Raw genomic sequence first — 513,984 nt, forward strand, 5'->3', positions numbered from 1 at the left:
TTACTACAGTTTTCTTATCCATTCACCTAATGAAGAATAGCTTGGTTGTTTCCAAGTTTTCATAATTATGAATAGAGCTACTATAAATATCTGTGTGCAAGTTTTGTGTGGATGTAATTGTTCAAATCCCTTGCATAAATACCAAGGAGAACAATGGTATGAGTACCTTTAATTTTGTAAGAAACAGCCAAGTTCAGTTTAGTCGCTCAGTCGTGCCTGACTCTTCGCGACCCCATGAACCGCAGCACACCAGGCCTCCCTGTTCATCACCAACTCCTGCAGTCCACCCAAACACATGTCCATTGAGTCGGTCATGCCATCCCACCATCTCATCCTCTGTCGTCCCCTTCTCCTCCTGCCCTCAATTTTTCCCAGCATCAGGGTCTTTTCAAATGAGTCAGCTCTTCTCATCAGGTGGCCAAAGTATTGGAGTTTCAGCTTCAACATCACTCCTTCCAATAAACACCCAGGACTGATCTCATTTAGGATGGACTGGTTGGATCTCCTTGCAGTCCAAGGGACTCTCAAGAGTCTTCTCCAACACCACAGTTCAAAATCATCAATTCTTAGGCACTCAGCCTTCCTTATAGTCCAACTCTCACATCCATACATGACCACTGGAAAAACCGTAGCCTTGACTAGACGGAACTTTGTTGGCAAAGTAATGTCTCTGTTTTTTAATATGCTGTCTATGTTGGTCATAACTTTTCTTCCAAGGAGTAAGTGTCTTTTAATTTCCTGGCTGCAGTCACCATCTGCAGTGATTTGGGAGCCCAGAAAAATAAAGTCAGCCACTGTTTCCACTGTTTCCCCATCTATTTCCCATGAAATGATGGGACCAGATGCCATGATCTTAGTTTTCTGAATGTTGAGCTTCAAGTCAACTTTTTCACTCTCCTCTTTCACTTTCATCAAGAGGCTCTTTAGTTCTTCACTCTCTGCCATAAGAGTGTTGTCATCTGCTATCTTACTAAAGGCCTATTTGTCAATTTCTTTTACCCAGTACATCATATCATATCTACCTTTTGACAAAAAATTACAAGACATATAAAAGGCAAAAGACACAGTCTGAGGAGACACAACAATTACCAGAACAAGACTCAGATATTGGCAGGAGTGTTAGAATGATCAGATCATGAATGCAAAACAACCATGGTTAATATGCTAAAGGTTCTAATGGATCAAGTGGACAACGTGCAGTGGTAATGTAATCAGAGATGGAAATTCTAAGAAAGAGTCAAAAAGAAATGCTAGAGATAAAAAGAAAAGCTGTAAAAGAAATGAAAAAATGTCTTTGATAGGCTCATCAGTGGACTGGACATGACTAAGGAAAAAAACCTCTGAGTTTGAGGGTATGTCAATAGAAATTTCCAAAACTGAAAAGCAAAGAGGAGAAAGGACTGAAAAAACACAGAACAGAAAATCCAAAAATAGTGGGTCAACTACAGAAGGTATACCATATACTTAATAGGCAGACACAGGAAGCTAAGAGAACATCAAGCAGATTAAGCAACAAAATACTACACCTAGACACGTCATATTCAAACTTCAGGGGAAAAAAAAGATACAGAAGCTGGAGAGAAAAACACCTTATTCTACAGAAGTAAAAATAAAAATTACACCTGACTTCTCAGAAACTGTGCAACCAAGAAGAGAATGGGATGAAATATTTTAAGTATTGAGAGAAAAGTCACTAACCAGAATCCTGTACTCTATGAAATTGTCCTTCAAAAGTGAAAGAGAAATAAAGGCTTTATCAAACAAACAAAAATCAAAGAAATTGTTGCCAATGGACCTGCCTTGTAAGAAATGTTAAAATAAATTCTTCAGGGAGAAGAAAAATAGTACAAAAACTTGAATCTACATAAAGAAAGAACATTGGAGAATGAATAATGAAGGTAAAATAAAAACTTTTATTTTTCTTATTCTTAATTGATGCAACAGGTAACAGTTTGTTCAAAATACTAGCCCCAAATATTTGATTATACATGCTTATATATACATACATATGCCTATGTACGCTTATATATAAATGAAATAAATGGTACAAACAAACAGAAGAAAAGAAATAAAATAATAAAAATCAGAGCAGAAATCAATGAAATTGAATATAGGAGATAAATAGAGAAAAATCAATAAAACCAAAAGCTAGTTCTTTGAAAAGATCAATAAAATCATTAGGCCTCAGGCCAGGTTAACTAAGAAAAAAGAGAATAAGCAATTGCTATTAATAATAACAAAAGTGAAAGAGGAAACATCACTACATGGACATTAAAAGGATAATGAAGAAATGCTATAAACAACTCTAAGCTTGTAAGTTTGATCTATAGATTCAATGCAATCTCAGTCACAATCCCAGAAAGCTATTCTGTGGATATTGACAAACTGATTCTAAACTTAATATAGAGAGTCAAAAGACCCAAATAGTCAACATAATATTGGAGGAGAAGAACACATTTGAAGAACTGACACTACCCATCTTCAAGACTTACTATAAAGCTACATTAACCAAGACAGTGTGGTATTGGGGAAAAAGCAGGTACATAGATCAGTGAGACAGAATAGAGGGTCTAGAAATAGATTCCCAGAAATACAGCCAACTGATCTTTGACAAAACAAGTGGTTCTGGAACAACTGGGCATCCATATGCAATGAAATGAATGTAGACACAGACGCCTCTCACAATGTTAACTCAAAATGGATTACAGACTTAAATGTTAAATGTAAAACTCTAAAACTTCTAGAAGATTATTATAGAGGAGAAAATCTAGATAACCTTTGGTATGGTGATTTTTTTTTTACATTCAAGACCAAAGACAAATCCATGAAAGAAATAACTGATTAGCCAAACTTCATTAAAATTAAAAGCTTCTGCTCTGAGAGAGAAAATGTGAAGAGAATATGAAGATAAGGCATAGGCTGGGAAAAAATATTTGGTGGACATTTGAAAAAGGACTGTAATCCAAAATATACACAGAACACTTAACTTTCAACAATAAGAAAACAAATGATCACATTAAAAAATGGACCAAGGCTTCCCTGCTGGCTCAGAGGTGAAGACTCTGCCTGCCAGTGCAGGAGACAGAGGTTTGATCCCTGGTCTGGGAAGACCTGACATGCCACAGAGCAGCTAAAGCTGTGCACCACAGCTATCAAGCCTATGCTCTAGAGCTCAGGAAATGTAGCTACTGAAGCCTGTGCACCTTAGAGCCTATACTCTGCAACAAGAGAAACCATTGCACGGAGAAGCCAACTAGAGAAAAGCCCTTGCATGGCAACAAAGACCCAGCATGATCAAAAATAAATAAATTTTTAAAAATGGATCAAAGACCTCAAGGAACTTCACCAAAGAAGATATACAGATGGCAAATGAGCATATGAACAGATGTTTCACGTATGTTACCACAGATTTGCAAACCAAAATAACGACAAGATACCACTATTCACCTATTCAGTTAAGTTCAGTTCAGTCGCTCAATCGGGTCCAACTCTTTTCGACCCCATGGACTGCAGCACACCAGGCCTCTCTGATCCTCAGCTCTCGGAGTTCACTCAAACTCATGTCTGTTGAGTTGGTGATGACATTCAACCATCTCATCCTCTGTCGTCCCCATCTCCTCCCACCTTCAATCTTTCCCAGCATCAGGGTCTTTTCAAATGAGTCAGTTCTTCACATCAGGTAGCCAAAGTACTGGAGTTTCAGCTTCAGAATCAGTCCTGCCAATGAATATTCAGGACTGATTTCCTTTAGGATGGACTGGTTGGATCTCCTTGCAGTCCAAGGGACTCTCAAGAGTCTTCCCCAACACCACAGTTCAAAAGCATCAATTCTTCAGTGCTCATCTTTCTTTATAGTCCAATTCTCACATTCATACATGACTGGAAAAACCATAGCTTTGACTAGACAGACCTTTGTTGGCAAAGTAATGTCTCTGCTTTTGAATTTGCTGTCTAGAACTACCAAAATCTGAAGCACTGACAACATCACATGCTGGTGAGGATGTGGAGCAACACAAGCTCTCATACATTGCTGGTGGGTATGCAAAATGATACAGTTCATTTAGATGATCATTTGGCTGTTTCAGTAGGTGCCCAATATTCTACTGGAGATCAGTGGAGAAATAACTACAGGAAGAATGAAGGGACGGAGCCAAAGCAAAAACAACACCCAGTTGTGAATGGGACTGGTGATGGAAGCAGGGTTCGATGCTGTAAAGAGCAATATTGCATAGGGACCTGGATTGTTAGGTCCATGAATCAAGGCAAATTGGAAGTGGTCAAACAGGAAATGGCAAGAGTGAACATCGACATTCTAGGAATCAGTGAACTAAGATGGACTGGAATGGGAGAATTTAACCCAGATGACCATTATATACATATCTACTACTATAAACAAGAATCCCTTGGAAGAAATGGAAAAGCCATCATAGTCAACAAAAGAGTCTGAAATGCTGTCCTTGGATGCAATCTCAAAAACGATAGAATGATCTCTGTTCGTTTCCAAGGCAAACCATTCGATATCACGGTAATCCAAGTCTATGTCCCAACCAGTAATGCTGAAGAAGCTGAAGTTGAACAGTTCTATCAAGACTTACAAGACCTTCTAGAACTAACACCCAAAAAAGATGTCCTTTTCATTATAGGGGACTGGAATGCAAAAGTAGGAAGTCAAGAAACACATAGAGTAACAGACAAATTTGGCCTTGGAGCATGGAATGAAGCAGGGCAAAGGCTAATAGAGTTCTGCCAAGAGAATGCACTGGTCATAGCAAACACCCTCTTCCAACAACACAAGAGAAGACTGTACACATGGACATCACCAGATGGTCGGCACTGAAATAAAATTGATTATATTCTTTGCAGCCAAAGATGGAGAAGCTCTATACAGTTAGCAAAAACAAGACTAGGAGCTGACTGTGGCTCAGATCATGAACTCCTTATTGCCAAATTCAGACTTAAATTGAAGAAAGTAGGGAAAACCACTAGACCATTCAGATATGACCTAAATCAAATCCCTTATGACTATACAGTGGAAGTGAGAAATAGATTTAAGGGACTAGATCTGATAGACAGAGTGCCTGATGAACTATGGATGGAGGTTTGTGACATTGTTCAGGAGACAGGAATCAAGACCGTTTCCAAGAAAAAGAAATGCAAAAAAGCAAAATGGCTGTCTGAGGAAGCCTTACAAATAGCTGTGAAAAGAAGGGAAGCAAAAAGCAAAGGAGAAAAGAAAAGATATACCCATCTGAATGCAGAGTTCCAAAGAATAGCAAGGAGAGATAAGAAAGCCTTCTTCAGCAATCAGTGAAAAGAAATAGAGGAAAATAATAGAATGGGAAAAACTAGAGATCTTTTCAAGAAAATTAGAGATACCAAGGGAACATTTCATGCAAAGATGGGCTCAATAAGGGACAGAAATGGTAGGGACCAACCAGAAGCAGAAGATATTAAGAAGAGGTGGCAGGAATACACAGAAGAACTGTACATAAAACATCTTTACGACCCAGATAATCACAATGGTGTGATCACTCACCCAGAGCCAGACATCCTGGCATGTGAAGTCAAGTGGGCCTTAGGAAGCATCACTATGAACAAAGCTAGTGGAGGTGATGGAATTCCAGCTGAGCTATTTCAAATCCTGAAAGATGATGCTGTGAAAGTGCTGCACTCAATATGCCAACAAATTTGGAAAACTCAGCAGTGGCCACAGGACTGGAAAAGGTCGGTCTTCATTCCAATCCCAAAGAAAGGCAATGCCAAAGAATGTTCAAACTACCGCACAATTGCACTCATCTCACATGCTAGTAAAGTCATGCTCAAAATTCTCCAAGCCAGGCTTTAGCAATATGTGAACCGTGAACTCCCAGATGTTCAAGCTGGTTTTAGAAAAGGCAGAGGAACCAGAGATCAACTTGCCAACATCCGCTGGATCATCGAAAAAGCAAGAGAGTTCCAGAAAAACATCTATTTCTGCTTTATTGACTATGCCAAAGCCTTTGGCTGTGTGGATCACAATAAACTGTGGAACATTCTGAAAGAGATGGGAATCCCAGACCACCTGACCTGCCTCTTGAGAAACCTATATACAGGTCAGGAAGCAACAGTTAGAATTGAACATGGAACAACAGACTGGTTCCAAATAGGAAAAGGAGTGCGTCAAGGCTGTATATTGTCACCCTGCTTATTTAACTTATATGCAGAGTACATCATGAGGAACGCTGGGCTGGAAGAAGCACAAGCTGGAATCAAGATTGCCGGGAGAAATATCAGTAACCTCAGATATGCAGATGACACCACCCTTATGGCAGAAAGTGAAGAGGAACTCAAAAGCCTCTTGATGAAAGTGAAAGAGGAGAGTGAAAAGGTTGGCTTGAAGCTCTACATTCAGAACATAAAGATCATGGCATCTGGTCCCATCACTTCATGGCAAATAGATGGGGAAACAGTGGACACAGTGACTGACTTTATTTTTTTGGGCTCCAAAATCACTGCAGATAATGTCTGAAGCCATGAAATTAACAGACACTTATTCCTTGAAAGAAAAGTTATGACCAACCTAGACAGCATAATAAAAAGCAGAGACATTACTTTGTCAACCAAGGTCTGTCTAGTCAAGGCTATGGTTTTTCCAGTGGTCATGTATGGATGTGAGAGTTGGACTATAAAGAAGGCTGAGTGCCAAAGAATTGATGCTTTTGAACTGTGGTGTTGGAGAAGACTCTTGAGAGTCCCTTGGACTACAAGGATATCCAACCAGTTCATTCTAAAGGAGATCAGTCCTGGGTGTTAATTGGAGGGACTGATGTTGAAGCTGAAAACTCGAATACTTTGGCCACCTGATGAGAAGAGCTGAGTCATTTGAAAAGACCCTGATGCTGGGAAAGATTGAGGGCAGGAGGAGAAGGGGACGATAGAGGATGAGATGGTTGGATGGCATCACCGACTCAATGGACATGTGTTTGCGTGGACTCCAGGAGTTGGTGATGGACAGGGAGGCCTGGCATGCTGCAGTTCATGGGGTCGCAAAGAGTCGGACACAACTGAGCGACTGAACTGAACTGAACTGAATCCCAGCAGGTTAGGCCCTGGCCAAAAAAAAAATTTTTTTTCTAATGAGGGCATGCCTTGTGGAGAAGACAGAATGCTGAAGTCCAGGATATTATTCTCTGATCTTCACTCTGAGCACCTGGTAGAACTACTGGAGTTCAAACCCACAAAAGATGAAAATGTGAGGTTTACTTCCCTCTCTGCCCCCCACCCCCATGACTGGGATCCTCCTGGAGTTTTTCTCTCTCAGGCACATTCAACCTGAGCCTCTAGCAGTTCATCTTGTCTTGGCTCCTCAGAGGCTGCTGCTTGTGGGTTTCTGTCCAGTAATTTGTGAGTCTCTATATCTGTTTGTTTGCCTCTCAGTTTTGGGGAGCAGCAGTTTGCCCTGTGATCTTAATTCTCTGGTGGATCTAACAAGAACTGTTGATTTTTCAGTTTGTTAAGCTTTTTACATGTTGTTAGGACTGAGTGGTGACTTCTAACCTTCCTGCATGCTGAACAGGAAACTGCAAGTCCTTACCTCAGTATTTTAAAATCAGTGTAGAGGTAATAATCAGCTCATCCTGACAGAGCACCTCTTAGGCAAATCAGCATGACTTTGAGCTGATGGTTAAAAGCCAGCTGTCACAGAGATGTTAAGCAGGTTAGCCAAGGCCACAGGGGGCTTCCAAGGTGGCACAGTGGTAAAGAAAATCCCCTGAAGTAGGAAATGGCAATCCACTCCAGTACGCTTGCCCCAAAATTCCATGGACAGAGGAGCCTGGATAGCTATAGTCCATAGGGTCACAAAAGGGTCAGATACTACTGAGCACACACACACAAGAGCACAGAGCAAGTTGGAAGCTGAACAGGGATTAGAGATCTGAAGAACCTGACTCCCAGCCCTGTATGCAAACTATACTAATGTAAACTAACTAGCTAACAGCCAAATCAGATAAATGTGCCTCAAGTGAGTCACTTGTGGCTGCCAAACTTGGCCTCTTTGCACAGTCTGCAAGCTAATGATCCAAAAGTCAGGGCCTTCTGCACACATATCAGCACAAGAACCCATCCCTGAGAGGCTGTGCTCCAAGGAGCAAGGGACTGACCATCTTTGGTGGTCATCACAGTGATTGGCCATTGCATTTGTGTAGTCCATCTTAGTTTTTGAAGCAATTTTAGGTGATTTATCTCACATGTTCCTCCCAATTATACCAATTATACCTGTAAAATATCATCTTTCTTTTATTTTTACAAACTTCGTGGACTTCCCTTGGCAATCCAGTGGTTAAGACTCCATGCAAGGGGTACAGGTTTGACCCCTGATCAAGGAATTAAGATCCCACATGCAGCATGGTGTGGCCAAAAATAGAAAATAATGTAAAAAACCAAAAAATTAAATAAAAATCTCATGAGCCAAGGTGGCCAACAACCTAGTGCTGGGAGTTAAATCTTGCCCTAATGTGGATAAAGAAATAAGTGGAAGGCCTTGTCTCCAGATGGACACAGGAGGTGATTTATGAGATCAGTTCTAAGCGGGACAGACAGCACTGCCCTGGCTGGAGGCAAGCTGGAGACGCAGCGTTTAAGTAAGGGAACTGTGTTACCAGTGTTATCGTCACAATTTATAAACTTCCTGGGAGACATACAGCATTAGGAGTGTAGTATCTCGGCCGTGACTGTGGTATTAAAAAGTCCTTGGCAAACCCCAGATGAACCATCTTCTTGTTTCTTCCCGTCTCAGCCTTCTGCCTCTTTCACTGTTGTGATTAACCTCCACCCGGGGTCCCAGACTTTACCCTCCCAGTCACCTCTGGCCTCCCCCAGTCAGTCTCCTCCAGTCCTCTGGATTCATTGGTGATCAGGATGCTTACCTTTTGGGTCTCCCTGATCACTTGGCTCTAAGTCCTTGCCCCGAACCACACACCCACCCATCCTTTACTACTGGGACCATCCAACAACATACCTGAGGAGTTATATAAAAGTTATAGAAATTAAACTAAGGCTGCGAACAACAGTGGTAAAAAGTAGAAACAGAATTATGTCATCGTGTCAGTCTACAAGGTGTCTTCTCCCTGTCCCTCTACCACCAGGCACATGACTAGACTAGCTTTCCCAGTCTTCCTTGTGGCTAAGTAAAGTAGAGCCATGTAACTAAATTCTTCCCAATGAAGTATGTGGAACTGTTGTATATTCTTTAAAGGCCTGACTGACAAAAATTCTTCTTTGTCCTTCCACACATTTTCTGTGGGCTGGAGAATGTGGCCCTAAAGGTTCACAGGGTCACAGGGGTCTAAGAAGCCTGGGTTCCCTAACCACCTCATAGAAAAGAGCTCTGCCCAGGGAGAAGTACCTGACTTGAACAGTTATATGAGGGACAAGCCTCTGTTGGGCTTGAACCTTGATACATATGAGGTGTATTTGTGATAGTAGTTCAGCCGACCCTAACTAATAAACCCATCAAGTGGATGAAAGAAGGTAGGGCCATCAGTAAGCTCTTACCAGACCCTAGAGAAGCCTATAATTGAAAAGGAAAAAATACCTGCCTAATAACAAAAGGGAAAAAAAAGCCACAGGTGAATGTGAGTCATACTTGTATAAAATTGGATGGGGAACTTTTGTGTGATAAAGGTTTTTGCAGAAAAGAACCTTTGGGGTTTTAAATAGCTAACAGTCTCAGTGTGAGCTACTGTTACCCGTGGATGAAAAAGAATTCCTTCAGGACAGGTTCCTCGTTAATGGATCAGCCTAACACTGTAAAGGTGTTCATTGGAGGGACTGATGCTAAAGCTGAAACTCCAATACTTGGCCACCTCATGCGACGAGATGACTCACTGGAAAAGACTCTGATGCTGGGAAGGATTGGGGATGGGAGGAGAAGGGGACGACAGAGAATGAGATAGCTGGATGGCATCACCGACTCGATGGACATGAGTTTGAGTGAACTCCGGGAGTTGGTGATGGACAGGGAGGCCTGGCGTGCTGTGATTCATGGGGTCGCAAAGAGTTGGACACGACTGAGCGACTGAACTGAACTGAACTGAACACTGTAAATAAGAAACACTTTACTTCAATCAAATCAACATCAAGGGAGGGTACAGTCTCAACACCAGCACATTTCTAGAAATGAAACATAGCCAACCTTGAGGGTTAAACTTAAAAAGATATTAACAAAGTTAAATGTCCAGAAAAGGGAAGGGAATCAAAGGTACAAAGTAGTAAAGTCTGAAACCATATCAGATGAGGAGCATTAAGGGAAGGTTATGTGTGTGCTTGTGTGTATGTGTGAAATGGGGAGACAGAGAAGGAGAAGCAGAGTGAGAACCAACTGTTGTTCAGTAATTTGAAGGGTTGTCTTGGAGAGAAGGAACTGTATTTCACATCCCTTAAGATGTAAAACGAACTGAGCTTCTGCTTTACATAAAAAAGAGCTTTCCAACAAGTACAGCTGTTGGACAATGGAACAGGTTGCCTTGGAAAGAACTAAACTTCCCCTCAGAGGAAGTATTTTATCCAAAGCTGGCTGCTGCCAATTGAGAACATTGTAAAAGGTCATCCTGCACTGGGTGTTAGATGAGACAGTGAAGATCCCTTCCAAAGTCTTTGTGTTGTTCAGTCACTAAGTCATGTCCAACTCTTTACAACCCCCAGAACTGCAGCACACAAGGCTTCCCAGTCCTCACTATCTCCTGGAGTTTTCTCAAACTCATCTCCATCGAAACGGTGATACTATCAGGCCATCTCATCCTCTGCCACCCTCTTATCCTTTGCCCTTCAATCTTTCCCAGCATCAAGGTCTTTTCCAATGAATTGGCTCTTTGCTGATGCTTCAGCATCAGTCCTTTCAATGTATATTCAGGGTTTATTTCCTTTAGGATTGGCTGGTTGATCTCCTTGCTGTCCAAGGGACTCTCAAGAGTCTGCTCCAGCACCACAATTCAAAAGCATCAATTCTTTGCTGCTCAGCCTTCTTTTGTTCTAACTCTCACATCCATACATGACTAATGGAAAAACCATAGCTTTGACTACATGTACCTTTGTCAGCAAAGTAGTGTCTCTGCTTTTTGATATACTGTCTTGGTTTTTCATAGCTTTCCTTCCAAGGAGCAAACGTCTTTTAATTTCGTGGCTGCAGTCATCATCCTCAGTGATTTTAGAGCCCTAGAAAATAAAATCTGTCACTGTTTCTACTTTTTAATCTTCTATCTGCCATGAAGTGATGAGACCAGATGCCATGATCTTCAGTTTGAAGCCAGCTTTTTCACTCTCCTCTATCACGTTCATCAAGAGGCTCTTTAGTTCCTCTTTGCTTTCTGCCATAAGAGTGGTATCATCTGCATATCTTAAGAGATTAGTAGCATCACCGACTCTGTGGACATGAGTTTGAGTGAACTCCGGGAGTTGGTGATGGACAGGGAGGCCTGGCGTGCTGTGATTCATGGGGTCGCGGAGAGTTGGACACGGCTGAGCGACTGAACTGAACTGAACTGAACTGAGTAGTAAGAAAGGCTAACTTTACCTTGTAGGTTCCTTATGATGATCAGACTCAGTTAGCAACAAAGGGTGAAAGGCCCCAAAAGGGCAGTATGAAGGCTGGGAGTGTCCAGAGTTTGGGGGAACTGCAGGGATCAGAGAAGAGGTGGGGAAGAGTTTTGCCCACTTTGCAGTTTAGCCTGGGGCCTTGGTGTATCTCTGAGAACTTTCTGGGCTGATAATACTGTTTCAGTTCAGTCACTCAGTCATGTCCAACTCTTTGTGACCTCATGGATTGCAGCATGCCAGGCTTCTCTGTCCATCACCAACTCCTGGAGCCTATACAAACTCACGTCCATTGCATCAGTGATGACATCCAACCGTCTCAGCCTCTGTTGTCCTTTTCTCCTCCTGCCTTCAATCTTTCCCAGCATCAGGGTTTTTTCAAATGAGTAGGTTCTTCGCATCAGGTGGCCAAAGTATTGGAGTTTTAGCTTCAGCATCAATCCTTCCAATGAATATTCAGGATTGATCTCCTTTAGGATGGACTGGTTGGATCTCCTTGCAGTCCAGGGGACTCTCAAGAATCTTCTCCAACACCACAGTTCAAAACATCAATTCTTCAGTGCTCAGCTTTCTTTATAGTCCAACTCTCACATCCATATATGACTACTGGAAAAACCATAGCTTTGACTAAATGGATCTTTGTTGGTAAAGTAATATCTCTGCTTTTTAATATGCTGTCTAGGTTGATCATAGCTTTTTTTCCAAGGAGCAAGTGTCTTTTAATTTCATGCAGTCACCATCTGCAGTGATTTTGGAGCCCCTCAAAATAAAGTCTGTCACTGTTTCCACTGTTTCCCCATCTATTTGCATGAAGTGATGGGACCCAATGCCATGATCTTAGTTTTCTGAATGCTGAGTTTTAAGCCAACTTTTTCACTCTCATCTTCCACTTTCATCAAGAGGCTCTTTAGTTCTTCTTCACTTTCTGCCATTAGGGTGGTGTCATCTGCATATCTGAGGTTACTGATATTTCTCCCGGCAATCTTGATTCCAGCTTGTGCTTCCTCCAGTCCAGTGTTTCTCATGATGTACTCTGCATATAAGTTAAATAAGCAGGGTGACAATATATAGCCTTGATGTACTCCTTTCCCGATTTGGAACCAGTCTGTTGTTCCATAATATTGTTTGCCAACACTCAAGTTAGGATGTCAGGACTTGTTTATAAACCACTGCTGCTGCTGCTGCTAAGTCACTTCAGTCGTGTCCGACTCTGTGTGACCCCATAGACAGAAGCCCACCAGGCTCCCCCGTCCCTGGGATTTTCTCCAGGCAAGAACACTGGAGTGGGTTGCCATTTCCCTCTCCAATGTGTGAAAGTGAAAAGTGAAAGTGAAGTCGCTCAGTCGTGTCCGACCCTTAGCGACCCCACAGACTGCAGCCTACCAGGCTCCTCCATCCATGGGATTTTCTAGGCAAGAGTGCTGGAGTGGCTTGCCATTGCACAAACACGTTACTATAGCTCTGCCTAGTCTTCCTTATCTAGGTCAGTCTGGTCTCCTTGGTTTCAAGCCTTGGTCTGTTCATTCTTCCTCTGGGAGAAAGAAAGGAGAAGGAAAAGAAGGATGCTAACTGTGCTAAATATCTTCAGTTATCCATTCTGATATGAGTCTCCCAGCCCCATAATTTCTCTCTTTCACATCCATTATGATTACTCCACAACTTCTCTGTCGGGGAGTTATAGAACCCATTCACACTGGCTAACTCCTGAACCCCCAGAAACCTAGCAAAGAGTACTGAATAGTACAGAAACCTAAGAAGGAGCACAGAATAAGTGCTACGAGCTATTGGAGGGGAAACTATGGGAAACTACTTAGTCGAGGAAGAGGAAATGAATTTGAGTCTTGAGGAATGAGCAGAATTTAGTCATGCAAAGAGAAGTGAGAAAATTTCAGGTTGGAGAGACTACACAGGGAGAAAAGAATATAAAAGAATATGTTAGGAGCCAATGTGTGGAAGAGTCAGACTGGAAGGATCTACTTAGGGAACTCAATGCTTGGTGCAACACTTCTCACAACCTCCAGCCTCCATGTGCCGTTCCAACCCCAGCCATGATTGTTTGGGAGTCCCTCGACAAGAGTGAGCATGCTATGGTCCAGGCCAGTAGATTAGGGAATGCATAGAAAAGGTTTATCTGCAAAGAATCTGACAAAGCCTCCATGAAATTTTCAAATCAAATGGAAAAAAGTTGACTGGCTGGAAGTATGGTTAAATAAATTTATAGCTCGTTCAATCACTGAACCAAAATTATACTCCTCTCTTGCCCCAAATCGGCCATTGGCCATGATTTCCTTGTTTCTATCATTGGCAATTCACCCAGTAGAAGTGGTAATGGGTCCTTAAAAAAAAGTCACCTCACACCCAGATCAGTGTACCTCTGGAGTTTCTCATTGATTGAGTTGTCACAGTAGAGGTACTTAATGGCCTTAAAGACAGTCAACTTTCTCTAGAATCTACATGTAGGTCATAAAATACCATGGTCCTATATGTTTCATATAATGTGTGGGACTCATATTTTCCAGTTCCAGAGTATTGAGAACCTTTTATTCAAATTGATATCTGGGTATGCTATACTGTTTAAATAAATTAGTATTTCCATTTAGACCAACTTGTATGGTAAGAATTAGAAGTTCAAGGGTCATTGCCCCACATAAGGCACTTGCCATTGTAAAATAGGAGTTTATATAATGTTTTCCTACTAATGTTCACTGACTTGCATGATCACAGTGATTAGCCTACATCTAGCATTTTGTGTAGCAGAGAAGGCATTAGCCCCCCACTCCAGTACTCTTGCCTGGAAAATCCCATGGGCGGAGGAGCCTGGTAGGCTGCAGTCCATGGGGTCACTGAGGGTCGGACATGACTGAGCAACTTCACTTTCACTTTTCACTTTAATGCACTGGAGAAGGAAATGGCAACCCACTCCAGTATTCTTGCCTGGAGAATCCCAGGGATGGGGGAGCCTGGTGGGCTGCCTTCTATGGGGTCACACAGAGTCGGACACGACTGAAGTGACTTAGCAGCAGCAGCAGCATTTTGTGTAAAACATACAAATGAGAAAACAATAATAGAAAGTTTAGAGAAGTGAGTACTGGAATGGTGGGAGATGTTTTATAGTTCATCAAGACACAAATAGAGATGGCTCATTTAAAGAAAATAAGACAGTGGGTCTATAGAGAAATAAGCAAAAATCTAAAAGATTATGTAAGCTAAAGCATGACCTGGAAATATGGAACATAATAGATCAAAAATTACCAAACCGGGGGAGCCCAGCACACAGTGCCTAGGCATCTTCTCTAGCACTACATTGAAAGGTTGATAATCATGTTCCTAGTGAGTCTTGAAGAATAAAGACTCAGTAGCAGTCTGACCTGGAAGTCAAAGTAGGGAGATTTAAGTGTTTTCAGAAGCCCTTCTCTGTCTAGTGTCTTGGGACTTCTGGTTGATTTAATGCGATAAGAGTTTTCCAAATCAAAGAGTGTGTAAACTATGGATCACCAAGGACACCATTTCCAGAAGACAGAGGCTTCCATGAGCAAGATGAGGCTGCCACAGAGCTGTAATCTGCCAGCCTGAGGAGGTTGTCTGTGACAGAACCTATCTGACAATTTGATCAGGAATTTCTTCCCAAATGGGACAATATCCCTGCCTTTTATTTCAAGGTCTGCCTTTTCCCCCTGAAATCCTTAAAGCAATAATAATGATTCTTTCCTAAAGGAAGTTACCATTCTTGCTAGCCTGGTCTTTGAACTGCCTTTCTCTCTAATCCTTCTGGCACAGAAGACTTGTTACTGAGTTAATGAAGTGAATGAGCTAGACAAGCACAAGGGAAGACCACCTTGAAATAGCAAGGGGGCTAGAGGTTTGTTTTTGTGAGATACTGGCAGTGTACAGGCCTCACTGTAACATATAGGATGGTGCCATAGGATAGCAAGGCAGCCACTTGCTTCAGACTGAGGGGCAGGAGCTGAGTGTATCCCAAAAAAGGGAAAGACACAGTTGAAAGGAGTGAGTTTCCACTGGCCCCCTCTTATTGCTCTCTGAGTTCAGAAGTCTGTGGAGTATTCTCCATTTATTATACACCTGTGGACTGAGGGATAATCAGGAAAAAGCAGTCCATTAATCAACCATAGGTCCAAATACTCTCAACACTTTCACACACTCACCAACCCCAATGGACAGTGACGTCTAAAGGCAGCACTTTTAGGTGAAAAAAAAAAGGTCTTATTAAAGTTACTTTTGAAAAATCCCTTAAATTTCCTGTTATACCATCTTTCAACAAGCTGTTACAACATCTTTATACCACCTTTCATTGTTATACTATCCTTCAACAAATGCAACATAATTTTGTGGGTGTTTTCCTTCATCTGGGTAAGAGTTAAAGTAGTAGACTTTTGTTTAAAGGATCATGTTTTGTAAAATAAATTCTTTAAACCCAATCAGATCATGTTATGAGATACATCTAGGAACCAAGATCAAAAAGGACCAAGACAAGAGTGGATTCACATCTCTCATTTCAGCTCATCTGACACTACTCACTGAGTTGAAAGATGGGTAAATCATCCTCGCTATTTAAATGAACCTCTTTCCTTTTCTTCTTTCTTTCTTTTTTTTTTTCCCTGTCTTTTCTTTTCCTAACACATATTGTTAAACTCATGTCAGCTAAAAACACATGACACTCAACTCCGTGGTTCAGGGACATATTCTCTCCCAAGAACCTAAGTAAGAGCCAGAAATAAAAAGTAGGGTCCAATAGTTGGGGCTTTAGTTTCAGGACAAGTTGGCCTCTGGAAAGTGCCTTATTGTTCACTGCCATCTTTCTAAATGTGTGCCCCAGACTCTGCCCTTTACTTACCATACTTTTCCCATTGATGATTCCTCTTCCTATCTTTGTGTTCTTTACACAATTTCTGGATGATACCTTTGGTCCAGAAGACTTTAATTAAGAAGAAAATGCAGATTTATGGGAAAGAGACCTGGAAAATCTCAAACAGACACATCTTTATTGCAAGCCTCTGGATCCATGAGAGAGAACAGGGCCCAGAAGGATCAGCTCTGGATTTGCTCCAACTCGAGTCCTCCAGTCACTCCCTTCTCTGTAAGCTCTCCACTTGGGCCAACATTTTAATCTTTCAATCTCGCTCCCTCCTCCATCGTCCCCTGTTTATTCACCTTTTCCATTCCCTTGTCTCATTCTTTCTGATTGCCCCGCTCTCTCACACTCATATCCCCTTGCAGATCATCTTTCTGTTGGAGCCTGTACTGATGGCCTCTTTCCAAGAGCAGCAGGTTTGAATCAGCTCCAGCTTAAAATGAAGGCAGGAGGTGGGGGGAGTGAGGCCAGGAGGGGATATCGGCTCTCTTGTGTCCATTGTTCTGAGTGTGCAGCCTTCACCCAGGCCTCCTGGCACCCTCCTCTCTCTCTGTCTCTCCCTCTCTGCCCAGACATCCCCCACACCACACACAAGAGAAGGCACAACAGGTGTGCACAAGAGAAGGCTCCATGATCCCTTGCAGGCAAAACCAGAGACCCTCCATCCCCACCCCCAGTCAGGCAGCTGGTTTCCATTAGATGTTCCAAGCCCTATAAATATTCTCTTTTCTCACTTATCTCTTATTATTTTTCCTTTCTCTTTCTCATATTCCCCTCCCTGCCTCTGGATTCCCTCCTGGGAGGAGGCTGAAATTAAGAAGGAAAAGCATGCCAAATTTTGCATTAACCATCTTGTCATGCCCCAGGCCCCTGGCAGAGCAGAACCCAGAAATAATGGCTTCTTGTTTGTCCAGTTTGCTGATGCACACACGAAAGTTTGAAATCCACCCAGGAGACCAGAGAAGTTGAGCTCAACCTGAGCTCAAGGGTCACCCCATGTCTGTGCTCTCATTGTATTGCTGGCTGAGCCTCTTGAGTCCTCTGTTTTGTGCTTTGCATTGAATGGAGTATGGTGTTTGGGGCACAGTTCTGGAGGGGGATATTCTGGGTTCAGATCCCAGGCTCTTAGTACACAGGCAACCTGACCTCAGGCAAGTTACCTAACCTCCCTCATTTGTAAAATTGTGCTGATAACACCTACCTCAAAGAACTGCTAGGAAGATGAAAATGAAGTAACTAATGGGAAACCATTTAGCTCATTTAGTGGTCTGCACTTAGCACACCAGTTCTCTCTTCTTGCCCCTTCCAATAGGAGTGACTGGAAAAACCCACTCTCATTTTCTGCCTACTCCTATACCTTCCAAGTAATTAACTGAGCAATTAGAGAAGAATTAACTTCTAAATACCCAAGATCTGAGTTGGGGAGTGTAAAATGTTTGCTTCTTGATAAATGTTTTCTCTCGAAGATAAAGAGACAGAGAAAGGGTGATTGTCAAAGGCTTCAACTAGAACAATGATTATGTTCTTTGCAGCCGAAGGTGGAGAAGCTCTATACCATCAGTGAAAACAAGACAGGGAGCTGACTGTGGCTCAGATCATGAACTCCTTATTGCAGAAATTGAAGAAAGTAGGGAAAACCACTAGGCCATTCAGGTATGAACTAAATCAAATCCCTTACAATTATACAGTGGAAGTGACAGATAGATTCAAGGGATTAGATCTGATAGAGTGCCTCAAGAACTATGGATGGAGGTTCGTGACATTGTACAGGAGCCAGTAAACAAAACCATCCCCAAGAAAAAGAAATACAAAAGGGCAAAATGATTGTCTGAGGAGACTTCACAAATAGCTGAGAAAAGAAGAGACGCGAAAGGCAAAGGAGAAAGGGAAAGATACACCCATCTGAATGCAGAGTTCCAAAGAATATCAAGGAGAGATAAGAAAGCCTTCCTCAGTGATCAATGTATAGAAATAGAGGAATGGGAAAAACAAGAGATCTCTTCAAGAAAATTTGAAATACCAAGGGAACATTTCATGCAAAGATGGGTACAATAAGACAGAAATGGTATGGACCTAACAGAAGCAGAAGATAGTCAGAATAGGTGGCAAGAATACACAGAAGAACTGTACAAAAAAGATCTTCAAGACCTAGATAATCACAATGGTGTGATCACTCGCCTAGAGCCAGACATCCGGGAATGTGAAGTCAAATGGGCCTTAGGAAGTATCACTATGAACAAAACTTGTGGAAGTGATGGAATTCCAGCTGAGCTATTTCAGATTCTAAAAGATGTTGCTATTAATGTACTGCATTCAATATGTCAGAAAATTTGAAAAACTCAGCAACGCCCACAGGACTGGAAATGGTCAGTTTTCGTTCCAATACCAAAGAAGGGAAATGCCAAAGAATGTTCAAACTACTCCTCAGTTGCACTCATTTCACACACTAGCAAAGCAATGCTCAAAATCCTCCAACCTAGGCTTCAACAGTTTGTGAACCGAGAGCTTCCAGATGTACAAGCTGGATTTAGAAAAGGCAGAGGAAGCAGAGATCAAATTGCCAGCATCCATTGGATCATATAAAAACCAAGAGAATTCCATAAAAACACCTATTTCTGCTGCATTGACTAGGTGAAAGCCTTTGACTGTGTGGATCAGAAAAAACTGTGGAAATTTTTAAAGAGATGGGAATGCCAGACAACCATTCCTGTCTCTTGAGAAACCTGTGTGCAGGTTTAAGAAGCAACAGTTCAAACTGGACATGGAACAACAGACTGGTTCCAAATTGGGAAAGGAGTACAACAAGGCTATATATTGTTACTCTGTTTATTTAACTTATATGCAGAATACATCATGAGAATGCTGCACTAGACGAATCAGACGCTGGAATCAAGATTCCCGGGAGAAATATCAATAACCTCAGATATGCAGATGACACCACCTTTACGGTAGAAAGCGAAGAGGAACTAAAGAGCCTCTTGATGAAGGTGGAAGAGGGGAATGAAAAAGTTGGCTTAAAACTCAACATTCAAAAAACTAAAATCAATGCATCCACTTCCATCACTTCATGGCCTATAGATGGGGAAACAAGGGAAACTGACATACTTTATTTTCTTTGGGCTCCAAAATCACTGCAGACGGTGACTGCAGCCATGAAATTTAAAGACTTTCGTTGGAAGAAAAGCTTTGATAAATCTAGACAGTGTATTAAAAAGCAGAGACATTATTTTGCTGACAAAGGTCATATAGTCAAAACTATGGTTTTACTAGTAGTCATGTATGGATGTGAGCACACAGAATTGATGCTCTCAGACTGTGGCGTTGGAGAAGACTCTTGAGAGTCCCTTAGACTACAATGAGATCAAACCATTCAATCCTAAAGGAAATGAACCCTGAATATTCATTGGAAAGACTGATGCAAAAGCTGAAACTCCCGTACTTTGGCCACCTGAGATGAAGAGCTGATTCATTGGAAAAGACCCTGATGCTGGGAAAGATTAAAGGCAGGAGGAGAAGGGGACGAGATGGTTGAATGGCATCACTGACTAAATGGATGTGAGTTTGAGCAAGCTCCAGGAGATGGTGAAGGACAGGAAAGCCTAGCGTGCTGCAGTCCATGGGGTCACAAAGAGTTGGACAGGACAGATTGACGGAACACAACAGAACACGATTTTCAGTTGTCAGTACTTCTTATAACCTAGGCAGCAAGAAACAATGTCGAGTCAGTGACCTCAGAGCAAAAGTTCCTCCATGGGTGGGTGGGAGGAAGTGGGGGAATCTGAACACCTAATTCTAAGCCATGAGGTTAAGAATGCAGCCTTCAGGATCAAACTGTTTCTGATCCTGGATTCAAACTCTCAACACAAATCAATCTAGGAAGGAACTAGGTAAGATTGTTTGTTTGTTTTGGCTAATGTCTTTGTTCTATAAGTCAACCTTCTCATACACTGGAGTCAGCTAGACCTGATTCTATCATGTCCTTTACTGTGTGACCTTGGGCAAATTGCTTAACTTCTCTAAATCTTCATTCCTTAATCTATAAAATGGGACTTACAATCTTATAGAGGTATCACATCTTTCTTAACAGACTTAAGCCATGGCCACTCACTTTCATGATTATTATTCTGTCACTTTGCTATAGTTTAATTCCACTTCCTCCATTCTATCCTTAATGCAGTCAGAAAAACAGCTGGTCACCCTCATTCCTATATATAATTACCTTCTAGAGACCTGGAAACAGTTAATAAATCATTCTTCAGCCTCTGATCTTCAGATTAAATAATGCCAGTTTCATTCATCTTCCTCCTGAAGTCCTATCTGAAAATCTTGAATAATTGTATTTTTGCCTGATGGTCTATCTCCAAATTATTAACAACTGCTTTTTAGTGGCCAAACAGGACTGTATAATTTTAATAAGGGCCCGCCCAACAAAAACATTGACCATAGTGAACATAAAGTTTAATTAAGTTAATTCATGCTTAGCTTGGGTGCCCACTAGTATCCCATACATAAAGCAATATGTATTTGTTGTTGTTTTGTTGCTAAGATGTGTCTGACTCTTTGCAACCCCATGGATGGTAACAGCCAGGCTTCTCTGTCCGTGGGATTTCCCAGGCAAAAGTACTGGAGTGGGTTGCCATTTTCTTCTCCAGGGCATCTTCCCGACCCAGGGCTCAAACCCAGGTCTCTGGCATTGCAGGTGGATTCTTCACCACTGAGCTACCAAGGAAGCCCAGGGGCTTCCCTGGTGACTCAGATGGTAAAGTGTCTGCCTGCAGTACGGGAGACCCGGGTTCGATCCCTGGGTCGGGAAGATGCCCTGGAGAAGAAAATGGCAACCTACTCCAGTATTCTTGCCTGAGAAATCGTATGGACAGAGAAGCCTGAAGGGCTACAGTCCATGGGGTCACAAAGAGTTGGACATGACTTAGCAACTGAACAACAGCAACCAGGAAAGCCCATATATATGTATATATATATACATATATGTAATATTTTTTATATAAATGTTAAACAATTCAAACATAAAATAAAGGTTAGTGTTTGTTCCTTTCAGAAGGCAACCCCACAACTTACTTGCTAAACTTTGACCCATTTGCTGGAGGAGGAAAAGGAGAAAGAACTGTCGAAAGGGACTGTGAAGGAAATCATTAAAGTGAAGAAAGACTCTTAAGAGATGCTTTCTGCCCTCTGATCCTCTTGTGTTTGAGCCTGTTCTCCCATGGTGACAGTGCAGCTCATGTAAGTCTGTGCTCCCCTAGGCCCCTGCTGAGCAGGGCTGGGGTAGGACAGGAAATCGCCACTCACAAAATAAATGACCTGTCCCAGAGTCTTTTGTTAATGAGTCTAGGGCATAATAAATCAAGGTGATCCAGTCTCAAGAAACACAAGCCTGTGTGGAAAAAAAAAAAACAAAAACCCAAACCCCCAAGCCCCAGAGGTGAAGAGAAGGAGAAGGGAGAGGGGACTGCAGGGAGTCCTTATAAATCACACCCAGATGAAACTAGTGCAGATGTTTTCCAGTTTCAGACATACTCAAGAGGCAGAGGACAGACGCATGTGGATTGAATGGAAGGGGCTATCCATTTGGGAGGGGAGACAGGAGCCGGCAGGCCCGAGGAACACAGCCCTTCCTCTTGCTTGGCCTCCCCAGGTCTGTTAGTAGCACAGGTCCACAAGCGCCTTCTCAGTGTCTTCCAGTTGTCACCATCCACTTGGCTTTTTCATCTCGTCCTAAATCTCCCTCTAATCATCATGGCCAGACTGTCTAGAGTTAATGGCCTATCTAAACCCTCTTGACTTTAAGAGCTTCTTGTGCCACATGAAGTTTTCAGCTTCCTAAATTGGGAATCTCTGGTAAGATAGGGGTGGTCAGGTAAACTGTGGGAGAGCCTTAGCTTACCAAGGAAATTGCCAGTTCTCTAAAGGTGAAATTTAACAATGGGATAGAAAGAATGCCGGTCTTCCCAGGTGGTACAGTGGTAAAAGAATCTGCCTGCTAATGCTGGAGATGCGGGAGAATGGGTTCAATCCCTGGGTCAGGAAGATCCCCTGGAGTAGGAAATTGCAACCCACTCCAGTATTCTTTCCTGGAAAATTCCATGGACAGAGGAGCCTGCCCGGATACAGTCCATGGGGTCGCAAAGAGTCTGACATGACTGAGCAACTGAGCACAAGAAAGAATGTCACATTGGAAATACATATTCCGAAGCTCCAGTGGCGCAATCGGTTAGCGCGCGGTACTTATATGGAAATACATATTCCAGTCTGTGGTGGAAAACCTGGAGCCTATAGATTTCATCTTGGGTGAGCAGTAATGTGAGAGTGTTATATCCAGAGGGCTTTCGTCATAGCTCAGTTGGTAAAGAATCTGCCTGCAATGCAGGTTCAATTCCTGGGTTGGGAAGATCCCCTGGAGGAGGAAATGGCAACTCACTCCAGTATTCTTGCATGGAGAATCTCATGGACAGAGGAGCCTGGCAGGCTATAGTCCATGGGGTCACAAAGAGTCGGACATAGTGACTGAACAGCAATCACTGCAAAAGGCATTTGTAATGCACTTTGCAGTTTGGGAAGTGCGTATGGCCAGTTAAACAGGTTGTTCTTCCCTTGGCTACAGATGAGGACACCTGGGATGAGGGGGTAGAAAAAACCCGTGCAGGTCACGCATCTAATGTGTGGAGGTACTCCTGTCCACACCCAGGCTCTCAAATCTGTTGTCCTTTCTGTTCAACACAGCTATTTGAAAGTTCCGTGATGAACACTATGCTACTAGGGAAAGGATAATGAAACAGGGAGACTAAAACTTTGGCCAAAGTTCATGACTAGTCAGTGTTTAGAGGTAGCTGGAAAGTAGATGAATGGATAAGAGGAAACCAGCCAAAGATTTTTCTCTCTCCTTGTTGTATAAAACCTGTCATCACGTCATTTCCCTTCCTCTTAATAAGCATGGCCTCCTCTGGTCACTCTCCCCTGCTGCTGATTAGTCGCTTCGGTCATGTCTGACTCTTTGCGACCCCATGGACTGAAGCCCACCAGTCTCCTCTGTCCATGTAATTCTCCAGGCAAGAATACAGAAGTGGGTTGCCGTGCCCTCCTCAGAGTATCTTCCTGACCCAGGGATCTAATCCGTCTTCCGCACTGCAGGCAGATTCTTTACCACTGAGCCACCAGGGAAGCTCCACTCTCTTCAACTCACCATCATTTCAAAAGAAATGGCATCACACCAACTACTTCTTTTTAAAATTATTGCCCATGATGAATTCAGTCCCAATGACCATCATTACCATCATCAGTACTAGTTTGTATACTACTTTATATTAAAAAATTTTTTTTCATATCTGTTACATCCTCTGAACCTCTTAGTTGGGTTTGCCATTTACCCTTGGAGAAACAAAGATCAGAGTGACTTGCCCAGGATCACACCACACATTAGAATGGAAATCTGCCCCTCCCCCGTCTCCAGTCTGCACTGCTTCCAAAACAAACACAAGTAGCCAGATGCCTTTTTCCATCTCAGTTTTTTTGTTTGTTTGTTTGTTTTTACACTCATATTGCCCCAGTTCTGCAGTGAGAGATGTCAGTGTATCCTCCAGGGTTCTCCATAGACCTTCTATACCAGCTCTGCTTCCTCTAAAAATAAGATAATGAGCATTATGTTCTAATCCAAATAAGAGTCCAAGGGTTGGCTCAACCAGACACAGTTGTCAACCATCACAGAAAGATGCCACAGCAGGCCGCCTAAACAAAGCAAAATAAACCCACAGCCTTAAACCGGTCCAGGACCCAGATCTGCAGGACGGCAGGCACACCCATTAAAATTAGGACTATTCCAAGTATTTAGGTAGAATAGCAGCCTTCTACCAAAGCAGAATACTGCTTAGGTTTCCTTTTCTTGTTTTTTGTTGGTTTTTGGTTTTGTTGTTTTGGTTTGGTTTTTGGTTCTTTTCAACGAGTTCAAATCTTTCATACTCAGATGTTGACTCTCAGCTGGGTATCCAGAGCCAAGAACCCCAGGATGTGGGCATTTTGGTGAATTCTGGAATATCAATTATCTGTTATAAAAGTCAGTCTGTCATTCAGAATATTATCTTGGTTTCCTACTATGTACCAGGGACTGTGTTAGGTGGTGAAAAAGATTGAGACTTATGTTTTATACTATCCTGGCCACCAAATATCTGGGAGACCTTGGGCTAGATCCTCCCCTCTATGGATGGCAATTCCTGCCTCTGTAAAGTATAAAAGTGGATTATTCTGTCTCTAGGTCCTTTCTACTTTGCTGTTCTATAGTTCATGGGAATCTGTGCTAGTGTAGTAGGCCTGGGAGCAGCACCTAAGAAGAAGAATAATGTCCTTTTGATTTACTTATGAAAAGAACTAGAAAAAGAGGTAGAAATGAAGACTATATTTTGCAAGGAAATCAGGCTTTGTCATGTAAGGTGGATCTGGAGGGGTGGGGCAGGGAAGAATGGCTATTGAGTTTTAAAAATCTGTTGTATATGTCAAGAGAAAATTCTAAAATACAAATACGTGTATCGCTTTATGCTCCTTTCTGATACATGTTTTATTTAGCTATAACCAGTTCTTACATGATATTTTTCATTCTTTGTTTTATCTGTTATTTTGTGTGTACATTCTATATATCACATAGTGTACGATTTTCTTATTGTTTTTAGTAGGTAAGAGCATTCTATCCTATGGTATCTTAGGTATCTTACTTATTCACAAATGGTGGGACATTTGGAATATGTTGGTGTTTTCCTTTTATTAATAGCACTGGTATAACTTCCCCCTAATTTATTTCCTTTGGACATTCTTGAAAAAAATTAAATTTCTAAATCAGTGATGTGATCTATTTCCAAAGACCCAACTCATTTATAATAGTATCAGCAGTTTCTAAGCATTTTTGGTTTTCTATATCCCTATCTACATTGCATATAATAATTTATTATATCTTTTGGATAATTTAAATTGCATGTTTCTACAATTATAACTTCTATGAAATTGTTAATATTTTAATTTCTTTCACTGTTACTGAGGCTGATCAGTTTTCTATGTGTTGAATAATTTTCCGTATCTCCTCCTATGTGAATAATTTATTTATGTTTTTTGACATCATGTATAATGATTTTTGAAAAACATGTTAAAGTTTTTGTGGGCCAGATCCTTAAGAATTACCGATGGGGAAACATTCATCAGGAAGAAAGTAGAGATTTTTGTCTATTTTGTTCACTGAAGTATCCCAAGCACCTAAAATAATGTACACAGCAGGTGAGTGTATTGAATAAGTGAATAAATATTTATAAGATACCCAGTATGTATTGGGACAAGTATGAGCATTTCGTTTTGGCATGGAGAATGCGAATGACCTTTGGCAAGGTCAAAGAGAGTGGAAGAAGCGGTGTTTCTCACTTCAGAATTTTAAAAATGTACTCAAGGTGAAGCGGCAAGGTAAGAAGCCACTGCAGAGTCCCTCTAGTTATTGCCTTGATATCGCCCAAACATGGCAAAGACATTTGTGTGTTTTGTCTGCTCCCCTCATTTGTGTGTGCACTAAGACTTTAGATCAACTTTAATAACATCATATTGTGAACCGAATTCAAGCAACAAACATTTTCTCAGCTTTTACTGCAATAAGCAGGCACTGAAGTAGCCACAGGATACTAGTCCAAAGAACAGAGTCCTGTGTGTGCATAGAACAGAATACTATATATCAAGAAAAAGGAACAAGCTACAGACACAGACTACAATGTGTATAAAACTCAAAAACTTCATGATAATTGAAGTTGAGATACAAAAAATTACATATTATATGACTCCACTTATATGAAATGCCCAGAAAAGATAAATCTATCAAGATAGAAAGTAGATTACTGGTTACTTGGGGCTAAGGAAGGGGGTGACAGCAGATGGGCACAAGGGATCTCTTTGAGGGTGGTACAGTTGTTCTAATAGCAGAGAAATAGCTCCAGAAGGAATAAAGAGGCTGAGCCAAAGCAGAAATGATGCCCAGTTGTGGATGTATCTGGTGGTGAAAGTAAAGTCTGATGCTATAAGGACACTATTGCATAGGAACATGGAATGTTAGGTCCATGAATCAAGGCAAATTGGAAGTAGTCAAACAGGAGATAGCAAGAGTGAACATCAACATTTTAGGAATCAGTGAACTAAAATGGACTGGAATGGGTGAATTTAACCCAGATGACCATTATATCTACTACTGTGGGCAAGAATTCCTTAGAAGAAATGGAGTAGCCCTCATAGTCAACAAAGGAGTCTGAAATTCAGTACTTGGGTGCAGTCTCAAAAATGACAAAATGATCTCAGTTCATTTCCAAGGTAAACCATTCAGTATCACAAAAATCCAAGTCCATGCACCAACCACTAATGACAAAGAAGCTGAAGTTGAATGGTTCTATGAAGACCTACAAGACCTTCTAGAACTAACACCAAAAAAGATGTCCTTCTCATCATAGGGGACAGAAATGCAAAAGTAGGAAGTCAAGAGATACCTGGAGTAACAGGCAAATTTGGCCTTGGAGTACAAAATGAAGTAGGGAAAAGGCTAACAGAGTTTTGCCAAGAGGACACACTGGTCAGAGCAAACATCCTCTTCCAACAACACAAGGGAAGACTCTACACATGGACATCACCAGATGATCAATACTGACTTTGGATTGATTGTATTCTTTGCATCCAAAGATGGAGAAGCTCTATACAGTCAGCAAAAACAAGACCAGAAGCTGACTGTGGCTCAGATCATGAACTCCTTATTGCCAAATTCAAACTTAAACTGAAAAAAGTAGGCCATTCAGGTATGAACTAAATCAAATCCCTTACAATTATACAGTGGAAGTGACAAACATATTCAAGGGATTAGATCTGATAGAGTGCCTCAAGAACTATGGATGGAGGTTCATGACATCATACAAGAGGCAGTGATCAAGACCATTCTCAAGAAAATGAAATGCAAAAAGGCAAAATGGTTGTCTGAGGAGGCTTTACAAATAGCCAAGAAAAGAAGTAAAAGGCAAAGGAGATAAGGAAAGATACCCATCTGAATGCACAGTTCCAAAGAATAGCAAGGAGAAATAAGAAAGCCTTCCTCACTAGACAATGCAAAGAAATAGAGGAAAACAATAGAATGGAAAAGACTAGATATCTCCTTAAGAAATTAGAGATACCAAGGGAATATTTCATACAAAGATGGGCACAGCAAAGGATAAAAATGGCATAGACCTAACAGAATCAGAAGAAATTAAGAAGAGGTGGAAAGAATACACAGAAGAGCTATACAAAAAAGACCTTAATGACCCAAATAACCATGATGGTGTGATTACTCACCTGGAGCCAGACATCTTGGAATCTGAAGTCAAGTGGGTCTTAGGAAGCATTACTATGAACAAAACTCATGGAGGTGATGGAATTACAGCTGAGCTATTTCAGATCCTAAAAGATGATGCTGTGAAAGTGCTGCACTTAATATGCCAGCAAATCTGGAAGACTCAGCAGTGGCTACAGGATTGGAAAGGATCAGTTTTCATTCCAGTACCAAAGAAGGGCAATGCCAAGGAATGCTCAAACTACCACACAATGGTGCTTATTTCACATGCTAAGGTCATGCTCAAAATCCTTCAACCTAGGTTTCAACAGTTTGTGAACTGAGAACTTCCAGATGTACAAGCTGGATTTAGAAAAGGCAGAGGAACCAGAGGTCAAATTGCCAACATCCACAGGATCATAGAAAAAACAAGGGAATTCCAAAAAAAAGAAAAATCTACTTCTGCTTCTTGACTGCACTAAAGCCTTTGATTGTGTGGATCACAACAAAATGGAAAATTCTTAAATAGATGGGAATACCAGACCACCTTACCTGCCTCTTGAGAAACCTAAATGCAGGTCAAGAAACAACAGTTAGAACCTCTCATGGAACAACTGGCGTATGTCAAGGCTGTATTTTGTCACCATGCTTATTTAGCTTATATGCAGAGTACATCATGTGAAATGCTAGGCTGGATGAAGCTCAAGCTGGAATTGCCAGGAGAAATATCAATAACCTCCAATAGGCAGATAACACCACCAAAATGGCAGAAAGGGAAGAGGAACTAAAGAGCCTCTTGTTGGAGGTGAAAGTGGAGAGTGAAAAAGCCAGCTTAAAACTCAGCATTCAAAAAACTAAGGTCATGGCATCTGGTCTCATCACCTCATGGCAAATAGATGGGAAAACAATGGAAACAGTGAGAGACTTTATTTTCTTAGGCTCCAAAATCACTGCAGATAGTGACTTCATCCTTGAAATTAAAAGATGCTTACTTCTTGGAAGAAAAGCTATGACAAATTTAGACAGCATATTAAAAAGCAGAGACATCACTTTGCTGACAAAGATCCATCTAGTCAAAACTATTGTTTTTCCAGCAGTCATGTACAGATGTATGACTTGGACCATAAAGAAGGCTGAGGGCTGAAGAATTGATGCTTTCGAACTGTGTTGCTGGAGAAGACTCTTGAGGGTCCCTTGGACTGCAAGGAGATCAAACCAATCAATCCTAAAGGAAATCAACACTGAATATCCATTGGAAGGACTGATGCTGAAGCTGAAGTTCCAAGACTTTCACCACTTGATGGGAAGAACTGACTCATCGGAAAAGACCCTGACGCTGGAAAAGATTGAGGGAAGGAGGAGAAGGGGACAACAGAGGATGAGATAGTTGGATGGCATCATCGACTCAATGGACATGAGTTTGAGCAAGCTTCAGGAGATAGTGAAGGACAGGGAAGCCTGGTGTGCTACAGTCCATGGGGCTGCGAAGAGTCAGACGTGACTGAGCAACTGAACAACAGCAATAAGTTGTTCTAATACTTGATTGTGGTGATAACTGCACAACTCTGTAAAATTACTGAGAACCCATTAAATTATAGACTGAGAGTGAGTGGATTTTATGGGATTTTTAACTATACCTCGATAAAGCTGATTAAAAGAGGAGAGCAGCTATCGTGACTTTTACCCTGTCAAAAGAAAGCAAACTGCAGCCCCCAGAGCAGGCAGACAAGTAGAATATTATCAGTTATGAGCTGCCATGGAGGTGAGCCCAGGGGACTGTGGGAGCACTCAGGCACCTAAGCCAGGCCTGGTGCTCAAGGGAAGTTTCCTGGAGGAGTCAGTGTCTGGCTGGGAGAGACTATTGCAGGCAGAGTAACTGGAAGTAAAGAGAGAAGAGATGCCATTCCAAGACAGTGATAACAGAATTCATGTCATGGAAGGAGGCACTAAGGCCAACTCCCACCTTGTTCCGAGTTTAGCAGGTTTCAGAGGAAGCTAGACACTGGAAGAAGCTTTATGTGTGAATGATGACCGTCATTTACTAAATACCTTGCCAAGAGACAATAACTCTACATTCCGTAGCAACAATCTTGCAAGGCAGGATTATGATGAAGAATCAAGCAAAGAGAGGTTCCTTGTTAAGGGTAACTTTTCTAATACAGCAGCAGAGCTGGAATCCAGACATATGCCTGGGTGTGAAGCCCATGCTTTTCCCATTCCATTAGCCCCTTTTCCACTACACAAACATGTGACTACTACCAGTGTGGAATCAATGACCTTTTCTACAAAGGGCATGAGTTTTGCTGATTTGCTCTAAAGAATTCATAAAACTCATCTACAAAGAGTTTTGCAAATGCAGTTTGACAGGGTCTCAGAGCCACAGCCTTTGTAATTTACCACAGTCCTCAGCGCACTGCTCTGTATATAGCAGGCAGGCATTTGAAATGTACTGTACCCTATTTAGCTTCAGATGTGTTAGTAAAATCCAATGATCAAGATAAGTTAAAGGATGTTGAGTTCCTAAAAGAGCTAGCTAGAAAATTCTGAAAGGCCACAGAAATCTAATTTGTAACACATAGCCATAATCCAAAATCCTCATTAAATGCCTTTCAATAACAATTTTAGATGATCACACAAAGAGCTTAAAATGATAAGACCAAAACAGAAACAAGATTTCTTTCAAAAATATGTTTAATTTCCCTTTTAGGTTGAAAATTGCTCCTTCTGCTCACCTTTGACCCAAGTGTATCTATGCCTTTTGGAAATTGTGAGTCCACTTGGGTGAGGCAAAGACACACATTCTTCTCTTAAAAGAACAGACTTGCATTCCTATGAGTAAAATAAATTAGGCTCAGTTTCTCTGTCCATTAATTATGTGGAATAAACAACTTTCCACTGCTCAGAAAGCAGCTCAGGAGACCAGCACAAATTTCCTCCTCAGACCCAGGGGACAGATCACTTGACTATCCAGGAGAACGCCTGTGGTCTGAGAGGACCACATTGGAACAGGCAAGGCTGTACCGCCAGATGTTTGTAAGAAATGCACTGATGGAGACAATCCCATGATACAATCCACAGAGGACTGCTGCGTTGAGGGGAGGGGGGCTAGTATTGCAGAAGAGCAGCAGAGTGAGAAGGAATTTGCATCCAGTTCTGCTCCTCAGGAATATCCAACCCTCAACCCTGAAGACAGCCCATGGAGTCCAGGGAATGTACTGCCCCACTCCACCCCCAAGTACTTATGTTATTTTAGAGTCTTAAAAGATGCCAGGAACATAACTCCTGGGAAAGTATGTAGATAGGAGGGAGGTAATGTAGGGCCTCTGACATTCTATAGTCAAATTGAACTGGCCGGGACTTGCAAGAGCGTGGACCATTACCACTGGGAATCTATAGACAAGGAGAAACATTGCTAATGAGGGGGAGGTATCAGAGTTGGAAATATGTTTGTGTTTTTGGCCTTTACACATTTGTGAGCAACATTCCTGTTCATTATCCCCTCCTTCCATACCAAGAGAACCTTGATTTTACTGTAAGCTGCAGCTGTGCCGTCAAACCATTCGGCTTCCCAGATTCCATTGCAGTCAGGACGGGCAACGTGATCCACTTCTGGCCAACAAGATGTGAGCAGACCTCGCTGGGGTCGGCTGTTGAGCAGTTGCACTTTGTTGACCTCCTGCCCTTTGTGCTGTGAGTGTGGACACCTGGAACGGCCTCTTTCCCCAAGAAAAGAACCGCAGAATACCAGGCTGGCGAGCAGAAATAGCAAAGCAGCCAGGTGTTTGATGATTCCCAGCAGACATTGCACTAACGCTGGCCTACTGCCTGTAAGTCACATCTTGTTTAAGCCACCGTTTGTTGGGTCTTCATTGCCTGAAACCAAGCATAGCCGCTAACTGCTAGCAATTTGAATTGAATTAAATTCAGCAGTGATCACCTATGATGTTCAAGATTTGGGAATATGAGAATAAGAAAGATAAAACCCACTGCCCTCCGAAAATTCATGGACTAGTGCACAAGAGAAAATACTTAAGTAAACCATTCTAGTGTAGTGGATACCTTCTAGAGTGGAGGTTTGTTTAAAGCGTTATGGGAACAGTCATCATTATTAATAAGGAAGCAAGAGGCCTGGCGTGCTATGGTTCATGGGGTTGCAAAGAGTCAGACACGACTAAGCGACTGAACTGAACTGAACTGAAAGTGTACTGGAATAAATTGTGTGGCACATATACAGGTAAATCCAATAAACTCACTGAATAGCCACAATTCATATTATTGATACTACCTGTCAAATCATGAAGTCACAGTTATTTTATCCTCCCTTAAGTACCACTTTACACTTGTTTATTTTCTCTGGTGGGGTCAGAGGACCTCCATGTTTCCTAAGTAAATTTCTCAAACCTTTGTCAATTCCTGATATACAAGAGAAACCCCAAGAAGTCCATGGAAAAATAAACTCAGTCTCAAAGAGCAGTAGTAACAAAGGACAGTTTGGCCTGAAACACATCCAGAAGTGGATGGCAAAGTACAGTAGCAGCATTTTCACCCAGGGCAGCACCTACGCCAGGGGCAGCTGCCCCATCCTTGCCTCTCTCCCTAATTTGTGGCTGTGGCTGTGCATTCCTCTTTCCTTGTCCTCTCCTGCCTCACTCCCCATCAGCTCCCCTTAGTCTCCTGGATGGCATCTTTATCTCCTGCTTTCTCACCCTCTCCATTGTTCTCTCCCTTACCCAGCTGTGAGTTAAGAATAATGTTTTCTTAAAATATTACTTGCAGCTTTTATTAAAGAGATTTTTATTCAAGATTTTAATTTTTTATAATTTGATTATTAAATTAATTGATATTTTGCAAAAACAAAAATAATTGCTTTAAAAATTTTGAAGAGGTAATATATTCACATGGTTCACAATTTAGGAATTTTAAAGTACACATGTAAAACATCTCCCTCACATCTGCTACCTAGCTCCCTTGCTCAGGACAACCAACATTACCAGTTTTTATATGTCTAGTCAAGGCTATGACTTTTCCTGTGGTCATGTACGGATGTGAGAGTTGGACTGTGAAGAAAGCTGATCGCCGAAGAATTGATGCTTCTGAACTGTGGTGTTGGAGAAGACTCTTGAGAGTCCCTTGGACTGCAAGGAGATCCAACCAGTCCATTCTAAATGAGATCAATCCTGGGTGTTCATTGGAAGGACTGATGCTAAAGCTGAAACTCCAATACTTTGGCCACCTCATGCGATGAGTTGACTCTGATGCTGCGAGGGATTGGGGGTGGGAGGAGACGGGGACGATAGAGAATGAGATGGCTGGATGGCATCACCAACTCTGTGGACATGAGTTTGAGTGAACTCCGGGAGTTGGTGATGGACAGGGAGGCCTGGCGTGCTGTGATTCATGGGGTCGCAGAGAGTTGGACACGACTGAGCGACTGAACTGAACTGAAATATGTACACCTATTTTCCCACTTCATTGTTTCCCACAAAAGGATGACATATACCACACACCTTGGGGCTTCCCAGGTGTCACTAGTGGTTAAGAACTTGCCTGCCAATGCAGGAGATGTAAGAGATGCAGGTTTGACCCCTGGGTTGGGAAGATCCCCCAGAGGAGGGCATGGTGACCCACCCCACTACTCTTGCCTGGAGAATCCCATGGACAGAGTGGACCGTAGCATGGCAGTCTACAGTCCATAGCGTTGCAAAGGGTTGAACGTGACTAGGACAACTTGGCACGCACTCCCGCAAGTGGTGTTACACATGCATCATTTCACGGTGAGAGAATATTCTTTTTGGTTTGCTGGGTCTTCATCGGTGCTTATGGGCTTTCTCTAGGTGCAGCAAGCAGGAACTACTCTTTGTTGCATGGGCTTTGCGTGCAGCGGTTTCTCTTCTTGCAGAGCACAGGCTCTAGGCTCACCAGCTTCAGTGGTTATAGCACAAGGGCTCAGGAGTTGTGGTGTGTGGGCTCTTGGGCATGCAGGCTTCAGCGGCTGTGGCGTGGGGACTCAGTAGTTGCTCTGTGGCGTGTGGAATCTTCCCAGACCAGGGATCAAACCCTGCATTGGTAGGCAAATTTTTTTCCACTGTACCACCAGGGGTCTTTTCTAGTTTTGTATCATTTCTAGTTTTCTGTCATGCTTAGAAAGGCCTTCTGATAGAAGAGGAGTTTCTTCTTGATCATCCGTTATACTGAACATCATTCAAGAAGTTGTTTCTTAAATGACTGGTACAACTTAGAGTGATCAGGAATAAATAGCAGGTGGGGGATAGGGTATACAAATGGTAAGATTCTGGGTTCAGATCCTCTCCATTCCTGGTTATGTTACTAGGTAAGAGGGCTTATTCTGACATCCACTCAGTCCATTCGTCTGCTGTAGGTGAATGAATATGACCGAAGCTCCACAGGCTAGGTGTGTGCAAAAATGAAAGGAGGATTCTAGGGTGATTTGATGACATGTGTGCATAAACATTTTAATTTCTTCACCACTGCATATAATAGTGTCATGTCTCCTATTGGACATCTGGCTACTTCCTGTCTACATAATTTTGTTGTTACTGCTTTTCCTCAAAGATAAAGATTCTGGCATGGCAGTCATAGAAAAACTCATTATAGCTTAAAAAAAAAAAAAGAAGAAGAAGATCCCCCAATACATTGCATTTCAGTGGAAGTGGTGGTGTGGGGGGAAATCATTCAGCCACCACTTTTTGGCTGAGCAGGGTTTAACAGGGAGCCAGGCTCTGACAAGTGTAATGAGGTGCCTATAACAAGCTGGAGCCATCCTGCCTCTTCCATCTGCCCTAGTCATAGCCTCCCAATCTCATGGGTCCTAGCTCCTTCCTTCAGATGAGACCAGAATCCCAGACAGGCACCTAAGCAGAAAAAGTTGCCCTCCTGCAGGATTGGACTACCTCTATCAATTCCCAAGGTGGCAGCATCTGAGTTTGTAGAAGCAACAGCCCCCTTCCTGGTATCTTTACAACCTCAGAAGAGCAGTAAAGCTGGCCACTTATGAATCCAAACTTGGCTCCAGAGCACCTTGACTTACTTCCAAGAAGCACCATTCAGGCTTAAAGGATTTGATCTTTGATTTTTCTTAGTTTGGGGACATTTTGAGGTAATGTCCTGCTTACACAAAGTTCTTCACTGAGAGGAGTGGTCAAAAGCTCTGCTGCCATTGGGACATACACGGTGGGTCACTCTGAGGATATTAGCCTCAGTCGTCAGGTGCTCCTAAGACTTGGGCTCTGGGGAGGTAAATAGTGGGGCTGCTTGGGGTCCAGCAGGACAGAGTGATGGGCAGCCACAGAGATCAGAATTAGGAGATGTGGGTGCCGGGAGGTCAGGTTTCCTCAGGTCATTCTCATAGACTGCCTCATGGACATAGAATCTTTGGTTAGAATTAGAAGTGGGGGCTAAAGGATAGCTGAGGTTTGTTACAGTCATGGTAACAGCTCCGTGTGAAAGCCAAGACGATAGAGGCCTGGAGATGCTGTTCTATGGCTTCCCTACATAGTCAGCAGCTGGATGAAGTCATTTAACATTTGGGGCATTAGTTATCAAACATGTGAGACATTGCTAGTCTCACAGGTTTTCAGAAAGCCCCAGCTATTTCTGATGGTGTAGAAAAAAGAGGGGATTCACTGGAGTCAGGGGACCCAGGATTGATGAGGAAGGGGTTGTGTCCAATGGGAAGGCAGCTACATCCAGAGAAATTCTACAGGCAGATCCTTCCATTGTCCCCTGAGTTGGAATTCAGGTGGTTTGAAGACATTTTCTATCTGAAACTATGGCAGTGACTTGAGACTTAAGTGTCAAAAGAAGAGATCAAGAGTCATGAGAGAAATGGCTCCAAGTTAGGGACTGAAAAGTAATCAGTCAGCCAGCAGGAAGGGAAAGAGTGGCCATAATTTATTCATCCCACCACCATTCATTGAACCTTGTGTGTGTAATACTGTTTAAGGTACCAGGGATATAGCAGTGAACAAAGCAAAGCCCCTGCTCTCCTGGTACCTATATTGTAGTAGGAGTGGCAGGTGATAAACAAGATATTTTTCTGTATAATATATATTTCTATAATGATGTATTTATATTTACCCTTACTCCATCACCTACCTGTCTATCCCCTTCCCTGGTTCTATTAGCACATTTCCCTACTGTTAATAGACAAGTGATACAGGGAGGATGCTATTCTATGTTGGATGGACATAGAATGCTTCAATAGTAATGATGTGATGTTTGAGCAGAGCTGGAGCCTTGCAAACAGGGGAAACAGCACCCAAGGTGAAGGGCACAGTGAGCCCAGAGGCAGGCAGGAGTATGCTGCTGCCACAGGGAAGCCCCTCAGGCTGGAAACAATTGAGGGTGGCGTTATAGGGGATAAAGTCACAGAGATTGGACGGAATGTCATGGTGTAGGCCACAATAGGATTTAGGAATGTATTAGGTTGGTGCAGCCTAATAGAAGAACTATACAAGAAAGGTCTTAATAACCCAGATAACCACAGTGGTGTGGTCACTCACCTGGAGCCAGACATCCTGGAATCTGAAGTCAAGCGGGTCTTAGGAAGCATTACTTACAAACAAGGCTAGTGGAGGTGATGGAATTCCAGCTGAGCTATTTCAAATCCTAAAAGATGATGCTGTGAAAGTGCTGCACTCAATATGTCAGCACAGCAAATTTGGAAAACTCAGCAGTGGCCACAGGACTGGAAAAGGTCGATTTTCATTCCAATCCCAAAGAATGGCAGTGCCAAAGAATGTAAAAACTACCATACAATTGTATTTATTTCAGATGCTAGTAAGATAATGCTCAAAATCCTTCAAGCTAGGGTTCAGCAGTACGTGAACCAATAACTTCCAGATGTACAAACTGGGTTCAGAAAAGGCAGAGAAACCAGAGACCAAATTGTCAACGTTCATTGGATTGTAGAGAAAGCAAGGGATTCCATTAAAACATCTGCTTCTGCTTCATTGACTACATGAAAGCCTTTAACTGTGTGGATCAGTCAAATGTGGAAAATTATTGAAGAGATGGGAGTACCAGACCACCTTACCTGTCTCCTGAGAAACCTGTATGAGGGTCAAGAAGCAATAGTTAGAAACTTACATGGGACAATGGTCTTGTTCAAAATTGGGAAAAGAGTACAACAAGGCTGTGTATCGTCACCCTGTTTATTTAACTTCCATGCAGAGTACATCATGAGAAATACTGGGCTGGATGAATACAAGCTGGACTCAGGATTGCCGGGAGAAATATCAGTAACCTCAGATATGCAGATGATACCACTCTAATGTCAGAAAGTGAAGAGGAACTAAAGAGCCGCTTGATGAGGGTGAAAGAAGAGAGTGAAAAAGCTGGATTAAAACTCACAACATTCAAAAAACTAAGGTGATGGTATCTGGTCCCTTGACTTCATGGCAAATAGAGGGGGGAAAAGTGGAAGCCGTAGCAGATTTTATTTTCTTGGGCTCCAAAATCAGGTGGTGACTGCAGCCATGAAATTAAAAGATGCTTGCTCCTTGGAAGGAAAGCTGTGATAAACCTAGACAGCATATTAAAAAGCAAAGAAGCAAAGACATCACTTTGCTGACAAAGTTCTGTGTAGTCAAAGCTATTGTTTTTCAAGTAATCGTGTATGGATGTGAGAGTTGGACCATAAGGAAGGCTGAGTGCCAAAGAATTGATGCCTTTGAATTGTGGTGTTGGAGAAGTCCCTTGAGAGTCCCTTGGACAGCAAGGAGATCAAACCAATCAATCCTAAAAGAAATGACCCCTGAATATTCATTGGAAGGATTGATGCTGAAGCTGAAGCTCCAGTATTTTGGCCACCTGATGTGAATAGCCAACTCATTGGAAAAAACCCTGATGCTGGGAAAGATTGAAGGCAAAAGAAGAAGAGGGTGGCAGAGGATGAAATGGTTGGATAGCATCACTGGCTCAACGGACATGAATCTGAGCAAACTCTGGGAGATATTGAAGAACAGGGAAGCCTGATGTGCTGCAGTCCTTGGGATCACAAAGAGTTAGACATAACTTAGCAAATGAACAACAGATTGGTGCAAAAGTAATTGTAGTTTTGCGTTGTTGAACTTTGTCATTTGATATTGGAATACATTCTTAAATAAATGTGATTATGTTATACATTTTAATGTGTATTTCTTATTTTATGTCTTTTGCTAATGAATTGTTACTTGCTGATGATTTTATATAATTTTAGACTATGGAAATGATATTAGACAAAACCAAATTCAAGTGATTTTCTTATTCAAGTCAGCATGGGTCATAAAGCAGTGGAGACAACTTGCAACATCAACAACCCATTTGGCCCCAGAACTGCTAATGAACGTACAGTGAAGTGATGGTTCAAGAAGTTTTGCAAAGGAGATAAGAGACTTGAAGATGATTAGCATAGTGGCTGGCCATCAGAAGTTGACAACAACCAGTTGAGAGCAATCAATGAAGCTAATTCTCTTACAACTACACCAGAAGTTGCCGAAGAACTCAACATCAACCATTCTATGGTCATTCAGCATTTGGAGCAAGTTGAAAAGTTGAAAAAGCTTAATAAGTGGGTGCCTCATGAGCTGACCACAAATAAAAAAAAATCATCATTTAAAAGTGTTGTCTTCTCTTATTTCACACAACAACAAACCATTTCTCAATCAGATGGTGACATGCAACAAAAAGTTGATTGTATATGACAACTGTCGACAGTCAACTCAGTAGTTGGACCGAGAAGAAGCTTCAAAGCATTTCCCAAAGCCAAACTTGCACCAGAAAAGGGTCATGGTGGTCTGCTGCTGGCCTGATCCACTACAGCTTCCTGAATCCTGATGAATCCATTACATCTGAGAAGTATGCTCAGCAAATTGATGAGATGAACCAAAAACTGCAACGCTTGCAGCTGGCATTGGTCAATAGAAAGGGCCCAATTCTTCTCCACGACAACTCCCAACCACTCATTGCACAACCAATGTTTCAAAAGTTGAACCAATTGGGCTATGAAGTTTTGCCTCATCTGCCATATTCACCTGACCACTCACCAACCAACTATCACTTCCTCAAGCATCTCAACAACTTTTTGCAAGGAAAATGCTTCCACAACCAGCAGGATGCAAAAAACGCTTTCAAAGAGTTCATTGAATCACAAAGCATGGATTTTTATGCCACAGGAAAAGACAAACCTATTTCTCACTGGCAAAATGTGTTGATTGTAATGGTTTCTATTTTGATTGATTAAAATGTGTTTGATACTAGTTAGAATGGCTTAAAATTCAGGGTCTGAAACCATAATTACTTTTGTACCAACCTAATATTCTGAGTGCATTGAGAGGCCATTGGAGGATCACATACTCATCAGGTTACTGCACAGCCTCGAAGACGCTGCACTGACATGTACATGTGATTCTCCAGTGCTGTACTTGCCTCCTAGCCTGTGAAAGGTTTTGCCCCCCAAAGCCTCAATTACAGGGTAAACAGGTGTGTACCTCAACCTCCAGTTGTGTAATTCTTGGCTGCAGAGAGGCCTGACATGGAAAGAAAGACAAAGCTTGCAAATCTCAGGCCACTGGAGGAAAGCTTCCTCATCCGGATGATGTCAGTTGCAGCCTTGTGGGTGGGGGTTACCTTGACTTATGACTTGAGTTGCATCTTATACTAGTAAGTGGCTGGTACTCCAGTGTTCAAAAAACAGTGTCTGCTTCCCATTCCCTATATTCATCCTCTTAACCCCTCCATAGACCAGGCCTCTGCTTAACAGAGCCTAGGAGAACACCTGCTGTGAACATCTTTCTGGGACAAATGACCGGGTAGGCCTTTGCAAGCTTCTTCCTTGCATAGGAAGTAAGATATCCCCCTAAAGTCCCTATACAGTTAAAGAATGGGCTTTGTCTAGAAAGTTTATAGACTCAGCCTGGAAAACCCCTCATTCCTTATTAGATTCAAATGCATTAGCAGATATGCACAAGGAAGGAACTCAGATTCCAGAAGTTGATTTCTTTTACAGGTGTCCTTCCTTGATAGGGAAGCCTGGCAGACTGCAGTCCATGGGGTTGCAAAGAGTTGGACATGATTTAACAAAGGAACAAAAGCAACTTCCTTTTGAAGTCTTAGAAAATGGTGGTGATCTTGTCATTTGTACATTTTGGGTTTTTTTTTTTTGTGTGTGTGTGTTTGGCTTACAATACAGTGGTCTATTTCTTGCTCACGCAACATGTCCACTCTACATGACTATAGATCCCTACCGTCTTCATTCCAGTAAAGACAGTGAAGACATTCCTCCTCCTTCATAGTGAGGCTGAAGGTATAGTGTGTGTTGTAACATGCTCGTCATCCTCCTCAGGATTGTTCCCAAACACTGATGGTTTTTGCAAAATAGGGTGCAACTTCTGTGCTTTCTTTGCAAAATAAGCTTCCATGTTCTTTTTCACATCTCCCTGTTTCATTTTTATCATAAAGTTTTTGAACACACTTGGACACAAACACTCGTCGTGATAATATTGTTGAAGACTAACGACCTAGAAAGATATTCACGTGAAACAGTATGCTCAGTATCATTGTGTGTCTGTTCTAAGTATAGGTAATTATGCATAGCTATAAATACCAAAGTGATGCATTATGGATGATTTTTATTTTCAACTTTTTTGTGTGTGTTTTCAAATATTTTTAAAAAATCCTTACATTGCATCTACCTGGATACAGTATCAGAAAGTCATTGTCTCAACCTCAGTACTTTCCATCTAACAGCTCTCTGCAAGGGAGGGCCTTGTAATTCCCTCCAACAAATCCTCTTTTAAATAGAGCACTTGTGTATAGTAAACATGCATGGACTGATCCCCTGACCCACAGACCAACCCCCTTTTGTTAGGTGTCTGCACATGGTTTAGAACCATTCACACGCAAGATCACAGAAATGGCAGAGATTTTGGAAGTGATCCTGCTTGACTGCCTGCTCAGAGCACAGCTCTCTTTTCTGCATGCCTGAGTGGGGCTTGTCCAGTCTCTGGTTACTCATTTTCCCTGATGGGGACCACAGGGTGGGGAGACCAGCCATTGTTGGATAATGGCCTTAGCTAAGAAAGTCTACCTTACAGAGAGGAGGGATCTATCTGCACGTAACATGCACCCTCAGATCCTAGCCCCCATATTGATGGCACTTCATAGCTCTAAGAGCTCATCCCATGGGAAATAAAAGGGGGATGAGATGAAGAACTGACATTTTCTGTTGTTTCTCTGTTGTTTTGTTTTGACTCAGAGTCTCTTTTAGTTCATCTAAGTTTCTTTTCCATGCTGTCTGGCACCATTCAAAGATTTGCTTTGTTCTGTTTCTCTCTTTTTATATCTGAGGTTTCTTTTTCTCCAAATAAAACATCTTGAAGTTATTTCTCCCCACTTCATCCCAGCCACCGCTCTTTGGTAGCCATCCCCACTCTTTTATTTTTTACACTATAGGTAACTGGCTTTCTTTGATTTTTCCTCTCCTAATTCCATCACAAATGGCTCTGCTTTTTAATATGCAGGACTATAAAGAAAACTGAGCACCGAAGAATTGATGCTTTTGAACTGTGGTGTTGGAGAAGACTCTTGAGAGTCCCTTGGACTGCAAGGAGATCCAACCAGTTCATCCTAAAGGAAATCAGTCCTGAATATTCATTGGAAGGACTGATGCTGAAGCTGAGGCTCCAATACTTTGGCCACCTGATGCAAAGAACCGACTCATTGGAAAAGACCCTGATGCTGGGAAAGATTGAAGGTGGGAGTAGAAGGGGATGACAGGGGTTGAGATGGTTGGATGGCATCACTGACACGATGGACATGAGTTTGAGTAAGCTCCGGGAGTTGGTGATGGACAGGGAAGCCTGGTGTTCTGCAGTCCACGGAGTTGCAAAGAGTCGGACACAACTGAGCAACTGAACTGAGCTCCAACACCCTTTTCCTTTCTTCATTCAGTTCAGTTCAGTTCAGTCGCTCAGTCGTGTCCGACTCTTTGCGACCCCATGAATCATAGTACGCCAGGTCTCCCTGTCCATCACCAACTCCCGGAGTTCACTCAAACTCATGTCCATCGAGTTGGTGATGCCATCCAGCCATCTCATTCTCTGTCGTCCCTGTCTCCTCCCGCCCCCAATCCCTCCCAGCATCAGAGTCTTTTCCAGTGAGTCAACTCGTCGCATGAGGTGGCCAAAGTATTGCAGCTTCAGCTTTAGCATCAGTCCTTCCAATGAATACCCAGGATTGATCTCCTCTAGAATGGACTGGTTGGATCTCCTTGCAGTCCAAGGGACTCTCAAAAGTCTTTTCCAGCACCACAGTTCAAAAGCATCAATTCTTCGGCGATCAGCTTTCTTCACAGTCCAACTCTCACATCCATACATGACCACAGGAAAAACCATAGCCTTGACTAGACGGACCTTGGTTGGCAAAGTAATGTCTCTGCTTTTAATATGCTATCTAGGTTGGTCATAACTTTCCTTCCAAGGAGTAAGCGTCTTTTAATTTCCTGGCTGCAATCAGCATCCGCAGTGATTTTGGAGCCCAAAAAAATAAAGTCTGTCACTGTTTCCACTGTTTCCCCATCTATTTCCCATGAAGAACTTCCTATTCTCTCTTTCCCTTTTAGGGCCATGTTATAACAGTTATAATAACACCCTTCCAAACATGAGTTGAAATAAAAGCAGTACCTAATCATAGAACAAGTTTATGGGAAAACAAATTGCTTTTGTCTTGATTTGTTTTTTTTCCAGATTTTCACAATAAAGTTCCTTCAGTGCTTTTTTTGTTTTTGATTGTTTTAGTTGTAAAATATACACAGCATAAAATGTGCCATTTTAAAATGTATAATTCAGTGTCACTAAGTACATTCACAAAGTTTTGCAACCATCACCACGGTCTAGTTCCAGAACTTTTACATCACCCCAAATGGAAACTCCATGCTCTTAAGTAGGCATTCCCCATTCTCCATTCCCCTAAGGCTACAACAGCAACTAAACTGCATTTTGTCACTATGAATTTGCCATTTCTAGATATTTCCTATAGATGAAATCATATAATATGATTTTCCTTAACTTTGCATATTATTCGCAAAGTTCATCACTGTTGTAACACGCATCAGGACTTCATTTCTTTTTTATGGCTGGATAATATTTCACTCTATGAATATACCCATTCTGTTTATACTTGTGCTCATCAGTTGATGGATATTTGGGTGGTTTCCATCTTTCAGAGATTGTAAATAGTGCTATGAAATTTTTTGTACAAGTTTTTGTTTGGACAAAAATGCTTTTTTTTTAAAGCATAATTTTTTTTCTCCAGAATGCAGGCTTGTTTGTTTCTTGCTGGGGGCAGAGGTGGGGATGGCTCCATATTCTGGTGCCCTAACCAAGGTTCAGCTTATCCTCTGGCACTCTTCCTCTGTTTCTTGTTCTTGTGCCTCTTGATGCTCTGTCTCCTTATTTTTCCTTTAATCTCTCTTCCCTGCACAAATCTGCAAGTATATGTGGGTCCTCCCCCAACTCAAACAATTTGGAATTCAAATTGGCAAGTGTATTTCCTCCTCTTACACAGGTAGTTTTTTTTTTTTTTTTCTTTCTTTCTTTAATAAATACAATGAATGTGCACAATTCAGAAAGGCCTTGGGCCTTAGTCCTTAGCTTCCCCTAACACGGCCCCTTTCCAACTCGATTCCAGGAAATCAGGCTCCAGGAGCTCAAGCCAGGAGAGGCCCTTCCCTGGGCCTCAGCTCATAAACTCAAGGTGTGTCTGGCCCCCGATTCTCTCAGGCTTGGAACTTGAGCCTTCCCTCACTGGCTGCTGTCAGAGTTCAGTGCTCCCTGTCAAGCCCTTGGAAAGCTGGGTGCCAGAGAGAACAGAGAGGCATCAGATTACTGCCTGCAACAAGGAGGGGGCCACCCTATCTGATACCCCCTGTGTACAGAGTTGCCGTTACATATACAGCAAGCTGGGCGAGCAACCCCAGGCATCGTCAGGATCATATCACAAAACACAGTTCGATTATCTCGCCTCCTCTCGGAGGTATCGATGCCGTTGCTCCTTTCCTCTGTGCCTCTCCCACCCCTTTTTCCTGGGTTTGCCCCTCTCCCCCTTGTCCATATCCCCTGCTTTCCTCAATCGGTTTCTCTTCTTTCCCCCTAGGAAGCTCTCTGGTTCTCTCCCGTCCCTTTGATTCCCTCCCCTCCTTTCATTCTCCAAACCTTTTCTATCCACTGCCTGTCTGCTTGCCTTTCTCGGTGTGCCTTTTGGATCTGTTTCCTTTGACACTGGTCCCAGGCCTGCTGCCAAGTTTCAGACCCATTAGTGAGGTGCCTCGCTGACTGAAACACAAATCAAAACTGATCCGGGTACAATTAGCAGCTGCTCGCACCTCATCTGGAAAGCATTAGCCAGCACAGAGAGTGGAGGGAGGGAAACAGGAGAGAAATATTGATGCCAAACAGAACAGATCTCCTATTTTGGAACATGAAAGGATCCTGACCCAGTAGACGTATAACTGAAAATAAGACACAAATAGACAAAGAGGGCCCCCATGAGAGTCAAAGATGAGTGGCCTGTTAACTGACCTTGGGTGTCCTTCAATATCTACACAAGAGATATAGACTCCTCCACATTTGATTCAGGGGTAGAACTGTCATCCAGGAAAAGAGGTGTCTGTTCTGCTCAGTCCAGATATTTGAACACTCACGTGATCCAGGAGTCCTATACTCTCTTGCTGAGTACTGTTAGCTTAGTACTGCTTCTAGAAATCCAGTGTGTTAAGAATCACCTGGCATTGAGTTAAAAATGCAGATTCCAATTCACTAGGACTGGGGAAGGGCCTGAGATTCTGCATGTATAACAAGCTGATGTATGAACCACACTTCAAGAGTCTAGGACAGTTCAACTCATGTAATGTTGGTCAAATACCCCTGCTAAAGGCTTCTCCCAGTACCTGTCCTTTTCCTTGTTAGCACTCACAATTACTACTTGATACCTATCTTTCCAAGTCAAGTGCAAGCTGTCCAAGGGCAAGGACCAGGCCTGTCTGATTTACTTCTGTATCCCCAGTACTAGCCCAGGAAGTTGCTTACAGTTGGTGGTAAATAAACATTTCACAGGTGAATGAACCAGCTCAATCCTCAAGGCCCATCACAAGTATCTCCTCTTTAAGAGAGCTTCTCTAGGCCAGCCTGGTGACATTTGTTAATTTCCCATGTGTCCCAACCCTTTAACTAGGTCATTTGCTACTTAAAACTGGGACTTGGTCTTCTGAGTTTCTGAACTTTTTTATGCCCTTCCTCCTCCATCCCCCCACCACCTTAGCACTGCCTTGCTCTAGGAGGCATTTAATGGCAGTTGATTGATTGAGAGACCCTAAGATGATGCCAAGTTCTATTTAGACCTCAATTATAAAGCCCATGGATTGGCTGAATTTTGGCTTGGACTGAAACCAAGGTTTCACATGCCCCAGTGGAAAAGTCTTTAATACTACCTAACACATCTGTGGGTGGGAAGGCTGAGACATTCTGTGTGTACAAAATTAAGAGATGTAATATCGTGAGGCTTCCAAAGCAGTTATAAATCAGGCCACTCTGGAGGGTTAACTGGTGCGCCTGTGGCCATTACCTCACTCCCTTTTCTCCGCTGAAAACCGTGGCTCACAGTCCAGGGCATGCTTGCTGGGATGAGGGCTGCTGCTCTTTTCCAGAATCAGGCAAATCATTTACCTTGGAAATACACAAAACTGGCTTACTATGTTCTCCTATAGAGAGGAGAACCTGGTTTTGTTTGAAATTCATCCGATGTCCTATTGTTCAAACGTTCAGGGCTTGGGGAAACCCAGTTTGCCTTTTGTCAAGCACTTTCCTCCCATAATCTGAAAACACGTGTGTATTGTAAGGGACACTTAATGCGTATGCTTTTGATTTACTTACACTTAAATCATCAAAATATTGTTATGCGAGATCTGTTTGATGTCTTAATGAGCATTATTGGGGGATTTAAAAACCTTGCGTTCAGCATAAAAAGCAGGAAGTTCTATTTTTCCAAAAACACAGTGCCTTCAACACAAAAAAGATTTGAGGCCTCTTCAGAATCCTCATTTTGCAGGGCTTAAGGGGTTTGGAGCCAGCACAGCCCAGGCTCACATCCCTGTCTCTCCAGTGAATCAAAGCATAGCTGGAAGTCCTAGGCTTGGCAGACTCTGTGACCCTTCAATATCCAATGGGGACAAAGCTTAATCTGTCTGGAGACTCCTGCGCATATTTCACAGCCAATACTCCAGATGCATGTTCCATGTGTAATCCTGCAAAATGCCTGACTGTGATCTTGATTATCTTCTGAAGCAGATAAAACACAAATCTAGGGTGTTAGAGACAACTTTTGAAGTTTGAAAGTACCTGGCAAAGAAAATCCACCAGAATGCAGCTCAAAGATGTAGTTCTGTGGGATGGGTTTTCAATGATCAGTTTGATCTCAGGGCAGGCCATGAGGCAGGGGATGTATGACGTCCTGTTATCTGCTAAGGCTCTGCCTCAAACGGGCCCTGTAAACTCAGAGCCACCACTTTGGTCTCTGAATTCGGGTTCAATTACAGGTGAAACGGTGAAATGACTGGGAAAGTGATGCTGATATATGCACATGAACACACATACACGGAACATTTGTATATGAATGTCCCATATAAACACAATGAGCAAGAACAGAGAAAGTAAGAGATTGTAAATGGCAGAACAAACTCAATAGTTGTTGAATGAGAAGGGACTGCATGTTGCTGAGGACAGGTAACAGGAAATCTGGATCCATAACTGCCAACTCTCAGATAATAGGCTCACCTGTGAGGACAGGGAAGTTTGGGATAAGAGGAGAGAGGAAGATGGCCCTTGGGCAGGTAGGAGTGGCCTAAGCAAGTGGTGAGAGGCATAGGGAGACCTGTGTTCCCCAGGCTACCTGGCCCGCCTCCCCGTTGTGCTTTTTCCTTTGGGACCTTGGAGCCCAGCCTGAAATGAGCAGAGCTCTGCCTGGGGGATGAGTCCTCCAGAATTGATATTCAGCTGCTGCATTAACCACTCAGTAGATAGCACAGAGGCCTGCCATCTGTCAAGCAGGGCACAGCTGTCTCAGAGCCACAGAAGTGGCTAAGATGCAGATCCCACCCTCAGCGAGTTCACAGTCTGGCACAGGCAAGCAGCCAGCTTCCTTCCGGCCCGCCCAGGATTCCAGAGTGTGAATGGAGACAGCGGGACAGGAGGAGACACCAGCAAGAGATGGGACTGACAGCCCCGAGCAGATGTGCGGGCAAAGGCCGTGGCAGCACTGAGCACTGCTGGAGTTTCAAGTCTCAGGGTCTTGGAGGACGGGGATGATATTAGCAAAAATAGAGATTATAGAGGGAAAAAAACCAGTTGGGAAGGAAGATGCCACAACCAGCTTGGAACCTACCTGCTCAATCTGGTTGGACGTCTCTGTAAAAGGGCACTACAGGAGACCTTTATTCATTTGGGGAGAAAAAAGTGGGTGCCTAGAAAGAAAAAAGTGAATGCAGAAAAATGAGAGAAGCAGGAGGTAAAAGAGCCTGAAAGCCCTGTTTAAGGGGCTGCACTCTTGCCTGGTGGGAGGCCCGCAGAAACAGTGAACTCTCTCGGTCCCAGCTTGTCTAGGTCAGAACTAGCACTCTGTCTCACTTTTGATCATTTTAAATGTTCTCAGAGTGAGAGAAAAGAGTCATCTCACACCCTCATAAACTAGATCAGATGTGTGTGCTTCAATGGGGAGTGGTGAATCTACTTATGGAAAATTGTATTCAGAAATGCCTGACTCCAGCACTTAAATTCCGTGGCACACATGGAAGGAATTGAGGAGATAGCTAGACTTAAAAATATCCCACCCACACTGTGTAATGTGGCATCCTGATGCATTTTGGAAACTGAAAAGAACCACAGTGGGAAAACCTCTGCATAGTTAAATGTGGACACCTTGATCATGAGCTAAATTCTTTAGGGATTTCTATATCACTAAAGAGTTGGCCAGTTTCATCCCATAAAGAGAAATCACAGAGTGTCACCTCTGGCTATCTAGAATGCTTTGGAAAATGTATTGTTTTGAAGAAGTAAATATTCCAGAGAGCAAAGAGTTTACCCTTTTCAGTGAAAAATTTTATTTCAGTGATTTTGAATGAAATCTTTTCCAAAGGCATATACTTTTCCTTAACTTCTTAAATATGAACTTAATTTTATTTGAGGGATGGCATCACCGACTCGATAGACATGAGTTTGGGTAAACTCTGGGAGTTGGTGATGGACAGGGAGGCCTGGCGTGCTGCGATTCATGGGGTCGCAAAGAGTTGGACACAACTGAGTGACTGAACTGAACTGCACTGAATTATAAACTGCTATAATAAGAGAAATACTAGACTATAAGTTCATTGAGAAGTGAATGCTGCAAAAATTAGTGAAATCCAAATAAGGTCTATAGTGCATTCAATGGCATTATTCTGGCATTAGTTTTTTCCCTCTGATTATGAACTAATATAATACACTGGGGTAAGCTAGCGGAAGGGTACACATAGGAAATAATTTTTCAGCTTCTTGTGAGTCTAAAATCATTCAAAGTAAGTTTTTTTTAGTACCCTGACATCAGGGACTCTGTTTCAGTTATCAACTGGATGAATAGAAGGAAGAAAGTAAGGAAAGAAGGGAGGGAGAGAGGGAGGGAGGGAGGACAGACAGACAGACATGGGATCTTTAGAGATCTAAAAAACTGTATGGGGGCAAGTGTGGAGTATCAGAAATGCGGGGCTTTAAATATAGGCAGGTACCAGGGTGATGGTGGCCTCATAGAATGAGTTTGGAAGTGTTTGTTTCACTGCAATTTTTTGAAAGAGTTTTAGAAGGATAGGAATTAGCTCTTCTCTAAATGTTTGATAGAATCTTCCTGTGAAGCCATCTGGTCCTGGGCTTTTGTTTTTTGGGAGATTTTTTTTATCACTTCTTCAATTTCAGTGCTTGTAATTGGGTTGTTCATAATTTCTATTTCTTCCTGGTTCAGTCTTGGAAGATTGAACTTTTCTAAGTATCTGTCCATTTCTTCCAGGTTATCCACTTTATTGCAATATGGTTGTTCATAATAATCTCTTGTAATCCTTTGTATTTCTGCATTGTCTGTTGTAACCTCTCCTTTTTCATTTCTACCTTTGTTGATTTGACTCTTCTCTCTTTTTTTCTTGATGAATCTGACTAAAGGCTTGTCAGTTTTGTTTATCTTCTCAAAGAACCAGCTTTTAATTTTATTAAACTTTACTATTGTTTCTTTCATTTCTTTTTCATTTATTTCTGTTCAGATCTTTATGATTTCTTTCCTTCTACTAATTTTGGGGTTTTCTTGTTCTTTTTCCAGTTGTTTCAGGTGTAAAGTTAGGTTGTCTGTTCAATATTTTTCTTGCTTCTTGAGATAGCATTGTATTGCTATAAACTTCCCTCTTAGAACTGCTTTTGCTGCATCCCATAGGTTTTGAGTTGTCGTGTTTACATTGTCATTTGTTTCTAGAACTTTTTTCATTTCCCTTTTGATTTCTTCAGTAACCTGTTGGTTATTTAGAAACATGTTGTTTAATCTCCATGTGTTTGTGTTTCGTACTATTTTTTTTCTTATAATTGAAATCTAGCCTCATAGCATTGTGGTCGGAGAAGATGCTTGATACAATTTCAATTTTCTTAAATTTACTGAGGTTTGATTTGTGACCCAAGATGTGTTCTATCCTAGAGGATGTTCCATGGGCACTTGAGAAGAAGGTGTATTCTGCATTTGGATGGAATGTCCTGAAGATATCAATGAGATCCATCTCATCTAATATAACATTTAAGACTTGTGTTTCCTTATTAATTTTCTGTTTTGATGATTTGTCCATTGGTGTGAGTGGGGTGTTAAAGTCTCCTACTATTATTGTGTTACTGTCAATTTCTCCTTTATGTCTGTTAGTGTTTGTCTTATGTATTGAGGTGCTCCTATGCTGGGTGCAAAGATATTTACAATTGTTTTGATTTCCTCTTGGATTGATCTCTTGATCATTATGGAGTATCCTTCCTTATCTCTTGTAATCTTTATTTTAAGGTCTATTAGTCTGATATGAGGATTGCTACCCCAGCTTTCTTTTGTGTCCCATTTGCATGGAATATATTTTTCCAACCTCTCACTTTCAGTCTATATGTGTCTTGAAGTCTGAAGTGGGTTTCTTGTAGACAGCATATATGTGGGTCTTGTTTTTGTATCCATTCAGCCAGTCTGTGTCTGTTGGCTGGAGCATTTAATCCATTTACATTTTAAGTAATTATTGATATATATGTTCCTATCGCCATTTTCTTAAATGTTTGGGGTTGATTTTGTAGATCTATTTTCTTCTCTTGTATTTCTTGCCTATATAAGTCCCTTTAACATTTGTTGTAAAGCTGGTTTGGTGGTATTGTCTGAAAAGCTTTTTATTTCTCCATCAATTTTGAATGAGATCCTTGCTGGGTACAGTAATCTTGGTTGTAGATTTTTCTCTTTAGGACTTTAAATATATCTTGCCACTCCCTTCTGGCCTGCAGAGTTTCTGCTTAAAGATCACCTGTTAAGTGTATGGGGTTTCCCTTGTATGTTACTTGTTGCTTCTCCCTTGCTGCTTTTAATATTCTTTCTTTGTGTTTCGTCTTTGTTAGTTTGATTAGTATGTGTCTTGGCATGTTTCTCCTTGGGTTTATCCTGTATGGGATTCTTTGTGCCTCTTGGACTTGATTGATTATTTCCTTTTCCATGTTGGGGAAATTTTCAACTGTAATCTCTTCAAAAATTTTCTCATAACCTTTCTTTTTTTCTTCTTCTTCTGGGACCCCTGTACTTCGAATGTTGGTGCATTTGATATTGTCCCAGAGGTCTCTTAGACTATCCTCATTTCTTTCCATTCTTTTTACTTTATTCTGCTCTTCAGAAGTTATTTCCACCATTTTATCCTCCAGCTCACTGATTCGTTCTTCTGCTTCAGATATTCTGCTATTGATTCCTTCTAGAGTATTTTTAATTTCAGTCATTGTGTCCTTTGTCTCTGTATGCTTATCCTTTAATTCTTCTAGGTCTTTGTTAATTGATTCTTGCATTTTCTCCAATTTGTTTTCAAGGTTTTTTATAATCTTTACTATCATTATTCTGAATCCTTTTTCAGGTAGTTTGCCTATTTCCTCTTCATTTATTTGGACTTCTGTGTTTCTAGTCTGTTCCTTCATTTGTATAGCATTTCTATGCCTTTTTGTTATTTTTTTTAACTTATTGTGTTTGAGGTCTCCTGTAGCTAGGCTTCAAGGTTGAATTCTTTCTTCCTTTTGGTTTCTTCCCTCCTAAGATTGGTCCAGTGGTTTGTGTGAGCTTCCTATAGGGTGAGATTTGTGCTGATTTTTTTGTTTAGTTGGTTGTTTGTTTCTCCTCTGATGGGCAATGCTGAGTGAGGTGGTAATCCTGTCTGCTGATGATTTGGTTTGTATTTGTGTTGTTTAAATGAGGTGTCCTGCACAGGGTGCTACTGATGGTTGGGTGATGCTGGGACTTGTATTCAGCAGGTTTCCTTTGTGCAAGTTCTCACTATTTGAAACTCCCTAGGGTTATTCTCTGGTAGTCGAGGGTTTGGAGTCAGTGCTTCCACTCCAAAGGCTCAGGGCTTGGTTTCTGGTATTGCATATAAGAATGAGTCTCCCGCAGTGGTATGCTGGAGCCTGCTTGTGTCAGCGTGGAGGACTTGATTGTATGTATCTCCTTCCAATTCAGCATTCAGTAGTCTCATCCTGAGAATTGTAGTTCACACTCAGAAGAGCAGCACAGCAAGCTATGCTCCTCTAGCCAAGAAAACAACAGGCCAATATCACTGATGAACATAGAAGCAAAAATCCTCAACAAAATTTTAGCAAACAGAATTCAGCAACACATCAAAAAGCTCATACACCGTGATCAAGTTGGGTTTATTCCAGGAATGCAAGGATTCTTCAATATTTGCAAATCAATCAATATGATACACCATATTAACAAATTGAAAGATAAAAACCATATGATAACCTTAATAGATGCAGAAAAGCCCTTTGACAAAATTCAGCATCCATTTATGATTAAAACTCTTCAAAAAACAGGCATAGAAGGAACCTACCTCAACATATTAAAGGCCATATATGTTACGCCTATCAGTTCAGTTCAGTTCAGTCGCTCAGTCGTGTCCGACTCTTTGCGACCCCATGAATCACAGCATGCCAGGCCTCCCTGTCCATCACCAGCTCCAGGAGTTCACTCAGATGCACCTCCATCGAGTTGGTGATGCCATCCAGCCATCTCATTCTCTGTCGTCCTCTTCTCCTCCTGCCCCCAATCCCTCCCAGCATCAGAGTCTTTTCCAGTGAGTCAACTCTTCGCATGAAGTGGCCAAAGTATTGGAGCTTCAGCTTTAGCATCAGTCCTTCCAATGAACACCCAGGACTGATCTCCTTTAGAATGGACTGGTTGGATCTCCTTGCAGTCCAAGGGACTCTCAAGAGTCTTCTCCAACACCACAGTTCAAAAGCATCAACTCTTCAGCGCTCAGCTTTCTTCACAGTCCAACTCTCACATCCATATATGACCACTGGAAAAACCATACCCTTGACTATGGCAAACATTATTCTCAATGGTGAAAAACTGAAAGCATTCCCCCTAAGATCAAGAACAAGACAAGGGTGTCCACTCACCACTATTATTCAACATAGTTCTGAAAATTCTAGCCACAGCAGTCAGAGAAGAAAAAGAAATAAAAGGAACCCAGATTGGAAAAGAAGTAAAGCTCACACTGGTTGCAGATGACATGATACTATACATAGAAAACCCTAAAGATAGTATCAGAAAATTACTAGAGCTAATCAGTGAATTTAGCAAAGTTGCAGGATACAAAATCAATACACAGAAATCACTTGCATTTCTAGATACTAACAATGAAAAATCTGAAAGAGAAATTAAGGAATCAATCCTATTCACCTTTGCAACAAAAAGAATTAAATACATAAGAATAAACTTACCTAAGGAGACAAAAGAACTCTACACAGAACATTTTAGGACACTAATGAAAGAAATCAAAGACAATATAAACAGATGGAGAGCTATTCCATATTCCTGGGTAGAAAAAAATCAATATTGTGAAAATGACTGTACTACCAAATGCAATCTACAGATTCAATGCAATCCCTATCAAATTACCAATGGCATTTTTCACAGAACTGGAACAAAAAATTTCACAATTCATATGGAAACACAAAAAACCCTGAATAGCCAAAGCAGTCCTGAGAAAGAAGAATGGAGCTGGAGGAATCAACCTTCCTGACTTCAGATTATACTACAAAGCTACAGTCATCAAGACAGTATGGGGGACTACTGGCACAAAAGCAGAAATATAGATCAATGGAACAAGATAGAAAGCCCAGAAATAAACCCATGCACCTATGGGTACCTTATTTTTGACAAAGGAGGCAAGAATATACAATGGGGCAAAGACACCCTCTTCAATAAATGGTGCTGGGAAAACTGGACAGCTACGTGTAAAACAATGAAATTAGAACACTTCCTAACACCATACACAAAGATAAAGTGGATTAAAGACCTAAATATAAGACCAGAAACTATAAAACTCTTAGAGGAAAACATAGGCAAACACTCGATGACATAAATCAAAGCAAGATCCTCCATGACCCACCTCCTAGAGTAATGGAAATAAAAACAAAAGTAAACAAGTGGGACCTGATTAAACTTAAAAGCTTTTGCACAGCAACGGAAACTATTAGCAAGGTGAAAAGACAACCCTCATAATGGGAGAAAATAATAGCAAATGAAACAATTGACAAAGGATTAATTTCCAAAATATATAAGAAGCTCATACAACTCAATTCCAGAAAGACAAACAACCCAATCAAAAAGTGGGAAAAAGACCTAAACAGACATTTCTCCAAAGAAGATATACAGACCACTAACAAACATGTGAAAAGATGCTCAACATTGCTCATCATTAGAGAAATGCAAACTACAGTGAGATATCACCTCATATCAGTCAGAATGGCCATCATCAAAAAGTCTACAAATGGTAAATGCTGGAGAGGGAGTGGAGAAAAGGAACCACTCTTGCACTGCTGGTGGGAACGTAAATTGATACAGCCACTATGGAAGACGGTATGGAGATTCCTTAAAAAGACTAGGAATAAAACCATCATATGACCCAGAAACCCCACTCCTAGGCATATACCTTGAGGAAACCAAAACTGAAACAGGCACATGTATCCATTGCTCATTACAGCACTATTTACAATAGCTAGAACATGAAAGCAACCTAGATGTCTATCAACAGATGAATGGATAAAGAAGTCATGGTACATATACACAATGGAATATTACTCAGCCATAAAAAGGAACACATTTGAGTCAGTTCTGATGAGGTGGATGAACTTAGAATCTATTATATAGAGTGAAGTGAGTCAGAAAGAGAAAGATAAATATCGTATTCTAACGCACATATATGGAATCTAGAAAAACGGTACTGAAGAATTTATTTACAGGGTAACAATGGAGAAACAGACAGAATAGACTTATGGACATGGGGAGAGGGGAGGAGAGGGTGAGATGTATGGAAAGAGTAACATGGAAACTTACATTACCATATGTAAAATAGATAGCCAACAGGAATTTGCTGTGTGGCTCAGGAAACTCAAACAGGGACTCTCTATCAACCTAGAGGGGTGGGATGGGGAGGGAGATGGAAGGGAGGTTCAAAAGAGAGGGGATATATGTATACCTATGGCTGATTCATGCTGAGGTTTGACAGAAAATAACAAACTTCTGTAAAGCAAATATCCTTCAATTAATTTTTTTTTTTAATGTAGGCAGGCTCTGAGGTATACCCCCTTCCTAGCTTTGTCACAAATGTCTTAAACTCTAGGAATCTCCACATTACCTTTGTAACATAGCAATAAAGATAAATGCTACAGAGGCTTGCTGTGAGGGTTAAATTGAACAATATGCCCAATACACCCAATAGAGTATCTGTTGTCTGTTGGGTGTTCAATAAATTGACCTATTCTTAATGCCCCTGAATAGTGCATGGTTGTAATTCTTACATCTTCTTAGTCTGTAGTTCTGGTTTCTGATCATCAGAGTTCCACTCTCATACTCTGATGCTCTCCACCTACTTCCCTATTTAGTTTGCCAGTCCTCATCTGCTGTGAGCTTAATAGAATTCCATATGCAATATTAAATAGACTCAAAATAAGAATCTCATCTGCAAATAAAATGTGTTTCAACCCATAGACACTAATTTTAGTTGCTCAGAGATCTTTTTCTTTTGACGTGTTTTGTATTTTTTGGTTGACTTCCAGATAGATGAGGTTCTGTGATGAGTCCTGGTTAGATGAGAGAATGGTATTAACAAAAAATAACAATAACTATCATTTATTGATCATAAAATGCAAACTATTTTAAGTATCTGGTATATATTACCTCATTTAATTCTTATCACCACTCTGTGAGGTAACTTTTTTTAATCTCTACCCTGTAGATTAAGGATTTCATCCCTTGCCCAAGGTCCCAGAGTGGATTATCTGCAAAGTTGACATCACAAGCCCCAGCTAATGCCAGAGCCCAGCTCTTCTCACAGAGCTTACTGTGACAGAGTCCTGAGAGAGAGCTAGGTCCCTTTGATGAAGGAGGTAGAGAGGGGGTGAAGAGAAGAGGAAAGAAGGAAAAGAAATTAGTAGTCAAGAGTCCAGTTCTTTTAAATCTCAAGGAAATAGCAGTCCTGGAACAGCATGATTTTATACTATAGTTCCTTAATAAATGTTTGTTGAATGTTTCAGAAAAAACAAAAACAAATAAAACCAGCATTCCCCAAACTACCTAAAGAAAGTAAGCTTTTCTTACAGGTTTCTCCTTCTGTCTCCTGAGACCCTTCATCTCCTGTGCTGACCTACCTCCTAATGAACAGCAGAGCCAGTCAAGAAACCTCTCCTCTCACAGAACCTGAAACTCTAGGATCTAAACTACATAAATTTCCTTTATAGGCAATCTCTTACGAATTGTCTACTTTGCATTTTGAAGAATTCCTGTGTTTGGTGACCAGACATCTGAAGAAATGTTAATGATCTCATCAAATGGTCCTGTCTGTAGGTGTTCATTGCTTATGCGCTTCGACTCACAAGGGGAACCCTGCGGATCAATACAAAAGAGGGAAAAGAGGGCAGAGCATTTGAGCGGAGGCATAGAAAGCAAGTCTCTTCTGTAAGGGAGCAGAGACCAGAATCCAGCAAGCTTGCAGACCTAACCAGTTGTAAAGTCAGAGAAGCCTTTATTTTTGTTGTTGTTCTTCTTTATTTACTTTTAAAATTTATTTCTTTTTAATTGGGGGATAATTGTTTGACAATATTGTGTGGTTTCTGCCACACATCAACATGAATCAGCCACAGGTATACGTATGTCCTCTCCCTCTGGAACCTCCCTCCCACTTCCCACCCCATCCCACCCCCTAGGTTGTCACAGAGTCCTGGGTTTGAGTTCCCTGTGTCATACAGCAAGTTTCCACTGGCTATCTAATTTTACATATGGTAATGCATATGTTTCAATGTTACTCTCTCAGTTCATTCCACCCTTTACATCCCTACCTCCATGTCCACAAGTCTGTTCTCTATGTCTGAGTCTTTAAATAGAAAAGTTTGCTGGGCCTTGGCATATATTTCTCAAAGGGTTGTGGCGTGAGGGATGTTTGGAACAACTGTAAACAGGAACTGCTGTGTCCTTATTAGGAATAATCACTTCTGCAGGCAAAGAAGTGGCTGTCGAGGCTGTGCTCGAAACCTCCTTCATATCTCCTGGCCCCAGCCTGTCCTCCCCATTGCTGCTGTACGAACTCAGTGAGGCTGTATTCTACGGTTGCTCTTGGAGATTGCTGCCCAGCAGGGCCCAAGAAAAGAAAAAGCCAGGGATTCCATCTGGCGGAGTCCACCTTGATCCCAGCTGCTCACAAGAGCTGTTTATTCCCACCAACACTGAGCCTAGTGTAGCCCTTCTCCCTACCGGGTGGCCTTAAGCGCTGTCCAACAGGCCTGGCAAATTTTGTCAAAGCCAGGCACTGGGCAGAACTTCAGGGGGTGGGTCTGGGTACTCCGCAGCCTGGATTTGGAGAGGCCAGTGTTCAACAGAAGGTAGGGGCAACAGTAAGAGTGGACTGGTGCTTCAGCTTCCCTGATGGGAAGCACAGATGCATCTTCAGGCCTCAGTGCCAGATGTCAATGCCTCTGGGTCATGCTGAGTGAGTGTCACAGAGGTGAGTGAGTATCACAGAGATGAGTGAGTAAAAGTGTAGGCTGTACCAACAAATAGTCTAACAAACGCAGAATTCTGGCTCTGCCTCTTTCTAGGTGCATTTTTTTCTGGGCGTGAAAGTAAGACTTGTCAAATAGCTGAATTAAGGGGAAACAGAGAGTCTTTTAGAAATCTAGGTATAGGACAAACTGCCCTGGAGGAGATGAAGTTTATTTATAAAAATTTGGAATTAAGGAGCCTAAGCAAATTTGAAGGCAATATAAAGTCAGTTTTCCATATTTTGAGTTTCAAGAGCTAATGAAATAATCAAATGAATATGCTAGTAAGCAGACAGAAAATAGGAAGGGAGTTTAAGAGACAGGATAGAACTAGGTTTTCTTCTCATTGATCCATGCGTGACCCTATCTTATTTTAATCTTTAATAATATGATGAACATGATGAACCTATAACCCAACCTAAAAACCAACCATTACCAGTAATCCACCTACCCAGGTGTTCATGCATATCCCACCCCTTCACCTCAGAGGAAACCATGATCCTGACTTCTGTGTCTGAGTCCTTGCTCTGATTTCTGTTTTATTATATATATTCTTATCTTAAAAATAAATTTGACTTATTTTGCTTGTTTTTGAGCTTTCTAAACAGGTTATACTATAATGGCTGTTGGAATTTACTTTGGTCACTCAACATTACGTCACTGAGATTTATACGTATTATGTGACACTGAATAACATTCAGTTCAGTTCAGTTCAGTTGCTCAGTCGTGTCTGACTCTTTGTGACCCCATGAATCACAGCACGCCAGGCCTCCCTGTCCATCACCAACTCCCAGAGTTCACTCAAACTCATGTCCATCGAGTCGGTGATGCCATCCAGCCATCTCATTCTCTGTCGTCCCCGTCTCCTCCCACCCCCAATTCTTCCTAGCATCAGACTCTTTTCCAGTGAGTCAACTTGTCGCATGAGGTGGCCAAAGTATTGGAGTTTCAGCTTTAGCATCAGTCCTTCCAATGAACACCCAGGATTGATCTCCTTTAGAATGGACTGGTTGGATCTCCTTGCAGTCCAAGGGACTCTCAAGAGTCTTCTCCAGCACCACAGTTCAAAAGCATCAATTCTTTGGCGATCAGCTTTCTTCACAGTCCAACTCTCACATCCATACATGACCACTGGAAAAACCATAGCCTTGACTAGACGGACTTTTGTTGGCAAAGTAATGTCTCTGCTTTTTAATATGCTATCTAGGTTGGTCATAACTTTCCTTCCAAGGAGTAAGCGTCTTTTAATTTCATGGCTGCAATCAGCATCTGCAGTGATTTTGGAGCCCAGAAAAATAAAGTCTGACACTGTTTCCACTGTTTTTCCATCTATTTCCCATGAAGTGATGGGACCAGATGCCATGATCTTTGTTTTCTGAATGTTGAGCTTCAAGCCAACCTTTTCACTCTCCTCTTTCACTTTCATCAAGAGGCTTTTGAGTTCCTCTTCACTTTCTGCCATAAGGGTGGTGTCATCTGCATATCTGAGGTTGATATTTCTCCCAGCAATCTTGATTCCAGCTTGTGCTTCTTCCAGCCCAGCGTTCCTCATGATGTACTCTGCATATAAGTTAAATAAACAGGGTGACAATATACAACCTTGACGTACTCCTTTTCCAATTTGGAACCAGTGTGTTGTTCCATGTCCAGTTCTAACTGTTGCTTCCTGACCTGCATACAGGTTTCTCAAGAGGCAGGTCAGGTGGTCTGGGATTCCCATCTCTTTCAGAATGTTCCACAGTTTATTGTGATCCAATTAGTTTTCACTATTGTTTATATTCCATTGGGTGAAAATACACTACTTATCTCTCATCATTAAGCATATGAGTTATTTTCCATTTTGCTATTCTGAGCAATGAGCTATGAACAATCTTTCACATGTCTCCTTGTGCATATGTGTAAGAGTTACTCTTCTTCAGTTAATCCTCTGAGCAGACCTATGGCATGGGTACTTTTTATAGTATCTATTATAACTTCCATCTTACAGAAGAGAAACTGGAGGCTTAAAGACGTGACCAGACCAGACCAAGCTAGTTGATTGAGGCTCCGTTCTCTTAATCATTGTATGTAAGCTGAGAATGAGGAACTAGAACGAGATTGTGCAAAATGTAAACGCTTAGGCCTAAAGAAATCAGAGATGGGAGAGGAAGGGAAAAGGTTTGGACTAAGCACCTTTATGTGGTAAGGAGTCAGGGGGAGAGGAGAGGGACATGAGCATGTTGGACTTTTACTGTTTCAGGCCACGTGCTAGGCCCTTTGCATCAATTCAGTTCAGTCGCTCAGTCGTGTCCAACTCTTTGCGACCCCAAGGACTGCAGCACGCCAGGCTTCCCTGTCCATCACCAACTCCCAGAGCTTACTCAAACTCATGTCCATCGAGTCGGTGATGCCATCCAGCCATCTCATCCTCTGTCATCCCCTTCTCCTCCTGCCTTCAATCTTTCCCAGCATCTGGGTCTTTTCAAATGAGTCAGTTCTTCTCATCAGGTGGCCAAAGTACTGGAGTTTCAGCTTCAACATCAGTCCTTCCAATGAATATTCAGGACTGATCTCCTTTAGGATGGACTGGTTGGATCTCCTTGCAGTCCAAGGGACTCTCAAGAGTCTTCTCCAACACCACAGTTCAAAAGCATCAATTCGTCGGCGATCAGCTTTCTTCACAGTCCAACTCTCACATCCATACATGACCACTGGAAAAACCATAACCTTGACTAGATGGACCTTGGTTGGCAAAGTAATATCTCTGCTTTTTAATATACTATCAAGGTTGGTCATAACTTTCCTTCCAAGGAGTAAGCGTCTTTTAATTTCATGGCTGCAGTCACCATCTGCAGTGATTTTGGAGCCCCCAAAAATAAAGTCTGTCACTGTTTCCACTGCTTCCCCATCTATTTGCATGAAGTGATGGGACCAGATGCCATGATCTTAATTTTCTGAATGTTGAGCTTTAAGCCAACTTTTGCACTCTCCTCTTTCACTTACATCAGGAGGTTCTTTAGTTCTTTAGGCCCTTTGCATACATTGACTTATTTCAATAGGAACAAATTAGAAAGATAATTCAGAAGTAGCAAGGGCTCCTGAGTAATTGGAAAGCATCCTGTGTAATGGAACTAAGCAGTCTGGGCTTTCTGTGTGTTTGTGTGCTTAGTCACTCAGTCCTGTCTGACTCTTTTGTGACTCTTTAGACTGTAGCCTGCCAGGCTCCTCTGTACATGGGATTTTCCAGGCAAGAATACTGGAGCAGGTTGCCATTTCCTTCTTCAGGGGATCTTCCCGACCCAGGGATCGAACTTGCATCTCTGTGTCTCCTTCATTGCAGGTGGCTTCTTTACCTGATAAGCCATTGGGGAAGCCCAGGCTTTCTGTAGGTTGCATTAATGACAGGAGCAGGAATCTAGAGAAGACAGTGCAGCTGAGCAAGGGTTGGGCACACACAAGCAGAAGCCTTGAGGTAAGGGTGTGGATGAGGCCAGAGAGGCCACTTATTTCCTGACCATGGCCTCTTACTTCGGGAAGAAGGTCATGTATCAGATGAACTGAGGTGGGGAATATCAAGGGACTAAAGTTCACAGAGGGGACACAGAAGCAGTCCAGCATCAGCACGGGTGGGAGAGAGGTGGGGAGGTGAGAGACGCCAGGACTTTTCATGGTTTGAGATCTTAGAGGTTTAGCAGCTAAGCCCTAGCAGTTTACTGTGTGGTCGCTCAGAAATGTCCTGAAGGAAAGAAGCGGCAGATGAAGGACACTGGGACTAAGAATCCAGAAGGTTGGCCTACATAGAGCACTTTGTTTTTTAATTATCTTCATAACCCCCCCAGTTGGGTTGTTGTTTCTAGAGACATTACATAGTTGGCCAAACTTGGGCCCCCCAGTTTCAAAGAAGCAGTCCTGGGATGTGAACTAAGTCGTCTTTTCTGAGTTCCCCTTTCCTCTTTAGTGCCTGCGACTCCCTCGCACCATTCAAGAGTCAGTTCAGATGTTATCTCCAGCAAGTTTTTTTCATCTCTCTCTGACTCTTCACATTGCATCCCAATTGCTAATTTATTTGGTTTTCACTGTGTGTGCTAGTTGCTCCGTTGTGTCCAACTCTACAATCCCATGGACTACAGCCCACCAGGCTCCTCTGTCCATGGGATTCTCCAGACAAGAATATTGGAGTGGGTTACCATTTCCTTCTCCATATTTCTCACTGCTCTAGAGAAAATGGCTGTGCCTTTATTTTCCATGCATGGCATCATTTCTGACCCAGAGTGGGCTCAGTAAAAGTTTATGAAATTGATTAATATATCTGAAAACAATAGACTGCACCCAGAGACATACCAAGCCAGGAAACTCTGTTTCTAATAATTGGACTTACAGTCCCCCTAAGTTTGGTTTGAGAAAAAAATGGCTGTCTATAAAAACAAGGTCAATGTAACAGGGGCTGGTAGAAGGGCAGCCAAGGGAAATGGGTTGGGAGTCTTGGAAGGGGTGGGCTTATCTGGATGGGAATAAGTTCAGAAGAGAGGAGAAACAACTAAAGTGGTACGGAGCATGTATTTGTCAAATTACTTTAGTCATTACTCAAAAGCCCCAGTTTCCAAAGAAGCCACTAGATATAACCTTAGTTCATCCTACCTCCATTACCCTACCCCAACCCCAGAAGAAAGTAGAAACCAGCCACCACAGCTCTCATTCCCCGTTCTTCATACCCGCTTTACTTCTCTCCCCCTCCTCCCCTGAACCTACCAGTCCCCTCCACACGCACACCTTCCCTCCACATGCACAGATCACGGCAGGGTCACTCCATCCCCAGATGCACACTGTGCTTGCTGCCTCCCGGGCTCCTGCTCCTCCTGGGTTCCCAGCCTGGGAGCAGAGAAAACCTGTTTTCAGTTAAGACTTTGGTCACACACAGATGCCTTTTCCATTACTCTTGTTTTCCCTCTTGAAGTGTAACATTTCCAATTAATTCTCCACAAGGGAGGAGGCCCTGTGTTAACCACCCCCACGTGGGCATGATGGGGGGGTCGGTTTGCAGGGTATCTGGAGGCCTGCCCTGGACTGCCAACAGCTGACCCATGGGCAGCCTGCAATAGGAGCTTTCCTCCCTTTGGGGGAAGGAGAAGTGACCCTGTGGACAGTTTCAGGACATATCACAGGTTTGCCCACCTCTGTGGCTAAGGTACATAATGGGGACACTCTTCTAAGTTCCTTTTACTGACCTTCTGACAGCCTGAAAACACTAAATGAATCTTGACTGCAAGAGGACATGGAGTTTATCTGTTTCAGAAGCTAGGGGAAGAGTTAGAAAATAAGGTCCATAATGTGTGTGTGTTAGTCACTCAGTTGTGTCCGATTCTTTGAGACCCCGTGGATTGTAGCCCACCAGGCTCCTCTGTCCGTGGAATTTCCTAGGCAAAAATACTGGAGTGGCTTGTCATTTCCTCCTCCAGAAGATATTCCTGACCTAGGGATCCAACCTGGATATCCCACATTGTGAGCAGATTCTTTACCATCTGAGCCACCAGGGAAGCCCCAAGGCCCATAACAGATCCATGAAAATCAAGAGGATCTCCTTGTGGAGCTCCACTTTTTTACCTACTTCTATAGCAGGGATCCCCAACTTCCAGGATCTAACGCTTGATGGTCTGAGACGGAGCTGATGTAATAATAATGGAAATAAAAGTTAGTCGGGGCTTTCCTGATGCTCACATGGTAAAGAATCTGTCTGCAGTGCAGGAGATCCAGGTTTGATCCCTGGGTCGGGAAGATCCCCTGGAGAAAGGAATGACTACCCACCCCAGTACTCTTGCCTGGAGAATTACATGGACAGAGCACAATAAATAGAATGTACTAGAATCATCCCCAAACCATCCCCCTCCCTCTGATTTGTGGAAAAGTTGTCTTCCATGAAACCGGTCCCTGGGGTAAAAAAGTTTGGAGACCACTGCGTAGCATATGATTTCCTCCAGAAATTAAAGCAGGGTATAAGTGAATGTTAGGTGTTCCTTCTGTCCCCTGCTGCTGCTGCTGCTAAGTCGCTTCAGTCGTGTCCAACTCTGTGCAACCCCAGAGACGGCAGCCCACCAGGCTCCCCCGTCCCTGGGATTCTCCAGGCAAGAACATTGAAGTGGGTTGCCATTTCCTTCTCCAATGCACGAAAGTGAAAAGTGCAAGTGAAGTCGTTCAGTTGTGTCCGACTGTTAGCAACCCCATGGACTGCAGCCTACCTGGTTCCTCCGTCCATGGGATTTTCCAGGCAAGAGTACTGGAGTGGGTTGCCATTGCATTCTCCTGAGAAGAGTTTATATCCCTGTCCATGTGATATAAGTAAATACACCAAGTTGCTTTGAAATTGAACAGTGGACTCAGCTCAATCACTAGTACCCATGGATTAGCCTCACAAAGAGGAAATTCAAATTTGAGCTTCAAGAAAATGAAAGACTTGAATTTCATGGGTGCTGAAGTTTGGGCAAATTTATCAAAATTGCAGTTCTTAACCTGTGAGTGTCAGGTGTCAGCTGTGATGAGTCCTTGGTGTGGTTTTTTGAACTCCAGTATGCCAGGCATTGTACTGTGAGCTTGACAGCCACTGCCGAGTTAGCCAAGATCATGATCTTGTGTTGCGCAGAGCCGCCATGGGCCAACTCCATCTGTGCAGAGGACCTGGACTCCGCTCTTGCCAATTTGGGGCTCCTCCCAGGAATCCTTGATATTGGATTTCACAGGTAGGAGATACATCTGATTGATTCTGGGTTTGGGAAAAGGGATTGAAGCAGAATCCCTTCAGCAGTGGGAAGAACAAAAGTCATGGGAACTGGGTTGTGGGAAACAGCAAGAGGAGGCGAGGACTTTTGTTTGATGGGAAGAACTGGAGAGTCCTGTCAGATCTGAGGCTGAGAGAGCGCTGACAAACAAAGGACACATGCTGTTTATAATCTTAAGTTACGTAGGCTTGATTACACCTTGAAAGCTTTGTGGCCTCTCTCCCAGGCACCTGAGTCCACTTATCCAGGGCCCCATCTACCTAGAAGAAAAAACTGCATTTGACTCTCCCAGACTGACTTCACTCTCACCAGACTCTCATCCTCTTTCTCACATGAACTTAAAGGAAGGCAAGTGGTAGAGGGGACCATGGCTGTTGAAATACACCCTCCAGGATTTCATCCCTGTTTCCTGTGTTACAACAGTCTTAAGTTTGATCATTAGCAACTTACTCCTCTGCACAGGTTGTCCTGGTAAGAGAATGAGATGCTTACTTTCTTCCCAACTTCACTGAGATGCAACTGACATATAGCCATGGGTAAGTTTAAGGTGTACAATGTAACAGTTTGATATTGGTATATATTGTGACATGATTACCACAATAAGGTTCCGTTCCATTCAGTCGCTCAGTTGTGTCCAACTCTTTGCGACCCCATGAATCACAGCATACCAGGCCTCCCTTTCCATCACCAACTCCTGGAGTTCACTCAAACTCATGTCCATCGAGTCGGTGATGCCATCCAGCCATCTCATTCTCTGTCGTCCCCGTCTCCTCCCACCCCCAATCCCTCCCAGCATCAGAGTCTTTTCCAGTGAGTCAACTCGTCGCATGAGGGTACCAAAATATTGGAGTTTTCAGCTTTAGCATCAGTCCTTCCAATGAACACCCAGGATTGATCTCCTTTAGAATGGACTGGTTGGATCTCCTTGCAGTCCAAGGGACTCTTATATAACACATTTATCAACACACATAGTTATACTTTTTGTGTGTAGCAAGAACTTTTAAGATCTACTTTTTTAGCAACTTTCAAATACACAATGTAGTATTGTTAACCACAGTTCCCATGCTGCTGTATACATTAGATCCCCAGAACTTATTCACCTTACAACCGCAAGTTTGTACCCTTTGACCGTCTTCATACTGCTCCCCCTGCCATGCACCACAACCACTAAACTACTCTGTTTGTCTGCATTTAGTTTTTTAAGATTTGTACATATAAATGAGATCACACAGTATTTGTATTTTTCTGACTTATTTTAGCATAATGCCTTAAGGTTCATCTGCTGCTGCTGCTAAGTCACTTCAGTTGTGTCTGACTCTGTGCGACCCCATAGACGGCAGCCCACCAGGCTCCCCCGTCCCTGGGATTCTCCAGGCAAGAACACTGGAGTGGGTTGCCACTTATATTGTCCCAAATAGCAGGACTGCCTTCTTTTTGATGGCTGAAATATGTATATAGCTCATGTTTTCTTTATTCATTTTCTATCATTGGATGCTTGGGTTATTTCCATGTCTTGGCTATTATAAACAATGCTGCTATGAACATTGGGGTGCAGATATATCTTTGAGATAATATCAGTAATTTCATTTCCTTTGGGTATATGCTCAGAAGTGGATTTCCTGCATCATATGGTAGCCCCATTTTTAATTTTTTGAGGAACCTCCATACTGTTTTCCATAATGGCTGTGCCAATTTACATTCCCACAAACAGTACACAAGTGTTCCCTTTTTCCAGCATTTGTTAACTCTTTTTGATAATAGCCATTCTAGCAGGTATAGCCCATCATGGTTTTGATTTGCATTTTCCTAGTATTAGTGATGTTGGGTACCTTTTCATGTACCTGTTGACCACTTGTATATCATTTTTGGAAAAATGTTCAGGTCTTTTCCCATTTTTAAATCAGGTTATTATTATTATTGTTGCTATTGTGTTGCATGCATTCCTTATGTATTTTGGATATTAACCCCTCATCAGACAGATGATTTGCAAATATTTTCTCCCATTCTATAGTTTACCTTTTCATTCTATTGATAGTTTTCTTTCCTGTGCAGAAGCATTTTAGGTTGATATAGTCCCACGTGTTTATTTTTGCTTTTGTTGTTTGTGCTTTTGGTGTCACATCCAAAAAAAAAAAAAATCATTGCTAAGACTAATGTCAAGGAGCTTTTCCCTATGTTCTCTTCTAGGAGTTCATGGTTTCCAGTCTTACTTTTAAGTCTCTAAGCCATTTCCAGGTAATTTTTGTGAATGATGTAAAATAAGGGTCCAAGCTTTCTTGATGCTTTAATGTATTGGGGAATGGAAAACTGGGTTGGGCAGTATTCATTGCATATTTGATACAATCAGATCACAGGAATGAGTGCTCTGAAAGAAAATAGAGAAAATGTGGTCTTAGATGTCTGGAAGTACCTTCCAAATGGGTAGGCAAAATTCACCCATGTGGAATAGATAATTACATACTTCAACATGAAGACTAATGGTTGAGGGGTGTTGGATCTCCTTTAACAGAGCAGTTAGGGAAAGCTCTAAAATGATACATTTAAGCAAAGACCTGAAGACTGAGAGAGCCTAAAGAGCCACCATCTTCCCTGGTGGCTCAGTAGTAAGGAATCTGCCTGCCAATCAATGCAGGAGACATGGGTTTGATTCCTGGGTAGGGAAAATCCCCTGGAGAAGGAAATGGCAAACACTCCCAGTATTCTTGCCTGGGAAATCTCATGGACAGACGAGCTAGGCAGGCTACAGTCCATGGGGTCCTAAAAGGATTGGACACAACTTAGAAACTAAACAACAACCACCAAGAGTGAAAAAAGCTAGTCTTATAAAGGACAGGTAGAAAAATTTTCCAGGGAGAGGAACCAGAATATGCAAAGTCTCTGAGGACGAAAAAGTTTGTTCAAGGAAATGAAAGAAGACCATTGTGACTACAGCTAATTTTTAAAAAACATAATGAGATAATCAGTTCAGTTCAGTTCAGTCGCTCAGTCATGTCCGACTCTCCGCGACCCCATGAATCACAGCACGCCAGGCCTCCCTGTCCATCACCAACCCCCCAGAGTTCACTCAAACTCATGTCCATAGAGTCGGTGATGCCATCCAGCCATCTCATTCTCTGTCATCCCCTTCTCCTCCCGCCCCCAACCCTTCCCAGCATCAGAGTCTTTTCCAGTGAGTCAACTTGTCGCATGACGTGGCCAAAGTATTGCAGTTTCAGTTTTAGCATCAGTCTTTCCAATGAGCACCCAGGACTGATCTCCTTTAGAATGGACTGGTTGGATCTCATTGCAGTCCAAGGGACTCTCAAGAGTCTTCTCCAGCACCACAGTTCAAAAGCATCAATTCGTCGGCGATCAGCTTTCTTCACAGTCCAACTCTCACATCCATACATGACCACGGGAAAAACCATAGCCTTGACTAGATGGACCTTGGTTGGCAAAATAATGTCTCTGGTTTTTAATATACTATCAAGGTTGGTCATAACTTTCCTTCCAAGGAGTAAGCGTCTTTTAATTTCATGGCTGCAATCATCATCTGCAGTGATTTTGGAGCCCAAAAAAATAAAGTCTGACACTGTTTTCACTGTTTTTCCATCTATTCCCCATGAAGTGATGGGACCAGATGCCGTGCTCTTTGTTTTCTGAATGTTGAGCTTCAAGCCAACCTTTTCACTCTCCTCTTTCACTTTCATCAAGAGGCTTTTGAGTTCCTCTTCACTTTCTGCCATAAGGGTGGTGTCATCTGCATATCTGAGGTTATTGATATTTCTCCCAGCAATCTTGATTCCAGCTTGTGCTTCTTCCAGCCCAGTGTTCCTCATGATGTACTCTGCATAGAAGTTAAATAAGCAAGGTGACAATATACAGCCTTGACGTACTCCTTTTCCTATTTGGAACCAGTCTGTTGTTCCATGTCCAGTTCTGACTGTTGCTTCCTGACCTGCATACAGGTTTCTCAAGTGGCAGGTCAGGTGGTCTGGTATTCCCATCACTTTCAGAATGTTGCACAGTTTATTGTGATCCACACAGTCAAAGGCTTTGGCATAGTCAATGAAGCAGAAATAGATGTTTTTCTGGAACTCTCTTGCTTTCTCCATGATCCAGCGGATGTTGGCAATTTGATCTCTGGTGCCTCTGCCTTTTCTAAAACCTGCTTGAAACTCTGGGAGTTCATGGTTCACATATTGCTGAAGCCTGGCTTGGAGAATTTTGAGCATGACTTTACTAGCATGTGAGATGAGTGCAATTGTGTGGTAGTTTGAGCATTCTTTGGCATTGCCTTTCTTTGGGATTGGAATGAAGACTGACATTTTCCAGTCCTGTGGCCACTGCTGAGTTTTCCAAATTTGTTGGCATATTGAGTGCAGCACTTTCACAGCATCATCTTTCAAGATTTGAAATAGCTCAACTGGAATTCCATCACCTCCACTAGCTTTGTTAGTAGTGATGCTTTCTAAGGCCCACTTGACTTCACATTCCAAGATGTCTGGCTCTAGGTCAGTGATCACAGTATTGTGACTATCCTGGTCGCGAAGATCTTTTTTGTACAGTTCTTCTGTGTATTCTTGCCACCTCTTCTTAATATCTTCTGCTTCTGTTAGGTCCATACCATTTCTGAGATAATAGTACATATAAAATTTTGCAGACTGTATTTTTTCTAACATAAAAATGCATTTCCTATGTATTACTTTTTTCAAAAATATGGTTTTAATGACTTGTAATAGAAGCTAAAGCTGAAACTGCAATACTTTGGCCACCTCATGCGATGAGTTGACTCACTAGAAAAGACTTTTATGCTGGGAAAGGTTGGGGGCGGGAGGAGAAGGGGACGACAGAGAATGAGATGGCTGGATGGCATCACCAACTCTGTGGACATGAGTCTGAGTGAACTCCGGGAGTTGGTGATGGACAGGGAGGCCTGGCGTGCTGTGGTTCATGGGGTCGAGAGAGTCGGACACAACTGAGTGACTGAACTGAACTGACTGAACTGAATAGTCCATTCTATAAATATAATTTGCATTACTATACCTTTCAAAAAATAGTTTCCAACTTTTTGCTTCTACAAATGAGAGCGCAGCTTTATATACAAATACATAAATGTCTGAATTTATTTTTGTCAGGAAAATTACCAGGAGTGGGACAACTTTGGTGAATAAACATTTTTAAACCAAATTGCTCTCTAGAAAGTTGGTCTATGTTACTCTTTTAAAATTTTAAATTCCAGCAGTATATGAAGTCCATTCAAAAGGCAGTAATAATTTGAGCAGGATTTTAAATGTAAGCTAATTAAATAGGAATCCTTAGTGTAGGACACAATTAACATTATTGAGAAATGTTAGTATAGAAGTTGCTTCATAATAAACCCAAATACATGGAAGAATCAATATAAGAGGAAAATTATCTTAAATCAATACATGGCTTTTTGGAAATTGTTTATTTGGAAAAAGATTAGATTATCTCCTTACTTCATACCACATATATTCCTGATAGATTAAGGTGTAAAAATTTTTTAAAAGAGTAAACTATAGAAGAACTCTAAGAATATATAGGTATATACTTATAGGGGAGGAGAAACAAGAAAGGAAAAGGTTGATGGATCTAACTGCATATGGATTCAAAACTCTTCTACTTCAAAAGTCCTGTCAATATAAATCCATTCTCTAAGAATAAAATAGGTACACTTAATAGGTTTCTTGGAGAAGGCAATGGCAACCCACTCCAGTACTCTTGTCTGGAAAATCCCATGGACAGAGGAGTCTGGTGGGCTGCAGTCCATGGGGTCGCAAAGAATAGGACACGACTAAGTGACTTCACTTTCACTTTTCACTTTCATGCATTGGAGAAGGAAATGCAACCCACTCCAGTGTTCTTGCCTTGAGAATCCCAGGGATGGTGGAACCTGGTGGGTTGCTGTCTATGGGGTCGCACAGAGTCGAAATGACTGAAGTGACCTAGCAGCAACAATAGGTTTCTTTGTAGTAATAGCTAATATGCAATGAGTGCTTGTCAGGCACTTGCTAAGTACTTAATCTGCTTTTTATTATTTACTCCCTGTGAGGTGGATACTATTATGTATAATACTCCTGACTCAGAGGTGCTAGAGTCACCAGTGGTCAGTAGTAAACTGAGCTACATGGGATGTTCTTGGTCAAGCACCCATCAGCTTGCCCAGGACACTCACTGACCAGAGACTCTTGTTCCTCTGCTCCTCACTCTCCCTTTGTATCAGCCTGGCCCACTTGGAAGTTGTCACCTGCCCATCAAGGGCAGCAGCTGCTGCTGCTAAGTCGCTTCAGTCGTGTCCATCAGGGTCAGCAGAAGAGCACATTGTGACCTCATTCATTTCAAGAGCAAAGACTGCTGTTTTATGAACACTGGTCACCTCTGACTTTCTCCTCTACTGTCTAAGCCAACCCAGAAGTCACCATAGAAAAGGAAAACATTATTAGAACTTGTATCACTGATCCAGGGATTGTCTCCACTGAGCTGAGACAGAAAATTAGTATGTTTATCAAGAAAGATTACACTTGTCAGCAAAGAGTCTTTTTCAGGCTGTCAGGATAAACAGAGGGAGTCGCTGGCTGCCCTCAGGGCTGGTCCCTGGGCAGGGTGTCTGCACAGAGCTAGTAGTACTTGCTTCATCCACCTCTGCAGAAAACAGGCTTCAGACCTTATCCTGCCTCCAGTCCTGCCCTAGACAGGCCTCCGCTCTCAGCCACAAGCATCTTCTTCTGTGTATTTTATTATAAGAAGATATTCAACGGTTATTAAGGGAATAGAAAGAAATGATTTCTCAGAAAATTTTTAAAAGGCTAAATAGGTGTGATACAGCTAAACAATGACTAACGCTGTCTGCCTCAGCTCCTTGGGAACTCTATTGGGCCAAGGCATTTTTTAGGCTGGCTTATGGGCCAAGGATCAGGAGATGGCTCACCCCCATGTGCCCTTCAGCCATCAGTCACCTCTTCCCTATTTACTTATGGAAAGATCACGGACCCAGACCTGGGTTCAAATCCTATGTTGCGTGGTCTTTAGCAAAATCCTTAACCTAAGACTTAATCCTAAGCCTCGGTGTCATTATCTGTAAAACAGGGAAACAGGGACCTAAACTAACACAGTGCCAGGAGTGGTCTGAGGATAGGGGCAATAAGTAGGGTTCTGCAAGGAGATCCAACCAGTCCATTCTAAAAGAGATCGATCCTGGGTGTTCATTGGAAGGACTGATGCTAAAGCTGAAACTCCAATACTTTGGCCACCTCATGCGACGAGTTGACTCACTGGAAAAGACTCTGATGCTGGGAAGGATTGAGGGCGGGAGGAGAAGGGGACAACAGAGAATGAGATGGCTGGATGGCATCACCGACTCGATGGACATGAGTTTGAGTGAACTCCAGGAGTCGGTGATGGACAGGGAGGCCTGGCGTGCTGTGATTCATGGGGTCGCAAAGAGTCAGACACGACTGAGCAACTGAACTGAACTGAGGCTAACTCTTTCAACCATGTCAAGAGGACACCATCATCAGTGATATGTATGGTGCAGATGATCACACAGTGGTGGTGAAGGTTTCATAAGAGACAAAAATGTCTCCATGGAGGACAATGCTATGGAAGGTCCAATGAGTCAAGACCTTGAAAAGCAATGAGGAAATTAGTATCCACAAAGAGAGTGGAGTCTGATTACTGGTAAGTTGTATTGACTCCCTGCAGAGGGCTAATAAGAAACAAGGCCATTAGTAAACAGCTAAAGATTGAATGTGTGAGCCCAAAGGCTTCTTTCGTAGCTTACAAAGATGCAGCTAAGAGTAGAATGTACAAAAGACAGGTCTCATAGATAAAGCTGCAGAGCTCCAGAGATATTTCAGTGCTCAACAAAGCAGGACTGCTATGTTAAAATCAGGGGCCTCATTGGAAAATACTAGGACCCTGAATCAGTGCGGAATCAATAGGACAGGAGTCCCCCATTCTGCAAGCACCACTTCCTTAAACTTCCAGAATTGGCTCCCTCCTGGTTAGTCAGACGTAACATTTCTCCTGCGCAGGAAGGTGCTACAGAAGTCCCTCCCTCAGAGACCGCACCGCCTCAACGCCTCTCTCAGATGACAGGCTAATAACTAGGGTTAAATCTCCACACCCACTCCAGCATTTATCGTTTGTAGACTTTTTAATGATGGAGATTCTGCCGGTGTGAGGTGATACCTCACGGTAGTTTTAACTTGCATTTCTCTGATAATTAGCAGTGTTGAGCATCTTTTCATGTGCCTGCTGACCACCTCACCTGTTCTTTCAATTCCCTCTCCCACTATCCAGTTCTGACTCTCGCTTCATCTCACCTAGATTATTACAATTACCTGATTAGTCCTCTAGCTTGTATCTCTACCTTCTTCCACAAGCCATAACTCAAAGCATGTCAATTTCCTGCTCAAAAACCTTAATGCTCCATAATAACTATTAAAAAAAAAAACACCCTAACTTTGCCTGTCAATCATCTATCCTTTGAGCAATTTTATCTCTGTCATTTATCAGATTTCTTCTCCCTCTGAGAATGTCCCTGCTTCCTAGCTCAAAGTCTTATCCTTTTTTTCCTTTATTCACACCACAGCTAATGTGCTACCTCCTTCTGGAAGGCTTAATTGATTTGTTTACTCCCCCTTCATGCCTCTCCCCGACTCCCCCAGTCCTCCAGTTCTGAGATCCCCCAGCCCACTAGGCTGAAGTTCTCTCAGACCATGTCACTGAGGGCCTGTATGAGCTTCCAAGGACAGAGGCCTGTTTCTCCATGTCTCCATGACCAAGCAGAATGGCTGGCACATAATAAGAATTCAGAGATTATTTGTTTAAACAAAACAACTGAATTTGCTTTTCTGTGTTTCAAAGAAGTAGCCCTTTCTAAGGTTGCCATGCAGACAGACGTCTGCAACTGCATGTAGAGCTTGGCATGTGACAGTATTTGAATATTAGTTGGTGAATGATTGGGTATTTTGTTGTTGTTGTTGTTCAGTGGCTAAATCTTGTCTCACTCTTTGGGACCCTGTGGACTACAGTGCACAAGGCTTCTCTGTCCTCCACTATTTCCTGGAGTTTGCTCAAATTCATGTCCATTGAGTCAGTGATAATATCTAACCACCTCATGCCCTGCCAGCCCTTTCTCTTCATGCTTTCAGTCTTTCCCAGCATCAGGGTCTTTCCCAACGAGTAGGCTCTTTGTATCAGGTGGCTGAAGTATCAGGAGATGTCATTTTTGCCTTTTCATACTGTCCATGGGGTTCTCTAGGCAAGAATACTGGAGCAGTTTGCCATTTCCTCCTCCAGTAGACTGAGTTTTGTCAAAACTGTTCTCTATGACCCATACATCCCACCTAGGTGGCCCTGCATGGCAAGGTTCATAGCTTCGTTGAGTTATGCAAGTCCCTTCGCCAGGAGGCTATGATTCATGAAACTACCTTGCTTTTCCCTAGTGAAACTTTAAAGCCCTGTAACTTATCACCTTAGTACCAACCAGGTAGACCTAATTTTTTCCAAAATAATGGAAAAGGGCTAAAATTCAGGCTCTCCCAAAGTGGTGAGCATTTGAACCAAGTTTTATAGAAACCCAGTTTTTATTGCCTCAGAAGACCCCAACAGTCAACCATTAGCCTGGCTAGGCCCCTGCCTATCTGGATATTGGAGCTGGAGGGACCAGAAATCAAGGGGAGGGAGGGAGAACCAGAGACAGATAGTACCAGTGGGACAGTGTTTAAATAACCAGGCTGCAGCCCTGTGAAACAAGGAAGGTGCTCAGTGTCCCAACAGACTAATAGTGATGAATGTAGACGCAGTTAGGATGGCAGTGGGTCTAGGGAATCAAGTAAGTCCAAGGGGACAAAACAAAATTGGAAACATGAATAAGTACTGGGAAGTATTTTGATCTTTCTATTTCTTCTACACAGAGTGTATCAATCATTATTTGTTTGGTTAATTAAGTCAATCTGGGTAAAAGTTTGTATTGTTTAGTAAACAAATTCACTAGGTAATAAATCAAGTTCTATTTCTTGTCCCACATACCCACACACTCTCTGAGCTGGGCAAATCCTTTCTAATTGAGTGTACTTGGAGGAGAAGTAGAAGCAGAATGCACTAGTATGTTTATACGTTCATACACACATACGTGTGCATTTGTACACGTACCCTGGATGCTGGATCAGACCCTTTATAGGGATTTTTTTTCTACCACTCATCTTGCTCTTTATAAGCCAGCAGTAGGTTATGCAGGCTTCTCTCCTAAGATGCCTTACAGCATTCCCTCAACAACCCAGGACTTAAATCAAAGGTTGTGGCCACTCACAGTTTTAACTTAGGGGGCTTTTCAGGTGAACAGTCAGAGAATTGGGGCTGTGGGGAAAAGTCTCTTGTGTAGAGTGACAGGAGGGGAAGGAGACTTTCTAGTTTCTCTACTTTTCTCCCTTGGCTTTTCTAGGTATGATCCTGCTGTGGGGCCCGGGGGCCTGGAGCCAGGAAAGGGGTTAGCAAATGTTTCCCTTCAGTGTTTCTGAGGGATTCCTGACAGAGCCCATCAGAGCTGCCTTTTATCACCACTGCACGCTTTAGTGCATCTGTCATGGCTCTCAGACATCGTGTTCTCTGCTGGATTAATCCTGCCTGCATTCAGACTCAGGATGTGGGCCACAGGGAGGGAGGGGACAGCGGGGAGGGAGCGGGGAAGGGGGTGGGAAAAGAAGGGGTATAAGGTGAGAGAAGAAAAAGAAACTTTGGAAGTACCAAGTGAAAAACCTAGGAAGAAAAAGAAACTAATTTGCAAAAATTAAGGGGAAAAGACTGTTTGGACAAGTTAAAGCTAAGAATCTGAAAAGAGAAAAACGGGCCAAAAATACAGAGGAAGAGGAGTAGGCCCAAAGTCTCAGAATGTGAGGGAAATTCAGTATTGGAGCAGAGACTCGAGCTCTAGGCTAGTTCTGTCAGAGGTGGTTTGTTTTTTTTAGACGATTATAAAGCAGATGGACTGTTCACCAATTCACCTCTCACTTGGAGCACGTTAGGAAAGGGCCGTTGACTTGTGGGCCCCGTGCCAGCATATACTCAGAGAAGTTCTCATGGACTCAGCTCTGCCAGGGCTTACTCGAAAACCTACAGAAGGAGATCCAATACCCCAGAGCCTCAGTTCTACCCTCTGTTAAAACCTGTACCCAAATCAAAACTGCTAGAAGTGCACTTTGGCATTCCCTCAGTGAAAGACATTTTCAAAAGAAAAAGACTGCTGGCTTGGGATGTAATGAATTCTAGGTACAAAGGTGCCTGTGCATCCTACTGCCCACAGAGCCACCTCCCACCCTGGCCCTGGCCCCGTCCCCAGCTGGCTGGCACCCCAGTCTTTTCCAGTGCCCTGGTTCTGAGAGTCTCTCTCAACTGGGAGACTAGAGGCACAGACATCGGAGATCTCTGTCACTCTGGTTGAGCATCTTGAGGACAGAGGCTAAATTGAGTTCATTTCTATTTTCTCTCTGCACTGGGGGCATGAGACTTAGTAAGTGCTCTGTTACTTTTGTTCGTTGTTTGACAGGGAGTGAGGAAAGGCAGCAGAGAATCCATGAATCTGGGCTGAACCTTGAAGCCTTAATGTATGGACTGCATTTGGCTTACAGAAGGAACTCAAGAAAGGACGCTTCCCTTAGTAAGTTTGTGGAGAGGAAAAGAAGGATAAGGCAGAGGAACTGAGAAATAAAATGCATGCCGAGTTCGAGGAACAGCAAGCTCGCTGAGTGTGGCTAGACGGGTGTCCCCCAACCTTTTGTTTTGTGAGCACGGCTAGAGGAGCTAGTTTTGACGTGCAACGTTCTCATGTCTCTACAATCAGAAATTTGGTTTCAGTAGCCCTGAGGGCCAGCAATGATATCTGCATTTTGAGCAAACACAGCTGGTTTATGTTCTTACAGGTAGTCTGCAAACCATACTTGGAGAAGTGCAGGCCCTGGGATGTGGGAGGTGGGGGCAGTGGGTGTGGCTTGAGTGTGTGGAGAGATGTGTCCGGGTTGGTTAAGAGTTTGGACTCTGTCCAGGGAGGGAGCCATCCAAGGCTTCTAAGCTGGGCAGTGACAGGGCCAGATCCGTGATGGAAATCAACTGTTCTCACTAACACTCAGGGCATTTTCTCTTTGCTTCTGCTCCATTAGATATCATTGCTTCAAGGACCCTGAACAAATAACGTTCTATTAAAGCCTCCAGGTTTTGTAGGATCCAGAGTTCCAGTTACCAGTGGAATGTGAAGTTCACAGGCCACGTTCAGGCTTGCAAGGAGAGGATTAATTAGGTAAAAAGGCAGTTGCACACATAAGTGGGTGCCCACACCCCAGTCTGGCCTGGTGTTTTGGTGCACTCATTCAGACATACAATGCTCTTTTCAGTTCTAAGCGCCACCTCTTGAAACAAGTTAAAAAGCGAGTTCCAAGTGAGATGCCCAAGTGCTGTGTTTCACGCAGGCTAATGATCAACAGCTTTCTGTTTTTATGGTCCTGGCAACCAGGCTGGGCTCTCACTGCTAAGGATGCCATAGAAAAGAATCCCGCGTCTCACATCTGACTACATGGCTGAGTGCAGAAAATTATGTTTTAGGTTTAAAAACAAAAGTGATAGCTTTACTGAAATTATTGGCTTCTATTTGTGCCTATGGGGTTTTATTTAACACTTTTTAAATGCCATATGTTTTTCTGTGTTGGAACAGTGAAATTAAAATTGACATTTGTTAAGCGTTTTCAGTTAGTAAAGAATCTGCCTGCAATGCAGGAGACCCAAGTTCAATCCCTGAGTTGGGAAGATCCCTCAGAGAAAGAAATGGCAACCACTCCAGTATTCTTGCCTGAAAAATCCCACAGACAGAGGAGTCTGGAGGGCTACAGTCCATAGGGTCACAAGAGTCGGACATGACTTAGCAACTTAACCACATTATTCTTTGAACAGTATTTTCACATATCTCGATTGATTCTTAATCTTGTGAGATAGGTATTATCATTGTCCTTGTTTTACAGATAAGAAAAACAAAATGTAAGGCTTAGTGATTTGTTTATACTCATACAACTGGAAATTGGGGCAACAGAAGCCAATCTCAGGTCTTCTGATCCCAAGATTCATGATTTCAAAGTTGCTGCAGGAACCCCAGTGAACAGTGAGAATGCAGATATGTCAGTTAACCCCTCACACCTTGACGCTGCTGTAGCTCAGCTTCAGAGCCAGCTGCCTCAATATTTTGTTCATTTCAAATATTTTTGAGAGAGAAAGAAATGTGTAAGGTCATGGAAACCATGTCTAAGTTGATGGTCAACTAAATTGGAAATAAGATTGCCTATGAGAATGAACCAGGGCTTCCCTGGTGTCTCACATGGCAGAGGATGTGCCTGCAGAGCAGAAGACCCAGGTTCAATCCATGGGTCTGGAAGATCCCCCGGAGAAGCGAATGGCGGCCCACTCCAGTATTCTTGCCTGGAAAATCCCATGGACAGAGGAGCCTGGCAGTTTCCATAGGGTTGCAAGAGTCAGACACGACTGGACAACAAACACTTTCACTTCATGAGAATGAAACTATAAAGTTAACTCTAGTAGACAAGAGATATCCCAGGTCAACTTATGGGGAAAATACCTCCCAAATCTGTTAAGATGTCATGACACATCTAAGAAATTATATGACAGGCAGAAAGGGGAGTTGGTCATCACTTCAGAGACAAAGGTGGCAAGACCCACTTGAGCTCAGCTTAGGGGAAGATGTGGCCCCATGATGACCAATGCAGTCCTACTGGCATGGACAGCTTCACTGTGATAATAGATGTCCTTTAACATTTGAAGCAACAGTTAGAACTGGACATGGAACAACAGACTGGTTCCAAATAGAAAAAGGAGTACGTCAAGGTTGTATATTGTCACCCTGCTTATTTAACTTATATGCAGAGTACATCATGAGAAAGGTTGGGCTGGAAGAAGCACAAGCTGGAATCAAGATTGCTGGGAGAAATATCAATAACCTCAGATATGCAGATGACACCACCCTTATGGCAGAAAGTGAAGAGGAACTCAAAAGCCTCTTGATGAAAGTGAAAGAGGAGAGTGAAAAGGTTGGCTTGAAGCTCAACATTCAGAAAACAAAGAGCATGGCATCTGGTCCCATCACTTCATGGGAAATAGATGGGGAAACAGTGGAAACAGTGTCAGACTTTATATTTTTGGGCTCCAAAATCACTGTGGATGCTGATTGCAGCCATGAAATTAAAAGACGCTTACTCCTTGGAAGGAAAGTTATGACCAACCTTGATAATATATTAAAAAGCAGAGACATTACTTTGCCAACAAAGATCCGTCTAGTCAAGGCTATGGTTTTTCCAGTGGTCATGTATGGATGTGAGAGTTGGACTGTGAAGAAGGCTGATCGCCGAAGAATTGATGCTTTTGAACTGTGGTGCTGGAGAAGACTCTTGAGAGTCCCTTGGACTGCAAGGAGATCCAACCAGTCCATTCTAAAGGAGGTCAATCCTGGGTGTTCATTGGAAGGACTGATGCTAAAGCTGAAACTGCAATACTTTGGCCACCTCATGCGTCGAGTTGACTCACTGGAAAAGACTCTGATGCTGGGAAGGATTGGGGGCGGGAGAAGGGGACGACAGAGAATGAGATGGCTGGATGGCATCACCAACTCGATGGACATGAGTTTGAGTGAACTCCGGGAGTTGGTGATGGACAGGGAGGCCTGGCGTGCTGTGATTCATGGGGTCGCAAAGAGTTGGACTAAGAGACTGAACTGAACTGAACTGAACATTTGGACCAAAAACGTTAGTCCCCTTGTGTTATTTCCATGCTCTCTTAAGTAACCCTAAGATTTGGCTTCCCTACTTAATATGTCTGAACGGTCTGTGAGATACAAGTCCCCAGGCTCTCCAGGTGACCCCCAATCTGGCCCCTGGCCAAGCACTCAACGTACTCTTTTGAAATATCCCGAGCAAGTCCTGGAGGTGCTGTCTGTAGCTCCAGAGTTGGCCTGAATATTTGCGAAGGCCAGGACTAGCCCATGGCCGCTTGAATGGTCCTCCGGTTTTTAAATGAGTGACTTAAAATGAGAAACTGTGATTTTTCCATCATGATTTAAAAGATGAAAATCCCCACCTCCCCACTCTATTGAGCCATTCTGAACTTACTTCCATCCCTCCAGTGCATACACTGCTAGAGCACTTCAGACATGCTGTACCCACTTTTCTCTTTCATCCTCCTCTTCCTTTTTACCTGCATGCACCCCCTTCATTTTTTCAACTTTTTTTCAAATAACTTTATAAAAGTTGGAAAAACAGTACAGTGAGTTCCTTTATGTCCTTCGCTCAATTTCTCTATTGTTATCACCCTTACCAACCAAGTTCAATAATCAAAACTAAGAAACATCATTACAATACTATTAACTAAACCATGGACTGTTTTAGATTTCATCGGTGTTTCCTCTAATGTCCTTTTTTCTGCTCTGGAGTCAGTGCAGGATCCCACGTTGAATTCAGTTTTCACGTATCCTTGGTCTTCTTAATCTGCAGCAGTTCCTTAGTCTTTTCTTGGCTGAGGAGAACTGGTCAGTTATTTTATCGACTGTCCCTCAACTTTTATTTGTCTGATGTTTTCCATCTGGGGACAAGAATGTCACAGATGTGATATGTCCTTCTCAGTGTTCCATGCTGGGGTGGCATAATATCAATATATCTTACCACCAGTGATGTTAACATTAATCACTTGGTGGTATCTCCTGGGTTTCTTCATAGTAAAGGCAGGTTTTAATCGTTTTGACTATTATTAAGAGCGATAGTTTGAGACTATGCAAATACCTTGTTTTTCTTCAAACTTTTGTCTGCTATTTTACCATCCATCACTCAGTCTTGCCTGAAAAATTATTGCTGTGGTGTTCTAATAAATATTTTCTATTTCCCTAACTACTTCTACATTTATTATTTGGAATTCTTCTCTAAGAAAAAGCTCCCCCTTCTACCTCATTCATTAAGCTATTTATTTGTATCAACGTGGATTCATGGATATTTATTTTGTTCTATGAGTTATAATCTAATACAATCCATATTTGTTTTGTTGCTAAAATTATTCCCGCTTTGGTTGCAGGTTGGCTACTTTGCCCTTTCAGCAATACTAGTCCTTTTTTGAGTACTTCTTTGCTTCTCTAGCAGCATCAGATGCTCCTGCCTCAACTTATATTTATCTCACCCCAGCCCTGGAATCCGGAGAAGGCACTGGCTCCCCACTCCTCTACTCTTGCCTGTAAAATTCCTTGGAAGGAGGAGCCTGGTAGGCTGCTGTCCATGGGGTCGCCAAGAGTAGGACACGACTGAGCGACTTCAATTTCACTTATCACTTTCATGCATTGGAGAAGGAAATGACAACCCACTCCAGTGTTCTTGCCTGGAGAATCCCAGGGACGGGGGAGCCTGGTGGGCTGCCGTCTATGGAGTCACACAGAGTCGGACACGACTGAAGTGACTTAGCAACAGCAGCAGCAGCCCTGGAATCAAACACTTGTTTTAAGAATCCCTAATTCCTCAGACTGGAGAATAGGATGCAAAAATCAGGACTTAGAAGGTGGGTGTGTTCGCTGCTATTGGGATGTCACTGCTTTTAGGCCTCTCAGCAGATAGAGCTAGGAAATTTACAGATGAATACCAGAAGCATACTAGGTACATAAATACACCTATACGTCTGCATCTCTCTCTGTCCAAACACACACACACATAGACATGACACACTGATACCTCTGACTTTCATCTAAAACCATAGATTTCATTCTAGCCTTCCTTCTTTCCTCATTTGTAACTTATTACTCTGACAGTGAAAAGCCTGACTTTGATTATCTACAGTGATCTACTACTTAAATAGTATATGTTCAACCCTCATATATACACAAGTTTTAGATTTACTAACTAGAATACAGTATTTGTGTACAGTTCTTTTTGCCATTAGCTTTACAGTATCCAGCCAAAATACTGATTTCCAAAGTACTTAATTCTTTTCTTCCCCAGCCCTACATTATGATTCTGTTATTCATTTGTAATATAGTTAGGTTCAGTTGTTACAGTTTATATTCCATTTGGGGTTCCTCCTTCATCCTGTTTCTTTTTTTTTTTATTTCTATATAGTAAATTTTCTTTATGGAGTATGAGTGTGTGTATGTTAGTCACTCAGTCATGTCTGACTCTTTGCAACCCCATGGACTGTAGCCTGCCAGGCTTCTCTGTCCATGGAATTCTCCAGGCAAGAATACCGGAGTGGGTTGCCACGCCCTTCTCCAGGGGGATCTTCCTGACCCAGGGATTGAACCCAGGTCTCTGGCATTACAGGCAGATTCTTTACCATTTGAGCTATGCAGTAGTTTGTTTATTCTTTTTTTTAATGAAGTATAATTCTATGAGATTTGACAACTGCATGTTATTCATTTTTAAGGTTTTTTTTTAATGTTCATAAAACAGAAATGTTTTCTGGCTCTATATATTTAGGCATTTCCATTTGTTTTTCAAAGTGTTTTATAACTTTATAAATCAGTCATTCCTGAGGGAGAAAAGTTTCAGCATCTCTGTGTTCCACATCAGAAGGCCCCAAATTGAGGAACGAAGCTGAGTCTGCATGCAGCCACTGCTTCAGATTTGGTCAAATCATGACTTTCCATCACCTAAGGAACCCAGGTCTGCACTGTCAGTTTGGCTCTGCTGTCAATCTATATTGGCTCTTAAGATATCAAATAACTGATGGGGGGAGGGCATGGGGGACCAGGGTTGAGACAGAAAGAAATACTACAGACTGGCAGTTGTAAGGCTTCCTTTTTCTTTTCCCTCCTTTCTTTTGCCCACTGCCTGCCATATTCCAGAAGTTGTTCAATGATAATTAAGGCCCAGGACCTGACTAGGGGAGTTTCACATCAGGTAAGGAAAATTGAAAATACACCATAAGGTGAATGGCATCCCCTGTGTTGAGAAACATAACAGTCTGAAATAATTATTAAAGCAGTGCAGTAGATGTTATGATAAGAGTTAATAGCAAGTGATACGGGTCCTTGATTAACAGGCACCACTCACATGCCGGGAAGGTGAGATGGGCACAGAGGGCCAGGAGAGCTAATAATCGAGCTCGATTTTGCAGGACAGGTAGGAGTCTGGTGCAGATGTCAATGAAGATATTCCAAGCCAGGGCACCACATGCCCAAAGACCTAGAGCAATGAATGATCTGGAGTGTTCTAAGGAAGTTCTATATGGTGAGGGAAGGAATAGGGTCAGGAGTGGGAAATGGTAGGAGAGCATATTGAAGAGATACTTGTAGGGACTGTGTGAAAGGTGCTGTGTGCTTTGCTAAGGAGTTTGATTTCATCCTAAAAGTGGTGAGGTCCGGAAGAGGAATGGATATGGCATGATTGAATTTGCTATTTCTAAAGATGTCTCTATCAGGAATGTGACAAATGGAGGCAGATGGGAAGTAGGGAGATTAATCAAGAGGTTGCTGCAATATGAGAAATGATGCAAGTCTGGATTAGGGCACTTGCAGAAAGGAGTAAATGCAGGTAATAAATTCTGGGGAGACTTTGGAGGTGGAACTACAGAAGTTGGTGACTATTGAATGAAAAGAGTGAAGGAAAAAAAGGCGCCGAAGATGATCCCCAAGTTTTTCTAACAGTTAAATAGATCATGGGTTACTCACCAAGGCAGTTTTGAGACTAACTTTTCTTTTTTTGTTGTTGGTTTACATCAGACAGATAGAAAAACGAGAGAGAGAAAGAAGCAGATTTTTTTTTTGCTAACATTACTCATTTTACTGAGCAGAATCAAATATAAGAGAGTTACACTGCTTCATGTCATTATTCTTAGACCCCACTGTAGAATAAAAGAGATGATTCCAGTCTTAAGGGAGAGTAGAAAGTTACAGTTTCAGGAAGGTTTGAGTTTGGTGTGTTCAGGCAGCTTCATGGGAATGTGGCCAGTGTGGTTACATAGAGTCTGGTACTCAGAAGGGCCTCCTGCTTGGTTTCAATCTCTGTGGCCATCATCTTGAAAGTCTGTCTTTGAAGAATGAAGTCTAACTTAAATGAAGTTAGACTGGACAATGGAGCATACACGGGAGGCTTGTCTTAGCTCACATGGGTCCTACCTCCCTCTGCCCTCCTGGGATAGGTTCTCAGCTGTGCAGTCCTTGAACCCTAGTCCCCTAGCTTCCCCCAGCCTTCCCCACCACCAACCTGCTCCTCACTTGCCCTCTGCCCCTGGTGGGGGCCAAAGCACAACTATAGGGAGGGCGGGAGTACAGCATGCACCCTGCTGATCTCAGAGAAGTGCAAGGCAGTGGCTGGCCCCACCCTGGGTTGGCAGATCTATAGCACTCTCAACAGGCAGCTGGACTTGGACCTCTAGTCCATCCCCTAGTGTATCTTGTATAGAGGTTGTGACTCCTTGGGGGTTCACTTTTCTGCTCTGGGTATGGGAAAAGGAAATTGACACCCTGATTCTTGACTGGGACCCTCCCGGCATTTTTTTCCCACTGAATTCTGCAAATAATACAGCCTACCTGTGGGTGTGTTGACCAATGGCAGAAAATGTGGGTGGTGGAATTGTTCCAGCTCATCAAGCATTCTCCAGAAACTGGGTTCTTGCTTGACCTGTCAGAGGAGGAACACGATGGTCAAAGAAGGGTTAAAGAGGGTGTAGACAGAGACTGAGTCAGGAACGAATCCTGTTGCCACAGACTTTCTGGAAAAGATGTAAGCCCTTTCTTTTTGGGAACAGCTGGGCAAGGTCCTGAGTCTTACTGATTGTGGCCAGACTTTTAGGGGCTGGGCTGCATACACACAATAACCTACAAATCATTTTTAAAACAAACAACTACTCACAAATGAATGCAAGTAAGGGGACGACAGAGAATGAGATGGCTGGATGGCATCACCGTCTCTGTGGACATGAGTTTGAGTGAACTCTGGGAGTTGGTGATGGACAGGGAGGCCTGGCGTGCTGTGATTCATGGGGTCGCGGAGAGTCAGACAATACTGAGCGACTGAACTGAACTGAACTGAAAACTGGAAAAATCTGAATAAAGTAAATTATTGATGTATCAGAATCAAATGTTAAGGTATTGTTAAAATATCTTTGATTTAAGATGTTGTACGCCATTTAGGCTAGATATTATGTTGCAGTTAGGGAAAAATCTCTCTGGTATTTCTTACAACCCACATGACTATCTCAAAAGAAAAAGAAAAAAACATGCAACTAAAAGTCAGTCATGTGCTATCATTTCAAATGTACCATTAACATCTAAATGCAAAATACTATGCAATAGCCATCCGATTTTATATTTAAGACAAATCAGTCTTTATGTGCTTTAGTTAAGAGCCTGGTTTTTGGTTTTATAACTATGATTTCTCCTCAGGTGAAGTACCAGTTATTAGAATCCTTTCAACATTCTAGATTATATAGATCCATTATGCTTCAATTTCTATGACAGAGATGCTTAATTTTATTAATTCTTCATTCAAGTATTTCTATATTGGGCATTCACTTTGTGCCAAGTATCAGGCTAAGCTCTGGGGATACAAAGATGAAATAGGGATTGCTTTTGTACTTGAAGATATTCCAGTCAAGAGGAGAAGTGCTCATGATAGATGCTGTAATAAATGTAAGAAGAGGGATCCATGCAGGACAATTGGAATTGGAGAGGGGAGGTTCAGGCAAGTTTTCTAGAGGAAGTGATGTTAGAAATCAGTCATGAATATTCACTGGAAGGACTGATGCTGAAGCTGAAACTCCGATACTTTGGCCACCTGATGCAGAGAACTGACTCATCTGAAAAGACCCTGATGCTGGGAAAGATTGAAGGCAGGAGGAGAAGAGGACGACAGAGAATGAGATGGCTGGATGGCATCACTGACTCAATGGACATGAGTTTGAGTATACTCTGGGAGTTGGTGATGGACAGGGAGGCCTGGCGTGCTGCAGTTCATGGGGTCACAAAAAGTCAGAAACGACTGACTGACTGAAGTGAACTGATGTTAGAGGAAAATCTTAAAGAGTAAGAGGGTGAGTATAAAAGAGAAGAAAAGGTTTAAGGCAAAGAAGACAGAAATTGGGCAGGCTGGGAAGCATGAGAAAGTGTGGTACTCTGAGGAAGGGCAAGGAGATGCTGGAGCACAAGATATAGGCAGATGGGCCACTGGGGAGCCAGGCTGGAGAGGTGCCCTGGACAAGAGCAGGGAGCACTTGTCCCCTTGTACCAAGAGAGCTGGGAGATGCTAAAAAGCTTTAAATAAGGTAATGACATGACTGATCCCATCTCCACCTCCCCTGGATAAACAAGGAAAAGATTTCTGGATTTTTTTATTTTTAAGGAATGAGGAAATCAGTAGGTTGTGTAATTCATTTTCCTAGTCCTTTCTTATCACAGGCAGAGGTTCATAGGCAAGATGCTTCTCAAATGGCCCACCAAGTCTCAAATGATTCCATTTTCCAGTTGATGAATCCAACAAATAGAGGGCAAAGAAGATGAAACTGGGTTCTGAATCGGAGTTGGAGAGCACCACCAGCCCAATAGCTCTGTCTTCCTCTCAACTCCCTTTTCTTTGTCATGGCCTCTGCCCTGAGGGCTACTCCCCAAAACCCAAAGAAGCAGGGTAGGGTGGAGTTAAGGTGGGGCACAGCTGGGTTTTCTGTTGCTGTGACCAAAACCCCTAGTAACTCCCTAGTAACTCATGAAAGAGCAAGGAAATAATACACTGGGAGCAAAACAAGCCAGCACACTACCTGTCTCTAAGCTTGCTCTGGCAGCTTTGACATTTGATTCCGCTCTGCTCAATCCCTGAAATATTGATTCCCTTCTTTGGAAGCATCTCATCACTAAATACCCTTCCGGGATGTGTGAGAAACTCCTTCCCTCTTAAATGGCTGACTGAACAAATTTAACAGAGGCTGTTACCCACTGAGTTTGGTATCAAATCTCTGAGGTCTCATTCCATTTGAATTTTTGCTTTCATCTGGAGTCTGTTGCCCCCTGCCCTCTGCTGCCATCAGCCTCACAATATCAAACAGCTGGAGTCTGGGCAGCTCCAGGATCCAAATTTCTCAGCCTAACACGTGAAGAGGATAGGGGAAGAAGGGACAGAGGGAGTTGACTAAGAGAGGGGTTTCACGTGGGACTAACTGGGGACTGTGCTTCTATCAGAGGATCTTACATCTTGGAAAAATGTAGTCTCTTAAAACTCTGTGTCAATAGACAGATTCCATTTGTTTGAGATTTAAGGAGTGTGCAAAATCAAGCATGCCGTATGGGTTGTGGAAATGGCCCTGGATTACTCCATTTCTCTGCCCTAGCTTTACCTCTGACTCGAACTTTTATCAATACAACCACCACTTATAGAGCACCCATCAAGGATTACATTAAATAAATATATGAAACAATGGTCAAGGCATTAGAACTGACCAATCAGAAGAAGTGCTGGCTGTAAACAACTGGTATTCTTGTACTAGATGACCCACTAAGAGTCATATACTAAGAGAGAGACTTCATATATGTTATTTTGAATTTTCACAGATGAAGAAAGTGGGATTTAGAGTATCCAGGCTCAGACAGCTGAAGACTGGATCCAAATCCAGACTGATCCCACAACCTTGCTTCTTTATGTCATCCTCCCTTTACGATACCCTGGTCTGTAGGCATCCTCAGAGACATCTGAAAAATGATTCCTTAACACATGGCAGTAGGAACACCTGAGTTGGCAGTGCTGGATGAGACAAGTCAGTCCCAGCCAGCTCAACTTGAACAGGGAGTAAATGGCATTGTACCAGGCTCACCTGTAATTCTGCCTCAACCATGCAATTTAGGGTTTAATTATATGCTGTCTTGAGTTGTTTACTAATTGTTGCAGAGGTCAATCTTTTACTTTTATTCATCATTCTTCATTCAGTCATCAAATATATTGGAGCAACTGGGCACATTCCTCCTCTGGCAGCCCTTGTGATAACCAGCATGGAGAGGTAGGCCAACTCAGATAACTATTAAAGGCCTACTAAAGAGCAAATGAGGGCTAATTTGCCTTTTTTTTCTTTTTGGCTGTGCCACGTGGCTTGTGGGATCTTAGTTCCTCTGCAGTGAAAACACAGAGTCCTAACCACTGGACCCAGGGAATTCCCTAATTTTCCTATAATAATAAATGAATTAAGTTTTACACATATTTTGAAAATGTTTTGAGAAATTGCCTGAATAAATAAAACTTCATATATTCAACATCTAGAATTTGAAACTAGGAAGTTAGATGCACAAATATTTTATTTCTAGTACCTCTGATCAAGATAAAAAGTCTTTATACAAACATTAGCTTTGGGAATAGGAATGTATTGGAGAAGGAAATGGCAACCCACTCCAGCGTTCTTGCCTGGAGAATCCCAGGGACGGGGGAGCCTGGTGGGCTTCTGTCTATGGGGTCACACAGAGTCGGACACGACTGAAGTGACTTAGCAGCAGCAGCAGCAGCAGCAGCAGCCTTTATAGATATGTTAACTCACACATCAGAACTGCATTCTCTTAAGGTATTCAGTCCTTGGACTCTCCTATTAATTGCAGTTAGTAAGTTACCTTAGCTCTTTGAATGCATCTGGATGTCCTTTAAAAAAAAAAAAACAGTCACTTGGTAGCCCACAAAAGATTCCTTAATGACTTGACAAAATTCAATCATCTTCTTAATATACCTTTCTTACTTCACTAAGGAGCCTGTAATTAATTCATGAAACAGTTGCAGGGAAACCATATGTTACACTTGAAAAATCCCAAGTTTTGGAATTAGTACTAGTACTCAGTTGGTAGGGATCTTAGGCAAGTTATTTGAGTTTCTTCCATATCTGTAAAATGGAGATAATCAAACCTGCAGGAAAGGGTTGCTGTGGGGATTCAGGATCATATGCACACACAGAATCCAGAACAGAGGCTGTGAGAGGTGAGTGCTCAGTAAATGTTAGCTTATTTCTCTGAGAGTTGTTGGAAGATTAAATAAGATCATAAATATAATTGAGCTCACATAGTAAGAAATTATTGTTTTATTCTTCCCACTTGAGCACTGTCTCCACTGTACTGGATATTTGGCAATTGTTTTCTTTATCTAGTCTGTACAGTCATCCAAACTGGATAATTCAATCAACTCTCCACTTAGAGCCTTGTATTTGATGATCTCATTGTTGTGGAAATCTGAGAGATGAAAGTATATATTGGAGTCATGAGAGGACAGTTTTGCAATACCAACCAAAAGCCTTTAAAATGTTCTATCGATCCTAAATTTCTACTCATAAAAATTCACCTTTAGATAATAATCAGAATTATTAATGAAGATTTGTGATAAGATGTTTAGTCAGCTGTGGTGCATGATCATAATAAAAATAGAAACAACGTAAAAATATGACATTAGGAGGATGGTTGAATAAGTAACCTCTTTTGAATGGCACAGAGATGTTTAAGTTGAACTTCGGAGATGATTTAATGATTTGGGAAAAATAATCACATTTGAATGTTAAATTTGAAAAGTAGGATCACAACTTGTGTATACAGTGAACAAAGTTTTACAAAATATGAAAGTACCAAATGTATAGTGAAGAAACTGACCCCTAAATTACCAAAGCATAAGAAAAAAATACAAAATATTAAATAAAGGTATAAATTTATTGTTGTTGTTTAGTCATTCGGTCTTGTCCAACTCTTTGCAAGCCTATGGACCGCAGCATGCCAGGCTTCCCTGTCCTTCACTGTCTCCCAGAGTTTGCTCAAATTTATGTCCATTGAGTCAGTGATGCTATCTGCCACCCTCTTCTTCTTTTGCCTTCAATCTTTTCCAGCATCAGGGTCTTTTCCAATGAGTTGACTCTTTGTATCAGGTGGCCAAAATATTAGAGCTTCAGCATCAGTCCTTTCAATGAATATTCAGGGTTGATTTCCTTTAGGATTGACTGTATTGATCTCCTTGCTGTCCAAGGGACTCTCAGGAGTCTTCTCTAGCACCACAATTCAAAAGCATCAATTCGTTGGTGCTCAGTCTTCTTTATGGTTCAACTCTCACGTTCATACATGACTACTGGAAAAACCATAGATTTGACTATATGGACTTTTGTCAGCAGAGTGATATCTTTGCTTTTTAATATGCTGTCTACGTTTGTCACAGCTCTTCTTCCAATGGACAAGCATCTTTAAATTTCATGGCTGCAGTCACTGTCTGTAGTGAATTTGGAGCCCAAGAAAATAAAATCTGTCACTGCTTTCCCCTTCTATTTGCCGTGAAGTGATGGCACCGGATGCCATGATCTTTGTTTTTTGAATGTTGAATTTTAAGCCAGCTTTTTCACTCTCTTCTTTCACCCTCATCAAGAGACTCTTTAGTTCCTCTTCTCTTTCTGCCATTAGAATGGTAGCATCTGCATATCTGAGGTTATTGATATTTCTCCCAGCAATCTTGATTCCAGCTTGTGGTTCATCCAGCCTGGCATTTCGCATGATGTACTTGGCATAGAAGTTAAATAAACAGGGTGACAATATACAACCTTGTTGTATTCCTTTCCCAATTTTGAACCAGTCAGTTGTTCCGTGTAAGGTTCTAACTGTTGCATCTTGACCTGCATACAGGCTTCTCAGGAGACAGGTAGGTTGGTCTGGTATACCCATCTCTTTAAGAATTTTCACGAAGTCAAAGGCTTTAGCATAGTCAATGAAGCAGAAGTAGATGTTTTTCTGGAATTCCTTTGCTTTCTCTATGATCCAATAAATGTTGACAATTTAATCTCTGGTTCCTCTGACTTTTCTAAACCCAGCTTGTACATCTGGAAGTTATTGGTTCACATGCTGCTGAAGCCTAACTTGAAGGATTTTGAGCATTACCTTGCTAACATGTGAAATGAGTGCAATTGTTCAGTAATTTAAACATTCTTTGGGATTGGAATGAAAACTGTTTTCCAGTCCTGTGACCACTGCTGAGTTTTCCAAATTTGCTGGCATATTGACTGCAGCACTTTAACCTCATCATATTTTAGGATTTTAAATAGCTCAGCTGGAATTATATCACCTCCCCTTGCTTTTTGTTCATATTAATGCTTCCTAAGGCCCATTGGAAGGACTGATGCTAAAGCTGAAACTCCAATACTTTGGCCACCTCATGCGACAAGTTGACTCACTGGAAAAGACTCTGAGGCTGGGAAGGATTGGGGGCAGGAGGAGAAGGGGACGACAGAGAATGAGATGGCTGGATGGCATCACCGACTCGATGGACATGAGTTTGAGTGAACTCCGGGAGTTGGTGATGGACAGGGAGGCCTGGCGTGCTGTGATTCATGGGGTCGCAAAGAGTCGGACACGACTGAGCGACTGAACTGAATTGAAGGCCCACTTGACTTCACACTCCAGGATGTCTGCCTCTAGGTGAGTGACCACACCATTGCGGTTATCCTGGTCATTAAGACCTTGTTTTCTATAGTTCTTCTGTGTATTCTCGCCACCTATTCTTAATTGCTTCTGCTTCTCTTACATCCTTACTGTTTCTGTCCTTTATTGTGCCCATCCTTGCATGAGATATTCCCTTACACTGTATATCCATTTATATTGCCCTTTTAAACATCTTCCAGTTATAATCAGCTAGAATCATGTACTCAGTGAAACTGAAGTATGGATTTGTATGATGAAAGACAAAAACAAGAGAAGAATGAGTAGAAAAAACACCCTGTTAACAGTGTTACCTGTGGGTAGTGGAATTAAGGTACTTTCCCCCTTCTTTGTGCTTTTCTGTATTTTCTAAATTTTCTTCAGTGAACACATTTTATAATCAGGAAAGCAGATTTATATTAAAACGGATAAATGATCAAATCCTTCTTTGCCTACATGTTAGTAGTTTTCTCAGCACAATCCTTCCCAGGTATCTTTCACCACCAAGGCGCTCTTTCTGTTCACGATACACATGGAGAGCCTGCAAGACACTAAGGAGGGAGCATCCTCTCTTAATGTCACTCAGTGTGATTCCTTCCAGCTCACTCTGCACACTTAGTGATATGGTGACTTATATAGTGACCTTATATGGTGACCTACAGCCTCTGCCTGCCCACCCCCAACATAATAAATGTGATGATCACTTCCTTACTAAATGCTTCCTTCTTGATTAAGGCCCAGGTATCCCCCAAGGAGTAAAATGCCAGAGGGAAATCACCACGAACAAAATTAAGAGTAGCAGAGAGCACCTGATCGCAAGCCCATACTCTGAGATGGTTGGGGGTGGGGGTGGGAGTGGGGTTAGAGTGGAGTAGGCAGGGCAGGGATAAGGAAACTAATAGAGTGGGGAGGGGAGACTTAGGCAAGGAACTTGCTCCAGGCAAAGGGAGAGATAGAGTTTCTTACAGGAATAATAATAATAAACACAATTATGTTAATACAAAGAGCCATAAAAATAATAAACACATGTGAGGTGCCAACCGTGTGTTTAGTGCTCCTGCAGAATTAAGCCTGCTCAGTTAAGTTGTGATCTGCATTCTGTCTGAACTCTATGGGAAAGAGGAGCAGCTGCATGAGCTGTCTGGGATGGAGCGAAGTACAGGCCGTGAGTCTTTCTCTTAGTTAAATACTTTCGGTAAGGACGTCAAGCTTCTTTATTCTCTGTTGTGTTCTGAGTGGTTGACTCAGAGTTCAGGGGACACCCAAAGGCCGGAATGGAGGGAATCAAGAGTCCTAGGAGAAAGTCTTCAGAAGCAGACAATGGGAAGGGGTAAGAGACATCTTGAATAGTATATGAAGAAATATGGAAGAATCAGTGTAAGAGTTCCATGCATTGGTGTCTCACATTGTCAGTAGGAGTGGTACTTGGAGTCATCTTTGAAAAGCAGACAACTCAGTACTCTGCTTGAGGCTCTGGAGAGACAGAGTGTTTTCACTGCAGTGGAAGACTGGCTGGCCCATTTCCTTGGAGAATGGTCCAGGATGGCTCCCAAGCCTTGTAATCCTGAACCCTAGAAGAGGATAATAAGGTAGAAGCTAGTATGGTTATTGGGAGAAGGAAATGGCAACCCACTCCAGTATTCTTGCCTGAAGAATCCCAGGGACGGGGGAGCCTAGTGGGCTGCCGTCTATGGGGTTGCACAGAGTCGGACATGACTGACGCGACTTCGCAGCAGCAGTATGGTTATTGAGTGGAGAGAAAAATATGTCTTGGAGAATATTAGGGGGAGAATGATGGAGATTAAGTGGGGAGGATGGGGAACTGGAGAAGAAAGGAGAGGGAAGAATACAGGTACATAGTTCAAAGTAGGAGTTCAGAGTCTTTTTCACCTTGTTGAAAATGGATCATCCCCCTTATCCACTTTCCCCTACGGACAGACCCAAGAATTCAGGCACAGGAGGCTGAACATACCAGATACATCAATAAAGAAACTGGCTCATGTCTCAATTTTCCAAAAGCATGAGAAAAAAGATAGTACAATGTATTGATTAAGAGATATTTGTTACCCTTTTAAACATTTTTTGATTCAGGTTCAATTAAAATCACATATTCAATGTAAAGTGAATTTTTGCGGCTGAGAAACTAAAGTCAGAAAGGTCAGGAGACTGTCTCAGAGTCACATGGTGGCCCCTGCCTGGCGGGCAGTGCTCCTGCCACACAGGCTGCAGCACTTTCATTCACCCCTCTCTAGGCCTGCCTGACCAACTTTCAGAATGGCTTTCTTCCCGCTTTGGCACAAACTCCAGGTTCACTTTGAACAAATGTCTGCCTTAACCCCTCTGGGTCTCGATTTCCTCAAACTGCAGTGTAAGGGTATGAACTGGATGACCCTTCACTATCTCTGTTCCGTCCCTTACAGATTAAGAAGACACCATTTGCCTCAACTCAAAGCATGTTTGACTTCTCAATACCTTGCAAACGTGGTTTTTAAAATGTGGCCCGGGACCCACAGCATCAGCATCACCTGAGAACTTAATAGAAGTGAAAATTCTTGGGCCCACCCCAGACCCTGCCGCATCAGAAAGACTGCAGGGCTCAGCAAGGTTTTAATAAGCCTACAGGGGGTTCTGATGTAGCTCAAGTTTGAGAACCGATAGTCTTCTCCGAGTGTTATCTGCCCAACACTAAAGGGAGGGCTTAACACACGCACACAAGGAGGTAACTGACTCCTCTGCAGCCGCTACCCTCCCCGGCCTCAACTCTCTCATCCTTTTCCTCAAGCTTCCACCCTGGGATGATGAATGGAGGTCAGGGCAGGGCGCTGTAAACCGAGGAGAACGCGGCAAACTTCTCTCTCCCCCGACCCACCGGGTAGGTCAGGGGAGGTAGCACTGGGGCTTCTGTTTCCTTATAATTTTCTCGACAGCTGCTGCCCCATTTGGGGGTAGAGGGTAGGGGAGCATTTAATAACAAAGTCTACTTTTAATGATTTATGCAACCGTTTGTTTGCAGAATGAAGGAGACATTAAGAAGGGCGGGGATGGGCATCATAAAAAGACCTGGGGAGAAGAGACAGGCGAGAAGAGAGCACAGTGTAGGCGAGCCAGGGTCTGAGGTGACGCTAAAGAGAAAGTGGGGGTTCAGGGGAGCCGTGGGTGTGGGAGAAAGTTAGAAGACTTTGCTTTTGGCAGGGAAAGAACAGGAAGTCGGAGGAAAGCACGGGATTCAGGCGCAACAGAAAGAAAATGGGTATTAGGAGAAAAACTGAGTTTGGGGAGACTTTTTTTCTTCCAGCTTCCTTTCCAAGACTTTCTTGGCTCCACTTTGCTCCTCCCCTGCTCCCCGCCTCCTCTGCTCCCCCTCCCCCGCGCGCGGTAATGGGAGGCTCCCAGGCAGGAGAAGCAAAAGAAGGAATTGTTTGCGAGTTCAGTCATCCAAAAAAGCTCCTTCCATATGGAGGGACGGGGTGCGCAGGGCGCGGCGCTCCCTGCCTTGCCCTCCTGCTGCCCCCGCCGCGGCCGCAGCTCCCTGCCGCGGGGACCCTGAGCCCCGGCCCGCCCGTGTCAGCCGCGGCGAGCGCACACTCACACACGCGCGCACACACTCACACTCACGCCCGCCGCGGCCACACGCGCCCGCACGCGCCCCGCCTCTCCGGCCGGCAACTTCTCCGGCCGGGGCTCCTTTGTTGCTCCCGCGGCGGCCGCCCTCCCGTTTGCTGTGTCCCTGGGTGTCACTGTGCGGGCTGCGTGTCCGCGCGGCCCCGGGCTGTGTGGCGCTCTCCGCGCCCGCGGCGCTGGCCCCCGGGCCCCGGCTCGCCCTTCCTAGGAGCCGGCTGCACCAGAGGTGAGTCACGTCGCTGAAGTTTGTTTTCTTTTCATAAAAAGTTGTGTTTGTTGGTTTGGGGAGGGCAGGGGGCGGGGGGGCGGCCGCAGGCCGAGCGGTGCCGAGGAGGCGCCGGCGGCTGGCTGATGGGGACGCGCGGGCTGCGGGAGCGATCCGAGCGCTCCGCCCGCGGGCTCCGCCGGGGGCTGCGGCCCAGGCTGGCTGCGGGGTGCCGGGCTGCCGTCTCCGGGCCCGGGCGCGCTGCGTCTCGTACCCTGCGGGCGCGGTCTGGCCGGTCATTCCCGGAAGCTTCCCTTGTGGAAGAAGGGCCGGGACAGCCTCCCAAACTTCCCCCGAAGGCTGACAGCAGCTCCAGGCTCAGAGCGCAGCAGGGCCGGGAGGAGAAACCCACATGAAGTCTGCAAATACACAAAACTATCGCACGCCCCTCTGGCCTCTTAGTGGGGTCGGAGTTTACCGTCTTGGCGTTTTTAAAAAAAAAAAAATTTTTTTTTTTTAGATATACTGAACGGACTGGGAGCAAAACAGCGCCAGGAAAACATCCCCCGCTGGAAAGGTGGAAGGGGCGAGGCTGAAGTGGGGGTGTCCAGAGGTGTCTGTGGGCTTGGAGCAGCGTGCGGTCAAATGTGTGTGTGTTCGCGCACAACGTCCTCCTGGGGTTGTGCTCTTGCGGGGGGTTTGTTTGTGTAACTGTGAGAGGTGGGGAAATGATCCCTTGGAACAAGTGGGAAGGGGCTGTGGGGAAGGGCAGGAAACCCAAGAAGAATTTTCTGCTGGATTTTTGAAGGCTCTGCTTAACTTTCAGGATGCCAGTGTTAGTTTGCTCTTCCAGATGGTAGGAGAATTGGGGGTTGGGGGGTGGGGAGAGAACTGGAGGAGATTAAGGAGCCCTGGGGATTTGTTTGCTTAGTTTTGTTTTGGGGATGGGGTTACAGTGGCAGGGTTGCTTGGAAGGTTGTGTGCCTCCAGAGATGTGGCAGTAGAGCTAAGAATACCCAAACCACACACCAGCAATCCTAAACAGGCACTTTCTGGGTGTGGTGGGGTATTCTGCCGCTCCCCCATTCCTTCTCAGCAAGCTCAGATGGGTCCGAGTAAGTTTTTGACCCGGAGTTACCTCTTTGAATGAACTGAGTGAAAAGTATGTTTTGGTTTCAGGCCCTTGTGCCACCTCCAGGTGCCCTGTACCCAGCTCACATTCATCACCTAGATCTTTGTTACTCAGTACTTGGCGAACATTGGCCGGGGAATGAATGAAATTTTCAAAATTCTTGAATGCACACACATTTCTGATTTATTCCACAATCGGGCCTGCAGGCAGTCCAGCCCTGTCATGGTTTGTCATCCCTTTGGATATAGCCAATAAATCAGTCTTCATTTTCTCAAGGGCAGCATGAAACGGTTTCCTTGGACTCAGGTGGGGGCTCAGGCTCCCAAACATCTGTGTGACCTGTTTTCTGCACTTTACTTAAAGTGAATCTGAGGCAAGAGTTTGACCATTTTGAGGTGTGTAACAGGTTTCCCAGGAACGTTTCTGAGGTCTTATAATTGGTACTTTTTAATGGTTTCATAATTGAAACCCAGAAGGTTCCCATGGTAACCTTGAAGCACCTTGGGGTCCCTGGGACAGAGGGGAGGGGAGGTGGGGGAAACAGCACTGGAGTTATGGTTTTCCTGCAGCGTGAGTGTTTGAGTGAGTGTATGGAAAATGAAAGAAGTAAGAGTTGCTGCTTTGCTGACATTTCCTGCCCACACTTATTGCTCAGAGCTTGGCTCTTTAAGAAGCTGGAGGCCATCTACACCTATAAAATCTGAGGGTTGAGACACTGTGCTCTTCATCCTCTGTCAGGAGATCTCAGAAGACTAATGTTGCAAGACACATTTTCTCAGGAGAAATCACCCAAGCCACAGCGTTGGCTTTACTGGGGAGAGGAAGTTGATAGAAGCCAGGATAGTTGGTTCCTTGACCACAGTTGGGATGGGAAAGGGGGGAACAGAGAGAACCCTGCTTAGCTGTTGATTGGTTGGTCAACTTGTGTTAAGAGGGTAATTTATATTCTTTTCCCTCCTCCAAATGGGTCCAGAAATTTTCCTTTCTTTGAAATGCTCTTTCAAATGTTTGGGCTTCTAGTTCTCTTCAGCAGCTTACGGTTTCCATACCGTAAGAAGGAGTAAGAGATTTTACTCATGAAATAACTCAGTGGATCCCCAGGGTGTAAGCTGGGGTGGTGAGAAGTGAACCTGGCGGTCATAGTCTCCCATGGGACCCTGGGGATCTGAGTTCAGTTTTTAACAAAGTCCCCAGGATGGTTAAGAAATAAGGGTTTTTCCTTCCGTATCTTTTAAACAAGCGGGAAGAAGCTGAAGAGGACCCAAGTGTACCAGATAATTGCTTCCAGTACTTTCTGGCCTCTGAATAAGAAAGCATTAACCTGGCACCAGAAGATATTGTACATTGGGAGTTTGCTTTCTTTCCTCCAAATTCCAAGCCTCCTTGCTATCTAGGAAAATAAGGTGGGTGGAGGAATGAGAATTGGGGAGGGAGAGAAAAGAAAGTGATTTGTTATAGTTTTTAAAATGTATTTACTTTAGCATATGGAACTTCTTGTCATCTCCATGCTTTGATTCAGCAAGCCATGTAGCAGGCATTTCTAGTATATCAGACCCCACCCAGACTGGGAGCTTGTTTGTCCCTGAACAGGCTTTCTTAGTCAAAGGACGGTTCTCCAAAGTACCCCTCCCCTCAATTTTATTTATTGTACAAGCATCTACTAATAATAAAATGTGTTTTAAAATTACTCATATTCCTGTACTATAACACAACTGTTTCTGTTCATCCATGTGCATACAGACTTTTCACATAGCTGCAATAAAAGTGTAGACTCTGTAGTCAGGCCTGAAGTGTCTCTATACTTTTGACCAAAGGCTCACAGAGAACAGGTATCTCCAGCCTGTATATCCCCTTTGCTATTGCTGGGAACAAGCTACATCCTGAGAGTGCTCCCACATAGAGCCTTTACATGTAATATTTTCATTTATGAGGCTGAATCAAATATTTGGGGCTGGAGGGTGCGATGGAAGATGGTGTTTGTTTTTAATCTAGAAATCCATGTTTACAAAAAGCCTTGCTAAATAGGGCTCTAGCCTCCTTGGAGCCCTCAGGGTTGGAAATGGGTAGAGAAGGGGAGGTGGAATCAGGAAGTGAGGCTTAAAGGATGCATCTCAAGTGGCAGTGCCCTGAGGATTAGGAAACTTGGATGGGAGCCCTGGCTCTGCTGTGGACTCTGTTCACACTGACTCCATCCACCGAACCGATCGATTCCTGTGTCTGTCACTGCTGTCAGCTTCTCCCTAAACTTGCCCGGTCTCTCCTGCCCTTCCCTTTATTGTCCTACCATCCCACCGTCTTTTCCGTTCCTGCTACCACCATGCTGCTTCATGCCCTGGGCAGTTGTGCTGGCACATGGCTGGACTCCCCAGCCTACCTAATGCCCCTGCGTGCCCACCCCTCACCACCTGCCACCACCCATCCTTCATCAGTCCCATAAACAAGTCATCACTCTAAGGTTGCTATCTAAATTTCTTCGCCCTGTCACATGTGGCTGTCTCGTGATGATTACCTTGATAGGACCCTTCTACTCCAGCCTGACCCATCTATTAGATGACCCTTGATTTTGGTGTGTGTGGGGGTCATTCCTTACCTGCTGCCCTACCACCCCCAACCCCTTCCCTGTTAGCCCACCTTACTTTGTATGAGGGCTGCTCATAATGTGTTCTTAACAGCTATTTGGTAAATATTGATGAAAACGGTAATGGTTTTGTAAGATCAATGACTGTTTTCAGTGTAATCCTTGTTCTTCATCTATTGTTTATTCCATTTCTAGCAAAGGCCCAGGTACCTGGAGATGTAAGGAAGCCTATGATTTAGAAAAAACTGCCTTTTCTCTGTGTTCTTATTTGTAAAATGGATTTAAAAAGGAATTAGTCTGGTTTATAGCAGTGCAAAAGCAGATACTTTCAAAGTGTTTGTTTATTTTGTTTGAGACACTTTATTTTTCCTCAGGCCCAGAACACACTTCCTGGAACCCATGACCCATGAAGTCTTGTCAACATTCACACCGTCTGAGGCTATCAGCGATGAAGTAGAAGAAACAGGTGAGGTTTTCTGCCCACAGTCTAATATGTCTGGCTGCTTGGGTCAGTCATATTTTCATAGTTTGTGTTGCCATGTGAGGATAGAATGTTTCTCATCCTTCAGTATTGAAAGGGTCCAGTTTTGAGTGGAATCTGGACAAAACAGGTTGGTTCAGCTCAGATACTCTTGTAGTCAGAGCTTCTTTTCCCTCGGGTGACCATGTGGACTCGCCTTTCCTGAGCCAAGTTCTGTTCAACCTGATGGATGTAAACCATTTACTGTGGATTTGGAGTCTAAGACTACTGTGGAAAAGTCCTGCTTGGGTGTGGGTGAGGAAAGCCCCGTGTACGTGTGTCTACCAATGGTATTAAGCAAATGCCTTCTGGTCTGATGTACCGGGCAGTGTTTATCTCACAAAACTTAGAGGGATTCCATGTCATTCCATCTTCCATCTTTATTCCATCTTCTGAAATGAAGTTAGGAAATAGTTTGTCTTTTCCTAATGGAGAATTAGCCTTATCTTCAAAGAAGGTCTTTGATGTTTGGGACAGAGTTATTGGGCAGTAAGAGTTTTGAAATCACAGGAGAATGATGTGAGCCAGTGATTCACAATCAATTTACCTTGCTTGCCAGAGAAAATGTTGAGAAAAGTCTCTACTACTTCTCCTGGTTAGTAACAGGAAAGTACATAATATGGGTTGAATTTTTTTAAAAAAATCATCTAAAAGGAGCTGAGCAGCAGAAAATACAGCAAAGAAATGCTTATGCTCCTCCAAACTGGGTTTGGACAGCAGTGGACAAGATGAGGGTGATGACTGGTGTGTCGGTTGGAGCCTTCATCCTTTCAACAAGTTTTTTATTGAGTGCCCAGAGCTCACACCTTCCAGAATTCCATGACTGCAGGGAAGGGACATGCAGGGCACAGCAATGCAGACTCCAGTGTGAAAGTTCTTGGGCTGGGTAGTGAAGCAAGGCTTCTGGAGTGGGGAGAGCTAGTATCTCAGGCTGTCCTAGAGGTCGAGGTGGGGCTGGCAGGACTGAAACATCCTTCCTGCAAACATACTTTTCCTCAGAGGATAATAGGCTGAAAAATTCTTAAGACAGGATATGTCAAGTTCGGAGTATTTTTTTTTTTAATTTTAGTAAAGTTAAAAACTGGAATCTCTACATCGAATACAGAATCTCAGAAATGTGAGTCTTCGACAAGGTTCTAAAAGCAGTGACTGAGTAGCTTTCGGGGGGCAAAGGAGAAACACGTGATTGTCTTTTCTTTCTCATCCCATCAGGTTTTAGCTGTGAATGCCAGAAACATGTGCCTGAATTCATCTTTTCACTTTTCAGTTTTGTTTGCCCTTTGTTCTACTGTCTGGGGTAGCTTTGCTTAGTTCCAAAGTCATTCCCAGAGTAGGAATTGAGGAGATGTTTATTTTAGGGACACAAAAATGTTCCTGGGCTCTGCTTTTGCCCAGGACCCTCCTTAACTGCTAAGAGGTGGCTTAGACAGGATGGGCGCTCCAGGTAAGAGGAGGAGGGTGTGTGGAACCAGCTGACCTTGGAGGTTCCCTTGCCCAGGCCAGGCTGAAATTGGACTCTTAAAGGGAGCACTCCCTCACCTTTCCTGGCCTGCCAGTATTTTTCCAGAATAGTCCCAGCCAAGTGGCTTTACTAGCCTGAACTTACCTAACATTACAATCCCAGCAGGTTTATTAGGTATGGGTCACAGTTAATTGGAGAGGAAAATTGGGGGGTTCTGAATTTATTACTTTTCTGTGAAAGCAGAGGTTGCTCTTAATTACTTCACAAAGCATCTCCCCTACTTTTTCAGTCTGATGACTATCATCCCACGGAGGTGTGACGGGAGCGCGTCCATTTTTACACACCTCTGCTCACGTGAGGAGGATTTCATCATGTAGTCAGTCAACACAGTACCTGCTTTTGCAAGTGAGACCACATAAAGTGATGGAAATTCATGACTGTTTACTTCTGTCATTATGAATGGATGTTTTGTAGTGAACAAGTTACATAAAAATCCGCTGTGTTACAGCCAAGAGTTAGAGTCTAATGGCTCTTCCATTGCACAGGCCTGCCAAGCAGTCACCTGCAGCCCTTCCTGGACAGCGTTGGTGGTCTCACCGTCGTGAAGACCACGTCAGCGCCAGGTGAAAGCCCCACAGTCAGGTGCCTTGTGTTCTGTAGGCTTCTGTTCCAGAGGCGCAGGCTGGGTAATCAGGCCCGGCTTTCGCCTGCCTGGACGGTGGCAGCTTGCCAGCACGTTTCACTGGGTGGTCTTCAACAATGAGAGAGAGTAGGGGTGGGGAGCTCAGCTCTTCTACCCAAAGGGGAACAAGAAGGTTGGCAGCCAACTCCCTGTCACTGAAACGCCACAAAGGTCTTGAGTGTGGGTGAAAAGAACGGAACAGGTTGCTGAAGGCAGTATTGTAACGGAGTTCATCTTTGTTCCCCTGATTTTACAAACAAAGTGTTGCGTACATGTGGAGATGCTCCCTTAAGAGGGTAGCATACATAAGCAGCAGGTGCCCTTCCTTCAGGGCAAGAGGGAAGAAACATTCCCCATTCAGGGAATCATCTATGGACCCAAAGGGCAGGCTGAGACCGGCAGATCCCAGAGCCAAAGAGGCAGCCTTGCCTGCCTCCATCCTCCTTCTGATGATGTGGAGAAATAGACCTGCCATTCAGGGTGCTGTGCTTAGTCCTGTCAGCACTGTCCTGCAACCCCCCAGCAGTCCTGTGAAGATGGGCAGCACGATCCTACTCGGCAGATAAGGGCGCTGAAGCCTAAATAACTGTAGGGACCTTTTGCGGTCTCACAGCTCGTAAGTGACAGAGTCAATATTGCACAACCTGGCTGCTGACTTCAAAACTCAGGCTTTGAGAAGAAAAAAAGTATCCAGACAATCACTCTCCCTAAGCAGAGCTCCCTTAGCTTAGGAAAACTGTTTCTTTTGCAGCTAACAAAGTGCAAGGGGCAGGTGGCGGCCTTTGTGAGACTTGCCTTAAGAGTCATGAACTGAAAACTGGGGCCACAACTGGAAGGTCCTGACTGGCTTCGCAGCAGTCAAGGCATGAGGGAAGCCAGGTCCTGAGACCTAGCTGACTCCTCAGGCAGTGCTGAAAGCTGCTGCTATCTTGGGTCTCTTCTTGGAATGTGTCTCCTGGCTTTTTCTCCCTCTGGGACATCATCTGAACTGGCTGTCTGAGTCTCTGCTTCCACTGCAGGTGCCAGCTGAATCCACAGGCTCCTCGGATCTCTGCAAGTCTGATCAAGTAGGTCCTCTGGGCCTCGGTGGGGTGAAGGGGAGAAGGCGTTTTGCCCAGCAGATACTTTTCCTGGTCAGGAGAAGTGGCAGCTTGTGCAGAAAAATACCCTGGGGAAGGAAGTAGCAACTTTGACAGACAGGTAACTGACAGGAGATGGTACCTGCCAGGCACATACTCACAGAGCAGTCAGCAGAAAGAATTTTACAGGCTGTTACCTGCAGAGTGAAACCGACTCTCCCTACTGGCTTCAGAGAGTCGGGAGATTTGCCTGTGATGAGCCTGCAGTTGCCTTTGGTTCCTTGTTTTTCTTTAACAAATGTGGAAAGCCCAAAGCCAGGATGTTGGGGCTTAGTATGTGCGTTGGGGGTGGGTCGGGGGGCACAGGGGCGGGGATGGGACTCAGGACACCTGGGTTTAAGATATAATTATGTGACCAACTAGTATGATAACCAAGAGGAAATCATGGGAACTCTGAGCCTTTATTACCTCATCCTCACAAGCTGCCTTCTCAGGACACTATAGCATGCAGAGAAATGGCACCAAGGAACACTTGATGCAGAAGGTTCTGCTCACCTCAAAAGCCTCTGGCATCTGTGCTCACCCAAGATGAGTTAGGAGATAAGATACTTGAGGGCACTGGCCAGAGTTCAGAGTCTGGGCCAAGGGCTGCATCTGCTTCTGTGACTATGTTTGTTTTGTTTTAATTTTTATTGGAGTATAGTTGATTTAGCATAGTGGACTTCCCTGGTGGCTTAGATGGTAAAGAATCTGCCTGCAATGCAGGAGACCTGAGTTCGATCCCTGGGTCGGAAACATCCTGTGGAGAAGTGAATGGCAACCCACTGCAGTATTCTTGCCTGGAGAATTTCATGGACTGAGTCAGGTGGTCGTGGAAGTCACAAAGCCCCTGGGGTCACAAAGAATCAGACATGACTGAACAACTAACACTTTCAACACAATTTTCATAGTTGATTGACAGTGTTGTGTTAGTTTCAGGTGTATAGCAAAGTGAATTAATTATACATATATCCACTCTTTTAGATTCTTTTCCCATATTGGCCATTACAAAGTATTGAGTAGAGTTCCCTGTGCTACACAGTAGGTTCTTATTAGGTATCTATTTTATATATATGCTTAGTCGCTCAGTTGCATCCAATTCTTTGCTACGCTATGAACTGTAGCCCACCATACTTTTATGTCCATGGGATTCTCCAGGCAAGAATATTGCAGTGGGTAGTCTTTCCCTTCTCCAGGGAATCTTTCTGACCCAGAGATAGCTCCTGGAACTCCTGTATTGCAGGCAGATTCCTTACCATCTGAGCCACCAGGGAAGCCCATTTTATATATGAAAGAAAGTGAAAGTGAAGTCGCTCAGTCGTGTCCGACTCTTTGCGACCCCGTGGACTGTAGCCCACCAGGTTCCTCCATCCATGGGATTCTCCAGGCAAGAATACTGGAGTGGGTTGCCATTTCCTTCTCCAGGGGATCTTCCCGACCCAGGGATCGAACCCAGGTCTCCTGCATTGCAGGCAGACGCTTTAACCTCTGAGCCACCAGGGAAGCCCCATTTTATATACTGTAGTGTACATATGTGGAGAAGGCAATGGCAAGCCACTCCAGTACTCTTGCCTAGAAAATCCCATGGACGGAGGAGCCAGGTAGGCTGCAGTCCGTGGGGTCGCTAAGGGTCGGACACGACTGAGCGACTTCACTTTCACTTTTCACTTTCACACATTGGAGAAGGAAATGGCAACCCACTCCAGTGTTCTTGCCTGGAGAATCCCAGGGATGGGGGAGCCTGGTGGGCTTCCGTCTGTGGGGTCGCACAGAGTCGGACACGACTGAAGTGACTTAGCAGCAGCAGCAGCAGCAGTGTACATATGTCAGTCCTGGTCTCCCGATTTAGCCCTTCCCCCTTATCTGTGTCTGTGACTCTGCTTCTGTTTTGTAAATAAGTTCATTTGTACCCCCCCTTTTTTTTTAAGATTCCACATATAAGGATATTTGTTTTCTAAGAGTGGGGGCCTGAACTGAAGACAGTTAGATCCTATTGCCAGACAAGCTGTTTTTCCCTCTCTTGTGGAAAAAATGGTGAAGGTCTCAGGATCTAGCAGGAGTTGAGAGAAGAAAAGATCTCGTGTCAAGAAGATCCTGAGAGGGGAAGGAACAGAGGAGTCTGAGGAGTATCAGAGGGACCCCACCTGAGAGAACAGAGGTTTGGAGTGAATCTTATTAGAAAAAAGTGCGGAAGAAAGATGATATTTGCAGGAGGCGGCAGGGTTTCTGGGGCTACTTCTAGGTTGGAGATTGAGTGGAATCCTGTTTAAGGATGGGCTTTGGGACCAGACAGGCTCAGATTTGTACATGACTTTGCCAGTTGCTAGGTGTATGACCCTGGGCTAGTCACCTAAACTCTGAAACCCTAGGTTCTTAAAGTTGTTGCAGAAAGGCAGCAAGATACTGCATATAGAGCACACAAAATGCACTGCGAAGATTCACAGAAGGTGGCTGTTAACAAGAAAGGAAAGAGAAACAGATGGGAAGAAGTGTTCGTGCTGGATTGGGCAGCTGGGAGGATGAGAAGGTAGCAGAGGCACCGGAGGAACCCCGCTGGCTCAAGGCTGTGTAGTGATGAGTGAGTGAGAAGATGGGAAAGTGAGGAGCCCACAGGCCCCAGCCCCGGTGTACCCGTCTGTAGCAGTCCGCAGGCCTGGCCACTGACGAGGCAGCTTCCACCCAGCCTCTCCTTTGCCTCTTCCCTGATTCAGCACATTCCATTCTGCTGGTTAGGCCCCAAACTTGAGTCCCCTTTGACTCTGTTCTTTCTCCCATACTCCACTTTAAGTTGGCAAATGATCTTGGCTTTGCTTCTAAGATGTATTTAGAGTCCTGCAACTTCACACCATCCTCGTCTTCCATCAACATTTGCTTACCTGGTCGGTTGGGATATCTTCTTAAGTGTTCTCCCTGCCTCACTCACCCCTGACCTCCCTGCCCATAGTCTATCCTTCATAGAAAAGTCAGTGTCAGCTTGCAAAAGAGGAGCCAGGCGAGGTCACTTCTCTGCTCAACACGCTCCATTGTTGTATTCAGAGACAACTCCACACACAACTCCGCCCTCCACGTACCCTCACCCTAGCCTGTTGCATCTGTGACGTGAGGAGCACTGGATAAATTTGAGAGTAGTTCAGTCCCCCACACGTGGGGGCCTGGTGGGAGTCAGGCTCCGTGCTAGGCACAGAGGAAGCAGACACGGTCTCTGCAGTGACAGAGTTGACAGCCTGCAAGTACAAGGAAGAGCAGGTTTGGATGTCTGCCCATGAGGGAGTATATCTGACTTCATCGTAGTCATTTCTGACTTGGTTCTAGATTTAGAAACTAAGGAAGGGTAAAAATAGGGGCCAGTATCCCCAGAGGTCTCATGCTGATAATAAATGTGCTTGAGAAATTACAGTACCGAGATCCCCAGACCCAACATCTACAGCATCTCAGGGAGCTGGGAATGGTCCAGGGCTTCCCCTCCAGATTTTTTTAGCTTAAAAAGAAATTAATAGCCTTAAAAAAAATAAAAAGCAGTTTAGGTTAATAATAAAAAATTAAGTGAAAATTATAGGGACTTGCCACATACCCTCAACCCCCACCAAGTGCTGCTATTACTAACATCTTACATTGATGTAATGCATTTGTTACAATTGATGAGTCAGTGCTGACACATCATTACTAAAGTCCATAGTTTACATTGAGACTCATTTTTTGTTATACAATGTATGGCTTTGACAAACGCATAATGACACATGTCCACCATTATTACAGTGTCAGACAGAATAATAGTTTTTCCTGCCTAAAAATCCCCTGTGCTCCACCTGTTCAGCCTTCATTCCTTTTCTCTCCTAATCGCTGGTAACCACTGCTCTTTCTACAGTCTTCGTAGCTCATTTCCAGAATGTCATATAGTTGGAATCACAAGTACATATAGTCCAGACTGGCTTCTTTCACTTAGCCATCTCCTTCAGTCATATTTAAGCATGGCCTTCTCTGAGCGTGCTGCGCCCACCCCATCCATCTGGGGTACAAGGTGCTGATGAACGGCGGTCTCACAGCCAGTGCTGAGACCACCTGCCCAGAACCCAGGGTCTGCAGCCTGCCACTCTGTCATTGCCCACGGAACACGCCTGGCCCTGGTGCTACTGGAGTTCAGCCCAGGCTGGTAAACTGTCAGTTGCTGCCTGTGTTTTGGTTCCACATCTGGAAATATCAGCTGAGCAGACCTTCCGTCCCACTCTTAAGTAGAGAGACAGGAGGAGCCTGCATCAGGCTGTTTGCCTTCCTTCTCAGGAGTTTGTTTTATTTGCTCTGGAGCTTCGGAAGAGCGGCGGGGAAGTGACCCTCTGGGGCAAGCAGGGCAGGCCACACCACACCACACCCGGCGGCCCCACAGCTCCCTCAGCCTCTGAAGGGCACTGCCCCAGCCCCAGTGTGTCTGCCGAGTCCTGAGGGGGATCCAGCACCGGGGCTGGTTTGTGGTCATTCAGGAGGAAGAATGATCCGGCACAAACAGAGCAAAAGCATTTTCCCTGCCAAGAGGTGCTTCGTTCTGCAGTCACCCTCAAAGCAAACGAGGATTTCTTGGGAGTGTGGTGGCAGGAACCCCAGTTTTCAGTGTCCTCACCAGTTACTCATAGCAAGTTTCTCTGGGGATGGGGGTAATGATGGATTTTGTAACAGGAGCAGAGAAAGGGGCTCTTCCGACCCTGCTCCACCTCGGGACCACAGAGGAAAGGGCAGTGCATATGAGTGGGGTCACCTGGGCCATCTGGTTGAACCAGGCTGAAAACTACTAACCAGGCAGTGGTAAATGGCGAGGGCTCCAACCCTGGGGAGCAGGGACTGAAACTTAGACCCCAGCTTTCATTGCTCCCCATGTGGAGTAAACACAGCCACGGCCAGCTGGTACCTTCTCACTCCAAAGGACACCAGGCAGGTGCCTCAGAATTCAGTACACAGGAAAAAGAAGACATGGCCTCCTTGGAAAGTCAGCTCTCAGGCTGTAGAAACTCCACACCGTGACCTCAGTTCTTCCCGTCTCCTCCTCTGGCTTGCTCTTTGCTGAGCCCACCCTCCCATCTGCAGCCTGCCATTCAGCGTTCTTTCTACTTGTACCCCGTAGAAGTGGAGACTAATAGCACCCGTCCAGGTTTGTTACCAGGAGGGTGAACACTTGTGTAGTGGAGTGTTTAGTGCTCCTCAATCTCTTCAGAGATGAATTTTTGTTAATTGTTCTTGCTTTTGTTGTTAATTTTGGAATCAGGGTGGTGCGCCCCGCTCCCTCGTGCCTTCCTGGGTCTCCCTCCAGCATCTGGAAGGCTGTAACTGATCATTGACCATCGACACATGGGAGGCCTTGGCCCTTGTCTCAGTTTGCCTGTGGAGGCTGAGGACAGAAAACTGGTAAACATGTGAGGGTGAGGCCTGTGTTTCCTACCGAATCCAGCCTTCACTCCTGAGTCACCACCTCACATGCTGTCCCCCTGGGAGGCACAGCGAGAGTCCTGATGGGGTATCCCAGACCAGCTTCTGTAGGTGCAGCCAGGCAGGGGCCTTGTCTGCTAAACCGAAAGATAAATACATGATCTGACAAAGCATTTGGGGGGAGCGGAGTGCTTTTTTCCCCCTGATTTTTTGGCGAAAAAAAAAAATCTCAAAAACACTGAGTTTATAAATATCTTGTGATATTTAACACACACCCTTTAGTACAAGGAATGGCATTCTGTACTGTGGGGGCCATGCCAGGACCTCCCCATGGCATGGTCCCTGTTAGAGTAGGTTATGCCGGAAGGTGTGGTGTGGGCCTTGCCACGTGAGGCTCCCGTGGGTGCTGCTGGAAGGAAGTCTCCAGGGCGGTCTGAGTCCTCTATAGTACTTTCTCTCCAGAAAAAAGCCTGTGGGAACTAGGGCAGGGTCCCAATTTTACTTACCACTACCTTCCTCTCCTTTCTCGACAAAGTCTCCATGGCCGCAGAATAGGGTGGCTCCCAAACTGCTGAGTTCTACAGCTTTCAAAGTCAGGAGGTAAGAGGACCAGCCTGACCCACCATGATAGGCAGGCAGAACTCATTTTCCCCACACAAGGAGGCTAATCAAAGTGCTGGCACTGACGCCCATGGTCCAGACGGGGAAATGAGAGTGAGGCTTTGTTTCTTTGAAACTCAGTCAAGATGAGGTGTGAGACCCTTCCCTGGGCAGAGGTTCTGACGTGTCTCCCATCCTCTGAAACTCATGATGCCCGCTTCATCCGGCCTTTCAGTCACTGAGGTTTTGCACTGAGCTGTTTCTCCAAAGACCCAGCAGTAAACCTTGCTGAGATCAGTGCTGTTGTGCCTCCAGGCATCTTCCACATGGCCCCAAAGACGTGTTCTTAACCATTTAAGAGTGGCCTTTCAATTGATCAGCCAACAGATTATTGAGCACCATGCCTGGGGCCCTTAAGATGCTTAAAACCCAGACTCTGAATATTTCCCAAGTCCAAGCAAGAGGTCATTGAACCGCATTATCTACCTTCTCTCATTGGAAGATCTCTTGACTCAGAGGGGGTGCTGGATGTCACTGTTATTGCCATCATGATTATTACTACTTTGGCTTTTGAGATAAGCTGCTGGTTTATAATTCTTTCCCAGGAAAGGGGTGGGACTGCCTCTTTGGCCCAACACTGGGGAGCCTTTGAGGACTGAAGAGGGATATACTGCCCTCTATTACTAGAACCTGGATGCTCGTGGAAACCTGCCTGACAGTGCTGTTTGGCTTAATTGAGGTGACATGGGGGACAGTGGGGAAAGGGTGTCCTGGAAGTTGGTGAAGAACTGAGAAGGTTTGAGACAATCTTGTTCTAGTCATCCTACAGAAAAAGCAAGTTTTAGTATTATTTCAAAACTCAATATACAAGAGCAGAAAGAAGAGAATCATGAACGCCGTGTGCCCATCATCCAGATTCAACAATTTTCAAGATAAACAGAAGAGGTTTTTTTTGTTTGTTTTTTAATCTTTGTTTTCATTATTCTGCCCTGTGTGCAGATAGGGCAAAAATGAATGCCACAAGGGTCCCCTTTCCAAAAGCGGTGTGTGATCCAATCTCCCCATGCCCTCCTAATAAGGGCGTGTAAAGGAGAACACCAGTCCAGGGCACTCGGGTTTGAGTCTCAGTTGCTCCATGCTGTTCTGAGATGTTTGTGTGTCTCCTTTACCAGATGCTGAGCTCTTAGAGAAAGCTTGAACTTTATCTTTGGATCCACAGAGCTTAATACTGATGAACACTCAATACATGTTGACTGACAAGCACTCAATACATGTTGCCTTGTGTCAGGCAAGGGGTTGTATGAGTCAGGATGGGTTCCATCTGGACAGTTGTAAGTGATGTGAGTACTTAGTTCACCATTTGGGGAGGAAAGAGGGCAGTTGATGCGGTTTAGAGTTGAGTAAAGTGAGAAGAATTGATGCTTTTGAACTGTGGTGTTGGAGAAGACTCTTGAGAGTCCCTTGGACTGCAAGGAGATCCAGCCAGTCCATTCTAGAGGAGATCAGTCCTGGGTGTTCATTAGAAGGACTGATTCTAAAGCTGAAACTCCAATACTTTGGCCACCTCATGAGAAGAGTTTACTCACTAGAAAAGACTCTGATGCTGGGAGGAATTGGGGGCAGGAAGAGAAGGGGATTATGGAGAATGAGATGGCTGGATGGCATCACTGACTCGATGGACATGAGTTTGAGTGAGCTCCAGGAGTTGGTGATGGACAGGGAGGCCTGGTGTGCTGCGGTTCATGGGGTCGCAAAGGGTTGGACACGACTGAGCGACTGAACTGAACTGCGAGTGAAATGTTAGTCAGTCAGTTGTGTCCGACTCTTTGTGACCCCCATGGACTGTAGCCTTACAGGCTCCTCTGCCTGGATTGTCCAGGCAAGAATACTGGAGTGGGTTGCATTCCCTTCTCCAGGGAATCTTCCCCACCCAGGGATTGAACCTGGGTTTCCTGCATTGCAGGCAGATTCTTTACCATCTGAGCCACCAAGTTGAGTCAGGGGCTGTTATCTAAACCCTGGGGGATCCTCAATGGGTGAAGGGTGAGGTGTGATTATTCTGTACTGCAGGGGCTCCTGGTTTTGCCCAGAAGGAAGAAGTCAGCAGCAAGAGAGAAAGGAGAGAGCTGGATTGGAGCTCTGCCTGGCCCCCAGGTTCAGGCGTCTGCAGGCCAGAGTGTCGGGGGATAGGAGTCTAAGCATGGCGACTCCAGCTCCAGCCCCGTTTTTCTGGGTGGCCACAAGCAGTCTGCAAGCTGCCTGCACCACCAGGGCCCAGAAGCACTGTTTTATTCATTTGGGAGTTGGCAAGAAGCCGGCCTGTCCAAGTGTGAAGACCAGAGTCTGCTTCTGGCCTGTGGAGTGCTGTGCAGCTCAGCTGCTCTGTGGCCCCCCTGGGCAGGGGTTGGGTGGTGTGAAATGGGTATTGGAGCCACTAGAGGGGTGATGCTGCAACCCCCTCAGGCCTGACCCTGGATGTTTACCAACAGGGGCCTCAGGCAGGGTGTTCCAGGACCCACACAGACCCCAGGGAGGTCTCAAGCCCTGACTTTCATCAGCGATTTAGCCCTCCCCTTCCCTGCCTGGTCTTTTTCAGTTTAAACTTCCAGCTCTGTCCTCCCCTCCCATACACGCATGATGTGTATGTGAGTGTTTTAATTTTTATTCTTGGCAGAAGTTAAGACACAAAATGGATTTGGAAGGAGATGAAACCAGTCTGGGTATATGCCGGGCAGCAGCAGCTTCATTCCTGGAGTGGGAGGACCGCAGATGGGGAGGGGTGGGGTGGGACCCACATCTCTAAGGTGGGGGTGGGGAGCCGTCTCCTTCCCTGCAGGGTCCAAACTGGAAATCCATTCCTTGGGGAAGGCTAAGTTGGTAGCTCTTTGGGATGTCAGAAAGCCAGTTCCTGGGTTTTTATTTCTGTGGGAAGAGGAGAAAACTGGGAATCTTAACGTCCAGAAAATATCTGGAGAGATCTGAGAGAAACGGCAAGAAAATGTTTTAGTCATTAAAATATATTAAGATATTCAATTTGTAGAATAAAAAAATTTTTTAGCTAATTTTTTAGCTTTAAAAATGGCAAAAATTTATCTAAAAATAATACAGCAGGGAATATCTTTATACAAAGCTCACAATTCCACAATTTCAACCGTGGCGTCCAGTGCAACCAGGGCATTTCTGGAAGCCCTTCATGTCCCAGTGACTCGCACATCCATGGCAGAGACTCCCAGTGGTTACCAACCCTGGCTGCACATTACAGTTTCCAGGAGAGAGGTCTGAAAATGCTGACGCCTGGGCCCCACCTCCACCAGTTCTTACTGAATTTGCCTGAGGTGCCGCTCAGGCATTGATGTGTTTTAGTGTCCCTGTATGATTGTTCTATGCGGCCAGTGTTGGGAACCTCCAGTCTTATGGTTATTGTGTAAGAACAGAGGAAGATGAGAGAGGTCAGATTAAGAAACGGAAGAATTTTATTGTCTCTCACTGCATGCTGGTGCATATTACTTGGATCCAGACTCAGTGGGCTGCTGCCAACTTTTCGACGGGATTGAGGTGCTCAGACCTCAGGACTGACTCAGATGGGGTAGGGGACAGAGCATCTTCAGAAACTGGCTGCAGAGTGCATTGTGGGACCTGTTGAACCAATCCCTCCTGAAACATGGTGGCTAGAGCATGACTCCAACCCAGACTGATTTTGGGTTTGTTTTTTTCAGCCTTCCTCAATTTCCTTTTTTGGTTTGCCTGCTTGAGTCTATCAGGGACTCCAAGACCAGCAGGCAGAGGAAGCAGATAACCTTGGCTTTGACTCCTTTCCTTGAGCAAGATGCGTAAGGTCTCTAAGCCTCAGTTGCTGCATCTGTAGAATGGGAATGACAATACTACCTCCTTCACAGAGGTAGATCCCCCTGGTGGCTCAGACGGTAAAGAATCTGCCTGCCAATGCAGGAGACAGAGGTTCTATCCCTGGGTCGTGAAGATCCCCTGGAGAAGGAAGTAGCAACCCACTCCAGTGTTCTTGCCTGGAGAATTCCATGGACAGAGGAGCCTGGCAGACTACAGTTCATGGGATCGCCAAGAGTCAGACACGACTGAGTGACTAATACTTCCACTTCACAGAGGTAGAGATTAGACAAGATAATATGTGCACATTGTCGCACACATGGTAACTCAACAAATTGTCATATACTCTTTTATGCTAAGATTGAATATTTCTTCCGATTCTGAATATTTGCTATAATCTCATATTGAGATAGAACCTGGTGTGTTACGTTCACTAAATCAGGATGACTTTTAATTACGTTTACAAATCAGTTAAATTAGGAAATTAGTGATTTAGCGGGAAAAAAGAAAGGCAATCTTTAAATGTTAATATGCCCAGCATCGTAATTTCAGCAAACTAAGTGCTTGATGGATATTTTGTATAACTTACTAAACAAAGTAAATTTCAGGTTTGTGAAGGTTGTTAAAAGAATATTAAATGTGTCTTTGTTTTTTCCAAAATACTTGTCCATCTCGTTTGGAAGCAACAGAATCCTGGAATTAGGGGAGAGGTTCTTTACAAGCCAGAGGAATTGACTTTAGAAATGGATGCAGGAAACTCTATAGTTGTGATCATGGAGCAAAAAGCAACATTTTATAGCCCAAGGAGTTGTTAGGAAATGAGGTCCCAGGCCTAAGGGAGGATAAATTTTCAGTGATGATGTGATAATATTTGGGGACAGTTTTATTTTTAATTTATCTTTTTAATTACAAAAGTGATAACTATGTACGCACTTTGAATGTTTCTGAAGTGTTTAACATAAAAAGTGCAAATCTCCTACTCCTCAGAAACAACTGATACTAACATTTAAGTGTCTCCTGACCTTATCCTGTGACAACCCAAATAGTTGTATACCACATATATCACATGTGATTTTTAAAAATTACAAACATGGGATGCTGTTTTACAAATTGCTTTTGGGATATTCTCCAGGAACCTCTTAGGCCAACATTTCCCAAAGTGTATTTGATGAAATTCTCCTCACTAATGGTACTCTGAGAAAAAAGAGTAATGTGGTCAAGTCAGTCCAGGCCTGCGGTCAAGTCAGTCCAGGCCTGTGGTCAAGTCAGTCCAGGCCTGTGGTTAAGTGAGTTCAGCCTCAAGACCCTCTTGATGATTCACAATGTGTAATAGCATATTAAAGGCTCTGACAAGGCCTGCACTAAAGAAACCTAACTTGATTTTCTTAACAGGGTTTCCCTGAATTCTTTTTGTTAGCCCATTTTAACCAATGATAGGTTTTTAGAAGCACTGTTTTAGGCATTCCTTACCAACCTTCCCTCCACCTACTCCTGCTCGTCCAACTGCAGCCTTATGGGGTAGGCAGGAAGAAAAAAGCTCATCTGCTCATTTAATGAACAACACTTGTGCTCCCACTCGGTGCCAAGCATGTGATAGATGCTGTAGCCTCTGCCTTGGGAGGCTGCAGCACAGCCCTGGTATTAGTCACACAGGATGGTGTGCGCCTGGCCTGTGGCGCGTCAGCAGGGATCCTCCACAGCTGTGGAGCCCGGGAGGCGCGGTTCAGATTATCCCCACCCTTTCCCCCTACCCTTCCACACGTCGCCCATCCCTCTCCCCCCACACTTGCTAGGCTATAAATAGTGGTGCCTGACCCAGCTGGCATGATGCCATGTGTTTGCTTTCTCTGCGTGTGTCAGCCCTGCTCCCAGACCACTGGGCTTCACAAGCTGGGGAGAGCTGACGGGAGTTGGGGTCCCAGGCTTCTAGCAGAAGACAAGGACAGACGGTTGGACTGGAGCATACTTCAGGTTTCCAGATTGGTATTTATTTGAAGTTGTAGGTGGTTTAAAAGAGCTTTATAAGTGAGGAAGATTGAGGGTGGTGACGAAATGAATGTGTATATTTGGGGGTCAGAGAGGTGAAGAAAGTCTGTTTGCATGAGGTCAGATAGGAAAAAAGTAAACTGTCATGATGCTGAAGCGTACTTACCAGCTGGAGAGCTGGAGTTGTTTGTTAGCGCATGTGTGCACGCACGTGTGTGCGCGCGCGTGTGTGCTGCCTGTCCTAGAGGCACTGAGTGTACATGCCCAGAGCAGGGTGCCTGCACAGCCTGGGAGGCAGGGTCTGGCCCCTGAGGTATTTACCTGTTAAACCTCTTTTGTTGAAATACCAGGGGCGAATCTGCAACAGGGATCAGACTAATGGAAATCCTTCCTCAAGTACCCCTAAAGGAAGTTGCTCAGATTGAATAAGTTGCTGTCATTTATTGAAAAGCTGCTTCGTACCAATTGTTACTCTAGATAATTTGCTGATGTGATGTTTTTGCTTCAGCATTCTTGCGTGAGAGATTTTATTGTCCTGTGGCAAGATGCCGCCTCCTGAATGTCGGGGTCAGGGTTTCCTGCTTGCAGGAGAGTCTCGGAAAGACACTGTCAGTTTCACAGTGCAGTTGGGTCAGAGGCCAACTGAAAAGAGGCAGCTTCTGATCCCGTCAGGGCCCTGGCTTAGCCATTTTGCCCCGTGGCTCAGCTTTTCAGTTGAATGCTTCAGATTTCCTGCCGGCATGCACAAGCTTGTTAAGGGGGAGCACGTGTGTCTGTGTGTTAGGGGTTGATGTGTGAGTGTGTGTCCGTGTGTTGGAGTTGGGGCTGGTCTTGCCCAGCACTTGGCTTGAATCAGCCCCAGAAGCACACAGGTCAAGAAGTGGCGGCCTGAGTCTCATCACTCTGGGTCACAGAACCTGAGACCAATTTTGAGTCTTGAGGAAGGTACGGGTGTGGGGTCTTGGTTGCTTAATCATGAGGAAGGGGCATGGAAATCAACTGTACGCCGCCTCGTAGTTGGAATTGGTGGTAATTATGCTGCCTAACAGAGTAAATCCGGAGAAGGCAATGGCAAGCCACTCCAGTACTCTTGCCTAGAAAATCCCATGGATGGAGGAGCCTGGTAGGCTGCAGTCCGTGGGGTCGCTAAGGGTCGGACACGACTGAGCGACTTCACTTTCACTTTTCACTTTCACACATTGGAGAAGGAAATGGCAACCCACTCCAGTGTTCTTGCCTGGAGAATCCCAGCCTGGTGGGCTTCCGTCTAAGGGGTCACACAGAGTTGGACATGACTGAAGTGACTCAGCAGCAGCAGCAGCAGCAACAGAGTAAATCGGTATTTTCAACACCCCTCAAAGTCCTAAGGAAAAGTTCTCTCTTGACAATGTGACTGCACTTTTCTCCCCTCTCTGCCATACCCTTTCACTTTTGTGTCTCCAGCTGTTCATTCACTCAGCAGGTCTTTGCTGAATACCTAGTGTTAGACACTGAAGATGCCCTGTAATCAGATCACCGGCATTCCTAATCCCTGAAGCCTTTGGTCCAGTAGCCAGTAAGCAATTAACATGATGGTGCTTCCACCGATAAATGAAGTGTGACAAGAGCTTCTGGCCCAACTGCTGCTTGACATAGAATGGATGCTGGGGACGTGCCTAGCGAAGGGAAGCCAGTTTCCTTGGGTGCCTGCTTCTCCTCACACTCTCTTCCCCCCTCCTCCCAGGACGAATCTCCCAGGACTATGCTAGGAATGAGCATGGGTGATGGGAAGGGGGATTCTTTTAGGCCTTGTGAAAAGGACTAAGTTGGAGGACTGACCTGCTGTGCTGTGCTGGGCCTGAGTGTCCACATGTGTGTGCGCATGTGCTCAAGTGTATGCCACATTTTTTTATTGTGACTGATGCCTCTGCTAGTAGTTCTGGTTCTTTGCCTGCACTTTATAAAACCCAGTCTGTCTGTGATCTTTTCTTGAGGCGCTGCTGCATTGAGTAAAATAGAAAGATGTTGTCAAAGTGAACGTTGACTATGTTCCAAGTTCTTTAAGGATGGAAAACTGCCTGGTTTTCTCTCCATCCCCTCCACTCTCCAAACAGTGCGTGACACCTAGTGGGTGCTTAGTGTGGTTTTGCTGAACTGACGGGAATTCTGCCCTAAGCCCACCCTGGGGTTTGTACCTCTTGTCAGGAGTGACTCTGGCGTTACCAGCTGTTTTATCTGCTCCACTCAACATGAACACTAAGCCGAGAGCCTTGTCTGTCTTACTCTTCTTTGGAGCCAAATCCTGTTATTTTCTGGATCGCTGGTGGAAAATGCCATTTCTGTGGTTCTCTGTGTGTTGCAGGCTTGCTCTCAGGTGTATTTCCTGGGATAATAGATCCCGTTCTTTCCAGGGCTCCATTGTCTCAGTTGGCACCTTTCGGCGGAATCCGTGTTCTGGCCTTCTTCTCTTCAGCCGGCTTATGATAGCAATGTTTGTGTTCTCACAGGGCTCACTTGTCCAAAGTCCTTTGTCCTAAGAGATAGGACTTAAGTTGTTAAGATCTGCCTTAAGTGCTGTTCGGGTCTGGGACTGGTTTAGGTACTGTTGGTGCAGTCTCCCGGAGCTCTAATTAACTCCTTTTACATTGGATCTCGCATCAGCCATGTCCATCAAAAGCCTTGGAGGTGGATGCTCCTGTTTCCTCTCCAGTCGCTGTTAACCATTTTACTTTATTGTTTACTTGTTTGGCTATAGCCTGGGCCATAGGCTGTAATTAGAAACAGGTAGGTGCAAAAAGAGCAGGTGGGTTGTTACGGCTTTGTGTGCTAACTGATGAGGTTGGAGGTGGGCTCCATTCTGGGGCTGGGAGTGAGGGGAAGGTCACAGAGGGTGTGTTTTCCTTTCTATAAACACTTCTCCATAACTTCTTGTCCCAAATGACCTGCTGTCTGACAGGGATCTTTCCCTTTTCTCTGCGAACAAGTAGAGACACCACAGAGAAATTATCATCATTATCATCATTATCATCATCAAGAAAGTGCAGAGAGAGGGCATAAACGGCGGGATGGCAGGAGAGGTTATTAGCTTAAGTGATATAAATGTTGTCTAGTGTTGGGTGGAGATGGAGAGGCTAGAATTGCCTTGCCACAGACTTGGGAATTCTAGTACCGTCTGAGGATCTCCTATCTCATCAGGCTGTTGTGAGGGTCCGTGAAGCACTGTAGAATGTAAGTGTTACTGCTTTTTTCCAACAAAGAACATTTCTTGAACTTCTGATGCATGCGTTGTAGGGCAGCAACGTCAGGCTGTTGCTTCATTGTGTACAGCTTATGAGGAACAATGAGCAAAGAGAACATAGCACATGTGTCTGGAGTTCAAATGCAACATGTCCTTAAGTCTTAAAGGACATTAATCTCAAAGCCCACCAGGTGGCAATGCCACTGTGTGAAATTAGACCTGCAGTGAGTGGCTTTCAGTAGAAAATACTAAGCAATTTTCCCAAAGGCACCCCTGTCAAGGGTGGAAGTGACGGCACTCCTAGCCAAACCCAAGATTTTCCAGAACCTGATCCTACAGAGTTTCAGTGTTGTCACTTAGTAGAGAAGCTCTGTCTATGACAAATTTCAGATGAGCCCTAATGTCCTTTTGTGGGAAAGCATCAAGGGGGGGTTTTAATAACCTCTCTCCCCATCTTTAAAGGGAACAGTAGCACTCCCTGGGCTGTGAAAGTGATCATGTGTGTGCTCCCTAGCACTGGGCTGGGCACAGAGTACGTGCTCAGCATATTCAGTGGCCTTATCCACATCTCTGCCTGTCATCTCTCCTACCCTCCCCTTGCTTTCTGTTCAGGCCTGAACTTGTCCTCTTTCTCACTTAACAGCTTTCTTTCTCCTTCTCCCATCCCTCTCTGCTTGCCTCCTTCCACATGGCCTCAGGCCATGTTGACGCTCGCTAGATGAAACCCAATCACAGTATCATCCTAGATGAGATTCCTTGCAGTTCAGGGGCTGCAGGAAGCCTGAAGTTTGAGGCTTTAGTTGGGTGTGTATTCTCCTTCTTATCTCTTCTCCCAAAATAAAGAAGGCTCTTGAGTGAAACCTCAAGAGCATGTGCTGGGGCACTCTGCCTTTCACAAGGGTTGCCTACTCATCCAACGGCCATTTGGGTTTAAAAAATAAAGGCCACCCCTTGGTTCCACCACTGATAAATGTGTCTCTGTGCATTCCTTCTATAGGTTCATGGGTCAGATTAACATTTTTTCTTAATCCCAAATTTCTAATGTGAATAAACCCTTTGGTTCAGCGACATTGACTGAGCCCCTAATGTGCCAAGGCTTTTCTAGGTGCTAGGGTTACTGAGATAAATTGGACACATCCTTGCCTTCAGGAAGTTTATATTCTGGGAAAAGAGACATATCACAGACAAATCCACATATCATCATGGAAATGTTGCAGTAAGTGTGCAAACTGCTGTGGAAGCTGGGATGAGAAATAGTCATGGAGGCATTCTACAGTGATGTGGAAGTCAGTTTCGAAGGATAATGAAGGGAGAAGATGTTTCTGGGAGAAGGAAAGTCTGAAAAAGCAGCTTTGCCAGGGTATAGGACTTGTGGGAGAAAGACAAGGGGAAGGTTGACCGCAGCCCAGTTATAAAGAGCCTGCAAGATTGTGTGAAGGAGTTTGAACCTTGTTTAGTCATATTTCAAGTTTGGGAAGCTATCAAAGATGTGAGTCTTATTAGCTCATTTGCTTGTTTGTTTTTAACTGAACTCAAAAGGAGAAAAAAATCAGTCCTAATTCCTTCACATTTTCAAGTCAGCTGCTTTTATTTGTTTCATATTCCCTTCCAGGCCCCTCACCCAAGTGCTTGAATGATTTTAACAAAATGAGATCCGTTTTTTCCTTCATATCTTTTAAACATTTTTCATGTTGCTACTTGATCGAATTATCACTTTTAATGGCTGCACAGTAGTCCATCGGTTATTCCACCTTAACTTATTTAAATCAGTGTGGTAGAGTGAAGAGTTTTTAAGAGTCAGCCACACCTCATTCAAATCTTAACTCTCTGGTTTGCCATCTGTGTGATCTTGGACAAAATATTAAATCACTCTGCGCTTTAATGTCCTCATTTATAAAATATGTTGGTTGTATACCTACTGTACAGGGTCATTGTGAGAATTTATCAAATCAGGCAAATTATGGATTGTGGCCTTAGAGGAGGCATTGCTCAGTGAATGGTAGTTGTTTACATTTTGTAAAGATGATATCTGTTTGGTTGAGCTTGATGTTCTAGAAAGAAGGTAGGTGACAATGTGGAGGCTTAGTTGGGCAGAGGAAAATCAGGGAGCCAGTTTGAGGGCCCTCAGCATGCACTGTCTGGTACACAGTAGCCACTAACACATGTGCCTACTGAGTGCCTGAGTGGTGGCTAGTCTGCGCTGCTATGTGTAAATAGAAGACATACACTAGCTTTAGGAGACTATGTGTTGATAATATTCTGGATATATTATGTTAAAGATATTATAAAATGATTTCTACTTGATTTTTCAGTGTGGCTACTAGAAAATTTTAAACACTTTACGTGGCTTACATGGTGTTTCTCTGGTGTTGCTCCGACCAGAGTTAGCGTCCACAGGACCAATCAGATAGTAGGGTAGGGAATTGGGGAGTGGTTGGGGGAACTTGGAGACAAGGATGAGTCCCAGGTTGGGCAGCTAAGTGGATGGTGAATCATTACATTGTTTTAGGTAAGACCGGGAAAGAGTAGATAGGTTTGAGTCTGTGTTTGGAGAAGAAGCAGGGGAGTCCTCTGAGCTGTGAAATGAAAAGTATTGGTCTGGACCAGAGAAGCTGTCCCTGCTTTCCTGAAGAGCTGCCATTCTGGTCTCGCCACATCACACACGTCGTGGTGAGATTACTGACCAAAATGTTCACTGCTGGGAGGGCTGGGAAGAGTGTGGCCGCTCTGCTGAGCGCCCCAAGCACTCCAGCCCTGATCTGTACCGGAACTCCAGCTGTTCCCACTTGCTCCTTTGTGGTGACCCCCAGGTGTTCCCACACACTCGTCTGTAACACATGCAATGTGTGGAGTCAGTAAAACCAGGAATAGGACTCTGTACAGGAGTCTTCTGTTCCAATAGGAACACAAGTTGGAGGGGAAGGTTGCTCTGCAGGGAGCACAAGTGCCCAGGGTCCTGGTCAGCCCTGTGCAGTTGTGTCTTCAGCTACTCTGGTTTGCTGTCTTCAGACCTTTATGACCCTAATTGATGGATTAGATGGATATGATGCTGAGACTGACTTCTGGGCAGCATTTCAGAAAACCAAATGCTGTTTAGGTTTTAGAACTAGGAATTGCAAGTGTACCTGGCTCTGGAAATATACACTGTACCATTTCCTGAAGGGTTGCTGGGATACAGGGCCTTGGAATCAAGATAAAAAGCAAAGAAAAATGATGAGAACTTTTATATACTCTCCTACAGTCTTGCCCAACTTCACTCCCCCTCCCCACCTGCCATGGGGGATGAGCTTAAGAAACCACAGATTTTTGATGGCATTTCAGTGGGGAGAGAATAGAGCAAGCTTGGAGGACAAAAACAAACCACAGCAAGCACTGGCATCTGCCTTGGTTTGAACAGTTTTATCTGACCTAGCCTGCTTGACTTTGGGTGAGGCAGGTGATAAAAGGCCTGTATAGTCGGTGCTAGCATCACTCTGGCAGGGGCATTCCTAGCAAAGGTGCAGCAGCATTTCACTTTTTTTTTTTTTTAAAGCCACTGTTACCCACCCAGACGCTGCTTGTAGTTGTCAGTTGGGTTAGGAGTTTCAAGTTCTTGGTTGAGGCTAGTACAACTTTAGGAGCATGTACATGGTTCATTCCTTCAACCACCATTTGCTGAGCTCTTCCAGACCATGGGATTAAAATTTTAACTGTAGGAGAGATTGTAAAAGTTTTTATAGCCTTTCTTTGGTTTTATTTTCTATCTTGATTCTAAATTTGTGATTTGTCACGGTCACAGAACAAAAGCCTATGTTTCACAACTTACAAAACTGATTCTTTATTCTTTAGGAATTCTTTCAGAGCTTGGGCACCAATTTCATTTTTTCTGAGAAGTTGAAACGTACTCTGTTCTCTCCTTACCATCTCTCCCCTCCTTCCCTTCTCAGCCCTGAGGAAAGATCACCTCTGGTCTCAGGGAGCCCCAAGTCTCACTTCTGGCCGATATACTCACGACAAGGCTTCATCTGCTAGACCGCCCACTCCATTGACTTGGAGGCCCCATATGCCCTTGGTTTGGCTGTGGCAGACCACAGCCAGCACCAGACCAGCCAGGGGAGAATGTGGACCCCAGCTTGGAAGGCTGGTGTGTCCTCCTTTACAAACCCCTACAGCGATTTATTTATAAAGTGGTTTTCATCCTATTGCAAAATTTGTGACTTTTTCAAGGCAACTGTGGAGAGCTAGGAATTGATTGTAGGCTTGATAGCTCAAGGAGGTAGGTGTTGCTGACTTGAATGCCCTTAAATTGCCTGGGATGGGTGCTGGGGGATAGGTAGGTAGGGGTGGGTACCTAGGCATAGAAAGCTGAATAAACAGGAATGATTCTGTGGTCCGTGGCCCCGGTGGACCATGCCCACCCACTGCACTGTCTCCACACGTGCACGGACTGCGCACACCTGCAGCGCAGCACCACGCGCCCCAGCCCCTGCACAGATGCTGCTCTGCTCTCTGGGGAGCTCCCACTCCTTACCTCCTGCTGCCAAACCCAGGCCCCATCTCAGCATCGCCTCACTTCCTCCCTCCTGCCTTTCTGCCGGCTCAGACCTCTCTAGATTAGAGCTGTCTGGGGACCCAGTCCTTTTAAAAAGAAGAAAGAAAAAAGAAGGGAAAAGGGAGAAAAAACAGAAAGAAAGAATGAAACTGGACCGAAGAGGCAGTGGTGCCTTGAGCTATCTCACTGCATTACAATGAATATGGACTCTATTAAGCTCCGTTCTGCCTGTTAGTGTTTCCCTGGGCAACACAGCCCCCATATGGCAAGCATGCAGCAGATTAGGGGAGGCCCCTGGGCCTCATTGAAGGCCGGGGGGCTTGACTGGCAGTTGAACCCCCTGCACACCTCCCCCTACTCCTCACACTTGACACTGCCTGTGTTTATCTGAAGCAAGCAGGGGGGGGCATTTGGAAGGTTTTTGTCCTGCTCTGAGAGAAGGGAGAGGAGGCTGGAGGTGCAGGGTGGAGGGCGGGGGGCGTTGTGGAAGGCTGCAGAGGTGGGGTGGAAGGGAAAGGCAAGGAGGAAAGGCCTCATAAATATTCAAGAGGAGCCCTGAATGGAGAGAGAGAAATAAAGCAGATGGAATTCGTGTTAAAGGACAGCACAATCACCCTGTTTTGAGCCCTCCAAAAACAAAAAAAAAGAAAAGGGAATGGCCTTCTAGGAGTGTAGGAGCTGCGTTTATCCAATTAGCAGGGTTGTCAAATTGAATTTATATGGAATGGGGGGGTGGTGAGAAGCGAGTGTGGAAGAAAGGAAGTGGTTTTCCTTTTCTCTCTTTTTTCCACTTTGGCAATAAGGTTTGTAGAGTTTTTTCCCCCATCTTTCTCTCTTTAAAGGTAGATTAAAAAAAAAAAAACAACTCTTTGAGGAAATGAGGCCATTTCAGGAAAAGATATATGTGACAAAGAAATGAGATCCCTTAGTAACTTTTTCCTCACACAGTGGAGGTGGGAGAGGATTAAATTGTCTAGTGGGCAAATCAAGAGACCAGACCTCTTTACTAGAAGGCAGAAGTAGCTTCTTTTTGAGGGGGATTCCTCCCAGATACTGTGTCCAGACTCTTCCTTTCCTCTTGCCTGGAAGGTAAAGGAATCTACCTCCTAGAGAAGAAAGAAGCTCTGTACCTGTTGGTTAGCAGCTTGTTTTAAAATTTTGGGTTCGATGTGAATTGGGATTAGCTGATCTCCGGGAGTTGGTGATGGACAGGGAGGCTTGGCGTGCTGTGTGATTCATGGGGTCGCGGAGAGTCGGACACGACTGAGCGACTGAACTGAACTGAACTGAATCTCCTCAAAATACCTCTGATTGTATACGCCCCTTCTCAGAACTATCATAGCTGCCTTCTGTCTATGATGTTAATTTCCATCTCTTCTTTCTAGTCTTCTGTGGCGTGACCCAATCTCAATTTCTTCCTTGCCCCTTTTCATTCCTTTAGAATGGTCCCCAAAGTGGGGTGCAAACTCCAAAGGGGAAATGCAAGATATTCCATTAGGGCACCAGAAGAAAATAGTAGAGATTCTTTTAAAGGTTTATTTCTGTCCACAGAAGGAATAGGAAAGACATTCCATTTTTCTGATATTTAGTATCAGGATTGACAATCATGCTTTTAGTCTATACATTGGGCAGTGACATTGCACAGCAGAGATCCTCATTGCTTGGAAGGCGTGACAACAGGGACCTCAGTCCATTAATCATTCACTCCCCAGCTCTCCTGTTCTCTATTAAGTGGATTTACAGATTATGTTATTTAGTTTTAACTAAATTAACCCTCTCAGTCTCTTCAAGTGGCTTGAAGAGATTGCTGCAAAGAAACTAGGTTGACGAGTATGCTGATAATCCAGGCACTTGCAAACAGGATGAAAACAACAGAGCTGACCCTTTTCAAGTCACATTAGGAGGTAAAAACAGTAACAGTGGGATCACATCTGATGAGAACTCAACAAATTAACATTCAAGAAGTCCCTTTGAAAGAGCTTACATCCATATCATTAATGATAAATCTAATCCTAAATAGGCTTTCTGCCTTAAGGTACTAGCTTAATGATATTATAAGACTGTCGTGATTAACATGTCATTAAAATATGGTTTTACTTTTACCTACTCTTAAATTTTAGTTTGGCAGTATGTGCATTTTATTTGTAAATAAATATGTGTGTATTAGGGATATTTGCCCAGAATATTTTTCTCATGAGGGAGCAAAATCAGAAAGGTTAAGAGACCACTGTTGAAGAGAAGTGTCTACCTGATGCACCGGACTCCAAACAGACCCTTCCCACCAGGTTAGTGTCCCCCTCCGCAGTGCCCTCCAGCTCTTTACATATGCATATCTCAGAAAACCCAGTTTCAAACCCACAAATCCAGAAAAACTTTTCCTGAAGGCCTAAAATTGAAAATGCTTTCCTCCCTCTGATCTCATTTGCCACTTCCCATTTTTGAATAAATTGGTGACCCATTAAGGTTTTGGAGTAAATAATGCTGAAATTGTTAGGTGAGAGTAATCTCAAAACTTCAGTGGTTCTATGCAACAATGATTTATTCTCCTGTCGTAGACTGTGCTGTCTTGTAGCTATGCTTTCTGAAACATGGGATGTGGTCCATTGGCAATGGAAGGAGGGAGAAGCAGCCCCCTGTTCTTTAGCTCTTAACTGTCTTGGCCTGGATGTAACACAGAACATGCTCACTTACACATCAATGGCCGGCACTTGTCTCATGGTCACATGGCCCTAAGCCAGCTGCAGAGCAGGCTGCGAAATGAGGAGTTAATGGATATTTGCACCGATTGACTCATGTTCCAAGCTTTATTTTAAGCTTCTCAGGACAGAAGCCATCGTCTAGTACAGTACCTTGCATTTGTTGTTGTTCTGTTGCTAAGTCGTGTCTGACAGTGACCTCATGGACTGTGGCCTGCCAGACTCCTCTGGTCTCCACTGTCTCCCGGAGTTGGCTCAAATTCATATCCTGTAGATGGTCTTCTATAGGATAGGTCATGGTGATATTTTTTTCTTCTCAGTAGTTATAATAATATTGCGGTACACATAGTTTTTTTTTTAATAGAAAACACATGCACAAATTTTGGATAAGGAATAAGCTAGACATATATCAGAAGCTGGCTAGAGCCTGACTCATACTTAGGACCATCTAACCACTGTTGTTCTTCCCTGTGTGATCTCAGAGTAGTCTGGGTAGATGTTCCAGATACTAGTTTTGAACTGTATTGCCTAATGTGGTAACCACTAGCCCTACTGGTTAATGTAAAATTAAAAATTCATTTCTTTAGTCTTCCATTGGCAGGTAAAGAACCCACCTGCCAATGCAGGAGATTTAAGAGACGAGTTTCGATCCCTGGGTGGGAAAGATCCCCTGGAGGAGGGCACAGCAACCCACTCCTGTATTCCTGTCTGGAGAATCCCATGGACAGAGGAGCCTGGCAGACTACAGTCCATGGGGTCGCAAAGAGTCAGATATGACTAAAGTGACTTATCACAGCAAACATTAGCCGCACTTTAAGTACCTAATTGCCACAAGTGCCAGTGGCTACCTAGCAGTTTGGACAGTACAAATATACAACATTTTCATCATTGAAGAAAATTCTATTGAAGGCATTCTTGTGAAGAACAATAAGAGATTGTTCTAGATTGGACTCTAAATGGTAAAAGAATGAAAATGACCACACAGAAAGTTACTGTTGTAGATAATGATCCAGGTAACATTTTTATGCATAAGGAAGTAAATTCAAAAACATTCTAAATTTGGTTCTAAAAGCAGTTTAAAGCAGTTGGTTAAATGTGACCCAGAAAGTCTTTGGGAGGCAAGTGTCAGTGTAGTAAGAGCGTTGGACTAGGTGTTGGGAGACCTGACTTGTGGTCCTGGATCCCTATTCTTAGTTGGGAGACTGTCCATCAGCTTCTCTGCACCTGGCTTTCCTCATTTAGAACACCAGATACCTGTTAGGTGTTCTCCTGAGGTATTATCTTTTCCTCGTGCATGCGTGTGTGCTAAGTTGCTTCAGTCGTGTCTGACTCTTTGCAACCCTAAGGACTGTAGCCCACCAGGCTCCTCTGTCCATGGGATTCTCCAGGCAAGAATACTGGAGTGGGTTGCCATGCCCTTCTCCAGAGGATCTTCCCTACCCGGGGATCAAACCACTTATGTCTCCTGCATTGGCAGGCAGGTTCTATACCACTAGCACCACCTGGGAAGTCCTATCATTTCCTCAGGTCCCTCCTAATTTAAAATATTTCCCTTTAGTTACATCTGTGGGTAAAAGCTTTTTATGTTAAAAAAAAATAATGCCCTTTCTTAAATGCTCTTCCTGGATCCGCCTGCAGTCACGTATTCGGCTGTCTGAGAATTCAGTTCACTTGTTTGCCCAGGATTTCCCCATGTCACTCTTCTGCACTAGGGCCACCCTCCTCCTTGAGACCACAGGCTGCCAGCCCACACCTTCCAGGCACTCAGCATCAGCTTCTCAGAGCAAAACTTCTCTCTGCCTTGGGAAAGTCCTGTCTTAACTCCACAGAGTTGCGAACATATGGAAAAAATATAACTTGGGGTCAAGAATAGTTTTTTTTCATCTAGTCAGCCCCCATTGGCCAATGGAATAAGAACATTGTCAGATCTCATTCTTGCCCCTGAAAGGGTCTTTTTAGGAAAGACTCTCATGCAGCGTTGGTGGTAGAGTGGTGAGCACAGCTGCCTTCCAAAGAAGGAAGCTCCGTGCTATCTGCTGCTCTCCTGCGCACCTCCTCCTTTTGTTGGTCATGGGACATCCATAGGGGGTGTCTGGCATTTTAGACGGTGGAGGCTTCTCTCTGCGAGAGCTACAGTGCATGGCTGACCGGGGGTGACATGTGGCCTCGGGTGCCCCCACCTCACTCTCGCTTCCGCCGGCCCTCTTGGGAGAAGGTGGAGCTGGCCTCCTCCAGCTGATGATCGACTGTCGGTTGTTTGTAATTTTCTCTCGCAAAATAAATACTCCAAGGCTGTAATTTCTTGTGCTTGGTCTCAACCTTAGACGTGTGTTCTGCTGCTGTTGTTTTTGGAAAGTTTCAGAAACGTCTGCTTGGAGATTATTTCGGTGGGAACATGTATGTCAGCAGTTCAGCTTCTCGGACGCATTTTCTTTTATTTTTCGTGTTCAAATAACCCTTAAAAATAGAAAGTACCTAGGCCTCGGTGAGGAAATCATGTCAAGAATTCGTTTTCCCTTCGCTCTTCTTCTGACTTTTTTTTCCTTGCTCTCTTCCTGAGAGTATCCAGAGAAAATAAGAAGGATCTACACAGACTTTGCATTGCCAAAAAAAATAACAGGCCTTACTGTTGCCTTCACCCATCTTTGAAATTCTACCTTGTTCATTTCACAGTGGGACAGAGTTACACTGCAATTAGGTACTCCAGTTAAGCCTCACTTGCCTTTTTTATCATTAAAAAAAAAATCTCAGAAATCTATATTTTTGCAACTATTTTTCTAGACCAAGCCCTCTAGGTCACTCGGTCCAGGGAGGAGCTCGGTTTCCCCAGCTGCTGAGTAAGATGCCTCATCGGCCGCGGGGACCCCTCCACGTCCATACAGCTTCTCCTGGACCCTGAGGAGACCCCACGTGTCCTCTCCGGGCTCACTGAGGGGTGCGTGTCATGGGGATCCATGCGCTAACTCCTTTCTCTCTCTCTGGACACCTGCTTCCTCGCTCTCCTGCCTCCCCAGCTTCATTCTTTCCTCCTCCTGGCTTTTAAAAGCAGGATGGTGTGGCTGGCACCAGTAGTGAGGTCTGCTTCCATTTTGAACCTCATAAATCATGCAGGGTGCAGAAGTAACAGGAATTGTTTGGCTGGTCCTCGTTAAGCAGGAGGGGGTCTCGGCTGAATTTCCTCAGTAAAACCTCTGTCAACTTTACAACCCAAACACCTCCGCGGCCACCATGCGCTCGGATAGGAAACAGCCGTCCTCCGCGCCTGCCGGCTTGCCTTCTTCCTGCCCTTTACTACTTTGCCTTCGTTCTGTCTCCCTGCCACCTCCTTCCTTCCGTTCCTCCTTTCTTTCTTGGGGCGTGGAAAGAGCAGGTCATGAGCAAGCAAGCTCCCTGAAATCCTGTAACTGCTCACTCATGCCATATTCTAGATAAATATGTTATTTCATTGAGGGAAAGTAGAAAATTGAAACTAGTATCTGGATGATTAAAACTAGTATCTGGACACCAAAGGCTTGCTTGTTGGTTTTTGTGGGTAACTGTATTAATGAACTTTTCCTTAACAAACAGGGATTCAGAAATCTGAAAATTAAAGTTTTACACTGTTACAATTCCTCATTGCTCTACCTCATCCTGTTCAGACTCAGTTCATTAAGCACCCACTGGGTGCAGAGAGCTGGTAGGAAAAAACATGAAAAGGCTACTATTGTGGTAAAAAGCACAGAACTTTGGAATGAGCCCAACCTGGTTTCATTCCAGGCCTACAGTTATACGACCTTGGGCTAGTTACTTACCCTCTGGAACTCAATTTCCTTGCCTATAAAATGGGGATAATGGTCCCCATCTTATAGAGTGATTCTGAAGATTAAAAGAATACCTCATGAAAAGAGCTTAGCCAGGTACCTGTAGTGGTAACAGGCATGCCTTCCCCAGTCATGCTCGCATCCTTAGCAGCTTTCCTTCATTTCACTGTTCTAATAGCATGGATCTATTGGATTGTCTTGAAAAACAGCAGAAACTCTATCTATATCTAGAATAAAAATACTTGTCAGGAAATGTTTAACATTTTTATTTCAAACCTCTTTTAGAAAATGTACCTGTCCTTTTCCAGAACAGTGGAGGAGACTTGGGGGGTCATCTGATGTCAAGGATATGAGGCAAAGGGAAGGATTAAAACTCAAGGGGAAAGGACTCTTTCCTAGAAAACATTGCAAGATCTGGTTTGGAGGGTGCTTGTTGGGCAGAGCTATGTTGCCCTGTTAACTCAGCAGCCAGGTGAAAAGCTGAAGAGCCAGAGGAAAGTAGAGAAGGGAAAGGTTTAGGCAGATCTTAAGTACTTCCTAGCACAGAGCATGGAGAAGGCACTGGCACCCACTCCAGTACTCTTGCCTGGAAAATCCCATGGACAGAGGAACCTGGTAGGCTGCAGTCCATGGGGTCGCTAAGAGTCGGACACGACTGAGCGACTTCACTTCCACTTTTCACTCTCATGCATTGGAGAAGGAAATGGTGACCCATTCCAGTGTTCTTGCCTGGAGAATCTCAGGGACGGGGGAGCCTGGTGGGCTGTTGTCTATGGGGTCACACAGAGTCGGACACGACTGAAGTGATGCAGCAGCAGCAGCACAGAGCAAGAGCCTCAAGCCCAGCCTTCAGCCCCTGTGTGAGGAGCGATGGGGGTCGAGAGGCCCAAGACGGGCTCTGACGCCAGCCCATGCAGGTAGCCAGAACTCCAGAGACTGCAGAGCTAACACAGCTCTCAGTTGGGCAGCTTAACCCCCACTCTGAGTTTTCATTGTTGACTGCAAGTTTTGGAAAGAGTTGCTGGTTAGATAACTGGTCCAAAAGAGTTAGCACTTTGAATCTAAGTCACCCTCCTGGAAATAATTATGAACACTGCCACATGTGCATGATTCAGGAAGATGTATCCACTGCCTAGGTCATTGTGATGCTGCCTTTGGGGACCTGAAACTGAAGTCTTCCTGCCTGATAGGATGTTGGCACACCTTCCACATTGGTCTCATGTTCTTTTATAGAGCAGTGAAAAGCATAGACGCAAGATCGTGGTTTAGGCTGTGACAGAAGTGTGCAGACATTTGCCTCTCTGTGATTTTGATGAATCCGTTTAAACACTGTAGCCTAAACGAGGCATGAAAAATAATATTGTGGAAGAGGAGGAATTAAAATTCTCAGCAGGCAAGAAGAGAGTGGCTGATAGCTGAGATCTGTCATCCAGTGGCTGGAGGAACAATGCAGTCTGGACCCCAGGCACATGTTCTGGTGGAAGTGCAACACAGTGACAGGAGTCCAGACTTTGTGGAGAGGGAAAACACTAGAATTTCAGCACTGGGGGCAGAGAGAAGAACAGGGGCCTTGGCTGATATGATTTTTTTTTTTTTTTGGTCTGTGTTTGTGTCTGGGGGTGCAGAGGTTACAGACAAGCTGAGGAGGGTTGATTGGTTCTAGGAATCAAAGAATGTTGACAGAGATGTTGGTAAAGAGCTGGTGTGAGTTGCAATAGATCTTTCCTGAGCCTTGGAGACTCTTGGGATGTTATTTGTTAGTCGCAGTGGTCGTATCAGTCGCTCAGTCATGTCTGACTCTTTGCAGTCCCACGGACTGGAGCCACCAATTTCCTCTGTCCATGGGATTTTCCAGGCAAGAATATTGGAGTGGGTTGTCATTTCCTTCTCCAGAGGATCTTCCCAGATCGGGGATCAAACCCGTGTCTCCTGCATCGGCAGGCAGATTCTTTACCACTGCGGGGGTGCTAGTAATATCACCTAAATGAGGGATGCCGGGTTCATTCATCTTCCCTGTGACAGTGCTGCGCACAGTGGTCCGTATTACTGGCATGGCGTGGCACGTGGCCGTGGACACCTGGGCTCCTGCAGGAACATGGTGAAAATATCTGCCTCCTTTCCAGCATCGTTGCTAAACATTCACTGTCCTGAGTCTGGGACATGGCTGCAGGTCTCAGCCTCTCCATCTGCTGGGCTCTCCTGTCCTTGTGGCTGTGGGTGCCCTGGGTAAGGCTCTGGCATTCTTACCATGACGTTACCTTCCAGCTCAGAGGGGCAACTTCAGTTCAGTTCAGTTCAGTTCAGTCTCTCAGTCGTGTCCGACTCTCTGCAACCCCATGAATCACAGCACGCCAGGCCTCCCTGTCCATCACCAACTCCCGGAGTTCACCCAAACTCATGTCCATAGAGTCGGTGATGCCATCCAGCCATCTCATTCTCGGTCGTCCCCGTCTCCTCCCGCCCCCAATCCTTCCAGGCATCAGAGTCCTTTCCAGTGAGTCAACTCGTCCCCTGAGGTGGCCAAAGTATTGCAGTTTCAGCTTTAGCATCAGTCCTTCCAATGAACACCCAGGATTGATCTCCTTTAGAATGGACTGGTTGGATCTCCTTGCAGTCCAAGGGACTCTCAAGAGTCTTCTCCAGCACCACAGTTCAAAAGCATCAATTCTTCGGCGATCAGCTTTCTTCACAGTCCAACTCTCACATCCATACATGACCACGGGAAAAACCATAGCCTTGACTAGACGGACCTTTGTTGGCAAAGTAATGTCTCTGCTTTTTAATATACTGTCTAGGTTAGTCATAGCTTTCCTTCCAAGGAGTAAGCGTCTTTTAATTTCATGGCTGCAATCAGCATCTGCTTAGAAGCAGCTTATTCTAGATACAAAATGGCATGTTGTGTTCCTTGGTCTTCCAGCAGTCCAGCCAGGTCCACACTTTGGATGTCACCACCACGGGGGTGTCCCAGGCATTCTCACCACGGCCCTTTCTCTCTCTCTCTCTCACAGCAGAGCGTGGCAGGGGATTGTGGTACCTCTTTGAGTGACTCTGGTGGCTTCTGGGACTTTGGCTTTGGACCCTTTGTGACGTGGCCTGCCTCGTGGGATGATGACGACGCAGAGAGGAAAGCAGCCCGAGGTCACACTCGCCTGCCTCCTCTTGGCTGCGGCAGGCTGCTTCGCGGACCTGAGTAAGTGTTTTCCTTGATTTCTCTGAGACCCTCTGGGAAGAGCACTTTGCCCCTAGTGTCAGAGAGAATCATTTGACAAGGCCTTCTTCCTCCTGGATTTCTTCCCACTGACCTTCAGGGACATGCTCAATAATATGAGATGAGAGATGAGGTCAATTACATCATATTGGTTGTTACTTTGCCATTTTAATCTTTTCAAACATATGCTAGGGAAGAATAACAGTAATAACTGAACTGCCTTTATTGAGCATTTATTATATGGGGTTACAGCAGGCAGTTTATATGCGTTGTGTGTAAGCTTCCCAGCAACACTGTGAGACCAATATTATTAGTCCCATTTTACAGATAAGAAACTGAGACTCCAAGAGGCTAAAGTCACCTGGCTTAGAAGCGGTGGGACTGGGATCCAGATGCAGGTCTTATCAAGTTCAAAGCTCGAGCTCTTGTCGTCCCACCATACTGCCACTCCAGTCTACCTTCTGGGAACCAGGCAAGGTTGGGGACTGGACCTAAGGCCAGCAGAGTTTCTTCAGAGAAGGATCAGCCCCTCTCTGGATGGCTCAGCTCTGAAAGGCTGCCTGGGTGCTGTGCTTCTGAGCACGTCGTGCTGTCGGTTTCTTGGGGGGTGTCAGTTCATCGCTGCATCCCTGTTCTTCCTCCAGATGAGGTTCCTCAGGTCACTGTCCAGCCTTCTTCCACTGTCCAGAAGCTTGGAGGAACCGTGATCCTGGGCTGTGTGGTGGAGCCCCCCTGGGTGAACACCACCTGGCGCCTGAACGGGAAGGAGTTGAATGGCTCGGATGACGCCCTGGGCATCCTCATCACCCGCGGGACCCTCGTCATCACTGCCCTCAACAACCACACCGTGGGCCGGTACCAGTGTGTGGCCCGGATGCCTGCAGGGGCCGTGGCCAGTGTGCCCGCCACCGTGACACTAGCCAGTGAGTCCTGCTCCTCTGCCTACCTCCTACTCTTTCTCTGTTCCCCATCCCAATCAACACCCTTCTCTTAGCCTTTCATAAAAGGTGCCTTACCAGCTGACCTTTCTGATCAGACAATGGTGGCTGCCCAGTAATCTCCAGTGTCTGGGGGACCTTTCTGCTCTCTGGGTAGGGGCCATACCGGGAGTGAGTGTCTATCCCGAAGGGAGCTTGACATGGTTGACCTGTTTCTGTGGGCCCCAGAGCTGGTCCATGCCATGCCTTTCTACTTGGTCACTCTGTGGTCTTAGATGGGGTGGTGCCAGCTCTTTGCTGCCCGCCCTCCCACCCCTACCCTCACCCACTCCATCCTCACAGCAGTTGCAGTCAGAGCGTGTACAGGGCTCCGTGTGGTCTGAACAGATACTGCACATTTCCTCTTGGCCTCCTGCGTCTCTGAGGGGCAGGCCTATTCCAAATGCCTGGAATAGAAACAGTAGAACACAATGAAAAGGCAACTGTGTGATAAAGAGGGAAAGAGGAAGAGATGAGACAGTTCATCCAAAAAGGATGCCAGGAGAAGTCTTCTTACTACTCTTACGTTTAATTACCACTTGGATATACTGTTGTGCCCAAGCTTAGTGCACACATTACCTGATTTGCCATGGGAAACGAGACATGGCTGATTAGAACTCCCGAAGGCTACAGAGCAGCCCCAGCACCTGTTCTTATATGCTGAGTCTATGGCCAGGAAACATGTAGCTCTTGAACAGTGCAGGGTTAGGGGTGCTGACCCTCTAGACAGTTGGGACTCTACATATAACTCATAAGGGGGCTCTGCATCAGAGGTCCAACCAACCTCTGGTCATGTGGTCCTGTAGTATTTATCATGGGAAGAGACCCATGGCCAAGTGAGCCATGCAGTTCAAACCCATGCTGTTGAAGGGCCAACAGTATTAAGAATTACTTCCCCTTCCCTGCTGGCCCGGTTGGTAAAGAGTCTGCCTGAATGCAGGAGGCCCCGGTTAGATCCCTGGGTCAGGAAGATCCTCTGGAGAAGGAAATGGCAACCCACTCTAGTATTCTTGGCTGGAGAATCCCATGGACAGAGGAGCCTGGGGGGCTACAATCCATGGGGTCACAGAGTCGGAAACGACTGAATGACTTTCACTTTCACTTTCTCTGCTGGCTGAAGTGTAGGGAACAGGGAAGCTTGTTGAGAGTTTAATGGTGTTTGGACTTACTCTTTGAGGTCTCTGTCCCCTCATGGCCCCTCAGCAGTGCCCCTTGTCCCAGACACCCTGCCTTCATATCACCATCATCATCTCCCTTGTTGTTGTTGTTCTGGGACGTTGGGGGTCCTTATGTTATGCGTCATACCAGAGGCCGGAAACTTATAAAATGCTCCTGAAAGTCAGCTGGGCTCCCTGAAGTGTGAGGCGTGAGTCCTGGGAAGAGAGTGGTGAGAGCTGGGAAAGCAGAAAAGCAGGGGAAAAAAGACCTTTCATTGCCTCTGGTTTCCAGATGCCTCTGGCCTTCAGCCTGTGGGAGAATAGATAATAAGACAGACAGTGTACCTGTTTTCTTGGGAGGCAGTCTAGCAGCCCTGCCCTCTGCTCAGAGGAGGGAGGGAGGAAGGCCGGGGGCTGCATCTTAGAGCCCCCCACACAGTGGGAGCCACTTTTCCTTAGTGGCTGCAGCAGGACTCACTGATCCTCAGTGCCAGACCTCTAGAGAGCAGGCTTAGAGTTCGGGTTACAGTCAGGGTTCAGTGAGGGAGGCAGGCCCTGGGCCCCCAGCTGTGCTGATGGGTAGGGGAGGGTGCTTCACTCAGGTGAGAAGGTGGGGAGGGATCATCTTGTCATAGCAAGAGGGGCTGAGGTCAGAGCTACGCTTCTTACCATCATACTTCTCTTGTATATTTTTAATGATAATTAAAATGGACACACAGAAAGTTTTAGAGGAGACAGAAAATGTCTCCTCACTATCCTCGCAGAGCCACCATTGTCATTTTAAAGCGTACCCTTCTAGCCTTCATCTGCACCCGTATTTTTCCAGCACTGAAGATAGTTACTATCTTTAGTCTCTCCCCTTTGACATTGTAGGACAAGCATTTTCCATTGGCCGTATGACCATATTTACATTTTTTGTTGAGTATAAAGTGTATCCAGTAAAGTACACAAAGTGCACTAATCTCAAGTGAACACTTTGAAGTGTTTTTTGCATGTCCATTCTGTGTAGCCACCTCGCCAGCGGGCTTCTAGTTCATCTGTCTTCTGTCACCCACCAGAGCAGAGGCACAGTTGTGCATGGCCCTGGAGCATCCCAGACTGACTCCACTCTCACCTACTGCTTCCTTCTCCTAGTGCTGAGCAAGTCCCTGCCAGCTGTTCATCTTTGCAAATAAGAGGTGCTTTTTAGCAACGTTTGTGCCTTTGAAGGGGGCCACTGCTCCTCCAGGAGGTTTGCTACCCTGCAGATAGTCAGCCCTTGTCCGTGAAGATCCAGGAGACTCTATAACTTGGCCCACTCGGGAGCTAGGCTGCACCTTTCAGTGTTTGGAGGAAGGGAGAGCTGGAGAGTAGAAGATTTATTTTGGAGCACTCCTTCTACTTCAAGGTGAATTGGTGTGAGGAGAGACAATTTATAGCCTTTATTTTTAAAAAATTCCTGGCCCCTCTTTCTCTGGTGCTTGAAGGGATCTGCAGTTGGCAGTCAGGACAAAGGGAAGGGTTTGGTTGCAACCCAAGGAGGCACAGTGAGAGAAGAGGGGACTTGTGCAGAAGCCGAGGCGAGTCTTGTTTGAAAGCCAAGAGCTATTGGCGTGTCACTTAGACATGAATCAGAAGGGAAATGTTTGGGCCTGACCAGAAGATGGATGGAGAAGTGCTGGAAATGGAGAGCAGGCCTGCAGGGTCTGTGTCCTGGGACAGAGGGAGTTGGTGGACTGGAACTACAGCCTCCCAGACTTGGAGGAGGCAGTGACGGGGTGGCGGGAAGGTGGGAGAAAGGGGTGCTGTCTTTGGGTTAATGCCATGGGGGATTTGGCCCAGACTCAGCAGCTAGATTAAGTTTCCGAAAGCACATTCCTGAGCAGAATGGGGGCTGTGTTTTGCCAGTTGACTGGTGTGCGAGGGAGGCTGAGCCGGAGAAGGGATTGTGGGAGGCACGGTCTGCATTCAGAGGCAAGGCTGGGCAGCAGCGTGCTGGCGCGCACACATGCATGCATGCACACCCGCACTTGGTGTTCCAGGCGTCTTTCTCCTCCTCTCCTCCGGCCTCTCCTGCGTGCACTCAAACATTTGTCCTCAGACAGAGCACGTGCTGTTTGACCTCCCTGGCAGGATGCTGCCTCCTGTGTCTTAGTGAACTCCTAGAGGTCACTGGGGGCTTCCTGTGACGGGGGCTAGAAGCTGACTTGAGGATCCAGGCATGTGGAGGAGGCTGCCAGCAGAGCTTTCCTGGTCCAGACCACGTTCACTCTGATGCCAGGGGGTGCACTTGAACTCTACCCCTGCCTGGTGGCATCAGGTAAATGGAACCACATGAAGCCTCAGTGGTACACTCCCACCCTCTCCTCTGAGTGATTCTGCCAATGTGGAGACCTGCTGTCCTTCCTGCTCTCCTCTATGGAGAAGTATTTTTTCCTGTTTCACTTAAGCTTTCCTTGTGGTGAATCTCTCTTGTTGCTAATGCTTCACTTCAGACCATCTTGTCTAATTCTTTTGAAATGTTTTTACTTTGATCTCCTTTCTTCTTCTTGCCTGTCTTTTCACAAGCTTGACACTCAGAAGCCAACCATTCCACATGGCTCTGAGGTTCCCTCTCTATGCACCCGAACCAAAAGCAGACATCGCCTACAGACACCTCATTCCTTGTTCTGGCCCCCGAGACGGCCTTAGCATCATTCTCCACACAGCATAGAGAGTAGTCATGATGAGTTCAGAGCCGCATGCCATGGGAAAGCTGTTTTCTGTCCCTTACCAGAGTTATCTACCATTCAGATAAACTCCTACTTTCTTTATTTTTTCCCCTATCTTTTAAATTAATTCTTCCAGCTATCCTATCATCCCCAGTCCTACTGGTACTTGGAAATAGGCAGTAACTGAGTGGATGTTCTCTATCTGGGAAGATACATAACTGGCTGTATGACTTCACACTGGCTAATGTGAAGTTTTAAGCTGGTGCTGGTTTAGTTGTGAGAGGATCCATAACCCCTCCGTAAGGTCGTTAAGCCCTAGGGCCAGTCAGAGAGTGATCTTTCTTTGGTATCAGAGATCAGAGGCAAGGCAGCGGGCAGAAGAGGTAGGAGTTCCCTTCGGCAGCTGTCTCCGTGACTCTGTGCCTTTGAGGAAAGGTCAGGAGGAGACAGGGGCCCTTTGTTACCATAATTTAACCCAGGAGTGAAATGAAGAGCCAAACTGGTGTAATGGAAAAAACATGAAACTTAAACCCAGGATCTTTTAAGTCTTAACTCTGCCACTGAAGAGTTCATGTAGCTTTGGACAAATCCCTTCATCTCTCAGATGGTCACAACTGTGAAATGAGCTCAGTACTGATTACATCATCTGTCTTATGGTTTTGTTTTTTAGAGAATCAAATGAGAGAATATATGATAGTACTATTTTGAAGCAGGCTTTATTCCCTCACCCATGTGATCAACACATATTTGTGGAGCATCCTCTTGGAGGAGGCTCTGCGGCCCGTTCTCTGTGCTGCCCAGCTCCATTCTGGGAGCAACCCTTAGGATGACACAGTCCAGGGGGCCAAAGCTTCCATCTCAGCCAGAGCCAAGAGAGAGGACTGGATTCCCATCTCCCTGCCACTTTGAGAGCAGCCCACAGTGTCACTGCATGTATGTTGTCACTGTAGCCCAAAGAGGTGTCCAGTTATGCCTTTATTGGTTCACTGATGCGTGTTATTGCAACCAGACAGCATTGGCAGGCTGGGCCAACTCTGGCCCTTGGTGTGGTTAAGTTCCACGAACAGAAGCCATGTCTCTTCTTTCTCAGCTCCCTAAACTCTGATTCCCATCAAACACTTCCTTAAGGTCTTCTATGCTGTGACCCTGAATTAGAACAGGCCACTAAGGCCAGCTGTTGACATTTTCTTGAAACATTTCTAGCTTCCTTTATCCTTGTTTTTAGTCAGGGTTCTCCAAAGAAGCAGAATCACACACACACACACACACACACACACATACACACATGTAATTTTAAGGCTTCCTTGGTGGCTCAGACGGTAAAGAATCTGCCTTCAATATCCACTGAAGAAGGGAATGGCAACCCACTCCAGTATTCTTGCCTGGAGAATCCCCACGGGTAGAGGAACCTGGCAGGCTGCAGTCCGTGAGGTCACAAAGAGTCGGACACGACTGAGTGACTAAGCACACGTGTAATTTTATGGAGAACATATATATAATTATACGCACACTCACATGTATGGGGGGAGAGAGAGAGAGAAAGGAAAAAAGAAAGAAAAAGATTTATTTCAAAGGATTGGCTCACATGATTATGGAAGCTGGAAAGTCCAAAATCACTGGGCGAGCCAGCAGGCTGGAGATTCATGCAATCCACTAGGGAACCAGGGAACCAACCATTCTCTAGCCCTGAGTTCAATAGCTTGATGTTTTACAGGTTGGTGTCCTGAGAACTGGGGAGTGTTTAGAATTTACAGCAGTACAGTAAGACTTACTCTGAACTATTGAGGGTCTCTCAGTCTGATGGAGAAGATGGACTGCAGTTCCTGTTAGCCATAACACAAGTCAGTCAGAGCCTTGAGTTGCCTGAGAGACATAGACAGATTTTAATGGGAATCCAGGGGAGGAGTGATTCATTTCCATTTCAGGGAATTGAGGAAGACTCAAGGTTGAGCCTTGGAGAATGTGTGTGGGACAACCTTTATCTCCAGTGTTTTGAGTCCTCTCATCTTCCTCAGGCCTTCAACAACTAAGTTCAGCTACCTACATTGTGCACTTGGACCTAAGCCCAGTGGTGTTTCTGGGACGGTGCAGATACTTCACAGTGAGTGCAGTCAGATTCTGAAATCAGGATGGGGTAACAAGAGACAGTCCCCTGGTGGCTGTATTTCCCTAGGACAGGAAGGGGTCTGCAGCTGAAAGCTGGGTCTGAAGCTACCCACCAGACTGAGCGTGAGTCTGCCTCTGCTGGGGGAGCTCTAGACAGCTCCACATGGGGGTGTAGTTGGAAAAGAAGAACTAACTCGAGCTTGAAATGCAGCTGTGCCCATATATGCTGTGTGCTTTACTTTGCCAGTTGGACAAGAATGAAAGATACTGACTACTGAGTCGCTTCAGTCATGTCCAGCTCTTTGTGACCCACTGAAAGACAGCTTAAATGCCAAAGGTACTGAGCAACTTGAGTACCTAAATAGGAGATGACCTATTTAGGAGTACCTTACAGCTTTAGGCCAGAGTCACAGTAACTCTTTTCTGCTTTCTACTAGTACAGGCAGAAATTCACACCTCACAGGAATCTCCTCTGGTATTCATCTTCAAAGGATATGGGCAATACTAGTCCCATGGGTCTGGGACAAGTGCTCAGGCAAATGTGTGGTGTAAGCTCAGGGCATCATGGCAGCAACTTTCTGCCCCACACAGCCAGGGTTCTAGTTCTCTATTTAGCTACAGTCAATATTTACCACACACACAGAAAAAAAGACTCAAAAATTCCATGGTGCATCTTCTACCAAGGACATGCTTAGAATTCCCCATTCCTCTCCTCAACCTATCCTTGGCATACTCAGTCGCAGGCTTTAATAAAATCCTAGGTCCATTTTCAAAGCTAAGACAAAAGGGAAGGACCACACAGTGAGTTAAGCAGGTACAACTATAGATTCAATGAGCCAGAACAGACTTGGAGCAGCCTTTTGCACAGGAAGATGAGGGAAGCGTTGATTAGTTTGCTTGAAATTCCTGGAACTCTTTACAGAACATGATGTATGATGGTTCCTTTAAAATGAAAACGAGTCATGAGAGAAAGAGTTCCTTTGCGCCCCTTTTTTGTGTGTATGTGTGTAAGAGTTTAGGGATTTCCACTCTGATCTTGTTTGTAGACTTTCAACCATTTTTTGGAATCTAGTAATAGTCCCAGGAACTATAGAACAGTGAGTCTGTCTTGCAAATGGGACAAAATGTTTAAATAAAACACTGTCACTTAACAGTGAGGAAAAAACAGTAAGCACAAGGGGGGAAAACTTACTGACACAGAAACAGCATGTTGTATTTCTTCAGGGAAAATTGTGCTTAATTTCTAGTGATGGTGCTCCTTTTCTTCTTAAAAACATCTGAAGGAATCACAGAGCAAGACTCAGGCTACAGCGTGGACTTCAGCACACCTCTCAGCCTCTAGACCCAGCACATCTGCCATTTCCTTGGCTCGTCTCTCACTTTCCCTGGGTGCTCTGTCTGCCTGTAACAATCTCCCTTCCATTCCCTTTCCCAGAAAATTCCCACCTCCTTTGGGTTAATAAGTGCAAGTCGCTCAGTTGTGTCTGACTTTTTGCGACCCCATGGACTATACAGTCCATGGCATTCTCCAGGCCAGAATACTGGAGTGGGTAGCCTTTCCCTTCTCCAGGGGATCTTCCCAACCCAGGTCTCCCGCATTGCAGGTGGATTCTTTACCAGCTGAGCCACAAGGGAAGCATCTGCCTACAATGCAGGAGACCTGGGTTCAATCCCTGGCTTAGGAAGATCTCCTGGAGAAGGAATTGGCAACCCACTCCAGTATTCTTGCCTGGAAAAATCCCACGGATGGAGGAACCTGGTAGGCTACAGACCATGGGGTCACAAAGAGTCGGACACGACTGAGCAACTTCACTTCACTTTGGGTTAATTAATTCCTTCTCGGTGATCAACCTTCAACTATCTTCTCTAGGGATCTTTTCTTGACCCCCCTTGACTCCCCAGGTCTGGAGTGAGGTCCCCTCTTCTGAGCTCCCTGCCATCCTCTGTTCACTTCTCTAGGCCTCTCCAGCCACCGTCTCTTTGCCCTTCACCTCTGTGATCACCACACCGCGGCACACGCTTGGCCTTCAGTGAATGTCTAGGGAGAGGCAGGCTCCCAGATAAGATATGTTGAAGTCTAGAAGATCAAAAAGAGCATGCAGAAGGCAGACAAAGATTTCTTCACCAGACTGTGGTATCGTAGAAGTTTTGAGGAAGTAAATAAGAAAGGATGAAGCAACACTTGGGATGTAAACAAGCTGAAGATACAAATAGATTCAGGAAGGGTTTAGAAAAATTGATGGATGTCAGAAGCATAAAACATAAAAGAAATTAAGTTGTTGGAGGAAATTCTGCAACCTTTGAAGGCAGACGCCCGTGACTGTGGCTGCAGTCCTACCAGGCACCTCATAGGACCCTGTCAGAGAGGGTGGGCAGATGGCACAGGTAGTCACCACTGCTTTGAGGACTACACAGTTCCCAAGTGTGTGTGGAGGGTAGGGGCAGCGGGAACCTCTGTGGACTCCACTGGCCTTAAGACACCGCCCCTACCTCTTCCACCCTAAATTCTGTTTTTTTCAGGGACACACTGAAGGGCTCACGTCCATTGTTCCTCTGAATGCCTTGGCCTCGGCCTTCCCTCCTCTTTCTCCCTGTACAGGCCGCCAGCCTGCCAAACGCTGTGCCAGGAACCAGTTCTGGCTCTGATGAGTCCAGACCACCGGGGTTCACATTAATTTTCCCATTGCTAAGTTTCTAGTTTATATTTGGTTGATCAGAGAAATATGTGTGATGTGGGTTGCTGGCAAGCAAATCTTTTTTTCCTTCTTCTCTCTTTCCCCAGTGTATTTTTTCAAACCATTTTATTCCTTCATGTAATCCAAAAGAAACTCCCTAGTTCTGCTAGCCAGCCCTACCTCTCAGCAGCTCTGGAGTCAGATAAACGGGATGGTCTACAGACGTTGCCTCTGTTCATCTGGTTGCCAGACTCAGTGGAGAAACGGCTGCCATCCTTGACTTATTTTTAAGGATTAATAGCATTTCTCGTTCTCATGTGTCTTTTTTTTAAAATATTTTTAATTGGTTTAAGCCAAGAAATTCCTGAAGCATTAGGCCAGTTTACTGCAAATCATTTAATGACACTGCAAACTAGGTTCTTTCTGTTTTTCTTCTGCTTCCTCTCACACTCCTCTTTTTATGCCCTGTCTCCTGTCGTGCCCACCTCCACTCTTGCCCTTGATCTTCTGCCCTCTTCCCTGTGGCTCTTTCATCTCTTCTCCACCCAGAGCTTTTTCCTGCTACTCAAATCTAGGTGCACACCCCACCTTAATTCAAAAGAAACGGACGATTTAACAACTAATGTGCTTGGCATCGGAGAAGGCAATGGCAAGCCACTCCAGTACTCTTGCCTAGAAAATCACATGGACAGAAGAGCCTGGTGGGCTGCAGTCTATGGGGTCACTACTAGTCGGACACGACTGAGCGACTTCACTTTCACTTTTCACTTTCACACATTGGAGAAGGAAATGGCAACCCGCTCCAGTGTTCTTGCTTGGAGAATCCCAGGGACGGCGGAGCCTGGTCGGCTGCCGTCTGTGGGGTCACACAGAGTCGGACACGACTGAAGCGACTTAGCAGCAGCAGCAGCAGTACTTGGCATCTGCAAAGGTGTTTTTCTTTTTTCTTTTTTTTTAACCCTCATAGGAACTGTTTTTATTTAAGTAAAAGAGAGCATGCTTTACTTTCATCAGAAAGTGTGCTTGCGAAATTTCATGTCATGTTTCCATGGCTGTCAGGAGAGTGCTTTGGAGCCAAAATTATTTATGCAATTGAACAGGCAGAAAAAAACAAATCCTAAAGAGAGCAAATGTATTTGTCCACTCTTCCAGCCTGCAAAAGGAGAAGTGCTCACTCCACCAGCCCCCCTTCTAAATTGCCAGGAGATCGAGGCAACCTAATCTAGGCTGGCACACTGGTGAAGGTGGCAGGGACTACACTTAGGGACACTACTCTTGCGAATTGTTATAGCCAGCCTATGTGTTGCTTTAACTGTCTTTTCGATTAAAGCCCCCCATGGTTAGGAACTATGTCTTTATCTTCTTGGTATCTTCTACAACTTCAGCCTGGCTGAGTGAATGAACAGTGATGTCTGGAGGGATGGTATCGTGCCAGATGCCAACTACAGAATATGCTGATTTTGCTCAGCTTTGTGGGCTCCCGTTGGATCTGACTTCAGTGGTCTGTGTGCCAGTGCTATGGACTGGTGATAGGCTTAGTCACTCCCCAGAGTGCGTGCTTCAGAGGCCTGCCCGTCCTGCAGTCAAGCCTATTCACTCATCAAGAGCAGGCAGTTCCATCTCTAAAGGCAGCACCGTCAGGCTCCAGCCTCCACTCCACTTCTGCAGTCCGTCACCATGGCTTTCCATTTGTAGAGAATTTTCTTTCAGAGGCTTAATCTGGGGGTCGTGCCAAGCCATGGCCTCTCAGGTGACCTGGAGACCAAGAGTTATGCTGTGATTCTCTTCCCATCAGTGAAGTAGTTCAGGGCAAAGAGCCCACCCAGGGAGGCAGGTGTGGGACCCTCCACACCTCCAAGTCCATCCGTAGAGCCGTGAGCCATGCACTCTTAATTTTACTCACCTTGTACCTTTGCCACCTTTCAAAAGGTGCAGGGCCAGGCCACAGAGTCAGTGTGTCACTGGGCTACTCCATTAGGTGAAATCTTTCTACACTTTGTAACACTGGCTGTAGACACAGGAAGCCAGTACAGGGACAAGTTGAGCCCTGGAGGCAGAAGAGTTGGGAGATGGAATGATCAGTTAGCCCAAACTTGCTGATGGCCACGAGGCTGTCCAGCCACCCTGGCAGCACCGCCAAGTGAGCCCAGTGTGGTGCCCCCGCAATCAGTGGATCGCATCCAAGCCTCAACAGATGAGTGCAGGCTTGTCCTGTGAGCCCTGAGAACAGGGAGGAGGGAAAGGCAAGACTGACCAGACACAAGAAATGCCTGGATGGATTAAAAGCCAGAATGTTTGTAATCGTTCAGCTGAGCTGATGGAGATGGGGACACTGGTAACTCTAGGCAGCCTCTACCTGAAGGCGCTGTCTTACCTGACTTCTTTCTTAAGCAGAATTGCACTTTTAATTTGCACCGTAAGGGAGGATGCTTCCCTGGTAGCTCAGCTGGTAAGGAATCCACCTGCAATGCAGGAGACCCTGGTTCGATTCCTGGGTCAGATAGATCATCTGGAGAAGGGAAAAGCTACCCACTCCAGTATTCTAGTGTTCTGGCCTGGAGAATTCCATGGACTGTGTAGTCCATGGGGTCACAAAGACATGATTGATTGACGTTCACTTTCAAGGGAGGACTCGGGGAGAAGAGGATCAAATGAAGAAACTCCTTGAAAGAAAAGGTTAGGTTTATTGATTACATGGGGGCATTTTGTGGATGCACAAGGCACCATTTAATGGGGCATGGAAAGTATATAAGAATTGAAGGATGAGCCTATAATGAAGATCTAACAATTCTGTATTATGAGAATGTAAAAACAAACACTAAATATTGTGATAGAATTCATAGATCTACTGAACCTTTTATTCATAAAGGAAAGATCAAGGCTAGAAGGTGGAGAGAAAGTCAAAAGGGGCTCGAGATAAAACTTGTCAATTTGTAGTTTCATGAATGATCCTGATGGTGACAGCCACACTCACATGCCTCTAAAAGTTTTTATTTCCCGTCAAGAAGGTAGGAGCCTGATGTACCCTGGGAATGTGAAGAGAAAACTCAGAGCACGTTACATGATTGTATCCAAACAGATCCCTGTCACCTGTGTATCCAAAGCTCCTACGGAAGTGATTTATCAGAAGATACATGTTCCGTTAAGGAATTGAGTGCTTAGAAGGCAGGAAGCTGGGCAGGGTTCTGTATGGAGCCTAAGATATTAGGACTTTCTCAGAAAGCAGAAAGTTCTGGGACTAATAAAGAAGGTCTGTAAACTCAAGAGATGGCCCCAAAGACCAAGGCTTCTGATCTGTTGAGAGCTGAGGAACAAGAGTGGGCCTCACGGCATTTGATTAGTGCAGACAAGTTAATAAAATAGCTGGAAGAATACACAGAGAGGATGCAAAAGAAGGGTCTGAGGGAAGGTAAGAGGATTAAAGCTGCAAAAACATTCCTCTAATGGATTTCTCAAACACACCAGCCAACAGGCAAGGGCAGGTGTCCTGTCAAACCATTTCCCCCATGAAACCTGATCCATTATTCTGCAGTGAGGCTGGAGGCCTGCTAACCCCATTTGTAACTGAAGGGCCTGCCCCTTATTCCCAGGGAAGCGCTCTGAGCAGCACAGGGCCTCGCCAGGAAACCGGCTCTGCAGACAAAGGGGCCTGGGAACAGGCTGGTTTCCTTCATATGCAGCCAACTAGATCTCTCTGCATCTGCCTCTCATCTGGTGGCTGATTAAGCTGTTATTGATCATGAAGCCTCTGCCCCTCCCTGGCCTCCTTCCTGCCCAAAAAGTACTAGAAAAGGGGGTGCTCTGAGTTTCAGATCGCTCATCACTTCATTACTCTGCCTTTGATCCCTTAGTGAAACTCAACTTTTGCTCCACCAGCCAAATTGGGAGCATTTGTCTAGTGAAGCAACAGCTAAAGCTTAAGCTCAGGGTGTGGGGTGGGGGGAGGACAGGGCCCGGAACCCAACTGCTGCTTGCTTGTTTTGAAGCCAGCAGGCTCGCCTGCCAGCCGGCCATTGTGGGGAGCTAGAAACCCAGCCGGGGTGTCCTGGGTCCTGCCTGCCTGGGCTGTTGTGCACATGTTGGCATCAGAACAGAAGGGCTGTCTGGCTGCCTGGCTGACCAGCGCCCGGCTTGTGCCTCCCTCACTGCACAGCCCACTGTCTCCAACCTAGCAGTGAATCCTCGGAGTGCACAGGAGGCCCCCAGAGGGGCCTAGAGGTGTGTAGCATTTTCCGGTCTTGAGTCAGTGAGGTGTGTACATGGAGGATAGTGTGTTCTGTGCACAGATAAGTTATGTTACAGGGGGCAGGAGCCCGGGGCTAAGCTGGAAATGGCATTCTGATGCCAGACTCCTTTCAGTTACTCATATCTTTCTTGCAAAATGCTTTGTTAGGCTTAAGTATATTCTTGCTTGAGGCAGATTTTCTTGGAATGAAGTAAAGGAAGAGGGTGAAACAAAAACTCAAAAACTCTTGGTGGAGTAGTTTTAGATTTATTAGACCGTGCAAAAGACATGCTTCTCAGTGACTGAGGAATTTTCCAGATGCCCCTGAGCTCACATGCTCACAGCTCTCTCTGTGGGGAGTCTCCTGACCTGGCAGGTATGCTGTGCTGAGGATTAAGGCTTTTGCATTGTTGAGGTACTTTGCTTATGAAAAGCAGGTAGTAACATCCAGCTAGAACTCCCTGAGCACAGACTGTCCACCCTTTGCCACAGTCCACCATCCTCCTCACTGAGAGAAAATGCATCTGCTCTCTTGGCTGAGAGGTTCAGCCAGGACTGGGCTATGGATTTTGGGGGGCCCAGTGCAATGTGAAAATATGAGGTCCCTTGGTCAAGTTTTATTTAAAATTTCAAGGCAGTGATAGGAGAGCATTAAACCAAGCATTGGCCTCTTCCAAGTGAGGGGCCTGGCACAGCTGCACAGGTTGCATGCCGACAAAGCTGGCCTTGGGCACCGTCTTCCAAACTATTCATTCAACAAGGACTCAATGAACGTGGTGCCTTCTGAAGACTGTGCAGTGGGGCTTGAGGCTGGGGCATGGAGTGCAAAATTGATAGTTTGCCCACTAGGAATTTGCAATTTAGTTAGGGTTGGATATCACCAACACAGCTTCCCTCAGCTTCCCTCATAGCTCAGTTGGTAAAGAAACTGCCTGCAATGCAGGGGACCCAAGTTCGATTCCTGGGTTGGGAAGATCCCCTGGAGAAGGAAATGGCAACCCACTCCAATATTCTGTCCATGGAGAATCCCATAGACAGAGGAGCCTGGCAGGCTACAGTCCATGGGGTCACAAGAGTCGGACATGACTTAAGAGACTAAACCACCATGACCAACACAAAATTAAATAATGATGAGATGATTCCTTAAAAACCCAGAAGGCTCCACACCCACCCAAAGGAAGGAATCCATGAGAGAGCTCACCTTGACCCACAGGAACCGCTTGTGTTCAGCCTGGAAAGTGAAATGGGGCTACAGAGATAAACCATACATTCTATCATCATTTTTACCACACTACTTGGTGAACAGCATGTATTTCTTTAGTGTTATTTTCATTTCAGTTATTGAATTCTTCAACTCTGGTTGTGCTTTATACTGCTGCTGCTGCTGCTAAGTCACTTCAGTCGTGTCTGACTCTGTGTGACCCCATAGACAGAAGCCCACCAGGCTCCCCCGTCCCTGGGATTCTCCAGGCAAGAACACTGGAGTGGGTTGCCATTTCCTTCTCCAATGTGTGAAAGTGAAAAGTGAAAGTGAAGTCGCTCAGTTGTGTCCGACCCTTATCTTGTAACTTCTCATCCATTCTTTTCTCAAGTTCTTGGATCATCTTTAGAGTCATTGCTCTGAACTCTTTCTTGGTAGGTTGCCTGTCTCCATGTCACTCATTTGTTCTTGGGTTTTGTCTTGTTCCTTCTCTGGAACATATTGCTGTCATGGCATTTTGTATCTGTATTTGTACGTGTGTGGAAGGTTAGTTATGTCTCTCAGCCTTGGAAAAGTGGCCCTCTGTAGGGGGTTCCTGTGTTTGTATAGATTAGTTATGTCTCTCAGCCTTGGAGAAGTGGCCCTCTGTAGGGGATTCCTGTGTATCTCAGCTTTACACTCCCCTCTTGTCACCCTATGGCCAGGGACTAGCAGGTCCCAGGGGAGGTTCTGACCTGTGTTTGCAGACTCAGTTCCACAGGCTGTGTGATTGTATTTTTCTTGCTTTCTGGTGTCTGCCCTTCCAGTGTGTGACTCTGGACTAGAGGCTTCTGCAGGCTTCCTGGTGGGAGGGGCTGGTGCCTGTCTACTGGTCGGTGGAATTGGGTCTTGGCCCCCTGGGAGTCAGGACCATATTTAAAGGTGGTGTGTGCTCAGGAAGTCTTTATTTTCAAACATTTACTTATTTGGCTGCATCAGGATCTTCACTGAGTCATATGGGACCACGCAGTACACAGACTGTGAGGCACAGGCTCAGTAGTTGCTCTGAGGCATGTGGGATCTGAATTCCCCAACCAGGGATCCAACCCGCATCTCTTGCATTGCAAGGTGGATTCTTAACCATTGGACCACCAGGGAGGCCTCTCAGGAAGTCTTTAGGCCACCTGCCTGCTGATGGGTGGGACCATGTGTTCCCACCCTGTTGGTTGTTTGGTGCAAGATGTCCCAGCACTGGAGCCTACAAGTGTTGGGTAGAGTCAGTCCCAGTTTTAATATCCCAACAAGATGTCAGCCTTCAGGTGAGTATTCCTCGGTATGTTCGCCACCAGCTTTTACATCCTAAGAGAGATCCACAGCCATCCCCTGCCTCCCCGGAAGACCCTCTAAGACCAGCAGGTAGATTTGGGCCAGGCTCCTATGAAGTCACTACTTTTGCCCTGGGTCCTGGTGTGCATGAGACCTTGTATGCATCCTCCAAGAATGGATCTCGATTTCCCCCAGTCCTATGGCACTCCTGCAATCAAGCCCCACTGGCCTTCAAGGCCAAATGCTCTGGGGGCTCCTGCTCGTCATACCAGACCTCCCAAGCTGGGGAGCCTGCTATGACCTCAGCACTCTACTCTCACTCCTGTAGGAGAATTTCTTTGACATAATAATTCTCCAGTTTGTGGCTCGCCTACCTTGGGGATATGGGATTTGATTATATCTCAAGTGTGCCCCTCCTACCATCTTGTAATAGTTTCTTTGTGTTTGGATATAGAATATCTTTTTTGGTAGGTTCCAGATAAGATCATGGCATCTGGTCCCATCACTTCATGGGAAATAGATGGTGGGTGGTTCAGTGGCTGACTTTATTTTTTGGGGATCCAAAATCACTGCAGATGGTGATTGCAACCATGAAATTAAAAGACGCTTACTCCTTGGAAGGAAAGTTATGACCAATCTAGACAGCATATTAAAAAGCAGACATTACTTTGCCAACAAAGGTCCGTCTAGTCAAGGCTATGGTTTTTCCAGTGGTCACGTATGGAGAGTTGGACTATGAAGAAAGCTGATGGCCGAAGAATTGATGCTTTTGAACTGTGGTGTTGGAGAAGACTCTTGAGAGTCCCTTGGACTACGAGGAGATCCAACCAGTCCATTCTAAAGGAGACCAGTTCTGGGTGTTCATTGGAAGGACTGATGCTAAAGCTGAAACTCCAACACTTTGGCCATCTCATACGACGAGCTGACTCATTGGAAGAGTCGCTGATGCTGGGAGGGATTAGGGACAGGAGAAGAAGGGGACGACAGAGGATGAGATGGCTGGATGGCATCACCGACTCGATGGACATGAGTTTGAGTGAACTCCGGGAGTTGGTGATGGACAGGGAGGCCTGGCATGCTGTGATTCTTGGGGTCGCAAAGAGTTGGACACAGCTGAGCGACTGAACTGAAACTTTTTTATTGATGGTTGTTCAGCAGTTAGGTGTGATTTTGGTATTTTCGTGGGAGGAGGTGAGCTCAAGGTCTTCTATGCTGCCATTTATCCTAACAACACCTATTTCTTATTTCACATTTATTAGACCTGTTTTACCTCTTTCCTGTGACGCTGGAAGTAAACACTCAAGAAACATTCTACTTTCAAAATATCCACACTTAGATAAAGATTGGCCACACTTGGATAAAAAGTTAATGGAAAATTTGTTGTGCTAAGCCTTTGAGCTCATAGTGTCAACCCAGCTCAGAGTTCACAAATAACATGCATGGGCATCCTGAACCTGACTGGAGAGGCCCAGCTCCAAGATAATCTTTCATATGGTCGTCTAGCATTCACTGAGCATCTACTTAGGCCAGAGGACAAGATAACAAGACTTGGTCCCTGACCCTAAAAAGTTCACAGTTGAATATTGGAATCAAAGGGACAATGATCCTTTCATAGAAAATAAAAGGGCTTTCCTGTGCTGCTCTGGCTCGACTTGACTAAGAGCTTCTAGAAAGCTGCGTTAAGTGGGAAACCTCCTGACCTCACTGAGTACCATGATCACAGGGCTCTCCTTGGTGACAGTAGCTTGTTTTTGGTAATTACCTCGTGTCTTCTGTGAGAAACCTGACTCCCAACTGCTGCTGTTGCCTTGTCTGGGAGTGAACCACACAGGCAGGTGGAGTCTTGCTGTGAATTGCACTTACCCTGTGATGGTATCAGTTCTCAGGAGCTGAGGAGAATGTGGTGTGGTCAGCACTCAGAGAGGGTGCCTCCAGGGCTTTCTAAGCACCTTTGTGGGGAGAGTGTCTGGGTAAATATTTTCATCTCTCTTATCTTATTCTCTATTAGTTTTATTTCCTCTCTTAAATTAAATTCAGCTACAGTCCTAAAAACTGAATTTGGCATGTGGTTTTGTTGCACAAATAGCCCATTTTGTTCAGCGACATCAGTGATTTGGCTTCAAACAAAGAGAGTTTTGTTGTGTGGGCTGTTGGATTGTTTGGGAAACATCCTGCTTTTGTTCCAGATGGATCTCCATCCAATCCAGTTTAAATCCCATCTTCCTGCCACCAAGGCAAGTTAGAAGAGACTGCAGCCTGGTGTCAGGACCTCGGTTCCCTCACATTCCACTGCCATTAAACCCCACTGGAGACATTCCTCTTTGCCTTAGAAAACCCTTTGGGTATCCACAATCTCCTTCCCCAGCCCAGAGACTGAATTAGCCATGACATGACATACTGTCGGCTCTTTGTCTCTGCGGATGGGAAACCCGAGGTTACACAGGCCGACTATAAGCACCTTACAACACAAGTTTATATAAGGGACTTGAATATCTCCATTTTAGTAGCCACTGGGGCACCTGGAACCAATCCCCAAGGATACTGGGGAGGACCACATAGCTTGTGCATAGCAGGAATCAGCCTTCTGGTTGTAACTATGGTTGGCCATCAAGCAGAATCTCAGGCCTTTCACTTTTTGATGTGGATGTCTGATTAGAAGGCTGTTCTTGACTGAACTGGAAAAAGACACAAGCATTCTCTGTCATGGTTCCTTTCAGTCTCCGTGAGCTGTGCCAGGACATCTGTACCTTGACCATGACCCATTTCTAGCTAGGTTCAATGGGGCCAATGGGCCTAGGCCCCTTGCTGCCTTAGGTCAATGTAAGAGAAGAGGCTGGTCTGTGTCACAGGCACCACTTGATGGAATTCTCTACACTCACCCACTGGCAGCTTATACACACCCAGTTGTACTCACATTCAGGGATGCAAGCCACACATTCTCTCCTGTAAACTCTAGACCACAAAAGGCTAGAGGAAGGACTCAGAGTACCCCCAGAGGCCCCCTCAGCGTGTGAGGTTCTTGCAGCTGTCGACTGTGACTAAAGACACTGAGGCACAAGCCCAGCCTGAAACAGTGCACTGTTCACCTCTCTCTTCCATCTAGGCCCAACCAGCCCCTTCTCTTCTCTCCACAGATCTCCAGGACTTCAAGTTAGATGTGCAGCACGTGATTGAAGTCGATGAGGGGAACACAGCGGTCATCGCCTGCCACCTTCCCGAGAGCCACCCGAAAGCCCAGGTCCGGTACAGTGTCAAACAGGAGTGGCTGGAGGCCTCCCGGGGTGAGTAAACAAGCAGGAGCCCGGACGCCGGGGCCAGGAGGGAAGTTGGTGCCTCTACAGTGCCTCCCAAACCCTGTCAATGCCTCACAGCACCTTCCCCATGCTGCTCAGCCATCTGCTACCCTAAGATGCAGCTCTACGGGATGCTGAAGGGCCTCAGAGTGGAGGTCCCCTGAACCTATCACAAGGGATCTCCTCATCCTTTGAGGCCCCACCAGATGTTGCTGAGCTGTTGCCACTGGATCAGAGCTCTCAGCTCGGAGTTCCAGTCCCTCCCGTGCCATCTTCCTGGAGGCACGCACCAAAAGGCTGCCTGATGAGCCAGATGTCCCGAGAGCTGTGGGCTCTCCCCTGCACAGTAGAGCAGTCTCTCTAGTGGACTCTGAGGTTTTCCCTCTCCCTGTCTTCCTGGTGGTGTAGCCATCACAGCTTCCGGCTCAGGCCACAGTGGGCATGACAGCAGGCCCAGGGGAGACTGAGTGTTCATCCACAGAGTGCCCACTGGGCACTTCCTCCTACAGATGACCTGCACTTAAGGCCAAGCAGACCCTACACCTCAAAATGTATACCTTTTAAAATGTCCTACAGATTTTTAAATATTTTTGTTAACTTTCTGGTTATGAAAGGAGTATATGTTTACTATAGAAAATATAAAAAAGTATTTTTTAAAAGATCAAGTCTAATCCTGTCACTCAAATAACCAGAGATTAGAGTATGAATGTCTACTGTCCCTGGCAGTGACCCCTGGAGGAGGCCTGCCCATCCCACAAGAATCAAGGGCTTTTTCCTTCCTATTTGGCATTTGCTTAAGCAGCTCACACCTGGGGCAGCCCAGTGACAGGCAGGCACCAGACTCAACAAGCCAGATTGCAGGGACATCCAGATGGCCAAGGGCAGGCCACCAGAAAGCTCAGAGCTGATGACCAGTACTTTGCCTATCAGGAAGTCAAAACACTATCCTAGTTGCCAGGTGGGCAGATACTATGAATCTGTCCCCTGTGGCCAGAAGCTGAACTCAGCCCTGTGACCCCACACCTGTGACACCTCGATGCAAAAGCAGACAGAGCCTAGCAGGCCAGTGATGCAGAAGGAAGGGCTTCCATGGTATTCATGGAGAGGGCTAGGGTTGGGGATTAGAATATTTCTCCTTGGCTGTAGAAGTTCAGCAGTGAGATGGCTCAGAGTTGTGACCATGACAAAGACGGATGGGGAATTCTAAAAGCAATTCCCTCCTTCCTGGTGGCTTGGAGGAGTGATCAGCTCATCTCCCGTGTATGCAGCATGGCCTCTCAGGCCTAACAAAAGTCTCTGAGGCAGCATACATCGTGCCATCTTACAAGTGAAGAAACAGGATCTGAGAGGTTAATTAACCTCCCCAAGATCACACAGTGTATGGCAGATCCCAAATCCTGCTTCCTTTCCGTGCTTCTTGAGCACCCTTGAAAATAAGAAATGCTGCTTCACAGGCCTGTGTGCAAACTCAGGGTGGTTGTGGGGTGTCAGCCAGCCAGTTTGTTAGCTGGTTGTGTAGTGTCACTCCTGGCACTTCTGTACCACTTGCTGTGAGGTTTCATGGGGAGAGTAGCGGTTTCAGTTTGGACTTGTTGGGACTCGGGTCAGCTCCTGGCTGCTGCCCTACCTGCCCCGAACCTTTGCGGGAGCTGCTGGGTGCACTGTTCTGGGCCCACACTCACCGCCTGCCCCCCTGCCCTGTCCTTTCCTCAGATAACTACCTGATCATGCCGTCGGGGAACCTCCAGATCGTGAACGCCAGCCAGGAGGATGAGGGCATGTACAAGTGCGCCGCCTACAACCCGGTCACGCAGGAAGTGAAGACCTCGGGCTCCAGCGACAGGCTGCGCGTGCGCCGTAAGAGGCAGAGGCGGGTCTCGCCGACCGGGCGGGAGCGGCTGGTGGGACGTCCCGGCCCCGGATTCAGCGGCGGTGGGCGGGCCCGCCTTCGCCCAGCCTGTCTCTGCACTTGGCCCTCGGGCTTGGCAAGGGGCCGGGGGTGGCCAAGCTCACTGGTCGTGTCAGCGCCCTGTGAGGGACGTCGTCTGACTCCTGCCTGTTGAGAGCGTTCCTCCGTGGTGGTCCTTGCAGAGGAGGGGGACGGGTTAGGATGTGTGTTCTGGGGCAGGGCAAATGACAGGAGCATTTGTGCCTGTGTGAGGCCACCAGGCGTGTTTGCAGTCCTCTGTCTGCACTGCAGAAGCGCCCAGCATCTCTCTCTGGGGACAGTCCCTGGAGGCCCACGGCACTCTCCATTTCTGTGAGAACAACAGCTGCCTTGGCTGAGCGAGTCCTGGGCGGCAGGTGCTTTTCCAGGTTCCCGTGTATTCAGTAGAGTGACATCTTATGTGGAGTTAAGAGTTTAGAATTGGCACCAGTGGCAGATTTACCATGAAGCTAATGAAGCAAAACTTCAATGGGTCCTTGCTCACCTAATTTTGTATCTGTAATACTGTGTTTTTCTTTAAGAGGGACTCCCAGCTGTGTAAGTTTCCGATCTTAACAAACACTGGAGTTGCCCTTGGTGCGTAAAGAAATATCACACAGAGTGTGCTTCTTGTGGGGTTCTGAGGAAGCGCCCGTGTAGGAGAGCAGCACTCCTCTCCATCAGTTCTGTGCAGTTTCTACCTCATTAAATAAAGCTCTCTGCTTCCTCAGCTGAGCACCTGATGAAATACTTGATCGGCTTTTGGATACGAGAAATGCATATCTTTAAACCAGAAAGTGTTTCCCAGGTGGCACTAGTGGTAAAGAACCTGTCTGCCAGTGTAGGAGACATAAGAGACGCAGGTTTCATCCCTGGGTCAGGAAGATCCCCTGGAGGAGAGCATGATAAACCACTCCAGTTTTCTTGCCTGGAGAATCCCATGGAATGAGGAGCCTGGCGGGCTATAGTCCATAGGGTTGCAAAGAGTCAGACACGACTAAAGCAACTTAGCACACACACAAACCATAGCTTTAAAGATCTATCCCACTCAGCCCAGCAGGATGCTCCCCGCCAGGCTGTTTGATTCCAGTTCCACCCCTTCAGGCTGCCCAAAGCAGGGGGGAGGGGATCCTCTGCACCCCATCCTGGTCCCACACACGGTCCTTTCTCTCTTCACCCCTCCAGGCTCCACTGCCGAGGCTGCCCGCATCATCTACCCACCAGAGGCCCAGACCATTGTTGTCACCAAAGGCCAGAGTCTCATCCTGGAGTGCGTGGCCAGCGGGATCCCACCCCCAAGGGTTACCTGGGCCAAGGATGGCTCCAGTGTTGCTAGCTACAACAAAACACGCTTCCTGTTGAGCAACCTCCTCATCGACACCACCAGTGAGGAGGACTCGGGGACCTACCGCTGCATGGCCGACAATGGCGTTGGGGAGTCCGGGGCCGCAGTCATCCTCTACAACGTCCAGGTGTTCGGTGAGTGCCTCCTGCTGACCTTCTTCTCCTTGGCCATCTCTTATCTGCATAGCCTCTCTAGAAGCTCATAAGCAAGGTTCAGACAGGGTCACGTGCCTTTTGAGAGATTGCATGCCCAGTGAGTGAGCAGGGAAGAACTGAGAGCGTAAGAGGCCTTTACTCCCAGGGACCAGGATGTAGGGGCTGGCAGTCCTTCCCAGTTGTGACTCTGATGGCGGAGATGTGGGGCCTTTCCTCTCCTCTCCGAGTGTCATGGGGAAGGAGCGAAGCTTTCCCCACAGCGGTCCCCTCCCCAGCCTGTCTGGGCCTGGGTTGAAGGACTCTGCCTTCCTTACCTCTGCTCTGGTTTCTTGGCAGAACCCCCCGAGGTCACCATGGAGCTGTCCCAGCTGGTCATCCCTTGGGGCCAGAGCGCCAAGCTCACCTGTGAGGTGCGTGGGAACCCCCCACCCTCCGTGCTGTGGCTGAGGAACGCTGTGCCCCTCACCTCCAGCCAGCGCCTCCGACTGTCCCGTCGGGCCCTGCGGGTGGTCAGCATGGGGCCCGAGGACGAAGGTGTCTACCAGTGCATGGCCGAGAATGAGGTTGGGAGTGCCCACGCTGTGGTCCAGCTGAAGACCGCCAGGCCAGGTGAGTGCAATCCAAGGGACTGGGACACCAGCTGAACATTTACAGAACTTAAATTCAACTTATATATATTGTGTATACAATAAATAAAAATGTCTTTAAATATAATATATAAATGGGTCATTTGTACTACTGTAAATCTGCACTTTTGCCTTGTTAGTAAGTTAATATGAATTTGAACTTAGAACTAATAATGTTAGTTGCTCAGTCGTTGCCACAGAGTTGGACATGACTGAGCAACTAACAGTCAAATTTACATTAACTTACTAATAAGTCAGAAGTGCAGATTTTCAGCAGTGCAAATAACCCATTTAAATACTGTATTAAAAATTTTTTTTAGTTTTCAGAATCTCTTGAGTTCCTAGAGTTCCATAGAACCCAGTTTGACAACCACTGGTCAAACACAAAGCAAAGCACTTCTGTCTTTCTTAGCTTGATTCATTTCAGTTGACATGTGCATAGATCATAATTTTAATAATTGCTCGGCAAAGACCAAGCATCTCTATATAGGTAACAAGCTAGTATGTTCTGGTCTACATAGATTGAGCTGCTGTTTGCTCAGCACTGGTCTAGGCAATGTGGGGGATGCATAGAAATGTAATAAAGACCCTGCCCTCAAGAACTTTCCTAGGAAAGGAAATAAAACTTACTGAAGAATCAACTGGAGAAAAATACAACCAGGAATAACGCTGAGTCAGCATTATCAGGAGCCAACCTCCTGTGGTGCAGGAGGTCAGGTAATAAAAACTGTCGTGGTCCGTGTGCAGGTTGGAAAAGAATTTCTGGACATGAGTCAGAAATAGAGGAGACTGAAGTTTACTAGAGTGGGAGATGCTGTTAGAACAGTGGTCTGGCTCAAGGGAGAGCCAAACCCTTTCACAGGCTAGTAGTCAACTTTTATAGCCTCAAGACAGAGAAAATTCCTACTGCAATGATGGCCTTAGGTGATTGGTTAGGATGCTCTAGGATGGATAATAGGGCTTCCCTGGTGGCTCAGAGGTTAATGCGTCTGCCTCCAATGCGGGAGACCCGGGTTCGATCCCTGGGTCGGGAAGATCCCCTGGAGAAGGAAATGGTAACCCACTCCAGTATTCTTGCCTGGAGAATCCCATGGATGGAGAAGCCTGGTAGGCTACAGTCCACGGGGTCGCAAAGAGTCAGACACAACTGAGCGACTGAACAGAACAGAACAGGATGGATAATAGGGTGAGTATTTTACCTAATATGGGGTCAGGGAACTGGCGGGTTTAGATCCAGAGGCCCACGGCAACAGTTACTATGGAGCTTGGTCAGTTCCAGAGATTTTTATCTTGTGAACTTGATACAGGGCTTCACACCTGTGATCTTGGTATAGGGCTCCACAGAAATTAGTGTTGGCAGAGTCTGTGGACCCTTCCTGAAGGGAGTGAGGCCCCTCCTGCCTCTGAGAGTCTCAGACACATTTACATTCACAGCTCCCATCTCCAGGTCCCCACAGTGGAGCAGGAAGAGGCCTACACTGTGCCATGGTACAGATCTCACAGCGAGAGGGGGACATGTCCCCATAACCCCCACCCCCCACACACACTCACAGATATGAGAAAGAGGGCTCCCAGCACCTTGAGAGCAAATTGAGATAGTTCACTTAAGACACACGTGAATGCAGGAAGACAGGCTGGTGGCAGGAAGCCTGGGAGGGGCCCTCAGGCTTCCTTTCCACCCTGGCAGGGCAGGGGCACAGCCCTCCGTCCCCACAGAGCCTGGCAGGGTATTGAGGGGACTGATGTCACCTCAGGTCCCCAGCCCAGGGCTCTTCTTGCCCTAGCAGCTCTTCCCTCTGACTTCTCTCCCCGTTTTCTCTGTGGGGGGATGGCTGAGCAAGCGGCCAGGGGACTAACTGCTTGTCCCTACCTTCTCCCTCCTGCTCATCTTCCAGGCACCACCCTGAGACCACGGTGGGATGCTCAGTCGGCCACTGTCACACCTCCAGTGCCACCCTCCAGACCTGGCGGCCCCGACCAGATGCCCAAGGGCCACCCAGGGCTATTGAGGCCCCAAGCATCAGTGCAGCCAGCCTCCCCACAGTGCCCTGGGGACCAGGGGCCGGTGGCCCCCGCCGAGGCGCCCATCATCCTCAGCTCACCCCGCACATCCAAGACTGACTCGTACGAGCTGGTGTGGCGGCCTCGGCATGAGGGCAGCAGCCGGGCACCAGTCCTCTACTACGTGGTGAAACACCGCAAGGTATGACGTCGGGTGTTGTGGCCACCTCACTGTGAGGCTGGCTGGGGTGTCTGTACCCTGCCCATTTCCCATTGAACTCCTGAAGCCTACAGGTGGTCTCCAAGGCTGAGCACAACTTTCTGTGCCCTCAGGCGTACTTTCCTACCACCTCCCAGGAAGCTGGCTGTGAGTTGGGTGTTGGGGCCCCAAGAGGCTCAGGAAAAAGCCATGGGTATGCTGCTAGGTCTCAGGCCCGCCATCCAGCTTCCAGTCGCAGGGAGAGTTCATAGACTTCAGTTAACCATCCCCCTCCTCTCCTCTGCCATTTGTTGTTGATGTTTTGTTTTTTAATCTAAGTAAGCTCTGCTGGTACATACCTGCAGGAACTCTGGCGTGGCAAGCTAGCTTTAGAGCCAGAAAAACAAATATTTGTGAACAAGTGTTTTTCTCTGAGGGCTACAAAATACTGCCTCAGTTCTCAGGACTCCTCACTGCTCAGGTTTGGCAAGCAGACATTTGAGCTAAAAAACACATCGTGTTGTTCAGACCTCAGCTATTTCTCATTGACAGAAGGAAGTCTGTCCAGGTGGATGTTTAGGGGGCTGTCAAAGAGGGAATCTCTGGGTCTGATGGGATCAGGGACAGAACTGGGCCCACCTGTCCTCTTAAACACTGTGCCCTCTGAGACAGGACAGGCCCCCAGGCTGCCACCCTAGTTGAAGGCTTACGCTCTTACCTGCTGCTCCCAGGGGAGAAGGACATTTCCTTTAAGAATATATCCTGGGAAACATTTCTGTTTATCCCAGGTGCATGCTGTTTTCTTCCTAAGGCTATTGAAAAGTGTGAAAGTATTAGTCCCTCAGTCATGTCTGACTCTTTGCAACCCCATGGACTGTAGCCCACCAGGCTCCTCTGTCTGCAGGATTTCCCCAGGCAAGAATACTGGAGCAGGTTGCCATTTCCTTCTCCAGGGGATCTTCCTGACCCAGGGATCAAACCCGGGTCTCCTGCATTGAAGGTGGATTCTTTACCATCTGAACCACCAGGGAGGCCCAAGGCCATTAGACAGTAGAAAACTATTGTTCTTAAAGGGTTTTTAAAAATTTTATTTGTTAAGCAGTGCTTCCATAGTGGCTCAGACTGTAAAGCTTTTGCCTGCAACGCAGGAGACCGGGGTTCAATCCCTGGGTCGGGAAGATCCCCTGGATAAGGGAATGGCAACCCACTCCAGTACTCTTGCCTGGAAAATTCCATGGACTGAGGAGCCTGGTAGGCTACAGTCCATGGCGTCACAAAGAGTTGGAGATGACTGAGTGACTTCACTTTCACTTTCTAATGTATCATAAATGCTAGATTTTATTATGCATTTATCTGTTGCTTATAAAAGTGCTAGTTGCACTTGGTAGAAAATATGGAAGATATATGACTGTGGAACTGAAAACATTAATCAACTTTCCTCCCTCTCCAAAACCAAAGGAAACCAGCTTTGCCCAGGGAACAGTGCAGGCTCTGCAGAAGCTGGGCCCCTGCCCTGGGCCCCGGCAGCCCCGTCGCTCTCTTCTCACCCTTTCCATGCTCTCTTGGAGCCCTCTGGTCAGGACCCGTCCACAGAGGCACCTGTGGTCAGGCCGCCTCCTATGTGGGGGTGAGAAGGGGCAGTTTCTCATTAACCCTTGGCCTGCTGGCGTGCTCATAGGCAGGTAGCAGAGGGGGTGGTGAGTTTTTAACAAAAAGCGGTATTGTTGAGCCTAGGTTATGGTCCTAATCCTTATTTCCCCATGTAACCGGACACCTCTGTCACAGAGTTTGAGACAAGATCAGGGCAGGCCAAATGTTCATGGTCCCCAGGAGACAAGAACCAGCATGAGAGCAAGAATAATATTTTTTTGGCGAATAGGTGGCCATAAACCCGCCTCACCAAGAGTCAGACTGGCAGAGGCCACACGAGGTGATCCCGAAACACCAGGCTGAGGCCGCAGTCACCCTCAGTGTGCGTGACGGTGACTAACTGCCATTCCATTTCTTATTTTCATTTCTGAGCCCAGTGAAGTGAGGTCAGCACTGGGAGGCTGAGGGAGAAGGGACGCAGGGGAAGTGAGAGGACAGGCCCCTGCTGGGCCTGGCTCCTGTGGGCATCTGGCCTGTGGGGCCCTTGGAACTGTTGGTGGACATTGCCAAGGCACAGTTATGTTTTGAAAGCAGTTTCTTTCTTGAGGGACTGACTTGTCATAAAGATCATCACACAGGAAAGGACTTTGAAAGCAAAAATCAGCCTTTGGGTTGTATTTTTCCAGCCCCCCTCTCTTGCCGGAGCCTGGGAGTCATTCATCTCATTTTCACTTTTTCACATGCATGAAGCCAGTTTTCATTTCCTGATGCATCTGCAGACCCTGGGCTACTGTGTTTGGGTTTCCAGCACCACTGGGGATTCTCAGTTTGTAAAAACTTCTCCCCTTGGAACAAATCCTGGAAGCCTGACATGAATGAGCCCAGACCATCTCTGGCCTTTGAATAGTAGGTTTTGTTCTACTTTGGAATATTCTGCTTGGGGATAAGAGCTTTTCCTACCAGCTGTTTAATTCCTTCAGCAGACCAGAGCTTCAGGCCCCAGCAGGCTCTTAGAGACGTGCACAGTTGGCAGGAAGGCTGTGTCCGCAAAGGTGGGGTGGGGGAGGGGGAAACAGCCTCTCGGCAACGCCGGTCGGGAAGTCTGGAGCTCCTTGATTTTTTTTCTTTACAGAGCTAGGAAATTGAAGCCATTAAAGAGTAATCTGTGATGGTTTTGGTTCGTCCATGGTTTTTAAGTTCCGATCTAGGCCTGAGGGCAGGAGTAGAAAAAAAGAGGGTTGAAATCGTCACTGAGGGAGGAAGGGCAGGGCAGGTACTTGTTGAGAACCTACTGTGTGCCAGCTTCAGTGGGTCATCGGGTTTAATCTTCAGGATAGGCTGAGAGATTTAACTTGCTTCATTTTGGGAAGATTAGGGAAGTTGCTCAGGGTTTCACCCAGCTGGTAATCTGTGTATGGTAAGAGACACAGCTCGGATTTGAACCCAGGACTTTCTAGCTCCCAGACTGACTTTCTAAGGTAGGTGATGTTTATGAACTTGTTTTCTGGAGTCAAGCCAGGATTTCTGCACTCACTAGTGATGTAGTCTTAGGCAAGTCACTTGTCCCTCTAAGCCTTAGGCTCCCTACTTGTGAGGTGGGAACAGTATTAACACCTGTCTCTTGGACTGCTGTCATGGAAATGCTTTATGGTGCATGTAACTATGTGTTGTAGCACATAGAAGTTAGTGTTAGTCACTCAGTCATTTCTGACTCTTTGCAACCCGATCGTAGCCCACCAGGATCCTCTGTCCATGGGGATTCTCCAGGCAAGAATACCAGAGTGGGCTGCCATTCCCTTCTCCAGGGGATTGTCCCAATCCAAGGACTGAACACAGGTTTCCCACATTGCAGGCAGATTCTTTACCATCTGAGCCACCAGGGAAGCCCCAGCACATCCAAGCACTCAGCAAATGTGGCCGTTTTCACTGGTGCTATTTTTATCATTCTCATTATCATCTCATTAGAAAATGAGGGTACTGTTTGGTTTCAGCAGATCAAGGAGAAAGAAGTTAAATAGGGATGTTTTTAGAAAGGGGAAGAGGCCTTCTGTAGGGCCAATCTCCCCGCCAACCTGGCCCATCTCCCTCCCTTTCCTCTGCCCTCTTGAGCTCAACTCTGCTTTCCTTGTAAACCACAGCTGCTTGTAGTTCCATGCAAGAGGCTGGTCCTTATACCAGCCACCTTCTCTAGCAGGTCACCAACTCCTCTGATGACTGGACCATCTCTGGCATTCCGGCCAGCCAACACCGCCTGACCCTCACCAGACTAGACCCTGGGAGCTTGTATGAGGTGGAGATGGCGGCCTACAACTGTGCAGGTGAAGGCCAGACAGCCATGGTCACCTTCCGAACTGGTAAGGGTCCAGTATTCCCCTGGCTCAGGGTCTCCATGGGCCTGAGGAGTCCTACAAGGTCAGGTGGAAGCCCTGTTCACCCTGCTCCGGCTGTTCACCTTGAACTTTGTCTTCCTTCTGGCTTCTGCCTCCTTGTGGTCTGTGTGCCCTGCCAAGGCTGCGGTCCCACCTCCCGTCAGGAGAGGCACCAGCTGGCCTCTGGCATCCCTTTGCCCCCTTTGCACTTGGGGGCCACGTGCAATTCCATGCCCATCAGATGGAGGTGAAAATCAGACCATGCTTCTGATGCCCTCTGTCATCTGCATGGTCTTGTCAGACACCCTAGTAGAACTTCAGGCAGAAAAGACTATGGAAGTAGAGCCCTGATGCACATTCTCTCTTGTGCTGATCTCAACCCATTTCTACCCAGGACGACGGCCCAAACCTGAAATTGTGGCCAGCAAGGAGCAGCAGATCCAGAGAGATGACCCTGGAGCTGGCCCCCAGAGCAGCAGCCAGCCGGACCATGGCCGCCTGTCCCGTAAGTCCCCAGCAGCCCCAAGGGTGGGGGCAGCGAGCATCAGAATGGGACCCAGGTCCACTGCCTCAGAAGGCCCACTGCTGCAGTGAATGGGGCCTGGGAGTCCTTGTGACTTACTCCTGGCCTCTCCCCTGTTGACCACAGGAACGCATGATGGATTGGAACTTTTCAAGAGCTCCTCCCTAGACAGTGACCCGGGAGCCCTGGGATCTGATGTGGCCAGCAGGGGTGCAGGGCTGTGGAGTGGGGCTGGCTCCCTTCCCACCGGGGTGGAGGACTGTGGGCTGGGGCTGGTTCTCGTCAGGAACAGGCCAAGTCTAGTCACATTACCACCACCCTCTCATCACTTCCTCCTTCCCGCTTCCTTCCTGCCATGTGGATGGTCTCCTCCAGCCCCAGAAGCTCCAGACAGGCCCACTATCTCCATGGCCTCTGAGACTTCAGTGTATGTGACCTGGATTCCTCGTGGGAACGGTGGCTTCCCCATCCAGTCCTTCCGTGTGGAGTACAAGAAGCTGAAGAAAGTAGGGGACTGGATTCTAGCCACCAGCGCCATCCCTCCCTCCCGGCTCTCGGTGGAGATCACAGGCCTAGAGAAAGGTAGGGTCCTGGCCAACTGCCCTCCCTGGTCCCCTGGTGGCCGCCAGCTCCCTGGAGGAGAAGGGAAGCTTTGGAGGGTCTTCTCTCTGCTTGTCCCCCACCCACCACCATGCTCTCATGGCCATTCTCAGCCCCACAGGCCCCTACTTCTGCCTCCCTCTCTCCATATACAGTCCCACAGCACCTCCTAGCTTTTTTCTGATGAGGGTGGAAGTCCTGGAGTCCTTTAGGGCTTGCCTTTGGGGAAAGACTGCCCAGAAGACCCCTCTAGGTCCTCAGCCTGCATGAGCTGAGCGGGAGGCAGGTGGTGTCTCCCGGCCCCCGGTTCAGGGAGTGTCTCTCCCCAGGCACCTCCTACAAGTTCCGAGTCCGGGCTCTGAACATGCTGGGGGAGAGTGAGCCCAGCGCCCCTTCCCGGCCCTACGTGGTGTCAGGCTACAGCAGCCGGATGTACGAGAGGCCCGTGGCAGGCCCTTACATCACCTTCACTGATGCCGTCAACGAGACCACCATCATGCTCAAGTGGATGGTGAGTGGTCTGGTGCAGCTGGCAGCGGAGTGACAGGACCAAGCTGCATGCTGGACAGAAGTGGACGGCAGTGCGAGCGAGGAGGAGTCAGCTTTCTCCCTTGGCTCATCCTAAGCTATCTCCCCTTAGGTGTTCCTGGGAATTGGGCCAGAGAAGCTTCCCCTCACAATACCTAGGAAGCTTCAGAGGGGACTCTGAAGAAATGGCAGTTTGTTTTTCTAAAAGCTGGGGGCTCCTAGGCTATGTAAAATAACGAGTAATCTCTATGTCATTGTCCAGAGAGCCTGGAGATCATCAGAAATGTCTGTCTGGGTCCCCAGTGAATTTTAAACTCTAGGCTGGGTAATATTTCCATCCACCAGTGGTTCTGCTCACATGATTTCTGTGCTCCATTGTCAACTTGTTTCTTCTTTATTCCCTGCAGTATATCCCAGCAAGTAACAACAACACTCCAATCCACGGCTTTTATATCTATTACCGACCCACAGACAGTGACAATGACAGTGACTACAAGAAGGATATGGTGGAAGGTGAGAAACCCTTGTGAGGTTTTTCCCGTGTGAGGTAGTTTCCCCTGTTGTCAGGGGAGCCAGAAGCTGGTGAAAGGAGAAAACCTGGGCTAGCATGCCCCGTAGTGTGGGTTCTTTCATGATGTACTTGGGGTCACTGGGTTCATGGGCCCACATGCTTCCTTCCCAGGGTGATGGGACAACAGGACCACGGATCGGCATCCAGAACAACACCTCCAGTGGGGTCCGAGCAAACCCATGCATGATCACCACGTCTGACTCTCTCGGTCTCTCCCCCAGGGGATCGATACTGGCATTCCATCAGCCACCTGCAGCCAGAGACCTCCTATGACATTAAGATGCAGTGCTTCAACGAAGGAGGGGAGAGCGAGTTCAGCAACGTGATGATCTGTGAAACCAAAGGTGAGTCTCTTCGGGTTCGCCACTCTCCTCTTGCTCTTCCCAGCAAGTTGGGCAAAGCCACTGCTGTGTGTACTGGTTTTCTCTTCTCCGGAATGACTCCTTATCTTCCAAGTATCCCCCAACTTTGCCACTGTAACCCATCTGTTCATTGGCCTGTGCCTCTTAATAAGTACAAATGGGGATGCCATCGTGACAGTTTCGTGGAACTTGGGATTTAACTCATACGTGATCTCATGGACTAGAACCCACTCTTGAGAGCTTTCTATAAACACCTTCTTCCTATGATAACATCTGGTACTTGCACTGGTTGGTTTACTTAGTTTAACTACAACCCCATGAGAGAAACCGAGCATCAGGACATGTTATACTTTGACCAAGGTCACACAGCTAGTTAGTGGCAGAGCACGCTGTGGGCCAAGTTCATCTAACTACAGGCCAGACTCTTTCCCTGCACTCCCTGAAACACGTTAAACATAGTCATAAAATAACAATTTTTGCACTTGGTCAAGTGGATAGATATTTCCATTTTGCAAACACTGAAAGGTGGATTGTAAGAAACCAATCTGGAGAAGATAGATCTGGAGGATGGAGACAAGGAAACAGTCCGTTTTCCTGGGACGTCAGCTCTCTCTCTCTCCCATGTCCCCTTCCTGCCCTTGTCTGTCTCGTGCAGAGAAATGAGGGGTGCCCACACAGCCAGCAGTCCCCTGTCAGGTGACACCAAGTGCCCAGGGCAGAGAACACAGCCCTTACATGCCTTTGCAAGGGTCTTCTGGCAGAACTGAGCCTTCAGCCGGGCGGAGGGAGCCGCCTGGGGGACAGGACAAGCCTGCACATACCTCCTTCTGGTGGGAGTGCGTGGCCCTGGAAGCAGGCGGGGGCAGCGCTCGGAGAAGAGGCCTGGGACGTTGGGAGGCAGTGGGGTCACCCAGGACCCCGGGGGCTGCGAGGCAGAGAAGGGCCGTTGTTGGATTTGTCAGAAAGGTGACTGTGCAGAACTGAGGGGCAAGAACTGGGGCTGCGAAGCAGAGGTGAAGAGGAGGAGGGTGGGCGTGAGTGTCTCTTCTGAGGACGAATCGGGAGGACCAGGTTCCTGGTGCGCTGAGGCTGACAGAGAGCAAGAGGAGTTCAGGGTAAACTCGAGGTTTTGAGCTGAGGTGGCCCTCAGGTGGAGGTGCCATTGATCGAGACGGGAAGACCAGCAGAGAACCCCACCCTGGGCGGAAGGAGCGAGGTGTGAACACTTGGAGACGCACTGAGTCTGGCTCTCCTGAGACACTGGGGTGCAGGTGTCCTGTGAGGGGGCAGGTCTCACGCCCAGGCAGGGCCCTGCGTGAGGGTATTTGGCAGTCGTCGGGATATGGGCTGAACTCGTGGGCACAGAATTGAGTGAAGAAGAAGAGAGAGTGTAGACTGAGGGACCAGGGGGACTTGTCGGTGTCTGAAGCAAAGACAGGGAGAAAGGGGCAAGGAGAGAGAAATGTAAGCAGCAGCAGCATTCAGAAAGGTTGTGGGAAACCCAGAGGACTGTTGTATCAGAAACTCAGGGGAAAGACAGCTGGGAAAAGGAGTTGACAACGTCAGACACACCCTGATGAGAGCAGAAAGATGAGGAGGTGCCACCTCACGGGCTTTGGATTGGTGTTTCCCAAGCACTGTCGGTCCCAAACCCCATCTCCCAGCTCAGACTCAGGACTTTGCATCTCCAGTGTGCCCAGGAAAAGCAGCTTCACACGGAAGTTTTTCCATTTTCAGTTCTTTTTGGTTTCATGCATTTTTAAATATTCTCTTCCTGGAGATCCCCAGCTATTCTTTTAGAAAGTCCCTATACCACTTCTGCCCCAAAGACCCAGCCTGACCCTAGCTCTTGGTCCATAAGTATCTCAGGACATATTTTGAAATGTAAGGGTCAAGTTTCTTCAGCCACACCCAGTTTCACATTAGATGTCTGTTTCGTGCTGAGCTTGGACGCCACACTCCTCTACCAGCGGCACTGCCTTATGACTTTGACCCATTTCTCACATCTGTGGAATCAGGGTATTGTTGTCCTATTTGTCGTGAAAGAAATGTTAAAGACAGAGGCTGATGTGAGTTTTGTCCCCATTACAGCTCGGAAGTCTTCTGGTCAGCCTGGTCGACTTCCACCCCCAACTCTGGCCTCACCTCAGCCACCACCCCCTGAAACCATAGAGCGGCCAGTGGGCACGGGGGCCATGGTGGCCCGCTCCAGCGACCTGCCCTACCTGATTGTTGGGGTCGTCCTGGGCTCTATCGTCCTCATCATCGTTGCCTTCATCCCCTTCTGCTTGTGGAGGGCCTGGTCTAAGCAAAGTGAGTGGGTGACCCTCCTCAGCACCAAGGGGAAGGAACCGGGGGCAGGGAGAGAGGAGGAGGGGCCTTCCAGCCCCCAGGGAGGCCTCTGCCTGCATCCCAGGGGGCTGGGTCCCCGGCGCCCTGCTTCACACTGATGGGAGCTCAGGTTCCTGGTGGGTCCTCCAGAGGGATGGGAGAGAGTCAGAGGATGCTTGCAGATCTTGGAAGGTGGAGAGGAGGGAATGGGAGTTGGTCTGTCCTCACTGCATTCCCTGGAGCTCAGTGCTTACTGAGGTCTGTCTCCTACTATCTGAAGCTGCCGACTGACCACACGCTGACCCTGCCTCCTCAGGTCTGCGGCCGCCTTGAGCTGTCCCCCTAATCCTTGGTTAATCTGAGTTATCCACTGAGTTCTGCTTCAAATGGCAACACATCTGGTCACCTTGCTTCATTTAAATGTTGCGCTCCTTCTGTTCACTTACACTTTGTTCTCCCAGACCCTGGTCCTGTGTCTCCTCTCCTACTGCAAAAAAAAAAAAAAGTCTAGCTGTGAGGAAGTGGATGATAGAATTTTCTGAGAGAATATTCTCTCACCTGGGGCAGTGTCAATTCCCTGCCTACCTCATTGGACCTTAAATCCTCAAGAGTTTTCTGAGATTCTTATGGGACTTTTTTTACCAGCTGCCCCAGACCTCCTTGACCTAAACATAGCTCTGTCTTGTGTTCTTCCAGAGCATACAGCAGACCTGGGATTTCCTCGAAGTGCCCTTCTGTCTTCCTCCTGCCAGTACACTATGGTACCGCTGGGAGGGCTCCCAGGCCACCGAGCCAGTGGGCAGCCCTACCTCAGTGGCGCCAGCGGCCGGGCCTGTGCCAATGGGGTACACGTGAACAGGGCCTGCCCTGTAGCCGCTGTGGGCTACCCAGGCATGAAGCCACAGCAGCACTGTCCAGGGGAGCTTCAGCAGGTAACGTGGCTCTGGGAGCAGCGTGGGCACACAGGTATGGGGTGCCACGGAGGGGTGGGTGGTCGGGCCACCTCCTGGGACTTCTTCCCTCCCAGGCTCAATCCTGGGCTGCTGAACAAAGAATGGGAAAGTTACCTGGACTCTGAAGTGGCCTTCTCGTCACTCTTTGAACAGCAGGAGGATGTGAACAGCGTGCTGAGGCAGACCTTTCTTGGCAATGGATACGACCCCCACAGTCCTCAGATTCCCAGGTACCCCAGCCTCCCACTCCTGAGCCCCAGAGCTCGCTTTCTCCCTGGCTCCCCAGACCCGGCATCAGTCACTGAGAGGGGAGCCCTGTTGCGCCCCTCAGGGATCCCCTTGTGACAGCTTGCTCCACTGGACTCTGAGCCTGAGGGGGAGTTGTTGTGTTTGCAATTATGATGCCTTTTCTGCTCAGAAATTCTCCCCCTGCTTGTCAGTCCAGAACAGCGCCACATAGCTGGCTATATCCACAGGCCCCTGGACACCTGACGCCACACCCTCTCACATACTCGGGACACACATGGAATCAAATGGAAATAGACTAGACTTGCCCGTGCAAGTGATGATGTGGCAGTCTTGCTGTCCAGAGGGGAGCAGCCCCTGCCCCGTCTGAGCTCTGCCTAGCTCTGGTGCTCACAGACGGGGGAGCAGCCAGGGATGTGGGACCCAGGCCCGCTCTCCCCTCCCTCACCTCTCCCCGTCTGCTTCTGTGCATGCAGAGCGCCCAGGGCTAACCCGGACGAGGGCGCTTTCCTGTATACGCTGCCCGATGACTCAGCTCACCAGCTGCTCCCGCCGCACCGGGACTGCCACCACCTTCAGGAGCAGCCTGAAGCCACGGGCCAGCCAGGCGTGAGGAGTGTACCCCAGAGTCCTGGGCTAGAAGCCATGTGGGACCCTGTTTTTCACCCAGGTCAGTGCCAAGGGCAGGGCGGAATAAGATAGACATCCATGCCCCGGGAGTGACATGGAGGCAGGGAGAGAACAGTGATGCTTGAGGGTGATGCTTGGTAAAGACCATCCACAGCTTGTATATCCAGGATGGGGGTGTGAAGGGGGAGCTGGCCACCTCCTTCCCTGCTGAAGGCCCAGCAGATCTGCAGGAGGGTGTCAGTTAGGTCCAAGCTGTGTGCTGAGAGACTGAGAAAAGGTACTTCTCCATTTCAGGAAAAGAAACCTTTTTGGTCTCAGCATTTCAAGGCAATTTGCAAATTCCTGCTGCCCCTCTCATCAAACCAAGGAGCACTTTCTCATCACTCTGAAACACCTTGCCTTGCTGGGTCCTACGTCTTTATTAAGGAATGAGGTTGCATCATTAAGAAACCAAGTTCTCACATCATAAAACCCTGTGCTTGCACCAGACTTTCCCTCCAGGGGACTCAGTGCACAGCGCCCCCCAGCCCAGCCACTGGCTTTCTTTGTGCCCGTCTTTTTGATACTTGGTTGGGCACAGGCTGGTTCAGAGAATGAGCTAATGTTTCTTAGCCTTCATGGAGTGGTTGCTAGGTCACATGCAGATCCTAGACCCTGGCTCTGGGAGATGAAATTCCAGTACAGGCACAGTTGTGAGTGGGACAGTCATGGCCAGAAAGCATGAGGAGGCTGGACCAGCAGCCCATACCTGGAAAGAGTAGGATTGTCTTGCACAGTTGCTGGGCTCAGCCCACCTCATTTCTCCCCCTGGTTACAGGGTAAATGCAGGAGGGTCTCCTGCTTCCAGCACTGAAAAGTGCAGGTGGGGACGTCGGTAAGAAGTGGTGGAAGTGCCAGGTCTGTGACTGTCCTTAGAGGGAATGCAGCTGTTCTTGTGTGTTGAAGCTGTGGGCCTCTGTGTCTCCTCTAAGGCCAGTGTAGCCAAGTCCTGTTCCAGAGACTGAGCGCGGTTCCTGGTCAGTCTGGACCCTAACGTTTCCCACTTCTCTCTCCCCTCAGGGCCCCCGTGCTGCCTGGGCCTCGTGCCGGTTGAAGAGGTGGACAGTCCCGACTCCTGCCCTGTGGGGAGAGGAGACTGGTGTCCCCAGCACTCCTCGGGGGCCTATGCGGGGCAGGAACTCGGGGTGCGGCTCTCCCCCAGCCCACCAGTGCACGTGTCTTTTGAAACACCACCTCCTACAATTTAGGCAGAAGCTGATATCCCACAAAGACTATATATTTTTTTTTTAAAAAGAGAGGAAATTGGTATTTATTTTTCTATAATAGCCATATTTATATATTTATGCACTTGTAAATAAATGTATATGATTTTATAATTCTGGGACACACAGCAAGGCCTCCCCACTGAGGTCTGAGATGGAAAACAAGCCACACCGTAACAGGCATCAACAGGTGAAGAGCAGCACAGTCTGAGGAGGCAACATTTCCCTTGGACCCTGTGCCACTGCCCCGGGGGGCTGCAGCAGACCCACAGAACAGCCTGTGGAAGGAGGACTCCTAGGCACACCATCCACAGTGACCGGAAGAGAAACAAAGCCAGCGCCACGGCATCAGAGCTGGAGCCACCCATGACGGCAGCTGGATCTGGTGCTGCTGGCAACATTTTCCCGAGATGCCCGTGAGATAGACTGAGATGTGTATAGTACTGTGAGCATTAGCAAACCTTCCAGAGGCAATAATCTGTGACAACATATCTCTGTAAAAATAAACACTGTAACGTCTAAATAAATGTTTAGTCTTCCCTATAACCTTCAGCTTAGTCATGTGTGAGTCAGCATTCTCTTCAGATGTTAGGACTCAATCTGAGTATTTGAAGAGACATCCACTTGCAGCGTTTTCAGATCCGTCAAGGAGAGATCTGGGAAAGGCGGCAAATGTTTCTGATTTTGTCCTTTTAAATGTTGAATGTCAGTTGTGTTTTCATCAGTGCAGATGCATGGTAACTGTCCAAGAGGGAGATGGGGTACACTGGGCGAGGAGCAGCAGATTCACTGTTCTCTGACTGGGCTTGAGGCTGACAGCCTTGGGCTGCTCGAAGGAATGAGACTCATCTTTTCTATGCAGGTGTGTGTTGACTAAGTATTTTCTCTAAAATACCATTTAGTGAAGTGCTGTGCTATACCTGAATATAGGGCGCCTGGTAAAATTCACTTCCCTTTTTCCCAAAGACACGCCAACGTAGCCGGAGGACTTGACTCACTGGTTGTTTAAAATGAACATTTACACACTGCCCTCCAACCGCAGGATCAACCTTTCTATGTACCAGTGGAAAAATGGAGGCCAGAGCTTTTTGTGAGAGCCCTAAAATGGCAACCCACTCTAGCGTTCTTGCCTGGAGAATCCCAGGGACGGGGGAGCCTGGTGGGCTTCCGTCTGTGGGGTCACACAGAGTCGGACATGACTGAAGTGACTTAGCAGCAGCAACACACTTTTAACTGTTTTCGGGATGGAAATGTATCTTCTAGATTTCATTCAGTAGAATTGAGTTACAGATGAAACGCCACTTGAGACACTTAATCCTGTTAAAGAGTCATCAATGGCAGACCCTGGCTTCACACTCTAGTCACGAGTTGGATAAACAAAGTCCTAGGAAAGCCCCAGGAGTGTCTTTGATGGTTCTGGACAAGTGCACCCTCTGCTGGCGAGAAGAGGTTCTTGCAGCCTTTCTCCATCCAGCCGCTAAATTGGAACATGGTTTTTAGAAAAGCAGTATTTTTAAAGTATTTTAAGAAATGAAGGACTATAAGGAATATGGAAATTATAGGAAAGGAGAAACAGAGCAGGGAAGAGAAGACTTCAGACAAGATTGAAGAAGCAGGGAAGGTTCAGATTTTAGGCAGAATTGTGACTTCAGATAAAATCTAGCATGGAGGGCCTGGAGGAGGAGGGGGACAAGTCTCACCTCTCAGATCTGGGCTGTAACTCACCTAGCCCACTGGCTTTTTTAAATCTTCTTCTTCTTTTTTTTTATGCTTACTGATCCCAATGGTTGTCAAAATAAGTTTTGGTGAATGCTATGGATGGAAGTGGTATGTTCCAGTGCTGTGCAGAAAGTAGTTTTAAATAAGAACACTGAATGCTTTTAGCTCCCCAGAAATGTCCTGGGAGAGAAAATGCACTTCTAGCCATCATGGTCAACAAAAAAGTCCGAAATGCAGTACTTGGATGCAATCTTAAAAACGACAGAATGATTTCTGTTCATTTCCAAGGCAAACCATTCAATATTACAGTAATCCAGGCCTATGCCCCAACCAGTAACACTGAAGAAGCCGAAGTTGAACGGTTCTATGAAGACCTACAAGACCTTTAGAACTAACACCCAGAAAAGATGTCCTTTTCATCATAGGGGACAGGAATGCAAAAGTAGGAAGTCAAGAAACACATGGAGTAACAGGCAAATTTGGTCTTGGAGCACGGAATGAAGCAGGGCAAAGGCTAATAGAGTTTTGTCAAGAGAACGCACTGGTCATAGCAAACACCCTCTTCCAACAACATAAGAGAAGACTCTACACATGGACATCACCAGATGGGCAACACTGAAATCAGATTGATTATATTCTTTGCAGCCAAAGATGGAGAAGCTCTATACAGTTAGCAAAAACAACACCAGGAGCTGACTGTGGCTCAGATCATGAACTCCTTATTGCCAAATTCAGACTTAAATTGAAGAAAGTAGGGAAAACCACTAGACCATTCAGATATGACCTAAATCAAATCCCTTATGATTATACAGTGGAAGTGAGAAATAGATTTAAGGGACTAGATCTGATAGATAGAGTGCCTGATGAACTCTGGACGGAGGTTCGTGACATTGTACAGGAGACAGGGACCAAGACCATCCCCATGGAAAGGAAATGCAAAAAAGCAAATTGGCTGTCTGAGAAGGCCTTACAAATAGCTGTGAAAAGAAGAGAAACGAAAAGCAAATGAGAAAAGGAAAGATATAAGCATCTGAATGCAGAGTTCCAAAGAATAGCAAGGAGAGATAAGAAAGCCTTCCTCAGCAATCAATGCAAAGAAATAGAGGAAAACAACAGAATAGGAAAAACAAGAGATCTCTTCAAGAAAATTAGAGATTCCAAGAGAACATTTCATGCAAAGATGGGCTCAATAAAGGACAGAAATGGTATGGACCTAACAGAAGCAGAAGATATTAAGAAGAGGTGGCAAGAATACACAGAAGAACAGTACAAAAAAGATCTTCACGACCAAGATAGTCATGATAACGTGATCACTGACCTAGAGCCAGACATCTTGGAATGTGAAGTCAAGTGGGCCTTAGAAAGCATCACTATGAACAAAGCTAGTGGAGGTGATGGAATTCCAGTTGAGCTATTTCAAATCCTGAAAGATGATGCTGTGAAAGTGCTGCACTCAATATCCCTGCAAATTTGGAAAACTCAGCAGTGGCCACAGGAAAAGGTCAGTCTTCATTCCAATCCCAAAGAAAGGCAATGCCAAAGAATGCTCAAACTACCGCACAGTTGCACTCATCTCACACGCTAGTAAAGTCATGCTCAAAATTCTCCAAGCCAGGCTTCAGCAACATGTGAACCGTGAACTCCCAGATGTTCAAGCTGGTTTTAGAAAAGGCAGAGGCACCAGAGATCAAATTGCCAACATCCGCTGGATCATGGAGAAAGCAAGAGAGTTCCAGAAAAACATCTATTTCTGCTTCATTGACTATGCCAAAGCCTTTGACTGTGTGGATCACAATAAACTGTACAACATTCTGAAAGAGATGGGAATACCACACCACCTGACCTGCCTCTTGAGAAACCTGTATGCAGGTCAGGAAGCAACAGTCAGAACTGGACATAGAACAACAGACTGGTTCCAAATAGGAAAAGGAGTACGTCAAGGCTGTATATTGTCACCTTGCTTATTTAACTTATATGCAGAGTACATCATGAGGAACGCTGGGCTGGAAGAAGCACAAGCTGGAATCAAGATTGCCGGGAGAAATATCAATAACCTCAGATATGCAGATGACACTACCCTTATGGCAGAAAGTGAAGAGGAACTCAAAAGCCTCTTGATGAAAGTGAAAGAGGAGAGTGAAAAGGTTGGCTTGAAACTCAACATTCAGAAAACAAAGATCATGGCATCTGGTCCCATCACTTCATGGGAAATAGATGTAAAAACAGTGGAAACAGTGTCAAACTTTATTTTTTTGGGCTCCAAAATCACCGCAGGTGCTGATTGCAGCCATGAAATTAGAAGACGCTTACTCCTTGGAAGGAAAGTTATGACCCACCTAGATAGTATATTAAAAAGCAGAGACATTACTTTGCCAACAAAGGTCCGTCTAGTCAAGGCTATGGTTTTTCCCGTGGTCATGTATGGATGTGAGAGTGGGACTGTGAAGAAAGCTGATCGCCGAAGAATTGATGCTTTTGAACTGTGGTGCTGGAGAAGACTCTTGAGAGTCCCTTGGACTGCAAGGAGATCCAACCAGTCCATTCTAAAGGAGATCAATCCTGGGTGTTCATTGGAAGGACTGATGCTAAAGCTGAAACTGCAATACTTTGGCCACCTCAGGGGACGAGTTCACTCACTGGAAAGGACTCTGATGCTGGGAAAGGTTGCGGGCGGGAGGAGAAGGGGACGACTGAGAATGAGATGGCTGGATGGCATCACCAACTCTTTGGACATGAGTTTGAGTGAACTCCGGGAGTTGGTGATGGACAGGGAGGCCTGGCGTGCTGTGATTCATAGGGTCGCAGAGAGTCGGACACGACTGAGCGACTGAACTGAACTGAAAGCAGGTTAAACAAGATAAATGTGCATATTTAGCCAATTGCAGGAAAAGATTTAGGTACCAGGCCTTTAAATTTTAACCTAGAAAAAACAACTTATACATTCAGTTTCATTGCATTTTGCATTTCTTTAGAGTCAGGTCAATTACCGTAGTGTCTTCTAAAAGTCTGATTCAGTCAACAGTCAAAAGGAAGAGTAAGACTTAGGTGTGTGGGAGCTAGTGAGGGTGCAGAGTTCAGCTCTTGGCTAGGAGACCTAAGCTGCCCAACAGAATAGACTGTCTTGGCAAAATGAGTAACTCGTTTTCCTATGAAGTGCTGACAGAGGAGCTGGACTCTACAGTTTCTTTTTCTTTCAATGTTGATATTTAATGATAACAACTGACCCACAAATAACTTAGACTGATTTTTGGCCTCTCTCAAAGATGGCTGCCTTCTCTAAGGGCACAGCAAGAGGTAGAGAACAGTTTGCTCAGGAAACGAGGACAGCTTTCCATCTATCCCTGGTCAAGGCTGCACCCTGGTGCTCTCCTGTTTGATATTAAACCTCCCAAAGACTCAGATGCTCATACTTAGTTACAGATGCAAGACTAAGCCTGGGATCAATGAAATTAAACTAAAGCTACCTCTATTTCCTGTCTAATTCAAAGTAAGAATGAATGAACTGTATTGTCAAATTCCAGACATACTGTATGAAAGCTTAGTATTTGTAAACTTTAGTGATTTTTGTCTGGTTCAATTGGACAAAAAGTAATAATCTTAACTGGTTCTACTCCTAAATTGATAGACACATGAATCCTTGACATGGCTCTTCTGTAGATTGAATTCATTCATTGTGAATTAGGATTTCAGAATGAGAGGAAGCCTCAGAGCTTATCTTAATCTCTCATTTATCTGATAATGAGGCCCAGGAAAATAGTGGACCTTACCCTGGCTCTCACCACAACAAGGGACAGTGTCCCCTCCAGAACCACTCATGGTACCCAGGCAGATGCTCAGGGTGGTGGCCGGCCGGCCAGCTGAGTGAGTAGGTCTGGTGGTATCCCTTCCAGTTCCAGCCAAGCTTCAGATGGACACAGCCCCAATGCACAGTTTGACTGCAACCTCATGGGAGATGCAGGTTGGAAATGCCCAGCTAGGTGGCTCCCAGATTCCTGACCCTTAGAAATTGGGTGAGATATTGTTTTACTTATTTATTCCTACATAAAAGTTAAAACACTCAGAGCTAAGACTAGCGTATTTTTCTTAAATGCTTGAAGGGCGTACATAGTTTAGGGCGAAGAACCAAGAAGGTGGAAAAGGGTGCTATACAGTGGAGAGACTACTGCATCAGAGCTCTGTGCTGACAGGCACAAATGGTAAGCTACCTGGACTTCTTAAATAGGAAGATGACAGGATCTCAGACACAGCAGGCCAGGTGGCCACCTCTAACATATATGTATTCCAACAAAGAACCCAAGTCCTGTTTATAATTTTGGCAGGCAGATCAGCAGGCTAGCCACAGGTTAGGAAGACTTGACTTTGCTGAGTCACTTTCTACATTCGTGCAATATTGCCTTCTTTACCTTTCCTTTTCAATAACCAATTCATATTCTGGGACAGCCTCCAGAGAGGCTGTCATTAAACTGGACCTGTTCCTAGACCTCTTACTAACAGGAATCCAACTGTTGGTGAAATCATTCTTAGATGAATTCCAATGACCACTTACCCCCAAACCAAAAGGATACTCTCAAAATGTTACGTGCAATCAAAAGTTATTATTAGAGATGATCTCTCAATGATGGAATCTATTACTTCCTTATCTGTATTAAAGCCAGCAAATGACTCAAGTAGAACCAGAAAGAAAAAGGCACAGGCTGTGAGAAACTACAGGAAATGCTGGTAGAGTTGCAGACACCTTCAGAGAAGAGCCGCCTCCTTAACCATTTTGCAAAACACACTTATCTGCTCTACCCAGAGCTGAGGAGTTTGCTAAACCTCTGGGGTGATTCAGGAAGCTGATTATTTCTTGCTTTATGGCAGCCGAAGACCAACTGCTCTGTTCTTTGTATCCATTTCCTGAATCCTGAGCCCTCAAATAACTGACTTACGAAGTTAACAATGTCAGAATTCTAAGTTGCATTTCTTTTCCCCAGATATTGTTTGTTGGCAAAATGTTTTTTTTCTCTTGTGTCCTTTCAGAGAATACCTGATAACAAAGTTTATTTTCGAAGGATTTAACCATCAAGAAAAGGAGGTTTTCTCATGGTTTGCTGAATGATAGATTTTCTTGCCAATGGCTAAACATTCAGATAACCAAAAAACAAATTTTATAAAACAGGATATATTACTGACTCTTTCTGATGGTTTGAGACACCACCTCCTGAGACTTTATATTCGATCCAGTTGGTTCCAGGCATATCTAAAATGATTCAGTTCAATGTAAGTAGCTGTTGAGCATTACAGTCAGTTCTGAGATAACCAGTTGGGGAGAAATCATTACAGCCACATGACTGGATCTGGTTTTAGGCTTTCAGATACGTTCACTTTAAAACGGTAGGATTGTTGCAGACAACAAGGAAACAGAACTTCTGTTGAATTGTGTGTCAGATCATGGATGGATTTGAGGAGAAAGCAAACTTAAAGGCCCTGGGATTTCATTCATTCTCTTGTGGGTGATGAATCGGGGGCAGGAGGAGACCACCTTTCTTACGCAAAAGAGCAATCTCTTCCTTTAAGGCCTGAATCCTTTCGGCTTGGACTTGGATCAGTTCAGTGACCCTTTCTCTTGCCTCAGTATCTGCTTTCCGAGGGCCCTGGAAGGCGTTGCCCTGTTGAGAGAAAACACCTCCCTGCTTTAAACATCATTTGGAATATGGAAACTTCTCTGTCTTCATTGCTCTATTAGGTGTGCCTGCCTTTCAGTCAATCTAAAATAGACACCGCTCTTTAAGAAGCCTTCAGTCCTTCCACTGAAATCCCACCATTGGAAATGTGTCCCTTTGTGCTAATAAGCAACTCTTACATGCAAAGAATCCCCTTTAGAGAGTAACTGATTAAGCTGGCTCTCAGCCACGCATACCCTAGAGGGCTCATTGCTGGAATTTTAAGGTAAGATACCTCCTTTTCCTATATAGCTCATTTCATAAGTAGATTCTCACTAAATCTGAACAGACATTAAAGGAAGGGGCATAACACCTGGTATCTTCCCCCGGCCCACCTTCACTGCAGAGGCTATGAAAGCTAAATACTAACCCTGCCCAGTTCCTCTTCCATCTGGGAGTGGCTCAGTAGATGCAGCAGAAAACATTTGCTTGCTTTCTTAATGAAAGGGATAAGAGACTGGCATTTTGGGCATCAGCGACAGAGCCGAGGCAGCCTCTGTGACTCTGAAGGGAATTTCTACCAGTCACCGAGAGAATTACAGACATACTGGCCATGACATCATGGCCCAATAAACCAAAACCCCTAATTCGTCTCCTGCAGACTTAAGTGAGGAAAAGCGCCCCTATTTGTTTGAGCTACTCTTTCTTGTTGCTGCTGCCGCTGCTGAGTCACTTCAGTCGTGTCCGACTCTGTGTGACCCCATAGACAGAAGCCCACCAGGCTCCCCCGCCCCTGGGATTCTCCAGGCAAGAAAACTGGAGTGGGTTGCCATTTCCTTCTCCAATGCATGAAGGTGAAAAGTGAAAGTGAAGTCGCTCAGTCGTGTCCGACTCTCAGCGACCCCGTTGCTTACAGCTAAATGCATGCTCCTCTCCCCCTGATGCCTAGGCAGTCTAGATGGTGCCACGCTGAAGTCACCGTAGCTTTTCGCTCATTCTCCTTACCATATCCAAACAAATTTTGGCTACTCTTACTTTGAAATGTCTTTGGCCTTGCCATCTGCCCACTCCATGCCTAGAGTGTTGTAAGAATAATAGCAGTGGAGTCAGCTTGGGAAGCAGACAGCCCTCAGTTAAAAAACAAACTTCTCCATACGTTAGCAGGTTACTTGGCCACTCTGAGCTTTGAAAATCGATATTTTGAAGATTCAATGACCTCACAAGTGGAATGACACCATACCTGTAAAGCTATGAAGAGATACTATGTAAAGAGACCCAGGTAATAATTTTCTTTCCCTGATCTCCTGGGTCCAAACTCTTTCCTTGCCAAGGTATCTGGACGTTCAAAGCACATCAAGTCAACAGATGTGTATTCATGGCCAACTCTGAAGGTTCTGTGTAGGCATCATCCTTCCTGAACACTGCCTTGTCTTTCAGCTCAAAAATTCTCTAGTGGATAAAGGGTCTTTGACATTCAGATTCTAGTCTTCTTCTCTAATTCTACTTGTAAACCTCCCAAAGCCTTTTATTCATTCTTTCTTTTGGATTTTTGTTCAGACCAGTGATTCTTCAACTCTAGCATGTAGCAGGGTCCCCTGGAAGGCTTGGTCTAGATTCTGGGCCCACTCCCAGGAGCTTCTGATTCTGTATGTCTGACTGGGGAACCAGAATCTGCATTCCTAACAAGCTCTCCAGGGGCTGCACATGCCATTTTTCAGGGAAACACTTTGAAAACCCCTGGTCTAGACCATTTCCTGGGAGCTTAAAAGCTAAAAACCAAGAGAAAACAGTATTTTTGCAGAAATTATTATAATATTATAGCATATAGTTTAGAATATGCCATACCTGTGTTTGGTTCCAAGAAGGCAAGGCTTAAATAGAAACTTTATTATTAAATAATTATTACCCACCACATACTATGTACTAAGTATTACTATGTTAGCCTCACAAAACCTATCAGAGCAAGTTGAAAGCCATAAAAAATGTTTTTAATAAGTAACGTGGTTTAGACTTTAGGTCAAAGGAAATACCCGATATTGAAAATGGATGTTTGACACCAAATTCAGGGATCATGTTGACATCGTTATTTACACTTAAATAACCTTACCTCTCTAAGGTTAAGGCAAATCCCTTAATCAGTACTTGCTGTTTGAATTCATAGCACCCAGTAGGCATACGGTGAAGCTAGTCCCTCAGGCTCATTGTAATGTAACAGCATCAACTCAGTGTCCTCAGAGACCCAGGTGGGCCAAAACCCATTCACAATCACGGTTCGTTTAAAAGCCAGCACTTAGTATTCTTATGAATAGCTCCCTTTACAGAATATCCCTAATTCTGACCAAGGGTCTAAAGAAACGGAACATACCTGCTGGTTCTGTAGAGTATTCAGCCTCGAATCAAGCTGCTTCTTTTCAATACACAAATCATTCATCTGATGGAGTTTTTTGGTGTGTTCTTTTGTCTTCATCATCAATTCCCATCGAACTTGAGCAATCTTTTCCTACCAGGGCAGGAAGATGTAAAATGGATTTAGTGAATGAGAGAGGAAACAAAAACAAATGTCCAGATTTGACCAAAACCATCAAGCAAATGGAGTGATACGCACCTAAAAGTGAAAGTGTTAGTAACTCAGTGGGGTTCGCGTCTTTGCAACACGATGAACTGTAGCCCACCAGGCTCCTCTGTCCATGGAAACCTCCAGACAAGAATACTGGAGTGGGCTGCCATTCCCTTCTCCAGGGGATCTGTCTTACCCAGGGATCAAACCTGGGTCTCCTGCATTGCAGGCAGATTCTTTACTGTCTGAGCCACCAGGGAAGCCAGAAGTTTTTCTTGACAAGCTAGACTTTAAATCCTAAAGGGCAAAGACCATGCTTATTGTGTTCACTGCCTGTCACATAAGAGTGACTGCTGCTGCTTAGTTGCTGAGTCGTGTCCAACTCGTTGTGACCCCATGGACTGTACAGCCCACCAGGCTCCTCTGTCCATGGGATTTCTCCAGGCAAGAATACTGGAGTGGGTAGCCATTCTCTTCTCCAGGGGAATTTTCCCAACCCAGGAATCGAACCCAGGTCCTCCCACATTGCAGGCAGATTCTTTACCATCTGAGCCACCAGGGAAGCCCTGTGCACAGAGGGAAATATAGTAAGCCAATAATAGAAGCAGGCGCATCAGGTGTGGTTTGATTAGAGAGAAAAAAGAATGTAAGTAGGATGAAAGTAGGCAAAAATAAGATGGAGATACGTATCACCCCACTTCTGAAGAGGATATTAGTATGCTGACTGGGTACTGATGTTCATTAATTAAAAGGGAGGATGATTGTTTAACCAGAAACTCTCCTATATCACTTTCCCCCCAGTGTTGGCCCAGAGTCCTCAAGGTGACCAGCTTCAATGGCCATACATCTGCCAGTGGCTTTCCTTTGTTACCCTATTGCGCCAACAAATTATTTTAGATTGCACATGTTATCTCCAGCACTACCTTGGTAGGAACCAGTCCCGCTGACACCAGCACTGGAGTAATTTGTTTCTCCACAGTACAGTGACAAATCTTAGATATGAAAAGAAATCACTGGAAACCTCTCCTCCTTCCCTATCTGCTGTTAAGTCAGAAAACTAGAGAAGCTGGGTGACTGGTGAGCTTATAAAATCTTTATAAAAGCCCCTCTTTTTGAATCAGGCTGTAACTGGAATACTGCCTCATGTCATGGCTCCAGGAACACTGTAGGCATTTAACATTTAAGACCCTACCAGCTAAATAGTATATACCTTGTTATAAAATCAATAACTTAGAGATGCTTCTCTAATTTCCAGAATGGAAACGACATGCGAAAGCTATATAGAATTATATAAATAGGATCCTCAGAGCATTACCAGGTGCTACTAGTGGTAAAAAGACTACTAGTAAAAAGGCTACTAGTGGAAAAGACTCTGATGCTGGGAGGGATTGGGGGCAGGAGGAGAAGGGGACAACAGAGGATGAGATGGCTGGATGGCATCACCGACTCGATGGACATGAGTTTGAGTGAACTCCAGGAGTTGGTGATGGACAGGGAGGCCTGGCGTGCTGTGATTCATGGGGTCACAAAGAGTCGGACACGACTGAACTAACTAACTAACCAGTGGTAAAGAACCCACCTGCCAATGCAGGAGACATAAGAGACAGAGTTTGATCCCTGGGTTGGGAAGATCCCCTGTAGGAGGGCTTGGCAACCCACTCCAATATTCTTGCCTGGAGAATCCCATGGACAGAGAAGCCTGGTGGGCTACAGTCCATGGGGTCACAAACAGACGGACACAACTGAAGTGACTTAACAGGGACAGAGTACAGCAGTTCATGCCTAACACTTAGAGCATTTATACATTACTGCGGACCTCAGAGTGGGATCTCTCACCCTTCATGCCATGCTGCCCTCATATTTACATGAATCCGGGACCCCAGACTCGAGTGCCGGTGCTTTCATCCCAAGATAGACCAGTCCCTCCAATTAAGTGAATGATGAGGAAGCCGAGACAGACTTAAGACCATGGGGGATCTCAATGGGGCTCACGGGGGCCTGTGAGATGCTCTAGCTGAACAGATGCACAGATGCTCTGCAGGGACCCCCTGACTGCTCACCAGGAGTTCTCACCTCTGCCCAGAGGGTCACCTGCCCTCTCATCCTTACCTCCCACATTTTCATTTCCTTTACGTTCGATATCTCCTTTCGAAGCTTTTTGATCTTTAGTTCTTCAAGCGTTGTGTTCACAGAAAGTGTCTGAAGGGCTTCTAGATTGATCACACGGCCAAACTTGCTAATCATTAGTTGTCTGACTGTTTCTTCCATTTCTAAAAGAAGACAACCACTGTCAGGCTGTTCAGAAGCTCCCATTGTTATTAAATGAACAATACCATTCTAAGGAACAGCTTTTGCAAGATGATGGTAAAAGACTTCATGTTGCCCATTGGGTTTTCCTCTGTGACACTGCCCCTACTGCTTTCCTCGCTTAGAAAGCACACTGCTGTACTGGCTTTGCATCAGCTTCAAACTCCCATGTGGAACAGACTCACCTTTCCCAGGTGACTTACACACTCTGGTCTCCCCCTGCTCAGACTGTTCATGGGCCCCAACGGGTTGTAAAGCCTTCGGGTTTTAATGTTTTACTACTGATCTCTGTAACATCTTGTGCTAAGACTAAAATAGGTACTGAACAGAAGTTTCCATCCCCAAGTAAAAACACTAAAATCCTGGCAGTGGCTCACAAGGTCCTACCTGCCCTGCCCCTGTTAGCTCTCACACCTCTCTCATTTACTCCAGACACCTTCTTACTTCTCAAACATTCCGGGCTCACTTGGGTATTCTCATAAGGAATCCTCTGGAATTACCCTGCCTGGAATTCTCTTCCCAGTATAGCCATGTGGCTGGTCCCACACAGCCCATTTTCTGAAAACAAGCTGTGAGACTGTGATAGACTCATTTCCAGTACACTCATTTCTGAAGGTGTAACCAGAAATGGTTAGGTTGTCCTCTAACCATTAGGGAGAACCACATCTTAGCAAGTATATCACATTGACAGAGAAGTCCTCCTTGGCCTCCTACAGGCCTCAGCACTCTTTCCCATTCCTTTTAATTTTTTCTTCTTAACAGTTCTCTCCATCTAACATGCAACGTTTTGCTTTTGTTTTATTGTCTTTCCTCAACGTGGGAATGCTGGAAAACCTGGAAAAAATTCCATTTGTAGGATTTTAAGAAAATATAACCTTGTAACAAAATTTTCTGTGACTAGAATCCCCTAAGTGAATTCTGAAGGCCCTATTATATAACAAGATGATGCAACTCAGTTACTGGGCAGGAATGTGTATTCAGGTATAATCGTTACCACGACTGAATGATAATGGCATAATTGGCATGACTGTCATTTTGCACAATCCAGAAAGGGTTCTTCATTTCTATTCTATGTGAGTGGCACCCCTATGTACTTGCATCATGTGGTGGCCATGATAATTAGTGACGCAAATGAAATACTTATTGGATTATTTGTTCTAGTGTATCTAGCCTGTGGCTGCCTGCTTGGCCCCCTCAGTAAGAACCTTGACCCCCCCTAGCTAGCCCATATATCAGGGCGCCCTCTCCCAAGGCAGCCTCGTGTACTAGGACATGGACTCTGGTCTTTGCCCTTCCCACAGCTAGCATTCCCTGGGGACATAAAGCCTTCTGGAACACCCCCTGCTCCCCATTCTCCTTCCCCATGGCTACAAGCTGTGCTCTTCTTGAAAAGGAGAGAACTTAACTTCCCACCTCATGTTCTAAACTCTCTTCTTCCCCATTGGGTCTGGGATGGAGGAAGGCATCAGTGAGTGACTGTGGTGTTTCTCATCACTGTTAAGCCTTTGTTCTCTGAGTTATAGGAAATGAACCCACTCCTAGTTTCACCTTCAGAATTAGAAGATCAGTCTTTAACCAGACCCACAACTTGCTCTCAGAAAACAAACCAGGGATGGGAGAAGAACTGAAAACCACTGAATAAACTTCTACTACACAGAACCTCTTTTTTTTTTTTTAATTTCAACTAACATTCCAAAAATATGAATACTTCATTTCATCTTCACACATTTTCCCAAACTGAGAGGTTACTCAAATGGAAACAAGTTTCTTTCCTCATTTTCATACTAGTTTGTTCCCTTGGTTTGACAAATAGTATTTCCACATATAAACAACATTCACAGGCTACAGACGCCAAAGGAATGTGAAGTACAAGAGAAACACTGGGGCCTCGAGGTTGACACCTGAGAAAACTCTGTGTCTCAAATAAATGTTATTCAAATACAGAGTCCTAACACGTAGTCGATCTGATCATGGACCACAGCCGAATATGGTCCACTGGAGAAGGGAATGGCAAACCACGTCAGTATACTTGCCTTGAGAACCCCATGAACAGTACAAAAAGGCACAATGATAGGATAGTGAATGAGGAATTCCCCAGGTCGGTAGGTGCCCAGTATGCTACTGGAGATCAGTGGAGAAATAACTCCAGAAGGAATGAAGGGATGGAGCCAAAGCAAAACCAATACCCAGTTGTGGATGTGACTGGTGATAGAAGCAAGGTCCGGTGCTATAAAGAGCAATATTGCATAGGAACCTGGAATGTTAGGTCCATGAATCAAGGCAAATTGGAAGTGGTCAAACAGGAGATAACAAGAATGAACGTAGACATTCTAGGAATCAGTGAACTAAAATGGACTGGAATGGGTGAATTTAACTCAGATGACCATTATATCTACTACTGTGGGCAGGAATCCCTTAGAAGAAATGGAGTAGCCATTTCTTGGTCAACAAAAGAGTCCGAAATGCAGTACTTGGATGAAATCTTAAAAACGACAGAATGATTTCTGTTTATTTCCAAGGCAAACCATTCAATATTACAGTAATCCAGGCCTATGCCCCAACCAGGAACGCTGAAGAAGCCGAAGTTGAATGGTTCTATGAAGACCTGCAAGACGTTTTAGAACTAACTCCAAAAAAGATGTCCTTTTCATTATAGGGGACAGGAATGCAAAAGTAGGAAGTCAAGAAACACATGGAGTAACAGGCAAAATTGGCCTTGGAGCACGGAATGAAGCAGGGCAAAGGCTAATAGAGTTTTGTCAAGAGAACTCACTGGTCATAGCAAACACCCTCTTCCAACAACACAAGAGAAGACTCTACACATGGACATCACCAGATGGGCAACACCGAAATCAGATTGATTATATTCTTTGCAGCCAAAGATGGAGAAGCTCTATACAGTTAGCAAAAACAAGACCATGAGCTGACTGTCGGTCAGATCATGAACTCCTTATTGCCAAACTCAGACTTAAATTGAAGAAAGTAGGGAAAACCACTAGACCATTCAGGTATGACCTAAATCAAATCCCTTATGATTATACAGTGGAAGTGAGAAATATATTTAAGGACTAGATCTGATAGATAAAGTGCCTGATGAGCTCTGGACGGAGGTTCGTGACATTGTACAGGAGACAGGGACCAAGACCATCCCCATGGAAAGGAAATGCAAAAAAGCAAAATGGCTGTCTGAGGAGGCCTTACAAATAGCTGTGAAAAGAAGAGAAGTGAAAAGCAAAGGAGAAAAGGAAAGATATAAGCATTTGAATGCACAGTTCCAAAGAATAGCAAGGAGAGATAAGAAAGCCTTCCTCAGCGATCAATGCAAAGAAATAGAGGAAAACAACAGACTAGGAAAACAGATCTCTTCAAGAAAATTAGAGATTCCAAGGGAACATTTCATGCAAAGATGGGCTCGATAAAGGACAGAAATGGTATGGACCTAACAGAAGCAGAAGATATTAAGAAGAGGTGGCAAGAATACACAGAAAAACTGTACAAAAAAGATCTTCACGACCAAGATAATCATGATGGCGTGATCACTCACCTAGAGCCAGACATCTTGGAATGTGAAGTCAAGTGGGCCTTAGAAAGCATCACTACGAACAAAGGTAGTGGAGGTGATGAAATTCCAGTTGAGCTATTTCAAATCCTGAAAGATGATGCTGTGAAAGTGCTACACTCAATATGCCAGCAAATTTGGAAAACTCAGCAGTGACCACAAGACTGGAAAGGTCAGTCTTCATTCCAATCCCAAAGAAAGGCAATGCCAAAGAATGCTCAAACTACTGCACAACTGCACTCATCTCACACGCTAGTAAAGTAATACTCAAAATTCTCCAAGCCAGGCTTCAGCAATATGTGAACCATGAACTCCCAGAGTTTCAAGCAGGTTTTAGAAAAGGCAGAGGCACCAGAGATCAAATTGCCAACATCTGCTGGATCATGGAGAAAGCAAGAGAGTTCCAGAAAAATATCTATTTCTGCTTCATTGACTATGCCAAAGCCTTTGACTGTGTGGATCACAATAAACTGTGGAACATTCTGAAAGAGATGGGAATACCAGACCACCTGACCTACCTCTTGAGAAACTTGTATGCAGGTCAGGAAGCAACGGTCAGAACTGTACATGGAACAACAGACTGGTTCCAAATAGAAAAAGGAGTACGTCAAGGCTGTATATTGTCACCCTGCTTATTTAACTTATATGCAGAGTACATCATGAGGAACGCTGGGCTGGAAGAAGCACAAGCTGGAATCAAGATTGCTGGGAGAAATATCAATAACCTCAGATATGCAGATGACACCACCCTTATGGCAGAAAGTGAAGAGGAACTCAAAAGCCTCTTGAGGAAAGTGAAAGAGGAGAGTGAAAAAGTTGGCTTGAAGTTCAACATTCAGAAAACAAAGATCATGGCATCTGGTCCCATCCCTTCATGGGAAGTAGATGGGGAAACAGTGGAAACAGTGTCAGACTTTATTTTTTGGGCTCCAAAATCACTGTGGATGCTGACTGCAGCCATGAAATTAAAAGTCGCTTACTCCTTGGAAGGAAAGTTATGACCAACCTAGATAGTATATTAAAAAGCATAGACATTACTTTGCCAACCAAGGTCCGTCTAGTCAAGGCTATGGTTTTTCCCGTGGTCATGTATGGATGTGAGAGTTGGACTGCGTAGAAAGCTGATCGCTGAAGAATTGATGCTTTTGAACAGTGGTGCTGGAGAAGACTCTTGAGAGTCCCTTGGACTGCAAGGAGATCCAACCAGTCCATTCTAAAGGAGATCAGTCCTTGGTGTTCTTTGGAAGGACTAATGCTAAAGCTGAAACTCCAATACTTTGGCCACCTCATGCGACGAGTTGACTCACTGGAAAAGACTCTGATGTGGTGAAGGATTGGGGGTGGGAGGAGAAGGCGATGACAGAGAATGAGATGGCTGGATGGCATCACCGACTCTGTGGACATGAGTTTGAGTGAACTCCGGGAGTTGGTGATGGACAGGGAGGCCTGGCGTGCTGTGATTCATGGGATCGCAAAGAGTCAGACAAGACTGAGCAACTGAACTGAACTGAACACGTATTTTAAAATTTATAATCCAGCCACCCACGAGAGCAGAACCACCATCTCACTGAAGACTGACCTCTACAAATTAACGCAACTTCGACTGACTGACGACTATATTCTTCCCTTTTTCCTTTCCAAATTTTCTTTTAAAAAAATATTTTATTGTGGCAAAATTTACATAACAAAATATACCATTTAAATCTTTTAAAAGTGTACACTTCTGGGGCTTCCCTTGCTGTCTAGTAGTTATGATTCTATGCTCCCAATGCACAGTTCAAACCCTGGTCGGGGAACTAAGATTCCACATGCCACATGACATGGCCAAAAAAAAAAAAATAAGTATACAGTTCTGAGGCATTAAGGTAGATGCTATTATACCACTCATAATTTTATTGTTATTAAAGTTGGAATACTTCATCACTTACATATATGTTCCATGTCTTTACTCCTTACATCTTATACTATATACCTCAATTCCAGGTGAACTAAGAACATAAAAGTAAGAAACATTACTAACAGAGAAAACAATAGAAAAATATGACCTCAAAATAGGAAAGGATTTAAGACATACATATATACACACAATGCGCAAATGATAAACAGATTGATAAATTAATTATATTAAGATTTTAAATGTCTGTATCCCAAAAAGGCAAGATACATACTAGAAGATTCAAAGTACATGTAATAGATAAAGACAGAATATAGGAAAATAAATAAACTCCCTACAATCAATAAGAAAAATAAAAAAGAGAAGTAAAAAAATGAGCAAGGTGTATAGCAGGCAAGTTTCACATGAGAACACAAATAAATGGCAAATAAGCATATGTGAAGACATTCAACCGCAAGGATCTAGGGAAACAAAAAGCACAGTGAAATACAGTTTTAACATATACCAGGTTGACAGAAATATGAAAGTCTAACATTACTAAGTATTGATGAGACTATGGAACCTCGGCAATTCTCACCTTCCCGCGTGGTGAGGGAAACAGTAGGAAGAAAAAACAGTGCAACCATTTTGGAGGACAACTTGACAATACCCAGGCGAGCAGAAAATGCACACACACCCCATCTTACCCACAGTCCCCAGTCCTGGGGACTCACCTCCTCCCACACACGCACAGGGAGACATGCACAAGAAGGTTCACTGAAACATTGTCTGTAATCATGAAAAATTACAAGTACCCTAAATATCCGTCAACAGGAGACCAAAGAAAAACTCTTATAGTCCAAAGGCATACTGTAGTAGCAGTTAAAATGGCTAATTATCTGTAGCCTTACAAATTACTCTCAAAAAATGGGTTAATAAAGTGAGCTTCAAATTATACCAAAAACATGCAAAGACACTTCATATAGTGTGTGTGAATACATTTATATGTGTATGTACCTGCCTAATGGTTGATCCTGGGGAAGGAGAGGGCAGAATGATACTAGATAGAGAAAGACCGTCAATTATATCTTCAGTGCTTTATTTCTTAAGCTTGGTGGTGGGTATTTTTTATATTTTTCTACATTTTATTAAACATAAAACCTTTAAAAATTGTGAGAAATTGTTTCTATGACAAAAGATTCATCCTTTTTAAAACAGGAGAGTAACTTTTTGATAGCATCAGGAGAGCACATAAGTAGAAAGAGGGGAAGGTGTCATTTCTGCTCAGTGGTTTGGATATGTGACGACCTACTGTTTTCAGAGCTGGAGATGACCACTTGACAGTTCCCTCTGCAATCAATAAATGTTACTAGGTAAGCCATGGGGTTACTGCTCACTCTGTATTGTTTTGGCCATCTCTCTCTTTTCTCGGATGAGCTGCTTACGCCTCTCCCGGCATTCTTTGTTAAGTTTTTGCTGCTTGGAATTTTCCTCTTGGAGCTGGACAATTCGTTCTTGCAGTCGTCCCAAGGAGTGGTTGGAAAAGACCAAAGTTCCAGAAAGATCACTCGGTATTTCTCCAAATTGCACATACTCTATCTACAAAAGCATGATAAAACTGGTATCAAAATAGACAAAAACCAAACTAAATGTAAAGTCATAGAAAGGGATGTGCTTCTTTTTCTGTCCCTTGTTAGGTCATGACCTTTGGTCTGCTAACTCTCACCACTGAGGAAGGTATAAGCAGGAAGCTACTTTCAAAAAGAAGTCACATTATATCCCTCTGGGACAGCAAATCTTTCTAAAATGACCACACTGGATATCTACTGCCTAAGGATGGAACAGACATTTCAGGGCTGGAATATTTGGCAAATTGCTACAGACAGTTAACCCAGTTTGGGTCAGGTTAAACAAGATATATGTAAGGCTGATCCTCCTTGGTTCTTCTTCTCAAATACAGCTTTCTCTCTTTACCTGACAAAATACATTACAAGGGGCTTTTGCTGATACGATCTCTGCATTTTAATGTAAGTTGTAATTCAAGTGGGATATAGAGATAAAGAAAAGGGGAAAAAGTATTTTCCTTTTATCTTAACCTCCCTCATTAACAAGTAAAGAATAAGGGAAGATAATTCTTGCACCATTAGTCCATGTCTATTTAAAGCAGGTGTGAAAAGTGACGTGTCCAAGAGACAAGAAGATTTCAACCTCCAAGCCATTCCATTAAGTCATAGGCTTCTCATTGCTTCAGACTTGAAGTGATTCAACTTTCAAAGTCATAATGACCACCAGGAAATATACGTGTTTTGATATTATGCTTTTATAATAATCTCAGAAGGGATAAGAAACGTTGGGGTGTCATTCTGCAGGTAGATGTCTCAGACAAGGACTGCCCTTCTCCCCACCAGTGTCCCATGACTATTTCTCTGGAAAAGTCTGAGGATGATGACTCTTCTGCTTAGAGAGGGTGAGGCAACCTCCAGCCCCATCACCTGGTGGAGCTTCAAAGGGATCACAACCAGCAGTTCATTCAGCCGCTGCTGCTTCTCACGTTGATAAGCCTCCAGGGCCTCTTCTGCTGCGTTCAGATTAGTTGCCACAATTTTTACCTGTAGAAAGCCCCAAGTGTGAGATGTTAACAGGATTCCGTGAATATATACCCAAGGTGATAAATGAAGCCACTGGGGAGAAATAAAAAATATGAGCTGGATCTGCCTTGTTGGGCTGGATTAAACAGATGATCCCAGACTGCTCCCCAGAAGTGCTGTATTATTCTCTTTCTGCTAAGTCATGAGCCACACCACTTTTTCAATTGTCCCTATGACCCCAGAGTTGTAGAGATTTTGTGAATGAAAACACAGAGGACGTGCTCCCATCGCCCTTTTATTTTCTGCAGGAAAATAATCTCTCCGCCTGTAATATCTCTGTAAGGATGGTTCAAACCTCATTTGGTCATAAGGACCTCAATAAATTAGCGAAGAAAGCCCTTTATGGTAATGAAATTACCAACTACAGTATTTCTAAAGTACATGCCTCATCTCCTAAAATACTTGGAAGTTTTCCAAATCATTTCCTTTTTGTAAGCAGAGAAGCAGCCTACCAAAAACATTTCTGAACATGCATCAAGTGATGCTGCTCTAGGAAAGAGCACCTAAGAGGGATACTGAGTAGATATGACAGAAAAAATCAATACAACTGTACCAGAACTTTAGCTGAGTGGACTCCCAAAGGAATGCGTACACCTCAGAATGTCAAAGTGTTCTACTGAGGTCCAGAAAGAAAATGGAGTTGCCAATTCTATTTATTTTTATCTTATTCTTTTCATTCTCTGTTTTTGCAAATGTTTTAAAATACATGAAATATAATTAGTACAATAGTTTATGGGTATAATTTCTAAATAAATATACATTTGTTGTGGGAATATATGCTCCACAATTTTTTTTTTTTTTTTACTTCCAGAAGTATATAATCAAAAAAGTTTGGGGGCCCATGATTTAGAAAAAGTTCCAATCGTCAAAGGGGCAATGGCCCTCAAAGACGTCTGTAAATGGCTGCAACATGGGAAATGTCTCTCTTCTAACAATAAGTCCTAACTCATGCCATTGCTATGAAATAGCAGTATTATAGCTAGAAGGAGATGTAGCATGTTAGGAGATGATAAACAGACCTGAAAAAAGGCAGAATAACATACTTTTTTGGACAGTGCATCATGTTCCTTTTTGAGGTTATCGATCATTTTTTTTTCTTCAACTAAAGCCTCTTCAATATCCAGCCTTTTCTCTCGAAGTTGAAGGGCCAGTTCAAAGAGACCCATATCACAATCTGAAAAGACAGACAAAACAAAAAAGCAGCTCTATTTGTTAGAGAATATAGTAATGAGTGTGGACTTTGGGGCTTCAGAATTATTAATGTCCATCTACTCCAAGAAGGTTTCACTACACTTAGGGTTCCAGGTAGAAATTATTGATGGTATTAATAATCATGATAGAGACTTCCCTGCCAGTGCAGTGGCTAAGACTCTGAGCTCCCAATTCAGCGGGCTTGGGTTCAACCCCTGGTCAGGGAACTAGATCCTGCATGCCAAAACGAAGATCAAAGACCCCAGTGCTGCAACTGAGACCCAGTGTAGCTAATATTAAAAAAAAAAATAATCATGATAGTGGCTGTGATGTTAGTACTGATGTTCTGAACAGTGCTCAGAGCCAGGCTTTGTGCTGGGTGCTTTATATACCTTAGCTCATTCAAGGCCCACAGGCCCTGCAAGGTCAAAACTATTGTTCCCATTTTACAGGTGACAATCATTAAATCTCAGAGATGTCACATAGCTGAAATGTGATAGAACAGGATTCAAAAACAGTATCTTTATATTAATTTCCACCCTATCACACTAGCAGCCACATTTATCCATGGAGTCATTGATAAAGAACGTGGAAATATAATAGATCACTACAATGGAATCTAGTAACCTTAGTTCCAGCCCTAGTGCTACCACTAACCTACCTGCGAGCTTTTGTTCAAGCAGCTTAATACTGCATTACAATATTTTCTAGCTCTCTTTCACTCAGAAATATGATTTTAGACTTATTCTTAAAATCAAAACACGATTTCAACTTTATTTGAAATTAAAATTTGATTTATAATTTATTGAAATATCTAGGAAAATAATTTCAGATCAAGAAGAAACAGTTTTTTCCCTATGAATCATTCCTCTGTCGAGACTATAAGAATATTGGTCTGGACTCTAAGAATCTTAGGGCTTCCCTGATAGCTCAGTTGGTAAAAGAATCTGCCTGCAATACAGGGGATCCCAGTTCGATTCCTGGGCCAGGAAGATCCTCAGAGAAGGGATAGGCTACCCACACCAGTATTCTTGAGCTTCCTTTGTGGCTCAGCTGGAAAAGAATCCACCTGCAATGCAGGAGACCTGGGTTCGATCCCTGGGTTTGGAAGATCCCCTGGAGAAGGGAAAGGCTACCCACTCCAGTTTTCAGGTCTGGAGAACTCCATGGACTGTATAGTCCATGGGGTCGCAAAGAGTCAGACACAACTGACCAACTTTCACTCACATAAGAATCTTAAGACTGTAAGAATATTTCAGACTAGTTTCAGCAGTGAAAATAGTTAATATAAATAGCTAAGAATCTCCAGGAGACATAAAAATTGCCCTTAAAAAACAGGTTTGAAATATGAAAATTTAATGGTTTGGCAAAAAGGGAGAGTTTTATAAAAATACACATATGTAGTTTTAAATACACACATGTACATACACATATATAAATTTTCTGTTTCTCAGTAAAATGAAACTTTCTGCAAAATTTATGACTGAATCAACTATAGATTGTCTACAGATTATTTAATTTGGTACTCATAAATAGCAGCCTCAAGAAATAGGAAGTAAATTGTCTAGAGAGTCCCCAAAAGTATTCATTAGACTATACTTCATGCTTATTATACCATCCTTTCCTTAAATATTATGAGACAATTGAGAAACCAAAAAAGAGGACCTTTTTGGTATTCCATAGTCAAACGTCGCAAAGAATGCACGGTTTTATCCAGCTTACTTGTTGGGCAGATAGAGTCATCAAAAACCTCATCTTCAGATCCAGACTCATCCTCATCACTCTCCAAGCTGGATTCTTCTTCACTTGATTCTTCACTTTCCTCCTCTTCATCTGAGGAGAGAGAAAAACACTGTTAATAAGTAGAAAAGTTCCTGTGTTAAATCCCAGATTTTAAAAATAAATCAGTTTAATGAGTTAGTTACTAGGAAAACAAGGGGTAGATAAGGAAATTACTCAATATTTTTAGAAGAATTTAAAACAGTTAGGGACACAGGGACCACAAACTCAAGTGCCTGCAGAAGGTTATGCAATTAATTTCAGTGTATCGAGTCAGAGACGGGTGAGACGAAGCTGCCAAGCTGCTTGTGCTGTGACCTGCCTAATGCACCCTTGGTTATACAGCACAGTGTATTTCCCCTCTGAAAACAGAGAGGATTTTAATAACTTCTCTGAACTAAGTAATACTAGTTATAATCTTTACTTAACCTACTTAGTGTGAATATTCATGTCGTACTGTGGAAGTATTAATATTAAATGTTTGATTTAGAGATTCTGTACCAAACCCTGTTGGGGTTGTTAGTTGACAAAGGCTCTCCTTTAACCAAACTTGAGTCAGGCTCCTCTGAGCCCTCTGTCTGGTCCTTGACCCATGCTCTGTCCTTGGCCCATTTAGTCGAGTTTTAGCAAGAGTCCTATTGAGTCAATTTAGTAAAATTCACTACCCTTAATATCTGGTTAAATTCCTTTTTCCTTAGCCTTAATATCTTATCACTCTGGCCTGCTTTCAACAAAAAATCCTATTATGTCAGTTTAGCAAAGAATTACCCTACCTCTCAGTAATTTTGCATCAACTAACCCCAATCTAACTCCTTGGCTGTAAGTCTCCATTTGCCTTGTATTCAGAGTTGAGCTGATCTCTCTCTTACTATAAAATCCCATGATAGTGGTCCCCTGAATAAAGTCTGCCTTATTGGTCTTTAACAAGTGTCATGAATGATTATTTCTTTAACAATATCATATCATGTTTAATATGTTTTATAAAATATAAATTTTTTGAATGCTAAAATATATCTGTTCCCAAGAATTTTAGATAAGGATTGTATGCCTCTTCCACTCAACTCTACTCCATTTTCTTTTAAAACACTTTGAGTCCATGTATGAACAATTAACGGTTTCTATTTTACGGAACATCAAAAAATATAAAGATAAGAAGTGGACCTCATACTTACTAGAAAACTTAAATTAAGATGTCTCTTAAAATTATTGATCTGTACCACCTTATGAAATAAATCAACAACGTTTATAATTAGGCTTCAAAATTCTTACATAGATGTCTGCTTTCAGGAAGATGAAGCAGATCTACTTCCCCTATTCTTCCCACTAAATATAGCTAAAACCCCTGGACATTAAATATAAAATGAACACAAGAAAACTGTGAGAAGAGAAAAGGAGGAGGCAGATCTACCATGCAGTTCGAATCCTGAGGAACACACTGTGGTGATTTCCTTGGATTTTCTTTTTGCCACATATATCTCTGAGGTGAAGAAGACTAAGTCAATCTAACCTGAAATACCAACAGGTAGGGACACAGAAAGGCCCAATCAGAACCTGCTCTCTCTACCCAAATGACCAGGAAAGAGGCAGATTAGCAACACAGAAAACTTGAAGAAACACCACACAAAAATACTGTGGTTCCACTCACACCCACATTGGCAAAGGCCTAATGGAGCCTCAGTTCAGTTCAGTTCAGTCGCTCAGTCGTGTCCGACTCTCCGCGACCCCATGAATCACAGCACGCCAGGCCTCCCTGTCCATCACCAACTCCCGGAGTACACTCAAACTCATGTCCACAGAATCGGTGACGCCATCCAGCCATCTCATTCTCCGTCGTCCCCTTCTCCTCCCGCCCCCAACCTTTCCCACCCTAGACAAGCCAAAATATTTCACATAAAACAGTACGATGTACATTATTTGCAAGTGCTCACAGAATATACCCTTGCCAAGCTGTAATGAGGCACACCACCATTCCAACTAGGATGATGTCAGAAAAGGTGAAGTAAAGAGTCAAGATATTTATTCTTTCTGAGGGTAACCAGTCCCTTTACCCATCAACCAGCAAGATGTCTGTGGCGATCACAGTCTGGACCTGCATTCTCAGATGGCAGTAATAAGGTTCTCTTCACCCTCCCTGCAGAGGTGGTGTCAGAAGAGACCTGGTGGGGAGTCAGGACTTCTACCATTGCTCAGAGGTGCCAAGGCTTTCCCTACCATGTTGTCAGTAGAGACTCTGTAAGGAGTTAGACCTCCCATCTGCACGCAGAGGTAACAAGGAGACCTCCCTTCCCTTCGGTGACAATAAAACATGAGTACCTCCACCTGGCAATAAGGAGGAGGCACCCATTCCTTCCTCTGGCAGAACAGTGTTAGAGAAAGCCAAGTAAACCAGAAGATTTAAGTAAGATACAGAGTCTAATACATAATATGAAAGTTTCCAGGTTTTAGCTGAAAGTCGTACCAAGAACCAGAAAGATCTCTAACTGAATGGAAAAAGACAAACAGTAAATATTAACACCGAGATGACAGAAGCAGAATTATCTGACAAAGCTATTTTAAACACGCAGGATAAAAATGCTTCTGTGAGCAATTATGAACACACTTGAAGCAAAGATATAAAGTCTCAAGCTTTTTATTTATTTATATAAGGAAAAAGTAAATGGAAATTTTAGAACTGAAAAATACAATAATGAAAACTAAGGGATGGGGTCAACAGTAGAATAGAAGGGACAGAAAAATGAATCCATGAACTTGAAGATAGAAAAACAGGAATTAGTCAATCTGAACCATAAAAAGAAAACAAACTGAAACAAAACCCAAACCCCAGAGCCTCAGGGGCCAATGGGATCATAATGTAAAGTCTAACAGTCATGCCATCAAAGTGCCATGAAAGAGTCAGGAAAGAGGAGGTCTTTAAAAGGACTTGAAGAAATAATGGCTGAAAACTTCTCAAATTGGGCAAAGTACATAAACCTACAGATTAAAGAACTTGAATGTATTCCAAAGAGGATAATTCCAAAATCAACACTAAATCACATAACAGTCAAACTTCTGAAAACTAAAGAGAAAAAATACTGAAGGCAAAGAAAGAAAAGTGATTCTTCACCTACGGAGGATAAGCAATTTGAATATCAGAGGGTTTCTCACCAGAAACCATGGTGACCAGAAGGAAGTGGCATAGTATTTTTCAAACATTGAAAGAAATATCAACCTAGAATACTACATCCAATGAAAATGTCTTTCAGAAAAAGAGGGGAAATCAAGACATACTTAGATTATGGGAAAAATTTTTTAAATTGCCACCAGTATACCCTCCCTAAAAGAATGGATAAAGGAAACTTTAAACAGAGGGAATTTTTTCTTTTTTAAAAAAGGAAATTTTGAATAAAAATATGGATAAAACCTATATGGATAAGCTTTCCTCCAAGTGTTTAAATTATGTTTGATAATTGAAGCAAAAATTATAACATTGTCTGACATGGTTCCAGATGTATGCAGAGGAAATATTTAAGACAATCATGTGATAAATGAGGAAGAAACTGGGATATAAAGGTAGATAAGAAGTCTATACTTGACTTAAATTGGTAAAATGATGACACTGGTGCATTGGGATAAATAATGAATATATAGAGAGCAACCACTAAAAAAGTTATACAAAGAGATACATTAAAAAGTGCTCAGTTCAGTTCAGTTACTCGGTCGTGTCTGACTCTTGGAGACCCCATGAACTGCAGCACGCCAGGCCTCCCTGTCCATCACCAACTCCCAGAGTTTATTCAAACTCATGTCCATTGAGTCAGTGATGCCATCCAACCATCTCATCTTCTGTCATCCCCTTCTCCTCCTGCCTTCAATATTTCATAGCATCAGGATATTTTCAAAAGAGTCAGTTCTTCGCATCAAGTGGCCAAAGTATTGGAGTTTCAGCTTCAACATCAGTCCTTCCAATGAATATTCAGGACTGATTTCCTTTAGGATGGACTGGTTGGATCTCCTTGCAGTCCAAGGGACTCTCAAAAGTCTTCTCCAACACCATAGTTCAAAAGCATCAATTCTTTGGCACTCAGCTTTCTTTATAGTCCAATTCTCACATCCATACATGACTACTGTAAAAAGTGCTAGAAAAAATAAAATGGAATCCTAAAAAATGTTCAACTAACCCACAGGAAGGTAGGAAAAAGAAAAAAGACAAAATAGATAAAAAATAAAATGGCACATTTAAACCCTAATAGATCAAATATAAGAGGTTTGATACACCAATTAAAAGACAGAGTAGATGAAAAACATTATTCAGCCAAATGTTACCAGGAATTCACTTCTAATGCAACTATATAGTCAAGCTGAAATTAAAAGGAAGGAAAAGATATATCATACAACTATTAATAAAAGCAAAGCAGAAATGACTATAATAATAATATAGGATAAAATGGACTTCAGAGCAAGGAAAATTACCCAAGACAGAGAAAACATTAAATAATGATAAATATGCCAATTTATCAAGAAAACATAGAAATCTTAACAGTGTATGCATAAAACAACAGAAATATGGGAAGTAAAAACTGATAAAAATGAGAGGAGAAATAGATAAATCCATGAATGCATTTGAAGACCTCCACACCCCAACTCAACATTTGATGCAACAACCACACAGAAAATCAACAAGGATATAGAAGACTTGAACAATACCATCAATCAACAGGATCTAACTGACAGTAATAGAACAGGTCACACAAAACAGTACAATATATAATACATTCTTCGCAAGTGCTCACAGAACATACACCAAGATAGATATGTCAGATCGTAAAACAAATCTCAACAACTAAAAAAGAATTGAAACCACATAAAATGTGTTCTCTGACCACAACGGAATCAAACTAGAAATCAATAACAGAAAGATAACAGGAAAATCTCAAAACACTTGGACCTAAACAACACACTTCTATATAATCCATGGAATCCAGAAGTTACAATGTAAATTTTAAAACTACACTGTCCTGAACGTAAATGAAAATTAACTTCAAATTTTGTAGAATACAACTAGAACAGTGCTGAGAGAGAAATTTATAGCACTAAATTAGAAAAGAGAATAAATTCTCAAGTCAGTGATTTAAGCTCACTACCTGAAAACCTAAAACACAGGAGAACAAAATAAACCCAAAACAAGCCGAAGAAAGGTAATAGTAAAGATAAAAACAGAAAGCAATAAAATTGACAGCAGAAAACAGAGAAAATCACTTATACAAAGAGCTGACTTGTTCTCAAAAAAAAATCAGTTGAATTGACAAACCTCTAGTAAAACTGCAAAAAAAAAAAAAAAGGAATATAAGAAACAAGGTACCAATGTTGAGAATGCAACGGACACTATTACTAAAGACCCTGCAGATATTAAAAAGATAGCAAGGAAATACAATGAGCATCTCTATGCACATAAATTTGGCAACTTAAACAGACCAATTCCACAAAAAATACAAATTACCACAACCCACCCAATATAAAGGAGATAATGTGAATAGTTCTGTAACTATTATTAAGAACACTGAAATTCTAATTGTAAAACTACCTTGGGGGGAGGAACAAGATGGCGGAGGAATAGGACGGTGAGACCACTCTCTCCTCCACAAATTCATCAAAAGAACATTTGAACGCAAGTCCACAAAACAACTTCTGAATGCTGGCAGAGGACGTCAGGCACCCAGAAAAGCAGCCCATTGTCTTCGAAAGGAGGTAGGAAAAAACATAAAAGAAAAAAAGCGAGACAAAAGAAGTAAGGACGGAGCTCCGTCCCGGGAAGGGAGGCTTTAAAAAGAGAGAAGTTTCCAAACACCAGGAAACATTCTCACTGGCGAATCTGTGGCGAGCCTTGGAAGCTCAGAGGGCCACATAACCCTCTTTTTTTTTTTAAGATTTTTTTAAAACCCACAGATTACCCGCCAAACGGTAACTCCCAGCGGAGAAGCAGCGCAGATGCCTGCATACGCCATTAGCAGTGGGGGCTGGGCAGGGAGGAGCCGGCTGAACTGCTTAGAGAGAGGACTGGGCTTGAATGCCGCGAAAACAATTTGAGAGAACTGGGGAGAGCAAAGCAGACTGTGGGATAGCTTCCCCACGAAAAGGCGGAAAGCTCTAACCTATGACTCGGCCAGCCCCGCTCACAGAATAAAGGACTGAGCAGAGTGAGCTGGCTGCGGCTGGCCCATTCCCTATCCCCCGCCGAGACAGGCAGGGAGCGCAGCCAGAGCCGGAGCGGGCAACCGCGGCCCCAGAAAGGCATCTGATACAAACTGCAGACAGGCTTGTTGCTAATCAGGACTTCTTGGGCTCGGGCCGGTCGTTATCCCCCTGAGAAGGTGCGCCGGTTGTACACCCAGAAAACTGAGAGGCGGGGACTGGGGAGGCAATAAGTCGCAGAGACCGCGCTCGCCAAACACCTGGTCCCCTGAGCTGCTCGGACCCGGGAAGGCACAAAACGCAGGCCCAACCAAGTCTGCGCCTTTGTGGAGTACCTGAGAACATGAACTTGAGCCACTCAGACCTGGGAAGTGCATACAACCCGGTGCCGGCCTTGGACAGTTCCCAGCAGAGCAACCTAGAGCCTGTGCAGTATAGACTGGGACAGCATACGTGCTGTGAGCGGGGGCAAACCCAGTGTGGCCGAGACACTGCGAGCACTCCCCACAGACGCCAGAGATAATCGACTGCAGCGTTCCTCCCTTCCCAGAACAGGACTGAACAACTGAGCCTTAAAAAGTGTCCACCCACCCCCTAGTACCAGGGCGGAAATTAGACACTGAAGAGACCAGCAGACAGAAGCTAAAACAGAGGGAACCACCTTGGAAATGACAGATAGAGACGTCTAGAGACTACTCCAAGAATAAGACCAAAAACCAGAGGCAAGAGGCTTAAGCCTGAATCCTGAGAACACCAGAGAAGTCCTGACTCCAGGGAACATTAATCGATAGGAGCTCATTAAATGTCTACATACCTACGCTAAACCCAAGGGTCAACAAGTTCCAGAGCAAGACATACCACACAAATTCTCCAGTAACACAGGAAACTAGCCCTGAGCTTCAATATACAGGCTGCCCAAAGTCACTCCAAACCCACTGACATCTCATAACTCATTACTGGACACTTCATTGCACTCCAGAGAGAAGAAAACCAGCTCCACCCACCAGAACACCGACACAGGGCTTCCATAACCAGGGAACCTTGACAAGTCACCTGTCCAACCCCACACACAGCAAGGAAACTACATAATAAAGAGAACTCCACAAACGGCCAGAAGAGGGAAAGGCCACCCCAAGCAAAGCATTATAAGCAAGATGAAGAAGCAGAGAAATACCCAGCAAGTAAAGGAACAAGATAAATGCCCACCAACACAAGCAAAAGAGGAAGATATAGGGAATCAACATGAAAAAGAATTTCGAATTTTGGTGGTGAAAATGATTCAAAATCTTGAAAGCAAAATGGAGTTACAGATAAATAACCTGGAGAAAAGGATTGAGAAGATGGAAGAAAGGTTTAATAAGGACTTAGAGGAAATAAAAAAGAGTCAATATACAATGAATAATACAATAGATGAGATCAGAAACACTCTGGAGGGAACAAACAGTAGAATAACAGAGGCAGAAGACAGGATAAGCAAGCTAGAAGATAGAATTGTAGAAATAAATGAAACAGAGAGGAAAAAAGAAAAAAAAATTAAAAGAAATGAGAACAATATTAGAGACCTCTGGGACAATGTTAAACGCTCCAACGTTCGAATCATAGGAATCCCAGAAGAAGAAGACAAAAAGAAAGACCATGAAAGAATACTTGAGGAGATAATAGTTGAAAACTTCCCTAAAATAGGGAAAGAAATAATCACCCAAGTCCAAGAAACCCAGAGAGTCCCAAACAGGATAAACCCAGGGCGAAATACTCCTAGACACATATTAATCAAATTAACAAAGATCAAACACAAAGAACAAATATTAAAAGCAGCAAAGGAAAAACAGCAAATAACACACAAGGGGATTCCCATAAGGATAACAGCTGATCTTTCAACAGAAACTCTTCAGGCCAGGAGGGAATGGCAAGACATACTTAAAGTGATGAAAGAAAATAACCTACAGCCCAGACTACTGTACCCAGCAAGGATCTCATTCAAATATGAAGGAGAAATCAAAAGCTTTACAGACAAGCAAAAGCTGAGAGAATTCAGCATTACCAAACCAGCTCTCCAACAAATGCTAAAGGATCTTTTCTAGACAGGAAACACAGAAAGGGTGTATAAACTCGAACCCAAAGCAATAAAGAAAATGGCTACGGGATCGTACTTATCAATAATTACCTTAAACGTAAATGGGTTGAATGCCCCAACCAAAAGACAAAGGCTGGCTGAATGGATACAAAAACAAGACCCCCATATATGTTGTCTGCAAGAGACCCACCTCAAAACGAGGGACACATACAGACTGAAAGTGAAGGGCTGGAAAAAGATATTCCATGCAAATAGAGACCAAAAGAAAGCAGGAGTAGCAATACTCATATCAGATAAAATAGACTTTAAAACAAAGGCTGTGAAAAGAGACAAAGAAGGAAACTACATAATGATCAAAGGATCAATCCAAGATGAAGATATAACAATTATAAATATTTATGCACCCAACATAGGAGCACCGCAATATGTAAGACAATTACTAACAAGTATGAAAGGGGAAATTAACAATAATGCAATAATAGTGGGAGATTTTAATACCCCACTTACATCTATGGATAGATCAACTAAACAGAAAATAAACAAGGAAACACAATCTTTAAATGATACAATAGACCAGTTAGACCTAATTGATATCTATAGGACATTTCACCCCAAAACAATGAATTTCACCTTTTTCTCAAGTGCACATGGAACCTTTTCCAGGATAGATCACATCCTGGGCCATAAATCTAGCCTTGGTAAATTCAAAAAAACTGAAATCATTCCATGCATCTTTTCTGACCACAATGCAGTAAAATTAGATCTCAATTATGGGAGAAAAACTATTAAACATGCCAGCATATGGAGGCTGAACAACACGCTGCTGAACAACGAACAAATCATAGAAGAAATCAAAAGAGAAATCAAAATATGCATAGAAATGAATGAAAATGAAAACACAACAACCCAAAACCTCTGGGACACTGTAAAAGCAGTGCTAAGGGGGAAGTTCACAGCAATACAGGCACACCTCAAGAAACAAGAAAAAAGTCAACTAAATAACCTAACTCTACATCTAAAGCAACTAGAAAAGGAAGAAATGAAGAACCCCAGGGTCAGTAGAAGGAAAGAAATTGTAAAAATTAGGGCAGAGATAAATGCAAAAGAAACAAAAGAGACTATAGCAAAAATCAACAAAGCCAAAAGCTGGTTCTTTGAGAAGGTAAATAAAATTGACAAACCACTAGCCAGACTTATCAAGAAACAAACGGAGAAGAACCAAATCAATAAAATTAGAAATGAAAATGGAGATATCACAACTGACAACACAGAAATACAAAGGATTATTAGAGAATACTATCAGCAATTATATGGCAATAAAATGAATAACCTGGAAGAAATGGACAAATTCCTAGAAAAATACAACTTTCCAAAACTGAACCAGGAAGAAATAGAAAATCTGAACAGACCCATCACAAGCACGGAAATTGAAACTGTAATCAAAAATCTCCCAGCAAACAAAAGCCCAGGTCCAGACGGCTTCACAGCTGAATTCTACCAAAAATTTAGAGAAGAGCTAACACCTATTCTACTCAAACTCTTCCAGAAAATTGCTGGGGAAGGGAAACTTCCAAACTCATTCTATGAGGCCACCATCATCCTAATCCCAAAACCTGGTAAAGACCCCACAAAAAAAGAAAACTACAGGCCAATATCACTGATGAACATAGATGCAAAAATCCTTAACAAAATTCTAGCAATCAGAATCCAACAGCATATTAAGAAGATCATACATCATGACCAAGTGGGCTTTATCCCAGGAATGCAAGGATTCTTCAATATCCGCAAATCAGTCAACGTAATATACCACATTAACAAACTGAAAAATAAAAATCATATGATTATCTCAATAGATGCAGAGAAAGCCTTCGACAAAATTCAACATCCATTTATGATAAAAACCCTCCAGAAAGTGGGAATAGAAGGGACATACCTCAACATAATAAAAGCTATATATGACAAACCCACAGCAAACATTATCCTCAATGGTGAAAAACTGAAAGCATTTCCCCTAAAGTCAGGAACAAGACAAGGGTGCCCACTCTCACCACTACTATTCAACATAGTTCTGGAAGTTTTGGCCACAGCAATCAGAGCAGAAAAAGACATAAAAGGAATACAAATTGGAAAAGAAGAAGTAAAACTTTCACTGTTCGCTGATGACATGATCCTCTACACAGAAAACCCTAGAGACTCTACCAGAAAACTACTAGAGCTAATCAATGATTACAGTAACGTTGCAGGATATAAAATCAACACACAGAAATCCCTTGCATTCCTATACACTAATAATGAGAAAATAGAAAGAGAAATTAAGGAAACTATTCCATTCACTGTTGCAACGAAAAGAATTAAATACTTAGGAATATATCTACCTAAAGAAACAAAAGACTTGTACACAGAAAACTATAAAACACCACTGAAAGCAATCAAAGAGGACACTAATAGATGGAGAAATATACCATGTACATGGATTGGAAGAATAAATATTGTAAAAATGAGTATACTACCCAAAGTAATTTATACATTCAATGCAATCCCTATCAAGCTACCAAAGATATTTTTCACAGAACTAGAACAAATAATCTCACAATTTGTATGGAAATACAAAAAACCTCGAATAGCCAAAGCAATCTTGAGGAAGAAAAATGGAACTGGGGGAATTAACCTGCCGGACTTCAGGCTCTACTACAAAGCCACAGTCATCAAGACAGTATGGTACTGGCATAAAGACAGAAATATAGATCAATGGAACAAAATAGAAAGCCCAGAGATAAATCCACGCATCTATGGACACCTCATCTTTGACAAAGGAGGCAAGAATATAAAATGGAGAAAAGACAGTCTCTTTAACAAGTGGTGCTGGGAAAACTGGTCAGCCATTTGTAAAAGAATGAAACTAGAACACTTCCTAACACCATACACAAAAATAAACTCAAAATGGATTAGAGAGCTAAATGTAAGACCAGAAACTATAAAACTCCTAGAGGAGAACATAGGCAAAACACTCTCCGACATAAATCACAGCAGGATCCTCCATGACCCACCTCCCAGAATATTGGAAATAAAAGCAAAAATAAACAAATGGGACCTAATTAAAATCAAAAGCTTCTGCATAGCAAAGGAAACTATAAGTAAGGTGAAAAGACAGCCTTCAGAATGGGAGAAAATAATAGCAAATGAAGCAACTGATAAAGGATTAATCTCCAAATTATACAAGCAGCTCCTGCAGCTCAATTCCGGAAAAATAAATGACCCAATCAAAAAATGGGCCAAAGAACTAAACAGACATTTCTCCAAAGAAGACATAAAGATGGCTAACAAACACATGAAAAAATGCTCAACATCCCTCATAATCAGAGAGATGCAAATCAAAACCACAATGAGATACCATTTCACACCAGTCAGAATGGCTGCTATCCAAAAGTCTACATGCAATAAATGCTGGAGAGGATGTGGAGAGAAAGGAACCCTCTTACACTGTTGGTGGGAATGCAAACTAGTACAGCCTCTATGGAGAACAGTGTGGAGATTCCTCAAAAAACTGGAAATAGAACTGCCATATGATCCAGCAATCGCACTCCTGGGCATTCACACCGAGGAAACCAGAATTGAAAGAGACACGTGTACTCCAATGTTCATTGCAGCACTGTTTATAATAGCCAGGACATGGAAGCAACCTAAATGTCCATCTGCAGACGAATGGATAAGAAAGCTTTGGTACATATACACAATGGAGTATTATTCAGACATTAAAAAGAATACATTTGAATCAGTTCTAATGAGGTGGATGAAACTGGAGCCTATTATACAGAGTGAAGTAAGCCAGAAAGAAAAACACCAATACAGTATACTAACACACATATATGGAATTTAGAAAGATGCAAATGATAACCCTGTATACGAGACAGCAAAAGAGACACAGATGTATAGAACAGTCTTTGGGACTCTATGGGAGAGGGTGAGGGTGGGATGATTTGGGAGAATGGCATTGAAACACATATGTTGTCATATGTGAAACGAATCACTAGTTCAGGGTCAATGCATGTTATAGGATGCTCGGGGCTGGCATGCGGGGATGACCCAGAGGGAGGATAAAGGGAGGAGGGAAGTGGGAGGGGGGTTCAGGAGGGGGAACTTATGTAAACCCGGGGCAAATTCATATCAATGTATGGCAAAACCAACCAATATAATATTGTAAAATAATTTTCCTCCAATAAAAAATAAATTAATAAAAAAAAAGAAGAGGAAAAAAAATAAATAAATCCAGCTTGAACATCAAAAAAAAAAAAAAAACAAAAAACTACCTTGAAGAAATCTATTGGCCCGAATAGTTTCACTAGAGAACTCTACCAAGTATTTAAAGAACTGCCATAAATTCTATACAGTATCTTCCAGAAAAATTAGAAAGGGGAGTTGTTTAGTCGCTAAGTCACGCCCAACCCTTTGTGACCTGATGGACTATAGCCTGCCAGGCTCCTCTGTCCATGGAATTCTCCAGTTAAGAATACTGGAGTGGGTTGCCATTTCCTTCACCAAAAAAGGGGAGACTTCCCAATTTATATTTTGAAGCTATTATTTTCCTGATACTCAAAACCAAATATAGTATGAAGACAGTACAGTGATCCTCATGAATATAGACATAAAATTTTTTAATTTATATTTTACTGAAAGATAATTGCTTTCTAGAATTTTGTTGTTTTCTATCAAACTTCCACATGAATCAGCCATAGGTATACATATATCCCCTCTCTTTTGAACCTCCCTCCAATCTCCCTCCCCATCCCAACTCTCTAGATTGATTCAGAGCCCCTGTTTGAGTTTCCTGAGCCATACAGCAAATTCCTGTTGGTTATCTATTTTACATATGGTAATGTAAGTTTCCATGTTACTCTTTCCATACATCTCACCCTCTCCTCCCCTCTCCCCATGTCCATAAGTCTATTCTCTGTCTCTTTCTCCATTGTTGCCCTGTAAATAAATTCTTCAGCACCATTTTTCTAAATTCCATATATGTGCATTAGAATACGTATCTTTCTTTTTCTGACTCACTTCACTCTGTATAATAGATTCTAGGTTCATCCACCTCATCAGAACAGACTCAAATGTGTTCCTTTTTATGGCTGAGTAATATTCCATTGTATATATGTACCATAACTTCTTTATCCATTCATCTGTCGATGGACATATAGGTTGCTTCCATGTTCTAGCTATTGTAAATAGTGCTGCAATGAGCATTGGGATACATGTGCCTTTTTCAATTTTGGTTTCCTCAGAGTATATGCCTAGGAGTGGGGTTACTGTGTCATACGGTGGTTTTATTCCTAGTTTTTAAGGAATCTCCATACCATCTTCCATAGTGGCTGTATCAATTTACATTCCCAACAATGCAAGAGTGGTCCCTTTTCTCCATACTCTCTCCAGCATTTACCATGTAGACTTTTTGATGATGGCCATTCTGACTGATGTGAGGTGATATCTCATTGTAGTTTTGATTTGCATTTCTCTAATAATTTAACTTATATGCAGAGTACATCATGAGGAACGCTGGGCTGGAAGAAGCACAAGCTGGAATCAAGATTGCCAGGAGAAATATCAATAACCTCAGATATGCAGATGACACCACCCTTATGGCAGAAAGTGAAGAGGAACTCAAAAGCCTCTTGAGGAAAGTGAAAGAGGAGAGTGAAAAGGTTGGCTTGAAGCTCAACATTCAGAAAACAAAGAGCATGGCATCTGGTCCCATCACTTCATGGGAAATAGATGGGGAAACAGTGTCAGACTTTATTTTTTTGGGCTCCAAAATCACTGCAGATGCTGATTTCAGCCAGGAAATTAAAAGAAGTTTACTCCTTGGAAGGAAAGTTATGACCAACCTAGAGAGCATATTAAAAAGCAGAGACATTACTTTGCCAACCAAGGTCCGTCTAGTCAAGGCTATGGTTTTTCCCGTGGTCATGTATGGATGTGAGAGTTGGACTGTGAAGAAAGCTGAGTGCAGAAGAATTGATGCTTTTGAACTGTGGTGCTGGAGAAGACTCTTGAGAGTCCCTTGTACTGCAAGGAGATCCAACCAGTCCATTCTAAAGGAGATCAATCCTGGGTGTTCATTGGAAGGACTGATGTTAAAGCTGAAACTCCAATACTTTGGCCACCTCATACAAAGAGTTGACTCACTGGAAAAGACTCTGATGCTGGGAGGGATTGGGGGTGGGAGGAGAAGGGGACAACAGAGAATGAGATGGCTGGATGGCATCACCGACTCGATGGACATGAGTTTGAGTGAACTCCGGGAGTTGGTGATGGACAGGGAGGCCTGGCGTGCTGTGATTCATGGGGTTGCAAAGAGTCAGACACGACTGAGCGAATGAACTGAACTGAACTGAATAATGAGCAATGTTGAGCATCTTTTCATGTGTTTGTTAGTGATCTGTATGTCTTCTTTGGAGACATGCCTGTTTAGGTCTTTCCCCCACTTTTTGAATGGATTATTTGTTTTTCTGGCATTGAGTTGTATGAGCTGCTTGTATTTTTGGAAATTAATCCTTTGTCAGTTGTTTCATTTACTATTATTTTCTACCATTCTGAGGGTTGTCTTTTCACCTTGATTATAGTTTCCTTTGGTGTGCAAAAGCTTTTAAGTTTAATCAGGTCCCACTTGTTTACTTTTGTTTTTATTTCCATTACTCTAGGAGGTGGGTCATAGAGAATCTTGCTTTGATTTATGTCATCGCGTGTTCTGCCTATGCTTTCCTCTAAGAGTTTTATAGTTTCTGGTCTTACATTTAGGTCTTTAATCCATTTTGAGTTTATCTTTGTATATGGTGTTAGGAAATGTTCTAATTTCATTGTTTTACACGTAGCTGTCCAGTTTTCCCATCACCATTTATTGAAGAGGCTGTCTTTGCCCCATTGTATATTCTTGCCTCCTTTGTCAAAAATAAGGTGTGCAAAAATAAGGGCTTTATTTATGGGCTTTCTATCTTGTTCCATTGGTCTATATTTCTGTTTTTCTGCCAGTACCATACTGTCTTGATGACTGTAGCTTTGTAGTATAATCTGAAGTCAAGACTGCTTTAGCTATTCAGGGTCTTTTGTTTTTCTGTATGAATTGCGAAATTTTTTGTTCCAGTTCTGTGAAAAATGCCATTGGTGATTTGATAGGGATCACATTGAATTTGTAGACTGCATTTGGTAGTATGCTGCTGCTGCTACTGCTGCTAAGTCACTTCAGTCGTATCCAACTCTGTGCGACCCCATAGACGGCAGCCCACCAGGCTGTCCCGTCCCTGGGATTCTGCAGGCAAGAACACTGGAGTGGGTTGCCATTTCCTTCTCCAATGCGTGAAAGTGAAAAGTGAAAGTGAGGTCGCTCAGTCATATCCGACTGAGTGACCCCATGGACTGCAGCCTACCAGGATCCTCCATCCATGGGATTTTCTAGGCAAGAGTACGGGAGTGGCTTGCCATTGCCTTCTCCGATTTGGTAGTATAGTCATGTTCAAATTATTGATTCTTTCTACCCAGGAACATGGAATATCTCTCCATCTGTTTATGTCATCTTTGATTTCTCTCATTAGTGTCTTATAATTTTCTGTGTACAGTTCTTTTGTCTCCTTAGGTAAGTTTATTCCTAGATATTTAATTATTTAGGTAGATTCCTTTAATTATAAGGTAGATTCCTTCTACCTCAATGAAGAGTTTTAACCACAAATGGGTGCTGAATTTTGTCAAAGGTTTTCTCTGCATCTGTTGAGATTATCAGATGATTTCTATCTTTCAATTTGTTAATATGGGATATCATATTGATTTTCATATATTGAAGAATCCTTGCATTCCTGGAATAAACCCAACTTGATCATGGTGTATGAGCTTCTTGATGTGCTGCTGAATTCTGTTTGCTAAAATTTTGTTGAGGATTTTTTCGTCTATGTTCATCAGTGATATTGGCCTGTCGTTTTCTTTTTCTGTGTTGTCTTTGTCTGGTTTTGGTATCAGGGTGAAGGTGGCCTCATAGAATGAGTTTGGAAGTCTTCCTTCCTCTGAAATTTTTTGAAAGAGTTTTAGAAGGATAGGCATTAGCTCTTCTCTAAATTTTTGATAGAATTTCCCTGTGAAGCCATCTGGTCCTGGGATTTTGTTTTCAGGGAGATTTTAGATCACAGCTTCAATTTCAGTGCTTATAATTGGGTTGTTAATAATTTCTATTTCTTCCTGGTTCAGTCTTGGAAGATTGAACTTTTCTAAGAATCTGTCCATTTCTTCCAGGTTATCCATTTTATTGCCATATAGCTAGCTGTTCATAATAGTCTCTCATAATCCTTTGTATTTCTGCATTGTCTGTTGTAACCTCCCCTTTTTCATTTCTAATTTTGTTGATTTGATTCTTCTCTCTTTTTTTCTTATGAGTCTGACTAAAGGCTTGTCAATTTTGTTGATCTTCTCAAAGAACCGGCTTTTAGTTTTATTAATCTTTACAATTGTTTCTTTCATTTGTTTTTCATTTATTTCTGCTCAGATCTTTATGATTTCTTTCCTTCTAGTAATTTTGGGGTTTTCTTGTTCTTTTTTTTCCAGTTATTTTAGGTGTAAAGTTAGGTTGTCTGTTCGATGTTTTTCTTGTTTCTTGAGGTAGGATTATATTGCTATAAACCTCCCTCTTAGAACTGCTTTTACTGCATCCCATAGGTTTTGAGTTGTCGTGTTCTCATTGTCATTTGTTTCTAGAACTTTTTTCATTTCCCTTTTGATTTCTTCAGTAACGTGTTGGTTATTTAGAAATGTGTTGTTTAACATCCACTTGTTTGTGTTTCTTACAGTTTTTTTCTTATAATTTATATCTTACAAATCATAGCATTGTGGTCAGAGAAGATGCTTGATATGATTTCAATTTTCTTACATTTTACTGAGGTTTGATTTGTTACCCAAGATGTGATCTGTCCTGGAGAATATTCCATATGCATTTGAGAAGAAGGTGTATTCTTCTGCATTTGGATGGAATGTCCTGAATAATGTATCATTTAAGACTTGTGTTTCCTTATTAATTTTCTGTTTTGATGATCTGTCCATTGGTGTGAGTGGGGTGTTAAAGTCTCCTCCTATTATTGTGTTACTGTCAATTTCTCCTTTTATGTCTGTTAGTGTTTGTCTTATGTATTGAGGTGCACCTATGTTGGGTGCATAGATATTTACAATTGTTATTATGTCTTCCTCTTGAATTGATCCTTGATCATTATGGAGTGTTCTTTCTTATCTCTTGTGATCTTCAAGGTCTATTTTGTCGATATGAGGATTGCTACTCCAGCTTTCTTTTGCTTTCCATTTGCATGGAATATATTTTTCCATCCTCTCACTTTCAGTCTATATGTGTCTTGAGGTCTGAAGTGGTTTCCTTGTAGACAGCATATATATGGGTCTTGTTTTCGTATCCATTCAGCCAGTCTGTGTCTGTTGGCTGGAGCATTTAATCCATTTACACTTTAAGTAATTATTGATATATATGTTCCTATTGCCATTTTCTTAAATGTTTGGGGTTGATTTTGTAGATCTATTTTCTTCTTTTGTATTTATTGACTATAGAAATTCCTTTAACATTTGTTGTAAAGCTGGTTTGGTGGTACTGAATTCTCTTAACTTTTGCTGTCTGAAAAGCTTTTTATTTCTCTATCAATTTTGAATGAAACCCTTGTCAAGTACAGTAGCCTTGTTGCAGCTTTTTCCCTTTCAATACTTTAAATATATCTTGCCATTCCCTTCTGGCCTGAAGAGTTTCTGCTGAAAGATCACCTGTTAAGTGTATGGGGTTTCCCTTGTATGTTACTTGTTGCTTCTCCCTTCTCTCTTTCTTTGTGTTTAGTCTTTGTTAGTTTGACTAGTATGTGTCTTGGCATGTTTCTCCTTGAGTTTATCCTGTATGGGACTCTTTGTTCCTCTTGGACTTGATTGACTATTTCCTTTTCCATGTTGGGGAAATTTTCAATTATAATCTTTTCAAAAATTTCATACCCTTTCTTTTTTTCTTCTTCTTCTGGGACCCCTATACTTCTAATGTTGGTGCATTTGATATCATCCCAGAGGTCTCTGAGACTATCCTTAGTTCATTCTTTTTACTTTATTCTGCTCTTCAGAAGTTATTTCCACCATCTTATCTTCCAGCTTACTGATTCGTTTTTTAGCTTCAGATATTCTGCTATTGATTCCTTCTAGAGTATTTTTAATTTCAGTCATTGTGTCCTTTGTCTCTGTATGTTTATTCTTTAATTCTTCTGCTGCTGCTAAGTCACTTCAGTCGTGTCCAACTCTGTGTGACCCCACAGACGGAAGCCCACCAGGCTCCCCCATCCCTGGGATTCTCCAGGCAAGAACACTGGAGGCTAGGTCTTTGTTAATTGATTCTTGCATTTTCTCCATTTTGTTTTCAAGGTTTTTGATCATCTTTACTATCATTATTCTGAATTCTTTTTCAGGTAGTTTGCCTATTTTCTCTTCATTTATTTGGACTTCAGTGTTTCTATCTTCTTCCTTCGTGTAGTATTTCTATGCCTTTTTGTTATTTTTTTTAACTTATTGTGTTTGAGGTCTCCTTTTGCCAGGTTTCAAGGTTGAATTCCTTCTTCCTTTTGGTTTCTGCACTCCTAAGGTTGGTCCAGTGGTTTGTGCGAGCTTCGTATAGGGTGAGATTTATGCTGATTTTTTGTTTGGTTGTTTCTTTTTCCTCTGATGGACAAGACTGAGTGAGGTGGTAATCCTGTCTGCCGATTATTTGGTTTATATTTTTATTTTGTTTGTTGTTTAGATGAGGTGTGTCCTACACAGGGTGCTACTGGTGATTGGGTGATGGCAGGTCTTGTATTCAAGTGGTTTCCTTTGTGAGTTCTCACTGTTTGATACTCCTTAGGGTTAGTTCTCTGGTGGTCTAGGTGTTTGGAGTCAGTGCTCCCACACCAAAGTCTCAGGGCTTGATCTCTGATCAGGAACAAAGTTTCCACAAGTGGTTTGTTATGGCATTAAGTGAGATTAAAACAAATATCCAAAAATGAGAAACCAAAGATGAACCCCAGACAAATGGCAGTTACAAAATCAGGCAAATAATATTTAAAATAATGGAATATACACATATACATATACACCCATGAGCAAGGTGAAAACAGTCCAACAAAATTAAAGTGCAGTAGATGGTCTTGCAAACAAAGTAAATCAAAATTTATATTACCAGTTAAGAACAAAAGTAACTAAAGCACAAAATGGAAAATAAAACTAAAGCAAGGTGCCAGTTGGGGAATAAAGCATTGAAAACAAAACTAACAAATATGTTAAGAGGAAAGGAAAGAAAGAAAGAATAGATATGCAAAGTCAAATAGAGGTAGACAAAGAAGATTTGTATACATTAAATATAAACTTCAAGGGGAAAAGAACAGTAGGAAAGCCAAACAAAGGAATAAATGTAGAAAAAATGTAATAGGTTTTTTTAAAAATTAAAATTATAAAAAAGAGAAAAGAAAGAAAATGGAAGAAGAAAGAAAAAAGAATGGAAAACTTCACAGAACTGCAAAAGCCCAATGTAGTGGCAGAGGTTTATAGCAACAATAAAAAGTGTGACTGAATATACACACATACATATATACCCATAAGCAAAATCAGAACAGTCCAACAAAAATAAAGTACAATAGATTGACCTGGCGAACAAAGGAAACCAAAAATTATATCTACTGGGACAAAACTAACTAAAGCAAAAACTGGAAAACAAAACTAAAGCAAGCTACCAATTGGGGAATAAAGCAATGAAAATAAAACTGACAAAATGTTGAGAGGAAAGGAAAGAAAGAATAGTTATGCGACGTTAAATAGACGTAGATGAAGAAGATTTATATATATCAAAGATTAACTGGAAGGGGAAAAGAACAGTAGGCAAGGAAAACAAAGGAATAAATGTAGAAAAAAATAAAATAGGCTTAAAAAATTAAAATTTAAAAAAAGATAGAAAAAAAGGAAAACTCCACGTAACTGCAAAAGCCCAATGTAGAAGCAGAGGCTTATGACAGTAACAAAAAATGTGACTGAGGAAAAAAACGAAAAAAAAACAAGCTCAAAAGCTTAATTAGATTTCATAGTGCCAATAAGATCAACAACTACAACGAGGGGAAAGAATAAAGGGGGGAAAAATCGAAAAGAATCTACAGAGAAAGTTAAAACATAAGAATAATAAATGTTTTTCTTGAATCATTGCCATCAGAGTCCTTTCCCTGGCTGGGAGTCACAGTTCATCTCACCTCCCTAGGATGCCTTCCAACACTGTGCTGATCTCTGGACATGCTGAGGGGGCAGCTCAGATTCTAATCTGGTCCTATTCCTATGTGTTCTTGCTTCCAAAGTCTACAGCTATCAGAACTTGTACATTTTCTTTTGTGGGAGCTCTCAATGACCTTTCATATATTCCATCAACACAGAGTCTGCCTAGTTGATCATGTGGATTTAACCTGAAGCTTGTACAACTGGTGGGAAGATTTTGGGCCTTCTTCCTTAGCCACACTGCCCCTTGGTTTCAACTGTGGTTTTATCTCCACTTCTGCATGTGGCTCGTCCACTGGGGTTTGCTCCTGAGGCTGCCCTAGAGGACTTAGGTTTGCTTCTGTGAGGGCCAGGTGTGGAGGTGGTGCAGCTGTTTGGGTTGCAGGGGTTCTGGCAGCACCAGGTACTCAGGGGAGTTGACGGCCTGGGCAGCAGGAAATATAGTGCTCTAGCAGGGTATGGCAACCAGTATTGGTCAATACACTCCAGTATTCTTGCCTGGAGAACCCCCTCCCTGACAGAGAAGCCTGGCAGGCCACAGTCTACAGCGTTGCAAAGAGTTGGACACTACCAAAGCGACCCTGTACACAAAGATGCAAGACTTTTTTTTTTGCCTGTGGCAGCTCTGCCCCAGTGACAGTTGAGCATGAAGGCAGTGCAGCTGCTTGGCTTTCGGGGACCCTGGTGGTGCCAAGTGTGCAGGGACACGGACTGCCTCCACCACAGGAATTATGGTCCTATCAGAGCCTTTTTTTGTGCCTCCTGCAGCTAGTGATCAGAAAGCCTCTTTGGCCAGTCTTTCTTCTTAGCTCTGCCCATTAAGGCACTTAGAGGGCTCCCTTGCCTGGGGTCCTTCTCTGTTGTTCAGAGCATCAGGCACATAGAGGGTCCCCCCCGGCTGGGATCCTACTGTGTAGTTCAGTGCCTTAGGCATTTGATGGGCTAGCCTCTCTATTGTTCAGCTGCTGATGCTGGCCTGTGGGGATAGAGAGGCTATAGTGATGGCTCCACCCCCTACACATGACTAAGCAGTATCGCCTTGTTTAAGTGGCTGCCCGGCTTTCCTCCACAGGCATTTCCCATCACAATCTCCTCCCTTCCCTCCCCTGGATCCATCTCTCCACAGTCAACAGCAACCCTTGTCCTGGGATGGCTCCACACTCCCCAAACTCCAGGTCCCACCCCCTGTGCCTTCCAGGGGACCAGCATTCCTGTCCAGGGTATGTATGTTTGTGGCAAGGTCTGTCTGAGTCTCATTCCATCTAGGCTGCCACAGATCAGCTGTTTGACTCTCAGCCTTAAACGTTTTTCCTCTGACTCAGACAATTGCCCCGATGTGGGTACTGGACCCCAGCTTCAGTTCTCCCACCTGCCGAGGGCAGGTCCAGTCCTACTAACACTCCTGTTTTTCCCCCTAGTTCCTTCGTCCTACCGAGTTTTGTGTGGTTCTATATATTCTTTTCCTCTGGTCAAGTACTCCTGTCCGCTCTCAGCTGGTGTTCTGCATGCACTTCTGTGTCTGAAGGTGTATTCCTGATGTATCCATGGAGAGAGATGTACTCCATGTCCACCTACTCCTCTGCCATCTTGCTCTCCTCCCATAAAATTTCTTAATATTAGCAAATAGAATTCAACAATACATAAAAATAATTTTACATTATACCAGAAAGTGAAAGTGTTAGTCACTCAGACATGTCTGACTCTTTGTGACTCCATGGACTGACTCTGTGACTCCAGGGAAGAATACTGAGTGGGTTACCATGCCATTCTCCAGGGGATCCTCCCAACCCAGGGATCAAACCCAGGTCTCCTGCATTGCAGGCACAATCTTTGCCATTTGAGCTACACAGGAAGCCAACATTTCAGAATGCTAGCCTAGTTTTGCAGGAGAAGGAAATGGCACCCCACTCCAGTAGTCTTGCCTGGAAAATCCCATGGACGGAGGAGCCTGGTAGGCTGCAGTCCATGAGGTCACGAAGAATTGGACACGACTGAGCGAATTCACTTTCCCTTTTCACTTTCATGCATTAGAGAAGGAAATGGCAACCCACTCCAGTGTTCTTGCCTGGAGAATCCCAGGGATGGCAGAGCCTGGTGGGCGGCTGTCCATGGGGTCACACAGAGTCAGACACGACTGAAGCGACTTAGCAATAGCAGCAGCAGCCTAGTTTTGTAATTAGTTATCAGCCAATATAATCCACCATCTTAACAGGCTAAAGAAAAAAAGGTCACATATTCATCAATGCAGTAAAGCATCTGATAAAATTCAAACTCATTCATGGAAAATAAAACAGAAGAGAACTTCCTGAACTTGGTAAAAAGTATCCAAGAAACACCTACAGGTATTTTTTAATGGTATAGCCAATAGTGAAAGATTGAATGCTTTCCCCCTAAGATTGGACTAAGGCAAGGATGTCTGTTCTTAGCACTCTATTTCAAGATAGTACTGAATATTCTAACCAGGGCAATAAGGTAAGAAATGGTAATTAGAATACAGACTAAAAATAAAATTGCCCTTTAGAGCTAGAAATTCCCAAGGAATCAATCAAAAACTCCTAGAACAAGTAAGGTTACAAGATACAAGATAAATATACCCAAAGCAACCATATTTCTATATACTAGTATGGATATGTGGACACCAAGATTAAAAACAAATTACTAAAAAAATAAAAATAAAAAAGAAGTACTTTGAGGGTAAAACATGAACATGAATTGTGTGTTGAAAACTACACAGTGTTGATGACAAATCAAAGCTTTAAATAAATACATACCATGTTCATGCATTGGAAGACTCAATATAGGAAAGACATTAATTCTCCCCAAACTGATAGTGATTTAACACAGTTTCTGTCAGAATTCCAATGATATCTTTTGTAGATATAAAAAAAATTTTAAACATGGAAATATAAAGGAACCAGAATAGCTAATGCAATTTTTAAAAAGAATAATAGTGGGAGGAATTAGTCTACCTGATTTTAGAACTCAATACCTACCATACTCAAGACCATAGTATTGGTGAAGAGATAGACACATAGATCAACAGAACAGAATTAAAAAGTATAAAAAAGAAAAGAAATAGGTCCACACAAATAGGCTCAAATGATTTTTGACGAAGATAAAGGCAATCCAACAGAAGAGAGGCAGCCTTTCAACAAATGGTGCTAGAAAAATTGGACATTCCTAGGAAAAAACTAAAACCTTGACCTAAGTCTCCTACTTTATAGAAAACTTAACTCCAAATGGATCATGGATTTCAATGTAAAACTATAAAACCTTTAGAAAAAAAATAAAAGAAAATATTTGGGACCCAGGGCTAGGCAAAGAATTCTTAGACTTGACAACAAAACAAAATCCAAGAGAGGAAAAAATGACAAATTGAACATTGACAAAATTCAAAACTATTGCTCTGCAAATGATCCTATTCAGAGAATGAAAAACCAAGCTACAGACTAGGAGAAAATATTTGCAAACCACATATTTTACAAAGGACTAGTGCATATTATATGTAGAGTTCTCAAAACTCAACAGTACCAAAGCAAGCAACTGTATTCAAACGTGGGCAAAAGACATGACGAGAAATTTTATGAAAGATACACAGGTGTCAAATAAACATGAAAAGAAGTGCTTGTTAAATGAAACTACCCTATGCTATCTCATACCATATGCACACACACTTCTGATGGTTAGAGACCTAAAGGTTTATATCCTCTCCTCTGTAACCCCACAGTGCCTCTACATTGTCTATGTTGTAGTGAAAAAAAGAAAAAGTGTGTAATATGTCCCTTAGTTATTTCTCTATTTCATGCTAATGAGAAAAAATAGAATCATATATAAGAAAGAAATACAAACCGACATCTCCTTCGACCTCTTTTTTCTTCACCCGCTTAATCCTCTTCTTTAGCACCTTCATAAGGAAATTAGCAAATTTATTGTTTTCTCCAAGCGCTGTTTGGAAACCAGCATAGAGTGCTTTTTCTTGGTCCTGGAGCTTGGCTACTTCATTCTTTTTCTCTTCCATCTCTTTAAGAGTTTCATTTATTTTCCACTAAATGAAAGAGAATATGAACAAATGATAAAATATTTCCTGATAAATCGGGTTCAGAGAATAATGTACATTACAGTGTAAGGTTACAGGCTACAAACATTTTAAAATCTTCTTAATAGAAGTTTACATTTCTGATGTTTGCAGAGTCATTCATTTGGTTAAAATTTATAATTCTTTTGTAAAAGTCAATTAAGGTCAGAATCAGATAAGACAGATTTTTTTGATGTTTAACTTCCTCAAAAAACTAAATTAATTTAAAATTTTTACTTATATGCAAATGTCAGCTAATATTTTTCTGTGTGTGCTCTCAAAAAAGATTCTTTCATATCAATACAAGATACCTAAAACAAAAAGGCAAATTTGCTTATAAAGCTGATACATCTACAAATTGACATCACTATTGTGTATGCATTATCTAATAGATTCATTCTTCCTTTATGACAAAGATAGATGGTATAATTAATCTCCTTAAATTTACATATTAATATATATAATAATGAACCATTTCCTGTGCTAGTCAATTATGTATTACTCTGAAAGTAGCTACATATTTAAGAAATTTACCAACTCCTTTTCCAAGTATGTTCATTCATAATGATAATATATAATCAAAACTCAACTTCACATGATAACTACTAACAACAATTTTAAATCCATAGGTAAACAAAACATAAGGGTCACTTTTGAAAAATTTATTCTCCTACTTTATAAGATATCGGATCAAATTCTTTTAAAATTATGATTCACTGTTCCCTGAGCAAGGTTACCAAAAATAGAGAGCAAACAGGAATAACAGGAAAAAGGAGGATGAAAAGAAGACAAGAAAGAGATGCAGACTAGAACAAGGCGGGAAATTAAGAAGAAGGAAAGAAGAATCGAATCCCCTCCATAACTAAGGCTGTAGCCAATTAGCAATCTTTTGATCATTCATACTTGCATGTCCTGTTCCTCTTTGTCTAAGGAATTAACACGCTCTTGAAGTATGTTCTCCTGTTTTTCAAAGTTCTTCAGGAGAAGCATTTCTTGAAATAATGTGACATGGTGCAGGTCAGATAATTTCATCTGAGTATCTAACTTCAGTTTCTGATGTCTCAGGAGACGGAGTTCTGCATCAAAAGTGACAATCAGTTCTTTGATCTGAGGTAGAAAAAGATTTGAGGGTATGTTAGAAGCTTAAAACAGGTAAGAGCATCTTTAAAACTATCCAACAATACTGATTTGTTTGGGTAAAAGCATTTTGTTTATTCTGCCCTTATTTTGGATGGAAAATTATAAAGGTGGGTGAGTAGGCACATGTGTATGTATGTAGTCACATAAATCAGTTCATCAGTGGTATTAAATGAATATAAATTAAATTTATTAAGTGGTAGGAATTCTTGAGGAAGTTGAAGTCCTTCCACCTATTTCTTCATCATTGATTTACCCATTGATCAAGAATGTCCTTCCTACTTTAAATCAGAGTTTTAAAATAAATCTTGATTAAATCTTTGTTTAAATTGGAGACTATGAGCTCTTCATGGATATTGTTTATATTTGTCTCCATTCCGTCCCCACAGTATCTCTACACTGTCCTTCACACAGTAAGCACTAAAAAATTTTTACTTTCCTCACCTTATTTTGAAAAATTTCAAATCTATGGAATAGCAAATATTTTTAAATAGATAAATATAATTGTGGAACCATAAGAAATTTATTCAATCTTCTTTTCTTAGTTTATTTATAGATGAAATTGAGACTAAAAATGATTTCCTTGAGACCAAAACTAATTTTTTACAGATAAGAATTCAAGTAACTCAGGTCCTGGTCTAGACTTTATTCCACTGCCATTTCAAATGATCTTAAATCCTCAGTTTTACTTTGATTTGGACACACCTTCTCCCTTGTCCCATCCCAAAGGAGATGAAGAAAGCAAAAGACAGCCCCAAGGGCAGATTCTCTTAAAAAACTAGTACAACAGGAAGAATACACACCATTCCATGTTTTTCATTAGGCTGTACATGATGTGAAGCCTTGACTATGTAACGCCTATAGTGAGTGAGGGTTCAATCTAAGGCTGAGAAAGAGGAAGACATCTGTGAGTCTGGGGCAGTGAAACTGCTAGAGAATTTCAGAGAGCTAAAAAACAGAAACAAAAAACAAACCAAGGAAAAAAAAAAATTAAACTTTTAATGTTTGACTATAGACTAAGCGGGTTCCCTTTTAATGCTTGCTTAATAAGTCTGAATTATTTTTAAGCTTCTTTGGAGACAGGACTATATTGTCTTTAGTGCAACACCATTCTGCAACTATACCACATAGGTGTCCAAGGTTGTAAGGGTTATGCTTGTTTTATTCTCACTACACTTCATACCTGTAAACTTTATGAAGATAGAGCACATGTCTGACTTGGGAACTGTTGCATCCCTACTACCTAGCTTACACTGTTTCTGCACATAGAATGGCCAATAAATATTTGTCAAATTAATAACTAGTTAAAATTAAATCAATCAAAACTTTTTACAGAATATCTACTATATGTCTGGAATTGTCCTAGACCCTTCAGGGGACTCAGAAGTATATGTGACCCTTCCCTCAAGAACTGTATGATCTAATGAAATAGAGAATAAAGGGAAAAAAAATCAATAAAACTAAGGCTGGTCTTTGAAAAGATAAAATTGACAAACCTTAATCCAAATTCATCAAGAAAAAATGGGAGGTGGCCTAAGTCAATAAAATCAGAAATTAAAAAGGAGTACAACTGACACCACAGAAATGAACAGACCAATTACCAGTAATGAAGCTGAATCGGACTGGATAGCTTCACAGGTGAATTCTATCGAACATTTACAGAAGAGTTAACAGCCATCCTAAAAATATCCCAAAAAATTGCAGAGGAAGGAACACTTCCAAACTCATTCTATAAGGCCAGTATTATCCTGATACTAAAACCAGACAAATAAATCACGCAAAAAAGAGCATTATAGCCCAATATCACTGATGAACACAGATGCAAAAGCCCTTAACAAAATATTAGCAAACTGATCCCAATAGTACCTTAAATAATCATACATTGTGATCAATGAGATTCATTCCAAGGATGCCAGGATAATTCAGTAGACACAAATCAGTGCGTTGCACCACATTAACAAATTGAAAAATAAAAGCCACATGATTATCTCGCTGCAGAAAAACTTTTGACAAAATTTAACATCTATTTATGATAAAAACTTTTTAGAAAGGGGGCAGAGAGAGAACTTAGCTCAACATAATAAAAGTCATAATATGACAAATCCATAGCTAATATCATACTCAAAGGTGAAAAACTGGAAGCATTTCCTCTAAGATCAGGAACAGGACAAGGATGCCCATTATTGCCACTTTTATCCCACATAATATTGGAAATCCTAGCCACAGCAATCATACAAGAAATAAAAGGAATCCAAATTGAAAAAGAAGAGGCAAAACTATTTCTGTTTGCAGATGACATATACATAGAAAATCCCAAAGACACCACCAGACAACTACTAGAGCTCATTAATGAATTTAGTAAAGTTGCAGGATATAAAGTTAATAAATAGCAATCTTTTGCATTTCTATATACTAAAAATTAATTATCAGAAAGAGAAATTAAGGAAACAATCTCATTTACCATCACCTCAAAATGAACAAAATACCTAGAAAATACCTAGGGAGGTAAAAGACCTATACTCAGAAAACTCTAAGAAACTGATGGAAGAAACTGAAGACCACAGGAACAGATGGAAAAAGATACTATGCTCTCGGATGGAAAGAATCAGTATTGTTAAAATTACTGTACTATCCAAAGCAATCTACAGATTCAATGCAATCCCTATCAAAATACCAATAGCAATTTTCATGGAAACACAATTTTTTTTTAATTTGTATGGAAATACAAAAGACCCCAAATAGCCAAAACAATCTTGAGAAAGAAAAACAGAGCTGGAGGAATCATACTCCTTGACTTCAAGATCATACTACAAAGTTGTAATGATGATCAAACAGTATGATACTGGCACAAAATCAGACACATCAATCAATGAAAGGGAACAGAGAGCCCAGAAATAAACTCAGGCACATATGGTCAATTAATCAGTGGCAAAGGAGACAAGAACATACAATGGAGAAAAGTCTCTTCAATAAGTGATGCAGGGATAACGGGGCAGTTATATATAAAAGAGATTGAACATTCTATAACACCATACACAAAAATAAACTCAAAATGGGTTAAAGACCTAAATGTAAGACTGGAAACCATAAAATTCTTGCAGGAAAACATAAGTATGATTTATCTTTGACATAATATAGCAATATTTTTTTAGCTCTGTCTCTTATAGCAAACAAAAACAAAAATAGACAAATCTAATTAAGCTTAAAAGCTTTCAGATAGCAAAGGAAATCACCAAAAAAAAAAAAAGAAAATACAACCTACTGAATGGGAGAAAATACTGGCAAATGATATGACTGATAAGGGGTTAATATACAACATGTATAAACAACTCATACAATTCAACATCAAAAAAATGATTTAAAAATAGGCAGAATACCTGAATAGACATTTTTCCAAAGAAGAAATGCAGGTTGCCAATAGGCACATGAAAAAATGCTCAGTATCACTAATCATTAGGAAAATGCAAATCAAAACCAGTGAGATAATCACCTCACACCTCATAGAATGGCTATCATCAAACACACACACACACAAATATCAAATATTGTCAAGAATGTGAAGAGGGAGGTCTCTCAAAATGCATCCTAAGGAAGCAACACTTAGGAAGCAACATAAGTGTCCATAAACAGATGAATAGAAAAAGAAAATGTGATACATACATATGTGAAATAGAATACTACTCAGCCATATAAAAGAATGAAATTTTGACATCTGCAATAACATGGATGGACCTGGGAAATATTATGATTAGTGAAATAAGTCAGTCAGAGAAAGATACATATCTTCTAGTCAAGGCTATGGTTTTTTCAGTGCTCATGTATGGATGTGAGAGTTGGACTGTGAAGAAAGCTGAGCACCGAAGAATTGATGCTTTTGAACTGTGGTGTTGGAGAAGACTCTTGAGAGTACCTTGGACTGCAAGGAGATCCAACCAGTCCACTCTAAAGGAGGTCAGTCCTGGGTGTTCACTGGAAGGACTAATGCTAAAGCTGAAACTCCAATACTTTGGCCACCTCATGCGAAGAGTTGACTTACTGGAAAAGACTCGATGCTGGGTGGGATTGGGGGCAGGAGGATAAGGGGACGACAAAGAATGAGATGGCTGGATGGCATCACCTACTCGATGGACATGAGTTTGAGTGAACTCCGGGAGTTGGTGATGGACAGGGAAGCCTGGCGTGCTGTGATTCATGGGGTCGCAAAGAGTCGGACACGACTGAACTGAACTGAACTGAGCAGTAATATGTGGAATCTAAAAAAAATAAAGCAAACTAGTGAATATAACAAAAAGGAAACAGAAATATAGACAGCAACATAGTGGTTACAAGTCGGGGGAGGAAAGAAGAGAGGGGCAATATAAGGGTATGACATTAATAGGTATAAACTATTAGGTATAAAATAAGCTACAATGATTATTGTGCACCATATTTTATAGTAACTACAAATGGAGTATAACTTTAAAAACTGTGAATCATTTTATTATACATCTGTAACATATAACATTGTACATCAACTATACCTCAATTAAAAATTGTATAATCTAAGTTATAAAACAAAACTAACAATACAAAACAGCAGGAAAAATAAGTATAAAGCATGAGGTGCTGATTGTAAGTGCAAATGGAGTTTAGAAGAAACGAGAGTATGTAGTATGGGCAGAAGATCATGGACAGAGTCTGGAAGTGAGCTGAGTTTTAAATGATGGCAACTTTGAAAGGAAGTCATTGCGGGTAGAAGGAAATAGCAAAGAAAAACGCACAGATGAAACTCAGAAGGAGGGAAGTGAGTGGGGAGAAACAAGAAGACTGAGAAAACAGGACTGGAAGAAGTAGACATAGTGGTGATGAAGAAGGTTGGGGGCAGGGTAACAGGGGGTGCCTTCAGAGTGTGGCCAGAAAGACACTGAGCAAGGGGACTCTGTACGACTGGCAGGAGGGAGCTTTCAATCCAAGAAAGGACTTTTTCCTCCCCTATTCAGAGCACCTCCTGCACACAACTGGCCCCAACCTGGCCCTGATTTTCTTAGAAATAAAAATATTTGCTATTCCATGATTCTGAGGCTAGCTGTTAACCGTGAACACTCCCACTAATAGGGCAAATCATACATTAGAGAAAGAGCAGGGGTGAAAGGCAGATGGTGCCTCACTTTCACTGGAAGGTTTTAAATCATGCTCCATCCATCATCTGAAAGCTGCTCCATCACTTCTTTAGCGTGACTTTAGTTAGATACCAATTAACATGGATTTGCCTTTGACTCATAGCTTTTCAAAAAGAAAAACATTGACAAGCTCCAAAGTTCTGTGCAGAACAGAATGATTTTCAGAGGTCTAGGGATGGAGAGGGAAGCCAAGCTATCAGTGAGTTATGGACTGGTCAGAATTTAGAGGGAGGTTAATATAGAGAAGTTAAAAATAAGTAAGAATCTAGATCAAGCTCTTCCATCTTTCAGCTTTAAATAAGCAGTCGCATTTCTTACCCGATTGATCAAATACTGTTGCATGTACACGTGTTTGATCTCCTCCCTCTTCATAATCTCCAGCTCCACATCAGTTGGATCTGCTCTTTCAAATTCTATGAACTTTGGAAGGTCCAGACTGAATGCTGATGCTTTTGATGCTCTAGACAACGAATCACGTGTCGTTAAATCCCCCTCCTTTCCAGAAGAGAGTTTGAGGAAGCCTCCAGCTGAGCCTGCAAATGTTGTCTGTTCCACCCGGTGGGCCTTTTCACCCGGACTTTTCACCCTCTGTTGCTTAAAAGCTAGGAGGGTTTCATCATCATACTGAAATCTCTTTTCTGGAACTTCTTCCGGGTGTATCTGAGGGACCTGGGGAATGGGCAGGTGCTTGGATACAGGAAGAGTCGACTGAATGTTCTTCAGTTCTTGCACCAGACACTGTATTTCCTCAATGACAGCCACCTTAAGGTCTCGAAGAGAGATGATGCTCTTATTCATGTGCATTTTCTTTGAGTAGGCCTGAGAAAAGGAATAGGAGGGAAGCGAAATGACAACAAAACCACAAAGGGCAGCCTGAAATAAGACTTGATTTTGTCCCTTGACTGGTATGCCTAGCAAAATTCGAGAAAAAAAAATCTTTCTGATCATTCCTGTTCACTACCAAGTTATTTTCTCTGATGGTTAGGCTTTTCCCTATTTCATCTCTCCATAAGGGGGAGACAGTCTGGATATGACCTCTGGTGTCCCCCAACTAGCTTATCAGGCTGGGTTCCCCTGTCCTCCCACTACTCACAGAAGTCCTTCCTGAGCTCCATACTCAGCCAGATTCCAGGAGGGGGAAGGTCATCCTTTGGTAAGGAACACACAAGTAACCATCCTTCTCTGACAGAAACTCAGATCTCATGGGCTTAGACTCAGGGGTATCCACCTAGTATCAAACTACAGTTTAACCTGTTTTAATCCTGTATCTTGACCACGTAATGTCTGTTACTCCTTGTGCAGGCAAGGTCACGATTCTGAATTTTAGTATCACGTCACACCAAGAGATTCCTGGATTCTTCCTTGGTTCCTTCTCCGTTTATCTAAGCCAAGCTACACCCCTGCTTCTACTTCCTGGTGCCACAGGTGCTTCCTCACTGCCAGTCCTCTCCCCGGTCTGTCTTTCTTAAATGTGTTTACCAGAGCCTATAATCACATGCAGCCCTACTCCTGTGTGCAGTTAGGCAATTAGATGGCCCAAAAGCTATTAAGAGTAACTCTGCATAAATATACAGGTTAATGAAAATTAAAGATCAAAAGGCACTTATTCAAGTAGTCTCATAAAACTTTCAGTGTATTTACAAGCTACTGCAACAAAATAGAGGACACGATTTATATACTTAAGAATAAACCTTTAAAGCATTAAGATTTAAAGTCAAAATCCAGCCCTTGGGTGAGTTGGGGCCACGTCTGAAGTATCTGGAGGATTGAAAATTAAGCTGAGAAGAACAAACCCAAACCAGCCTGATGCCTATAAGGCCTACGTCTTTGAGGAGCCCTATTTACATACCAAGCTTCTTTTTCTAGTTTTCCAAATATCTCACACACTAAATACTAGCCACAGGGAGGGGGATGTATAAGATACTGTTTCTAATATGTTTGAGGAGGGACTTCCCTGGTGGTCCAGTGATTAAGACTCCATGTTTCCAAGGCAGGGGGTGTGGGTTAGATTCCTGGTCAGAGAATTAAGATCCAACATGCCATGTCTATGGAATGGCATGGCATGGCATGGCATGGCATGGCATGGCACATGTCTGGTGCCACTAAAAATTTTTTTCTTTTAATTTTTTAATAAATAAAATGCTTGATACTTTTCAATGACTTTGAATTTAACCATGATAAGAATGACTGCTTATAAAGCAATCATCCTTCAATAAAAAATAATTTTTTAAAAAAGAATGACTGCTTATTAACTCTCTAAAGAAGACTAGACATGTCTTGTCTTATTGTTGTTCATTGGTAGAAATACTATATGTTTTTAATAGACAATACAACTGAGGTTTTGGGGAGATTTACATGACTAGCCAAGTTTATATAACTATTAAGTGGCAGAGATTAAATGGAACAGAACTCTGATCTTCTGACCTGTGGACTAGTGTGTTCTATATTATTTAATGCTATTACTTTAATAAAATAGATTTCAATATAGTGCAGTTCAGTTCAGGACATCACACCTGTCCATCATCTCTAGCTGGACCATGAAATTTCAGGTTGGCTGACTGGCAAATTGTGGTTGAAAAAACATTTCTCTATGAGAAAGGATGACACATGATAGTTGAAACAGAAATTTCCTTAGACAAACAGCTAGAAAAACAATCCAAACTGTCACTAATATAATGTTAAAAATGTCCATTTGATCAGAAAAATATAGTTATGGGCTATGAAAATTTACCTGTGGCTATGAATTGCCATACTGGAATCTCTGATGCTGGCGAGTACAGCATCTTTGGTGAAATTGGAAGAGACACTCCTTCCTCAAGATACTTTATTTACATTTTTCAGAAAATTATAAAATATTCAAATGTACTATACCTGTGGTATAACTTAGCACTCTTTCCAATGTGATGCCTTGAAATGGGCAATGTGCAGAGTCATACTAAATGACCATATACAAAAGTCTCCTCAAAATATTAGCTCAGATGCCATTTGAGCCTCTGAATATGAAAAGTCACTTGTCAATTCAAAGTAAGTAATTACTATGACAAGGAGAGGAAACTTTAGTACAAAAATAGGTATGAGAGATCAGGATGACTAGAAGCAGTTTGAAATAACGCAGAGAGAATCAAAATGGAATATATCAATTGTTTAGTATTGCATCATCTACAAAAATCTGGAAGTCCTTCAAACAAAGGCTAAACACAGTAGCCTCTTTTCCTAAGTTTCTGGTAGTCCACAGCAGCCAAAAACACTATCCAACAAGGACGTGTTTAAATTTCAGAGGTTCAAAGTCCCTAAAATATAATGCTTTCACCCACGAAACTGGTATTGAACCAAAGAACTAATTTGAACAACTGGTTCTGCGATGTTAATTCCGTTCCGTCGCTCAGTCGTGTCCGACTCTATGCGACCCCGTGGACTGTAGCCTACCAGACTTCTCCGTCCATGGGATTCTCCAGGCAAGAATACTGGAGTGGGTTACCGTTTCCTTCTCCAGGGGATTTTCCCGACCCAGGGATCGAACCCGGGTCTTCCGCATTGGAGGCAGACGCTTTAACCTCTGAGCCACCAGGGAAGCCATGGATAAATCTCTTATCTTTGGGACTCAATTTCCTCATGTGTAAAAATGGGCATTACTCTAGGAAAATGATGAAGGCCTTTTCCAATTCTAAACTTCTACGATTGTATATCCTTATGGATCAGATAACAAAATGGGTGGTCTGAGCAGAATTTTAAAAAACAAACAAACAAGGACTGTCTGATTGTCATGAAAACTGTGGGTGAGCACCATGGAGTCTAGGTGTCCCAGTTCCTCCTCCTTCTTGGCGGCATTGACTCTCATGTGTTCAGGTATCTTATAGTCTGAGGCTGTCTTCAAATTAAAGTCTCCCATAAATAACTGGGCCTCCTTGATGGCTTGAACATCTTTGGGATCTTCGTAGTCATCATCAGGTTTACTCTTGTACCTGTCAGAAAAACCGAAAACACAGCCATAAACATAAACTCCAACTTTTCTACTTTATTCTAGGTATAGAATCAAATTCAATCATAAAGCAAAAGCATAATTCTGAGTCTGTGGTGCAATTTCAGATAAAAAAAAAAACTTACAATTCCTCCCATTCTTTTTTTCGTTGCTGAATCTTCATTTGGGCCCTTTCAGCTTTTAATATAAGTTTCCTTGTTTTCTCAATTTGATTTTCCACCATAATTTCACTTAGGGTTTTAGGCCGAAATTTCTTCCCTTTCTCTATGACTGATTCTTCTGGCACACTAATACTTCCACCTATATAGAGAGCCAACAGTTTTTTTCAATCTTTTTGGAATATCAAGACAAAACTCAAATATTGTTTTCAATCTGTCACATTTTAAAAAATCCAAGAATATACTGAATTCATAGTTATGGTATATATTAAGCAATTACTATGAATTAAACCCCACCATAAGTACTTTAGAACACCAAAATAAAGCGATCTAAATCACACTTTTTACTCTTTAGAAATTTATTTTAAAAAAAACTGGTGATATAAGCCATATATTAAACAAGAAAAGAACATGATTGTGAATAACAGACTACTGGCAGATACTGGGAAGCTGGGAAAGAGTTCTGTAACATGATGATGGGGGAAGAGAAAAGCAAGTGAGTCCTATTTGATATGTAATTTGAGGTGATATATACCAACTGTAGTGGTCTGCAGCCAATTTAAAAACTTGTCAGAAACACACAAATCTAGAACTTAAAATTAATGGCTTTATCACAGACATGTGAAAAGATGCTCAACATTACTAGTCATCAGGGAGGGTGTTAGTCATTCAGCTTTGTCCGACTCTTTGCGACCCCATGGACTGTAGCCTGTCAGGCTTCTCTGTCCATGGGATTTTCCAGGCAGTAATACTGGAGTGGGTTGCCATTTCCTCCTCCAGAGGATCTTCCTGCATTGCAGGCAGATTCTTTAACATCTAAGGCACCAGGGAAGCCCAGTCATCAGGGAAATGCAAATCAAAAACACAATAAGATATCACCTTACACCTGTCAGAATGGCTATTATCAAAAAGGTGACAAATAACAAGTGTTGGTGAGGAGACAGAGAAAAAGGAACACTTGTGTACTGTTGGTAGGAATCTAAGTTGGTGTAGGAAATTCCTCAAGAATTAAAAACAGAACTACCATATGATGATCCAGGATTCCACTTTTGGGTATTTTTTCCAAGGGAAAAAGTTCAACTAACACAAAAAGATAAATGCACCCCTATGTTCATTGCAGTATTATTTACAACAGCCAAGATATAGAAGCAAACTAAGTGTTCATTGATAGGTGAATGGATAAAGAATATGAGGTATACACACACATAATAGAACATTCAGTTCAGTTCAGTTGCTCAGTCGTGTCTGACTCTTTGTGACCCCATGAATCACAGCACACCAGGCCTCCCTGTCCATCACCAACTCCCGGAGTTCACTCAAACTCATGTTCATTGAATCAGTGATGCCATCCAGCCATCTCATTCTCTGTCGTCCCCGTCTCCTCCCACCCCCAATCCCTCCCAGCATCAGAGTCTTTTCCAGTGAGTCAACTCGTCGCATGAGGTGGCCAAAGTATTGCAGTTTCAGCTTTACCATCAGTCCTTCCAATGAACACCCAGGATTGATCTCCTCTAGAATGGACTGGTTGGATCTCCTTGCAGTCCAAGGGACTCTCAAGAGTCTTCTCCAACACCACAGTTCAAAAGCATCAATTCTTCGGCGATCAGCTTTCTTCACAGTCCAACTCTCACATCCATACATGACCACGGGAAAAACCATAGCCTTGACTAGATGGACCTTGGTTGGCAAAGTAATGTCTCTGCTTTTTAATATGCTATCTAGATTGGTCATAACTTTCCTTCCAAGGAGTAAGCGTCTTTTAATTTCATGGCTGCAATCAGCATCCACAGTGATTTTGGAGCCCAAAAAAAATAAAGTCTGACACTGTTTCCACTGTTTCCCCATCTATTTGCCATGAAGTGATGGGACTAGATGCCATGATCTTTGTTTTCTAAATGTTGAGCTCATTCAGTTCAGTTCAGTTCAGTCGCTCAGTCGTGTCCGACTCTCCGCGACCCCATGAATTACAGCACGCCACATAAAAAAAGAATAAAATATTTCCATTTGTGACAACATGGATGACCTAGAGAGTGTTATGCTGACTGAAATAAGACGAGAAAAACAAATACTATATGATTTCTCTTATATGTGGAACCTAAAAAATCAAAAAAAACAAATAAACATAACAAAACAGAAATAGACTCATAATACAGAAAACAAATAGCTGGTTGCCAGAGAGGAAGGGGTCAGAGGATGAAATAGGTGAGGGAGATTAAGAGGTACAAACTTCCACTTACAAAATAAATGAGCCAGGGGGATGAAATGGACACCACAGGAAACAGTTAATAGTGTAGTAATAACTTTGTATGGTAACAGATAATAACTAAACCTATCACAGTGATCATTTTGTGATATATAGAAATATGGAATCACTATATTGTAACCTGGAACTAACACAGTTTTGTACGTCAATTATACTTCAGTAACAATTAATTGTTAGAAGGCAATGGCAAGCCACTCCAGTACTCTTGCCTAGAAAATCCCATGGACAGAGGAGCCTGGTGGGCTACAGTCCATGGGGTCGCTACTAGTCGGACAAGATTGAGCAACTTCACTTTCACTTTTCACTTTCACACGTTGGAGAAGGAAATGGCAACCGACTCCAGTGTTCTTGCCTGGAGAATCCCAGGGATGGCGGAGCCTAGTGGGCTGCCGTCCATGGGGTCGCACAGAGTCGGACACGACTGAAGTGACTTAGCAGTAGCAGCAACAATTAATTAAAATAAAACTATTAGTTTTATCAACTATAAGTACCTACTAGAGGAATTATTCAATCTTTGTTCAAGCATATCAAACATAGAGATATACTTTAGATATACATGAACAATGTTAAATAATATTGATGGTTACCATTTTATTTCATATTTCAAATATATGGTACTGTGGAAAAATAAATTAAACATGCCCTGGGTGGCCACAGAAAGATTTGATAATTAAAGTGTAATTCGTATATATAAAATAGATAACCAACAAAGACCCACTGCATAGCACAGGGTGCTATCCTCAACCTCTGTAATAACCTACAAGGGAAAAGAATCTGATTAATGAATATGTGTGTGTGTGTGTGTGTGTGTGTGTGTGTGTGTGTGTGTAAACAATCACTTTGCTGTATACCTGAAACACAACACTGTAAATCAACTATGCTGCTGCTGCTGCTGCTGCTGCTGCTAAGTCACTTCAGTCGTGTCCGACTCTGTGTGACCCCATAGACGGAAGCCCACTAGGCTCCCCCATCCCTGGGATTCTCCAGGCAATAAAAAATAAAAGTATAATTTGATCAGATCCCCCCAAAATGGTAGAATTCAGAGAGGAGAGGAGTGAATTGGTCACTTCATTAGGAACCTGCATGTGGACGTTTCAGATATAATTAGGAAGTAGCAAGCAGGACAATAAGCGAAATGTGCCCGTCAAGCAGTATGAGAAGACACTATTGGGGATAAAATAGAGATATGTTGCAGAAGGATTAAATATGTGATAAGGGTTTCCGAAGTTATCCTAGAAGCAGAAAGAAGCCATTAAAGGTTTCTCAATGAAAAGAGTGAAACAGTAATAATGTCAGTACTGAATCATGGGCTCTAGCCTACATCTGGCCAGGCTGCAGTGCCCTTTACCCTTGACTAGGCTCTCTACATCTGTTCCCAGAATTCCTGTCTTGCTCCTTCTCACCCCAGTCACCCTGTGGGCAGTCACAGGAGGCAGGGATTAGAGATTTATTTTCACACCTGTATTCTCAGCTTGTCGTTCTGTTTAACACATATGTCCTTGGAAAGAGTGTGAGTTGTATTCTAGCCCGACACTCTGGGGTGGGGCCCAGGAGTCTGGGAACAAACAGTTCCTAGGAAAACTAGCATCTGGGAAAATCCTAGATTTAAGAACAGTTGGACAAGGGAAGCAAGAAATCAGTAGTACTTGGTGCTCTTATCCACCCTTAGTCACATGACTGGGAATCAGAGGTTCTGCTCACAAAAAAAGAATTCAGTTTTGAAATGTTGATAAATATGGACTCAAAAGCCTTCTTGTCATTTAGGTTACCTGTATCTCTCTGGCTATCCTTTCTTCCAGTTCCTTCTTTTTCAAACCTCTCAAATTTGCTTGGTCTTCTCTCTGATTGACTTGCTCGTTTGGTCTTGGAGTATTTAGAGGGTTTCACGAGCCTGTAGGAGGATATCTTGTGATCACTCTGAATGGCATGAACTACAATAGTATCGCCTTCCAATGAATTGCGAAATCTGGGGGAAAATAAGGACTTGTAATAGTCACCATTTCAATCATGCTGCACAATTATTACACAATAAAATAAGATCACAATGTACTATGCTGATAAACAATACCATTATATCATGTTGAGTCCAAAATTCAACCATGTGTATACCAACAAGGATGTAGTGGAAGTTGAATAGTACTTAAAGTAGAATTTTCTAATGAAAATACTAAACATCTCATTATTAACAGCATACCATGGATGTTCCAGTATGTAGAAGAGTCAAAATTTTCAGACAGACTGCAGTTTATGGTAAGTGGATCATATTAAACTCTGAGGAAGTGCAATTCATTTTCCTATTATCTCATATAATAGATATATAAAATAATACATATTTCATATAGTTATATAGATAATATATGGGGAGATGATAAATGTATATCAAATATTATCCTATTTTCTCTATAAAAACATTAAGCTCAGAAATTCACACTACTTTCTGGCTCACCTTCCTCTTATAGCCTATAGAGATTTATCTTTTAAAAGTTCATCAATTTCACTGTTGCTATTTTTTTGGCAGTGGTTCACATTTCCTCATCTTTTAACTTTAGGATTTAATTTAATTTATTTATGTAATCATTCCTTTAAAATGTCTGTTGCATCTAAGTTGATTTATAGATTCAACATAATGGTTACCTGACTTCTGAAAAAAGCATCACTACAATCCAGTGAGGAAAGAATGTACGTAGCAGCAAATGATAGTAGGTCAACTGGATATCAATATAGAGACAAAAGACACTTGATCTCTCTTACAGCACCCACAAAAATTATTCAAGGCAGAAAACGGCAAAACAGTAGAGCTTCCAGAAGAAAATGGAGGATTATTTCATAACTGGAAATAGGCCAAGAATCCTTAACTACCGTAAAAGCACTAACCATAAAAAGTTAGTGAAAATATAGGGACTTTCCTGGTGGCCCAGTGGCTAAGACTCCACACTCCCAATGCGGGGGGCTCAGGTTTGATCCCTGGCCAGAGAACTAGATCCCACATGCGGCAACCAAGATGCGGCACAGCCAAATAAATTTTTTTTTAAAGTTAGTGAAACTGTTGATAAAGTGAAAAGAAAAACACCAGTAAACTGAACTTTGTCAAAATTAAAAACTTCTGTTCAAAAAGACACTATAATGAGGATGAAAAGACAAGCTACAGAGTAGAGCAAGATATTTTACATGCATGCACAGATATGTCACTATATACATGTGTCATGTATATGACAAAAGTCTCATCCAGAATATGACTACCACAACCCAAGTTTTAAATGAGCAAAAGGCTTGAACAAACATCTAATGAAAGAGAAGAGACAAATAACCAATAAGTATAGAAAAAGGGAGTGAAAATTGTCACTCATCCAGGAAATGTCAATTTAAATCACATTGACACACTATTACAGAATAACTGAAATGTAAAGACCTGACACTGCCCAGTGATGGCAAGCATGAGTGTTACAGGTTGAATTGTGTCACCTAAAAAGAATATGTTGGAGTCCTAACCATCCCAGGTGGCTCAGAATATGACCTTATCTGAAAACAAAGTCTTGACAGAGGTAATCAAGTTAAAATGAGATCATTAGGGTGGATCCTCATCCAACATGCCTGGTATCCTTATAAAAAGAGGGAATTTGGATGACCACAGAAGGAATTTATCTGAAGAGACAGAGAGAATTTCATATAAAGACAGAAGGTTTGGAATGTTATATCAACAAGCAAACTGAAATAAGTGCTGAGCATGGGTCTAGGCATGGAGGCTTCAGTAGCTGTGGCATGTAAGCACAGTAGTTACGGGTCACAGGCTCCAGAGTGCTGATTCAGTAATAGTGGCACAAGGCTTAGTTGTCCCGCAGCATGTGGGATCTTCCCAGATCAGCAATTGAACCTGCATCCCCTGCATTGGCAGGCAGATTCTTTACCACTGAGCTACCAGGGAAGCCTGCTCACTGCAGCTGGAAAAAGCCTGCACACAGTAATGAAGATCTAGCACAGCCACAAATAAACAAATCTAGGGGGAAAAAAAGTGCTTATGTCAACCAAAAGGCATATACACAAGAATGTTCACAGCAGCATTATTCACTGTAGTCAAAAATAGAAACAACTCAAATATCCATCAGCAGTTAAATAGATGAATAAATTGTGGTATAACCACTGAATAGAATATTACAAAGTAATGAAAACTGCTACCTGCATCAACATGGATAATCTTAGGCATGATACACAATAAAGCCAGATACAAGAGAGTTCTTACTGAAGCTTTGCATATATATGACACAGACACAACTAATCTATGGTGATAAACATTCATCTCTGGAGAGTAAATATGGGAGGAGGACACAAGGGAACTTTCTGGAGTGCTACAAATGTTCTTAATCTAGGTGGTGGATATTTGTGTTTATATATCTACAAAAATGCATTGAGATTTATGCATTTATGTATGTAAATTATATCTAAAAAAGGCAGAAAGAAAAAGCAGTCTCCTCTGGGAAGTCACATTAATGCATAAGAGGAATCAGATAGAAAGTTGTCATCTTTCATTACGAGTCCTTTGCCTCTATTTTACTTTTGATGCTTCCTGGGTGATTTAGTGGTAAAGAATCTGTCTTCAATGCAGGAGACATGAGTTTGATCCCTGGGTTGGGAAGATCCCCTGCAGGAGGGAATGGCAACCCCTTCCAGTATACTTGGGCCAGCGGACTATAGTCCATGGGGTTGCAAAGATTTGGACTTGACTGAGCATGCACACATACATACTGTGTTAATTAAATATAAGATAAATAATTTGTCAAAACAGAAAATAAATACATATGACATAATCTGGTTTGTAAAAATTTTTGCAGCTTTAAACTAGAAAGGAATGAGCTCAGGAAGATAGCAGCAGTGACGAGAGGATTATTTGAGTTTTAGGAATTAGCAGGTACTGTAGGAGACTGACAATCTGACCACTTCCATAAAACCACTAGAAACTACTTTATTCAATTATCTGTTCATAAACATCTTGACTTGCAGGTAATATGGATCCTACCTATTCTGTAGCTTCTTTAGGCCAAGCTGGTGTTTCTCTTTTTCCCAAGCCAATTCCTTTTCCACACGTTGAATTTTATTAGCTGTTTTCCTGCTAATCTCAGCACGAATTTTGGCATCTAGATCAAAATCCTGCAGATAAGAAGACTTGTTCACCTAAATGGGTACTTTTATCAATGGACTTTAGCAATGCTATTTCACGCATAAATATAGAAATTTAAGGTTTGTCCTCCATTCCATGCCACATCATAACTTTCTCCTATATATCATAAACTCTCTCATTCTAGAAACCATAGACTTTGATTTTACTGTCACAAAATACGGAGTAAAGTTCTCAGAAATAATTAACAATGATGAAAATAGAGTTACTCTCTCTGCCCCAAAGTAACTACTATTACAGAACTAGCTGTGCACAGGGTAGAAGTTCATGGCACATGTTCATCAGCTGAACCTCCCCTCCCATGTGACCCAAACTAGGAAAGGCTGTAATGTCTTTGGTGACTTGCTGATAAAACCAAGTCTGGCTTGAATATTATTCACCGAAGGGGCCATTTTCCCCATGAGATACTCATGTTTCTTTACTTCACTCCTGGAAAAATAACAGGGCCCTCATTCACACTCAGTCAGTTCAGTTCAGTCGCTCAGTCGTGTCCGACTCTCCGCGACCCCATGAATCACAGCACGCCAGGCCTCCCTGTCCATCACCAACTCCCTGAGTTCACTCAAACTCATGTCCACAGAGTCGGTGATACCATCCAGCCATCTCATTCTCTGTCGTCCCCTTCTCCTCCCGCCCCCAACCTTTCCCAGCATCAGAGTCTTTTCCAGTGAGTCAACTCGTCGCATGAGGTGGCCAAAGTATTGCAGTCATTCACACTAAATTGCAAGTAATTATTCTTTCCAGATGTGTTGGTGCTTCTAGTAATGATGTATGTAAAATGCTCCGCCACAGAACTTGCCCCGGTTGTTCTTTATTTTGGATTAAGTCACCCATATTCTGCAAGTGTCAACCCTTTTATTAGTACAATAACAAACATCTTTTAACCATTAAGTCAGTCTTTTCACCAATATGAGTTTATCAATGTGATTTCACCAATTTTTTTTAAATGAAATTGACTAAGTGCTTCTGGAATTATGACTGGGTAATCCATGGGTATCGTCAAAAAAATAAATTCTGATTAGGCTCTTGATAGTAATTCCATTTAAGATAACAAAAATGGGGAAAATAATTACTAACAGTTAATATATTAAAAAGCAGAGACATTACTTTGCCAACAAAGGTCCATCTAGTCAAGGCTATGGTTTTTCCCATGGTCATGTATGGATGTGAGAGTTGGACTGTGAAGAAAGCTGATCGCCAAAGAATTGATGCTTTTAAAATGTGGTGCTGGAGAAGACTCTTGAGAGTGCCTTGGACTGCAAGGAGATCCAACCAGTCCATTCTAAAGGAGATCAATCCTGGGTGTTCATTGGAAGGACTGATGCTAAAGCTGAAACTCCAATATTTTGGCCACCTCCTGCAAAGAGTTGACTCACTGGAAAACACTCTGATGCTAGGAAAGACTGGGGGCGGGAGGAGAAGGGGACAACAGAGAGTGAGATGGCTGGATGGCATCACCGACTCGATGGATATGAGTTTGAGTGAACTCCGGGAGTTGGTGATGGACAGGGAGGCCTGGCGTGCTGTGATTCATGGGGTCGCAAAGAGTCGGTCATGACTGAGTGACTGAACTGAACCGAACTAAGAAATGGTTGTCCCATTTGGGTCACACTGAGAAGCTTTTTTGGGTTTCCCTGGTGGCTCAGAAGGGGTTGTCAATAAGGCACAAGAGAAAAATTTAATAAAAAAATCAGCTTAATTTGGTGACTGTCCCCATAGCTACAAATATACTGTCATTTTTTAGTAACTTTGTGGATGAACCAGATTTTATCTTTTCAATAGAGCTGGTGAATTATACAAAAGAAATCACAGACAATCAAATCATATAGTATGTGCCTATCCAACAGATAACTTGGTTAGGTATGATAATGATTGGTAACCAGATTCAAATTTATATTTATCTTATTACCAAAAGCATGTGAAGTAGCTAAATCCAGAAATAAACTTTGTACAAAGAGACTCATCTACATCCAAACCAATTTGTGTGACAAGTTCTACAGTAGTTTCAGTTCAGTTCAGTTCAGTTGCTCAGTCGTGTCCGACTCTCCGCGACCCCATGAATCACAGCAAGCCAGGCCTCCCTGTCCATCACCAACTCGTGGAGTTCACTCAAACTCATGTCCACAGAGTCAGTGATGCCATCCAGCCATCTCATTCTCTGTTGTCCCCGTCTCCTCCCACCCCCAACCTTTCCCAGCATCAGAGTCTTTTCCAGTGAGTCAACTCATTGCATGAGGTGGCCAAAATATTGGAGTTTCAGCTTTAGCATCAGTCCTTCCAATGAACACCCAGGATTGATCTCCTTTAGAATGGACTGGTTGGATCTCCATGCAGTACAAGGGACTCTCAAGAGTCTTCTCCAACACCACAGTTCAAAAGCATCAGCTGCTGCCAAAACACTGACCAGCAAGGCAGGGGAAATTTAAAGATGGCTTTAAGTGTTCCTACTTGGTCAAGTAGCAGTCTCGATTCAGAAACAGCATATGTTAAAATTAAAATCAAGTTTATTTGAGGCTTACTGTCCGTTTAAACTGCATATGTTTGGGTAATTCTTCATTCATCTGTAGTAGTTTCTGTAATTGATTCCTTAAAGCTTTGATCTGTTCTCTCTTTCTAGCCTTGATTTCTTCTACTTCTTTCATTAACTTGTCATGCTCTCTTTTTCTTCTGGCATTCTCAATACTGAAAATAGAAATTTTAAAAGATAACATATCTTTAATATAGAAATAGCAAAAATAAAACTAGTATTTAATAATTTGGAAATTCATTCAGCTTGGTCAACTTTGTTAAAACGTTGATGTATTTTGCAAAAGCCCAGACCTAGTATGTATTGATCAAAAATCCCCATACCTGTAGGCTTTAGGATCTTCAATATCTTCTGGAATTGGCTCTGTTTCTATTCCAAACTGTAGGAGAAGGAATGAAAGATTAGGCCCTTTAAATTGTATATTTCCCTTAAAAGACTTAGAAAGTAGTAAATTGAGGGTTTTTCTCTTCTAACAATTGGAGGCCTGGAAAGCACTTTCACAAAAAAATAAACTAGGGAAAAAACTTATATTTGTTTTTACTTCAGTTAAAGGGGTAAGTAGAAAAAGAAACACAATCCCATGTATGCAAAATGTTAATATCATCACATTCCCCTTCCAAATAGGAATTATTGATATTCATGTGTTACTGAAGGCAATGGCAAGCCACTCCAGTACTATTGCCTAGAAAATCCCATGGATGGAGGAGCCTGGTAGGCTGCAGTCGGTGGGGTCGCTAAGGGTCGGACACAACTGAGCGACTTCACTTTCACTTTTCACTTTCACACATTGGAGAAGGAAATGGCATCCCACTCCAGTGTTCTTGCCTGGAGAATCCCAGGGACGGGGGAGCCTGGTGGGCTTCCGTCTATGGGGTCACACAGAGTCGGACATGACTGAAGTGACTCAGCAGCAGCAGCGGCAACAAAAATACGGCAAAAGAAATCCTCAAGGTCATTTATTTTCAAATACTTTTTTAAAAAAGCGTATTCCTTTCATACATGTTTTAATTTCCTTCAAAATACCTCATGTGTATACAATGAAAAACTTCAAATATATATATTTTAAAAATTGTAAGTGTTTCACTTGACCTTATCGAAAACATTCAGTGGGAAATACACAGAATAAAATAATCCCTCTCCTCTAGAAGGATATGAAATCAGAATTACGACTCTCCTTTAGAAAGGAAGCTTAAATTAAGAAGTACTATGAAGTAACTCACTTAAAGGTACTTTGTTTAATACAGGTTCTGTGCTGAAAAATGTCTTAGGGTGCTGAAGAGGATTTACGACCCAGTGAATGAAACAAAAAGTCCTAGTTTTCTAGATAGTGAAAGTGAAGTGAAGTCGCTCAGTCGTGTCCGACTCTTTGAGACCCGGTGGACTGCAGCCTACCAGGCTCCTCCGTCCGCGGGGTTCTCCAGGCAAGAGTACTGGAGTGGGTTGCCATTTCCTTCTCCAGTTTTCTAGATAACCTGTTCTTAAATAAAATTGAACTTATTTTCTATTCTCTTTCATACCACAGAGGTCTTTGTTTTGCTGTCATTTGTTGTAAAGAAATAATGATTCTCTTTTGATCAAGTTGGTTTTTTTAAGTGCTAGTCTTGATACACATAAAATATAAATCTACATTTATGTAAGACAAGATCTATGACTTTCATAAAGTGAAGTCATAAGGTCATGACTAATGTCACAGACAAGGGATGGCTAATACATTTTAGTTACCATTAATCACTTAGGACAGAACTTGACTGAACTTTGTTTTTTATTTCTTAGAGCTAAGCCCCTTGCTTCTCCAATATCAGTTGCAATTTGCAAGACTTGATACTAATAACAGCCAACCATCTCCTGACATCAGCTGTTTACAGCAAATAAGTTAAACAGATGTGCTTCCAAAGAGTTCCAAAACACCTGCCAATTGTTCTTAATCCTGACTATACTCTAGAACCGCTGGGGCTGGGGAAGAGGCAAGTTTTAAAAAATACAGATGGTCTCTGACTTATGATGGTCAACTTAATGACTATTTGACTTTATGATGGTGCAAAAGCAATATGCATTTGGTAGAAAGCATACTTCAAGTTTGGAATTTTGACCTTTTCCTGGCAAAGGACATGCAGTAGATCCTCCTTCATAATGCTGGCGGCTGCTGCAGCCACACAACCACAAGGGTAAACGACCAGTACCCTCACTGCTGGTTGTACCCACAAAACCATTATGTTCACTTCAGTACAGTATTCAACAAATTATATGATATAGTCAACACTTTATTATAAAATAGGCTTCGCGGTAGATGATTTTGCCCAACCGTACACCAATGTAAGTGTTCTAAGCACGTTTAAATTAGGCTAGGCTAAGCTGTGATATTAAGTAGCTTAGATGTATTAAATGCATTTTCAAACTAAGATATTATCAATTTATGATGAGCTTATCAGAACACAACCCCATTGCATCATAGGTTGAAGAAGATCTGCACTAATGCCTGGGACTCACTTTCTGAGATTCTGACCTAATTGCTCGTGGGTGGGGCTCAGGCATCTATACTTTTAAGAGCTCCCCAGTGATTCTAAAATATGTTAAGAACCTCAGACTGGTGCAGAGCTTATTTTTTTTACTTTGCATATTCAATTCTTTCTGATTTTGCATTCTCAAAGACTGCTTCAGCGACTTAAACACTAATTGTAGTCATAAATAAAAGGAAACCATTATAAAAATGTGGAATGGATTTTTTTCTATTCAGTATGGGTTTCCATGGAGAGTTGGTACTAAGTAGAAAGATAAAGATTTTCTTCTTGTTCATCTATTTTGTCTTCTGGAAAATTTCTCTTCCTGAGCTGGAGCTCTTTAGACAACAGTTAATTCTCCAAATTTTGCTGCAGTTAATAGAATTGAAATTTTTCTGCTCAAATCTTCCCTACTTTCTCTGCATGTTCTTTTGAAGTGGGCTACCTGTTAAATAGGAAGCTGATGTGTTAACAGCAGTTTTAACTTTGATTGAATACAACTCATTCTTTATAAGCAGTTCTAACAGTTAGTGGTTTTAGCCAAAGGAATCACTTTGATAACAGAAAATTCAGGTCTTGTGATAGGGTAAAGAGATATAATTTGGGGATCCAAACCCTCAATCTTCTTTACAAAGTCAGTAATGTATTTTTTTTAAGAATACAATAATTTGACTGAGTCTTTGATAACACTGTCACATTCTAATAGTAAAGATGATAATATTTTTACAACTCCTTTCAAAGGTACGAATTAAGGTATACATCCCACATATACCTCTTCAATAAGTGAATGAATAAATAGCAAAATAAATCTGAAAAAAAAACTGCATCCTGAAAACAAAATTTTGCAAAGTGATGGAGACAGAAGAAAAACAGTCTTTTTACTTGAGGGACTTCTATACCTTTAAATAATAAATCAAATGACTAAAGTAATAAGGTGAATTCAATATCTTTAGTATTTGATCATAGAGACACCAGAAAGGCCAAATTATAATACTGGTAGGAAGATTAGACTGTAAGGTAGTTATATCTAAATTCATCTTTAAGTGAATGTGAACATTTTAACACCAAAACATTAAAACAAAGTTGCTGTTACTGTTATTAGTCAGTTACATACCCTGGGAGACGGCACTTTGGCTTTCACAACTTTCGTTAACTCTAACTCAGAAAAAATGTTGAAAACAAAGATATTACTATCTGCTCCAGCAGTCACCAAGAACCGGTCATCAAAGCTAGTAGAGATGGCATTAACACGTCCATAATTATTGTCATGCATATTGAAGTGCCAGTAGTCCTCCATGCTGGTCAATGAAGAATCATTCTTACTTAGGATATATACTCGAATTGCTCCATTTTGCATTCCACAAAACATCATTTCTTGGTTAATACTATGAAACACAAGGAAAGTACATTATTCTTCATGTTAATCTGAAAATGTTTAATTTTAAATTAATCAACATATGGCTAAAGTTTTAACAACAAAGATGTTATGGAGTAAATTGTGTCCCCACAAAATTCAGACGGTGAAGGCCTAAAAACCTATGGCAGCTCTAGTAAACTAATACAAAAGGGTAGAAGGAGAAAAAGACAATCTGAAATCTGGAGTTATTATATTTGGTCTTTAAAAGAATGATCAGCATATATGCTTAATTCTCAATTATTCAATTTGTGATTTCTCCAGAATCATTGTAACCTGGAACTTTTGTTATCTGACCACACAATAGCATCCTCCTAATAACCTCAGATATGCAGATGACACCACCCTTATGGCAGACAGTGAAGAGGAGCTAAAAAGCCTCTTGATGAAAGTGAAAGAGGAGAGTGAAAAGGTTGGCTTGAAGCTCAACATTCAGAAAACAAAGATCATGGCATCTGGTCCCATCACTTCATGGGAAATAGATGGGGAAACAGTGGAAACAGTGTCAGACTTTATTTTTTTGGGCTCCAAAATCACTGCAGATGCTGATTGCAGTCATGAAATTAAAAGACGCTTACTCCTTGGAAGGAAAGTTATGACCAACCTAGAGAGCGTATTAAAAAGCAGAGATATTACTTTGCCAACAAAGGTCCGTCTAGTCAAGACTATGGTTTTTCCAGTAGTCATGTATGGATGTGAGAGTTGGACTGTGAAGAAAGCTGATCACCAAAGAATTGATGCTTTTGAACTGTGGTGCTGGAGAAGACTCTTGAGAGTCCCTTGGACTGCAAGGAGAGCCAACCAGTCCATTCTAAAGGAGATCAATCCTGGGTGTTCATTGGAAGGACTGATGCTAAAGCTGAAACTCCAATACTTTGGCCAACTCATGCGACGAGTTGACTCACTGGAAAAGACCCTGATGCTGGGAGGGATTTAGGGCGGGAGGAGAAGGGGACGACAGAGAATGAGATGGCTGGATGGCATCACTGACTAGATGGACATGAGTTTGAGTGAACTCCGGGAGTTGGTGATGGACAGGGAGGCCTGGCGTGCTGTGATTCATGGGGTCGCAAAGAGTCGGACACGACTGAGCGACTGAACTGAATTGAACTGAAGTAACAAAAAGAAAATTGATACAATTCGATTGTGTAATAAACTCTGACAGAATGTTTGATAGAAAGGTTGCAGTAGTTTCAGGATGAGCTTTGACTCTAGTCATTTGAGTTACCTAAACATTGAGTATTCCTCCATTTGGACAGATCTTTAGAAATGGTAATACTCATGATGGAAAAAACAGACAATAATGGGATGCAGTTTTCTTTTTTTAAGAATTCTGAAATTCTGGTCACCTGAAAGTGATAGTTGTGATGGGATTATCCTCTGTATCCTCAAGAAGACGGAAATCAAAAGGTTCATCTTTCCTTACTGTATTATCACTATTTTTGTCATCTGGGGGGAATTCACAGTGATATAGAAAACCAGAATCATAGCCACCCTAGAAAAGAACAAAACGACATAGAAGATAGTACCTGAACATAAGACACATATGACCACATGAGGAGTTTTTGATAATTTCAAATTTTAACACATACAACAGATGTCTTAAAACATATATTTTATATAATTTCTATGATTATAGATAAGTTTTATAAAGCATGTCTATTATTCATTTATATTCAGCTATACAATTATAAAAATAAAATACCTTACAATGATTTGTTCCCACTTTAAACACAAGAGAGGGATCACTTCTATCTACATACTGAATTCCATTTTATTTCAAGGATTATTCAGTATAAGTAGTATTCAAAAATAGAGTTTTGTAGATCATGGTTTTCAGAGATTTCCAGTCTAGGACATTTTTTTTTTCTCCCTAAGGCAAATGCTAATCTTGAAAATGGCAGCTGAGAAATTAAGAAGCTGAGCAGAGTAATCTGTAGTCTCATGGGCTTAGAAAAAGGCAAAGAATTCCCAGGGTCCTCCAAGAAGAAGGAGCCATTGTAAACACACCTTCCACTGGGCTTTCCGTTGCAATCCCAGAGCACTGTATCCCTCCCACATGTATGAATAAGCTAGAAATAGACTGACCCTAGCAGAAAGCAAAACCTAATTTCAAGTCATCTCAATCACTGACCGGATGAAACTGACCTAGGATTTCTAGTGGCTTTCCAGAACTGAAAATAAATTTCCAGGCGATAATAGCAATGTACAGAGACTCAAGTTGATTCTACAGTTTTTCATAAAGTCTAGCATTCAATTAAAGAGAAAGCAAAAAAGCAACTAAGTGTATTAACAAAGTCTTGACTGAAAATCAAGAGAAAAAAAACAGATCCAAGAAACAAAATTATAAGAAATACTGATAGAGGTGTTTCCAAAATGGACTCCAAAATAACTATGATAAATATATTTAAGGACTTTAGAAGGCAGAAAAATTTAGAAGTCAACTGGGATCTATGAAAAAGTAGATAATGGAAAAAATGAAAATTCTAGAAATGAAAAATAAAATGACAAAAATTAGAATTCAATAGATTGGTTTCAAAACAATTAGACACAGCCAAAGCTAGAGTTATGAAACTGAAACAGGATCAGAAAACAATAGACTAAGGCAGGAGAGAGAAAATAAAGAAGAAAAAATTTTTAAAAAGGAGTGTAAGACCTGTATGACGCATAATAAGGATTAATATACACAAAATTGGAATTCCACAAGACCAAAAATATGGACTAGAAACAGTATTGTGATTTACAAATGTCTGAGACTTTTCTAAAACTGAATAAAAATGTGTTAAAGTACAAGAAATGCCAATGACCCACAAGCAAGATATATGAAGAATTTATACCTTTTAACATGAATTTCATAAAACTCCTAGAAGAGAACATAGGCAACATTCTGTGACATAAATGATACCAGTGTTTTCTTAGGTCAGTCTCCCATAACAATAGAAGTAAAAATAATAATAATAATGAAAACAAATGGAACCTAATCAAACTCACAAGCTTTTGCACAGCAAAGGAAACCATATAAACAACAACAACAAAAAGTCAGCCAATGGAATAGGAAAAAATATTTGCAAACAATGTGCCAGACAGGGGCTTACTGTCCAAAATGTAAAAACAGCTCATACAACTTCACATAGAAAAACAAGCAAACCAATCAAAAAATGGGCAGAAGACTGTAATAGATATTTTTACAAAGAAGACATATAGAAGGCCAGCAGGCACATGAAAAGATGCTTAATATCACTAATTAGAGAAATCAAATTCAAAACTACAATGAAAACTAAAAACTAAAAATAGAATTGCTATATGATTCAACAATCCCACTCTTGGGCGTATATCCAGACAAAACCATAATAAAAAGATATATGCAACCTTATGCTCATAGAGGCACTATTCAATAGCCAAAACATGGAAACAACCTAAATGTCCACTGACAGATGGATAAAGAAGATGTAGTACATATGTACAATAGAATGCTCAGTTCAGTTCAGTCCCTCAGTCATGTCAGACTCTTTGCGACCCCATGAATCACAGCACGCCAGGCCTCCCTGTCCATCACCAACTCCCGGAGTTCACTCAAACTCATGTCCACAGAGTCAGTGATGCCATCCAGACATCTCATCCTCTGTTGTCCCCTCTCCTCCCACCCTCAACCTTGCCCAGCATCAGAGTCTTTTCCAGTGAGTCAACTCTTCGCATGAGGTGGCCAAAGTATTGCAGTTTCAGCTTTAGCATCAGTCCTTCCAATGAACACCCAGGATTGATCTCCTTTAGAATGGACTGGTTGGATCTCCTTGCAGTCCAAGGCACTCTCAAGAGTCTTCTCCAACACCACAGTTCAAAAGCATCAATTCTTTGGCGATCAGCTTTCTTCACAGTCCAACTCTCACATGCATACATGACCACTGGAAAAACCATAGCCTTGACTAGATGGACCTTTGTTGGCAAAGTAACATCTCTGCTTTTTCAACCCACTCCAGTGTTCTTGCCTGGAGAATCTCAGGGACAGCGGAGCCTGGTGGGCTGCCGTCTATGGGGTCGCACAGATTCGGACACTACTGAAGCGACTTAGCAGCAGCAGCAGCAGCAGGTTGGTCATAACTTTCCTTCCAAGGAGTAAGCATCTTTTAATTTCATGGCAGCAATCAGCATCTGCAGTGACTTTGGAGCCCCAAAAAATAAAACGTGACACTGTTTCCCCATCTATTTCCCATGAAGTGATGGGACCAGATGCCATGATCTTCGTTTTCTGAATGTGGAGCTTTAAGCCAGTTTTTTCACTCTCCTCTTTCACTTTCATCAAGAGGCTTTTGAGTTCCTCTTCACTTTCTGCCATAAGGGTGGTGTCATTCTGCATATCTGAGGTTATTGATATTCCTCCCGGCAATCTTGATTCCAGCTTGTGCTTCTTCCAGCCCAGAGTTCCTTATGTACTCTGCATAGAAGTTAAATAAGCAGGGTGACAATATACAGCCTTGACGTACTCCTTTTCCTATCAGCAACCAGTCTGTTGTTCCATGTCCAGTTCTAACTGTTGCTTCCTGACCTGCATACAAGCTTCTCAAGAGGCAGGTCAGGTGGTATGGTATTCCCATCTTTTTCAGAATTTTCCACAGTTTATTGTGATCCACACAGTCAAAGGCTTTGGCATAGTCAATAAAGCAGAAATCGATGTTTTTCTGGAACTCTCTTGCTTTCTCCATGATCCAGCGGATGTTGGCAATTTGATCTCTGGTGCCTCTGCCTTTTCTATACCAGCTTGAACATCTGGAAGTTTATGGTTCACATATTGCTGAAGCCTGACTTGAAGAATTTTGAGCATGCCTTTACTAGCGTGTGAGATGAGTGCAATTGTGCGGTAGTTTGAGCATTCTTTGGCATTGCCTTTCTTTGGGATTGGAATGAAGACTGACCTTTTCCAGTCCTGTGGCCACTGCTGAGTTTTCCAAATTTGCTGGCATATTGAGTGCAGCACTTTCACAGCATCATCTTTCAGGATTTGAAATAGTCAACTGGAATTCCATCACCTCCACTAGCTTTGTTCATAGTGATGCTTTCTAAGGTCCACTTGACATCACATTCCAAGATGTCTGGCTCTAGGTGAGTGATCACGCCATCCTGATTATCTTGGTCGTGAAGACTTTTTTGTACAGTTCTTCTGTGTATTCTTGCCACCTCTTCTTAATATCTTCTGCTTCTGTTAGGTCCACACCATTTCTGTCCTTTATCGATCCCATCTTTGATTCTCAAAAATACAATATTAAAAAAATAAAACAAAGTCACAAAAATTGTAAAACATATATATATATGAAGTTTGCTTTAGAAAAGGGGTCTTTTTTTTTGCAAGGTAATAGTAGGTTATAAAAACGAAAATTAAAGGAGTAATAGAGGACTCAAAATTTTTTTTAAGTTTTTTTAATTTAAAAAATGGTAATAATATATCTAGGACTTTCTCTGGAGCTGTTGCAGACAGTGTGGGATCAGTTCATTTTCAGATAGTTCCTTGATCCAGCGTATACTTCCCAAGATCTATAGGCCCTTTCTATATAGTTGGTGCTAACTACAGGGTTTTAATCTATTGCACCTCTCACATCCAAAGTGGTTCCCTCTGTTTATTTTAGCTTCTTCTGTTTGCTGGTCTCTTCAGTGTCTAATTTCCACCCTGACACAAGGGGGGGGTGGTGGTCACTTTTTTAGGCTCACTTGTACAGTCATGCTGTGGGGAGGGAGGAGCCATGCAAACAAATATCATTGGCTTGTGTGGGGAGTGCTCCAGTATTTCAGTCACACTGGGTTTGCCCCTGCTCACGGTGTGTGTGCTTTCATGGTCTACACTTCTCAGGCTCTGGGTTGCTCTGCCGGGAATTGTCTGAGGTGGGCCCTGGGTTGCATGCACTTCCCAGGTCTAAGCCGCTGAGGTTCATGTTCTTGGGTACTCCACAAAGGTGCAGACTTGGTTAGGCCTGAGTTTTGTGCCCGTCCCAGGTCCGAGCAGCTCAGGTGACCAGGTGCTTGGCGAGCGCAGTCACCCCCAGGTGAGCAGTGCATCTTATCACCTCCCCTGTCCCAGCTGTTCAGTTTTCTGGGTGTACAATGGGTGCGCCTTCTCAGGTCTCTTGTGTGTCTCTTCTGGGGAGCTGACCTCTGGCTGCGACCCTCTCGGCAGATGTCAACTGTCCAAAATCCCAAGAAGTCTTGGTTAGCAATGAAGCCTGCTTGCAGTTTGGTATAGGATGCCTCTCTGGGGCCGCAATTGCCCCCTTCTGGCTCTGGCTGCCCTCTCCTGCCTGTCTCCGGTGGGGGATGGGCCGCACCTCAGCTGACTAGCTCTGCTCAGTCCTTTGTTCTGTGAGCGGGCCTGGCAGTCTCTTAGGTTAGGGCTTTTCGTGGGATAGCTATCCCACAGTCTGGGTTGCTATCTCAAGTTAGTTCCCTCAGATTGCCCTCGGGGCATTCAGGCCTGGTCCTTACCCTAAGCAATGCAGCGCCCCCCCGCCCCCCGCCCCCGGTCCAGCCCCTGCTTGCTAGTGGGGGATGAGAGCCTCTGGGCTGCTTCTCCGCCTGGAGTTGCTGTTAGGCACATAATCTATGGGTTTTATTTATTTATTTTTCCTCCTGGTTATGTTGCCCTCTGAGATTCCAAGGCTCGCCACAGACCCGCTAGAGAGAGTGTTTCCTGGTGTTTGGAAACCTCTCTTTTTAAAGACTCCCTTCCTGGGATGGATCTCCTTCCCTACCTCTTTTGTCTCTCTTTTTATCTTTTATATTTTGTCCTACCTCCTTTCGAAGACAATGAGTGCCTTTCTGGGTGCCTGATGTCCTCTGCCAGCATTCAAAAGTTGTTTTGTGGGATTTGCTCAGCGTTCAAATGTTCTTTTGATGAATTTGTCGGGGAGAAAGTGGTCTCCCCATCCTATTCCTCCGCCATCTTAGGACTGCCCCCTTTCACATATATTTCTTGTGAATTTGTGACAAATTTATTATATAGTGAAGGAAATCTTGCTTTGCAATAGATCAATAGAATATTTTATTAGAGTAGAAAATATATATTTAGGAGATGTAATTGTCACACTATGGTAACATTTCCAGGTACCTGTTTCCCATTTTTCTGTGCTTCCTTATTAACCAAGTCCCAATTTCTTTGATGGTGGCACTGTGATCATCTATTAATAAAAACAGCCATTTACCCAGATTTCCATGTGGCTACATAGCATAGTTGTAGGTAATGAAAAGTAAGCAAGTCCAGTGGATTGTGCTGCCATCATACTCAAAATTTTAAAACGACAGACTCACTTGGAAAACCTCTTAGCCCTTTGCCCTTCTATCTTTGATTCTTCTTCCCTTTGAACTTCCGAAACATGGTGACTGTCATAGATAAAATACATAGTAGACAGACATATAAAAGATTTTAATATGATATAAAAAGTAACACATTCATTTATCAAATTCCAAGCCTTCAATAGTATATAATAACTGAAGTCTTAGCACAGAGTAAGGAATTAAGAATGTGATAGAAAATAATACACATACTGGATTAGGACTGAGATAAAAATTCATTACATTATTACTCACCAAAGAAATCCAGAACTTTCCTGGCTCAGAGTAAAATCCACAGAGGATGTGATAGGGGGTTGAAGGAACAAAGATTTCGGGTAAGGGCTCCTCTTCCTCCTCCTCCTCCTCCTCTTCCTCCTCCTCCTCCTCTTCTTCCTGGAGTTCCTTTTCTGCATCTTCGCCCATCTCTGTTTCTAGCCTTTTCCTTCTTTCTTGCTTCTCCTTCTCCTTCAGCTCCTTTTGTTTCTTTCTCCTTTCAATTTCTATTAATCTCTTTAGCAAAAGAGATGATTGGATTTAAGAAAAAAACTGTAATTCATTCATTCACACTATTATAAAAGAAAATAGAAGATAGAGCCTTAGGAAAATTCATAGCTCTAATGCAACAAATAATGTCATTTTAAAATTATCATCAATTTGGTAAGAGAACAGACTTTGTATGATTTCAATACTTTTAGACCATGAAATTTTTGTACCTTGTTTTATGTCCCTGGATATGTTCCAGAGTCTGCTACTTTATAGTCTATGGGAACTTGAAGAGAATTTGTATCCTACTACTGTATGAAAATTGTATAAATCTTAATTATATTGAATTGGTTCACAGTGCTTTCCAGGTCTACTGTATCCTTCTACTTCTCTACATATTCATTCTATTAATTTTTGAGAGTTTGATATTGACACTCCAACTAAAACTCTTATCTATTTAAAAAAATAACTGTAATATATGGTGGAACTACATGTAACCTTGTTCTGTATTTTCCAAGTCTCTTGTAAATGTGCTATCATACTTTCATAATTTAAAGATAAAATTTCTTTTTAATTATTATCAATTTGGGACTATATCTCTATTAAATTTTTCAAATCATTGGAATGATTTCTGGATAATCCCACCAAGCCTAGTTTTTTGTTTTCTTTTTAATATTTATTTTTGATTGATTGATAATTGGTTTACAATATTGGTTTGATTTCTGTCATACATCAACATGAATTTGATCCCGGCTTTATGGAAATTATTTTGCCTTTTTTTCCTAATAGAGGAGCTAAGTAAAATTTTTCTCAGAGCCTATCATTGTCAACCCATGAATTCTGTGGATCAAAATAGTCCATGAAAGAAGGTGATTTATCTTTGGTGATAAAGTGATTTATATCCTTAGCCTCTATCAACTGGCTATTCAAAAGTCCCCTAACATTAGCATCCTGACCTCCCATCTTCACTTTTTTATTGTTTACCCTGTAGAATTAACTTTCAAATTTATATGACCCATCATATCCATACCCTCCTCAAAACCTGACAATATATATGCATCAATGCTACTCTCTTGAATCATCCCACCCTCTCCTTTCCCCACTGTGTTCAAAAGTCTGTCCTTTCAGTTCAGTTCAGTTGCTCAGTGGTGTCTGAGTCTTTGCAACTCCATAAACTGCAGCACGCCAGGCCTCCCTGTCCAATACCAATTCCCGGAGCCTACCCAAACTCATGTCCATTGAGTTGGTGATGCCATCCAGCCATCTCATCCTCTGTCGTCCCCTTCTCCTTCTGCCCTCAATCTTTCCCAGCATCAGGGTCTTTTCAAATGAGTCAGCTCTTAACATCAGGTGGCCAAAGTATTGGAGTTTCAGCTTCAACATCAAACCTTCCAATGAACACCCAGGATTGATCTCCTTTAGGATGGACTGGTTGGATCTCCTTGCAGTCCAAGGGACTCTCAAGAGTCTTCAACACCACAGTTCAAAAGCATCAATTCTTCTGTGCTCAGCTTTCTTTATAGTCCAACTCTCACATCCATACATGACCATGGGAAAAACCACAGCCTTGATTAGATGGACCTTTGTTGGCAAAGTAATGTCTCTGATTTTTAATGTGCTGTATAGGCTGGTCATAACTTTCCTTCCAAGGAGTAAGCATCTTTTAGTTTCATGGCTGCAATCAGCATCTGCAGTGATTTTCAGTCAGTTCAGTTCAGTTCAGTCGCTCAGTCGTGTCCGACTCTCCGCGACCCCATGAATCACAGCACGCCAGGCCTCCCTGTCCATCACCAACTCCCGGAGTACACTCAAACTCATGTCCACAGAGTCGGTGATGCCATCCAGCCATCTCATTCTCCGTCGTCCCCTTCTCCTCCCGCCCCCAACCTTTCCCAGCATCTGAGTCTTTTCCAGTGAGTCAACTCGTCTCATGAGGTGGCCAAAGTATTGGAGTTTCAGCTTTAGCATCAGTCCCTCCAATGAACATCCAGGATTGATCTCCTTTAGAATGGACTGGTTGGATCTCCTTGCAGTATAAGGGACTCTCAAGAGTCTTCTCCAACACCACAGTTCAAGTCTGACACTATTTCCCCATCTATTTCCCATGAAGTGATGGGACCAGATGCCATGATCTAAGTTTTCTGAATGTGGAGCTTTAAGCCAACTTTTCACTCTCCTCTTTCACTTTCTTCAAGAGGCTATTTAGTTCCTCTTCACTTTCTGCCGTAAGGGTGGTGTCATCTGCATATCTGAGGTTATTGATATTTCTCCCAGCAATCTTGATTCCAGCCTGTGCTTCTTCCAGCCCACCGTTCCTCATGATGTACTCTGCATATAAGTTAAATAAGCAAGGTGACAATATACAACCTTGACGTACTCCTTTTCCTATTTGCAGCCAGTCTATTGTTCCATGTCCAGTTCTAACTGTTGCTTCCTGACCTGCATATATGTTTCTCAAGAGGCAGGTCAGGTGGTCTGGTATTCCCATCTCTTGAAGAATTTTCCACAGTTTATTGTGATCCACACAGTCAAAGGCTTTGGCATAGTCAATAAAGCAGAAATAGATGTTTTTCCGGAACTCTCTTGCTTTCTCCATGATCCAGCGCATGTTGGCAATTTGATCTCTGGTGCCTCTGCCTTTTCTAAAACCTGCTTGAACATCTGGAAGTTCACGGTTCATGTATTGCTGAAGCCTGGCTTGGAGAATTTTGAGCATGACTTTACTAGCGTGTGAGATGAGGGCAATTGTGCAGTAGTTTGAGCATTGTTTGGGATTGCCTTTCTTTGGGATTGGAATGAAAACTGACCTTTTCCAGTCCTGTGGCCACTGCTGAGTTTTCAAAATTTAGTGACATGTTGAGTGCAGCACTTTGACAGCATCATCTTTTAGGATTTGAAATAGCTCGACTGGAATTCCATCACCTCCACTAGCTTTGTTTGTAGTGATGCTTCCTAAGGCCCACTTGACTTCACATTCCAGGATGTCTGGCTCTAGGCGAGTTATCTCACCATTGTGATTAACTGGGTCGTGAAGATCTTTTATGTACAGTTCTTCTGTATATTCTTGCCACCTCTTCTTAATATCTTCTGCTTCTGTCAGGTCCATACCATTTCTGTCCTTTATTGAGCCCATCTTTGCATGAAATGTTCCCATGGTATCCCTTGGTCTGTCCTTTATGTCTATGTAAAATAGACAGACAGTGTCCATGCTCTTTGACAACCTAGAGAGGTGGAATGGGGAGAGAGGTAGGAGGGATGTCAAAGAGGGAGGGGACATATGTATACCTATAGCTGATGTATGGGAGAAACCATCACAATATTGTAATTATCCTCCAATTAAAAATTAAATTAAAAAAAACTGTCACAATTTATTCCAGTGGCCTAAAACATCTTGGCTACAATTTAAGGGGTCCTTTGTGGTGGTCACAGACTCCTGTCAAACTCCTCCACCAACTGTGTCCCTCTGTTTCATGGCCCAGTCTTCATTTCTTGAAAACAACAAAACTCTTGTAATTCTGCCTTCCCTCAGGATGTTGTCCCAGCTTTTATTGCTTTCCCATTTTTAGCCTCTCAAAATCCTTCCCTTTTCTTAAATACTAAATGTCTGCTCAGTGAAGTCATCCTTGACCTCCTCTCATCCCTCCATCACAATCATATATTCTTTCCTCTGCATGCCCCTAAAATTCTTTTCTTTGCACTGTGATTTTAGTATCTATTCATTCAGTTCAGTTCAGTTCAGTCGCTCAGTCGTGTCCGACTCTGAGACCCCATGAATCACAGCACGCCAGGCCTCCCTGTCCATCACCAACTCCCGGAGTTCACTCAAACTCATGTCCATCGAGTTGGTGATGCCAGCCAGCCATCTTACTCTCTCGTCCCCTTCTCCTCACACCCCAATCCCTCCCAGCATCAGAGTCTTTTCCAGTGAGTCAATTCGTCACATGAGGTGGCCAAAGTATTGCAGTTTCAGCTTCAGCATCAGTCCCTCCAATGAACACCCAGGACTGATCTCCTTTAGGATGGACTGGTTGGATCTCCTTGCAGTCCAAGGGACTCTCAAGAGTCTTCTCCAGCATCACAGTTTAAAAGCATCAGTTCTTCGGCGATCAGCTTTCTTCATTATCTCCTTCTAATACAGTTAGCTGCTTTCTACCAGATAAACTCCTTAAAGTAAAAGTTTGTATCTTCTTCTTCATATCTTCCTAGCACTTACTTCATATTTCCTAGCACATACTTCCTAGCACAGGCTGTTTTATATCATAAGAAAGAAAATAATTAGAAGACAAAGCTTCAAAGATATTTCATACCAGAATCTTAGATTTGACACTTGTGAAATGGAAACATTTTAAACACATGTCTTTGATTTCATAAGAAACTACATCACGGTCCTCCTCTTCCTCCTTCACAGCTGGAAATGGAGCCTCAAGAACATAGCCATCCTCACAAATAATCAGTAAAGTGCTTTCAGGCTAAAAAAAAAAAAAGATTAAACATATCATTTACATTCAGGCAAGCTTTTAGAAGCATAGTTCAAAAATATTTTAAACTATAATTGTAAAATTATAAAAACTATAATTGCTATGTATACTACCCATTTTAAAAACATACTTATTACCAGCAATAACCACAGTGAGGAACTAAGTCAATCTTATCAATCACTATACACATTAATACCATTATATCATTATTAATTAATAAACCAAGTGTTAAAATTAGATTTATATTTGTTTCCTTCGTAGATGCCCTCTTTTCCAAAAATTAGGTTGTGAAATATGTCAGCTGAAAGGGCAGAATATTAAAATTAGGACTTCCAAGGAAAATCTGCAGTATGTGGACAACATATACAACCTCTGCCTCCTTTGATGAATCATCTTCTGCCTGAATTCATTTAATGTGAATGTCCCCAGATTCTTGTTCTTTCCCCTCTTTTTCTTTCTCTCCATAAACATTCCCTGAGAAATCTTGTAGTCATCATGGCTTCATTACCACTCACAAGCAATTAGACTCCAAATTCATCTCTCTAGTCCAGACCTCTCTCCTGAGTTTCAAAATCATGTATTTAACCACATGTGGGAAATTCCCATCTTGATACTCCATAAATGCATTATTCAATATGTTTATTCATTCAGTTATTTTATTCTATACTTCTTTATTACGTACCTACTATGTACTCATAATTTTATAATGTGCTACAGGTAAAATTATAATAAGAAACTAGGAATTGTCTCTGCCACTATGGAGCTTACCTCCAATGGGAAAGCTTGTAATTTAACAAATCATATAAATAAATGTAAATTATAACTGCAACCAGTGCTGCAGAGGTACCTCAGTTCAGTTCAGTTCATTTCAGTCACTCAGTCGTGTCCGACTCTCCGCGACCCCAGCACACCAGGCCTCCCTGTCCATCACCAACTCCCGGAGTTCACTCAAACTCATGTTTATTGAGTCGGTGATGCCATCCAGCCATCTCATTCTCTGTCGTCCCCTTCTCCTCCCACCCCCAACTTTCCCAGCATCAGAGTCTTTTCCAGTGAGTCATGGAACAACAGACTGGTTCCAAATAGGAAAAGGAGTACGTCAAGGCTGTATATTGTCACCTTGCTTATTTAACTTATATGCAGAGTACATCATGAGGAACGCTGGGCTGGAAGAAGCACAAGATGGAATCAAGATTGCTGGGAGAAATATCAGTAACCTCAGATATGCAGATGACACCACCCTTATGGCAGAAAGTGAAGAGGAACTCAAAAGCCTCTTGATGAAAGTGAAAGAGGAGAGTGAAAAGGTTGGCTTGAAGCTCAACATTCAGAAAACAAAGATCATGGCATCTGGTCCCATCACTTCATGGGAAATAGATGGAAAAACAGTGGAAACAGTGTCAGACTTTATTTTGGGGGGCTCCAAAATCACTGCAGATGATGATTGCAGCCATGAAATTAAATGACGCTTACTCCTTGGAAGGAAAGTTATGAGCAACCTTGATAGTATATTAAAAAGCAGAGGTACCTCAAGGAGGTTATAAAAGGTTTCCTGAGAAGGTGGTACCTAAGTCTCGATGTGAAGGAAGAGTAGAAGATTATTTCCATAATGACTTGGGGGAGGGCTTGAGGGAATATGCCATGTAAAGAATACACCATGTGCAAATATCCCGTGGCACATATGGGCTTTTAAGAAAGTTGTGGCCTTGGTGGTATCACTAAGGTCAAGAGAACAGAAGTGAGAAGAGAGATTGGGACAGAGCCTCGGGGAAGCAACACTCAATGCCTAAATGAAGAAGGCTGAGAAGGAGTGACAAGACGTTGGAGAAGAAACCAGGAGAGCATAATGTCCCCAAAAGTCAAAGGGAGATGGTATTTCAAAGAGGAAATGAGGGTCAACAAGGTCAACTGAAGCTAAGAGGGCAAGAAAGATAGGAACTACTAAAATTGTTAAATGGATACCACTGGTATCTCTGGAAGTGTTAGCCTGGTGGGATTATGAGACAACAAACTTGAAAGAGCATGTGAAGGAAGAAGTAGGATGTAAGGAAATGCAGTTCATGGGAATAACCAGCCCCCAGGAGAAAAATGGAAGGAGAAAGATGGGGCAGTGACTGGACGAGAACATGAAGACAAGGAATTTTTTTGAATAAGTAAGAGGGCTTGAATACACTTCAATATTAATGGAAGTGATTCATTAAACAGGTGGGGTTAAATTTATATGACAGAAAAGAGAAAACAGTGTGAAATGTTGAAAACAGTGGGAGTAGATTCCCAAGGTCACAAGGGAGAATTGGCCTCAAGTAGGAAGGCACATAGCACCTCTACTGTAAGAAAAAAAAGGGGGGGTGGGGAGAGGAACACGTACCTGCAGAAATAATAGGATTTTACATTTGGTAGTGGGAAGGTGAAGGAGTTCCTGGCATAGGTCTCCTACTTGTTCTGTGAAATAAGTGATGCTGAGAACGAGAGTGAGTGAGAAAGTCGGAGGCTTGAAGCTTTGAGGAGAGGAGGAGTTTTTAAATGACCATTGTGGGTGAAAGAGAGTTGATAAGAACAACATCGTAGAATCGCTAAGCCCTACTATGAATTGTGTTGAGGCCATTTGAGTAACTAAATCATGAAGAAACTAATCTTTCCTGTTGCACGACTATTTCTAACTGTCCTTGGTAATCACTGTAGGCAAATATAGATCAACTGGGCACAGTCAGGGATGGGTTTTTGCCAGAAATGTATGAAAAAAAGAGAAAGGAGCTCAAGGCATTGGAGGAGTGTTCAGTTCAGTTCAGTTGCTCAGTCGTGTCCGACTCTTTGCGACCCATGAATCACAGCACACCAGGCCTCCCTGTCCATCACCAACTCCTGGAGTTCACTCAAACTCATGTCCATCGAGTCGGTGATGCCATCCAGCCATCTCATTCTCTGTCGTCCCCTTCTCCTCCTGCCCCCAATCCTTCCCAGCATCAGAGTATTTTCCAGTGAGTCAACTCATCGCATGAGGTGGCCAAAGTATTGGAGTTTCAGCTTTAGCATCAGTCCTTCCAATGAACAACTGAACTTTATTGATAGAAAGAATCATGACATTTAAGCCAGATATAGGAGGAACTTAAGAGTCTTAAGACTTCCCTGGTGGCTCAGACGGTAAAGCATCTGCCTATAATGTGGGAGACCCAGGTTCAATCCCTGGGTAGGGAAGATCCTCTGGAGAAGGAAATGGCAACCCACTCCAGTACTCTTGCCTGGAAAATCCCATGGATGGAGGAGCCTGGCGAGCTACAGTTCATGGGGTCACAAAGAGTCGGACATGACTGAGTGACTTCACTTTAAGACAAGAATGGACTAATAGGTGAGAGAAAACAAATGGTGAAGGAACAAGAGGTGCCTTCAGAGAACAAGTGGAGCAGAAGTAGCCAAGTGAACAGGTTGGACGTAAGGGAGGCTGAGGTCAGAATGTGAGCTATCTGAATTGTTCAGTCGCTCAGTTGTGTCTGACTCTTTGCACCCCCATGGACTGCAGAATGCCAGGTTTCCCTGTTCTTCACCATCTTCCAGAGCTTGCTCAAACTCACGTCCATTGTGCCAGTGACGCCATCCAGCCATCTTATCTGAACAGTTGACTTTTAAAGCTGAGTTCTTATAAGATTTTGTGGTTGAAATCGTGTCCCCACAAATTCATATGCAGAATGTGACTGTATTTGGAGACAGGGTCTATAGAGTGGGCCCTAATCTAGTACGACCAGTGTCCCTATAAGAAGGGGAAATTAGGATAGAGGGGGACAACCATGTGAGGACACACTGAGAGGGTGGCCATCTGCAAGCCAAGGCAAGAGGCCTCAGAAGAAATCTAAACTGTCAGAACCTTGATCTTAAACTTCTAGCCTAAACAACCGTGAGAAAATCGATTTCTGCTCTTTAATCCACACAGACTGTGGTTATTTTGTTATGGAAGCTCTAGTAAACTAATCAGCAGGTGGACATAGTGCCCAGTGGGTGGCTGCGAGTGTGTGGATAAACTGTAAAGGTCATGGGAAATGAAAAGATCAAGAGGCTGATGCAACCTGATCAACTAGGCACATGGTGTTAATATCATTCAGGATAATTGTTTATACTTTGGATGAAGAGAAAGATAACCAGTCTTAAAATTTTAAAAAGGGACAGATATGACCAGGTGGTCAGAAGATAACAGCAGTATAAAAAGAGAGAAGGTGATGTAGCCAAGCTATAAGAGCCTCAAAGGAGCTGTGTTTTATGAGTCAAATCAGAAAAGTAACATGTATTGCCACAAATGAAATCAAAGTTAACTACTACACTTTTCTCCCTTACCCTGAACAGGTATAGTGAATGCTGAGAAGTTGATGTGTATCCTTTCACACTTTTCTCCTCAGAATACAATTTTTTTCAAGAAAAGAAAAGGGTATTCCTTTATTCTTTCAGTGAAGATACGGTAAATCCATACTCATGAAAATAAAATAACCAAATGTATTAGAAATAAAACACCCCTCCAAGATCCACCTCCCAGAATATTGGAAATAAAAGCAAAAATAAACAAATGAGACCTAATTAAAATCAAAAGCTTCTGCACAGAAAAGGAAACTATAAGCAAGGAGAAAAGACAGCCTTCAGAATGAGAGAAAATAATAGCAAATGAAGCAACTGATAAAGGATTAATCTCCAAAATATACAAGCAGCTCCTGCAGCTCAATTCCAGAAAAATAAACGACCCAATAAAAAAATGGGCTAAAGAACTAAACAGACATTTCTCCAAAGAAGACATACAGATGGCTAACAAACACATGAAAAGATGCTCAACATCACTCATAATTAGAGAAATGCGAATTAAAACCACAATGAGGTATCATTTCATGCCAGTCAGAATGGCTGCTATCCAAAAGTCTACAAGCAATAAATGCTGGAGAGGGTGTGGAGAAAAGGGAACCCTCTTACACTGTTGGTGGGAATGCAAACTAGTACAGCCACTATGGAGAACAGTGTGGAGATTCCTCAAAAAACTGGAAATAGAACTGCCATATGACCCAGCAATCCCACTCCTGGGCATACACACCAAGGAAACCAGAATTGAAAGAGACACATGTACTCCAATGTTCATCGCAGCACTGTTTATAATAGCCAGGACATGGAAGCAACCTAGATGTCCATCTGTAGACGAATGGATAAGAAAGCTTTGGTACATACACACAATAGAGTATTACTCAGCCATTAAAAAGAATGCATTTGAATCAGTTCTAATGAGGTGGATGAAACTGGAGCCTATTATACAGAGTGAAGTAAGCCAGAAAGAAAAACACCAATACAATATACTAACGCATATATATGGAATTTAGAAAGATGCAAATGATAACCTTGTATACGAGACAGCAAAAGAGACACAGATGTATAGAACAGTCTTTGGGACTCTGTAGGAGAGAGTGAGGGTGGGATGGTTTGGGAGAATGGCATTGAAACATGTATATTATCATATGCGAAACGATTTGCCAGTTCAAGGTCGATGCATGTTACAGGATGCTCGGGGCTGGTATGTGGGGATGACTCAGAGGGAGGATAAGGGGAGGAGGGAGGTGGGAGGAGGGTTCGGGAGGGGGAACTCATGTATACCCAGGGTGGATTCATGTCAATGAACAAATGTATGGCAAAACCAACCAATATAATATTGTAAAATAATTAGCCTCCAATAAAAATAAAAACAAAACAAAAAAGAAATAAAACACCAGGAGTGAGAGTCAACAAAATTTTAAAAATCCATCAAGATTTCAGATGTTGAAATGATCAGACATAGCCCCCAAAACAATTGTGCCTACCATGTTTCAAGTTACAAGAGAAAATCTTAAAATATCTGCAGGAAACAGTTTTAACCATTAAAACTAACAAAACAGATATGAAAAATAATCAAATAAAACTTCAGGAACTAAAAATACAAAAGTTGAAATTCATATGGTGAAGGGTGACTTTAATACTGATAACTGAAGAGATAACTAGTCAGGTGAAAACAGATGAGAAGAAATCTATAAAATACAACTTAGTTTTTTTTTAAGTTAGAAGATACAGAAGATAGGGCAAGACATTTAGAGAATAAGAAATTCTAACATACTTAATCACATCTGAAAGGGAAAAAAACAAAAGCAATTATTTCAAGACAAATTGATTCAGTTTTTTTCCCCAGAATTGATACAAGTTACAAACCCATGGATTCAAGCACCTATATACATCAAAACAAAATTGCAGAACACTAAAAACAGAAAATCCTAAACACTGCCAAAAAAGGACAGATTACTTTCAAAAGAGTGACAATCACACCAACAGGTAGAAGTAATTGAAGTTAGAAAGCACGGGAATGGCACATTGAGTGAGCTGAAAGAAAATTACTGCTATCTAGAATTCTATGCCAACAAAAATATCCTTTAATACTGTAAGAAAAACTTCCAGAAAAACTTAGAGAGCTTGCAAATAGCAGACCTGCAAATAAGAGGAAAATTCCCAAATGCAAGAAGGAATAAATAGCAAAGAAAGTGGTCAGTATGTGGGGGTAATTCTTAGTAATGGTCAATTGAATATATCTTGTGAGATTTAAAAAAATACAAGTCTTAAAAACCAAATCTTCCTACACTATTGCTGGGGATGTGGATTGGTGCAGCCACTATGGAGAATAATATAGGTATTCCTCAAAAAACTAGAGTTACTGTATGATCTAGTAATTCCACACCAGTGCATATATCTGGAGAAAATTCCAATTCAAAAAGATACATGCACCCTAATACTCATAGCTGCACTATTTACAATAGCCAAGACATGGAAGCAACCTAAATGTCCATCAACAGAGGGATGGATAAAGAAGATGTCATATATATACAATGGAATATTACTCAGCCATTAAAAAGAATGAAACAATGCCATTTGTAGCAACATAGAGGGATCTCGAGATCATCATAATAAGTGAAGTAAGTCAGACAAGCATCATATGATATTGCTTATATGCAGAATCTAAAAAAAATTATACAAATGAACTAATTTACAAATCAGAAAAAGACTCACAGACATAGAAAACAAATTTATGGTTACCAAAGGGGGAAGGGGGAGATAAATCAGGAGTTTAGGATTACCAGATACAAACTACTATGTACAAAATAGATAAACAACAAGGTCCTACTGTTATGGCACCACAAAATATATTATATTGCAGTAAATTATAATGGAAAAGAATCTGAAAAAATAAAACTGAATCACTGTGCTGCACACCAGAAACTCATGTTGTAAATCAACTATACTTCAATTGTAAAAAATTTATACATATATATGTATGTATCTTAAAAGATTATTTTTAAAACACACAGTAATAGAATATCAATCCAGAAGGAAGGTAGAGGGAAGATTTCTAAGGTTTTTGCATTGTCTTGGGTAAAAAATTAACATTAAACTTTCATAAGTTACAGACATATGTTAAAATGTAAAGTATCCATTAAAAGAATAGAAACAACTGTATAACTTCCAAACAAGCAAAAGGAAAAATAGAATGATTATTTAAGGAAAAACAATCCAAAATACGACAAATAAGGAAAGAAAAATAAAGAAAATATGGGTTAAAAAGCACAAAATAAGATGTCAGATTTAATCCAAATTATTATATTACTTATAAATTAATTAAGTGCTTCAGCTAAGACAAAGATGATCGGATTGGATATTTTTAAAATCCAGCTGTTCACAAATGACATACATAAATAATAGAGATGAAAAATTCACTTCATAATAAAAGGTTTAATTTATCAGAAAATTGATGAGTTAAATTTGTATGTTCCTAATGCTGTGATTCATGGGGTCGCAAAGAGTCGGACACGACTGAGCGACTGAACTGAACAGAACTGAATAGACTTCTAAAAAGCCTCTTGATGAAAGTGAAAGAGGAGAGTGAAAAGGTTGGCTTGAAGCTCCACATTCAGAAAACTAAGATCATGGCATCTGGTTCCATCACTTCATGGGAAATAGATGGGGAAACAGTGGAAACAGTGTCAGACTTTATTTTTTTGGGCTCAAAAATCACTGCAGATGCTGATTGCAGCCATGAAATTAAAAGACGCTTGCTCCTTGGAAGGAAAGTTATGACCAACCTAGATAGCATATTAAAAAGCAGAGACATTAGTTTGCCAACCAAGGTCCGTCTAGTCAAGGCAATGGTTTTTCCCGTGGTCATGTATGGATGTGAGAGTTGGACTGTGAAAAAGCTGATCGCCAAAGAATCGATGCTTTTGAACTGTGGTGCTGGAGAAGACTCTTGAGAGTCCCTTGGACTGCAAGGAGATCCAACCAGTCCATTCTAAAGGAGATCAGTCCTGGGTGTTCACTGAAAGGACTGATGCTAAAGCTGAAACTCCAATACTTTGGCCACCTCATGCAAAGAGTTGACTCACTGGAAAAGACTCTGATGCTGGGAGGGATTGGGGGCAGGAGGAGAAGGGGACGACAGAGGATGAGATGGCTGGATGGCAACACCGACTCGATGGAGGTGGGTTTGAGTGAACTCCGGGAGTTGGTGATGGACAGGGAGGCCTGGCGTGCTGTGATTCATGGGGTCGCAAAGAGTCGGACACAACTGAGTGACTGAACTGAACTGAACTGAACTGAATAGGCTTCCCTGTTGGCTCAGATGGTGAAGAATCTGCCTGCAATGCCAAAGACCCAGGTTCAATCCCTGGGTTGGGAAGATCCCCTGGAGAAAGGAATGACAACCCAGTCCAGTATTCTTGCCTGGAGAATTCCATGGACAGAGGAGCCTGACAGGCTACAGTCCATGGAGTTGCAAAGAGTCAGACAGGACTGAGCAACTAACACTTTCACTTTCACTAATATCAATGACTTCAAAATAAATAATGCAAAGAACGACAGAACCACGAGGGAAAAAAAATAAAGATTTTTTAACGTCTTTCAGTAACAAGCAAATAGAAAAATCAAAGTGATATAGATAATTTAACTATATAATTAAAAATCTGAGCTAATAGACATAAGCAAAAACTGCATAGAACTTTGAGAACAGGCTACATACAGTATCACATAAAGAATATTTATAAAATTTGCCTCAATTTCAAGACTAAAATAATAGAGCTCAAGTAAAATGCAATTAAACTCAGATGGCAAAGAATCTGCCTACAATGCAGGAGACCCAGTTTCGATCTCTGGGTCAGAAAGATCCCCTGGAGAAGGGCGTGGCTACCTACTCTAGTATTCTTGCTTGGAGAATGCTATGGACAAAGGAGCCTGGTAGGTTACAGTCCATAGGGTTGTAAAGGGTCAGACACGACTCAGTGACTAACACTTCATTCACTTCATCAATAATTTAAAAGTAAAAATTCCATGTGTTTAGAAATTAAGAGCAAGCCCCAGGAGTTGGTGATGGACAGGGAAACCTGGCGTGCTGCATTCCATGGGGTCTCAAAGAGTTCGACACAACTGAGTGACTGAACTGACTGCCTAAGAAATTAGTATTTCTAGAAGAGAACAACATGCAGAGTAGGACAACACTGGGCTCAACGCATGCCATAAACACATCAAATAAACACCCATATATGGGTCAATTATCAATGAAAATAAACTAGAAACTAATAGAAAGATCTTCTACAACCAAGGCTACAAAACAGATCCACAAGAAGTTGGGTAGGCAGGAGAAGCAATCAGGTCAGGACTCATGCCTCTAGCAGAGGACACAGAAGAGAAGCGGGACTTCACAGCTCAGATATCATCCTTGCAAAGTGAGGGTGCACATAAAGATGCATATTAAGATTAATAACTAATGTAAGTATCCATCTCATGAAATTAGAAAATAAAACCTAATACAGTAGGTATGAAAGTGAAAGTTGCTCAGCTATGTCTGACTCTTGGCAACCCCATAGAATAGTCCATGGAATTCTCCAGGCCAGAATACTGGAGTGGGTAGCCGTTCCCTTCTCCAGGGGATCTTCCAAACACGGGCATCAAACCCATGTCTCCAGGATTGCAGGCAGATTCTTCACCAGCTAAGCCACCAGGGAAGCCCAAGAATACTGGAATGGGTAGCCTATCCCCTTCTCCAGAGGATCCTCCCGACCCAGGAATCAAACCAGGGTCTCCTACATTGCAGGCAGATTCTTTATCAGCTGAGCTACCAGGGAAGACCACAGTAGGTATAGGATCATAATAAAAGAACATAACTTAATGAAACAAAATAAAATCAATATAGTGAAAAGTTCCTTGAAAATACTGACAAACTTCTAGGAAGATTAAGCAAGAAGGGGGGGGGCAAATAACCAATATAAAAAAATAAAAAGGAAACATCTCTATAGATCTTGTGACATTAAGAATATTATGGAAATTACATATAAGAAACAACTTCCCTAGGGGGAAAAATGTGCTTACCAAAATTAAATCAAGAACACATCTTATTGGAACCATAACAGATCCTAAATAGCCAAAGCAATCTTGAGAAAGAAGTCAAAGCTGGAGGCATCATAACTACCTGATTTCAAACTATTCTGTAAAGCCATAGTAATCAAAATATAGTATCATAAAAACAGTCATAAAGATCAATGGAACAGAATAGAGAACCCCAAGATAAATCTACATACATATGATAAATTATGATGTACCCTGTGAATGTGAAGAAGCAGTTCAGAGCATGTTACATGATTGGGTCTGAACTGATCCCTGTCATCTGTGTATCCAGAGCTCCTACAAAGTGATTGATCAGAAGATACATGTTCTATTAAGAAACTGAGAGCAGGGAACTGGGCAGGGTTCTGTATGGAGCCTAAGGTGTTATGGACTTTCTCAGAAAGCATAAAGTTCTGGGACTAATAAGGTCTGTAAACTCAGAGATGTCCCCCAAAGACCAGGGTTTTTAACCTGCTGAGAGCTGAGGAACAAGAGTGGGCCTAGTGGCATTTGATTAGGGCAGACAAGTTATAAAATAGCTGGAAGAATACATACGGAGAGGATATAAAAGAGGGGTCTGAAGGAACGTAAGAGAATTAAAGCTGCAAAAGCATCCCCCTAGTGAATTTCTCAAACACACCAGCCAGCATGCAAGGACAGGTGTCCTGTCAAACCATTTCCGCCATGAAACCTGATCCATCATTCTGCAATGAGGCTGGAGGCCCACTAACCCCATTCGTAATTGAAGGGCTTGCCCCTTATTCCCAGGCATGCACTCTGAACAGCAATACAAATAATCCAATTAAAAAATGGGCAGAAGATCCGAACAGACATTTTTCCAAAGAAGAGACAAAGAGTACATTAAAAGATGCTCAACATCACTAATCATCAGGAAATTACAACTTAAAAACACAAGATATCACCTCACACCTCTCAGAATGAGTCGCTTCAGTCATATCCAATTCTTTGTGATCCCATGGACTGTAGCCTACCAGGCTCCTCTGCCAAAATAGGTATTATCAAAAAGACAAGAAATGCTGGCTAAGATGTGAAGAAAAGGGAACGCTTATGTGCTGTTGGTAGTAACATAAATCAATACAGCCACTATTGAAAACAATGTGGAGATCCCTCAAAAAATTAAACAGAACTACATATAATCCAGCAACTTCACGTCCAGGTACTTATCTGAGATAATGAAAACATTAACTTGAAAAAATATGTGCATCCTCATGTTTATCGCAACATTCTTTACAATAGCTAAGACATGGAAACAATCTAAGTGCACACTGAAGGATGAATGGAGAAAGAAAAGGAAATATTCCATTATGATTATATAAAACAATGGAATATTATTCAGCCATAAAAGAAGCAAATCTTATAATCTGCAACAATATGGATAGACCTTGAAGGTGTTAAGTTAAATAAATCAGAAAAAAAAAAGAAATAAGCTATGATCTCACTTGTATGTGGAATCTTAAGGGGAAAAAAAAAATCATAGATGCAGAAAACAGAGCGGTGATTGCCAAAGTAGTTTGGGGATGGGTAAAGCAAAGGGGTTCAAAAAATACAAATTTCCAATTATAAATTAAGGCATGGGAATGTAATGTACAGCATGATGACTACAGTCAATAATACTATATTGCTTATTTGAATGTTGCTCAGAGAACAGATCTCAAAAGTTCTCATGTACAGTGACAGATGTTAACTATACTTATTGTGGCAATCAGTATGTTGGCAAATCATCGGAGTATCAAATCATGTTATTTATTTAAAACTAATTTATGTCAATTACACTTTAAAATGGAGAAGGCAATGGCAACCCACTCCAGTACTCTTGCCTGGAAAATCCCATAGATGGAGGAGCCTAGTAGGCTGCAGTTCATGGGGTTGCAAAGAGTCGGACATGTCTGAGCGACTTCATTTTCACTTTTCACTTTCATGCACTGGAGAAGGAAATGGCAACCCACTCCAGTGTTCTTGCCTGGAGATCCCAGGGACAGAGGAGCCTGGTAGGCTGCTGTCTATGGGGTCGCACAGAGTCAGACACAAATGAAATGACTTAGCAGCAGACTTTAACAATTTTTAAAGAACTATGATTTCCCAGGTGGCGCAGAGGTAAAGAATTAGACTGCCAATACAGGAGACATAAGACATACAGTTTCAATCCCTGGGCTGAGAAGATCCCCTGGAGTAGAAAATGTCAACCCATTCCAGTATTCTTGCCTGGGAAATACATGAACAGAGGAGCCTGGCGGGTTCAGTCTATGGGGTCACAAAGAGTCAGACATGAATGAACACACACACACAATTATTAAAGTCATTGAATTAAGTTTTAAAAAATCACCTCAGACGCTATGCTCTGATGACTACATTACCAAGTCTGCCAAAAATTTTAAATTCTAATTTAAACTCTTCAAGAGAATAGAAAAAGATGTTTTACAATTCATCTTAGGAGATTAAAAAATTTTAATAACAAAACTGAGGAACTATGAAGAAAGAAAATATTAGCCAAACCTTATATATAAACAGATGAAAACCCCTAAATTAGCTATATATTAACTAACAATTCAATAACATGAAAAGTTTGCTAAACCAGCTAAAGACATCACAGAGAAAGCAGTATAACATAGCTCTGAAGCCAAGATTGCAGGAAAAAGGAAGCAGGTTGAGGTGAGGTGAACATTCCTTGCACTTTTTCTTCTCAGGTCATTGGCCAACTTATAGAATGGGACCTAGAAGCCAGAATGCAGTGTTCTAGAGCTTTAGGCATTCTCTCAGACATAAAGAACAGATGCTTTCAAACTGTGGTGCTGGAGAAGACTCTTGAGAGTTCCTTGGACTGTTCAGTTCAGTTCAGTTCAGTTCAGTCGCTCAGTCGTGTCCGACTCTCCGCGACCCCATGAATCACAGCACGCCAGGCCTCCCTGTCCATCACCAACTCCCGGAGTACACTCAAACTCATGTCCACAGAGTCGGTGATGCCATCCAGCCATCTCATTCTCCGTCGTCCCCTTCTCCTCCCACCCCCAACCTTTCCTAGCATCAGAGTCTTTTCCAGTGAGTCAACTCGTCGCATGAGGTGGCCAAAGTATTGCAGTTTCAGCTTTAGCATCAGTCCCTCCAATGAACATCATCCAGGATTGATCTCCTTTAGAATGGACTGGTTGGATCTCCTTGCAGTATAAGGGACTCTCAAGAGTCTTCTCCAACACCACAGTTCAAAAGCATCGACTCTTCGGCGATCAGCCTTCTTCACAGTCCAACTCTCACATCCATACATGACCACGGGAAAAACCATTGCCTTGACTAGACGGACCTTGGTTGGCAAAGTAATGTCTCTGCTTTTTAATATACTATCAAGGTTGGTCATAACTTTCCTTCCAAGGAGCAAGCGTCTTTTAATTTCCTGGCTGCAATCAGCATCTGCAGTGATTTTGGAGCCCAAAAAAACAAAGTCTGACACTGTTTCCACTGTTTTTCCATCTATTTCCCATGTATCAAATCAGTAAATCCTAAAGGAAATCAACCCTGAATATTCATTTGAAGGACTGAAGCTGAAGCTCCAATACTTTGGCCACCTGATGTGAAGAGCTGACTCACTGGAAAAGATCCTGATGTTGGAAAAGATTGAATACAAGAGGAAAAGAGGATGGCAGAGGATGAGATGGTTGGATGGCATCACTGACTCAATGGACATGAGCTAGAGCAAGATCCGGGAGATGGTAAAGGAAACAGGGAGGCCAGGTATGTGGCAGTCCATGGGGTCACAAAGAGTCAGGCACAATTGAAAAAAACAACAGACATAAAAAGACACAAGTTGAAATTCAAAGCACAAACAAGAAAGTTAGAACTTGAGGGCACAGGATACCAGAGAAAAAGGAAATGCAGAAATGTGAGTCTGATATTCTGCTGGGCATTTGCCTTTAAAACATTTACATAACCCTAAAGGTGTTGGAGAAGACTCTTGAAAGTCCCTTGGACTGCAAGAAGATCCAACCAGTTCATTCTAAAGGAGATCAATCATGGGTGTTCATTCGAGGGACTGATGCTAAAGCTGAAACTCCAATACTTTGGCCACCTCATGTGACGAGTTGACTCACTGGAAAAGACTCTGATGTTGGGAAAGATTGGGGGCGGGAGGAGAAGGAGACGACAGAAAGTGAGATGCTGGATGGCATCACTGACTCTGTGGACATGAGTTTGAGTGAACTCTGGGAGTTGGTGATGGATAGGGAGGCCTGGCGTGCTGCAATTCATGGGGTCGCAAAGAGTCGGACATGACTGAGCGACTGAACTGAACCGAACTGAAAGCTGCATGGGAACAGGAGTTGCTCATTTCATCCAAAAAGTCACATTATTGTTTACTTAGTTTCATTTTTGAATGAGTGGAAAAGTTGGCTTAAAGCTCAACATTCAGAAAACTAAGATCATGGCATCTGGTTCCATCACTTCATGGGAAATAGATGAAACAGTGGAAACAGTGTCTGACTAATTTTTTGGGCTCCAAAATCACTGCAGATGGTGATTGCAGCCATGAAATTAAAAGACGCTTCCTCCTTGGAAGGAAAGTTATGACCAACCTAGATAGCATATTGAAAAGCAGAGACATTACTTTGCCAACAAAGGTCCATCTAGTCAGTTCAGTTCAGTTCAGTTCATTTCAGTCGCTCAGTCGTGTCTGACTCTCCGCGACCCCATGAATCACAGCACGCCAGGCCTCCCTGTCCATCACCAACTCGTGAAGTTCACTCAAACTCATGTCCACAGAGTCGGTGATGCCATCCTGACATCTCATTCTCTGTCATCCCCTTCTCCTCCCGCCCCCAACCTTTCCCAGCATCAGAGTCTTTTCCAGTGAGTCAACTCTTCGCATGAGGTGGCCAAAGTATTGCAGTTTCAGCTTTAGCATCAGTCCTTCCAATGAACACCCAGGATAGATCTCCTTTAGAATGGACTGGCTGGATCTCCTTGCAGTCCAAGGGACTCTCAAGAGTCTTCTCCACCACCACAGTTCAAAAGCATCAATTCTTCGGCGATCAGCTTTCTTCACAGTCCAACTCTCACATCCATACATGACCACGGGAAAAACCATAGCCTTGACTAGACGGACCTTTGTTGGCAAAGTAATGTCTCTGCTTTTTAATATACTATCAAGATTGGTCATAACTTTCCTTCCAAGGAGTAAGCGTCTTTTAAAAGGCTATGGTTTTTCCAGTGGTCATGTATGAATGTGAGAGTTGGACTGTGAAGAAAGCTGAGTGCCAAAGAATTGATGCTTTTGAACTGTGGTGATGGAGAAGACTCTTGAGAGTCCCTTGGACTGCAAAGAGATCCAGCCAGTCCATTCTAAACGAGATCAGTCCTGGGTGTTCTCTAGAGGGACTGATGCTGAAGCTGAAGCTCCAATACTTTGGCTACCTCATGTGAAAAGTTGACTCATTGGAAAAGACCCTGATGCTGGGACGGATTGGGGGCAGGAGGAGAAGGGGATGACAGAGGATGAGATGGCTGGATGGCATCACCGACTCGATGGACATGAGTTTGAGCAAACTCTGGGAGTTGGTGATGGACAGGGAGGCCGGGCATGCTGTGATTCATGGGGTCACAAAGAGTCGGACACAACTGAGCAACTGAACTGAACACTTGGTATAAAATTGTGGGGTGGTAGTTATCTTATTTTAGCAGTTTATAGTTCTGTATCTATTGAAGAAATTCATTACTAAAAATCCTCCTAGCTTAGGCGGTCCTAAGATGGCAGAGGAATAGGATGGGGAGACCACTTTCTCCCCCACAAATTCATCAAAAGAACATTTGAACACTGCGCAAATTCCACAAAACAACTTCTGAATGTTGGCAGAGGATATCACGCACCCAGAAAGGCAGCCCATTGTCTTCAAAAGGAGATGTAGGACAAAATATAAAAGAAAAAAGAGAAACAAAAGAGGTAGGGATGGAGATCCATCCCAGGAAGGGAGTCTTAAAAAAGAGAAAAGTTTCCAAACACCAGGAAACACTCTCTCTGGCAGGTCTGTGGCAGGCCTTGGAATCTCAGAGGGCAACATAACCAGGAGGAAAAATAAATAAATAAAACCCTCAGATTACGTGCCTAACAGCAATTCCCAGTAGAGCAGCAGCCCAGACACTCACATCCCCCAGTAGCAAGGCGGGCTGTATAGGGAGTCGCGGGCTGCATTGCTTAGGGTAAGGACCAGGCCTGAATGCCCCGAGGGCAATCTGAGGGAACTAGCTTGAGATAGCAACCCAGACCGTGGGATAGCTATCCCATGAAAAGCCCTAACCTAAGACACCGCTCACAGAACAAAGGACTGAGCGGAGCTAGCCAGCTGAGGAGCAGCCCATCCCCTGCCAGAGACAGGCAGACGAGGGCAGCCAGAGCTGGAAGTGGGCAATCACGGCCCCAGAGAGGCACCCTATACCAAACTGCAAGCAGGCTTCATTGCTAACCAAGACTTCTTGGGATTCTGGACAGTCGACATCCACTGGGAGGGTCGCAGCCAGAGATCAGCTCTCTAGAAGACACACAGCACACGTGAGAAGGCGCACCCGTTGTACATCCAGAAAACTGAGTGGCTGGGACAGGGGAGGAGATAAGTCACAGCCTTCAACTGGGGGCATCTGCTCACTAAGCACCTGGTCACCTGAGCTGCTCGGACCTGGGACTGGCACAAAACGCAGGTTCAACCAAGTCCGCACCTTTGTGGAGTACCTGAGAACCTGAACCTGACCGACTTAGACCTGGGGAGTGCATGAAACCCAGGGCCAGCATCAGACAGTTCCCAGCAGAGCAATCGAGAGCCTGAGCAGTGTAGACTGGGAAAGCACACACGCCGTGAACAAGGGCAAAACCAGTGTGGCTAAATCACTGTGAACACATGCCAGTGATATTTGTTTGCAGTGTTCCTCCCTCCCCACAACACGACTGAACAAGTGAGCCTAAAAAAAGTGACCACCATCACCCACCTTGTGTCAGGGTGGAAATTAGACACTGAAGAGACCAGCAAACAGACGAAGCTAAAATAAGCAGAGGGAACCACTTTGGAAGTGACAGGTGCAGTAGATTAAAACCCTGTAGTTAGCACCGACTACATAGGAAGGGGCCTATAGACCTTGAGAACTACAAGCTGGACCAAGGAACTATCTGAAAATGAACTGACCCCACACTGTCCGCAACAGCTCCAGAGAAAATCCTAGACATATTTTTACAATTACCATTTTTTAAACTTAAAAAATTTTTTTTTTCATTTTTAAGTCCCCTATTACTCCTTTAGTTTTCATTTTTATAACCTACTATTACCTTGCAAATTAAAAAAGACCCCATTTTTAAAGCAAACTTCATATATATATGTTATAATTTTTATGATTTTTTTAATATATTGTATTTTTGAGAATCTAACCTCTACTCTTGGAGAAGGAAATGGTAACCCACTCCAGTATTCTTGCCTGGAGAATCCCATGGATGGAGAAGCCTGGTAGGCTACAGTGCACGGGGTCGCAAAGAGTCGGACACGACTGAGCAACAGAACGGAACGGAACGGAACCTCTACTCTAGATTTTTAATCTTTGGTTTTTGGTATTTGTTATCAACTTTGTATCTTTAAGAACCCAATCTTCAGTACCCATTTTCACTTGGGAATGTGATTACTGGCTTGATTGCTCTCTCCTCCTTTTGACTCTCCTTTTTCTCCACCAGGTCGCCTCTATCCCCTCCCTCCCCCTTCTCTTCTCTGCCCAACTCTGTGAATCTCTTTGTGCATTAGGCTGTGGAGAACACTTAGGGAACTGATGACTGGCTGGATTTGTGTCTCTCCTTTTGATTCCCCCTTTTATCCTCCTGGCCACCTCTATCTCCCTCCTCCCTCTTCTCTATGTAACTCCATGAACATCTCTTGAGGGATCCAGACTGTGGAGAACACATCAGTTCAGTTCAGTTGCTCAGTTGTGTCCGACTCTTCCCAACCCCATGAATCACAGCACGCCAGGCCTCCCTGTCCATCACCAACTCCCAGAGTTCACTCAAACCTACCTCCATTGAGTTGGTGATGCCATCCAGCCATCTCATTCTCTGTCGTCCCCTTCTCCTCCTGCCCCCAATCCCAGTAACTCCCAAACAATGTTAGAAATACAAGTGCTAACTGGTACCACTGCCTCAAACGTCTTTTTATCTGTTTTGGTGGAGGGAGTTCAGTTCAGTTCAGTTCAGTCGCTCAGGCGTGTCCGACTCGTTGTGACCCCATGAACCACAGCACGCCAGGCCTCCCTGTCCATCACCAACTCCCGGAGTTCACTCAAACTCATGTCCATTGAGTCGGTGATGCCATCCAACCATCTCATCCTGGTGGAGAGAGACAGGGGTCTTTTCTGCTTACTTCTTTAAAATTTTCTTATTTTGAAATATTAATTCATAGGAAGTTACTAAGAATGCACAAAGAGGTATCATGTACCCTTCACCCAGTTTCTCCCACTGGTTACCTCTTATGCACCAATATCAAAAACAGGAAATCAACATTAATATAGAATGTGCGTATAGTTCCATGTCATTTCATCACATGTGCAGATTCAAGTAATCATCCACCAAAAAGATCTCCTTCAAGCTGTCCCTTTATAGAGTCAAACCAACCCCTTTCCCACTCATCAGTCCTAACTCCTGAAAAATGTTGGGCTGCTTTTTTTTTTTTGTAACTTTGATATCGAGAGAAGTGACTGAAGGATGCACAGATACATTGTGATATAACTGCTCACACTTTAACACAGAGCATCTTCTGCGACTGTCATCCCTTCACCTACACCACTTGCGCTCACCTCCTCTCCGACTCACATTCTGCCAATTCCTTAAGATTAAGGTAGAATAATATAACATTCTAACTTCTCCCTTTCTTGATGTTCCCCTGCTCTATATTCATAGTGCGTACGTGCCTCTTAAGTCGCTCCAGTTGTGTCCGACTCTGCAACCCCATGGTCTGTAGCCTGCCAGGCTCCTCCATCCATGGGATTCTCCAAGCAAGAATACTGGAGTGGGTTGCCATACCCTTCTCCAGGGGATCTTTCTGGCTCAGGAACTGAACCTGGGGCTCCTGCATTGAAGGCAGATTCTTTACTGTTGAGACACCAGAAAAGCCCCATATTCATAGTACATACTATCTATACCATTGATACTGATATTTTAGTCACCCATTCCCTTGTGAAACCTTAAATAATTCTATCACAGAACAATATAACTTCTTAAAATAGATTACAGATGCTATCCCCAAAATTCTGATAGTACTTCTATGTAGTTCATCGGTATTATTATTGGAAGAACTGATGCTAAAGCTGAAACTCCAATACTTTGGCCACCTCATGCGACGAGTTAACTCACTGGAAAAGACCCTGATGCTGGGTGGGATTGGGGGTAGGAGGAGAAGGGGACAACAGAGAATGAGATGGCTGGATGGCATCACCGACTCGATGGACATGAGTTTGAGTGAACTCCGGGAGTTGGTGATGGACAGGGAGGCCTGGCATGCTATGATTCATGGGGTCGCAAAGAGTCAGACACGACTGAGCGACTGAACTGAACTGAACTGAGGACCCCAGTATAGTACCTGGCTTAGACAATCAACATTCAGGTGATTGAATTATCCTATGCTCAAAATTAGGGAAATTGGAGGCATTTAATAAGATTAGTAATCAATGCTGAATCACCATTGTCATTAGGAAACAGGCAATGGAAGTTAGAAAAGAAAATGGAGGTAAAATTCAGACAGAGGAGCAGGAAAGAGATAAAGATGAGGACAAATATATTCAGACCTTAGAAATGAACTTAATGTCAGAAGGGCTGCCAGACCCAAGTCAACACATTCTGACGTGTTGTGCTTCATGATAAAGTCTCTGTTGTTGAATCAAAGTCTGATATAATAGACTGACTAGATTATGGAATACAGAGGAGGTAGTGGGAGTATGGAGGGTGGCGGCTTGGAGCTCCTGAGTGATATTTCACTAGTCAAGCTGAACAGCTTCCTTGGCCCCTCGCTGCAGGACCCAAGAGCAGAGCTAGTAATTCCACCCACTATTTTCTAACAGATAACTTCACTATGTAGTAATTGAGACTTAAACATGAAGACATATAACTACTTACATGAGAGCTTGAAGACCATGTTAACTGGCAAACAGGTCCAGGAGTAGTAATATAACCAATAGGCTTATAGTCCCTTTCCACTTCGAAAAAGAAGACAGTTTTATCTTTACTCTAAGAAAAAGAGAGATATCCAAATATGTATTATTATGAAATCTATTCTAGAGAGTAAAAAGAAATATCTAACAGCTATATTACACCCACTGTATACTTATACCTACAATGATCATATATCCCAGATTATTCTGGGAACATTTTTATTTCAAATACTTGCTTCATTTTCCCTGTAAGAATGTTTGACAAACCTGTCACATGTTTTCTTGTGTTTCTAAAAAAAAAAAATGATCACCATACCTGTGTATAAATTAATTCACAAAAAATTCCACAATGCATATGCTCACCTATTTATGCATAATGAATTTACATGGTTATTCTCTTCATTTAAAACACTGACCATACATAAAACATACTGCATTATTCCCAGTTGAGAATTTCTATTCATTTAAAATAAGCATTACAACTCAATTTGTAAGAATATTTTTAATATTTTATAGTCAGGCACAGACTATACTGAAAGAATGTGAATACAAAGGAAACAAGAAATAGATATGTATTCTTGGAAATAAATATAAGGAAAGAAGGCATTATTAAGTAGGAAGACTGATAAGGCAAGGTTAACCACAAAAATCCAATAGGAAACAAAAGGAAATCTACTGCTTACCCCTGTGGCTAGAACTTCTCCATCACGATCATAAGCTAAAGCAGTGACAGCAGCAGTATGAGGTTTGAAAACCTGTTTCAAACGAATATCTGCATCTGAAACTTTCTTCCGTCCCACAAAAACCGTGAGCCCTTTTGGATCATAAAGTTCAAGAATTCGAACAACGCCATCTTCAAAGCCTGCAGTAATCTGTGCTCCACCATAGTTTATCTTGGACAAAAAAGAAATGCAAGGTTTCTAAAGTTAGTTAATTAAGAGAGCTGCACTGCATTATGGGCTTCCCTGGTCGCTCAGATGGTAAAGAATCTGCCTGCAATGAAGGAGACTCTGGTTCAATCCCTGGGTCAGGAAGATCCCCTGGAGAAGGAAATGGCAACCACTCCAGTATTCTTGCCTGGAAACTGCCATGAACAGAGGAACCTGGTGGGCTATAGTCCATGGGATCACAAAGAGTCAGACATGGCTGAGCAAATTACAGATATTTCTATACTTTATTTAGACTTAAGTAATTTAACTAAATAATTCGGCTTCTCTAGTAGCTCAGTTGGTAAAGAATCTGTCTGCAATGCAGGAGACCAGGGTTCGATCCCTGGGTCAGGAAGATCCCCTGGAGAAGAAAAAGTCAACCCACTTCAGAATTCTTGCCTGGACAATTTTCTGTATTTTATTTAGACTTCAGTAATTTAACTAAATAATGAACTAAAACAAGGGCCCATCAATAATTCCTTATACTACTTTATGGTAAACTCCATCTCTTCTAAGACAGTCCATTATCACTGCCAACCATGAGACAGGTAAACAAGGACAGTCTATCTACTATGTGCCAGAGACCCGTCAGCAGCAACCCAAGAGTAAGCATAAACAGTCTCAACCCATTTTCACAAATTAATGGTTGAGTGGGAGGACATATTGCTGTTCAGTCACTAAGTCATGTCCTACTCTTTGTGACCCCATGGACTGTAGCACACCAGGCTCCTCTGTCCTCCACTATCCCCTGAAGATTGCTCAAATTCATGTCCATTGAGTTGGTGATGCTATCTAACCATTTCATCCTCTGGCATCCCGTTCTCCTCCTGCCTTCAATCTTCCCCAGCATCAGGGTCTTTTCCAATGAGTCAGCTCTTCACATTAGGTGGCCAAAGTATTGGAGCTTCATTAATCAACCACACAAAGGAATGTGGAATTATAAACTTAAAGAAGTGTTAAAGGAAAGAAACATTCTCTGAGAATGTATAGCAAAGAAAGTTGACCTAGACTCAGAGCTTCCTTAAGGAAGATACGGTGAAGCTGAGAACAGAGGGATGCCCAGGAGTTAATTAAACATAAAAATACCTCTGGGAGAGGATATAGCTTGTGCAAAGGTCACGTGGAAGGAAATAATGTAACAGGAAAAAGTTAGCTTGACTAGAACAGACTGAGGAGGGAACAGTGCTTCCACAAGCATTAGGTCACAAAATGGCTTATATGTCACATTAAGGATCGTTTTCATCCCAGAGAGGTAAGGAGTCAGTTTTTAGTTTGGGGATGTAGAGTGGGGAGGTGACATGATCAGATCTACTATTTCAGGAAAATCATCCCAGTACAATGTAGAGAAGGATCTGAGGTGGCCGAGACAGGATGCACAGGAGACTTTAGGAAGACTATTTTTTTAAATTAATTTTAATTGGAAGCTAATTACAATATTGTGGCAATTTTCACCATACATTGACATGAATCAGTCATGGGCGTACACGTATCCCCCATCCTGAACCCCCCTCCTACCTCCCTCCCTATGCCATCTGTCAGTGTTGTCCCAGTGCACCAGCTTTGAGCGCCCTGTCTCATGCATCGAACCTGGACTGGTGATCTATTTCACATATGGTAATATATATGTTTTAGTGCTATTTTCTCAAATCATCCCACCCTCGCCTTCTCCCACAGAGTCCAAAAGTCTGTTCTTTATAGCTGTGTCTCTTGCTGTCTTGCATATAGGGTTGTCGTTACCATCTTTCTAAATTCCATATATATGTGTTAGTATACTGTATTGGTGTTTTTCTTTCTGGCTTACTTCACTCTGTATAATAGGCTCCAGTTTCATCCACCTCATTGGAACTGATTCAAATGTATTCTTTTTAAATGGCTGAGTAATATTCCATTGTGTATATGTACCACAGCTTTCTTATCCATTGTCTTATCCATTGTCTAGATGTCTGCCGATGGACATCTAGGTTGCTTCCATGTCCTAGCTACTGTAAACAGTGCTGCAATGAACACTGGGGTACACGTGTCTCTTTCAATTCTGGTTTCCTCGGTGTGTATGCCCAGCAGTGGGATTGCTGGGTCGTATGGCAGTTCTATTTCCAGTTTTTTAAGGAATCTCCACACTGTTCTCTATAGTGGCTGTACTAGTTTGCATTCCCACCAACAGTGTAAGAGGGTTCCCTTTTGTCCACACCCTCTCCAGCATTTATTGTTTGTAGACTTTTTGATAGCAGCCATTCTGACCAGTGTAAGATAGAACCTCATTGTGGTTTTGATTTGCATTTCTCTGATAATGAGTGAGCATCTATTCATGTGCTTGTTAGCCATCTGCATGTCTTCTTTGGAGAAATGTCTGGTTAGTTCTTTGGCCCATTTTTTGATTGGATCATTTATTTTTCTGGTATTAAGCTGCTTGTATACTTTAGAGATTAATTCTTTGTCAGTTGCTTCATTTGCTATTATTTTCTCCCATTCTGAAGGCTGTCTTTTCACCCTGCTTATAGTTTCCTTCATTGTGCAAAAACTTTAAAGTTTAATTAGGTTCCATTTGTTTATTTTTGCTTTTATTTCCATTACTCTGGGAGGTGGGTCATAGAGTATCCTGCTGTGATTTATGTCAGAGAGTGTTTGCCTATGTTTTCCTCTAGGAGTTTTACAGTTTCTGGTCTTACATTTAGATCTTTAATCCATTTTGAGTTTATTTTGTGTAGGGAGACTTTTTAAATGATGGCTGTTTTACTCCTGGAGACTGATTAATGTCATATGGTCTGAGATGGTATAGTGGAGCTGAGAGACCTGGACACATTTTAGAGATGGGTATAATGGGCTTCCCTGGTGGCTCAGAGGTTAAAGCATCTGCCTGCAATGTGGGAGACCTGGGTTCGATCCCTGAGTCAGGAAGATCCCCTGGAGAAGGAAATGGCAACACACTCCAGTATTCTTTCCTGGAGAATCCCATGGACGGAGGAGCCTGGTGGGCTACAGTCCACGGGGTTGCAAAGAGTCAGACACGACTGAGTGACTTCACTTTCACTTTCATAATGGTCCTATTTGGTGGTGACTAGATATGGGAAATGAGGCAGAGGGAGATGTCAAGAATGATATATTTACTGAGACAGGAGATCCTGGAAGGGAGCCAGGTATGTGAGTGTGTGGGCTGTTGTTGCATTTATTGTTTTGAAGTGGGGGGAGGGGTACTGGGGACCAGCAGAAGATCATGAACTTAATCTTGGACATGTTGAGTTTGAGGTCCCCTAGAGATCTCAAAATGAAGATGACAAACAGTCTGCAGCTTAGAAGAAAAGTCTTAGCTGGAAATATAAATCTAGCAATGTCTGTATGTACTAAATCTGCTGTCTTGGAAGGCATTTAGGAGAAGGGCAAGAGCCCTGGTATTCTTTAGAATGGAGTGATCACCCCTTAAGGCCAGACAATTATGAAAGTCTCGGGAATAAGAACCATATTCAATTCCAATTGAAAGTTGCTTACTCAAATTTACTAAGTGCCTATACGTACCAGTAAGTGTAGATGCCCTGGAAGCATTAACACAGAGAAGAATAAGATATGGTATTGTCATGAAGAGCACAGTCTCGTGAGACAGACAGACAGTGAAGCAAGGCGTCTTAGTATACTGTGATTAAGTGCTACAAAAGAGGTATATACACAGTCCTTAAACAAGCCCTAGATCATGAAGGAAGGAGTACCCTTCAAGATGGGTTCGTGGAGGGCTGGGCAGAGGCGATGATATTTGACCTGAGCTAAATTGTGAAGAATGATATGCAGCTTTCCAGAAAGGTAAGAGGGTATGGAGAAGGGGACATTCTAGCATAATATCTATAAGATCATTACTTGGATTTAAGGCTAACAATTAAATGCTCTATGAACATTCCATAAAACTCTGAAAAAAATGATTCAATTTGGTAAGCTGCATTTTAAAGATTTCAGATAAGAGTGTAAATAGATTAGATAAAGAATGATGCAGGTTTGGTAATCTAAATACTCCATGGTTGCTACTTAATCTAGCCTCATCATTGTTCTGCTTCTATTTCCTGGCCTGAGTTCTCCTTCTGATCTTGATCCCATCATGAAAGTCTCCTCCATTCCAGCCACCTCTACATCTTCTTTGGGCCTGGAACATTTTCTCTTTGATTTCAACTCAAAGGATTAAGGATAAACCATTCCCCAAATATTCCCATGACGTTTTATAAAAACATGGCTGCAAATTCTTCGACATACCTCCCATAGAAAGATAGTTGAACTTCCTCTCTCTGTGAGTCTGTGTGGTGCTTGTGGCTGTTTCACTCCCTAACTTAGTACAAGCGATAATATGTGACTCCTAAGGCCAGGTCATGAAATGACAGCAGCTTCTACCTTCTTTGTTGGAACATAAGATCTTGGAGCCCTGAGCTGCCATGAAGAAGTTTGACTGCCCTGAGGCCACCATGCTGTGATAATGACCTCTCTGTGTGGCATGGGCTTCAGGTAAGCACTCCTATTAGCATCACAGCTTAACCCAGCCTTCAGCCCAGGTTCCAGACTTGGGACAAAGAAGCCTTTAGATGACTCCAGGCCCCAACCATTCAAATCTCCCCAACTGAAGCCATGATACTGTGAAGGAGAGATAAACCATCCCTGCTGTCACCTGTCTGAATTCCCAAATCGGAGTATGTGAGCAAAAAAAATGATTGCTTTTTTATGCCACTATATTTGGAGTGGTTTACTACACAGCAACAGACAACTAGAACAAAGCTCTAATTTTTTCCCATTATGTAACATATCACATAAATTTACTTATTTTGTTTATTGTTTGTCTTTCCCACCATTTCCCATGGGGGTGTGACATTCTCCTATTGGGGTAAAGGTTCATGCTGGCAAGTATTTTTGTCTTTTTGTTCACTGCTATATTCCCAGAATCTAGAAATAGGCCCAGCATATTGTAGACATTCTAGAAGTACATAGAATGAACCAGAGTCAAACAGAAGATAGATACACAAAGTTCTATCAGGTAATTACTTTTTAACAAAAAACTATTTCTAAACTTTAGGTGGCATAAGAATAGACTTTTTATTAAAAACACAATAGCAACGTCATGATATGATTTCTATCATATTCTGAATGGACAAACTAAGTTCGAATTTTTATTCTTCTCTAAGATTCAGAGTCAGAAGATATCTACATTTCTAAGAAATAGCACTGATATATCATATTTACAAATAGATTTTTAGTAAAATTAATGATAATAAACTTACCAGCCGTGGTACCCAAGCAAGGGCAGTACCTCCTTGCTTGAATTTCATCTGAAGCAAAGGAGTTTTGCCAGCAAAGTCATAGAATCTAATAGAGCCTACAGAAAGACAGTTTTAAAGAAACAAGTTATATATATAGTATATATATGTAACAGCTCTAATTACCATGGTTCACTTTATATCTAAGCACTATAACAAGAAATGTCATAGAAAATCAACTGACGCAGTCTTTCTTTACATTAGTTAAAATTTTACATGTATACCCTCAATCAGGTAATTTATAAACATGAATACATGCTACGCCATTTTGTAAAAGGGACTTGAACATCTATGGGTTTTGGTATCAGTGGAGTCCTGGAACCAGCCCCACCACCACCGCAGATACTGAGAGACAACTACACTAAAGAAAACAACTGCCGATTGACTAGTGAGTCAGTTTCACCTTTCACAGTCCACACAGATTTACTGTAAGTCAAGAAGAAAGAAAGGACGTGGAAAGAAAAGGAAAAGCACTGCTGTGGAGAATACCAAGATGAATGGTATTTTCATGAGTAATTTATTGATATATCTTTTATGTCTCACAATAACCAAGGTTGCTATATTCTGGGCCCTTCCCCTCTGTAAAAACTTACCTCATTAGTATCAGGAGGCTTCCCTTTTGGAACAATTCCCAAATGTCTTAATCAAACACACTTTAAAATGTACTGAAAATAAAACACAAAAGGCCAGATATGAGTTCTTACTTACAGTCCAAGCCAGTAGTGGCCATGAGATAAGTGACAGGAGAGACGGCCAAAGCTTCAATGGCTCCAGAATGGAAGGAGAACAGGCATTCTGGATCTTGGGTCTGATAACAGAGAGATTCTATTAGAGCTCAAAGACAGGTTAACATAGAATTAAAGCCAAGGTTTAAAGAAATGCAAACAGAACTCTGTATCATGTATGACTCCATCTGAACAGAAATAAGAAAAGGCATTATAAGATAGCAAGAACGCTGAAGTTCAGAATTAGGAGAAAGAGAATGCTGGCTTTACACTTGATAGCTGTGTGATTTGGTACAAGTAACTTCAAATATCAGTTTCTATTTCTTCATCAGTAAAATGAGATGATGGCAACTGCCTCCCTACAAAACTGAGCAGTTGAGAGGATTATTTGAGATAATATACATTAAAATGTCAAATGTTTATGAAAACTATAAAGTACTATAAAATGTTAGGCTTTGCCACTTTTCTTGTTAATTTTCTTGTAAATTTTTTTATGAGATAGAATCTTTTTCATATAAAATTTTTTATGTAAAATCACAACAAGAGATAATATAAGTTCTTTGGATATGTTGAGCAAGTTTTTGATGGGAACAGTGATCAAATATGGAAAAAGATAAAGTATCTTTTAAAAAAGAATAATGAACATTTTTCTATGAGAGTTTGAAACAAATGAGAAAAACAGGCAACTTACAATGTTTGAAAAGCTAAGGTCAAGCTTCCATATGGCTCCATTGGAATCCTAAAAAATTAAATACTCAATAATATATTGTTCATCATTTTGAAATTTCATCAAATTAAAGGATTTTCTTTTTATGATTTAAAGGACCAACAAAAACAACACATATATATTTTAAAATGTGGTTGAAATTTAATAATAGCAACCACATAATAAAGCAGTCTCATAAGCCTTGTAGTCAGTTTAACATAGTAAAAATGCTAATTGGTTTTCTGTGTATAAAATATAGGTCAATTAAATATTAGGCTTCCCTGATAGCTCAGTTGGTAAAGAATCCACCTGCAGTGAAGGAGACCCCAGTTCGATTCCTGGCTTAGGAAGATCCCCTGGAGAAGGGAAAGGCTATCCACTCCAGTATTCTGGCCTGGAGGATTCCATGGACTGTATAGCCCATGGGGTTGCAAAGAATCAGACACAACTGAGTGACCTTCACTTCACTTCTAAATATCAGAATTCAGGGAACTCTTCATTATACTATCAATAGCAGTCTTGATAGTTCTGTGGATTTACAGTGACAGTAAACTATAATACTATGTTAATCTTATGTCCAGATAACTTTAAAGAGCAAAGAGAAAATGGTGTATCTTACCTGAGCCAACCAAAAGTTATTTCCAACTTCATTCATTTTTATCATAGAGAAGAGTTTGACATTCTTATCTACTTGAAGTTCATTAATGGGCTCAATCTCTAATAATCCAGACTCATCTACAACATCAGCAGTGTCTATAGTCTCAAAATCCCATATCTTAAAAAATAAGAAAATACCTTAATGAATTAGCAGTTTCTGAATATATATTTTCTAAGTCAGAATGGATATATATTTTCTATGCCAGGAAAGACTCCAATTTTTTCAAGTCATTTCTTATTTCATGAAAATTAAAATGAGTAGATATAATTAAAACACCAGACAAAACCTAACCTCTGAGATTTTACTCTGAGAAATAATGAATTATCATAATTTCCTCTTATTTATGGAGATTAGTGAGAAAAAGTCTGTTCTGAATAAGAATTCTAGTTTGCCCAAAGTAAACTTTATTTCAAAGTTTCTATCAGGTCTTTCTGCATATAAAGTGACTGTAAGGAATAAATGGTTCAGTCATTCACTGAAACATTATGACAAGCCTTGTATTATATTAGACCCGTGGGACCCTAGAAAGGAGACATAGATCTTCTTGCTGAATGATTCAAGCACAATCTTCATTAAGCAGGGGGGGAAAATAAAGAATTAGGTAACATCTGCATGCGGTAATGTTTCTCTTCCTTATCGTGGATTTAGACTGTACTAGTCAGGAAACGACTGTTGTTCTTAGGATAGGAGACCAGAAGAGCACTGGGGAAGAAGGAGGGAGCACGGTTTTTAACGTGGTAGAGAGACTCGGAGGGACATCCTCTGGGAGATGCCAAAGCCCAGGCTGGATGGTTCTGCAGACACGTCCTGCTACATCATTCTAGACTCAGCAACTCAGACTTGGGAAGGACCGGTGTTGTCCTACTGAGTACCCTCGTGGAGGAGAGTCCCAGATCCTAGGGTCAGACTAAATTCCTGGGAGTTGGAGTGGGTTTTTCTTAAAGGGCGCGAGGTAGAGATTTACAATATAAAAGACTGAAGAGATGAGGGTGGGCTTTGCAAAGGGGAAGCAAGCTTAGAAATTAGTGACGGCCATGAAGGAATCCTCTGTGAAGTATCCAACTTCTCTTGAAGTTTTCCTCCACTTGGTATCTTGATGCATTTGGGGGTGACATATGCTTGGAAAGATAGTGAATGTGTTGTATAACATAATGAAGGACATAAAAGATTCTCAGAGAAATGAGCATAACAGAACAAAATTAAACTTAACAGGGTTCAAAGAGACAATGGACAAGAGGACAAACTGTGGAAGACATGGCTCTAATATATTGTCTGAGTCATAAGTAAGCTCAGTAAGTGTCAGAGTATCCAGATAGCCAGAAAAAAAAAAAAAGGTCTTACTTCTGATAATCAGTTCAGTTCAGTCGCTCAGTCGTCTCCGACTCTCCGCAACACCAAGAATCACAGCACGCCAGGCCTCCCTGTCCATCACCAACTCCCGGAGTTCACTCAAACTCATGTCCACAGAGTCAGTGATGCCATCCAGCCATCTCATTCTCGGTCGTCCCCTTCTCCTCCCGCTCCCAACCTTTCCCAGCGTCAGAGTCTTTTCCAATGAGTCAACTCGTCGCATGAGGTGGCCAAAGTATTGCAGTTTCAGCTTTAGCATCGTCCTTCCAATGAACACCCAGGATCGATCCCCCTTAGAATGGACTGGTTGGATCTCCTTGCGGTACAAGGGACTCTCAAGAGTCTTCTCCATCACCACAGTTCAAAAGCATCAATTCTTCGGCAATCAGCTTTCTTCACAGTCCAACTCTCACATCCATACATGACCACGGGAAAAACCATAGCCTTGACTAGACGGACCTTGGTTGGCAAAGTAATGTCTCTGCTTTTTAATATATTATCAAGGTTGGTCATAACTTTCCTTCCAAGGAGTAGCATCTTTTAATTTCATGGCTGCAATCAGCATCCACAGTGATTTTGGAGCCCCCAAAAATAAAGTCTGACACTGTTTCCACTGTTTTTCCATCTATTTCCCATGAAGTGATGGGACCAGATGCCATGATCTTTGTTTTGTGAATGTTGAGCTTCAAGCCAACTTTTTCACTCTCCTCTTTCACTTTCATCAAGAGGCTTTCGAGTTCCTCTTCACTTTCTGCCATAAGGGTAGTGTCATCTGCATATCTGAGGTTATTGATATTTCTCCCAGCAATCTTGATTCCAGCTTGTGCTTCTTCCAGCCCAGCATTCCTCACGATGTACTCTGCATATAAGTTAAATAAGCAAGGTGACAATATACAGCCTTGACGCACTCCTTTTCCTATTTGGAACAACAGTCTGTTGTTCCATGTCCAGTTCTGACCATTGCTTCCTGACCTGCATACAGGTTTCTCAAGAGGCAGGTCAGGTGGTCTGGTATTCCCATCTCTTTCAGAATGTTCCACAGTTTACTGTGATCCACACAGTCAAAGGCTTTGGCATAGTCAATGAAGCAGAAATAGATGCTCTTCTGGAACTCTCTTGTTTTCTCCATGATCCAGCGGATGTTGGCAATTTGATCTCTGGTGCCTCTGCCTTTTCTAAAACCTGCTTGAACATCAGGGAGTTCATGGTTCACATATTGCTGAAGCCTGGTTTGGAGAATTTTGAGCATGACTTTACTAGTGTGTGAGATGAGTGCAATTGTGCGGTAGTTTGAGCATTCTTTGGCATTGCCTTTCTTTGGGATTGGAATGAAGACTGACCTTTTCCAGTCCTGTGGCCACTGCTGAGTTTTCCAAATTTGCTGGCATATTGAGTGCAGCACTTTCACAGCATCATCTTTCAAGATTTGAAATAGCTCAACTGGAATTCCATCACCACCACTAGCTTTGTTCGTAGTGATGCTTTCCAAGGCCCACTTGACTTCACATTCCAAGATGTCGGGCTCTAGGTCAGTGATCACGTTATCGTGACTATCTTGGTCGTGAAGATCTTTTTGGTACAGTTCTTCTGTGTATTCTTGCCACTGATAATACCACTTCCTAAATAATGTCCCGAGAATACTACCTTAAGAATATTTTCTTATGAAAGGCCCCAGAAGAAACACATACTGAGGGGACCGCAAAGTAAACTGGAAGACTGCAGGTTGGCCAGCAACAGCAGGGTAACTACACATGGGGGATGGGAGGAGAGGTGTGACAACAGCCAGAAAGACCAAGATGCAGAAGCAGCGTCCCAGATTAGTCCTGTGGGCAGGACGGTGTCCATGGGTGAGGACAAGTAAGTTCATTAGTATATGGGGTAACAGGAGGGGAACATCCACTGGCAAACCCCATCAGCTCACCTGTGTATTTCTAATTGGTAAAATCAGTAAAAATAAATAGATAAATAAATGGCTGACCTTGTTGTCCCTAGAAAATGACCCATTTATAACCGCATTTTGGAAGGACATTGGAGTCCACTGTTAATATTGGGCTAATTCATTTTCTGAAGCTACTATTTCAACAACAGAATAACAAAAGGTCCCCTCAGAAAATTTCAGTGGCAAGATATTAATGAATGTTGACTAGAATTTACATAGACAGTGGGATCATAAAAAAGGCTGAGTGCCAAAGAATTGATGCTTTCGAACTATGGTGCTGGAGAAGACTCATGAGAGTTCCTTGGATTGCAAGGAGATCAAACCAGTCAGTCCTAAAGAAAATCAACCCTAAATATTCACTGGAAGGACTGATGCTGATGCTATAATACTTTGGCTACCTGATGCGAAGAGCTGACTCACTGGAAAAGACCCTGACACTGGGAAAAGATTGAAGGCCAAAGGAGAAGAGGGGGGCAGAGGATGAGATGGTTAGACAGGACCACCTTCTCAATGGACATGAGTTTGAGCAAACCCTGGGCGATAGTGCAGGACAGAGGAGCCTGGTGTGCTACAGTCCAAGGGACTGACAAAGAGTCAGACATGAATTAGCGACTATAAGTCTACCACAAGAGACGCATTACTTAAAATGAGTTGGCCCTGGAAGTAAATGACCACTGATCTTCTTCAAGTGACCTTTGTGAGAAAAAAAAAAAAAACAACCTGATAAAACCCATAGGGTGACCTACAAGACACTGATGCAGGTGCTACTGTCCAAGTTTAAAGAAAACTTACCCTAACACATCCATCTGACCCAATGGTGATGACTTCACCCTCATCCAGCATTATCTGGTTAATGGGACCTTGGTGACAAGGCTTGCCTGCAGCTCGACTCAGCTCCACTTTGATGTGGCCTCCTTCCCAAAGCAGCATGTTGCCCCATTCTGAGCCTGACAGCACCTGGCAGGTGTGAGGAAAGGAAAGAATGTACACTGAGACAGAAAACCATGTATATCTGCCTCAAATAGCTAGTGAGAGATGTTTACAGATCTTCCTTGGTTATGAAAATAAACTCTTCAATTTTTAAAATAAGAAAATACAGCAATGAAAATTCACTACCCCAGAAACAACCACTTATCACAATATGTAGTTTTACATAATGATGTCAGGCAGTATGTTGGTGGTTAAATTTTTCAAACACATCTGCAGGTTTCTTTGTACATCTCTTAAGGACACAACCCAGGAGTGGAACTACTGGGTCAAAACTTAGAGATATGTTTAAAGTTCTTGATAGAGGAGAGTGATAATCATCAAGTGTTATAAGATGTTTGATAAACTGTGAGGCCATTACCGCAAATTATAGCAGAACAATATCCAATTTCAAACAAGGACAATCATCTGGAACCACCTCACATTAATGCGTTTAATCCAGCACATCCCAAAGTATGTAGCACCAAACACCAACTCTTAAGATATCGAACTAGTATTACATAGTAAGTAATACTAATTGAATATTGACTCCATGACAAGCATTACTTGAGCACTTAACACATATTATTCTTTAATCCTAAAAACCATATAAACTAGGTACATTTATCGCGGATACCATGTGCAGTTGTACAGGTTGGGCACAGTTTTTCTCATTGGCACAAAGAAACCATAGGGCCAATGGAAGTCCTATTATTATCCCCCATCTTACAAAGTAAAAAAAAAAAAAAAACCTGAAGCACATTAATTCAGTTCAGTTCAGTTTGGTCATTCAGTCATGTCCGACTCTTTGCAACCCCATGAATCACAGTATGCCGGGCCTCCCTGTCTGTCACTAACTCCGGGAGTCCACCCAGACTCATGTGCATTGAGTCATTGATGCCATCCAGCCATCTCATCCTCTGTCATGCCCTTCTCCTCCTGCCTTAATCCCTCCCAGCATCAGGGTCTTTTCCAGTGAGTCAACTCTTCGCATGAGGTGGCCAAAGTATTGGAGTTTCAGCTTCAGCATCAGTCCTTCCAATGAACACCCAGGACTGGTCTCCTTTAGGATGGACTGGTTATTACCTTGCCCCAAATTACCCAGGAGTCAGGGTTCTAAACCAGGCACTCAACTAATGCTGCCTCAGTAAACATATGCTAGGATAAACAAAGTCAAACAAGTTTCTTCTCTCTAGAACCCCTTGGAAGCTTTAATACAGAAGTGTTCACTGGGAATCATCATAAGAAATGTTTAGGTACAAAGGAATTTGACCAGGAAAGTCTTATTTTCACAGAGCTTCTGTTTAAAAGAATACTGCAGGAAATGTCCTTTGGGGAACTCTGATCCAATTCTTGCCCACCTGCTCGAGGACTCTGCAGTTCCATGGTCCTCTCCCTGAGAGTCACTTATGACCTTACTCAGTCTATTTTTTTATTTCTCCAGCCTGCCTATTATCTATTCTATCTGTTGAACCTCAGCCCACTTGTCTTTCTTTAGACTTTCTTTTTTTCTGTCCAGTAACTAAAGCCACCCAAAGTCACTGAAGTCTATCATTCATTCCTTTCTGAAATGTCATTCATGTCTAGCTTTCCTTTTCCATTTGTCCTGAGAAGAGTCCAGATTCTCATCATGTCTTCTTGGATAAAAGCAGTATCTTCCTTCTGAGCTCATCTCCGTGACTCCATTTTCCTAACTTGCTTGGCATTTTGTGGCCAAGCTTATAAATAAGTTTTTCCATTTGTAGCTCTACTCTTCCATTGCTTAATAGTTCTGCCTGACTGTTCAAGTCCTTGTACATTAGGAGCCCACCATACTTCTCAATCTAATTTCCCACTCCTTCCCAAGATGAGTGCTCCAAATTAATGCTGTAAATATAAAATATTTACTCTTAACTCTAAATATTTCCTTTTGTGTCTCTCATTTAAAATGACTTCTTTTCTCCCCTACATCTACACAAACTCTACTGAGCCTTTTTAAGATATATCTCAAACCAAGTTTTTAATGATCTTTATCTTAGTCGGGGAGATCCCCTGGAGAAGGAAATGGTAACCCACTCCAGTATTCTTGCCTGGAGAATCCCATGGGTGGAGAAGCCTGGTAGGCTACAGTCCCCGGGGTCGCAAAGAGTCGGACACGACTGAGTGACTGAACAGAACAGATCTTAGCCTAATTCTTAGTAGAATTTGAAGCTAGAATGATTTATCATCATCTTATAGGTTTAGATATATAATTAATGATTTGGCCAGCATCCAAAGCCTTTTATTTCCTCCCATACATCATTATTTCAAATTGACAATTTTCCACTAGGCAATGACTAGACCATTTGGTTTCTCAGAGTAGTATTTGTATATTGGCACTTTCTTATACTTGAGATGATCACAAATACTATATAACCCACATCTCTTATGTCTCCTGCATTGGCAGGTGGGCTCTTTACCACTAGAACCACCTGGGAAGCCCACACCTCAACCTACTAGGAAGCCAAAAACAATATTAATGGAAAATTTATCCTACAGGCAATATGTCTATAAGTTTTATATGAAGAAAAGACTAAACTAATCAATTAAAATCGCAATGTTGCACTGTTGTTTTTAAAATGGATACTCAACAACAGCCTACTTTGTTGGAATTCTGTATGGCACATGGAATTCTGCTCAATTACATGGCAGCCTAGATGGAAGGGTAGTTTGGGGGAGAGTGGATACATGTATATGTATGGCTGAATTCCTTCACTGTTCGCCTGAAACTATCACAACATTGTTAATCGAGTATACCCCAATACAAAATTAAAAGCTTTTTTTTAAAAAAAATTGCAGTGTTGCAGATGTCACTATAAAATGTCTCAATCTTCCTGAATAATAGTGAGTGAGTGAGTGAGTGAGAGTCACTCAGTCGCGTCTGACACTCTGCAATAATCTGGTAATAAAAACAAAAGCTGCAAGACTGTATATAACCTTTGACCCAGAAAATCCTCTTGAAGCATCATGGTGAAGAAGACAGGAGGGAGAGAAACACTATAGACATTGCAACTCCATGACATAATTAAAGTTAAAAGTGATAAGTATGTCACTACATTAATATATGAAAATGCCTGAATACTTTCATGTACGTATAATATTTAGTAAAGACAAAATGATATGTACATGTGGACTAGTTTCACAGAATTAAAACTGATAATCTGAAAAGGCAAAATTAAATGCTCATTATATTTACAATTATAGTATCTGTTATTGATAATACTGGCAATGCTTTTTAGACTGTATAGCATGCTTTCATGCATGTAAATCACTTCATTTCATTAATTTCATTATTGTAGAACAGCAGCTGTACTCACCTTTCCATCTGGGAGCTCCATGTAACCTTCTATATCGGTAGTGGCTGTTTTGCCAAATCGACCCAGTGAACCCTGAAGTTTGAGGCCTGTGAATGTCAGAGCCATTTCCCAGAACCTGCAAACAATGAGAGACTGCATACACCTAAAAGAAATCTTACTTCAACTTTAATGTCAGCCATTTACACATTTAAAAGTCACATATTAGTTCATTTATCTATTCATTCAGTTAATTTGTTTTAAGCATCAACTACCTGTCAGGCAAAGCTCTAGGCAACATGAATTCGGCATCAAGCAAAACAGTCCAAAAAGAAAAAGCTTCTTGCCTTTGTCAATCTTACATTTGAGAGTTGTGTTGTCCTATGCCATAGCCATACGTTTGACTATTTTTTATTTAGATTTAAAGTAATTAATATTAAATAAAATTTAAAAATTAATGTTTTATTCAGACCAACCAGTTTCAAGAATTCAGTAGCTGCACGTGGCCAGTGTCTCTAGACTGACCAGTACAGGACTCTCCCACCCTGGAAGAAAGTTCTACTACATAGTACCGCTTTAGAGGATGTAAATACTTTCCAAAAATTCTAATTTACTTGCTATGTAACTCTGACTAATTTTCTTGATCACATTGTATCTTCATTCTCTTATGTGTAAAATGAGAATATTATTTGCACCAACCTTATGAAATTGTTGAAAAAAAAAACTCTTAGAAGAGTGTCTAGTACATAAAATCAATAAATATTAAGTGTTACTAATATCTTCTTGTTTATAACCTAAACAAATGAATAGTCAGAATGAAGAAAATTATGTTGAAAAAAGAATCTGACCTACCAACTGGATGTAAAATAGATAATGGACAGTATTAACAAGTTAATAATATGAAGCCAAGAGCCTAAACAATCAACATCTTTCTCAGAGGCTGTTGTAGGTCCTTGATCATTTGTTTTCATTTCCTCTGTATTTCTTTTTATACCACACCACACATGAAATCCTTTAAAGTCTCTCTTTCTCCAAAGATATAGTACATAGAAAATATACACTTTAGTAAGTAATGGGAAAATTAAGATTTTTCAACCTATAGTTAGCAGAGAGCTAGCTGAGACTTCTCAAGATTCAAAAATCTGTTCAATTATTCTATATTTTAAAAAGACCACTTTTAAGTTGGAATAAAAAATTTAGGATAGATTATTTCTCATAAAGAGACACTGGAAGCAAGTTATGGGCAGCTTGAGAGTAGTGCCAGAAGGTTGTTAAAAGACAAAATCATTCCATCCTGAACAAAGAATAGTGTGTGATACAGTGAAAATACCCAGATATCAGAGATCAGGAATAGGCTCTACTACCATTTAGTATTGAGTCAGGTGTCAAGAATATAACTCTCTGTTATAACTATCATTTCACAAGTGAAGACCGAGTTCAGAGACATCAAAATGACTTGTCCATCATACAGAATCACTTCAACACACTGAATAGTGGATCTGAAAGCACAGTATGAACTTGGACACAGCACGCCAGTGTTATTAAGACATTACACAAACTCTCTCAGGAAGTGAAGCCTATAAGAAGGCAGCAGGCTAAATTCAAATCCCTTCTTTTATCTATGCTGTTTTCAGTAATAAAATCTCCATAACCAACTAGAAAAGTTGCACTATAGTTAGTTTTCAACATAACACATTTTAAAAGTATCCTAATGTTAACATCAGCAAAAGTTGTCTCCAGCTGATCAAACCTCTTAGAAAAGGTCCTAACAATAAATGACTAGCATCTGTATCATGTGCGCAACCCACTTGATGTGGCCTGATCCCGAGGTAGTGAGCTGCTCGTCATCTTCAGGATTGAAAGAAACCTTAAAAACTTCCTGGGAGAAAGCTTTTGTCCTCAGTAGAGGCTTCTCTTCTTTCCAGTTCCAGATGGTCAGGGTGTGATCAGGGCTGCCACCAACAGAAGCCAGCAGGGTACCGTCAAAGTTAAAGTCCACGTATGCATAGGCCAGATCAGTTCCATCTGAAAGGATGAGGAGATGAGTGGGAGTCTAGTAACAGAGATAGCATTTCATTTTCAAAACGGTATTATTTCAAAAATAAAAAGGCAAGAGAGAACACTCATGGAAGAATTGGTGAAAGAATGTCAAGAATCCCCTAAAGAAACAATTTCAAAACCGAGAATTTATTACATCATATGGAGGGAAGGGGTAAGGGTGAAGAAGTCTTAACCACATTTTGCCTGAGAAAAATACACTGAGAATATATTCTATTTTATGAAGCACGGAAGGCATGTTAGACAGCATGTCTAACGAAAACATGTTAGACAGCAGAGAGAAGTCCATTTAAAACCTGCCACTGAATTTTTCACAAAATAAAAATGATGACTGTCGGTTTCTGGTTATGCATGTGAAGTTACCATTCCATCCTAACAACAGTAAAAAGCTGAAAAGACGAAAAAATCAACCGCTCTTCTTGAATCTGTAAGAGAGGGAAGAAACCAGGGCAAAGCCCTGCCCCTGAGAGCAGAGAGACCGACAGGAAAATACAGAGATACTCAAGTCACCACAGCAGAGACTTCCAAGCAGAAACAGACAAAACAGCTTGAGGAACCACTGCCCGGCAATAAAACCTGAACTCTGATCGCAGGAGGCTCAGTGGGGACAAGTCTGAGAATTAAAAACTCCAGGGGAACCAGTCACAAGGTGGCCCCAGCAATATTGTGAAATTTGTCTCCAGGAGCTTGACTAGATTCCTAAACTAAAAATATCCAGAAAAAATCTCGGAGGCTTCCAGCAGAGGGAGGGAGAAAGGAGCCATTTTGAAATACCCCAGAGTCCTCTGGTCTTAATAAGGTCTGCCCTCAGGGGAAACTCAGTAACTAATTAACCAGAGCCTCAACAACTGGGGTTTATCAGCAGCCTAACTGCCCTGCCGGAGAAGGCAATGGCAAGCCACTCCAGTACTCTTGCCTCGAAAATCCCATGGATGGAGGAGCCTGGTAGGCTGCAGTCCATGGGATCGCTAAGGGTCGGACACGACTGAGTGACTTCACTTTCACTTTTCACTTTCAGACATTGGAGAAGGAAATGGCAACCCACTCCAGTGTTCTTGCCTGGAGAATCCCAGGGACAGGGGAGCCTGGTGGGCTTCCGTCTATGGGGTCACACAGAGTCGGACACGACTGAAGTGACTCAGCAGCAGCAGCAGCAGCAGCAACTGCCCTGCAGAAGGAAATACCCAACCCAGCCCACTCTAGCCATCCTCTCCCCTCTAAGCCAGGAGAAAATGCTGAGAAATGTTTGTGAAGTTCACAGTTCAGAGGCATAGTTCAGTTCAGTTCATTTCAGTCGCTCAGTCGTGTCTGACTCTTTGCGACCCCATGAATCACAGCACGCCAGGCCTCCCTGTCTATCACCAACTCCCGGAGTTCACTCAAACTCATGTCCATCGAGCCGGTGATGCCATCCAGCCATCTCATTCACTGTCATCCCCTTCTCCTCCTGCCCCCAATCCCTCCCAGCATCAGAGTCCTTTCCAGGGAGTCAACTCTTTGCATGAGGTGGCCAAAGTATTGGAGTTTCAGCTTTAGCATCAGTCCTTCCAATGAACACCCAGGACTGATCTTCTTTAGAATGGACTGGTTGGATCTCCTTGCAGTCCAAGGGACTCTCAAGAGTCTTCTCCAGCACCACAGTTCAAAAGCATCAATTCTTCAGTGTAGGCTCACCAAAAAAATGAGACCAAAGAATTATTTCCTTCCCCCACAGCCTACCACCAAAGCAACCTACCACCAGGTTACCAAACGCCTGTTTACCGCAGTTCTTTTTTACCCAATACATCACGTCTCACTATTCAAAAAAACGTCAAGGCATACCAAAAAGCAAAAAAAAAAAAAAAGACAACTTGAAGAGATAAGGCATTCATCACAACCAGACATGGCATAGATCCTGGAATTATCAGATTGGGAATTTAAAACAACTACAATTAATATGCTAAGGGCTCTAATGGATAAAGTAGCCAACATTACGGAGAAGGCAATGGCAAGCCACTCCAGTACTCTTGCCTCGAAAATCCCATGGATGGAGGAGCCTGGTAGGCTGCAGTCCATGGGGTCGCTAAGGGTCGGACACGACTGAGTGACTTCACTTTCACTTTTCACTTTCACACATTGAAGAAGGAAATGGCAACCCACTCCAGTGTTCTTGCCTGGAGAATCCCAGGGACGGGGGAGCCTGGTGGGCTTCCGTCTGTGGGGTCACACAGAGTCGGACACGACTGAAGTGACTTAGCAGCAGCAGCAGCAGCCAACATTAAGAGCAGAAGAGCAATGTCAGCAAAGAGATGAAAATCCTAAGAAAGAACCAAAGAGTGGATCATCCTTAATAACCTGAGTGGGCCTCATCCCATCAGCTGAAAGCACGTAGAAGCAGAACTGGGGTTTCCCTGAGGAAGAAGAAATTCTGCCTGAAGACAGAGAATCAATTCCTGTCCAAGAATTTTCATGCTGTGAGTGTGCCCTACAAACTTCAGATCTGCCAGCCCCCAATTATATAAGCCAATTCCTTCAAATAAATCTCTCTTCTCTCTCCGACAGGTTCTGTTTCTCTGGCAGACCCTGACTGCGAGGTCATCTTGAGAATTCTGTTCACCTTAAACATGAGATATTTTAAAGATTCTAAGACTTACCTTGAAGGATTCTATAGGGCCTCATTGAAGGATATTCATAAATGATTATCTTTGGGAAAACTCCTTTTTCTGCTACTGTGAAATAAGTTTTATAAGGGTGAACCTATAAAAAACAAAAGGTCACTAAAGTATTAAAAGGGAGATTTTCATATAAATAGTTACATTAATAAGTATTTAGAACCTGTTACTTTATAATTGGTTTATTAGGATCCATCCCAACAGAAAACTCAAAGCTGGACATCTACTAAATACGTGACAGTGGATATAATTTAACCTGAGAACTAGAAGGGTACGCACTTAAGTTTTACTTTCATTAATAGAGTTGTGTTTAACTCTACAATTTTTTAAATTGCCATCTGAAGAGCTAGAACGGTGGGTCTCAATCTTTAGCAGGCATCAGAATCACAAGAAGGGCTTATTAAAGCACAGACTGCAAGCTTTAACACTGGAGTGTCTGAGTCAGTAGATTGGGGCTGAGATCTGAGATTGTGTATTTACATTTCTATCAGTCTCTCAGGTGATGCTGGTGACACTGAATCTGGGGACTGCTCTTTGAAAACAACTAAGTCAGACTGTTTACCTTGCATAGAAATCAATCTACCTTCTTGAATAGAAAATTCATGTCTCAGAGTAAGCTATGTCACAATTTTTTAAATTTCACCTAACCAGCAATAAATATCTCAGTATTTCAAATGATAGCCATATACATTGGATGGAATTGTATGTTCATTCCTGTTATTTTTGTTCATTGATACAAATAGTTTATCCAGGGAATATTTACTGTATTTCCTTTGCATCTGACTTAGAATATTGTATCTTTCACACTTTCAGTAAGTTTACATCCATTTCTGCACAGCAGGCTCTGCACTAGTTCTGTCTGGTCTGCTCACAACCAGTAGGAAGCACAAGGGAAGGATTAGATGTTCGGGTCACGATCCCTCTAGAAACCCTCTTGAGCATCTCATAGGGAACTGCTGCTTGTATGAGCCCCACATCCTGTCCATTTCTCCTCCTTTCTCTTTCCCTGTGAGGCCGCTCACAGATTAATCTCAATAGATGCCCTTCTCCTGACACCGGTGACGCTGAGAGGACCACTCAGTCTGACTGTTGCTGGTGAGAACAAATCTGGGACGCCTATTTTAAGGAGCACAGAGTAGAGGAACAACCAAGGGAAAAGCCATTGCTATTCAGAAGTCAGGGAAGATAGTTAGAAAGGTATTCTTTTGATGTGGCCACTAACAGGGTCATTGGCCACCTCACTGAGGTGATAGGAAGAAGAGAGCAGAAGTTCAGCTTTGAGGGAAAAATAAAAAATCATGGGGTAGGGCTTCTCTGGAGGCTCAGTGGTAAAGAATCTGCCTGTTTATGCAGAAGAAACGAGTTTAACCCCTGATCAGGGAAGATCCCCCATGCCACAGAGCAACTAAGCCCACGTGTCACAACTCTTGAGCCTGTGCTCTAGAGCCAGGGAGCCACAACTTCTGAAGCCCAGGGGCCTTAGAGCCTGTGCTCTGCAACAAGAGAAGCCACCACAATGAGAAGCCCACACAACACAACTAGGGAGTAGCCCCTGCTCTCTGCAACTACAGAAAAGCCCGTGCAGCAACAAAGACCCAGCATAGCCAGAAATACATTTTTAAAATTATATATTTTAAAAAGTCAGTAGGTAAAGAGAATGCATGGTTAGAAAGGGGCTTTTTTTTTTTTTTTAAATCAGGGCTTGAGGCTTTCAGGATCTTAATTTCCCAATGAGGGTAACCAGTGGACCCCCAGTGAAGTCCCAGAGAGGGGCCTTTTAAAATGAGAACAGGTTGATTTAATAGTATGCTTTCATGCTGAGGATGCCCAAGAAGAGGGTGAAGATACAAGACAGATACGTGGGAGGAAGGAAGAGACAGACTTGAAGTCACACATCTTTTTGTCGACTCCTTGAAATTACTGAGTAGACAATTATACATCATCTCCTAATGTTCAACTCTATACTTGCATTTTATCTGGCATTTATCTATAATTATTACATGAATTACGACTCATGTTATTCATCTTAGTATTTTTGCAGAATGGCAACACAGCATGTAACGTAAAAAACCTGCATGACTCTAGGAAAGTCACTCAACCTCTATTAGCTGCATTTCCTTATCTGCAAAATGAAATGACAATATTATTAATATCAATATAAATAGTATAATATTGCATGGAGCTAACGTCAGTGAATAGGTGGTTGTAATCACGAATTGAAAATGCCTTAGACAGGGAGGAAACAAGATGGCGGAGGAATAGGACAGCGAGACCACTTTCTCCCCCACAAATTCATCAAAAGAACAACTGAACACTGAGTAAAGTCCATAAAACAACTTCTGAATGCTGGCAGAGGACATCAGGCACCCAGAAAAGCAGCCCATTGTCTTCAAAAGAAGGTAGGAAAAAACATAAACGATAAAAAGAGAGACAAAAGAAGTAGGGACGGAGTCCGTCCCGGGAAGGGAGGCATAAAAAAAGAGAGAAGTTTCTGAAACCAGGTAACACTCTCACAGGTGGTAGTGAGCCTTGGAATCTCAGAGGACAACACAACCAACCGGGAGAAAAAGAAATAAATAATTAAACCTCACAGCTTACAAGTCCAAAGGTAACTCCCAGCGGAGAAGCAGAGCAGACGCCCGCATCCGCCATTAACAAGCGGGGCCTGCGCAGGGAGGAGCCAGCTGAACTGCTTAGAGAGAGGACCGGGCCTGAATGCCATGAGGGCCGTCTGGGGGAGCTGACTGGAGATAGCAGAGCAAGCTGTTGGGTAGCTACACCGCGAAAAGGCGAAAAGCCCTAACTTAAGACTCTGCCAGCCCCGCTCACAGAACAAAAGACTGAGCAGAGCTAGCCAGCTGCGGATGGCCCATCCCGCGCCGAGACAGGCAGGGGAGGGCAGTCAGAGCCAGAAGCGGGCAATCGCAGTCCCAGAGAGGCATCCGATACCAAACTACAGGCAGGCTTCAGGGTTAACCAAGACTTTTTGGGTTTCTGGCTGGTTAACATCTGCCTGAGAAGGTGCGCCAGTTGTATACACAGAAAACCAAGCAGGAGGGACTGGGGAGGTGACAAGTTGCAGCGACTGCGCTCGCCAAACACCTGGTCACTTGAGCTGCTCAGTCTGGGGAAGGCACAAAACTCAGGCCCAACCAAGTCTGTGTTTTTGTGGAGTACCCGAGTACCTGAACCTGAGTGGCTTAGACCTGGGACATGCATGCAACCCAGTGCCTGTCTCAGACAGTTATCAGCAGAACAACTTAGAGCCTGTGCAGTGTAGACTGGGACAGCACACACGCCGTGAGCAGGGGCAAACCCAGTGTGGCCGGGACACTGTGAGCACTCCCCACAGATGCCAGAGATATTTCTCTGCAGTGTTCCTCCGTTCCCAGAACAGGACTGAACAAGTGAGCTTTAAAAAGTGTCCACCACCACCCCCCAGTGTCAGGGCGGAAATTAGACACTGAAGAGACCAGCAAACATAAGCTAAAACAGAGGGAACCACCTTGGAAGTGACTATACAGGTTGTCCAAAGTCACTCCAAACCTATTGACATCTCATAACTCATTATTAGTCACTTCATTGCACTCCAGAGAGAAGAAATCCAGCTCCACCCATCAGAACACTGACACAAGCTTGCCTAACCAGGGAACCTTGACAAGTCATGCATCCAACCTCACCCATAGCAAGGAAACTCCACAATAAAGAGAACTCCACAAACTGCCTGAAGACGGAAAGGCCACCCCAAACACAGCAATATAAGCAAGATGAAGAGGCAGAGAAATACACAGCAAATAAAGGAACAGGATAAATGCCCACCAACCCAAACAAAAGAGGAAGAGATAGGGAATCTACCTGATAAAGAATTCCAAATAATGATAGTGAAATTGATCCAAAATCTTGAAAGCAAAATGGAGTTACAGATAAATAATCTGGAGACGAGGATTGAGAAGATGCAAGAAAGGTTTAATAAGGATCTAGAAGAAATAAAAAAGAGTCAATATACAATGAATAATGCAATAGACGAGATCAAAAACACTCTGGAGGGAACCAACAGTAGAATAACAGAGGCAGAAGATAGAATAAGTGAGTTAGAAGATAGAATGGTAGTAATAAATGAAGCAGAGAGGAAAAAAGAAAAACAAATTAAAAGAAATGAGGACAATCTCAGAGACCTCTGGGACAATTTTAAACACCCCAATATCCGAATCATAGGAGTTCCAGAAGAAGAAGAAAAGAAGAAAGACCATGAGAAAATACTTGAGGAGATAATAGTTGAAAATTTCCCTAAAATGGGGAAGGAAATAATCACCCAAGTCCAGGAATCCCAGAGAGTCCCAAACAGGATAAACCCAAGGCGAAATACCCCAAGACACATATTAATCAAATTAACAAAGATCAAACACAAAGAACAAATATTAAAAGCAGCAAGGGAAAAGCAACAAATAACACACAAGGGGATCCCCATAAGGATAACAGCTGACCTTTCAATAGAAACTCTTCAGGCCAGGAGGGAATGGCAGGGCATACTTAAAGTGATGAAAGAAAATAAACTACAGCCCAGATTACTGTACCCAGCAAGGATCTCATTCAAGTATGAAGGTGAAATCAAAAGCTTTACAGACAGGCAAAAGCTGAGAGAATTCAGCATTACCAAACCAGCTCTCCAACAAATGCTAAAGGACCTTCTCTAGACAGGAAACACAGAATGAGTGTATAAACTCGAACCCAAAACAATAAAGAAAATGGCAACAGGGTCATACTTATCAATAATTACCTTAAACATAAATGGGTTGAACGCCCCAACCAAAAGATAAAGACTGACTGAATGGATACAAAAACAAGACCCCTATATATGTTGTCTACAAGAGACCCACCTCAAAACAAGGGACACATACAGATTGAAAGTAAAGGGCTGGAAAAAGATATTCCATGCAAATAGAGATCAAAAGAAAGCAGGAGTAGCAGTACTCATATCAGATAAAATAGACTTTAAGACAGTGAGAGTTGGACTGTGAAGAAGGCTGATCGCTGAAGAATCGATGCTTTTGAACTGTGGTGTTGGAGAAGACTCTTGAGAGTCCCTTATACTGCAAGGAAATCCAACCAGTCCATTCTAAAGGAGATCAATCCTGGATGTTCATTGGAGGGACTGATGCTAAAGCTGAAACTGCAATACTTTGGCCACCTCATGCAACGAGTTGACTCACTGGAAAAGACTCTGATGCTGGGAAAGGTTGGGGGCGGGAGGAGAAGGGGACGACGGAGAATGAGATGGCTGGATGGCATCACCGACTCTGTGGACATGAGTTTGAGTGTACTCCGGGAGTTGGTGATGGACAGGGAGGCCTGGCGTGTGTGATTCATGGGGTCGCGGAGAGTCGGACACGACTGAGCGACTGAACTGAACTGAACTGAAGACAAAGGCTGTGAAAAGAGACAACGAAGGACACTAATGATCAAAGGCTCAATCCAAGAAGAAGATATAACAATTATAAATATATGTGCACCCAACATAGGAGTACCACAATATGTGAGACTAATACTAACAAGTATGAAAGGGGAAATCAACAATAACACAATAATAGTGGGAGACTTTAATACCCCATTCACACCTATGGATAGATCAACTAAACAGAAAATTAACAAGGAAACACAAAAGTTAAATGATACAATAGACCAGTTAGACCTAATAGATATCTATAGAACATTTCACCCCAAACCTTCTTCTCAAGTGCACACAGAACCTTCTCCAGGATAGATCACATCCTGGGCCATAAATCTAGCCTTGGTAAATTCAAAAAAATTGAAATCATTCCAAGCATCTTTTCTGACCACAGTGCAGTAAGACTGGATCTCAGTTACAGGAGAAAAACTATTAAAAATGCCAACATATGGAGACTGAACAACACGCTGCTGAATAACGAACAAATCATTGAAGAAATCAAAAAAGAAATCAAAATATGCATATAAATGAATGAAAATGAAAACACAACAACCCAAAACCTCTGGGACACTGTAAAAGCAGTGCTAAGGGGAAGGTTCATTGCAATACAGGCATACCTCAAGGAACAAGAAAAAAGCCAACGAAATAACCTAACTCTACACCTAAAGCAACTAGAAAAGGAAGAAATGAAGAACCCTAGGGTTAGTAGAAGGAAAGAGATTTTTTAAATTAGGGTAGAAATAAATACAAAAGAAACAAAAGAGACCATAGCAAAAATCAACAAAGCCAAAAGCTGGTTCTTTGAGAAGGTAAATAAAATTGACAAACCACTAGCCAGACTCATCAAGAAACAAAGGGAGAAAAACCAAATCAATAAAATTAGAAATGAAAAGGGAGAGATCACAACAGACAATACAGAAATACAAAGGATGATGAGATATTATCAGCAATTATATGCCAATAAAATGGACAACTTGCAAGAAATCGACAAATTCTTAGAAAAGTACAACTTTCCAAAACTGAACCAGGAAGATATAGAAAATCTTAAAAGACCCATCACAAGCATGGAAATTGAAACTGTAATCAGAAATCTTCCAGCAAACAAAAGCCCAGGTCCAGATGGCTTCACAGCTGAATTCTACCAAAAATTTAGAGAAGAGCTAACACCTATTCTACTCAAACTCTTCCAGAAAATTGCAGAGGAAGGTAAACTTCCTAACTCATTCTATGAGGCCACCATCACCCTAATACCAAAACCTGACCAAGATGCCACAAAAAAAGAGAACTACAGGCCAATATCACTGATGAACATAGATGCAAAAATCCTTAACAAAATTCTAGCAATCAGAATCCAACAACACATTAAGAAGATCATACATCATGACCAAGTGGGCTTTATCCCAGGAATGCAAGGATTCTTCAATATTCGCAAATCAATCAATGTAATATACCATATTAACAAATTGAAAAATAAAAACCATATGATTATTTCAATAGATGCAGAGAAAGCCTTTGACACAATTCAACATCCATTTATGATCAAAACCCTCCAGAAGGCGGGAATGGAAGGAACATTCCTCAACATAATAAAAGCTATATATGACAAACCCACAGCAAACATTATCCTCAATGGCGAAAAATTGAAAGCATTTCCCCTAAAGTCCAGAACAAGACAAGGGTGCCCACTCTCACCATTACTATTCAACATAGTTTTGGAAGTTTTGGCCACAGTAATCAGAGCAGAAAAAGACATAAAAGGAATTCAAATAGGAAAAGAAGAAGTAAAACTCTCACTGTTTGCAGATGACATGATCCTCTACACAGAAAACCCTAAAGACTCTACCAGAAAATTACTAGAGCTAATCAATGAATATAGTAAAGTTGCAGGATATAAAATCAACACACAGAAATCCCTTGCATTCCTATACACTAATAATGAGAAAATAGAAAGAGAAATTAAGGAAACAATTCCATTCACCGTTGCAACGAAAAGAATAAAATACTTAGGAATATATCTACCTAAAGAAACAAAAGACCTATATATAGAAAACTATAAAACATTGGTGAAAGAAATCAGAGAGGACACTAATAGATGGAGAAACATACCATGTTCATGGATTGGAAGAATAAATATTGTGAAAATGTATATATTACCTAAAGTAATTTATAAGTTCAATGCAATCCCTATCAAGCTACCAACGGTGTTTTTCACAGAGCTAGAACAAATAATTTCACAATTTGTATGGAAATACAAAAAGCCTCGCATAGCCAAAGCAATCTTGAGAAAGAAGAATGGAACTGGGGGAATCAACCTGCCGGACTGCAGTCTCTACTACAAAGCCACAGTCATCAAGACAGTATGGTACTGGCATAAAGACAGAAATATAGATCAATGGAACAAAATAGAAAGCCCAGAGATAAATCCATGCACCTATGGACACCTTATCTTTGACAAGGGAGGCAAGAATATTCAATGGAGAAAAGACAATCTCTTTAACAAGTGGTGCTGGGAAAACTGGTCAACCACTTGTAAAAGAATGAAACTAGAACACTCTAACACCATACACAAAAATAAACTCAAAATGGATTAAAGATCTAAATGTAAGACCAGAAACTATAAAACTCCTAGAGGGGAACATAGGCAGAACACTCTCCGATTAAGTCACAGTGGGATCCTCCATGACCCACCTCCCAGAATATTGGAAATAAAAGCAAAAATAAACAAATGGGACCTAATTAAAATTAAAAGCTTTTGCACAGCAAAGGAAACTACAAGCAAGGTGAAAAGACAGCCTTCAGAATGGGAGAAAATAATAGCAAATGAAGCAACTGATAAAGGATTAATCTCAAAAATATACAAGCAACTCCTGCAGCTCAAAATAAACGACCCAATCAAACAATGGGCCAAAGAACTAAACAGACATTTCTCCGAAGAAGACATAAAGATGGCTAACAAACACATGAAAAGATGCTCAACATCACTCATAATTAGAGAAATGCAAATTAAAACCACAATGAGATATCATTTCACGCCAGTCAGAATGGCTGCTATCCAAAAGTCTACGAGCAATAAATGCTGGAGAGGGTGTGGAGAAAAGGGAACCCTCTTACACTGTTGGTGGGAATGCAAACTAGTACAGCCACTATGGAAAACAGTGTGCAGATTCCTCAAAAAACTGGAAATAGAACTTCCATACGACCCAGCAATCCCACTCCTGGGTATACACACCGAGGAAACCAGAACTGAAAGAGACACATGTACCCCAATGTTCATCACAACACAGTTTATAATAGCCAGGACATGGAAGCAACCTAGATGTCCATCCGCAGACTAATGGATTAGGAAGCTGTGGTACATTTACACAATGGAGTACTACTCAGCGATTAAAAAGAATACATTTGAATTAGTTCTAATGAGGTGGACGAAACTGGAGCGTATTATACAAAGTGAAGTAAGCCAGAAACAAAAACAGCAATACAGTATATTAACACATATATATGGAATATAGCAAGAGGATAACGATAACCCTGTATACGAGACAACAGCAGAGACTTGGATGTGTGGAGCAGTCTTTTGGACTCTGTGGGAGAGGGCGAGGGTGGGATAATTTGCGAGAATGGATTGAAACATGTATATTATCATATGTGAAACGAATCTGACGTGGTTGGGGGCTCCCCACCTCAACACTCTGTGGATTTAAGAGGCCGTTTCTTCCGGAAGGGTATAAATTAGCCTGGGATAGAACCTGCATGCTGAATTTACTAATTAAGAAATGAGAAACCAGAACTATAAAGATGGCATAGAAATACAAGAAATTATTCTTAAGTAATTTTTTAAAACTTTGAACAGAGTTACAGATTTTGCCATTTGTTATAAACTGGTATATGTAATTTAACCAGAACCATGAGAAAGTTGGTATTGTGTGAATTCTGAGGCACTTTCGACATGTTGTAGGAGTGATGTGGACTTTCTTGAGTTTTACACATTCATAAGTGAATGGTCTGTATCTCGTGCTTTTGCTGGTTTTCTGTGAGCTGTAGTTTCTGGGAAGTGAGCAGCTCTCATTCCTGTAACTCTTGTAACCCAGTCATTCGTGTGCCTCCTTCATGAGGATTCAGTGCGGCTGTGGTGCTGTTATCCCTCTGATAGGAACTCTAACTCAGTGTAAAGCCCCAAAGATCTGTTACTTATTTTTATTTTATATTGTACTATATTTTATTTACAGTGTTGTGTTTGTTTCAGGTGTGTAGTAAAGTGATACAGTCATATATATATATATATGAATTAACAAAAGCAGCTCCCATCTTTTGATGGGGAGTTCATGGTTTATAATATAAATGGCATTATTTTGAGAGAGGGACAACTTAGGTAAGGCATTGGGTTTTTTTTCTTTTTGCAGCTTGAGGCAGTTGTAAAATAACTTAATGTAGCTTTTTGCAACTGTGTATTATATAGTATTTTTTCATTTGCTGATATTTTAACTGTTAATGTTTATGGCATTGTGCTTTGTACCATTTATTAATTAAAGAAGAATAAAATTAAAACAAAAAGAAAATGCCTTAGAATAAAGATTGCTGTGCACCTCATGCAACCCCATAAGACTCCAAACGAACACACAGTTGGATTTTTTTCCTAAATTACCAAAGGCATACCCCAATGACACCAATTCCTATTCCACTGCTACTTCGCAAGTAGGTCTGTTCTTTGGTTTTCAAATTCAGAAAAATCAGCTGGTTCCCAGCTATGTACATCACGGTATTGCTTTCCAGAAGTTGTAGGTTGGCCCGCTTTCTGCAGTCATAACCAAAGGAATGTCTGTGGGTAGGTTGCTAAGGAAAAGAAGTGAAACAAAGTAACCATGGTGGGTGGAGCAATGAAATGAATGTATTTTTTAAATCCCATACCCTTAGTAGCTAAATTTTATGCCCAGAGTTTTTTTTTTTAATGTATTACTAATGTAACCTTATTTTTAAATTACGTGAAAATTCTCATACTCTAAGTTAATAATTTAATTTTCTTAGGAAAACCCTGAAAGCACATTAATTTTATTTAATTTTGTTTTCAATAAAAAATAAAGTTGAACTTTCAATTTGAGTACGATAGTTTTCCCTCGTAGCTCAGTCAGTAAAGAATCCGCCTGCAATGCAGGAGACCAAGGTTCAATTCCTGGATCAGGAAGATCCCCTGAAGAAGAAAATGGCAACCCACTCCAGTACTCTTGCCTAGAGAATCCTATGGACAGAGGAGCCTGGCAGGCTATACAGTCCACGATGTCACAACAGTCGGACACGACTTAGTGACTAAACCACCCCCAAGGAGTAAAGGAGTTCCCTAAATAATTTCATTTTCCTCTCTCCCGCTAAAACTAAATCAACATTATAATATGAAAGGAGGTCTGTCATCTTTGTACTCCCAAAGCCTGTTCAATTTGTTGACTCAACACAGTAAAAGGATCACATAGCTTCTTGCTGTTGTTGTTTAGTCACTACATCATGTCCAACTCCTTTTTGACTCTATTGACTATAGCCTGCTAGGCTTCTCTGTCCATGGTATTTCCCAGAAAAAACTACTGGAGTGGGTGGCCATGCCCTCCTCCAGGGGATTGTCCTCAGGCAGGGGTCAAATCCCTGTCTCCTACATTGGCAGGTAGATTCTCTACCACTGAGCCACCAGGAAGACATTGGCCTCTTCCTTGATGCTAAAAGACAAGATACTGAAAATTCTGACATGTTAGTGAAATTCTGACACACCGTTGATAGTGACTACTTTAATAAATTCACATGACTCTTTGGGATCCCATGAATCACAGCACGCCAGGCCTCCCTGTCCATCACCAACTCCCGGAGTTTACCCAAACTCATGTCCATCAAGTCGGTGATGCCATCCAGCCATCTCATCCTCTGTTGTCCCCTTCTCCTCCTGTCCCCAATCCCTCCCAGCATCAGAGTCTTTACATTGAGTCAACTCTTCACATGAGGTGGTCAAAGTACTGGAGTTTCAGCTTCAGCATCAGTCCTTCCAATGAACACCCAGGATTGATCTCCTTTAGGATGGACTGGTTGGATCTCCTTGCAGTCCAAGGGACTCTCAAGAGTCAATACCACAGTTCAAAAGCATCAATTCTTCAGCAATCAGCTTTCTTCACAGTACAACTCTCACATCCATACATGACCACAGGAAAAACCATAGCCTGACTAGATGGACCTTGGTTGGCAAAGTAATGTCTCTGCTTTTTAATATGCTATCTAGGTTGGTAATAACTCCTTCCAAGGAATAAGCATCTTTTAATTTCATGGCTGCAATCACCATCTGCAGTGATTTTAGAGCCCCCAAAAATAAAGTCTGACAATGTTTCCACTGTTTCCCCATCTATTTCCCATGAAGTGATGGAACCAGATGCCATGATCTTTGTTTTCTGAATGTGGAGCTTTAAGCCAACTTCTTCACTCTCTTCTTTCACTTTCATCAAGAGGATTTTCGTTCCTCTTCACTTTCTGCCATAAGGGTGGTGTCATCAGCATATCTGAGGTTATTGATATTTCTTCCGGCAATCTTGATTCCATCTTGTGCTTCCTCCAGCCCAGCGTTTCTCATGATGCACTCTGCATATAAGTTAAATAAGCAGGGTGACAATATGCAGCCTCGACGTACTCCTTTTCCTATTTGGAACCAGTCTGTTGTTCCATGTCCAGTTTTAACTGTTGCTTCCTGACCTGCATACAAGTTTCTCAGGAGGCAGGTCAGGTGGTCTGGTATTCCCATCTCTTTCAGAATTTTCCACAGTTTATTGTGATTCACACAGTCCAAGCAGAAATCGATCTTTTTCTGGAACTCTCTTGCTTTCTCCATGATCCAGCGGATGTTGGCAATTTGATCTCTGGTTCCTCTGCCTTTTCTAAAACCAGCTTGAACATCTGGAAGTTCATGGTTCACGTATTGCTGAAGCCTGGCTTGGAGAATTTTGAGCATGACTTTACTAGCGTGTGAGATGAGTGCAATTGTGCAGTAGTTTGAGCATTCTTTGGCATTGTCTTTCTTTGGGATTGGAAGGAAGACTGACCTTTTCCAGTCCTGTGGCCACTGCTGAGTTTTCCAAATTTGCTGGCATATTGAGTGCAGCATCATCTTTCAGGATTTGAAATAGCTCAACTGGAATTCCATCACATCCACTAGCTTTGTTCATAGTGATGCTTTCTAAGGCCCACTTGACTTCACATTCCAGGATGTCTGGCTCTAGGTGAGTGATCACACCATTGTGATTATCTGGGTGGTGAAGATCTTTTTTGTACAGTTCTTCTGTGTATTCTTGCCATCTCTTCTTAATATCTTGACTATAACTTAAATTCAATAATATGAAAAATTATGAAAATTGACTAAATAATGTATAGTACATAAGTACATAAATAGGCTAACATTTCCTTTCTAGGATCACTAGTATACACAGGTATATAGATGAATGTGTGTGCATTTATGCTATAGAGTGTAACTTCATTACTTCAAAATAGGTTTAAAAAATTGAGCTGTAAACTATTTTCAAATGTACATTGTTACTATACTCAAGCTCAAATTAATACAACCTAAAATATGACTATAATAATTAAATGAGATCAATCTATTGAAAAATTATAGTTTGCAAAGAAATATATTACATAGTGTAACTTAAGTAGATAGATTCTTATTTTCCAAGAATTCATTGCTGAACACAAAAGTTGAAGGTTCACAGGACAAGTATCTATTTTTTGAGCCCATGGTTTTCTTTTTAATCTGATTTTAGAGGATTCCTCTTATTTGTTAGTAAATACTTAGAGAAAAAAAAATTATACAGAGATTTTAACAAGAGGATCTGTAGGATGTTAAAAAATGATCAAAATTTAACTAATACAATTTGAATTATGAAGTATAAATTATAACCGACAACAAATAACTATACCTGTCTCATTGCCTAATAGTTAAATTGAAAAGCAGAGAGAATCATTTCAGGGGCATTTGTGCAAGAAAAAGGAATTTTATAAATTTAAAGACACAAGTGCCTAAAATTGAATCTTATGTAGAAATGCAAATGAATATGTGATCTAAGATCTGGATGAAGCTATTCTCACCTTATGGAGAATTCCTGGGGCTGCCTCACAAATAGAGAATAGAATCTATAGCCCTTATCTTTACAGAGCCTGGTTTTTGTTATTGTTAACTCAGTCGTGTCCAACTCTTTGTGACCCCATGGACTGCAGCACGCCAGGCTTCCCAGTCCTTCACCATCTCCCAGAGTTTGCTCAAACTCATGTCCATTGAGTCGGTGATGCCATCCAACCATCTCATCCTCTGTCGTCCCCTTCTCCTCTCACCTTCAATCTTTCCCAGCATCAGGGTCTTTTCCAATGAGTCAATTATTCGCATGTGGCCAAAGTATTGGAGCTTCAACTTCAGCATCAGTCCTTCTAATGAATATTCAGGACTGATTTCCTTCAGGATTGACTAGTTTCATCTCCTTGGAGCCCAAGGGACTCTCAAGAACATTCTCCAGCAGCACAGCTCAAAAGCATCAATTCTTCGGCACTCAGCTTTCTTTATGGTTCGACTCTCACATCCATACATGACTACTGGAAAAACCATAGTTCTGACTATATGGACTTTTGTCGGAAAAGCGATGTTTCTGCTTTTTAATATGCTATCTAGGTTTGTCATAGCTTTTCTTCCAAGGAGTAAGTGTCTTTTAATTTCATGGCTGCAGTCACCTTCTGCAGTGATTCTGGAGCCCAAGAATATAAAGTCTGTCACTGTATCCAGTTTTTCCCCATCTATTTGCCATGAAGTGATGGAACTGGATGCCATAATTTAGTTTTCTGAATGTTGAGCTTTAAGCCAGCTTTTTCACTCTTCTCTTTTCACCCTCATTAAGAGGTTCTTTAGTTCCTCTTCACTTTCTGTCATTAGAATGGTATCATCTGTATGTCTGTGGTTGTTGACATTTCTCCCAGCAATCTTGATTCCAGCTTGTGCTTCATCCAGCCTGGCATTTCACATGATGTACTCTGCACATGGGCTTCCCTTGTGGTTCAGCTGGTAAAGAATCCACCTGCAGTGCGGAAGACCTGGGTTCGATCCCTGGGTTGGGAAGATCCCCTGGAGTAGGGAAAGGCTACCCACTCCAGTATTCTGGCCTGGAGAATTCCATGGACGGTATAGTTCATGGGGTTGCAGAAAGTCAGACATGACTGAGTGACTTTCACTTTCACTCTCCATATAGGGCTTTCCAGGTGGTGCTAGTGGTAAAGAACCCGCCTGCCAATGCAGGAGACACAAGAGATGCTGGTTCGATCCCTGGGTCAGAAAGATCCCCTGGAGGAGGGCACAGCAATCCACTCCAGTATTCTTGCTTGGAGAATCCCATGGACAGAGGAGCCTGGCAGTCTACAGTCCACAGGGTCACAAAGAGTCAGACATGACTGAAGCAACTTAGCACACTTGCACTCACTCTGCATATAAGTTAAATAAGCAGGGTGACAATATACAGCCTTGACAGAGCCTGGTATGGGGCAGGAAGTTCTGCCTACCCTCCTTTTCCCTCTCCTTAATCACTGCTCTCACCTTTCCTTCTATTCCCGCTCTTTTCCCTTTTCCCAGATACCAGTGTAACACTCTAGAGGGCTAGAGGTACATCTGTAACTATGAAGAGAGAAATGAGGTACAATCCCCTCACTATTTGGATGATAGTAGGAAATCAGAGACATGCTCATTAATCTAATATTATCATCTCTGATTTCAAGGGGGAAACTCTTTCTGCCTTGCAGCTGCATTGATTGAGAGCCCTTTCAAATGCAGAGTGGGTAAGACTGTATCTTCCTAGACATTCTCTTTCTAAATCAATCACAACCTGCTTGAGGGCAGAGACTGCTTCTCATTTATCTGTTTCCTGGAATGCCCACCAGAGTCTTGACCCTGTTATGCTAAATGAATAAATGAATGAGTGCATAGCTAGAGTCTGAACTCCCCCTTTTAAACCCAGAAGACAAGGCAGTCCATAAGCAGAAAATGTAAAAATGCGTTCTGATACATCTCTAACTCCCTTGTGTTTTACTTTATCCTTTCTTCTGGCATCTTTTCTTAAGTTCTTACCAAAGGCCTAGGGACTTCACTGTCCGTCCATAGCCACCTAGGACCTCCACTTTAAAATGGTGTTTAGGTGGGAGGGGGGTTCAAGATGGGGTACACATGTGCACCCGGGGTGGATTGATGTCAATGTGTGGCAAAACCAATACAATATTGTTAAGTAATTAGCCTCCAATTAAAATTTAAAAAAAGAAAAGAAAATTAAATTAATCACAACCCTAAAAAAATAAATAAATAAAATGGTGTTTAAACACTATCTTAAGTTCTGTTTAGTGTCTTTTACAAATTATGCTGTGGTTTAGGTGATACTTTATAAATTACACATTTATTGATTGATTTAGAAGACACAAATGTTAGACCTGATATGTATGCTGCTAAGTCGCTTCAGTCGTGTCCGACTCTGTGCAACCCCATAGACGGCAGTCGACCAGGCTCTGCCGTCCCTGGGATTCTCCAGGCAAGAACACTGGAGGGGGTTGCCATTTCCTTCTCCAATGTGTGAAAGTGAAAAGTGAAAGTGAAGTCGCTCAGTTGTGTCCAACTAGTAGTGACCCCATGGACTGCAGCCCACCAGGCTCCTCTGTCCATGTGATTTTCTAGGCAAGAGTACTGGAGTGGCTTGCCATTGCCTTCTCCGAGACCTGATATGTATAAAGGATTTTAAAACTACCTGGGGAACACATGGCAGCTGAATTCTTGGAGCTTCTCACAAGAAACAGATTATTTGTTCCATCTCCAGAGAGTAGGACAAAGTCTAATGTAGGACATTCATAAAGGCATATTTTGATTCAAGATCTGGAAGAGCTCTCTAATAATGGAAACTACTCAAAAATGGGATCATCTGCTTTGTGACTGCCCTGGTTTTGAAAGTGATCAAGACAAGCCCAAAGCTTATACATTCACTCATCCAGCATGAGTAGAAAGGATTCATGCACTGAGTCAAAAGTCAAGATCTCTCTGACTCCCTGATTTATAAACTCAGCGTCTCTCTCTAAAACAGAGATCCTTGTATTCTGAAGCAGCAAGTCCCTAGTGTTGACAGGCAGGAGAAAGCAGCACAATGAAAATTACCTGAGAAGTTTTTCAGAGTACCTATGCCCAAGGCCCCGTCCTCATGGAAATAGCGCCAGTAGGTCCAGGAAGCTATATGAGCATGTGCATGTCAGGAGAAGCTTCCAGATGACTAATAAACCACCTCATTTGAAAAAATAGGCTAAAAGGCCAACAGCATAACTTTCATTGGTAACTTGTCCGAAATCTACAGATTTTTTTTTTTAAAGGCCCTCGAGAGAGAAAACTCCAGGTTACAAGTTTCAGGGTGAATTAGTTTTAGTTATATCTAGGATTAGAGAAACAGAGTTGGAAGTTAAAATAATAATCTGTTCAATTTTTAAATAAAAAGAAAAACTGAGTCAGGAAGTACACTGCCCTACCTCTATAAGCACCCCTTTTATAAAGGGCCTAGACCTCAGTGTTTAGGCCATCTGGTCAGAAACACTGCCCTTTGGAAGGTAAGCATACTAAACTGCTAAACAAAGGCCTTAATGGAAATTGTCTTCAAACCAGTGCCTTACAAACCTACATCATAAAGTGATAGCAAACCCCAAGTCCCCTTATTCATTATCCTACTTTTACATTTCTCTATAGACTCTTATTCTCCTATTAAAACCTATACTTTTGTTCCCTGCTTCCTCCTCAGGGTTATCTTCTCTATAACTTATCTGATAAATAATGTGAAAGTACTAAGGCCTGACAATGGCCATGTTAGTGTTTTAAGAAGGGAGAGATCAATGATTTTCACTTGACAGGCACTGAAAAAGGGTACCAAGCTGGTAGAGATAAATGGGGACAAAAATCCTCCTAGTTTCCTTCACATCAGATCTCCTGAAATGACAGCCAGAAAAGCATTATTTCTTTTTATGGTTATTTGGCTTCTAACAAAAACTTAGTCTAAATTAAGACCATGGCTATAGTTTGCCAACCCCTGACCTAAAAAGCTAAAATTCCAAAGTTATCCAAGACTGGAGTGGATACACAAGTGTAAGAAGATCCAGCGGTATGTTTGAATCTGGAGTCACAAAAGGCATTGAGACAAGCTCCATATAATCGTAGAAGAAGTTTTCTGATATTTTCTTCTTGACCTCCTCCTCTTCCTCCTCTGCATCTGGAGCAGGAGTTTCCACATACCGAGATTCTAGAAAGTTAAAAATATTTTAACTAAGGAGAGTGTCTGATCAATCCTAATATCATATTTCATGAAGACAAGAAGAATGTATCTAGCCCATAATACTCTAGCAGTAACTACTACTTCTGGCCTGAACACAGGATACACCACAAGTGAGCCCTTGGTTACAGCAGTCTCAAAAGACAGCACATGATCAGTTCCGAGGAAGAGTTATTCTCACTAATGTAGGGTTGATTGCTCCTTATACCATCCCACTGCCCAGAAAAATCCAGTATGAGTATGTGATTCTCAGAAATGAAATATACAGCTCCAGAGCTGCTAAACCACCCTATCAGACTATGCTTTATGTTCTTTCTTTTATCACCCCCCACATACCTTGCAAACATTTCTTTTATGGATTTACAACTGTTAAGTTAAAACAGGGACAATCACTGATAGAAAACTAATAATAATTACCTCCAAAGCTTTCTGCATAATCATCTTGAAATGAACTTGAACTTCCTTCCAAATGTTCCACGTATGATTCATCGTCCTCTAGATATGATTCTTCCCCTTCAGTAAATGCTTCACCTGTGATATCAATAGACTTGTGATCCTCTTTCATAGCAGCTATTAAAAATAAATTGTTTTAATAATTTCTAAATTTGAATTGAGAGTTGGACTGTGAAGAAGGCTGACCGCCGAAGAATCGATGCTTTTGAACTGTGGTGTTGGAGAAGACTCTTGAGAGTCCCTTATACTGCAAGGAGATCCAACCAGTCCATTCTAGAGGAGATCGATCCTGGATGTTCATTGGAGGGACTGATGCTAAAGCTGAAACTGCAATACTTTGGCCACCTCATGCGATGAGTTGACTCACTGGAAAAGACTCTGATGCTGGGAAAGGTTGGGGGCGGGAGGAGAAGGGGACGACGGAGAATGAGATGGCTGGATGGCATCACTGCCTCTGTGGACATGAGTTTGAGTGAACTCCGGGAGTTGGTGATGGACAGGGAGGCCTGGCGTGCTGTGATTCATGGGGTCGGGGAGAGTCGGACACGACTGAGCGACTGAACTGAACTGAACTGAACTGAAATTTGAATTAAACATTTTCTTATTTTCAAAGAAGCTAATAAGTCCAATTCGTTTGTACTCTAAATTGAATGAATTTTAAACTCAAAAATTCCTACAAAAATTGCTTTATTTGGTCACTCTTGTAGCTTTACAAAAATTGTTTCAAGTGTCTCCTGTGAGTTAATCTCCATTTTCACTTCATTACCAGTCTATTTCCTATCAAAACAGACTTATAAGAAAGTAAAAGGTAAAGAAAAAAAGATCAACTAGTACTCTGCTATCATTTTTTCAATTTAATTTGATTTGACCAACCTATTATTTATATGGGACCTTTTAAGGGCTTCCCTAGTGGATCAGCTGGTAAAGAATCTGCCTGCAGTGTGGGAGACCTGGGTTCAATCCCTGGATTGGGAAGATCCCCTGGAGAAGGGAACAGCTACCCAGTCCAGTATTCTGGCCTGGAGAATTGTATATAGTCCATGGGGTTGAAGAGTCAGATATGACTGAGCAACTTTCACTTCACTTTTATGTCAAAGATAAATACAGCTGACTCAGCGACTAAGCACAGACAAGAATAAACTTCTCTGGGAATGACTACTTATCTCTGAATGATACCCCAGGAATAAGTCAGATTATTCTTTTTAGAACAAGCTAGAAGAGAAAGAGAATTGGAATGGGAGTAAAACAGACCTACTAACAGGTCTAAGCTGACGTTCAGATCAAGTCCAAACATGAGTGTGGTTCAAATATACCATGTCAAGTAGGTGAAAGGACCAGGGAAAGTTTCAGAACAACAAGGCAGAAGTGGTAAGCGTGCTAGAAATAAGTGGAACCACCTAGTAGATCTAGCTGCGGAAGTGAAAGTGTTAGCCCTCAGTCGTGTCTGACGCTGTGACCCCATGGACTGTAGCTCGCCAGGCTCCTCTGTCTATGAGATCCTCCAGGCAAGACTACTGGAATGGGTAGCCATTCCCTTCTCCAGGGGATCTTCCCAACCCAGGGATCGAACCCACAGGCAGATTCTTTACTATCTGAGCCAAGATCTAGCTGAGATGAAGGTAAAAGGTGAGAAACAAGACCCAAGGCTAATGTGAATGGGGTTAGTAAGCTGGGCCAAGCCAATTAACAAGACAACAGGACAGGGTTCTATAGGATTCATGCATTTGGATGGAAAGAAAATAATCCTGGACACCTAAATGTGGCCCTATTTCTTGAATTGCCCCAAGAGGGACCCTTGGGTAACTATTCCCCAATAATACCATTGAACAGGTAGCTTAGCTCTTACATGTGACTATCACAATCAAATATTATTTCCCTGTTTCTAGATTACAATATTAAAAGTCTGATACCCAAGCTGCCATGAAATGAATTAAGGCTGCCAGCTAAGATAATGGAATTGGGAGTGAATACAGGTGAAGGGGAGTAAACCATTTTTCTAAAAATGAATATTCTGAGCCTAGTTGAAGGGCTGTGACACTGATAGGAAAAGTGGAGCTTGGAAAGAAAAAACTAACAGGCAGTGCTGGACAAAGGGTCATTATCATTAAATCCATCCATCCAGGAAAAGGCTGCAAAGGACTGGAAACTATAAAGTAGACAATCTTCTGTCATAAATGCAGGAAGCACAGAAAAGTGTAAATGGAAAAACAAAAGAGATGCAAACTGAAGTTTTTTGAGGAGAGTGATATTTGGGGAGGATAACTCTAGTGGAGGTATGGACAGGATGACTTGAGTAGAGATCCTTGTTACAAAAGTCCAAGCAAGAGGAGATAAACACCCAAAATAAAACATAATATGGAGAAATCATGGATTGGCCAGATAAAGCCTCAGATAAACTGAAAGAATTTAATGTACAATTTATAAGTAAATCGATTTCCCAGGACCTGATCTCCTCTAGGTGAAGAGTAAAAATTGTATTTCTGAAGCTAGACTTAGGACTAGAAACTAAAAAAAGTCAAGATTCCACTAAGCTACCTCATACCATGATGCCCAGTCAGAAAGAACTGGCAGTCTTTTAAAAATCCTATTACAAAATTCTTCACTTTCCCCTCTATCTACATGTGATATTCTTCCACGTATGGTATCCAATTTAATTCTCAGACAGCTCACAATGGTCATTTTGTGGGTAGGAAAATTGAGGTGCAGAAAGCTGAAATAATGCATCTAAGATCAAGCATCTCTAAGACCCAGGACTCAAAACTGAAGTCCAATTCTCTTTCCACTACACTGTGGAGAGGGGCCCATTAAAGACCTTGTAGACCTGACAGGAAGGAGGCAGACCAGATGCAAAGATGGGTCATTATCAGTATAGAGATGATAGTAGCTTCTCTGTTCTTTAGGAGCTAGAGATAAGATTATTAAAACACAGAATCTGCGCCCTAAAGAACTTAAGAGTTTAGTAAGGGAATTAAACAAGTAAACTTCTGTCATATAAACTTAGATATGCATTCTTTAAAAATTATTTTACCTAAATTTAATAATAAAGACCCTAAGTGTATACTATAATCTTTACTTACTTCTTGACGGAGATCTAGAGGAATGAGACTGCCTTCTGTCACTCTTTGATCTATCTGATTTCCCCTCATCAGTATCCTGATCATCTGGTTCCTTCATTTTCTCTGTAAGCATAAAATTGAGACAGAGACAGGGAAAGAGCTATAAAATAGAAATCAGATTTTTTTTTTCCCCTCAGTGAATTCCACAAGCACCAAACACCATATGTGTTGACAATCGTATGTTTACACAATATCAGAAATGACTTTACCAGCGGGAGGCCACAACTACCATCAGAGACCTCTGCAGAGTGGCAAAATAGAGTCAGATACTCCCTTCCTCAGGCAAACTTGTCACCATGAAGCCCTCTGGTTTTCCAGAGGTCAAGCCCATCATCATTCCCTAAATGCTCCACCATTAAAATTAAACCTCTGCCATCCTGCCTCGGGTTCATCCCCTCTGCTTCCTCTTCCCATCATCAAATTCCCCTGGTGTTGCTAATCAATTTCAGTATTTAAATATTTGTTGAGGACATATTCTCTGTATCAAGTCTTATGTTAGGCACTAAATTACAGTACTGAACTAGAAAGATACAACCCTTAACTTAGTGGAGCTTGTTTAGAAAGACAGGTATTAAACAAGCAATTAAAATGTAATGAGTTTTACAAAAGTTAGGGTGCTGTGGGCACATATAGCAAGAAGATGAAACCATGTCTGGAGTTAGTAAAGAGGCATCTGAGATGGGAGATTAGAAGAGGCTGGCCAGGCATGAAGTGGGAAGTGAGGGAGCTTCAGAGAGATGTTTGTGTCTGTGAAGGGCTGAAAGCAGGCTATGGGCTAGATAGGAGAGTAAAATGGACACTGAAAAGGAGGCAGGCAGCAGATTATATAATTGTCTCTAAGTTTTGCTAAGGAGTTTGGAGCTTATTTCTATGGCAATTGAATGCCACTGAAGGTCTTTAAGGAGGGGAATGACATGAGAAGTTTTCTGTGTCCTCTCTCTCTATTGCAGCTCTTGTAGGTGAGCACACCTCCTATATCTTTCTTCTAAGTCTTCCTTTCCCTGAACTAAACATTGCCAGTTTCCTCAGCATTCTTCTATGGCATGGCTGGCAGGCAGAGTAGAAGTTCTATCTGGATCAGATCTGTGGTTAGATTCAGGTTTGAATCCAAGTTTTGCCACATAACTAGCTAATAAAACTTTACATCAATTCCTCAGCTGTAAAATGGGAATGTAGAGAAAACTTCTTATAAGGCTACTCTGAAAATTAACTGAACTACTGTATTATTATACCATTCTGATCTCCAAAGAAAGACTATATCCCCAAAGCAGCTATGATCTACCCTACATGATCAGTGCATGAGAGGGTAGGATGAATACCACCTACCTTCATCTTCTGAACATAGACTTTAATCCATCTGTTTTCTGGCACTAACATAATAATGACACCCTCTCTTGATTTTTTGTTCATTTTAATTCTTTTAGAATGAAGGAATTGGGAAGTTGTAACTTGGTGAGGCTTTGATGCCAGAGAGACTTGCTTGGCCAAGAAAAAAAGGTTAGCTTGGTCAAGGGCCAAGCTCCTAACATCCCTTAACCTGTTAGTCCTTTTATACGTAAAATGGGGATGATAAGGTTGTCTGGCAGAATCACTGTAAGTATTAAATGAGATCTTTTATACCCACAGTTCTCAACTCTGGCTGCACTTTACAATCACTTGGAAAATGTTTCACAACATACCATTCTTACGGTCTCATTCCCTATGTAATTCTTTTGGGCAGCCAGAGAATAGGAACAAGAGGTAAAGATCAGTAGTTTAGAGCAAACTCCTTGTTTGGTACTGGAAAATGGGAATGTATAATTACTACACATTCTTTTTAATACAGCGAGGGCTCAATAAATATGACCATACAATCTTGACAGTTGAAAGAGGTTTAATCTGGCCCAACCTCTCACCCAATATGTCACACATCTACAGCTCAAGCCCAGCATCACTAGAAAAGCAGTCTAGGCTCTTCCTGTTACTAGTTGTGAGATGTTGAATAAGTATTTAACCTCTCCGTGCCTTCTCAGCTATAAAGTGCAATACCTACTTCACAAGGTTGTTCTGAGAGCTCAACGAGTTAATACAGTAAAGTTTTCAAAGAACAGTGCCTGACACTCACTATATAAAATAGGGATAAATGTATCACTTCCTGAATAAAGGAACAAATGAAAGAACACACCAAGAGACACCAGCTTCAATTTAAACATATCAAGAGAGTGAGCACATTCTGTTAATGAGTACTTTCTATTTCTTAGTAAGCTCATTGTATATTATACAAAATCTCCCTTTCTGCAGGTTAGATCTATTTGGCCCTTATTCTTCTGGGAACACAGAGGACAAGTTTTTCTGTTTACTATAGCCATTCAAATAATTGTAGCTGGTTTACTTTCCTCCCCAGATCCTCTTTTCCCAGCTAAAGCATCTCAATCCTTTAAACTATTCCTCACTAACATGTTTTTTTTCAGCATCTGGACAGATCAAGAAATTAATTCCCAGTGCATCATATACCCTTCCCAATTTTATATGTACTTTGAAGGATCTGGACACTTTTCAGAAGATATGAACCACCACTTTACTGGTTAGCAACATTGTGTTTTTTCAAGATAGCCTAATATTACGTTATCTGCAAGGGTGGGGTGAGCAGGCTCATTATATACCAACTCTTCATAATCCATTTGTGGCCAACTAGAATCACTAAACCTTATTTGTGTGTCCCTAACCATGTCCTATCTTATACAACTAAACTAGCTTTATTTGTAGATTTAGATTTGGGAGTCTATTTGTAGAACTATCTTACATCTATTTTCATTAGACTCACACTCACTGTTCCAGCCTATGGCTAATCCTGTTAACCAACTCACTAGGTAGACTGTGAAGTTCCGAGTCAATCCTGAAGAAGTATAAAGAAAAAAGAAAATTATAGTATACAGTGATGAAGAGTAGTGTCGCTAGAAGGAGGTTGGCTGGAAGCCGGACAGAGAGCTCCCCAAGGTGACATTACTCAGATTCATTTCCTAGATTCCAGAGTCGGTCCCCACTCTCACAAACTCAGTGTGCCAGAGCCGCTCACGTTGAGAGTCATAGATTCCTGCATAAAAACAGACACTCAGTTTTTACTTTACAGTGTGAAATCAACTGTGGAGAGAATAATAGCTCGTGATTTTGTTTTGTTTTTCAATGTTCGCCATGTGTCAAGCACAGTTCTGAGGATTTTACCCATACTGTTCACTGTTTCATGTATTTCTCAAAACTCCATGAGTTAGGTACATTTTACAGATGAGAAAGCAGAGCAGTTACTCTTTGAATCCTTTCCTCTCACCCAATTCATGGAGTTGACTTCCAAGTCCTGTTGCCCAGTGTCCAGTTATGCCTTTTGTATCCATTCTCTGCCTTCTAGTCCTACCGTCAGCATCCTACTTCTGGTCCCCACCCTGTCTCACCTCTACCATTACCACAGCCTCATTCTCTCCCTTCTCTGGTCCATTTCTACACTGCCTCTTATATTTCTAAAACAGCTTTTAGTGTGCCACTCTTCTTGTTTAAAACCTTGTGGTTCCTCATTGCCACAGAATAAGAACTTAGATTCCTTGGTGTGGCACAAAGGTCTTCACTGTAGTCTGCAATTCATCTCCCATCACCTTCCCCCTTCCTGAACCCTCCTCAGCCCCTCCTCCTTCCCGAAAGTTTTAGTCAGTAGCCAACTGGGACAACTCAGCAGTTGCCTGGACATGCTGCCAGCTTGTATGCTACTATATCCTACTGTGTCTTGCATGTGCTACATACTTGACCTGTAGTATCCTATTTAATTGTAACCGGAACCCCATGAAGTAAGCACCACCACCTTCCCTGCCTAGATGAGGAAACTAAAGTGCAGAAGGTCAGCCTGCCAAGTGTCACACGGCTTAGTGTGGGATGGGGGATCTTGTTGACTGAGAACCCAGGCACTTTCCCACCAACCACCCCACCTCCCCAGCTTTGGGCTCAGCCCGGTCTAACTCAGACTCCAGCTGTCCTCTGCCTTCCTCCCTTGCTAGATTATGAGCTCGTTGCAGGCAGGAACCGTGTCCACTTTGTATCTACAGTGTGGAACCCCATTCCTGCGAATGCTGTCATTTCAAATGTTTAGCGAACCGATCCAAAGACAGGATAAGGAATATGTTTCAACGAAGTCCGGAAAACGTTAGTTCAGTTTAAGAGAAGTCCAAATAGAGCTCACTGCTCCCTGACTCACTAACAGATTTGAGGGGTAGGTTGTGGGAACTGCCAGGCTTACCGAGCGCTCGGCTTTCGCAGTCACAGCATCAGTCCCAGTTCTCCGTTTACAGCGGTTACCACAGCAACGCCAACACACCTTCCAGACGAGAGGAGACTGCCGGCGCATGCGCTGCCGGAGGTGACTTTCTGGGTCAGCTCAATCTCTTTCGCCCTCTGGCCCCGCCCATTTCGTGGCCCAGGATGCAGTATCAAAGCCAAACAGAAAGCCCAGCATCCTACCAGTTTTATCATCCCAGTTTAATATGTATGTCTAGCTTTTGATTATTATCCTAAGAATGCTTTATTGGTAACTTGAACACTTTGAAAGATATGCCCAATAATACAAAATGGCTCAAAGCTTCCCTGATCACAGATTATCATCAGCAAAGATGTATGTCACAGAGACATTTTTGTTATATTTATTTTATACTATGTTATCTCTGTTGGTCTTTAGGAGTAATATTTTATGCTGTGGGCTCTTTGGTTGCAGGACTGTAAGTGCACAAAATAAAGACTTGGGTTGACAGATTTCTCAGTTTAGCAGTTTGCTCTCCCAACTGCTCTGTGGCACAGCCAGAGATCATTATTATTTTTAAGCACCTGGAGAAGGAAATGGCAACCCACTCCAGTGTTCTTGCCTGGAGAATCCCAGGGACGGGGGAGCCTGGTGGGCTGCCGTCTATGGGGTCACACAGAGTCGGACACGACTGAGGTGACTCAGCAGCAGCAGCAGCAGCAACTAATGTTACTGGTTACAAAACATTGTTTTTAAATGGCTGCAACCTCGCAATATGTGACAAAGAACTTTGCATCCAGAATTTAAAAAACAAACAAACTCATAATTCAATAAGAAAAAAACCACCTAAAATTTTAAATGGCAAAGGACTTCGAATACTTCACATCAGATATATAAACAGTCAATAAACACATGGAAAGATGCATAGAGTAGGTTCTAGAGAGTTGCACACCACTATGCACACATTTCATACTGGGATGGGTAAAAGTTTAAAAATCGCCAGTACCAAATGTGGATGGATGTGGAACAAATGGAATTCTCATATACTGCTGTTGAAATGAAAGGTAACACAACCACTTCAGACACACCAACTGGTAGTTTCTTTAAAAGTTAAATTTACCAAGTCATTCCACGTCTAAGGTATTTTTCCAAGAGAATAAAAAATTGGTGTCATACAAAGCCTTATATATGAATATTCATAGCAGTCATATTCACAACAGCAAAAAAATTGGAAAGCACCAAAATGGCTATTGACAGGTGAATGGGTACATATACAGTGGAATACTGCTGCTGCTAAGTCACTTCAGTCATGTCTGACTCTGTGTGACCCCATAGATGGAAGCCCACCAGGCTCCCCCGTCCCTGGGATTCTCCAGGCAAGAACACTGGAGTGGGCTGCCATTTCCTTCTCCAATGCGTGAAAGTTAAAAGTGAAAGTGAAGTCGCTCAGTCGTGTCCGACCCTTAGCGACCCCACAGACTGCAGCCTACCAGGCTCCTCCATCCATGGGATTTTCTAGGCAAGAATACTGGAGTGGCTTGCCATTGCCTTCTCCAACTCTGGTCTTACTTTTCACAAACTAACACTTGTGATCAGACACTTAACATTTAGTTTTTGGAATTTAGGTGGAAAGAAAAGAAAAACCCTTTTGGTAATTATCTTTCACTGTTGTTGATATTAGGCCTTTTATCTGGAGGAAGACACTAAAACCTTTGTTGAATAGCCTGTCAATTACATGTAATCTCATTTTTTTTCCTTTGTCTCCATTTCTTTCTTATCTCTGGCTTTTCATCTTGCTTATAAATTCCTAGTTTTGTAGTACTTTTACATTATATAATATTCATTTTTTAAGGATCTAAAAACCTAAGAACTCTAGCATTATACTTACAACTCTTGTGTAGTGATGCCCCCCAAAAACGTACTTAACACTTAAAAATCACTCCAAGAAAACTGAGACTAGGCCCCGGAACTCTTGAGAACAGGTTCTTTTATGTCTTTTAAGTCCTTCCTTGACATTTTTTTATTTTCATGTCCTCAGCTATGATATGTCAAATATTTTGAGATGTTCCCTTGTTTCAGACACATTCATGTATTTAATGCTTTGGTTCCTTGCATACTCTGTCTACTGTAGGAGAAAGGATTTTTGTTGTTTTATCACCATGTGGAGAGTAAAAGTTGAGTTGCAGCAGTTTATTAGTTGGCATACTGTTACATTTTCTAGAAATTTAACTGAATATTAAATTTAACCAAGTTTGAAACATTTTGAGGTTCTTAAACCACCAATAATCCCTAGATTCTGGATCCATAATGCTCAATGAGTGAGACAGCGATACCTCTACCTACACAGTACATTGTCTTGGAAAAATCTTGGTTATCCTACCTGGAAGTCCTCCATTCACAATGTAATGTGAGAAAACAACAAAAATGATCTCTTCTACAGGATAATCCAAGGCCCCTAGAGCATTGCTCTAGGCGCACCCTGAGAGCTCTCATCCAAGGTCACTTACGGTTGCTGGAAATATTTTTACTGTACCAGGATCCAGGCGGTTGCTGCTGCCATGATCTTGTAGTCCGTGATGATCTCTCCCTTCTTCAGTATGGCCAGCTAAACTCTCTCTCCTCTGCTGGTGCCCTGACCTTGCCCCTTCTCAGCTTCCCAGGTAACCTGAGAAGTTGCGGTTGATTCTGGTCCTTGGAGATAGTTCCAGGGGAAGCCTGGAACGCTCCACTGTGCTCTCCAGCCAGGGTCACCAGCCTCTGCAGCAGCCCCCAATGGCTCTAGAGGTGCAGCCTCTCAGTCTCCTCCTCTTTTATCTCACAGTGGAATACTACTCAGAAGTAAAAAGGGAAGAAACTGATACACACAACATGGATAAATCTCAATTAGGATGAGTGAAAGAAGCCAGGGAAAAAATGTTACAGTGTGTGTGACTTCATTTATATAAAATGCAAACAGATCTATGATGATCAAAAGCAGATCAGTGGTTGCCTAAAGCTGGAGCAAAGGGAGAGATGCACTGCAGAGAGACAGAAGGCTCTTCTGGAGATGAAGGAAATGGTCTTAATTGTGCTGATAGTGCTGTGTGTATATACAACTGCCAAAGTCAATGAATTGTCTTTAAACATATATATGGATGTATTTTATTGTATATAAATTATTTCTCATTAATAAATAGCTATATAATATCCTATTGGTTTCTTTCATGTAACACAATGATTTTCCAAAAACTGTGTATTATGCATTTATTGGTAATATTGGGTTTCCCAATGGTGCTAGTGGTAAAGAATCTGCCTGCTAAGGCAGGAGACCTGGGTTCAATCCCTGGGTCAAGAAGACCACCTGGAGAAGGAAATGGCAACCCACTCTGGTATTCTTGCCTGGGAAATCCCACGGACAGAGAAGCCTGGCAGGCTACAGTCCATGGGGTTGCAAAGAGTTGGACACAACTCAGTGACTAAATAACAAATTTATTTATAAACAGCATGTTCAGTTCAGTCACTCAGTCTTGTCCAACTCTTTGCGACCCCATGAATCACAGCACGCCAGGCCTCCCTGTCCATCACCAACTCCCGGAGTTCACTCAAACTCATGTCCATCAAGTCGGTGATGCCATCCAGCCATCTCATTCTCTGTCGCCCCGTCTCCTCCTGCCCCCAATCCTTCCCAGCATCAGAGTCTTTTCCAGTGAGTCAACTCTTCGCATGAGGTGGCCAAAGTATTGGAGTTTCAGCTTCAGCATTAGTCCTTCCAATGAACACCCAGGACTGATCTCCTTTAGAATGGACTGGTTGGCTCTCCTTGCAGTCCAAGGGACTCTCAAGAGTCTTCTCCAGCACCACAGTTCAAAAGCATCAATTCTTTGGTGCTCAGCTTTCTTCACAGTCCAACTCTCACATCCATACATGACCACTGGAAAAATCACAGCCTTGATTAGACGGACATTTGTTGGCAAAGTAATGTTAGTTATTTTCAAATATGCTCAACATGTTTTCTTTCTGCCTTAAAACATCTTTAAATTTAAAACACGATCCAAATATTGAGAAAAACATAAATGCACTATAGAATGTCTTTAAAAATCTAGAAATACAGAGGGACTAGTGCATTTAACACCCCAAAACTGGCAGTCATTATGGAATGCTTGTGAATCAGGTCCTGTTCTTAGCATATTCACATTCATTTATCTCATGTAATCCTCACATCCCTATAAGAAAGGTAATACTTCCATGGGAGAAATTAACTTGACCAAAGGACACAGCCGAAGTAACAGAGTTAGCACATGAATACAAGTTTTCTGATGCCAACACTTGCACCCTTAGCCACCATGCTATATTAGTTATTTCTTTTAAGTTAGTAGAAGTCCAATAATTGTTTTAAAAAAGAGCTTCAAGTCCTGGCTTTACTTCTTATAAGCATTCTAACATTGGGTAGCTTATTCCATCTCTAGAGCTCAATTTCCTCATCTATAAAGAAGAGTGGATGGTATTTAAATATACTCAATTCATAGGTTAACTGGGACAGTTAAATGTGGTAAGGGGCTACTGCAGCTTAGCACAACACCAGCCACAGGAATGGATCAATAAAGAACAGCTCTTATCATTATGGTGCTTCCATACCATACACACTGGAAGAGGGCAGCACAGCATAGGTTTTGAAGAAAGACTGCCTAGGTTCCCATCGATTGCCACCACTCCCAAGTTATGTGACCTTGAGAGAGGGCCTACCTCCTTGAGCCACATTTCCTCATCTGCAAAATAAGGATAATATTAATAGTGTTGTTGTTGTTCAGTCACTTAGTCATGTCCAGTTCTTATGGTGTCATGAAATCATGTGGCTGAAACAGTGCCTGGTGCTTAGCAAACAGTAAACTATTATTAAATTCTGTTAATCCAAATGGTTTTGCTATATAGTATAGGAATGATTATATCATAAATGTGGATTTAGCTATCCACATATAGTCTTCCTCCCAAGCTGTAATCTGGAGAACTGCAAATTTTATTGAAATATAGCAAGTGACCACTGGCTTTCTGGGGCATACTGGAGAAGACATGTTAGCAAAAAACTTGCATCTAAACCCAAGAAACACAAGTAATCTGAGTGGGGACTGTTAAAAGTAAATACAAGTAGTACGTCACAGTCAAACACAGCAGAGTTCACTGGTCTGCAATGCTACAGATCCATGGTTCCCAAGTTTGACCATGAACCAAGCCACATGAAAGGCTTATTTAAAAAGACATCAGAGTTTCTGATCAATAGGTCTGGGGTAGGGGCCCCAAATTTTCATTTCTAGTAAGTACACCAGGTGATGCTGATGCTGCTGGCTGGGGTTCATGTTTCAAGATCTACTGATGCTGTTGGCTCTGAAAGTTGATAAACAGGAGCTAATAAAGGCAGTTTAACTGTTAATTAAAACCAAATATGCACTAATTTATGATTTGGGGATAATAAATATCTTTATAATGAAGTTTCCCAAACTTGGCTATTCACTGGAATCATCTCAGGAGGATTTTAATATACTACTGCTTGTGTTCCCCCCAACCCCAAACCCCCAGAGATTCTAACTTTATTGGTCTGGAGTGAGGACTGGGAATTGGGAACTTTAGAAGGTCCTCAGATGACTCTAAGGGCATCTGAAGTTGAGAAGCATTACTTCAGAAGGCCTAAGAAAGAAAGCCTCCTTACTCTGCATCTATTATTACTGGAGTTTTTTCAATCTACTTTTGTATTTTATCAGCAAAAACAAACATTAACAGGATGAAGACTTACATGCCAGTCCCACAGGTTGCCAGTGAGCTACTGGTAAAAGTTCTTTGCATTGTTTCTCAACTCTGACTGCACATAAAATCACCCTAAGTAGCTTTTAAAAAGGGCATGCAAAGGCATCTCAGAGGCTGAAAGGAATATGGAGGAAAAAAATAAAGAGTCAACAAGTTGGAGAATATGAAAGAAATTATTGAGTTGGCCAAAAAGTTCAAACCAATGTATGTCAAAATAATACATTCACAAACCAAGCAGATAACCTGACATTTCAATAATACAAGGAATAACACCAAAATAGTTTGATATGCCAGACAGGGAAAGTATTTATTAAATACCAAGTTCTAAAAAGTGCAATACCGATGGAAGAATCTGCAATAATGCAAATGCACACAGATGACTTCACATAAATACAATCAGTGATACCTGTGCTGTCTGAGAAAGTTCCCGCAAGTAGTTTCAATGTGTTTCCCCTTCCCAGTCGCACCTCACTTAGGCTGAGAATTCCTATCATAGAGCCAAGGAGCAGAGACCAGGAAAAACCCAAGTTTAAAATAGCAACCAATATGTGAGACCAAACAGGTACCTTGAGAAAAATCTACCCTGAAGGTATAGTAGATTAAAGGCTGGCAAAATGTGCGAGCAACGTTTTGTACTCAATTCTGTCCCAAACATTAAATAAGCCATAAATCAATGTTTCTGTACTGAGATATTCAAGCTCAATTGTTAGTAATTTAATATACATTACCATAACTAATGTGACATTTTCACATTTGAAGACTATGTAAGAACTTTATAGTGAAGAGAAGACTCTTGAGGGTCCCTTGTACTGCAAGGAGATCAAACCAGTCAATCCTAAAATGTTCATTGGAAGGATTGATGCTGAAGCTGAAGTTCCAGTACTTTGGCCACCTGATGTGAAGAGCTGACTCTTTGGAAAAGACCCTGATGCTGGGAAAGATTGAAGGCAGGAGGAGAAGGTGACAACAGAGGATGAGATGGCATTACTGACTCGATGGACATGAGTTTGAGCAAGCTCCGCACGAGTTGGTGATGGACAGGGAAGCCTGGTGTGGTACAGTCCATGGGGTTGAGGCAGGCACAACTGAGTGAACTGAACTGAACTGAAGAACTTTATAATATATATAACCACTCTTACCTGCTTAAGCAAATATAAACAAATGCTCCCACGCTTACTTTTTAAAACCATACATTTGCTTGATAGAAAAAGTGACAGACACAGCGACTTCCCCAAAAAAGGGGTGTTAAATTTTTCTGAAAGCCAGAATTTAGTCACACAGAGGCATTTTATTGGAAGTTACATGAAAACCAACTTAGTTCTTCAGAAAAAAATTAACAACATTTAAGATATACTAGACAAAAAAATTCTGAATCAAGATGATAAAGATAAAAATACTGAAAAAACCCTTGAATTTATTAGAATACACAATTTTAATTTTCCTCTAGTCAAATTTTATTCACAAGGTTTTTTTTTTTGAAATCTATTTGAAAAGGTGGAAATTAAAATAATTGCTCTATTTCTTGGCTCCATTAGTGCTAATTCACAAGATGTTTGTTAAGTTTTATCTGAAAGAAAAACATAGAAACTTGAAAGCAGGAGCAGGGAAAGGGGAGTAGAAGTTCAAGAACATATTACTGAAAATAAACTCTGCAACTCGACCTCACTTATGACACGTGGGTAGAAAGAGCAAACCAGCCTTCTTCATTTTGTTTCTCAATCTGTTGAACAAAGATGCAAAAAGGCTTTAGAAAGTAATCGGGAGCACAAGACCACTCAAGATTTACAATTATTCATACCAAGTACAAAGAACTAAAGCTATCCTATACTACTGAATGGTACCTAAAAATTATCGGTACTGGCAATTTTTATTCTGTAAAGAGACACTCCCAAACATTCCCTGGTCAACAGATCGCCTTATTGATTTGGGAGGCCTATTTTTTCCAAAAGGATCAATCCAGTATTTTATGCAAGTCATACATACAACTTTTTAAAATAACAAAAAGTTATTTGATCTTGGTAAATTAAATCTGTTATTAAATTCCAGAAATTAAGGGCAGATTATATAAAATAGTTTACATTAAAGCTCCTTTTAGGATGTAAGAAACAGCAAAGAACAGACAAATCTTCCAGTGCTGGGCAACTGGGCTATCTGAGCCTATCAATTAATTTGGACTATAAATATTCAGCACTTACTGAAGCACTCACTATTTGGTCTAATTACTGAAGCTAGTAGTAAGAACAGCAAAGATGATTCTCCCCCATCAAACAATTGTTAGCTCACATTTGCAAACGTAATGTTTATGATTTTAAAGTTATCCTCACAATTTGTTATGACCAAACAAAGGAAAGTTATTAATATATTTTGCTGTATTACCAGCACAGAAACATTCCTTTCGCAAAAAATCTGGACACATTGTAAGAAGCTTAGTTTCTATATATTCCTGTAACAAATCAGAATACATAAAAATATGTAAGACATTTATTAGCCGTTTGTGCTGGAACTCCCTGACTGTGGCATGAAACCTCTCAGAGGCACACTCAGATACGCACACTGGGGCAGAGCGATGAGGAGAGTGGCCAGTCCCAGGGCTCCAGCCATCCCGAGGCCCACAGAGCCACAGCAAGGCCTGAGGAAACCAGCGCCTCACAGGCCCACAACCCACCCAAGACACCCCTGTGTGTCTTGCCACATGATTTAGAACACTTGGCAGGAAACAATAATGTCCATTTTTGTTGAAATCTTATTGAATTGTATTCTATTCCTTAGTTACCCTAGAAAACGTAAGAAGTGCATACTTGTTTTTTCTAATGAAGGCAAATTAGTATTTCTTTTCTTCTGAGCATTTTATATTATCTTTAAGATAACAGGAATAATAATTAAGCACGACCATTGCCAAAACAACCACCTTCCACCTCTTGCCCTCCTAACCTCTACATACATTTCACAATTACACTTTATCATATACCTTTGCTCTTGGATTAAGAGGTGTCAAGCGCCCACTTCCTGAGGTGGCATTTAAAGGAGAACAAGAATTACTAGCAGCCCCTGAAGATCTATTTAAGAGAGAGAAAAAAAAAGTGAGAGAGTAATCTATCATTATTAACCTTTAAAAATGATATGACACAATTCTCAATATGGCATGCATGCCAAGAGCTTGAAATGGAATGGCTGACTTAAATCCAAATGAGGTAAATTATTTGTAACATATTTTCACCAACCTAAGCCTTGTTTTAATCAGTAGATTTTCATTTTTGGAGTATTTTTAGGTTTACAGAAAGACTGAATGGAATGTACAAAGACCATTCCAGTACCATACAGGTAAGTTTTTAACATCAGAAGAGGAAGTACAGACGTGGGGGGTGGGGGAGAAGGCCGCAGTCACGGAAGAGTAACGAGACTTGCAGCAGCACAGTGGCAGCACATGGAGGGGACACAGAGCCGGGCACATCCCCATTTACCAACCACATGCCCCGTCTAGACACACCTCCCATATCAGCTGAAAGAGCTTTGGTTTCACTTACTGTAAAGAACAAAAAAACGCTGCTCAATTTATCCACACTGTCACATATTACCTCCAGACTTTGTAACCCATAAAGTGCTCCACATATGTGCCATTATCCCATTTTTGTCTTCAATAACCAACCCAATGCTTTTCTACTTAATGAAGGATTTTTCCTCACTCCTGTTCTTTTCCCTGCCCTCCAAATTCTCGTCCCCAATCACTTGATTTTCTCTACATGAGTAAATCTATCTGAATCTAAGTCAGACACTATGCACTTCCTTTTTTCACAAAAAGCCTAAGACACAAACCGTGCTTTTGACTTTAACCCTACCTTCTCGAATTTAGCCCACTAGTAGGAGAGACAGTACTGCATTTTGAGCTTTCTGGGGCTTCTGCTCCTGGAATAGACACCTCAATTGTCCTCTTTCCTCCCTCTATAATATAAAAATAAACATTAGTTACATTACTTTTCATCACAATGAAAATTAAAATTTAACTTGATTTCTGTCTTACTGCAAATTTTATAAATTTGAGGGTTCTGTCTATATTTTTATTATAATGGCCCACAAATACACTTCAAGGTTTTTTTTATAAACAAACTGTGAGACAAAAAATTGTAGTTACTAGTGTCAATTCAGGAGCATGCCAGTTCTTAGACAAAATCTTCAGACAAGTGGTATCATGTCAGATCCTCAAGCGAAAACCAGAAATTAAGAACTATCCTAAAGAACAGGAGATCCTAGTTATATCTAAAGCTTTCCAGAAAAAAAAAAAAGGAAAAAGAAAATTTCTGGAGTTATGCAGTAAAACTAAATCTTCTAAATCTATTACACTACTGCCATTACTGAAGACATTAAATTTGGAGACGAAAGTTGGCTGAAGAGTTCATATGGCCCATGGCAACTATAATTATGTACATTTTCAATATTTCAGAAGTAGATAATCAGTCAACAAATATTTACTAAGTATCTATTCATGAAAGGCTCAGCCAATGCTCCTGTGAATCACTGCTTAAAACTAGTGCTTTCTGGGCTTTAAAGGGTAATGACACTCTTTCAATTTTATAACATATTTCTTGGTTACCCAGAAAACAAAAGAGGTTCTGCATGGCAAATTATTTATTTTTATCTTTATCATTATAGTCCACAGAGGTTCCTGTGAAACCAAGAATTTCACTTAAGAATACCTTAGACAAATAAGCACTGGAATGGAAAGAACAAGGTTGCAAATCTACCAATTTGCTTTGGAACTTCAGACAAACCACTCAACCTCTTTGTGTCTCGATTTACTTATTTATCAAAGAGTTGTATCAGCTTTGTTGCTCTGAGCGGTGTCAAAAACTAAATAAGCCAACAAAAATGAAAGTATTACCCTCAAAGAACTACTGAAATAGATGTCTCACTTTATCACAAGATTATTCTTAAGAGTGATCTGCTTTATTTTTCTTCACTGTACTTGGCATTAACTGACAGTGTCTCATATATTTATTTGTTTATTTTTATTGTCTGCTCCCCAACTGGAACCCTGGTGTAGTCAAGCGGGGCAGGAACTTGTCCTGTTCGATGCAGCATCCCCAGTGCCCAGAACACGGTGGCAAATAGTTGGTATTCATATACCTTGAGCGATTTCACTTATTTTTTCTAGTCAGAAGTTGCCTCTAGACTTTCTGACTATGAAGAACAGTAGACAAAGCTATAATGTGGAAGGAGCCTAGAATAAACAAAGGGAAGGGCCTTACGGAAATGCACTATCCACCACTTTCTAGTACTTTCCAAATCACTCTGTTTTCTGGGTCTGTTAAGTGTCAAAAAGGAAATAAGTCTGAGAGTAAAAGTCTTATTGGTAGATCCTTTGAAGGCAACCTACTTCAACCAGCCACTGCTGCCACTGCTGCTGTTGTTGCTTCAGTCATGTCCGACTCTGTACGGCCCCATAGATGGCAGCCCACCAGGCTCCCCTGCCCCTGGGATTCTCCAGGCAAGAACACTGGAGTGGGTTGCCATTTCCTTCTCCAGTGCATGAAAGTGAAAAGTGAAAGTGAATTCGCTCAACAGTGTCCAACTCTTCACAACCCCATGGACTGCAGCCTACCAGGCTCTTCCATCCATGGGATTTTCCAGGCAAGAATACTGGAGTGGGTTGCCATTGCCCTCTCCGTCAACCAGCCATAGGATGTAGGAATCTCTAAAACAGCATTGCTTGAACACCTCAAGGAGCACAACACTTACTGATACAGAGCTTTGTCTTTTCCTGACAATTAGAACCTTCTCTGTAGACCAGGGCCAATTAGTCTCTCTGGAATCTTTATGTAGCTCTACCCCTTACAGGTCTTAATAATTCAATTTTTGGCTAAAGAGCAACTTGTGGTCTACTTTGTTTCATCAGTACCTTTAGGAATGTGATCACTATAACAAATAATTTTTCATTTATATTTCTATTGTTTAGAATTCCCTCTAGCATTCCACATTCCCTAAATGTAACAATGAATAGAAAGTTTAACTTACAAATGAAAATGTTTTAAAGGCTTTCACAGAATAATAACTTGTAATTTGTTGTTCATGAAATTCTAAATTATCATTTTGATGCTCATGTTTATAATTAGCTGCAGCATATGCCATAAATGAATCATGTACTGTAATCGATCCCATTTACACATAGGGCAACTGAGGAACTCAGACACCAAAGATGAGCTGCCGGCACCATGGATAGCTTTCCAGAAGCTAGAGTGGAGACTGGCCTTCTGGTCCCATTTCTGTCACTGAGGTCTGTTTCTTTCTATATACAATTGAAGTCACTGAAATATATGGACTTGAGATTTCTTTTAGCTAAATATATACTCATAGTCAAGAAAGTGAAAGTTTCCATGCATCTAAGCTTTTAAATGATGAATTTGTGACTAACCAGCCCATGCTCCGAGAGGTGACTGCACAGGTGATACTGGTGGAGAGGAAGGATTCAAGCCAATAAGCTTCTGCTGCTCTATTAACTGCAAGAGTTTTCCACGAGCCTCCATACTCTGCCGATTCAATTCTGCAATCCGTTCCTCCATGCTACTTGGTGTCAGAGGTTGCACTGCTGGAAAAGTCTTTAAAAACAAAAAAAGACACAGACTCCATGTTAAAAATAATGCAAACAATTTTCAACTTATTGTAAAAAAAAAAAAAGTGCTCCTCTAAGAGCCAGCAAATTAGTTATTCATAGCCCTTGCTCGGAGAAGGCAATGGCAACCCACTCCAGTACTCTTGCCTGGAAAATCCCATGGGTGGAGGGGCCTGGTGGGCTGCCGTCTATGGGGTCACAGAGAGTCGAACACGACTGAAGTGACTTAGCAGCAGCAGTCCTTGCTACATGCAAACTTGCATACTGGGCAAACAGTAACAGAATTTACAGAATTTACTGTTACAGTAACAGTAATAGATCTCTTAATTTAAAAATAAAGGCTAAAGTGGAGGGATACTTATCCTTCTAATATCAGTGCCACATAAGCCTTCTAGTCCCTCTGTCCAGGTAGAGTGACTGTGGGACAAAGCAAAGCTTTCCTGCATTTCTTAGTGTTTGTTGAGCTGCACAAAGACCACATAAGCGAAGATACTACTCCTAGTGACTGGCTTCTAAGTGATCCCTGTTTAAAGACAAGCCTGGGGTTTGAGTCACAATATACACAAGAGGTTCTGCTGTAGTTGACACAGATGATTCTATAATTATAATCTTCATGCACCATGAGCTATTTGGCACAGATTTCTAGGAATCAAATTACTCCTTCTGACCACATGTCAGCCCTCCCAGGCTGCTTTTGGTCTAAGATACCTGATTTCAGAAGGCTGGTGACTGTAAAAGAATATGGGAGGTAAGAGTAAGAAGGAGCCACTTAAGAAATATCACAAAATTTTGATGTGAAAATTCCTAAAAGAAATATATATGTCACTCTTAAGTATTTCATTTAGTTAAATATGTCCCTTTGAGGGAAAAACAATTCCTAATAGAAGTCACTAATTTGCAGTTTACAGTCATTAATTAAAAGAGACAGCAAAATAGTATGAATTAAAAATCATTCAGTAATTCTGATTATATCAAAAATAGTGAGCGCAATAAAACTAGATTGTCCTTTCTTGCCTGATTGTTATCCCAGTGGTAAAAGGGGGTAAGCTCAATTTTTAATTCTGTGGTCTTTTTAAAACCAAGAGTTGCCGGCTTCAAATAATCTTCAAAACTCTGCAAACACAGAAATGTTTCCATTGACTAGAACTGAGACGGTGTGTATCGATGACCGCGGCCCACTCCTTCTTGACTTCTGCCAGTCCCTTCTGATGGTTGTTTCTGTGACTCGATACTCACATTCCCCCTGAGCCAGTGCTGACAGAGACGGCCCTCACCCCCATTCTCTCCCAACCTTCTTCACAAGAATCCTCAATCCACTGCTGCTAAAGCCTTTATGGAAGCCATCACTATGGATCTCCTAATCCACGAAGCTGGCCAGCTCCTTCCCACGGCCTCGTCCCCATCAGAACTCTCAGAGGTGCCACCCTGGCTTCGTGGCAAGGTAAAAGGAAGTCTCTCCCATCACTGGGATCAGCATGAAGGCATGTTTCACAGTTGGAATTTAGAATCCCTTTTCTCCCCAAAAACAAGGCAATGAAGGTTTACACTGCCAGGTCAGCCCACAGTGTACTTAACTTACAAAATTCCAGCACAACAGTATGTAGATGCTTTTTTTTTTCTTTGCCTTTTTTTAAAAAAATTAACTTACTTTTTATTGAAGGATAATTGCTTTACAGACTTTTGCTGTTTTCTGTCAAGCCTCAACATCAATCAGCCACAGGTATACATATATCCCCTCCCTTTTGAACCTCCCTCCCATCTTCCTCCCCACCCCATCCCGCTAGGCTGATACAGAGCCCCTGTTTGAGTTTCCTGAGCCATACAGCAAATTCCTGTTGGCTATCTATTTTACATATGGTGATGTAAGTTTCCATGTTGCTCCTTCCATACATCTCACCCTCTCCTTCCCTCTCCCCATGTCCATAAATCTAGTCTCTATGTCTGTTTCTCCACTGCTGCCCTGTAAATAAACTCTTCAGGACCATTTTTCTAGATTCCGTATATATGTGTTAGAATATGATATTTATCTTTCTCTTTCTGACTCACTTCACTCTGTACAATAGGTTCTAGGTTCCACCTCATTAGAACTGACTCAAATGTGTTCAGTGTGTAGACTTTTGCTCCTCAAAATGTAATCCTTGGACCAATATCATTTGAAATTTATTAGGAACGCACAGGTTCTACCCAGACCCACTCAATCAGAGACTGCATGTTAGCAAGATCCCCAGATAATTCATATACATTAAAGTCTGACTTCAATAATTCTTTAAAACATCATTTCCATAGGAGAATGCACTGTGTCCTAAAAAATTAACTACTCATGAGTTGCGGGTCAATTACGAGCAACTATCTTTTATGAGCCCCTTTGAAAGTAAAAATGATTTCAATTAAAATGCAGTTGTGTGACAAACATTCAAAACATATTTATTCTACATTTCATGTTAAAAATTTCATTCTTAGCTTAATTTTAGCTTTTCTACCCATTTTACTTTTGCCCTATTTTCCTCATTCATTTCCCCATTTACATTTTATGTTGTCCTCTTCTAACGTGTGTGTGACATAAACTGATAAATAACCTCGACTTATTTTGTGATGAGGACATGACAAAGCGTAAGCCCTCTAGTACCAGCCTCAAAGATATCCAGGGTCATTTCTAGATGCTCCAGTAATAAACTTAAATTCCCATACATCTAGAGTCAATCCTTAATTGGTACTCACAGCCATCGTGTCGCTCGCATGACTTGTCTCCTGTCTGTCAAACTCCCGAAGTCCATCCCCTTGTTCTCCCCCTGGACCAATAATATTATTCAGATGTGCCCTGATAGCTGAATTCTGCAGGGTCAGCTCCGCAATTCGTGCCATGATGTCCTTTCTCTGTATTAATGTTTCATTTGTTCTAAGCTGTTGCCCGTCTCCCAGCACCAGGGGTTCTTCTGAGAGTGTGGGGTTTCTCGATTGCTGCATGCTTGACCGGGAACTGCAGAGAGGCTGTGAGAGGCTAACAAAAGGAGCCTGGGTTTTGCTCTGCAAGTCTTCTCCCATGTGAGAGGCCCTCCACCTCTGAGTGAAGAGGTGACTCTCATCACTTGAGTTCTGAATGTCTGCGCCAACAGGTAAGGTCTTCTTTTCCCAGTTTTGTTCCTTTTCAATTATTTCCACGGTCGGAGGAATTTGTGGAGCAGGACGAGTTTGAACAGTCCTCCTCAATACTGTAGATATAGTTAGAACATAATAAACATGTACTGCTGAAGCACAGTTGGCACTATAGTCATCTCATGAGCACCCCCCCCAACTTAGTAGTTAGCATTTGAGAAGCATTTCAAAGGAAGGATTTGGTTTTTGAATGCCTCAATTATTTTAACAGGGAATATACCAGTAATACTACTCCTAATAATCAAGTACAGAGTCTTTTATAATCCTAAGAGCCTTATCAGCAACCCTGTGAAAAACCATTGACTTAGTTCACATTTTAACACATATATTAACTCATAACTGGGAATCCTGGGGGGAGTATAGACACATAATGTAAACTAAAGATGGATGGGGAAGTATCTCTGAAGAAGTAAAGTTTTTATTTACTTTTTTGCTTTGTATTTTGGGAGGGTTTGTTGGCCACTCTACGTGTGGATCTTAGTACCCCAATCAGGGATCGAAACTGCAGCCCCTGCATTGGGAGCACAGAGTCATAACCACTGGACCACCAGGGAAGTCCCAAGAAGTGACACTTAAAGGATTACATATGTGGCAGACAGTGGAGCAAAGAACATCACAATCAGAGATAACAACACATGTGAAGGCCCCCAAATAGGAAAGAGCAAAGAAAGGAGGCCAGTCTGGAGGTAGAGTACCAACAAGGGAGCATCGGGGAATACAGTATATAAGACTAGAGAAGCATGCAGGGGCCATTTCTCACAGAGCTTTTTAAGCCATGTTAGGAATTTTATAATTTAATCCAAGAGCAATGAAATCTGGAGAAGGCTTATCCACAACTCAATTTACATAATTTACATTTACTAAATGCTATAGAAATTAGACTATCCAGGAAGAGAAGCAGGGAGACCAGCAAGCAACTGTAGTAGTCAAGAAGAAAGATGATGGTGGCTTTGACTAAGGTATGTTGGCTATGAAGGAGAGCAGCAGACACACTCGAGAAATGTCTTGGCAACTGAACTACAAGTGATGCAATGAAAGCAAGAAGGGAGAGAAAATGCCCAGTATGACAGCATGCACAAGTGAATGGATGGTGATGCTGTTAGTGAGATGGAGCCCGTCAGGACAATGGATTTAGGGGAAGGAGGATTATCAAGAATTGTTTTGAACATGCTAAGCTTAAGGTGCCTATATATCCATCCAAGGAGACGAAACATAGGTCAGAAACTCAAGAGATCATCTAGGCAAAGATCTAAAACTGGAGGTCACTGGCATATAGAAGGTACTGGAAGCCACAAGAACAAGTGAGATTATTTAGACAGAAAGAATAGTAAGAGAAGAAACCAGTATCATGACACGAAGAACTTAACATTTAGAGTCAGGTAAAAGCTTTATTTGCTTGGGCTCCAAAAATCACTGCAAACAGTGACTGCAGCCATGAAATTAAAAGACACGTACTCCTTGGAAGAAAACCTATGACAAACCTAGACAGCATATTAAAAAGTAGAGACATCACTTGGCTGACAAAGGTCCATAGTCAAAGCTATGGTTTTTCCAGTAGTCATGTACGAATGTGAGAGCTGGACTATAAAGAAGACTGAGCACTGAAGAACTGAGGCTTTCAAACTGAGGTGCGGGAGAAGACTCTTGAGAGGTCCCTGGAGAGCAAGGAAATCAGTCAATCCTAAAGGAAATCAGTCACTCCTAAACAAAATCAATCCTGAATATTCACTGGAAGGAATGAGGCTGAAGCTGAAACTCTAATACTTTGGCCACCTGATGCAAAAAGCCAACTCATTAGAAAAGACCCTGATGCTGGGAAGATTGAAGGCAGGAGAAGGGGACAACAGAGGACGAGATGATTAGATGGCATCACTGACTCAATGCACATGAGTTTGAGCAAGCTCTGGGAGATGGTGAAGGAAAGGGAAGCCTGGCATGCTGCAGTCCATGGGGTCGCAAAGAGTCGGATGCGCCTGAGCGACTGAACAACAATACCCCTGGACCATACAGACAGATGGGATACCCCCTTCCTCTGCATTTCATTGCTGAGGACTTGGTCCTTTGATCTGATTTTAACTGACATTTACAATGCCTGATGGAACAGATACATAATGAAATTCACTATCACATTTCACCATAGGTATAATGCACATGATATAAACCACTCTGAAAAACTCCCCTTTAGATAAAAGGTTATATATGGTCATCAGTATCTTTTCAAATTCTGTTTATGAGGGAACAATGAACATACTGTATGACATATGTATGACTGTATGACATATGAAGCAAAGAATAACAACTGCCATACACCTTTAGAAGAAGCCTGCTTACCGTCCTGCAAAGGAGAGAATTCTGAGTTGCTCTTCTGCCTGGGTGGTGTTAACAACACTGCTGGCTCAAATATATGTCCTGGAAGATTGCTGGCCAGGTTCCCACTTTCTGGAGGGTTTGGCACCTGAGACAGTTTGACAGGCAAATCTTCCTGTGGGAACTCAACCACGTCTTCTCCTCTGAACATCAATGGCATGGAGACACTCGCATTTACGGCTGGGTCCTCTGAAGATGAGAGGCTATTAGTACTCAAAGGAATTATGAGCACACTTCAGGCATTTAGACTTAGGTGCATTTCCACAGAGGGCAGAATCACGTGGCCTCTGGAGCCCTCACTTTCCAGTCCATGACTTAGTAGTCACTCACGGGCTAAGCTCCTGCGGTGCCAGCACTGGGAGGAAGTGGCTATTTTGCAGAAAAGCACTGCCCATGAAGATCTGCCCTTGCCATTGAGTTTACCTCATACAAGTTAAATTTTAGAGTCAGACATTTCTAAGAAAACACTCCTAAATACATAAAACTCTTTCTATACAGAGACATGCATCAAAGTAAAAAACAAAAAAAGCTCAATGTCCTATTCAGCCTACAGCATATGATGATGGCACATGAGGTGAAGAAAGGCTTTCAAAGCATCACCACGAACGAACTAAGGTCATGCATTTCTGAAATTCAGTATTTTTTTCTTCTCAAGACCATCTCTTCCCCTCCCAAACCGGGAGTACCCTAATTAAAGGTGCTGGCACTAAATTCCCACATGTCTAGGAAGCTAGTTGTGCTACCTTCTATTTGTGTGACTTTAATGAGTTACCAACCCTCTCTCCAAGCCTTAGTTTTCTCATCTAAAAAATGGGGATAACAATGACACCTACCGCATAAGACTGAGTGAAGAATTCTTTTGAAAATTAAATGAGAGCTATATTATGAGAATTAAACGAGATAATACATGTAAAACACTGTAAAAGAACCTGGCATAGAGCAAGTATCCAATAAATATTAGCTGGAATAATTATGGCAAATGTAATGGTGATAATGCTATCTATCCATGAACAGACAATAGTTACATACAGATTTACAGTTTCGTTTTCTCTGAAAGAAGTATTTTAATGCCCATCTGGGATAGTAAGATTATTCCACTCACCTGGATTATCCATATTTCTCTGACTTGTGCCTCCCCTTTCTAAGGCCTGACTTTCTTTGTTACTTATCACAGGACAGTTCTTAATGGCATGTGTGAGTGATATAAGCTGCTCATCTGTTGTGATCATGTACTGCTGAAGTCTTGCCTAGAAAAAAATGAACAAAATAATATCATTGGCTTATCAGACAGCAAATCACCTAGGCGTGTATAACTATATCATTGTTTTAAATACTCTAGGAATTTCAGACTTTTATTCACGTACTAAAATCATACATTCATGAAAATATATAATTATAAACATTTTTCTAAATTTCTTGATAGAAGAATGGTTAAATAAATCATGGAATATTATTAATTAATAAATACACTGCTACAACAGTAAGAATGAGCCTTTTCATAGGGCTTTCAATTTATAAAATCTCTCTTATAATAGATTTTATACCTACTGACTGATGATGATACCTACTGACTCTTAAGCTATTTCAAAAGACCAAGGAGGAAACTCAACAGAATATTATTCAGGTATTTAAACCGATAAACATAAGCATTATAAAAATGTATGGTTATGTATATAAAATAGTGTTAAGAGATTATATATATGTATATTATATATCACAGTTGACACTTGAACCAGACAGGGTTCAATGGGCATCAACACTCCGTGCAGGGAAAATTCATGCATAACTACCACTGGCCCTCCATATTCAAGGTTCTGCATCCATAGATTCAACCAACCACAGACTAGTACTGCAGTGCATATATACTGAAAAAAATTCACATATAAGTGAACCAGCACAGTTCAAACTGGTGCAGTTCAAGGATCAACTGTATATATACAAAGAGACATACACTGCTCCAACATGAACAGACATTTGCTAAATGTCAGGTGTGGTCAGAAGTCAGAAATATTATTAGTAGGACGGTTGAATGATATATAATAAACATTTTTATATCTGTCCAAATTTTTCCCAGAACCCACATCACATATCCAGTAGCTCACTCAACATCTCCATGAGGAACTCACATAGGCTTCTCAAACTTAAAATACAAAAAACCAAACTCCTCCTAAACATTGCCGCCTCATCAATAACAACTCCATTCTTCTAACTGCTAAGGCCAAAACTCTGACTCTTCTTTCACATCTTCTCCTTCACTCCATATCCTGTCCATCAGCAAATCCTGCTGGTTGACTTCAAACTATATTCAGAATTTGGTTACTTTTCACAACCTATCCCACTTACAACCTCAACCAAACTGCCATGTCTCACCTGAATTATTCTCGACGCCTGTCTGTAATATTCTGCCTCTGTGTTTGACCACCTACAGTCTAGTCCCACACTGCTCCAAACCTGCACCCTGGAGCACCAGTACGGACTGGGTAGCACAGGACATTTTTAAGTTCTCAAGGAAACTGCTGATGCTCAACATCTGTCAGGTACTAGTGACCTACTGGCTCAAAGTGTTCACAGATTCAACATTAGATCAAGATATACTCCTTTTGATGATACCATATCTTCCTAAGGCTGAGTTTTCAGGAGCTGCTGGGCTAAAAAAGCAACACTGCATAAAAATAATTATGGAACAGGAAATAAGAGTGATGGTGTTCAATATGATTCCAGGCTATGAGAAGCTGTACAATGCCCAATAGGTATACATGTTCCATTAGTAAGTAACTGTGGTTATTTAATCATGAATAAAAAAATAAAAGACTTTTTCTATCAGTTTTCATGTATTGTTTTTTTCAAACAGCATCTAAATTGTTGATGCACAAATACTTACCGAGTTGTTTGACTCTACTACTTAATATATGGAGCTGCTGGGTACTTCTCTGGCCTAGGGTTGACTCACTGGAAAAGATTGATGCTGGGAAGGATTGGGGGCAGGAGGAGAAGGGGACGACAGAGAATGAGATGGCTGGATGGCATCACCGACTCGATGGACGTGAGTTTGAGTGAACTCTGGGAGTTGGTGATGGACAGGGAGGCCTGGCGTGCTGTGATCCATGGGGTCGCAGAGTCGGACACGACTGAGCGACTGAACTGAACTGAACTGAGGGATGTCTTGAGACACTAAGGTCACCATAAGCAGACGGGGCGGTGATCTCTGATCTAATCTCAAAACAGCCGCCCAGAGTGATTCTCTTAAAACTGAGTTAGATCACATCTCTGCCCAAATCCCTTTTACAGTTTCCTATTTCATTCAGAACAAAAGTCCAAGCCCTCAGCCAGCCTACAGGGCCCCTGTGATCTGACTTCCCTGTTCCTGTCTCCTCCTGTGCTCCCTCTCCCTCATCTGACTCCCGCCACCCTCGTCTCCTGGGTGGCTTTTGAGCTCAACAGCCATGCTTCCACCTCAGGACCTAAGCCCTGGCTGCTCCTCTGCAGTGAGTGCTCTTCGCTCAGCTATTGGCAGGCTCACTCTCTCATCTCCTCAGATAGACATGTCCCATCCCATTTATTCCGTCCCATCCCAGACACTTCCCATCCCTCTTACTAGCTTTGTTTTTCTTTAAAATTCATAATAACCATCTAACTAACAATACACTTCACTTTTTAGGGGGCAAGGTTTATTTAGAATGTAAGTTCCTTGAGGACTAAAACATTTTTGCCACTCACTACTCTATTTCCTGCACCTAGAACAGTGCCAGATATACAGTATGTGCTCGATAAAGACTTGCTGAACATATTAGTACACTTTAAAAGTGCCTAGCTTCCTAAGAGAATTGAAAACATATGCTCACACAACTGGGGCTTCCTAGGTGTCACTAGCGGAGAAGGCAATGGCAAGCCACTCCAGTACTATTGCCTAGAAAATCCCATGGATGGAGGAGCCTGGTAGGCTGCAGTCCGTGGGGTCGCTAAGGGTCGGACACGACTGAGCGACTTCACTTTCACTTTTCACTTTCCACTTTCACACATTGGAGAAGGAAATGGCAACCCACTCCAGTGTTCTTGCCTGGAGAATCCCAGGGACGGGGGAGCCTGGTGGGCTTCCGTCTATGGGGTCACAAAGAGTCGGACACGACTGAAGTGACTTAGCAGCAGCAGCAGCAGCAGCAGCAGGTGTCACTAGTGGTAAAGAACCCACCTGCCAATGCAGGAGATGTAAGAGACATGGGTTTGATCCCTGGGTCAGGAAGATCCCCTGGAGGAAGGCATGGCAACCCACTTCACTATTCTTGCCTAGAGAATCCCATAGACAGAGGAGACTGGTGGGCTACAGTCCATAGGACCACAAAGAGTTGGACACGACCGAAGAGACTCAGCATGCATGCACGTTCACACAAATACTTGTACATGAACGTCCACAGCAGCATTATTCATTCATCATACACAAAAGGTGGAAACAAATCAAATGTCCTTCAACTAATGAATGGATAATCAAAGTGTGGTAGAGCCCATACTAGAATATTATTGAGCAATAAAGAGGAATGCAGTACTGACACACAGGACAACATGGATGAACCCTGAAAATATGATGTGCTGTGAATGAAGTCAGACACCAAAGACCACATATTGCATGCTTCCACTTAGACAAAATATCCAGATTAGGCAAATCTATAAAAACATACAGCAGATTTGTGATTTCCAGGGGCTGAAGGGAGTAGAGTGAATGATAATGTGTATGGAATTTCTCTCTGGGGTGATGAAAATACTCCGGAGTTAGATAATGGTACTGACACAGAAAAAAACACCGAATTACACACTACAAAAGGGTGCATTAAACGGTATATGAAGTATACCTAGAGTCTGTCATATAGAGTGAAGTAAGTCAGAAAAAGAAAAACAAATATCATATATTAATGCATATATATGGAATCTAGAAAAATTGAACTGATAAATATATTTGCAGGGCAGGAATAGAGACACAGATGCAGAGAATGGACTGTGGACACAGGAGGGGAAGGAGAGGGTGGGAAGAACTGAGAGAGCAGAGTTGACATATATACACTACCATGCATAAAACAGCTAGTTGGAAGGGCGGGATAGCATAGGGAGCTCAGCTTGGTGCGTTGTGATGACCGAGAGGTGTGAGATGGTGGGGGTGGGAAGGAGACTCAAGAGGGAGGGAATATATGCGTACACACAGCTGATTCTTGTTGTACAGCAGAAACTAACACAACCCTGTAAAACAATTATACTTCAATTTTAAAGAAACTGTTCAGTTCAGTTCAGTCACTCAGTCGTGACCGACTCTTTGCAACCCCATGAATCACAGCACGCCAGGCCTCCCTGTCCATCACCAACTCCCAGAGTTCACTCAAACTCATGTCCATCAAGTCGGTGATGCCATCCAGCCATCTCATTCTCTGTCGTCCCCTTCTCCTCCTGCCCCCAATCCCTCCCAGCATCAGAGTCTTTTCCAGTGAGTCAACTCGTCGCAAGAGGTGGCCAAAGTATTGGAGCTTCAGCTTTAGCATCAGTCCTTCCAATGAACACCCAGGACTGATCTCCTTTAGAATGGACTGGCTGGATCTCCTTGCAGTCCAAGGGACTCTCAAGAGTCTTCTCCATCACCACAGTTCAAAAGCATCAATTCGTCGGCGATCAGCTTTCTTCACAGTCCAACTCTCACATCCATACATGACCACGGGAAAAACCACAGCCTTGACTAGACGGACCTTTGTTGGCAAAGTAATGTCTCTGCTTTTTAATATACTATCTAGGTTGGTCATAACTTTCCTTCCAAGGAGTAAGCGTCTTTTAATTTCATGGATGTAATCAGCATCTGCAGTGTTTTTGGAGCCCAAAAAAATAAAGTCTGACACTGTTTCCACTGTTTCCCCATCTATTTCCCATGAAGGGATGGGACCAGATGCCATGATCTTAGTTTTCTGAATGTTGAGCTTCAAGTCAACTTTTTCACTCTCCTCTTTCACTTTCATCAAGAGGCTTTTGAGTTCCTCTTCACTTTCTGCCATAAGGGTAGTGTCATCTGCATATCTGAGGTTATTGATATTTCTCCCGGAAATCTTGATTCTAGCCTGTGCTTCCTCCAGCCCAGCGTTCCTCATGATATACTCTGCATATAAGTTAAATAAGCAGGGTGACAATATACAACCTTGACGTACTCCTTTTCCTATTTGGAACCAGTCCGTTGTTCCATGTCCAGTTCTAACTGTTGCTTCCTGACCTATACACAGGTTTCTCAAGAGGCAGGTCAGGTGGTCAGGTGGTATCAAAAGAAAATGTATGGTAACTATATATCAATAAAAATTGCATGTTTTATATCTAATGTCCATTGACACAAACACAACTTGTCTACTACTGATTTCCTAGTCTCTTGTGGCTGATAAATAAAAGTATCAGTAATTATTAAAACCACTGTTTGACAAAAAGATGAATAAAGATACTGAAGATACTATAAACAACTTTAAATGGAACATATTATAGGAGGGTTCCTCACAAGGTATCCTCTGTTATTTAAAAATGAAAAGCAGCTGTCATAACACTCATTTCACATATTGGATAAACCACTATGAGTAGTTATTATTTAAACGTAGATTCTGTCTTCCCCAGTAAATATAAGTTTCTTAAAGACAGGATATTTATTCTACATTATTTATAATTCAAGTTTCTACTATAGTACCTCCAATATAATAAATGTTCTTGAAAAGTTACTGTTGAGGATACTAAAGAAGTGATAAATAATCACACCAGCACAACTAAATCAAAGACAACTAAAAGAGAATCGCATACATCTATAAAGGTGTTTTATACTACTAAACACAGGAAAGTTTGGGATCTCATCTAAATACCTGGGTAGCAGTATTTTCTTCTCTAAGGAAAAGAACTTCAGCTGTCAGAGCGTCAATGAGCTCTCGATGGTCACCTAACGCTTGTTCCAGCCGCTGCCTTGTCTCTACTTCTTTACGCAGTTGGAGCTCACTCTACCAAAAAAAAAAAAAAAATCAAATAAACTCCCTTCCGTAGCATCACATGTTGCAAACTAAAAGTTTCTAATCAAAGCTATCAAAGAAGAGAATACTTACAAAGTATATATTATGTGACAGTAATGAGAATTAAATATTTTTATTAAAAGGTTTATATTTCATTAAAATGTGCTGCTTTATCATCTTCCTTTCTTTTAATATAAAACAATGAACAGAATGATGTGTAGAATCAAACAACTACAATTTTTGTAGAAGAGAGTGGAAGGAAGTACATATACAAACTGCTTGAATATATGTAGGTCATCTCTAGGACAGACTGATAATGATAGTTGGCTACAGGAAATAAACATGTTAAGAAAGTCAGGGGTGGGAATTAGATTTTTCACCATACAGTCTTTTGTTATCTTTACATTTACCATGGCAAATGTATCACCAGTTCAAAAATTAAGTTTCTTAAAACATAATTAAAAATAAAAAACAGGTTTAAATGATTAAGCTTCATAAAATAAGTGATTAACTAAAAAGTACATGCTTCTAAGCCTGTAATATGTTCAGAGAGCCAAAAGTACACTCCTAGAGATTCCTAACCTATAGATGTAAGAATGTTAAGACTGTCACAAGTCTGACAGTAAAACAAATCTGTAAGAAGCAAATTTAGATAGATCTCCACAAGATGGTGAAGTAGAAGGACCTGAGTTTACCTCCTATCATGAAAACACCAAAATCACAACTAACCGTGAATGACCATCTACAGACAAAAAAGATATTCTACTTCCAAAGACAAAGAAGCAGCCACAACAGGATTGTAGGAGGGGTACATGATACATTCATGATACAATCAAATACCATCAACTCTGGGCGGGTAACCCACAAACTGGAAAATAACTATAACACAGAAGTTCTCCCACAGGAGAATCCTGAGTCCGACATCAGGCTCCCCAGTCTGGCACCAGGAGGAGGAGCCGCCAGAGTATTTGGCTTTGAAAGCCAGTGGAGCTTGATCACTGGAACTGCACAGAACTGGGAGAAACAGAAATGTCACTTTTGGAGGGCACAGGCAAGGTATTATGCATACTAGGACCCAGGGGAAAAAGCAGTGACTTCATAGGAGCCTGTGCCAGACCTACTTGCTGGCCTTGGAGGGTCTCTCAGGGAGGCAGGTGGTGGCTGTGGTTCACTGTAGAAACAAGGACATTGGTTGTGGAGGTACTGGGTATTCACTGGCGTGAGCTGTCCTGGATGCCACCACTTTGATGCCAAGACCTAGCTCCACCCAACAGTCCGAAGGTGCCAGTGGTGGGATGTCTCAGGCCAAACAACCAAAGGGGCAGGAACACGGCCCCACCCACCAGCAAACAGGCTGATTAAAGTCTTCCTGAGTCTACAGCCATCTCTAAACACACACCTTGACACAGCCCTGCCCACCAGAGTTACAAGACTCAGCTCCACCCACCAGTGGCAGGCACCAGTCCCTCCCACCAGGAAATCTGCACAAACCTCTGAGAAAAGCCTCATCCACTAGGAGGTGGACACCAGAAGAAAAACTATAAACAAGAACCCCATAGGATCACAGACACAGAAAGCTAGACAAAATGAAGCAGCACAGGATTATGTTCCAGACAAAGGAACAAGATAAAGTCCCAGAAGAACAGCTAAGTGAAATGGAGCTAGGCAATCTACCTGAAAAAGAATTCAGAGTAATGCTAGTAAAGATGATCCAAGATCTCAGAAAAAGAAAGGAGACATGACTGAGAAGGTACAAGAAATATTTAACAGACAGTTAGAAGATATAAAGAATAAACAGAGATGAACAATATAATAACTGAGATGAAAAACACACTAGAAGAAATTAATGCAGAATAAATGAGGCAGAACAGATAAGTGAGCTGGAAGAATGGTGGAAAGAACTGCCATGGAAGAGAATAAAGAAAAAAGAATGAAAAGAAATGACAGTTTAAGAGACCTCTGCTGCTGCTGCTGTTGCTAATGCTAAGTCGCTTCAGTCGTATCTGACTCTGTGTGACCCCATAGACGGCAGCCCACCAGGCTCCCCCATCCGTGGGATTCTCCAGGCAAGAACACTGGAGTGGGTTGCCATTTCCCTCTCCAATGCATGAGAGTGAAAAGTGAAAATGAAGTCGCTCGGTCATGTCCGACTCTTCTCGACCCCATGGACTGCAGCCTACCAGACTCCTCCATCCATGGGATTTTCCAGGCAACAGTGTTGGAGTGCGGTGCCATTGCCTTCTCCAAGAGACCTCTGGGACACACTAAATACAACAACATCTGAATTAAAAACTTGCAACAAACAAAAGCCCAGGACCTGATGGCTACACAGGTGAATTCTATCAAACATTTAGAGAAGCATTAACACCTATCTTTCTGAAGTTATTTCAAAATCTGCTGAGGAAGGAACACTCCCAAACTCATTCTATGAGCCCACCATCACTGTGATACCAAAACCAGACAAAGATCCAACAAAAAAGAAAATTACAGGCCAATATCACTGATAAACAGACACAAAAATATTCCACAAAATACTAGCAAACTGAATCCAACAATATGTGAAAAGAATCACACACCATTAGCAAGTGGGATTTATCCCAGGGATGCAAGGGTTTTTCAATATCTGCAACTCAATCCTCATGAGATACCATGTTAACAAACTGAAAAATAAAAACCGTGATCATCTCAATAGATCCAGAAAAAGCTTTTGTCAAAATCCAACATCCATTTATGATAAAAACTCTTCAGAAAGCAAGCACAGAGGGAATCCTACCTCAACATATTAAAGGCCATATATGCAAACCCACAGCTAACATCATCCTCAAGAGTGAAAAGCTGAAAGAATTTCCTCTAAGATCAGGAACAAGACAAAGATGGTCACTCTCCTCACTTTTATGCAACACAGTTTTGGAAGTCCTAGCCATGGTTAATAGAGAAGAAAAAGAAATAAACAAAATCCAAACTGGATAAAAAGAAGTAAAACTGTCAGATCTGCAGATTACATGATACTATACACAGAAAATCCTAAAGATGCTTGGAGAAGGGAATGGCAACCCACTCCAGTATTCTTGCCTGGAGAATTCCATGGACAGAGGAGCCTGACGGGCTACAGTCCATGGGGTCACAAAGAGTCAGACACAACTGAGCGACTAATACTACTCCTCTACATAGAAAATCCTAAAGATGCTAGTAGAAAACTACTAGAGCTCATCAATACATTTGATAAAGTTGTATTATATAAAATTAATACATTTCTATACACTTACTATAAAAAAATCAGAAAGAGAAATTAAGGAAACCATTTCACTTACTAACACATCAAAAAGAGGAAAACACCTAGGAATAAACCTACCTAAGGAGACAAAAGACCTGTATAAACCATAAGGCACTGATAAAAAGAAATTGAAAATGACACAGATAGAAAGATATACCATGTTCTTGGATTGGAAGAATCAATATTGTCAAAATGACTATACCACCTAAAGTAATCTACAGATTCAACGTAGTTTCTATCAAGTTATCAATGTCATTTTTTGCAAATCTAAGACAAAAAAAAATCTTAAAATCTGTATAGAAACACAAAAGTCCCCAAACAGCCAAAGCAATCTCTTTTAAAACATATCTGGCTGCATCCGGTCCCAGCTACAGCATGCGGGATCTTTGCTGCATCACAGGGATCTTGCATCGCAGTGCCCTCTCCAGTTGTGGCATACGGGCTCCAGAACGCACATTCTCAGTAGTTGCAGCACACGAGCTCAGTTGCTCTGCGACATGTGGGATCTTAGTTTCCCAACCAGGGATCTAATCCACATCCCCCGCACTGCCAGGCAGATTCTAAACCACTGGACCATGAGGGAAGTCCCTAGCCAAAGCAATCCTGAGAAAGGAAAATGGAGCTGGAGGAATCAGAAAAGAATTTCCCTGATCTGTGTCTACAGATCACAAGTATACCACTCACCAAACTGAACTGAAGTGGGTATAGCAAGCAGAGAAAAGCAATAGAATGAGGACATGATTAGTAGTTTAATTAATCTATAACTGCCAAACAATAATATTAACTATTAGCACAAGATATAATTTTATTTATAGCAGATTGACCTAACTAATTATCACTTAGGTATTACCTATTTACCAAACTAAAATCAACACCACTTATCTGGCATATCTTTATCAGGATGTAGAGGAAAACTAAGAGGATAAACCTTTCCAACAGATAATACAAAGCTGAGGCATTTTAAACAAAGCTACTCAAATTTGACAATACTTTATTTGGAGAATGCAATAATTTAAGTGTAGAGGGGAAAAACCTACCCAATTCTGCCATCAGTCTAGTAGAAGAGTAGACTCTAATAACCTTACCTCTTTAAGGTACCGAACCAGGCGACAGAGTGAGCTCACGAGGGACAGGGTGAAGCCGGTGAGACCCTGACTGTTTTGGAGTCCCTGGACCTCGCGGCCTGTCCACCGTTCATATTCTTCTATTTCATGTTCCACTTCATGTATCATGTGTTTGAGGACATCCAGGCTGGGGTTCCTGCTACTTGGTAAGTCTGTGGAGGCTGTGCTGGCTGATAACATGTTACTCTTCTGTTTGGAAGGAGCACGTGAATCTGGTTTTCTTTTCACTGATAAAGACAGAAGTCATTCTACGTTAAGACCAGGAAAAACTAAACCACAAAAATGTTTGACTGTTGCTCACAATTTATAAAAGGTTTTTTTACAGAAGGTATCATCATTTTCTCATAAAGAATCTATAGTGTTTAAACCAGATTTATACTGTCTATAATAAATGAATGAGAACCATCCTTCTAGAGTTACATGGAATAAACGGAGGCACTAAATGCCTACCATTCAACAGCCTCTAACTCTGCAGGATCTGACTGGATGAGTTTGAGAGACATGTACTAAGAAGCTAAGATAGCTATACCAAGTTACATAGTTGTTTTGTTTTTTTATGCTTCCAAAACACAGAATTTATTTATTTTTAAATGTGTATAACCTCCCCATCCCACCCCTCTGTAGGTTGATACAGAGCCCCCGTTTGAGTTCCCTGAGTCATAATAACCCATTCTGTCAACTAAGAGACTGAACCTTTAGTTAGCAGCTGTCTTTGCTTCCCTGAGTTCAGCGCCTGTCCCACAACATAGCTTGAGTCTAGAGTCTCAGTAGATTCTTCAGGTTGAAGCCTCGTATGGATTCTCCTAACAGCACTGGTAGCATTCAACGCCGCTACAATTCCAAAAGAATCTCAAGTGAACAACAAAAAGTTTTTTAAGCATTTCAATCAACAGGTCAATCAGTATTTACCAATCAGGCTAAGACAGTAAAAACCAAGTAACATTCCTTTAAAAATTACTGGGTTTAAGAAAGAAAGCTACTACTCTGGGAGAAATAATACAGTGGGGAACCAAACCTTTTTGTTCTCCTGATGGAGAAGCAGATGACGGAGTTCCTGAAGAGGTTGTTACTTGTGACTGTGTTGCTACTTTCTGCTGAATATCAGTCCATAGTTTATTTATTAACTCAGAATTTTCTTCCTTTATTTGGTGAAGAAACCTATAAATTACAGGACAACAAGTTATGTTAGAATTAGTAAGTACTATCATTTAACTTGTTCAACTGTTTGTTTATATGTTTAACGTGAAGAAACATTTAATAATTCATAATCAAAGAGAAATATGTTTTGCTTTAATTTACAAGATAAGAACTAAAATGCCAATCTTCTCGATGTTAGAAGGTACTGTTCATCTCCCTTCCAGTTTCCTAGCTAGGATGGCTCCCAAAACAAGAGTGATCTGCCCTTTCTGAAGTTTTGTGCTATAGGCTCCATCCTCCCGTCTCTTTCTCTAGAGAAAGTACGTGGTTTTGATGAAGGAGCTGGTTCTCCAAGCACAGTCTCTGCTCATCACTGAAGTAAAGTGACTGGAGCAGATTCTGCCCCTGTGTGTCAGGGAGGCGGGAAGAAGGAATGAGAAGAGCTGCAGTGCACGGGGTGAGAAAGAGAAGCCTTTTGCTGTAATCATCTTTATCAGTGATAAAGCTGATTTTTCAATCTCTAGTTGTCTGATTTGCCTATTTCCCAATTGGGCTAATATTTAAAAGGGGAGGGTGCTAAAAGTAGAAACAACCCAAATGTCTACCAGCTGATGAATGAATAAGTAAAATGTGTTCTGTTCACACAAAAGAACATTATTTAGCCGTAAAAAAATGAAGTGCTAACACACTACAAATACGGATGAATCTTGAAAACATGTGACAGACACCAGACACAAAAGATCACATTTTGCATGATTCTATATAGAAAATGTCCAGAATAGGCAAATCTATAGAGATTTTTTTTAAAATTCATTTAATAGATTAGATTGGGCTAAAAGATTTGGGAGAAATTGGGATCTGATTATTAAAGAGTGTGGGGCTTCTTCTGAGGGTAAGGAAAATGTTCTGAAACTATGGGTCACACAATTCAATGAATATACTAAAAAAAACTCAAATTCTGTTAATATTATACTTTAAATGGGTAGATTGTATGGTATATAAACTATAAATCAATGAAACTGTTATGAGAAAACAACAGAGGAAGTGACTCTAAAAACCTCAACCTAGTGGAGCTGCTTTCAAGCAACCTGTGGACAGCACATTGAACATTAGCTGCTGCTGCTGCTAAGTCACTTCAGTCGTGTCCGACTCTGTGTGACCCCATAGACAGCAGCCCACCAGGCTCCCCCGTCCCTGGGATTCTCCAGGCAAGAACACTGGAGTGGGTTGCCATTTCCTTCTCCAATGCATGAAAGTGAAAAGTGAAAGTGAAGTCGCTCAGTCGTGTCCGACTCTTCAAGACCCCATGGACTGCAGCCTACCAGGCTCCTCTGTCCATGGGATTTTCCAGGCAAGAGTGCTGGAGTGGGTTGCCATTGCTGCTACAAAGCTTAATTAATAAAAGGCCTGTAATGTGGTCCAAGCACATTATGGCTAGTCATCAAAGCATCAGGAAGACTCCTACTGCAACATAGTATAGTTGATAGTGGTTTAGTCACTAAGTCCTGTTTGACTCTTGCGACCTCATAGACTGTAGCCTGCTAGGCTCCTCTGTCCATGGGATTCTCTAGGCAAGAATACTGGAGTGGGTTGCCATTTCCTTCTCCAGGGACTCTTCCCAACCCAAGGATTGAACCTGGGTCTCCTGCATTGCACAGTATAAGTTAGGTCTAAATCCAACCTTCAGGACAAATCCTAAGAAAAGTTTCATAATGAGATTTCTGTACAACTTGGGAAAATCCAAATCAGCTTGAACTCCATTACTGTCTCCTAATGTTTATACTTTTAAGAATCAGGTTGTATCAAACAGCAAAAACAAAATAATAATACAATAGTATCTATGGTAGGCTTAAGAATGACCCTCTAAAAAGACACCCATAACTTAATCCCTGGAACTTATGAATGTTACTTTATCTAAGAAGGGACTTTGCAGGTGTGATTAAGCTAAGGATCCTGAGATAGGGAGATGATTCTGGATTCTCCAAATGGGCCCTGAATGCAATCATATGCATCCTTAAGAGGAAAGCAGAGGGAGATTTTAATGCACACAAGCAGAGAAGGTGACATGAAGGTGGAGGCAGAGACTGGAGTGATATGGACACAAGCCAAAGAACACCTTCAGCCACCAGAAGCTGAAAGAGATAAGGAATGGATTCTTGCTTAGAGTACCCAGAGGGAACATGGCAATACATCGTCACTTTAGTCTGGTGCTGCTGCTAAGTCGCTTCAGTCGTGTCCGACTCTGTGTGACCCCATAGACGGCAGCCCACCAGGCTCCGCCATCCCTGGGATTCTCCAGACAAGAACACTGGAATGGGTTGCCATTTCCTTCTCCAATGCATGAAAGTGAAAAGTGAAAGTGAAGTCGTTCAGTTGTATCCAACTCTTCACAATCCCATGGACTGCAGCCTACCAGGCTCCTCCATCCATGGGATTTTCCAGGCAAGAGTACTGGAGTGGGGTGCCATTGCCTTCTCCACACTTTAGTCTAGTGAAACTGCTTTAAGATTTCTGCCCCTAGAACTGTGAGAGAATAAATATCTGCTGTTTGAAGCCACCAAGTTTGTAGAAATTTGTTAACACAGCCCCAGAAAATTAATAGATTTTGGTATCTAGATAGGGAGTGCTGATGTAACAAATACCTAAAACTATGAAAGTAGCTTTGGAACTAGATAATGAATAAAGGCTAGAATAATTTTTAGGTGAACGACAGAAAAGGCCTCCTTTCCATGGATATCACTGACTCACGAATCTGAGCAAACTCTGGGAGATAGTGGAGGACAGAGGAGCCTGGCCTGCTGCAGTCCATGGGGTTGCAGAGTTGGACATGACTTAGCAACTGAAGTTCTGAACAACAACAGAAAAAAACTGATTGCCTTAAAAAGATTATTGGTAGAAATATGAAAGTTAAAGATTCTTCTACTGAAGACTCAAGAGGAAGTGAGGAGCATGGTAGAGAAAGCCTGTATCATCTGAGAAAATAACGTATCATCATAAAAAGAATGCTGGTGGAAATATGAATATTAAAGAAGCTTCTGGTGAGGATTCTGAAGGAAATGAGGAACATGTTACTGGAAACTGGGAAAAAGGCAATCCTTACTATAAAGCAGTAGAAAAGCTGAGTTGTGTGGGGAAGCAGAATTTGTAAGCAATGAAACTGGATATTTATCTGTCAAGGAAAAGTACTGAACGTGCAGGTGGAGATAGTGGTGAACCTGCCTGCCAACACAGGATCAATAAGATCAATAAGAGATCAGGTTCGATCCCTGGGTCGGGAAGATACCCTGGAGAAGGGCATGGAAACCCACTCCAGTATTCCTGTCTGGAGAATTCCCATGGACAGAGTCTGGCAGGCTAGTTCACAGGGTCACAGAGAGTCAAGACTGAAGCGACCACACATGCACACGCACGCACTGAACATGCAGACTGCTTTTCTTCTTGCTGAAACAAGAGTAAAGAGATAAATTGAGAGAAGAACTCTTAAGCAAAAAGAAACCAGGACTTGATTGGAGAAATCCTTACTCTTCAGATTGCAAAAGATGCTCAAATGAGGAGTCACTGTTAGGAAAGCAGGCTCTGGAGAGAAGGACAAGTGCACCAATTCTCTTTTAGGGCAGCATCAATTACAACAATATTTTAACGACTTTATTTCAGAGACAACTTAGGAATATCAGCATCTCGAATTTACATCCCATCAAAAAGAAGCTACCCAAGCCTACTGGAAAGAGCAATTTTCCTTATCATTTGGTTTCTGCCACTTGGGATTTCTTCTTCTCAATTCTCCCTTTTTTTGCACAATGAATGCCTCCAACACCTCCTCTTCCTCTCCCTAGCCTGTAATACAAAGGTCTACAGAGGAAGTAAGGTAGTGATAAGGGTTAAGTAAGAGAAAGGCTTACAACCATTGCTTCCTCCCTTGGAATGTGCTGACCCCCCAAAACACCAATGACTCAGTAGAGATTTCTGAGGATTGGGTTACGGATTTATTGATAATGTATAATATTATCATATGAGAAATCAATTCCGTGCTCACAAGAATTCACAGAAATTTTCAGACCAGAAGGCACCTTTCTTATTTTCTACCCTCCTCATACTTTACAACTGAGGAAATAAAGACCAGAGATGATCTAAATAGTAAGTAACCAAAGGTTTAGTCCCCAGATTCCAAGTCTAATTCATCTTCTATTAATACCCCATGCTCAGCAGTCAATAAGTAACATTTTGAGACATAAGGTATTCATAAGTTAGAAACTGCCTTTTCAAACAACTAATCAGATAAAACTAATCTGAACCTACTCAATGAAAAAAATTATTTACTTCAAGTGTAAAGAATAAGTTATTCTGAAAAAAAAAAAGAATAAGTTATTCTGTACAAGATTAGTTACATTTAGGTTTTGAAAGAAAAGTACTTAAAAGATGATACATATTTCCAGGTATTCTGAAGAAAATGGTGACGACCAGCTAAACTTGAATTACTCTATATATCCTCCAAACACTGAACAGTGAAACAGAAAAGCAAATATACCAGCACACAACCCATACCTTCTATATTACTGGAAGAGAGAGAATACTACTAACTTCAAACTACCTGTAAGTATAAAAATAAGCATCAAATTCCAACAAAGATATTTCTGGAGCTCCTGCAGAAAACCTTTGCAAAGAATAGGGGCAGCTCAAAATGACTGCAAAGAGAAAACGAGAGCTGAGGGCCTAATGGTGGCAAAAATCACCTCTAGAAAGAAAAAGTCCACTCTAAGTATGCAAATACTTAAAAAAAAAAAAAAAAACACTGGGCAATCATAACCCGACCAGGAAGTGTGCAGAACCCAGCGTGGTAGTCTTGGGAAGGCATCACTTCTTAAGGAGAAGAGAGTTAACAGAAAGGACAGATGCCCTTTGGAGGCTGAGTGCTGAAGGGAAAAAGATGCAAAAGACCTGCAAGACAAACCAGAGCCATGATATTGGAGGAGAAGCCACCTTTAATCTACCAATGATTTTTTTTTCTTTAAAAAAAAAAAAAAGGCTTTAAAGAAGTTGTGCATCATTGTAACTGAGACAAAAATCACGCCAAACTCCCAATCCTCTCCACAAAATGTTCAGTATAACAAAGGCAGTATATCAAACCAGAAAACTGAAACTATTTCAGCTAATGAAATTCCTGCCCCCAACATGCAGAAAAAAGCAGAAGAAAACTAATAACACAATACTTTAGGTAGAATTAAATATACTTTAAAAAGCATTTCTTTTTTTAATTTTTATTTAATAAATGGTACAAAGCACAATGCCAAAAACATTAACAGTTAAAATTTCACCAAATAAAAAAGTACTATAGAATACACAGTTGTAAAAAGCTACATTAAGTTATTTTACAACTGCCTCAAGCTGCAAAAAGAAAAAAAAAATGCTGTTTAAAGTATATTTAATTCTACTTAAGAAACTCTAAAACTAAAACCAGAAATGGACAAAGAACATGAAGAAATAAAAGAACTGACTAAACTGAGGAAAGAAATCAAAGAAAAACTATGTCAGAAATAAAGATTAAATTACAATGAGTCCATTGGAGAATTGTTAAACAAACATTTAAACATTAAAGAATTACAGAAAAACAACAAAAAGAATAAAATTAAGACTAAGAAGACTACAAAAGGTCAAAGAGAAAGTCCCTAAAGAGGAAATCCAGGAAAAACCTTTTGTGTATATAAGGGGAGTTTCTGAAAATGAAAAACGAAACAGTGATTTAGAACTAATACTTAAAACTACAACTATAATCAAAGAAAACTTTTAAGGCCAAAAAAGAAAGAAAGAAAAAGAACTGAATATATACGTATTTCCTACATATAGGAAAGGGCCCATATATAAATATAGGAAAGGGTCAACTGTGTTGGAAAAGGAAAAATTGACCTGGAAAGGTAATCTAAAATATAGTTTAGCAAAATTTAAAATTTAAAGATAAAAGAAATCAAGTCACTAGATAAAAATGCCAAATTATTTACAAGGGCAAGAAAAGAGCAAGACAATTATCCGTAGCATCAGACTTCCCAAAAAAACCATTCCAAGCAAACCAAGAATGGAATAGCATTTTTAAGAATGTTCAGTTCAGTTCAGTTCAGTCGCTCAGTCGTGTTCGACTCTCCGCGACCCCATGAATCACAGCACGCCAGGCCTCCCTGTCCATCACCAACTCCCGGAGTTCACTCAAACCCATGTCCACAGAGTCGGTGATGCCATCCAGCCATCTCATACTCCTAAGAATGTTAAGGAAACAAAATAGGAACCATAGATTTTATATCCAGTCAAAATGTCCTTCAAATATCAAAGCCATACAAAAACTTCTAAACTTTCAAAAACTCAAGGAAAATTGAATTCATAAGTCCTATGGCATAAGCTTTGCCTGAGAGAATCAGTCAAAAGTTAACTAGGGACACATCATAAAGGGACTGACGATGAGCATTTGATATATTTAATTACAGCTCAAGAACAAAAACAAAAATAGAGATATAAGAGAAAAAATAATATGTAAGTGTTTTATGCTCCGTTAAAGGGAAAAAATGCAGCTCAAAAATGGGGATGAGGATGCAGAGAAAAGCAGGGAAGAAATGGGAATGCAGCATAACCCACTTGCTGCACAGGTAGTAGGTGAAAATCAAAAACACCATTGCAAACCTGAGAGTGAAAGCTTAAGTAAGAAACAGGGGACCAAAGGCGCTACAGAAAGTTGATATAAAGAAACAAGCAAGAACAAAAACTACAAACTTCCTAAATACCAATGAAACTTTTTAAAAGAACAGAGAAGTCATCTCACATAAAGAAGGAAAATTATAATTAAAGTATAATACACTCAGTACCATAAAATAAGGACAAAGTTGACACCAAATATATTAATTATATCAATACATGTTATAAGCCTACTTCACCAATTAAAAAAAATGATTTTCAAATTAGCTAACAAGGCAAGATCCAATTCTATGTTAAATACAAAGACACATTTAGAACACAATAATTCAGAAAAAACTGAAAGAATAAGCAAAGACGATCCAGGCAATTAGAAACAAGAAAAAAGACAGAGGTTTTGTTCCTGTTATTAAAGTACAACTAAAGCCAAGAGACACTAACTTGACTTTTTAGCCAATTTATAATGCTAAAAGCCATAATTCACAATGAAGATATAATATACATGGATATCCATGTATCAAAAAATAACCATCTTTATAAGGATGGAGGTATTTAACTCCAAACAGAATTACATATACTGAAACATCAAATGCAAAGAAACAAACAGTTATAGTAAGAGACTTTGAAACACCACCCTCAATACAAGATAATGGCAAAAACACATAAGGGTATAGAAGACATATACAATATAATCAATAAGGTAGATCTTATGGATATACATAAAAAACTTTATACTTTATTAATAGAGAATATACCTTTTTTACAAACACACACACGGGACATTCACAAAACTTTGATCATATATTCCGGTCACAAAGAAAACATTATGGAACATTAAATTCCGGAAGTAGAAATATTACAAACCACACTCTGGCTGCAGTAGAAATAAAAACAACTGTAGAAGAAAACCAAGAAGCTCTTCTATCTGGAAGCTTAAAAATGAAAAAAAAAAAAAAAAAAAACACCAAAACAATAAAAACTATTAAATAACTCTTAGGTAAAAGAGCAAATATAAACTGAAATTAATTTCTAAAATAATAGAACACCACATATTCAGTTGTGTAGTACACATTTAAGGCAGTGATCATGGAAAAATTCTGAACCTTAAATATGCTTATCAATTAAAATAAAATAATGAAAATAAATGCATTACATTCTCAACTCAAAAAGCCTATTTAAAAAAAACACAAAGAAGATTATAATAAAAATAAAAGCAAAAATTGATAAGGAAGAAATCAGAAAAATTATAGCTCTAGTTAAGAAAAAAAAAGACATTTTCTAGAAGTGTAGAGATTATTTGCACACTTCAATGGACATACATTCATAAATCTAGATGAAATGGATAATTTTATGAGAAAATGTAATTTATCAAAATTGATATCAACAGATATAGAAGGTTTAGATAATCCAATCTTCATAGAAGGAACAAAAGTTATTATGGTACTTCCCCACAAAAAAAAGCACTAGGCTCAAATAGTTTCACAGGGGAATTCTACCAAACACTCAAAATACAGATAGTCCCGATGCTACATAAACTGTTCCAGAACTTAAAAAATTAGAAAACTTTCCAACATATGCTTCTTATAAAATCAAGTATAACAGTGTCACCTCAATCTGTACCATATATTTAAAAATTATAGATAATATCATTAATGCGAGAATACTATTAAATAAAATATTAACAAACAATATCCAGTACCACAATAAAAACAATATGCCAAGTGGAATTTATTTCAGGAATTCAAGAATATTTCAAAAAGGCATCTATAATATAAAGAACCATATTGATAGATTTATCCAGGAAACACATATGATTATCTACAAATGTTAAAGTCTTTGAGAAAATTCAACACTCATTTCTGATAAAAACATTCAAGAAAACAGGATTCGAAAGATGTTTCCCTAGCATCGTTTTTGTTTTTTAAAAAAAAGACCTGAGTACTGAAGCCAGCACTTTACTAAAGAGGAAACAAAAGTATCATTTTCACAGATCATGAGCAAAACAAGGATGCCCACTATTTCCACCATCATTTACCACTGTCCCTTAGCTACTGCAGTATACAAAAGAAACAGCTAGCGATATAAGACTTAGAAAACAGATGACATGATAGGATACCTGGAAAATCCCAGAAAACCAATGCTAAAACTAACTCAACCAAGGTTCAGAAAGGTAGCAGAATATCAATATAACACACTGAAATCAGCTTGGCATCAAAACAGTGGCCTCTAGGACAGCTCACATCAGTGAGAATTCCCTAGTACCTCCGCCACCAGTGTCCTTGTCCTCGCAGAGAGCCACAGCCACCGCCCTACCCTGCCCCAGGAGATCCTCCAAGACCAGTAGGGCATTTGTTTACTCACTGCTCACTAGAGGGAGGCCTTTTCCAGATGTATTCCTTTTCAGAGGCTTTGTCTTCTGCATGGGAAACAGACTCCTCCAATGCTACTGTCTCGTTTACTGTGCTGAATGCCCTGCTGAGTGGTACACAGACATTCAGTTTAGCCCTGGTATCTTCTTATCTATTTTGGTAATGGGAATCAACATTCATAGTGACTATAATGCCCCCAGCTCAGGAAGCCTGGAGAAATCATCTACAGGATTCCACAAAGTGGCTTGTTCATGTACATTTCTGGAATCAATTTCCTTTCTGAGATCACTGAATGGATCAGCTATGCCCTGGCCACCTGGTCTCTTCTCAGTACTTACATCTGCATTTTTTCTCACTTTCTTTCCTTGGGCTGTGAATCTTTCACCACCATAGGTTCTACCTCAAGATTTTGAGGACTACCCCAAGTCTCAGAAAGCCCTCATTCCATTCATCTTTTAAGGGAACCAAACAAAAAGGGAACACAGCTCCCATGATCCTGTGGGAAACCATAAAGCTGCTGAGCCTATAACTTTTACAGTCCCACTGCGTATATGTAAGAGTTGCCCTCTGGAGTTCTGGCAGCTAACCTAAGAATTCTGCAGGGGCCCCCTTCATGTTTCCTCCTACCCTCCCAGGGGGTCTCTGTCCTGATCTGTTAAAGCTTCACAAAGCCCTTTTTCACACAGAAACATCTGCTTCTTAGCCTTTCCTCCTGAAAAGTAAAAAGTTCTCTATGTATTTTTTCTTTGGATGACACAAGTACAGGTGCTTTTCTACTTGCTCTGTATCAGTATAAGACAGCCCTGTAGTCAAGACAGTTTTGACTTGAGGGCAGTGCTTAAAGAATTTATTATAGGTACACATTTGATTAAAAAAATCAGCAGAGATTTAAATTCTGAAGCTGCAAGGACCCAGAGCAAACCTCCTCCCAAATGAAAACCCACTCACACTTTACTTTTCCATGGTTAATAGTGAAAGATGGGAAATAAGTAGACTTTCAATAAAGGAATCCTCTCTTCATACTGCTGAACAAATGCAACAACTCACAGACCTCATTTAAAATTTCTGCTCTGTTTTAGTGCCTCTGTCTTCCTGAAGATTCCACAATCCCTGATAGAGATACTGAAGGCTAATCCAGAAAGCTGATATGGGTTTTACCAAAGGACAGGTTTTAATGATCACAAAGAAATGACTCTGGTTGACTACAAAGAGAGAAAAAAGGTGTTTTACAAAAGATTGCAAATTCTCATATTCTTAGAAACCATCCAAATAATGAGAGTGTCAAATAAGGAAAATTACCAAGTAAGAGCATATGCCGTTTGCCGTGACGAGACACATACAATGATGGTGAGGCATCTCAGAAGCGCCCCGCAACTTTTCTCTTCTGGAGTTTGTGCATCAAGTCCTCAGGAACTGATCAACAAGGCATCCCCTAGTGGCACCTTGAACTGCAGCTCTCAAAAGTCCCAGCGGCAGAGGTTGAAAACTGCAACCAGAGGGATGCCTCTAGGCAGAAAATGTGCTTTGTTTGGCTCCAACAGTGTTTCACACAGTTTAGTTTTCTTTTTGATTTTTTTACATTCAAAGTTTCCAAAATTTAAAAACTAGGTTTCTAGATTTCCTTTAAAAAGTTGGAGGATCTGGGCCTGCAGAGCCCACTAAGAACTGATCAGCTGGTAGACATTAGAATCTGCAACCTCTGTAGAGGAGTCAACCTCACATGAAATGGAAAGATACCCCATGCTCTTGGATTGGAAGAATGAATATTGTTAAAATTGCCATAATACCCAAAGCAATCTACAGATTTAATGTGATCCCTATCAAACTACCCGTGACATTTTTCACAGAACTAGAACAAATAATCCTAAAATGTATATGAAACCATAAAAGACCCAGAATTGCCAAAGCAATCCTGAGGAAAAAGAACACAGCAGGAGGCACAACCCTCCCAGACTTCACACCATATTACAAAGCTACAGTAATCAAAACAAAAATAAACAAATGGAACCCAATTAAATGCAAAAGCTTTTGCACAGCAAGGAAGCCATAAACAAAAGAAAAGACTATCCAAAGAATGGGAGAAAATATTTGCAAATAAAGTGACTTTTCAAAATATACAAACAGCTCACTCAGATACATATCAAAGCAACAAACAAACCCAATCAAAAAAATGGGCAGAAGATCTAAATAGAGACTTCTCCAAAGAAGGCATACAGATGGCAAAAAGCACATGAAAAGACGCTCAACACTGCTAATTATTAGAGAAATGCAAATCAGCCTACAAGGAGGTATCACCTCAGGGCAGTGAGAATGACCAACATCAAGAAGTCTACAGACAATAAATGCTAGAGAGGGTGTGGAGAAAAGAGAACCCTCCTCCACTGTTGGTGGGAATGTAAACTGGTACAGCCACTACGGATAACAGTATGGGGATTCCTTCAAAAACTAGAAACAGAGCTACCAGATGATCCAGCAATCTTATTCCTGGGCATATACCCAAAGAAAATCAAACTTCAAAAAGATGCATGCACCCCAATGTTTACTGAAGCACTGTTTACAATAGCCAAGACACGGAAGCAATCTAAGTGTCCATCAACAGATAAATGGATAAAGATGTATATATACACAATAGAATACTACTCAGCCATAAATATGAACAAAATAACGCTATCTGCAGCAACACAGAAGAACCTAGAGATAATCATACTAAGTAAATCAGAGAAAAACAAGCATCATATGGTATCACTTCTATGTGGAATCCAAAAAAAAAAAAAAAGATACAAATGAACTTATTTACAAAACAGACTTACAGACTGGTACTAAGTGAGAAGATCTCAAATGTTTTCACCACAAAGAAGAAATGGTAATTATATGAAGTGATGGAAGTATTAACCACCCATCACTTAATACTATGACGGAAGCCATTCTGCAGTATATAAGTATACCAAATCAACAAGCTGCACACCTTAAACTCATACAACATTATCTATCAATTACACCTCAGTCAAGCTGGGGAGGGGAGAGAAGGCCTTGGAAAAAAAGGAAGCACTGTAGATATTTATGCCATATATACTTACGTTCCTGCATTTGCCTTTGACTGAGAGCTTAGAGAGTTATCCAACTCATTCTCACTTTCTTCTGACTGGCTGTTAATAGTTCCTTCTTGTTCATCATCATCTACTTCATTAAGAGCCTTACAAGTAAATAACAACACAGACCGGTTACATACACACTTATTTTTTGTTTCTTTTTGTCACAAGAGGAGAGAGGTCCTTCTTTCTAAGGCAAATCTCTCCACACGTGGTCTAGAGACCAAACCCCCTTACCGCCTCTGGTCCATCAGTTGCCTCTTCTCTCTCCATTTTCAGCCTCTCCTTACTAGCTTCAGTTCACCCACCTTTAAATGTAAGTCTCTCCCATCTTATCCTGACCCTATACTGACCTTGAGTCATTTATCTTCCCTTTCTGTGCCATAAACTTTTTGAAAGATCTGCCACCACTTCTCATTCACCCTTTGCGTCTGCCCTGCCACTCCGTGTAAACTGCTCTCTACATGGTAAACATCAACACACTTGTTCTCCAATCAAATGGATATTTCTGTCTTTGCCTTCCATTACTTCTCACTCATTAGATATCAATGGCAACTCATTTCTTTCCTTTAAAATCTTCTTTATAAACTTTTCTTTTTCACCTCCGTGATACCATTATTTTCTTGGTTTTTCTTCTTTTAGCCATTCCTTCCCAATCTCTTTCATTGGTTCTTTTTCTATCCTTCCCCTCTATTTAATGTCATTCTCCTCTCACTTGACACATTTCTGATGTTTACATCTAATTCCAAGGTGCAATTCAAAGCCAAATGCTGTTAATTTCCAAACCTCTATCTTCACCCAGATGTCTCCTGAGCCCTCAACATTCATGTCCAACTGCCTAAAAGATACCAAGAGGAGAGCATCCTACACATAAATACCCATCATGTCTAAAATTTATCATTTTCCTAAGCCTCCCTTAGGAGAAGGCAGTGACAATCCACTCCAGTATTCCTGCCTGGAAAATCCCATGGACAGAGGAGCCTGGTAGGCTGCAGTCCATGGGGTCGCGAAGAGTCGGACACAACTGAGCGACTTCACTTTCACTTTTTCACTTTCATGCATTGGAGAAGGAAATGGCAACCCACTCCAGTGTTCTTGCCTGGAGAATCCGGGGATGGGGAGCCTGGTGGGCTGCTGTCTATGGGGTTGCACAGAGCCGGACATGACTGAAGCGACTTAGCAGCAGCAGCAGCATGCCTTCCTTATCATTCTTCCAGAAACCTTGCTCCCGCCATATTATCAAGACCATGAACAGCATAACCATCTACTCAGATTCTCAAGCCAGCAGACTGGAAATTATCCTTCTTCTTTACCTACCACATCCAATCAGTCACCCAATCGTGTCAATTCTACTCCCTTTTAAGCTCTCAAATCTATCCCTCTTCCCCTTTACCTCCTTCCCTACTGCCACTGCTTTGGGTCAGTCCTCACCACTTCTCACCAAGATTCCAATCTGAGTCTTTTAACAAGACCCTCCCACCAGTCTTGCCCCTCCCTCCCCGATCCATTTTCCATACTACTGTCAATTTCACCGTATAACAGTGCTCTTCTTAAAATCCTTTAGTGGCTCTACCCTTGCTCTCTGGTTCATGAGTCCTTCACGACCCAGCTCCTTCCTTTCTCTCTAACCCTGACTCTTGCTACTTCCCCACCGTCATCACATGATCATCTGAAAGCTAACTCTGTAATAACTGCCAAAACATACATACATATCCCTGGCTTTTGGCTAGGGATATGGCTAATGGACTTTAGCTATTAAAAATATGTACAACATTCTACTTAACTGCCTTTATAAGTAGCAAACGGTATACTTATATGATTCTGGACTTTGTAATTCCCTAGGATCATCTGTCTAACTGATGATTCTCTTTTTTTTTCATAGAAGATATAAATAACTTAGGAAATTGAATTAAACAGGTACTGAGTCCTGTGTGTGCTTGCTCAGTCACTCAGTCATATCCAACTCTTTGTGACCCTATGGGACTGTAGACCGCCAGGCTCCGTGAGACTTTCCAGGCAAGAATACTGCAGTGGGTTGCCATTTCCTCCTTCAGGGGATCTTCCTAATCCAGGGACTGAACCCGTGATTCCTGCACTGGCAGGCGGATTCTTTACCACTGAGCCACCTGGGAAGCCCATGCATATACACATGCCAAGTCATTCATTCGTGTCCAACTCTTTGTGACCCCATGGTCTATACAATCTTATGGCGCCAGACAGCCTAGACTTGAGTGCCATCTCTCATGCTAACTAGCTATGTAAGCTTGGACAAGTCACTTAATTTTTCTGAGTCTCAGTTTTTCATCTGCTAAATGGGGATAATAATAGTAACTACCTCCAAGGTAATCATTCAATACAGGTTAGCTACTATTCTCCAGTCCCGTCTTGTTTAGTATAAGCATTACTCACCAGAAGGGCAACATGCTTGAATAAGAATATTTCTAGCAACCACACCTCGGTATTTCGATATTAAAGCTTTTGAAATGTTTACCACAATACCTATCTACATCAACTTAATTTTAGCATAAGCATTATGGCTGTGAGCAAAGCACATTACCTGAGGCTCTATAACAGATTCGCTATGGATGGCCTGGGTGGCAGGGTCCTGACTGACCACAATGGGACTTTGAGAGGACTCCGGAGCCATTGTTACATTCGGAAATCCTGCAGAAGGAAAATGGGCCCTGATGATTTTGTTTCATTTAAATTGACTTCACATGCACTCTACACTGCCCTAAGTGAATCATCATATGAAAATCTTTAATAATAGCAACTCACATTTATTATAACATGATACCTAAAGGAAGACTTTAAATTCTTTCAAATAGCCAGGTGTGAGCTGTGTTTAAGAAAGAAACTTTTGTTTGACATGAATACTTTACCTGTGCGCCGACGAGGAAAATCAACAAACAGCTCTTTTGCTGTAGCCATCAAATGATCAGATTTTTCCAATACATCCTGAAGCTGGTATTGATCAGAAAGAATCTAGACGTGTTAATGATAAACATTATTATTCAGGAAAAAAATATATATATATACATATATACTCAACAAAACACAAAGGAAAAGCCTGTTCAGGAGCATAAAAAATCTAAAATCCTCAGTGGCAATATTGTTAAGTACCAGTAGATGGGGCTATTACAACAATTTGTCGTTCTTAAGTCACTAAGTGAAATTGCTCAGTCCTGTCCGACTCTGCGAACCCATGCACTGCAGCCTACCAGGCTCCTCTGTCCATGTGATTTCCCAGACAAGAATATTAGAGTGAGTTGTCATTTCCTATTCCAGAGGATCTTCCCCACCCAAGGATTGAACCCACGTCTCCTGCATTGGCAGGCAGATTCTTTACCACTGAGCCACTACAATAATTAAATTGGATTTTAAATGCTTGGCTTCAACCCAAAGAAATACATTATTAAAGTATGACTCAGTCCACACACAAATGTAAAGGTAAATGTAAATATACACCAAAATAAGTTTTGCTTAACCTTACTCTTTGAGAACCACTCATACTTTCTATTTTCTATTTTTCAAATGACGGTTGCAACCCACTAACTCCGTTTTATAATCCATAAACAAGTTGTGATCCACAGCTGAAAAACTCGGTAAACATATGAATCATTGAGTCATAAACTCAAATGTGTGAATCTTTGTTGTTTCGACCACTAAAGTGACTTCATAATCCGCTAATGAGTCATGACCCACAACTTAAAAAACACAATGTTAGACGTGAGTTTGGGGGCAATAAACAAAAAAGCGATGCTTCTGCATTTATAAACAAGTTGGTTTGCTTTTTTATTTGAGACACACCATTTTTATTTTTTTTTTATGTTGTACTGGAATATAGCCAATTAACAATGTTGTTTCAGGTAGACAGCAAAGGGACTCAGTCACACACACACATGTATCCATTCTCCTCCAGTTTTTATCCTGGAAAAATGAGAACTCAAAAAATACCATTACAGCAGCGTCTCTGATCATGTACTTTCAACTCAGGAACTTTCCTACTTACAAACAAGGATGCACAGAGTAGAGTAAAAGAAGCGAACTCTACCCACCACCACCAGATGGCAATCTTGGGTTGAAAGGAGTTTCAAAATTGCAAACTGCCCAGTTCCCGACACTGATTCAAATCAAAACATCTGGGGAAAAATGCTCTTACCAGAATTTTCATGAAAACAAGTTATAATATGACCATGGTTATTGTTTTCTGACATGAAGAAAAATCACAAGTCACATTCTTTTTCCGCTACTTCCCCTGCTAAAGTCAAGCAGGTTGGCTGGCTCAAGGCGGTGAGAATAAAGTCCTGAATCTGTCCTCCCACAAAGAGTAAGCTTTGGAATGGCATAAGGCAAAGAGCATATCTGGAGTCAGAAGACTAGCATCCTAGGCCCAGTCAAGAGATACCAAGCAAAATCCAACCTCTTTAAACTTAGTTTCCTGATATGTAAATGAAGTACAACCACTTCCCCAACACACACGGTGTTATAAGGTTGCGGACACACTGCAAATCTGTCTACAGCTCTCGGGATATCTGAGAACATGGTTACAACTTAAATTTCCATCCCTGGTTAGCCATATTGCAGTACATGCAATAAGAGTTTAAGAAAGAAAATACATGGAGCAGTATAATCTTCCACTTACACTAGAAAAATTATACAAGGTATATTTCTTAATGGCAGTTTTAAAAGTTTACTGTTTTAATTTTTTTTAAAGGCACTGATCTCCTATCAAAGAAATATAAATTGTCAGAAGCAGATTGTTGAGGAATAACTTTACCATATCAAGACATGATATGCTTGACATTACTAATTATTAGAGAAATGCAAATAAAACTACAACAAGGGACCACCTCACACCAGTCAGAATAGCTGCCATCCAAAAGTCTACATATAAGAAATGCTGGAGAGGGTGTGGAAAAAAGGGAACCCTCCTACACTCTTGGTGGGAATGTAAACTGGTGCAGCCACTATGGAGAACAGTATGGAGGTTCCTTAAAACAGGGGTCCCCAGCCTCTGGGATCTAATGCCTGGTGATCTGAGGTGGAGCCAATGCAATAATAACAGAAATAAAGTACACAATAAATATAATGTTCTTGAATCATCCTGAAACCATCCCCCCACCCCTGGTCTGTGGAAAAATGGTCTTCCATGAAACCGGTCCCTGGTGCCAAAAGGATGGGGACTAAAATCGTAAAAAACTAGAAACAGAGCTACCATATCATCCAGCAATCCCACTCCTGGGCATATATCCAGAGTAGATGAAAACTCTTAATTCAAAAAGATACATGCACCCCAGAGTTCACATACATGCATAACAAGCACTTTGTTGTACACATGAAACCAACACAGCATTATAAATCAACTATATTTCAATTTTAAAAGTCGTTTTAAGACCAGATGTTAATTATAGTGAGGCCTCCAGTAAATCCACTAACCTGAAGCCCTCTCCCTGCTGGTCCCTGCACAGATCCCAGATCACCAGGCATTAGATCCCAGAGGCTTCGGTGGCCAAAGGTCAGTGCAATGGTTTTCTCTTCCTCTTTCTGGATTTCTTTACCACTTCTCTATGATAAAACTCACCCTTATGATAGGAAAATCAATCTCTGCAGGCCCATCTGTATATATTACTTCCCCAGATGGGTTTGCAGAGCACAAAGCCAAACTTATGAGTGGTATTAATAGAATATATCTTGGATTTTCAAAAGACAAAAGTCCCTTAAAAAACAGTATCAGAAACTTCTCATGCTAACAGTTTTGTTCTCTGGTAATAAAAACCAGACAGCACTGGGAAAATTTAAGGAGACTATAAGTTAGTTACTATATTGTTGGGATGATTAAAATCCTTATCAAAGCCTGCTGTCTCTGATTTGGGTTTGGACCCTTGCTTGCTTGATTCCCACAGCATGGGTCCATCATACAGCAAATGAAATCTAAGATTACGCTGGTCAAAGAGCTTTTCTCTTAATTTAGGTTGATCCAGGAGCCCAGCTTCTTGGGGATGGGTGCTGGTAGCTCTAACACATCATGATGACATCCAGGTGGATATGCCCAAGGAGGCCTCTTCAGTTGATCCCCTGACATCGCTTATTAGACATAATACATAATACAGCAACACTGAAATAACAGATGTATGTATCCTTTGACTCAGCAATTCCACTTTCAAGAATTTATTCTACAAATCTATTTATGCATGCATGCGAGGCTAAGTCGCTTCAGTCGTGTCCGACTCTATGAGACCCTATGGTCTCATAGTAGCCCGCGAGGTTCCTCTGTCCATGGGATTCTCCAGGCAAGAATACTGGAGTGGGTTGCCATGCCCTCCTCCAGGGGATCTTCCTGACCCAGGAATCAAACCCACATCTCTTATGTCTCCTGCATTGGCAGGCGAGTTCTTTCCCACTAGAGCCACCTGGGAAGTCCCAAATATATTTATGCTGCTACTGCTGCTAAGTCACTTCAGTCGTGTCCGACTCTGTGCGACCCCATAGACGGAAGCCCCCAGATCCACTGAACCAGAATATCCGAGTATAAGTATGCCTGAATCCAGATACTGTTTTTTGAATGGGAATATTTTTTAATGGAAACTAGAATCAGGGTTGAGAAACATTACATGAGAATATAAGAAGCAGCATTACAGAGAGAAGGCAAAGAAACTTCACTCACCCTCTCTGATCACTCCACTTCAACCCCTAATTCTACCACAACTACCAGGTATAAGAGATTCGGGACGTGAGCAGGGACTACTAGGGAGGGGAAACAAAAGCCCAAAGACACCTCAAAGTGACTTTTGGGTGACTCAAAGTCACCCTTTTCCCTGGCCAGATCTGTGTTCTTAGCTCTTTCATGGAGAATTACCACATAATATTTAAAAGCATGTGACTTATCTAAGATCACCAAAAGATACATACCTCTAAAGAATCATTCTCTCTCAATCCACTGTTCTTTTTACAAGCTTGTGTACACATTTGGGAGATATAATTCTTCTCATGTTATAGAAAGTCAAGACGTTCATATCTCACTAGGAAGCCTAACAAATTCCTCAAAAGATAGAATGTGACTTGAAGCTACAGTAGGTCACCCACACAGACAAGTGTTATAAGTTCCAACAATGAACAAGAAGAAAAATGGCATTTCTTTTACAATGATTTCAGCCCAAATAAAAAGGTTTTTCTTCTGTAGTTTCTTCTTATTTTCCATATTGCTTATTCCTACACACTCTGATTACTTATTCAAACACCCTACCTCTGGCAAAAGATTAAACCAAATAAAAGGAACTGACAACACACTTTTTTTTTTTTGCAAAATAATTTAGCAGCGTGGCTGTTGAACTCAAGGAGATCCAACCAGTCCATTCTAAAGGAGATCAATCCTGGGTGTTCATTGGAAGGACTGATGCTAAAGCTGAAACTCCAATACTTTGGCCACCTCATGCGACGAGTTGACTCACTGGAAAAGACTCTGATGCTGGGAAGGATTGGGGGCAGGAGGAGAAGGGGACGACAGAGAATGAGATGGCTGGATGGCATCACCGACTCTGTGGACATGAGTTTGAGTGAACTCCGGGAGTTGGTGATGGACAGGGAGGCCTGGCGTGCTGTGATTCATGGGGTCGCAAAGAGTCGGACACGCCTGAGCGACTGAACTGAACTGAACTGAAATATATAGATAGCACTAATTATGTGCCAAGGACCATACTAATCACTTTATTAGTATTTTATCACTGAAATATCATAATAATACAATCAGGCAAATAGTGTTATTCCAGTTTAAAATAAGGAAATTCAGGCTGAGAAGTCAGTAATTTAAGGTCACGTGGCTAGTGATCATGTGAGCTAGTAAGAAAATTTTGACTGTGACTATAAGTTTTGTTCCTGAAACATTCTTTCAAATATACAGCTAGTAAGCTGCAGAGCAGGAATTTAAACTATGAAACTAGACTGTAATCCTCACTCTGCTCCTTTACATAAAGACCACCTGTACATCATTGAGTGCCTGTGTGCGTGCTCAGTCATTAAATCATGCCTAACTCTTTGTGACATCATGGACTGTAACCCGCCAGGATCCTTTGTCCATGGGATTTTCCAGGCAACAATACTGGAGTGGGTTGCCATTCCCTTCTCCAGGGAGATCACTGTATAAGAACATGATAATGATTAAAGTCTCTCCAACGTCAATAGATACAAGGGGAAAGAGAGACACCTACTTTCCTCTTCTTCGCTTTTTAATTCTGTGGATAATGCAGTTTATCATTACCTCCTTCATGATAGACAATCTCCTTTTCTCAAGATTAGAAATTTCCGGTTTCTGCTTCTTCCATTTCCTCTTCAAAGCTTTTTCTTGGAGCTCCCAGTGGACCAATGCTCTATTCTTTGATTTGTGTATTTCATGACGACGGATCTATATAGAAGAAAAATATATGAAAGAATGTTTCAGGAGCAAAGAACTTATATTCACAATCAAAATTTTCACGAACTCCTACATTTTCAAAAATGAGTTTTTCAAAAAGACGTATCTAAAACTACTAGACCCAGAGAGTTCCCTGGTGGCTGAGTGGGTAGGATTCCAGGCTTTCACTGTTGTGGCCCAGATTCCATCCCTGGTCGGGAACTTAGATCCCACAAGCCACAGGGTGTGGCCAAAAAATAAAATAATAAAACAAGCTAGTAGACAAAATAACATGTCCTCTGGGCTTTGCTTTAAAATGCTTCAATGAAGAAGTAAAGGGTACGATAAATGAAACAACTATGGGAAAATTTTCACAACTATTATTTCTAGGTGAACAGTATATGGTAGTTCTTTTTACTTCTGTCTCTACTTTCACATGAGTTTGAAATTTTTCATAATACAGAATTTTAAGTCAGTTGAGCATCATTATTATCCTCAACAAACATTTAATGAGTACCTACTATGATTAAGATTCCTAGGTCCACAAAGACATATACGATATGGCCTTTATCCATCAAAAACATTAATAATATGCCCAGAGAGATTGGACATATACATACAAAGATAAATGTCATGCATTAGATGGCATATACTCAATGTCTTATGTAGCTAGTAAGTACAACAGTTCAGAGACGAAAGTAACTGTTGGGCAGCTTCAAAGAATAAGACTTCAAACCTGCTACAAAACTCAAGAGAGTACGGCACTAGCATAAGGATACACAGAGATCTATGGAATATAAATTTGAGTCCAAATTAAACTCTCATATTCATAGACAACTGACTTTCAACAAGGGTGCCAAGACAATTCAGTGTGAAAAGAATAGTCTTTGTAATAAATGGTGCTTAGATAACTGGATATCCATTTGCAAAAGAATGAAGCTGGACTCCTACCTCATACCTTATACAAAATTTTTTTTTATAACAAATTGATTTTTTTTAAGTAATTAATTTATTTTTTATTGGAGGAAAATTATTTTACAATGTTATATTGGTTGGTTTTACCATATATTGACATGAATTCGCCCCGGGTTTACATAAGTTCCCCCTCCTGAACCCCCCTCCCACCTCCCTCCTCCCTTTATCCTCCCTCTGGGTCATCCCCGCACTCCAGCCCCAAGCATCCTATAACATGCATCGACCCTGAACTAGTGATTCGTTTCACATATGACAACATACGTGTTTCAATGCCATTCTCCCAAACCATCCCACCCTCACCCTCTCCCACAGAGTCCCAAAGACTATTGTATACATCTGTGTCTCTTTTGCTGTCTCGTATACAGGGTTATCATTTGCATCTTTCTAAATTCCATATATATGCGTTAGTATACTGTATTGGTGTTTTTCTTTCTGGCTTACTTCACTCTGTATAATAGGCTCCAGTTTCATCCACCTCATTAGAACTGATTCAAATGTATTCTTTTTAATGGCTGAATAATACTCCATTGTGTATATGGACCAAAGCTTTCTTATCCATTTGTCTGCAGATGGACATCTAGGTTGCTTCCATGTCCTCGCTATTATAAACAGTGCTGCAATGAACATTGGAGTACATGTGTCTCTTTCAATTCTGGTTTCCTCGGTGTGGATGCCCAGGAGTGCGATTGCTGGATCATATGGCAGTTCTATTTCCAGTTTTTTGAGGACTCTCCACACTGTTCTCCATAGTGGCTGGACTAGTTTGCATTCCCACCAACAGTGTAAGAGGGTTCCTTTCTCTCCACATCCTCTCCAACATTTATTGCATGTGGACTTTTGGATAGCAGCCATTCTGACTGGTGTGAAATGGTATCTCATTGTGATTTTGATTTGCATCTCTCTGATTATGAGGGATGTTGAGCATTTTTTCATGTGTTTGTTAGCCATCTTTGTCTTCTTTGGAGAAATGTCTGTTTAGTTCTTTGGCCCATTTTTTGATTGGGTCATTTATTTTTCTGGAATTGAGCTGCAGGAGCTGCTTGTATATTTTGGAGATTAATCCTTTATCAGTTGCTTCATTTGCTATTATTTTCTCCCATTCTGCAGGCTGTCTTTTCACCTTACTTATAGTTTCCTTTGCTGTGCAGAAGCTTTTGATTTTAATTAGGTCCCATTTGTTTATTTTTGCTTTTATTTCCAATATTCTGGGAGGTGGGTCTTGGAGGATCCTGCTGTGATTTATGTCGGAGAGTGTTTTGCCTACGTTCTCCTCTAGGAGTTTTATAGTTTCTGGTCTTACATTTAGCTCTTTAATCCATTTTGAGTTTATTTTTGTGTATGGTGTTAGGAAGTGTTCTAGTTTCATTCTTTTACAAGTGGTTGACCAGTTTTCCCAGCACCACTTGTTAAAGAGACTGTCTTTTCTCCATTTTATATTTTTGCCTCCTTTGTCAAAGATAAGGTGTCCATAGGTGAGTGGATTTATCTCTGGGCTTTCTATTTTGTTCCATTGATCTATATTTCTGTCTTTATGCCAGTACCATACTGTCTTGATGACTGTGGCTTTGTAGTAGAGCCTGAAGTCCGGCAGGTTAATTCCCCCAGTTCCATTTTTCTTCCTCAAGATTGCTTTGGCTATTCGAGGTTTTTTGTATTTCCATGCAAACTGTGAGATTATTTGTTCTAGTTCTGTGAAAAATATCGTTGGTAGCTTGATAGGGATTGCATTGAATGTATAAATTACTTTGGGTAGTATACTCATTTTTACAATATTTAACTCAAAATGAATGAAACATAAGAGCTAAAACTTTAAAACTCCTAAATGAAAACACAGAAGTAAATATCTGTGAACCATGGTTCACATAGACATGATTTCATAGAAATCATAGACAATGGTTTCTTAGATATGACACTAAAGATACAAGTGACTAAAAAAACAGATAAACTGGACTTCATAAAATTTGCAACTTTTATGTTTCAAAGGATACCATCAAGAAAGTAAAAACACAACCAACCGAATGGAAGAAAACATTTGCAAATCATACATCTGATAAGAAATATCAAGAATATATAAAGAACTATTACTCAATAAAAACACAAATAATCCAATTTTACTTTTATTTTATATTTTATTTCCCGCTCTTCATTAAGCCCAGTTCATAGTTGTCACATGTTTCCTCTGGCAATTTTTAAATAGCTAAGGGATTTGAACAGACATTTCTCCAAAGAAGATACTACAAATGGTCAGTAAGTATATATAAAGGATACTCAACATCATTAGTCATTAGGGAAATGCAAACTGAAACCACAATGAGATTCCACTTCATACCCTCTAGGTGAACTAAAACCACAAAGGTGATAATGGCAAATATCAGCAAGGGATGTGGAACAAATGGAACCTCCATACACGCTAATGAGAATGTAAACAGGACAGCCACTTTGGAAAATAGTTTGGCACTTCCTCAGAAAGTTAAATATAGAAATATTATATGACTCAGAATTCTACTTCCAGGTATACACTCAAGAGACTAAAAGTATATGTTCACACAAAAACTTGTACATGTATATTCGTAGCAGCATTATTTATAACAGTCAAAAAAAATGAAAACAACCCAAATGTCCAACAACTGATGATAAATAAAACATGGTATGTCCATAAATGAAATAGTATTTGGCAATAAAAAAGAACGCAGTACTGATACATGCTATAATATAGATGAAACTTGAAAACATTACGCTAAAAGAAAGAAGCCAGATATAAAGGGAAACATACTATACTGCATGTATATGAAACCCAGAATAGGCAAATCCATAGACAAAACAGATTAATTGTTGCCAGGGATTGGATGTGCATGGCTCAGAAAGTGACTGTTAATGGGTGAAAACTTACTTTGGGGAGGGAGTGATGAAAATATTACAAAATTAGAAAGTGATGATGGTTGCATTAACTCTGTGAATATGCTAAAAAGCAATGAAGCATACACTTTAAAAGAGTAGATTTTATGTTATGTGAATTACATCTGAATAAAACTGCTTAAAAAATAACAAATCTGTAGTAGAAACTTTTTTAAAGTAAAACCTGAACTAGGATAAAAAAACAAAGTAGGATTTGAACAGGAGGAGAAGAAAGTAAGGAAACCATTCCAAATAAATAGAATAGCATGACCCGGGGCTCAAATGTGGAAATATACATGGTACGTTCAAGGAATAAATTATTACGTATGTTTGTATGTGGAAGTAATGGTGAATAATGCTAGTGTATCTACAGATAGGAAAAGATGATAAATGTGGACAGGACAATACTGGATTTAGAGAGATCTGAACTGTAAACTGAACCTATCTAATGAAATTCTAATACATGCTAATTATTATTCCTAAATAAAATAAGGAAGCCAAGGACATACACGTTTTGCTTTTATATAGACATAAGATTAAAAAAAAGTGAACAACTTGAAAGAGGTTTTCTATTCTGTAGGTTAAAAACCAAGTATCAAGTAAGACATTGAACAAATGACTTAACTTTCCATAGTAAACTTACCAGATCTTCAGGAGTTGCCCGATGAACTGTCAGATCACTTACAGAGTTCTGCAAAAAAAAAAGATGAACTTTCTTTAAAAAGCAAAACGTTTCTCACAAAATAGTACTACTACATGCTGGATTTTAATGACTGAAAATGGATTCAAAGTCCTGAGACCAAAGAGTCTTTGAGAATTAAATTCTCAACTTAAAGATTAACATGGATTACTTTTTGTTTGTCTTAAAGAAAAATAACAGACTATTAAGTGTTTCATAGAAAGTAAGCACTAAATTCAACAAGCAGGCATACATCATATTAAAACATAAAAATAAAACAGGGTAGCATGTAATTCAAAATGGGTTAGTTTAACTAAAGTTATAGTTTTCAAACTATATTCCGTTGAACGAGGTAACACTAAGATTCCTAAAAGATAAAAGTATGACCAAGAGAGGTTCAATTTGTGTACATGCCAACACTTCAAGCATAGATCCTATCAAAACAAGAGATGAACTTTGAGGGTACTGTGTAACTTCATAAGTTATGAAAGGACAGAGAGGCCTGGCATGCTGCAGTCCATGGGGTGGCAAAAGAGTCAGACGCAATTTAGCAACTGAACAACAACATAACTTCATAAAATGTGAAAACAGTCATTCAAGTAAAAAGGCAACAAAACAACAAGGCAGGGCTTCCACACTGCACAATTCCAGGAGGCTCCGTAAATATTCTAGGCCATGTAAACAGTGCCCCTTGGAATCGTGCAGTGCACAGCCTGCACAGCCCCAAGTAGCAGCCCCACAATTTGGCCCTTTTCAAAATGACTTTAGTCATTGTGTTTGGTAAGGCAGGAAACAAAGCAACGTAGAGTTTTAATTCCAAGAGAAATACAAAGAACTGAGTCTAGGGAAAAACTTCTGATATACTCTAAGACCTTACTTTTGGGCCACAGGTAATATTTAGCTCAAGTCTTTTATATACTAAAGCCATTACCCTTTCATATCAATTTAGCAAAATACAAGGTATAATGATAAGATCATGAGAATTATTTTTAATAACTGTAATAAAAATTTAGGTATATAGTGGTATGCTCAGAATTATTTTCATGGGAGAAAATATAATTTCATTAATACTACTATGGCTTAAAACTACAGTTGACTCTTAAACAGTGTAGGGTTTTTTTTAATTTATTTTTAATTGGAGGATAATTGCTTTACAATGTTTTGTTGGTTTTTGCCATACATCAACATGAATCAGCCACAGGAATACAAATGTCCCCTCCCTCCTGAACCTCCCACCTACCTCCCACCCCATCCTACCCCTCTAGGTTGTCACAGCACCAGACTGCGCTCCTTTTGTCACACAGCAAACTCCCACTGGCTGTCTATTTTACATTTGGTAATGTCTATATTTCAATGCTACTCTCTCAGTCTGCCCCACCCTCTCCATCCCCCACTGTGTCCACAAGTCTAGTCTCTACGTCTGCATCTCTACTGCTTCCCTACAAGTAGGTTCATCAGTACCACTTTTCTAGATTATATATATATATATGTGTTAATATACTACATTTCCTTTTGTCTTCCTGACTTCACTCTGTGTAACAGGCTCTAGGTTCATCCACCTCACTAGAACTGACTCAAATTCATTCCCTTTTTATGGCTGAATAATATTCCATTGTATATATGTGAACAATGTGAGTTTCAACTATACAGGTCCACTTATAAATGTGGATTTTTTTTTTCAGTAAATACACGCTAAAGTGCTACAAGATCCACAGTTGGTTGCATCCATGGATGCAGAACCACAGATCTGGAGAGCCAACTATAACGTTAGATGTGGATTTTCAACTGTGCCCTTAACCCCATGTTGTTCAAGGGTCAGCAGTATTTTCTTCTGAAATTGCCTTTAAATCTAATTTACAAGCTATTTCAAAAACGTCTCAACATTTTCATCACAACAGTTTTATTCAGTTCATCTCTCCTCTCTCATTTACCATTCACACCAAAAGACCTATAACTACTTTCAAGTTCAGTCTACCTTCAAAAAACAAAGTTTCTTTCACCACTGGAGATAATACAAAGTAAATGAGGAAGGTTCTGAATGCAATTTCAAATGATGGCTTTTAATTATACTTTGAGCAACAGCAGCATATCAAATTAAATATGGAACTTCCCAAAGTAACCACTCTGAAGGGGACAGCTTTACATTACCTATGCTATTTTTCCCTTTTTAATCAGTTTCATTACCTTAGAGTCACATCCTTCTACTATTTTACAACCAGATGACAACAAAGCAATCTAAACAAAGAGAAATCCATCTCTCCCACTTTCTAAGGCTGTCAGTTTTCCCAGGAGATGTGGCTAGAGTGATTGGCTACAACCCAGAATATTCTAATTCCAAAAGAATCCCTAAGTTGCATACTAGTCCCTGACCAGTCACTCTCCACAACAGAAAGTAAAGGCACCTAAAGTCTCATGTCTAAATCAAAGAACCAGGCTCCAAAAGAGAAAATCCCCTTGATAATACCACATGGTACTCAGGGTAGGAGACAGGGATCATGCCTCAGGTACCTAAGGCTTGTCTTGTATCTTGAGAACCTTTGTACTGAAATTGACTAGTCTCTGGAAGTGAGCAAAAAACAATTTGATAATAGAGCAAGGACTACACACTTTTTTCAGTCAAAAATACCAATCCCATGATTATGGTATCATGGGTTGCTATGGGCAAATCTAAAATATGTTCCAAAAAATTTCACACTTCAGGCTAACTAGAGTTGTCTTAAAACAGTGACATAAGTTAGCTAAGAGTTCCCTTAAAGCAGTGAGTTCTCAAAGTGGAGGTAGGGGACTTTTTAAAAACACACTCCCCACTCCTTTAAGATTTCAGTTCTTCAAAGGAGGTGGAAGTTATAGCCTCAACATATGTATTCTTTAAAAACTCCCCAAAGGCATCTGGTCTTCCCTCTAAGACCTAGGCTATCACGTGCCCAGAAACACATTCCACTGTATTGCATGCTAACTCCATTCAGAGAACCATCCTGAGAGCCTAGGGTCATGTCATCATGTCTGTTCCTTCCATGTAATGTTATGTGTGTTAGTCAATCAGTCGTGCCTGACTCTTTTGTGACCCCATGGACTGTAGCCCACCAGACTCCTCTGTCCATGGAATTCTCCAGGCAAGAATACTGGAGTGGATTGCCATTTCCTTCTCCAGGGGATCTTCCCAACCCAGGGGAACCCGGGTCTCCCGCATTGCAGGCAGACTCTTTACCAACTGGGCCACCAGGAAAAACCGCATATTATTCTTCCTAGACTTACATCCCATTCTTGCTTCACAGATGTTTTCTTCTTTACTTTCAGTGTTTTCCTTCCTCCTCCACGGGGACCATAACGGTTCACTCGGACAAATGACATCTAGGAGCAATAATCATATCAATTTTTTTAATACATGAAAAACTAATAATTAATCATCACCAGAGAGGGAAAAATTGTATCTAGGAAAATAAATTTTAAAACATCAGAAGACATATTTAAGCATAATGAAAGGAACAGGCTACCAAAAGATTTGGCTCATTCCCTTCACAGTTATTAGAATGCTGACACTGATAGCTATGATAAAAGTCATATATGTTATGTTATCATATGATAACTATGATAACAAGTTAACAAATTAAATATATGTGACTAATAAAGAACTCCAGGAATGCAGCAGTTACGATCTAAAGCAGAGATTTAGAACAATAGTCATAAGCTTTGTCGCCCATTACACAAATTCTCAATGGATAGAGGAAATGTCAGTTCCATGTAAACAATATGAACGTAGAAGGAGAGCAAGAGATAGCTGGGGTTCGTTTTGAAGCATCTAACACTCAAAATCACTACTAGACACATGTGTATTTATCTTAAAATAAAGGTGGCTAAATTTTAGAGAATGAGTAAGTTATGATACCATCTCTAGTACATTTTTCACATCATACTAAATGGGTGTGATTATTGATACTAAGCTAGAATCTGAAAATTGCCAACAGTTGCTTGCCACTCTTAAAATAGCAATGCTAAAGGCACTAGACTAAACATTATACAAAATTAGAAAAAGACTCACACTGCCTGAACACTAGGATTGGAGAACACATACACGATTTTTAAAAAGCAACACATATACATGACTCCTATTCCAGAACTTCTTTACACACCTGAATAATTACAAAACTTTTCAGCTGACCCCCTTACTCCAAACTATCCTAAAACAAAGACTCAAATATTTTTCTTAAAGACCTCTTTTTTAAAAAATCATTTAGTCTACTGTGATAAAGATGACTAAATGCAAGTATTTCTCAAGAGTTAGCCCATACTGCTAGCAACCACATTCACTTTTCTTAAACAGTTGGGGTACAGTTGCTTTACAAAGCTGTACAAAGAAGTGAATTAGCTACATATATACATATATCCCGTCAATTCACTCTTTAAACATGATATCTATTTTCAGAGTGTACAACCCAGAAAAGGAGATGAATCACATACAAGTTAGAGAATAACAGCAAGTGTTATTATAGTGATAGTGATGATGGAGATGATGCTGACAGTGGTGGTGGTAATAATGATGGAATTAGCTGCTGACTACTTTCTATAAGCTAGGTAGTATTCTAAACTGTTTACATATATCATCTCCTTTAATCCTAACACTAACCCATTAAGTATTTTCTCATTTTACAGATGAGAAAACTAAGAGACAAAGAGTTAATTGACTATGAAGGTCACACAGTAAATGTCAGAGCCATAAATGTCATTTTAAAAGGTCTGGAATGGAACAGAACCAAGACACCAAAACAAAACTATACTCTATGGTCAGTTTATATTCAACAAGAGTGCCAAGAATCAATTCAATGGGAAAAGAACAGTCTTTTTAATTAATGGTACTGGGACAACTGGATATTTATATGAAAAAGAATGAAGACTGCCTACCTCACAACAAGCATAAAAACTAACTTAAAATGAATCACAGACTTAAGTGTAAGAGCAAAAAGTACAAAATCCCTAGAAAAATAATATAAGCCTAAATCTTCATAAACCTTGGATGAAGCAATGGTTTCTCAGAAATGACACTAAAAACACAAGCAACCAAAGAAAAAATAAACTGGACTCCACCAAAACCAAAAACTTTTGTGCTCCAAAGGACACAATCAAGAAAGTGAAAAGACAACCAAAAGAATGGGAGGAAACATTTGCAAATCTAATTACTAATAAGTAACTTGTGGACTGGGAAGATCCGCTGGAGAAGGGAATGGCAACCCACTCCAATATTCTTGCCTGGGAAATCCCATGGACAGAGGAGCCTGACTGGTTTCAGTTCCTGAGGTTGCAAAGAGTCGGACATGACTTTAGCAACTAATCCAGAATACATTAAGAATGCAAAACTCAACAACAAAAAATCCAATTTTAAAATGGCTAAGGGATTTGACTAGATAATTCTCCAAAGAACATACTACAAATGGCCAATAAACATGCCAAAAGATGTTTAAGATCACCAGTCATTAAATACAAATCAAAACCATGAGATACTTACTACCTCACACCCACCAAGATAGTTATAATCAAAAGATGTAAATAACAAGTTTTGACAAGAATGTGCAGAAACTGTAATTCCCATATATCGCTAGCGGGAATGTAAAATGGTATAGCCACTTTGGATAATAGTTTGGCAATTCCTAAAAATGTTAAGACACAGAGTTATCACATGCAATTCAAGTCCTAGCTACATACCCAAAAGAACTGAAAACTTATGTCCACACAAAAACTTGTACGTATATATAACAACATTATTCTTAGTAGAAAAAAAGTGGAAACATCCCAAATATCCACTACCTGAAGAAGGGATAAATAAAATATTGTGCATCCATACTATACAATATCAATTAGCAATAACACAGTATGAACTACTGACACATGCTACGACTTGGCTACGCTAAGAGAAAGAAGCCAATATATGAAGGTCATATATTATGTGACTCCATTTACATGAAATGTTCAGGATAAGCAAGTCCATAGAGACATACGATAGATTAGTGGTTGGGAGGGTCTGGTGGGAAAGGAAATAGAGTGACTGCTAATAGATTTGGGGTTTCTTTTGGCGGGGATGAAAATGTCCTGGAATTAGTTGTGATGGCTTCAAAACTCCTATCAATGTACAAAAAACTCTTAAGCCGTACACTTTCAAGGGCTAAATTTTATGGTATGTGATATATCTCAATAAAGCTGCTATAAAAAAAATGGAAAACATCTAATAGTTGTTCAAAAACAGTTTCTAATGTATTTTACTCCTTAGCCACTTAGATCTTCAATTTACTCAGCAAAAACAAAGAGGAATCACAAAATGTCAGTATATCTATATGATGAACTATGTACTCATTAAAATTATATTATGAAGAATGTAGGGAAATACATAGAAAGTTCAGTGTGAAAACTAGAATACAGAAACATATACAGTATATTCTCAATGATGTTAATATACATACATTATTAATAAAGCACTTACTTGACTGCAAGGAGATCAAGCCAGTCAATCCTAAAGGAAATCAGTCCTGAATATTCATTGGAAGGAGTGATGCTGAAGCTGAAACTCCAATACTTTGGCCACCTGATGCAAAGAACTGACTCACTGGAAAAGACGCTGATGCTGGGAAAGATTGAAGGCAGGAGGAGAAGGAGACAACAGAGGATGAGATGATTGGATGGCATCACCGACTCAATGGACAGGAGTTTGAGTAAGCTCCGGGAGTTGGTGATGGACAGGGAAGCCTGGCGTGCTGCAGTCCACAGGGTCTTAAAGAGTCAGACACAACTGAGTGACTAAACTGTGCTAAACAATTCACATTTAATCCTACAACCCAATGAGAGTAGTGCCGTAAGACACACTAGAGCTCAGTAGCTAAGAGTATAGTATAAAACCAGACTGTGTGGGTTCACATCCCAGCTTTGCCACTAGCTATAAATGCATAAGGTGCTTAGAACCCCTGCCTAGAACATACTGAGTTCTATTTAAGGATTAATGATGATGATGTCAGCAACAATGATTAACCCCCTTTCCCAAAAGAAAAAAGCAGGGCTTTTGAGATATTACTCAAAGGCACACAAATAATAATGGACAGAGCTGGGAGTTGACACTCAAAACCAGATCTAATTATAATGATGCACCTTTTAGAAAACATTACTAAAATTGAGTTATCTCTGGTTGGCTCCCTATTTTCTAAGCTTTCTACAATGAACCCATGTTACTCTTAAAATAATTTATTTCAAGTTATACTATTTAAAATACTATATTTATTCAGAGGCTGAAATTCCACCAGACTCAATTCTGAAAAACCATCCTTGAATCTGAAGTATACAAAGGTTTATGAGCAGTCAAAGGGCCCATATACTTGTTTCTTTAGATGGTGAGGCTGTTGATATAATATCAAAAATTGAGTATTTTTTATCATAGTTATTTGTACACTAATGGTGACTTCTGATGGTCACCATTGGATACAACATATCTAAATATAAGAGCTTTTCTTAGGCAAAGAGATATAGAAATTAATATAAATAATAGATTAAATGCCTGAGTATTAGTTGTGGAAACACGAACAGTTAAACAATTTTAGCATAAGAAAATGTTACACATAAAGAAACCATATTCAGGTAACAAACAAAAACAGTGGCAAATGAAGACAGTATATGCTATGGTCTGAATATGTTTCCCCAAAATTCATATGTTGAATCCTAGCCCCTGAAGGTGTAAAGAGGTGGGGCCTTTGGGAAGTAGGGCCCCTGGGAGGCAGAGCCCTCAAGACTGGGATTAGTGCTCTTAGAAAAGAGACTTTTATAGGTTACTCTTGTATTTCCATGTTTATCTTTGAAAATTTCAAATATTTTTGTTAAATACAGAATTACATATTTGGTCCACCTTTGAGCATAATCCCAAATTCTAGAGCTGCAAATAAACAAATAAATATCTTAATAAATTTCTATGCAGTTAAAAAAAGTTCTCCAAAGAGATCCTTAGTCCCTTAAGAAGAGGCTTGCTATGAATCACGAAGAGGACCCTCACCAGAACATAACCATCCTCACGCCTTGACCTTGGACTTCCCAGACTCCAGAACTATGCAAAATAAATTCCTGTTATTTATAAGCTACTCAGTCTCCAACATTTTGTTAGAGCAGCCTGAATGGACTAAGACAGTATATATCTATTGCCTTTTTCATCCACTTCAATTTAGCCTAGCAAAGCAGGCTGTGATCGTTCTAAGATGACTCCCAACGAGTTGTGTACATGCTTGGTTGCTCAGTCATATCCAACTCTTTGCAACCCCATGGACTGTAGCCTGCCAGGCTCCTCTGTCCATGGAATTTTCCAGGCAAGAAAACTGAAGTGGGTCGCCATTTCCTCCTTCTGACCCAGGGATTGAACCTGCGTCTCTTGTGTTCCTGCATTAGGAGGCAGATTCTTTACCACTGTGCACCACCTGGGAAGCCCCAACGCGTTGTGCCATTCTACAGTTCCTTCCCCATGAGTTTGGGCAAGACCTATGACTAGCTTTTTGAGTCTGTTTTGCTTTTCCCCCCATGATTTGTTTTATCCAACAAAATAAGGCAAATGTGGACATGTCATTCCTGTGATTATATTATAAAAGTCTCTCTCTCCTAGGAAAATAGAACAGAAGAAATCTCTCCTGCTGGCCCTGAAGAAGAAAACTGCCATGCTGTGACACTAGATGAAAAAGGCATGTGTCAAGAAACTCCAAGAGCTGTGGGCAGCCTCCAGCAGAAAGTTGGTCAGAAGCTGAGAACTCACATAGCCCCAAAGAAATGAATCTGCCAACCTAAGTGAAGTGAGCTTAGAGCAGATTGTTCCCAAGTTGAGCCTCCAAATGAGAATGCAGGCTCCAACACTTTAATCACAGTACCCAGCTAAGCTGTGGATACTGTGAGATAATAAATGTGTGCTGTTTTAAACCACTAAGCTTGTGATAATTTGCTATACAGCATAGAAAATGTACATAATCGTGTATGGATATGAGAGTTGGACCATAAAGAAGGCTGAGCACTGAAGAACTGATGCTTTCAAACTGCGGTGCTGGAAAAGACTCTTGAGCAAAGAGATCACAGTCAATCTGAAAGAAAATCAACCCTGAATATTCACTGGAAGGACTATGCTAAAGCTCCAATATTTTAGCCACCTGATGTGAAGAGCCAACTCACTGGAAAAGACCCTGATGCTGGGAAAGATTGAGGGCAGGAGGAGAAGGGGGGTAACAGAGGATGAGATGGTTGGATGGCGTCATCAATTCAATGGCCATGAGTTTGAGCAAACTCTGGGAGATAGTGAAGGACAGGGAAGACCGGTGTGCTGCAGTCCATGGGGTCGTAAAGAATCAGACATGACTGAGTGACTGAAAAACAAACAACAGAAAATGAAAGCACTGGCCAGCTCTAAAATCCAGCCTGTGAATGGTTAAGTTCACCACAGTATAACGAAGCTGCTGTCCCATCTCTGACTTTCCCTTCACCAACCAACTTCGTGAAGGAGAAGCCTATTTCAGCACTTGGATTTACTAAGCCCCAGTTCGTTTCAAACTTTTACAACACAGCAACTACTTATATGCTGAAAAGTGTTCTCCTGAACAACACCAATAATTGACCAAGGATCAGACTTTGTGGTCTAAGAAAGGGATTCTGTGCTACTTACAGGTACCAGGTATCATAAAGGAGCTACAGTTTACATGTTGAAATGTGAGACTATAGAGATAGGCTAATGCTGATTGCAGTCATGAAATTAAAAGACGCTTGCTCCTTGGAAGGAAAGTTATGACCAACCTTGATAGTATATTAAAAAGCAGAGACACTACTTTGCCAACAAAGGTCCGTCTAGTCAAGGCTATGGTTTTTCCCGTGGTCATGTATGGATGTGAGAATTGGACTGTGAAGAAAACTGATCGCCGAAGAATTGATGCTTTTGAACTGTGGTGCTGGAGAAGAATCTTGAGAGTCCCTTGGACTGCAAGGAGATCCAATTCTAAAGGTCCATACTAAAGGAGAGCAATCCTGGGTGTTCATTGGAAGGACTGATGCTAAAGCTGAAACTCCAATACTTTGGCCACCTCATGCGACGAGTTGACTCACTGGAAAAGACTCTGATGCTGGGAAAGGTTGGGGGCGGGAGGAGAAGGGGACGACCGAGAATGAGATGGCTGGATGGCATCACCGACTCTGTGGACATGAGTTTGAGTGAACTCCGGGAGTTGGTGATGGACAGGGAGGCCTGGCGTGCTGTGATTCATGGGGTCGCGGAGAGTCGGACACGACTGAGCAACTGAACTGAACTGAACTGAATGGTTTACAGGGCTAACAAGTCAAATAATAAAATTAGCATAAAAATTAATTAAAATTAGCATAGAAAATCTGGGTTGGGTTTCTTTGGAGAAAATCTAAAAACTAATAGCTTCCGAGTTGCTAAAATTATTGGACCCTATTTCTCTGGCCTATCGGTTTCCTACTTCTCTGGCCCTTTCCACCTCTACAGACCCCCACTCCTGGAACCCTGCCCCGCTTCCAGCTTCCATGACACACTTCCTTCTGGTTTCTCTCCTATTCTTTTCTCTTTTTCTTCACAGGCTCTGTAGGACCTCCTCACATCTATGTAATCAAGGATCTTCACTCAGTTCTATGCCAGTCTTCTCTTCCTTCCATCGGACACCCTCTCTCTATGTCCAAGAATTCTTTTTGAGAGTCTACACATGCCAGGCCCTGGCTGGACACTGGACACAATAATAACTAAGTTTAATATGGTTTCCGTTCTCATGGAGCTTACTTTCTAGATCACCAAAGGGGAGTTCACGTGTTCCCTCAGCAATCTCACCTACACCCTTGAGCAAAGCTATCAGTGCACTGGGCACACAAATGCACTGTGAAAATGAGTCTCAAATCAAAGAGTCACACCTCTCCTCAAACCCCTAATGCTTGTTTCTAACCTGGCTTCTGCGCACATCTCCCAAATATCTCAAATATAGTACGGCCAATATACAGCTCCCTACCAATCTCTAGTTCTTGATATATAACTGGCTTAGTCAGTAAATGTTGCTGAATAATGCTGAACTACAGAATTACCATCCTTCTAGTTGCTCCAGTTTAAAACCTTAGCATCACCTTCTTGTCTCAAAGCTAATCAGATACCAGAATCTATTCATTCTTTCCCTCCAGTATCTCTCTCATGTTCCCTCTTCTTCATCTGTACCATAAATGCATTTTACAGGTTCTCATTATTTCTAATTTATTTTCCTTTCACACATTCTGTCACCCAATTCATCATCCATCTATTATTCCAACAAGTATTTTGAAAGCACCGGCCAAGAACCAGGCAACAGAGACAGCAAGGAAGTAGAATAACTGTGGACCCTCACAGAACTTAGCCTGTCAGACCACAATTAAATGAGCAATTGCAAAAAAAGGTTAATGTTGAAAGCAAATTCAGTATCAAAGAAATACCTAACTTACTGTAAATAGTGAGAAAAGGCCACCTCCTTCAACTCCCCTAAAAATTTTTAAGCTGAGAGCAGAACTATGAATAAAAGTTAGAAGTGGGGAAAAGAATGCTCCAGGTTGAGGGCGGGGGAGTGTATTTACAAAGGGTTTAGAGGTTCTATTTGACTAACAAATATTTGAGAGGGTTAGAAAGAGGAGGAAGAGAAAGGCAGAGGCCAGAACGTGGCCCTGAGCACCACAGCAATTTGAACAATATCCTAAAGACATACAGGAAACACTGAAAGGTGTTAAGCAGGGTCAATTATAATGGGATTTAGCCAACCCACTCTGGCTAGTGGAAAACTGATCAAAGGTAAACACGACCTCTTTTCGAACACTGTCCCTCCAATCATTCCTACCCAGATATACAGATAGAGTTTAGCTCTCTACACTTCACTTCCTTCCTTAAAAGATTCTAACAGCTCTCCCCTGCAGAGAGGAATCCAACTCAGCTTGGCACTCAGGCCGTTTCCTCGCTCCGGGTGGCCTGGCTGACTTTTCCTTGCAGTCTTTTCTCCTCTCACATCTCCCACACATCCTAAACTAAGCTCCCGTCTTTGCATACAGTCCCAGCCTCTCCTTATGCTTGGCTTGGAACACCTGTCACACTTGCACTCCCTTTCCACGGGGTTAACTCTTACTCACTCTTCAGAACTCATTCAGGGGGAACCCCTGAGCAGCCCTTTCGACTTAAACGATCCGTCGCGTCCCCAAGTACTCAGGGTAGTTGATCCTTCTCCTGCGTGATCGGAAATTCCTTGAAAACTACGTTGCTGCTGCTGCTGCTAAGTCACTTCAGTCGTATCCGACTCTGTGTGACCCCATAGACGGAAGCCCACCAGGCTCCCCCGTCCCTGGGATTCTCCAGGCAAGAACACTGGAGTGGGTTGCCATTTCCTTCTCCGGCACATCAATTTCAAGCTCTCTGCAGAAGTGACCGAAAGCGAAGCGCACGCGCACACTCAGGATGCTCCTACACGTAGTGTGCTAGACACAGACACACCCAGACACGCATCCTAACAGGCACACGCACTCGCAAAACACACGGAGTAGCAGGTGCATTTTGTAGTAAGGTTCCTCAACCCAGAAGCCTGAAACCCCAGGAAACAGGAAGACGCCACCACCGCTCGCCCCGCCCTGTAGCCCGGGTTCCTAAGACTCTGTGCGGCCGCGGGCTGCACGCCTCCGCCCCATCATTCCAACCTGCCTTGTCGCTTCCCGACAGCTGCCTCCACCACGACTAAAACTTCAAGCTCCAGAACCGTCCTGCCCGCCACAAGTTAACTCAGCCCGCCGCTTCCGGGATGTTGCCTAGGTTACCGGAGCCCCACCCCCATTCTCTTGCGTATTTCCGGCAAGGCCAGTGCGCAGACGCCTCTCAATTTGGCTTGTCCTTTTTTGGGCTCGAAAATTGCTGTGGATGCTGATTGCAGCCAGGAAATTAAAAGACGCTTACTCCTTGGAAGGAAAGTTATGACCAACCTAGATAATATATTAAAAAGCAGAGACATTACTTTGCCAACAAAGGTCCGTCTAGTCAAGGCTATGGTTTTTCCTGTGGTCGTGTATGGATGTGAGAGTTGGACTGTGAAGAAAGCTGATCGCCAAAGAATTGATGCTTTTGAACTGTGGTATTGGAGAAGACTCTTGAGAGTCCCTTATACTGCAAGGAGATCCAACCAGTCCATTCTACAGGAGATCAGTCCTGGGTGTTCATTGGAAGGACTGATGCTAAAGCTGAAACTGCAATACTTTGGCCACCTCATGCGACAAGTTGACTCACTGGAAAAAAATCTGATGCTGGGAAGGATTGGGGGCGGGAGGAGAAGGGGACGACGGAGAATGAGATGGCTGGATGGCATCACCGACTCTGTGGACATGAATTTGAGTGTACTCCGGGAGTTGGTGATGGACAGGGAGGCCTGGCGTGCTGTGATTCATGGGGTCGCGGAGAGTCAGATGCGACTGAGCGACTGAACTGAACTGAATTGAGGGGATTACTCTACCGTAGTGTTCCAGGGACGGGAGCCTGGTGGGCTGTCGTCTGGCGACTTAGCAGCAGCAACAGGGGATTACTAGTAGTAGTTTAGTCGCTAAGTCGTGTCCGACTCTTGCGACCCCATGGACTGTAGCCTGCCAGGCTCCTCTGTCCATGGGATTCTCCAGGCAAGAATACTGGAGTGGGTTGCCATTTCCTTCTCCAGGGGATCTTCCCGACCTAGGAATCAAACCCGGGTCTCCTGCATTGCAGGCAGATTCTTTACCGACTGAGCTAGAAGGGAAGCCCAGGGCATTACTGCTACTGCTGCTAAGTCGCTTCATTCGTGTCCGACTCTGTACAACCCCATAGACGGAAGCCCACCAGGCTCCTCCGTCCCTGGGATTCTCCAGGCAAGAACACTGGTGGGATGATTTGGGAGAATGGCATTGAAACATGTATATTATCATATGTGAAACGAATCACCAGTCCAGGTTCGCGCATGATACAGGATGCTCGGGGCTGGTTCATGGGGATGACCCAGAGGGAGGATAAGGGGAGGAGGGAGGTGGGAGGGGGGTTCAGGAAGGGGAACCCATGTACACCCAGGGCGGATTCATGTCAATGTAAGGCTGCTGCTGCTGCTAAGTCACTTCAGTCGTGTCCGACTCTGTGTGACCCCATCGACGGAAGCCCACCAGGCTCTCCTGTCCCTGGGATTCTCCAGGCAAGAACACCGGAGTGGGTTGCCATTTCCTTCTCCAATGTGTGAAAGTGGAAAGTGAAAAGTGAAAGTGAAGTCGCTCAGTCATGTCCGACCCTTAGCGATGTAAGGCAAAACCAACCAATATAATATTGTAAAATAATTAGCCTCCAATAAAATAAAAATAAAAGAACACTGAGGGATCTCAAAGAGTCCGACACGACTGAGCGACTGAACTTAACTGAGGGGATTAAAGGATTTTCTGTATCCTGCCTTGGCCGGGTGTGCCCAGAGCAGAGTTCCGGGCAAAGCTTTGGAGGATGGGAGTGTAATAGCGTTAGGTTCTTGTGAATTCTCGAAAAGAAAGATGTAGCTCTCCACACCAAGCTTCACATATCTCATGTACTTGCTTTCACTTGTGTTTATTCAAAAATGTTTATTAATACCTACCAGTGTGCCCAGAGACTGTTACGGCGGGGTCCCTATCCTCAGGAAGCTTACTGTATTATCCGTTCCGTTCCGTTGCTCAGTCGTGTCCGACTCTTTGCAACCCCGTGGACTGTAGCCTACTAGGCTTCTCCGTCCATGGGATTCTCCAGGCAAGAATACCGGAGTGGGTTACCGTTTCCTTCTCCAGGGGATCTTCCCGACCCAGGGATCGAACCCGGGTCTCCCGCATTGGCGGCAGACGCTTTAACCTCTGAGCCACCAGGGAAGCCCTACTGTATTATAGGAAACAGCTATCAACAATACAAAAATAAAATTAAAACTGTGACAAGTGCTAAACATTAGGCATACTAACTAGATATTAAGTTTACAGGATTATTTGAATTACTAGAAGGGCTGAAAAGCACGGATGAATAAGTTACCAAAGAAAGAAGGGTAAAGCATTCCTGCATGGTGAGCCACATATGCAAAGCTGTGTGGCAAGTGCAAGGGAGTGGAAGAAGTCCAGTATGTCTGGTGTTCAGAGAGCAGTGGGAGCTTGATGTAAGTAAGGCTGTCCTAATTGGGGGAAGCCAAGACAAGCAAAAGCTGTTTGGCCCATGTCAAGATCTTTACAAAGCATTTCGTTGGTTAACAGAGTAAATTTGCTCCAATAATGCAACCTCCTTTAGCTCTTGGTTTTCAACTGAAAGGACACACCTGTACATGGATCACCAAGTACATGTTCAACATCTTCAAGATGCAGAGAATTGCCTTCTAATAGTTTCTGCTCTGGTTGAGGAAGTTTGATATATTCAATGGTCAATCAATATAATCATCCTCCTGCATACATCTTCAACTCCCTGCCCTTCTCTGACTTACTGTAAACTTACAAAACCACAATCCTGGCTAACTCAACACTGTATTTACTAAGTGCCTATGTCCTTGCAGGTGAAACTGGAAGACGAAAAACACTCAGCCATACTGACTTTAAATTCATGATCACAAATTTTAAGTGGCCCTTTAAAGATGACTGAAGACCATATTACAGTTCTCTGCTCCACTAATTCTCCTACCCTCCTAGATGACAACTTTATACTTCCTCTCATGCTCCAACATCTTTTCTGTCCTGAGTCTCAGCCAGTGACCTTTCTCTCTACCTCATTGACAACACTGAAGCTAAATGAAGAAAATGTCCATAAGCTCCCATCACTAATTCAATCCACCTATCAGCATCTTTACCCATGAACCTGCTTTCCAAACTCAACAAAATCTGAACACAAGAAACACAAAGAACATTACATCAAGGTACATAATAATCAAATCCAGTGATAAAGAAAACAATCTTAAAAGCAGTCAGAAGACATTACAGAGAAACAAAAATAAGGATAACAACATATTTCTCATTAGAAATATTGCAAGCAAGAAAACAATACATTAAAACATTCTTTTAATGTATTAAAAGAAAAAAAGCTGTTAACCCAGAATTCTATATCTGTCAAAAATACATTTTTTAAGTGCAGGAAGAAAAGATGCTTCCCCACGTAACTAATAGAATTTATTACCAGCAAACCCCCACCCACACTATGAGAAATGTTAAAGTAGGTACTTCAAGCAGAAGGAAAATGATACCAGATGCAAATCTGCATTTATACAATGAAAATGGAAAATGGAAAATCTACACTGGAAACGACTACAGGAGTAAATATATAGATTATTTTTCTTACTCTTTAAATCTCTTTAAAAAATAATTGACTACTTTGGACTTCCCTGGTGGGCCAGCGCTTAAGAATCTGCCTGCCAATTCAGGGGACTCGAATTGGATCCCTGGTCCAGGAAGATCCCACAGGCCTCTGAGCTCCTAAGCCTGTGTGCCACAACTCCTGAGCCTGCATGCTGCAGTTACTAAAGCCTGCATGCTCTAGAGTCTGTGTTTCACAACAAAAGAAGCCACCACAATGAGAAGTCCACTACTTGAGAAAGCCCACTACTTGAGAAAGCCCACATGCAGCAAGGAAGATTCAGTGCAGACAAAAATATAGAAATAATATTTAAAATATATATATATAATTGACTAAGTATAATAAAAATGTATTGTAAGGTTTATAATATATATAAGTAAAATGCATGGCAACAATAACATAAAAGTCAGAGGAAATATGTTATTGTAAGACACTTATACTATTCCCAATGTGTTACAAAATTACTTGAAGGTAGACTGTGATAAGTTAAAGATGTATGCTATAAACTCTAAAGCTATCACTGAAATAGTAAGAAGAGATGGTATCTATAAAAAGATATAAAAGAGATAATAAAAATAGTTGATTAATCTAAAAGTAGGCAGAAAAGTGCAAAAAAAGAAATAACAGACGAGAGATAGAAAATAACAAGTTAATAGATATATATTATTACATTAAATGTAAATAGTCTAAATACTTTGTCTATAAAACAGGTGATATGTATGCTTTAAATATGTGAAGTTTGTTATGTGTCGATTATACCTCAAGAAAGCTGTTTATCTGGCTTTCTCTGGGTGGTCCAAATATGAGCCAGAAAACCCCCCAAGCCATAACAAGCCCCACTTCTGCTTAGCCCACCTCCAGTTTCTGCATCCCAGATTATAATCAGAGTATTTCTGAAGTCTTCCTGTTATTTCACTATTAACCTTTTCACTCCCTGTTGTCTTTGAGACTCTGCCAAATTCAAATGATGCTTTCTGTACCAAATGCTGAATTAATAGTCTGTTTATCCTCATATCAATAGTCTTTGTTTTCACAACTGCTTCTATTCTTTATGACATTTTTTTTTTAATATGGGGAAGATTCTTCTTTAGTACTACCTTGAGAAGAATCACTTTTTGTATGTTCTGATTTTTGAAATGTAGAAATGCCTAAGAGCACTGTGTGTTCAGTTGTGTCCAACTCTGCGAGTCCATGAACTATAGCCCACCAGGCTCCTCCGTCCATGGAATTTTCCAAGCAAGAATACTGGCATGGGTTGCCATTTCCTTCTCCAGGGGATCTTCCCGACCCAGGAATCGAACCTGCATCTCCTGCATTGGCAAGCGGATTCTTTTACCACTGCACCACCTGGGAAGCCCAGAAATACCTAAACTGGGTTGTAAATCATAAAGATCTCTGCTTGGTAGTGAGGAGCAAAAAATAGGGAAGCTGGCAGACATGACCAAATCATGACAATTCTAGGCAGATTGTTGCAGAGGTTATGGTTTGACTTCCTGGACTGACTGCTACAGAGATTGTGGGTCAAGTTCTATCTGGTCATTGTCCGTTTGAATATTCAGTCACAGATACCACCATGACTAGCAAATAAGATCAGAGCAAATGTACTTTGTCCATCACTTCTCATGTCAATGAGTTGAGAGTTGATATTTATATATCATGTAGAGTTTACATCAAAACATTAGTTAATTCTGCCAAAGTTAATCATAAATTCACCTTATAGTCTTTTCTACTTGTATAATTCTCTCCATTGGGAAGACTACTCTGATTGTTAGGATAAACAATGAGTCAGCAAATTCTTCCATAAGTCAGGTACAGTACCTGAACAATCAAGGGTGGTCTCCTTTTGTAGCTTGTCTCTGTGTCAGAATTTCCATTGTTGGTGGTTTATAGAATTAAAGTCTTGGTGCATAAACAAGTCTTAGACTACTATTACTAAAGTGCATAAAGTCTTGGTCTGAGGCAAACGAGACCATGTGTTCTGCCTGCAAAGGAAGTAGCAGCCTAAAGGGGCACACGGAAATCCAAGAAAAAAAGACTTTATCACAACATAAAGTCAAAGTTGGTGAGGGACAGGGAGGCCTGGCGTGCTGCGGTTCATGGGGTCGCAAAGAGTCAGACACGACTGAGCGACTGAACTGAACTGAACTGAAGGTCAAAACCAAGAACTCACATATTTAGATCTCTACTAGTCTCTTTCTTTCTTTCTTTTTATTGGAGGCTAATTACTTTACAATATTATATTGGTTGGTTTTGCCATACATTGACATGAATCCGCCCCGGGTGTACATGTGTTCTCCTTTTTGAACCCCACTCCCACCATCCTCCTCCCCATATCCTCCCTCCAGGTCATCCCCGTGCACCAGCCCCGAGCATCCTGTATCATGCGTCGAACCTGGACTGGTGATTCGTTTCACATATGATAATATACATTCTTCAATGCCATTTTCCCAAATCATCCCACCTTCACCCTCTCCCACAGAGTCCCGAAGACTGTTCTATACACCTATGTCTCTTTTGCTGTCTCGTATACAGGGTTAAGGTTACCATCTTTCTAAATTCCATATATACGCGTTAGTATACTGTACTGACGTTTTTCTTTCTGGCTTACTTCACTCTGTATAATAGGCTCCAGTTTCATCCACCTCATTAGAACTGATTCAAATGCATTCTTTTTAATGGCTGAGTAATACTCCATTGTGTATATGTACCAAAGCTTTCTTATCCATTCGTCTGCAGATGGACATCTAAGTTGCTTCCATGTCCTCGCTATTATAAACAGTGCTGCAATGAACATTGGAGTACATGTGTTTCTTTCAATTCTGGTTTCCTCGGTGTGAATGCCCAGGAGTGAGATTGCTGGATCATATGGCAGTTCTATTTCCAGTTTTTTGAGGACTCTCCACACTGTTCTCCATAGTGGCTGTACTAGTTTGCATTCCCACCAACAGTGTAAGAGGGTTCCCTTTTCTCCACACCCTCTCCAGCATTTATTGCATGTAGACCTTTGGATAGCAGCCATTCTGACTGGTGTGAAATGGTATCTCATTGTGGTTTTGATTTGCATTTCTCTGATTATGAGGGATGTTGCTCAACATCCTTCTACTAGTCTCTTTCAAGTGGCAAGTATTTGGCCCATCACCCTACAAAGGCTGTGGAATTCAAATTTAGAATTATCCATGGACTTATCAATAAATTTTAATAATTGATTCTTTCTCTGGGAGAAGGGAAACTAGTAGAGACATAGGTTAATGTGTGTAAGGTAATTTGTCCATGTAGGTGCAAGCGGAATAGTCATTGGCTATAATTCTCTATGATCTCATTTAATGAGACTAGAGTAGCCTATAGATTTTCTTCATGAAGGTCTAATGATGAATGATGTATCCAACAGTCATTAAGGTTGAGGACAGAGGGTCCTATTTAGGACAATCTAAGTAGAGTGTTACTGAATATGAATATGTTCCAATCGAACAATCATAATAAAGGCAGGGGGAGAGAAGGGAGTACTATCGGTAGACAGCATCAGTGATCTATATAGTAATAGAGAATGAACATGATTATCAGTAAGCAGGTGAAAAATAAAACAAGAATTAGACAAGGGTCCTGGTGTAATGTCTTGGTTGGTATTTGTTCATTTTTCCAAGGCCACGTGCTTATTCCAAAGGTCTTAGGTCAAATGTCAATTTCCAAAGATTAGTTGCTTCTAGAGGATCTGTAATAATCCTTAGCTTGAAGTTCCCTATTGGAGTAGCCTTCCAGTTACATGAACTCTGAGTTGTTTCTTTAGCTGTGAAAAGTTAAGTCAAAAATTAACTTACTAAAGTTTCCCTAATATACTTTTTGTTTAAAAATGATTACAGAAGACAACTTAGGTGATACAAGCAAACTATACATAACACTTCATGAAGTAGACAGTCTCCTTGTGAAGAACTACAAAATGGAGTAGAAGGAAGGAAGCTTTTATTGGCTATAGAAAAGAGAAAAATAGAAAATGTGATTAGCTGGGGCCACACAGTTGACCATGTTTGGGTGAGAAGGCCAAGAGCTGGCTTGCACTTAGGGATTGACTGACTAGATATACTACATTTCTGGTAAAGTGGAGCATTTACAGAGATGAAAAAGTTATCTAATGTGGCACCCTTGGCAGGAGTGACTCCATCTTGGGCCTAGAAAGGTATTTCAACAGTTGTTAACAGTACCTAATAAGGTCCCTTCCATTGAGGTTCAAGAGAGGTTTTTTTCCAGTGTCTCCTCCAATAGATGAAATTTCCTAGTTGATGATCATGAAACGTCAATCTGTGAAGTGTCAAGGGAAGCTACCTTATCAAGTTCACCATAGGACTGGGTATAGCACATGACTCCCTTGTAGTATTTTGCCACATCTGCATGCAGCAGAAAAGAATCTAATATCAGGGGTGAAATTTCTAAAAGTATGTGCTGTCCTATTAACAGTTCATAGGGATATAACCAATGTGTCTCTAAGACATATGAACAAAAGGGCTAGTAGGAGTAACTTTGGCCAAGAGAGCTCAAGGACTTCTGAGAGTTTTCCTAACTTTAATTTAAGGATTTCATTGTCCTTTTGATCTTTCCCAGAAGTCTGTGGGTGATAAGGATAGTATAGTTTTTGAGAAAGTGTGATGCCTTATTACGGAGAAGGCAATGGCAAGCCACTCCAGTACTCTTGCCTAGAAAATCCCATGGATGGATGAGCCTGGTAGGCTGCAGTCCGTGGGGTTGCTAAGGGTCGGACATGACTGAGCGACTTCACTTTCACTTTTCACTTTCACACAGTGGAGAAGGAAATGGCAACCCACTCCAGTGTTCTTGCCTGGAGAATCCCAGGGACGGGGAGCCTGTTGGGCTTCCGTCTATGGGGTCACACAGAGTCGGACACGACTGAAGTGACTTAGCAGCAGCAGCAGCAGCAGATGCCTTCTTAAGTTCTTTCATAGTGGTTCATAATTGTTTTCCTTGGTCTGTTGACATAAAAGTTGGTATACCCCAAGTTTGAAACACAAAATCAAGAAGCATTTTAGAGACTGCAAAGAATGTTCAGCAAAGATTTTTAGCAAGGAAATGCTGTAACCCATCTTAAAAATAAATCCCACAGAGAGCAGGAGCTGGACAAATTCCATCTGAAGGTGTTCATAGGGTTCCTGGCCATGCCTCACCTTTACAATTTTTCCAGGATTATATTGTTCACAAGTTGCACAAGTCCCCGAAATAATCTCAGCTGTGTTTTTAAAGTTTTCCCACCAATGCTGATTTAAAATAGTAAACATTTTGTCCTCACCATAAGATAATGAGTAGTGTCATGGAGAAATTCAGCTAATATCCAGTTGAAGTCAAATGGCCATCTTGAGAGTCCCAACAGTTACCTAAGTGAAGGGTGCATCACACTTCTTCCATTCTTCCTTTTCCAAATTATAGGCAGGGTTTTTGATGTGAATATTTGATCATGGCTTCTTTGACTCAGTCTCCTTGGAAGGAAAGTTATGACCAACCTTGATAGTATATTAAAAAGCAGAGACATTACTTTGCCAACCAAGGTCCGTCTAGTCAAGGCAATGGTTTTTCCCGTGGTCATGTATGGTTGTGAGAGTTGGACTGTGAAGAAGGCTGATCGCCGAAGAATCGATGCTTTTGAACTGTGGTGTTGGAGAAGACTCTTGAGAGTCCCTTATACTGCAAGGAGATCCAACCAGTCCATTCTAAAGGAGATCAATCCTGGATGTTCATTGGAGGGACTGATGCTAAAGCTGAAACTGCAATACTTTGGCCACCTCATGCGACGAGTTGACTCACTGGAAAAGACTCTGATGCTGGGAAAGGTTGGGGGCGGGAGGAGAAGGGGACGACGGAGAATGAGATGGCTGGATGGCATCACCGACTCTGTGGACATGAGTTTGAGTGTACTCCGGGAGTTGGTGATGGACAGGGAGGCCTGGCGTGCTGTGATTCATGGGGTCGCGGAGAGTCGGACACCACTGAGCGACTGAACTGAACTGAACTGAACTGAGAGATTTATCTTTGGGGGTTTAGTTAATATCATAACCTTGGTTAAGCCTGCTGGTTTGGCAAAACAATCTACTAGACCATCTCCTTTAACTTCCATTTGGTCTTTTATCTGTGGCACCATGGGCTTCAAACTTATAATAGCCATCTCGCTGGGAAGTTGAAGTACATCTAAAAGTTCTTTAACTGGTTGTCCACTTTTGATGGGGATTCCAGCAGAAGTGGGAAATCCTTTTTGTTTCTGAAATATCATGTACCACTCCAGAAGCATGCCTGCTATCTGTATTTGTGTTTATTCTCTGGTCCTCAGCTAGTCGACAATATCAAATAATCAGTTCAGTTCAGTCGCTCAGTCGTGTCCGACTCTCCGCGACCCCATGAATCACAGCACGCCAGGCCTCCCTGTCCATCACCAACTCCCGGAGTACACTCAAACTCATGTCCACAGAGTCGGTGATGCCATCCAGCCATCTCATTCTCCGTCGTCCCCTTCTCCTCCCACCCCCAACCTTTCCCAGCATCAGAGTCTTTTCCAGTGAGTCAGCTCGTCTCATGAGGTGGCCAAAGTATTGGAGTTTCAGCTTTAGCATCAGTCCCTCCAATGAACATCCAGGATTGATCTCCTTTAAAATGGACTGGTTGGATCTCCTTGCAGTATAAGGGACTCTCAAGAGTCTTCTCCAACACCACAGTTCAAAAGCATCGATTCTTCGGCGATCAGCTTTCTTCACAGTCCAACTCTCACATCCATACATGACCACGGGAAAAACCATTGCCTTGACTAGACGGACCTTGGTCGGCAAAGTAATGTCTCTGCTTTTTAATATACTATCAAGGTTGGTCATAACTTTCCTTCCAAGGAGCAAGCGTCTTTTAATTTCATGGCTGCAATCAGCATCTGCAGTGATTTTGGAGCCCAAAAAAACAAAGTCTGACACTGTTTCCACTGTTTTTCCATCTATTTCCCATGAAGTGATGGGACCAGATGCCATGATCTTTGTTTTCTGAATGTTGAGCTTCAAGCCAACCTTTTCACTCTCCTCTTTCACTTTCATCAAGAGGCTTTTGAGTTCCTCTTCACTTTCTGCCATAAGGGTGATGTCATCTGCATATCTGAGGTGATTGATATTTCTCCCAGCAATCTTGATTCCAGCTTGTGCTTCTTCCAGCCCAGCGTTCCGCGTGATGTACTCTGCATATAAGTTAAATAAGCAAGGTGACAATATACAACCTTGACGTACACCTTTTCCTATTTGGAACCAGTCTGTTGTTCCATGACCGGATCAAATAATAAGTGTTTATAAATTCTGTCATCTGGACTAGCTTTATCTCAGGTAGAGGACTATGCTGATAGATTGAAATTAGTGATACTGTGATCATCTCCAGTTTCTATTTTGAAGTATGACCCATCAACAAATATTATATCAGGATTCTCAACGGGTGAATCCTCTCTAATAAAGTTTAGCAAGATACAGAAAGGCCCTAATGGAAGCAAGCCAATTTGGAGGTTCCACTTCTTCTGGTCAGGGCAGAAGAGTGGCAAAATTCAGGGTGTTGCACAGTTAATGAGAGAGGGAGAAGGCAACAGAAATACATAAGAAGTTAAGTGACTGACTTAACAGTATCGTATATTCTTAGTAAAGTCTTTACCCCATGTAGATCTGTAAGGTCAAGCATGGAGCCTACAATGAATTCAGCAGGCGCATCAACAAGTTTTGCAGTGGCAGCATCACACTAGGACAAGGGGCATCAGCCTTGCAACTGGAGTGAGAGGAAGGCTACGGTAAGTGGTGGGTGTCTGATGGTTCTCGTGATGTTCTTTTAAAACACCGAGTTTTGTCTAGAACACTCATGTACAAATAGACAAAAGTGTTTGCTGTTATTATTGTTTTTGGGGATGTCTAGGGAAACAGACTATTGAAGAGTTTTCTTCAGATTCTAGAAGGCTTGGGCTTCCAAAAGACAGTGGCTCTTACTGAAGACTTAGCCATTTCATAAAGAGATGGCACAATCTCAGAAAAACTTCCTGAAATATTTAGATGTCATCTCAATTGAAGTTTTATGACAAGTTGAGGACAGGTTTGGGGCAGTCTTCATTCCATCATGAGAGAATGTTTTTCCCTCCTTGACTAGGTCATGCCTTAAATAATGCACTATGTTTTCAGTTCAGCTCATTCGCTCAGTCGTGTCTGACTCTTTGCAACCCCATGAAACACAGCACACCAGGCCTCCCTGTCCATCACCAACTCCCAGAGCTTACTCAAACCCATGTCCATTGAGTTGGTGATGCCATCCAGCCATCTCATCCTCTGTCACCCCCTTCTCCTCCTGCCTTCAATCTTTCCCAGCATCAGGGTCTTTTCCAATGAGTCAGCTCTTCACATCAGGTGGCCAAAGTATTGGAGTTTCAGCTTCAACATCAGTCCTTCCAATGAACACCCAGGACTGATCTCCTTTAGGATGGACTGGTTGGATCTCCTTGCAGTCCAAGGGACTCTCAAGAGTCTTCTCCATCACCACAGTTCAAAAGCATCAATTCTTTGGCACTCAGCTTTCTTTATAGTTCAACTCTCACATCTATACATGACCACTGGAAAAACCATAGCCTTGACTAGAAAGTGAAGAGGAACTCAAAAGCCTCTTGATGAAAGTGAAAGAGGAGAGTGATAAGGTTGGCTTGAAGCTCAGCATTCAAGAAAACAAAGATCATGGCATCTGGTCCCATCACTTCATGGGAAATAGATGGGGAAACAGTGGAAACAGTGTCAGACTTTATTTTTTTGGGCTCCAAAATCACTGCAGATGCTGATTGCAGCCATGAAATTAAAAGACGCTTGCTCCTTGGAAGGAAAGTTATGACCAACCTTGATAGTATTTTAAAAAGCAGAGACATTACTTTGCCAACCAAGGTCCGTCTAGTCAAGGCTATGGTTTTTCCCGTGGTCATGTATGGATGTGAGAGTTGGACTGTGAAGAAAGCTGATCACCAAAGAATTGATGCTTTTGAACTGTGGTGTTGGAGAAGACTCTTGAGAGTCCCTTATACTGCAAGGAGATCCAACCAGTCCATTCTAAAGGAGATCAATCCTGGGTGTTCATTGGAAGGACTGATGCTAAAGCTGAAACTGCAATACTTTGGCCACCTCATGCGACGAGTTGACTCACTGGAAAAGACTCTGATGCTGGGAAAGGTTGGGGGCGGGAGGAGAAGGGGACGACCGAGAATGAGATGGCTGGATGGCATCACCGACTCTGTGGACATGAGTTTGAGTGTACTCCGGGAGTTGGTGATGGATAGGGAGGCCTGGCGTGCTGTGATTCATGGGGTTGCGGAGAGTCAGACATGACTGAGCGACTGAACTGAACTGAACTGAACTGACTAGATGGACCTTTGTTGACAAAGTAATGTCTCTGCTTTTTAATATGCTGTCTAGGTTGGTCATAACTTTCATTCCAAGGAGTAAGCGTCTTTTAACTATATTTTGGCATAATGCAATTTATCTTTTTCGAAACTTTATGTGCCCATTCCACTGAGGCTGAGAACAAGTAAATGAAATCCCTTTTACAGGCTTCTCTGAACAAAATAGAAGATTATCTACATATTATTATTAGAACTGAATCACAAGTTCAATTTGAATCTTTTACTTCCGGATTACAAACCAAAAAAAAAAAAAAAGGAGGGGTTATCAGTGAACCCCTGGAGCCCAGCTGCCCATATTTGAGTGTTGTCCGGTCAACTGAAGGCAAAAAGATACCGACTGTCCTGGTGTAGAAAATACACGCTGAGAAAGGCAGAGCAATAGTCTGCTGCAGTGGAGCAGGTAATATGGGGAAGAACTGACGACAGCATAGTATTTAAGTCAGGTAGCTCAGAGGTTAAAGCATCTGCTTCCAATGCGGGAGACCCGGGTTCGATCCCTGGGTCGGGAAGATCCCCTGGAGAAGGAAATGGTAACCCACTCCAGTATTCTTGCCTGGAGAATCCCATGGACGGAGAAGCCTGGTCGGCTACAGTCCACGGGGTCGCAAAGAGTCGGACACGACTGAGCGACAGAACGTAACGGAACGGAAGTCCCTTGAACTGCAAGGAGATCCAACCAGTCCCTCCTAAAGGAGATCAGTCCTGAGTGTTCATTGGAAGGACTGATGCTGAAGCTGAAACTCCAATACTTTGGCCACCTGATGCGAAGAGCTGACTCATTGGAAAAGATCCTGATGCTGGGAAAGATTGAAGGCAGGAGGAGAAGGAGACAACAGAGGATGAGATGATTGGATGGCATCACCGACTCAATGGACATGAGTTTGAGTAAGCTCCCAGAGTTGGTGACCGACAGGGAAGCCTGGCGTGCTGCAGTCCATGGGGTCGCAGAGAGTCCCACACGACTGAGTGACTGAACTGAACCGAACTGAATGGGGAAGAAAGGGTAACAACTGTATTGATATCCCTGAAATCTTGAAGAAATCAATATCTTTGTCCATTCGGTGTCTTTAGTGGCAGGACAGAAATGTTACAAGGGTTAGTGCAGGTTATGAAAAGGCCTTTGGATATAAGGCCTTGACCATAGATTTGAGGCTTTCCTTTGCTCTGTGTGTGTGTGTGTGTATGTGTGTGTGTGTGTGTGTGTGTGTGTTAGTCACTTAGTTGTGTCCGACTCTTTGTGACCCCATGAACTGTAGTCCACCAGGCTCCTCTGTCCATGGAATTCTTCAGGCAAGAATACAGGAGTGGATTGCCATTTTCTTCTCCAGGGGATCTTCCTGACCCAGGGATCGAACCCAGGTCTCCTACATTGTAGGCAGATTCTTTTGGAGAAGTTTGGATAATAGTTTGGTAGGATCTATCTCGGAGAAGGCAATGGCAAGCCACTCCAGTACTCTTGCCTAGAAAATCCCATGGATGGAGGAGCCTGGTAGGCTGCAGTCCGTGGGATCGCTAAGGGTCGGACACGACTGAGCAATTTCACTTTCACTTTTCACTTTCACACATTGGAGAAGGAAATGGCAACCCACTCCAGTGTTCTTGCCTGGAGAATCCCAGGGACAGGGGAGCCTGGTGGGCTTCCGTCTAAGGGGTCACACAGAGTCGGACACTACTGAAGTGACTCAGCAGCAGCAGCAGCAGCAGCAGGATCTATCTGGACTTGAATAGATTTCATTCAAATTATTTTTCTTATGCCAATTCCCATGAAAATTTTAGCCCATAGGGAGTCTAGTAGTGTCAAGATCTTCATCTGGAATACACATGAAATATAGTGGAGAAGGGAAGGTTTATACAGAGCAGACACAACTTGATTATGAATAGGCAAGCCTCTGAAACCAGAAGTAGTCCCTCTTGTGTGCATTTAATATTACACTTCCACTTGCAAACTATATCTCTCCATAATAAATACATAGGGGTGGTATCACAGAGCAGGAAGGAATGCTTTTCAAAGACTCAAGGGTTGTAGTTATGGAAGAATCAGTGGGTTATCTGAAATACCTACCACTTATGTGCTATCTTACTCCAAAGAAGAGACTGAACAAGTATGGCAGGACTTGATGGAGAAAGAGTGTTGCAGGAAGATATTTTCCAGTTTCATCCTTTTGTTTGTTGACGATTGAATTATGGTCTATCATCCAATCAACCTTTATTGGAAATGTTTGAGGCATGGCTTTTAGGAGAGTTTGACCTGAATTGATGGGCTTTTTTTTGACTCTAAGGTTTATCACGGAAAGAGGGATTCTGTAGTTCCCTCTCTACATCAGTCCAATCAGTTTTGCAATCCAGAATTTAGCATCATAATGTTCTCATCAACATGAGTACAAGTTGATATAGGTCAGGTAACCCTGGGTCATATGCCCCCAAAGAACTCCAAATTCTTCCATGAATATTTGCTGGTATTGCTTGGGTTCAGGGAAATTTTTCACTATAGTTGCTAATTCCCCCTCGGTACAAGGTTAAATTTTACTGTTGTCTGTATCCCTAGCTTACGGGAGGGATGAACTCTTAGAAGTAACTGGCATTTGGGGATTTTAGAAGAGTTGTTGAGAAAAGGTAGGAGGTCTGGACAAGATGGGGAGCTAAGATCTCAGATGCCACATGTGCAGAGGAGAAGAGAGTAAGTAGAAAGATAAGAGGAGATGGGGGAACTGGCTAAAGGAAGGCAACTGGAAGACAGGAGGGGGAGGACTTGCTATGGCAATGAGTCTATATAGTTGTTTAAGTTTGTCAAATTTGTTAATTAGCTTTGTCCAAACAATCTTTTAGTGAAGCAATTTTAAGTTTTATTTCAAGGCTTCTGCAAATCAGTTTTTAAAAAAATGCTTTCCATTAAGTCTGAGAAGTTTATTTTCTTTTTTAAGGTGTCTCTCAAATGAAAGATTTTGTTTAAACCCAGTGTTCCACACAGTGGCCACTGAAGGCCCAGGTCATCCTTGGTGCAGTTATGCCATTTAAAACACAGGTGCAAGAATTAGAACTGTAGGAACTTCTATCAAAGTCCAGGAAGTAAGACTCTGTGCTTCCACTGCACAGGGCACAGATTCGAAACCTGGTGGGGGAGCTAAGATCCCACGTGCCACATGTCCAGAAAATTTTTTAATTAATTGGGGCTTCCCTGGTGGCTCAGAGGTTAAAGCGTCTGCCTCCAATGCGGGAGACCCGGGTTCGATCCCTGGGTCGGGAAGATACCCTGGAGAAGGAAATGGTAACCCACTCCAGTATTCTTGCCTGGAGAATCCCATGGATGGAGAAGCCTGGTAGGCTATGTCCACGGGGTCGCAAAGAGTCGGACACGACTGAGCGACAGAACGGAACGGAACGGAATTTTTTAAAAAAGAATTAGAACTATAATGAGTAGACATATGACATATAAAAAGTAGGAGTCTTTCTAGAAGAAAGAAGAGAATTAGACTTAGCTGACCCCATAAGACCTAGCAAGAGTCAGTTGAAAGTGATGCTGGTGCAATTTAAATCCCCAGTGTGATGGTGTGCATGCGTGTGTTCAGTCACTTAGTCGTGTCTGACTCTGCAACCGCATGGACTGTAGCCTGTCAGGCTCCTGTGTCCACGGGATTCTCCAGACAAGAATACTGGAGTGGGTTGCCTTGCCCTCCTCCAGGGGCCAAAGTATTGGAGTTTCAGCTTCAACATCAGTCCTTCCATTGAACACCCAGAACTGATTTCCTTTAGGATGGACTGGTTGGATCTCCTTGCAGTCCAAGGGACTCTCAAGAGTCTTCTCCAACATCACAGTTCAAAAACATCAATTCTTCAGCACTCAGCTTTCTTTACAGTCCAACTCTCACATCCATACCTGACTACTGGAAAAACCATAGCCTTGACTAGACAGACCTAGGTTGGCAAAGTTATGTCTCTGCTTTTTAATATGCTATCTAGGTTGGTCATAACTTTTCTTCCAAGGAGCAAGTGTATTTTAATTTCATGACTGCAGTCACCATCTGCAGTGACTTTGAAGCCCAGAAAAATAAATTCTGCCGCTGTTTCCACTGTTTCCCCATCTATTTGGCATGAAGTGATGGGACCAGATGCCATGATCTTTGTTTTCTGAATACTGAGTTTTAAGCCAACCTTTTCACTCTCCTCTTTCACTTTCATCAAGAGGCTCTTTAGTTCTTCTTCGCTTTCAGCCATAAGGTGGGGTCATCTGCATATCTGAGGTTACTGATATTTCTCCCAGCAATCTTGATTCTTGGAGAAGGCAATAGCAACCCACTCCAGTAGTCTTGCCTGGAAAATCCCATGGGCGGAGGAGCCTGGTAAGCTGCAGTCCATGGGGTCGCGAAGAGTCGGACACAACTGAGGGACTTCACTTTCTCGCATTGGAGAAGAAAATGGCAACCCACTCCAGTGTTCTTGCCTGGAGAATCCCAGGCACAGGGGAGCCTGGTGGGCTGCTGTCTGTGGTGTCACACAGAGTCGGACACAACTGAAGCACTTAGCAGCATATAAGTTAAATAAGCAGAGTGAAATATCCATGATCCTACACCTCTAGAAAGTGCTTGAACTGGCCAGGCCAGTTAATCTCAAAGGGAATTACAAGTACCAAGTTTATGAAACTTTTTCAAGTTATAAAAAGAGACATAGACATTTTAAATAAGCAGTTTCACATCACTCAAATTCTGCTTGAAATTATGTCTCTCAAAATAAAGAGAACCTCAGTCCTATTTTAAACTTTACCCCCCAGACTCTTCTTTGAATTAGCACTTTTGTCTTCATGCCCATATATTTTCAAAAACATTGTAAAAAATGTTTTTAAAGTCCTAACAGGAAGTCATCTAAATCAATCATCCATCTGCATTGTTTTCTGGTCACACAGTTACAACTGTGTATCACATGTATTACACTCATTTTTTGATGTTTTAATAAATTGTAGGAATTCAATGATGTTTAAAAAAAGAGAGAGAAACCCTTTCCTTTGAATGGTAAATGTTGGGATTTTAATCTGCAATCTTAACTCTTTGAACATGATCTTTTTTCTTCTTTGTGGCTTCTTTTTTTAATGTTCCCTCAGGTTGATCTCAATTAATTATATTCTCTTCCAGTTTACTAATAACTTGAAGCTGAAATGAAACAGAGTCCTCCTGAACTAGGATTATCTGGTGCTCTAAAAGGATTTGCCAGATCCTTACTCCACTCATTTTTTTTTTAATTTTACTATAAAGTAAATTTATTTTTAATTGGAGGATAATTACTTTACAATATCCTGGTGGTTTCAACCCACTCTTGACCTGCCTCTTCGATTGTTTAAATTGAATCTCCTAATTTTTGCCTGAAGGGTATTTCCTTTTGATTTGGGGTTGTGGTTTCTCTCTTGAAAAACAATACAGAATCCTGGGGATTCTGCCAATCGAAGAGTCACTGCAGACACAAAGTAGACCCGAAGTTGGAGCAGAATGTGTGTCCTCCGCACAAATCCAGTTGCTCCAGGTCTTCTTGACAACTTCCGGCACTCGACTTAAGGCAGTGTTAAGATTGTTTTCTTTACCATATTTATTTTTTTATGACTGTACATATTTACATATGTTCACGTATGGCAAGGGAGAGAAAAAGTGATGACGTGAGGCTCCTTGAGATTAGGAGGTGATAAGAAAATAAAGCAGATGACTGGGAAGGGAGAAGAGAATTTTGTTAAGAGAAGGAAGACTTGAGAGTTAATAACCATCTCTCAGACGAGCAGGAGTTCTCTGCAGGTAGCAGACTGGAAATGCGAACTCCTGCACCCTCTTTGGGGACAGGCTCTGTTGCTCTGTGTTCCTTCGCTTGCAGGAACGTGCCTATTTATTTAAAACGGACTGAATTTCCTGCTCAATGGCTGGTCTTGATTCTTCAAGACTAGTGGCTATTTCCTTTTAATGTCTCCAATGCTGTTTTTTTTTTTTTTTTTTTTCTTTTTGAGGTTGAGGGGGAAGAGATCGGTTGAAATTCTGGTTGGCTAAGTGGGAGATTCTCAGAAATGAGAAAGGGGGTAGGAAACGGACTTAGAAGGCGGCAGGAGCCCGCGGTCGTCCCCCTTTGCTGCGCACCCACTACCTCCGCCTGGTGACCTTCTGTGGAGACCCCAGGAGGCTGCATCAATATTTGATCAGCCTTTCGCCAGCGCGTTGCCAGCACTGGTCGGCGGGGCTTGCCAGGCATCGCCAGCGCGGCGCTGAAGACAGCGCAGGGGCGGCCGGGGGCTTCGCGAGGACCGGCTCTGCGCTCGCCCCCTCCCGCGGGCGGCTGGGCTCGGCCGCGGCGCCCACCATGCGCGGTTGCACGCGGCTGGCGCTGCTCTGCGCGCTGCCCTGGCTCCTGCCGGCGGTGGCACCCGGGCGCCCCGCGCCACCCCCGGCGCTGCCCCGCGACCCCCGCAACCCCGCCAGGGGCGCAGAGTTCGATCGCATCTACAGCGGGGTGGTGAGCCTCCCCACCGAGAACATCTACTCCTTCAACTACACCAGCCAGCCCGGCCAGGTAAGACGCGCGCTCCCCGCGCTCCCGGGAACTTGCCCGACCTCAGAGCCCCACCGCTGCTCTGGGTCTCCGGGGAGTCGACCTCGGGAGACCTGGGGGACCATGGAACCCTCGATCCCTTTCTCCTTCAAAGCAGTCACTGCGCGAGCTTCCGCATCCTCTGCCAACGGCCTCGGGGACATCTCCGCCTCCCCTCGCGCCTGCCGGGCCTGGTCGCGGGCATTACTGGGCTTCGCAGGGTCGCCGGTTCCCCGCACCGTCTGCGGGTCTCGGTCCCCTGACCGGCCCTTCTCTAGGGAGGTCACAATTTTTAAAGCTGAGAAGGAAAATGACCACACCTCTGTTCCCAAGCCCCGGTGGGGAAGAAACCTCATCTCCTTTGGTTGATTCTGTCAGACCCTTCTATTCCATAGCGCCTGGGGAGGGAGGGCTGCTCAGAATCTAAAATGGGAATGTGTGAAATGGACGAGAACTGCAGAGCCTCTGTGTGTGTGCAAGAGCCACTGCCTGCGTTTCTGTATCGTCGTCACACGCATGTGCTTCAGAGAAGCCAGAAGACCCGGCCAGCGATACCAGATGAAGCCCTCAGCCGATCTATGGAGGTTTTGAGTTTATGTAAGGATGGATAATTGAGTGCAAGTTCTAGACCTATTTGTGACCAAAGTTGAGGTGAGACAAGGGAAGGAAAAGACTGTTGCAGCATCTATCCCTTTGACACATATACTCTGGTTGTACGATGTGAGAAAATGCATAGTTAGCTTCCCCCTCAAACACAGTGCCCTTTGAGGCACGTGGAAAAACTCCCCAGTGTACCGGCTCCGGTTCTTCTTCACATAAACGTCTGTGAATGAATGTGTGTGTGTATGTATACATTTGTATGAATGTGTATGGATCCCTTGCTGTGCCAGCATTCCCGACTCCCTCGGGAAATTCAGAACCAGACTGAGATATCAAAATGTACCTTCCTAACTCCCTTAGGATAGAAACTCAGAAACCTGGTAGCTTGGAGCAGTATTGAGCCAGAGGGACCACTGTGCCCATGACCCCTCCCAGACATTTCCGCAGTGTGTGTACTGAGCAAGTGCTCCATCTCCAGTCTGGCAGCAGATCCTAAGCTTGGTCTTCACCATGGACCATGTCACCATATTCTTACCCTGTCCTGTTCCCCACTGACCTTCAGGTTGTACATCCTAAAGTGAGCAGAGTGGTTGTGTGCAGAGCCATTCCACTGTAGACAAGAGGGGAAGGGTGTCAGCTTTTACCCCTTACATTCCTCCTAACCCAGTTCTTCTGGTTGGGTGTGCTGTATGGATCAGCTGACATTGCACTGAAATATGTTCCCAGCCCTGTTACTGGCTCAGAAAAAATAAAAGTCTGAAAAATCCCATGATCTCTGGGGTGTACTGTCAGTTTCCCTCTAAATCAATGGTAAGGAAACTCAAATGACGGATGCAGAGTAAGATCTAACATCAGGCTTTAATAGTTCTTACACTTCCGCTTAGAGATAGAGTGACTTTTTTTTTTTTTTTAGCTGTCGTTTGGATCTTTTTACCCATAGTATTCAGTGAGTTCCCCTACCACAGCACAAGTCACACTGTTTGCAGTTAGGGTCACCTACTTGACTCTCCCAGAAAACCATGAGATATCGATACATTTCTGTATCTGTACAGCTACATTTTTCTCCACCCCATTACCTAGCATAGTGCTTGGCACATAACAGTTTACTAATATTTTTGAAAAAAATGAATAAATAGGTAGAAAAAAAAACTTAAGGAATCTTTAAGCTACAACTAAATAAAAATATATGCTTTTTAGTAGGCTGACTGTGAGATCATTTCAGATAAAAACAAAATTTTAAAAAATTGTTCTGAGGTTATGCTCTTCCTATTTTGCCTTTATGTATGCTAAAATGCCCTTTACTTTGCGAAACAATGGTGATAATTAGGTTTTAAAATATCTCTGCACAATGCAATAAAAAGCTGACAGTCTCTAAATTTTACTAGTCTGGGAAATACAGTGGGGAACCATGAGACCCAAGTATTTTAATTATTTTAATGCCAATATGGAATAATATGAACCAAATGTCCTCAAATCTTACAGCCTTCTGAAACTTCTCTTTAATGTGCAAATAAGACAGTGGAACCCTCAATCCACTTTACTTTGGAAAATTGCCCTTCTCTCTCTCCAGTCCAGTATTCCAGATCCTTTCTTCAGAGATGGCATTTTTCTGACCTAGCCATCCAAACCATTATTCTGTTTCTCTGGGTGGCTTCCTTTCTTCTTTGGTCCCTTTTGCCCTATTTTGGAAACCAGCACCCCCTCCTTCTAATACCATGAACAGAATCCAGTTGGATATAGCAGAATTTTACTGAAAGTTTGGAATAGCATGAGGGAACTGAATAGCAGAGTAGGTGATAAATTAAATCAGAAAGTAGGCGACAGACTTTATTTTTTGGGCTCCAAAATCACTGCAGATGGTGACTGCAGTCATGAAATTAAAAGATGCTTGCTCCTTGGAAGAAAAGTTATGAACAACCTAGATAGCATATTAAAAAGCAGAGACATAACTTTGCCAACCTAGGTCTGTCTAGTCAAGGCTATGGTTTTTCCAGTAGTCAGGTATGGATGTGAGAGTTGGACTGTAAAGAAAGCTGAGTGCTGAAGAATTGATGTTTTTGAACTGTGATGTTGGAGAAGACTCTTGAGAGTCCCTTGGACTGCAAGGAGATCCAACCAGTTCATACTAAAGGAGATCAGTCCTGAATATTCATTGGAAGGACTGATGCTGAAGCTGAAATTCCAATACTTTGGCCACCTGATGCAAAGAACTGACTCATTTGAAAAGACTCTGATGTTGGGAAAGATTAAAGGTGGGAGGAGAAGGGGACAACAGAGGATGAGATGGCTGGATGGCATCACCGACTCAATGGACTTGAGTTTGAGTAAGCTCCGGGAGTTGATGATGGACAGGGAGGCCTGGCATGCTGCAGTCCATGGGGTCGGAAAGAGTCAGACACAACTGAGCAACTGAACTGAACTGAGGTGATAGATTGAATCAATAGGTAATAGATTAAATCTAGGACTTCCCTGGTGGTCCAGTGGTTAAGAATTCGACTGCCAATGCAGGGGACATGGGTTGATCCCTGGCCTGGGAAGATTCCACATGCCAAGGGGTACTGAAGCCCATATGCCATAACTACTACGCCAAGCTCTGGAGCCCATTCTCTGCAATAAGAGAAGCTACCACAGTAAAAAGCCCCTGCTCACCTCAACTAGAGAAAGCCGGCACACAGCAACAAAGACTAGTGCAGCCAAAATTAAATACATAAATTAAAAAAATTTTTAAATATACCCTTTTTAAAAATCTGAAATCTAAGCAACGCTGTCATAACAATTTACCAGCTATTCCCCCACCAGAAGAAATGTCAAGATAGTAGCACTATTTTCCAGGCCCTGGCTTGTTACCATCTTCTTGGCCACCCCTCACCCCACATGCTGGCCTCCCAGTCTCTAAATTTTTGTTACTATCTCACATTAGGCAGTTTTGCCTCCGTCACCAACCCCACACTCACTGATGAAGATCTCTGTTAAATAAAGATCTATGAACCCAAGAGCAGAAGCTTGGCCATGACGGTTTTCCTTTAGCCCAAGTAAACTTTTGGTCAGGGCTCTCTCTCCTGCACAGGTCATTTCCCATCTACTCCTCTTCAGTACAACTAAGAATTCGGTTTAGATGTCGGTATATTCTAATTGTAAAAATGACAAATATTGAAAGAAATACATAGAACAGTGTTTATATTTGTGCTGGTGGACACAAGATTTTTACTTTGAAAAGACTAATCATCATTAAAATTACACTGGATATTTCCTATAAATACCTATCTGAAAATACTGATTATAATGCTGTAAGTAAAGGAAGAAGAAATTAAAGCAATGTGGGTAAATGCCATCTAAAAGAAAAAAAAAGAATTTTATTTAGGGATAAAAACGCTATTTTTTATTTCATTTTATCTTCTTTATCTCGTCAAGCCATTGATAGGTTTGCCATTACTTTTCCTTTATCTTAGAAGAGAAAGGCTATTCTAAGTTTAGACTTTGGTGGAGAGAGGAAACTGCCATGGGAGACTTTGTTCCTAATCTTTCCTGTCAGCCACTGCATCTCCCATACCAAACTCTGCCTCCCAGAACTATTCAGCCAAGTGTGTCATGTTAATCAGCTAAGCAAGCACCAGGAAAAGTCCTACATGCCTTCCAGGCAAAATAATGTAAATATTCAGTTGCCATTAAAAGGGAAACCACTGAAAAAATGGAGTGACTGGTTTAAAAAAAAAATGGATAATGAAAATAACTATTTAAGGTACAGGTTAGGCAAGACCATGGTTCATTTCAGTTCCCTGGAGGGGCAGTGTCTGGAGACTCCCTTTAAGGGGTGAAGATTTCATTTTGTCAGTCAGGGTGTTCTATAACCACAAGGCTGTTCGTTCCGTCGCTCAGTCGTGTCCGACTCTTTGCGACCCCGTGGACTGTAGCCTACCAGGCTTCTCTGTCCATGGGATTCTCCAGGCAAGAATACCGGAGTGGGTTACCGTTTCCTTCTCCAGGGGATCTTCCAGACTCAGGGATCGAACCTGGGTCTCCCGCATTGGAGGCAGACGCTTTAACCTCTGAGCCACCAGGGAAGCCCATAACCACAAGGCTGGGTGGGGCCAAACCAGAAGGAAACCACCTTGTTGAGAAAGTTTCCAGGTATTTATTTGACTGAGAGCTTAAAAGGTTTATTAGGACATGAGAATCTCTTGTAGAGACAGGTGTCTTGTAGAGACAACAATCAGATATTTCTGTTTGAGCCAGATGGTGATAAGAAGCCCTTAAATAAAAATCTGAGCATCACCCAACAAGAGGTCTTCTGTTTCAGTAACAGAATTCATCGCGTGCTATAGATTTTTGAATTTGGAATGTTTCTCTGGACACATTTTGTTTATTAAACTGAGGCATTTATTTTTTAATGACATAAACGTTTCTATGCCAAAGGAACAAAGCTTGGCTTTATTAATATCTAGCAAGTTATAGCAGCCTTTCAGATCCTGATTCAAAAAGCCTATCCAGTTCTCATGAACAATGAAATATATATCAGGACGTTGCAGGACTAACTTTTAGCTATGTATATTACTACTTACAAAGAAGCATTTAAAATCTTGATGCCTCAGCTCTCCCCATCTTGTCTGTCTCCCCCTGTGTTCTATATATCCTGCAGCAGAGAAGCCTGCTCTGCTGTCCTCCCAAACCTCCTTGCTGAACTGGACTGGTGGTTGTGTGTGAAGAGAGATTCATCTCGTTAGCACAGTATCTGGGTGGCTGGTTACTGTCTCGGTCAGCACGGACTATTAGAGTACCACAGACGGTGCCTTAGAAAACAAACACTGATTTCTCACAGTTCTGAAGGCTGAAAAGTCCAAGATCAAAGTGTTAGCAGACTTGCATGTGGTGAGAGCTGGCTTCTGGGCTTGTAAACAGCACTTTCAGATGTGTCCTAACGTAGCCCAGACAGCAGAGAGAGAAACAAGCTCTCTCCTGTCTCTTCTCTCTCTCTCTTTTTTATTTTAAAAAATATTTATTTATTTGGCTCTTCTGGGTTTTCGATGAAGCACTCGGGATCTCTCGGTACAGTATGGAGGATCTACTTCCCTGACCAGGGATCGAATCCAGGTCCCATGCCTTGGGAGCATAGAGTCTTAGCCACTGGACCAGCAGGAAAGTCCCTCTCCTGTCTTTTCTTATAAGGGCACTAATCTCATCATAAGGACTCTAACCTCATGATCTAATTACCTTCCAAAGGCCCTGCCTCCAAATTCTCTCACCCTGGGGATTAGGCTTCAACTGATGAAGCTGAGGAGAGAGGGTACACAAACATTCAGTCCACAGTGTTACCTCTCACTTTTTCCTGTGTGGCTCTGAAAAAAAAAGTGTCGACATGTCATAAGGGTGTTTAAGAGGCTGAACTTACTCCAGTTAGGAGTCTGATTTTCATGTTCTGCCTGCCTTGACAGGCTAAACTGTATAATGGATTCTCTGTGTGCTGTCCAATGTTTTAGCCACTATCCACTCGTGACTATCAAGCATTTGAAATGTGACTAGTCACAAAATGAGATGTGCTATGTAGAACACACACCAGATTTTGAAGACAGTGTGAAATAAACAACATAAAATGTGTCATTAATATTTTATTGATCAAATATTTTTATATATTCCTTAAATAAAATACCTCAATAAAATTAACTTCACCTGTTTCTTTTTATGTTCTTAATGTAGCTTCTGGAAAATTTGAAAGCAAAATGTTACTCATATTTTTATTGGACAGCTCTGGTCCCAGGACTACAAGACTTTAGAGAAGTCATACACCCTACAGATAATTTTGTCAGAGGAAATGAGGCTTGAAAAGTCAAAATAGATAAGTAGAACTTGGATACGCACAAAGAAAGGGGAAGAGCTGTTCAGATACGGAAGAATATGTCCTATTTCTTCTTTGGTAAGACTGCCATCAGAGGTGGTAGTAGTATATATTCCTACCAAGCGACACATAATGTCTAGTCTCGTCTTGTGATGACAGCCACCATTGATCACAATTGTCTAGTTTCATTAATTCATTAGGAACAGTAAGATAATATTGAATTATGTCATTTATTTTTTCATTTATAAGCCAGAATATTTTTTTCTGTCTCTCTGAATTTTTTAAATTGAAGAATGGTTAATTTACAACATTGTTCTAGTTTCAACTATACAGCAAAGTGACTCAGTTTTACATAGATGTGTAAGTTCTTTTTCAGATTCTTTTCCAGCATAGGTTATGATGAAATATTGAGTGTAGACCCTGTACTATACAGCAGGTCCTTATTGTTTACCTACTGTCTCTGGGTGGTGAGATTACGGAGGATTTTAATGTTCTTCTCTGTACTTTCCAAATATTTCACAATAAATACAATAAACATTTCATAATAAAAGTAAAAAAGTAATAATTTACTTTTACTCAAGGCAAGGGAAGCACTGACTGGGGCAGTGTTTTATCCTTGTGTGTTCTACCCTTATGTGTTTTTATCCCTTTAACTACATGTGATCCTTCAGCAAATTCTCTTGCCTCCCTGAACTTTATTTTTCCCACTGATAAGAGGAGAAGATTGCAGTTCTGATCCTTATTCAAGAACTAAGGTTCTGTGTTCTTTTTTTTTTTTTTTTACCATGTATGAGATTGTAGATTTTTTTAAACTATAGACTAGAAATTTCTTGCCAAAAAGATCATTTCTCTGTGTCATATAAAAGCAAGTAAATGGAAACTTTAAATTACTGTTTCCAAAAAACTACTCTTTTTCGTATGCTTTGAGGGGTTTCCCATAGGGCTCCTCACTGCCTGGAAGTGGTTTTGTTTTGTTTTTTCCTTCTACCTCTGCTGCATGTGCTGAACTTGTTTTCCAATCAATTCCTTTTTGTTCCTTTCCAAGTGCCAAATCAATAGGCTTGCTCTAGGTTTGGGTTTGGGTTTTCAGTTGTTATTTGGTTTGGGGTAGATTTTTACAGCTGTGATGGTCTCTTCTAAGGGAATATTTTAGGTTCTTACACAGTTCGCCGAGATTTTCTGCCTTTCTGCCTTTCCTGACTTGGTTTCCAAGTGTTACCTGGATATCCCCTAGGTCATTCCTGTCAGCTTGACCTGAAGATACCATGAAACCTCTTTGTTGCTAGAAGTGCTAGCATTTCTTTCTTAATTTCAAATAGAAGTAATCACACCTTGTTGATACTATTACTCGTTGCCATGCAGCAACCCAGAGTATGTTAGCCAGCTCCTCCGCATTGTGTAACACTGAAGCTGGCTGAAGTTCCATCTCAACACATCAAGATGGGGCATTAATGATTTAAAGGCAGAGATGTCCGTCTAGTCAAGGCTATGGTTTTTCCCGTGGTCATATATGGATGTGAGAGTTGGACTGTGAAGAAAGCTGAGCACCGAAGAATTGATGCTTTGAACTGTGGTGCTGGAGAAGACTCTTGAGAGTCCCTTGGACTGCAAGGAGATCCAACCAGTCCATTCTAAATGAGATCGATCCTGGGTATTCATTGGAAGGTCTGATGCTAAAGCTGAAACTCCAATACTTTGGCCACCTCATGCGATGAGTTGACTCACTGAAAAAGACTCTGATGCTGGGAAGGATTGGGGGCAGGAGGAGAAGGGGACGACAGAGAATGAGATGGCTGGATGGCATCACCGACTCGATGGACATGAGTTTGAGTGAACTCTGGGAGTTGGTGATGGACAGGGAGGCCTGGAGTGCTATGATTCATGGGGTCACAAAGAGTCGGTCACAACTGAGCGACTGAACTGAACTGAATAAGCTATTGGCATTGGGCCTCACTACCCTTTCTGTTTATTTGTTAAGAAAAATATCAACTATACCATGGGCTACCGGGTAATGCATTCACAGTCCTTTCTATTTTGCTTAAAATAAAAATAAATTTATAAACGTTGATTTTTTTCTTCTCTTGAATATTTTGAAATGGAAACTTAGAGATTTTCCAGTACATAGTTGGTAATACAAACCAAAAGAAAACTGAAGGACTTGTATTTTGCTCAAAACCTAAGATCAGCAGTAAGAGCATCGTATTCCATTAAGTCCTCAGCCTAAGATCCTTTGGTTTTTATATATAATGTTTCTAAGAATGTGTGTAAAAATTGTATAGGAGAAGCAGTTGATTTACATGTTACAAGATGGCACTTCATTCCTAAAAAGCAAAGCTGAGTCTTATGTAGCAAATTTAAATTATATAGTAAATTTTATTAATAATAGCATTAATTAAAATTAATTTGCTGTACTAATTAGTTACTTCAAATTTTTATTTCCCTTACCCCCTCAGTTTATTTGACGTGACAGTAATAGCCAAAGAAATTGATTTTACTACTGGCAAGAAGTTATATGCAGATGTTAATTTTGTTGCAAGATTTGACAGGGAATTTTCAGTTGGTTGAACAAGAAGAGTGAGACTGGCTTGAAGGTGTCATATTGAGAAAATGTATACAGAGAAAGCTGCATGTAAGTTTTCTTTCCTGATAAGAAACTGCTAGAAATCCACTTCCCTGTCACAGTTCCCAAGACCTGGGGCATTTTCTCTCTATCCCTGATGGCTCAGTGGTAAAGAATCTGCCTATGATGCAGGAGCCACAAGAGACACGAGTTCAATCCCTGGGTTGGGAAGATTCTCTGGAGAAGGGCATGGCAACTCACTCCAGCATTCTTGCCTGGAGAATCCCTGGGACAGAGGAGCCTGTTGGGCTGCCATCTATGGGGTTGCACAGAGTTGGACACGACTGACGCGACTTAGCAGCAGCAGCTATAGAATTTTATTAATACCAGTGGTGGAGGATGAAGAACATACATTATTTGGGCATTCAGTGTATATTTGTCTTGACTTCATGTGCTGTTTTTGCCTTTATTCATGTTAACAAGATTTTCTTTGTCAAGTTTGCTTAGCTGCAGAAATGTGTCATTGGGATTACATTTGACACTTTTTTCTATCCTTTCTGAAAAGAAATATAAAATATCCCCCAAAACCATAAGAAAGAGAAAATTGTAATTTAAACTTAAGAGCTGAAAGGACCTTATAAATTACCCAATCTCTGCCTCTTAACAGGAGAGAAAACTGAGCTGGTAAAAAAATTACTTGTCCAAATTACGTAACTAGTTTGAAGCAAAGCCAGGAACATAACTTGGGTTCCTAAGGACATTTCCTTGGGCTATTTCTATTAAAGCCTCCCACAAAAGCACATCTTTTATGATTATCAATGACAATAAACACAGTTTTTAAGAACTATAGTCATACTTCCACAGTTACGTCGTTTGATCATACAATTTAAGAGTTTTATGTCTGACTCCCTTACAATTATTGAAAATTGAAACAAGGGGATTTTCATTTCTGTTTTTCTTCTAAGGATTGTCTAAACATCTCTTTGCCTATATAAGTCAGGCAAGCAGAGTTGACACTAAGTACAACTGTGCATCTGACAGACTTCCTTCAGTGTTTCACAGAGCCACATGCGCCCACCAACCGTGATCCCACCCTGACACCCCGCAGACCTGTCTTCATCTCTTTAGTGCTTTGTCATCGATAATGCTGGGTTCCTTCTTTGCACAGACAGAGTGCAGCTTGGAGACCCAAGCAGTTAACCTGTTACCCTAAGGCAGTATTAATCCTGAGAACTGGTATTTCCAGATCCCCACTGAGTCCAGAAATAAGCTATGAAGATAAACTATAGCAAACAGGAATAACTGACTACTCTGTCCCTTTAGACCTAACTGCCCTTTTGTGGATGAAGTGACTCACAACTATTCATTTACCTAACCAGTGGTATATATTATGCTCCCTCCCAAAGTAGCATGTAAATGCTCACCATTTTATTTTATCCTCTCTAATACTTACAAAAAAAGGAATCCTGTGTTTGTCCCCAAGCTCTCCCCATATTGTCTTCACCAGAGTGAAGAAATTAAAGATTTCTAGGAGAGGGACTGTGTTTATCTGGGTATTAAAGGGACAAATGTGGGGGATAATGAGAGAGGCATACAGAGGGAAGTCTGGGTGTGCAGAGGTGGTTTAGGGTGATCTGTGGATAGTAAAGTTCAAGTTAGCTGCAAGGTATGAGTAAACAGAGAAGGAAAGAGGGTGTTGGATCAGGCAAGGCTATTGGCTACATCAACAGAAATCAACTAACCAACATAAACAGAAAAAGAATTTACTAGACGGATATTGGGTAGCACCCAGCCTGAGTTCCTAAGCTCCCACTAGAGTGACCAAGAGAGAATACGCTGTAGAAATAACAACAGTCATGAAGCAGGAATGTTGTGGCCAGGATGCTCACCTAGGCACCACCACCTTCTCAGCCGTTAGACATAGTCATCCCCAGATCATGCTGTCACGGTCCCTAGTGATGTCAATACTGACAGTGAAAGCTAAACTCGCCTTCATCTTGTATCATTTAATCACCATGAAAGTACCAGGTGAGAGCACCCAACCGTCTGAGCGTGGGTCCTGTATCTGGCCTCTGGGGCATGTACAGGCAGTCTTTCCTCCCACCAAACACACAAGTACAGTAAGGGGGAGGAAGTTCCTCTAAAACAGGCAAGGCATTTGGTTGCTGTTGCTGTTGTTTAGTTGCCAAGTCATGTCCAATTCTTTTGCGACCACATGGACTGCAGTCTGTCGGCTCCTCTGTCCCTGTGTATGCTAAGTCTCTCAGTCATGTCCACCTCTTTGCAACCCTGTGGATTGTAGCCTGCCAGGCTCCTCTGTCCATGGGATTCTCCAGGCAAGAATACTGGAATGGGTTGCCATGCCCTCCTCCAGAGGATCTTCCTGACCCAGGGACCGAACCCATGTCTCTCTTGTCTCTGCATTGGCAGGTGCGTTCTTTATCACTAGCACCACTATCAACCCCACTAAAGTTCTCATGGGGTGTTTCTACTGAGGATTTTTGTTGGAAGACAGTGACATGGACCCAGACATAAGTGATCAGGACTGAAGGGAGGAGATCTAGGCTAGCAGGGCTTCTGTCTTTGCCCATTTAATGAGGAGTATTTCATCTGAGCATCAGAGTAGAACTCAAGTCATATATATATCATCTCTGCCACAGTGTTTACTCCACAATTAGAAATAGTTTTGTCTCTTAAATGTGGTCTTCCCTGAGATGTCTTCTGCTTGTCTCGGGAAATTTTCTTTGAAGATTTTGAAGAGGAAGATGTTTGCAGGTGATTGATTGGCTTTGTCTTGTTTAGAAAGCAGTTTACTTTAGGTTACACTTATGTCCTGACAATACGTGTTTAAAATTATAAATGGCACCAGTCTGGCAATGAATGCTGCTGCTGCTGCTAAGTCACCTCAGTCGTGTCCGACTCTGTGTGACCCCACAGACAGCAGCACCAGGCCCCCCCGTCCCTGGGATTCTCCAGGCAAGAACACTGGAGTGAGTTGCCATTTCCTTCTCCAATGTGTGAAAGTGAAAAGTGAAAGTGAAGTCGCTCAGTCATGTCTGACTCTTAGCGACCCCATGGACTGCAGCCTACCAGGCTCCTCCGTCCATGGGATTTTCCAGGCAAGAGTACTGGCGTGGCTTGCCATTGCCTTCTCCGTGGCAATGAATACCACTACAGAAATAAACAGCTGATAAGTGTCAGATCGTAACTCTCACAATTGTCACAGTTTTGTAGTGCTTTTCCATCTTTAGAGCATTAATTAAGTAGGCCTCAGAATAGCTCTAGAAGCATGCCTGCAGTGCAATCACTCGGCATATAAATAAAAGCCAGGGTATAGCTTCTTCTGTTCTGCCTCAAATCAGAAAAATAATCATTTTTCCCTCTTTAACCCCCTTGTAGGAGAAGGAGTAGAAGTAGGGAATAGAGAGACAAAGGAAAGATAAAGAGGAAAGAAGAATCACACATGGAGATGAGCAGACTCGGATGCCGGAGAAGTTGGTGAATCAACAGAAACCCCTGGTTCTGTCCCAGGAGCCCAGGCTGGAGATTCCTTAACTTGAGGGAGGGAAGTGGGATGGAGGAGCTAATGCAAAGACTGTGAGAGGCCCTGGAGAGACAGAAGATGGCCAGCTCTTGGCATGAGAGGCACAGGGCTGCCCACGGTTTACGAGGCCACGGGTAGGGAACAGGCTGGGGGAGAACTTTTGCATAGTGCGTTCTTGCCTCCCTTGGTTTGGCCCAGGTGGACTGCCACCTGCCCGGCCTTGTCATCAACAGGAGGGAGGAAGCAAGCAGCACCCACCTGGGGATGCTGGCCTGTGGGATGATGTCTGTGGAGGCTGGAGGGGAGCAGGGTAACCACCATGCCAGTTGACCCGCTGACTCTGAGCAGCCCCTGCTTCCCCACCACCGCCTTCTCAGGGTAGAGGCCAGCAGGTCAGGATGGGAGCAGGAATGGTGGGGAGGCGGTAGGGGAGGGGGGTAGAAGTAAAATTGGTGGGGGAGACAAAGAACCTGGAGAGGTGATAATGGGTGTGGTCAACTTAGGCTCTCTGCCCTTCCAGTGTCCCCTGCTACACTGCGCTCCCTTTGCAGTTAGCTTCTCTCTTCTGAGGTTCTCACTACTACCTTAGGTGAATGATACCTCAGAGAATCAGAGCTTATGGGAGAAAATAACAACAGATTTGCAGAGGGAGCTAACATGAGAAACATCAACCTTTATCAGATGTAGCAGAATTAATGAACATGAGGAATAAGGCATCATAATAAGCAGAGTGAATATCCTGGAAGGGATATGAATAGGAGGGCACTGTTCAAATGAAACAGGTTACAGTTATAATGATGAAAAAACTGGACATCCCAGGTTTAAAAAATAATGTTGTTTACACAAAGACCTCAGCAATGGGTTGAACATTAGAGTGAATGATGGATTAGAGAACTGGAGAATAAACATGAGGATCTACCTAAAGAGCTGTAGAAATTAAAGAGAAAAATTCAGAAATTGGGAGGGCAGATCCAAGTATGACATCAACATAATAGGGGTCTCACAGGAAGAAAACAGAGAGAAAGGAATATCTGTAGAAATAATGCTGAAGAATCAATAACAGCCATTTCCCTGACATTCTGGGGTGTTTTTAAGATTTGTGAAAAGCTACAACCTGAGCTGGACTACCTCCAGTCATATGAAAACAATAACTGTAGTGTATGTATTAGCGTTGTTAGTTGCTCAGTACTGTCTGATTCTTTAAGACCCCATGGACTGTAGTCTACCAGGTTCCTCTGTCCATGTGATTCTCCAGGCAAGAATACTGGAGTGGGTTGCCATTCCCTTCTCTCGGGGATCTTCCTGACCCAGGGACTGAACCTGGATCTCTTGCATTGCAGGCAGATTCTTTACCATCTGAGCCACCAGGGAACTAAGTGTCAAATACATGCTTGATTTCAAATACGTCACAGATAAAGTCCTCAAAGAGAGACAAAACAAATATGTGGAACAATAAGCAAATATGAAACATGAAAATATGATGTAATTGAGAGCTAAATTGGGTAGTACAGTTCATAAGTTTTATGATATTAAATGATGAGATTAAGGTGAATTAAGAGTCTTCAAGACATACCAGACTTGACACCAGTTCTTGTGGGGAAAAAAAAAACACAGAATTTCCCAAAATGTGTTCCATGGAACATTATTATGTGGAATAGTCTCAGTGCTGCATGTGAAAGGGATTCCAATTGGAATTTGGTCATGTTTGACTGCCCAAAATCTGAACCCCATTCCTATATATTTTGGGGAAAGTCCTCATTTCATGAGTCCTTGCTGGAGACAGAGCTCTTTCCACCAGGGAAGCAGAACAGCAGGCATCCACTTTCTTGAACACACCTTTCCCACACCCACCAAGCTCAGACCTGGGCGTGTGGCCTCAGTGCTGCCTATCAGATCTGCTCTCCCCAGACTTTGATATGGAGCCAGTGATGCAGGGAGGCAGCTGCTCAGCAGCAACAGAGGCAGCACTGGGCATCCAGGGATGGTCATGGCAAAGGGGTGGTAGCACTTAAAACCTCCCAAAGGCTTTCTATTGTCCTTAGAGTAAAGCTCCCACTTTCCTATTGTGACTTTAAGACTCTTCAGGACCATCGTGGCCTTTCAGGACCTCACACTTCCGCAAACCCGACTGTCCCTTAATCCTTCAGACTTGCATCTTGCCTTCTCTCTCTCTCTTTCCCTCCTTCCTCTCTGTTCTTCCTTGTGTCTGCTGTACTATTCCCTTTGTTTGGACATTTCTCTTGTTTTGTCTGCATTTTTCTGGTTAATTTCTATTCATTCTTTAGGAAGATATTCCCCAGAAAGTCTGTACCATGCACTTCCACAGCAACTTGAATGTTAATGCACTTGCTTGTTGAATAGGCATTCCGTGTGCAAACATGTGATCTCAGTGAGGGCAAAGGCTATGTCTACACTGCTTAGTAATGTATCTCCATGCCTGGGACAATGCCTGGCACAGGGTGGGGAGTCAAATATTTACTGAATGAACAAAGTCCATCCTAAAGAAGCTAGAATCTAGACGGTGTATTGTTCTACATGCCTAGCCTGCCAATTATTATACCCATCGTCATTGTTTTCTCATGTTTTTACTGGAATTTAAATGTTTAAAATAAAATTTAAATCATAAGCCAAATGAGGAAAGAGTATATAAATGTATATTTCTGTCCAGATGATTGCTGGCATAATGACATGGGTGAGACAAGGTCTGTAAAGCATGATTCTTAGGGAAGTGCTCTGAATACAAAATGCTGAGAATCTAAAATAGGGAATAAATAGCTTCCAAGGGGTAAACTGCTCTTTTCGATGAGATGAACGAGCTCCTCCAGGAAAGCTGGAAGCCAAACTGTGAAAGGAAATTAATATCCTACATGAGATGGACTATACAGACTTCTCCTCTGCTGGTGTAGTTGGGCTTGTGTGTCTCCACACATGGAAAACTGTCAGTCAACAGCTGATTAACTGGTGAATGTGCAAGAGTGGGAAATTGCCGTCCCAACCCAGAGCCGGGTAGGGCAGCTCTGCCTTCCACTCTGCCTGACACTCGGCAGGTCAGAGAGCATGGTCACCCATAGTCTAGGGAGATGGATAGTCTGGGTGTGATTGCTCCCATTCTACAGTTGAGGAAACTGAGAATTTAAGTGATTTGTCCAAAGTCACCCAGATAGTAGATGTAATACCAGAAATAAAATCCAGGTCTACGTGTCTTTCTGCATTATAGCAGAGGTTTACAGAAGATGGCTTTCTAAGGCTGCATCAAGCAAAGTGAATTTTAAAGAATCACATCAATAACTACAGGAATCACTTTAATGCTTATCTTAAAAAAAAAAAAGTATGATTAAAGCAACAGTTCCCTGCATAGTTATGAAACTTATGGATGAAATGCTTCACTTACTAGACTTTCTAACTTCTAATAAGAAAAGGATTCAGAACTGCAAGATCATTTTTATCCAGGGCAGCTCTTTTCACTCAATAGTCACATAATGGACTCTTGTCAGCAGGGTGCCTTCATTCAGCATGAAGGGTCTTGGCAAGGGGATACAGGTTGGAGATCAGCTGCTGGTCAGGAAAAGGTGCGGAGTCCTGGAGATTTCACTACTTAAAAAGTCTACAAATCTGATGTTACAGATTGATTTATGCCCTCCTCCCCAAATAATGTTGAACTGCTAACCTCCAGGACCTGTGAATGTGATCTTATTGGGAAGAAGGATCTTTGCAGATGTAGTTAGATTAAGATGAGGTCATTAAAATGGGCCCTAATTCAATGTGACTGAAATCTTTATAAAAAGAGATTTTGGACCCAGACATGCACGGAGAGGAGAACAGAACGCCGACAGAACACCACGATGACAGAGACACAGACGGCAGTGATGCAGCTGCAAGCCAGGGAACCTCACGGACTGACCGTCACCACCAGAGTCAGGAAGAGGCAAGAAAGGAAAGGATTCTACCAGAGTCTCAGAGGGAGCATGGCCTGGCTCACAGCTTGATTTCAGGTCTACTCTCTGGAACTGCGAGAGAACACATTTTTGTTGTTTTACGAACCAGTTTGTGATACTTTCTTATGGCAGCCCTAGAAAATTCATGCACCTAATAACACAGAATTCTAGGCTGGCACATTACTATCCAGTGCAGTACTGGCTTCATCTTCCTTTTTCTTTTCCAAGGAAGAGCGATGCAGAAATGAGCCGTGTTAACGAGACCAAGGATAATATAAGGTTCTCAAGAGAGAGAAAGAGAGAGAGGGAGAGAGAGAGAGGGAGGCTGTAATCAGTGAAGTTAATATAAGCAGGCCAAGCACTGGTAAGGTCAGACTATAGCAAAATGAGGATAAGTTTTGGAGACTGTTTGCCACATCCCTGAATAACAAAGAACCTGTATATGGAATTCAATATACAGAGAATACTGGTGGTCCAGTGGTTAGGACCTAGCACTTTCACTGCCGGGGCTGGGGTTCAATCCCCGGTTGAGGAACTAAAATTCCGCAAGTCGTGCAGCCCAAACAAAAACAAAGAACCTGTATAAAATGTAAAAGTGACAGTTGCTGCTCAGAAGTAGGCCAACACAAATGCTAGTGCACCAGGGCTTCTTGATGATGTTGGTAGTGTTGAAATATTTCATACAATAAACAAGAATAGAAAATAATATAACAGACACTTATGTACCCACAACTTTCGGAAGCAAAAAGATGATCAGAATTCCCTACTTACCCCTGCCCATCCTCTTCCTTCATCCCCCAAAGTAACCATTATAGGCATGTAATTTTTCATAGGTCTCTTGATTTATGCACATCTTACAAGAAAGTAAGGACTGAAAGTTTTCGATACCATTCTTTCAAGGACATTTATATAGTGAACACCTCAGAAGACAGAGATGGTGTCCCCCTCTGGGGCAAAGGTCAGGCAGGGTTTCTGCCCATGTTATGACCAGACTAATAACGTCCTTGCCTCTAACCCAGGAGTCTGGGTCTTCTATCAGTATTGATGAAACTGTGGCAAATGGGGTAAAGTCTCAGATTCTTCCAAGTTTTTTAAAATAATGGTCTTAAATTTGGTGTTTATTATTTCCATATATATATATTATTAAAGACAGACAGAAATATAGACAGACAAGTAGATAGATTTTGCTTATTTACAAAGTTTTTGTAAATAGGATCATGCAGTATGTATCCTTTAGCAACTTTCTCTTAATTTATCTCCTTTACTGTTTCATACTCATCCATATTCTAGTGCATTCATTTCATTCTTGTTGATAACTCCTTGTGCATATGTAACAGTTTTCCTTGTGTACAAACTCAGGAGTGGAAATGCTGGAATGTAATGTGAAACCATCTTCAGCTTTAGTACATATTGCCAATTTGCTCTCTGATATGGTTGTACCAAACATTTTCATAAGCGATATACAAGAGTTCCTATTTTTCTGCATTCTTGGAAATGTGGTATTGTCATACTTTTGTCTTTACCTATCTGATGAGTATAAAGTACTCCCATCTTTTCACATGTTCTTTAGTCATTCTTCTCTTCAGTTGATGTTTATATTCTTTAGCCATTTTTTCCATTGGGTTATTGTGTTTTTCTGTGAGTTTCAGGATTCTTTATATATTCAAGATACTGATGCTTTGTCTGTTCAGTCGCTCAGTTGTGTCCGACTCTTTGCGACCCTGTGAAATGCAGCACACCAGGCCTCCTGTCCATCACCAACTCCCGGAGTCCCCAGACCCATGTCTATTGAGTTGGTGATGCCATCCAACCATCTCATCCTCTGTTGTCCCCTTCTCCTCCCGCCTTCAATCTTTCCCAGCATCAGGGTCTTTTCAAATGAGTCAGTTATTCGCAAAGGATTGGAGTTTCAGCTTCAGCATCAGTCCTTCCAATGAATATTCAGGACTGATTTCCTTTAGGATGGACTGGTTGGATTTCCTTGCAGTTCAAGGGGCTCTTAAGAGTCTCCTCCAATACCACAGTTGAGAAGAATCAATTCTTTGGCACTCAACTTTCTTTATAGGCTAGTTCTCACATCCATACATGACTACAGGAAAAATCATAGCTTTGACTAGATGGACCTTTGTTGGCAAAGTAATGTCTCTGCTTTTTAATATGCTGTCTAGGTTGTTCATAACTTTTCTTCCAAGGAGCAAGCATCTTTTAATTTCATGACTGCAGTCACCATCTGCAGTGATATTGGAGCCCTAAAAAATAAAGTCTCTGGTTCCTCTTCTGTAAATGGAACCTTTGGACTAGATGATCTCCCTGAGTACCTTCCCAGATGTAAGTTTCTCTGACACTATGAGTCCAGGTTATGTGCACCAGCCAGGCAACAGCAGGACCTATGTGAACAGTCTCTACTCCACTGTAACTTGGTAAGTGACTGACTAGCTTTTGTGTTTTTCACTCTAACTTCTCCACATGGGAAGCCACTTTGTCCTCTGGGTGCTCACAGCACCGCTCATGTTGCTACTGTAACACCATCACATTATGCTTTTGATAATAACACTGTCTCTGTGACTAGATCATGAGCTACACAAGGACAGGGATGCCTCTAGTATATCCTTAGTACCTCCCATAACTCCTGATTTAGTGAAGGTTTGATGAAGGGAGCATGGGCAGGTAGGAAGAAAGGATGGAAACAGAGAAGGCAGGGAGAGAGGGAGGAAGGAATAAAAGAGGGACAGAAGGACAAAGAATCTAAACATCCCCGAGACACACACCCAATGAACATAAGTTATTAAAACAGTTACCAAATCATTTGTACTTGTTTGTAAAAAATTTGTTCTGTGATGTTTGTAACATGAGGAAGAGGAACCATTAATGAATATTATTGTAGCTATTTTACATGTAGAATCAGTTTTTCAAGATCACATCATAAAATAATGGTATGCCTAATAATTGTGTGTGTGCTCAGTAGTGTCCGATTCTTTGCAACCCCATGAACTGTAGCCCACCAGGTTCCTCTGTCCATGGGATTTCCCAGGCAAGAATACTGGAGCGGATTGCCATTTCCTCCTCCTGGAGATCTTCCCAACCCAGGGATCAAACCTGCATTTCCTGCATTGGCAGGCGGATTCTTTACCACTGCACCACCTGGGAAGCCCTAATAATGGAAACCAGTAATTTCTGATTTTTAATATCATGTGGACTGCAAGGAGATCCAACCAGTCCATCCTAAAGGAGATCAGTCCTGGGTGTTCATTGGAAGGACTGATGTTGAAGCTGAAACTCTAATACTTTGAATACCTGATGTGAAGACCTGACTCATTTGAAAAGACCTTGATTCTGGAAAAGATTGGGGGCAGGAGGAGAAGGGGGCGACAGAGGATGAGATAGTTGGATGGCATCACTGACTCAATGGACATGGGTTTGGGTGGACTCCGGGAGTTGGTGATGGACAGGAAGGCCTGGCGTGCTGCGTTTCATGGGGTCGCAAAGAGTCAAACATGACTGAGTGATCGAACTGAACTGAATTTCTGATTTTGAATCTCATGTTCCAATAAAGTCTCATTATTTTAGCAAAACCAAACTAGATCTTGAATTAAACTCGCTTTTACCCTCTTTCCGCAACAGAGCTGCATTATTTGTAATTTTGAACTTTTCCCTACTGACATGTTCTAAAGGATTAAAAAGGGACTCTCTAAGCTGTCAGACCTTTCATAATTGTGATCTATATATCAGAGATGGGAATACTTAAGTACTTCTTCCCTCATAGTTATAATGCAATTTCCTACTTGTAGTAAACATAGTTTACAAGTTATATATATAAAAGTGCTTTTGTTGTCATGACAACAGGAAGCAGCAACAGGAGGGGAAATCTTGGCTCTTAAGAGTGGTCTGTTACAAGGTATCAGAGTCCATTATGCATTCATTTAGTTTTGCCTTTACATGGCTTGCTTCATTGCTGCAAAGGTAACCTAACTTTCTCAGTTGAATATTGGCCTCTTGAAAAGCAAAGCAACATCTGAACAGGACTTTTTATCCTTTCCTGGGGGAGGGGTGCATTATCTGCTCCTCTTGAAAAACTGCCCAGTGTTTTCTACCTCTTACTCTATTTTTTGCAATTTATTATGCCAGTATCTCTGAGGTTTTGTTTTGTTAATTTTTAATTGAAGGATAATTACAGTGTTGTGATTCTATTGAATATAAGCAAAGTGGCTCAGTCGTGTCTGACTCTTCGCAACCCCATGGACTGTAGCCTATCAGGCTCCTCCGTCCATGGAATTTTCCAGGCAAGAATACTGGAGTGGGTTGCTATTTTCTTCTCCAGGGTATCTTCCCAACCCAGGGATCAAACCCAGGTCTCCCGCATTGCAGGCAGACGCTTTAACGTCTGAGCCACCAGGGAAGCCTAAACAGTTGAAAGAGAAAGTCACTCAGTCATGTCCAACTCTGCAACCCCATGAACTAAACAATCCAGGGAATTCTCTAGGCCAGAGTACTGGAGTGGGTAGTCTTTCCCTTCTCCAGGGGATCTTCCCAACCTAGGGATTGAACCAGGATCTCCTGCATTTCAGGCAGATTCTTCACCAACTGAGCTACTGGGGAAGCCAACACAGTGGCTTTTTTTAAAAAAATTAATTTATTTTAATTGGAGGCTAATTACTTTACAATATTGTGGTGGTTTTTGCCATACATTGCCATGAATCAGCCACAGGTGTACATATGTCCCCCATCCCAAACCCCTCTCCCACCTCCCTCCCCATCCCATACCTCTGGGTTGTCCCAGTGTACCAACTTTGAGTGCCCTGTTTCATGCATCAAATTTGGACTGGTCATCTATTTCACATATGGCAATATACGTGTTTCAGTGCTATTCTCTCAAATCGCCCCACCCTTGCCTTCTCCCACAGAGAAGAACCCAAAAGTCTGTTCTTTATATCTGTGTCTCTTCTGAGGTTTTTTAAATCATAATTAGTAAGATAATTATTCAAAAATAAAAAGGTAAGTGGATTATGAGATCCAGACTAGGAATAAAAGAGTGTGGAGATAAAGAGTGGGTTAGAGTAACCATGGCAGTAATACATCTGCTCTGCTCCTCTCAAGCAGACCTCTTTCCAGCTGGCCCCACCAGACACACTAGCTTCCACTCATGCTAGTGACATTGGTGGTCTCATAATTCTGCACCTTGTGAAAGTGTGATAGTGAAAGCCACTCAGTTGTGTCTGACTCTTTGCAACTCCATGGACTATACAGTCCATGGAATTCTCTAGGCCAGAATACTGGAGTGGGTAGCTTTTCCCTTCTCCAACAGATGTTCTCAACCCAGGGACTGAACCTTGGTCTCCCTCATTGCGGGCAGATTCTTTACCAACCGAGCCATCAGGGAAGCCCACAGGGCAACTGGCAAGGTGTTGACAAATGGGGCCATCCACTAGATGGTTCCTTTGGAACAGTACTGTCCAAAGTGTGGGCTCCAATTCATGTGCATCAGAATCTCCCTGCATTCTGTTAAAAACACATTATTTTTAAGTTCTATTCCAGATCTGCTGAATCAGAAATGTCGGGGGTTGGGTTTGAGAGATTTGAATGCTAAAAAGCACACTAAAATTTGGGAACTACTGCCTTAGAGTGATGTTTGGGGAAAAAAAAAGGGAGGGAAATCCCTCTGGCATCAAGTACGTAAGAAGCAAGGAGGAGTCTGCAGCCTAGGTAATGAAAAGGGAAGCAGACAAGCTAAAGATAAAGCTGGGTTGTTCACAGCTTTCCTTAGTCCTTTACCTTGGTTCTGACTACTGTAGATTTAAGCCAGATGAAAGTGTGCTCTAAACATATGTGCTGTGGGTAATGCTGGTGTTGGTTTTTGAACCTCAAAAATGAGCCTTCTTCTAAGCTAACTCATTGTGCCAGCACCAGAGATGCCAAAGATGATGTTTTCAGCTTCCCAGAAGAGTCAGGCAGGTAAACTAAATTAACTGCTAGCATATTGGAAGGTCCACATCCACAGTGAGATACCACTTCATACCTATTAAGTATTATCTAGGAGAAGGAAATGGCAACCCACTCCAGTGTTCTTGCCTGGAGAATCCCAGGGACAGGGGAGCCTGGTGGGCTGCTGTCTATGGGGTCGCACAGGGTCAGACATGACTGAAGCGACTTAGCAGCAGCAGCAGCAGAAGACAGATGGTAGTTAGTGTTGACAAGGGTGTGGAGAAATTTGAAACTTTTACATTGCTGATCATGTAAATTGCTAAAATGTATAATGATGCACCTCTTTGGAAAACATTTTGGCAGTTCCTCAAAAAGTTAAACATAGGAGGACTTCCATGATTGTCCAGTGGTTAAGAATCCTCTTGCCAATGCAGGGGACATGGGTTCGATTCCTGGTCCTGGAGGATCCTGTATGCTGTGGGGCAACTAAGTCTGAGCGCCATATACTGAAGCCTGCATTCCTTAGAGCTGGTAATCCACAACAAGAGAAGCCATTGCAGTGAGAAGCCCACACACCACAGCCAGAGAGTACCCCTGGCTTGCTGCAACTAGAGAAAGCCTGCATGTAGCAATGAAGACCCAGTACAGTAAAAAATTAAAAACGAAAAAAAGTAAAATGTTTTAAGAGTTACCATGTCATCCAGAAATTAAACTCCTAGGGATGCACTCAAAAGAACTGAAACCACTTGTTTACACAAGAACTTCTTTACAGATGTTCATAGCCCAAAAGTAGAAACAACCAAAATTTCCATCTGCTGAAGAATAAAACAAATGTGCTTATTCGTGCCATTGGAATATTACTGAGCAATAAACAGAAATGAAGTAGTGACACATACTGCAACATGGAAGAACCTTGAAAACGTTATGCTAACTGAAATGAGCCACACACAAGAAAGCATATATATTATTTCATAATATATGGAATAGGAAATCACCTACGTGAAACAGGCAAATCCCCAGAGACAGAAATTAAACTATTGGTTACCAGGCATTGTGGGAAGGAGGGAATGAGGAGTGACTGCTAATGGGTACAGGGCTTCTTTAGCCGGGCAATAAACTATTCTGGAGTTAGGTAGTGGTGATATTTGCATAGCTCTGTGAATACAGTAAAACTACTGAATTCTATACTTTTAAGAGTGATTTGTGTGGTGTTATCTATGGCTCAGTTTTAAAAAGTGATGGGAGAAATGGCCAAGAAAGGAGTCCATTTGACTACATGAAAAAAAAAGGTTTGGGGTTGTCTATAGGAAAAGCTAACTTCTGTTTTCTTCTAGTCACTCAATACTTCCGACACCAGATGTGTGGCTCTTACACACATCAAGCAATTTGGTGACACCAGCTGTCCTATGATTCAGTTCGGTTCCGACAGGATCTACCTAGTGTCTGCATCAGATCCCATAGGTTAAGGGCTCAGTCCCACGAGACCACCCACCTCCCACTTCAGATGCCGATCACAGGTCTAGGTGGTTACCCATGCTCTGACCAACCAGCTGTTAATCAGAGGTTGCTGTGACACCCCTCCACCGCCAGGTTTGATTAATTTGCTAAGCAGCTCATAGAAGAAATACAATTTATTTACTAGATTACTTGTTTATTATAAAAAGGATCCCCTGGAGTAGGAAATGGCAACCCACCCCAGAATCTTTGCCTGGAGAATCCCAAGGGCAGAGGAGCCTGGCAGGCTACAGTCCACAGGGTCGCAAAGAGTCAGACACAACTGAGCAACTAACACTTTCACTTTTAACTCAAGATGAGCAATATGGAAGAGGTGCATGGGGTAAAGTCCAGAACTGTCCTGAGCACAGAAGCTTCTGTCCCCATGGAGTTGGGGTTCTCCACCTTCCTGGTATTGGATGCATTCACCAACCTGGAAATTCTCCACACCTGTATTGGAGGAATTTTTATGGCGGCTTCATCCATAGGAATGAACAATTATTAACTCAGTCTCCAGCCCCTTCCACTTCCTGGATGATGGAGGCAGAGCTGAATGTTCCAAGCTTCTAATCATGGCTAGGTCTTTTGGGTAACCAGCTCCCATTCTGAAGTTATCCAGGAGCCCACCTAGAATCTCTTCATTAGAACAAAAGAAACACTTATCACCCAGGAAATTCCAAGGGATTTAGGAGCTCTGTCAGGAGCCAGGAATAAGACCAAATACTAGAATAAAAGATTCTACTAGTGCTCTTATCACTTAGGAAATTACAAGGGTTTTAGGAACTCTGTTTCAGGAACTGGGGGCAAAGGCCACATTTTTTTCTATTATTTTACAGTGGTATTAACATGCTGTATAGAGGTAATCAGAGGCCACACAGCCCCCTCCAAGAGAGGGACATCCGTTTATTGGATGGGATAGGGAAATATCAGGGAAGATTTGCCCAAAAAGGACATTAGGGATGAGAATGAAATTAAAAGGCCATTGTAAAGCAATTAGCCTCCAATTAAAATAAATAAATAAATAAGAAATTAAAAGCGCAGATATCTGAGACATAGCCCTTTTGAGAAACAGCAAGGAATTAGGCATGTGGGGGACTACCAGGCAAATAAACTACAGAACAATACAGTGATTAAGAAAAGCCCTGAGTGATTCAAAGCAGTGGAGAAAAGATGAACTTGTTAATAGGTGGTATTGGGACAACTGGAGAGCCATACTGAAAAAATAAAGACAAAATTAAAACAATTCCTCATACCGTATACTAGTGTTGATCACAAAAGGATAGAGATTTAAGTATTAATAATATGATATCATAAAGTACTAGAAGAAAATACAGGCTTCAGCAACCTGGAGTGGTGAAAACTTTCTGGACTCTAATTCAAAATCCAAGGAAAAGACTGAGGGATGTAGTTACATGAATCCAATCAAGCCTCTAGCTCTAACTGCCAGTCTATAAAAAATACAAGGGATAAAGGAACTTGTTTAATGACATCAAAAAGTGCAACCAACAAAATCTAGAATATGAATGTGTCAGGTTTGTACTGCTTTGTGAGCAGCTTTCTTCAACAAATAAATGCCAAAAGAGAGTTGTGGTGGGGCGTGTTGCCTTTAGAGTAAAAGATATTCAAAATACTTCTCAACCAAACAAAATATATGGATCTTGTTGGTACTCAAAGTTTTTTTAATACTGAAAAACACAATTTTTAAATAAATGAAGAAATTCAAACACTGTGTTCTTCTGAAGTCGCTCAGTCGTGTCCGACTCTTTGCGACCCCATGGACTTTACAGTCCATGAAATTTTCCAGGCCAGAATACTGGAGTAGGTAGCCTTTCCCTTCTCCAGGGGATTTTCCCAACCCAGGGATTGAACCCAGGTTTCCTGCATTGCAGGCGGATTCTTTACCAGCTGAGCCACAAGGGAAGCCCAAGAATACTGGAGTGGGTACCCTATCCCTTCTCCAGCGGATCTTCAAGACCCAGGAATTGAACCAGAGTCTCCTGCTTTGCAGGTGGATTCTTTACCAACTGAGCTATTGGGGAATCCCTGTGTTGGTACTGGATAATTTTTTAAATTATCATTAATTTTATTAAGTATGATAATGGTAACATGTTATATTAAAAAGAGGAGGCCTTATCTCTTAGAGATATGGATTGAAATATTTATAGATGAAATGGTATCATCTTTGGTATTTAAAATAATCAAAAAAAGATGTGTGTGGGAAATGGAGTTCAGTTCAGTTGTTCAGTCGTGTCCAACTCTTTGTGACCCCGTGGACTGCAGAACACCAGGCTTCTCTGTGCATTACCAACTCCTGGAGCTTACTCAAACTCATGTCCATTGAGTCGGTGATGCCATCCAACCATCTCATTCTCTGTCATCCCCTTCTCCTGCCTTCAGTCTTTCCCAGCATGAGGGTCTTTTCAAATGAGTCAGTTCTTTGCATCAGGTGGCCAAAGTATTGGAGTTTCAGCTTCAGCATCAATCCTTCCAATGAATATTCAGGACTGATTTCCTTTAGGGTGGACTGGTTAGATCTCCTTGCAGTCCAAAGGACTCTCAAGAGTCTTCTCCAACACCACAGTTCAAAAGAATTAATTCTTCAGTGCTCAGCTTTCTTTATAGTCCAACTCTCACATCCATACATGACTACTGGAAAAACCATAGCTTTGACCAGACAGACCTTTGTTGGCAAGTAATGTCTCTGCTTTTTATTATGCTATCTAGGTTGGTCATAACTTTTCCTCCAAGGAGCAATCATCTTTTAATTTCATGACTACAATCACCATCTGCAGTGATTTTGGAGCCCAAAAAAATAAAATTTCACTGTTTCCACTGTTTCCCCATCTATTTGCCATGAAATAATGGAACCGGATGCCATGATCTTAGTTTTCTGAATATTAAGTTTTAGGCCAACTTTTTCATTCTCCTCTTTCACTTTCATCAAGAGGCTCTTTATTTCTTCTTCACCTTCTGCCATAAGGGTGGTGTCATCTGCATATCTGAGGTTACTGATATTTCTCCCGGCAGTCTTGATTCCAGCTTGTGCTTCATCCAGTGAGACATTTCACATGATGTACTCTACATGTAAGTTAAATAAGCAGGGTGACAATATACAGCCTTGACGTACTCCTTTCCTGATTTGGAACCAGTCTGTTGTTCCATGTCCAGTTCTAACTGTTGCTTCTTGACCTGCATATAGATTTCTGGGGAGGCAGGTCAGGTGGTCTGATATTCCCATCTCTTTAAGACTTTTCCACCATTTGTTGCAATCCACACAGCATTTTCTAAAAACAGCTTGAACATCTGAAAGTTTACAGTTCACGTATTGCTGAAGCCTGGCTTGGAGAATTTTGAGCATTACTTTGCTAGCGTGTGAGACGAGTGAGATTGTGGGGTAGTTTGAGCATTCTTTGGCATTGCCTTTCTTTGGGATTGGAATGAAAAGTGTAAATAAAATAAAATGGTACACTTTTAAAAATAATTATTAAAGCTGGATAAGAGTCAGACACAACTGAGTGACTGAACAGTAACAACAAAAGCTGGGTGCTAAGTACATGAGTATTCATTATTCTGTTCTATCTTTTCATAAAAATACTATTCTCATTCCTTTGGAAGTAAATCTGAAAATTCTCAGATCCACTCAAGGCCTTGTAAGCAAGGATAATGCCAAGCTGAAATTGGCATCTGAGGGGGTATTTCCCTGGGGATAAGAAGGCAATGAGGGTCAAGGACTGGACCAGGAGGGTGTCATGTTTGGGGGAGGGGAGGAACTGGGTATGGACACTATGAAGTTGGCAGAAGTGGTAGAACTTGATGACCTACTGATGGAGAATGCTACAGAAGTAGGAATCAGGGATGACTCAGGCTCAGAATAGCTGTGTGGTTCATTCAACAATCAAGGACATTCAGAATTTCCCTGATGGTCCAGTGGTTAAGACTCAGCACATCTACTGCAGGGGGCATGAGTTTGATTTCCGGTCAGGGAAGTTCTGCATGCTGCAATGCAGCAACCCCCTTATTCCCCCCTAAAATGCAAGGAAATTCAGAAGATATTAAAGTTAGGAGTGAAGGAAGTGACAGGTTCCACTTCAGATAATTTGTCTTTGTGCCTGTGGAACATCCAGAGCTTAGGAAAGAAGTCTGCATTAGAGACATGGTGTTGGCAATGATCAGCTGCAGCATAATTTCCATGGAAACATGTAGAATGTGGCCCAAGAAAACACTCCCTTTGTGAGCAAGCTTTCTTAATCTAATTAATAAATTAATCTTGGACTGTTGTTAACACTAAAAAGCAAAACTGGCTTCATCAAGGTTGATATATGAGACCCAAATAGTAATAATCTATGATACCCATGATACCCTGTTGTCTCTCAATTTCCATTTTGAACAGGTCATAGATCTTCAGGGTTTCACTGCAAGGTTTTCTAGTTTCATTTCTTTCCCCTACTTTTCAAGAGAACACTGAGGCTTAAATGGGCTTCACTGGTGGCTCAGATGGTAAAGCATCTGCTTGCAATGCGGGAGACCTGGGTTCAATCCCTGGGTCAGGAAGAGCCCCTGGAGAAAGAAATGGCAACGCACTTCAGTACTCTTGCCTGGAGAATTCTGTGGACGGAGAAGCCTGGTAGGCTACAGTCCATGGGGTAGCAAAGAGTCAGACACAACTGAGAGAATTCACTTTCACTTTCAAGGCTTAAATACATTAGGGAGAAAACATCTCATATGAAAGATCAACTTTTTCTTACTTTGCCTTTTTTCTATTGTCGATAGTATAAATATTATAAGAAGTGAAAACATTAGAACCATCTAGATCCAGGGGCATCATTCAATTTCCTATCTTTTCAACAACCATGATAGTTGTTTAAAACTATCCTTCTGTTTGGGTTAGTCGCTCAGTCATGTCTGACTCTTTGTGATTCCATGGACTATAGCCCTCCAGGCTCCTCTGTCCATGGGATTTCCCAGGCAAGAATACTAGAATGGGTTGCCATTTCCTTCTCCAGGGAATCTTCCCCATCCAGGGATTGAACCCAGGTCTTCTGCATTGCAGGCAGATTCTTTACCATCTGAACCACCAGGGAACAAGGGAGCCGCTGGTTTAAAAAAGCATTTAGGGATTGATTACACCTTGGATAAGGGCAAAGAGAAGACTCTTCAGCCCCTATCATATCTGTGGCGAGGGGAACATCAGGCCACCTGCTAGGCTTTAACAAAACATGGCAATAACATTTTGGTTGAAAGCACAGAATGATTTTACAAACCAAAATTAAAGTTTGTAAGCAGTTGAGGCACTTGTAGGTCTTTTTTTTCTTTTTAAAGGTATTTGTATATTTACCATTTATATTCAGATAAGAAAAGAAGCACACTGACATCTTTCTTTTTCTGTTCTGGGCTTATTCTCCTAATCTTGTGTTGACTGCCCAATTCAAGCTCTTCAGCCTGCAGGTTCGACACCTCCATAATTTGGCTTCACCCAAAATGACTTAAATCAGAATTTTGAGGGTTGGACCCAGGCATCAGTTTGTTTTCTAATCTCCCCTGGGGATTGTGCAGCAGTGTTTATGGTGACAATGTGAATAAGGAGAAGACAGCTGGGATATTTGGAGTATCTATGAAAGTGAAAAGTGAAAGTGTCAGTCGCTCAGTTGTGTCTGACTCTTTGTGACCCCATGGACTGTAGCCCGCCAGGCTCCTCTGTCCATGGACTTCTCCAGACAAGAATCCTGGAGTGGGTTATGGTCAGCAGCAAATGTAAGAACTGAAGCTTTCCGGAGCTTCTGATGGCAGCTATGATGTACATGTCTGTCTCTGCCCTGCTCGCAGGTGACTGCCGTGAGGGTGTACGTGAACAGCTCCTCTGAAAACCTCGACTACCCGGTCCTGGTTGTGGTTCGCCAGCAGAAAGAGGTGCTGTCCTGGCAGGTTCCTCTGCTCTTCCAAGGACTGTAAGTGGATCTTTCCCTGACAGCTTCATTACGTTTGTTTTCCTTCAACATCTGAGACTTCAACTGCTCTTTTCCCTAGAGAAATCAGATGTTCGACACGCTGACACAGTATGCATGCTAAGTGCAAAGAGTTGACATGATACATGCCCTGACCGGTTCAGCTTCTCTCCTCTTTGATAATCTCTGATAAGAACCTAGAATTATAGCAACTGAAGAATGTTTTGGTTGGTTAGTGCATCATCCATGGAGGACAGGGCTAGGCCTTGCAGTCACCTTAACAGGAGTCACACCTCCCATTCTCCACAACGTTCACCGAGTGTGCTTTCTTTATCCCATAATATTTATTGAGCATTACTAAATGATAGATGCTGGGGATACAGTGGTGGAAAACAATGATGAAGTCTCTTCCTCACGGAGTTTATATTTTCACAGGGGAAACTATATAGGGCACTACAGCACTAGCAAGAACAAACCAGAAAGCATACAGACATGGGCATGGAGTACAGTGTGAAATCCTTTTGGAGGTTAAGAATGTGAGGACTGAAATACTGACTCTGATGCCTTGACCTGGACTCTGGGGCTTTCTCTATATTCGTTTAGCAAAGGCTTCAAGAGTGGCAAAATGCAATCAGGTTGTTTTAGCAGAACAGTTTTCCCTTCCAAAATCTGATTAATTTTCTGATTGAATTAGAAAGGTGATGTGGTGATGCAGACACAGCCTAAGTGAACTGGTTGGCCCTCAGCAGTCTCCATATCTGTGTTATAACGTCACACAATTCTGTGTCAAGTACATTAGCTGTAAAAATCACTGTTGGTAGGTCCAGTATGAAGTTTTAAATATAAGGACCTGGAGAGAAATTCAGAGAGAACTGAAAGGAAACGTTTCTTTCCCTGCTTGCTCATTGAGTGTCCTTTTCCTTCTCGCTGGTTTTCCCTCCCCTGGCTGCTGCAGATACCAGAGGAGCTACAACTACCAGGAAGTAAGCCGTACCCTTTGCCCCTCAGAAGCAACCAATGAAACAGGACCTCTGGAGCAGCTGATATTTGTAGATGTCGCATCCATGGCGCCCCTGGGTGCCCAGTACAAACTGCTGGTTACCAAGCTCAAGCACTTCCAGCTACAGTAAGCAGGACTCCTTGTGGCCTTTCTCTGTTTACCTGTCTGCTCTTCCTGCGCTGTGCGTGCTTGGTACTGCTTCCTCCCTCCCAGATCAGCACTCCAGAAGGAAGTCATCCACTTGGAATACTGTCTGTGCACCTTCTGAACTTCCCTGCTCACAGCTGGGCAGCAGGGCCTTAATCTGTGCAACAGGGAGACAGAAGGGGACTGGAGCAGAGGGGAGAGTGCTGGACCTGACAGGCGTATCTGTTCCTGGGCGTCTGTGAGGACCCCCTCCTGTCTGTCATCCAAGCTAGAGTGATGTCCAAGCACTAGTGATGGGTACTTCTGTGTTCCTCACCAGTGCCACTTTCCTGAATGCAGTTTTAGTTTTGTTTTAAGGAAGATCTTAAGCTGTTTTTCTCATCCTTATTACCGTTCCAGTTTTCTCTTTCTGGTTAGGAATGTATACAGACTGAAAATATTTTATGTGGCTTTGTCCTTTGTGTAAAAAACTTAATGACTGCTTCCTCCTTCTCTTTGCACTGTCTTTTGAAACCAAATCAGTCAGGATACATCATCTCAAATTGTTTACATTAGACATGGAGTATAACAAATTCAGTGGAGGGCATTGTCTCCAAAGGATCTGTTCCCTCTCAGAGGTTACTCATGTAAAATATTGCATAAATCTGTGTGAAAAAGGTAAACAGAAAGGCTAAGGTTATTCTTTAATAAGGTCAAAAACTTCAGGGAGCTTCCTGTCCCATCCTACTCTAAGCTCAAGGGTTCTCAAGGGTTCAAACCATTTCCTCCCTTTTCAGTGTTCTAAGGAAACTTTTTAAAATATATCACCAAATTGGTTATATTAAAATTTTCATTTGTACTCATCAAAAGGTATCATTAAGAGGACAGAAAGACAAGCCATAGACTGGAGCATATGTTTCTGACACACATAAGAAAGGACTCATATACAGAATACATAAAGAACCTCTACAAATCAATGAGAAAACACTGGCAAGATTTTGGTGGCCATCTCCAGTATCACCCAAACTTCTGTGGCTCTGGCTTCTTCTGGTTGAGGATCTTAGAGCCTACAGGTCTGAGCACTGTTTAGGTTCAGACTCCATTGCAATGGAGTGAATAGGTTTTCTGAGGCAAAAATGAGGAGATCTCAGGGCCAGAAACTGCTTGAGAAAACAATCCCAACTCTGACCTCTCACTGGAACTCTGGGACAGAGTCAGAAGAATCTCAGAAGGAGAATTAATGTTTATATTTACCCAATGAAAATGAACAACATATCATATGTGATGGGTTTCCTAAATCCCCTTAGTCTTACTTGGCATATTTGAGCCCATTTATATGTTGCTGACAAGAGTACAATCTTTAAAAAAGAATGTATGAACGTAAATAAAAGATAGTAAAAGAAATATCATGCTGATACTAAATAAAAGAAAGTTGATATAGTATATCATATTATACGAGATATTCCTTAATGCAAAAAGCATTATTAGCTATAGAGAAACATATTTTTGCAGCTTACTTTTCTGATCAGAATGTTCTGCTCTATTATAAAACTCCTTAAATTTTCTTAGGCAGTTTATTCTGAAGTCTGTAGCCAGTGGAGTTGCTAATAGTAATCAAATGTTTATCTTGGTCTTCTCTATACCCTGTGACAGTGTATATATACCTGGATATAGATGGGCAGATGGATTAATGAATGGCCAGAGGATGGAGAAATAGAGCATTTTACAAGTCCCTGAATTAACTGCAGAGTAAAAAAAGTGATGTGATGATTTCAAGAGCAAAGAACCACCTACCTAACCCACCAAAAAGGCAGAAAAAGATCAACTATATCAGTATCTAGGAGGGAGGTTTGATCATTATAGTATATATATTTTTCATAGAATCTCCATGTGATTCTAATGTGCAGCCAGAGTTGAGAACAACTGACTGACTGACCCTTAAGCAATTTCTTTTTTTTTTTTTTATTTTTCTGACTGTTGAGTTTTTTTTTTATGTAATTAATTTCCTTAAGCAATTTCTAAATGTGGTTCTTGTTTTTGTTTTAATATTTAAATTTATTTGTGATATTAAACAGTATGGGAATTCGTGCTCATAATCTGAAGGACGTGGCACACATTACTTGAACAGAGGGCATTTTGAGCTTCAGAGAAGCCTATGTGTCTAACCTGTCACTGTCACTTGGTAGCAGTGTACTTGAATTCTAGGGCTGGTATCTCCAAGGCTAATTAGACGCTTTGGAGAACTTAATTCTGTGAAACTGAAGTCATAAGGTCACAAGTCTGCAAGTGTTAATGAATGATTCACATGTAGTGAAACTGCAAATCTATTCTCGCATTGATTTTTGTTTCTGCCTCTCACAATGTGACTTGACTTCAGCAACCACACTCAAGACTGTTTCAAAATGTACATAGTTACAAGAGCTTTTCTGAGACTAAGATAAGCCAGAGAAGAGATGGAACTGAGATTTATGTGTCCCTTCCTCCCTGGCCCTGGATTGTCCCACACCAGCCTTGCTGTGTGTTAGTCATTCAGTTGTGTCTAACTCTTTGCAACCCCGTGGATGGCAGCCTGCCAGGCTCCTCTGCCTATGGAATTCTCCAGGCAAGAATACTGGAGTGGTTAGTCATTTCCTTCTCCAAGGGATCTTCCCAACCCAGGGATAGAACCAGGGATCCTACATTGCTGGAAACCCAGAAATCCAGAGAATGATGGATCAGGCAAGAGCTGAGGACTGGGGACATCCAGACTCCAGGTATTGAGAGAAATACTGAAGAATTAAGTCAACTTTCCTAACATTGAAGTTACTCTTGTATATTTTCCTGTGTCAGACTAGAAGGTACATGAAACATATCCTGGGATTTTTTTTCTCGAATTATACATTTTAAGAATAGAAGGACATTTGGGGATTGAAGGGATTGAATTCACTCATTTCATTTTTACAGATGAGCAACTGATGCCCAGAGAGGTTGAGTGATTTGTACACACTCACACAGCTGGGAAAGGGCAAAATCAAGACTAGATTTGATTCTGACTTGCAGTTCTGAGTTCTTCCCACTATAACATGCTATTTCTACTTTCTGTTTTAAAACTGCCTTCTGAATTTTTGTTGACCTAAAAATGTTTCTCAATTCCAATAAGCATTTCTTTATTTAAATCCAGCTTAAAAAATAAAAGTATGCTTTAAAACATTACTCCTTGCTGTCTTAACTCTCCTGCACCTGCCTACACACACACACACACACCCTAGTTTTTCCCTCACTCTTTTCCCCAGACACTATTGCTCTGGTGTTCAGTGTGCCAGAGTGTGATGCTGCAGACAGGGAAGAACAGAAGGCTGCAGGAACAGGCAGACACATGACCCTGGGGTGGGGGGAGCTTGGAAGGGCCGTTAAGAAATTTAAACAGTTGTCTAAATTGTCATAGGTGTGAGGAGAATGGATTTGAAGGGGGCAAGACTGGAGGCAGAGAAATTAAAAGTACTGATGCTGTGATCAAGATAAAATAATAAGGAGATGACTGGAAAAATTTGGAAGTGAAGTTGACAAAGCTTGATTGAATATTTGGGGTGAGGGAAATGGGAGAGTCAAGGATGACCATATAACTTGCAGATGGCGGTGCCTCTAAGAGAAAATGAGAATTTTGAGGAGGGAAGGAAGAGATGATAAGCTCAGGCTGAACTTGAAGTGCAGGTACCCAGCAGAGTGTCAAACGTACTCCAGCGCAATGCTCAGGAGAGAGGGTTGAGCGACACAGCGCCCACCAAAGAGAAGCTTCACATGGAAGGCTGGGCTGGGCCATGTGGTGCCCAAGGCGAAGTTACAGGAGACAAGAGGAGAAGCAGTCAGTACCCCATCCTTGCTCCTTGAGATCTTTATGCTGTACCAGGGAGTTCAGACTTCACCTTGCAGGTTATGGAAGCCACTAATGAATCTGATCTTTGAGATGATTTTAGTAGCCATGTGGAAGATGAATTGGAGAGGGAAGGGTAGAGGCACATAGGCAAATGAAAAGTTATTTGAATAGAGAAGAATAAAAATATTACCAGGACCTGAATATATTATGGCAGCAACAAAGTTGTAATGGAGAAAGAGAGTCAAATAATACACATGGGGACAATTTACAAATCCAAAAAATACATGTGGCATGATCAAACAAGGAGGAGACACATGTATACCCACAACTGATTCATGCTGATGTTTGACAGAAAACAACAAAACTCTGCAAAGCAATTATCCTTCAATTAAAAAATAAATTAAATTTAAATTTAAAAAATACAGTCTTATGTGAGTATTTGAATCCTTCAACCGTCCTGTAGCCTTCCAAGTGGGATCTTGAGCCTGTTTCGAGAGAGAGTTTTCAGTGTGCTAGTGCAGCTACTGTGCTGTAAATAGCAATAGATTTTTGAGGAAATGAATGAGTGAAGAGGCTTTTAGATCATTCTGTCATGCGTCAATCTATGTAACTGCCCTTTGATATCTGGGGTAGACTACATAATGATTTACATTGCTTTTCACGTTTGTTTGTTTGTTTTCTTATTGGATGTTACTTGAGCAAAGACAGTGCTTCGGGTGTTACATTTATTCTATTTATAATAGAATGAGGAAGACAGGGGGAGCAGTAGTTGTGGAGGGGAATCCAAGATGACTCCAACAATGATATCAGAAGTCAGGTGAGGCTTATGGACAGACGTGACAGATAAGGGTCAAGGAAAAGGTAGTACATTCCATTTTGATCATATATGGAGTTTGAGGTGCCTTGAGGGACAGTGACGTGCAGAAGCCCAGCAGAGAAACACTCTTCAGTGAGTGGAGCTCTGGAGGTACCCCTGGGCTGAATGTGGAAACTTGTGATTCTCTAGCATTATTGCAGAACTGTGTGTGTGTGTGTGTACAGACGCATACATAATACATATATATGAGATTTTTATGGCAATTATATGGTTATACATATATGAATGAAGATATATATGGTTAAGGAAAATGAGGAGATCAAAAACTGTAGGTCATATCCTCATGTAAGGGATGGTGTGAGAAACAGGAACTCTCAGAAGAAGCTGAATCGGCATGATCAGATGCGTGAGAGAAAACCCAGGAAAGCAGATGTCCCAGAGCCCACGGGAGGGAAAGTTCCGAGGCAGAAGGTGTGGCAGTCAGTGTCAAATGTCACAAAGAGGGAAAGAACATGAGGGATTAAGTCACTGGAGTTAGCCAAGAGGAGGAGACTGGCAACCTCAGGGAGATGACAGGGAAAGAACCCTGACAGCAGTGGGGAAAGGAAATGGTGAATGAGGGGTGGGAGCACAGCACCCTGTGAAGAGGCTGGTCTGTGAAAGCGAGGGAGGATACAGAATGACATCGAAGGAGGGAAATTCAGGGGAAACAACTTTGTTGGGTGCATTTGTTTGTTATTTATTTTGAAAATGGTTGAGACTAGAGTATGTTTATAAACCAAGGAGAAGCAAGGCAAATAAAGTTTATAGGACAGTTGGATTTTTGTAGAAGCAAAGTCCCAGAGAAGAGAAGAAAGGACAGAATTTAGCACATGTGTGAAGAGTTTATACTCTGACCAGAGCCATGAGGTGGAAGGCTACAGATGGTGGAGGGCTGTGGGGAGGTTTGTGGTAAACAAAGGCAGTTCATGACAGATGGCAGGAAGGAGATAACGGGAAATGATACTCTGAAGTCCATAGTCCAGGTGAATAACCAGTGTAATTTCCTTCGACAGACAAAGGGAGGGTTTTGAATCCCCACTCTGCTCTTATTCGTCATATAATAAGACGAATATGAATCTCGCAGTCTTCTCTGTACTCACCTCAAACAATGACTTAGCTTTTGACTTTGTCTTTCCACTGACCCTTTCTTCCCATCTCCCTTTCCTCGTCCTGTTTCATTACCTCCTGCACTCTCTCTCCCTCCCTTCCCCATGGACCCTCCTGTCCCCTCTTCTCCCATCTCTCTTGACTCCTCTGTTCTTTTTCTCTTTCACTCTTCCTCAAGCTAGCCACAGTGAGGAAGCAAAGTTAGTTTTTAGGTTTTCTTATTTATTAGGTAAACATTTGTTTCCTGTGTTTAGTTTTTTCAAACAAATAAGTCAAAATTATACACTTCCTTCTCTAAAACTGAAGGTGTACATGTGTCTCAATTAGACTTGTTCTGTTGTTTAATGACTCCTGATAAACCTGCTCCACCTCTGCTGGAGGCCTAAGGGGAAGGAAGCAGAACCTTTCATCTGCAACAGACACCATGTTTATTTTGCACACACTGTTGACTCCAGGAGAAAGAGGAGATTACATGTCTTAAGGAAAATAATATTTTTTCAAAGTTTGTATGTGTTATACTAGTAAAGAAAACAGAAAGAACAAGGGGAAAAAAACCCAGAAAATTCCTATCCATGTCCACACATTCAATGTCTTAACTGGAATGCAAATGACAGGGGAGAATTTAAAAACAAATTTCTGGCCAAAGAAAACTGTTTGCTTCTGGAAATCTTAACCTGTCTGTTGCCAGCCAAGAAAACCACCGTCCTTTTCGTTTCCCTGACCTGGCAACAGACAGAACTGAGGGCCCTTGTTGCCCTGGTAACTGCAGATGACATTCCCCATGCTGCAGAGAGCCATGCACAGCATGTGGTTCCTGACTCTGGCTGTGGAGTTTCATAGCACGCACAGACCTAGATTTGACACAACTTCAGCTTCTTTATCGGAGAAGGCGATGGCGCCCCACTCCAGTACTCTTGCCTGGAAAATCCCATGGGCGGAGGAGCCTGGTAGGCTGCAGTCCATGGGGTCGCGAAGAGTCGGACACGACTGAGCGACTTCACTTTCACGCATTGGAGAAGGAAATGGCAACCAACTCCAGTATTCTTGCCTGGAGAATCCCAGGGACGGGGGAGCCTGGTAGGCTGCCGTCTATGGGGTCGCACAGAGTTGGACACAACTGAAGCGACTTAGCAGCAGCAGCAGCAGCAGCAGCAGCTTCTTTATGTGAAGTAAGGTCATGTGTTGCTAACCATGTTTCAGCAGAACCAACCCTTGACTCTAATGATGATTTCTATTGAGAGTGGATATATATATGCTGCTAAGTCACTTCAGTCGTGTCCGACTCTGTGCGACCCCATAGACGTCAGCCCACCAGGCTCCCCCGCCCCTGGGATTCTCCAGGCAAGAACACTGGAGTGCGTTGCCATTTCCTTCTCCAATGCATGAAAGTGAAAAGTGAAAGTGAAGTCGCTCAGTCGTGTCCGACTCTTAGCAACCCCATGGACTGCAGCCTACCAGGCTCCTCCGCCCATGGGATTTTCCAGGCAAGAGTACTGGAGTGGGGTGCCATTGCCTTCTCCATATAAATTGTATCTATTGCTAAATTCTAAGTCTAGTCTGCTAATGGCCTAAATTGTTTGTCATTACTTTTAGAAACAGTGCTCAAAATCTGTGACTGCTAAACAATACCTCCAATTACAAATTTCATGCTTCAATGTCCTGACATGCCCTTTCTAAAGGAATCTTTAGTAAAAATTTTAAATGGTTTAATTTTTATAAAGGGAAAAATTAGGAGTGGATAAGAAAGACTCTTTAGAGAGCACCAGCAGATGAAGCTGGGGCGGGGCCCCAGAAGTTCAGGTTTCCAGAAGCACAGGTCACACTGAAGGGTTGGGATCATGTCATTCTCCTGATGCAGGCAATGAGAGTACAGTGAGTATGTGTGAGTGATCCTCACAATTAAAGATGAGACAAGAACCAGAAAGAACAAAAGCCCCAAACAGCCCTTGCATGACCACAGAGAAGACCTAATCTGTTTTGGCACTTTCCAGTCTCTTGAACTGTTTACATGTGTCCTTTCCAATAGTACTCTATGCTACAAATGTGTTTCCCACATCCTTCTCACACTCTCCTCAGTGCTGGATCATTGCTGTCTTTCACAGAAGATGCAAATATCTAATAAATAATTTATAGAAAATTGATAATTGAAAAGAAAATAACTTCATTATATTCTTTTGGATTTTAAGAAGGGTCTTAGAGGGCAACGCCTAACCCAAAGAAAACCTGATCTTGAAGGGAAATGTAGACAACTGTGGGGTGCTTGGGGCCAGAAGGGCATGCTCCTATCCCTAGAGACCCTCCCATGGTGATTATCTATTCATCATGCTTTTTAAAAACTGATATTTTTGCCATGGATATATCAAAATTATTTTTAAGTTCTATCTGAATTATGCAAAAGAACCTCAACCCTTCTTTTCCTCTCTCTTTCAGCCCACTTATGACACCTAAAACCTATAACTGAGTGTAAAATCTTAAGAGAATCTGAAGACAAATATGTCTATAAAAGTACTTACTTGTATAGGTATAACTTTATGGGTTTATTTTTATAAAGACATAAAACTGATCCCTTCCCCAACTTGATCATTCTTGAGAGCTGAAACCACCAAGTTCCCATGCAGTGTACTTTGTCAATTTTATGGGCCCAGACAGAACTGCTTTCTCAAAGGGTAGGGCTTTTCTTGCATCTAGTTTGAGATTTTTTTTAAGAAATAACTTTTGCTTGCTAACTTATGTTTTTCTTTCACTTTTCCCCCTTTCCCTTGTATTTCTCAGGACAAATGTTGCCTTTCACTTCACTGCCAGCCCCTCTCAACCTCAGGTAAGTGAAGGCCTCAAGGTTATCATGATTCTTACCCAAAGAAACCAGGGTAACAGGTTGAGTTAGCACGTGGTGTTGCCCTTAATCTTTTACAACTTGAGCTATATTTGTATTTTTGGAATGTGGTTCATATAACTGAGTTTTTAGACACATCATTAACCTTATCACTTGAACTGGTGTGAAATGGGAGGCATGACATGTTTACAGATATTCCTTGGCTTAACCTTCATTCATCAAATTGTGGGCCAAGGATGCTCACCAGGTACAGTGTTAGGCAGTATTAAGTGCCAGGGATAGAAGGATAAAGAAGAACGGTGCAACTTCTGCCTGCACAGACCTTATAATTAGGATGGGGGTGGGGAGACAGAGAGTGGAAGGCCACCACTAAACAGATACAAAAGTAAAAAACTGATCTGGAAAATATAACAAAAATGAGACAGATTTTAATATCTACAGTGTTAAAATTCACTTCTGTATTTATTCACTATGGATAAAATTCATTTCTCCCATCATTAAGAAAGAACAGGTATGCTGACAAAAATTATCAGAAGATTTAGATACTTGGGTTATGCTCTCCACTAGGCCATAATCATAAACCAAATAAACAGATTAAAACTTTGATTGATTCAGGCTGCTTTTCTAGTGATACTGCTAGCTACTTTCCTTTTTCCTTTCATAGATTCTGAAAGAGTAAGGTAGGTTCATGCAATAGCCAAGTTTAAAGCAGATTTATTTAATGTCCTGATGTTTCTTGTAAATTGCAGTAGGCTGCAATACAACTCTGGTCAAAAGTGGCCTTGGTTATACTAGAACTGGGATTAACGTATTGTATGGATGCTGTTGTAAATCTATTACAATCACTTGTGAACTGGTGAACCAGTTCTCAGAGAGAAAGCCCTGTTTTCTTGAGTTTGCCCATTTCTGCAGTGTAAATACCTCCACCCTGGCCGATTTCAGACTGCCATCATTGACATCACTGAACACAGAGCTGGAAATCAATGTGCACAGTCAGCTCCCCAAACCTGCCAAAACCAACACCTGCACACCTTTAAGAGTTACACTTCCCATCAGTGAGTCTCCACAGTGCATGTATGCTGCCACCCAGTGACAGGAGAGGACTACAGACCCACAGTCCATTGACCTCAAAGTATCAGTCACTTAATTCATGAAATGTTTGAAAGCACTAGTTGCGAGGTGCAATGGGAGGTAACTAGATAGGAAGGGGAAAACTTGCACCCCAACTGCAGAAAGAGTACAGTCTAATAGTCCAGTCCAGAGTCCTGAATGTCCTGAATGTCGTGAGTACTTTTTAGACTGAAAACCAGTGATGATTATATATATTGCAGCTTCTTTCCATTAAAAAAAATTATTAAACACTAAAGTCCAAATAATTTGTATATATATTACAAACTAGAGTAAAATATACCTAGAAAAACTCATGAAACAAAACAGAAATTCTTTGACACCTATAAGGTCTTATTTTACTCATAACTGTTCCCATTTTGTCCTATATTTTACATCTTCTTCAACTGTAGGAAAAAAGTCTGTACCTTTAAATTCACCCAAACCATTGTACAGACTCAGACAACCTGCATCATCACTGCCTGCCTCTGTTACTATAGATAGAAGCAAGTTACAGAAACTGGATAGGTAATCAGGATGTAAGAAGGTGGTTTTTAGCCTCAATTCCAGGCATTGCTTTAGATCCTTATCATTTGCTTCTTTCTGGTAAAAGTACATTATCAAGGCAAAGGGTTTATTTACTTGGGATTTATGGTAATTTAGAGGTAAAGAAAACTGGTGGGACTTCGCTGGTGATTCTTCCAGTGGTTAAGAATCTGCCGGCCAATGCAGGGGACACGGGTTTGATCCCTGGTCCGGGAAGATCCCACGTGCCTCGGGGCAACTAACACCCTGCACCGTAACTACTGACGCCCTCGTGCCCTACAGCCCATGCTCCACAACAAGAGAAGTCACCACAATGAGGAGCCCACACACTGCAACTGAGAGTAGCCTCCACTCGCCACAACAAGAGAAAGCCCACATGTAGCAACAAAGGCCCAGCAAGCCAAATAATTAAATAAATAAACTTTAAAGCAATTTATAAAAAAGAAGATTGGTAATACTCTGGCATATAGATAAGACTTCAGTAGAAGTCTATAGCTTGCACAAAACTTACTCCTAGAATATATAGGAATATATATGGCGTGAATTTTCATTACTGCTAATAGTAGCCATAATAATGCTTTCGGGGTAACAAAGTATGGTTTCCCTTAGAGCCAAGAACACATGTTGGGAATTCCAGAGTATTCACCTTTGGAAGAGCCCTGTATTCTATGTATTTGAATCAAACTCCAAAATAAAAACGTAAAATGAAGTGGGTTCTTGAGAGCATTGCCATCTGTTACAAGACATGAACAGACTCCCAAACAGTAGCTTAATGATACTCTTTAATCTTAAGATAATTTTTCCCCACTTGGAAGGCTTTGGATTGTTGAAAAGTTCTATTTTAATTGCTCTGGTTCTCAGGATAAGATTAGTAAAGAGGATGATGGAATGCAAAATGAAGTTTTAATGGGTTTTGCCAGTCCTTCAAAGTGATAGATTTACTAAAGTCTGGAGATGGGGGCTTTTTTGTTTGGTTTCCTCAAAGTCTTTTTTTAAAATTTTATTTAATTGGAGGCGAATTACTTTATAATATTATAGTGTTTTTTGCCATACATTGTCATGAATCAGCCATGGGTGTACATGTGTTCCCCATCCTGAACTCCCGTCCCACCTCCCTCCCCATCCCATCCCTCTGGGTCATCCCAGTGCACCAGCCCTGAGCACCCTGTCTCATGCATCGAACCTGGACTGGCAATCTATTTCACGTATAATAATATACATGTTTCAATGCTATTCTCTCAAATCATCCCACCCTCGCCTTCTCCCAGAGTCCAAAAGACTGTTCTATACATGTGTCTCTTTTGCTGTCTCACATATAGGGTTATCGTTACCATCTTTCTAAATTCCACATATATGAGTTAGTATACCGTACTGGTGTTTTTCTTTCTGGCTTACTTCACTCTGTATAATAGGTTCCAGTTTCATTCACCTCATTAGAACTGATTCAAATGTATTCTTTTTAATGGCTGAGTAATATTCCATTGTGTATATGTACCACAGCTTTCTTACCCATTCGTCTGCTGATGGACATCTAGGTTGCTTCCATGTCCTGGCTATTATAAACAGTGCTGTGTGCGATGAACATTGGGGTACACGTGTCTCTTTCAAATCTGGTTCCCTCGGTGTGTATGCCCAGCTGTGGGATTGCTGGGTTGTGTGGCAGTTCTATTTCCAGTTTTTTAAGGAATCTCCACACTGTTCTCCATAGTGGCTGTACTAGTTTGCATTCCCACCAACAGTGTAAGAGGGTTCCCTTTTCTCCACACCCTCTCCAGCATTTATGGTTTGCAGACTTTTTGATAGCAGCCATTCTGACTGGCATGAAATGGAACCTCATTGTGGTTTTGATTTGTATTTCTCTGATAATGAGTGATGTTGAGCATCTTGGCATGTGTTTGTTAGCCATCTGTATGTCTTTTTTGGAGAAATGTCTATTTAGTTCTTTGGCCCACTTTTTGATTGGGTCGTTTATTTTTCTGGAATTGAGCTGCAGGAGCTGCTTGTATATTTTTGAGATTAATTCTTTGTCAGTTGCTTCATTTGCTATTATTTTCTCCCATTCTGAAGGCTGTCTTTTCACCTTGCTTATAGTTTCCTTCGTTGTGCAAAAGCTTTTAAGTTTAATTAAATCGGAGAGTGTTTTGCCTGTGTTTTCCTCTAGGAGCTTTATAGTTTCTGGTCTTGTGTTTTGATCTTTAATCCATTTTGAGTTTATTTTTGTGTATGGTGTTAGAAAGTGTTCTAGTTTCATTTTTTTACAAGTGGTTGACCAGTTTTCCCAGCACCACTTGTTAAAGAGATTGTTTTTTCTCCATTGTATATTCTTGCCTCCTTTGTCAAAGATAAGGTGTCCATAGGTGCGTGGATTTATCTCTGGGCTTTCTATTTTGTTCCATTGATCTATACTTCTGTCTTTATGCCAGTACCATACTGTCTTGATGACTGTGGCTTTGTAGCAGAGCCTGAAGTCAGGTAGGTTGATTCCTCCAGTTCCATTCTTCTTTCTCAAGATTGCTTTGGCTATTTGAGGTTTTTTGTATTTCCATACAAATTGTGAAATTATTTGTTCTAGTTCTCTGAGGAATACTGTTGGTAGCTTGATAGGGATTGCACTGAATCTGTAGATTGCTTTAGATAGTATACTCATTTTCACTATATTGATTCTTCCTATCCATGAACACAGTATATTTCTCCATCTATTTGTGTTCTCTTTGATTTCTTTCACCAGTGTTTTATAGTTTTCTATATATAACTCTTTTGTTTCTTTCAGTTCAGTTCAGTTGCTCAGTCGTGTCTGACTCTTTGCTTCTTTAGGTAGATATATTCCTAAGTATTTTATTCTTTTCATTGCAATGGTGAATGGAATTGTTTCCTTAATTTCTCTTCCTGTTTTCTCATTGTTAGTGTATAGGAATGCAAGGGATTTCTGTGTGTTGGTTTATAAGTTGATAAAGTTGTATTCTGCAACTTTATTATATTCATTGATTAGCTCTAGTAATTTTCTTGTGGAGTCTTTAGGGTTTTCTATGTAGAGGATCATGTCATCTGCAAACAGTGAGAGTTTTACTTCTTTTCCAATTTGGATTCCTTTTATGTCTTTTTCTGCTCTGATTGATGTGGCCAAAACTTCCAAACCTATGTTGAATAGTAGTGGTGAGAGTGGGCACCCTTGTCTTGTTTCTGACTTTAGGGGAAATGCTTTCAATTTTTCACCATTGAGGATAATGTTTGCTGTGGGTTTGTCGTATATAGTTTTTATTATGTTGAGGTATGTTCCTTCTATTCCTGCTTTCTGGAGGGTTTTTTTTTTTAATAAAAAATGGATGTTGAATTTTGTCAAAGGTTTTCTCTGCATCTATTGAGATAATCATATGGTTTTTATCTTTCAATTTGTTAATGTGGTGTATTACATTGATTGATTGCGAATATTGAAGAATCCTTGCGTCCCTGGAATAAAGCCCACTTGGTTATGATGTATGATCTTTTTAATATGCTATTGGATTCTGTTTGCTAGAATTTTGTTAAGGATTTTTGCATCTATGTTCATCAGTGATACTGGCCTGTAGTTTTCTTTTTTTGTGGCATTTTTGTCTGGTTTTCCTCAAAGTCTTAATCATGTATTTCATGTCAAGCTTCTCAACCAGTTACTATATTTATAATTACTTGGAAGAAATCCCCTTTCTTCATTATTAGCAACATGTTTAAAACTTAGAGTTAATAAATTTTTCTGGTGAACTGATAATCTAAGTAGGTAAATAGTATAACCTCTATTATAAATGTTTCCTTATTCTGATATTTGAGAAATACTTTTAAAGAAATCTTAGCCTGCCCAAAATTGTGAACAAATTTCAGGAGCCTAAATGTAGGACTTGGTCTTTAAATCTAAATGTCATCTCACTGAGTTCCTGGCAAGAAATAGATTCTTTGGCCAAAAAAAAAAAAAAAAAGTCTAGGGGAAAGGTGGTTGTAGTGCTAGTTCTTGCCTATGGGAAGATGGTTAAGATTCTCGAAGAACAAGCTTGTCTGCCTTTCAAGGAAGAGCTTCATATTTCAAACTGACTACATAGAGGTAAACTTTGTTTCCTGTTACATTTCACATATCTCTGATTCAAAGGGTGGGGGATCTTCTTAAGTTGAAATAGGAATGAAATGTAGCAAAGTTTAGTTGAGAAATAAATATCATAAAAAATGATACAGCAATGTTGTATGAAATGGCTCCTTTGTCTTGCTCATGGCTGTATTCCTAGTATCTGAGCCCTGCACTTCTGTGCTCAATATGCAAGAGATGAATGGCTGGCTGAATTATTGGAGGCTTACTGAGATTTACATCTGAACTTTGTGCCTCGTATTAGAGGAAACCATGTTATTCATGAGAAAATAGTTTGTGACTGTAAACATTTCTTAGCATTAACAAATCCTTTTTTTTATTCTCAGTATTTCCTATACAAATTTCCTGAAGACGTAGACTCAGTCATCATTAAAGTTGTGTCTACATTGGCTTATCCATGCTCTGTTGTCTCAGTCCAGAATATCATGGTGAGTTTCATAACTTGTCAACCTTCCAATATGGAGTTTTATGTTGTCTCAGGATAAATGAGAGAGAGCATGAGCACCATTTCATCCTCTTACTTTGTACAGCTGACAAGACAGCTAAACAGTAAAAGCTGTATCTTGTGCATGCAAGTGCACAGTATGTGTTTATAGACATTGATCTGGGGAGACAGAGAGAAGTTGACTCTTCACCAAGATAAACAAAGGAAGGGAGGGAGGGAGGGAGGATCGTGACAGAGAATAAGGAAGACCAAATTGTGAACTGCACAAGAAAAACAGAAACCTACTGCTTGTTCTATGTTTTGAATTTTTTGTTGTGTCATTAGGCCCTTTCTGTCTCATAAAGTATGAATAAAATATGGGAAAAGTGTGATATACTTTAAGACAGATCTTTTATGTTCTCTTTAATATTAATATTAAGTGACCTTGACTTCAGAGGACAAGGCACCAAATTTTAGGAGAACTATTTCATGACTGTTCTGGGAGGAAACTCTTCATGGTTTCTGGCTCAGTAAGGACCCTGTCCTCTGTGATCCAGGTGAGATGTGTGGTGTGTATATATGACATTAGTGATATTTTCCTTTTTATCCCCCATGCACATAACAGTGCCCAGTATATGACCTCGACCACAATGTGGAATTTAACGGTGTCTACCAGTCCATGACTAAGAAAGCTGCCATCACACTACAGGTGAGACATCACTTCTGTGGGCGTCATCATCAGTGACAATGCACAGTTTATCATCAGGTTACCTACTGAGCCAGTTTGGTCACCCACTGAATTTAGAGAAACCTAAAGGATTACTGCTCACTGTGTACACTGAATCTCTCTCCTTTCTGATTGATTTCAAAACAAAGATTGCTATACCTGGTGGATAATGCTACTCTACCAGGTGCCCTGTTCTCCTTGGGGAATCTTGGGAACCTGTAAGGCAGCAGGAGAGGTGTCTGACAGATTGCTTACAGAGGTAAGGGTGAAAGATTCCAGTCTACTCAGTGGGGGGAAGGGGTGGGGTGCCAATTTAGTGTAAAGTTTATCTGATCAATTTAAAACAACTAAATATATTCTACTAAAACAATATTGTAAATCAACTGTTTGCATGCATGCTCAGTTGCTTACTCTTTGCAACCCTATGGACTGCAGCCCACCAGGCTCCTCTGTCCATGGAATTGTCCAGGCAAGAATACTAGAGTGGGTTGCCATTTCCTCCTCCGGGGGATCTTTCCAATCCAGGGATCAAAGTGTCTCCTGCATTGGCAGGCAGATTCTTTACCACTGAGACACCTGGAAATAGTATATTTCAATTTAAAAGACACATATTTTGATAATTTGTCCTAGTGACAGTAACCAAAAGAGGACTTCAACTCTGGACAGAATGGGTAAGTTCAGAGGAATATGAACCACATTTTTGTGTAGAAGTTCGCCCTTTTGGTATTATAATTAATTTTTGTTTCAATGATAATTTTATAGCAAAAATATATACACATCATGTCAGCATATTTTCAAAGAGATTCTGTTCCTGCCTTTAGAGTGGTATTTACTTCAGGTACCTGCAATTTGATATGTTCTCTAGATAAGGAGATACTGTTTATTGAAGAGCAGGCCATGAATGAGGAGAGGTTAATTATAATTTAAGTATCAGAACTAAAAACTTCTATTAGTCAGGCTTTAATTTTTAATGTCTCAGATGTGATACCTCAAATATCTGCTCTTGTTTTAGTACTTTTTTCCTTAGCACCTCAGCATTATATAGTCCCAAATTTAAAAGGACAAAAAATAAGCGTAATAGGAAACTCAGATTTTTACACCATCTGGACAGTAAATTAATGAAGTACAAAGTGTATCAGTACTTTCTTACTCTGAATATATTTGGAAATAAATTAGTACATCTCTCTGGACTCCTGATTCAGTCTTGGACCATTTTCTTGGTAGGTTAAACATCAGAAATTTCGTTGGAAGGAAAGTTATGACCAACCTTGATAGTATATTAAAAAGCAGAGACATTACTTTGCCAACCAAGGTCCGTCTAGTCAAGGCTATGGTTTTTCCCATAGTCATGTATGGATGTGAGAGTTGGACTGTGAAGAAAGCTGATCGCCGACGAATTGATGCTTTTGAACTGTGGTGTTGGAGAAGACTCTTGAGAGTCCCTTGGACTGCAAGGAGATCCAACCAGTCCATTCTAAAGGAGATCAATCCTGGGTGTTCATTGGAAGGACTGATGCTAAAGCTGAAACTGCAATACTTTGGCCACCTCATGCGACGAGTTGACTCACTGGAAAAGACTCTGATGCTAGGAAAGGTTGGGGGCGGGAAGAGAAGGGGACGACAGAGAATGAGATGGCTGGATGGCATCACCGACTCTGTGGACATGAGTTTGAGTGTACTCCGGGAGTTGGTGATGGACAGGGAGGCCTGGTGTGCTGTGATTCATGGGGTCGCGGAGAGTCGGACATGACTGAGTGACTGAACTGAACTGATAAAGTCAAAATCGTGTAAATATACTAGATCTTAAGGATTATCTTGTCAACCATGCTTCATTCATGGATAACAAACTGGGACACAGAGAATCTCACTCAGAGAAAGTCAAAGCTAGGACTATAACTCAGGTCTCCTAACTTGAGTATTTGCTTCCCTAACCTAAATTATTTATTTATCTGCTGACTGAATGACTTTTCAGAAAGTCATTTATCATTGAATTTTAAGATAAAAACACTATAAAAAGCTATAACACTATAAAAGGCTAAAACAGCTCTAAAAATAAAGTTTATTGAAGAATTTAATATGTAAGTATTAATTATTAAACATAGGCTGTTGACATATATTTTATACAATTCTAAGCACTCAAGTGGGCACAAGACAGACTGAAATCAGAAGAGCGTATCTACATAATTTCTTGAATATAACAATTATTTTATTATGGATAACCTGGAGTAGATCTTGGGAATGTGTGAGTCCTTTCTAAGGAGTTAGGGAGAGGGGTGAACTTTACTTTTTTTCTCTTTCCTTCTTTTTGCCCCCACCACCATGAATTTTCTCCCTTCTTCTATCTTTATGTCTTATGCAGAAGAAGGATTTTCCAGGTGAGCAGTTCTTTGTGGTGTTTGTGATAAAGCCTGAAGATTACGCCTGTGGAGGATCTTTCTTCATCCAGGGTAAGCAAGAGTGAGGAATATTTGGCTATGTAGAAAAACGTAATGAAATGGAATGGAAACGAACCAAAAAGTTCATTTTGGCCCCTTCTGATCCCTTTCAACCATCTCTAGTTCCAAGTAAGTCAGGGTTATCAGCAGTGGCTTGACAAGGCAGTCTGAGATGTACTTGAGAAAAAAATAAAGGGAAGAAAATAATAGATCTCAAGGCATTATTGATACTTCAAAATGCCATTTACTACCTTGAATCTTTTCAAAGTCTTGTACTTCCTCAGACTATATGAAGTAAGTTGGCTCTTTACTCAACAAATATTTACTACTATGAAGTAATGGGGCTTCCTTGGTGGCTCAGATGGTAAAGAATCCCCCTGCAATGCAGAAGACCCAGGTTCAATCCCTGAGTCAGGAAGATTCCCTGGAGAAGGGAATGACTACCCACGCCAATATTCTTGTCTGGAGAATTCCACAGATAGAGGAGCTTGGTAGGCTATAGCCCATGGGGTTGCAAAGAATCAGACATGACTGAGTGACTAACACACACACACACACACATGAAATAATGATTTTAATACAGCAAATCGAGGTCCATTTTCTAAGATCATTTTGGTAGCTAGCAGTAATGGAGCCACCTATATTTATCAGTAGTCATCATTTCCCCAGGAGAAGTCAGAATTCTCAATTCCCACTGCCAAAATTGTACCTTTCAAGATAGTAAGCAAGCAAAGTAAGGCAACTTATCCCAATTGACAACTTACCCAATGTGTAAGCTCTTAGGCACAATACAGTAGTTGTGGGCAACTACCCACTAATTACCATGGCAATGGAAAAGGCTGTTGATTGAAAACATGGACCCCTCAACAGCTGATGGGCCATATGTGACCAGCGTGGAGAGCATTTACTGTTGAGTGTAACACTGTTCTCTTGGTATTCAGGTAAATCTTCTTCTCATATATTCTTTTTTTTAAGCACTGTTTGAATTTTTATTGGAATATATTTGCTTTACAATGTTGTGTTAGTTTCTGCTGAACAATAATGTGGATCAGTCGAATGTATACATATATCCCCTGCCGCTTGAGCCTCCTCATATATTCTTTAATCCCTTAGTTATACAGCTCTAGAGTTTTGCCAACATCCAGTGTTCTTGTAAACTACAAGTCCTTTAATGGCTATATAGGAAAAACAAATTCTCACTGGCTAGAAAAATGCAAACCAAAAGATGAAAGAGCTCTCTATTTTTGCAGCTGTTTTCCTCAGATTTCCATGGTATATTGAGTCATATGTGATATGAACAGAAAGGTCAGGACCTCTTCATTTAAGAAATGAGGCTACATTCTCAATTAAGTCACTTAGTGCTACCAAAATGCACCCAAACAAAGGTCAAATGGAAAGTTTTAACCAGAGTATTAGATGGTTTGAAGGTTTGGTGGTTTGGTTTTCATATAGCTCTTGCTAAAAGAAAACTTAACAACCAGAATTCATCTTGTATAGTTTTTAAACAACTGTTCAGATGAGAAGCCAGGAACCTAGTATCTGACCCATTGTGCTTTGTTCTTTTTTTTTACCAGAAAAGGAAAACCAGACTTGGAATCTACAACGTGCAAAGAACCTTCAAGTAACCATTGTTCCTTCCATTAAAGGTCAGTTTTGGTTGTTATTGTTGAGTCACTAAGTTGTGTCCAACTCTTTGTGACCCTATGTACAGAAGCGCACCAGGCTTCCCTGTCCTTCCATCTCCTAGAGTTTGTTCAGATTCATGTCCATTGAGTCAGTGATGCTATCTAACCACCTCATGCTCTGCTGCCCTCTTCTCCTTGTACCAGGATTCAGTGGAGAGATTCCTGTCAGGAAGGAGATCATGTCATTGCTAATGTCATCCTTCCAGAGAAACATCATAAGAAAACTAACGTTTACCTTAGAGATAGAAGAGATAATCAAAGCATTTTGTTAAATTCCTTACAGAAAGAAAGGGAAGTCAGTTATTATTTTGTGTATAGGAAGTCCCTCCCAGCTTCCCTGAGGAAGTCATAACTGTGAAAGGCAGACGTTTATGGACCATGACTGGACCAATAGCTTCCCTGCTTTGAATGGGATTATCTTAGGATTTAAGAATGGGTATGATGCAGATGGGCCTGTGAAGCTGTCCTGTCCCAAACATGGCCCTCTTTTCTCCTGAGGACATCCTGACCAGAGCTATTTTTCTTCCCTCAGGATCCATTTATGTGAAATCCGTTCTTCTCAGTTTCTTCTTCTTCTTCTTCTTCTACTTGGGATGCCTGCTTGTTGCATTCTGTCATTATATCAGGTATGTCAAGAGCTTCAAGAAATGTCAACCCCCCCTTCACCTGTCTCTGCTTAGCAGTTAGCACATTAGACTTTAGAGTCATACTGACTGGATTCAATTCTACCTTAGCCACTGTGTGATCTTGGGCAAGTTACTTAATCTTTCTGTACTTCAGTTTCCTCATCTGTAAAATGAGGTAATAATTTACCTCACAGATCAGTGTAAGTGCAGTGTTTATATCAATGTCCTACACAGAGTAAGTGTTGGTAGTGATAGCTATTTTCATAGTTAGTAAAACTTCAACAGAAAGGCATCTTGAGTATTTTTTAGAACAGAAAATGCTCAGTATAGATCTTATGGAATGTAGGAAATCAGTTTTACCTAACATGGAGATTTAGAAACAGCTTTGAATATTCCATCAAAAAGTAGAATTAATGCCTAAAATAAATCTTGTGGTATAAGTGCCAGGAGTAATAAATATGCTGTGACACTATATTACCAGGTGCTTTTTTTAATGTTACAGCATCAATTTTACAGTCAAAATATTCCCTGAGAGAGAAAAAAGGAGATAATCATGCTGTAATTTGACCAAGGAAATTTCCCTTCCCGAGAGTTTGGTGCCCCTAGTGAAAAAGAGTTGCAGTCTTTCCTTGAATCTCTGAACAAGCCTGAACTTGAGAATTCCATAGTTTGTCCTAGTCTCTGTGAAACAACCACAAAGGAATGGCAGGAGGCACAATAAACAAATGTTCTCTCTCCTCTTGAGCATCTAAAGTAAACAAAGCCAGTGTAGAGTTTTCAGATTATCGGGAAAGATTAGCCTCATCTGTCAAAAAACCTCACAGCTACCACAGCAATACAGCTTCTCAGTGATACAGGCCTACCTCTGAAATGAATCCCTCTTTGACCTTTATGAAGCATTGCAACTCAGAAACTGACTTCAAAAACCATTGACCATATCTGGGACAATTTGAGCACCAAAATAATTAAGGAGAATAGTGAATTATAAACCATCGAGAAAAACAAAAATTCATGAATGCTTATCAATAAGGGAGAGAGGAAGAAAAAAAGGGAGGGAGGGGAGGAGGGAGGGAAGGAGGGAGGTAGAAGGGAAGGAAGGACCCAAATACTTGCATATATACATTCAATGAATTCAGCAAAATTACTAAAACATTTCCACAATAAGGAGAGGAGCCATTATCAAATATTGACATAGGAGGGAGGACTCTTGCCTACAGCAGAACACCAAACACTCACTGATAAATAAGGAGAGAGTCCCAGAATTGGAAAATCAGTATTTTGCATAGATCAGGTTAAGAATCATCAATGAACACTAAAGCTAGGAGGAAAATCTGATGAGGATCAAGATATTTGCATCGCCTTAAAGTGATTCCCCACAAAAAGCTTGGAAGTTGTAAGGGAAAAATAGTAACTATACAGAGGAGAAATTGGATGATTGACAGGCTGGTGAATATTAATATGACCAAAGGGAAGATGGACACTTCCAGGTGACACCCTATAAAGGACACAGCCTCACTTGTGTAGTATTCCAGCCAGAAATGCCCAATTTTACTATAATCATGAGGAAAAACTAGACAAACTCAAAATGTCACATTCTATTAAAATGTGTCTCAAAAGACAAAAAATAGCTATGGAAATGTTCCAGATTTACTGAGACTGAAGATACATGATGACTAAAGACAATACTTGATCTCAGACTGGATCTTTTACTAGAAGAAAAATATGCTATAAAGGACATTATTGGATCAATTGACACAACTGTAATACAGACAAGAATATCATATCAATGTTAAGTGTATTGAATTTGACAACTACACTGTGATTATATAACAGACTATCTTTATTCTTTGGAAGTATTTAGGCATAAAAGTGATGACATATGCAATTTAATTTCAAATTGTTCCAAAAATTTTTATATATACATATATACAAAAACTGGAGAAGGAAATGGCAACCCACTCCAGTATTCTTGCCTGGAAAATCCCATGGACAGAGGAGCCTGGTGGGCTACAGTCCATTGGGTCGCAAAGATTTGGACACGACTTAGCAACTAACACACATATATGAAAACAGACACATGCACCCAGAGACAAAGAATGCTATAGCAAAGGGAGTAATATACTAACAATAAGTGAATCTAGGTAAGCCATATATTCTTATGGCTTCTCCAAAAATTTGAAATTATTTTCAAATAAAAAATGTTAAAAACAAAAACACCTGTCTATAGGCAAATACACCTGGAAAGTATATATACATTAACTGGTTATCAGCTCAATTAATTGATTAGATCATAACCACAAACTTAAGAACAAATACTTGCTCTATGCCAGGCACTGCACTGGGCCTTCTAAGCAGATTATCTCATCTAAATCTCGACAACAGTAAGTACTAGTATTATTATTATTATTTGACAGTTAAGAAAACTGAGGTATTGAGAGGTTAAGTAATTTGACCAAGAATTCACAGCCACTAAATGAAGGAGATGGGATATGAATCCAGGCAGTCTGGCGGGATCATCAAAAAAGCAAGAGAGTTCCAGAAAACCATATATTTCTGCTTTATTGACTATGCCAAAGCCTTTGACTGTGTGGATCACAACTGTGGACTGTGTGGATCACAACTGTGATCTATGTGGACTGAGTGGAAAATTCTGAAAGAGATGGGAATCCCAGACCACCTGACCTGCCTCTTGAGAAACCTGTATGCAGGTCAAGAAGCAACAGTTAGAACTGGACATGGAACAACAGACTGGTTCCAAATAGGAAAAGGAGTACGTCAAGGCTGTATATTGTCACCTTGCTTATTTAACTTATATGCAGAATACATCATGAGGAACGCTGGGCTGGAGGAAGCACAAGCTGGAATCAAGATTGCTGGGAGAAATATCAATAACCTCAAATATGCAGATGACACCACCCTTATGACAGAAAGTGAAGAGGAACTAAAGAACCTCTTGATGAAAGTGAAAGAGGAGAGTGAAAAAGTTGGCTTAAAGCTCAACATTCAGAAAACTAAGATCATGGCATCCGGTCCCATCACTTCATGGCAAATAGATGGGGAAACAATGGAAACAGTGGCTGACTTTATTTTTTGGGGCTCCAAAATCACTGCAGATGGTGACTGCAGCCATGAAATTATAAGACGCTTACTCCTTGGAAAGAAAGTCATGACCAACCTAGACAGCATATTAAAAAGCAGAGACATTACTTTGTCAACAAAGGTCCATCTAGTCAAGGCTATGGTTTTTCCCGTGGTCATGTATGGATGTGAGAGTTGGACTATAAAGAAAGCTGAGCGCCAAATAATTGATACTTTTGAACTGTGGTGTTGAAGAAGACTCTTGAGAGTCCCTTGGACTGCAAGGAGATCCAACAAGTCCATCCTAAAGGAGATCAGTCTTGAGTGTTCACTGGAAGGACTGATGTTGAAGCTGAAGCTCCTATACTTTGGCCACCTGATACGAAGAGCTGACTCATTTGAAAAGACCCTGATGCTGGGAAAGCTTGAGGGCAGGAGGAGAAGGGGACGACAGAGGATGAGCTGGTTGGATGGCATCACCGACTCGATGGACATAGGTTTGGGTGGCCTCCAGGAGTTGATGATGGACAGGGAGGCCTGGCGAGCTGCGGTTCATGGGGTTGCAAAGAGTCGGACATGACTGAGTGACTGAACTGAGTCTGGCTCCAGAGTTGCTCTTAAAGCAAGTTGGTCAAAAATGGGACTGGAGTGGGCAGGGCATGTGAGGAAGGGCAGTCCTGATTAAGGAAACCAGATCCAAAGCTGGAACCCCAGCATGGATTCAATTGAAAAAGGATCCAAAAAGCTGCCAACTTTGATTCAGATGAGTTCTAGTGTCATGGAAAAAGAAGTTCATCTTTTCTGCCTCTCTTTGGAAAACTGTCTCTACCACTGATGTTTTAGATTTTAGAAAATAGGATTTTACCTCTTTAGTTACCAAGCAGACATAATCAACACTACGACAGACAGAAGAGTTAATAAATGGATATCAATCTCTCTAAAGCTGTTACGCAGCCTGCTGAAGTGAACACAGTTTTTAAAAGTTGTGGCCTAAGGTTCTATTGAAACTTCTGGCCGCTCCAGATTACTGTGCGACAGTCAGCTGCACAAACATAGAATCTTTCCAAATACAGGCAACCTGAAAATAGAGATCTGGAGACAAAAGAACTACTTGGCATCTAACTAGGGAAACAGAATGAGAGAAAATGCTAACAGAACTCTTCCTTCATTGAACTGAGCAGAAATCACAAAGTTTTCTACAAAAGCAAGTGAAGCCAGTCCTGAAGCAGAATACCATTAGCTTGCTGAGCCTCCTGTTCCTTATTACCAATACCTGTAGTGTTTGCAGCACATGCTATGAGATGAGGGTGAAAACACCGATTAGAGACATGGCTCCTGTCCTCAGGGAGCTCAGAATCCAAAGTGGTTTTATGCTTTTTTCTGTTTTTTTTTTTTCTTTTTTAATGTTTTTTTGGCTCAACTCCATTCCCCTCCCAGCTCTGAGCTACAGTTCATTTAACTAGTATTTACGGAGCCCCTGCAATGATACTCTGAGTCAAGCACTGACTGCATCCATGTCTCTCATCCATCCTCTCAGTCATTCTGCCAGACATTGAATTCAAACTGCATAATACTGATTATTTGTCCTTCTGTTGATTCCTGTATTAATTATCTGTTACCACAATAACACTGCATAAAAATCAACCATAAAACCTCCAATGGCATACAGCAATACATATTTATATTTGCTCATAAATCTATGGGTCAGCTGGATGATTCTGCTAATTTGGACTCTGGGCTAGGCTCAGGGGCTTCCCAGGTGGCACTAGTGGTGAAGAAGGTGAAGGTGAAGTCGCTCAGTTGTGTCCGACTCTTTGCGACCCCGTGGACTGTAGCCTACCAGGCTCCTCCATCCATGGGATTCTCCAGGCAAGAATACTAGAGTGGGTTGCCATGCAGGAGACACAAGAGACGTGGATTCGATCCCTGGGTCGGAAAGATCCTCTGGAGGAGGGCGTGGCAACCCACTCCAATATTCTTGCCTGGAGAATCCCATGGACAGGGAAGCCTGGCGGACTACAGTCCATAATAGGCTCGCACAGAGTCGGACACGACTAAGTGACTTAGCATGCATGCATGCACTAGGTTTCAGAGATCTCAGCTGGGGTGGTCATAATGTGAAATTACTGGGCAGGTTTGAGAAGCACTGGCTCTTCCAGACCGGCCTCAGCTGTACTTTGCCCTTCATCCTCCAGCAGGCGAGCCCTGGTTTATTGTGTCCCCAGGAGAAATTGTACAAAAATGCAGGGCTTCCTTAAGGTGTAGGCTTTAAAGGGACACAATATCACTTCCCCCTTGGTGTTCTTGGTCAAATCAAGTGATGAGTCCAGTTCAGATGCAAAAGGTGAAGATACAGACTCCATTTTTGATTGAATGGGCTGAATACAAGATGAAGTGTAGCCATTTTTCAACCAATCTAGAATAGTTCTCATTTACTCTTTTTTCTTTTATTCATTATTATATACTGCCTGCCTCACACTAGCTTTGTAAATCACTGAACTCCTGTAATAAAGAATTTTATCAGCTCCAAAACCTAGGGCAGATGTGGGTAAAGCCAATTAATACAAACACAGTTATCTTTTATCAGTTCATATAATTGCTTGCTAGTTAATATCACTAAACTTGCTTTTTTTTAGAGGGACTTCACTAGAGCCTCATCTGCCAGCTAGACCCATCAGACCCAATAGTAACTGCTCTCTTTAATGATATGACTCAACAAATATTTACTATCCTTTCCTGGGTGCCAGGCCATCTCCCAAAGGTTAGGGATTCAGTGATGAACAAGACAGTCTAGATCCTGCTTTAATAGAACTTACATTGTACAAAGGGAAGACAGATAAGGAGGCAAGCAATTAATAAAAAAAATAACTTCAGCTAGAGAACAAACACATTAATGACTTTATTAAGATATAATTCATAGACCATAAAATCTACTCCTTTTTAAAAATTCAATGGTTTTAGTATATTCATAGTTTCACAACCATCACCACTATCTAACTTTCATTATCTCTAAAAAGAAACCCTGAGTTTACCAAAATTATAGGATACAAGATCAATATACAGAAATGAATTGTATTTCTATACACTAGCAAATATACAATTCCAACATGAAATCAGGAAAATGATCTATTTACAATAGCATCAAAAAAAAACACTTAAGAAAAGAATTTAACAAATTAAATATAAGACTTGTACATTGAAACCTACAAACATCCTTGAAAGAAATTAAAGAAAATCTAATATATGAAAAGGCATCCTGTATTCATGAATTAGAAGACTTAATATTGTTAAAATGGTATCAGTTCAGTTCAGTCGCTCAGTCGTGTCCGACTCTTTGCAACCCCATGAATCACAGCACGCCGGGCCTCCCTGTCCAGCACCCACTCCCAGAGTTCACTCAAACTCATGTCCATCGAGTTGGTGATGCCATTCAGCAATCTCACTCTCTGTTGTCCCCTTCTCCCACCCCCAATCTTTCCCAGCATCAGAGTCTTTTCCAGTGAGTCAACTCGTCGCATGAGGTGGCCAAAGTATTGCAGTTTCAGCTTTAGCATCAGTCCTTCCAATGAACACCCAGGATTGATCTCCTTTAGAATGGACTCGTTGAATCTCCTTGCAGTCCAAGGGACTCTCAAGAGTCTTCTCCAACACCACAGTTCAAAAGCATCAATTCTTCGGCGATCAGCTTTCTTCACAGTCCGACTCTCACATCCATACATGACCATTGGAAAAACCATAGCCTTGACTAGATGGACCTTTGTTGGCAAAGTAATGTCTCTGCTTTTTAATATACTATCTAGGTTGGTCATAACTTTCCTTCCAAAGGTGAGGTTCAGTTCAGTTCAGTCGCTCAGTCGTGTCCGACTCTTTGCGACCCCATGAATCACAGCACGCCAGGCCTCCCTGTCCATCACCAACTCCCAGAGTTCACTCAAACTCATGTCCATAGAGTCGGTGATGCCATCCAGCCATCTCATTCTCTGTCGTCCCAGTCTCCTCCCACCCCCAATCCCTCCTAGCATCAGAGTCTTTTCCAGTGAGTCAACTCGTCACATGAGGTGGCCAAAGTATTGCAGTTTCAGCTTTAGCATCAGTCCTTCCAATGAACACCCAGGATTGGTCTCCTTTAGAATGGTCTGGTTGGATATCCTTGCAGTCCAAGGGACTCTCAAGAGTCTTCTCCAGCACCACAGTTCAAAAGCAAGATGGGGAAGGTGCATTCCTCAAGGACTGCAGGCTACCTCTAGATGTTGGAAAGGGCAAAGAAATGAATTCTTCCATGGAGTTTTCAGAAGGAATACAGCCCTGCTGATATCTTAATGTTAGCCACATAAGACTCATTTTAGAATTGACATCCAGAACTGAAAATAATGTATATTGTTGTAAACCATAATATTGTGATAATTTGTCATAGCAGCGATATAAACTAAAAGATGTGACAATATTCCTCTAACTGATCTACAAATTCAACACAATTCCTATGAAAGTTCCAGCTGACTTTCTTCTAAAAATTGATAAACTGATCCTAAAATTCATATGGAAATGCAAGGGATCCCAAATAGGAAAAACAATCATGACAAAAAGAACAAAGACTCTGAACTCCCAATGCAGGGGGCCTGGGTTTGATTCCTTGTCAGGGAACTAGATCCCACATGCCTCAACTAAGCGTTCGCATGCCACAACTAAAACATCCCAGGTATCGCAACTAAGAACCAGTGCAGTCAAATAAATAAATATTAAAAAAACAAACAAACCTCTGACACTGACATAAGAAAAGACATATAGATCAATGAAACTAAACTGACAGTTCAGAAATAAACCCTTACACTTATGGTCAATTGATTTTTGACAAGGATATACCAAGACAATTCAATGAAACAAGAATATTCTTTTCAACAAATAGTACTGAGACACTTAGGCTTCCACATGGAAAAGAATGAACTTGTACCTCAGTTCAGTTCAGTTCAGTTGCTCAGTTGTGTCCGACTCTTTACGACCCCTTGGACTACAGCACACCAGGCCTCCCTGTCCATTGCCAACTCCCAGAGCTTACTCAAACTCATGTCCATAGAGTCAGTGATGCCATCCAACCATCTCATCCTCTGTCGTCCCCTTTTCCTCCTGCCTTCAACCTTACCCAGCATCAGGGTCTTTTCAAATGAGTCAGTTCTTCGCATCAGGTGGCCAAAGTATTGGAGTTTCAGCTTCAGCACTACCTCAGAACACATAAAAAAGTAAACTCTAAATAGAACAAAGATCTAAGTAAAAGAGTCAAATTTATTAAATTCTTAGAAGAAAATACAGGAGTAAATCTTTGTGACCTTGGATTAGGTAATAGTTTCTTAGATATGACACCCAAAGCACAAGTAACAAAAGAAAAAAATAGGTAAGTTGGACTTCATCAGAATGAAAACTTTTGTATTTTTAAAGGACATTATCAAGAAAGTGAAAATATAATACAAAAAAATTGGAAAAATAATAGTCTAGTATCCACAACTATATTAAGAATCCTTCCAACCCAATGATAAAAAGAAAAATATCCTAGTTTTAAAAGGGCATTTTTTAATTAAATAGGTGTTTCTCAAAAGAAAATATATAAATGGCCAATAAGCATATGAAAAGATGTTTAACATCATTAGCCATCAGGGAAATGCAAGTCAGACTACAATGAGATATCACATTATATCCACAAGGATGGCTGCAATAAAAAATTTTACTGGAAAAATAACAAGAGTTGATAATGATGTCAGAGAAATTAGAAACGTCTACATTGCTAGTGGGAATGTAAAATAGTTCCCACTATCAAGCTGCAGTGGAAAACACTTTAAAAAGTTAAACATAGAGTTACCTCATACCAAGCACTTCCATTCCTAGATAAATACCCAAGAGAATTTAACACATATATCCACCAAAAAAAAATTGCACACAAATATTCATAGCAGTGCTATTCATGATAACTAAAATGTGGAAACAATCATTGTGTACATCAAGTATAAACAAATAAACTTGGTATATCCATACAATAGCTATGATTATCCAGTCATAAAAAGATTTAAGTATTTTAAATGAGTGGTGCTGGGAAAACTGGACAGTTACATGTAAAAGAATGAAATTAGAACATTCTCTAACACTGTACACACACACACACACAAAAAAAAAAAAACTACAACGGATCAAACACCTAAATGTAAAGCTTGACACTATAAAACTCAGAGAAAAACACAGGCAGAACATCCTTTAACAGAAATTGTAGCAATCTATTTTTGATCCACCTCTTAGAGTAATGAAAATAAAAACAAACAAATAGGGCCTAATTAAAAGCTTCTGCACAGCAAAGGAAACCCTAAATAAGACAAAAAGACAACTCAAAGAATGGGAGAAAGTATTTGCAAATGAAGTGACCAAAAAGCGATTAATCCCCAAAACATACAAACAGCTCATGCAGCTCTATGTCCAAAAAAACAAAAACCCAATCAAAAAAATGGGCAGAAGATCTAAATAGACATTTCTCCAAAGAAGGCATGGAGATGGCCAGAAAGCACATGAAAAGATGCTCAACATCACTATCAGAGTTATGCAAATCAAAATTACATACAGATATCAACACACACCAATCAGAATGGCCATGATCAAAGTTTACAAACAATAGGGACTTCCCTGCTGGTTCAGTGGTTAAGAATCCACCCTACAATGCAACTAGGGATCAAACACGCATCAAACACCCTGGATGTGTTTGATCCCTGGTTGGGCTGAAGAGCAACTACGCCCCCACGTCACAATTACTGAGACCATTCACCACAGCGAGAGAGCCTGTGCACCAAAGCAAAGACCCCGAGTGCTGCAACTAAGACTCCAAGCAGTCAAATGAATTTTTGTTTTTAAGTTTACAAATAATAAATGCTGAAGACAGTTTGGAGAAAGGGGAACCCTCCTACACTGTTGGTGGGAATGTAAATTGATACAGTCATCAAGGAGAACAGTATGCAAATTCCTTAAAAAACTAAAAATAGAACTACCAGTGCTCACTTGGGCAACACATATACTAAAATCTGAATGATCCAGAGATTAGCATGGCCCCTGCTCAAAGATGACATGCAAATTCGTGACGTGTTCCATATTTTCCCTCTTACATTTCTGTCTATACATTCTATTAATTTTTGAGAGTTTGATGTTGAAACTCCAACTAAAAATGTTAATTTACCTACTTTAAGAAATAATTGTAATATATAGTGGAACTATATATAATTTTGTTCTGTAATTTTGGAGTCTCTTATAAATGTGTTATCATACTTTCATAGTTTAAAAAAATAAAGAAGAAAAAATAGAACTACCATATGATCCAGCAATCTCACTCCTCAGCATATATCCAGAGAAAATATGAAAGGATATATGCACCCTGATGTTCACTGTAGCACTGTTTACAATAGCCAAGACATGGAAGCAACCTAAGTGTCCATCAACAGAGAGATGGAAAAAGAAGATATGGTATATGTGTGTGTGTACACACACACACACACATCTCTCCCACATATATATATATCTATAATGGAATATTACTCAGCCAGAAAAAATGAACAAAACAATGCCATTTGCAGTAACATGGAGGGACCTAGAGATTATCATACTAAGTCAGACAGAGAAAGACAAATATTATATGAAACCCATTTATGAAACAGAAACAGACTTATAGATATCAAAAAGGAATTTCTGGTTACAAAAGGGGAAAGATGGGGTGGAGGGATAAATCAGGAACTTGGGATGGACACACACACACTGCTGTACATAAGATAGATAATCAGCAAGGACCTGCTGTATGACGCAGGAAGCTCTACTCAATATTCTGTGATAATCTACATGAGAAAAGAACCTAAAAAGAATGAATGTATGTATATGTATACCTGAATCACTTTGCTGTACACCTGAAACTAGTGCAACATTATAAATCAACTATACTCCATAAAATAACATTTAAAAAAGACTTATGTATTTATTCATGCTACCACACAGCATTATGCTAAGTGAGAAAAGCCAAAGAGACCACATACAATATAATTCCATTTATACATGAAATATCCAGAATAGGCAATTTTATAGCAGCAGAAACTACATTAGTGGTTCCCCGGGGCAGGGAGGAATAGAGAATTGGGAGTGACTGCTATTGTTTGTGATTTCTTTGGGTGATGATGAGAATATTCTGGACGTAGAGAATAGTGATGGTTGCCCAACTTTGTGAACAGAGCAAAATTGCTTGAATTGTGCACATTAAAGGATGAATTTTACGGCATGTGGATGATCTGAAAATAAATGAATGTGAAAATAAATGGCATGTATGTGCCTAGGTGTAGAATTGCTGGGTCATATTGCATCTCTAGGTTTACCTTTTTGAGGAACGACCAAATGGTTTTTCAAAGTGGCTGCTCCATTTTACAGTTCTACCAGCAGTGTGTCAGAATTCCAATTTCTGTACATCCAAAGGCCCATTTGAGATCCCAGCAGAGAAATCTGCAACAAAGTGTATGGGAACAAACATAAAATGCTGTTTTTGCTGTCTTAGGAACATGTGTGTGTCTTGTCTGCAGGTTTCAGAGAAAATCCACTGATGGAAGCTTTGGTTCCAGTGATGGTAAGAGAAACCCCTGGTTTCAATTCAAACTGATGTCAAGTAAAAGATAACATCCCATCTGGTGCTTCTGTCTCTCTGACTTCTGTGATTTCCAAATCTTCTGTTGATTCCCATCTCCCCATAGTGGTCTAATCTGTAGTCTTTCTACAGAAAGCAGAGCTAGTAAGAACTAATCATATAACATTGTATAAGTTTTGGGTGTACACCATGATTCTATACTTGTATAGACTACAAAATGATCACCACTAGAAATCTAATTAACATCCATCACCACCAGTGAAGTTGCTCAGTCGTGTCCGACTCTTTGCAATCCTATGGACTGTAACCTACCAGGCTCTTCTATCCATGGAATTGTCCAGGCAAGAGTACTGGAGTGGGTTGCCATTTCCTTCTCCAGGGGATCTTCCCAACCCAGGGATTGAACCCAGGTCTCCTGCATTGCAGGCAGACGCTTTACTATCTGAGCTACCCAGGGAAGCCCAAGATGATCCATCACCACACATAATTTTTTCTTGTGGTGAGAATTTTTAAGATCAATTTTTTTTAGCAACTTTCAAATATGCAATACATTATTATTAAATCTAGTCACCATGTTGTACAGTACATCCCCAGGACTTATATTTTATAACTGGAAGTTGGTACCTTTTATGTGTCCTATTTTCTAAAAAGCATGAGTTACTTAGTGTTGACAAGAAGGCTCTGAAAATTAGCTCAGAGCTAGAGGTACCCTTCAGATGGCAAGCAGAAATGAATGAGTGATCCAAAAAATAAATAAATAAAGATGCACCAGTTGGATTCACGTGGCTGCAGGTAACAACAAAGTTTATCTCAAACATACTTAAACAATAAAGAGCGTTTCCTCTCCCTGAAAGTTGAGCAAAAAGGTGGGCTTCAGGATTCACTGAATCCAGTGGCTCAGGTCCTTTTGCCTGCCATTCCCCTGGTTCTGCTTTTCCCCAGTGCTGGTGGTGAGGTGGGTCCTCACTGACAATGTCCAGAGGGAAGGACTTTTTCAGAAGCACCTAGAAGCTTCTTTCATGTTTCACTGACCTAGAGTGGATCATATACTTATTTCTAAACCAGTCACTGCAAAGGAATTTACCTAAGATCAGTCAAGCCTGCTTATAGAATTAGGGTTAGGTCATCCTTCTCTAGGATCAGGGTTTCTCAAACTCAACATTATTGACACTATAGTCAGATGATTCTTTGTTGTTGGGAGCTGCCCTGTACATTGTGGGATGTTTAACCACATCCTTCACCTCCATCTATTAGAATTCAGTAATACACTCCCTCCTTGTGACAACAGAAAATATCCCCAGACATTGTCAAATGTCCTCTTGGGAGCAAAATGTTCCCCCTACTCCTACCCCCAACTGAGAATCACTGACTTAAAAATGTGGGCTGCCAGGCACAGGTGAGAATACAGGAACAAAATCCTAGCATAATAGAAATGTTCATGCCAGAGGGCTTTGAAATTAGGAGGAAGTAAGGAACCTTTGTGGAGAAGGTGATGGCACCCGACTCCAGTACTCTTGCCTGGAAAATCCCATGGACGGAGGAGCCTGGTAGGCTGCAGTCCATGGGGTCACTGGGAGTCGGACATGACTGTGCAACTTCACTTTCACTTTTCACTTTCATGCATTGGAGAAGGAAATGGCAACCCACTCCAGTGTTCTTGTCCGGAGAATCCCAGGGATGGGGGAGCCTGGTAGGCTGCCGTCTATGGGATTGCACAGAGTCGGACACGACTGGAGCAACTTAGCAGCAGCAGCAGCAGTAAGAAACTTTTGTGGGCTTCCCAGGTGGCGCTAGAGGTAAAGAACCTGCCTGCTGATGCAAGAGACGTGGGTTCCATCCCTGGATCAGGAAGATCCCCTGGAGGAGGCATGGCAGTTCACTCCAGAATTTTTGTCTGGAGAATCCCACGGACAGTGGAGTCTGGTGGGCTACAGTTCATAGGGTCACAAAGAGTCAGACACAATTGAAGCGAATGAGCACGCATGCACGGAAGGAACCTTTGTCATGCAGAGAGGCTACGGGGAAAGATGGCACATAACCACTGGTGAGACAAGACTCGGGTGCTGCAAAAAAGAGCAGAGAAGACCATCTCCATCCTAGGAAAGACCCAGTTAGTGACTCTTAATCGTGGGAAGATCACTGAGAAACCAGTCTGGAGCAAGAGACAGAAGCAAGTGAGGGATTTTACCTGTAGTCTAATGTGAGAGATTCAGGGGAGGAAATTCTGGAGAAGAGCAAGGATACAGAAGGGCCAGGATGAGTGTGCCCACAGGGGCTACAGGAAGTTTAACTGAGCTCAGAGACACAGGAAGTGCCCTGGGGGCTAGAGCCTAGAAAAAAATGCTAGGTCCTGAGTCTGAAAGAGGGGATCCCACTAGACTTGGCCTGTTGGCTGCCTCAATCAATGTGGAGCTAGACATCGGAGGAAATGGGCCTGTTGCTTTCACCTTAGATGTGCCTGAGGTGGAGGAAATGGAGCCAGGTCCCTATAATTCGCCAAATGGTTGGCAGCTCTTAATTATGTAACAATAGGATGGCTGCATTTGGAAAATCTGTTAGCTCCCCTGAATTTGTTTTTCATTAATTTGTCCTGCAGTTTGTAAGTCTTATTTGAAAAATGTTGACACTGGCTCCAACTGAACTAAAAAAGCAAAAGAATTTCTTTCATACTTCATGGGAAGAAGAAGGAGATAAGACCCTGGAGCCCAGATGAAGTGGAAATAGTGTTTTTAAAGAGCAGCTTTGGGCGAGAAGGGGTGTGATTACTGTGGTGTGACTGGATGGACCCCATATTCTCCATTGTCACTAAGACGGGGGCCTCTCTGGTAATCTGAGGGGCACCAGGCAAGCCTCAGTGTTCTAGAAACATTTCTTTCAGGGACAAAGGAGCCTGGCAGGCTACAGTACGTGGGCCACAGAGAGTCAGACATGACTGAGCGACTATCACTCTCTGACTCAGGGACTCTGTCAGTGGAGAAACCCTACGCTTCACATCACTGTTAAAGAGCCTGTACAGAAATTCAGTTACCACCTCGAAAGAGAGACAGATGAAGCATAACTCGCAGGCCTCTGGGACACGTGAGCTGTAACCATGATGCTGCGTGCAGCCTAAGAGGAGGGTGGGTACTTTCTCAAGTAGGGGAGCTGGACAAACCTGACAAGTCTATAGACTGAGGAACCAAATGACCAATCAGATCCTTTCCTGGATGGAGCTATTACTGAATCAGCCTCCCAGCAGAGAGCAGGGTCTAGAAGGGAGAAGACAAGCAGTGTGCTGAGTGCAGAGGAGTTGGGGAGCACAGGCCATCCTCAGAATCTGTGGTAATGGGTCTCAGGCTCTAGTATTGACTCTCTGATCGATTTTTCCAAATTTCTTTGATTGTGCTTGCCTGTTTGTTTCTTCTAGAGGAATTTTACTTTTACACCCTTGAAAAGATGGGTGGCCTTCCTTATTTTCTCCTCAACTTTTGACATATTAATACAACATGACACCAGTTGGAATAGGTAGCCAACTGGCATAAAAATGAAACCTCACAGCAGCTCATTCACATCATTTCTGACTCCTTCTTAGCTTTCAAACTTCTAAGGCTAGAGATAGAAGGGGGCAGGACAGTTATAAATGTGAAGTCCCTGAAAGAGTCAAGCCTGCTCAAAATAAAATGAAGTTTTTCTCCTCACATGGAGCGATTAATATAAAAGGCAGACAAGCAAGCATATCCTATTCTAAGTTAGCAAAGCAGACAGATGGCAAAGGGCTCACGTGTAAAGAAAAACATACCAGAACAAGTTTCCTCATTAAGATGAGCTCATTCACAACTTTATATGTTTGGTTATTCCCAGTCAGAACATCTCAGTCTGTCCTATAAACTGGTATATTGTGTTTAATTCTGCTTTCTATATACCATACAGTTAAACAGAAATATGGCTTGCCTTCTGGGGGCATCGATCACATTTGAAGTTTGGGAGGCAGTGCTTTGGTTCTTGCCTTTCTAGACATTAGAAAAGTTAACAGAATATTGTTATCCCATGTTGGCCAATCTCCTATTTAATTGTGCATATAAAAATGCACAGATTTAAAACAATTGTACTGCATATGAAAATTTTGATGCTCTTGTCCATCACAGAACTGTTGATGTTGTGGTTGCTTTGGAGTGCAAAGGGCTGAGGACTATACTGAAACCAGGTCCTTCTCAACTGTGAGCCAGAGTATAGTACGGAAATCATCCAAGTCTGAACAAACTTACACAGCTGGCTTTTTATTTTTAGTGAAGTTGTTGCCTAACAAAACAGTGATTGTTTTTGTTTGCACTCTTGCTTTGATTTTAGTTATCACATTTTTTTTTTTGCCTCTTTTGATCACACACACAAAAACCCTTTGCCTCCCACAGACCACTTCAACCCCCCGCCACAGTGGAACTCAAGCATTATCCTACGCACGCATCTATTTCCCATACCAGAGGGCTTCCTAGGAACAGAAAAGACCCGAAATTCTGCGGTTTATGATTTTAGTATCATTTTCACTATTTGCACATGTGGTGTTTTTTTAAATTACACTGTAAACAAGGACCTAAGTTAATGATTAAAAGAAGGGAATTTAGGCTTGAAAAGAGAAAAATGTGAAAGATACTAAGGGAAATGTGAAAGTTACATCACCTAAGGAAGAGACCAGAATGGTGGTTTCTGTGAGAGTTGCCTGCCGCCCCCCACCCCCCACACAATGACCTTGATAGAAAGAAGACACTATAAGGAATTATAGGCAAGCAGCAGCAGCCCGTCTAAAAAACAAATATTGTGCTTAGGTACCTTTTTTGAATATATGAGTGGAAATGCAAATGTGCCTCAACTCCTTGTCTCTCTTGAAAAATGAGCACTATAAAAGCAACACATTCACTGCCATATGTGTTCATATGTTAAAGGAAAATCCCTTCCTTTTTTTCCAATTAGGAAGATAGATTTTTAACTGAGATCAGTGCAATGAACCATTATCTATCCACTATCTGAGTGATTCTGGGCAAATGACTTGATCTGTCAGTGCCCCTTTTTGTCATCTTTAAAATGGTGATAGTAATAGTAACCATGTCACAAGGTTATTGAAAAATTAAAAGAATGAATTCTTGGAAAGAACTTAAAAGAGTGTCTGACACACACTACTGTCACTTCTGCTGCCTGGCGTTTACCGAAAGCTTCCTGTGTGTCAGACACCCTGCATTAGGCAGCAGCAGTGGCGGTAGTCGCAGCAGCAGCACCCGCAGCGACAGTATAGCAGCCTTAGTAGCAGCACTAGCAGTGGTGGTAACAGCGGTAGTAGTACTTGTTACCCTCGATAGTGGCGGCAGCAAAGCGCTCTGCCCAAACAACAGCCAAATCTGTCCTTGGCCAAAGAGAGTCGTCAAACTGTACATGGCATCTTCCCATAATGCTCTTACTGTGCTCAAAAGATTTAATCTCTCACTCTTAAGACTCTGAAAGTAAACCGGTTTCTTTGCCTTGAAGTTGGATGAAAAGCACAGATGGTGTTGATACCATGTTACATATTTATGGGTAAGCCCAAGAAAAGCCAAGGAACATCTACTCTCTCTAAATAGTAAGAACTATATCAAGGAGTCTCCAAGCCTAGGAACAATGCCAAGGTCCATTGTGAGAGCCCTGGGAATAGCCTTGCCTGCCAAGAACGTTGCATTAGCCAGAGGCCTTGCTGTCCAGCTGAGCTGGCTCTTGGCTAGGCTACCAAAAGGAGGGAGGAAATTGAGTCTCCAGCACTATTGATTTGTTCCTCATCATTGGCTAAAAGTTTTGAACTTAGAATTTAATTATTTTTCTCCATGGAGGAAAGGAATAGGCCCACAAAGAGTAAAAACATGATGAAGCCTACAGATTGGCTCCCCAAACTATGGATGTTTTACTGTCCACCAGTGGGAATGAAGTTTGAAAGCTGGATGAAAAGAGCTGATCATGACAATGAATTGTCTGAGACCTTTGGTTCTTTTACGTGTGTTGCATACTGTAGAATTAATGTAAAGAATAACATGATATTTTCAAAGAAGAAATGGAAATACATTTGCAGCAAGGATATAGAATATCTTACATATTCTTCACTGAAAATAGATTTCTCTGCAAGAGTACAAGACACTGACTAGTTAACTCACAGACTTCTTCACCTGTAGTGTGATACAAACAGCCTCACCTCTCAGGAAGAAGACACATGATGGACATTCCCACCAGCCTGACAATACCCCAGACCCTGACAAAGCTTGGAGGCAGCAGACAAATGTTCTCAGGTGTCTTCACAGATGACTGTGGCTCGCAGAAATATTGTGGCACGAAGTCAGAGTCAGAGAAACTGTCTCGATGCCTGCGTCCTTGTTTCTGTTCTTTGTTCAGCTCCATCTAATTCTCAGAAGTGGATACACTCAATGGGACAGCATCTTTTCAAATAACCAGTGAGAGGCTTACGAGGCAGTTTTCGCTGGGGCTTTCCAAACTGGAATAGTTTGAGGAGCACCATTTTAGAAATATTTTTCTCTCACTGCCAACAGCCATTCGGCAACAGACACACCTATTATATCTCTGAAAAACAAGTGAAAGTGTTCATTGCTCAGTCGTGTCTAACTCTTTGTGATCCCATGGACTGCAGCCTGCCAGGGCCCCCTATCCATGGGATTTCCCAGGCAAGCATACTGCAATGGGTTGCCATTCCCTTCTCCAGGGAAATCTTCCTGACCCAGGGATCGAACCCAGGTCTCCTGCATTGCAGGTGGATCCTTTACTGTCTGAGCCACCAGGGAGGCCCATTCCATCTCTGCGTTATGCCCCAAATAACCCATATTCCTATACCTAGCTCCTGTAGTCACTATTGTTTGTTACAAGGAGTGCAGTAATTTCTTTCCTGTCAGAGCTAATCCTGCCTACAGTTCGGTTCAGTTCAGTTCAGTTCAGTCGCTCAGTCCTGTCGGACTCTTTGCGACCCCATGAATCACAGCACGCCAGGCCTCCCTGTCCATCACCAACTCCCGGAGTTCACTCAGTTTCATGTCCATAGAGTCGGTGATGCCATCCAGCCATCTCATTCTCTGTCGTCCCCTTCTCCTCCCGCCCCCAATCCTTCCCAGCATCAGAGTCTTTTCCAGTGAGTCAACTCGTCACATGAGGTGGCCAAAGTATTGCAGTTTCAGCTTTAGCATCAGTCCTTCCAATGAACACCCAGGATTGATCTCCTTTAGAATGGACTGGTTGGATCTCCTTGCAGTCCAAGGAACTCTCAAGAGTCTTCTCCAGCACCACAGTTCAAAAGCATCAATTCTTTGGCTATCAGCTTTCTCCACAGTCCAACTCTCATATCCATACATGACCACGGGAAAAACCATAGCCTTCACTAGACGGACCTTGGTTGGCAAAGTAATGTCTCTGCTTTTTAATATACTATCTAGGTTGGTCATAACTTTCCTTCCAAGGAGTAAGCGTCTTTTAATTTCATGGCTGTAATCAGCATCCGCAGTGATTTTGGAGCCCCCAAAAATAAAGTCTGACACTGTTTCTACTGTTTTTCCATCTATTTCCCATGAAGTGATGGGACCAGATGCCATGATCTTAGTTTTCTGAATGTTGAGCTTCAAGCCAACCTTTTCACTCTCCTCTTTCACTTTCATCAAGAGACTTTTTAGTTCCTCTTCACTTTCTGCCATAAGGGTGGTGTCATCTGCATATCTGAGGTTATTGATATTTCTCCCGGCAATCTTGATTCCAGCTTGTGCTTCTTCCAGCCCAGCGTTCCTCATGATGTACTCTGCATAGAAGTTAAATAAGCAAGGTGACAATATACAGCCTTGATGTACTCCTTCTCCTATTTGGAAACAGTCTGTTGTTCCATGTCCAGTTCTAACTGTTGCTTCCTGACCTGCATACAGGTTTCTCAAGAGGCAGGTCAGGTGGTCTGGTATTCCCATCTCTTTCAGAATGTTCCACAGTTTATTGTGATCCACACAGTCAAAGGCTTTGGCATAGTCAATGAAGCAGAAATAGATGTTTTCCTGGAACTCTCTTGCTTTCTCCATGATCCAGCGGATGTTGGCAATTTGATCTCTGGTGCCTCTGCCTTTTCTAAAACCTGCTTGAACATATGAATGTGAAGTCAAGTGGGCCTTAGAAAGCATCACTACGAACAAAGCTAGTGGTGGTGATGGAATTCCAGTTGAGCTATTTCAAATCTTGAAAGATGATGCTGTGAAAGTGCTGCACTCAATATGCCAGCAAATTTGGAAAACTCAGCAGTGGCCACAGGACTGGAAAAGGTCAGTCTTCATTCCAATCCCAAAGAAAGGCAATGCCAAAGAATGCTCCAACTACCGCACAATTGCACTCAGTTCAGTTAGGGTACTGCTAATGGCTGTGACAAATAAACCTCTGAATTACAGGGCCTTAATCACAGAAGTTTATTTCTGGTGTTTATGTTCAGTGGTGACATTTCCCACAGTGATTCCAGGACTCACTCTCCTTGTGATTCTGCAGTACTGTTAGGCAGGAATCAGCAACATTTTTTTTTTTCTGGAAAGTGCCAAATAGTAAATATTTCAGGCTCTGCAGGCCATGGAGTCTCTGTCACAACTGTTCCTCTTTGCCTCAGTAGCCAAAAGTAGCCATCAGTTCAGTTCAGCTCAGTCGTGTCCGACTCTTTTCGACCCCATGAATCACAGCACGCCAGGCCTCCCTGTCCATCACCAACTCCCAGAGTTCACTCAAACTTACCTCCATCGAGTCGGTGATGCCATCCAGCCATCTCATTCTCTGTCATCCCCTTCTCCTCCTGCCCTCAATCCCTACCAGCATCAGAGTCTTTTCCAGTGAGTCAACTCCACATGAGATGGCCAAGCCAGACTCAAATGAGTGGTTGTGTTCTGGTAGAGCTTTATATACACTTAAAATCTAAAATTTCACCTGTCATAAAATAGTATTGCTCTTCTGATTTTTCTCCAACCATTTAAAAAATTTAAAACCATTTCTAGTTTAAGGGTCATGCAGGAACGGGTGGCGAGCTAGATTTGGCCTGCAGACCATAAAATTGACTTGCAGACTCCTTATATTAGAGTGAAAAGAAAATCAAACTATTAAAAGTTGTATCCTTTCATTCCAGCAACTGGACACAAAGTATTTGCCTCTCTGTTTTTCTTTTTAACAGGCTCTGGAAATATGTCGGTGTCAAATCCCATTGCTGCCAGTACCCCTGAAGGGAGCAATTACGGGGCAATAGGTATTTTTACAATGAGTCCATTCATGGAAGTGTCTCCTGATTCTCCCAAGAATAGGATACAAGTGGCCCTCCAGCCACTAATAACTGTGAAAGTGGGCAAGGTGGTCATCGTATAAGATTAATTGACTGGGTGATCTGGAAGTTTCCTTCCAGCTTTTATCCTGGTTCTATCGATCTGTTTCTTGAGTCTGCTAGCCACATTCAAGGAGAATTTTGTGTGACCATTGCTGTCAACTCCTGTGGGTTTTTTTTCATACCCAGACTGAGTTTAGGGTGTGGAAAATGCATCAAGAGTCTGATGTCAGGGAGCCCAACATCAACTGACCCATTGTTTCATTCTCAGGTTTCAGTGGAGTAAGGGCGCTCAGAAGATGAGGCTATGCAGCAGGTGAACATGACTGAAGCCTAGCAATCCTCCATTTGAGCTAACTTCATAATTGAACCTGCTCACTGCCACCCAGTCATTCACACGGCAACCCCCAGGCTGGTTAAGTGGCCTGAAGGGAACAGAATTCTGATCCCTGTCCTGTTAGCGTTGGAGGGCATTGATGCTTCCACACACTTCCATGATGCTTACAGGTCTATGAATGGTGTGCTTTAAGCTGTCAGTATAGTATGGCTGGGAATCCTGTATTCCTGCCCTGTTATTCTGTAACTTTGAGAAGCATGTGGGCTCAGTGCCAGAGACTTATTTCTGGCTCTGCAAGAACAGGGTTTTGTTGTGTTTTTTCTTTTTTTTTTTTAACCATCTGAACAGAAGAAATAAAAGTGGAAGGTAGGCGTGGCTCATGTGCTCATTAAGCTGCACAAATTCCCATCTGCTCTCAGAAACATTCACAGGAACACAAGGATTCTTCCTGAGAATGTGGTTTTCATTATATAATCACAGATACTGCATGTGGGGGATTTCAGTGTACAAATACCTTATCCATGAGAAATGTATAGCTGCTGGATATGTGGGTGCTTACATATACATGTGGTAGATGCTATACATAAGTCCATGCATGTGTATGTTTATATATTTATGTTCATATTGCAAAATATGAAACATGAAATATAAGCACATTCTCTTTGCATTCAAAGAGTTAAAGAGCAGATGCCTTTATATTTTGTATTCAGCCCTAGAAATAGGTGATTTAAATATAAACATAGGAGACAAGAAAAATCAGAAGTCCATTGAGGAAGAATTGAGGGAACGTGTGTTGTGGGTAAGGAGTTGGTTTTTATCAACATGACGTGTCCAAGAATGAGTCAGCACTGTGCTTTTTGCAGAGAGACAGCACGATGGGCTCCCTGGGCTCTTCTCAGCTTGGGAAGGCAGAAGAGTCTCCTCTGTTTCAGATGAGTCAAGCTCCAGTCCTGGCAGGCAAACGTCCTCCTCTGCTGGTAGACAGCCATGCCAGTCAGACACTGACAGCTCCGTGGAGGAAAGTGACTTTGACACCATGCCTGACATTGAGATTGATAAGAACATCGTCCGCACCAAGGTACCTCTCTCTGCCTGGCCATACCCTCCAGAGGACAGAAAGTTCAGGAGTCAGATACAACTGCAACAATGCCTCAAATGCCTTTATATATATATATATTTTTTTTTTTTCTTCAGGAGAAGTTAAATTTCTCAGGGGGCTTTTTAGATAAAGCTTAACTACCTACTAAAAGCAATACTCAGTTAATTAACACTCCTTTCTGGAGGGAAAAAGTGACAGCAGTAAAGAGAACAGAGCGCTAAAATGTTCCTGGGTCTGAAGTGGCTGATTATGGACAAAAATGAGCAGGGGTTCCAACCAGGTGGAAGAAAAGATTCCACTGAAGGGTGTACTTGGAAAAACTCCCTGGTTCCAGACATAAAATGCTTCAGGAGTAAAAGCTCATTTCTTTCTGATTCATATGTATCAGACTATGTTGTACCCAGTAAGCGACATGAAAGTGAATGGCATGGTTTCAACTCTGAAATTCAAGAATCACACAGTGGGCATCTCTGAAAACTGGAAAACCAATCCTTGAGATTTAAGAAGCATTCAAGATTCCCAATGGGTTTCTCACATCAGCCAGTATCCCTAAAGCCAAGGGAAATACTAGGATTTTTAAAGGCATCCTAGGAAAAGCAAAATTACGAGAAAAGTCTTGTTTAATAATTTTAATCACTAATGAGGGATTAAACTGAAATGTGTAAAGCTCTTCTTTGTATTTTATGCAAGAAATCCAAGTACAGTTTTGCATTCTCTTTTTACTTGGCATCCCAGATGTTCCTTTACCTGTCAGATCTGTCCAGGAAGGACCGAAGAATTGTCAGCAAAAAGTATAAGATTTATTTTTGGTGAGTAGATGAGAGAAGGACTATGGCTCTCTTTAGTAAAATTAAAATTTTCTTTGTAAAAGCCACAGTGACTTATGTGATTCATATAAGTGAACCAAATCACAGGTTTCAGTGTTTAATGAGACACACACATAGGTATTTAAAGGATTTAAGCCACAATGCATAGGAAAAACAAACAAATAAAACACAATCAAAGGCAACAAGTCCTAAACAAAATAAATACAAAGTATAAATAAGAACAGTAGTGGAATCCCACGTTTTTAGGGAGACACTAAATCCTCTTCCAGGAAGATACCAAAACCATCTTCCAGGAGGCATGTTAAACCGGAAGCATTCCCTCTTCTCTCACCAGTACTTAACCCTTGGGAGAGCACAGTGATTTCTGGGATGAGATGCCTAGAGCACCTCAGGGTAGCTAGAAATCACCCTGAGGGAAGATGATACTGTCAGCCAATGACAAATAGACCTGCGATAAATAGACCACACATAAATAGGCTGCTGGAAGAGGCAGCCTCCTTCCAGGCAGAAAGTCGGAGGTGCCTGGCCAGGTCCCCTCTTTTCCCTCAGAAACCCCCAACTGACAGTTGTGACAACTCCTCTCATTCTTTTCTCTGGAAGGATGACCTTTTACTTGGACACGGATGCTAGAGGGAACCAAGAGCCAGCCAGTGGGGGTCACATGGAGCTCCATAGCATAGTGGGACCAGCATTTTGGAACTAAGAGGTAGCTAAGAGAGTCACATCCCCTTCATGTGATCCATTACCCATTACCTACTCTCTGATTATTTTTAATCTAATGATATCCTAAAGAGGTAGGCCTTTATTGATAATTTCGTTAAACCAGAAGCATTATTTACACTGTTATGCAAATGATTGTATGAGAGGAAGTTTGGAGAAATAGGAACCATGTAATCAGTTTCTAATCACTTTTGTGAGTTAAGTAGGCAGTTATGAGGTGGAAAGATACTTAAAAAAAATAAAAGAGCAAGAATTCCTTTGTTCATTTAGAAATAACATTTCTGGCTCCTTTTGTCTGCGTAGGAACATCATTACCATTGCTGTGTTTTATGCACTGCCTGTGATCCAGCTGGTTATCACCTACCAAACAGTAAGTGCTGCCTCAGACGCCCAATCCCAGCTTTCACACAGCAGAGAAAGATCTTGGCTGTAATTTACAGACAAAGGTATAAAGAGCTCTGTCCAAGAATTTCTCATTCGAATTCCCACAGGATTTCTCCATTGGGTCGTCTTTGACTGAGCTTTAAATCTAGGTCCCCAATGTTTTATCACAGACCTCTTGTATTACTTTGTCTACCAATCCGAAGTCATTACCTTGCACTCATTTAGTCTTGGTATCTATCAGCTATGTCTACTGTTTAACCAGTCTGAACTTTTGATCATCGTTGGATGATGGGTAAAGTTCCAGACCAAAACAAAGAAACCTTATGTCTAATGTAAGCCGCTGTCCTGTCATTGAGAGTATTTTTTTTAAAAGTAAGAACAGCTTCACTAATAAAATATTAAAATAAAAAGAAATATAAAATAAATAATAAACAAACAAAGGACTTTCCTAGTGGCACAGTGGATAGGAATCCACCTGCCAATGCAGGGGACATGAGTTTGATCCCTGGTCTGGGAAGAACCCACATGCCACAGAATAACTAAGCCTGTGTGCCACAACCTCTGAGCCTGTGCTCTAGAGCCCATGCTCTGCAACAAGGGAAGCCACCACAATGAACAGCCCATACACCACAAGTAGAGAGTAGCCCCCACTAGCTGCAACACAAGAAAGCCCACGTGCAGCAACAAAGATCCTTTGCAATGAAAAATAAATATATAGATTTTGTAAAGGCAATCAAGAATTAAAAACAAACAAACAAACAACAATGGAAACAGCTTGAGAATCCCCACTGCACATTTATAGAATCCCTAGGGTCCAGGTCACATAAGTGATCTTGTCTAGAATCTATTATACATGAAAAAACCCATTTAGAATAGCACCAAGCTAAATGTGTTTCTAATAACAAAGGCTCTCAAACTTTGTTGTGTGTTCAAATCATCTGTGAGATTTTTTAAAATATCAGTGTCCAAGCTGTACCCCACAGCAGTTAGATCAGAGTGGAATCAGGCATCAATATTGATAAAACTCCTTGTGACTGCAATATACACCCACATTTGAGAGTCAGCAGTTTAATAATATTTCACCAATTCCATACTTAATGTCTGTTGAGGACAAGGACTTTATAAGGTGTGAGCACCATGATTTATACTCTAAATATTCTCTGAATACTTTGGGGCTCTGTTGGAAGATACAGCTGTGCTGTGGTCTAGGAAGGTTCTTAATGATAGTGATAAAAATGGAAAACTGACCACACATCTCCTTATGTCCACCTGCCCTGTGGTTATCAATTCAATGCAAAGGACAGGCTAGCTCTTTACCCTCCCAGGATTCATCTATAAAATAGGATGTACTGTGACAGTCCTGATAGGCATCCTTTCAGAATCCTTTTACAGTGAGAACAAAGGAAATGTTTTCAGTTGAATTCTGCCTTGCCACATAATGAGGGACACAGAATATTTCAGTTCAAAGCAAGATGGTAGCATTTAAATGAAATGTGTCTGTACTGTGTAAAGGTTGGAGATAATGACTCATCCCCTGTTGAGAAGGAGCACTGGTTACACTGTAACTCTCTGACAGTTGATCACTGGGAGCACTGTTGTCTGCTTTCTGTGATTTCAGGCTCAGGGTATGGAGGCAGACAGCATCTCCTCTTCTCGCTCTTGCTTTTACAGGTTGTCAACGTCACTGGCAACCAGGATATCTGCTACTACAACTTCCTCTGTGCTCACCCCTTGGGTGTCTTGAGGTAAGCCCAGGCCTCTAGTTGCCCATGAGGCAATGAGAGATGCCTTTTTGTGTAATGTGGTGTGGAATGTGTATTTTTAAAAAATACTAGAAACAATTATGGGAAACTACCTCAATCAAAGAGTAAGTGTAGTCACTTAGTCATGTCTGACTCTTTGGAACCCCATGGACTGTAGCCTGCCAGGCCCCTCTGTCCGTGGAATTTCCCAGGCAAGAATACTAGAGTGGGCTTGCCATTTTTTATCCAGGGGAACTTCCCCACCCAGGATTGAACCCAGGTCTTCTGCATTGCAGGCAGATTTGTTACCATCTGAGCCACCAGGGAAGCCTTAATCAAGGGTAAACAGGAATGAAATCAAGGATTTGAGACTAGGTATTCATTCCAATCCCAAAGAAAGGCAATGCCAAAGAATGCTCAAACTACCGCACAATTGCACTCATCTCACACGCTAGTAAAGTCATGCTCAAAATTCTCCAAGCCAGGCTTCAGCAATATGTGAACCGCGAACTCCCAGATGTTCAAGCAGGTTTTAGAAAAGGCAGAGGAACCAGAGATCAAATTGCCAACATCTGCTGGATCATGGAGAAAGCTAGAGAGTTCCAGAAAAACATTTATTTCTGCTTCATTGACTATGCCAAAGCCTTTGACTGTGTGGATCACAATAAACTGTGGAACATTCTGAAAGAGATGGGAATCCCAGACCACCTGACCTGCCTCTTGAGAAACCTGTATGCAGGTCAGGAAGCAACAGTCAGAACTCTACATGGAACAAAAGACTGGTTCCAAATAGGAAAAGGAGTACATCAAGGTTGTATATTGTCACCTTGCTTATTTAACTTATATGCAGAGTACATCATGAGGAACGCTGGGCTGGAAGAAGCACAAGCTGGAATCAAGATTGCTGGGAGAAATATCAATAACCTCAGATATGCAGATGACACCACCCTTATGGCAGAAAGTGAAGAGGAACTCAAAAGCCTCTTAATGAAAGTGAAAGAGGAGAGTGAAAAGGTTGGCTTGAAGCTCAACATTCAGAAAACAAAGATCATGGCATCTGGTCCCATCACTTCATGGGAAATAGATGGGGAAACAGTGGAAACAGTGTCAGACTTTATTTTTTTGGGCTCCAAAATCACTGCGGATGCTGATTGCAGCCAGGAAATTAAAAGACGCTTACTCCTTGGAAGGAAAGTTATGACCAACCTAGATAGCATATTAAAAAGCAGAGACATTACTTTTCAAACAAAGGTCCATCTAGTCAAGGCTATGGTTTTTCCCGTGGTCATGTATGGATGTGAGAGTTGGACTGTGAAGAAAGTTGATCGCCAAAGAATTGATGCTTTTGAACTGTGGTGCTGGAGAAGACTCTTGAGAGTCCCTTGGACTGCAAGGAGATCCAGCCAGTCCATTCTAAAGGAGATCAATCCTGGGTGTTCATTGGAAGGACTGATGCTGAAGCTGAAACTGCAATACTTTGGCCACCTCATGCGACGAGTTGACTCACTGGAAAAGACTCTGATGCTGGGAAAGGTTGGGGGCGGGAGGAGAAGGGGACGACAGAGAATGAGATGGCTGGATGGCATCACCGACTCTGTGGACATGAGTTTGAGTGAACTCTGGGAGTTGGTGATGGACAGGGAGGCCTGGCGTGCTGTGATTCATGGGGTCGCAGAGAGTCGGACATGACTGAGCGACTGAACTGAACTGAACTTAACTGATTCCTCTCCCACTCCTGTATGGGGCGGGGGTGCGGGTGGGGGGGCAGGGAGGAGCTCAGGAAACAGCCCTAAGAATAATCTGCCAAGAACAATCTGTGTTTGAAAATATCAGGTCCCTAGCTGTGATGACCCTAGTCTATGGGCATGAGCTGCAAATACATTCAATCCACTAAACAACCTCATGAGATAGATATGATTATTATTACCACTGTTTTTTTTATTTAGTAGTTTTATTGCTATTTTTAAGGAGATTATTTTTAATTATTATTATCATTTTAAAAAATTATTTTCTTGGCTGCACTGCACAGCATTGGGATCTTAGTTCCCTGCCCAGGGATCAAACCCATGCCCCCTGCATTGGCAGTGTGGAGCCTTAACCACTGGATCACCAGAGAAGTCTCATTACCCCCATTTTTAGAGAAAGATATTAAGACTTAGTTAGAAAGGCAAGGATTCGCAGAAGCTCCCTCAACTGTGAGTGATGTTGTGCCTCATAGCTGGACCTGCTGCCCCCAAGACTGTGCTCCATCCTCCAGAACATGGTGAAGTGGAAAGAGGGATTTTCCTGGCAGATGGGAGCCTGGTTTCTTCATCCAGAATGAACTAGTCTCAGTTTTCTGAAAGAAATCTGCTGACTGTGACCAGCTGACATTTATCCTGAAATTCACAGTTACAGAGCTGAGTATGGACATATGACATGGGGCCGTGTGTTTGCATTCACTGTGGCAACTAGCTGAATGGCCCAGCTAGTTGGGCCCATCTGCAGAATAGATCTCTTTCCCAGGTTCATTCCCTGCCAGTGCCGTCAGGACAGGAAAGGATCCATGGGTGTTAGGGAGGCCAAACAGGCATCCCTGGGCGGAGATGGGCACACTGTCACAGGCTAAGCCAAGCATCCTCACATGGAGTTAGGACAAAGATGCTCTCTGATGATTTTCAGTCCTGAAGTCTCATGGAAAGGTTATTGGTGGAAAACAGTGCTGATTTCACTCACGCCTCCATGCCTTCGTTCAGTCTCTGAAGCCCTCGAACGCCTTGACTCCCTCACTGTCTCTCTCTGTCTCCTCAGTGCCTTCAACAACATTCTCAGTAACCTGGGCCACGTGCTCCTGGGCTGCCTCTTCCTTCTGATAGTCTTGCACCGGGACATTCTCCATCGAAGAGCTCTGGAAGCCAAGGACATCTTTGCCATGGTGAGTGGAGGGCAGGTAGAGGGAGGTGGGAGCTAAGAAGGGTTATGGTTCCAAACAGGATCTGCAAGGAGGAGGGACATCTGGTGTGATGATGGATCACGTGTAAGGGACCACACAGGGCCAGAGCGTGGGTGCCGGGTTCTGCGGCAAAGGCACTAATGAGGACCTTCCCACTGACCATGCTTCCTGCTTTTTCAGGAGTACGGGATTCCCAAACACTTCGGTCTCTTCTATGCCATGGGCATTGCGCTGATGATGGAAGGGGTGCTCAGTGCTTGTTACCACGTCTGCCCCAATTACTCCAACTTCCAGTTCGGTAATCACAATTTACATCAGCTACACAGATCTGAGGTACAGGAGTCTTATCCTGGGATGCTCTCAAAAATGCCAAAGTCGCGCTTGCAAGAATTAAATGACATTTACATGTGCTGAAGTGATCAGAGGGTACCTCGCCACAGAGCATGATTTTCCCACGTTGTATCATTTTTTCTCCCTGACCACATTTTATCGACTAGAAAGCACTGAACACTGAGAATTGATTTCATGGCTAGGTCTGCATGTAGGCAGTGCGGTAAGTGTCAGGCAGCAGGTCAGGTAGATCTACCAACAAGGCATCTAGAAATCTCCCTCAATGTAGCTTGGCTTGACTTAGCAGTTTGCCTGTTTTGGGTTGAAAGTAATAAAAAAAGTCCAATTCAAATCGGATTAAATAACAAGTATATTTACCAGCGCAAGTCCAGCAGTGGCGCTGGCTCCACTTCTCTGTGACCACCCCTCTTGGCTGCACCCAGACTACGTGTTAGCCTTCTGCTCAGGCTATGTTTCCTCCTGATGGCAAAAATACCTACATTTGGTCTTTGCTTCCTATCTCCATACCATGATGTCTGGAGAAGGCAGAAAGCTGGCTTCCAGGAGCCATCATTTGAAATCAAGGAAAGGTCTTTTCCCCAGACTCCCCAGATGACAGCCCCTCCCTCACTCCTCAATAGCTCACACAGCCCTGAGTCCACTTCAGATTCTTTCTCTGTGTGTGGGTTAGTTTGGGCCAGGGCTGCTACACCAATCACCGTGCCAAAGGAGGGGAAGTTACCTTTAGACAAGGGAGACGCTTCCCTGAAACCAGAAGTGCTGTGCGCTTTCCTAAACAAACAGGCTGGGAGGTGTGCATTTCTGAACAGAAATGGAGCTGAGATATTTGAGTTGGCATCATCTTGCTATTAGGATGGAGCAGGAATAGCTGATGCTGGAAGAAGGCAATTAACAATGTCCTCCACACTTGAGGATGTGAATTTTGAAAACAGTCATTTTATGTTTGTGCTCTAGCCTCCAGCTGTTAACACCACAGAAATTCTGTCATTATTTTAACTTTTTAAAATTAGAAGATGTTTTTAATAGAGGAAATCTATAGAGAACAATACCATTCACCACTCAGAAGGAACAAATGCCAACACTTTAAAATATTTGCCTTAATCTACTTTGTTAAAGAAATACAACATTGTGTAAAGTTGAGGTCCTGTTTTGAACTGCTTTCCAAACTTGTCCACTCTCTCCTTCCTCAGAAGCAACAACTATGATTAATTCTATAATATCCTTCTAGTTTGTTTTTTATAACTTTTCTCTTCATTTGAATAGTTTTTCATTTTAATTTGAATAACACATTAATACTAATTTATCACACTGTGTTCTACATTCTCTTTTCATTCAACAATGTTTTCAAGATTTATTGGTAATGAATCAAGGATATCCAGTTCATTCATTTTTGAAGATTGTCACTATGTAATAAAAATATACTACATTTATTAATTTCTCTGTTTAACAGCACTTCAAGGTTGCCAATATTTTGCTCAGTTCAGTTCAGTCACTCAGTTGTGTCTGACTCTTTGGGACCCCATGGACGGCAGCACGCCAGGCCTCCCTGTCCATCACCAACTTCCAGAGTTTAATCAAACTCATGTCCATTGAGTTGGTGATGCCATCCAACCATCTCATCCTCTGTTGTCCCCTTCTCCTCCCTCCTTCAATCTTTCCCAGCATCAGGGTCTTTTCAAATGAGTCAGCTCTTTGCATCGGGTGGCCAAAGTATAGGAGTTTTAGCTTCAACATCAGTCCTTCCAATGAACACCCAGAACTGATTTCCTTCAGGATTGACTGGTTGGATCTCCTTTCAGTCCAAGAGATCCTCAAGAGTCTTCTCCAACACCACAGTTCAAAAGCATCAATTCTGTGGTGCTCAGCTTTCTTTATAGTCCAACTCTCACATCCATACATGACTACTAGGAAAACCATAGCCTTGACTAGATGGACCTTTGTTGACAAAGTAATGTCTCCACTTTTTAATATGCCGTCAAGGTTGGTCATAACTTTCATTCCAAGGAGCAAGCGTCTTTTAATTTCATGGCTGCAGTCACCATCTGCAGTGATTTGGAGCCCCAAAAAATAAAGTCAGCCACTGTTTCCCCATCTATTTGGCATGAAGTGATGGGACCAGATGCCATGGTCTTAGTTTTCTGAATGTTGAGCTTTAAGCCAACCTTTTCACTCTCCTCTTTCACTTTCATCAAGAAGTTCTTTAGTTCTTCTTCACTTTCTGCCATAAGGGTGGTGTCATCTGCATATCTGAGGTTATTGATATTTCTCCCGGCAATCTTGATTCCAGCTTGTGCTTCCTCCAGCCCAGCGTTTCTCATGATGTACTCTGCATATAAGTTAAATAAGCAGGGTGACAATATACAACCTTGACGTACTCCTTTCCCGATTTGGAACCAGTCTGTTGTTCCATGTCCAGTTCTAACTGTTGCTTCCTGACCTGCATACAGGTTTCTCAAGAGGCAGGTCAGGTGCAGACAGTTTTGCAATGAATATCTTCATATATGTGTCTTTGTGCACAGGTGAGAAAGATTCCCTGGAACACCTAGAATTAGAATTTGGGGATCACCTGCTTTATGCATCTTCCATTTTACCAAAAAAAAGAAGCCAAGTTTCTCCTCAGAGTATTAGTTTGCACTCCCACTAGCTGAGTGAGAGTTCCCCCATATCACTAATTTGTGTTATTGTTAGATATTTACAGTTTGCCACCTTTTTGAGTAACATGGGACATTACATTGTTGTTTTAATTTGCAGTCCCCTAACCCTCCTGGGGCTTCCCTGGTGACTCAGATAGTAAAGAATCTGCCTGCAACGCAGGAGACATGGGTTTGATCCCTGGGTGGAGAATATCCCCTGGAGAAGGATATGGCAACCACTCCAATATTCTTGCCTGGGAAATTCATAGACAGAGGAGCCTGGTAGGCTACAGTCTATGGGGTCACAAAAATGCTGGACATGACTTAGCAACTAAACAACCACAACCCTCATACAGCTAAGCCATGTGTAATTTCTCGGTGTCTCCTGTTCCTAGGCTAGAAGGCTGTGTACATGAGCAGTAATCAGTGTGGTTATGTTTCAGGATGCTGAGAAGGACCTCCTGCATCCAACTGGGACTCTCTTCATTGTCACACTGTCCTGTCACTGTTAGGGGTTCTTTTATTTTTGGACAGCGGTGTTTATACACATTCACCCCAGCGAGTCAGTTATTCATCATATCATCTGATACTTTTCTTCTGTGAGCTAGGAGCCCCCCTCTTGGAGGGTGGAGGGTTTGCCTCGAATGTGTCTGGGGAGGCTAGAACACTGAAGGTCAGCACACGGACTGAGGGCAGCAAATACTCCAAGGCCGGGAGGGCAGGGTTCTCTAAAGATCGGTTTGCCACCTTCTGGATCCTGACTGTCTCGGCTTCTCCGCAGACACCTCCTTCATGTACATGATCGCCGGCCTCTGCATGCTGAAGCTCTACCAGACCCGCCACCCGGACATCAACGCCAGCGCCTACGCCGCCTATGCCTCCTTTGCCCTGGTCATCACACTCACTGTCCTTGGAGTGGTGCGTCCCTCCCCACAGCCAGCAGCCCTCTTGGGAGACTTTTTATTGTTTGTTTGTTTGTTTGTTTTGGACCTCAGGTGTACAGGTTTAATTAACCGTAATCCTTGGCCCATGACACACTCTCATCATTGGCCCATTCAATGGCATTTTAGTTATTTAGCTAGACATTTTTGATAATGTAACAGGTCCCTGTATAACTGACCCTGGACAGTGTTAATATAGAGCTGGGACCTGACTCAGGTAAAACTGGAATAGACACACATAAGCCCTAATGGGACAGAGACTGACCTGAAAGAACAGAAGCCACTTCCCAAACATGTGTGGACAAGTGTCAGCTGTCTTCTGTTATTTGGAGAGCATCAGCCTCCAACTGTAGACCAACTGCCTCTTCAACTGCTGTTCAGCTGCCTCACCCACTGCTACCCTTTTCCATTTCTTTCTTTTTCATGCAGCCAGGTAGCCATTCTTTCTCCTTCTCTGACTGCAGTAAGATCCCTGAGAGTTCAGAGGACAGGGAAATCCAAAATATACACACAGCTCAGTTTTTGACAACATATGCATGCACAAGAGACGGAACAATTTTAATGAGTTCTTTAGGGGAAAAAAATAAATGCTGGTAACTTCCATCTTTACTTCTAGGTGTTTGGGAAAAATGACGTGTGGTTCTGGGTCATCTTCTCTGCAATCCATATTCTGGCTTCTCTGGCCCTCAGCACCCAGATCTACTACATGGGTCGTTTCAAGATAGGTGAGTCACCTGTTCTCCTATACTAAACATGCCATTTAATGCCCCCCCAAGAAAAAATTGTCCTGCTTATCCTAAATGGCAGTGTTACTGGTCACTGTGAACACGTGCTCTGAATTGTGTGTTTATTAGCATATATTTTCTCTAAGAGCTTCCTCTCCGGTATAAAATTTCAGTAACTTATTATCACTAGTTCTGTTTTCAACTGAGAACATAAGCTAGCTCAGAGCTGAGGAATCCTTCTAACTCCAAGTCTCAAAAGCTTTACAATTCACCAGGCTTTGAAAGTACGTTTGCAGAACAGTATGATCGCCACACCGCTAATTCCACCGAAAAGAGTATTTCTCAGTCTGTAGTATTTAAAAAGAATATTTCTCTAACCATGATAAGTGACTATCAAGAATTTAAATATTCTTTTCAAATTCTGGTACTGGAACTTTCAGACATCAACTTGCCAATCTCAGAGGCAGGATCCCTGCCTAACACTCTCTGACACTGTGGAAATCAGCTTCTGATTTACTGTTGGTCATTCAGCATAAATGGGAGCAAGTCATATTAGAGCCTCTAAATTTCACCCATCATTTTAAGGTCTGGGAAGTCAGACTCAAAGATTCATTTGTATATTTCAAGAAAAACCAACATATGTAAACAGAGGCTCATCCCTAATATTTTCAGAGCCAAGGCAAGATTGTAAATAAAAGCCTATATACCATACATATGAAAATGTTTATGTTATAAAGAAAACTAAAAACACTGTTATATGTGGGGAAGAAAGAAAGCAGACCAGCAACTGATAAATACACCTTTATTACAACCTAAAAGGTACAAATTCAAATTTAAAATTCCCGGGTGCATGGGAGCATACCCTAGAACACAGGAAAGAACACAGCTGAACAGGAGAGCTGGTCTCCAACCCCTGCCCCTCTTTCCTTCCCACTGCTGGTTCTGTCCTGCATCGTAAGGGGTCTCACAGGTATGCATAGGGACATACTTGTCCAACATCCAAATTGGCCATTCCTTGCCTCTAGAAGTGCATACTGCCCTCAGAAAATAAACCGGGGGAAAAGTTTATGCAGGTTCTGAGAGCAAACTCAAGGCCATTAGGGCAGGGAATTCTGGGGTCCAGGAATTCAGAATGTGGCCTGGGAGGAGCAGTCCCCTTGCTCTGCAGACTCCTCACTCACTGGGGAATGAGGGCCTTTCAAATATGGCACCCCTGTTGCCCAGATCTAAGAGCAATTCTATATAACAATTGGCTTTAAAACTGTGTTGTGTACTTAGTCGCTCAGTTGTGTCTGACTCTTTGTGACCCCATGGACTGTAGCCTGCCAGGCTTCTCTATCCATGGGGATTCTCCAGGCAAGAATACTGGAGTGAATTGCCATGCCCTTCTCCAGGGGATCTTCCCAACCCAGGGATCGAATCCGGTCTCCCGCATTGCAGGCAGATTCTTTACATCTGAGCCACCAGAGAAGCCCAGCTTTAAAACTAGACAACAAATTAAAACAAGCTCTCATTTTAGCAATTTAATTTTCCCTTTTGGCATGGTCAGTAGATTAACACTTGGTGTTAATGTAGCCAGGGTACCTCCAACTCCTCCAGTAGAAGCATCATGAGCTAGTTGTGTAGGACATCTAGTACAGCTCTCTGTTCATGTCCCATCCTCCATACTCAAAAGTGAATGAAACTGTACAAACTAAACTCTCAAAAGGAAAATAATTTAAGCACTATTTTTCTGGGTTTTCCAAGTTGGAAAAATAAAACTGAATATAGATACATGTAATGGTCATGACCATTAATAGATAGAGGAGCTTTTAATATATTTATATCACCTTTGCCCCCATACCTTTTTAAAAAGGAGGAATTTAATGTAGTCTATTATAATCATGAAACAGTTTGTCAAGGTCCCAACAGGAAAAAGATGCCATGCCCAAAGACAAATGATTTATTCACAAAAGGACTCTCCATAGGATAGGAGTGGGGTAGAGAAGAAGGAAAGTGACCTGGGGTTAGGAGCAGAGAAGCTTACTATCCACAAGCCCAAAAGGACACAGAGAAGTGGTTACCAAGATGTGGAAGGAAGGCATCATGGAGAGTAAGTCAGCAGGAAAGGATCGATGTCCTTTGGTTGACAGGCAGCCTCACAGGGTGGGCACCAGGCAGATAGTACTCTGAGCTGACAGTCCTTTCTCTGTCCCTCCAGTCGCCTGCTGGGGCTTCTCACTGTCCAAACCCAACAAAATAAAGGGGACCCACCGCATGGTCCCTATAGTCTGCCTCCCCAGGCATGGTAGGGACAGAGACATGGCAGGTGGGTCTGGAGAAGCAAAGGGAAGATAGTCCTCATATAACTTATCTGAATATTTTCAATTCCTGTACCCAGGGAGTCTTCCCCAAGTGGTTACAGATTTACCAGAGTCAAAAGGAAAATCCACTACTTCATTGTGACAACCGCATCTACATTTAGTCCAGAAGCCGGAAGCTGGGTTAGTGGAGAGTGGTCAGACAACCGCCTTTGCTTTCTCAAATCACAGACTCCTTTCCCTGTGGCCCTCAAGCCTCACCTGAAAATAACTGTAGACACAGGAACAGTGGCGGCAAGGAGGCAGAGCATTGCATAGTGTTGTTAGTCATTCAGTGCTGTTTGACTTTTTGCAACCCCATGGACTATAGCCCACCAGGCTCCTCTGTCCATTAGATTTCCCAGGCAAGAATACTGGAGTGGATTGCCATTCCTCTCTCCCAAAGATCTTCCTGACCCAGGGATCAAAACCGGGTGTCCTGCATTGCAGGCAGATTCTTTACCATCTGAGCCACCAGGGAAACCCAGACAGAAAACTACAGAGCTACTTGCCCAAATCACTATTGTGTCCCTTGCCTCCCCAAAAGGACCAGAGAGAGAGGAAGGGTTATAAGCTGCAAGGGGTGCACAAAAGGACACAGGGAGAGAAAAGTCTGACTCGTGCTCTGAACGTGTGAGATAGGCAGAAGAAGTCTGTGTTCTTTATGAGAAAACATTTCTTTTGTAATCAGAAAACAAAATTAAAGTTATCCATTTCTAGAGGAAAATAAAACAATCAGTAGTTTTCCTGTTTGGCTTCCTTCTTACAAATCTTTTTTTTTTCCTTATTTCTCTGCTTCCCACTGATTCAGATGTGTCTGACACAGGTAATGTTCAGCTGTCCTTCCTGGGGTTTTCTAGGTTGTTTTCTTAACAAAACAACCTGCCTGGCTGACCTGCCAAGTCTGCTTTCTGAACACCCCTTCCAGATTGGGCAGGATTTGGTGGGAAGGGGGTGCAGAGAGAGACTCAGAGACAGGTACGCACCCCAACCAGCCCACCTCCTCAGGGCTACTGCATGCACATCCCCCTCCCCGCTCCCCACCCCCAGACTGTGTCTAGTCCAGCTGCTTCAGCTGAACCCAGGGCTGGCCTGGAAGAGTAGCAGCAGTCACAACAGACCTGGGGTTCACCTTCACCAAAATGTTCACCTCAGGCAGACTCCAGCCTTGCCTGTGACATCTGCATGTGGATGGCTCACAGGACAGCTCCACCTGGGGCTCTGGTCCTGTTTATATAACAATTATGTCATGCACACTCACTGTGTTTCATACCATCCTTTTGAAGGATTGCATTAAAAAAAAAAAAAAGCTCCCCCCCCTCTCTCTCCCATCTATGTTCCTTTGACTATTGTTTCAATCCACATTCAGGCTTTCTGGACATGCTTAATAGTCCCCAGTATCCCCTGGTTTAATTTTTAGTGACTTTTAACCACACTGAGAAATACATATTTGAATTTTTACAAGCTACGATTTCCCATGGTCTAGAGAGAGCAGATGTTTTAAGGTGACTTTTGAGAGGCCCCATCACATCTCTGCTGTAAAGGAAACAGCACTAAAGTAAACCATCAACAGAGGGAAACTTAGCCACAGGAGACCGTAGGCGGGTTGGCCAGCTGCCCAAGTGATCTGTGAGTGCTCATCCCGTGTGTCCATCTTGCTTGCCTTTCTATGGGGTATCGCACAGATAAGGCACACCCGCCATGAAATCCCTGGTGGCGGTGGGGGTGGGGGTGCGTTTTTTAAAGCAAGTATTTATTACTGACCTATTAGGTGCAAAGCATGGCTTTTATGAGGTGAGGACATCTTCATCCTGGCCACAAAAGCTCGGGCCACAGTGGACTGTTCTATATTATCAGTGACTAAGCCTTCTCACCATGCGATTGTGTCATCAGCAGATTGGGGAATTTTCCGGCGGGCCGCTATGGTGTTCTACACAGACTGCATCCAGCAGTGCAGCCGGCCTCTGTACATGGTACGTGCATGTCCTTGTGTCCCTTGGCCCTCTCCCAGACAACAGGGCAGCGGGGCAGTCACTCAAGGCTCCCCAAACCAAGGGGGCCAGATGGCCTAGGGCGGCTGAGGTCCAGTTAGTGAGGGAAGAGGCATCTTGCTTCCTTTTCTTCTCACTCTTAAATGACAAGATGGAACAGTGCCCCTTTTACATAAAAATTGCTAATATATAAAGAAAAAAAATATATAAAACTGTCAAACAGTGAGGACTGCTAGGGAGGGAGGGTCAAGACAGAGTGTCCCTATAAAATCATCATCCAAAGAGGTATGATTATTTCATTTGTGAATAGAAGGCAGTATTAATGATGACACCTCGGCCATCCCAAGCCAACTGGGTCATATGGTCATTCCAATCACTTTCATCAGGAACTTACACTTTCTAGAGTTTTCATTGGTTTGCTTTTTGTGTACTATTTGATTCTGACAGTGAGTAGGAATGCTTTTTTCAAATTTATAGTTATCGGTTCTTGGTAAAAATACACTGTTAAATATTCTGCCTTATATTTTTCAATACATGTTTCTACAGTGAGCAGCAGGATCAGGATGCTGGTCTCAGCTGCCTTGGCTCACAGGCCAGGGACCCCAGAGAACTTGCATCTCTCCTCTGAACCACTGCCCCAGCCTCTACACAGGCCTGTGGTCAGAACTAGTGATCCCCTTTGGGCCCGGCACATAGGTGTTCACTGAATTCCTGCTGATAGTTTATAATCAGAAGGATTTTTATTTAAAGAATATATAAATGCAAATGTCTTTAACCCTGTAGAGCTTGGGAAGGAGCTATAGGCATTAAAAATTGAGGAAATTGAGGCTGGAGGGTTTTACCCAGGAGAGAATGTAAAATCCCATTAGGACCTGTGAGTATTATAGGAGACAAGCCTCAGATGTGAACCTTATGGGGAAATTAGCGCTTTTGTTTTTACATTAATTGATGCATGCTGTATTTTTTAAAATAGACTATGTTTAGAGTATTTTTAAAGGTTTTAAGTTCAGGGAAAAATTGAGAAGAAAATACGGAGATTTCCCAAATGCCCTCCTCCAGACAGGCACAACTTCCCCCATATCAACATCCCTACCAGAGGGGCGTGTTTGTTACAGTTGATGAACCTGCTAACATATCAGTTCATTTCAGTTCAGTTCAGTTGCTCAGTCGTGTCCGACTCTTTGCGACCCCATGAACCACGGCACGCCAGGCCTCCCTGTCCATCACCAACTCCCGGAGTTCACTCAAACTCATGTCCATCAAGTCGGTGATGCCATCCAGCCATCTCATTCTCTGTCGTCCCCTTCTCCTCCTGCCCCCAATCCTTCCCAGCATCAGAGTCTTTTCCAGTGAGTCAACTTGTCGCATGAGGTAGCCAAAGTATTGGAGTTTCAGCTTTAGCATCAGTCCCTCCAATGAACACCCAGGACTGATCTCCTTTAGGATGGACTGGTTGGATCTCCTTGCAGTCCAAGGGACTCTCAAGAGTCTTCTCCAGCACCACAGTTCAAAAGCATCAATTCTTTGGTGCTCAGCTTTCTTCACAGTCCAACTCTCACATCCATACATGACCACTGGAAAAACCATAGCCTTGACTAGATGGACTCTAATGTCTCTGCTTTTTAATATGCTATCAGGTTGGTCATAACTTTCCTTCCAAGGAGTAAGCGTCTTTTAATTTCATGGCTGCAATCAGCATCCACAGTGATTTTGGAGCCCAGTCTGACACTGTTTCCACTGTTTCCCCATCTATTTCCCATGAAGTGATACACACATCATAGGCACTCAAAGTCTACAGTTTACAGTACACTTCACTCCTGGTGGTACACATGCAATGGGTTTTTTGACGAGTTTGTCGTGACATATATTCAACATTACAGTATCAAACAAAGTAGTTCCCTGCTCTAAAAATCCCATGTGCCCTGCCTGTTCTTCCCACTCCCTCCCTCCCTAACCCCACCAACTACTGATCTTTTTATTGTCTCTTTAGTCTTATCTTTTCCAGAATGTCGTATGACTGAAATAATACAGCATGTACTCTTTTCAGATTGGCTTCTTTCACTTAACAGTATACACTTATGTTTCCTGCATGTCTTTTCATGCCTTGATAGCTGATTTCTTTTTAGTGCTAATATTCCATTGTCTTGATGTATATAGTTTATTTATCCATTCACCTATTGAAAGACATTTTGGTTGCTTCCAAGTTTGGGCTGTTATAAAAAAATGTGCTAAAAAATTTTGTGGGCAGGTTTTTGTGTAGGCATGTTTTCTGCTTCTTTAGGTAAATACCAAGGAGCACAATTGCTGGCTCATATGGTAAAAGTATGTTTAGTTTTTTAGGAAACTGTTTTCCAAAATGATTGGACCATTTTGCATTCCCATCAGCCATGAATGAGAATACTTATTGCTTCATATCCTTGCCAGCAATTGATGTTAGTGTTTTGGATTTTGGTCTTTCTAGTAGGTGAATTAATTTTTTAAAAAGGAAAATATTTCTTTTAATAGATTTAATATTTAATCGATTTTTATTAAAATTTTTTAATTAAAAAGTTAATTTTATTAAAATTAAATATATGTTATTTAATAAAATTTAATAGATTACCCACAAAGAGAATCACTACTTTGAAATAGATGAGTGGCCATGCAAGCTAAAGTATAATCAGATAGCACCTAAAAATGTTACAAGCAGATTATGAATAATATGTTAGAGTAATTGTCCTTTGAGATGAACCTTACCTCTCTATTTTCTCCCCTATCAATAAGTTTAATCTTTGACCAGGGGATTTTTGCAGAAACTAATGCCTGTGGCTGGCAACTTTAATTTTGGCCAGCCAAAAATTCTGTTATTTCACTAGCACTATGCAGGTTATCACATTCAATAGTTACACCTGACACACCTGTGAAATCTTCTCTGCTGCTGCTAAGTCACTTCAGTCGTGTCCGACTCTGTGCGACCCCACAGACAGAAGCCCACTAGGCTCCCCCGTCCCTGACATTCTCCAGGCAAGAACACTGGAGTGGGTTGCCATTTCCTTCTCCAATGCATGAAAGTGAAAAGTGAAAGTGAAGTTGCTCAGTCGTGTCCGACTCTTAGCGACCCCATGGATTACAGCCTACCAGGCTCCTCCATCCATGGGATTTTCCAGGCAAGAGTACTGTAGTGGGGTGCCATTGCCTTCTCCAGAAGTCTTCTCTAGCACTATGAATTTCATTTTCACTTTCTGTATCAGAATCAATCACTAAGTTTTCTGTCTTTTTGTTGGTCTAATAATCATATCATCTGGATCCATATTCTGAAGAACTATGATCTTCTCTGACACTAGTATATATGTCATTCAGACAATCAGTGAAAGTGTTTGCATAAAATTCACCAAAAATTCTTCTTCACTCAAAAGTTCATGATACGTCATTTTAAAAAATTCGTAGTAATACACTTGAGTTTATAATATACACAGTGAAGTGAAAGTCACTCAGTCATGTCCGATTCTTTGCAACCCCATGGACTATACAGTCCATGGAATTTGCCAGGCCAGAATACTAGAGTAGGTAGCCTTTCCCGTCTCCAGGGAATCTTCCCAACCAGGGGTCAAACCCAGGTCTCCCGCATAGCTGGCAGATTCTTTACCAGCTGAGCCACAAGGGAAGCCCAAGAATACTGGAGTGGATAGTCTATTCCTTCTCCAGTGGATCTTCCCAACCCAGGAATCGAACCGGGGTCTCCTGCATTGCAGGCGGATTCTTTACCAATTGGGCTATGAGGGAATCCCTATAATATACACAAAATTGGAACAAAAACCATATGGAGCAAAATGTGAATGATAATGACAATCATGAATTATATTATGAGCTCTTGGTCAATTTTAGGTGCTAACAGCTTCCCAGTGATGTCAATTGTATCACTCTCTAAAACGAACTGATCGTATTGATACGTCTCCCATCAATAACGTGTTCAAATGTGTGTCTAGAAACCAGGAACCTGGGAGCTGCGGGACCTCCTTGGAGCCAGAGTAATGAAACAAATTCCAGTTGTGTCTCAAGAGCTGCCTTAGGTCCCACCAGTTACCACAACCCAGGGAAAGAATCCCAGGTGCCCAGCTCCTTTAAAAACAGGAAGGAAACAGCAAGACTTCTGCTTTACTTACCAGGCCTTCTTATACAGGGAGGAGGTCATGTCTACTTGCAGTCGGAGGCTTTGCCATTTAGTCCTTCAGAGGATTAGTGTTCATTCATAGGCACAGCTCTCCTATATCGATAGAAAACCTGTTTTCACTAAAGCAGTTTTCTCATAATTGATGCTTCCCGTATGGTAAGTAGTAGTGCACGTCACCTTTCATTCACTGTTTTCTCTCCTCCTTTCCAGGACAGAATGGTATTACTCATCGTGGGGAATCTGGTTAACTGGTCCTTGTAAGTAGTCTTAGGAAAACATGTCTTTCTCTTTACTAATTACTCTGTAACACTGTGGCTTAGCTTTCCTTGGCTGTCATTTTTACGAAGAAATCTGAAATTAAGGAGAGTGTGGGACTGTGCTTGTTCTAGAGACTTGAAAGAAAGCTATTTGTCGTCCTGCAAAAAATGCACTTGTGTACGAGCAGTGGCCTACCTTAAAGCAATGAGTCCCACACGTCAATGCCTGAAACTCATTTGTTCAACAAGACAAACATCAAATTTTCTATATTTATGTGGATAAATTAGATTAGCTATATATGCATATACATACATACACACATATTTATAAAGAAAGAGATTAACTATGCAAGCAGTCAAAAATTCAACCATTTTAAACTCTTTTTTTAGAGCTTTCCATAATACTACCCAGTAGGCATCTCTTTCTTACTAGGGGGAGTGGGGTGGTGTGTGTGTGTGTGTGTGTCTCTGTGTGTGTGTGTCTGTGTGTGTGTGTGTCTGTGTGTGTGTGTCTGTGTGTGTCTATGTGTGTGTGTGTCTGAGTGTGTGTGTGTGTCTGTGTGTGTCTGTGTGTGTGTCTGTGTGTCTGTGTGTGTGTGTCTGTGTGTATGTCTATGTGTGTGTGTCTGTGTGTGTCTGTGTGTGTGTGCCTGTGTGTGTGTGTCTGTGTGTGTGTCTATGTGTGTGTGTCTGTGTGTGTGTGTGTCTGTGTGTGTGTGTCTGTGTGTGTCTGTGTGTGTGTGTCTGTGTGTGTCTGTGTGTGTCTGTGTGTCTGTGTGTGTGTCTGTGTGTGTGTGTCTGTGTGTGTGTCTGTGTGTGTGTGTCTGTGTGTGTGTGTCTGTGTGTGTGTCTGTGTGTGTGTCTGTGTGTGTGTGTCTGTGTGTCTGTGTGTGTCTGTGTGTGTGTCTGTGTGTGTCTGTGTGTGTGTCTGTGTCTGTGTGTGTGTCTGTGTGTGTGTGTGTCTCTGTGTGTGTGTCTCTGTGTGTGTGTGTCTGTGTAAGTCTTTCCTGTTTCTTTCTTTCCCTCCAGGTCTCAGTCTTCCTACTCCGCATGTATTCTTCTTCCTTTTCTTTTCCTTCATTGTTACCTTGGCTTTGTTTGCTCCTGTATACATGCTGTTGCTTCACTTGTGAACAACGCTTTGCAATTTATGGACTATGTAGCCAACCAGGCTCCTCTGTCCATGGGATTATCTGGGCAAGAATACTGTAGTGGACTGCCATGCCCTCCTCCAGGGGATCTTCCCAATCCAGGGATCAAACCCGTGTCTCTCATGTCTTTACCAGGCAGGTTCTTTACCACTAGAGTCACCTGGGAAGCCCCTTTGTTTCCTCAAATGACCTCAAAGTAGAACAGTGCAGCAAAAGCACGTTTATGCTAGCTATATTTTATGTATCTAATGTTTGCAGCTTATTCTTAAAAATGTGAATGAGTGACATTTTATTTATCTCTCAAAAAATAAGTAAGTTTAGCTGCTTTGATTAGTGGTTCTTAGCTGATGAGTGACCTTTGGTAGACGGATGACTCTCCTCCTCTTCCCTTTAAGGCATCAGATATGAAGAAGCACATCCCAGGAAAACCAGAATCAAGTCATGAGAATTTGAATCTTATTTAGGGGCCATGTGCATCCAAAATAAACTTCCCACAATGTTGCTGCCCCAAGGGTTACCTTGGGGAAGGTCTATACCCGGCCCCAGGGGTTACCTTGGGGAAGGTCCATACCTGTGAAGGACTGTGCTTTACTGAGGGACACATCAAGATGGGTGATTCTTGGCTGTGATCACCTGTGATGTTCTCGTGGCCACCCTTTTAGTGAAGACCCTACAGTCCTGGTGACTTTGTAAGACAGGGTGGAGGGTGCTGGTAGGAGATATGATAATAAAAACCCTGTGGACACTGTCCACAGGGTCAGAAGCACCTGGCCTGTCCCTACCTCTTGTAGAACTAAAATCAAACCAAGTCTGCTCACAAGACAAGGTATATGGCCTTTCTCTTCTTAGCAGGAGCTCTGTGGGATACCGACACCTGCAGGGTGGGGGGAAATGAAGCACAGCGACACACTAGTACTGTGACTGCCCAGCAGGGGGGTTACCTCCTGAGGTTCTCCAGCCTCAGTTTCCCATGGATATTACAAAAGTCGTGGAATGACTGAACATAACCCTGAGTCAGTCTCACATAGTCCTTGGAGAACAACAGTGGTGTGTATGTATATTCCTATATAGAGACAGAAGGAGAAAATAAAACAAATGTGGCAAAATGCTAATAAGTGATGAATCTGTGTGAAAAGTATACAAGACTTTAGAGTATACTGAAGATTTCAAATTGTGAGAAGAGGAAATTTCCTATATTATACAGAACAAAGTCAGTTGAAATAAAAATTGAACAAAAACATTTCTTTGAATCATCTTTAATTTCCTTTATTATATTTTATAGTTCTTAGCATATAAATGTTTAACCTGTTTTGTCAGGTTTATTCCTAAATATTTTATATATTTATTTAGGTGTGAGTTTAAAAGGTTTTCTTTTAAACAGTCAATGGAAAGCTATCCCATTCTGTTGGATTGGGAGAATTTATGTTGTTGAAGTGGTCATACTACCAAAGGCAACGTACAGATTTAATGTAATCTCTTTCAAGTTACCATGATATTTTTCACAGAACTAGAACAAACAATCCTCAAACTAAATGGAACCATAAAAGACCCAGAATTTCCAAAATGATTCTGAGGAAAAGAAGAAAGCAAGAGGCATAACCCTCTAAGACTTTAGATACTACAAAACTATAGCAATTAAAACAGCATGATATTGGCACAAAAACAGACATACAAATCAATGGAACAGAAGAGACAGCCGAGAAATAAACTCACATATCTATAGTCAATTAATCTTCCACAAATGAGGCAAGAATATACAATGGGAAAAAGTGTCTTCAGTAAGTGGTATTTGGAAAACTAGACAGCCACCTATAAATCAGTCAAGTTAGAACACACCCTTACACCATACAAAAAAATAAACTCAAAATAGATTAAAGATTTAAACAAAACATATGACTTGATAAAACTCTTAGAAGAGATTATAGGAAAAACATTCTCTGATATAAATCATACCAATGGTTTCTTAGGTCAGTCTTCCAAGGCAACAGAAATTAAAATAAAGACAAACAAATGGGGCCTAATCAGACTTACAAGATTTTGCACAGCAAAGGAAACCATAACGAAACAACCAATGGAATGGGAGAAAATATTTGCAAACAGTGCAACCAACAAGGGTTTAATTTCCAAAATATACAACCAGCTTATACAACTCAATAAAAAAAAAAAAAAATCAAAAAATGGGCAGAAGACCTAAATAGAGTTTTCTCCAAAGAAGACATACTGATGGCCAGTAGACACATGAAAAGATGCACCACATCACTAATTGTTAGAGAAATGAAAATCAAACTACAATGAGGTACCACCTCACACTGGTCAGAATGACAATCATTAAAAGTCTACAAACAGCAAATGCTAAAGAGGGTATGGAGAAAAGGGAACCCTCCTGTTGGTGGGAATGTAAGTTGGTGCAGCCACTCTGGAAAACAGTATGGAGGCTCCTCAGAAAACTGAAAATAGAATTACCATATGATCCAGTAATCCCACTCCTGGGCATATATCTGGAGAAAACTATAATTCTAAAAGAAATGGGCACCTATACAGTCATAGAAGCACTACTCACAATAGCCAAGACGTAGAAACAATCTAAATGTTCATTGACAGAGAAATGGTTAAAGAAGATGTGGTACATATATACAATGGAATACTACTCACCCATTAAAAATGAAATAACGCCATCTGCAGCAACATGGATGCATCCAATGCAATCCATGTATATAATGCAATCAGTGTATAACTGAGTCACTTTGCTGTACATTGTAAATCAACTATATTTCAATAAAAATGTATTTTAAAAAATGAACAAGAACTGTTAATAACAGCTTTATACTTTAAATACTTAGGAATAAACTTTGAGAGATATGTAGGATCTTTCTGCAAAACATTGAACTACCTCATTAGGAGATATAGACAAAAACTTAGCTAAATGAAGAAAGATAACATGCCCTGGGTGAGAAGATTAACTATTGTAAAGATATCAGCTCTCAAGGTAATGTGCAAATTTAGAATCAGAAATTGGAACTAAGTTAATAGGGTTTCATTCAGAAATTTATTTATCTAGTTAAATAAAAATTTCAAAGGTCTCTGCAAAGGATTAACAGAAGAAAGAAGGCACAGAGGTGTATAGTGACAGCCCAGCACTATCCAACAGAACTTTCTGGAATAAAGCCTAAATGTTTATTAGCCACTTGTGGTCACTGAGCACTTGAAATGGGGTCTGACTGAGAAAATTCACTTTCAGTTAATTAAATAGCCACATGTGGTTACCATATTGGATAGTGCAAGCTAGCCTAACCTATGTTGGGAATTCCCTGGTAGCTCAGTTGGTAAAGAATCTGCCTGCAGTAAGGAGACCCTGGTTCAATCCCTGGGTCAGGAAGATCCCCTGGAGAAGGAAATAGAAACCCACTCCAATATTCTTGCCTGGAAAATCCCATGAACAGAGGAGCCTGGTGGGCTACAGTCCATGGGGTCACAAGGATCAGACACAACTTGGCAACTAAACTACATCTGACAACCTGTGTTAGATAATCTATAAAACAATAATAACATGGTAAGGCACTGATTCAAAATTATAAATTAGTGAATCAGAATGAAGAGGTCAGAAATCCAACTATATATCATACATGTGCATAGTGTGTCTGTATTAAAAGCAAGCATTCAAAATCACAAGATAAGAAAGAGCTATATAATAAATATTTCTGTTATCTCCTGCATTGCAGGCATTCTTTACCATCTGAGCCACCAGGGAAGTCCCACATAATAAAGATTTCTGTTATAACTGAGTAGAAATTTGGAACAAAATTAAGGCCAAATCCCAACCAAATAAACTTCAGTATTTAGACAGCTAGCTAAAAATTGGCAATATGAGTCAATTGAGACAATTCTATGCCTAGTAATCTAATCACCTTAAATGCAAAAAGAAAAAAGCATGATATGTCTAAAGGTATTCATTGTTGCAGTTTTTTATAATAGTGAACATCTGAAGGACAAAGAGAAAACTCATTTCAACCAGAGAGTACTGTTTAGGTACCTCCACGGATAGGAACTTTATAATCATTAAAATGAATGTTCTGAAAGAGATTTAAGAAATTGAAAGTTAAAAGATTTTTAATTCCCCTCCTACCAGAAATGGGGGTGTGGGTTGGAAGGGTCGCTAATACTACAAATCCAGCTTCCTGACTACACAAAATTCCTCTGTGCGCTCAGTGCCCTCTTTGGACTCATCTACCGACCCAGGGACTTCGCTTCCTACATGCTGGGCATCTTCATCTGCAACCTGCTGCTCTACCTGGCCTTTTACATCATCATGAAGGTAAGAGTGGCTGCTGGCTGGGCACCGCGGGCCCTCCTCGGGTGACCGGGTGATGCATGCAGCCTGGCGGCATTTGCTTCTCACCCACAGCTTCGCAGCTCCGAGAAGATCCTCCTGGTCCCACTTTTCTGCATTGTCGCCACCGCTGTAGTGTGGGCTGCCGCCCTGTATTTTTTCTTCCAGAATCTCAGCAGCTGGGAGGTAAGAGAACAGTGTTTGTCTCCTGGACAACATGCTCTCTACATCTTGCTTTTCTGACCTCCCTACCTCCCTCTCGTCACGGGCTTATTGCTGTTTATCTGTTTTATTTTCTTTAATGGGAAAGCCTTTTTAAAAGGGGTTGGTTTTTTTGATAAATATCCGCACATAAATGCTCAATAAATGCCATGTCATTATTATCGGGGTGGTGCTTCTTAAACACGAAGCCCTATCCCCACTGCCAATGTGATCTTCACTGTGTTGTATTACGATTGCGATCCTGTTCCCAATGGATGCTTAATATGTACAGAAAGCTTGATTAGTGTGTTGTCTCCACCTTATCATAGTCATCATCCATAAACAGATGCCCAGGTGCAGGTGTATATGAATCCATTTCACAGAGAGGAAAGCTGAGGCCTAGGAAACTGGTGATGTATGTGAGGCACAGAACAGGGAGGAAGTCTTAGCTCCCCACCACCATAATCACCGCAATCAATGTCAGAACATTTTTATCACCCCAGGAAAAATCCTACATCCATTAGCAGCCAATCCCCATTTCCCCCTAACCCCTTAGAGGCAACCACTATCTTTTGTCTATATAGATCTACCTATCCTGGACATTTCATATAAATGGAATCATTGCAGTCTGAGTCTGCTTCTCTGTGTAACGTTTCCAAGGTCCACCCTTTTACAGATCACATTAAGTCAGGATCAGTACATCATGTGTTTTTACTGCTGAATAATGGTTCAGACAGTAAAGATTCTGCCTGCATTGTAGGAGACCAGGGTTCAATCCCTGGGCCAAGAAAACTCCCTGGAGAAGGGAATGGCTACCCACTCCAGCTTCTTGCTTGGAGAATTCCATGGACAGAGGAACCTGGTGAGCTACAGTCCATGGGTTCGCAAATAGACACCACGGAGTGACTAACACTTTCACTTTTCATTCCATTGTATGAATATGCCTCATTTTAGCAGATGTTCAGTGGATGAACATTTGGGTTGTTTCCACTTTTTGGCTTTTATAAACGCTGCTGCTATGAACATCTGTGGACACATTTTTGTGTGGATGTATGCTTTCTTAGAAGCTAATAATAATGTAGTGACCCAGGCATCTAGTAGTGACTGTAGGTTTCTGGATGCCCTGTCCTCTGCGGAGTTGAACTGTGGGACTGCTCCCCCACACCCTGCCTCACCTCCTTCCAGGGAACGCCAGCCGAGTCCCGGGAGAAGAACCGAGAGTGCATCCTGCTGGATTTCTTTGACGACCATGACATCTGGCACTTCCTCTCTGCTACTGCCCTGTTTTTCTCATTCTTGGTGAGTTTATAAAAACTTTTCTTCTCTCTTTACATCTAGTATTCTTTCTCTTCCCCCCTTACTTATATCCTCTTATTTTTAATTTCCAAGTCTTCATTATGATTCAATGTATAGATTATCTCTCTTTTTTTAAACATTGTACCCTCTAGTTAGATCTTCATTTTGTTCTTTTACTCTTCAATACTTTAAGACACAGTGATAAAATAATTTTCCTTCAGTTGCACAATGCTGGACTGCACTGATGATTAGAACTCACATGCCCAGCTCCCCCAGGAAGCACTTTTGGTGGCACTCGCTACCATGTCAGCCACACTAGGTTATTCCTTCTTGTGTCAATCTCACATTCCTCCTTCTCCTCCAGTCTCACTACATACCTTATTAATACAAACATTTTACAAGTTCCTGGAGTGGCTCAGGATAGCAGCCAGGCCTCTTGCTGCCTTTCTAACCAGTCTCTTTCAAATCTCTCCTGTAGTCCCTTCATTTTTGGCCCACACACCTTCCCTGAGGCTGTGCATATTATAACAACCCAGGATGACAACCCCCAGCATACCTCCATCTTAATTTTGACTTTTCCAAAATAAAAGTATATGGTGCCTGCACACAAGTTCTTTTAACAAGTAATAGGGGCCTCCTGGGTTCACTCTGACCCTTTTGTCTCAGCCAAGGAACCTCAAGAGTGGAGCAGGGCTGCCTCCTAGTGGCCAGTTTGGGAAGTTTAACCAGTCCGTATAAACATTCTTCCTTAAGGCTTTCTTTAATCGTCACATTCTCTGCGGAGACAGAGATAATAAAAGTGGAGCTAAGAGTTCCCTCTACATCGCAGAGAGAGTGATGGTAGAGGGAACTATAAAGGGAGGGTGGGGGAACAATTCTTATAGCAATATTCTATTGCAACAAGTTTTATTCCTTTTAGGTCCCCACCCAAATGTCCCCTTCTAAGTGGTAATGATGTCCCCAGCCACCCCCCCAAATATTTTTACCTCATCCCATCCCACATTCCCTATATTCCCTCCACAGTTTAATTTTTATCCTTAGTACATACTGCTATCTAACGTAGTAGCCTCTGTTCATGCATTTGCTTCGTGTCTGAAGCCCTCTCTCAAATGTAAGCTCCATCAGCGTAGACATTTCTCTCTTATCCTAAGCTGCATCCCTAGCATCTAGAATAGCACTTAATAGACCCCTGATATATACTTGAATAAATGAATTGCGGAATTACAAGTGTCTATTAAGAGCACAGCACTGCAGAAGACATGAAAACAATTAAGTACACTTGTGAGTCTTAGAAAACAGGGACTTATCACAACTGTGCATTCCTCTCATTTTTCTGCCTGTCTTGTTTCAGGTTTTGTTAACCCTAGATGATGACCTGGATTTGGTTCGGAGAGACCAGATTCCTGTCTTCTAAGCCTCCAGCATGGAGAGCCGGAGAGAGAGAGCCACTGATCTTGGTGCTGTTTCATGAAAAATACAGGAACTGCAGCAAAATCACCACTGCCAAACACTCCACTCGCCCGCTGTCGGGTGAGCTCTGTACAAAGGGAGGAGAGGAGCTAAGGGGGACCCAAACCTGCAAGAAAGGGAGGCAGAAGACATGTTGCAGCTGTGAACAGAGATGAGCCCTCCAGAGTCAGAAACACCCACCATCCCCTTTTGTTGCAACTCTGAACTAGACGTGGGCAAGCTGCATCGAAGTCGACCACCTTGGGATTCCTCCTACCCTCACCCAAGACTTGCCAGCCATAGCAGAACCATGCTACACTCTGCCCTCCACCTGCCCCCCTGCCCAGAGAGGCCAGCAGCCCAGATTTCCTGCCCAGAAACTCCAGGCTGGCCCCCTATGCACCTCTGTAACATCCACTGCTCTGCTGCTAAGTCACTTCAGTCATGTCCGACTCTGTGTGACCCCATAGATGGAAGCCCACCAGGCTCCCCTGTCCCTGGGATTCTCCAGGCAAGAACACTGGAGTGGGTTGCCATTTCCTTCTCCAATGTGTGAAAGTGAAAAGTGAAAGTGAAGTCGCTCAGTCGTGTCCGACCCTTAGCGACCCCACGGACTGCAGCCTACCAGGCTCCTCCATCCATGGGATTTTCTAGGCAAGAGTACTGGAGTGGCTTGCCATTGCCTTCTCCAGATATCCCCAAACACCGGCCTCCTTCTCCAAGGTCCTGAGATGATGTGATTCCCTGAAGTCTGGTAGAGGGGTGGCTCCAAGGTCCTGCCCAACTGGGATAGATGTTCTGTAGCACCAGCTGGTCACCTCCAATGCAGGAATGCTGGACGCTTCCCTCAGGTTCCCAGCAGCATTAGGAAGACTCCAGGTTGGGCTCCAGGTTGTCACATACCCTTGGCGGTAACTGTCCCTGGGACCAAGGCGAGGGTGCTTCCCTATCCCACAGTTGTGTGCTGACCCCATGACTCGGGCTCTACTTTCTTGGGAAGGCTCTGTTTCTCCACAGATCAGCTCCAAGGTGGAAGGGGAAATGGGAAACTCTTCCACCATCAGGAGAACAAGAGGAATGCCTGACAGCACTAGGAGACTGGTGACATCAGCATCAGGCCAACGGGCCTCGCACAAAAGACTTGAGTTCCTGGAACAGATTTAGCAAAGGCAAAAGTACCTCCAATTCAAATAGCTCCATCCTGTGCCCACATCACCCTCGGGGAAGACAAATGTTCTCATCAGGGTCACTGCTCTCAGGCTCCTGTGCCACCGACCATGACCCTCCTCTTTTGCTCCATGCAAATCAGGGCTCCAGAGTTTCCCCCCCGAGGTTCTCTGGAGGCCAGTCTCAGGGTGAGCGCATCTCCCTCCTCCTCTCCAGTTGCAGAGAGCTCAGCCAGTTTGGGGTTGTCTCTCAGATTCACATTCTCTCCCCAGGACAGTGTTGAAAAGCTCAGCAGCCCCCACCCTCACTCTCATGCTGGTGGCTGCTCTGTCCCCAGAAAGTCCCATTTTGACCAAACTCCCTGTTACGTGGGCTAGGATGCCATCATTAACTTGTACATGCAAACACATGGACACAGGTATGTCTGCCTGTGAAACTGAAGTTACTTTCTCACCTCTGCTTTCCTGATCTTTCATTAGAGAAATGGATCAGTCGCCCTTTTTAAAATATATTATTCTTTCTCTGAAATAATGTGCGAAACACATTTTGGAAGTTTAAATAACAAACTTTCCCTAATTTGAAGAACACAGAGATGCTTTCAATGAAGCATTGTGACCTTTTTTTCTAAAATGCTCCCAAATTTGTAATTGGCCTTCTGTTATTCTTTATTTCTTAAAAATTGTTGGCTTCCATAGGCCACATGCGGCTTCCCAGATGGCACTAGTGGTAAAGAATCACCTGCCAATGCAGGAGACATAAGAGACATGGGTTCGATTCCTGGGTCTGGAAGATCCATTAGAGGCGGGCATGGCAACCCACTCCGGTTTTCTTGCCTGGAAAATCCCATGCACAGAGGAACCTGGCATGCTGTAAGTCCATGAGGTTGCAAAGAATTGGACACGACTGAGCGACTGAACTGAACACTTAGGCCATATGAAGGCCACCTAGTAAATGGTTCTATTTACCTAACATCTAAAACAAACTTCAAACCTGTTTAACTTTGCTGAGATGACCTAGTTCTTTTATTTTTAATGCACTAAAGGATTTCGTATCCAAAAATGGTGGGGGCAGGATGTGAACAACAAAGTTTGTTCAAGCACCCCTGTGGCCTGAAGTGAATAAATTGCAGGACACTTAACCTGTTCGGTAGCTTGTCTGGGAACTATGTCCATGGAAATGGAGAGGGCGGCCCTGCAGAAATGGATGGATTGTGCTGCTGTGTTCTTCGGCATTGTTTGCTGACAGTGTCTGCCCAGTGCTATAAACGTACATCTTGTGGTTCAGTTTTGTTCTCTGCAGCAGGACTGAAAACCCAGACCAAGCCTGCTCCTATAATATCGATTCCAAATGTATTTGTTGTCAGTTCTTTCTATAGTGCTGATTTGTGCCATGGTAGGAGAAGGCAACGGGTACTGTTGCTTGGAAAATCCCATGGACAGAGGAGCCTGGTGGGCTGCAGTCCATGGGGTCGCTAGGAGTCGGACATGACTGAGCGACTTCACTTTCACTTTTCACTTTCATGCATTGGAGAAGGAAATGGCAACGCACTCCAGTGTTCTTGCCTGGAGAATCCCAGGGACGGGGGAGCCTGGTGGGCTGCCATCTATGGTGTCGCATGGAGTCGGACACAACTGAAGCGACTTAGCAGCAGCAGCAGGAAAATACAAGCAAGGTGTTTGACTGTGTCTGTTGGGTTGATAGGAACTCAGGGTGGAGGGGGTGGCCAGAGTTATTCATAGTGGTCCTTTGTCCACGCTTAGCACAGGCCTGTGCTCATGGACTTCTCTCTTTACATGAAGGGAAGGCAACTCTGAGTTCAACAGGAGGGTAACGGGAGACAGCCAACCCGTGAGGAGGATCTTGGCAGAGGCACAGGGTAACGAGAGCAGTTCACTTGGAGGGCAGAGACGTGGCAGCCAGAGAAGCAAAACGGCACATAAGAAATGGCCTCTTCACACCTCTGACGAAGGCTGGAGGCAGCCCCAGCTGTTAGTACTGGGTGGTAGAGGGATCAGCCTGGTTTTATTTTAGCAGCAGGAGTAGCCAGTGGAAAACCAGAGTCTATCTGGGGAAGGGACTTTCCATGGCTGAGATGGAGTCAGCACCTGGGGCAATGACAGTGGCAGCTGCTTCTGTGGCTCCAGGCAGTCCCCAGAATGGTTTGTGGGGTCACAGATGTATGTGTCAGGGGAACAGTAATACCCAAATTTTCCTTCTCCTAGGAGACTGTCTAAAACTTGGGGAAAGGGGGAAAACAAAGATAAACATTCTTCATAGAAGGACCTGTTGGGTCTCAGAAAAATTCTTGAGTCAGACTTTAGTCCAGATATGTTCACCTGCTTGCTGTGTGACCTTGTGCAAAGTACTGGCACTCTCTGGTCTCCACCTGCCTCATCTACCTGACACTCCATGGAGCTGTGCAGAGCAGGAGGAGCAGCGCCTGCAAAGAGAAGATCCTCACCTGCACCTCTCGAATCCTGCAGGGTGGCAGGTTCCCCTGCATGGCTGGCATCTCTCAGCCATGGGGACCCTTCATTGAAACCAGCTGTGCTGTTTTCTGTCCTCAGTCCCTGGAGGCCCTGAAGGGGCTGGGAGGCCTCTCCACCTCCAGAGGAATTGTCTAGAGTTAACAAACATCTCCCTCCCCTCCTTGTCCTTTTAAAGCTGCATTTCACTGTCTCTGGCCCTTTAGACTGCAACACAGATGAAAAATCGCTACCAAAGCTAGGGCCAAGTGGAAAGTCTGGCTGTACGCAAAGTCACACCTCATTACTGCCAGCTCTGCCCTGGGAATCTCAGAGAAAAACCTAAACTTTCTCCTCTCCCCAGCAGTTACTGCTACCACAGTCCAGGGGATGCCCTGTGCA

At 42.2% G+C, this 513,984-nt stretch overlaps 4 protein-coding genes and 2 non-coding genes across 41 annotated transcripts; 4 read left to right on the plus strand and 2 right to left on the minus strand.

Moving 5' to 3' along the window:
• The first annotated feature begins 93,700 nt into the window (after positions 1 to 93,700).
• On the plus strand, positions 93,701 to 169,305 carry BOC (BOC cell adhesion associated, oncogene regulated). 13 transcript variants are annotated; one of them, XM_055423875.2, is made up of 23 exons: positions 93,703 to 94,148; positions 94,648 to 94,704; positions 96,500 to 96,662; positions 98,212 to 98,303; positions 101,521 to 101,568; positions 130,713 to 130,894; positions 131,557 to 131,835; positions 150,383 to 150,529; positions 152,255 to 152,398; positions 153,654 to 153,947; positions 154,305 to 154,577; positions 156,490 to 156,797; positions 160,576 to 160,738; positions 161,148 to 161,258; positions 161,652 to 161,858; positions 162,206 to 162,387; positions 162,812 to 162,917; positions 163,197 to 163,319; positions 165,429 to 165,650; positions 166,365 to 166,600; positions 166,775 to 166,851; positions 167,344 to 167,537; positions 168,557 to 169,305. In XM_055423875.2, exons 6-23 carry the CDS (start codon positions 130,810 to 130,812, stop codon positions 168,742 to 168,744), a joined length of 3,339 nt encoding a protein of 1,112 aa, XP_055279850.2. In that variant the 5' UTR covers positions 93,703 to 94,148; positions 94,648 to 94,704; positions 96,500 to 96,662; positions 98,212 to 98,303; positions 101,521 to 101,568; positions 130,713 to 130,809; the 3' UTR covers positions 168,745 to 169,305. The 13 variants fall into 13 exon arrangements, with proteins under 13 accessions (XP_055280332.2, XP_055280287.2, XP_055279850.2 ...); XM_055424357.2 differs by lacking the exons at positions 101,521 to 101,568; positions 168,557 to 169,305 and adding an exon at positions 168,315 to 168,546 and having other exon boundaries at positions 93,701 to 94,148; XM_055424312.2 differs by lacking the exon at positions 101,521 to 101,568 and having other exon boundaries at positions 93,702 to 94,148; positions 160,579 to 160,738.
• Positions 169,306 to 172,496: 3,191 nt separating this feature from the next.
• On the minus strand, positions 172,497 to 320,553 carry CFAP44 (cilia and flagella associated protein 44). 7 transcript variants are annotated; one of them, XM_088837006.1, is made up of 37 exons: positions 319,977 to 320,024; positions 318,705 to 318,791; positions 315,680 to 315,781; positions 312,567 to 312,719; positions 311,960 to 312,119; positions 304,471 to 304,633; positions 294,354 to 294,456; positions 291,471 to 291,687; positions 289,687 to 289,801; positions 286,178 to 286,342; positions 282,058 to 282,213; positions 281,424 to 281,471; positions 280,716 to 280,815; positions 279,972 to 280,066; positions 274,483 to 274,692; positions 273,765 to 273,875; positions 253,049 to 253,210; positions 248,514 to 248,768; positions 242,294 to 242,439; positions 240,645 to 240,915; positions 237,356 to 237,411; positions 237,025 to 237,187; positions 234,347 to 234,477; positions 231,105 to 231,301; positions 227,040 to 227,214; positions 226,720 to 226,897; positions 223,254 to 223,754; positions 217,543 to 217,746; positions 216,414 to 216,609; positions 191,978 to 192,088; positions 190,108 to 190,238; positions 188,909 to 189,025; positions 187,814 to 188,015; positions 180,787 to 180,947; positions 178,486 to 178,620; positions 176,000 to 176,126; positions 172,497 to 174,476 (listed from the first exon to the last, which is right to left on the minus strand). In XM_088837006.1, the coding sequence occupies exons 2-37, from the start codon at positions 318,712 to 318,714 to the stop codon at positions 174,382 to 174,384; spliced, it is 5,622 nt and encodes a 1,873-aa protein (XP_088693132.1). In that variant the 5' UTR covers positions 318,715 to 318,791; positions 319,977 to 320,024; the 3' UTR covers positions 172,497 to 174,381. The 7 variants fall into 7 exon arrangements, with proteins under 7 accessions (XP_088693132.1, XP_088693126.1, XP_088693129.1 ...); XM_088837000.1 differs by lacking the exon at positions 172,497 to 174,476 and having other exon boundaries at positions 175,109 to 176,126; positions 191,921 to 192,088; positions 312,567 to 312,680; XM_088837003.1 differs by lacking the exon at positions 172,497 to 174,476 and having other exon boundaries at positions 175,109 to 176,126.
• On the plus strand, positions 256,343 to 256,414 carry TRNAY-AUA (transfer RNA tyrosine (anticodon AUA)). Its single transcript has one exon. It is a non-coding gene; the product is annotated as a tRNA-Tyr (tRNA).
• Positions 320,554 to 323,421: 2,868 nt separating the features above from the next.
• On the minus strand, positions 323,422 to 388,299 carry SPICE1 (spindle and centriole associated protein 1). Of its 13 annotated transcripts, none has more exons than XM_088837021.1 (22): positions 388,170 to 388,269; positions 381,946 to 382,086; positions 378,732 to 378,827; positions 375,441 to 375,488; positions 370,796 to 370,939; positions 365,421 to 365,523; positions 365,096 to 365,202; positions 362,527 to 362,642; positions 359,442 to 359,555; positions 350,287 to 350,429; positions 349,965 to 350,120; positions 349,233 to 349,498; positions 344,733 to 344,864; positions 338,975 to 339,119; positions 337,837 to 338,061; positions 335,071 to 335,561; positions 332,155 to 332,338; positions 329,585 to 329,687; positions 328,717 to 328,804; positions 326,477 to 327,468; positions 325,738 to 325,862; positions 323,422 to 324,718 (listed from the first exon to the last, which is right to left on the minus strand). In XM_088837021.1, the coding sequence occupies exons 3-20, from the start codon at positions 378,825 to 378,827 to the stop codon at positions 327,415 to 327,417; spliced, it is 2,715 nt and encodes a 904-aa protein (XP_088693147.1). In that variant the 5' UTR covers positions 381,946 to 382,086; positions 388,170 to 388,269; the 3' UTR covers positions 323,422 to 324,718; positions 325,738 to 325,862; positions 326,477 to 327,414. The 13 variants fall into 13 exon arrangements, with proteins under 13 accessions (XP_088693147.1, XP_088693142.1, XP_088693153.1 ...); XM_088837016.1 differs by having other exon boundaries at positions 323,422 to 323,883; positions 324,588 to 324,718; positions 325,738 to 327,468; XM_088837027.1 differs by having other exon boundaries at positions 325,738 to 327,468; positions 359,442 to 359,552.
• An 18,481-nt stretch (positions 388,300 to 406,780) lies between these two features.
• SIDT1 (SID1 transmembrane family member 1) lies at positions 406,781 to 510,553 on the plus strand. Of its 6 annotated transcripts, none has more exons than XM_055426293.2 (25): positions 406,783 to 407,785; positions 437,509 to 437,630; positions 438,583 to 438,753; positions 447,345 to 447,390; positions 453,493 to 453,594; positions 454,216 to 454,299; positions 456,677 to 456,764; positions 458,327 to 458,398; positions 458,970 to 459,063; positions 470,721 to 470,764; positions 479,955 to 480,026; positions 481,299 to 481,513; positions 482,270 to 482,343; positions 483,385 to 483,451; positions 485,137 to 485,210; positions 487,998 to 488,121; positions 488,320 to 488,437; positions 491,905 to 492,041; positions 492,681 to 492,789; positions 497,022 to 497,101; positions 501,480 to 501,526; positions 506,884 to 506,989; positions 507,080 to 507,190; positions 508,391 to 508,504; positions 509,853 to 510,553. In XM_055426293.2, the coding sequence occupies exons 1-25, from the start codon at positions 407,576 to 407,578 to the stop codon at positions 509,913 to 509,915; spliced, it is 2,544 nt and encodes an 847-aa protein (XP_055282268.2). In that variant the 5' UTR covers positions 406,783 to 407,575; the 3' UTR covers positions 509,916 to 510,553. The 6 variants fall into 6 exon arrangements, with proteins under 6 accessions (XP_055282350.2, XP_088693178.1, XP_055282268.2 ...); XM_055426135.2 differs by having other exon boundaries at positions 481,368 to 481,513; XM_055426052.2 differs by having other exon boundaries at positions 406,784 to 407,785; positions 497,025 to 497,101.
• Positions 469,160 to 469,263, plus strand: LOC129553497 (U6 spliceosomal RNA). The gene has a single exon (XR_008685485.1). It is a non-coding gene; the product is annotated as a U6 spliceosomal RNA (small nuclear RNA).
• Positions 510,554 to 513,984: the final 3,431 nt, after the last annotated feature.

Source organism: Moschus berezovskii, chromosome 1 (assembly GCF_049115385.1).
Source record: "Moschus berezovskii isolate FMDL1 chromosome 1, NW_MosBer_1.0, whole genome shotgun sequence".
NCBI classification, from domain to species: domain Eukaryota; kingdom Metazoa; phylum Chordata; class Mammalia; order Artiodactyla; family Moschidae; genus Moschus; species Moschus berezovskii.

What these genes read in the sequence shown, in the direction of transcription:
- SIDT1 (XM_055426293.2), top strand. Translation starts at nt 407,576, where the DNA reads ATGCGCGGTTGCACGCGGCTGGCGCTGCTCTGCGCGCTGCCCTGGCTC. An exon ending in GAGCAATTACGGGGCAATAG is followed by an intron (nt 480,027 to 481,298) that starts GTATTTTTACAA and finishes TGCTTTTTGCAG; the next exon opens with AGAGACAGCACGATGGGCTC. An exon ending in AATCTGGTTAACTGGTCCTT is followed by an intron (nt 501,527 to 506,883) that starts GTAAGTAGTCTT and finishes CTGTGCGCTCAG; the next exon opens with TGCCCTCTTTGGACTCATCT.
- BOC (XM_055423875.2), top strand. Translation starts at nt 130,810, where the DNA reads ATGATGACGACGCAGAGAGGAAAGCAGCCCGAGGTCACACTCGCCTGC. An exon ending in CTACAACGTCCAGGTGTTCG is followed by an intron (nt 153,948 to 154,304) that starts GTGAGTGCCTCC and finishes GTTTCTTGGCAG; the next exon opens with AACCCCCCGAGGTCACCATG. An exon ending in GCTGAAGACCGCCAGGCCAG is followed by an intron (nt 154,578 to 156,489) that starts GTGAGTGCAATC and finishes CTCATCTTCCAG; the next exon opens with GCACCACCCTGAGACCACGG.
- SPICE1 (XM_055425680.2), bottom strand. Translation starts at nt 378,827, where the DNA reads ATGTCATTTGTCCGAGTGAACCGTTATGGTCCCCGTGGAGGAGGAAGG. An exon ending in AGGCCTCCCTCTAGTGAGCA is followed by an intron (nt 350,430 to 359,441) that starts GTGAGTAAACAA and finishes TGTAATTTATAG; the next exon opens with GTTTCTTCACCAAATAAAGG. An exon ending in AAGAAAATACTGCTACCCAG is followed by an intron (nt 339,120 to 344,732) that starts GTATTTAGATGA and finishes ATTTTTTTCTAG; the next exon opens with GCAAGACTTCAGCAGTACAT.
- CFAP44 (XM_055424827.2), bottom strand. Translation starts at nt 320,084, where the DNA reads ATGCGCCGGCAGTCTCCTCTCGTCTGGAAGGTGTGTTGGCGTTGCTGT. An exon ending in CTCTAGATCTCCGTCAAGAA is followed by an intron (nt 312,720 to 315,679) that starts GTAAGTAAAGAT and finishes TATTTTTAATAG; the next exon opens with CTGCTATGAAAGAGGATCAC. An exon ending in CCAAAGTGCCGTCTCCCAGG is followed by an intron (nt 237,412 to 240,644) that starts GTATGTAACTGA and finishes CTTCTCCTACAG; the next exon opens with TTTGGAATAGAAACAGAGCC.